The 576,716-nt window shown below is 43.5% G+C and overlaps 3 protein-coding genes across 4 annotated transcripts in view; 2 read left to right on the forward strand and 1 right to left on the reverse strand.

Annotated features, from left to right (window-relative positions):
* Positions 1-69,146, forward strand: part of LOC137369164 (sorting nexin-24-like) — a 301,746-nt gene extending 232,600 nt beyond the window's left edge. For both annotated transcript variants that reach the window (XM_068029919.1, XM_068029918.1), the window contains 4 exons: positions 50,939-51,033; positions 56,205-56,237; positions 61,480-61,544; positions 68,490-69,146. In XM_068029919.1, coding sequence (XP_067886020.1) covers positions 50,939-51,033; positions 56,205-56,237; positions 61,480-61,544; positions 68,490-68,560 — 264 coding nt within the window. In that variant the 3' untranslated portion in view covers positions 68,561-69,146. The remainder of the gene's footprint in view (positions 1-50,938; positions 51,034-56,204; positions 56,238-61,479; positions 61,545-68,489) is intronic.
* Positions 69,147-91,463: 22,317 nt separating this feature from the next.
* LOC137368695 (peptidyl-prolyl cis-trans isomerase C-like) lies at positions 91,464-107,817 on the reverse strand. The gene is made up of 5 exons (XM_068028857.1): positions 107,659-107,817; positions 96,833-96,946; positions 94,142-94,235; positions 93,524-93,708; positions 91,464-92,600 (listed from the first exon to the last, which is right to left on the reverse strand). The coding sequence occupies exons 1-5, from the start codon at positions 107,755-107,757 to the stop codon at positions 92,469-92,471; spliced, it is 624 nt and encodes a 207-aa protein (XP_067884958.1). The 5' UTR covers positions 107,758-107,817; the 3' UTR covers positions 91,464-92,468.
* Positions 107,818-123,529: 15,712 nt separating this feature from the next.
* On the forward strand, positions 123,530-449,890 carry prdm6 (PR domain containing 6). Its single transcript, XM_068028856.1, has 7 exons — positions 123,530-124,010; positions 129,803-130,107; positions 297,013-297,140; positions 331,842-331,966; positions 372,593-372,929; positions 391,612-391,788; positions 449,776-449,890. Exons 1-7 carry the CDS (start codon positions 123,530-123,532, stop codon positions 449,888-449,890), a joined length of 1,668 nt encoding a protein of 555 aa, XP_067884957.1.
* Positions 449,891-576,716: the final 126,826 nt, after the last annotated feature.

A 576,716-nucleotide genomic window follows, 5' to 3' on the forward strand; every position in this document is an offset into this window, starting at 1 on the left:
GTTTGTGTGTTAATTTTCTTTCCTTGTGAATAGAATAAATTAGCATGTGATTTGAATTAAGATACTCATCTAAGCCTGAAAATGTCCTTGTAACCTTTATATTTTTAAAGAAAATGTAACAATTTGCAACCAACATTGGTTTACACTTCCACCGAGTACTTAGGAAACAAAATGGAGAATCTAGTGCTGGATGGCAGTGATGAATGCAGTCTTGCAGCTTTGATGGTGTTCATTTGTCATTGGCATGAAAAAGGTTAATCAGTATTCGGCAAACAAGTTTGATTATTTACTATAATTGTAGTGTTACGTGTCTTTATCAATGTACATCTCTGGGCTGGTTACGTGTCTGTTAAAGGAAGACAAAATAAAGTACTCAAGATTACACAAAGATTGCATTTTTCACTTCTCCTAGCAAAAACATGTCAGATTACTGTCTAAATAAATGTCTGGGGTGCATAAAACATGTAACGGAACAACCCCAGTAAGAAAAAAATCAATACCAATTCATATTTCATAAGACTATAATTGCTTTTGAAAGTGTGGCAGCAGTTTGTTTAGAGGGCTGCTCTTGTTTCGACTTTAAGGCCAGCTGTTCTGAATGACAGCAAATGGGAAAGCATAGAAGCTTTACTTCAATTTTTTCCCAATGTCTGTTAGTTTAAAGGTGTGGGAGCAGTAACTCGTAGAAAAACAGACACTCCACGCATAAATCTGTAGCCTTCTGCCTTAAAGCTACTACATGTTTTGCTTGACAAGAGTTCATCATCTGTGAAGTTATCGATTTGCCAGCGTTTTAACCATCAAACTGGATTCATTTCAGTGACTGCAGATTCTTAAACAATCCTTCAGACATGCATGGGATCCAAACAAGTAGCTTTTTTTTGACAGCTTTTCAGAATCCCCTTACCAACCAGGAAGGCTCGCACTTCATACGCTTCTGTAGACTGAGATGTCACAAGACCGCAGAAATGCTGCTCACTTTATGGATTGCCATTTGGTCAACAAAACTTTGGCAGCATTGATTAACTTGACATTGAATTCAGCAGTACATTTATCACTTATGGCTGTGCTGTAGAAAATCTAATAAGAGGCAAGCAATTCCCTCCAGATTTGTAACTGGTTCAGTTCAGCAATCTGTGCATGCAGTGGAAATTTCTGACTTTACATAATACCCTTGGTGCTGGTAGCATAATTTTACTCCACAATCCTACACTATCAAAACCATGTATGAAATGATCGTAGGCAAGAAAAAATGGACTCAATTTAAGTAAATATTTAAACAAATAAGTGTTGCATCACTATTGGCAATTAAACTTTTCTTTTCAAGATCACTCAAATCTGTCTGTCTCTTCCCCTCGGCAGAATTAGTTTATGGATTGGTCAGAAGGACCATGTGGGGCAGAATTAAGGTATGATTAAGAAGCTAATTCTGCTAGGCAAGGAAAAAGTAGAGATTCTTTAATTTTCCTCCTTTAGAGGGAAGCATAACTCCTACTAAACCATTTAATTATTGTATTGTGGGATGGCCATCAAGGGAGGGTAGAGGTAATCCATCTGTAAAATTCTCAAATGTTCCAGATAGCACAGAAGTTACAGACTTAAGTAAAGATAAGCGGCTGTTGATGCAGCAGTTGCTTTGAGCAGAGATAATATGTTGTGTTCGTCATTTGAACCATGTAAATAATACAAGTTATTTTTTGAATGGATAATTGAACCTGTATTCACTATATTTGGATCTACTGCTGTACTTTGATGCGGAAGATTTCTCAAAATGGTTCAATTGATTTTAAAATAATTTATGTTCTTAATTTGAAATGCTGATTGAATTTACAAAATACATACCCTGATGGCAAATAGTCAAACCTTATACTATATATTAAGGTTTTAACTAAAGAGGAGAAACATTGGGATGAGGAACATTTAGTGTCAAATTGTGAACTATGATCCATCTAAAAAATACATAGAGAAATAGATGATACACCACGGAAACAGGCCATTTGGCCCAACCAGTCCCAAATCGTCTTAATCACATTTACCCAAAATGTTCCCATAGGCCTTCATCCCTTTCGCTTCATCCACCTATCCAATCTAATCTTCAATGTTGATGTAGTTTCTGCCTCAACTGCTAACCTTGGAACTGAATTCCATAGCCTCAACTCTGAAGAAGTTGCTCCTATTTTAAATCTCTTGCATTTAATAACATATCTATGGCCTTTCATCCTTGACCCAAAAAAGGACACAAAATAAAAGCAAAATACTGCGGATGCTGGAAATCTGAAATAAAAACAGAAAGTGCTGGGAATAGTCAGCAGGTCTGGCAACATCTGTGGAGAGAGAAACAGAGTTAACGTTTCAGGTCGATGACCTTTCATCAGAACTGGAAAAGGTTAGAAATGTAACAGTCTTTGAGCACACCTTAACTTCCCTCTGTGACTGACCATCCCAGTATGACAAAAGGTCATCGACCTGAAATGTTAACTTCTCTCCATGGATGCTGCCAGACCTGCTGAGTATTTCCAGCACTTTCTGTTTTTATTAACTACTGTACATAGGGCTAAACAATCCCACAACCAGTGGATCAGATCAAAGCTCTGCAGTCCTGCCACTTTCAATCGTGAATGGCGATGGACAATTAAACAACTAACAGGAGGAGGAGGCTCTAGCAATATCCCCTTCCTCAACGATAAGGGGAACCCAGCACATTAGTGCAAAAGATAAGGCTGAAGCATTTGCATCCATCTTCAGTCAGAAGTGCTGAGTGGTTGATCCATCTTGGCCTTCTCCTGAGGTCCCCAGTATCACAGATGCCAGTCTTCAGCCATTCCGATTCACTCCATGTAATATCAAGAAACGACTGAAGGCACTGGATACTGCAAAGGCTATGGGAGCAGACAACATTTCGGCAATAGTACTGAAGTCGTGATCCAGCGCTAGCTGTGCCTCTAGCCAAGCTGTTCCAGTACAGCTACAACACTGGCATCTACCCGACAATGTGGCAAATTGCCCAGGTATGTCCTGTGCACAAAAAGCAGAACAAAACCAACCCGACCAATTACAGCCCTATCAGTCTACTCTTGATCATCAACAAAGTGATGGAAGGGATCTTCGACATTGTTATCGTGCAGCACTTGCTCAGCAACAACCTGCTCACTGACGCTCAGTTTAGGTTCCGCCAGGGCCACTCAACTCCTAACCTCATTACAGCCTTGGTCCAAACGTGGACAAAAGAGCTGAACTCCAGAGGTGAGAGTGACTATCCTTGACATCAAGACAGCATTTGATGGAATATGGCTTCAAGGAGCCCGAACAAAACTGGGGTCAATGGGAATCATGGAGAAAACTCTCCATTGGTTGGAGTCACACCTAGTACGAAGGAAGATGGTTGTGGTAGTTGGAGATCAATCATCTCAGTCTCAGGACATCACTGCAGGAGTTCCTCAGGGTAGTGTCCCAGGCCCAACCATCTTCAACTGCTTCATCATAAGATCAGAAGTGGGGATGTTCGCTGATATTGCACAATGTTCAGCACCATTCGAGACTCCTCATACTGAAGCAGCTCCTGTCCATATGCAGCAAGACCTGGACAACATCCAGGCTTGGGCTAATAAGTGGCAAGTAACATTCGCACCACACAGGTATCAGGCAATGACCATCTCAAACAAGAGAGAGTCTTACCATCTCCCTTTGATGTTCAATGGCATTACCATCACTGAATCTCCTGCTATCAACATCCTGGGGGGTTACCATCGACCAGAAATTGAACTGGACCAGCCACATAAATGCTGTGACTACAAGAGCAGGTCAGAGGCTAGGAATTCTGCAGCAAGTAACTTGCCTCCTGTTTCCCCAAAGCCTGTCCACTGTCTACAAGGCATGTGTCAGGAGTGTGATGGAATACTGTCCACTTGCCAGGATGGGTGCAGCTCCAACAACTCTCAAGGAGCTCGACACCATCCAGGACAAAGCAGCCTGCTTGATTGGCACACCATCCACCACCTTCAACGTTCACTCCTTTCACCACCGATGCACAGTGGCAGCAGTGTGTACCATCTACAAGATGCACTGCAGCAACTAACCAAGTCTCCTTCGACAGCACCTTCCAAAGCAAGGACTGCAGCGGTTCAAGAAGGCAGCTCACCACCACCTTCTGATGGGCAATAAATGCTGTCCTAGCCAGCGATGCCCACATTCCACGAACTAATAAACAGTCTGCTTATATCTACTGTGTCCCATATTTCCATAGTTTTTAAGACTTCTATCATATTTCCCCATAATCTATGTTATTCTAACAAAAAAGACCCAATTTTTCAAGTCTTTGTTCATATTTTTTGTTCCCTATACCTGGCGGCATGCTTACAAGTTAAAAATTTAAATGAGCTTTGTGAACTCGTGCTTCCATTTTTTTTTGCCCAGGATCCAGCATGGGCAGACAAAACTAGTGGCTTTTAGCTGACTAAGTTATTTGGTGGTAGAGGTGGGATAAATTTACATTATAGATGAGAAAACATTTTTTGGTAGGGAGAGGGTAGGAGGTAGATTTTGACTTTGCACAGTAGTGTAAAATGGTTTGATTGTGATCCGCAGCCACTTCTACATCTCTCTAGATTTTTGTTTTATTTCCATGGATTTCACCTGTTTTACACTAATGCACAAAGTCAAAATCCACCCCAGTTACATGAAATATTGTTATGCACAGCTGGTGAAGATGCATTCTCTGTGCAGTACAGACTGAAATTCTCTTACTTAGATAGAAGCAGCTGTGAGGAGGCTGCATAAAGCATTCACCTTCTTGATGACTCCACGTTCTTTGTGACAATGCTGTTTCTCCTGGGCAAAATGGTACCAAGGGAAGGTGCTTTGTTATAGTGGGGCAAACAGCAGTTTCACACTTCATCATTCCAAACAGTTGCAAAACCTTATTTGATGGCAATCACAATGTTCACGTACATACTAACGTGAGTAAGCAGTATATCCCTGGACTGAGGATAAATTGACTTGATTATTATTAGTGTCATAGTCACATTTCCAAATGTGACTATGTTTTGGGATGGTGGTATCTGTTCGGAGTCTGTGACTTTCTGTTGTTATGACTGAGGCGAGAGGAGTGCACTGTTTTTTCTCGTTCACTTCTCCACAGGTCACAACATATATTTAAATGTTTACCCAATTACTTGATACTGTCAATCATAGACTCTATTTTTTATCCCAGAATAAAATACACCAACCAGGTTTCTTTAATAAACAACAAAATTATCATTTATTATAAAAACAAGATATAACCAGTGACGAAGCAAAGCATTATCACACAGAGTGAAATATGAAATTTCCCTTTTATCTTAGCCCCTCACACAGACATACACACACCGGTTAACTGAAAAATAGAGATTTTCTCTTTTGAGCTCTGTTAGAAAAACAAAGACAAAAAAGAATACTTTGGCCAAATACTTGCTAATTCTTGAAGAAAACAAGAGTGCATATGGAAAGATGTCAGTTATCGCTTTTTGGTTTAGTGTCCCAAATACTTGTGGGCAGCTGTCACTGGGTTCTTTGTGGAGCAGTTCTTTTCAGGTGACGTTGAAGATCAGTTTGGCAGGCTTTCCAGGAGAAATACAACAGGTGTTTCTGGAAGGCCTTTCAGGAGGAATGCAGCAACAATTTCTCTATTTCTTCCACTCGCTTCTCCGAGTTTCGCAAACAGATGGAAAAGGCTGAGCTGCGGCTTTGTCCTTGGCAGGTTTATTTTTAAACTCCTTTCAAAACACTGTACGCATCCCAACTGACTATCCAAAGTGAAACCAATACAATGGGCTGAAATATGGTGGCTGTAGCATGTGCTTCACAGAACCATTGCGATATTGAAAGCAGTGGCTCATTTAAATGGCCGGGGCGGACCACCACTCCTCCCCCCCCGGATGACATGGAGGGGACAGGCTGCCCATCCCCAGCCATTGCACAGGCACCGACGCCATTTTGTAAAGGGCTTCATGCCCTACATTGCAATTTAAATTTTTAAAGAGATATTGAAATCAAATTTACTTTTAAAAAATTGAATAAATGTTTCTAGCCCCTCTTCTCCCCCCCCCCAATAACCATACAATTCATTCCTTGACCTTCCCCTACCTTGCCTACCTGACCTTCCCTCCCCCAAGTTCATAAACTTTTAACTTCATCCCTTCCCACTATTATCTACACCAATCAGATTAGTTTGACTCCACTCCCCCCTCCTACACTGAAATACTTAACTGCTCCCCCCTCCCCGCCAGTGTCCCGCATCAGATCTCCGAACAGGTATCCGAAGGCGCGGGAGTGCCGGCCACCGGCAGCAACGTCGCTGTGGAATGGATGGTGGGAGCAGGCAAGTACTTAATTCATTTATTTTAATAAATTAACAAATTTAGATTTGGTTCCCATCACTGAGCAGTGGGCGGGGGGGGGGGGGGTGCCTGCACGAGGCCTTGCCGCCGTCGACTATATTAGTCCGGGCTTTCCTGGTGTGTCGAGGCCTGTGGAAGGTCTCTCCCGGAGTCATTTTCCGGCCTGCCCCGTCACAACCCCCAAAGTCGGGGGGGGGCTGTAAAATCCAGCCCAACATCTCAAGGGTCAAGCCTTCTAATCCCTATAAATCTTGACCTGTCACTTCTGTGTAAATATTCTCCCCAAGCCAAAAAAACCTTGCTGGGCATTTATCTGAAGACAGGTGACTTCCTGTAAGGGTTGTTTACAAATCAAGTCCAAAAGACCTTCCGATTATCTCTTTTTTTTAAAAAAAACACAAAGTCCAGCATCAATAGAATCCTTTTCAGTTTTCAAACCAAAGCCCTCAAAAAAATTTAACAAAAATGGAAGCACTTTTGTAACATTTTCCAGGTGGTTGAGTTTTGCTTTTATCCAGCAAGAATACAAGAAATAGGAGCGGGAGTAGTCCCTTCAGCCCCTTGAGCCTGTCCCGCCATTCGATAAGACGTGGTTTTCTGATTGTGGCCTCAACTCCACTTTCCAGTCTGCCCTCCATTACCCTCGACTCCCTTGTCAATCAAAATTCTATCCAACTGAACCTTGAATACATTCAATGACCCAGCCTCCCTGCTCTCTGGGGAAGAGAATTCCATAGACTAATGACCCTCAGAGAAAAAAAGTCTCCTCATGTCAGTCTTAAATGGTACAGTTTTGGTCTCCTGGCTTAAGAAAGGATATAATTGCAATAGAAGCAGTTCAGAGAAGGTTCACTTGACTGATTCCTGGGATGAAGGGGATATCTTATGAGGAAAGGTTGGGCCTGTATCCATTGGAGTTTAGAAGAATGAAAGGTGATCTTATTGAAACATATAAGATCCTGAGGGGACTTGACAGGGTGGATGCTGAGAGGATGTTTCACCTCATGAGAGAACATAGGAGCAGGAGTAGGCCATTCAGCCTTCGAGCCTGCTCCGCCATTCTAGAACATGGCTGATGGTCTACCTCACGCCATATTCCCGCACTATCCCCACATCCCTTGATGTCATTGGCAACTAGAAGTCTAATGATCTCTGTCTTGAACTTGCTCAGTGACTGAGCTTGCACAACCCTCTGGGGCTGAGAATTCCAAAGATTCACCATCCTCTGAGTAAAGAAGTTCCTCCTCATCTCAGTCCCAATTGGCTTATTCTTGATCTAGCAAGAGATATAACTGACATCTGCAAAATGTGTGGAGAAGCTATTTTGTAGAAGAAGGGATCCTTTTTTAAAAAAACAGGAGACTTTAAGAGTAAATTTGATGCCTGACAATATGCATCCAAGAGTCTTAAGAGAATTGAGGAGGAATTACAGGTGTCTTCAGAGAAATATTAATTCTTCCATTTTAGAATCAAACTGAAAGATGGATAGGATATGTTTCAAAAGTGCTTGGAGGATGTCCCGTGGCATATGAATAAACTTGAGATGCTGCACCATTAATTGGTAATACACTACTTGCATTCCCCTATTGAGCATGTAGCGAGCTTCTGATCTCCGCTATACTACTGGGGATAGGCAGGCAGACATTTGTCTGACTTTTTGCCTGTAGAATGGTGTATGGTCCAGGAGTGACGTAAAAGAAAGATAATTGTAGTTTGTAAATTTTGTAGTAAGATGATTTTGGAATTTATGGCGACAGTGATAGATCTGTAGAACATAATTTCTTAAAAGATAATGTCTGATTTGTTTACAGAGCAACTAGAACAGTTAAAGTACTTTATAACCAGGGATTTTGACTGCATCTCAGCGCTTTATGCATGCAAGCCTAAGGGAAATTGGAATAAAAACAAGAAATGCTGGAAATACTCAGCAGGTCTGGCAGCATCTGTGGAGAGAGAAGCGGAGTTAACGTTTCTGGTGTTCTGATGAAGGGTCACTGACCTGAAACATTAACTCTGCCTCTCTCTCCACTGATGCTGCCAGACCTGCTGAGTATTTCCAGCATTTCTTGTTTTTGTTGCAGATTTCCAGCATCTGCAGTATTTTGCATTTATAAGGGAAATTGGATCCCACCCACTATCCAAAATTAAATTTTTAACCCCTTCTTTCAGTTATTTCTGTGCCCACCTATAGCAAAAACAGTAGTGTTTTTACTTATGGGACTAGGCTTCAAAGGTATTGCTCCTAATGGGAACAAATTTGGATTTTTCTGAAGATTTCCAGTTTTCCTGATGCAGGACAGTTCATCTTAGCATTCCAGATTCAATTTTTGTTCCTAGTTGTATTTGGAAAGGTAATGAAATTGGAGAATAACCATGGAAGGGAGCTGCCTGCAGCACAAATATAATAACCGAAAGGGGTTTGTCTTAAATTACTTTGTGTTGTTAGTTCCTTTACTAATCTGTAATAAATTACTTGAGACTTCTTGGACAAATCTAAAATAAATTTGTTTGTGGCTAGTGTTTTTTTTGGCATGTGGGCCCCGATCTTGACTGGGGTGGGGTTTGTGAGTGGAGGTGAGGGGGTGCATGTTGTGGAGGAGTTTAGTTTGCCCCCACATGCTGTGGGGTTTTGACTGCAGCATACGACTTTAGAGGAGGAGGAAGAGACCACAGGTAGGCAGGTTGGTTAGTAGGGGGTAGGGTGGCCGTTGCTGATCCTGACGGGAATCCAGTATCAGGTGGAGGGGGCTGGCAGTGATCGCCAATCTGAGGGTGGGGGGGTGCGTCTGATCTTCTATCCGAGGGAAGTCCAATTGAGGTGGGGGTCCAGTGGTGGTCAGGTAATCCCAGTGGGCTGTGAGGAAGCACTCCTGTTTCCCTTGGCTCATAAGCAATGCCATAAACGCACTTTTCCACAAAACAGCCTTTGCATGTCTTTAACCGCCAGGTTTCCCAAGGAAAATAAATATGAGGCAAACAGACTCATTCTAAAATATAAATGGACAATCTGCCTTCTGGGAGCAGGTTGGTTGCCCACCTCCATTAAAACTAGAAGAGGGCAGGTTGGAGGCAGTTTGCTGTCGGATTTGAGATTTTGAATCCTTAATTCGCTGAAATTTATTAGCATGCCGCACATCGTGGTGGCGTGATATTATGCGCAGAGGCTCATTTAAATGGAGCGGGCGGAGTGGCCGCCTCCGATAACATAGAGGGGGTGGCAGCCGCATCCCTGTCATCGGCGTCCGGCGCCACTACGCAGGCGCTGGCACCATTTTTGAAGGGCTTCAAGCCCTTAACAGAAATTTGAATTTTTAAAGGGAAATTACCTTGTTAAATTTTTTAAATAAAAATCAAAAGCAGGAAGCCCTTTCCCACCCCCCCCCCCCCAAAGGTTGTATTATATGCTAATCTGACAGACATTAATGTTTTTCCCACCCTGAACATGCCCCCACAACCTCGTCACTTTTGCCCTTCAACGCCTTCCCATCATCCCCACAGAATAAAAAAAGTTTTCCCCGCTCCCCACCCCCCCGCCCTGATAATTTTATTCCTCCCCCCCCCCCCCTCCCCACCAGTGTCTCACCTCGGAACTCTGTAGAGAGTTCTGAAGGCGCATGAGTTGCGGCCAGCAACCGTAAAACCGATGTGGGATGGCCGCCGGGAGCAGGTAAGTTGATTTGCATTTTTATTAACCACATTTCAATATTTTAATGAAGGCCCCGCTGGTCGCACCGAGGCGTCGTGGGTCATGGCGGGCTGCTCCCGCAAGCATTTTACTGGCCTCCCCGCCGTGATGCCGAGGGGCTGGTAAAATCCAGCCCCAGTACTTCACCCGACCCAACCTACCCATTTTTTGTAGTTAAAATTACCCCCATGCTCTTGAACCATTACTTTTTCGTCTGTGCTATGCTGCTTTGCTAAGGCACCATCTTCTCACCTCTTCTCTATTCGCTTGTCCTGCTTTTCTCTTCCTGCTCTCTACTCTCTCACATTCTTTCTCCCCAGTCTAATTAACCTCCACCATTTTTACTTGCGTGGCCTGAACACTGCACTTGGTCTTGATTCATTGTCCCGGATATTTACTGGAGCGGATTTTCCAAGCGGCGGGAGGAGTTCTGGTAGAGAAACCCAAAAGTCTGGGTTTCCCCAAACACAGTGGAGTTTTAATTACCTGGTGTGTGTGTTATTTCCTAACCTGTTCCCTGACCTGAAGCCCGCCTAATTGACAAACTCGGCTACCTGTCGGGTAGGGAACGCTCCAGAAGAGGTCGCAGCCCAGTTTTGAAGGGACATGGGGTGACAGCAAAGTGTCGGGAGACTTATCGGGGATGTGGGGGGGGAGCGCGAGGAAAGATCGGGGGCGGGGAGGAAGATGGGTTCGGAGAGAGAGAGGGAAAGATGGGAGATAGGAGAAGGCGGTGACCATGGGGGCATTGGGTCAGTGATTGTAGGGAGAGTGAGTAATCGGGGCGGCAATCTCAGCGGGGAGTCAGGGACCAGGGGAATGAGTTGGTGACTACAGGGAGGTGGCTGATGATCGTGAGGGCTCGCTGGTCACAGGAATGAGCAGATAATTATGGGGCACAGTTGATGATCACGGTGGCGATTAGTGATCGCAGCAGGGTTTACCGGTTTGCTTGGGGGGAACACTCCTGCTTCTCCTGGCCCACAAGCAGTGCTGGAAAAACACTTTTACATCTTCACCTCGCCTGCCTTAAACTTCTGACTTTCTCCAGGCCTGGGTAGAGATCATGAGGAGATGGGATGTGGGTACACTGTGTTTTGGAGAGTCGGGGAAAGGGTCGTGTTTATGGGGTCGGGGGACAGTGTTAAGCCTGAAAAACAGACAAAATCTTCAACATGCAGCCTCATTGAAATATTTAAATGAGCAGCCCTGTTCCTGGGAGCAGGTTGGTTGTCCATCCCTCCTCCATTAAAACCATAAGTGGTTGGATTCGAGGTAGGTTGGGCTCAAGTTTGAGATTTTTTTATATTTTAACTTCACACCCAACCCAGACCGACCTCTTTTAGAGAGTTAAATTACCCCCATTGTGTGCAGTTCCATAGGAGATTGACTGGATCTTTAAATTATTTTGTCTTTTGTGTTCCATCTTTCCCACTTGCATTACCTTTGGATATTCTGGGACAATGTTTGGATTCTCTGGGTTTAATGCCAGATGCATTTTATCATATGATAGTACATTTGTTTCACAATATTTGGTTCTTACTATTGTAATGACATTCTATTTCGAAATGTGAAATCTTTTAAATGCCACATTAAGTTCCTTCTGGCTTGTCTGCTGTAGCGTCCTTTGGTCAAGATATCAGAAGCTGGCCATATGCCCCTACTCTCGAGATATAGAAAGCAGGAAGAGCATGGCTGAAAAATGTCTTAAAGCAATTGTCACTAATTTCATAGCTGCATAGTCCACCATACACATAAATAGATGTCATTATTCCAAGGCCAAGAACTGTTACATCTATAGATTATTGATAGGAAGGGAGAATTTATAGATGGAACAAATGGCTTCCCTTTTCCTCCACCCCAATTTAAAAAAACCCTCTTCTAGTTGTTTGCTGCTGCCCACTTTTCTCCAATACTTCAATGAGGATTTTAAAAAAAAATTTTAAATTTATTAAAATATTTTGAAATTTTAAAGCTGTGTTCACTTTGTTTAATAGCATTAGTTTCAGATTAGGATTACACGCTGTATTTAATAGCATCTCAGTTCTTCAAAATCAAAAATGTGTCTTGCTGAGAGACTGAGTGAGGACATTGATTAACAATCACTTTGGCATCAGGGCCACTGTCCAGATTCATTTTTTTTTTCTTGTTTTGTATATTTTATTGATTTTAAACTGGTAAATGAGCATCATGTGGATGAAGTGAAGTTGAACTGTTTACAAGCACAAAAATAACCTTTCAATAAGAAAAGATGCATGGGTCATACTATCGGTACTATTCTGCTGCCCCAAGCAGATGGCATTCAGCTGGTATTGATTTCTTCCTGTAGTTGTGGAGCAGTACACAGCTGGGCATGCTCATTTCATTTTTTTTTCCCTCTGGTTGTGAGGAAGAGTCATGAATCCTGTTTCTCACCTTATTGCAACCCTTTCCATGCAGTAGCAGCATTTCTTTAAAGAGGCATTGATAACATTTCTACAGTGGAACTGACCTTATCATAATACTTAGTATGTTAATATTTTTACAAAAGTGTTTCACTATATCACAAAAAGGTCTAAATCACATCTTTCATGAGAACCAGATTTACCTTCGATTGAAGAAATTCAAATTTCATGTTTTCTTTACAACTACATCAGCTTTTTTTAGATTATGAAATAATTTTGACTGCATACAGATGCCAGAGTTTTAATATATTAAACAGATTTTGTTTATATGTAAGTGAGCTTACATTTATATAGTACCTGTAAAATCCCAAAGCACTTAATAGGCAGTGAATTATATTTGAATTGTTGGCACTGTGCTATAAGCAAGCATGGCAGCAAATTTGCGCACAGCAAGGTCCCATTTGCAGCCACATGATAAATGGTCAATGAATCTGTTTTAGCAGTATTGGTTTAGGGATTAATGTTTGTGTTGGGCGGGTGGGTATTGATTTAATACCTTGGGTCCGATTTTCCTAGTTTTACCTTGTGATGTGTAGCGTAAAACTGAGTGCTGATCCTTTGCCCCTGTTTTGTAGCTGAATAGCACTGCTATTCTGCATTGCTTTTCAGATAGGGTGCACCAAATTGAGACCCGTGTGCTCTGATTTCTTGCTCTACCAGCATGACACTCTAACTCTGTTTCTGTTAATGTGTGCTGTGTTTGGTACAGTGATTCCCTCCTCTACTCACTCTCTGATGGCTTATTTGGAAGCAAAAGAGGAACAATTACAAGCCCTTTTGACAGCTGTTGTAAATCTGTGCCTGGCCTGCTCCAGTGCCACCCATCATGTGATTCTCCAGCAAGAGGCAGGAATCCAGTGAACAATACAAAGGGAATCTTTCCAGCCAAACTTCCAATTTCCTCCTATGCCTAAATCTTCATTGACTGCACCCACACTTGCCTGTTCATCCACACTAAAAAGGCAAAAACAGAACAGCAATCCAGTTCCAACAATATAGCATTAAAAATTAATGAGTATGTGACTGTCTAATCTCTGCTTTCACCTGATTTTCCCATGGTCTTCTAGGAACTTAGGAACAGGCGTATGCCATTTAACCCCTCAAGCCTGTTCTGCCATTCAGTGAGATCATACAACCTAACTTCACAAACACACTTTTGCCCCATATCCCTTAATACCTTTTGTTAACAAAAACTTATCAATTTTAGATTCAAAATTAGCAATCTATCTAGCATCAATTGACGTTTGCGGAAGAGAGTCCCAAACTTCCAGCACGCTTTATGTTTTAAAGTGTTTCCTAATTTCATTCTTGAAAGGTCTGTGACTCTAATTTTTCGACTATGCCCCCTAGTCCTAGACTCCTAACCAGGGGCAATAGTTTCTCTCTATCTACCCTATCAGTTTGCCTTAATATCTTTTTTTTTTATTCATTCGGGGGATGTGGGCATCGATGGCTATGCCAGCATTTATTGCCCATCCCCAATTGCCCTTGAAAACGTGGATCACATCGCCCCTTAATCTGCTAAATTCCAAAAATACAGCCCTAGTTTGCATAATCTCTCCTTGTAATTTATGTTTTAGATACACAGCTACCTTCCATGTATACTCCAAAGTGAACTCCCACTGACAGGAGAGGCTGCTAAACTGTGGCCCTGGAATATAGTGCTGAGAATGAGGTGATCATCAAGCACATACCCTGGATAATCCTGCTGTAGACTGAATTCTCCATGGTTGTTAGGGCAGTCTGGTCCAGCCTACCTTCTGACTGTTGGATATTCATGCGTCATGGGCAGAGGAGTAGTGTGGAAGTGTCACTACCCTGAGAGAGAGCCTCACGTTCCATGGCTACATCCGTGCCAATCCTATTTGGACCCTACATGTCACCATACCCTCTGATCTGCGATTGCACAGACCTGATGTCTTTCATTACATCATGGAAGCCTGTCCCTATCTCTCACCTTATTTAGGAAAGCTTACTGTAGCTTTGCCCAATGACATGGTGATATGCAGCCTGTGGAATGAGTGTTAGCTGTTTGAACTGTCATTCACGCCTCTCTGGCAAGGGCACTGCAGACGCCATCAAATTGCCTGTCTTTCCAAGGATATCTGCAGGTTATGTAAGCTGACCCTTAGACTCTACGCATTCGACTGCTGAGCTCCACCACACAAGGTGCCATTCTCAAGGAAACTTCTGAGCAAATCCACCATTGATCACAACAACCAATTCAAAGCTTTTCTTAAAAGCTGAGCCATGGAAATCTGGTGCCCTGATCTGCACAGCTGGGGCAGGAGCTGATTTCAGCCTCCTGCAGAGGGCTCTTTGCTCCTCTTCCTCCTCCTGTTCATGCACCTGTCCACCTGTGTTCTGTGACTCAACACGTGTGCTGGCCCTGGACGCCTAAGGCGATTCTGCAAAGACTACAAAGATCTTAAAATAGTCATACTAACATGGCATTGACAAGCATTTCACATGTTTCCAATACTCTTGGAAATATTGTGTAAGTTCTTCTGATAGAATGTTTTATTGCAGTGTCGTGGAAGTAGCCTTGAGGTACTAGCTCCTTGCTGGGGCTTGTAATCTTGTTTCTCTATCTCCTGTAATTTTCTGGACACAGTGTCATTGATTATAGATCACCTGCTCCTCAAAGTGAGTGCAGTCCCTTAAGGAGGCGTTCCCTCCTCCCATTGCTGGGCATTACCTTCCAATGCTCGCTGCTTTCTCTGGTAAGAAAGGGAATGAGAATGAGGGTTATTACATACTGAGAAATGGCATTGAACAAGCCCATGTCAGAAGGAGGAGTAGGGTTAGGGCAGGCTGTTGTTAAGAGGAAATAGTGTTTCATGCAGATGAGGAGACTCACATACGAATTAGGAGCAGGAGTCGGCCACTTGGCCCCTCGAACCTGCTCCACTATTCAATAAGATCATGGCTGGTCTGATAGTAACCTCAACTCCACATTTCTGCCTACCCCCAATAACCTTTCACTCCCTTGCTTATCAAGAATCTATCTACCTCTGCCTTAAAAACATTCAAAGACTCTGCTTCCACTGCCTTTTGAGGAAGAGCGTTCCAAAGAGTCACGATCCTCTAAGAGAAAAAATTTCAATTCATCTCTGTCTTAAGTGGGCGACCCCTTATTTGTAAACAGTGACGCCTAGTCCTAGATTCTCCAACAAGAGGAAACATCCTTTCCACATCCACCCTGTCAACTCCCCACAGAATCTTATGTGTTTCAATCAAGTTGCCTCTTACTGTTCTAAACTCCAGCGGATACAAGCCTAGCCTATTCAATCTTTCCTCATAAGACAACCTACCCATTCCAGGTATTAGTCCAGTAAATCTTCTCTGAATTGCTTCCAATGCATTTACATCCTTCCTTAAATAAGGAGACCAATACTGTACACAGTACTCCAGATGTGGTCTCACCAATGCCCTGTATAACTGAAGCATAACCTACCTACTTTTGTATTCAATTCCCCTCGCAATAAATGATAACATTCTATTAGCTTTCCTAATTACTTGCTGTACCTGCATACTAACCTTTTGCGATTTTTTTCACTATGACACCCAGATCCTTCTGCATCTCAGAGCTCCGCAATCTCTCACCATTTAGAAAATATGCTTCTTTTCTATTCTTCCTGTCAAAGTGAACAATTTCACACTTGCCCACATTATGCTCCATTTGCCAGGGCTTTGCCCACTCACTTAACCTATCTATATCCCTTTGTAGCCTCCTTATGTCCTCTTCACAACCTACTTTCCTACCTGTCATTATGTCATCAGCAAATTTAGCAGCCATGCCTTCTGTACCTTCATCCAAGTTATTTATATAAATTGTAGAAAGTTGAGGCCCCTGCACCGATCCCTGTGGCACACCGCTCGTTACATCTTGCCAACTAGAAAATGACCCATTTATGCCTACTCTCAGTTTCCTGTTAGCTAGCCAATCTTCTATCCATGCCAATATGTTACCCCCTACACCATGAGCAATAAACTTTGATGTGGCACCTTATCAAATGCCTTCTGGAAATCTAAGTACAGTGCATCCACCGATTCCCCTTTATCCACAGCACATGTTACTGCTTACTCCAATAAATTGGTTAAACATGATTTTCCTTTCACAAAACCATGTTGATTCTGCCTGATTTCCTTGAATTTTTCTGAGTGCCCTGCTATAACATCTTTAGTAATAGCTTCTAACATTTTCCCTATGACAGGTGTTAAGCTAACTGGCCTGTAGTTTCCTGCTTTCTGTCTCCCTTTTTGAATAAAGGAGTTACATTCGCTATTTTCCAATCTAATGGAACCTTCCCCGAATCTAGGGTATTTTGGAAAATCAAAACCAACGCATCGACTGTCTCACTAGCCACTTTTAAGACCCTAGGATGAAGTCCATCAGGATCTGGGGACTCGTCAGCCCGCAGCTCCAACAATTTGCTCAGTACCACTTCCCTGGTCATTGTAATTTTCTTGAGTTCCTCCCTCCCTTCCATTTCCTGATTTACAGCTATTTCTGGGATATTACTTGTATCCTCTATGGTGAAGACCGATGCAAAATACCTGTTCAATTCATCTGCCATCTCCTTAGTTTTCTTTATTAATTCCCCAGACTCACTTTCTATAGGACCAATGCTAACTTTGTAAACTTTTCTTTTTTAAATATCTATAGAAACTCTTACTATCTGTTTTTATATTTCTAGCCAGCTTTCTGTCATACTCTTAATTTTTCTCTCCTTATTAATCTTTTAGTTCTTTGCTGCTTTTTATATTCTATTCAATCTTATGACCTGCCATCCATCTTTGCAGAGTTACATGCTTTTTCTTTAATTTTGATACTATCTTTAACTTTTTTAGTTAACCATGGATGGTGGGTCCTCCCCTTGGAATTTTTCTTTCTTGTTGGAATGTATCTATTCTGTGTATTCTGAAATATCCCCTTAAGTGTCTGCCACTGCATCTCTAGTGGCCTATCCTTTAACCTACTTTTGCCAGTTCACTTTTGCTGGCTCTGCTTTCATGCCCTCATAATTGCCCTTATTTAAGTTTTAAATACTAGTCTTAGACCCACTCTTCTCTTCCTCGAACTGAATGTAAAATTCAATCATAATATGATCGCTGCTGCCTCAGGGTGCCTTCACTATGAGGTCATTAATTAATCCTATCTTGTTGCACAATACCAGGTCGAGTATAGCCTGCTCTATGGTTGGCTCCAGAACGTGCTGTTCTAAGAAACTATCCTGAAAACATTCTATGAACTCCTCATCTAGGTTACCTGTGCCCATCTGATTTTTCCAGTCTATATGTAGATTAAAATCCCCCATGGTTATCGCCGTACCTTTCTGACAAGCACCCATTATTTCTTCCTTTATACCCTGGTATACCATGTGGTTACTGTTAGGGGGCCTGTACACCACTCCCACAAGTGACTTATTTATTATTTCTCATCTCTACCCAAACCGCTTCTACATCCTGGTTTCCTGAACTTGGGTCATCCCTCTCCATATCATTAATTAACAGAGCCACCCCTCCATCTTTTCCTAGCTTCCTGTCCTTCCTAAATGTTATGTACCCTTCAATATTCAGGTCCCAATTTATGCCACCCTGCAGCCATATCTCTGCAATGGCTATCAGAATGTACTTATTTATTTCTATTTGCACTGTCAGTTCATCTGTTTTGTTTCGAATGCTACATGCATTCAGATACAGAGCCTTTAGTTTTGTCCTTTTATTATTTTTGTAACCTCTAGCCTTGTCTGCTGATTTACTTTTAGATTTGTATTCACTGTCCCTTTCTGTCACAGTCTGTTTATCTTTTTTCCCATATTAATATCTTTCTCTCTTGCCTTGTCTCTACTCTTTATTGACCACAACTTCCCAAATTTGATCCCTTGCCCCCTTCTTCTTTGGCCTCCTTGTCTCGAGAGATAATGGGTAAGTGCCTAGAGGTGGTCAGTGATTTGTGGAGTAGCCCCTGGAGTGGCTATAAAGGCCAATTCTAGAGTGACAGATTCTTCCACAGGTGCAACAGATAAAATTGGTTGTCGGGGCTGTTACGCAGTTGGCCCTCTCCTTGCACTTCTATCTTTTTTCCTGCCAACTGCTAAGTCTCTTCGACTTGCCACTCTTTAGCCCCGCCTGTATGGCTGTCCGCCAGCTCTGGCGATCACTGGCAACTGACTCCCACGACTTGTGGTCAATGTCACAGAACTTCATGTCGCTTTTGCAGACGTCTTTAAAGCGGAGACATTGACGGCCGGTGGGTCTGATACCAGTGACAAGCTCGCTGTACAATGCGTCCTTGGGATCCTGCCATCTTCCATGAGGCTCACATGGCCAAGCCATCTCAAGCGGCGCTGGCTCAGTAGGGTGTATATGCTGGCGATGTTGGCCACCTTGAGGACTTCTGCATTGGAGATACGGTCCTGCCACCTGATGCCAAGGATTCTCCGAAGGCAGCGAAGATGGAATGAGTTGTGACGTCGCTCTTTGCTGACATTGTCCAGGCCTCGCTGCCGTAGAGCAAGGTACTGAGGACACAGGCTTGAAACACTCGGACTTTTATGTTCCAAGTCAGTGCGCCATTTTCCCACACGCTCTCGGCCAGTCTGGACATAGCAGCATAGTCTTTCCCATGCGCTTGTTGATTTCTGCATCGAGAGACAGGTTACTGGTGATAGTTGAGCCTAGGTAGGTGAACTCTTGAGCCACTTCCAGAGCGTGGTCGCCGATATTGATGGATGAAGCATTTCTGACGTCCCTTCCCATGATGTTCGTTTTCTTGAGGCTGATGGTTAGGCCAAATTCGCTGCAGGCAGCCGCAAACCTGTCGATGCGTCTCTGCAGACACTCTTCTGTGTAGCATGTTAATGCAGCATCATCAGCAAAGAGGAGCTTCCTGGTGATGACGTTCTGTACTTTGGTCTTTGCTCTAAGATGGGCAAGGTTGAACAACCTGCCATCTGATCTTGTATGGAGGAAAATTCCTTCTTCTGAAGACTTGAACACATGTGAGAGCAGCAGTGAGAAGAAGATCCCAAACAGTGTAGGTGCAAGAACACAGCCCTGTTTCACGCCACTCAGGACAGGAAAGGGGTCTGATGAGGCACCGCTATGCTGAATTGTGCCTTTCATACTGTGATGGAATGAGGTGATGATACTTAATAGCTTTGGTAGACATCCGATCTTTGCTAGTAGTCTGAAGAGACCATGTCTGCTGACGAGGTCAAAGGCTTTGGTGAGATCTATGAAAGCAACGTAGAGGGGCATCTGTTCTTCGCGGCATTTCTCCTGTAGCTGGCGAAGGGAGAACAGCATGTCAATGGTGTATCTCTCTGCTCGAAAGCCACATTGTGCCTCAGGGTAGACACGCTCAGCCAGCTTCTGGCGTCTGTTTAAAATGACTCGAGCGAAGACGTTCCCCATTATGCTGAGCAGGGAGATTCCACGGTAGTTGTTGCAGTCACCACGGTCACCCTTGTTCTTATAGAGGGTGATGATATTAGCATCACGCATGTCCTGTGGTACTGCTCCCTCATCCCAGCACAGGCAAAGCAGTTCATGGAGTGCTGAGGTTTTGCAGGCTTGGCACTCTTGATTATTTCAGGGGTAATGCCGTCCTTTCCAGGGGCTTTTCCACTGGCTAGAGAACCAATGGCATCACTGAGTTCCGATTTTGTTGACTGTTCGTCCAGCTCATCCATGACTGGCAGAGACTGGACTGCATTGAGGGTGGTATCAGTGACAGCATTTTCCCTGGAGTACAGTTCTAGGTAGTGCTCCACCCCGCAGTCCATTTGCTTGCGTTGGTCAGTGATCGTTTCCCCTGATTTGGACTTGAGGGGGTCGATCTTCTTGTTGGTTGGCCCAAAAGCTGATGTTTCCAGTGTCGGAGGCCAGCTGAATACGACTGCATAGGTGTTGCCAGTAGTCATTTGCACAGCGCCTGGCTGTTCTTTGTGCAGCGCTTCTGGCTACTTTAAGTGCTACGGATGTTAACTCGCTGGGGGCTTTTTTGTACTTCAACAGAGCTGTGCACCGTTCGGCACTGGTATGGCTGCAGGAACTGCCGGAAACATGCCAAAGGTGACACATGACCGCCTGAGGGATTCCGCTCCGGATTTTCTGTTGGGGTTTACTCCCTTAGCCTGGGTCTCTCCCGAGATGCCCACAAGGCAGTGAGGTTGTTCGCTCCTATCCCTGAGCAGGGGCCCTAACAAGTAAACTGTGCGATTTCATGGAGGAAGGAGGGAGCAGGAGGTGCGGGGGGAGGGGGGTGCAAGGTGGGGGTGAGGGGGTCAGTGCTTTGGCCAGCCGCGATATGGGGCTTCTTCTCCCTGGATCCGATCAAGGATTTTCCGTACGAGACCAGCAGTGGGGCTGAGGCTTTGTTGGGCCTTTGGCATGCTCCCTTGCCCCCACCATTCAGTTTAAAACCCTCTATATTTCCCTAGTTTATTGACTTGCTAGAACACTGGTCCCAGCATGGTTCAGGTGTAGATTTTCCCAATGGGACAGCCCCCACTTTCCCCAGTGCTGGTGCCAGTGTCCCATAAACTGGAACCCACTTCTACCACACCAGTCTTTGAGTCACGCATTCATTTCTCGAACTTGATTTGCCCTACTCCAATTTGCACGTGGCTCAGGTAATTAGAATTAGAACATTACAGCGCAGTAATAATCCAGAGATTGTTACTTTGAGCTTCTTCTTCTTAATTTGATGCTTAGCTCCTCATACTGACTATGCAGAACCTCTTTCCTTGTCCTGCCTATGTCGTTGGTACCTGCATGGAGCACGACAACTGTATCTTCCCCCTCCCATTGTAAGTTCCTCTCCAGCCCTGAGCAGATGTTCCGAACCCCGGCACCAGGCAGGCAACACAGCCTTCTGGACTCTCGCTCTTTGCTGCAGAGAACAGTGTCAATCCCTTTCACTATACTGTCCCTTACTACCACTACTTTCCTTTTTACTCCCCCCACTTGAACGGCTTCCTGTACCATGGTCAGTCGGCTCATCCACCCTACAGCCCTCGCTCTTGCCATACAAGCTGCACGAACCTCAAACTTGTTGCTCAATTGCAAAGGCTGAGGCTGCTGCACTTCCACCTTCTCAATCTCCTTACCTGCGTGAATTGCAGTGACACCCTCCTATCCCTGATCACTGAACAAAACAGATGACCCTATCCTAAGGGGTGTGACTGCCTTCTGGAACTAAATGTCCAGGTAACTTCCCCCTCCCTGATGCATCACAGTGTCTGCAGCTTGGCCTCCAGCTCAATGGGCTGAATTTTACTAGCCGCCGAATCTCGGGGGTCGTGGTGGGGGGGGTCTGGAAAATCCTTCCACAAAGGCCCGCCACAGGCCTCGATGCCTGGAAGGCCCCACCCCATTTTACCAGTAGCGGCGAGGCCTCGGGGCAGCATCCTCCCCCCCCCCCCAATGACCTGGCAAAATATCCCAAATTAATGAATAATTACTTACTTTGTCCCGACAGCTGCCCCACGCCGATATTCCGGCTGGTTGCCAGAAGTCCCATGCCATCGGATCTCAGAAGGGAGGAGGTGAGATTTTCAGGTCGGGGTGGGGGAGCGACGAAAACTCCTACTATTGGCTGAGGGGATGGTGGGAAGGGGTTGAAGGGCAAAGGTAACAAAGTTTGGGGGGGAAGTTCATGATGGGAAGAAAATTTTTTTGTGTAGAAAAGAAAATAAATGAAATGAAATAAATGAAATTGGGGGTGGGGGCTGGTGGGAGAGGGGCTCCAATTTTTTAATGAATTTATAAATGTAAATGTTACCTCCATTTCTCTTTAAAAATTCAAAGTACCTGTAAGGGCTTGAAACCCTTTAAAAATGGCGCTGGTGCCTACGCAGTGGCATGGACGCTGTTGCCGGCGACGGAGCACCCACCCCTTCTACATCATCGAGGGCAGGCATTCCGCCCCCTCCATGTTAATGAGCCGCCGCACAAAGTATCACGGCAGCTCCGTGGCGCACATCTCGCATGTGTGCCGCGCTGTTTTTGAAGCTCGCCGCCAAGATCGGCGGCGAGGTGTAAAAATTAAGCCCAATGACTCTGAGCCAAAGCTCCTCAAGCCACAGACACTTACTGCAGACGTGTTTGCCATGGATTGCCATGGCATCCAGGAGCTCCCACGTACTGCAGCCGCGAATCATCACCTGTCCTGCCATTTTTATTGTGTTAATTTAATTAAATTTATTTCTTTTTAATTAATCTATAGGTTCCCTCCTTGCCGAACCCCCTCACTTACCAAACTCCCTTCTTCACACTCTGTGCCCTCCAGCAGCACTCAATGCAGAGACAGTCATGCTTTGGAAGCATCTAGCAGTTGGCATACTTGTGATGTAGAAGATTCTGAAAGAAGATTTAGAGGAGTGAAGACAGGCTTTCAAGACATGTGCAGAAAAAGAGATATTATTAGGGGCAGACACATAGCCAGCCAGTGCCCTACCTTGCCATTTATGATGAGGTCAGTAAAACATTTGCCCTGTATCCATATGCATTGGATGGTGCAGCCAGAGTTCAGTTCTGCTATCAGCTGCCACATGTTCCCTCCAACCCTTCTTGAGAGCTTTTTGCCCAATGTTGAGTGCAGCAGTATGCTTCACCTCTCCACAGTCTGGAGCAATTGTTCTGTGCAAACTGCCAGTGCCCTTTGCCTATCTCTTCCTCATGCTGTCATCTTATGCTGCCAGAGAAGCTTACAGTTTACAGAGAAGCTGATCGAGGGATTGAGGACAACAGGAGCATTTAATTCTAGGGCATATTTTAGTCACTAATACGTTAAAAAGATTTTACTATAGACTTTCCCCATGCTTTGGTGTTTTTAAACTTTATATACCATCAAGAGCAGTCAATATATTCACTTGCAAGTATCCCAAGGCCAGTTAATTATGATTGTCCTGATGTACTTCCTTGCACCTGCTTGCGTTGTGCTCCTTTAATCAGCCATGGGACTTCAAAGCCTGCGGAGCACCCAAACTTCCTGTCACCCTGGTGTCATGCCCTTTCTATTCTAATGATCACTTGCAAGAAATCTAGCCATTCCAGTTGTTCCTGGGTAGTGCAATGCACACACATTGGCCAAGAATTTATAAAGCTCCCGACGCCGGACTCCATGGCGGGGGCGGGTGACCGGATGCTCGTTCTGGCAGCGGCCCGCCACTGGGCGACGGGACCCAGATTAAAATATTCAAATTAGCAGAATGCGTCCATTTAAATAAAATTGACTTTAATTTTACCGTCGGGCTGCGATCTTTTGAGCGGCAGCCGGTGCTCACGCGCCTTCACTTTCCCATCTGGGGAAAGCAGGCGCTGCAGTGATGGGGAAGGGGGAGAAATTAAGATTTTTAGTGCGGTGGGGGAAAGAATGGGGTCAAATTGACATCATTAATGTCGATGACAGTGGGAAGGGATGACCTATGCACTTTGTTCAGTTTGGGGTGGGAGGGGACAGGTCAAGTGTGGAAGGTAAGTGCTTTGCAGGGGAGAAGGTAAATAATGAATTTTATTGCTATTTTGGGGGTGGGAAAGGGGCAGCAGATTTTTAATCAGTACAGTGGGGGATATAGCTTTAAAAATTTAAATTAACTGGCAGGACTTTAAAATGGCCCCAGCACCTGCACATAGGCAGCTGATGCCATTGTGGCCGTCGGAGAGCTTGCCCCCTCCGTGCGATGGGGTGGGGGAGCTGCCCAACTGGCATATTATGGTAGGCTGTAACAAAGAAGATCATGACGGCGCACGGCTCCCATTTTATCCGCCCACTGCTGCTCGCAGTGGCGGATGCATAAAATCCAGCCCATTGCCTCAAAACAGCACGAACCCAGGAAAATATCATATCTTCAAACTTGGTACTGCATTGGAGTGTCAGCCTAGCTTATGTGCTCAAGTGTGTGGTGAATTGATATATTTGTATAGTTTAGAATTTATTTTTAGTACTTTGAATGCAAAGAAAGACAACTTCCTTACTGGTATATTAAGCTGGGTCACAATGGATCTTATGCCACTAAGGTAAGTTTTTAAAGTTTTTCTTTTGGTTTGGAACCAATGACAGAGAGAATATTTTAAAAGAATTTTATTGAATTACAGTTCAAACAGATTTTCTGGTGGGAATCTACTGCATATTAAAGGTTGATGATCCCTTTTCAAAATGATGATGTTGATTGCTCTGCTTGCATAATTGTGCATTAAACTAAACTTTCTAAGCTTCCCTGAGCACAATGTGTATGCAAAAACTAATTTCACTTATCAGGATCTGATCTGCAAATTGGGATTACATGGTGCAGATCTATTAATACTAGAGTTAGTTTAGCACAAGACTTTACAAATTCAGAAATCTAGGTAGAACAGTTTACTGGCGCATTGTGTTAGTTCTGCAGCAGATATACCATTGTGTTTTGTTGAGTACTGCTTAGTCGATAACAATAATAAAGTAAGGAGAAATGTTTGGACTATCTTGTAAGCATTCTTGGCCTTAAATCATGAACCCTACTCTACATTACTCTAAAATTAGATCAGAAGTTGGGAGGGAATTAAAACTGTAACATGTCAGTTTGTTCCCTTGGATAGAATCTGAACCCCTAGACAATGTTGGTCTTGCTGCATCCTGTCCTTATCTATTTTAATTGCTGGTTGAGATACGCACAATATTCATCTGAAGTCTAATATGTTAAAAATTGAATTCAGTTTTAGTTTCACAGTAAAATGTTTTTTCTTCTTCACTAAGCTTTTGAGGTCGTTGGTTTTTCTGTGATTTTCATTGTGCAGCATTAATGTTAGTCTTCAAATCAATTTCAAGAACTAAAGAAGTCAGTGTTTAGATGCTATATTCCGGCAGCAAGATTGTACAGAATATTGTTTGCAAATGATGCAATTAATATATTTGTAGACTTCAAAGCTTGAAGAAAACAGGGCAGAAACGAGTGCATTAACCCCGAGTACATTGAATTCCCTGCACTAACCGCAGTATGCTGTTCTGACTTGGAGGAGGCACCTGATGTTTAGAGTAATTAGTTTCAATGGGAATGTCAGCAGTGCTCTCGGGAGCTTTCTCTGGTTCCTAGCCTTTGATATGAAGAAAATATCACCAAGACAAAAATCGTGAAAGCTTACTGCATCATTGAACATTGAACAATGTGGCAGTGATTTCAAAGTGGCAGAAATGATGATAGGAAACAATGCATTTACCTAACCAATGAATATGGCATCACTTTAGGTCTTGGGGTTTCTTTTACATCTGATAGATTTACCAGGCGATGCTTCAGGCCATCTTACAACCTGAATGCTGTGTTTTTGCAGTAAAAATAAAATAAAAGGATATAATGTATTTGTAACTAAATATCTTGTTGGATAGTTATATATTTCTATATTGACTGTTGTGTTTTCCCATAGAGTTCTTGAGTGGATGGATTCTAAATGTAAGAAATCTGGTTGGGGTTCTTGAATAACATTTTAATTAACACATTTTTTGGTTTATTTAAATGTAAAAATATTAACCTAATATTTTGGCCATATTAGTCAAGCATTTTTTTTAACTTCGAAAGAGCACCCGGGATGAAAATTTAAAACAAGTTAAGAGTTGTAAGGTTAACGAATTTAATGACCAGCTATTTTGGTTGGGTGAGACCGATGGAGACGGCAGCATTTGTGTATAAAGCAGAAATCTTAAGAGGTGCTCAATCATGAAAAAATATGCTGTTTTCTGGTTGCAGTTTTCAATTGTTATTTATTCATGTCGTCATAGAAGTACTTGTGATGAAATAATTCACATTTATATTCAGGGTAAACTACAGCAAATACTGAATTAGTGGTTTTACTGGAAATACTTTGCAACTTTGCAATTTAATGGTACTTGTCAAGTCACGGATGATTTTTTCACATTGAGTTCCTAATATATTTCTACAACGAGAAGGATTTTTGTGGTAATTGATGGATATAGTAACTCCAAATATTGAAAGCTATTTCACATCTAAAGTTTTAGTACTGAAATGCTGATGTGTGTTATATCCTCAGAAGGTTAGTGGAGTTGTCCAAGTTTTCAGTAAGTGTTATAATTGGCCGATGAGGAGGCCTGAGCCTAAATATAATGCCAACATTCGATTTCCCAGTGTCCTTTGTGAAGATCTGTCACCATTTATGTTGACTTTAGTGACAATTCTCCAGCAGTGAAACTCAAGGGAAATCATTGCACTGTTTATGTCTCTGCCTTGTCGGACGGAGTTATCCTGTGATATTTTAACGTATTTTCTCCTGCATGATGGCATCTAGCTGAGGTTAAGGCAGAACAAGTCCCTCTGTAATATGGTGACTGCATTTTACTCACTGAAACAGAAAAGAAATCTGACAATTAGGTGTATGGAATGTCAGTGAAGGGACATGTGCAAGTAATCAGCTACTTCCTCAGGGATAGCAGAGTTAAGAGGCAGATTCTTAAAAAATTGAGGCTTTTAGTGGTCACACTACAGGAAGAAAATCAATATGGTAGAACTAACGTTATGGTGGGGGAGAGGAGCAGAAATCAATATTCTAAGAGTGTACCCTTTTTTTCACTTTTCTTTTTCTGTGCAGAATTGGTAAGATGTTTTTCTAAGCTGCTTCCATTACAAATGTGATATATTGTACTGAATTAAATTATGAACATGATAGGTGTTATATTCTGCTATATTTACTTTTCCTGATGACTCCAAATATATATTTATATGTTTGTATGTATGTTATATCATAATAAATGACTGGCAGTTATTCAATTCAGCAGCTCTGATGACATCCAAAATAGTGAGCTTTTATTAGTAAAAGTTGTATTGTTTTTTGTCCACAAACTCATCTATTTGCATTCTGGTGAATAACACTTTCTTGAGTGTATTTTGAGGATGTTACATATGTAGGGGTTCAGATGACACTGATTAACCACTTGATCTTCAAGTTCTCTTTGTTTCATGTCCTCTGACCCCTTCTTTATTCCAAAACGTTGCAGCCTGTGCATAAATGATTACACAGAACACCTTTTCAACAATTTTGAATACTTGAAATGCTTAAAAATTAAATCGTTTACTAAATTTTCAATTCTGTTTTATTCTGAAATTCAGGATGCCATGAAACGACTCGCAATGATCATATGATGTCCAATAATTCCTGTACGAAGTAACGTTCTATAGGTGAATTTCCTTGGGGATTCTCCCGATCAGTCAGCAGAACTGCAAAAAACCAGTGGAAACCCCAGATGGATGCATAAACGGAGTTGCTGCCGATCTTCTGCCAAAGTTTCAGAGGCTGATTGGGAGAACCCTGGAGGGAAATCCCTGCTGCTTGATTGTGTTTTTTTAAATGATGTTACCTTGTAGATTTATAAAGGATCTTAATTTGATCCCGTGAATTCAAGAATAGGGGCATTAGGATCTTAGTAATACTGATTAGGAATAGGGAATCCATATGAAGTGCATCTGTTTTATAATACTAGCAATGGAAAAAACTATCATGGAAGCATTTTTGATTCCTCAGTTATTTACTGCATTTGAACAATAAGTCTGATTGGAATACTCGCCCATAAATGAAGCTGATGCAAAATGTCCTTTCGTTAAACATTTGTGCTGATACATTCGTGTAAAGTGTACATCCATCTGGGAGAAGGTGAATGCAATTAGTTATTGGATTATATGAAGTGGCGCTGTAACCAAGCAGTTACTTCTGTTGTTACACTGGTACAAATACACATGAAATAAATCTAGTTATATGCTTTTGGGAAGAGGGAAACAATTATTTGTAATTGGTTAAAACATTTTAACCCATTATATGCAGTAAACTATGGATCATCGGTATTCCCTGTACCAGTACTCAAAAGTTAAACAATCCCAAATGGTTGTCCGCAGCACTGCACTACAGGTATGCAAAAAAAAAAAAGTGGTGGTCCTAATGATGATTTTTTTTTTTCTTCTTTGTGTTAGGCATGGAACAGCAATTCTTATGCCAGCTCAATGTCATTAGTGTACAGATGGAGTATGTGATCAGTGCATTGTAAGCTGATCTGTCAAGCTTAACAAACAGCCCACCTTGTTAACATTCCTTAAATCCTGCATTAATAACCCAAAGTAAATCCCTGAACACCCACTCGCTAGACTTTCTCTTTGTTGCCATGATGGATGAGGTTGTACCCTGGAAAATAACTAATAGCCCCTCCCCAAATAAAATGAGAAGAAAAAAGTGTAGGTTTTATTGCTGTTGCTTTTCAGAAAATATAAAGAAGAAAACTCCTAGTTTCTATAATGCTTTTTTTTAATGAGATGAAGTGGATGCATGGCTTTTGAAGAGAGGTTTATAGAAAATATAAATGGGGGTATATTTGTACAGCCAGTTTTATTCTGTCTTACTGGCATGCAGACAATTAAACCATAGACATTAAGGTTGCTTTGAAAGCTTCCCGGATAGTTCAGCAAGTTTATCACTAAGTAGCTCAGCCATACAATGCAGTAAGGAACTCTGTTTGACGCCATGCTTGTACTAGAATGACTGCCCTCAGCTGGAGTGCCAGTACATATACTACATTTAGCCTCTGTGCTCATGGGCTAGCATTGAGAAGATCAAGACAGTTTCTCACACTTAATCACAATTAGAGATCTCTGCTGAAAGTGCATGAATATGAAAGTCAGATGCGGATTCTGCTGCATTCTCCCTGAGGCTGAATAGCCTGTTAAAGCTCACCAGCGAGCTTGTCACATGAGTAAGAGGCGCTTGATGCATTTGGATCCAAACCCCAGGCAAATATTGATGAGAAAGTAGAGACGTCTTTTCTGGTCAAATTTTTTGCAGCTGATCAGCCCATATGCAAATTTATTTCAGTTTTCCCATATAATTTGCTTCAGTAGCAAATCTGGGTGCAATTCTATCACACAGGGACTGACTGAAATAGGAATTCTGACAGCAACTGGTAAAGCAGATCCTGGGGGAAATGGGGGACAAACAGCAGAGACCCCAGAAATAATATTTTAGAGTTCAAATGTAAGTGGAATCAGAGCTAACCCAGGTAATTACAGGCCAGTTAGTTTATTTTCTCTGCTAGGGGACATTTTTTGAAATATTCTTTCATGGAATATGAGCATCGCTGGCAACCATTTAGGATTGTTTAACTTTTGAGTACTTGTACAGGAATACTGATAATCCAAAGTTTACTGCAGATGATGGGTTAAAATGTAATAAAACCCGTTACAAAAAATTGTTTCCCTCTCCTCTAAAGGTTCATTAATATTGTTGTCCTTGAGAATGTGGTGGTGAGCTGCCTTCTTGAACCGCTGCAATCCACCCACAATTCTATTAGAGAGGGAGTTCTAGATTTTTGACCCAGCAACAGTGAGAAAGCGCCGATATAGTTCCAAGTCAGGATGGTGTCTGACTTGGAGGAGTACTTGGAGTTGGTGGTGGTGGTGTTCCCATGGGTCTGCTGCCTTTGTCCTTCTAGGTGGTAGAGGTTGTGGGTTTGGAAGATGCTGTTGAAGGAGCCTTGGTGAGTTGTTGCAGTGCATCTTGTATATGGTGCACACTGCCGCCACTGTGCGCCAGTGGTGAAGGGAGTGAATGTTGAAGGTTGTGGATGAGGTGCCAATCAAACAGGCTGCTTTGTCCTGGATGGTGTCGAGCTTCTTAAGTGTTCTTGAAGCCACACTCATCCAGGCAAGTGGAGAGTATTCCATCACACTCCTGACTTCTGTCTTGTAAATGGTGGACAAACTTTGGGGAGTCAGGAGGTGAGTTAATCGCCACAGAATCCCCATCCTCTGAGCTGCTCTTGTAGCCATAGTATTTACTTAGCTGGTCCAGTTAAGTTTCTGGTCAATAGTAACCCCCCAGGATGTTGATGGTGGGGGATTCGGCAATGATAATGCCATTGAATGTCATGGCGAGATGGTTAAATTCTCTCTTGTTGGAGATAGTCATTGCCTGACACTTGTGTGGCGTGAATGTTATTTGCCACTGAGCAGCCCAAGCTTGAATGTTGTCCAGGTCTTGCTGAATCTGGACATGGACACCTTCAGTATCTGAAGAGTCACGAATGATACTGAACATAGTGCAATCATCAGTGAACATCCCCACTTCTGACCTTATGATGGAGGGAAAGTCAGTGATGAAGCAGCTGAAGATGGTTGACCCTAGAACATTACCCTGAGGAACTCCTGCAGTGTTGTCCTGGGGCTTAGCTGTTTGGCCCCCAACAACCACAACCATCTTCCTTTGTGCTTGGTATGACTCCAACCAGTGAAGATTTTTCCTCCGATTCCTATTGACTCCAATTTTGCTAGGCCACACACTGTCAAAAGCTGCCTTGATGTCAAGGGCAGTCACTCTTACCTCACCTCAGCAATTCCATTCTTGTGCCCATGTTTGGACCAAGGCTGAAATGAGGTCCGGAGCTGAGTGGCCCTGGCAGAACCCAAGCTGAGCATCAGTGAGCAGGTTATTGCTGTGTAGGTTCTACTTGATAGCACTGTCAATGACACTTTCTATCATTTTGCTGATGATTGAGAGTAGGCTGATGGAGCGGTAATTGGTCGGGTTGAATTTGTCCTGCTTTTTGTGGACGGTACATAACTGGGCAATTTTTTACATTGTTGGGTAGATTTCCAGTGTTGTAGCTGTCCTGGAACAGCTTAGCCAGGGGTGCGGTTAGTTCTGGAGTGCAAGTCTTCAGTACTACTGCTGGGATGTTGTCAGGGACCATAGCCTTTGTTGTATCCGTTGCCTTCAACAGTTGATATCACGTGAAGTGAATCAGATTGGCTGAAGACTGGCATCTGTGATGCTGGGGACCTCAGGAGGAGGCTGCGATGCATCATCCATACAGCACTTCTGACTGAAAGTGGTTGCAAATGTTTCAGCCTTGTTTTTTGTACTGATGTGCTGGGCTCCCCCATCATTGAGGATGGGGATGTTTGTGGTGCTTCCTCCTCCAGTTAGTTTTTTAATTGTCCACCACCATTCACAACTGAATGTGGCACCACTGCAGAGCTTTGATCTGATCCATTAGTTATGGTACGGCTTAGCCCTACCTATTGCATGCTGTTTCCGCTATTTAGCATGCATTTAGTCCTGTGTTGTAGCTTCACCCGGTTTGCACCTCATTTTTAGATATGCCTGGTGCTGGTCCTGGCTTGCTCTCCTGCACTCCTCATTGAACCAGGGTTGGTCCCCTAGCTTGATGGTAATGGTAGAGTGAGGGATATGTCAGGCCATGAGGTTACAGATTGTAGTTGAATGCAATTCTGCTGCTGGTAATGGCCCACAGCGCCTCGTGGATACTCAGTTTTGAGCTGCTAGATTCATTCTGACTCGATCCCATTTAGCATGGTTTTAATGCCACACAACATGATGGAGGGTATCCTCAGTGTGAAGTCAGGACTTCATCCCCACAACGACTTTGCGGTTGTTACTCCGACCAGTACTTCCATGGACAGATGCTTTCAGGACAGGTAGATTGGTGAGGGCGAGGTCAAGCAGGTTTTTCCCATTTTTTGGTTCCGTCACCACCTGCCGCAGGCCCAGCCTAGCAGCTGTGTCCTTCAGGACGCGGCCAGGGGAGCTAAATTTGCAGATGACACAAAGATAGGTAGGAAAGTATGTTGTGAAGAGGACATACCTTCCGGGAGAGCAACGGAGAGGAGCGGACCTATGGGGAGAACGCTGAGAGCGGAGCCAATAAATTGAGCCCGAGGATCGCAGCCCAGTCACTTACCTTCTGGGAGCAGAGCGGAGAGCAGTCCAGAAGCGCCGGAGTTTGAAAACAAAGTGAGCAGTGACGTCACAAGAAAGCTACAAGGTGATGTAACTTCTGTTAGGGAATAACTCTAAATAGCTGGGTAAGTAACTAAAAGTAAAGGGAAAGGTCTACAACTTTTTTTAATATAATAGGTAGTTTTTTTTAGGGAATCAAGGTCCCTAGTGTAAATAATCTAATTTTTGGGTAATTTAAGGGGATAAACTAAGGGTAAGTCATGGCAGGGCAGCTTGGCAATGTGGAATGCTCCTCCTGTGCAATGTGGGAAGTCAGGGACACTTCCAGTGTCCAGGGCGAACACATGTGCAGGAAGTGTCTCCAGCTGCAGCGACTCAAAATCCGCGTTTTGGATCTGGAGGGGCAGCCGGAGACACTGTGGAGCATCCGCGAAGCTCAGATCATCATGGATAGCAAGTACAGGGACGTGGTCACACCGCAGGTAAAGACTGCTCAGGCAGAAAGGGAATGGGTGATCGCCAGGCAGAGTAGAAGAACTAGGCAGGTCGTGCAGGAGTCCCCTGGGATCATCTCCCTCTCTAACAGATTTTCCACTTTGGATACTGTTGGGGGAGATAGCTTCTCAGGGGACTGCAGCTAGAGCCAAGTCTGTGGCACCATGGGTGGCTCAGCTGCACAGGAGGGGAGGAAAAGGAGTGGAAGAGCTATAGTAATAGGGGATTCTATCATAAGGGGTACAGATAGGTGTTTCTGTGGCCGCAAACCTGACCCCAAGATGGTATGTTGCCTCCCTGGTGCTAGGGTCAAGGATGTCACGGAGTGGCTGCAGGACATTCTGAAGGGGGGGGTGAACAGTCAGAAGTCGTGGTACACATTGGTACCAATGACATAGGTAGAAAGAGGGATGAGGTCCTGCAACAAGACTTTAGGGAGCTGGGTAGCAGATTAAAAAGCAGGACCTCAAAGGCTGTAATCTCTGGACTACTCCTGGTGCCACGTGCCAGTGAGTATAGGAATAGGAGGACCGAGCAGATGAATGCGTGGCTGAGGAGATGGTGCAGGAGGGAGGGCTTTAGTTTCCTGGATCATTGGGTCTGTTTCTGGCAAAGGTGGGACCTGTACAAGTTGGACGGGTTGCACCTGAACCAGAATGGGACCAACATCGTGTCTGGGAGGTTTACTAGTGCTATTGGGAGGGGTTTAAACTAATTTGGCAGGGGGATGGGATGCAGAGTGGACGTACAGTAGGGGGTGATGCACAGTCAAATATAAAAGAGAAACTTAGTCAGTCTGGAAGGCAGAGCAAATATAGACCTGCCAAGGCACAAGTGAACATGTACTCGTTAAGGTGAAGGGTAGGACCAACAAGTCCAAGGAACCTTGGATGTCAAGGGATATAGAGGATTGGATCAGGAAAAAAAGGAGGGTTATGGCAGATTCAGAGTGCTGAAAACAGCGGAGGCACTAGAGGAGTATAGAAGGTGTAGGGGGATACTTAAAAAAGCAATTAGGAGAGTGAAGAGGGGACATGAAAAAACACTGGTAGGCAAGATGAAGGAAAGTCCCAAGGTGTTTTATAAGTATATTAAGGGCAACCAGGGAAAGAGTAGGGCCTATTAGGGACCAAAGTGGCAATATGTGTGTGTAGCTGGAGGACATAGGTGAGGTTTTAAATAATTAATTTTCATCTGTGTTCACTATTTTTTTTGTACAAAATCATGAGAGGTATAGACAGGGTGGATAGCAAGAGGCTTTTTCCCAGAGTGGGGGATTCAATTACTAGAGGACACGAGTTCAAAGTGAAAGGGGAAAAGTTTAGGGGGGATATGCGTGGAAAGTTCTTTACGCAGAGGGTGGTGGGTGCCTGGAACGCGTTGCCAGCGGAGGTGGTAGATGCGGGCACGATGGCGTCTTTTAAGATGTATCTAGACAGATACATGAATGGGCAGGAAGAAAAGAGATACAGACCCTTAGAAAATAGGCGACATGTTTAGATAGAGGATCTGGATCGGCGCAGGCTTGGAGGGCCGAAGGGCCTGTTCCTGTGCTGTAATTTTCTTTGTTCTTTGTTATGGAGAAGGACGATGTAGGTGTAGAGATCAGGGAGGGGGTTTGTGATATACTTGAACATATTAGCATTGAAAGGGAGGAAGTATTAGCTGTTTTAGCAGGCTTAAAAGTGGATAAATCCCCAGGCCCAGATGAGATGTATCCTAGACTGTTATGTGAGGCAAGGGAGGAGATAGCAGGGGCTCTGACACAAATTTTCAAATCCTCTCTGGCCACAGGAGAGGTACCAGAGGATTGGAGGACAGCGAATGTGGTACCATTATTCAAAAAAGGTAGCAGGGATAAACCAGGTAATTACAGGCCGGTGAGTCTAACATCAGTGATTGGGAAACTATTGGAAAAAATTCTGAGGGACAAGATTAATCTCCACTGGGAGAAACCGGGATTAATCAGGGATAATCAGCATGGCTTTGTCAGGGGGAGATCGTGTCTAACTAACTTGATTGAATTTTTCAAGGTGTTGACTAGCTGTGGAGATGAGGATAAAGCAGTTGATGTAGTCTACATGGACTTCAGTAAGGCTTTTGATAAGGTCCCGCATGGGAGATTCGTTAAGAAGGTAAGAACCCATGGGATCCAGGGCAATTTGGCAAATTTGGATCCAAAATTGGCTTAGTGGCAGGAGGCAGAGGGTGATGGTCGAGGGTTGTTTTTGCGAGTGGAAGCCTGTGACAAGTGGTGTACCACAGGGACTGGGACCAGTGCTGGGACCCTTGCAGTTTGTAGTGTACATTAATGATTTAGACGTGAATATAGGAGGTATGATCAGTAAGTTTGCAGATGACACGAAAATTGGTCGTGGTGTAAATAGTAGTGAGGAGGAAGGAAAGCCTTAGATTACAGGACGATATTAATGGGCTGATAAGATGGGCGGAGAAGTGGCAAATGGAATTTAATCCTGAATAGTGTGAGGTGATGCATTTTGGGAGGACTAAAAAGGCAAGGGAATATACAATGGATGGTAGGACCCTAGGAAGTACAGAGGGTCAGAGGGACCTTGGTGTACTAGTCCATAGATCACTGAAGGCAGCAGCACAGGTAGATAAGGTGGTTAGGAAGGCATATGGGATACTTGCCTTTATTAACTGAAGCATAGAATATAAGAGCAAGGAGCTGTATAAGGAATGGAGGGGTAAATAACCAGGGGGCATAGATTTAAGGTAAGGGACAGGAAGTTTAGAGGGGATTTGAGGAAAAATGTTTTCACTCAGAGGGTGGCTGGAATCTGGAACACGCTGCCTGAAGAGGTGGTAGGGACAGGAACCTTCATAACATTTAAGAAGTATTTAGATGAGCACTTGAAACACCATAGCATACAAGGCTACAGGCCAAGTGCTGGAAAATGAGATTAGAATAGTTAGGTGCTTGATGGCCACCACAGACACGATGGGCCTGTTTCTGTGCTGTATAACTCTATGACATAAGGAGGTTACAGACCGATATAGATAGGTTGAACGAGTGGGCAAAAATTTGGCAGATGGAGTATAATGTGGGAAAATGTGAAGTTGTTCACTTTAGCAGGAAGAATAAATAAGCACAGTATCACTTAATCGGAGAACATAGAACAGTACAGCACAGTACAGGCCCTTCGGCCCATGATGTTGTGCCGAACCTTTAAGCTACTCTAAGATCAAACTACCTCCATACCCTTCATTCTACTATCATCCATGTACCTATTCAAGAGTCGCTTAAATGTCCCTAATGTATCGCTTCTACTACCACGCATTCCACGCACCCACCACTCTCTGTGTAAAGAACCTACCTCTGACATCTCCCCGAAACCTTCCTCCAGTCACCTTAAAATTATGCCCCCTGGTGATAGCCCTTTCCGCCCTGGGAAAAAGAACGACTGCAGAATTCCAAAGTGCAAAAGGATCTACGTGTTCTAGTGCAGGAGTCTCAAAAAGTTAGTAAGCATGTACAGCAGGTAATAAAGAAGTCTAATGGAATGCTATCCTTTATTACAAGGGGAATTGAAAATAAAAGTAAGGATGTCATGCTTCAGTTATACAGGGTATTGGTGAGACCACATCTCAAATACTGTGTGCCATTTTGGCCTACTTATTTAAGGAAGGATGTAAATGCATTGGAGGCAGTTCAAAGGAGCTTCACAAGATTGATACCTGGAATGAGCGGGTCGTCTTTTGAGGAAAGGTTGGACAGACAGGGCTTGTTTTCATGGAGTTTAGGAGAGACATGATTGAAGTTTGTAAGATCCTGAACAGTCTAGATAAGGTGGATGTGGAGAGGATGTTTCCTCTTGTGGGTGAGTCCAGAACTCGGGGGTACTGTTTTAAAATTAGGAGTCGCCCTTTTAGGACAGAGATGAGGGGAATTTTTTTCGCTCAGAGGGTTGTGCGACTTTGGAACTCTCTGCCTCAGAAGGTGGTGGAGGCGGGGTCATTGAATATTTTTAAGGCGGAGTTAGATAGATTCTTGTTAGGCAAGAGAATCAAGGGTTGTGGAGGGTAGATGAAAGTTTGAAATTCGAAGCACAACATCCATGATCTTATTGAATGGCAGAGCAGGCTCGAGGCGTCGAATTGGCCTACTTCTGCTCCTAATTCGTATGTTCGATATGGATTTAAGAAGGAAAATCATGCTTGAGAAAGCTGATAGAGTTGTTTGAGGAGGTGTCAGATGTAGTGGGAGGGGGAGATGCAGCAGATGTGCTATACATGGACTTTCAGAAAGCCTTTAACAATATACACACAGAACACTGTTCAACAAGATTAGAGGGTATGGTAGTAGGGAAAGGTAGCAAATTGGATTGAAACATAGAAAAATAGGAGCAGGAGTAGGTTATTCGGCCCTTCGAGCCTGCACTGCCATTCAATACGATCCTGGCTGATCATCCAAACTCAGTGTCCTGTTCCCGCTTTCTCCTCTTATCCCTTGATCCCTTTAGCCTTAAGAACTATATCTAACTCTTTCTTGAATATATTTAATGATTTGACCTCAACTGCTTTCTGTGGTAGAGAATTCCACAGGTTCACCACTTTCTGGATGAAGAAATCCCTCCTCTTTTCAGTCCTAAATGGCTTACCCCTTATCCTTAGACTGTGACCCCTGGTCCTGGACTCCCCCACCATCGGGAACATCCTTCCTGCATCTAGTCTGTCCAGTCCTGTTAGAATTTTGTATGTTTCTATGAGATCCCCCCTCATTCTTCTAGGGGGAAACAAAGTAGGAGTTCAGGGCAATCTATCAGAATGATTGGAAGTAGTGATGATTCACAGGGTTCAGTTCTGGGACCACTTCTGTTTTACTCATGCCCCTATGAAGCACATTATGATGCTTTTGCACATTAAAGGTACTATATAAATGCAAGTTATTCATATCAGACGTGTGGAAGAGAAAAGCCATGTAGGGATTGTAAATAAGGACAAATAACTTGTGGGCAAGAAACCAGTTGAGATCAGCTGGGACAGAAGTGAGGGCAAGTTGAACTTGGGACAGAATGTAGAGGCAAAGTTTGCATGGATTACTTATGGTGCTACTTAGGAAAAGGAAGAGAAAGAGAGTGGAGATGACAAAAGTGTGGATAAAAACTACTAAATATGGAAATTGTTTAAAAAAACTTGTATTTAAGATAGCAAGCTGTTCAGAGGCTGACAGTGCAGTTTTATCCCCTCCCCCAATCGTTGGGAAAAAGCGGAGGAGCCGTTAAAATGGAGCAGCTCCATTTCCCACTCTGTTCCCCCAATTTGCAATTTTAATGCCGCTAGTTTGGGCAGCGGATGAAGCTATCACTGGCCTATGGTGGGACCATCATTAAAAAATGCAAATCGGTGTCCCATATGTGCATGGCACCCTGTTGGAAACTTAACCTACTCCTGAGCAGGGCAGCTAAAAAACCTTCTTTATTGGATCCCACATGGGTATTTCTGCTCCTGCAGGCCCTACAAGGAAAGTCCAGGCCTCTGCTGCCTCAGGCTGCTCCACTTTCTATCTGTGAGACCTTCTGAACTCCAACCCCAAACCCTTACCCCTGTCCCACACCTTAACCTTGCTGCTGGCAATCTTCTGCTGATGCCGGCAGGCTGCTTGTTTGCCACCCAATTTTCATCCTGCCTCTGCCTGCCAGCAGCAACTATCTGCCAAAAATGGGCAAACAGCTGACTGGCAGAAGTCAAATAAGGCCCAGCAAAATCTGTTGGGCCTCTGACTCATACTCACACGTGGGATTGCCATCGGCCTCTGTTGGAGTTAAAATCAGACCTTAAAATGTTATTCTACCTCAGATCATTGTGATTGTGCGCTAGGCCAAGTAAGCATAGGTTAGCACCTCTGAGCTGCTTTGCACTTTTGTGTATTGAATTCCACTTCCATCTTTATTCAGTAGTGTAGTGGTTACGTTACTGGACTAGCAGTCCAAAGAATGTGTGGTCAAATAGCAGTTTGAGAATAGGAATTCTTTTTTTTTTAATTTGGGAAATTAAAAGCTGATATTAGTAAAGATGAGCATGAAGCTGACAGATTGTTCTTAAAAACTCAACTGGTTGACTCATGTTCTTTTAAGAAAAGGAACTTGCAGTCCTTTCCCAGTATGGTCTACACGTGACTCCAGTATCACACCAACATAATTGAAATGTCCTAGCACACATTCAGCCATATCAAACAGCTTCAAGAAGGCAGTCCACCACCACTTTTGCAGAGAAACCAGCAAAAAATTGGGCACTTGCCAGCAATGTCTGCATCTCCAATAAAAAAAATACATTTTTAAAAATATCATTTTGCTTGGCATTTATAGAATCTCGGAAATGTTACTCCATTTGAAATATTACAGTATTATGGCCCATATATTTGTTTGCATTTTTGTGGTTTGTAAGGTCTCAATGAATTTTTGATGATGTGGTTCTTTTTACATTAAATCATTGAAGTCTAGTCTTGTAATGTCACAATCATTAGAATAACAAGTATGCTTTGTTCACTATCATTGAGGCAGCTTGAATAGGATAATTCTAACTAACATCTGATTGGGCGCCTTAACTTGCTAATAGTAGTAAGTTAAGATGCATGTGGGAATTTGAGACATTTCCTGTTTGGTCGTAAGTTATCCAACGTAACTAAGTATATAACAGTCTTGATGCCGGCAAGTCAGGGTACCGTCCCTTCAAGCATCAAGATTATTTGAGTGATGCAGATGTCAACGAAGTGGCTGCTGCTATCGGAGGTTCCTTTTCCATATTATTGTCACAGTGCATTCTATTTATATGATGTGTTATCAATGATAGTTGAATAGCTAAAAATATATCCAATTTACTCATACTTTATTTATTTTACATTTATTGAGGTCTTACAAAGCTGCAGGATAATTAGATTGTGATGCAGGGCGGCGCAGTGGTTAGCACCACAGCCTCACAGCTCCAGCGACCCGGGTTCAATTCTGGGTACTGCCTGTGTGGAGTTTGCAAGTTCTCCCTGTGTCTTCGTGGGTTTCCTCCGGGTGCTCCGGTTTCCTCCCACATGCCAAAGACTTGCAGGTTGATAGGTAAATTGGCCATTAGCAATTGCCCCTAGTATAGGTAGGTGGTAGGGAAATATAGGGACAGGTGGGGATGTGGTAGGAATATGGGATTAGTGTAGGATTAGTATAAATGGGTGGTTGATGGTCGGCACAGACTCGGGCCTGTTTCAGTGCTGTATCTCTAAACTAAACTAAACTAGGGTGAAATGATTCTGCTGTTTGTTGACTATTTTGAATGTGATAGTGGCTGGTTGTTTTAGGACAGATAAACTAAAAAGGTTGAATTTTAGCCACTGTAGAAAATTGCAACTGTGCATTTTAAGGGTGGGTTGATTTTTGGGGATGATGTGCAGAGTTTATGCTCAATCATTCCAACTTGCTGGTCTCTGTTGAGTGGCAGGAAGCTAACAATAATAGGAGAAATACAATGTGAGTTACCATTAAATGAAGGCAGTGAGATTGACCTTAATTGCTGTCTGAGAATGAGAAATGAAAAGGAAATCAGAAACAGGTGGGGTGTATATGAGCAGATAATTAGCAACCTAATACAAAAATGACTAGATACCTTGACATTCACTCTTTTTTCTTTAGCCAGGAATAAACTGAAAGGGCACAAGGTTGTGTTATTAGCTCCAGTGCAATTTGAGAAAGATAAGAACTAGTGGCTGTAAAACTGTTTGACAATGGTAAAGGTAGGCATTCATCTATACTTAGTGCAAATACTGTTTATCTAAAAGTTGCAGCAGTGGTTGGTAGATTATTCTCTGCAATTACTGGCTAATAACATTGCCAGTAATAATTTAACCCTTTGAATAGGTTTCACATAATTATGATTAGCTGTGACAATCTTTAGCATGTTATATTATCTATTTTCTTCTTGCCATTCTTATCTATTTTCTACCTGCACACATGAATCTCACCCCTCTTGCCCCAAGAATAGAATTTTTCATGTAATATTCTTTAGCTAGAAGAAAAAAGGGTTTCCACACTGCACTGTTCTTCCATGACTGTGTGTGTATTTTGCAGATTTGTTTTGCAGTCTCCTCCTGTCAAATTACATGTGGTGCTATCATGAGGAATTCTATTCAGCATTGGACAGAAAACTTGCTAAACTTGCCATAGCTGTAGCAATTGGGTTTGAGAAAAAAAAGCCACAGCATGACTCAAGCCTGCAACTAACTGTTGGAATAATACAATTCTATGACTGGGTACTTGGCCATTTCCTGTCTAATTAAATGCATTTGAGAAAAGGACAAAAAACTTAAATGGAAACATTTAATTTGTGGTTTAAATGTATTTCCACTGTGCATGGTTTACCATTTAGGAACTATGCCATCTTGAATACGTTTCTAATGTAGAGACACTCACCATCAACCATCTCCAAAGAATGACTCTTTCCCTGGTACCAGGGAAAATGTGTTGAATCTGTTAAGTTTGCTATCATGTTGATGACAATGACTGAATCAAATTGTAGTTTTAATCTTCTAACAGAAAAAAAACTTAGAATCATGGAATGATTACAGCATAGAAGGAGGCCATTCAGCCCATTATGTCTGTACCAGCTCTCTGCAAGAGCAGTTCACCTAGTCCCACTCCCCCAACTTTTTCCGCATAGCCCTGCAAATTTTTTCTTTCAATAATTATCCAGTTCTCTTTTGAAGGCCCCGATTGAATCTGCCTCCACCACATTCTCTGGCACAGCATTCCAGATTCTACTACTCGCTGCATAAAAAAGATTTTCCCCATGTTGCAGTTGCTTCTTTTCCCAATCACCTTACATCGGTGTCCTCTGATTCTGGATCCCTGCCAATGGTAACGGTTTATCTCTATCTACTTTGTTCAGACCTCATGATTTTTGAACACCTCTATCAAAAGTTTTTTTTTCAAAAAGTATTCTGAGCAGGTTTTAGTACTTGGAAAATAGTAAGCATATAGTTTACAAATACTGACAGTAGCTAAAGAGTACAACAGTAACTTAAAATCCTTGGACTAAATCATCAGTGCTGTGGTTTAATGCCTCACAAGCTTGGTTACTTCTGTCAAGCAAAAGGCAGTGGTTTATTTAGCACCTGAAAACTGCTGTCATAATTTGTTTTATTATTCACATTTACTTATTTTATTGAAATGCAGTAGACAATGAGTACTGAGGAAGAGAAACCCCACAGATTTTGTACTTCCCAATTACTCAACAGCAATCATCGGTGGAGAAATACTTCAATTTTTTCCAAAGTGCAGTAATTTTCACAGTAACTGGGCTGAATTTAATCCCAGCAGCAGACTCGGAAATGGGCACTGATCCCACTAGTCACATGGGCAGATGTCCCACCACGATCATGCAGTGGGCGGCCATTTTTCATAATGGTGGTGCGGGCCCCATCCAATTACGTGGCGGGATGAGACCCCGTGTTGACTCTGGGCTCCCCACCTCCCCCCCCACCCCCCACCCCCACCCCGCACCGAGGCAGACCCCACAGGATGACAGAGGCAAGACGCAGGGTGACCCCACAGTTTAGTGATGCCTCCCTCAAGATTCTCCTCCAGGCTGTAAGGGAAAGGTGGGAGGTCCACTTCCCCAGCAATGGCGAGAAGAGGTCCTCCCGCCTGACCAAGCAAGCCTGGATGGAGATCACAGAAGAGGTCAGCAGCTGTAGGATCACCCTCCGGAACTGGGTACAATGCCACAAGAGGGTCAACGGTCTCCTGCATTCTGCCAGGGTGAGTGCTCCACATCTCTCCATTTTAGTGATTGCAAGTGGCTACGCTGGAGGAAGCGGGACACAGGGAGGGAGGCACTATGACAGCGATGGTAGAGCGCGTTAAGCATCACCTCGCCCTGTTTGTGTTCTGTCATGCAGATCGGTGTCTGCAGGAGACTCAACCAGAAGAGGGACAGTTGCCCACCTCTGGGGTGGAGGACCACTCAGAGGATGCACTGTCCCATGACTCTCCTGCACCTTCCAACAGCGCACCTCTAGGTTTCTACTCGACTGTAGAATTAGGGTCACGAGCTGGTGAGAGCACCATACACTCACCCAAGCAGCTAGTATGACAGTCGAGGCCACTGACAGTCAGAGGACTGTGGGTGACCAGGCCCGTGCTGAGCCACAGGCTGATGATGAGCCTCTGGTGTCAACAGCACAGGACATGCTGGAGTTGCAGAGAGAGGTAAGGCAACATATGGCGGAGATGCCTGAGGCAATGCGCAGCCATGAGCGGATGATAGAGGAATCCATTCATGCCATGAGTGCTGCCATGTCTCAGGCACATGAGCTCATGACTTCCTCCATCGATAGTTTGGCCACCCTCAGGGAGAGCCAGATCCCACAAATGCGCGCAGACCTGCACACCATCATCTTGGCCATGAGCTACATGCAGTAGTGGCAAGGCGAGAGAAGGACAAGACGCCTGAAACCTTCTCCAGCTCTTTGTCCTTCTCTGGTGAGCCTTGAAAGGGAGGAGGAGAGGCTGACTTCTGCAGCTGGGGGTTCCCCTCAGGGCACTCAGAGTGTGAACAGTAGCTCCTCAGCCCCTCTGCCAGTAAGCCCAATTCCAGCAGCTGCAATGCCAGTGCAGGAAACCCTCAGGCAGCCACCCAAGTCATTACAGGCCAAGGGACAGACTGATCAGCAGCCTGCTTCGAGCCCAGCTGCTGGCAATGGGTTCACACCTCGTAGAAGCACTTGGAAACGTATAAAGAAAAAGACTTGGACACACTTGTGGGTTCATGGGTGTTTGAAATTTGACATGTGCTGCATCATATTTATATTTTATATTTAGAGATACAGCACTGGAGCAGGCCCTCCGGCCCACCGAGTCTGTGCCAACCAACAACCACCCATTTATACTAACCCTACAGTAATCCCATATTCCCTACCACCTACTTACACTAGGGGCAATTTACAATGGCCAATTTACCTACCACCTGCAAGTCTTTGGCTGTGGGAGGAAACCGGAGCACCCGGTGAAAACCCACGCGGTCACAGGGAGAACTTACAAACTCTGCACAGGCAGTTCCCAGAATTGAACCCGGATCCCTGGAGCTGTGAGGCTGCGGTGCTAACCACTGTGCCGCCCCATCATATAAAGTTCTTTTGCTCAAACCACTAATCTTCATTGTGTAAAAGTGATTATTCGATCATGTATTAATTGTGAGCTGCTAACTTCACCCTTAGTGGATGCCCTCATTTGAATATGATCTCCCAAGGGCACTAGTGCGCGGTGAAGCTGGGGACTAGGCACGGGAGTCAACAGACAGCGTGCATTGAGGTCAGTCTTTATTGACTTTACTCCGATCACCATGGTGGCTTGAAGTGGGTAAGTATGAGATTCTCTTGCCTCCTTGGCTAGTCGTTCCAACTGCCTGGCCTCCAGTGCAAGGGCTACAAAGCCCAGTGCTGCTTTCTCATCTACCTCCTCCACATCCTCCTTGTCGGTGGAGTGTCACTTGGTCATGTCGTCATCATCATGCAATGCCTCCCCTCACCCCTCCCTCCCCCACCCCCTGCTTTGCAGTGCTAGATTGTGCAGAGCACAGCAGACCACAACTATACATAAGGCTGTCACTGGGGCATACTGGACAGCTCCACCGGATCGATCCAGGCACCAGAATCTCATCTTCAGCAGTTCAAAGGCCTGCTTGATGGTTGCTCAGGTGGAGTGTTGTACCCCTCCTCTGCTGCATTGCGAGGGTCCCTCAGAGGCGTCAGTAGCCATGTCTTCAATGGATAGCCCTTGTCCCTGAGGATCCATCCCTGAAAGCAAGCAGGGCGCCTGAAGAGCTGTAGCACCTGGGACTGTCAAAATATGTAGGCATTTTGCCCGCTTCCCAAGAAGCAGGCACACACCTGCAGGAAACACGTTCAGCGGTCGCAGAACAGTTGAACGTTGATGGAATAAAGCCCTTCCTGTTGATGAAGGCGGCTGCCTGGTCCGTTGGAGCTTTGATGGCCACATGCGTGCAACCTTGCACCTAGGCAAATCCAGCAATGGCCCACTCGACTTGACTGTCAGGGTCAGTCCGGTAGTGCACATAATTGCTGGCTGTCTTGAACAGGGCATTGGTCACTTCCTTGATGCAGCAGTGGGCTGCTGCCTGCGAGACCCCACATGTGTCCCCGGTGGATCCTTGGGATGATCCAAATGCATAAAAGTTAAGTGTCACTGTGATCTTCAGGGCCACAGGCATAGGATAATCCCCATATCCCATAGGTTGCAACTCGTCTTGCGGCAGGGCGCGAAAGTCGGTGACTGCCTCCATGGAGCGCCGCAGTCTTCGCGAAGCAATGCCGCTTGTACATTTGGAGGTAGCTGATTCGAGTCCGGTACACACTCTGGTGCAGGTGGGCCATTCTTGGCATGGCCGCTTGCTGCTGCTCTCTTTGTGGAGCTTGATGGGCAGGTACAGCTGTCTCTTGGCCCTCCCTCTGTCAGAGGCACCACATCATGCAATGGGGGTCCAAAATGACAGGGCATATGAGCCCATGCCAGGTGACCAGCGGGCCTACAATGTGCTGCCGATGCAGAAACCACCCTGCCTTGGCAACTGAGCTTTTGCTACCTCCGACAGACTCCCTGATGGCCTTAGTGCCCACCCTTGCTGATAGTCATCCCTCTCTTCCAGTAGAATGGGCAATCAACCATCTCACCCAACAGTTTGGCCACCCAATACATCCACCCAAGCACCCCCCTCCCCTCCACTTTACAGAGCACCCAAACACAAGCTCACCTCTTGCAGATCACCCGAGAACCTGACCCCCACCTTGCAGAGTGTATGGCACTGCAGGCCTACAATGTCCTCCATTCGCCCCTGTCCCCCTATGCAGTACTGGATAGGGCTGCCTACCCGTCCGCAGCACTGAAGCCTTGCCTCTGTCACCAGCTTTTAACGGTCATGAATCTGAAGACACGTGAGTGCTGTCTGACATCCACTTAATCCCAAACACTCCCCCGCCCATTAGATGCAAATGCATTGAAATTAACTGCTGAGCAATTTAAAATACATTCCCATCGCATCGGGGCAGTGATTCCACCTTGCCGCTTCCCCGCTGTTGCCAAAATCCAGAACCGACGTCACAATGCCGTATTTCCAGGCAGACATTTCTGACGCGATTCTCCATCCCCCCCCACACCACCATTCCCACTTCAAACACCCGCACTAAATTCAGCCCAATGCTGAAATACATTGGGCTACAGGCTTCCATCTCCCCCAGTTCTCATTTCCTCCAAAATGGCTATTCTTCATTTGTGAACCTCCAGTGTTGAATATTGGTAGTCAATCTTTATTTAATATTGTTCAGTCATGGGTATAATAATATGATAATATAACATGACGTACATTTATATTAGAAGCCAGTGAATCACTTTATTGGCAGATATCGTCCCAAATGTCTTCAAAGGCTGGAGCATATGCTTGGTGTAAAACCAGCAGGAGTGCAGCAGAAGTGGCAGAAAATTAGTTGAAACTTGGAAACACCAGGTTTCTGCCCAATGAAGCTGCTGCTGCTGGGGTTTGGAATGTATGGAAGCTTCCTTTTTTTCATTATTCATTCAGGGGATGTGGGCATCACTGGCTAGGCCAACATTTATTGCCCATCCCTAATTGCCCTTGAGATGGTGGTGGTGAGCTGCCTTCTCGAACCGCTGCAGTCCTTGGGGTGTAAGTACACCAACAGAGCTTTTCGGAAGGGAGTTCCAGAATCTTGGCCCAGCGACAGTGAAGGAACATCGATATAGTTCCAAGTCAGGATAGTGTGTGGCTTGGACGGGAACTTGCAGGTGTTCCCATGCATCTGCAGCCCTTGTCCTTCTAGTTGGTAGAGGTCACTGTTTTGAAAGGTGCTGTCGAAGGAGCCTTGGTAAGTTGCTACAGTGCATTTTGTAGATGGTGCACACTGCTGCTACTGTGCATCGGTGGTGGAGGGAGTGAATGTTTATGGATGGTGTGCCCATCAAGCGGCTGCTTTGTCCTGGATGGTGTCGAGCTTCTTGAGTGTTGTTGGAGCTGCACCCATCCAGGCAAGTGGTGAGTATTCCATCACACTCCTGACTCGTACCCTGTAGATTTGGACAGGCACTGGGGAGACAGGAGGTGAGTTACTCGCCACAGAATTTCCAGCCTCTAACCTGCTCTTGAAGCCACAGCACTTATGTGGCTTGTTCAATTCAGTTTCTGGTCAATGATGACCCCCCAAGATGTTGATAGTGAGGGATTCTGTGATGGTAATGCCATTGAATATCAAGGGGAGATGGTTAAATTCTCTCTTGTTTGAGATGCTCATTGCCTGGCACTTGTGTGGCGCAAATGTTACTTGACAGCCCAAGCCTGGATATTTTCCAGGTCTTGTTGCATATGGACATGGGTTGCTTCAGTATCTGAAGAATCGCGAATGTTGCTGAACATTGTGCAATTATCAGCGAATATCCCCACTTCTGACCTTATGATGGAGGGAAGCTCATTAGTGAAGATGGTTGAGCCGTGGACACTACCCTGAGGAACTCCTGCAGTGATGTCCTGGGACTGAAATGATTTGACCTCCAACAATCACAACGATCTTCCTTTGCGCTAGGTATGATTCCAACCAGCGGATAGTTTTTGTCCTGATTCTCATTGACTCCAGTTTTGCTAGGGCTCCTTGATGCCATACTCTGTCAAATGCTGCCTTGATGTCAACGGCAGTCACTCTCTCCTCACCTCTTGAGTTCAGCTCTTTTGTCCATGTTTGAACCAAGGCTGTAATGCAGTCAGGAGCTGAGTGGCCCTGGTGGAACCCAAACTGGGCACCAGTGAGCAGCTTATTGCTGAGCAAGTGCTGCTTGATAGTACTGTGGACAACCCCTTCCATCTCTTTGCTGATGATCAGAAGTAGACTGATAGGACGGTTATTGGCCGGGTTGGGCTTGCGCTGCTTTTAATGTACAGGACACACCTAAACAACTTTCCACATTGGTGGGTAGATGCCACTGTTGTAGCTGTACTGGAACAGCTTTGCTAGGGATGTGGCTAGTTCTGGAGTACAAGTCTTCAGGACTGTTGCCGGAATGTTGTCCTCTGTCTCTGCCCTGGGCTTTCCCCACTGGATTTCCCACTGTTCCCACTTCTTTTGCACTGATGCTAGAAAATTACTGCAGTCCAGATTCGTAGTTTGTTAATACTGAGGCCCAAAGGGTTCTCCAGGCCAGGTTCATGGCCTGAAAGACCTTCAAAGATTTCTGAAGCTGTACTTTTAATAAAATACCTTTAGAAAGGGATTTTCTGTGTCCTTTGAAGCTTGGCCTACCAACTAGCTTCAAAGTACTGCTTTTTCCTCTCTTATGGCACCTATATCCTGGGATGTCAGCAACTCGCCAGGGTCAACCTGGTGAGTGCACTTCAGGGAGTGCTTTCTCAGTGAAACTGACAGGCTGCAAAGGCATTGAAAAGTGAAACTGAAGAGCTGCAGCCATGCACGGGTGAGAGGCTAGTGCTCAGCACATCTTCTGAGCATGTGTTTTCACTGCTTTGATAGGTGATTGCCAACCTTGTGGAAGTCAGTTCACCTTGTGCTGCACTTCCCTGCTGTCAGCCTTCACCGTGGCATGGGTGCACCTTATTGCAGCTGATGAGGAACAAGTGGAGCAGCACCACCTGCCTTCTCAGCCACATGTTGCTCCACAGGTTAGAGGTGATGGACACAGAGATTCAATGCCAAGGAGGCGAGATGCCTCCACCCACCAAACACAGGGTCTACAGGCAGTGGGTCAGCTCTGGACATGTTTGAGCGCCAGTGCCTCAGGAGGCTCAGGCTTTCACGGCAGGTTGTTGCTGACATCTGTAGTCTGCTGGAACAAGACCTCTTTCCCAGTGGACTAGGTGGGCACGCATTGTCAGTGGCTGTCAAAGGTGGAGGGCTACCCCTTTTTTATCCCTTCCCCCCCTACCCCTGATCTCTGCCTCTCCCCAAGGTTGTGCTCTCTTTTCTGAAAGGAGAGAAAGTGGAGATATGAATATTAGATTGGCTTGTGTGGAGAGGAGGGAAGAACAACATTTGTGGAGGGTGATTGTGAGGCACGCGTGGGAGATAGCAATAAGAGGAGGTGCCTGAAGAGAGAGGAATGAGTGGAGCTACAAAGTGTGTTGTGTGGAGTACTGGGCAGGAGAATGCTGGGAAAGTCATTGTGAGGGTTGGCACTTGAAAGTGTTATGCCACTCATCTTTGCTGCCCTACTGAGGTCCTACATCCTCTTGGTGCACTGTCTCCAGGCTGGAGGGACCACACTCTGCTGCTGACATCTTCGGCCTCTTTCATCCACACCTGCTTGGTTTGAGAGGCTGGCCTCTTCATCCCTTCCTTGGGAAAGATCACCTCACTGCAGCCCCTCAGATCACACAGCAGGACCTTCAGGTAAGAGTGAGACGCCCAGGGAGCAACCTTCCCAGGTTTCCTCTCCATACCTGTGATTGCTGCAGCCTCAGGAATACATGTCAAGTTGAGCTTTTTGACCCATGCTGGGATCCCTTTAATTAGAAATCCTTCCTTTGACAGATTTGGTGCACCATCTCGTCTGGCCTCTCTGCTCTGGAAAACTGGAAGCAGATGCTCGTGCCATGGCTCAGTTAAAGAGCCACCGCAAAGTTTGCTCCAGCAGCATTCGGGAGTTTCGCCAAGGATTACAACTTGTAAATTCTGTACTTTGTTGTTCGTGTAATGTAATTGTGCTTAAAATTTATAATTATTTTTATATCTGATATACATTAATGTAACACACATGACATATACAACAGGGTTTAGCTTGTGAAAGCTACTAGTGAAAGAAGTCTACGAATTATTTGTCTCAAATTATTTTATTGTAGATCCTGCATGCTTGTGTGAAATGTGTTCGGTTTATTACTACAAGGAAATGCATTGTAGATAATTAGTAAGGAAAAGACTAATTCAGTTTCACTCTCCTCACCATTAAACCCTGAGTCACTTACAGCGTTAAAGTAGTATTTGAAATTATGGGGGCAATGTTATGCTCTCTTTCTCCCTCCCTTCCCCCGCCCGGTGACTTTGGAGGCGGGGAGAGCATATAATCAGGCGGCGGGGGAACCCTGCCACCTTCCACCCTTCATCCAAATTAAGCCCAGGGGGGAACGCCTGTGAATGGCCTTCCCTCCCCACCACCAATTGAGGCCCTTAATTGGGCAAGTAATGCCCAAGTAAGGTACTCTTCCCGCCGCCAGTGGTATTAGCCCAGCTGTGGACAGGCCTGCTGCCACAGGGAGCATGGCAAGCAAACCTGTGCAAGTTGCTTGCTGGGGTTGGGGTGGGGGTGTCCCTCATTCAAAGGCACTTAGTGCCTGAACAAGAGACCCGACATCAGGAAGGGAGGGGGGCCCTCTAAGAGCCACCCCACTTCCCCCATCCTGCGAAACCTCTCCTGCCCTGACTCACCTGTGGCCTGGTTCCAGTGCCTCTGGTGAGTCCAGTACTGGCAGCAGCCACGCCTCTGCGGTGGCACTGCTCAGTAAAAGAGCTGGCAGCCTCTGATTGGTTGGCAGCTCTCAGCAGGCTGGACCTCAGGGGTCTTTAAACCCGGGGAAGACCTGCCACTGTCCACTTAAGTGCCCACTTAATTCGGCAGGCCTGCCCCAGAGGAGGTGGTGCGGGTCTCAGCCTATTCTACTGGACCAGAGGCCTGGACTAGACATCCAAAGAATTTGAGTTCAAATATCACTCTGACAATTTGAGAATTTGAATTCAGTTTTTGAAAAAGCAGATATCGGTAAAAGTGTCCATGAAGCTGGATAATTAACCCATTTTTATAATATTTCTTGGGGAAGAAAATCTGTAGTCCTTACCTAGTGTGCCCATATGTAACTTCAATCTCACACTAATGTGCTTGATTCTTTACTACTCTCTGAAGTGCTCTTGTATGAAGTCCCACCATCGTCTGCTCCGCGCAAATAGAGATAGACAGTAATGCCTACATCCCAAGAATGAATTTTTTAAAAACTCTATGAATCAGTTATTCTGTTTCTAAAGCTTAGGTCAAATTCTTTTTCCTCCGTTTCAGCAATGTCGGTGTTGTAGAAATTCAGTTGTTTTCATGCGCACGCGTAACAATATGTAATAATACATTGTGAAATCTACATTTCAATATGTTTTGAATAAGTTTGTTTCTAATTTATATCTTTGACAGGCTATTCTGTTTGAGAATGAGGAACTACCCAAGATATTTCTAGATTTTCTTAACATTCGTCATCTCCCTTCTTTACCAAAAGTTGAAAGTTGTGGGTAAGTTGAATGCTTGTTTTAAAATATGCAACTATCAGCACTGATATGGAAGCTCCTAGGGGGATATGATTTTTTTTTTTACGACATAGCAAATAAGAGAGTTGAATCCACTCTATGGGCTTGATTTTTTTAGGCCCCTCTGGGGCCAGAATCACACATGGGCAGGCACTAAAAACAGCACCGCCAGCCTGCGTGTTGGTTTTCCAGCTCCATCCTGCCCCGGGTTATTTTTGCAGAGACTGGATAGACGTGGGGGCAGCAGGGCTACCAGCCCGCACATGGTGGGTAGACGATTACACTAGCTAACAACTTAAGGCCAATTAAAGGAAGAAGGCCTACTGGGACTTTCCAGTCAGGCTCCAGGTTCCTGCAGGCAGTGGGGACCCGCTTAACTGCCTAGAGGCAGCCTTCTGGCATCAGATGGGGGGCCAACACTCCAGTAGAGGGGCTTCCCTTGAGCCCGCAACCCCCAAACAATGGTATCTCGGCTGCAAAAGCCATTTTTTTTGGTTTAACTTTGGAAAAAGTTGGGGAGAGGATGCCTCCATTTTGAAGTCCTCTCTCCCTCACTTACATTCTATTGCAGCCAGCCGGCTGCTACTTGGAAGCAGGAAGGCCTCTGATTGGCCCTCCATCTTCGAGAGCCCACCCACCAACCATAATTAGATGGCCAGCCCACCTTCTGGCCATTAATTGGCCACCCCGGGGAACGTCACAGTGAGTGACTCTTTGTTTCCCACATAGTGTGAGCTTCTGACCCACATTTCAGCCTGACTGGGATTCAGAAGCCTGCAGCGAGAATCCAGTCCCATATATTTCAAGAGAACAAGGCTGAAATCAACTGGGTTTTGGCTACTGCAAATAAAACAAGCTATGCATTATTTTTTGCTAATTAACCTCTGCAGAGCAGGCAATAACCTCTACTACATTTGCTTAAAAAGTTCACATGCAGCACCAAGTTTACAGGTACAACAGCATACTTTGCATACTATGAAATAAGGTAAATCACCTGACTGGAATTGGGGAACTGTGGAATATTACAGTGCAGAAGTAGGTCATTTACCCCATTATTTCTGTGCCCTTTTCTAGGACAGTCTAAAACTAATCCTACTGCCCCACACTTTCCCCATAGGCTTGTACTGTCTTTTGCTTCAAATAATTATTCAATTTTCCCTTATAAGAGGCCATGTTCTCTGCCACAACCGCTCCAATCTATGTCTTTGTCATCTCCAGACTCGACTATTCAAATGCTGTCGTCCCATCCTAACTAAGCTCTATAAACTTCAGATCATCCCCTTATTCTACACTATACAACAACCCGTTCACCCATCACTCTTTGCTGATCTGCATTGACTCCCGATCGCCCAAGGATTCCAATTTAAAATTCCAGTGCTTAGGGCCTAGATGGCTGTAGGTACAGCTTGTTGTCTTGAAATATATGGGGCTGGATTTTTGCTGCAGGCTTCTGAATCCCAGTCAGGCTGAAATCATGGGGAGAAGGGAGTGGGAGATGCATATGAGTTCAGAGTTGGAGGACCTTAGAATTCTGGGAAGGTTGTAGAGATGGAGGATGTTAGATAGAGAAAGATGAGGCCACAAAAGAATTTAAGCATGGGGATGAATATTTCAAAATTGAGGCATTGGTGGACCAGGTTAGCGAGCTATGGAGCGAAGATTGAACTGGAATCAATGTAGGTTCAGCAGAGTTTTGGATGAGATCAAGTTTATGGAGGGTAGAAGTTTAGAGGCGGGACAGAAAAGAAATGGAATAATTACCTTTAGAGATAACATAAGCATGGTTAAGGGTTTCAGCAGCAGATAAGGCGAGCCAAGGATGGAGTCAGGCGATGTTATTGAGGTGGAAGGTTTTTATGGTGGAGGGAATATGGAATTGGAAGCTCAGCTGAAGGTCATTTGGATGCTGAGGTTGCTGAATATTCAGATCAACCTAAGACAGTGGCCACAGAGGTGGATGGAATCAGTGGTGAGCACAGTGGTGCAGTGGTTAGCACCGCAGCCTCACAGCTCCAGGGACCCGGGTTCGATTCCGGGTACTGCCTGTGTGGAGTTTGCAAGTTCTCCCTGTGTCTGCGTGGGTTTTCTCCGGGTGCTCCGGTTTCCTCCCACAAGCCAAAAGACTTGCAGGTTGATAGGTAAATTGGCCATTATAAATTGTCACTAGTATAGGTAGGTGGTAGGGAAATATAGGGACAGGTGGGGATGTTTGGTAGGAATATGGGATTAGTGTAGGATTAGTATAAATGGGTGGTTGATGTTCGGCACAGACTCGGTGGGCCGAAGGGCCTGTTTCAGTGCTGTATCTCTTTAAAAAAAAAAGATTGTGGCAAGGGCCGAAGACACTGATATCCGTACTTCCTGCTGTTTAATTGTGGGAAATTTTGGCTCATCCAGTACTGGATGGCAGACCAGAGGTAGTGGAGAGGTTGAAAGAGCTGTTTGTGAGGTAGGTCTGGGTGTCATCAGTGTACATGTGGAAGCTAATGCCATGTCTCAGTTATGTCACAAAGAGGCAGGATGTAGATGAGGATTAGGAGGGAGGCAAGAATAGAGCTTTGGGGGACTCCAGTTTTGCCTTGATGGAGGTGACATTTACTTCTTTCATAAGAAAAAGACACTTCCTTAATAATTGCCTTACATAATGGAGCTGTTTCATATGCTGAACAGCCTGCATAAGTTCGGTTTCTGTTGGTATTAAAGTGATTTTGCATCTCTCACCGATAAAGGTAATGGAGGGACAGACCAAAACCAACAAGAAAAAAAATGATTAAATGGGAAACAAAATAGGCAAAAGTAGAGAAAACAAAAAAAAAATTCAGTGAGAAAATGGAAATTAAGCAGGATGGGGTAATTTCTCTTTAACCTCTGAATGTAATGTAAATAGTAAGCAAGAAAATATATGATAAAGGAAAATGTAAAAGGTAAACCTCTATAGTTGTACCCACCATCATGCTTTACTGAATTCCTGGCAATAATACAAACTTGTAATAGGAGTTTGCCTTTTCACCTCAAGCTGTTTTGGATGAGCAGAGAATTATTCAGCAATTAGTTATGGCAGATCAACAAGGTAGAGTTTTGACTCTGAGGAAATGTTATTACCTTGGATCTTCTGCCCTCTTGTCAGAGGTTAGTGTTTGTGGGATAATTGAATGTCTATAGGGAAAACTGACATAATTTATTAAATGAAACACAAACAAGAAATGCTGGAAATACTCTGCAGGTCTGGCAGCATCTGTGGAAAGAGAAGCAGAGTTAACGCTTCAGGTCAGTGACTCTTCATCAGAACTGGCAGATATTAGAAATGTAAAAGGTTTTAAAATGTAAAAGGGCGGCACAGTGGCGCAGTGGTTAGCACCGCAGCCTCACAGTTCCAGGGACCCGGGTTCGATTCCGGGTACTGCCTGTGTGGAGTTTGCAAGTTCTCCCTGTGTCTGCGTGGGTTTTCTCCGGGTGCTCCGGTTTCCTCTCACAAGCCAAAAGACTTGCAGGTTGATAGGTAAATTGGCCATTATAAATTGTCACTAGTATAGGTAGGTGGTAGGGAAATATAGGGACAGGTGGGGATGTTTGGTAGGAATATGGGATTAGTGTAGGATTAGTATAAATGGGTGGTTGATGTTCGGCACAGACTCGGTGGGCCGAAGGGCCTGTTTCAGTGCTGTATCTCTAATCTAATCTTAAACAAGTAAAGCAGGGGTGGGGCAAGAGATAACAAAAGAGGTGTTCAAAGGACAAGGTCACAGAGAATAACTGACCAGAAGGTCATGGTGCAAAGGCAAACAGTATGTTAATGGTGTGCTGAAAGGCAAAGCATTAGTACAGAGAGGGTGTTAATGGACAGAAAACTGAGCAGCCTGGCCCCAAGCACAAATATGAAAAAACAGTGGGTAGGCACAGTTGAAACAAACTAAAATAAAATAAACACATAAATAAATAAAAATAACTAAAAATAAAAAGGGGGGCCCATCATGCTCTGAAATTATTGAACGAAATGTTCAGTCCAGCAGGCTGTAGCATGCCTAATCGGTAAATGAGATGCTGTTTCTCGAGCTTGCGTTGATGTTCACTGGAATACTGCAGCAATCCCAGGACAGAGGTGTGAGCATGAGAGCAGGGGGGGGGGGGGGGGGAAGTGTTGAAATGGCCAGCAAACTGAAGCTCAAGGTCATGCTCTCTGACTGAGCGGAGGTGTTCCGCAAAGTGATCACCCAGTTTGCGTTTGACATGGTCCCAAACACTCCTTTCAGGTGAAGCAGCAATTTACTTGTACTTCTTTCAATTTAGTATACTTGTATTCGTTGCTCACAATGTGGTCCCCTCTACATTGGGGAGTACAAACGCAGACTGGCTGACCGCTTTGCGGAACACCTCCACTCAGTCCGAAAGCATGACCTCGAGCTTTCATTTGCTGGCCATTTCAACACTCCCCCCACCCCCCCTGCTCTCATGCTCACATCTCTGTCCTGAGATTGCTGCAGTATTCCAGTGAATATCAACACAAGCTCGAGGAACAGCACCTCATTTACTAATTAGGCACGCTACAGCCTGCCAGACTGAACATTTCGTTTAATAATTTCAGAGCATGACGGGCCCCCCTTTTTATTTTTAGTTAGTTTTATTTTTTATTTTTTATGTGTTTATTTTATTTTAGTTTGTTTCTACTGTGCCTACCCACTTTTTTTTCATGTTTGTGCTTGGGGCCAGGCTGCTCAGTTTTCTGTCCATTAACACCCTCTCTGTACTAATACTTTGTCTTTCAGCACTCCATTAACATACCGTTTGCCTTTGCTCCATGACCTTCTGGTCAGTTATTCTCTGTGACCTTGTCCTTTGAACACCTCTTTTGTTATCTCTTGCCCCACCCCTGTTTTACTTGCTTAAAACCTTTTACATTTCTAATATCTGCCAGTTCTGATGAAGGGTCACTGACCTGAAATGTTAACTCTGCTTCTCTCTCCACAGATGCTGCCAGACCTGCTGAGTATTTCCAGCATTTCTTGTTTGTGTTTCAGATTTCCAGCATCTGCAGTATTTTGCTTTTATTTTAGTAATTTATTAAATCTCTGGTTAACTTATTCAGTAACTATATAGGTACATATAGTGGAGAAAATATTAAGTACAATGTTAATCTGTCAAAAAATATTTATTTTTAGCTCCATTGATGACTATGATTCTGAAGAATTCAGGTAAGATCTTTATCACTCCTCTCCAATCCACTGGTCACTTTAAGAACAAGGAAAACAATTGACAGCGAGCGGACATACAAAGTCACATATCTTATCAACATGCCCTCCACCAGTCGCACCATCTTATTGCTATGAAGCAAATTTTAAAGCCGTGAACATCAGTATAGTTGTGACATCTCAAATGTCCAGTGACTATCAGTGGTCAAAGGAAGTGAGATACTCTGGCTATAAAGATTAAATGTTTCCAGGCCAATACTTGAATCAAGAAAATGTAACTAATCCTAAAGGCGCATCTATCTAGAGACCATTACCAATGCTGCTAAATTAATCTACTGCAGAATGTTCTGTGCTCCTTGATATTCAAGGATGAGTAATTTTCATATACTTAATTTATATGAAACATCAAACATTTATGGTCTGCCATTCACCGTGACCAACCTTAGTAAAGTATTATAAATACAGACATAAAATGCTAGAAATACTCAGCAGGACCGGCAGCATCTGTGGGGAGAGAAACCAAGTTAACATTTCAGGTCGATGACCTTTCATCATTCATGAGTAAAGTATTCTTCCCTTTGCCTTGTTCTCAATCCTTGGGATTTCCACACAACTTTTAAGGAGCATAGCTATGGATCTCCTTAAAGGTGGGATATTTCTAGCCATTCCTGAACAACTAGCTGAAGAAAAGAGTAGTTCGTAAGCCAGATCGGCAGAGGAGTAACCATCAGAATTTTTATGGTCTTTGGGTTTCTGATTATTTCCGAATTATTACTGGATTCTTTGCAGATGGTCTGGCGTCTTTGTGGTTTGATCCTCTTGGATCAGCTCAAGGTAATGCTTTCTTTAGGCAGATAAATTACCTTGTTTCAAATCTTTTAAAACAGGAGTATTGATTTGAGTAAAGAGTAATTGGGTTTCATCTGCGTAACCTGGTAGAATAAAGACAGTCATCACTGGGGATCTGAGTGATGTAGCCTCATGCTGGTGATACCACTTTAGAGTGGATAGTAATTTTGCTCCTTTCCTCTCTCCACTATTTTGGAGTGAGAGTGTAGAGTCCTTTGGACCGCTTCAATTATCAGACTGGCTTTTGGGTTATTTGCAGCATCTTGTCCAAAAATACTAAAGCAAATGTGATCGGGACATCAACTGCTGCAAGACAGAAGAAATGGGAGCTTCAGTACAACTATTCTGAGTGTTAGCTTAGAAAGCTATTTCTGCAGTCTATCTTGCAGGGCCTTTGAATGCATAAATAGATTGGTTGAATTGCAAGCAAGAAGTTTTCTTTAGATTATATTTAGTTGCCCAGTGATGAATCTATTTGCTCTTGAGCACAAGTAAAGTCTTGGGAATTTTCGAATTAAGAGCACATTTCCTGAGATCTAGATTTTTCTTTTTAGATTTAGAGATACAGCACTGAAACAGGCCCTTCGGCCCACCGAGTCTGTGCCGACCATTAACCACCCATTTATACTAATCCTGCACTAATCCCATATTCCTACCACAGCCTCACCTGTCCCTATCATCCCCTACCACTTAGGTGAATTGGCCATTATAAATTGCCACTATCAACCTGCAAGTCTTTTGGCTGTGGGAGGAAACCGGAGCACCCGGAGGAAACCCACGCAGACACGGAGAACTTGCAAGCTCCACACAGGCAGTACCCAGATTTGAACCCGGGTCGCTGGAGCTGTGAGGCTGCGGTGCTAACCACTGCGCCACTGTGCCGCCCCTCTGTTTAAACTCAATCCCCTGGGGGAAATAGGAAGATTTGACATATTACTACTTTTGTAACACACCTTTATAGGTGATCCATTTGACAAATGGCACCTGGATCATAGGATGATAGGAACAGTTGTAGGTCATTTAACCCACACATGCCTGTTGTCATTCCATAAGATAATGCCTGATCTGTAACTCAACTCCATTCACCTGCCTTCTCTTTATATCACATGAAACACTTGCCTAACAAACATCTGTCGATCTCAGTCTTGAAGGTTTGGCCCAGCACCCTCAGCCTTTTAGGGCAGAGAATTCCAGGTTTCCACTACACTTTGTGTGGAAAAAAATGCTTCTTCGTGTCACTCCTGACCAGCCTAGCTCTAATTTTCAGAATATGCCTCCTTGTTGTGGATTCTCCCCACCAGAGGAAATGGTTTCTCTTTATCTATCCCACTGAATGTCTTTATCACTTTAAACACCTCTAATAGATCACCCCTTAACCCTCTAAACTCAAAGGACTGCAAACCAAGTTCACTTGTCTTCTCTAAGATTTGTCCTGACAGAGTGAGATAGGAACTTAATGAATCAGTCAAGACCAAGAAAAGGTACTTTTGGCCCAACAAAGCACATGCATCTTGCACTTCCACTCATCTAGCAGCATTCGAATTTTCCTAATGTCTTCCACCCTTTATTAAAAACATTTTTTTTTTAAAATTTAATATCTACCTTTCACTCATTTAAATTTGTTCTCTGATCCTAGTAACCCAATTCACCTTGAAGTCATATTCTGGATTTGCCTTATGTCTATTAATTAATATAAATCTGCAATACCTCTTTGAAAACTATTCAAAAGGACTAATTTTTGACGTTCAGTAAAGTTTTTTTTCCAAGATTTCTGGAAAATACATAAATTACTTTTGTCTTTTTCACTATAAACTTGGGAATTACTTTTTTTTTTTAAAAACTCCTGATTGAATTGCAATGGGTCAGTTATGTCTAAATGTTTGATAGGTCTCCAAGCTGAAATGCCAAAAAAAAATCCATTAGACATTGGATGCCTGGGGCTGAATTTTCAGGGCACCCTGAAATTAGAAACAAAAATTCTGGTGTCGGGCGACATGTCAACTTCAACGCGCTGATCCCAGCACCAGCAGTACTCACCAGGGCAGGAGGAGGGTAGGACAGGAATCCTGCTCTCCTCCCAATTGAGTCCCACTAAACTTGTTAAAGATCATTTTAGAACTTATCGGGGGCTGAAGCTCTAATTTTTTTAAAAGGGGTGGCCAGCTTACCCGTGTCTACAGAAATTGACCAGCTGAAGGCAGGCAGATAAAAAGTGGAGAGCCATAGCTTCCCCAGGGCAACTCCCTGTCTCCATAAGAGAGTCAGTGGGGCAAAGGGGGACTGGACACTGGGTAAGGGGGTGCCCTTGGTACTGCACAGGTAGCAGGAAGAGTGGGCTCAGCCTGGCATTGTGGGGGAAGAAAAGCAGTGGGCAAGGCTGCCAAGGACAATTGGGTGACCACCTGCCCGGAAGGAAGGCTCCAGCAGGCAATGGGAGCACAACTGTCAGATTTTGGGCCCAGTGGCCATGAGGGGCAACACCCTCCACTGGAAGGGAAGAACCCCAAGTATCAGAAGGGCACGGAAAAGGAAAGAAGGGCAGGAAGGCAACTGAGGCCAAACTTTCAACACAGGATCAACCGCCGAAAATGGAACTACCCGAAATGACTGAGAACTAGTACCGCAGGAGACTGCTATTCTCCAGGCAAATGGTCAGACATCTGGACCCTCGTCACCGAACATCTCGCATCTCACAGCATTAGTAGCCATGCTCTGCCAGTAGCTGTCAAAGTCACTCTGGCCTTGAACTTCTTTTGCATCTGGCTCCTTCCAGGAATCAGCTGCAGACCTTTAGTGGCATCTCGAACAGCTGCATACCACTGCATCTACCTGGTCACCAATGTTGTCTTTGCCAGAGATGAACACATTCATTTAACAACAGCCGTGGACTCACAGCGGCAGAGGGCATTGGCTTTCATCTCCATCGCTGGATTTCCCCCAGGAGCAGGGCATCATCGATTGTACCCATGTAGCTATCAAGGCACCCAGTGACCAGCCAGTGAGATACATCACCAAGAAGGGCTTCCATTTCCTTGACATCCAACTGGTCTGTGACTACAACAAGAGCTTCCTCCATGTGTGCGCTCGTTTTCCTGGCTGATGCGCCATGACTCCTTCATCCTCCGGCAGTCCAGGCTGCCTCAGATCTTCACAAAATGTGTGGATGGATCCTAGGGGATAAGGGTAATCCCTTGAACACATAGCTACTTGCTCCTCTAAGGGAACCCCAAACAGAAGCGATTACACCCAAAAACAACCTGCTCAGCAGGACAACCATCGAGCAGGCCATCCGGCTTCTGAAGATGCCTTTTCTGGTGCCCTCCAATGCCCTCCTGCAAGGGTCTTGGTCATTTTGGTGATCTGCTGCACTCCATAACTTGATTCCCCCCCAGAGAGGTGTGGACCGAGAAGACATTGAGGCCCTGGAAGGAGCCAGCTCCTCAGGGGAGGTGCAGAAGGTGAGAGGAGGAGGTGAAGGGGGATAACATTGAACAGAGAGGTGCCTATGCTGCACAATGAGGTGGTAGCCTCCTGCCACCCTCCAGGAAGAGGACCTCACAGTCTACAGCATTGATCCAGGGGGGCATTGATGAAACGAGGAGCTGCCCTGCCCCTAATACCAGCCCTCCAGCTCCCCTGTGACATCTCCCTTCCCTCTGCTGTGGAAGACTTTGGCACAAACCACAGATCTCTGCCTCAGGCAACCAGCAGCCTCAGTGATCGCTGCTATGGAGTGTCTACATGAGTCCCACACTTCATCTGACCCACCTCCATTCCCACCCCAACTGGCTCTAAGTGGACAGGGAACCCAGCTCAACCCTGTCAATATTTGAACTTTGCATCACTTTCCCACTAGAGGCAAGTTTTCACCTTGGTGAAAATTCAGCCACTGAGGTCTAACTGAATCCTCGTGCATAACTTCAGAACTTTTTTAGAAATTATTTATTAAAGACTTTGGAAATAATTTGTTAAAATGTCACTTGATTCAAAGTTGCTTTTTTAATTACTTGTTCATGTGATAGTGTGCATCGCTGGCAAGGCCAGCATTAACTGTCCTTGCGAAGGTGGTGATGGTGAGCCGCCACCTTGAACTGCTGCAGTCCATGTCGCATAGGTACTCCGATAGCGCTGTTAGGTAGAGAGTTCATATTATTTATAGTAGATGTAAACAATATCTACATTATAAACTAGAAAAATAGTATTTCTGCATCTGACTATATTGTGAACATATCAAAATTGCACCTTTTAAGGCCACCAGTGAAATTTAATGGTCTTGTTCCTATCTTTTTATTATATGGTTCACTATGTTGTGATTAAAAGTAATTTGGTATAAGTCATGCACTATTTTATGTTTGCAATTCCAGAATACTGACATTCTTGTCCTTGACCTTTCCAGCAAACTATCCCACCAGCCAGTGCTGCTTTTCCTGAGGGATCCATACATCTTGCCCACAGCCACTGGTAATCAAACCTGTCGTCCTGTTAACAGCTCTTTACTGTTTTAGCCCTTAACCCTGTAACAGTATGTGAAAATGAAACTGAAAACTAACACTAATCCGCTGGATTAAGACTTGGTTAGCAATGTTCTAAAAGAAGATATGATTTTATGTTTTTCTTCCTTTTCCTCCTTCCCTGACCTGAAGAATTTGTTCAGATTTCTATACTGGATTGTTATTGACATGCCAATTCCAGAATAACACAGTTGAGTACTGATTTGAGACCAATTTAGGCATGTTTTCTTTTATTTTGATCTTCTCGTTCTCCACCATACTATTGAAAAGGACTCCCAGCCGAGAATATCCTCAGAGTTGCACACAGTGGAGTGGAAGCAGCTCTGAGGAAATTTTCATTCCTAGTAATCTCTGAGCAGTGCAGCGGTGGAAGAATGGAAGCTTGATTTAGCACTTTCCAACACATCTTGTTTCTAAAAAAAAAGAAATCTCTCCCACCACCTCAGTAGAGAAATATAGATGTCAAATTAATACATTTTATTTATCAATTATATATCAACTGAAATTGTTCTCAATCCAAGGGCTGGGGAAAAATCAGGCAGTTGCTTTCCTTTAAGAAATTTATGCACTCGACAGTCAAGTGGTTTTCTTCATTTCTGGATATATATTAGGCCTTTTTCTGGGGTGCAACATCAGTTCTTTCCTGGGTTTTTTTTATTTGCAGCTGATTAATTTTCAGTAGCAGAAAAAAGTTGCAAACCAAATAGTTCAAATTCTCACCAGCAGTATTTGAACTTATAAGGAGGAAATACCTTTCAAGTTTATTGATCTGCAACTTTGTTTTTGTAGTTTATTCTGCAAAAGTACCATTTAAATCAACATAATTTTACGCTGTTGAATATAGGGCCACATGCCTCACTGGCAGTAATATACTGTGGTAAAATCCTAATTATGGCAATCTTTTTTTTAAGTAAATAAAGCTCATTACTGCAACTCCACTCCCTATTTTATTTCCCTTGGCAATTTTGCAAGTGGGTGGTAATGCTGAAATAAAGCCATTTAATATATTTGCACCAGGAAGCATCCTCCTTATCTCAAAAAAAATGGATGGGAACAGTCCCTATTGGTTAGTAGCAATTGTTGAATTTGCCCATCCATAACCTAATTTGAAAACTAACATTAAATAGATAAAATTATCAAGATTCTTATGATTCAAAACAGGTTAGATCTCTGGTCTGTCAGTCACTTCCCCATTAAATCTCAATTTCAGTAAATCTTCCCCATGTTAATTTGTGTTTACCAGATGATTATCACACAGGTCATTCTCAAGTTTACTCCTGATAATTGAATCATTATTTTGCCAAGTATTAACACAAGATGAATCGGCCTGTAGACAGCTGGTTTACCTTATCACCTTTCTTTGAAAATGGTGCCACACCAGCTTGTTTCCAACCTTATGGGACCTTCCCAATATTGGACTCCTTCATGATGGTTATAAGCACCTCCCAGATCATATCCCTTTTAGCACCTAAAGGTAAATATCATCCACCCCAGAGTATTTTTTGTTTTCAGCCCCTTTAGCCCATTTGGAATGTCCATCTCATAGATCTCAAAGTCATTCATCTTTCTTGGATTGTTTTCCTCTTATGAAGGACCTATTGCTAATCTGAATCTTGGTGTCTTTCTAAAGTATTTTTTCTGAATTTTTTTTTGGTTACTGTGTTTGAGGTTAATCAGATAGCTATTACAAAACAAAGTTTCATTGTAGTACTAAAACTAGTAATGATCGATGACTACCTAATAATAAGTAAGAAGGTTTTTAAAGCTTTAGCTTGTTATGTACTGTTACATCCTTTCCAACTACTGTCCTGTCATTCATGGTCACAGGTATGTTCTGTCCTGGACTAAAGATTAACTATCATTTCCTCTTTCCTGATTCCAGATCTCCACCATGTGTGCGGTGATCACATTCAGCTATAAAATACTTTTCTCATAGACGAGCATTTCCTTTGTACATCCCTTAAAATTTCCCAATTTTCCTCTAGTGCTGTTTTCCAATAATTTCGTGCTAAAGTACTTCTTGTAGCCTCAATCTTTGTTCCTCCAAAAGTTTTTTAAATTTATGCTGATTTTTGTCCTGAACCTTTTTATTACAGCTTAGTAATTAACATTACGGCAATCAGTAGAACACCCAAGTATTAACCCAGTTTCGCTTTATTATTTCTGTAAATTGCTAAATATTAAATCTGGTTACTGTTATGTCTATAATAGTACTTTGCTTCACATGCTGCCTCAAGAATGTTATAACCTACGTTCTAATGTAGAGAACTTTATATACCACTGGTTAGGCCTCAGCTGGAGTATTGTGGACAGTTCCGGGCAGCGCACTTCAGGAAAGATGTAAAGGCATTTGAAAAGTTCACCAGGATGTTACCAGGGATGAGGGACTTCAGTTATGAGGAGAGGCTTTGAAAAGCTAGGACTGTTCTGGAAACAGAGAAGGTTATGAGGTGACCAAATAGAAGTTTCCATGATATTGAGAGGTTTTAATGGAGTAAATAGGGAAAAATATTCCCTGTGGCCAGTGGGTCAATAACTAGAGGTCATGGATTCAAAATCATTGAAAAAAGATGTAGAGGGAAGATGAGGAGAATGTGTTTGAGAGTTGTCAGCATTTACCTGAAAAGGTGGTGGAAGCTGATTCCATAAATAACTTTAAAAGGGAGTTGGACAGTTACTTGAGGATGAGGAACTTAGAGCTACAGACAAAAAGCAGGGATGTGGGACCAAGTGTTACTGCTCTTTCAAAGAACCAGCACAGGCATGATGAGCTGAATGGCCTCCTTCTGCGCTGTAAGTTTCTATGATTCTACTTTAAACACACCATTTTGGTTCCTAGTCTGTCCACTGCATCTCTTGGATATTACAACCTTCGTCATAAAATCATAGAGGTTTACAACATAAAAAGTGACCACTTGGCCTATAGGGAATGATATTCAACTGCCCACCCCACCCCACCCCACCCCCAAACCCACTTGGTTCCCTGAAAAGCAGGGAGCCAACCGGCAGAAGACAGTCAAGGGGTAGGGAGAATTTCAGCCCAAGGTCCACCTGATGTGATTTTCAGATACACCTGAAAATGTGCAAACAGTGCATCTGCTTTGTTTAGGCCAAAGATTGTTTAAATTTTGACTTACCCATAGAGTGTGCATGGCACATGATCAGTCCATTTGTATTAAACCGTAATCAGCAGTCTTTAAGGGGAACCATTGGTGGCTACGTCACAAAAACTCCAAATCATTCTTTCTATTATTTCTATGGACCCAGGAAGAGCAGGAGGCTATGCTTGTCCCCACATGATCTCCACTGCCACCCCCTATCCCGCCCCCCAGACATCCAGGACTGGCCGACTCACCGGAGAAGCTGACTGATTTCCCACCTCCCACAACTGGTGACCTGCAGCAGAGAGCCCGTTTGGTGGCCATAGCTCACCTTCTGCATTCAAATAAGGCTGAACCTGACAATGTGCTTCCCAACACTGGCTTCATGTTTGTTGTGGAAGTTGAAAATCCCATGCCCCCTCACCCCAATGTATTTGTGCTGGCTATTTGATAAAGCAATCAAATTGATCATTATCACATGTGGTTTCTCTTGCTTGCTGCAATTATTCATTAATTTTACTCATCTTAAAGTGATTGTGTTGATCCATTATTACTTTATTGCTTATTTAATTGCTAATTTCTACATAAATTTGGTCTTTAAATAGTCATTATATTTGCCCTTGCCAATAATGGCACTTATTCACAAAACTTAATAGGCCTATCTTTGTAAACTATTTGACGCCCTCTTAACTCCACTCCTTGTCCATCTCATGCTTATAGCCGTACTTCACTGATGCTATAATTTAGCAAATATTTAATTCCATGAGTTTATTCCTAATAAGCTATGTATGCTTCAACCTCTTTATTCCTAAGAGTATATATTTTTATTATATTTGAATTTCTTGCTTTTACCTTTAAACACTATTCTCTTTTACATCTTGATTGGGAATTAAGATTTGTTTCACCTGTTTAATGAAGTATTTGCCCCATCTCTCGCCCATCTAGTTTAAATGAATCCCCATCTGGCTATCTGCATGTTAGTTGCTTATACAGTTTATCCTTTTTAGCCTGATGTAAGGAAATTAATGAAAAGATTTTTTTTGTTCTATTTTTCCAACAGTTGGTTTTCTGTTTGGTACTACTACACTGCTAATTCGAAAAGCTTCTAATTGTAACATAATTGATAGCATTGGTGGCCAATCTGAGTAGGAGTTTTGTGTCAACATTTTTTAATTGTGTAACCAGTAACATTTAATGTAATCAGTGCTCAAACAACAGTACCCTGGGAGAAGCTTAGCAGGTAATTTTATATATTGTTTAAACTAAACATGAATACATGGATATTACTGAAACCAATGAAGCTCCATCTTTCTTAAAAGAATGAATTCTAAATGGAAAATATTCCTCCCTCCCACCCAATTCTTTAAAATTAAGAATTCTCAAAGTGTAAATTTGATATCTCCTCCTTTTTCATATTGCCTTTTATGAAAATATTGTTTGTTATAATCAAGGTACTTGACAATTCAGGAATTTAAACAAAACAAATAAGATTCACTTAAATTTCTGTTCTCAGCATAATTTAAGGTGCATTTCTTCTGCAACTTCAATGCAAAGTGGTTTCTATTGTGCTGCAAAACTCAAGTGACACTGGAAACAGGTCCTAACCTCCAGAGTAAGACTGTTACGTTAAAATCACTTTAATGTGGAAACCACTTCAGAGCATTGCAAATTTTGCAGTACAAATCTCTTATAGGGTTTCAGATAGAGTGCAAAAATTATAAATATTTCAACGGTTGTTAAAGAAACAAATACTCATGTTTAAAATACAATCTGGATTCTTCTGTTAAATCTGGTTAATATTTGGAGTATTACAGATGGAAGAAGATGTAACAGGCAAGCAGGAAAGAAAGATGGGGGAGGAATGATGCTGTTTACTGAATGTGTAAAGGCAGTGGTTTGAGGAGTAGTAGTGCTTGAAAGTGTACCAGAGAATCAGGTCATTTTTTTAAATCATCCTGGATACCAATTTTTGTTCCTTTAATTTTCTCTATTTATTCCTATTCCTCTGAAGTGGTGGTGGGACAAGGGTTCATAATTGAGCTGCCTTTGCCCAATATTCATATCCTGGAGCTCCAGCAGATGTTGCTTATAGGTGATGATGCAGGAACTACCCTAGCTATTATTATTTAACTCCGATCAGCTTGGGTAATGAACCTGAGGTCTTCCTAGTTCCACACTGATGCTGCTCCAAGGAGGATGAAAGAATTGCAGAAATGGATGATAGTTCTCTTTTTATATATTTTCTCTGTCCACTGTGTATTGTTACGACTGAGGCAGGAGCAATGCACTGTCAATTCAGTCACATCACTCCACAGGTCGCAGCATATTACATTTTTCCCACCTAAACAGAAAACAGCCAAATTATACTCTTTGTTAACCCCCAGAATAAAAAAAATACACTAAACCAGGTATCTTTAGACAACAACAAATTAACTCACTATTTATTAAATTTATCTTAATAGTATTAAGATTTAGTTTATCTCTAAAGACCTTATATAACTACTTATTTAACCTAACCCCATGCTCACAGACACGCATTCAAAAACTAACTTTTTTTTAATGTTTTAAAAATTAGCTGTTTCTTAAGAATAAATAAATAACTGGGCTGTTAGTCTTTGTGGGTTACGTTCCTGATGGATGAGGTATCCTAGTGTAAAAAAAAACAGATGCCATGTGTCACACAATTCTTTCAACATGGAGTATAATGAAAGATCAATGTTTGGATTTTAAAATTGGTAGATTTCAGTCAAAACTTTACTGTGAGTTCCAGTAAACACAATCATGAAGCAAAGACTCCTTAGATTGGAAGTTAGGAAAAGGAATTTTGCTACCTCCAGCAATACAAATGTTCTCTTCAAAGGGTTTTTTTTCCCCTTAGGCAATTGACACAGCCTATGGCTCATTGTAGAATTTCTGCTGAGAATTCTCTTCCTTCAAGGCAAGCTCGCTTCACTGGTGTCTCAAAACTGGTTTAAGCTGGTTTTTACACACCGTCAAATTGAAATATTACGCCATGTGACCTCTCTCTCCTGCTGTGGCCTAGGAACAGGTGCAGCTGGCTCATGTGCCTCTTAGCTTTTAAAGGCACATTGTTTTTAATCAGAGGAGGAAAAAATAACAGTTCTGTGACAGTATCCTCTAGCATAAAAAAGACTAAATAATGGATTCTTTAAAATGCAACTAGGTACAGTGATGGAGAGTTCTCATGCTATAAAGATATCATAAATGACCTTTCCTCATTCCAAGTTTTTCTTACCTATTTAATAAATTGAGTCAGTTCCAGAATTTCAAAGAAACTTTTAATGTTTCACTTCTGCTACAATATGGATGAAGAAATTATTACAGCAGCAATAATTTGCAGACAAGGAATTAAGACTAATGGAGACATTATTTTCTTAAAATAATATTTCAGATACTCAAATGAATGTCTGTAGAATAAGTTTGCAAGCCTGCTAATAAACCTGGATCAGTCTTAAAAGCCAAACTGTGTTTTATTCAGACGTGAAGGATTATTTTCATTGTGCCTATGTCCATAACTGAATTTACAAATCAAGAAGCAACCCGATCAGAGCACTGTATATAGCTTCAGCATGATGACGTCAGACTTGTACTCTGCTGATTTGGCAGTGTTGCTCAACAGTCTGTTTGCTTTCTTGATTACTCAAGTTATCATCTTGAGCAATCATCCCACAATCTCACCAATACATTGAAGCAAACAAAACTCAAGCATAACATTAGTTTTGATTATGATGTTAACTATAGAACTGACCTTTCTTTCTCTTGTGATTTCTTAGATGACTTCCCCAATGTAGTAATTGAAGGTGTTCTACATGGGATATATTATCCATACCTTCAGCTAAGGTAGAACAGAATCTACAACAAAAAGACATTTCAAGAGTCCCAACCACAACAGTAACCAGTAACAAGTATTAAAGGTGCACCTTTTTTATAAGTAGCTATCAGTTTTGATTTTTTTTCCCTTGGCAGGTTGTACATCTGAAGCTTAATACACTATTTTTTAAGTTTTACATAACTCATTGCATTAATGTGTGTGTATATATATATATTTTTAAAAACTACCATGTAAATGTTTATCATTGCATGTGTGACAAATTTTAAGGTGAACCATGAGAGTATGGAACCCATTATAATGTGGGAACCATATTTTTTTGAATTTTACAATCAAGAACATTACGTCACTGTTAAATAGGCAACGTTCTATTCTTTGTTGGAAAAACTCTAATCAGTGCAACAACTGTTATTGTAAATAAACATTTCAGGTAGAAATGTTTTTGCATTTAATTATGTAGAAATGAAAAAATATTTGTCTGTAAATCACACCATAGTCCTTATACTTAAGTTTGTAATTTTGTTAACACGTCATTGAATAAGTAAAGCATACCTTTTTAAAATCAATTTTATGTAATAAATTTGAACAGCACTAAACAATATGACTGATTTCTGTCCTATTGAATCATTTTCATTGTGTAAATCTTTCTTTGGTCACTTTTCAAATTTTGTTTATGGGGCTAGTAAGCTTCACTACTGACTTCTCCACAGCTGCAGTTAATGTAAGAGCTAGAGGCTGCATTTTCTGCTTTAGCTGCTTTTTCCTGTAGACCAACAAACTGCGCCCTCAGCCAAGATAGAGCATCCTACTGTTATGATGAACATATTCAGCAGCCTGATTGAGAGTGGGCAAAACATCAGCTAAGATTATTTGAACATGAACTCTAAGCTTTTGTTTGGAATATCAAGTTTCTACTAGGTTGCACACTTCTCTACTTAAAATGAGTGTTTTCAGTGGCGCATCCAAGAAAATAATTTTGAGGCCTCTGAAATCTGCTGACCTTTTCAGGGAATGTCCAAGATGGTATAATGTTGTGGTGTAAATGGCCAGTAAGAATATTGAAAGTAAATACCAGGCAAAGAACCTAAAGTCTGTTCCTGATGGGGTCACTTGTCAAATTGAGACAAATACGGTAAAACAGCATTGGTCAGGAAAATGCTAAACTTCATTTTATGGAACAAGATTCAATCTGGTCATGCCTGAAACGTTTGTTAGAACTCTTTGAAAGTGTAACTAAATTGGCATGAGTCACACGTTTAAAAGAAAAAAGACTTGCATTTATATCGCATCTTTCATGACCACCAGACATCTCAAAGTGCTTTACAGCCAATGGAGTATCTTTTGAAGTGTAGTCGCTATCGTAATCCAGTCACACACTTGATGAAAATTTATTTGAATATTAAGATCTTCAATAAAGATCTACATGTAATGCTTTTGAAGAAGATGAAAATTCTTGAAATGAATGGAAGATTGGCTAACAATTTCTAACTGGATTGTCAATAAAAACAACAGAAGTTAGGGCAAAAATGCTTTCTGTGGTGGCTAGTGGTGTTCTTCGAGGCAAAGGGCTGGGTTTTCTCTGCAGGCTTTTGGAACTCTGCCATCAGGCTCAAATAGAGGTTAGAAGCCAGCACCGTTTGGGGAACAGTCACTCAGTGTAATTTCCCTGGAGCAGCCAATTAATGGCCAGAGGACGGACTCTTTCAGCTGGACGGCCAGTCAGTCATTCCAGCTTGAAAGCAGCAGCAGGAAGTGGTAAGTGAGGGAGAGGGCGCTTCAAAACAGAAGTGTGCGCTCTCCAACTTTTTTTAAAATTTGAAATAAAAAAGTGGCCTTTGCAGCCGGGCCACCACTGTGGGGGGTGAATTCCTCTACAGGGTGGCTTGAGGCTGCTGCTGCAACCAGGCAGGCTGGGAGGGCCTCTAAGCCTGCCTGGAGTGCTGGCCCCTTGGTCTGCTGCCAGGAGGCTGCCTCTGGGCAGTTAAACTGGCCCCTCTGGTCACCATACTGTTTTCCTGACGTGAAACTAGCACACTCAAAATTTAAAAGGCGGCAAGGAGAGTGGGAAGAGGCAACCTGCCAGAAATGGATAAATGGCCAGTTAAGGATCTTGTCAGCTTGTTGAGGGCCAGTTTGGAATTTATTTATAAGGCATAAGATCCACATAGGGTCTCAACTATGACAGGGATGAGGAGGCGGTGACACAGCAGGGAACAAGTCAGAATGGCAGGACAGCAGCAGGAAGAAACATTGAAGAGGGAAAGCTCAGAGAAGGCCCTCATTCAACCAGTGGTACAGCGTCAGGAAGATTCTCTGTAATATCTCTTCACTCTTGACAAGGGCATTTTAAGGGGCCAGCTTTGGGTTGGGTGGGGGGGTGGGGGGAGGGCGGGGTGATGGACAGGTCCTTCTGGATACAAGCCTCACAGGTTCATAAGAGGGCGTTCAAGAAGACTTCACATTCCAATTGAAAGGAAGGAAATAACAGGAAATGGGAATAAGCTACTCGAATATTGGATAAACTAGTGATGAGCAGCATCTGCAGGAGCAGAGGCAGACCCTTGGGCAAAAGAGGTGCAGGGGTGAAGAACGAGGGGCAAGGAGGCAACAAAGGTGATACCCTCAGCGCCTGTCCAAGCAGATGGTTGCTGACTTGTGTGCCCTCATTGAGGATCAACCAAGGGTTCGCAGAAACTGTCACCATGGCCTTCCCGTGGTTGTAAAAGTCACAGTGGCCTTGCATTTTTGTTGCAGCCAGCTCCTTCCAAGGAGAGGCAGTAGAGATTGGTGGCATCTCACAGGCAGCAGCACATCATTGCATAATGGAGGTGACAGATGCTCTGTTTGAGAAGGCAGGGAATTACATTGAATTCAAGGTGGATAGCAGCACTCAAAGAGTTCCGTCGCTGGATTTGCTGAGATGCAGGGGATCATTGATTGCACCCATGTGACCATCAATGCACCATCTGACCAGCCAGTGAGATTTCTCCATAGAAAGGAATTCCACCCCCTAAATGTTCAGCTGTTTTGCAACCATAATAAGCGCTTTATGCAGGTGTGTGCATGCTTTCCTTGAAGCTGCCATAATGTCTTCATCTTCTGGAAATCACAGGTGCTACAGCTCTTCATGGAGCCATTGGAAATTTGTAGATGGCTGTTAGCGGATAAGATTTATCCCTTGAAGGATAGCTGATGACTCTGGTGCATAACCCTGCCACGGAGGCTGAGAGACACGACAACCGACACCACTTGAGTACAAGGGTCATCATTGAGCAGTCCATCTGCCTCCTGAAGATGAGGTTCAGTTGTCTTGACCAATCAGGTGGCAGCCTCCAGTACACTTCCTCAGTGGTCGTGCGCGTAGTGGTGGTCTGCTGCACACTTCATAACGAGAGGTGTCAGCCTTGGAGAAATGCTGGAACAGCACAGCTCCCCGGAGGAGGAAGAAGACAAGGAGGAAGCTGAAGGAAAACTGGAGAACGTTCACCATGCTTTGCAGGGATGCCGCAGTGGTAGACTCAGGAGGCGAAGCGCTAATCAGGATGGCAGGGACGCTAGGGCTGCTCTAATCCAGACATGTTGCATCTGAGCTGGACATTTGGAGAGGAGATTTTCCTTCATCTGAGTGAAAGCAAGTATTTGTTGAGCAACCTTCCAATGGCACAAATGCTGCAAGGCTCCAGAGTCACCACCTGACACACACTTCCCCAACACACTCCATTGCTTTGCTAACCCTTGTTTTCCATTCTGCTGCTCTTTGCCATGATGAAATGGAAACACACAAGTTGTCTTTGTGCAACAATATGCCCAGTGCTTTATTGCATAACAGTTCGATATCATTTATAACAGAAACACCCAAGTGACCCACAAAGTGACATCACCGACGCGGTGGCCTCTGCTCATGGCCACTCCTACGAGTTGCTTCCCCTGTGGCTGACAATGAGGTGTAGGCAAACTACTCACTAGTGTCTGTCTGAGACGGAGATGTCTGTGTCAGTCAGCCTCATTGTGGAGGTGCTGGGTGGGTGGAGGGGTGGGGGGCTGGCATCACTACAGGGACAGCCTCTGTCACAGGACATAACTCTACAGATGCTTCGTCCGGCGCAGGGGACATGGAGGCAGATGATGATGACGGAGCTCTGAGGGATGGCCCCCTTTTCACCAACTGTCACCTCCTCATCCCTTTCATGGCACCCTTTGTCACTAGAGGGAACCACTGACTGGGGTGCAGCTGGCATCCAATCCATGCTTATTTGCACCAGTGACCAGTCAATGCTACTGACTGTGGCATGCATTCCGTACAAGTCAGTGCACTGTTCTTGCATCCAATCTGACTGATGCCACGAATGTCTCTCTCTGAGTTTGGCCACTCTCTTAATGGAGGAGCTCATGCATTCAAAGCACTGAAACGTTGTGGAGTACATGAGATGAAAGGACTCCTCCATTCTCATTCCATCACTCCGCAGAGCCCCAGGTAACTCCAACATGTGGGCACACATCTCACGCTGATTCTCCAGGTAGAGCCGCCAGTTTTATGACTCACGAGGCTCTGCCTCTCCGTCCTGCTGATCAGGGCTGCACCTGTCCTCCATCCTTCGAGGGGGACTGCTTCAGCTGACTCTGCCTCCCCATCTCCTCCTGCTCTGTAATGATGTGTACTTCACCCTGTGTCACTGTTTGTAATACCTCGTGAGGACCCACCAAGGTGCAAGTGTCTGTGCTGGTGGAGATGCACAAGAAAGATGTGATTGTTCAGGCTCCAATGTTTCTTCTTCCTCTTTCTCCCCCAGAGCATGTTGGCAGTGTGTCAACTCCTCCCCCTCTGTAGCTAGCCCTGTGGGAGCCAAAAGAGAAGGTGGTCATGAGAAATCGGCACAATCAACAGATGCTATTTCTGCTTAAAATAATGAGATGACTGCTTATACATTGACAGCTTATTGTATGGGGAGTATTGCCATGCATCCCTCTGAACCTAGGGATATTGAGATCTTTTCACACTATGTTGAACTCCTGTTCCTCTGGCTCTAAGTCCTGGTGGGTTGCCAGTCTGGCCAGATCAAGGGTTAACTCTTCAAAATGCATCAGTGACACGAGCTGGGGAACCCCACTGTCCAATCGTGCCCTCTCACTCTTCCTGGCGTTGTTCTCCTGTTTGGCCTGCAAGGTGAAGAAAGATGCCATTCAGACAATGCCTCTCTCCCTCACCGCTTGCAGCTTTTCATTCGCCAAAGATGTTCCAGACATCACTGCAGCCTACTGTCCAATAACACTTGGATTATGAACTATGGTTATGGGTCACCAATGCCGCTGAGCACACAGCTATCCTATGGTCATGAGAACTCTATGCACCCTCAGGATGCCTCTCTCTTTTGCATTCGGGTGACAGTTGACCATGAAGTTTGTCATCTGGGTCTATCTTTGGACTGACCGTTCCAGATCTAAGCAGGTCATTGAAACGTTTCCTGTAGTGGAACCAGTTCTTCCTCACCACTCTTCTGCTGCTGACATCATGAGCCACACCCAGCCATGCCTTCTTGGTCAGCCTTGCAGGCCTTCTCATGCCGCTGGGAGGGAAAGGATATGTCTCTGTGCTGTTCACTGCCTCCAGCAGCACCTCAAGTGTGTCAGAAAAACGTGGGGCCCTCCCTATCCACTGTCCTGTACTCAACTCCTCCTTCCATCATTGAGATGAATGGCAACCACAACAATGGCCCCTTAAATCAGACACCCCAGCTTCCTGTGTCCCCCTTCCTTTCCACGCCCGCCACTGCTAATTGGACGGTGAATTAAGTAGATTTTCAATTAAAATAGCAACACGTGCACATTGCTGACACGGTGCAAGGTCAGGACCCAGAATTGAAATCCCACCCAATGACACTAATGACCAAACATTATGCACTGCTGTCCTCTGGCGAGGGTGCCTGGCATGCTACTCAGAGCAACCTCCTCACATTCACATCATGCACCAAATATTATTTCACCAGCCAGCAGACAGGATTTGGGGCCACACCATTTGCCTATGGACTTAATCTTTTTGCTCAGCATTGAATGTTCCTTCCTTTTTGCCTACCACTTTTCCCACCTATGTAAGGCCTTTAGAAAGGCTAACAAATATTTTTAAAACAATCTCAGCCTCTATAAGCATGAAGGAACCCACTCCATAACCTCCACAAACCAGTCAGTTGCCACACATAGCATTAATTCTGAGCAGCAATTTTTTAAGAGCTGCAGGCTCCTGATTCTGTAAACCAATCTGCTCCCCCCGGAAGGCTCAAGCCATGCAGGAAACATATTGAGCTTAAATCAACTAATCATATTAAATTCAGGAAGTGAAGAGGCCACACCAATGGCGGAGTACTACAAGTAGGAATCAACCCTTCTGAATCGTGACATTTCAATTGGATATAGGTGGTTTCTTGAATAATCAAACCAAACCATGCTACCTACATTAACCCAATTAAACATAGTAGGTAAGATGCATCACATACACACAGAATATATGTTTGTGGAGATATAAAATCAAGTTGTTAAGTACAATTCATATAGATAGTGGACCAGAATTTGCTGTGACAGGACATTTGGTGTCTGCCATTAGTCAGACTTGCCCTTGCATATTTGGTTTTAAAATGTTTGGGTGGCAAGTTATTGAAAATGCAAGCTGACAACATCGCAGTGAGGGAAACTGGGCATCTGGGACTTGAATGTACAGGGCAAACAACTGTGATCTCTTTAACCAATCAGATTGAAGGATTGTGAAAATAACAGTGCAAGGACTGAGAAGGAAATATAAGTTGGAATGGGTGTATTCAGTGTCAAATCAGGTAGAGAAAGACAAAAAGAGGGAAAGAAACATTGGATTAAGAGAGAAAAAACAAAGGAAAAGTAAAACATAACATCTTTCATTTAAAATTTTACATTTTTAAAATCCCCAACAACAATTAAAACATGAAGGAATGAGACTCCATACTTGTCACAGTTAATTTTCAGTGCCAGGGAGCTTGACTGGTAGTAATTAAGATAACACGTCATTAAAGGGGTACTTTGACTGAGTTTGGTTTATATCTACCACACAAGTACAGCAACTTCATGCTGTTTCAATGGGCTGGATTTTCATTCCCGGTCCCACCGACAGGATGAAAAGCAGATCAGGAATCTAGAAATGCCAGCGCTCGGACCACAGGGGAAGTTTTGAAGGAGACGTCCAATTAAGAGGCCGCCTTTGGCAGCCGTGACCAATTAAGGACAGCGGGGAAGCTCCAGAGCCAGGAGAGCCAATCTAGGCACCTGAAGCTCCGAGCGGCCACCAGCCCCACCAGCAGAGATGGGTAAGTGGCCACAGCAGCCAGGCCGTCATTGTGGAGGTTGAATCCCTCCACAGGATGGCCTGGCAGCTGTGGCCTTCTGATAATCATGGCTGCAGGGGTGGCGGGGGGGGGAGGGGATTGGAAATTAAATAAGGCATTGCTGGCCCCCCAGTCTGCCGCGTTGAGGCCGCCTCCATCCATCGGCTGGGCTTCAGTCTCAGTAGAGAGGCCACCTGCTGTCTGGAAAATTCCAGGCGGCTTCTGTTGAATGCCCTTAATGGGCACTTTAATTGGCCACCCACCTCTGGTGGGCTGCTAGCCATTCCCCACGCCCCCACTGTCACCAACATCGTCAAAGCAGCCTCCGTGAAATTATGCTGGAAGCGGGAACATGCCAGGAGACTGGCACGCTGGCAGGTGGCACATAATTGCTGGCGCACCCACCTCCGTCCCACCTCCTCAGCCCAACAAAAATTCAGCCCAATCCAATGAACTTCAATGGTGAGGCAGATAGCAAGATGCTGTTTTTGCAAAGCTAGCAGTGGAATGTCCGATCAGGGACAGCAACTTTTGGATTTCCAAATCCAACCTTGCATCTTCCTTCACTTGAAGCTGCTGTATTTTGTTATTTTGACAGTAAATTATGGGTCAATCAAATCAAAATCTCCACATTGTATGGAGCAACATGTTTTCAGTCACAGAAAACCCTGCTATTCGTGTCATTCCGCCCATCTGCAACTTAAACAGAGCAAACCAATCAACTGTCGGATCAAAGAATATAGTCTGAACTTTGTCACAAAATATGAATTACCTGTCTGTTTTGCTTTATCAACCACTCACTGAAAGTGAATGTGAAGCAATTGTCAATGTATTAATCAAATACTGGGATGTATTTCTGAGGCATTTGATCTTAAGTCAAAATGAGTTATAGTCACTGTGCAGCATATTTACAAATAGTGTGACTTCAAAAGGGCATTGCTGTATTGAGACAAGAGCATTGAGGATGATTCAAGGACTTAAATCTCTCTATGAATAGACACCAGCAGAACTAAACTTATTTGCATTGGAATAAAGATTGAGATATATTTATTCTATCTCCTAAACAAGTTACTTAATGTATACTGTAAATGCACTATCTGGGGATCTGAGCACAAAAGTGATAATGCTGAAGCAAGATGAGAGATTGAGAAATTTATTTTCTTTCCAAATAACAACAGATAAGTGGAACAAAGGCCAATCTATAAAAGTTAATTGGTGGTTAAGAATGGAATTGAAGATTATGGATTTAAGTATAGACAAAGATATCAAAATCCTTTCTCAAAAATAATGGCTGTTTGCTGCTAAAGCCTTGGAAATGTCATTTTTGGAAGAGGACAAGGTTAACTGATGTAGATTGTAAAGAAAGGGCTTACATTCTTATTGCTCTTTTCACATCACAAAGCATTTCGTAGTTTTAGAATTAATGTTGAGCTGCAGTCACTGTTGTAAGCAAACAAAAGTAGCCAATTTGTATATAGTAAAGTCTCACAAACAGTAACTAAGATTTAGTTCTGTTTTGGTGGTGTTGGCTAAAGGATGAATATTGGTCAGGATTTAGTGAGATCTGCACTTTTCAGATAGTGCCAAGTGATCCTAAATGTCCACCTGAATCATTGAAGGATACAGCAAAGAATGAGACCATTCGGCCCATCATGCCCATGCCCGCTCTTTAGCAGAGCTATCCAATTAATCCTAGTCCCCTACACTTTCCCCCTAGCCCTGAAAAAATATATTTTTGTATTTATCCAATTCTCTTTGACTGTTACCATGGAATCTGCTTCACCACCGCTTCCAGGCAGTGCATGCCAGACCACAACAACTCACTGTGTAAAATAATATTTCCTCATGTTGCCTCTGGTTCTTTTGCCAATCACCTTAAATCTGAGTCCTCTGATTACCAGCCCATCTGCCACTAGAAACATTTTCTCTTTATTTACTCTATCAAAATGTCAGAATTTAATGCCCCTCCCCCCCTGCAGAAGTGGGCTAGTGGCTGGAGGCGGGGGTCGTAAAATTGAGTGGGAGGTGGGGGTGTCGCTCCTGATGCCTTCCCGTCCCCGCTGCAATTTTACGAAGGGAGGGGGTGGCGAGAAACGGCCGGCCTGCCCCAGGCCAATCAAGACCCTTAAGTGGCCAATTAACTGCCACTTAAGGGCCTCCTCCCCCCGCCGCTGGTATTTTACCATTGGTGGCCAGCGGCTGAGGTCCCCCAGGAGGCCTCAGATACTGAAGCAGCTCATGTCCATATGTAGCAAGACCTGGACAACATCCAGGCTTGGGCTGATAAGTGGTAAGTAACATTCATGCCACACAAGTGCTCTGCAATGACCGTCTCAAACAAGACAGAATCTAACAATCTCCCCTTGACGTTCAATGGAATTACCATCGCTGAATCCCCCACTATCAACAGCCTGAGGGTTACCATTGATCAGAAACTGAACTGGACCAGCCACATAAATGCTGTGGCTACAAGAGAAGGTCAGAGGCTGGGAATTCAGCGACGAGTAACTCACCGTCTGTCTCCCCAATGCCTGTCCACCATCTACAAGGCACAAGTCAGGAGGGTGATGGAATACTGTCCACTTGCCTCGATGGGTGCAGCTGCAACAACACTCTAGAAGCTCGACACTCATGAAGCTCGGCAGCCCACTTGATTGGCATCATATCCACCACCTTCAACATACACTCCCTCCACCACCGATGCACAGTAGCAGCAGTGTGTACAAGATGCACTGCAGCAACTCACCAAGGCTCCTTCGACAGCACCTTCCAAACCTGCGATCCCCACCACCTAGAAGAACAAGAGCAGCAGATACATCAGAACACCACCACCTGCAAGTTCCCATCCAAGTCACACACCATCCTGACTTGGAACTATATCGCCGTTCCTTCACTGTCGTTGCGTCAAAATCCTGGACCTCCTTTCCAAACAGTTCTCTGGGTGTGCCTATGCCCCAAGGACTGCAGCAGTTCAGGAAGGCAGCTCACCACCACCTTCTCAAGGGCAATTAGGGTTGGGCAATAAATGCTGTCCTAGCCAGCGATACCCACATCCCATGAACAAATAAAAAAAAAACTCCCCTACTGACCCCCCTTGCCTCACATGAGCCTGGCTGATTGTCCCCAGTGAGGCCCCAGACACTTACCATGTTTCCAGGGCTGGGGTTCCACTTGATGCTGAAGCTGGATGCTGTCCCAGCAGAGACAACTGCTCCTGGTGTTGCTGCTGGCACCGAGAGCTGCCAGCCTGCTTACTGGCCGGCAGCTCTTGGAGGCGGGACCTCCTGCCTCAGAGGGGCGCAAGTCCCACCCAATGCTAATTAAGGGCCTGAGGAGCATAAAATCCTGGCGTGGATCCCCAGGCCCGGCAGAGGGGGGGGCTTGTCCCCGTCTTTTTGGCTGGTGGGTGGGGCCCTCCTCCCAACGTAAAATTCCGATTCGAATCTCCTGTTAACCTGTTCTACTCTAAGGAGAACAGCCCCAGCTTCTCCCGTCTCTCCACATAACTGAAATCCCTCATCCCTGCTACCATTCTAATAAATCCTTTCTGCATCCTCTCCAGGACCTAACATCCTTCCTAAAGTGTGGTGCCCAGAATTGAACACAATACTCCAACTGCGGTCTAACCAGTGTTTTATAGAGGTTTAGCATAACTTCCTTGCTTTTGTACTCTATGCCTGTATTAATAAAGCCAAGGTTCCTGAATGCTTTTTTAACAGCCTTCTCAACTTGTCCTGCCACCTTCAAAGATTTATGCACATACACCCCAGGTCTCTCTGTTCTTGCAGCCCTTTAAAATTGTACCATTTGGTTCATATTGCCAGTCTGCATTCTTCCCACCAAATGTATCACTTCACACTTCTCTGCATTAAATTTTATCCGCCACGTGTACACCTATTTTACCAGTCTGTCTATTCCTCCTGAAGTCTGTTACTATCCTCGTTGTTTACCACATTTCCAAGTTCCGATTTTGAACAGGCAGATGGGGCTTCTGTGGGCTGTAATAGCACTGATATTCTAAAGATCGTTGAATTTTTAGAAAGTCAAAGACACATTTCAGAGCTTTATGTTCTTCAAATTAAATATGCGGTTAATCACCTCCATTAAGAGAACATAGGAACATTAGGAACGGGAGTGGCCTGTTCAGCCCTTTAAACCTGCTTCACCATTCAATTAGATCATGACAGATACACACCTCAGCTCCATTTTCCTGCCTTTGTTCCATAACCCCTGACTTAACAAACTCTATCAATCTCATTCTCGAAGACTCCAATTGCCATAACATCCACAGACTTTTGGGGAAGAAAGTTCCAGATTTCTACTGCCCATTGTGTGGAAAAAGTGCTTCCTGATTTCACTCCTGAATGATCTAGCTCTAGTTTTAAGATCATGTCCCACTGTTCAGCAGGACGATTCTGTGATGGAGCACGTGATCCGTGAAAAGAATGAGCTTGGTATACCAAAGAGTTTTCATATTTTTCTCTGCTTTAGAATACAGAAGCAAGGAACATTTTAAGTTGTAGATGTCGTAAGACTGCAAGTGTATCCCTAACATATAACACAGGCCATTCATTGAGTGTTTTGGGCAAGTTTTTTTTGCACTAGGCAGGGCAGTTGTATAATAAACACAATTCACTGCCAATCCACTTACTGATGTTGCTAATGAAGATAACTTGCTATAAAGATTCATACTGTCAAATCTACACTGGTAAAATACAAATTATGGTCCAGATTTTGCATTGGTAAGGACAGTGAAACTGTCTAAAATTGACAACAACTTCAGGAGTCTGCACATGTTTGAGGCCCCTAGCATCACAGATGCCAGTCTTCAGCCAATTCAATTCACTCAATGTGATATCAAGAAATGCCTGAGCTCACTGGATATAGCAAACACTATGAACCCTGACAATATCCTGGCTGTAGTGTTGAAGACTTGTACTCCACAATTGGCTGTGCCACTAGCCAATCTGCTCCAGTATGGTTACAACACTGGCACCTACTCGGCAAAGTGAAAAATTGCTGAAGTACGTCCTGTTCACAAAAAGGACAAATCCAATGTAGCTAATTAGTGCCCCATTGGTTTACTATCAATCATCAGCAAAGTGATGGAAGGTTTCATCAGCAGTGCTATCAAGCAGCACTTCCTCACCAATAACCTGCTCACCGGTGCTCAGTTTGGGTTCTGCCAGGACCATTCTGTTCCAGATCTCATTCCAGCCTTGATCCAAACATGGACAAAAGAGTTGAATTCCAGAGATGAGGTGAGAGTGACTGCCCTTGACCATCAAGGCAACAACTGAACGAGTGTGGCATCAAGGAGCCCTAGCAAAATCGAAGTCAATGGGAATCTGGGGAAAACTCTTCACTGGCTGAACTCACAGAATCACAGAATTTTTACGGCACAGAAGCAGGCATTCAGCCCACCTTGTCTGTGCCAGCTCTCCGAAGGAGTAATTTTCCTAGTACCACTCCCCTGCCTTCTTCCCATAGCCCTGCCCATTCTTTTTAGATAATGATCCAATTCCCTCTTGAATGCCTCAATTGAACCTGCCTCCACCACACTGTCAGGCAGTGCATTCCAGATCCTAACCACTCACTGCATGAAAAAGTTTTTCCTCATGTTGCCATTGCTTCTTTTGCCAATTACCTTAAATCTGTGCCCTCTCATTCTTGATCCTTCTACCAACGGGAACAGTTTTTCCCTATCGTGTTCAGACCGCTCATGATTTTGAATACCTCTATCAAATCTCCTCTCAACCTTCTCTTTTTCAAGGAAAACAGTCCCATCTTCTCCAATCTATCTACATAACTGAAGTTCCTCATCCCTGGAACCATTCTCATGAATCTTTTCTGCACTCTCTCTAATGCCTTCACATTTATCCTAAAGGGTGGTGCCCAGAACTGGATGCAATACTCCAGTTGAGGCTGAACCAGTATTCTATACAAGTTTATTATTATGTAATGAGAAAGGACTAATAATAATCTTGTTGTAAAAGTACCTTTACGGATGAGTGACCATAATATGATAGAATTTTACATTATGTTTGAAAGTGAGGTAATTCAATCTGAAGCCAGGGTGTTAAATTTGAACAAAGGAAATTATGAAGGTATGAGGGGCAAAATGGCTGAGGTGGATTGGGAAAATAAATTAAAAGGTATGACAGTAGTTAGGCAATGGATAGTCTTTAAAGAAATATTACATAGTTTACAGCAACTATACATTCCTTCAAGACACAAAAACCCCAAAAGTAAAGGCAGTCAACTGTGGATAACAAAGGAAGTTAAGGATTGTATAAGGTTAAAAGAAAAGGCCTATAAAGTTGCCAGCAATTGTAGTAAACCTGAGGATTAGGAGGATTTTAGAATACAGCAAAGGAGGACAAAGAAACTGATAAAGAAAAGGAGAACAGAATATGAATGTAAGCTAGTAAAATATATAAAAACGGAGACCGGAGACAGAGTGAGAGAGAGAGAGGAGCACGGCAGGAGCAGCGTAGGGAAAATCAAAAAGTGACATCAAAGTGACATCACAATCAACATTGAGAGCAGGGAAACAGACAGCTGCCGGGGTGAGTATTCAGGTAAGCTTTTAATTTTAATTTAATTTAAATCAAACATAGCATCAAACATTGCAGGCAAGCAGGTAGGTGATTGGTTTGGGAAGAAGCTACCTGCTTGGTGAGTATCTGGTAAGTGATTAAGGTCCATTCTAATCAGAACGTTTAAAAAAGTAAAGAAACTAGTGGTAAGCTTAATAAAATATATATAAAAAAAGGAAAGTAAAATAAATAATTGAATAAAATAATTAAGCAGTTAATTAAAACATATTAAGGATGGCAGGATAGGTGATGTGTCACGGCTGCAGCATGTGGGAGCTCCTGGATGCCAGTGTGATCCAGGGCAAACACATCTGCAGTAAGTGTTTGCGGCTCAAAGAGTTTTGCCTCAAAGTCATTGAACTGGAGTCCGAGCTGCAGACACTGCAACACATCAGGGAGGGAGAAAGTTACCTGGACATTTTGTACCAGGAGGTGGTCACACCCCTTAGGATAGCGTCTTCTGATTTGATCAGTGGTCAGGGACATGAGAGTGTGGCTGCAGCTGAGACAGATAAGGGGACCCAGAGGGCAGGAGTGCAGGATCCTCAGCCTTTGCGATTGTCCAACAGGTTTGAGGTTCTTTCAGCTTGTTTGGATGAGAGTGGGGGCTGCAGGGTGGATGAGCAACCTGACCATGGCACCACAGTACAGGAAACCATTCAAGTGGAGGGAGAAAGAAAGAATGTAGTGGTAGTAGGGGACAGTATAGTTAGGGGGATTGACACCGTTCTCTGCAGCAAAGAGCGAGTGTTCAGACGGCTGAGTTGCCTCCCCAGAGCCAGGGTTCGGGACATCTGCTCAGGGCTGGAGAGGAACTTACAGTGGGAGGAGGAGGATCCAGTCGTCGTGGTCCATGTAGGTACCAATAACTTAGGCAGGACAAGGATAGAGGTTCTGCATAGTCAGTATGAGGAACTAGGTGCCAAATTAAGAAGCAGAACCTCACAGTAATAATCTCTGGATTATTACCTGAGCCATGTGCAAATTGGCATAGGGCAAAAAAGATTAGAGAAATGAATGCGTGGCTCAAAGACTGGTGTGGTAGAATTGGGTTCCAGTTTGTGGGGCACTGACACCAGTACTGGGGAAATTGGGGCCTGTACCGTTGGGACGGTCTACATCTGAACTGTGCTGGTGTTCTACTGAGCTGCATAACTAAGGAAGTAGAGAGGGTTTTAAACTGAATAGTGGGGGCAAGGGATCAAATTTGGGAAGATATGGTAAATCAAGGAATAGAGGCAAGGCAAGAGAGAAAGGTATTAATATGGGAAATGATAAACAGACTGACAGGAAGGGACAGAGCATACAAATCTAAGAGTAAATCAACAGGTAAGGCTAGAGGTTACAAAAATAGTAGAAAGACACAGCTAAAGGCTCTGTAATTGAAGGCATGTAGCATTCGAAACAAAACAGATGAACTGAGAGCGCAAATAGAAATAAATAAGTACGATCTGATAGCCATTACAGAGACATGGCTGCAAGGCGACATAGATTGGGACCTGAATATTGAAAGGTACGTAGTATTTAGGAAGGACAGGAAGCTAGGAAAAGGTGGAGGGGTAGCTCTGTTAATTAATGATGGTATTAGCACAATAGAGAGGGATGACCTAAGTTCAGGAGACCAGGTTGTAGAAGCAGTTTGGGTAGAGATGAGAAATCATCAAGGCAAGAAGTCACTTGTGGGAGTGGTGTACAGGCCACCTAACATTAACCACACAGTAGGGCGGGGTATAAAGGAAGAAATAATGGCAGCTTGTCAGAAAGGTACAGAGATAATTATGGGGGATTTTAACCTACAGCCTGGAAAAGTCAGATGGGCAGAGGTAGCCTAGATGAGGAATACATAGAATATTTTCAGGATAATTTCTTGGAACAATACCTTCTGGAACCAACCAGAGAGCAGGCTATACTAGACATGGTATTGTGCAATGATAGGATTAAAGAATGATCTCATAGTTAAGGCACCCCTAGGTAGCAGCAATCATAATATGATTGAATTTTACATTCAGTTTGAGGGAGAGAAGAATGGGTCTAAGACTAGTATTTTAAACTAAAATAAGGACAATTATGAGGGCATGAATGCAGAGCTAGCTAAAGTGAACTGGCAAATCAGGTTAAGGGATAGGTCAATAGAGATGCAGTGGCAGACATTTAAGGGGATATTTCAGAATATACAGCAGAGATACATTTCAACAAGAAAGAAAAATTCTAAGAGTGGGACCCGCCATCCATGGTTAAACAGTTAAACAGTTAAAGATAGTATCAAACTTAAAGAAAAAACATATAATTGTGCAAAGATGGGAGGCAGGTCAGAAGACTGGACAGAATATAAAAAACAGCAAAGAATGACTAAAAGATTGATAAGAAAGGTAAAATTAGAGTACGAGAGAATGCTAGCTAGAAATATAAAGACAGATAGTAAGAGTTTCTATAAATATTTGAAAAAGAAAAGAGTTAACAAAGTGAGCGTTGGTCCTATAAAAAGTGAGTCTAGGGAATTAATAATGGATAATAAGGCGGTGGCAGATGAACTGAACAAATATTTTGCATCGGTCTTCACTATTGAGAATACAAGTAACATCCCAGTGTTAGCTGTAAGTCAGGAAATGAAAGGGAGGGAGGAACTCAAGAAAATTACAATCACCAGGGAAGTGGTGCTGAACAAATTGTTGGAGCTGCGGGCTGACAAGTCCCTGGGTCCTGATGGACTTCATCCTAGGGTGTTAAAAGAAGTGGCTAATGAGGTAGTTGATGCGTTAATTTTAATTTTCCAATATTCCCTAGATTTGGGGAAGGTTTTGTTAGATTGGAAAAAAGCGAATGTAACTCCTTTATTCAAAAAGGGAGGGAGACAGAAAGCAGGAAACTACAGGCCAGTTAGCTCAACATCTGTCTTCGGGAAAATGTTAGAAGCTATTATTAAAGATGTTATAACAAGGCATTTAGAAAAAAATCAAGATAATCAGGCAAAGTCAACATGGTTTTCTGAAAGGGAAATCATGTTTAACCAATGTATTGGAGTTCTTTGAGGGAGTTACATGTGCTGTGGATAAAGGGGAGCCAGTGGATGTATAGTACTTGGATTTCCAGAAGGCATTTGATAAGGTGCCACTTCGAAGGTTATTGCAGAAAATAAAAGCTCATGATGTAGGGGGTAGCATGGATAGAAGATTGGTTAGCTAACAGGAAATAGAGAGTAGGCATAAATGGGTCATTTTTTGGTTGGCAAGATGTAACGTGTGGTGTGCCACAGGGATCTGTGCTGCGGCCTCAACTTTTTACAATTTATATAAATGATTCAGATGAAGGGACCGAAGGTATGGTTGCTAAATTTGTTGATGATACAAAAATAGGTAGGAAAGTAACTTGTGAAGAGGACATAAGGAGGGCTACAAAGGGATATAGATAGGTTAAGTGAGTGGGCAAAGCCCTGGCAAATGGAGCATAATGTGGGCAAGTGTGAAATTGTCCACTTTGGCAGGAAGAATAAAAAATAAGCATATTATCTAAATGGTGAGAGATTGCAGAGCTCTGAGATGCAGAGGGATCTGGGTGTCCTAGTGCATAAATCACAAAAGGTTAGTATGCAGGTACAGCATGTAATTAGGAAAGCTAACAGAATGTTATCATTTATCATGAGGGGAATTGAATACAAAAGTAGGGAGGTTATGCTTCAGCTATACAGGGCATTGGTGAGACCATATCTGGAGTACTGTGTACAGTACTGGTCTGATGTAAATGCGTTGGAGGCAGTACAAAGAAGATTTACTAGACTAATACCTGGAATGGGCAGGCTGTCTTATGAGGAAAGGTTGGATATGCTAGGCTTGTATCCACCGGAAATTAGAAGAGTAAGAGGTAACTTGATTGAAACATATAAGATCCTGAGGGGTCTTGACAAGGTGGATGTGGAAAGGATGTTTCCCCTTGTGGGAGAATCTAGAACTAGGCGTCACTGTTTACAAATAAGGGGTCGCCCATTTAAGACAGATGAGGAGAAATTTTTTCTCTCAGAGGGTGGTGAGTATTTGGAATTCTCTTCCTCAAAAAGCGGTGGAAGCAGAGTCTTTGAATATTTTTAAGGCAGAGGTAGATAGATTCTTGATAAACAAGGGGTTGGAAAGTTATCGGGGTAGGTAGAAATGTGGAGTAATCAGTTCAGCCATGAACTTATTGAATGGTGGAGCAGGCTCGAAGGGCCGAGTGGCCTACTCCTGCCCCATATCATATGTTCGTATGTAAAAACCTCTACAGGTACGTAAAAAGGAAATGTTTGGCTAAGACAAATGTGTGTCCATTACAGGCAGAGTCAGGAGAATTTATAATGGGGAATAGAGAAATGGCAGAGAAGCTAAATGATTACTTTGTGTCTGTCTTCACTCCTGAGGAAGATACAGGAAATCTCCCAGAATTAGAAATCCAAGGGATTAGGGGGAATGAGGAATTGAAGGAAATTAGTATTAGTAAGAAGGTTGTATTGGAGACATTAATGGGGCTGAAGGTTGATAAGTCTCCAGGACCTGATATTCTACATCCCAGAGTGTTGAAAGAGGTAGCTATGGAGATAGTGGATGCATTGGTGATCATCTTCCAAAATTCTATAGATTCTGGAATGGTTCTTGAAGATTGGAAGGTCGCAAATGTCACCCCACTATTTAAGAAGGGAGGGAGAGAGAAAACAGGAAATTACAGACCTTCCATCAGTTGTTGGGAAAATGCTAGAATCTATTCTAAAGGATGTGATAAATGAACACTTGGATAATAATGATCCGATTGGGCATAGTCAACATGGATTTATGAATTGGAAATCATGTTTGACGAACCTGTTGGAGTTTTTTGAGGATGTTACGAACAGAATTGATAAAGGGGAGTTGGTGGACATGGTATACTTGGATTTTCAGAAGGCTTTTGATAAAGTCCCCCACAGGAAGTTGGTTAGCAAAATTAAAGCACGTGGCATAGGAGGTAATATACTGGCATGGATTAAGGAATAAGCGGGTCATTTTTCCATTGGCAGGTTGTGAATAGTGGGGTACCACAGGGATCAGTGCTTGGGCCCCAGCTGTTTGCAATGTATATCAATGATTTGGATGTGGGGACCCAAATATAGTATTTCCAAGTTCGCAGATGACACAAAACTAGGCGGGAATGTGTGTTGTGAGGAAGATGCAAAGTGGCTTCAAGGGGATTTGGACAGACTTAATGAGTGGGCAAGAACATGGCAGATGGAATATAATGTGGAAAAATGTGAGGTTATCCACTTTAGTAGGAGGAACAGATATGCAGAGCATTTCTTAAATGGTAAGAAATTAGAAAGTGTAGATGTACAAAGGGACCTGGGTATCCTTGTCAATAAGTCACTGAAAGCTAACATGCAGGTGCAGCAAGCAATTAAGAAGGCTATTGGCACATCAGCCTTTATTGCAAGAGGATTTGAGTACAGGTGTAGTGAAGTCTTGCTTCAATTGTATAGAACCTTGGTTAGACTGCACCTAGAGTACTGTATGCAGTTTTGGACCCCTTACCTTAGGAAGGATATTATTGCCAAAAAGGGAGTGCAACAAAGGTTCACCAGACCTATTACCGGGATGGCAGGGCTGTCCTATGAAGAGATTGGGGAAACTGGGCCTGTATTCTCTAGAGTTTCGAAGAATGAGAGGTGATCTCATTGAAACCTACAAAATGCTTAAAGGGATAGACAGGATAGATGCAGCTAAGATGTTTCCCCTGGTTGGGGAGTATAGAACCAGGGAAGACAATTTCAAAATAATTGGGAAGCCACTTAGGACAGAGATGAGGAGAAATTTCTTTACTCAGAGGGTTGTGAATCTTTGGAATTCTCTACCCCAGAAGGCCGTGGAAGCTCAATCATTAAGTATGCTTAAAGCAGAGATTGACAGATTTCTAAATACCAATGATATAAAGGGATATGAGGATAATGTGAAGAAAAGGCATTGAAGTGGATGATCAGCCATGATCGTATTATGGCGGGCAGGCTCGATGGGCTGAATGACCTACTCCTGCTCCTATGTTCCTATGTTAACATAACTTCCCTGCTTTTATACTCTATGCCCCTATTAATAAATGCCAGGATGCTGTAATCTTTATTAACCGCTCCCTAAATCTGTCCCGCTACCTTCACTGATATATGCACATGTACACCCAGGTCCCTCTGCTCCTGCACCCCCTTTAGAATTGTACCCTTTATTTTATATTGTCTCTCTATGTTCTTCCTACCAAAATGAATCACTTCACACTTCTCTGCAGTAAATTTCATCTGCCAATTGTCCACCCATTCCACCAGCCTATCCATTTCATTTTAAATTTCTACACTATCCTCCTCACAGTTCACAATGGTTCCAAGTTTCATATCATCCGCAAATTTTGAAATTGTGCCCTGTACACCAAGGTCTAAATCATTAATATATGTCAGGAAGACCAAGGGTCCTAATACCGACCCCTGGGGAACTCCACTATAAACCTTCCTCCAGTCCGAAAAACATCCATTAACCACTACTCTCTGTTTCCTGTCACTCAGCCAATTTCATATCCATGTTGCTACTGTCCCTTTTATTCCATGAGTTATAACTTTTCTCACAAGTCTGTTGTGCGGCACTTTATCAAATGCCTTTTGGAAGTCCATGTACATGACATCAACAACGTTACCCTCATCAACCCTCTCTGTAACCTCATCAAAAAACTCCAGCAAGTTAGTTAAATACAATTTGCCCTTAACAAATCCATACTGGCATTCCTTAATTATTCCACATTTACACAAGTCCCTATTAATTTTGTCCTGAATTCTCATTTCTAGAAGTTTCCCTACCACTGAAGTTAAACTGACTGGCCTGTAGTTGCTGGGTTTATCTTTGCACCCTTTTTTGAACAAGGGTGTAACATTTGCAATTCTCCAGTCCTCTGGCATCACCCCTGAGTCCAAGGAAGACTGGAAATTTATGGCCAGTGCTTCTGCAATTTTCACTCACACTTCCCTCAGTATCCTCGGATGCATCTTATCCAGTCCTGGTTCCTTATCCACTTTAAGTACAGACAGACTATCCAATACCTTCTCCTTATCAATTTTAAACCCTTCAAGTGTCTGAATTACTTCCTTTCAACATGACCTGCACAGTATCGTCTTCCATGGTAAAGACAGATGCAAAGTATTAATTTAATACCTCACCATGCCCCCTGTCTCCATGCGTAAATCCCTTTTATGCCCGAATTGGCCCAACTCCTCCTTTTACCACCCTTTTACTATTTATATGCTTATCGAAGACTTTGGGATGCCTTTTAGATCATAGCTAACACAAATGTAGATGGTTGTGGTTGTTAGAGGCCAATCATCTCAGCCCCATGGTATTGCTGCAAGAGTTCCTCAGGGTAGTGTCCTAAGCCCAACCATCTTCAGCTGCTTCATCAATGACCTTCCCTCCAACATAAGGTCAGAAGTGGAGATGTTCGGTGATGATTGCACAATGTTCAGGACCATTCGCAACTCCTCAGATATCAAAGCAGTTCATGCTCGCATGCAACAAGACCTGGACAACATTTCGGCTTGGGCTGATAAATGACAAGTAACATTCTTGAAACGCAAGTTTCGGGCAATAACCATCTCCAACAAGAGAGAATCTAACCATCTTCTTTTGACATTCAATGGCATTACCATCACTGAATCTCCACTACCAACATCGTGTTTCCCGAAAGCGTGTACACCATCTACAAGGTACAAATCAGGAGTGTGATGGAATATTCACCACTTGCCTGGATGAATGCAACTCTAAACACACTCAAGAAGCTCAAAACCATCCAGGTCAAAACAGGTCAATTGACTGGCCATACACCACCTTAAACAATCACTCCCTCCACCACCGACGCACCATGTCTGCAGTGTGTATAATCTACAAGATGCACTGCAGCAACTTGCCAAGGCTTCTTCAACTGCACCTTCCAAACCTCCGATCTCTACCACCTAGAAGGACAAGAGCAACAGGCGCATGGGAACACCACCACGTACAAGTTCCCCTCCAAGTTACACACCATCCTGAATTGGAAATACATCCTTCATTGTCACTGGGTCAAAATCCTGGAACTCCCTACCTAAAAGCACTATGAGTATACCAACACTACACAGTCTTGCAGCAGTTCAAGAAAGCAGCTCACTACCACTTCTCAAGGGCTATTAGGAATAGGCAACAAATGCTGGCCTTGACAGTGAGGCACACATCCCATGAACAAATAGAAAACAAACATGCACAGAATAATGTGGAAATTCAGAAGTTGCGATCAGTTAGTCTATCCTCCTCCTCAGGGTAAGCTGTTGAGGTCCCCCCACTCTGCAACCAGTTGGAAATCATTGAACTGGTGCGAACTTCCACTTTTACACTCTTAGTCTCGTATAAAAACTCTTGAAAAAGTTGCACCTGGGTTTATAACAGTTCATAGTTATTGCTAAACAGCCTTGCTGGTCCTGAAAGAGTAATTTTATGTTTCTGGAATGTCAAATTTCTCCATTATGATTTAAAAAATTTAAATATGTAGAATTTTTGTAAGTTTGCTTAAAAGTTAGCTTTTTCTTCATCCAATCATAAGCATTTATTTAATTACCTGAAATATTTAAATTAAAATTGAAGGATAAAGTGCTTTTAACTTCCTGGTTTGATCACTGTGAGAAGATTCAATGTTATTGGCTGCTTGCTGATAGCACTGTTGCTGACACCTAGTGATCCCCTTGACTTGGCTCCAGATTTGAACTGCCATTGGGAAAGGGGAAAACCACACCAGAGATCACTAGATCTTTGTGGGCAGCTATGTTTGAGGTCAGCACTGAGCGCCATTGCTTCACCACTGACAGCAAAATCCAGCCCATTGACTCAAAGCTTAATGGTTTCCTCTTGAATTGCTGTTCCTGAAATATTAAACAATTAGAATTACAAGTGCATACTTTAATGAGTCCTCCTTTATTCAAATAGGCTTCTGTTATCATTCAGAAGATGATACACCAGTTTTGTCAGGAATGATCACAGTAAAAAGCTAACTTCAGCAGGTAAGTTCATTGCAAAGTAAAGACAGAACACTTACTAACACTCGACTAACATTACATTTAAAAACTCATTCTTACATGCATGTTTTCAGTCCTTAACAAACTTAAAACATTTAACATTGATGACAAATGTTTAATTTCCTCAGTAGTTAGGTTTATTCCAGGTAAAATACACCACAGATGTTTCCACTCAAATAGCAGTTTTGAGTCCAACAGTTAAGTAAATATTGCAATTATTTTAATTAAAATGTTTGGCTGAGAACAAACCTTTTTTTTCATTGTAATTGATCTGTTAGATTGCAAATCTAACTCATAAACTTGATGTTTTACAATATATTTTCATAAAAGCTGAATTGCAACAAAGTAAAAAGCATTACATACAACTCCAAACAGTAGAGAATATTTTTTCACTTTTAAAGTTGTATGAAAAACATAGGCCCAGAAATTCAGGCACGTCCATTTGTGCATACTCTGCACCTGAATGGTGAGGCCCAAGATTGTCCCAATATTGGGCTTCGGGTCTCATTTCAATGGAGCCATGAGGTGGTGAGAGACCATAGGGAAAGAGGAGTCAATGCTAGTGTCGCATCAGCTCTCAGCTAGATGGGTCGGGACCAGGGTTCAGGTCAGACAGTGGTGGCAATTGGAGAGGGGAACTGCAGGCAGAGTGGAGCCGATTGTTTCCTTTAACATGTGGTCAAAGGAACGCTCCTGTTCCTCCTGACTCCACATTCAGGTAAGTTACTAACTGAGAAAGAGCACAATGCGGACCTATTTCTAGGGCACTATATAGTGCAATAACCTTCTAAATATACCAAGTCATTTATTTTGCTCAAGAAGTCAGAAAGAAAAAGTAGAATAATGCTTTGGTAAATCACCAACATAAAAATTTAACCATATCATCTGTTATTCCTGAGAGACACTGGTGTGCTATCCAGTTACTCATCTTCGTTTACTTCAACCACAAAAGGTTCTTTAACATCTATCTTGCCGCTATTTACTATCACACAGTTTTGGAAAGGTTGATATTCATTGTTTGTTTCCTGGAGTTCTATCATGTGTACCACAGGCTAGAAACACAAGAAGAAAAACTGAGTAATATTCTGGGAGATTTATTAAATTTACATTTTCAACATTTTCAACAGTCCCCAAAAGCTACCATATTATCATGACTAATGTTTCACTTGATTATACTCCCATGTGTCTCTATCCTTATCTTTAATCACAAATGTTGACAATAACTGATTGGAATTTCCTGTGGGAACAGAATCAGGAAGTTACACCCAAAATTATGCCCATTCATATGCCCAGCTGATCCTTCAGCTCCGTATTCCTGTGCTTGAGTCACACAATTCTCTGCCACTTCATGCTCATGCACTCCTCTGGATTTCATTGCAAGTATTATGGCCGTGTTCAGAGAAAAGCATAGCCTGTTCTCAGCTGCTGGAAGTTTTAATGCTGTCTGTTGTAGCACGGTATTAAATAATTGGTGCACTCTCACTTATGGAGAGCAGGCCATTCTTCCCTGCACATAAACATAATCCTTTATCGCACATGCAGGCCAATAAAAAGTGTGCTGTATGTAACCTTATTGTGTAAACATAAAACACCTAAGTGTGTATATGGTGTCCGTATTTTTCAACAGAAGATTGTTAAACTTCATTGAAGAATTGATTTCATTATTTGATTCCCTGCAATTATTAGGTCACTGTGTAAATAATGTACTTAATGCATTTAAAAATAAAATGAAATTAAAAGCTCTTGAACCTCCAACTGGATAGTAGTGATTGATAATGGATATATTCACTCCCAAACTGAAGATGGCTGGATTTGTGGACTTTACTCTTTGTCTTGCTGCTTAGATAGCTAGTCTATCCTCAGTTTAGTGGAATAGTATCTTACTTATACACATAGCCACTGTTACTAAAATAAAAGTTTTTAGAAAACAATTATATGCAGTATTTGTCACTCAGAGAAGAAAATACTTAGTTACCATTCCAGCTATGACCTTGCCAAACACCACATGCTTTCCATCTAGCCACTTTGGTTTTGTCAATGAAATAAAAAACTGGGAGCTGTTAGTATCTGGTCCTGCATTGGCCATGCTGACCCATCCAATTCCATAGTGTTTCAGCTTGAAGTTTTCATCTGGAAAATTCGCTCCATAGATGCTTATTCCTAGAACATCAAAGAGCAGTGTATAGTACTTTACAAGGCGTACATTAATCTGACACTTTAATGCCAGGTATTTACAAAACATTAACTATGTTGAAATATCTATCTAGAGGTCTCTAGTTTGTGCTCTAACCACAAGTTCTATATTCTTAGAATGTCATTATGTAAGTCAAACAAACTGATTAGCACATATAGCAAGTGGAAAAGACTAAAGTATCAGTAAATTAAACATGGTACTTGTTTTGATTCCAAAACCTTTAGAACACTGCAAACCAAAAACAAAGTCACAATCCAGCTTCTATTTTTCTGATTAAGTAAAACCAGTTTCTAATGTAAAACATAATTGTAAACGATGAAAAACGGTATAACAGAAACTGAAGGAAAGTATTTGCAGTATATTTTAGAAAAAAAATTAAAATTCATAGACAATCATTACCTTCTCTTCCATTTCCTGAAGTAATATCTCCACCCTGTATCAAGAAATCCTTGATCACACGATGAAACGTGCTGCCATTATAACCAAACCCTCTCTAGAAAAAATGTAAAAAAATATTACAGAACACTTTAATCTGTTAATTTGAGTTCTGGCATGGAAAACTTAATGAAAAGCTTGATCAATATATAAACTTTACACATCAATGAAAATAATGAGCATTAATTTTATAAAACACTACTTTACATATTTTCTCTTTAGCAGTAAAAATTCCATGGAAAGTTAAAGAACAGACTAAATGTAGTCAGTCAATCATCAACTGTGGGAAACAGAATACAGTTGTCCACATACGATATTACAAGCTGGATTTCTCTCCTGCAGAATGTCGGTTCAGAACCTTAGGCCAAAAAAAAACCTTTAGAAAAAAAAAACTATGAAAATATCTCCTTAAAAAACTGGATTATGTTTCCCTATATCAAGAAATCCTTGATCACATGATGAAACATGCTGCCATTGTAACCAAACCCCCTCTCAATTGGATGTAAAAGATCTCAGGGATGATTCAAAGATGATCTGAGATGTTCTCTCAGAGCCTGAGCCAACGTTTTTGCCTCAACCAACATCAGTGAGAACTGGTCATTTATCTCATTGCTGTTAACAGGACCTTGTCACATGCAAATTGTTCCCCTATAATGCAACAGTGCTATTTTTCAGAAATACTTCAGTGACTGTGAGGCACATTGGGATGGGGGAGGGGTAAGACTATGCAGTAACAATGACTTGTTCTAGATGTCTTTAGAATCCTTTGTAAGTATGATACAATTTTTAAACAGGTGACACCTAGTAGCACAATGTCAGTACTGCACTAAACATTACTTTTATCATAATGACAAATTGTCCAGTTTGGAATCATCCACTGGATACTTGCATGTATGGTTAGACCTAGTAGTAGTGATAAGTGACTGCAAAAAATAAATTAGATTGAAAGTTATAAATATGGACAAAATCTGGATACATAAAACAAGAAATACAAACTAGGAGCCCAAATCAAAATGGCCGGCGGTGGGGTGCGGGGACGGGGGGGGTGGGGGGCCAGGGGAGTGGTGGTGGATAATCAAAGGATGCTTGTTTATTTTTTTCCCAGTTTAGAAAGACGGATGGAATGTTTCATAATGTATATTTATGATATACTTCTTTAGATGTTGAGATTTTGATTGTTGCTAAGAAATCCTGCTGTAACCACATAAAATTAAAACATGCTGGAAGAAAAAACAAAAATAGGCCTATTTAGTGTGCTGCAATAGGTAGAATGTGCATATTTCCCTTTGATCAATCTCCTTTCATCATCCTTATATATTAAGTGTCTTTTTTCAATATTCATAAAAAAATTTCAAATACCAACATTGGCAACCTGTACTGAACTAAGAGTCTCATCAAGATTAGAGTTAGGGCTTTGATTTTTAGCATATACACTAAAGCCTGAATAAATGCATAACTGATCCAAGCATAACAATTTCTTGGCAATTTACATTAGTTTATCTGGATTCAATTCTACAAGTTAAACAGTTAAAGTAAGTTATTTTAATGTGTGTTCCTGAGAATGAGACCTGATACACTTCTCCACAGAGAGTTTCCAGTTTTGCCTGTAACTGGAGAGAGCTGAAGCAAGGAGTGAAAATAATAAATCAGGGAGAGACACCCAGCACGTTAGTGTACATCATTTAGCAATTAGTTCCTGAGCATCACTCGCCAAGACCAGAGAAAAAGACTCTTGCTCATCCTGGAAGCTACATGATGGTATATTATGGAAGTGGATTTAAAAACTGAAAGAATTAAAATGAGGAAAATTCATCTGGCATAAAGTTGGAGCAAGTTTTCTCAATTTCTTACATTGCTTCCTCACCAGGCATAGTTGTGTCATTATGGGAAAGCAAAGAGACAGCCAGACAAGTCATCACAGGGAGAGAGGGAGAAACAATAGGAGAGCCAAACATTCCAGTGACTGTGGTGTCTTCAAGTGCTTTGATAGAAGCATGGGAGCAGCCTGTTCTTTTGGGTAGAATTATATGTTCCATGAGAAATACATGAAAATGCAGTATAAATAGTTAAAAAGAACTACTAAAGTTTAAGGCAATAATTTAGTCCAATCTGTTTCCTTGTGTGTGTATCTAATGCAGTCCATGTTTCTGAGATACAGCCCATTACTGCGTGTGGGGAGATAAAGTTTTAGGCTGCAGTTTGACACCAAGCGTAATGCTGATACTTGAGGGTTTGCATGTGACCACCTGGATGTTGTTCCAATATTAATTATACTATAACTTGCATGAAGCAGAAGCGGTGTGAGAATATCTCCTGAAGCTAGTCTTGCGCCAGTGAATTAACTCTTGGAATACATTATTTGACCTACAGGAATACTACAGATTCAGCAACATTAAAACTGCTTTGAATTGATGCAAAGATTGCATGGATATAAAGTTAGATGCATTTAGATATTTAAAAATCATTACAATTCATGCACCCAATTCTGCAATATTACCTAGATTTGGACAAAATAGGAAGGCAGACTATATAAGTGGCTCAGAAAATTGTGTGCATAGAGTGAAAAAGGTGATGAGTACTTAATAAAATAAATTGTATTTCTAATTTGTATGATAACGTTAAATCATGAGTAACTAAAATTTAACAGTATCTTACCTCGCCTGTTGCTAGGATGATAAAGTTTTCTACTGTCAAAGGAACAACTTTACCAAATAAACCGATGACAATCCTTCCAACATCTTTACCACCAATTTGAATATCAAAGAATGCCTAAAGTTGTAGAAAATCTTTGTTAGTGTTGTACCTTATAAACTAATGTGGTAAGTTTGGTCTGAATTACAATATCTCCATCTGCCTGAAACATCCCTCAAAAATGCACATGTTAATTTAAACTTATTTTTTCTCAAATTGCCCATCGGTATGAATTAAATAATTTTCATAAAACAGCACAGATGGCTTTTTGCAAAATTAACAGATACTTCAAATAAAGCAACTTTGAATTAAGAGTAGAGTGTATTTCATTTTTACAACTTCAAGGTAAAAATCCATTAAAATTGAAAACAAAGAATTTTTTTATGGAGAAGTATATTAAAATCTACAATTTGTGGTTGTCTCTTTCTACCGCAGTGGTAAGGCAAGTTGGGAAGTACACCTCCTCAATGTCAATGGTCCTCACCTAGAAATACAACCTGTATCAGTGTGGTTCATTCTTAACTGGCCTCTGAAATGGCCCAGCAATCTATTCAGTTGTATCAAACCACTACGGAAAAGTCAAATAAAAATAAAACACAACTGATCACCTAGCATCAACCTAGCCATCAGATACAACAAAGGCACATCCAGCCCAGTTGACCCTGCAAAGTCCTCACTAACATCTGTGGACTTGTGCCAAAATTGGGACAGCTATCTCACAGACTAGTCAAGCCTGACACAGTTATACTCACTGAATCATACGTTACAGCCAATGTCCCAGAATCCTCCATCACCATCCCTGGATATATCCTGTCCCATCACCATGGCAGACCCATCAGAGTTATAGTATCGAATCACGAGGGAGTGGCCCTGGGAGTCCTCAACATTGACTTTGGACCCCCATGAAATCTCATGGTATCAGTTCAAATTACCACCTACTGCCCTGCCTCAACTGATGAATCAGTACTCCTCCACATTGAACACCATTTGGAAGAGGCACTGATGATAGCAATGGCACAGAATGTACTTTGGGTTGAGGACTTCAACGTTCATCACTAAGAGTGGCTCAGCAACACCACTACTTACTGAGCTGGCCGTGTTCTCAAGAACATATCTGCCAAAAAGAGGGAAAACCCTAAATGACCTTGTACTCACCAATCTACCCATTGCAGATGCATCTATCCATGACAGTATTGGTAGGATTGACCATCACACACTCCTTGTGGAGACCAAGTGCCATCTTCACACCGAGGACACCCTCCTTTCTGTTGTGTGGGATAGATTCAGATCTAGCATCAAGAGGTGCTGCAAACCATCAGCAGCGGCAGAACTGTACTCCACCACAAGCTGTAACCTCATGGCCTGGCAAATCCCTCACTCTACCATTACCATGAAACCAGGAGAACAACCCTGGTTCAATGAGGGGTGCAGGAGAGCATACCAGGAGCAGCACCAGGCATACCTAAAAATAAGGGACCAAAGTGGTGAACCTACAACACAGGACAACAAACATGCTAATCAGCAGAAGCAGCCTGCTATAGACAGAGCAAAGTGATCCCACAACCAACGGATAGGCCCAAAGCACTGTAGACCTGCCCCATCCAGTCATAGATGGTGGTGGACAATTAAAAACTAACAAGAGGAGAGGACCATGAACATTCATGACAGAGCCCAACATGCCAGACAAGGCTGAAGCATTTGCACCGTCTTCAGTCAGACGTGCCTAGCAGATGATCCATTTTGGCCTCCTCCTGAGGTCCCCAGAATCACAGATGCCAAAATTTAGCCAATTCAATTCACTCCACATGATATCAAGAAATGGCTGAAAGGCACTGGATACAACAAAGGCAAAGGACCCTGATAACATCCTGACTGTAGTGCTGAAGTCTTGTGCTCCCGAACCAACCATGCCCCTAGCCAAGCTGTGGCAGAGACAGGCAGTGCAGAAACTGGGGCACAGATTCACCAGGAAGAGATCAACTGGTCCATGGGCTAAATGGACCAGTTGGTCTTTTCCCATCCAACATTTCTATATATTCACCGAAACATCAAGTCAAAAACAAAAATCTACAAGATATATACCAAACCAATACAGACATATCTGAAAGAGACAGATCTACTTAAAAAACACATAATTCACAGGCAGAGTCCTATTTTCACGCAGACACAAAATTAACACATACATGCACATCAATTTAAAAAGACACTGGCAACACGAACAAAAACAGAACAATATGGGATAGAATTTCTGCAGGGCACTCTGATCTCCTTCCACAACCTTAGTTAAATACCAGAGAAATAGTGTAAACAACTGTTTATGCAATTTCTCCTGAGTTTCCACCATTCTTCTGCCAAGATTACAAGAAATTCTAAGTACCTATTTCTGAATCCCTCCAATAAACTGGGAGCATGCCGTGGAATGATCACTAGTAAATATAAAGTAACACATTGTACTGTGTACAGATATGAAGCTAAGGATTTGGATGGTTTAAGATGATCATCTGCTCCCAGAAGAAAATTTTGATTTCAACTTTCAAACTGTAGTAATGTGTTAGTCAAGCCAGGAAGATTTAGTTTGGGAGGTGGATCATTCAATGTGATGTAACTTCTTAAGACATTACTTTATGTTTACCTGGAATTTGCCATTAAGTCTGTTTGTTCAAAGGTCAATGGGACATTTAAATCTCTGGCAAAGATTGAGAAAACCACAAAAGCATAGAAGCCAGGGTATTCCTGCATAAATAAAATTGAAAGCAACAGCTGGAATGTGACTATTGCTTTCAGAAGCAAAATGTAGCTTTGAAAGATCAAGCCTTTTGCTGCTTTTACTGTAGCTAAGCTTGTGTAATTCTGTATATGTACTTGTTATATTGAGTTTGAAAGCGATTTAGTTAAGTCCAAAACTAGGGTCTTAAATCTAAACAAAGCAAACTATGTAGGTATGAGGGATGAGTTGGCTAAGGTAGGCCGGAATTTTACAGCCCCCACATGAATGGGCTTGTGGCGGGGGGGTCGTAAAATTGAGTGGGAGGCGGGGAGTGCCGTTCCCAATGCCTTCATGCCCCCACTGCAGTTTTACATGGGGCGACGGCGGAAAGAAACGGTCCGCCTACCCCGGACCAATCAAGGCTCTTAAGTGGGCAATTAACTGTCACTTAAGGGCCTCCTCCCGCCACCACTGGTATTTTACCAGCGGCTGAGGGGCGGCTCAGGCCCCCAGAATGCTGCTAGGTAAAACCTGGCGGCCTTCTTGTGGGCTGTGGGGGGGGCCCTCCTGATCGGGCACCCCACAGAGGGCACCCCCCATGACCCAACCTTCCCCACTGCACAACACTCCTCCCCGGCCCCCACAACCGAAACACCCTTGCCTCATGGGGCCCAGCCGATTTTTTGGGGCCTCGCCGGGGACACTTACCTTGGTTCCAGGGCCGTCGTCCCTCCTGCTTCTGTTGGCTGGGTGCAGTCCCAGGAGTGACCACCACTCCTGGTGGCGCTGCTGGGACTGAGAGTTGCCAGCCTGCTGATCGGCCGGCAGCTCCATTAGGCAGGACTTCCTGCTTCAGAGAGGTGGAAGCCCCACCCAAGGCCAATTAAGGGCCTAGGGAGCATAAAATCCTGGTGTGGGTCCCCAGGCCCGGCGGAGGCGGACTCACCCCCAACTTTTTGGTCGGTGAGCGGGGCCTCCCACCCAACGTAAAATTTGGGCTGTTGATTGGGAAACTACATTAAAATCTATGTGATGGTAGACAAGCAATGGCTAACATTTAAAGAATTAATAAATAATTTGCAACAAATAGACATTCCTGAAAAAAGAAACAGGCTGTCGAAGCTTTTTGTTTTGCACTCATCAGGACAGACACAAGGGAGCATCAATTTCCACTGCATGAGGAAAGGGTGCTGATCAGTTGAGGCATTGCAATGGAGAATGCATCAGAGAACTTATGTCCCGCATGCTTTTGTTTAATTTTAAAAAGCCGCAATGCCTGGACATGTTCCTTTTGCCTGCAGAGGACAGGTCCCTGCTTATGAATATATGTAGCTTCTAACAAGGGTAAGTAAGCCACATTGCAAGCCCGACTGTTAATCTTAAATTGGTTGTTTGTGTAATTGTTAGCACACTAGGGATTGTTCAGTAAGTGCTGTCCAATTGTGAAATCACATCTAACATTAGACATTGGGTTCTGACTTTTGTAAGTACAGGTTGGTTGAGTACGGTCAGTAATCTGCTTATTGCAAACAGCCGAAGGGATGTGCTGTTCAATATGATCCGCCAGTCGTTGGGACGTACAGCCTATCTACATGGCATTGCACCGGCAAACATCGTATCAAACAGCATGTCCCTCCGTCTGTTCGCAATAGGTAGAATACAGACCGTACTCAACCAGCCTGTCCTTGCAAAGCTCAGAACACAATGTCTAACGTTAGATGTGATTCTGCAATTAGACAGCCCTTAATGAACAATCCTGAGTGTGCTAAGAATTACACTAACAACAAATTTAAGATTATCAGTCAGACTCGCAATGTGGCTCACTTACGCTTGCTAGAAGCTACATATATTCATATGCAGGAACCTGTCCTCTGCAGGAAAAAGAAACATGTCCAGGAATTGTGCCTTTTTTCAATTAAACAAGACCATGGGGACAATAGTTCCCTGGTGCATTCTCCATGGTAACACCTCAACCATTTAGAGTGACTTGCCACCAATTAGCACCCTTTTCTCATGCTGTGTAAAATGTTGCTCCCTTTGAAATTTGGCATTCTTGATTCTCTCCTGATCAGTGCAAAATGCTTCGACAACATGTCTCTTTTATCAGCAATACTCAAGTTCTGTACTACCAAGCGACTATAAATATACATTTCTTTAGGGCACAAAAACCCCACAGAATAAATGGTCCACTCATGACTACTAAGAGGTATTAGATAGTATTAGATCAAAGGAAAAAGACTTATAATGTTGTCAAAAAATGTAGTAAGCCTGAGGGTGAATTTTAGAACTCAGCAAAGGAGGATCAAGAAATTGATAATGAAAGAGAAAAGAGAATATGCGACTAGACTAGCAAGAGACATAAAAACAGATTGCAAATGTTTCAATAGCAAAAGATTAGTGAAAGTAAAATAGGTCCTTTAGTAGCAGAGATAGGTGAAATTATAATGGGGAATAAGGAAATAGCAGAGACATTAAACAAATACTTTGTATCTATCTTCATGGTAGAAGACACAAAACCTTTCTGGAAATAATGAGGAACCAAGGGTCCAGCGAGAATGAGGAACTAAAGAAATCAGTATAATGTTACAAAAGTGCTTCCATCTTTTTAAATATTTTATTTTTTGAGGACTTGTGTTAAAACTGAAAAGATTGCATGGATGCGTTTTTTTTAAACCAAGTTCACTGAAAGGACACTTGAGATGTTGTTTGAAAACCAGTTGTGCTGGAAATCATGTGCTTTGGGCTCAGTAAACAACAGAACCCTTGGTGACCTTGGGAAAAATGGTTACAGAGAAGCCACGTGTCAAGGTTTATGGAGGTCAGGAGGTCGACTCTCTGTTTGGGGTTTGGACATTGTTTTCAGTTTAGTTGGGTGTGAACTGTTTGAAGACAGTTGGTGTTTTTCCTGCCAAGAAAAAAGAAACCACCCAGCTCACCTCTTTCTCTACCTCTTTGAAGAAATCCTGCAAAGATCCTGTGTGGGAGAGCTAAAAATATCTGGTGCTGCATCGCTCCTGAGAAGCTGGAAACAAAATCCTGTGATTCAAGTGTGTGCTGGCGGAAAACCCTGATGCCACATTTCTCCAAGAAAGCCTGCTAGAATAATTCTCAACATCCCCTGAATGGACTGCTTCTGAAACAATCCCAGTGACCCGTCTCCGTAGACCTGGACGCCAGACCAAAAACGGGACAACTGACTTCCTTCCATATCTTCTCTTTTTATCAGCAAGAATTAGCAAGTATTTGGCCAAAGTAGACTTTTTTGTCTTTACTTTTATAACAGACCTCTGCAGAGAGAATTTCTGTATTTTTTCCAGTGTGTGCGTGTGAGTGTAATTGGGGAATTTAAAAAGGGAACCTTCATATTTCAATCGGTGTGTTAATGCTTTGCTTTGTTACTGGTTAAGTCTTGTTTCATAATAAACTGATAATTTGTTGTTTATGAAAGAAACTGGTTGTTATATTTTATTTTGGGATAAATAAATCGAGTATATGATTGGCTATATCAGTAACCAGGTGAACATTTAAGTGTATGTTGTGACCTGTGGAGAAGTGGAACTAGAAAAGACGGTGCACTCATCCTGCCTCAGTCGTAACAATAAGTAAAGAAATAGTGCTAGAGAAGTGAATGGGACTAAGTGGTGACAGATCCCCTGGACCCAATTACCTGTATCCTCGGATTTTAAAAGAGGTAGCTGCAGAGATAGTAAATGCATTAGTTTAGCTCTTCCAGAACATCTTAGAGTCTAGAACAGTTCTCAAAGACTGGAAGGTAGCAAACATAACCCTGCTATTTAAGAAAGGAGGAAGAGAGAAAATGTGGAACTATAGGCAAGTTAGTCTAGCATCAGTAGTAGTAGGCAAAATGCTAGAATCTATTAATAAATATGTGGTAACAGAGCACCTAGAAAATCATAATATGATTAAGCTGAGTCAACATGGATTTATGAAAGGGAAATCATATTTGACAAATCTGTTAGGGTTTTTTGAGGACGTAGCTAGTAAGATGGATAATTGGGAAACCAGTGGATGTAATGTATTTGAATTTTCAAAAAACAGCTGGTAAGGTGCCATACCAGAGGTTATTACACAAAATTAGGACTCATGGGTTTGGGGGAAAATATACTAGCATGCATTGAAGATTGGTTAACAGACATAAAACAGAGAGTAGCAATAAACGGGACACATTCAGGTTGACAGGCTGTAACTAGCGGGGTACTGCAAATATCAGTACTTTGGCCTCAGCTATTTACAATCTACATTAATGACTTAGATGAGTGGACTGAGTGTAATGCATCTAGGTTTGCTGACGATACAAAGTTAGGTGGAGGAAGTAAGTGCTGAGGTGGACACAAACAGGCTATAGAGGGATATAGACTGTTTGGGTGAGTGGCAAGTACATGGCAGATGGAATACAATGTGGTGAAGTGTGAAGTTATCCACTTTGATAGGAAAAATTAAAAAAAAAATTATTTGAATGGTGAGAGGCTGGAAAATGTTTGCATTCAGCGGGACCTGGATGATCTTGTACGTGAATTACAGAAAGTTAACATGCAGCTACGCAAATAATTAGCTTTAGTTACAAAGGTATTGGAGTATAAGAGTAAATAACTCTTCCTACAATTATACAAGGCATTGGTGAGGCCACTCCTGGAGTACTTTGCACAATTTGGTCTCCTTACCAATGGAAGGCCATACTTGCGCAAAGGGAACGCAATGAAGGTTCACTAAATTGGTTGCTGGGATAAGGAGATTGTCCTATAAGGAGAGATTAAGTAGACTAAGCCTATATTCCATGGAGTTTAGAAGGAGGAGAGGTGATCTAATTGAAAGATATAAAATTCTTAAGGGACTTGACAGATTAGATGCTGAGAAAATGGGAAATCTGGAACATGGGGTCACAGATTCAGAATGAGGGTAGAACTGAGATAGGAGAAATTTCTCCACTCAAAGGTTTGTGCATCTTTGTAATTCTGTACCCCAGAGAGCTGTGGATTTTCAGTCATGGATTATATTCAAGGCATAGGTTGATAGATGTTTGAGTACTAAATGAATTAAGGAGTACGGGGATAGTGCAAGAAGATGGAGTTGAGGTAGAAGATCAGTCATGATCAGCCAAATGGCCTACTCCTGCTCCCTATTTCTTATGTTCTTATGTTTACTTATGTAAACAAATTCAGTTAGCTAAATCAGAATCTGAGCTCTGTTTGAGCATGGTGTGTTCATAATACCATATTATGGAGGGCTTACTGAGCAATAAAGTACAGAGGGCACCAGAGATCAAGGATTATGAGAGTTCTAGGACTAGAAAGTCAGAGGTTGCAGATTCAGCTTCACGGGAAACATAGGGTCCACTTACAGGAAGTTTATTGAGTCCATTACAAGAGGAAATAGCTCATTAAAATACCCTAAATTTACTTCATAGTGGTAGTAATAGGTAGTAAGATACATGGCCTGCCCCACATCACAACTTTTCCTCTGCTGCTAAAACCATAATCTACACCTTCATAACCTTGCAGCCCCAATTTTATTTATGTTGTCGTAAACACTCCATAAATTACAACTGAAAATGCCACAGCCTGCAACCTCACTATATAAAAGTCCCATACTCTCATCACCTCCATCCACTCTTAGCTTCAGTGTCTCTGCGCCCCAGCGAAGTTCTTATCCTTATTTTCAAATTCTTCCATAACCTTGTCCTGACCTAGCTCCATGATCTCCTCCAGACTCCACTGGTGACATGCTACATCCACCGTAATAACATTCCTTACAGAATGCTAACAGTAGCCGGGCCTATTGCATTTTTTTACAGAATAAGCAAGCTGCCATGGAATGATCACATGCTGGTTTGTAACTGTAATTCCCACATGATAATATCAGCCACATGTCCAAGAAGAAGTACTGCGTACAGGTCAAACACACAGCACAAGGAAAATGGAAAAATAGGAATTGCCCCATTATACTCTTACACCCAACATGTACATCCTCACGGCGGACTGCCTGCCCATACCAATTTTAAAGTGAGAGGGCTCTTCATTACCCGATTGGATGAATCTTGACTGTCAATCAAATAGTTTTCTTCCCAGTCTTCAATATTTTTGTAACTAATAAACAGAAGTGTTCAAAGAAAATGAAAAAAAAACTTTTTTAATGCCTCTGTGACTATTTTCCTGAATTGCTCACAGCAGTGTCCTGGAGATTAATCTTCAATCCTTGGAGACTCCAGACCATTCCTGGAATTGCTAAGGCAAGCATTTGCCTCATAACTTTTACTTATATAGAATCTTTAAAGCAATAAAAGATCCCAAGGTGCTTCACAGGGGCATTATAAAACAAAAATTGGCACAGTGCACATAAGAAGATATCATAGAATCATAGAATGGTTATGGCACAGAACAAGGCCATTCAGTCCATCGTATCCATGCGAGCTCTCTGCAACAACTACTAGCTATTCTCACTCCCCCGTAGCCCCGCATTTCTTTTCTTTTCAGGTGCTTATCCAATTCCCTTTTGAAAGCTCCGATTGAATCTGCCTCCACCACATGCTCAGGCAGTGCATTCCAGATCCTAACCACTTGCTACATAAAAATGTTTTTCCTCATGTCATCTTTGGCTCTATTACCTTAAATCAGTGTCCACTGGTTCTCAACCCTTCTGCAATGGGAACAATTTCTCTTTACCTACTCTGTCTGGACTCCTAATGATTTTGAACAATTCTATCAAATCTCAACCTTCTCTTCTCTAAGGCAGACAACCCCAGTGTCTCCATTAGGTCATTACTAAAAGTTTAATCAAAAAGGTAGATTTGAAGGAGTGTTGCAAAAGAGGAAAATGAGGTATAGAGGTTCAGGGAGGGAATTTTGGAATTCCAGAGCTTAGGGCCTAGGCAGCTGAAGACACTGGTTGAAGTGATTAAAATTAGGGTATGCTCAAGAAGCCAGAATTGGAGGGGCGCAGATATCTTGGAGGGTTGTGGTGCCGGAGGAGATTACAGAGGTAGGGAGGAAATGGAGGGATATGAAAACAAGAATGAGAATTTTAAAATCGAGACATTGCTTAATAAGGAGCCAGTGTAGATCAGTGAGCACAGGGGTGATGGATGAATGGGATTTAGTGCAAGTTTGCAGACAGGCAGCAGAGTTCTGGATGACCTCAAGTTTATGGAGGGTAAATTGTAGGAGACCAGCCACGAGTGCATTAGAATAGTCAAGTCTAGAGGTAGCAAAGGCATGAATGAGGGTTTCAGCAGCATATGAGCTGAGACACAGGCAGAGTCGGGCAATGTTATGGAAACAGGCAGTCAGTGGTGTCGCAAAAATGTGGTTGGAAGCTCACCTTGGACTCAAATATGTCACCAATGAATGATGAAGCAGTGCCAACTAAGTATTTTGCAAATGTTTGAAAAGTAAGACTCAACGTAAGTATTTATCACCCACGTGATGCAATGGTGTGTTTGAACATGATCTAATTACTTTTTTTTAAAAAGATGGTATGGCTTTGAAAACGGCTTACTGATTTCCTCTCAAACCATTCAATTAACGTTTGCAAATTACAAGAGCTGGGGCTTCTAAGCAACTGCCATCCCTGCATAACTGCCAAATTAATCCTATTTTTGCTTTAACCACGATATTTTAAACAGCTATTTTACAGATGAAGTGCCAAGGTATTTGATCTGGTCCTGCACTGTTACGTGGCAATCGTCTGTGCCATCCACAACTCCTGTTAAGACACTTTGAATTTCCAAGCTTCCCCATCTCCCCCCAAAGCCCAAAAGGTCGACTTTAGTGTTTGTTTTCAGCAGTTGGGAGGCACGGAAGCTACATCACTGTCACTATTTGTCCTTGCTGGCGAGAACTACATTGTAACTAAACGCGTGTCTCAGTGTAACAATGTAGTGTCAAATCAACCAAGTCGGAGACCTGAAGACCCGCCTTATGCCCACACTGATTGGGCCTTTGATCAGTGGTCCCTTCAGCGCGCCGCGCTATTGGACAGATTAGATGTCAATCCGGCCTGTGTTAGTTGAGAATGGAAGTGGCTGTTGTGTGTGTGCGCCCTGTCTCCACAGCAACTGTGAGCCTACCTTAGCTGTTACTTTCGGACCTCGCCTTTTCCCAGTCGCATAGGTGGTATGGTCCAGAAGCAACACGATGAAAAGAAATAAAAGCAACTGCAATTTCATCCTGTGAAAATAAACTTTTACGTGGCTCTCATATCGTCACCGACAAAGACCTGAAGGGAATCAGGCTCCGCCTCTTACTGGAAGCAAACAGCAGCAGCGTGGCGGCTGGAGAAGCAGGCACATCCGCCCTTTCCCGGATCCCCAGGCAGAATGGGTGGCAGGGCACCTTTACACCTGACTTGCAAATTTCGCATTTTCACTTCCAAATGAATCATGTTTTTGATGCACCACAGATAGAGCCACTCCAGGCGCTGCTTCACAAACCACAGATAGAGGGTAGTTAATCATATTTCCCTGCTTACTTGTTCTCTTTCTCCCTGAAAACCCAATGATTTTATGTGAAAATGTTCAGTAATCTCAGGAATAATTTGACCGTAATAATATTACACGCAGTTCTCTAAAGGCAGAGCAGAATCGTCAATCCCAACAGTATAAGAAATGCAGTTCAGACAACTTCACTGGGTCATCTTGGCTATGCGTTTACGTAGCATTATTTTTTATTATGGCAGTGGAAAGCGTGTGACATGATATCAAGACTTTACATATCTTGCTCATTGAATGAAAAACGGGAGTAATTTGACAGCAAAGTCTACTATTAACAAAACACGGTCATTTCTGTAGACTGCAGTATCTCGAGTTAGCGGTATCCTAAATGTGCGTGCATTCTGCTTAAACGTATTCTTCATTATATTTTTTTCAGAGATGATTGATAAAATGACAGAAATCAAAAACTACTGATAAGATTTCACCAGGAGCATCTAAAAGCTAAACACAAGAATAGAACCAAAGTGTAATTTGTAAGTCAATTGACAAATTTCCGCGTTGCCTGAAAGTAACAAAGTTCCAGGTGATGCGTCTACATCTAGATCACTGAACTGCGGCAATTACCATTTAATTTGCCGCGAGTTACGTGTATTGACTGTTGAGTAGAGATTAGAATTGCTTTGGCATTTTTTGCTGGTCCTGGTACCCCTGCCAATTGGTGTTGTAAATACTCACTTGGGGCAATGATAATTTAACAACAACTTGCATTTATGTCACACCTTTAACGTCATAAAACGTCCAATCAAAAACACTGATTAATTTGAACTACAACAACACTGAATAAACCCCGGTTCTTGTAAAACATCAAGTCATACAAATCTTCTTCTTTGGCTTCCTTGTCTCGAGAGACAATGGGTAAACACCTGGAGATGGTCAGTGGTTTGTGGAGCAGCGCCTGGAGTGGCTATTAATGCCAATACTAGAGTGACAGACTCTTCCACAGGTGCTGCAGAAAAAATTGGTTGTCGGGGCTGTTACACAGTTGGCTCTCCCCTTGCACTTCTGTCTTTTTTCCTGCCCACTGCCAAGTCTCTTCGACTTGCCACACTTTAGCCCCACCTTTATGGCCTCCCGCCAGCTCTGGCGATCGTTGGCAATTGACTCCCATGACTTGTGATCAATGTTACAGGACTTCATGTCGCGTTTGCAGACATCTTTAAAGCGGAGACATGGATGGCCGATGGGTCTGATACCAGTGGCGAGCTCGCTGTACAATGTGTCCTTTGGGATCCTGCCATCTTCCATGCGGCTCACATGGCCATGCCATCTCAAGCGCCGCTGACTCAGTAGTGTGTATAAGCTGGGGATGTTGGTCGCCTCGAGGATTACAAATGGAACCACAATAAGAACCAATACAGGATGTAAAATAATGATACCAACAGAAACTATTATGTATGATGCTGTAACTGAAGTATTAACACCTTGGCTAACATAAACTGAATACATCAAGTGCCCTAAGATTCGCTCTGTTCAATGTGAGACTGCATTTTCATGTAATCTTTTTGAACACATGGAGGTGGATGTTGGCTGGCTGTTGTTTGGAAGACAATGTTAATGTTAGGTTAAGCTTGTCAGATATCTGTAAACACACTACTCGAATTGATAGCTATGTCTGTATCACCTTAACGACCCGTTCGAGCTATTTTTAATACATTTTTATTAAGTTTTTAAATTAATTAAATGATCGGCACTTATTTTTTGCATGTGGAGAACTAGTGTAGTACATTTTTTATTCACTCATGGGATGTGGGCGTCACTGGCTATGCCAACATTTATTGCCCATCCCTAATTGCCCTTGAGAAGGTATTATTAAAGCGTAATTGGCATTAGGTCGAATTCCTGACTTAAAACCTTAAGTTTTGTTGACAACTTGCGGATGCTTCTCATTTCTCGTGGTCTGCTGGATGAGATAAAGACATTTGCCCGTTTCTGGATCCGTGACGCAATCGTTGCAATAGCCCATTGAAAATACTAGGATCAACATCAATTTGACAATTGCACTATAACCATGTATTAAGGATTCTAAACATTTGAACATGAGAATTTCCGCGGGAATCTCACGCCATAACTATCTTTAAACATATCCCCAGGATTTGCGCCGACCTTCCGCCGAAGTTGCTGAGGGAGTTTAGGAGAACTCTCCTGGATATTCTGTCCATGTTTTCTTTTGTAATAAACACCGAATAACGTATTGAAATTTAAAGGTGTTTATTAATACTACTAGAATTAGAATTAGAATTAGAATATTACAGCGCAGTACAGGCCCTTCGGCCCTCGATGTTGCGCCGATCATCTGACCTACACTATTCCATTTACATCCATATGTCTATCCAATGACCACTTAAATGCCCTTAAAGTTGGCGAGTCTACTACTGTTGCAGGCAGGGCGTTCCACGCCCCTACTACTCTCTGCGTAAAGAAACTACCTCTGACATCTGTCCTATATCTTTCACCCCTCAACTTAAAGCTATGTCCCCTCATGTTTGCCATCCTCATCCGAGGAAAAAGACTCTCACTATCCACCCTATCTAACCCTCTGATTATCTTGTATGTCTCTATTAAGTCACCTCTCCTCTTTCTCTCTAACGAAAACAACCCCAAGTCCCTCAGCCTTTCCTCGTAAGACCTTCCTTCCATACCAGGCAACATCCTAGTAAATCTCCTCTGCACCCTTTCCAAAGCTTCCACATCCTTCCTATAATGCGGTGACCAGAACTGCACGCAATACTCAAGGTGCGGCCTCACCAGAGTTTTGTACGGCTGCATCATGACCTCGTGGCTCCGAAACTCGATCCCCCTACTAATAAAAGCTAACACACCATATGCCTTCTTAACAGCCCTATTAACCTGGGTAGCAACTTTCAGGGATTTATGTACCTGGATACCAAGATCTCTCTGCTCATCTACACTACCAAGAATCTTCCCATTAGCCCAGTACTCTGCATTGCTGTTACTCCTTCCAAAGTGAATCACCTCACACTTCTCCGCATTAAACTCCATTTGCCATCTCTCAGCCCAGCTCTGCAGCCTATCTATGTCCCTCTGTACCCTACAACACCCTTCGACACTATCCACAACTCCACCGACCTTCGTGTCATCCGCAAATTTACTAACCCACCCTTCTACACCCTCATCCAGGTCGTTTATAAAAATGACAAACAGCAGTGGCCCCAAAACAGAACCTTGCGGTACACCACTAGTAACTAAACTCCAGGATGAACATTTGCCATCAACCACCACCCTCTGTCTTCTTTCAGCTAGCCAATTTCTGATCCAAAGCTCTAAATCACCTTCAACCCCATACTTCCGTATTTTCTGCAATAGCCTACCGTGGGGAACCTTATCAAACGCCTTACTGAAATCCATATACACCACATCCACGGCTTTACCCTCATCCACCTGTTTGGTCACCTTCTCGAAAAACTCAATAAGGTTTGTGAGGCACGACCTACCTTTCACAAAACCGTGCTGACTATCGCAAATGAACTTATTCTTTTCAAGATGATTATAAATCCTGTCTCTTATAACCTTTTCCAACATTTTACCCACAACCAAAGTAAGGCTCACAGGTCTATAATTACCAGGGCTGTCTCTACTCCCCTTCTTGAACAAGGGGACAACATTTGCTATCCTCCAGTCCTCCGGCACTACTCCTGCACTACTACTAGCTTGGAGATTCCGTCAAAAGCTCATATATTATAAGGTACATATTAGATAGTCTGTCTGAATTATTTCTGCAGAAAATAATCGACACTGGTTATATGCATTATATGCCCTGAATTGTTAAAAGGAGTATGTCTCCACTTTAACAATTATGCATTTAATTAATGTGTACTCTATTTGGTCAATGGTGCTGTTATAGATCCCTTTTCCTATAGCCCTTAGAACTGTTTTGGGAGATAACTGCTCATTCATAAACATACAAAACGAAAGGGTTAACTTTTGTTTACTAACAAAAATTATATTACATATTAATTTTAGATATCAGATTTCAGTTCTAACCAAGGATCTACACCCAAAGCATTAACCTACAAGAGGGTGTTGTGTCTTTTAGCATTTTCTGTTTTATTTGAAATCAGAGATGGTTAACATGGTAAAATATGTTTTACTTTCCTCGTATTGCCGCTGAAATTGAATGAGAAAAAGTACAAGTGAAGAACTTTTGTTAAACTGAAGGGCTAAGAGCAGATTTCTGTCTTGCATTAGTCAACCTGTAAGACACGCTTAGTTATGTTTACAAATGACTAAATTACTTGAAAGGTTGAAAGATTGTAGTGACCAGGTTCAAGATACTTGCAGATAAGCATGGACAATGGGCCCATCTTAGTTCATAGTCATCTAGACCAGTGGTTCTCAAACATTTTTGGTTGAAGGACCCCTTTTCAAATGGATTAATACTCATGTACCCCCACATCAGCTAAATTATAATACTATGTAATACTCATAATATTAAACTGTTGCACGCAAAGAGTGTTTCAATAATGCTTTTAAGGAACTGGGTATTTACTTACAGATATCAGTTACTCTTCTCACTGCAGAGTCCATCTATCCTTGGCAGGAACAACGAAAATCCAGGAACCCAGGGAGAGCAGACCACGGACAAAATACTAGGGGAGCAGGAACAATGGGGAAGCACATCACAGTGAAAGTGGAAGCATGGAGAGAGCAGAGCAAGGAGAAAGCAAAAGCTCAGAGAGAGCAGGGGCAGAGGGAGAGCAGATCACATCTCCGGCTGCCACTCACTTGTTTACTCTTGACTATGGTGCCCTGGGAGGTCGCCCATGTTACCCAACTGTGAGGGTGGCCCTGCATCATGGACCCCCTTGAAGGTCTCTGCAGACCCCAGGAGTTTGAGAACCACAGATCTAGTCAAATAGCACAGCCTTTACTGCCCACCCCCCACACAATTTGCAGAATCCATTGTTTCCATGTCTTGATCAATTTTTGTGTGAAGAACTGTGTGATATTAGGCCTAATTTTTCTTTTACCAATTTGAACTGCATCTTCTTGTCCTATTCTTATAATGTAATATAAAATAATATTCCTAATTTACCTTTTCATTCCCTTAACTATTTCATGTATCTGTATAGATCACCTTTCAGATACCTACATCCCAGATTGAAAATTCATAGGGGATTTCCCACTCATCGGCCATAACTTCAACAAAGAAATTGTGGAAAATCTCGACAAATGGTATAAACACCGTTTATGCTATTTTTCTAGGGTTTCCACATTTCTTCCACCATAGTGATGATGGGCAAGTGGGAAAACACTGACAGACATTCATCGCAAAGTTTTTCTGGTTTTTCTTCTTAACTCAGACCCTTGATCTAAAAAAATCAGCTTTGCAGCTCTTTTCCATCGTTCCAGCACCTGATTTTTGTTTTTGTTGTTGGCAAGAAAAACAGAACATGATATTTGAGGTGCAGTCTGACTAGAACACAATATGGTTTCATCACAACTTTCTCTTATTTCTTTTAGGTATTTTGTTGAGCATTCTATTGACTTTGTTGATTGCTGCTCTGTATAGGTTTGCTGTGTACTGTACCTATTTTTGTTTCCATATCTAAGGAAGGATATACTTGCCTTGGAAGCAGTACAGCGAAGGTTCACTCAATTGGATTTTGGAATGAGATGATTGATGATGAGAGGCTCAATAATTAATAATAATAACTCTCTGGAGTTTTGAAGAATGAGAGGTGATTTCATTGAAACATATAGGATTCTGAAGGGACTTGACAGAGTAGACACTAAGAGGTTGTTTTCCCTGGCTGGGGATCTAGAACATGGGGCAGAATCTCAGGATAAGTGGTTAATCATTTAGGACTTAGATGAGGAGAAATTACTCAAAGGGTTGTGAATCTTTGGTATTCCCTGCCCCAGAGGGTTGTGGATGCACCACATTGAATATATTTAAAGCTGTGATAGACAGATTTTTGGTCAATCAGGGAATGAAGGGATATGGAAAGTGGGTGGGAAAATGGAGTTGAGGCAGAAGATCAACCATGATTGTATTGAATTGCGCAGCAGGTTAACTCCCGCTCTTATTTCTCATTGGTTGGGCATGCTGACAGTCGTGTCTAGGAATTCTTCCAAGTCTCTTTCCCTTCATTCTCAGATACTTCAATGGCATTCAGGAGCATATCTGTCACCAATTTTTCCTTCCTCTGTGGGATTTCTTTACACTTAACAATCTTAAATTTCTTCTGCCGTTGTTCTGCCCACATATATTTTGTCTAAATCATTCTGTAATTTCTTAGCTTCTTCCACTGAATCCATTACCTTTCCTAGTTTGGTATCACTTGCAAATTTGTCCAATTAGCATTGAACTTCTGAATCCAAGTCACAGTACTGGTCCCAACACCAAGCCCCAAGAAATCCCAATCAGTGCTTCCACCACACTCCAACCCCCCCCCCCCCCCCCAAAAAAAAAAACCCCATCCTGACACATATCTGGAACAAGTACACTGTTTCTAAATGTCAGTCAATTTCTCATCAATTCCTAAGTTTACACTGCTTACAGCTTTTGGTATAATAGTTTGTTTCAGTGAAATGTTGTCAAAACTCTTTTGGAAGTCCAAGTGCATCAAGTGTTAGGGTGTCCCAAGGCCCTTTTGGGGTTTCATTTCCTCAAGTATTTCCAAGAAGTTGGTTAGTTGAGCTCTTCTCCTTCTGAATCCATGCTAACTCCTATTTGTTATGTTATTATTGAAAATATAAGCTTCAGGCTTACTCCAGATTCCATTATTTTAAATGGAATTGAAGCAAGGCTATTAGGATTGTGACTGATTTGTCAACCTATCTTAATATGGGCACATTACCTTGTTTCCAATCTATTGGCACCAACCCAGTTTCCAGTGCTTCCTCATAATAATTGTCAAAGCCTCGCAAATTTCCCCTCCCAGGTCTCTCTCAGCACTCTGAAATAAAAATCATCTGTCTCTGGGGAATTATTTGTTTTGAGACATTTTAACTAGTCTAAGACTTCCATCTCATTTATCTCAAAGTCATTGATTTTACTTAGATTATCCCTATGCGGACAGGGCATGTTCCTCACATCAATATGTGCACACTTGATTTATGCCTTTTCATGGCAAACTGGTGATATTCGTATTATAAACCCTTGTTTTAAAGCTGTGTTCGAAATTCGCTGTCACATTATAGAATACTATTTGTATGCATCACTCTATGAGGCTCTTTTCCAGTTTGCAACACATTATGTTTCTCACAAAACTCTTCTGAGACTTCAACTCTGTTCCCCTTTCTGGAAAGGACAATCACTGGGTAATCATTGGACTACTAACCAGTGTGGGTTTGAGTCCATAGTAGGAAGACAACAGCAGATGCTCCTTGGGAAGGAGGAGAATTGAGTCTCTTTAGGGTCATGTGGTTCCAAAATGACACACTTGGCAATGGGAGATTGGATTTATGCGGCAGACTCAGTTATCTGATAACTGAGCCAAGCAGGCCCATAGTATTCTGAACCTTTCACTTTTGTTCCATCTAAACCCCAAAACCTGACCCTAGGCGCTGTTCTTCCTCCCTGCATTCAATTAGTTGAAAGCCAGTTAGGCACAGATCTCCCTCCTACTCCAACTGGCTCTTTCCAAGGACACAAAAACTGCAGAATTCTTTGCATCGACCAGCTTTCATCCTTCTTTAAACTTTAAAATCAAAGAAGACGTCACTATTGTTTGATTTATCTAACCGCTTCTGTTCTTTTCAAATTTGACGGTGTTCTGGACTTTCACTTTGGTTTCTCAATAAAAATAGATGAAATCTATTTTCCTTATGAATTAAAACACGAAAAATATATAATTCCCAAATGTAGTTTTAAATTTAACCTAGTTGGCAATGTGGAACGAAAACGTCATTCGAAGAACGAACCCAGGACCGGGAGAATGCCAGAATCGAAATGATAGTATGCAATGATCACAATAAAGTGCCTTAAATTTGTGGGAGAGTTTAGTGTTTGAAAATTCAATTTACAGCCATTCAGCTGTTGTGATCAAGGACATTAATTCGATATTTTCACACCGAGTCTGTTCAAATTGTCATTTCAGGAACTTGAGCAGGACAGATTATCTGTCAGGGCATGACTATACTTACCACACATTCAAACATTTCTCAAAGAATCGTTTTAATGCGATAAACTCTTACTCGGGTTAAGTAAGTTCTCTTTGGAATATTTGATACAGCAATCGTTCGGTCTGACCTTGCCGTGTTTCTGTATTTGTAAATGCAGTTCTATCCACTACTGGTGTTACTGGCTACTTTCATCATCGCCAAATTGCACTGATCTCTATTTTAAAACGGGCAGCCATCACACTTTTTAATCGCAGAAGGTGCCGTATTTCATTTTGCACGTTGGATTTATGATTTGATTCTTTAAAAATAGAAAATTAAAACTTTCAAGTGCAAGAGTTGAATATATTAAGTTTCACACAGAGGAAGTGGCCGACTTGCAGTACGGAAAAAAAGCGTGTAGGTGATTGGGATGAACATGTTTCGACATAGTTACAGAGGATATTCGCATGTGGAATATATATTTCCCCCACCTCGGAAAGCGCCATTTCTACGCAAGAAACTGTTTATGAGTACATATTTGATATCTCTTTAGATGCCTGTTTCTCCATGTCTAGAAAAACACCTGTGAAGTAAGTCAGCTCGATTTGTATCAAATATCTGACTACATTGGATGTAATACCTAATCGAATTTTAAATTGTATTTAGGTGAACCAGAAACAATACAAAAAGCAACCTATGCTGATACGGTAGAAATTCAAGAAGTCCTAATAACTACACCTTCGCTGTAATCTGTGACAACTGAAATCTTAACCGTAAATATCCTACAAGTATTGCACTACGACTTTCCCTGCTACAATCCCAGACCCTTGCCTGTTTTGTAATGTTGACCATTTCCTCCAAATCTGTGGTGTAATACCATCACGTCAGAGTGACGTGTTTAATATCAAATGTCTTGACATGCTCTTAAAACACAGCATATCTCCGTTTTAAACTTCAGGTGTTAAACCTGACACCGCGGTGAACAGTTCAACCATTTTGAACTACCGCGCTCTGTCTCTATGACCAGGCTGACTCCAATAATATGGATATATTTCCTAAAACCCACTATTATTAACACATCTGTAACAAAAATTCCCTCCCTGCAGCATTAGTAGAAGATACAGGATTGTATTTGATTACAGTCACTACGTCTAATAATATTCCTCAATGTTTGACCATCAAATTTTCCATGATAATCAGATTAGTTGGAGAATTAAATTATAATTAATGATTTATGATGCAAGGAGCAAAAGCAACAGATTTGTGTTGAGCTTAACACGCCTATTCATTATGTGCACTGTAAGAGAATTTATTGGTGGACACTCGTCACAGCCTCTTTAACGGGTCTGCGGACTTTTATTCAGAACCAGCAGCAGATACAATCCATTCCATTCCCTACTTACACCGTGTTTACTGAAAGTGGTAGAACAGGTTTGGTCTGAAGAATTCCAAGCAATTATCTGGACTTAGAAATTTGATTGTGGCTGATTCTTGCACTCCATCTGTTTGCCACATTAATTCATTTAAATGCAAGTTTAACACATTGAGTGAAGTAAACAAGAAGCATCTAGACAGCTGTCGGATCCAACCTACTTGAACCAAGAATGAGCCCACTTGGTTGTCAGAGACTGTTCTATGAAAGGATAATGATGTATATGGACAAACAAGAAGCATTAAGGACAAAAACAACTTAAATCTCCATTTAATACCTTTTTACTGCTGATATTACTCCTGTCAATCTAAGCGAAAGGACTTAGTAGACAATTAAACCTGGCCAGGAGTGTAGGCCACACTATCCTTTCCAGCAGAGTGATGCCACTGACCCTAACGAGAAAGGCGCTATCGAAGTAGCAGCAGTGTGAATACCCACCTCAGTTAAAAGAACAAACTTCATATGCTCTACAAAACCCAGTTGTATCATCAAGCTAATCACCCATTAGAATCACCCACTTTGCTACTTGCAAGCCAAAACAAATCGGCATTCAAATGGATTTCTATATAAAACTGATTAAATCCCAGACACGTCGATTAGGATGTGGCGTGGTAACAATTTTTTTATAGTTTGAAGTATAAGGTGGAGAGAGAGAGTGAGAGAGTGAGAGACCTGCTGTTCCTTTAAGATGTCCAGTGGGTGAGGATATGAAAGTGTGAGGAGCTGCGCCCCCTTGGGTTTGTTCTGTGACTACTGACGAAAACCATGGAGTTTTGGAGCCGAACACTTCATTGTCTTCAAAAGAACGATTTCCAACAGCTTGCAAAGCAGGAAGTTCGTTAACAATTTTGCTAAATATCTGTAATTCAATTTTCTTGGTGCACTATGGAATCTACTAAATTTATTTACAACTCTTCGTGTTTTTTACGCATTTATTACATCACGTTTTCTAAGAGTTGTAAGAAATAGCGTGAAATGAAAGTCAAAGCAAACACCGAGTCACGCCCCATAATTATGATTCCATCTATAGTTGATATTGTTGTACGTGAAAGGTTGATAAATTCGATGGTGACGAATTACTCTAATGTCGTTATTGATCGTGTTACTACTGTAACACATCATTCAGTGACACTGGAGTTTTGCAGTTTTTTAACATTAATTTTGAATACAACTACATCTATATGATCCAGAAGTTGCAAATTTTATATTTTGATACCAAGCATGGAGGAGTCACAAGTCTACATTGTTTTGGAAGATCACTGATTTTAAACCCTTCGATCGTACAGTAAACATGTATAATCATTTAAGCATTCCTCTTTCGAATCATTTTTATAGGCTATACACCAGCGCCATCCCATACAGGGATTACATTGAAATGTAACCGATGGGAAGTGTCTTTGTAACAGTGGCGTTACGCTCTCATTGTTTTACTGTCAATACAATGTCCCGAAATTGCGCCTGGATACTAGTCTATAAATATGTTTCCTGTAAGATTTCTTTTCTGCTGCTACTGGCATTGCGTGGATAGGGATAATTTTTGGTATTTAATTTTGCCACCTTACATTTCTCTCACAAATATTGATCGCTTATCGCACAGTTAATTATTTCCAGTGTTTCCAACCAGTATTAAACTTCCATTGACGGGAAAAAAGTTTAAAATATTTCGCATGATAAATGCACAAATGTTTCAGAATGATTTGAAGCGCACTTTTACAAAGAAAAACTGAACCGGATAGAAGACTGGACCAGTATCCGCCCTGACATTATTTCAAATAAACTACTGTCGATAATTCTACTAAAACAACTTTGTGTTCATTAAAGTGGAAACGCATAAACTGTTAGAGAATTTATTTTTGAAGGCGTACTTGGCTGAATGCCGAACGTTATCGATACAAGATACAAGGATACCATGTAATACCAGCCACCCACCCTGATTTTTTATGGATGGGAAAGTTAGTGGAAAGTGTTGATTCAAACAGTGAATATAAAATTCAAAAGATCCATATGCTACTTTTAAAGCTCAGTGTTAATGATAATGAGGGCAGAATGCTTGTATAATTGTTTACAAATCTGGCGCCTTTTAGAGTGGATCGTTACAATATGCTCATTAGATTTATATACGGACAGTAATTATAATCCCGAAGCATTGACTGGCAAGTTTACAATCTGTTATACTTTCTCTTTCCTTTCTATACCCCAAAATAAGTCCAGATGATGCAAAAGAGTGTGATCTTCATTAATCCCGCCTGAATAAATGTCTGTATTAATGAATTATAAACCCATGAAGCCGTGACCTTAAAACTATAATCAGGAGACACCCCGGCGAAGAAAAGCTGTTGAATTCTTTATCGGACTCCTGTCAAAATGAACCGTCTATTTGTCTTGCCTGATCAAGAGAATTAATTAACAAGAAATGCAAACTTTTAATTGGGTGTCAAATGGAATCAGATTTCCTAATAACCAGCAATCCAGATCGAACCCTGCCTTGCTTCTACCTTGTGGGACACGTCAAAAAATTGTGACTTGCTTTGGATATTTTACGCGAGAAAATGATGAATTTCGGTCGTTAATTTATCGATCGCAGCTCCCATTCCCGCATGTTTTATTTTAGAAGTCATTAATCAATGAAGAAAAACATGAGTGTGCTCTCTGCATTTAATACACTGAGCCTTATTTCAGTCCAACAAATTTGCTTGGAATATCCACATCGATTGCTGGTCCAGATTTTAATATATACACACACGCATCCATATACATACATCTGATAACCTTATCACTTTATAGGAAATACTAGGTATGATTATTTTGAAAATACAGAATTTTTTTAGACTTATCAGTTAGCCGAAATCATAATATAGACAATTATTGGAAATGCTAGATTTTCTTTCCATTTTTATGATGGCTTGCAAAAAAGAACCAGGCACAATAAACGAAATATAACCTGAATATTAATTTCACGTTAAGTTATCAGATCGGTTAAATCATCAATCAAGTAAATGTCAGCGTCTTGCTAAATGCGAGGAATACGATGCACTACAGCAATTAGACTTTGCTTAAATAAATTTACATTTTTTTTCTATAATCGACAGAATGCATTAGCAAACTGACCTGGCTGTTGTTGGACACTTTGACAAACAGACGGACATGTAAGACTTTGCAATTTCTCCCAGAGGACTCCTCTTAATCAGACTGCTAGTGAGCTCCTTTATTGCTCTTTGCTTCCCAAGTTCAAAAAGTCCCTGGTGAAAACAGCTTTTATTTTCCCTCACGATATTGTTCTTTTATTTCCTTTAATTGAAATCGGATTTGGAAAAGTGACAAAACTAAACGTTATGGGCAGCAGACTGACAAGAATATCACAGAGTAACACAGACAAATCTGAAGTATTTGGTTGACGCCCTTTCCCTATCTATGAATTGCTAACATATTTATTGTGTGATTATTGCGTCTGAAGTCAATACATATCACAACACGCTGCTTCGATAGCTATATATACAGCAGTATGCTATTGCACATATTAGACTCTTGTATCTTTATCTGTATATCAGTGCCTAGTATTGCAGTCGATATCCAAATCAATCGCAAATAATGTAAATAGTGGCAGACACCAAATAAACATGGCAAAGCAGCTCGTGACCATACTATTTTCATTGGGTTCCGGCTATTCCGTTTATTCTACTAATTTAGACAATCAGACATATCTAATGAACTTGACAACGTAATAGTACAAAGGTCAGGTTAAGAGAGTGTTTACCAAGCCTCACTTTGTTTCAGTATCGGCAATGGTATTTTTTGTATTATGCCTCGCAAGCACAGTATTATTTTATCATATAAAAGGGATGTGAAATAAACCGCATGAACTCGAAAATATCTATTTACAATGAGTTGCCAATATATCACCAGCTATTTGACTGTTACATAAATAACAATCACTACTGCAGAACTCAATCCTCATGGTGTCTAGCACAGTGTAATAATACAGTACGCACCATTAGTCGTTGCTTTAATAATCTGAAGTTCAGAGTTCAGGCATTTTGGAATCGCGTTGGCATAATACATTCTTTTAAGTGAAGCAAATTTTTCATAGTCAACTTTATTTCGCACCAAAATTCCTTTCCGCCTGATTGTGTTTGTCTTTTCACTGTGTGTTATCAATCTATGGACTAGATGACGGACGACCTTGTCAAAATGACGCCAGTCAAAACATTTCCAGTGTTGCCCCACTGGAGTTAGTAGAATATGAACCGCATTAGATGGAGACACAATCCAAACACACCAGCTACTTTCTCAGAATCTGCTCCGATTCTTGTTGTGGGCAGGGGAAGGGGGTAGTTGGTGAATTACCAACCACTGGAACTCGAACCTGAATATTCCCATTACCTGCACAACAACTGCATCTCGAAAGAATTAGATGCTTTGGAAAACATTGGAAAACATTGTGTGCACGACGGTGAGTGGGGAAAGGCCGATGGTCAAAAAGTAACAATGAAACGTGAGCCAAGGAAAGAAATGTTAAAGATGAGGGAAACGCGCATAAAGACATTCGTGATAGGAAAGGATAGAGAGACAGAGACAGAAAACACAAACGATGGTGACAGTAGGGGCTAATGACTGGAAAAGGAAAGCATATATACTTTAAAATAAAACTCTACTAGGTATATTCTGGTCATAGCTATCTAAACCATTTTGTCATGTCGGACTTCTGTACTTTTGTCCCAGCCAAGTGACTTCTTCGCACTTTTGTTAATCATAATTAAAGGGCAAACACATGGGGCATGTTTAGTAGGTCCCCAATAATTCTAGGAATAGATATATATGCACATTGTTAACATTTGTTATGCGGACTGTAGATCAGAAAAATAAACAATTTGCCACGCTGAGATACCTTATGCAAATGAAGACACTCAGTAGTGATTGCTGTGCTATGAGATTTTAGTAATACCTTTAGGGAAATGTGATCACGTATGGTGGACATTGATGGGGTTTGTATGTAATGGGGTGTGGTTGCTTTATAATTTTGATCAACGTTACATTACCCCCCCCCCCCTCCCCCCGTCCACTCACTAATCTGTGCTGTCGTAAAAACCACGTGTCCTGCTCCAAGTCAGCTTGTAAACGTTGTAGGAACCTCATAGATGAACAGAATCCTGTGGCTGGAATCTATCGCACGCCGACTTCCCATACAAGAACCATGCTTTTCGGATAAATAAGTAAACAAACTTAAAGAAAGCAAGAAGCCGCTGTTCTTACAATCGGAAGTCTGGTTGGAATAATATCGTAGGTAAGTCGAGTCATAGCGTATCCCACGGTGTTATTCAGTACTGTAATTGTACAGAAGAACGTCAGTTCCAAGTTGGGCAGCTGATCCACGAGTCCTACAAGTTTTCTGCAAGTTATTACATTATGAGTTTGCTTCTAAGAAAGATCTGGTGAGAAAAGATAGTTAGTGCCATATCACGATATTCACGCGGTATCTAGAAGCTTATTAACCAAAGCAAAATTAAGTATGTTTTTCCGAAATGTTCTTTTGTCATTTGTAAAAGCCACTCATTCTTGAAATTTTATATTCTGGTTGCTTTGTGTGCGTTGTGTTACAGAATTGTAAAGTGCTTTGTAATTACTTGACCTGTCACTTCTTTTGTGCTCACTGAACATGGATTCAAACTCAGCGCAATTCTACCAGGTTCTGTACCTGTGTGCCGTACAACTTTCAATTCATTCTCGCTTAAGTTAAAATACGTTTTTGCATTGAGATGAGACTTCATTGTTAAACAACATGTTTATCATAAACGTTTCATTTTATATATTGCGTATAAAGTCCAAGGATTGCCTACATATGCCTAAAATCTTAACTTTGAATAACTTATAATGATTAGTTTTGTGCATTATATGCTTAGTAATTAGCTAACGGTATTTTTTTTTAATTATTAAAGTTGAAAGTCTTTTGAGATGATGAAACCCAGCGAGCCCAGTGGATCTGCTTTCCTCAAGGTCGATCCCGCCTATATCCAACATTGGAAGCAGCTTTTCCCTCAGAGCCAGCTGAAAGTCGGCTCCCTGACAGTGATTCCCAACCAGCTGCAGCCGCTCGATAGAGCTGGCCCGACAAGCGAGAGCCTCCGCCAGCACTCAGGACCTCTCACCTCCTCGTCGTCCTCATCCGCCTCCTCGTCCTCTTCTTCGGCGTGTTCCCTATCTTTCTCCGGCCTGACCCCGGTTTCTGTGCCGCAGATCTCGGTGTTGGGACAGCGCCCGGGATCTGATCCGCCCGTGGCCCTCAACGGCAACCAAAGCAAAGAGCTGTGTTCATCCGGGCCCGAGAGAACGCCGAGATTCTCCTTCACAACAGAGGATCTGGACTATTACCTGTACGGACAGCAGAGAATGGAGATCATCCCCATCAACAACCATACAACCGACCCCAATAACCGTGAGTAAATCATTTCCTCAATGTCTATCATAATTTCCTCCATTACAACTTGAATGAAGGAAATAGATTTCAAATTGCAGTGTAGGCCAAGTATATTGTCATGTAAGGTGTAACATTTGATTACCTCAACCAGAATGTTCACCCCAACATAGTTTCCCCACTTAGATAACAAGCAGGATCACAATTTGTTGCATCAATATAACACGTCTCGTGGACTATCATCCTCACAATCGCCAATGTACAAAGTTTCTGTTTGATTTTCAAAAAGCCTGTATAAAGTTTTCACCAGCTCCCCCGCCCCGATATCAAAGGCGACTGGTTTGAAGTAAAATGAGAAAAATATACAGCGCAAATCCATAATTTTAAAGCACGGAACACAATAATGCTGGTAATACTGGTAAAATGTGTGTTTTGTTTGGGTTTGCAACTCTACCGAATCAAACATTTCCTTTGTTGGAATCAATAACGAGGGATTAGGAAGCAACGTCAGAGGATTTAGCTCCTCGTGTAGCTATCGCATCCATTGCTTTTGTACAAACTGCACACACGTTTCCTTCTAATCAGCAAAGAGGACAATATAAGTATATATCACCAGTCATCGTTTCTATCAAAATATTTTCATACAAACTACACCAAGAATAATTTTTATCCATAGAGATCAACTCATGGAAACATCAAAATAATGGCACTTTATACATAACAAGATAGATGTTCTCCAGCAAACTAAAAAGGATGTTTAGTCTACTTAAAAGTACCTAATACTGTAATGCACAACTTTATTTGGAATATGACTGAGTCAGATGCAATAGACAGGACAAGCCGTCAAAAAGATAGTGAAGGAGATGAACACACTTTTTAGCTGTCACTAATTGTATCATAATTACAGTGATGGTTTAAATATTTATTTGAAAATCCTGCATAGTGCAAAACCAAAGTTGATTTTAGTTCAGTCCTGAGCGATATAATATAAAAGCCTGGATTTAAAAAGCTCTCGATGTAAAAGGCACCCATTGATTGTGCTGTAACTTTTTATTTATAAACAGTTAAACATTTAAACTAGTTGACAGGGACGTGGATGCAGGAGTATAATTCTATCATCGACAGACTCAGGCAAAACATTTGTTTTCTGGAATCTATAGATACTTTTTGTTTGATCGATATTTTTTCAACAGCTAAGCTGAGATAATTCATTTCATATATAGAGCAGCTTGGATGAATGAGCAAGGTCTTTACAGATGCTGAGGTAAACAGAAAGCAGTGAAAGATTTTACTGTAGGACTGAGGTGGATCCTGGCGTTACAGAATCAACTGATAAACACCACCCAACTTCCTGATCTCGTATTCTTTCAAAATCTCCAAATATATGTCAAATTAGCACACATCTCAATAATCTAAATCGTCATTTCAAGAGTGACTACCACCTCTAACTATAGCTTTATTATCCATATTTCCTTTGGTTGAAAGGTGGTGAATGTTTATTTAACGCGATAAAATGGTCCATCAGCACTAATCTCCATCGATAACTGCCACACAAAGATGAGCGATGAGCGGACAAGACACAATTAATTGCCACTAGTTTTCTGGAGAAAGCTGGCCGAATCGACTGTATCAGGGCACCGATCGATCGCCTCAGAGATGCTATTCATCATCTCGGTATTGTTTGGGTCTCTTAGGGACCAGACGCAGTTTTATCTAAAAATCCTATCTGTCTTCGCCCCAAACTCCGTCAGCCTGGTAAAATCCAATCAGCTGCCCAACGGCACCATACAGTCCCAGTCTTCATCTTTGTAACAAGGAGCTCACCGAGTATTGGTAGAAAAACATAGCAAGACACAGCCGAGTGAGGGAGATGTACCGAAATGACAATTGTTTTCTTTAGTTATATTGCAATTCCAGAGAACATATTTTATATATCATTGATGAATCCAGTGTGGGATTTACATAATTAATGCAACATATTGCGAATCTGATTTATACATATTATGATAGGAACTTATCAAGTGACGTACACTTTTGAATCTATGCTTTTGGGTATATACCAGTGCCCCATGTGCAGATACGTGCGTGGGCAGATTGCAAATACACTATTCTGCCGTTTTAATGCAATCTTGTATTGACAGCAAAATAAAATTATTATATAGTTGAATAACTTTCTATTATTGAATAATTGGAAATGTGTTTATCTTATAGACAAAGACTTATGCCATGTGTATTTGGTTCTGGGTAATTTTCCTGGCGCGTCAGATTAGCCATACCGTCAGTGTGATATATATAGTTAACAATTTAACATAGGTGAGCATATTCGATATTGCTGAGCAAATATTTCACTTCTAAGGTGGTCTGAAGATTAATCTGTGGCTGCGGAGCGTGGCGACCAATGATTAAACGCAAAGTATAAAAAAACTTCGCTTAGTGTTATTTTATTCACTTAAAATTAGTCGTGGGAGTATTTCAGAAAGCAATCTTGTTTGTAAGCAAACTAAAGGGAAGCGATAAAACATTTTTCAATGTAAGAGCCTTTCGGCGTTACAATAATTTTTATGCGCAGTTCAGATAATTCCTATTTCACTGTAATGTTACAAGGAAACGGCCAGGTAATGGTTGATAAAATGCAGCGCTCTTTTAAAAAGTTTTGCAAGAAGTTTATACAAGAACATGCAATCGTGGAATTAAATTCAATTAAAACATTTTTCTGAGCAGCAGATAAATATATGACCGAGGGGTTCTATCTCCAGGTGTCCAATATACTTTAACTTTTAAACCATTTTGACCGCAATAAACCAAGTTCTCAGAGTAATTGTCAGCACAATTTCAGGCCTGGGCAAAATTATAGCTCCGCCGTACTGAAATGCTTGGACTTTGTGCACGGTTGTCGTATGAAACGCTATTCAAGGATTGCATTAAAACAGGCAGATTGCTGTGCATGCCTGTTTAACTTTCGAGTTCAAAGTTGGAATTTGTTGGTATTTCTAGTGTGTTCTTACAGACGGAGTATAAGGAGAGTACAATGGGAACTGTTTCAGTATGCATACGCTTGTTGTTAACTAAGTGAAACACGAGCCCAGTTAAAAGATTGGTTTAACAGCTTTTCGTCACCTCGCTAGCTTTGTAACAAAAGTACCATAATATTTTAAAATATCTCACAACGATGGATGTAATTTGGGAACTATATCTAACAGTAAACATGTCTAGCCTTCTATTAATGAAAGTTAAAAGGGAAATTATATTTGCATTTATAATAACCCCGCAGCAAGTTAATCGAAAACCCCAAGTTTGATCCAATGACTTTAATGGAACTGAAAGTGGCTCGGCCGCTGTAAACTTTGAGTTGAGAAGGAACAGTCGAGCCGGCGCTTTGATGTTGAACGGAACGAGCTGTTTGGAAAAGAGGCTCTGTACAGTGAAAGAAGAACTGAAAAGCGATGAGTGCAGGGGTAGCTGCAAGTTTCGATTTGTTCCAATCCGTTCTTCCTCTCTCTGTCCCATTCATAAAACAGTCTTGGTAGCTCCACACGACCACACCAGTGAGTTTCCATCAATCAGACACGCTACAGACAGACTAACAAACCTTCAAAGACGAAATTGAATGGCAAGTTTTGTTGCAGAGCGCGTTACATTATCAGTACAGTGACTGCACTAACCGCAGTGGATACTGTTCTTGCAGCCCAGCATCCTGCACAATTTTCATTGTGTATTTTGAGTCACTCTGAACTTCTTAACTCCTAAAATATGTGTTTATATATTATATAAAAACACTATTTATATACTCAAGCTCTCCATAATTTGTGCCTGAAGAATATTTTTGCGAAGCAGCTTGTTACTAACATTCCCAGCGAGTCCTGAAAAATCGGCATTATAATACTTATAAATGTGTTGGATAGATTATATTTCTAAAGTAAAATGAACTGTCGGATTTGGAGGAACGTCATCAGTTCTTGATTATTTACTATTTTTGGAAATTAATTAAATTGAGCGACAATTGAGTGTCAAATTTATTGAAAATAAGGAAATCATTCATCTGCCATGGTACTTAATGCTGGGCATTGAACATTCCAGAATGATTTCCGAATTTGTTGCTGACTTCTTACTGTTGTACCATAACCAACACATTTATTGCAATGATGCAAATTTCTCGTTGCTTAAAGATTGGATTAAGATGTCTCCCTGACACAATGCGGTGGATCGTGATATTTACTCACAGTTTTGTGCACATTCCCAAGTTTCCAAAACGCACAAAAAAGCACAATAGTGACTTGGGCAACTAGTAAATGGCGCCTAAAATCGAGTTAGGATGCTTCAGCCCATTAATATCTGCCAACATCAATTACATTTAAAAAAGAGACTTATGTGTGAAACTTAAAGTGCTCTTAAATATCATAAATAGGAAAGTTTGAAACGGGTAGAACTCAGATGCCGGTAACTCGGAGAGGGAGTAGTAACATGACGTTGATGCATAGATTCACTGGAGAACAGATAGTGCGGACACTAAAGGTTACTTAGTACACTGACTTGCATCGATGGACACTGCAGTACTTGGGGCTTCACCGCGGAATGAAACAGAAAAATATGCAATTTGAGTTAACTCAATATGGAAAGGTGCACTTTTAAATTTACTGCATAAACTATTATATAGCAAAAGGCAGATAGCAGCTACTGACAGAAATCTGAATCCAAATTTAAACGCTTAAATAGTACATAAATAATCAATTAAAGACCCATTATCTAGGACATGTTTTGAGAATGATTTATTAAAAGCTGTAATGCTGTAAACTTTTTAATGTTTGTATTTAGATAGTGATACATTGAATGGGTGCGAGCGCTCCATCCGACTTTACCCCTTTTCTCTTTCCACTGGGGAACATGATTTTGTAAAACTATTTTGGAAAAAAATCGCTTTAAGAAAGCAAAACAAAAATACACAATGGCTCAATTTTTGCCTTTTTAAAAAATAAATCCTGATGTCCTTTCTCCTATGTCTGCACTGATGAAGTCTGTAAAATAAATAGTCTTTAACCCTTGTTGTAAGTTGTAATAAAGGATAGGTTGACATTTGCTGTTTCATGCCGTCTCCTTCCACTAATCGACTGTCTCCGTCTCTCCCCTCACAACACTTTGCATTAGCTCTTTCTGTTGGCACGCATTCTAGCCGCATATCTTCCTCGCCACTCAGTCAAACCCGTCTCCTCTCCCAGACCAGTCATTCTAATCAGTCCTTCTTCCTTGCTGTCTAGTTTAACCTGCCCCTCAGTATTAGCACTAAATACTGAATGAAGCATCTACACTCCCTTGGCGCCCAGTTTACGTATCGACTCCCTTACCTCCCACCTGCTCACGTGTGGTTCCCTTTCTCATGATCTACTTTGTTACCTGACATTTACTACATTTTAAAATGTAATTCATTGTGCGAAGCACTTTGAGATGTTTCGACATGAAAAGCATTGTATAAATTTGAGCACTATTATTAGTACTGTAGTAGCCTAATGGTCTATGCCTCTCTTTTGCCAGTTCTTTTCTCTTGCTGCCTCGACTAACCTTTCTCCCACCATTCCCCTTCCTTTGTCATTCAATGAAATATATCCACTTCCTTGCTGCTCTGTCTAAATTGCATTTTCACTTATGACAGTCTAACCTATTTCCCCCTCTTGTATCTCAGTTTAACCTTCTCCCTTTGCTGCCAGTTTAACTTGTGACCCCATCCTAGTTGCCCAGTCTAATTTATGCCTGCTCCACTGTTACATAGTCTAAGTTGTTCTTCCTTCACCACCTAATTTAAATTGTCCTTCTCTCTTCAGGCTGTGATATGTGTGCTGACAATCGTAATGGAGAGTGCCCAATGCATGGGCCACTCCACTCACTGCGTCGCCTCGTGGGTACAAGCAGTAGTGCAGCCACAGCTCCACCCGATATGCCATGTGGGCTGCGTGAGCTGCCACGCGAGGTGTGCCTGTGCACGAGCACTGTGCCGGGCCTGGGCTATGGCATCTGTGCAGCACAACGCATCCCACAGGGGACCTGGCTTGGACCTTACCAGGGAGTTGCTATCTCCAGGGAAAAGGTGCAGGTGGGAGCTCTCAGGAACAGTCGTCACCTCTGGGAGGTAAGAAGAAACTGGCCTTAAACCGCTTGAACATCAATATTTTCTGTACCATTCATGAATTGGTTTGTGACATAAATGTTACATAAAGGCTACAGCATGGCCAGCCATTCTATCAGATAAATATATATGTGATAAAGTTGTTTGCATGAAATACTTTCCTTTTTCATAAATTTGACATCACATTCTAATTACTGGAACAATTTTTTCATTTTCATTTTGAAGTGAATATTCAAAAAGCAAATGTTGTAAAAATCACATCACACAACAGTAAATAAATTGGAAATCCACTGCCTCCAGCTATATTGGAACTGAATTACCAAATAGTATAGTGTATAGTTAAACTCAGCTTTTGGAGCCTTTTTAACTCCTTCAGGATTTAACACAACAGTCTACTTGTGATATATTAATTATATCATAGGCCTTCATAATGTATGTTTTATATCTTTACATGAGACTGAGTGGGTAACTCACCGGCAGTGAGTTCTGGTCACTTAGGAGCAATTCATTATATACTGTGATTGGGGATGACATTTTCTACTTTATAGGCTTGCAGTATATTTTGTACTGAAAAAGAGTAATGTGTATTTTTATAGTTGTTTGACATTGTTTTAAATGTTATTTTATCATTAACAGTCATAACTGTTGAAATATAATTCATACTTGCATTATTATTGTCCGCACATAAATGGGGCACTGCATTTAAGAAATGTTGATATTTTCACATGTGGTTGGTGTATTTAGTACTGGTTCTGACATATGAACCTGGAATATTAACATTAGGTTTTAGAATCATGCAACAAGTTGAATCTGCATCAAAGAGTAGTCCAGAGTTTGCTTAAAAAGGCATCTGAATGACACACAATTTTATTAATGCTTAAATCAGCCAGCAACAGGTAGCGAAGAAGAAATATACCGTGAATCGTGAATCGCCACATGTAACTTGATTTTTTTGATTTAGAGATACAACTCTGAAACAGGCCCTTTGGCCCACTGAGTCTGTGCCGACCATTAACCACCCATTTGTGCTTCTCGTTAGCTCTGCAAAAACAGGATCTCATGCTTAACCTCCCTATCATTTTCATGAAGTGGCTGCATTTGCATGATATGATATAATTGTGAATGACTGCCAATCAACCTCTCTTGCCCAGAAAGTAAACAATCATAAATGTAGAATTTAATTCCTTCAGGTTGTGAAATTATTTAGGAGATTTAAAAAATGTCAAATTCTATTTTTTTTTACTTTTCCTTTCTTTTTTCTCTCTCAATCCAATCTTTCTTTTCCTCCTTTTTTTTCTTTCTGTACCTGATTTGACATTCAATTCGCCACTCTAATTCAACATTCTTCTTTGTCCTCCTTCTGTTTATTTCTCAATCCTTTAATTTCACTGCTTGTCCCATTGTTCCTCAAGATACGAGTTGCCCTGTTGCCCTTGCTGCATTGTTATCAGCTTGCACTTCCAGCAACTTTGTGGGCAAATTTTTTAAAATAAATGTGCAACTAATAGGATATGCCATGAGATGCCCAACACCAACAATATCAGGCTCATTGTGTTTCCTGAAAATTCAGCTGCCACTGGTGGTTATCATGACAGAGGTTCAGCTTACACCTTTCTAGTAACTGATACCACCCCAAAAGCTCTCCAATATGAAAGTATATCTGGAATAATATCCAGTAAAATATTACTTGTATTATGGGCAAAAGTCAACAAATCAAACTTTTGACTCTTGACAAAGACTAATAGGACAAAGGACTACTGAATAGATTAAATTAAAGGTTATTAGCTTAAGAACTGTTATTTTCTGAGTATAGTTTTACTCCACAAGCAGAAAACCTTGATTCTTCAATATAAATCTTTTATGATCCAGGTATTTAAAATATTTGGATGATATACATGTAAGCAACCTATTTATAATAGACTGTTATTGAAGAACATGTATGTAAACACACAAAGTGTGGTGAATATGGTGGTGAGCTACAAGCACAAACAGTTGTGTGGGAATATGATATAGTGGCAATAACAGATATGTGGCTTAAAACTGGTGAGGACTCAGTGCTTAATATGCAAAGAAACAAAGTGTTCAGAAAAGACAGGGAAGGAAAAAAGGAGGTGGGGTAGCAGTACTGATTAGGGAAGACTCTGTAGTGTTGGAAGGAGAGGATGTCTTTGGGGGGGAAAGAACAGATTCCATTTGATTAGAGTTGAGAAGCAAAAAAGGTACATAAAGTACTGGAAAGGCTGGATATGCTTAGAGTAGATAAATCACCTGGTCTGGATGGCTTGTATACCAGGTTGCTAAAGGAAGTGGGGGTGGAAGGGCTTGCCATAATTTTCCCTAGATATATGTGAGGTGCTAGAGGATTGGAGAGTGGCAAATGTGACACCCTTATTCAAGAAAGGGTGTAAGGACAATCCTAGTACCTACAGGCCAGTCAGTTTGACATCAGTGGTGGGTAAGGTTTCAGAAACAATAACCAGGGAAAAAGTCAACAGGCACTTGAAGAGGTCTGAGTTAATTAAGGAGAGCCAGCACAGTCTGTAAAAGGCAGATCATGCTTGACTAATCTTATTGAACTTTTGGATGCAGTAACAGAGAAGGTTGTTGAAGGGAATGCAATGGATATTGTCTATCTGGATTCTAACGAAGGGTTTGACAAAGTCCCATATAAAAGGCTAGTTAACAAAACTGAGGCTCATGGAATAGAAGGGTCAGGTCAGCTTGAATAAAAAATTAGCATAAGGATAGAAACCAGCGAGTGGGGGTAAATGTTTTTTTTTCAGGCTGGAGGATGGTAGACAGTGATGTTCCATAAGGCTCAGTGCTAGGACCACTGCTTTTTTGATATCTATAGATGACTTGGATATTGGAATACAGAGTAAAATTTTACAATTTTCTGATGATACTAAACTTGGAGGTGCGGCTGACAGTGAGGATGATACCAATTGATTGCAACAGAACAAAGATAGGCTGGCAGAATGGGTGGATGAGTGGCAGATGAAATTAAATACAGAGAACTGAGGTCATGCATTTTGTCTGAAGGGATAGGGAGAGGCAATATAGACTAAATGGCACAGTTCTAAAGAGTGTGCAGAGGTAGAGGGACCTGGGGGTTCAAGTGCATAAATCTTTGAAGGTGGCAGGACATATTGAGAGAATAGTACGCAAAGCATATGGGACCTTGGAAATATGTTGAGTATATAAGAAGGGAAGGTATGCTGAATCTTTATAAAACTCTGGTTAGGAAGGATGTAAGGGTTGTTGAGAGAGTGCAGAGGAGATTTACCAGAATGGTTCCAGGGATGAGGAATTTTAGCTAGAAGGTTAGGTTGGAAAAGCTGGAATTATTCTCCTTGGAGCAAAGGAGATTGAGGGGAGATTTGATAGAGGTGTACAAGATTATGGGTGGAATTTAATCTGGCCCATGGGAGCGGGTAGTGAGGTTGGGTGGGCCATAGAATCGGGAGTGACGCAGGAGGTGGAGTGCCTGTCGCCTTCCTGACTCCGTCCAATTCAATCAGAGGTGGGGAAGGTCGAGAACACCTTACCACCCAGAGGCCAATTGAGGACCACTTAAGGGCCTTTTCCCGCATTGCTGGTACGCTACCACTTGGGGAGACAGCCCAGTAAAAGTTGGTGGCCTTCCTGCAGGCTCAGTGGGGTTCCCTCTGATTGAGCATCCTGTGGCCCATGGAGGCCCGCCCCTTAATGGCAAGGGGCTCCCCCACTGAAACACCTCCCCCTGCCCTTGCCAATGACCCCCCTCATCCCATGCCTTGGTGGGGCTCGCCTAACTGGCCCAGTGAGCCCTGGGATCCAGGGCCTGCTCGTCCTGGGTGGGTGCAGCCCCAGCAGTGAACATCGATTGGCTGCCAGCTCTTGGAGGTGGGGTCTGCACCCTTAAAGGGATGGGAGCCCCGACAGCAGACAATTAATTGTCTGATGGACATAGAATCGTGTCGGGGCTCCCAGAAAAGGCCATGGCGGGTTTGCCCCAGGTTTTCTGGCCCATCATTGGGGTCAGCACTGCCCGCATTAAATGACAGGTTTAGATAAGGTAGACAAAGGATAGCTGTCCTCATTAGCTGATGGTAAAAGGACTAGGGGACACAGATTTAAGGTATTGGGCAAGAGATGCAGGGGGGATGTGAGGATAAACTTTTTAAGCAGTGATTGGTAATGACCTGGAACTCTGCCTATGAGACTGGTGGAAGCAGAGATGATGAATGATTCCAAAAGGATATTGGATGGGCATTTGAAGGAAATAAACTTGTAGGGCTATGGGGATAGAGTACGGGAATGGGACAGATTGGATTGCTCTATAGAAAGCAGGCATGGACTTGATGGGCTGAATGGCCTCCTTCTGTGCTGCAATGACTTTATGGCTGGGATTTTATCCTGGCAATGGGGATCTTGACATCTGGAAAAAGTTACGCCGAGAATTTGGCGTTGCTTCTTCTGTGGGAGACCCGCCAAATCTAGTGCCAATTAGGTATTTAAGTGGATAGTGGCGGGCCTTCCACGGGATCAAGGACCCCGGCAGCAGAAGTCCTGCTCTCAGCGAGCTGCCGGCCAATGAGAGACCAGCAGCTCTTTCACTGAGCAGTGCCACTGTGGAGGCAGTGGCTGCTGCCAGTGGAGCACCTACTTGAGGCCCAGGAGCAGCGCTGGACTGAAGCCACAGGTAGGTGATGGCGGAAGGGGTCTCACAGGGTGGTGGTGACAGGGGAGGGAGGTATAGGGGGGTCAGTACCAAGGTCAGGGGTTAGCTCTCAGTAGGTCCCCCCCCTTTCTGATGCCAGTCCCTCATTCAGGCACTAAGTGCCTTTTAACGAGGGACCCCCACCCCCTGGAACTGGAAAGCAGCCCACATGGTTTTCTGTGCCATGCTTCCTGTGCACGACAGGGCATAGCTAATTGCGGTGGTGGCGGGATGAGGCCCTTAATTGGGCAATAATTGCCCAGTTTTGGGCCTCAGTTGGTGGCGGGGTGGGAAGGCCGTGCACAGCCTTCCTTCCCTGGGTTTAATTTTTTCATATGCAGGAAGGTGGCAGGGTTCCCCACCCCACCACTATCTCACCTGATTTTATACTCTCCCCACCTCCAAACCTGCTGTGGGGTAGAGCATGAAATCCCCCTCATGACTCTATAACTGGAGGACATAGAACATTTAGTTTCATAGTTAGAATCTTTCAGCTAGACTAGAGAAGTTGGAAGTGTTTTTTTTCTCATAGAGGAAGTGGATATATGAAATGTTTTAAAATGTCTCTCCTAGTATCTGAATCGTTTGCCAGGATCAATTTAACAATCATCTTCACAATCCTGAAAACTTCAATTATGTCATTTTGAAAGCACTTTGCATAATGGACTTGAGCAGTTTCCTTAATGGTTCCTCATAATTTTCCCCAAAGTGAGGTAGAACCTACAATATTGAGTTCCGAAGAAGGGTCACTGACCCGAAACGTTAACTCTGCTTCTCTTTCCACAGATGCTGCCAGACCTGCTGAGTGAATCCGGCATTTCTTGTTTTTGTTTCAGATTTCCAGCATCCGCAGTATTTTGCTTTTATATTATACATATGGTATACTGTGGAAGTTATGATCATAATGGGTTGAAAGTTCTTTTCTTGCTCCATTCTCTGATATGTTCTTAATGCTCTATTGAAACTGTGACTATATATAGTGACAAAGCCAGCACTGTCTTTGCAGTGTTGTTTGTTTTCAGCATGGTTGTTTATTTGCTACTTTAAAGTTTGCACTTCTGTTATTTTTGCAGGAATTAAAGTGTAGAATAACAAAGTTGTGGAGTGGAATGCCTTTTTTACTTTCATCACCTAATGTCAACATCAGTCATTACCTGAGCATTCACAGCAAAGGCTAGATGCAGAGTAAAATCTTCTTTATTTTGCCTCAGTGATGGGAAAGATTGTTTAGGGATTCTATTTCAAACTAATTTGTAAAAGCATTGTAGAAGAATACATTCACATGTTTTCTAAAAATAAACGTCAGAAGAAATTCTTTAGCTAAGTTTACAGTATTGTGCACACAAAATAGCCAGAGGAAATATTTTTCCAATGTGCCTAACCCCTCAACGGAGTACATCACAATGCCTTATTCCATTTTCTACACCAATCATTCTTTAGAGGAGTCTCTCTCTGTAAAACTACAAAACTTGCAGCAAATTAAATGCAAATTTGCCTTGTCCACTTGTGTCCATTGCAAACTAGATTGAGATTGCTCAAAATCATTTCACTTCCAGCAGTATACTCACAGCTAACAGAGATGATCAGTCTGCTGCCTGAGCTGGATGCAAACTGAGCACTTATTGTGGTGCCTAGTCCTTATACTTCCTGCTTCTATTTCTCACAGCTAATAGTGTGGTCCTTAAGACAATTTCTTATTAAAAAGAGAATTGAATTGGCATTTATAACATTTTAGGACACGAATCCCATTTACAAACATCATCCTATAAATAAGCACACTCTTACATATATAAAATTTCTGTTGTAACATATTATAATATTTATATTTTCGGACATTTGCAAGGCTTAAACCAAAGGGTGTTATAGAAAAACGTCAATTAAAAAAAAACTTGCTGCTCTACAGCCCACAGACTTGTGAGAATCTCTTTGTGGCAACAATTTACTGCTTTAGCAAATGTCATAAGACTTCGAACATATTTTAAAATGCTTTTCAATACTTGAATAATATTCCTCTAGCCTCTTTCTTGGTCTACAGTAGTTTATCTCAGTTTGGTGATAAATGATAGCATGTACAACTTGCTGGACATTTTGTCTGTTGAAAGCAGTAAAGAAACGCTTCCATTTGTATAGTGCTTTATCATGTCTCTTAGAAATGCCACAATGAATTATTTTGAAATGCAGTGACTGTTGCTCTGTAAGCAAACGCGATAGTCAATATGCACTCTGCAAGATCCCACTAACAACAATGAGATAAATGACCAATTTATCTCTCTTTGGTCATGTTGGTTGAGGGAGGAGAGCTTTCCAGAAAACCAAGCGATCTCACTATTCTTCTTTAAATACTGCTATGGAATCTTTCACATCCACACAAACTCAAGCAATAGGTAGACAGGATAATGTTTCATTTGGTGGAAAGCATTTCTGACAATGCCACACTCACTTAAAACAGCACTGGAGTGTCATTCCAGAGTGGAACGGACTTAAAGGCAAAAGTACAGTTGGTAACAAAACTGAAGGAAGTCAGAGAGGAAATTACACATGTTTTGACTGTAATTTTTCAATTAGCAGAAATGTAAAATTATGCTGGGGTGGGGGGGTGGGGGGGGCTGGGTGGGTGGGGCGGGGGTGGGCGCAGCTTGCATATATAACACTTCTATTCAAGAAGTGGGAGAAGGATAAACTTAGTAATTATAGACTAGATAGTCCACAGTCAGTTGTGAGCAAATTTTTAAGATCTGTTTTTAACTCCTGGTGGGAAGCATGAACATAGAACATAGAACAGTACAGCACAGTACAGGCCCTTTGGCCCACGATGTTGTGCCGAACCTTTAACCTACTCTAAGATCAAACTACCTACATACCCTTCATTCTACTATCATCCATGTACCTATTCAAGAGTCGTTTAAATGTCCCTAATGTATCTGCTTCTACTACCACCGCTGGCAGTGCATTCCACGCACCCACCACTCTCTGTGTAAAGAACCTACCTCTGACATCTCCCCGAAACCTTCCTCCAATCACCTTAAAATTATGCCCCCTGGTGATAGCCCTTTCCGCCCTGGGAAAAAGTCTCTGGCTATCCACTCTATCTATGCCTCTCATCATCTTGTACCTCTCTATCAAGTCACCTCTCATCCTTCTTCGTTCCAATGAGAAAAGCCCGAGCACCCTCAACCTTTCTTCGTAAGACATGCCCTCCAGTCCAGGCAGCATCCTGGTAAATCTCCTTTGCGCCCTCTGTAAAGCTTCCACATCCTTCCTATAATGAGGCGACCAGAACTGAACACAATATTCCAAGTGTGGTCTAACCAGGGCTTTATAGAGCTGCAGCATAACCTCGCGGCTCTGAAACTCAATCCCCCTGTTAATGAAAGCCAACACCTCATACGCCTTCTTAACAACCCTATCAACTTGGGTGGCAACTTTGAGCGATCTATGGACATGGACTCCAAGATCCCTCTGTTCCTCCACACTACCAAGAATCCTGTCTTTAAGCCTGTATTCTGCATTCAAATTCGACCTTCCAAAATGAATCACTTCACACTTTTCCAGGTTGAACTCCATCTGCCACTTCTCAGCCCAGCTCTGCATCCTGTCAATGTCCTGTTGCAACCCACAACAGCCTTACACATTATCCACAACTCCAGCAACCTTCGTGTCATCGGCAAACTTGCTAACCCAGCCTTCCACTTCCTCATCTAGGTCATTTATAAAAATCACAAAGAGCAGAGGTCCCAGAACAGATCCCTGCGGAACACCACTGGTCACCGAGCGCCAGGCTGAATACTTTCCATCTACCACCACCCTCTGTCTTCTATGGGCCAGCCAATTCTGTATCCAGGCAGCCAACTTTCCCTGTATCCCATGCCTCCTTACTTTCTGAATGAGCCTACCATGGGGAACCTTATCAAATGCCTTGCTAAAATCCATATACACCACATCCACTGCTCTTCCTTCATCAATGTGTTTTGTCACATCTTCAAAGAATTCAATAAGGCTTGTGAGGCATGACCTGCCCCTCACAAAGCCATGCTGACTGTCTCTAATCAAACTATGCTTTTCCAAATAATCATAAATCCTGTCTCTCAGAATCCTCTCCAATAATTTGCCCACTACCGACGTAAGACTGACTGGTCTATAATTCCCAGGGTTATCCCTAATCCCTTTCTTGAACAAGGAAATAACATTTGCCACCCTCCAATCTTCTGGTACTACTCCAGTGGACAGTGAGGACGCAAAGATCATCATCAAAGACGCAGCAATCTCTTCCCTCACTTCCCTTAATATCCTTGGGTATATCCCGTCTGGCCCCGGGGACTTATCTGTCCTCATGTCTTTCAAAATTTCCAGCACATCCTCCCTCTTAACATCATAACAGCATATCAGCCTGTTTCACGCTGTCCTCACAAACGACCAGGTCCCTCTCACCAGTGAATACTGAAGCAAAGTATTTATTTAGGACCTCCCCTACCTCCTCCGACTCCAGGCACAGGTTCCCTCCACTACCCCTGATCGGCCCTACCCTCACTCTGGCCATCCTCTTGTTCCTCACATAAGTGTAGAATGCTTTGGGATTTTCCTTAATCCTACCCGCCAAGACTTTTTCATGTCCCCTTCTAGCTCTCCTAAGTCCATTCTTCAATTCCTTCCTGGCTACCTTGTAACCCTCTAGAGCCCTATATGATCCTTGCTACCTCAACCTTAAGTAAGCTTCTTTCTTCCTCTTGACTAGCTGTTCCACATCTCTTGTCATCCAAGGTTCCTTCACCCTACCATCCTTTCCTTGCCTCATCAGGACAAACCTATCCAGCACTCGCAGCAAGTGCTCCCTAAACAACCTCCACATTTCTGTCGTGCATTTCCCTGAGAGCATCTGTTCCCAATTAATGCCCACCAGTTCCTGCCTAATAGCATTGTAATTCCCCCTCCCCCAATTAAATATTTTCCCATCCCGTCTGCTCCTGTCCCTCTCCATGACTATAGTAAATGTCAGGGAGTTGTGATCACTATCACCGAAATGCTCTCCCACCGAGAGATCTGCCACCTGGCCTGGTTCGTTGCCAAGCACCAAATCCAACATAGCCTCCCCTCTAGTCGGCCTATCTACATATTGAGTCAGGAAACCTTCCTGGACACACCTGACAAAAACTGCTCCATCCAAACTATTTGCACTAAGGAGGTTTCAATCAATATTAGGGAAGTTGAAGTCACCCATTGAGAACAACCCTGTTACTTCAGCACCTTTCCAAAATCTGCCTCCCAATCTGTTCCTCCATGAGTTGGAGGCCTGGCAGATTTTAAACACTGGACTTCATTTGAACTCTGCCGGTCAGCCTGCTTTGAGCAGCAAGTGGTAGGTAGTCAGCAGAGGAAGCCAAAGATTGGGTGGACCAGAGAACATCCTCTGGTAGCAAGATTCCCTTGCCACCAGCAAGGTAAATCACAGGAAGGGGAGTGTTTGAGGTCTTGCAGATGGGATTCGTGGAGAATCAGGCACAGCAGAAGCCTGCACACCTGCTCTTCCTGGCCTCACTAATGAAAGTTTTTCACTTACTTTCAATGACCTTGCTGGCTTCTCAACAGCTTTACCTGGTGGGACATCCTTCCACTGAGGAGCATGTTAAAATGCCATTGGGATTCCATGTGTATCATGCGATCCTGATTTTTATTTATTAGTAAGCACTTGGAGAAACATGAGATAACCAAGGACAGCCAGCTTGGATTTGATAAAAACAAGTCGTGTTTGACATACTTAATAGATTTTCTTCAAATGAAGTGACTGATTGTGCAGATAAAGGGAATGCAGCAGATATACTACATACGCATTTTCAAAAGGTATTCGGTAAGGTGTCTCACAGGAGGGTTGCTACAAAAAAAATCAGGCTTATTCCATAATGAAAAGTTGATAATGGATAGGAAACAAAGCATTAGGGTAAATGCGTGATGCTCAGATTAAAGAAGAAGTAGAAATGTTATATCCTAGGGGTAAGTGCTGGGTCCATTTTTGTTTTTCATATTGGATTCAGGCGTAAGACACAATATTTAAATGTGCAAACCACACAAAAGTAGGATATTTGACAAACAATGAGGAGGAATATAAAAACCTTCAAGAGAACATTGACAGGTCAGCATTATGGGCAATGAAATGGCAAACACAATTTAATGCACAGAGATATGACAAGATACATTTTGGGAGGACGAACAAGGGAAGAGAGTGAATACTTAATGGAAAGATTTTAATCAGAATAATTGAACAGAGAGACCTAAGCAAGAGAATGCATAATTCCTTAAATTGTGAATGCAGGTAATATATTTTTAGATTTAAAGACAAGAGATAAGAGTACAAGATCAAAGAAGTAATGATACATTTGTACAAGACAATGGGTTAGTTCATGATTACAGGAGTGTATGCAATTTTGGGCATCCCTTTATAAATACGACATTAAGGTATCGCTGATGGTATTGAGAGTATTGGTTGACCAGGATGAGAAATTACAGTAATCAAAATGGACTTGAGATACTAGACCAGACATATTGTATATGTATGTACAGGAATGTTGTAACTTGCAAAAGGGAAAGGGATGTTTTGTAAATACAATGTACAGTATCTTTACATGAATATAACTGTCATCAAACACTAACCGATAGCATTATTTGTATTGTATTATATTCCTCAACATGAAAATGAAACTTAGGGAACCAAGCATTTGTGTGTCACATTCTGTTAATGTTTGTGCATGGTTTTTAAAATATTATATCCTGGACTTTCTCTCCCTCCATTTTGACCTGATCATTTACCTGCTGATGGCCTCTCTCTGCATCATAACATTTTTATCTCTCTCTCTCTGAAATATTTTGTACTATATGCTCTTGTACTTGCCTATAAATTTACTGTGTTGAAATGGAAACTCATTGCACATTTTCCTGCTATAACTCATTCTTTCTTCAGACCTCAAAACTCCTTACCACCCAAAGTTCTTCCTTCATTCTACAATCTTCAGTCTTTTAGAACCCAATCTTAGTGTCATTTAATCACTGCTTCATGACTTATCATGTCTTCTTTTATTCTTTTCAACTTTGTTGGAGCCTGGTCTAAAGGCCTTGACCCTTCAGTTTGGTTTCTCAATAAAAAATGTGAGATTAAAATTGGGCCAGCAAAAGTCATAGCCCTCTATTCTTGAGATGAAAATCATGTTTTAAAACTTATCTTATGTACAATTTGTTCAGATTGCATTTCATTCCTGTATGATCGAACCTTATAGTTATATGTTTTATTATTACAACCTCTTATAATAAACCTTTACTGTGATTTTGACTGAAACTCTATTATGATCAGTAGAGGAACTATTAAGGAGATTTTGATTCTCGTAGGCTTGCAGTAATAACGTTTGAATATATACATATGGTTGTGCTGATATGTTAAAAGAATAAGGTCAGTAGGATGGCACGTCATTTGCATAGGGCAGGTGGGTATAAGCAGCACCTCAGGCACATAATTGGTACCCACCTACGCCATATGACTGGAAATTCTGGTGACTGCCCACTTTAGAGTGGGAAATTTACCCAACCCCAGTCATGACCTCTTCTGTTCATTATAAGGGAGGGACAATCAGTAAAAATGTTAAAACTAACCACTTTTCTTGAGGGGATAGCCAGGCTGCTACCCTGGCCTGGACACCACAGTGGGGGTCACATCTGGAGGCTGGTACTCCTTAACTCAAGTCAACGTACAGATCTCCACAGATAAAGTGGGTCTTGACTGAAGCAGCATAAGAACTCCCAATAGAGAGAGTTCTATATGTATATAATACACATATATAAGAAGAAAAAAATCTCTGTCTCTCTCTATAACAGGCAGGTGGAAATTATACCCTTTACAGGACAACTTGGAAACTCATTGAAACAGTGCTAGCCTGGCCCAATTCTGTCTCTCAGGATTATAATGGGAAACTGTTAGCGATTCTAAGGAATTTTGGCCTTGAGTTACCCTGTTAAGTTCGTATATATAGCTCACAGTTAGTACTAATTATTTGTATGCTGTTACAGCAGCACAGTGGCGCAGTGGTTAGCACCGCAGCCTCACAGCTCCAGCGACCCGGGTTCAATTCTGGGTACTGCCTGTGTGGAGTTTGCAAGTTCTCCCTATGTCTGCGTGGGTTTCCTCCGGGTGCTCCGGTTTCCTCCCACAAGCCTAAAGACTTGCAGGTTGATAGGTGAATTGGCTATTATAAATTGCCACTAGTATAGGTAGGTGGTAGGGGAATACAGGGACAGGTGAGGATGTGGTAGGAATATGGGATTAGTGTAGGATTAGTATAAATGGGTGGTTAATGGTCGGCACAGACTCGGTGGGCCGAAGGGCCTGTTTCAGTGCTGTATCTCTAAAATGTAAAAAAATCTATGGGGTAAGCCTTTGGCCTAATGATATCATTCCTGCCGCTGAGTCAGGAGATGATGGGTTTGAGCCCCACCCCAGACAGCCTCAATTAGTGGAGACTAGAATATGTTCTCAAAATACTGGGTTGACATCTCGTGGGGTACTCATGTCCATATGGAGAGAAACCACTGGTTCAGTGGTAGTAATCTCACCTCTGAGACAGAAGGGTTGGATTTGGGCCTCACTTTAGTCAGTTCCTGCGAGCAGAGACCAGAACACTGGCTCTGAATACTGAATTGACATCCAGTGGTGATACTTGAGTCTGATGGCTGTGGTGAACCATCCATAGTAAAGAGTAGGTGAGGCTCTTCATCCTTGGTTGCAGCTCATCTAAGAGAAGGTAACTCAAAAATAAAAACTGTAATGAAGATAACAGGAAAGTACGTCAGCTGCTCTTCCCTAGTAACTGGCTCTAGAATCTTATGGGCTGGATTTTGTAGTGCAGAATATGGCGGCCGTCTCCCACGGGACCAACACTGCCGCTCTGATGCGAGTAAGTGGCAGTGGGCATTTTACATATTCACGGCAGTGGCACCCCCCCCGCAACTGCCCATCAGAGTACAGAGTTCATCCCGTTCCCCGCAACACATCAGAGTACAGAGTTTGCCCCTTCCCCCCACCCCACCCATCAGAGTGCAGAGTTCACCCCTTCCCCACCTTGGTGGCGCCAGCTTTCCCTGGATGGGAAAGTATGTGAGTGCCGCGCTGAAGATCGGGAACTGAAGGTAAGATCGCTGTGGTTTATATTTTAATTCATGCAAATATGTAATTTAAATATGCTAACTCGGGTACCATTGCAGAGCGGCAGAGGAGCCGCCATGGAGCTTCCCTGCCACCGGGAAGATTCGGCTCAACAATCCCATCATTGGGTTCTGTGGCGGCCACTTCTGCTCTGATTTTCTGCCCTGCCACGGAACCCGACGTCGGGCTGAGAACAAAATCCAGCCCTATGTGTGAGACTTGAGTTAGGACCTTCCTTAGGGCAGGCCACAATGGATGAACAATATTTCTTCTTAGTGCTTTCTCTGTTTTCTAAATATCTGAACATATGTTGCAACTTCCTAATTATGATAGCATATTCATTACTGTTGAAAGTGGTAGTTGTAAGTAGTATTGTCTTCAGTATATTTAAGTATATTCATTATTTACTTGAAGGAATACTACAGTATAGTGTCCAAAATTACCGTCCCTTAGAATATTTTGTCATTACATTCTTTTATTCCAATGTTTGTTATTATTACCTACAAAGTAAATATCTATTTTTAACAGGTAGACTGAGCGTTTAACAGCATCTGGAGTTGTCGAGAGAATCTAGGGAGACTCTGTCAAAAGTTTGTATCTAACAGTTTATTGTTAGCACACAAAACTGCTTTAGTTTTCATCCATTGACTTTGAATAGCTGAAAATCTCTAGAAGCTGCGCTTCTCTGAGGGTATCTCAAAGTATCACAAAGCCGCTTTATTGATTGAATTAAGATGTGGAGCAGATTGAAAGGAGGAGAGATCGAGGCTAGCCACTTATCCTTGGAAACAGTCAGTTATTGCCAGATAAAAGTTTTTCAAATTTTTTACTGAAAAATAAGGACAAGAATGCAAAAGAAAAGTAATATAGTATGTAATTCCTGGAGATTGCACGATATGGCAGGTTCATTGACTCATTCTGTCCTCTTAACTATAAAGTAATGAAGACATAAACCTTCAAATGATTCATAGGTGAGTTGTATGCTGTTATGAGCTGATGGTAGATGCTTTCGTTTGAGCTGGTTGAACTAAGTTTAGCCGAGTGACCCTCTTGTCTGTATTTATCTTTTGATGTTTAGATGTATCTCAGTTTATCAAAGATTTTAGAAAAATATCTATTTTGATAATGCCCAATTCACTTATTTATTGATTCTGTCTTTCCAGCTTTTGACTACTCGTTAGATCTTGTATTATTAAGATCTGTCAACAATATTCCACATTACAGTTCAGCCTCAAATTCCTGATTACCAATTTCTAAGCCTCTATTTAAAATATTTCCTTTTCTATATTTTCCTTCTACCATTTGATTATGTAATCATGAGTTACTATTGCTGTGTCTACTTGTACGTACTTACTGGCTGCCGCTGCAGGCCTGTCCTTCACTACTGGCTGAAATTGTTCTCCGTAGTCAGTTCCTCACTTCACTCCACCTCTATTGCTGTAGCTTCAGGCTCATGTTCCACAGCTATTCTGTGCTGTGTTCTATAGCGAGTAACTAAATGGCTAGCCTTGATCTCCCCTCCTTTCAATCTGCTCTACATCTTAATTCATCAATAAAGCACCTTTGTGATACTTTTTGTGATAAAATTCTGTTGCTCCCACCACAGCACCAATTGCTGGCTCTTTCAGAGTAGTAACCCCAACTGCCTCATCCTCTACTCATGGTGAATATCTCATCTAATTCAGAGTTAATTTCTCTGACCACCTTCTTTGCCCCCTTTCTTTTCCTTTCCTACTTCCACACCCCTTTGCTGATTCCTACAAAAGGTTTTCAGAAGTGGTCCCCCTCAGAAACACAGCCCTATCTATGTCAACCTCCAGAACATTCACCCGCTTGCAAACAAAGCCCTGCCTATCCATCACCTAATACTGGCTGCATCATAGGGTCATTACAACAGGAGTAGGAATTCAGCCCATCAAGCTTGTTCTGCCATTTAATTAGATCATGGCTGTATGTACTTCAACCCCACTTACCTGCCTTTGCTCCATGTCTCAATCCTGAAAGTCTGCTGATGGTCTAGGCCTGACTGAAATCTGGCTCTTAGACAGCAGTTCCTTCGCCCTCACCAGATTACTCTTTTCATCTTATGCTCAAACTGTTGTAGTGGCATTGTGGCTTTCATTGCTTCTTCCCATTTGACCTCCTCCCTATTATCTTTTTATTGTTCCACTTTTATTCCTTTTACGTCTCCTGTTTGCCTACCATCCTCTTAAATTGTAGAAGATATCATTTCTATTCTTCTCCCTTAGCTTTTGCAGCGAGCAGTTCCTCTTAGTACTCTGACCTTCTGTCATTACTTAACCTCATCCTGTACAGAATTTTCTAATACCTCCCCACCTACATCTACCCCTTTGACATCACCGATGTGCAAAGCCACTCCACCTCAGGGCGGCACAGTGGCGCAGTGGTTAGCACCGCAGCCTCACAGCTCCAGGGACCCGGGTTCGATTCCAGGTACTGCCTGTGTGGAGTTTGCAAGTTCTCCCTGTGTCTGCGTGGGTTTTCTCCGGGTGCTCCGGTTTCCTCCCACAAGCCAAAAGACTTGCAGGTTGATAGGTAAATTGGCCATTATAAATTGTCACTAGTGTAGATAGGTGGTAGGGAAATATAGGGACAGGTGGGGATGTTTGGTAGGAATATGGGATTAGTGTAGGATTAGTATAAATGGGTGGTTGATGTTCGGCACAGACTCGGTGGGCCGAAGGGCCTGTTTCAGTGCTGTATCTCTAATCTAATCTAATCTCAATCATTGATAATATCACCTCTGCTGAGATCCTCATTGCCATCATCTCCTACCCTCCTCCATCCTTACTATTATCATTCTCCAGCCTGAGAAAAAATATTCTCCTCAAGTCCCTCATTAACAGACTGTCTAAATGCCAGCTGCTTCTTCTCTGGCCCTTCAATCATAGGAACATAGAAACATAGGAACAGGAGTAGGCCATTTCGCCCCTCGAGCCTGTTCCACCATTCAATGAGTTCATGACTGATTCATCACACCTATCTCTGTGCTTCTGTTCAACAGCTTTCTTTGTTTGATTTAATGCCTCTTGCCCCATCAAGTCACTCAAAAAATCTCTTATCCTGGTTGTTCAACTGGTACAGTTCTGTACCAGTTCTCTGGGTCCTCTGTACCCTAAGGTTTAGGGGCTGTAGACTTAAGGGCACCTGACCTACAATTGGCAGACTTGGGTTGACCATCTTACGATTTACCATTTCACCCCCTCCACAGTTAATTCAGCCTACTACTCCAGTATCATCCTGATGGGTAAGGATGACTTTCTCCCTCATCCCTTTCATTCACACCTCTAATGCCAAGTCGAGAAAGATTATGGATCTTTTTGTCTCAAAGGTCAAGGTTATTTGCATAATTAGCTGAGCCATTATATCCCCCTCCGCATCTTCTCATAATTGTAGTTCATACTGATAATTCCAAGCTCCCTTTAAGATCATTTCCTGTAAAAGGACCAATTTCTCCTGCATCAATCCTTTCCCCAGGCTTTTTCAGATCATTCCTTGCCCAGCACTGACATTATAAATTGCACTGATGCTGTTTCCCTTCCTTCCAAAACTGTTGTATTCACCCCAAAATTAACCCCCCCCCCTCCAACTACTGCCCTATTTCTATTTTCACTTTTGTTTCCAAGATTCTTGAATGAGGCATCACCACCAGTTCTGTAGTCACTCTCTCACAATTCCCTAATCAAATGCTTTGCCTTCTGTTCCATGGACAGTACTGATGCCTTTCAGGTCAATGTCACCAATGACAACATTTGTTAGTAGAATCATGGGGCATTATTACCTTAAACCTTCCTCAAATTCCAATGCATTCAACATGGCTGATCACCCTATCATACATCACTCTCTCTCCTGTGATTCCACTGTACCATCTTCATCTGATTTCACTCCTACTTGTCCCTGTGCAGCTCGCACATCTCTTTAGAAATTGTCATCTGTTCCTGCTGCTGCACACTGTTCTCTGGAATGCTCTGAGGTTCCATCCTTGTCATCCTTCCTTTCCTGAAATTAACATGTTGCCCCTCAGTAGCATCTTCCGTCAGCACAGAGTCAGTTTTCACGTAGAGGCTGACGACACCCAATTGCAACTTCCCAGCACATCCTGATAAGTGCAGAGTAATTGCTGTTGTTGCACCTGGAAATATTAGATTTCCTGGCTGGAGGGCATGGAGGAAAATTGGTAGTAGAGCTTGCTCAATTTTCTTCCTATTTAAACCAGTGGGCAAAATAATTGTGTGGGCTCCTCTACTGTCTTGCATTCCTACCTGCTCAGTATCTGCTGTGCCAAGGTGCAGCAACAGGGAAATATGTCTCACCACAATTATTAATGATTCAGTATAGAAATCATCAAGTGCTAAGTGCATGGAATGCTCTTTTCCATTGATCTTATTATGATACCTGCCAGCAGCAAAAAGGAAAATCTGGACGTAAAACAGACTACCTTCTTGAACCATACGAGAAAAGCAAAATCCTATAATAGAAAGAGAAACACAGCAGATTCCTGGCAATTATTACCATACAGGAAACTCACAATGGGGTTAAGATACTTTGCTGTTATGGTTTATGATGTAATCTAAACTCTCAATGAGGGATTATTTGCTGCTTAACTGAGTGACTTTCAATGAGGATGGAATATACAGCAGTTAACAGGCTGGATTTTCCCATCTATGTTGTGATCCTGATGTCAGTCTCAATTCCAGGTCAGGAACCTGGAAGTGGCCGTGGCAGGACATCGGTTGCTATCTTCCTGGAGGTGGCCAATTAATAAGCCACTTCCGTGAGCCCCGTCCAATTAAGGATAGTGGGCAGACCAGGGAAGTGGGAGGCCCAATCAGTGTTGTCCGGCCAACAGCCCCGCCAGGAAAGATGGGTGCTGATGCAGCAGGCAGGTGAGCGTGAGGGCACCTCAACATGGAGGCACCCTCGGTTGCCTGCAGAGAAGTCAATGAATAATGAGGCCTGAAGCCAGTAGGCCATCGCGGTGCTGGAGTATGGAGTAGTGACGGCTGAGGTTGTGGTCTCTGATTTCTGCAGCCCCGTCATTGGGGCATGAAACCTTTGGCTTTGATGGTCACCCGGCCTGCTGCCAGGAGTTTGCCCCCAATGAGCGGGTGGCCTCCACAAACGGCGGAGGGAGGGGGGGGCACCCCAATATTGGGAAAAGACTGGCACCATTGCAAAATGAGCCATGCGGGGTCTCAATTGCCCTAATTGGCTGCATCGCCTCCACGGAGTGGGCAGCTGACCCTAGTTCCCGCTCGGCCCAGGAAAGCCCCCTGGAGGTGGGAAAATGTCAGGGAGCCATGATGTGTCTGCCCCATCCCAACATGGCTCCCCGCTATTTTCCCGGCACCCCTTTCAGCACCCCTTCCTCCAATCCCATCTCTAGGGAGGCCGGGAAAATTCAGTCCAACATGTTTGAAAAAGGTGCCAGCACTTTTCTACACACTCAGTATTCAGGGAATAGCTCATCACCAAGGTGTTCTGTGTGGCATAGAATTTGATCAATCGACTTGAACATGCAAACCACTACTGATAGCATTGATTGACATGCCACCTAAATTACTATAGGAAAATACAGACACATCAATCAGTACTCGTACTATACTTCCAGCACTACTCTGGAAGTGGAATATCTCAGTTCTGATAGACATTACCAGCTATTGATGTTGTTTTGGGCAAAAAAGGTAATCCTACTTAAATTTGGTGAGGTTCAGTTTCATATTTTGTATGAAATAGCAATTTTCTGAAACTATGAATAAATTGGAACCCTGGCTTTGTAAGAAAAGCTTTAAGCAAACAAACTTTTTAGTGGATTGACTTAAGCAATAAATTTAGTCTATTTGGGGTTGAATTCTGCCAGGGTGGGAGAACATCTATAGCCAATCTAAACTGGTTAATTGTTCAGAGACTGGTTGTCTTTTTCCCATAATTATCTTGTTCATCCTGCATATTTAGCATCTTTTCCTCTGATGTGGAACAGTTATATTAACTTATCAGGAATATCAGAGCTGAATTTAGAATTCTTGGCTCCCTTTACATCAGGACATCTGGGAGCCCTCCGCCCTCCCCACACAAAGCATCGCCCCCGACCCCCACCCCCACCCCCACCCCTGATGACAAGTCTCCCAACCGATCGATTAAAACCCACCCCAATAGGGAAGGCTTGGCTGCTGTTCCCTGATAAATAGGTGCTTCGTTTTCCAATGGTATTGGGGACAGACAGCTTGAGCTCCTCAAGTTGTAACAGGAGAGTTACTTATTAGAGATTGCAGCCCCATATTTAGTTGGGGCCCCTTGGTTTTGGTCCCATAGGCCCATGTGTTAATGCGGCCCTGAGTAATATGCTCTTAACAGCTGACAAGAGTACTCACACCATTTTTATTTAAATTTCATCGTGAATTGGCCAGAATTTTTTGCCTACGCACACTCCCTCCACCCCACCCCGGGGAGCTGGCTAGGAGGCAGGGGCATACAATTGGGTGGGATGGTGGGCAGTGCCATGCCTGTTGCCTATCTTCCATCGCTGGTATTTTACCAGTGGTGGGGGAGGTGGCAGGCAGCCCGCATGTCTTTGGGTCAATTGAGGTCCTTATGGCTAATTAATGGCCACTTAAGGGCATCTTCCCGCCACCACTGGCATTTTACAGCAGTGGATGGGTGCTTTTCTACCTGGCGGCCTTCCTGTGGCCTCAGTAGGGGGATTCGCTCCTGATTGGGCACCCTGTGATCCTTGGAGGGTCCCCCGGTGGCAAGTGCCGTCCCCACTGGAAGAATCCCCACTGCCCTCATGATCAATCCACCCTCCCCACCTTCCCGAGGGCCTGTCTGAAAGGCTTTGGTGATCCCTGACCCCATTAACTTGCACTCCAGGCCTCCTCGATGGCTGCTGCTCTGGGGATTGCTGCACTCCCAGCAGTGGCCACCGCTCCCGTGGACATAGGATTCGCCAGCCTCTGATTGGCCGGAAACTCTTGGAGGGGTGGGACATCCTGCCTTAGAGGGATAGAAGCCACGACTGCAGGCAGTTAATTGCCTGAGAACTGTAAAATACTGTCGAGGCCGGTGGAGGCGGGCTCATCCCTGACTTTCCAGCTGGTGGGTGGGACCACCGCCTCCAAGTTAAGTCATCGCCAATGACAGAAATCAGATAAATTCTTAAAAGGAAAAGAATATTTCTGGGAATTTCCTCTTTGAATTGACCACTATATCTTTGATGTGGTAACAACAGAAACCCTATTTATGCAATCTGACGTGGAGAAAAAGTGCAGGACGTGAAATCTTCTGGATGCAACATTCACACTGAAGAGTGTCTGCAGAGACTCATTGACAGGATTGCATCTGCCTGCAATGAATTTGGCATAACCATCAGCCTCAAGAAAAAGAATCATGGGACAGGACATCAGAAATACTCCATCCATAAATATCGGCGACCACGCACTGGAAGTGGTTCAAGAGTAACCTACCTAGGCTCAACTATCACCAGTAACCTATCTCTCGATGCAGAAATCAACAAGTGCATGGGGAAGGCTTCCACTGCTAGGTCCAGACTGGCCAAGAGATTGTGGGAAAATGGCGCACTGACGCGGAACACAGACGTCCGAGTGTATCAAGCCTGTGTCTTCAGTTCCTTGCTCTATGGCAGCGAGGCCTGGACAACGTATGTCAGCCAAGAGCGATGTCTCAATTCATTCCATCTTCGCTGCCTCCGGAGAATCCTTGGCATCAGGTGGCAGGACCGTATCTCCAACACAGAAGTTCTCGAGGCTGCCAACATCCCCAGCTTATACACACTACTGAGTCAGCGGTGCTTGGCCATGTGAGCCGCATGGAAGATGGCAGGATCACCAAAGACACATTGTACAGCGAGCTCGTCACTGGTATCAGACCCACCGGCCGTCCATGTCTCCGCTTTAAAGACGTCTGCAAACGCTACATGAAGTCCTGTGACATTGATCACAAGTCATGGGAGTCAGTTGCCAGTGATCGCCAGAGCTGGCGGGCAGCCTAAAGGCGAGGCTAAAGTGTGGTGAATCGAAGAGACTTAGCAGTTGGCAGGAAAAAAGACAGAAGCGCAAGGGGAAAGCCAACTGTGTAACAGCCCCGACAGCCAATTTTATCTGCAGCGCCTGTGGAAGAGTCTGTCATTCTAGAATTGGCCTTTATAGCCACTCCAGGCGCTGCTTCACAAACCACTGACCACCTCCAGGCGTGTATCCATTGTCTCCCGAGACAAGGAGGCCAAAGAAGAAAAAAGAAGAGGTAACAAGGGAAACCCTATTTATGCAATCTGACGTGGAGAAAAAATGCAGGGCGTGAAATCTTTTGGATGCAACATTTAATTGAGGCCCCTTCTGCCCTCTCAGGTGAACATTAAATATCCCATGGCACTATTCGTAGAAGAGCAGGGGAGTTCTCCTGTGTGTCCCTATATTTATCCCTCAACAAACATCACTAAAACAGTGTCATTATCACATTGCTGTTTGCGGGACCTTGCTTTGTACAAATTGACTTGAACATTAAAACAGGGGCCATATTTCAAAAGTAATTCGTTGGCTGTAAAACAATTTGGGGTGAGCTGAGGTTGTGAAAGGTACTATATAAATACAAGTCTTTCTTTTATCACTAATATAATTACATAGGAACATGTATAGGCCATTTAGTTCTCAGAGCCAGCTTTACCAGATTATCACCTGCCTTTGCTCCATATCCTTACCCAGCAAAAATCTATTGATCTCAATCTTGAAAATTCAAATGAAGCCTTTTAGCATAGCTAGTTCCAGATTTCCACTCCCCTTTGGGCTGAATTTTATGAGCCCTCCGGCATTGGGGGTCGTGGCAAGGGGCCCTGGAAAATTCTTCCGGGAGAGGCCCACCATGACCTCCAACGCCAAAAAGGCTCCGCTGCATTTTACCGGCAGTGGTGAGGCCTTGGTGTGGCTGCCCCCCACCACCGCTGCTCGGCACTGGGGCCTTCATTTAAATATTAAAATGAAGTAAAATAAATGCAAATTATCTTACCTTGTCCCGGCAGCTGTCCCACGCCGATATTCCAGCTGCTGGCTGGAACTGGCGCGCCTTCGGAACTCCATTCAGAGTTCTGAGGCGTGACACTGGTGAGGAGGGGGTGGAGTGTAATTATCAGGGTGGGGGGGGGGTGGCGGGAGCGGGGAAAACTCTTTTGATTGGTGGGGGAGATGGTGGGAAGGGGTTTAAAGTTTAAGGTTTAAAGTTGTTCAAGGTTAGGGTGGCGGGGAAAGGTTGGGATCTACATAAAAGTTTTTTAAGGGGGGGCAATGTCCAATTAATGAATCGATTCTTCCTTGGGGGTGTGGGAGAGAGGAATGAAAATGTAATTCCACGTGTAACTGCACTTTTCCAAATGCACCTAAAGGGCTTGCAGCCCTTTAAAAATGGTGCCGGCGCCATGCAGCCATAATTTGAGGTGTGCTCATAAAATCCAGCCCTTTGTGTCTAAAAGTGCTTCGTGGTTTCACTCCTAAATGAATGATCTTTGACCCTCCCTACCTTTTGTGTGCAGCAATATCAATCTCCTCTAGGAACATTTACAGCTCCCTTTTGAACGTTTGCACTGAATTTGCACCCACTGCATGATCAAGAAACCTATTCCAAAGGTCAGTGATCCTCTGAGAAAATAAAAACCTCCAGACATCTAACCTGGTTCTATGCTTTTGAAAAATGCTTATGGCCCCTTGATGTCACTAACCTAGGTATTGTTCTTAGACCCTATTGTGCACTTGATTTTATATTGAATCATCTTGGCAATACATCCTAATATTCTATTTAATTTTGCTTAGCCTCTCAACACTGATTGTGGATCTCTAAAGACTCATGCGCTATGGAAGCCAGATCTCTTTCTCAACAAACTTTAGTTCAGACCCCAGCATGTTATCCACATGCTTGGAAATAGCTGTACCCATATACATTACAGTACATGTATCTACGTTAAATGTCATCTGAAATGGTCAACAATGCCTCTATTACCTCCATGGGACTGCTCTGGTACAGATTTTTCTTCCCGGTAGCATTGGCAAATAAGTATAATTTATCTTCAACAAATGCTTGAAGCTTGACAAATTATCATTGTAGTTAACTCCTTTGCATAAATTGTTTAATTATAGTGGGAAATTGGATTAGTAAATGTCAAACTCATATTTATAATCAGTGCTAATGGATTAAAGACAAATATAAGCAAAAACAAAACAGCCACCTACTCTGTGTACATTGACAGTGCAGTCATACGAATATGGATTGCTTTCAGAATACGATTAGTTTGATGTGCACATTTAAATTCCAGTGGGAGTTATTGCTTGGAGTACTTGTGCAGTTGTAATCACAAGAGATTCTCTCCTTTATATCTTATACTGGAAGTCTAGAACTAACTGATGTATGCAAAATAAAATTGTAATGCTAGAATGCTGCTGGAATAATTTTTTTGATCCCAATAGTTACACACAAAAATAAAGACTATAATGTCATTTTATAATGATGCATTTAGAAAATGTAAGGCTGTAGCGTCAGCGACTATAGAAGCTATTTATTAAATCGGACCATCAGGCAATGTGCTTTTGCAAGGCTTTTTCTGGTTTTGGATCAGCTACTTGTTCACCACCCGGCTGTTTGTAATATCATTCTTATTATACCTTTTTTTATAAACAGTGCAACTGCTTAGTCCATTGTGTTTTGCACTTAAATTCAGACTGTATTCCCCAAAGGCTCATTGGCAAGTACAATGGTCTTTATGAAGCTGAACCTTTCAAGCCCAGAAGCTCCCAGATTTGATCTTCAGTCTGTGCTAATTTCATCCTGCGTAGTAATAGAAATGCTTCTATGGTCCTCACTGCCCCCCGCCTGGCGAGGGGATAATTCAACAGAGTTCCTTTTGCTATTTAATATCCAGTGATCCCTGCTTGAGATTATGCCTATAGGGATCTATGGTGAGAATGGGATTGCCCTACAGTTGAAGACCCCTCCAACCCACTGAGGTACATTTTAACATTAACCGTCAGGTGGCAAATTCAGAATTATAAATCAGCTGTTAATACACACCACCCAATTCCATTGACATCAATAGAAATGAAAATGGGACGGGGTAACTGATTCAAAATGACGAGTTCACCACCCGGCGGTGAAAATTAAAACCATCCCCACCCTGTTGCAGCGCACACGTGAAGAACGGACACTTGGGTGAGGTGCCGGGGACAACTGGTACCCATGAAATTGCACACCAGCAGGGGTCACTGCCTTCAGGAGAGGAGGCAGAAGAGGAGGGAGGAAAACCGAGAAAAAAAGTTTAATTGTGAAATTTGAACAGTTAACTAAACATATTGTTGCTCTCCTTGCAAAATATTTATGGAGCTAAAAATGATGTTGTTTTTCTTTGATTGATATATATGTTTGATTGTAATCATAATTTTTCTCTTTATGGGTACATCTTGTTATAAAACTGATATGAGCATCAGACATCCAGAACTAAAAATCTAATTGTAATAAAGAAGAAATATTGCAAATGCTGCTCTCAAGGATGTTTGGATTTTGTAATATATGAACAATGATAATATGTTTGTTGTCTTTGTTCAGATAGTTCAAAAGGTATTATAATTTTCAAAGCATTAGGAACTCATTGAGATATGTTCATTTTTGCTCTTGCTGGTTTTAAATTATTGTAAGAAATGCGATCCTATGCTTTACCATGAGTGGTATGTGCAATAAAGATGCAATTTATAGGAGAAAATCCCAGCTCCTGTTTTTGTTGGCTTAGGCCTCTACCATGTAAAACTGAGAGAAAGTCATGATTTATCACACAGATTTGCAGTCACCATTGTACAGAGTAATGGGTAATTTATAGACCTTAAGGGAATGATATTCCTGAAGCCAGTTATTTCACTATAAAATACTTCCCATATTCAAACAAATGCATTACAACTAAAATATTGTGTTATCCTGATAATTTGCAAGAAAGCCTCTTTGATCAGTTGTCAATTGTCAACAATTATATTGTCTATTACAACATTAAGATCACTCAAAGAGATCAAGAAGCAGGAACCAGTAAAGACATTAAAGACTTTACTATACCAGTCATTAGATAAACCATGTTGTATACAACAAAGGACTGTTTTCGGTATTTATGAGCCACATGTTAAAATAAATATGAGTGTTACGGTATTAATGAAAGAGCAAATGGGTCTCCAGAAAGAATTAAATAGGATGTGGCTAGGAGTTATTGTTTCTTTCATGTGTCAATTTTGTGTTCAGCAAGGTGATGAATGTTTGTACTGAGGAATGGAACATGATGGTAGATTTTACAAATTTGTGATCCTGGCCACAGAACTTTACATACCTGAAGTGTAAATCAGAAAGTCAGGTGTTGACGTCTGCAGGCCATGCAAGGTATTCATTCAATTGATTACTTCCCATTTAGTACCAGTTTTGTGCTATAGGCTTGTGGTCACTTCAGCTGAGCTGTTTCATTGTACTTCAAACCATTTAAACTGCTATAGAGATGATATTTGCATTTCAACAGCCATTCAACTTGGGATGGATTCAATCCCTGGCTTTAGATGTGAAAAGACTTGTGATAACCCATTGAACTTCACTTTTTGTATTTTGAACAAGAAACACATAAACATAGTAAAATATAACAAACACATAACATTTTTTTCTATAATTGAGTATAAAATATAATCTGGTCTTCTGGTCTATGTTATGGCCACAGAAAATAGAACTCATTCTCCTCATGCACTTGTTCAATGAGAATGAAAATACACACACATTACAAATATAAAGAAACATTTTATAAAGGAATTAAAAACAGAAAATATTGGAGAAACTCAGTAGGTCAGGCAGCATCTGTGGAGAGAGAAACAGCGTTAATGTTTCATGTTCGTGACTTTTCGGCAGAACACTAGCAAATGGTCACTGACCTGAAACGTTAACTCTACCTCTCCACAGATGCTACCAGACCTGCTGAGTATTTCTGGCATTTTCTAATTTTATTTTTGATTTCCGGCATCAGCTATATTTTGCATTTGTATTCAGCAGCAGCAGAATTGTATTTAACCACAACTTGTAAACTCATGGCCTGGCATATCCCTCACTCTGCCATTACCATCAAGCCAAGGGATCAACCCTGGTCCATAAAGAGTGCAGGTGAGCATGCCAGAAGCAGTACCAGACATACCAGGAAAAAAAGTGAGGTTTCAACCTGGTAAAGTTACAACACAGGACTACTTGCATGCCAAACAGTGGAAGCAGCATGCAATAGACAGAGCTAAGTAATCCCACAACCAACTGATCAGATCAAAGCTCTGCCATCCTGCCACATCCAGTCGTGAATGCTGATGGACAATTAAACAACTAACAGGAAGAGGTGGCTCCACTAATATCCCCATCCTCAATGATGGAGGCGCCCAGCACATCAGTGCAAAAGATAAGGTTGAAGCATTTGCGACCATCTTCAGCCCGAAGTATCGAATGGATGATCCATCTCGGCCTCCTCCTGAGGTCCCCAGCATCACTGATGCCAGTCTTCAGCCAATTTGATTCACTCCATGTGATATCAAGAAATGGCTGAAGGCGCTGGATGCTGCAAAGGCTATGGGTCCTGACAACATCCCGACTGCAGTACTGAAGGCTTGTGCTGCAGAACTAGCTGTGCCCCTAGCCAAGCTGTTCCTGTACAGCTACAACACTGGCATCTACCTGACAATGTGGAAAATTGCCCAGGTATGTCCTGTCCACGAAAAGCAGGACAAATCCAATCCGGCCAATTACCGCCCCATCAGTCTACTCTCAATCATCAGCAAAATGATGGAAGGTGCCATCGACAGTGCTATCAAGCACCACATAAACAATAAGAACCTGCTCAATGATGCTCAGTTTGGGTTTCACCACAGCAACTTGACTCTTGACCTCATAACAGCCTTGATCCAAACATGGGTAAAAGAGCTAAAGAGGTGAGGTGAGAGTGATTGCCCTTGATATCAAGACAGCATTTGACTGAGTGTGACATCAAGGAGCCCTAGCCAAACTGAAGTCAATGGGAATTGGGGAAAACTCTCCACTGATTGGAGTCATACCGAACACAACTAAAATGGTTGTTGGAGGTCAAACATCTCAGCCCCAGGACATTGCTGCAGGAGTTCCTCAGGGAAGTGTCCTAGGCCCAACCATCTTCAGCTGCTTCATCAATGATCTTCCCTCCATCATAAGATCAAAAGTGGGGATGGTCGCTGATGATTGTATGATGTTCAGTACCATTTGCAACTCCTCAGATACTGAAGCAGTCTCTGTCCATATGCAGCAAGACCTGGACAATATTCAGTCTTGGGCTGATATGTGGCAAGTAACATTTATGCCACACAAGTGCCAGGCAATGAGGATCTCCAACCAGAGAGAATCTAGCCATCAGCCCTTGACATTCAACAGCATTACCATCGCTGAATAACCCACTATCAATATCCTGGGGGTTATCATTGACCAGAAACTGAACTGGAGCAGCCCCATTAATACAATGGCTACAAGGCACAAGTTAGGAGTGTGATGGAATACTCTCCACTTGCCTGGATGGGTGCATCTTCAATAACACTCAAGAAGCTCGACACCATCCAGGACAAAGCAGCCCACTTGATTGGCACCCCATCTACAAACATTCACTTCCTCCACCACCGATGCACAGTGGCAGCAGTGTGTACCCTCCTCTACAAGATGCACTGCAACAATGCACCAAAGTTCCTGTGACAGCACCTTTCAAACCTATGACCTCTACCACCTAAAAGGACAAGGGCAGCTGATGCATGGGGAACACCACCACCTGCAAGTTCCCCTCCAAGCCACACACCATCCTGTCTTGGAAATATATCGCCGTTCCTTCATTGTCGCTGGGTCAAAATCCTGGAACTCCCTCCCAAACAGCACTGAGGATGTACCCACACCAGATGGACTTCAGCAGTTCAAGAAGGCAGCTCACTGCCACCTTCTCAAGGGCAATTAGGCATAGGCAACAAATGCTGGTCTTGCCAGCGACCCCCACATCCCATGAAATGAATACAAAAAAATGTATATAGGAACTGAGTGGCATGATGGTTGAAACCTTCAGATGTGGTTTTAGTGTAGTCCAGACTGTCAAGATGAAATCTCCTCTTTCTAGTCCTCTGCCAGTTCAAAGGTTCTGATGTAAACTGAGTTTAGACACTTTCAACCTAGCTCTCAGTTGCCATGGTCACAGTACAAAATTCACCAAGCTTGTTGCATCTTGGCACTAAATTGACACAATCACTCTGAGAGGTCATAAACAGAATTGGTATGGGAAGTAGGAAAAATCATACTTCTCCAAGGAAGGAGGAGGCTTTTACAAGGTTGGGGTTGAGGCACATTATTGGGGCAGAGTACAGGGAGCACAAATCAGTAATTAATTAAGTCAGTAATCCATTCTCAGGTTTCTAATGATGACATATGCAAACCTGTTGAGTATCACTCTTGTGGTTTATGTCAGAAGACCTCAATTGGATTACTGTCTTGTAATTGACTGAGAGGTATCCGGTATTCTCTGTCATTACCTCTTACCAATCAATAAGAGTATTGTAAACACCAAAGGGATGAAATTCTTGCTGTCAATAATATAGCAAATGCAAAATGCCGATTCCCATTTTGTACTTATGTCTACTTTTTCAGTAAGATCAATAACAGCAGGAACCTCATTCCCAAGAATTTAAAAGGGAAAATGCCACAAACCCGTCTGATAGAGATGGTCACAATACTGACAGTTATCCTAAAACATTTTGGTTAATCAGTCTTAATAAAGCATTATCAATTGTTATTTTTGTTCCATTTTCGCTAGAACATTGGCAGCAGCCTGCTCCCAGATCTTGCAATGCTACTTTGTAATCAGATAATAAGGATGGTGCATGAATGACTCAAATCAATTCTTCCCTCAAATTTTCTTTCCTCCACTCAGAAGAACACCTCATACTTAGTCCCTATTCAGGTAGCATTAGTTAAGGTTGAATCTTGGGTTTGCGTCTGTCTCCTACAACATTGTGCCAACAGATAAGCATTTGAACTCATAATACCACTGGGCTTATAAGTTTTATTTAGATTTCTAAAACATACTAATAGCTGCAACAACAACAATTTATAATTATGTAGCATCTTCAACATAATAAAATGTCCCAAGGTGCTTCACAGGAGTGTTTTAAGTAAAATTTGACACCAAGCCACATCAGGCAATATTAGGATAGATGGCTAAAAGCTTGGTCAAAGAGATAGGCATAACGAGTGTCTTAAAGGAGTAAAGAAAGGCAGAGAGGCAGAAAGGTTTGGGGAGGGAATTCCAGAGCTTAGGGCCTAGGCAGTTGAAGGTACAGCCACCAATAGTGGTGCAATTAAAATCAAGGATGCTCAAGAGGCCAGAATTAGATGAGCACAGATATCTCTGATGGGTTGTGCGGCTGGAGGAGATTGCAGAGATAGGGAGGAGTTTGAAAACAAGGATGAGAATTTTAAAATCGAGCCTTTGCTTAACTGGAAACCAGTGTAGGTCAGCAAGCACAGGGGTGATAGATGAATGGGACTTAGTGTGAGTAAGGACACAGCAGCAGAGTTTTGGATGATTCAAGTTTACAGAGGTAAGAATATGGAAGACCGGTCAGGAGTGCATTGGGATAGTCACGGCTAGAGGTAACAAAGGCATGGATGAGGGTTTCAGCAGCAGAGTTGCTGAGGCAGTGGCAGAGTCAGGTGATGTTACGGAGGTGGAAATAGGCAGACTTAGTGATGACCCAGATATGTGGTCGGAGCTAATTTCAGGAGCAAATATGACACCAAGGTTGTAAACAGTCTGGTTTAGTCTCAGATTGTTGCCAGGGAGAGGGATGGAGTCGGTAGCTAGGAAACAGAGTTTGGAGTGAGGATTGAAGACAATGGCTTCAGTCTTCCCAATATTTAATTGGAGGAAATTTCTACTCATCCAGCACTGATGTCAGATAAGCAGTCTGATAATTTAGCAAGAGTGGGGGAGTGGAGGGAGGTGCTGGTTAGTTGCAGCTGGATGTCATCAGCGAAAATGTGAAAATGTTTTTGGATGATGTCACCAAGGGACACCATGTAAATGAGAAATAGGACGGGGGGCCAAGGATAGATCCTTGGGAGACACCGGAGGTTATGGTCTGAGAGCAGGAAAAGAAATCTTTGCAGGTGATATTCTGGTTAAGATTTGATAGATACGTATGGAACTGGGTGAGTACTGTCCCACCCAGCTGGACCACGGTGGAGAGACATTGGAGGAGGATAGTCTGGTCAATCATGGCAAGGGCTGCAGACAGGTTGAGAAGGATGAGGAGGGATGGATCACCTTTTTCACAGTCAATATGGATTGCTATTATAACATTCTAAATGTGAGTGCAGTGGAATGAGATATTTTCACTATGAGGAGATGGAAAAAATTGTATAATTTTCACTGAGCAATTTGTAATCTAGAAATTCCAGCAGTGCCCTTATGCGCAGAAAGTGCGGTGGGCTGGAATTTCCACTCACCTCTTGGTCCTCACCATGACCTCAATCCAAATACCATTTACATATTAGAAATGGATATGTGTACCAGTACCACTGCTACTGAGATGCCCACTCCACAGAGTTGTGGGATTTTGGATCAGCGACTTGCTCATACACAGGTGTTGGAGTGTGGAGCAAATTAATTTGACCAAAGAGTTCAATACCTCCAGTTTAGTTTAGTTTAGAGATACAGCACTGAAACAGGCCCTTCGGCCCACCGAGTCTGTGCCGACCATCAACCACCCATTTATACTAATCCTACACTAATCCCATATCCCTATCACATCCCCACCTGTCCCTATATATTTCCCAGCACCTACCTATACTAGGGGCAATTTATAATGGCCAATTAACCTATCAACCTGCAAGTCTTTGGCATGTGGGAGGAAACCGGAGCACCCGGAGGAAACCCACGCAGACACAGGGAGAACTTGCAAACTCCGCACAGGCAGTACCCAGAATCGAACCCGGGTCCCTGGAGCTGTGAGGCTGCGGTGCTAACCACTGCGCCACTGTGCCGCCCCGTTCTTCATGGCTTCTACTTTCTCCCTGCTGGGCTCCATATTCAAATGGCAATTGATTTCCCTTGGATCGATTGGCCTTTGTATATGGCACTGTAGGCCCACATAGGGCCTTGAGCAGTAGGTAAGCCTGCTTCATACAATATACTTACCACAAGCCGTATACATGGCATAACTGGCAGGATTCATGGAGCAGCCCAGGATTCTGCCAAACACCCCCCCAAAAGTGTCATTGGGACAGAGCAGAAAAAGTATCTCCCTGACCAATGAAAGTTCTCTGAAGCCTGACAATCGGGGGATGGTAGGAGACCCTGGAAATATGATGCACATACTCCATCGGCACTCCTTGTAAGGTAGCAAGGAAGGAACAGAAATGCCAATCTTTAGCCTTTCTACTCGCAGAAATACTACTTTTCACCCCAAAAGGATCAGAAGTTCTTCTTTTATATTTCAGTACTAGTTTCTTCAGTGAGGACATTGGTTTTTACCTCATTATACAAGGCTATATATTTTTGTTCAATTTGTTGGATCAGATCTCCATGAAGGAAATGTAATGTTAATGGTTTTCAGAACATCAAAGTGGCTCACTACTTTAATGTGTCTTTTCTTATATTCCAAAGTAACCCTATAAAATGCAGTAAATTAAGTGCAGTGCATCCTGTTAAATGGATATAATGGGCTGCATTTTACCAGCCCCTCGACGCCGTGGGTCGTGGCGCGGGGGCCTGTAAGAATTCTGTGGGGAGGGGCCCGCCTCGACCCTCGACATCGAGAAGGGCCTGCCACATATTAAGGGCGGCGGGGGGATCTCGGTGCGTCCCCCATGCTGCCAAGCGGCGGGGCCTTCATCTAAATATTTAAATGCACATTAATAAGATGCAAATGAACTTACCTGCTGGTGGCAGCCATCCCACACTGATTTTACGGTCGCCGATCGCAGCTCGGATTTCCGAGGTGAGAACCTTGTGAGAGAGGGGGGAGGAATAACATTTTCAGGGCGGGAGGGGTGGGGGAACGGGGAAAAAAATTTTCATTAGCTGTGGGGATGGTGGGAAGGTTGGGGAGGGAAAGTTCAAGTCGAGAATAAAATCAGTTTTGTTAATATAGGACACCGAAAAGACCATTGCGGGGGTTGGGGGCAGGGGGTGGGAGCGGTTGGGAGTGTCCTCCATCTCCTAAGTATTTATTTAAAAACAATTATTTCTAATACACCTTCAAAAATGTAAAATTTTTGCTAAGGGCTTGAAGCCCTTTAAAAATGGCACCTGTGCCTGCCCGGTGGTGCCGGACGCCGTTGCCAGGGAAATGGCGGCTGCCCCCTCTACGTCATCGGGAGCAGCTGCTCTGTCCCTCTATTTAAATCAGCCCTGCGCATAATATCACAGGGGCTCGGCAGCTGCACTTCCGTTAGGAAGGCAGCCGGGTTCAAAGTCGCTAATAAAATTCAGCCCAATAATTTATGTATATGTTTAAAAACATTTATTGGAAGGTTACATTGCTTTGAATTGGGAGGAATTTTATTATCTCCTCCACAGCAACTTTGGAGGTAGGGAGAGCATATAATCGGGTGGGATGGTGGCGGGGGAGGACCAGGCCACCATCCCGCCCCCACCCAAATTAGGTCCGGTGCGGGAAGGCCTGTGAATGGGTTGGTGGTGCTTCGTTAAAAGGCACAGTGCCTGATCGAGGGACCCAGCACCAGGAAGGGGGAGCCCACTGAGAGCCAACCTAGTTGCTAACCCCACTACAACCCCTTCCCTGCGATCCCTAATCTGTGAAATCCCTCCCATCCTGACTCACCTCTGGCCTGGTTCTAGCGCCTCTGGTGAATCCAATACCGGCAGCAGCCACCACCTCCGCCGTGGCGCTGCTCAGTAAAAGATTTGCCAGTCTCTGATTGGCCTGCAGCTCTCAGCAGGTGGGACTTCCATCGCCGGGGTCTTTAATCCCAGGGAAGGCCCGCTGCTGACCACTTAAGTGCCTAATTCGCACATAATGCGGTGAGCCTTCCCCAGAGGAGGCAATGCAGGGCTCTCACCGGCGTTTTAGCTGGTGGCTGAGACCCCGTTGCCCAGATAAAATCCCGGCCAAAGTGTGCGAGTGGTACTGAGATGTACAGATCAGGAATATTCCAAGTTCAGTCCCTGGTTTATGTTGAGTTAGCTGATCTCAGTCAGGGTTTCCTGTCCCTGATTTCTTGGCACATTCTGATAGTCTGCACAGTTGAATAACCTGCTAGCACTCACTGTCTGGGCTCAAACATGAAGAGTGACAACTAGGATGAAATACTTCAGAAGCAGTTACCACCCTCAGATTAAGAGGGGTAATGAAAAAATAAAAAGATGTTTCTTAGCTGTCATTTCATTTATGCTATGTCTGCACCAGCAAATATACTTGTATGGTCAGCTGAATAGAGTGAAAGCTTCAAAGCTAATGAAATTGTTTGATTATTCATTGCAGCTAATATTGGCCCCAAATGTCTATGGACCTTTGATCCCAGTGTCAGTGCTGGGTTTGGACTGCTGGGAACCTCCACTTCTCAACCTGCTGGAATTTCTAGAGTCGGGACCTGAAGGGGTCTAGTACCCCTACAACACGTCTCTGCCACTTGCCATTCAGGGGATGCTGGTAATTCCAATGGAGGCTGCCCACTCGGGGACACCTGGAAAAATGATGCATGTACCCCATCGGTGCTCTTTATAAGAGAGCTGAAAAAGTCTTGACTAATTTTTTAATTCTTTGAAGGTCTCCAGGCCTGGAGCCCTAGGTTGGTTCCACATATGTTGGCCGGTAGGCAGCAGCACCCTTTCCCACTTGGCATATCGACCTGTCAGTGGAATCTCAGGCTGGGGCCAAAAAAGCTATTGCACTGAAAGTCCCTCCCCTAGTGTTGCTTGGGGCTCAGAGATTCTTCCCCAAACACGGTTTCATTGGAACTGGTGGGAAATGCTAGGACCTGGTATATCCATATCCCTGCCTAACATATGGTCCTTCTGCCAATGGATTTCCAGCAGAAGTGCTTTGGAAAGGCTTCAAATTTTTGGCTCCATGGCATTTGGCTTATTTTGAATGCCTTACATTTTGTTTGATAAATATTTAAAATCTTCATATTAAAGCTGGTTGGTGTCATAGTTGCATTCACAATATCACAAGATTGTTGCAGACAAGAAAGGCCATTTAGTCCATTGTGTTTTAGCCCTTCAGGTAAATCTGAAAGTTCCTCCCATTGCAGCATCTCATCGTTTCTTAAATTAAAGATTTTTGCCTCCCCTACTCTATGCAGAAGTCCATTCAATGTATTGATCACTTTTTGTGTGAAGTATTTCCTGATATCAGTCTTAAATTGACTTTTTATTAGTGGCAACCCATTCTGCCCTGTCCTACTCACAATTTAGTTCACAATCATTTTCCAGATTTACCTTTCCCATACCGTTAACTACCCTATGTATCTTTATAAGATTATTTCTCAGACACCTACTTTCAAAGCTGAAAAATCCAAGGCCTGAAATTGTTTGGTATGGCAGAGGGTGCAAATTGGGAAGATTATTTGCAGGGAGTTTGGAATTTGGAGCCGATCTGTGATGTTTCTGCCCGATTTGGGCTCAATTGTGCTCAGACCTTTAAAGACAGTGACCAGCCTTGTTGCTGTTCTCTGTACTGCCTCCAGCACTTGAACCCAACATTTCTAAACCTGATCCTTTGCTCAAATTACATGTCACACAATGTGAAGAATCTCATCCCTCTACTAGACATTGATGTGCAGTATTGTGTAACATGGGCATTGTACAAGCAACATAACTACTGAGCAGAGCTGAGCTGGGTAAGATCGAGATTACAATAATGGACAGAAACAAACAGGGGCAGCTTAGTTACATTGAATGGGAGGAATTGTATCGGTTAAGGGTGGGGGGCAGGCTTGGGTGCAGGGAGTTAATGCCCTGGAAAAATCTCAGCGAGTGGAGAATGGCCATGTTTCCACTCTCTTCCACATTCAACAGGGATGCGGTTGGAAGCGAGCAGGAGCCCTATTTGTAGATGTCAGGTCAGATATTCAAATATGCTAAATAGCAATTAAGTGGTAATTTAATCTTCTGTTTTAGCTTTAACTGCCAGCACATGAATTTCCCGACTGTCTGGATCTTGCTGGTGCACAAGGAGAGACTACATGGGAAGTCATTGATCAAGGAGCCTAGCAAAACTGGAGTCAATGGGAATCAGGGGGAAAACTCCCTGCTGGTTGGAGTTGTACCTAGCGCAAAGGAAGGTGGTTGTGGTTGTTGGAGGTCAATCATCTCAGCTCCAGGACATCACTGCAGGAGCTCCTCAGGGTAATGTGCTCGGCCCAACCATCTTCAGCTGCTTCATCAATGACCTTCCTTCAATCATAAGGTCAGAAGTGGGGATGTTTGCTGATGATTGCACAATGTTCAGCACCATTCGCGACTCCTCAGATACTGAAGCAATCCGTGTAGAAATGCAGCAAGACTTGGACAATATCCAGGCTTGGGCTGATAAGTGGCAAGTAACATTCGTGCCACACAAGTGACAGGCAATGACCATCTCCAACAAGAGAGAATCTAACCATCTCCCCTTGACATTCATTGGCATTACAATTGCTAAATCCCCCACAATCAACATTCTGGGGTTCACCATTGACCAGAAACTGAACTGGTATAGTTATATAAATACCGTGGCTACAAGAGCAGGTCAGAGGCTAGGAATCCTGCAGAGAGTAACTCACCTCCTGTCTCCCACAATGCCTGTCCACCATCTACAAGGCACAAGTTAGGAGTGTGATGGAATATTCTCCACTTGCCTGAATGGGTGCATCTCCAACAACACTCAAGAAGCTCGACACCATCCAGGACAAAGCAGCCCACTTGATTGGCACCCCAACTACAAACATTCACTTCCTCCACCATGACGCACAGTGGCAGCAGTGTGTACCCTCCTCTACAAGATGCACTGCAACAATGCACCAAGGCTCCTACGACAGCACCTTTCAAACCTGTGACCTCTACCACCTAAAAGGACAAGGGCAGCCGATGCATGGGGAACACCACCACCTGCAAGTTCCCCTCCAAGCCACACACCATCCTGTCTTGGAATTATATCGCTATTCCTTCACTGTCGCTGGGTCAAAATCTGGAACTCCCTTCCTCACAGCACAGTTGGTGTACCTATGCCACATGAACTGCAGCGGTTCAAGAAGGCAGCTCACCACCACCTTCTCAAGGGCAATTAGGAATGGGCAATAAATGCTGGCCTAGCCAGCGACACCCACATCCCATGAATCAATACAAAAAAATTCAACTGACATGCCAGAAAGCATTCAGATAGAGAATCAGAACAGCTGCAGCCATGCCTATAGCAAAGGCTTGTACGCCCAGCACTTGTCTTGAGGGCATGATTTCCCTGATTTACAGGACAGGAACAACTTTTTGGAAGTCATTTGACTTACCTTGGATATTGTTTACCTTTCTGTAAACTTATCTGCTCTCAGCCTTTGCTGCTGAATGAGAGCAGCTTGTGCAGCCATTAGATCAACCTCTGAGGAGGAACAGGAGGACCAGCGACACTCAACACCAGCAGCATCAGTAGCTGCAACAATAGCTGTCTTCTTCAGAGAGACATGCTGCTCCACAGGGCAGAGGGGAAGGACACAGAGCTGCAGCTCGAAGGAGGTGATGCCCCCCAAACAGGGTGTACAGACAGAGGATCAGCTTTGTGGACATGACTGAGCAGCAGTGTCTCAGGTGACTCAGGCTCCTGTGGCAATTTGTTGCTGTCATTTGCAACCTCTTGGAAAAACACCTCCTTCCAAGAAGGCCAGGTGGACATGCTGTGCTAGTGGCGGTCAAGGTCAACACAGCCCTGAATTTCTTTGCCTCTGGCTGCTTTCAGACATCAGCTGGGGACTCCTGCAGCCCATCAGTCTGTCTCCGAATTCACAGATTCCATGTATGCCAAGGCAGCCAAATATGTGCACTTTGACAGCGTTGAGGCCTGTCAGTTGCAGATAGCTATTACCTTTTCTGCAGTGGCTGGATTTCCACAGGTGCAGGGGATCGTCAATTGCACACACGTGGTAATCAAGCTGATATCAGATAACCTTGCAGTGATCATCAACAGGAAGGGATTTCACTCCCTCAATGTGCAGATTGTTTGTGACCACCAAGGTTTATTATGCATGTGTGTGCCCAATTTTCTGGAATCTGCCATGACTCCTACATCATCTGCCCGTCAAGTCCTACATCCTCTGCTACGGGTCTGTGCACCTCCAAGCAGATTGAGTAGGTGGCCTCTTGGAGACAAAGGCTACCCTGCTGATGACACCTATCAGGAGCCCTGCCAATGATCCTGCGAAGAGGTACAACAGGAGCCAAATCATCACAAGGACAATCAAGGGCGGCACAGTGGCGCAGTGGTTAGCACCACAGCCTCACAGCTCCAGCGACTCGGGTTCGATTCTGGGCATTGCCTGTGCGGAGTTTGCAAGCTCTCCCTGTGACTGTGTGGGGTTTTTGCTCCAGTTTCCTCCCACAGCCAAAGACTTGCAGGTTGTTAGGTAAATTGCCCCTAGTGTAGGTAGGTGGTAGGGGAATTGAGGGGATGTGGTAGGAATATGGGATTAATGTAGGATTAGTATAAATGGGTGGTTGATGGTCGGCACAGACTCAGTGGGCCGAAGGGCCTGTTTCAGTGCTGTATCTCTAAATAAAAAAAAATAAAAATTGAGAAAATCATTAGCTTACAGTAAATGAGATCAGATGCCTTGACAGATCTGGGGGCCCCCAGAATAGTGGGGGTCTGCCGTGCGTTGCACAACTTGGCACTGCAAAGAGGAATGGCGCTGCAAGAAGAGGAAGCTGCAGACCGCTCATCATCTTCTACAATGAGGTGGAGGAAGAGGCGCATAATGTGGCCAGGATGTCTGTAGCCACACATCTGGCTACCAGAGAAGTCTGTGCCAGCCTCATAGATGCATGGTTCAGATAACAAACAAGCCTAAAGCTGTATGGAACTGTAACCCTGTACACTCTGAAGCCCCACCCCCCCCTACACAAAGCATTCCCCCAGTCATAAATTGCTCCTCACAGGCATGCAGTCTGCTCTTGATGTGCCATTGGGATGAAGTCTTTTGTCCACTGGAGAATTGAAATGCTGCACTGAAGAGGGCAAGACATATTAACAAAACTTTCCTCATTTACTATTTCACAAATTAACATTTACATAGTTACAAACACCCAAGTGAATTCCCTTGTTCAATTATGAAGTCTTCCTCTTCCTATCACTTCTATGTAATGCTACAATGCTGGAAGCAGGCTGCTCTTTCCCCTGCTTTGACAAGTGAGGTGCCCGTAGTGGATGTTCTCTGGGTTTTGGAGCCCATGAGGGCCCTGCCAAAGATTGCCCCATCTGCACCTGTGCAGGGGCAGACTCAGCCATCAGGGCAGCAGGCAGTATATGGATCTCTGTCTGAGGGGAGATGGGCAGCTGGTGAGGGATGAGAAGTGGGAGCACCTTGAAAGTCCCCACTTTCATGTGCCCTTACTCCATCCTCCCTCTCATGGCCCACCTGAACCTCCCAGCTATCAAAGAGCTGGAGACCACTTTGCTGCATGTCAATGTGGCATTCAGTCACCAAGGTGATACTTTGTTTGATCCTCTGTAAACTGGCAGCCAGTGTCCAGGCCATTCGTGATCATGCACTTGGTGCATCACGCATCTGACTCTCCATGAGATTGGCCACTCTTTCAGTGGAGTGGCCATCAATGCAAATGCCTGAGACATCATACATTCATGCTAGAGATGGAGTCCTCCATATTCTGTGCAAGGGTGTGCACTGCTTCTGACAGAAGCACACATTTCCTGTTGTTGCTCCACAAGTACCCTTTCTGTTGATGACCCTTGAGGCTCAGCATATGTATCCAGCTGAGCAGAGTTTGGAGTGTCCTGTGTCCTCCAATGGGGACTCACCACTGCTGTCCCTCTTTCCAGCATCTGTTCTTGCTCACATGTTATGTGCTTATCAGCATGTGCACCCCAATCTATTTGAGAAGCTGGACCCACTGAGGTGCATGTCTCTGCGCTGGTGGAGGGTGAACAGGAGTCATGTGAAGGTGCATCCTCAGAATGCTGCTATGAGGACTCCTCGGGCTCCTCCCTTATCTCCTCAGTCAGGGCCTGCCATGTACCTGTGGGAGATCAAAGACATGAGTTGGTGCTGAAAGTAAAAGAGATTGGGTTCTAAGTTAGCATAGTGCAGATGCGTTGGTTGATACCAATACATTTAATGTATTAGTGACATCGATTCAACATGAGGGACAGTTAAGTGACAAATAGCCTTCCCATGTCTTGCCTCCAGTCTGCACCAGTTTCTTGCTTCCCACTTGTATCTTGAATGCTTCACTCAGTGCTGCCATTATGAACCTTGCCAGGGTTCCTTTTAATAGAGATCATTCATTGCTTGTTTAGGCATGTCATCCCGCCCTCCTTGATTGGTCTGGGAAGCTGGAGGAGGCTTGATAACAGCGTGGCTCAGTGAAAGAGCCTTGGCAAAGCCCAATAATTAGTCAAACAGGCTCCCGACACAGAAATGGTCCCACCTTTTTGGCAGGGATTATTTAATTTATTTATTCATTATTTATTTATTTAGAGATACAGCACTGAAATAGGCCCTTCGGCCCACAGAGTCTGTGCCGACCAACAATCACCCATTTATGCTAACCCTACAGTAATCCCATATTCCCTACCATCTACCTACACTAGGGGCAATTTACAACAGCCAATTTACCTATCACCTGCAAGTCTTTGGCTGTGGGAGGAAACAGGAGCACCCGGCGAAATCCCACACGGTCACAGGGAGAACTTGCAAACTCTGCACAGGCAGTACCCAGAATCGAACCCGGGTCCCTGGAGCTGTGAGGCTGAGGTGCTCACCACTGCGCCACTGTGCCGCAAAATTCTGCCCAATATGTTGGTGATAAAAGCAGACAAAAACTTGACCTATCCACATAATATTATGCTTTTATTTTATTCATTCATGGGATGTCAGTGGTACTGGCAAGACCAGCATTTGCTGCCCATCCTTAATTGCCCTGGAGAAGGTGGTGGTGAGCTACCTTCTTGAACCGCTGTAGTCCATGGGGTGTATGTACATCCACAGTGCTATTAGGAAGGGAATTCCAGGATTTTGACGCAGTGACAGTGAAGGCAAGACAATAAAGTTCCAAGTCAGGATGGTGTGTGACTTGGAGGGAAACTTTCAGGTGATGGTGTTCTCATGCATTGGCTGTCCTTGTCCTGCTAGGTGTAGAGGTCATGGGTTTGGAAGGTGCTTTCGAAGGAGCCTGGCTGAGTTACTGCAGTGTATCTTGTAGATAGTACACACTGCTGCCACTGTGCGTCAGTGGTGAAGAGAGTGAATGTTGAAGGTGGTGGATAGGGTACCAATCAAGTGGGCTGCTTTGTCTTGGATGGTGTTGAGCTTCTTGAGTGTTGTTGGAGCTGCACCCATCCAGGCAAGTGGAGAGTATTCCATCACACTCCTGACTTGTGCCTTGTAGATGGACAGGCTTTGGGGAGTCAGGAGGTGAGTTACCGCAGAATTCCCAGCCTCTGACCTGCTCTTGTAGCCACAGTATTTATGTGGCTGATCCAGTTCAGTTTCTGGTCACCCAGGATGTTAATAGGACATCTTCCAATAATGGCCAACTTTCTAGCAGTGAAAGCATTCTGCTTTGTATGCAGGACACTGTTCATGCCTGTGGGTCTTTTTGGAACAACAGCGCTGGCAGGGTTTCATGGCGTCTTGCACGTTCCCTCCCAAGTGTACCTTCTTTTCTGGTACTGCTTTTACAGTCCTGTCGGTAAGGAACTGTATGGTTGCTGGAAGTTTCCTGAGCCAAGGTTTTTCTTCACCTATTTTTAGCCTGTTGGATAGGCTGGGGTTGTTCTCCTCGGAACAGAGAAGGCTGAGGGGAGGTTTGATTGAGATGTACAAAATTGTGAGAAGCCTGGATAGAGTGGAGCTGAAGGGTCTATTCACCTTAGCAGAGAGGTCAGTGACGAGGGGGTATAGATTTAAAGTGACTGGTAAAAAATTAGAGGGGAGATGAGGAAAAGCATTTTCACCCAGAAGGTGGTGGGGGTCTGGAACACACTGCCTGAAAGGGTAGTTGAGGCAGCGACCCTCAACTCATTCAAAAGGAGTCTGGATATGCAACTCAGGTACTGTAATCTGCAGGGCTATGGACCAAATGCTGGAAGGTGGGATTAGAATAGGTGGATCTTTTTTCGGCTGGTACAGACACGATGAGCCAAGTGGCCTCTTTCTGTGGCTTAAACTTTCTATGATTTCCATGATTCACCTCTCAGGATTGCTCTGTTCTGCTAACAGACCTCTGCTTGTCTCACCAGCTGTACTGCTTTGTCTAGGGTGAGCTGTTCTTTAGACTTCCATAAATCTGATAGGGATTCATCAGCAATATTAATCATATCATATCATATCATATCAGCATATTAATTCTGCTTTTAGGTCTCCATATTCATATCCTTCAACTAGCCTGTAAAGGGCATTAATAAAAGCATCTGTCAGTTCACCCTGTTTTTGGAGCCTTCTGTTAAATTTGGCCTGTTCTGGAATCCTCAGGTTGAAATAATTATCAAAGGCTTTTGTGACAGAAACCACACCTGCTAAATGGAAACATATTAATTTTGTCATATGGAACACTATTTGAACTGTTACTGGACCTTGAACATAACTTGTTTAAAAAAGAGCACAAAGCAGTGGCTGAAAACATGGCTGCACATTTGCATTCTGCGAGACAGTTGCCAGGAGAATGAATGGGAGTGCTCCCTGATTCAGTTAACCAGATGGGTTCTGTCAATCATGATGATCAAAAGACATTGAGAGTCATTGTCTGTGTAACAGCCAGCATTCTACTACCCCCTCCTCCATTGAGTGTGTCTAGTAAGCTTTGAAGAATCACCAAACCTCACAGGCGATGCGGTTTCAAACAAAGAGCTAATCACATGACTAATCTGCTGGTCAACCTGGGAATTGATTGAATCGTGTTCACAGAAAAGTTTTAAGACAGACTACAATTTGAAGACCAAAGATAAGCAAGGTCTCTCTCTCTCTCTCTCTCTCTCTCTCTCTGTCTCTCTCTCACGCAAAGTTCCAGGTACCCACGGATGTAAGTTAAGCCTCAGGACAGAAGACACCTGCAGCCTTCTGGTACCAGTGAAACAAATTTGAAAGTGTGCACTGGGCCCCAATGAGAACTGCAAGACTTAACTTCAATCAAAGACTTCACAACAAACCTAAAAAACCAGTAACTGAATTCCATCTACCACTTCAAACCTTCCCCCTTTAATTATTTTCCCTCCTCTGTATCTATTTGTGTGTGTGTTTATTGCATATGCATGCTAGTGTGGTTGCATCGTGTATTGCTAGTAGTTTTAACTGAGTTAGTGCTTTAAGGTTAATAAACTTACACCTTTCTTGTTTAAACTTGAGAAAGCCTGTCTGGTTGATTCCTTTACAATTGCAATTAGAGAGCAGCGAGCAAGGACTCACTGAGGGGAAGCTAAAAAACACTGTGTGTTAAAAGTTAAACCCTGTTACGGCCAAACCAGAAAAAGGCCGAGAAGGCAGCCCTAGACCCCTTCTTCACCTGGTCGTAACACTTTTAAGACATCTTCAAATTTATCTGATACCTCATTAATGTCCTGTCTTGCAATAACATTGCCTGCTATTGCTCCTATGAAATAAAGTAATATGTTGACTTGTTCCACTTCAGACTTGCCATCTAATTTTGAAGCAATTCTGTACCTCAAAAATCTTTTTCTCCACAGTGACCAGTTTTGAGTTTGATTTGGTCCTTCCATGTGCCCAAACCTCTCTGGTAGGGTAAATTTAAAATCCATGGCTTTTCCAAACTTTTTATGTCGTTTTCTTTCTATTTTAAATTTTCCTTCTCGTACTGGAAGTTTTCCTATGCTTTTCGGAAATTTTCCCAGGCTTTTTAGCCTTGTGGTCATCTCGTGTAATGATGCCGAACTTGGATCCACCCTTGTTAAGGATTTTTGGCTTTTCCCGGTGCTGCCTGCCTAGTGCGCTGATAGAAATAATTTTGTACACTTTTTTAAGTGTTGCTCACCAGATCCCTGACTGTTGCATGGTTCTCTGACTCAAAGCCTGCAATTGCTGGATCAGAATTTTTTTTTTCACAGACCACCACACCTCTGTGGTATAGCCTGAATGCCTCTGCAAGCCGACTCCCTGACTCTCTGTTTTATCCCTGGAGCAGCTCTGGAGCTCTTCACAGCCTCTTCTTGAGTTCTACAGCTTTGGTGCTACCTCTTCAGGTCTGACGAATTTTTCTGGGTGTTGTATAGCAAGAACCACTGCTGTTCACTATGTTGTCTGCTTGGCTAGTCTAGCTAGGAGAGTATTCTGAGTCTTTGGTAAGTTTCAACAATAACTAGTTTGTTACATTTCAGGAATTATATACACTTTACTTAAACATGTCTAACTTCTCAGATGGTCATGATACTTCTTCTCAAGTCTCTTTCACATGTGATCACTTACATCATCATCGTGGGAGGTACTACTCATACTGTCCCAAACATTAACCTTTTCAAACTCTTATATTACAGTTACTACTAGTTACAGGTAGGATATCATTACTACCAATTATGTACAGGCCAACAGTGAGTTATTGTATTACTGTTGATTATGAGGGGAACCTGAATGTTACCAGTATTACTAATAGTTATCAGTGCAATTTAGTGAGTTATCAATAATTACAGGTAGAATCAAAGTTCTTCCTAGGTCTTTACGGTTCATTCCCCCATCTTTGGTTTCACCTTTTCCCCTCCTTCGGTTTTCCCTACATAGGGGTGGCCTGTTGGCTTGAAATGAGCATAGATACTCAGCGACACGGCACCCAAACTTTATAAGATAAATGCAATAACATTTATCGAAGCCATTTGATCAGCTGCCACGTGAACAGATGCCACATGGTATTTGGTCAGAATATCACATGATCAAACCTCTAGGACACCTCCAACTACAGTTGGTAACCTTAAACCGGAGTGTTGCACAAAAATATTGACCCGCACCCAGTTCGTGCTCACCTGATTTGTAGGTGGCTTAGTGTAGCAGCACAAATTACTGTCCCTCACTGCTGGCCTGTGTTCAATCCCTCTCTGAGATCAATTCCCCACCCTGCTCCCAGGCCTGACTTACAAGACAGCTCACCACAGGAGCTGGATAATTTTCCAAGTTTCCACAGCCAGAAAGCTGTGGTGGAGTACCTGCTTTGTGCCAGCAGACGGCTGACTACATTCATAATGAGACTGAGCCTGAAAATGGTGCGGGCTTCCCTTAGGCAGAAGTCAAAAATCCCTCTCCCTCCCCTACATAAAATCATAGAATTTACAGACCAGAGGAGGCCATTGGCCCACTGTACCTGGATTGGCTCTCTGAAAGAGCTGTCCACTTAATGCCATTGTGCTGTCACGAGCTTCAGAGATTGGATGAGTGGAGGACTGAGGAATGGTGGAAAACATAAGAAAAAGGATGGGAAGGTGGAAGAAAGGTAGCTGCATGGATAGTCTCAATTATAGTACCATAGAATCACAGAAGGAGACTATTCAGCCTATCACACCTCTGCTGGCTCTCTGCAAGAGATATGTATCCACTTAATTCTACTTCCCAGCCTGTTTCCCAAACTTATTCAAATGATTCTTTTTCAAATATATATCTACATCCCTTGTAAAAGCTATTATAAATTCTGCTTCCATCAATGTTTCTGTTAGGGCACTCATGTCCTAATAATCCTATGTGTAAAAGATAGCAATCTTGTCACACATCCGATGGGGCTGTCTGGTCAACAAACCTGTGATGGAAAAAAGCCACAGTTCTTGCATTCTGTATCTTAAATGGGGAATCACAGTGACAGCTTGGGAAAGCTGACTGTCACAAAACCATGATTGAAATCTCCTGTTGGCTCAGTGATTTGTTACTAGCTGTAAAGACCACAAGGTGCCTGGTTCAGTCTTAGCTTGTGCTGAGTTAACTGATCTAAGCTACAATAGCAGTTGGGTTTTAAAGAGAGACATAGAGTGCACGAGCAAAGAGATAATGATAATTGGTCTGAGTTTCCTGAAGATTTGTGCCTTTTAATGGCACATCCAAGTCACAGGACCTGTAAAAATCTCAGGAAAATTGGTGCAAGTAACTTCAATCATTACTTAAACGGCTCCATAATTTCCTGAGACTTTTGTTCTACTCTGCCATTTCCATTGCCAAAAACAATTGACCAGTGACGTATCAGAGCTCCACCCCATTAAAATCAATGGAGTGATTATTGCAAAATGGCAGTGTTGGGCTGAGTATACATGAACTGTAACAATTAGAACAGATTTAAAAGAGGGATCATTACTTTGAGCATGAACAATTGCTCTCTGAATTCTAAATTTTCTTGATCAGAATGATCAGAGTTCAATTTTGTAAATGTTTAATGTAATACATATACGAATGTTATTTATATTTATTTAATGTAATGCCAGATACCAGACTCAAAAAAAAAGCTAAAGGAATCCTTTAATCATTGTGGAATTGCCTCTTGGGTGATTGTTTTCTGTGTTGCTTTTAAAATTGATTTCGGATGTTAATCAGGGGTATAGTACAGCACATTTAACTCCACATTTCCATGTGTAGCCTTGTGACATTGTGTGAGTTACAGGATGACTGTTATTTTCCTAATAATCTTCATTCCTATGCCAATATTTATTCAAATTTCAGGAATATGCTGTTGGATATAAGTAAATAAACAACGAAATTAGATTGCAATTCCCACCAGAAATATGCAAACGTAATGAATTTTTAACCAACCATCTGCTGCACCATTCCTGATTCACTGCTATGCTTACTGCAGCAAATTCTAATTATTTTTCCTGCAACTTGTGGTGGAAATTCACCACTGGAGGTTCAGGGAGCTCAGCAGTCTAACGTATGGTGTTCATCACCAATATCGCTATTACAGCAAATTCCAGCCAAATTATAAATTTGTACATGGCAATTGTTGAGCCAGAGTTAGAGAACTGTATGCGGTTTTGGGCACTCCATTATAGAAACGACATGAAAGCTACAGAGTGAGCGCAGTGTGGGCTTTTTTATATTCATTCGTGGGATATGGGTGTCGCTGACAAGTCCAGCATTAATTGCCTATCCCCCCGTGGTGGCTGTGGTGGGGAAGAGACGGTTGCCCACCTCCTTCTGGAATGTGTCTTTGCAAAGCAGGTATGGAAAGAGATGCAGTGGTTTTTGTCGAGGTTCATCCCAAGCAGCTCTGTAACACAGGAGTCTGTGCTCTACGGGCTGTTCCCAGGGACGCACACCGAGACAAACATCAACTGCTGCTGGCGGACTATCAATTCGGTGAAAGACACCCTTTGGTCAGCCCGAAACTTGCTGGTCTTCCAGCGCAAAGAGTTGTCCACGACCGAATGTTGCAGACTGGCACATTCCAAGGTCCAGGACTACGTGCTGAGGGATGCACTAAAGCTTGGGGCAGCCGCAGCAAAAGCTCAATGGGGAAAGACCACTGTGTAAGGTCCCCCCACCAAGCTGAACGGAGGGGTTGGATCCATGGGAAACCCCTCGAACTGTATCGGGAAAATTTTGTCTCCTGTTAAATGTAAAAATGTATCTGGCACGACAAATGTGAAATGGTAGGGTTGTGAGGCAACTCATGATTGTATTGAAGGAAACTGATCACCTTTGCACTGTTTGTAATTTTTGACTTGGCGCTGTTTGAAACTGTTTGCTAATGTATTTTTTACAGATTTTTATGAATAAAGTATATTTTGGAAATCAAAAAAAATTAATTGCCTATCCCTAATTGCCATTGAGAAGGTGGTGGTGAGTTGCCTTCTTGAACCGCTGCAGTCTATGTGGGGTAGGTACACCCACAGTACTGTTAGAAAGAGAGTCCAGGATTTTAACCCAGCGACAGTGAAGAAACGGCGATATAGTTCCATGTCAGGATGGTGTGTGGCTTGGAGGGGAACTTGCAGGTGGTGGTGTTCCCATGCAACTGCTGCCCTTGTCCTTCTAGGTGGTAGAGGTCACAGGTCTGGAAGGAGCCTTGGTGCATTGCTGCAGTGCATCTTGTAGATAGTACACACTGCTACCACTGTGTGTCGTTGGTGAAGGGAGTGAATGTTTGTTGATGGGGTGCCAGTTTAGCAGGTTGCTTTGTCCTGGATGGTGTTGAGCTTCTTGAGTGTTGTTGGAGCTGCACCCATCCAGGCAAGTGGAGAGTATTCCATTGCATTCCTGACTTGTGCCTTGTAGATGGTGAACAGGATTTGGGGAGTCAGGAGGTGAGTTGCTCACCGCAGGATTCCTAGCCTCTGACCTGCTCTTGTAGACGTGGTATTTATATGGCTATTCCAATTCAGTTTCTGGTCAATAGTAATCCCCAAGATGTTGATAGTGAGGGATTCAGTGATTGTAATGCCGTTGAATGTCAAGGGGAGATGGTTAGATTCTCGTGTTAGAGATGGTCATTGCCTGGCACTTGTGTGGACCGAATGTTACCAGGATGATGCTAGGGATGAGACGCTATTATTTGGAAGCAGAATTTGAGATACTGAGACTATTTTCACTGGTACAGATATGGCTGAGAGGAGATTTAATGGGCTGCATTTTAAGACTCTGCTGCCGAAATAGGCGGCCGGCGTAAAGAAATGCGGCTCCGCACGCTCGGGGAGCACATCGTGGAGTCACCGCGATTTCAAAAGCGGCGGCTCATTTGCATGGCCGCAGCGCCCGCCCCCCGCGATGAGATGGAGGGGGTGGGCGAGCTGTGGTCGGCAATGGCATCCAGCGCCAATGCGCAGGTGCCGGCACCATTTTTAAAGGGTTTACAGCCCTCAGTGTACATTTAAAATTTAAAGGTCCGGTTAATGTAAGATGTTCCAAAAATGAATGAAATGACCTTACCATGCACTCTCCCACCCCCACAAGGGCATATCGCAACATTCCTGCCCTTTCCCCCCCGGAATACCAGTATTGAAAATTTGACTTTCCCCACCCTCCAAAGTTTGGCACCTTTATCCTTTAACTCTTCCTATCACCCCTCCGACCAATCAGAGGCATTCTAACCCTGTTCCCCTGCTTCCTGAACAGAGAAAAACACCTGGTCCCCCCTCCCAACAGATGGTGCGCCACATTTTCCTGAATGGGGATTCGAAGGCACGGCATTGTCGGCTGCCATAATAAAGAGTGGAACGTGGTGGTTGAATCGGTGCAGCCTACATGGTAAGTAGGCATTAATATATCTTAATGTGGGTCCCACTACCGCCTCCAAGACTGGTACGGTGCCTGCTGCCGTTGGGGTTGGTGATGGGCCTATGCCGTACCGATCTTCATTTTAAAAAATTCATTCATGGGATGTGGGTGACGCTGGCCAGACCAGCATTTATTGCCCATCCCTAACTGCCCTTGAGAAGGTGGTGCTGAGCTGCCTTCTTGAATCGCTGCAGTCCATGTGAGTTAGGTACACCCACAGTGCTGTTAGGAAGGGAGTTCCAGGATTTTGACCCAGCGACAGTGAAGGAACGGCGATATAGTTCCAAGCCAGGATGATGTGTGACTTGGAGGGGAACTTGCAGGTGGTGGTGTTCCCATGCATTTGCTGCTCTTGTCCTTCTAGTTGGTAGAGGTCGTGGATTTGGAAGGTGCTGTCTAAGGAGCCGGTGCATTGCTGCAGTGCATCTTGTAGATGGTACACACTGCTGCCACTGTGCGTCGGTGGTAGAAGGAGTGAATGTTTGTGGATGGGGTGCCAATCAAACGAGCTGCTTTGTCCTGGGTGGTGTCAAGCTTCTTGATTGTTGTTGGAGCTGCACCCATCTAGGTAAGTGGAGCGTATTCTATTACACTCCTGACTTGTGCCTTGTAGATGGTGGACAGGCTTTGGGGAGTCAGGAGGTGAGTTACTCGCCACAGGATTCCTAGCCTCTGACCTGCTCTTGTAGCCACGGTATTTTTATGGCTACTGCAGTTCAGTTTCTGGTCAATGGTAGCCCCTAGGATGTTGATAGTGGGGTTTCAGTGATGGTAATGCCATTGAATGTCAAGGGGAGATTGTCAGATTCTCTCTTGTTGGAGTTGGTCATTGCCTGGCACTTGTGTGGCGCGAATGTTGCTTGCCACTTATCAGCCCAAGCCTGGATATTGTCCAGGTCTTGCTGCATTTCTACACGGACTGCTTTAGTATCTGAGGAGTTGCGAATGGTGCTGAACATTGTGCAATCATCAGCGAACAGCCCCACTTCTGACCTTATGATTGAAGGAAGGTCATTGATGAAGCAGCTGAAGATGGTTGGGCCCAGGAAACTACCCTGAGGAACTCCTGCAGTGATGTCCTGAGCTCAAATGATTGACCTCCAGCAACCACAACCATCTTCCTTTGCGCTAGGTATGACTACAACCAGCTGAGCGGTTTCCCCCCGATTCCCATTGACTTCAGTTTTGCTAGGGCTCCTTGATGCCATACTCGGTCAAATGCTACCTTGATGTCAAGGGCACTCTCACCTCACCTCTTAAGTTCAGCTCTTCTGTCAATGTTTGAACTAAGGCTGTAATGTCAGTCAGGAGCTGAGTGGCCCTGGTGGAACCCAAACTGAGCATCATTGAGCAGGTTATTGCTAAGCAAGTGCCGTTTGATGGCACTGTTGATGACACCTGCCATCACTTTACTGATGATTGAGAGTAAGCTGATGGGGCGGTAATTGACCTGGTTGAACTTGTCCTGCTTTTTGTGTACAGGACAAACCTGGGCAATTTTCCACATTGCAGGGTAGATGCCAGTGTTGTAGCTGTACTGGAACAGCTTGGCTAGGGGCGCGGCAAGTTCTGGAGCACAGGTCTTCAGTACTATTGCCAGAATATTGTCAGGGCCCATAGCCTTTGCAGTATCCAGTGCCTTCAGTCGTTTCTTGATATCACACGGAATGAATCAAATTGGCTGAAGTCTGGCATCTGTGATGCTGGGGACTTCAGGATGAGGCCGAGATGGATCATCAACTCGGCACTTCTGGCTGAAGATAGTCGCAAATGCTTCAGCCTTATCTTTCGCACTGATGTGCTGGGCTACCCCATCATTGAGGATGGGGATATTTGTGGAGCCACCTCCTCCAGTTGTTTACTTGTCCACCACCATTCACAGCTGGATGTGGCAGGACTGCAGAGCTTAGATCTGATCCGTTGGTTATGGGATCGTTTAGCTCTGTCTATCGCATGCTGCTTTCGCAGTTTGGCACGCAGATAGTCCTGTGTTGTAGCTTCACCAGATTGACACCTCATTTTGAGGTATGCCTGGTGCTACCGTTCCTGGCAGTTGAGGGGCTTTAAAATCCAGCCCAATGAGATTTTTAAATTATGAGGGCTTTGATAGGGCGAATAGAAAAAACTCTCTTTCCTCTGTTTGCGGAGTCAGGGAAAATTGTCATTAAGAAGGTGATGAAGGAGGTTAGAGAAATTTCTTTACACAGATTCCTATCAAGTGACTGTCTACTACAATATAAATGTGTGTGGATTTCAGGTGTGTTCAGGATTGGCCTTGGATATGATATCCTCAGTGCTGATGTTCATTGTCTAAAGTTGCAGTGAAGAATGGTCATTTAGATGATGTGCTATAAAGCTCTTGGCAGCCGTGAAATCACCTCTAAGTCAGCATGATCAGGAGGGGAGAAAATAAGAAAGTAATCTGAAATAAAAAAACAAGATTAATACTCTGTTTATTGTAGCATTGGGGAGCTGAACAAACATGACAGGGTTTTATTTAGTTTGATTAGCTTATCCTGCAACTGGCCATCTGGCCCAGACTATAAATGGGGCGAACGTCTAACATATTCTGAGCTCCCTTTGATAGCAACTGTCTTATAAAGCAGAATGGAAGTTTAATCTTCATGTGGCAGTTTTAACAGCTTCGTGAGAAATAATTTAAAGCAAAAATACAGCCAACAAAAAATATTATCAATGCCTTCAGAAGTTGATAGAGTTCGATCTTCTGCATAATCAAAAATTACTGATTTGTTTCTGTTTTGTTCCTTTTAAAATTATTTTCCTCCCTCATTCCTACCCATGCATTGCCTGAAATGAAGAGGTTGGGTAAGAGTCCTGATCCTAGGCCAATGGTCTTGAGCTGTGGATATTGGGGGATTTGCAACACTGGTTCACAATGATGTGCCTGCCAGATGCCCCCCTCTCTTTCCAGCTTAATGGCATGGTTAAAATCAGTAACATGCTGTGTGGATAACCACAGGTGCAACTTTGTATTCTGTCTTTTCATGTATCAGTAATGCAGTCTTTTAACATGCTGAGAGTCATTTTACAGTGTAACCTTCCAATGCAGACTGACAACAAACCATATGGTACACTTGGTCTTTAAAATAGTTGTTTGAGGGGAAATAACCATGCTTGCTATATGTTTTTTTCTTCGATTTTCATAGTTTAATTAACTGATTATGATATGCAAAGGAGAAAAATGTAAACAGATTTCACATTAATACAATGTTAGGGCAGTGTATGTGGCATTGAACTATGGCATTAATTTATGACTAAAGGGCATCCATTTTGAAAAGTTCAAAGAAGTACTATGAAGTAAATGAGTTTAGTCAGTATAACTTCCTCTATAATTGTGTGTCACTTACTTCATTGGATAAATGATACAAGGTAATCTGGATAGAGTTGTGGATTACACTATTCAGTTGGGCAATATTGTGCATCAAGAGTTGTCTGCTGTACAGTCTATCATTGCTTAGCACGCAATATCAGTCGCATTTACAGGGAAGACCTCAGCCACATAGACCAAGAGCAAAGATGGAGCAACTCTCTTGAATGTTGCTATTGATGACATTGAGATGTTGAGGTCATGTTGCAATAAAAGCTGGTTTTGAAATGCCTGAAACACCCTAGGAAAGTAGGTGGGAATCAGAGACTTCTGTTCACAGAGATCAGTGGCTGTGGTCAGGACTTGATGTCCAGTAGGGGATTTGTGTGCAGGAGCACAGGGACAAGTAAATAATTCTTAAATAGCTGCCGATATCTTACAGCACCTACTCCCTAGGCAAGTGACTACAGAACCAACCTAAAATAAGCAGGCCCCACAGGCAAGACTACCTAAGTCTGCAATACGTAAGACAGAGGCAGCCAACAAAATCACAGGCTGGCCCTCAGGAAACCTGACAAGATTACCTACACTTGCTCTTTTCAATAAAGCATCACTTAGAGGTAATATAAGAATAAGAAAACAGTGCATTGGTACAAAACATACACAGGGTAATACATATTACACAAAGCCCAGACTGGCAAAAATGGTAAATCACACTATAATTCTGAACTGTGCCTCACTGATCTTGCCAATGGGGACTTATGCCAAAATTTCCTAAGAGACTAATTTGAATACATCGCAATTTATTATTAACATGAAACAAGGCACTTATTTGAGGCATAACCATTGATGGGCCCCTGGAATTTTGTGCACACTATATAAAAACTCAGAACAGAGTGAGACTTGGGAGTTGTAGAAAGTGACAACATATTTTTATCCCTGCAATCTTTTTTGATAAAATAACTTTCAAGTTGTTTCCAAACTGTCAACAACATCTGCATTTTCACAGAGACGTGCTCAGAGGTGAGGACAACCAAGAAGGGATCCAGCCTTTCTTTGGGAGGGAGAACAGCAGTTCCTCCTGGAGGAACTTGAAGTCAGAAGGGGACAACCAGTGAGCCTGTAAATGTTACTGGCCTCATCTCTTTCCTCCACAGGGGGTACTTCATATTGGATAAAGCCAGATGCCCTCTGGCTGAGGGCACCTGACACCTGTTGAATGGAGGCATATAATTCTCCCTAGCTGACATTGCAAAGATCTCCAATGGATGATTAGAAAGATCAGGAGACATACAAATTGAGGGCTGTGGTGACCTTCATCTCCACTAATAGGCCTTGTGGAAAGTAAACTGTATCTTTAGCTCTTACGAACATAAGAACATAATCAAAAAGTGCAAAATCTGTTCGTGTGGTTTTGGTCTTTATAAGAGGGTGACTGCCGTAGAAAATTGAAGTCTTAAATTCCTGTCAGAATTATACATTACACTTTCACTGTTTCATAACAGGATATTTTAATCATTCAGTAATGATTGCAGATATTATCTAGTTATGGGTCTGATTTCTAAATAATACATAGTTATCCCTTGAAGACATGCCAATTCCTTAAAATTTAATTTACCATATAATTTATTTCATATTTTAAATATTAATTTGGTAAGCCCAAAAATATTAAAATAAAGACTGACTCAATGAGATTTTGAACAAAAATCAGTATAATAAACAAATTAAAAGCTGCTTTAATTCTCTGGTTACTTTATCTTCTATTATTAATTTATATTTATCTCCAGTTACTTTCCCCATCTGATTATTATTCCATACGTACTGTATCCAAATATAACATTCCGAGCACAACCAGATCTTTTATTTGTAAATGATTTTTATCATTTGTGTTAAATCATTATTTTCTCTGGACAATGACAGAGACTGTTTAACTTTTAGTGCCACATTACTACACAAATAATCACAGGTCTGTCCTCGACTGCCTTTGCGTACTGTTTGTCTTGTACTTGATCCATGTGCTTCGCTGTACTACAGTTCAGACTGGATCAGATATCATTCCATTACCTCACACCATGTCTTGTTACCTGTGAGTGTTCATGGGAAATGATAAACTGTCTGAACCACAGACCACGTTAATTCTTCCTGTGACATGAATTAGAGGAAAGGTGACAAGTTTAACACTGGTTCACTGAGTTAGAAAGCCACATAATTAGTCATTCTAGTTATTTCATGGCCCATTTCATTTTGGATCCCATGATCTTTTGTGTGTACAGCAGTTGCCCAATTTGTTTTTGAAAAAGATTCTGGTATTCTTTAACAAAACATTCCATTTTGGCAAAAGTTTTTTTTTCCAATAATAGTGCAAAGCGCGATTATAAATAAATCTGGTAATTTAGACAGACTGAAGTTCTGAAAACAATCTTTTTCAACTGTTTTTATAAGGAAAACAGAACACTTTCTGAATAATTAATCCATATTATGTCAGCAAGCTAATTTTCTTTCTTAATGTAGTTACGATTAGAACATAAATGAGAAATTACCTAGCACATTAATGTATCTATTCTCCAGGGACAGATTATGTAGCCACAAAATGGTTCTCATTCCTGTTTCATGTCAAGATGTAATAAGCCTAGACTGGAGGAATCCAAATCAGAAATGTAATGAAAATACAGTAGAAGTCTGGGAAAATTTAAAGCAGGGGGTTAAAATAATTAGTGTCCTTTGTCAAACATTAGAACGATTTTTTTTCTCTGTAGTGCATTTATAAATAAAAAGTACATAGACCCTGAATTTCCTCAGGATGCAATCCCTGTACTTACACCAGGAATGGGCCTGATTCTGCCCTCAATTGTCTAAGCTACTCAACTTTGCAGGGTCAGTGATAGGGTACCACATTTCCAAAGGGCAGGTGGGTGTAAATACCTCTTCGCTGCCTGCCTGTCCCTTAAATCTGAAAAATATATGGCACCTGTCCATCACTTGGTAAGGGGGTGGGGGAGGGGTGTTTTTGCCCCAGCCATGACCTCCTCAGGAAGCTGATCAAAAATATTTGTTTAAAAATGACCCCCTTTTGACCCCTCACTTGGCATACTAACTAACCTCGTCAGAAACACGGGTCCTGACTGAACCAATAGAGTGGGAACTCCAATTACAGGGTGGCCCTGCTCCTGTTGAAACTAGGGGCAGGATTTTAACCAGCCCTTGGAAATGGGAACGGAAGCAGAGGGGCAAACAAAATGGCAAGGAGTTCTGATTCCAACATTGTAGGGGTTCGTTGCCATCTTGTCCGGGTGGGGAAGGCAGAGGATGGTCTTCCCACCCCAGGCCAATCGAGAACCTTAAGTGGCCAACTAATGGCCATTTGAGGGCCTTTTCCCACCTCCACTCCAATTTTGTGGAGGATGGAGGGGCCTGCTGCTGCTTGGAGACGCTATCAGGAGAGCTCTGGCAGCCTCCTAGTGGGATCGGGAGGTATCCCTCCTTTGGTGGCAATCCATAGCCCCTGGAAGTCCCCTCGGGAAACCGACCCCCCCATTCACCAACCATCCTCAAATCTATAACAAATACAATAACCCCATCTCTGTGAATTTCTCTAATGATTATGTTTTGATCTTGATGGCTTATTAAAAACTATATTCCCATCCTTTCACACTCACTCTACCCCAATATGCCTTTTCCCTTGCAAATTTTCCATGGCCTAGCGTCTGGTGGCATTGATGTCTCTGTGGTCACTGAATAAGTGCCCTGTTCTTCTATGAAATGGGGCTGGTCCTGCCAGTATTACATCTCACCCTCTTTCCAAGAGACTGTGGCTTGATGTACTGAGAAATAACAAAACTCACTCCTAGGCAACATGCAAATTCAAATGACAATCGAAGCAGTGAATCAAACTCATAGCAGATATGTTCTGTTTTGCAATGGTGTTGAGTTACAATTCCTTGCCTCACAAAAAAAAGATATTTTGAACCTGTGCTGCTAATATAGCACTGCTTTCCCCTCATTATTCTATTCATGACCAGTAAAATTATTTCACCCATGAACTGCAAAATGCAGATCTGTAATGTTCTAATAGTGGGTTAGTGTTATATTTCAGCTCTGATGTCTTCAACACAGATGATGAATGAATGCTGCCACATGTTATCCTGAATGAAACAACCCAAACATATTTTCCAATTTTTAAAAAACATTTGAAAGCATTCATTCTGCCAACCATAATCTTTATAATCATATCAAATATTTTAACCTGTAACTTCAGTTCAAATTAGAACTAATACAGCAAAGCACAGGGGGAAACAAATATCCACTTGGTACCGTTCCAATAAACGTAAAGTTATGTTTCTCAAATAATTAATCATCTACTTTTAAAGACATTTTGTCAGTTTTGATTTGTAAAAATATGTATGTAATATTTAAGCAATTGAATTTGCCCCTAAAGTGACTCTACTTTCTAGTTGCATTATCACAATTGAAATTTTTCTTGACAACTTTTATTAGTGGTTAACTGATTGTTTTATGTATTGTTTAGTTTCTATACTTAACAACAAAAACAACAACAAGTTGTATTTATATAGTTCCTGTAACATAATAAAATGTCCGAAGGCACTTTAGAACAAAGAACAAAGAACAAAGAACAGTACAGCACAGGAACAGGCCATTCGGCCCTCCAAGCCTGCGCCGATCTTGATGCCTGCCTAAACTAAAACCTTCTTCACTTCCGGGGACCGTATCCCTCTATTCCCTTCCTATTCATGAATTTGTCAAGATGTCTCTTAAACGTCGCTATCGTATCTGCTTCCACCACCTCCCCCTGCAGCAAGTTCCAGGCACTCACCACCCTCTGTGTAAAGAACTTGCCTCGCACATCCCCTCTAAACCTTGCCCCTCTCACCTTAAACCTATGTTCCCGAGTAACTGACTCTTCCATCCTGGGAAAAAGCTTCTGACTATCCACTCTGTCCATGCCGCTCATAACTTTGTAAACCTCTATCATGTCGCCCCTCCACCTCCGTCGTTCCAGTGAAAACAATCCGAGTTTATCCAACCTCTCCTCATAGCTAATGCCCTCCAGACCAGGCAACATCCTGGTAAACCTCTTCTGTACCCTCTCCAAAGCCTCCACGTCCTTCTGGTAGTGTGACGACCAGAATTGCACGCAATATTCTAAGTGTGGCCAAACTAAGGTTCTGTACAGCTGCAACATGACTTGCCAATTTTTATACTCTATGCCCCGACCAATAAAGGCAAGCATGCCGTATGCCTTCTTGACTACCTTATCCACCTGCGTTGCCACTTTCAGTGACCTGTGGACCTGTATGCCCAGATCTCTCTGCCTAATACTCCTAAGGGTTCTGCTATTTACTGTCTACATCCCACCTGCATTAGACCTTCCAAAATGCATTACCTCACATTTGTCCGGATTAAACTCCATCTGCCATTTCTTCGCCCAAGTCTCCGACCGATCTATATCCTGCTGTATCCTCTGACAATCCTCATCATTATCCGCAACTCCACCAACCTTTGTGTCGTCCGCAAACTTACTAATCAGACCAGCTACATTTTCCTCCAAATCATTTATATATACTACAAACAGCAAAGGTCCCAGCATTGATCCCTGCGGAACACCACTAGTCACATCCCTCCATTCAGAAAAGCACCTTTCCACTGATACCCTCTGTCTTCTATGACCGAGCCAGTTCTGTATCCATCTTGCCAGCTCACCTCTGATCCCGTGTGACTTCACCTTTTGTACCAGTCTTCTATGAGGGACCTTGTCAAAGGCTTTACTGAAGTCCATATAGACAACATCCACTGCCCTTCCTTCATCAATTGTCTTTGTCATTATAAAGCAAAATATGACACTGAGCTACATAAGGAGATATTAGGGCAGACTACCTAAAGCTTGATCAAAGAGGTATGTTTTAAGGAGTGTCTTAAAGGATGAAAGAAAGGTAGAGAAGTAGAGAGGTTTAGGGAGGGAGGGGCTTAGGGTTTAGGCAGCAGAAGGCACAGCCACCAATGGTGGAGCAATTAAAATCAGGGATATTCAAAAAGCTGGAGTTAGGTCATCAAGCACAGGGGCGATGGGTGATAGCATTTGGTGTGAGTTAGGACATGGGCAACAGAGCTTTGGATGACCTCAAGTTTACAGAGAGTAGAATATGGGAGGCTGGTCAGAAGTGCATTAGAAAAGTCATGTGTGGAGGTAAATAAAGCATGGATGATGTTTTCAGTAACAGAACAGCTGAAGCAGAGGTGGAGACTTGCAATGTTATGGAGGTGAAAGTAGGTGGTCTTAGTGATGGTCTGGATATATTGTTGGAAGCTCACCTCAGGGGCAAGCATGATTTCAAGGTTGCGAACAGTCTGATTCAGCCACAGACAGTTGCCAGGGAGAGAGATGGAATCGGTGGCAAGGGAATGGAGTTTGTGGCAGGGACTGAAGACAATGGCTTCAGTCTTCCCAATATTTAATTGGAGGACATTTCTGCTCATTCAGCGCTGGGTGTCAGAGCAGTCTGATAATTTAGAAACAGTACAGGGGTCGAGTGAGGTGGTGGTGATATAGGTAAAAGCAAAATACTGCGGATGCTGGAAATCTGAAACAAAAACAAGAAATGCTGGAATCACTCAGCAGGTCTGGCAGCATCTGTGGAAAGAGAAGCAGAGTTAACGTTTCGGGTCAGTGACCCTTCTTCGGAGGTGGTGGTGATATAGAACTGGGTGTTGTCAGCATACATGTGGAAACTGATGTGTTTTCGGATGATATTGCTGTGGGGCAGCATGTAGATGAGAAACAGAAGGAGTCCAAGGATACACCCTTGAGGGACACCAGAGGTAACAGTGCGAGAGCAGGAAGAGAAGCCATTGATGGCGATTAGATGGATAAGAATGGAACCAGGTGAGTATAGTCGGAGGGAGGATGTTGTGATCAACTGTGTCAAAGGTTGAAGAAGGTCAAGAAGATTTAACTCATGAAAAAGTTCAATAAAAAGGTTGTATTTACTTAAGGGTTTTCATGTGAGCTAGAAATGTGTGTTCTAAAGGAATGAATTCAAATTTGTTGGCCATAAAATTTGGCTCCATAGTACTGCTGGTGTGAGCATTACGGCTGCACAAAACTCATAAAATGTCGGCCAGGATCCTTCCAGCCACTTCTGGCACAGCCCACGCAGTGCGTCCTGACTGACAGGGCGCTAGAGCGGGTGTGCCATGCATGCACTGGAAGTATGCCGAGTGGGTGGATTGTGACGTCAAATTGTCCCTAACGTTAATCTGATGCACTATCTGCCATTTTGGAACATGCAGGTTCTGTTAGCGCTCTCTCTTAATCACTCCTAACTGATCATGCGTTCAGCTGCATGAGGTACACCCCCCCTCCCCCACCACCCCCACTAACACTATGTAATGGGCTAACCATGCAACCTTTAGGTGAGGTGCTTTTGACTTTCTATTTGCTGGTGCAGCATTAGTGGAAGCACTGTGTTCATTGCCTTTGGAAGAATTTTGCAAACATTTTGGATTTACAATGGAATGGTGCTGGATTTGACAGAGGTCAGAGGAGTTGGAAGCCTGTCAGTAATGGGGACTGTAGTTGAATCCCTCTCGAACTGGAGTATGTCTTCGAAATGGAGCACATGCAGCTGAGAGGGGAAGCAGTGTGCAGAGAGAGGAGGGGTAGTGCTTTCACAGAAGGTCCTACCCACCTCGGGTCTTTAGGGAGAACTTCTATCTCTACTTTAGTCAAAGGCAGTGCATTCGGCACCTACTTTACACAAAAGAATTGATGACTGAACTGTGTCAGCTCCTCCAAACCAACCTGTAGCTGCACAGCAGGGCAAGGTCGGCACTGCCAGTGACCCGAAATGTCTGTGCCAGTGGATCCTTCCAGGCATGAGCAGATGACATTAGCAACATATCACGGTTTTCCGTGTCATCGCTGCATCAGCGTGGCGACAGATGTTCTGTACAGAAGGAGATGGGACTTCCTCTTCTCAATGACCAGAGATAAGCAGGAGGAATGAGCATGTGGCTTCGCCAGACTAGTGGGATTCCCAATGGTGCAGGATGCAATTGACTGCAGGCATGTGGCACTGCAAGTCCCACACATTAACAGGGAGATGTTGTGTAACTGCAAGGACTATCACCCCTTTAATGTCCAGTTGGTGTGTGTTCATGCCCAGAATATTCTGTTGATGAATGCCTGCTATCCTTACATACAAACATAGAAAATAGAAGCAGGAGCAGGCATTCGGCCCTTCGAGCCTGCTCCGCCATTCATTATGATCATGGCTGATCATTCAACTCAGTAACCTGTTCCCGCTTTCCCCCCATACCCTTAGATCCCTTTCGCTCCCTTTTGCTATATCTAACTCCTTCTTGAAAACATACGATGTTTTGGCTTCAACTGCTTTCTGTGGTAGCGAATTCCACAAGTTCACCACTCTCTGGATGAAGAAATTTCTCCTCATCTCAGTCCTGAAAGGTTTATCCCGTATCCTTAGACTATGACCCCTGGTTCTGGACTCCCCCACCATCGGGAACATCCTTCCTGTTAGAATTTTATAGGTTTCTATGAGATCCCCCCTCAGTCTTCTGAACTCCAGCAAATATAATCCTAACCGACTCAATCTCTCCTCATACGTCAGTCCCGCCATCCCAGGAATCAGTCTGGTAAACCTTTGCTGCAATCCCTCTATAGCAAGAACTTCCTTCCTCAGATAAGGAGAACAAAACTGCACACAATATTCCAGGTGTGGCCTCACAAAGGCCCTGTATAATTGCAGCAAGACATCCCTGCTCCTGTACTCGAATCATCTCGTTATGAAGGCCAACATACCATTTGCCTTTTTTACCGCCTCTTGCACCTGCATGCTTACCTTCGGCGACTTGTGTACGAGAACACCTAGGTCTCGTTGTATATTCCCCTCTCTCAGTTTATAGCTGTTCAGATAATAATCTGCCTTCCTATTTGTGCTACCAAAGTGGATAACCTCACATTTATCCACATTATACTTCATCTGCCATGCATTATCCCACTCACTCAACTTGTCCAAATCACCCTGAAGCCTCTCTGCATCCACTTGACAACTCACCCTCCCACCCAGTTTTGTGTCTGCAAATATCTGCAAATCTGGAGATATTACATTTAGTTCCCTCGTCTAAATCATTAATATACATTGTGAATAGCTGCGGTCCTAGCACCGATCCTGCAGTACCCCACTAGTCACTGCCTGCCATTAGGAAAAAGACCCGTTTATTCCCTCTCTTTGTTTCCTGTCTGCCAACCAATTTTCTATCCATCACAATACACTACCCCCAATCCCATGTGCTTTAATTTTACATGCTAATCTCTTATGTGGGAAAGCTTTGTCGAAAGCCTTCTGAAAGTCCAAATAAACCCCATCCACTGGCTCCCCCTCATCAACTCTACTAGTAAGTCCTCGAAGAATTCTAGTAGATTCGTCAAGCATGATTTCCCTTTCATAAATCCATGCTGACTCTGTCCGATTCTACCACTGTTCTCCAAGTGCTCTGCTATAAAATCTTTGATAATGGACTCTAGAATTTTCCCTACTACCGACATCAGGCTGACTGGTCTATAATTCCCTGTTTTCTCTCTACCTCCCTTTTTAAATAGTGGGGTTACATTAGCTACCCTCCAATCTGTAGGAACTGTTCCAGAGTCTATAGAATCTTGAAAGATGACCACCAATGCATCCACTATCTCAAGGGCCACTTCCTTAAGTACTCTGGGATGTAGATTATCAGGCCCTGGGGATTTATCAGCCTTCAATCCCATCAATTTCCCCAAAACCATTTCTCTACTAATACTGATTTCATTCAGTTCCTCCCTCTCACTAAACCCTGTGTTCCCCAACATTTCAGGTATGATATTTGTGCCCCCCTTTGTGAAGACAGAAACAAAATATGCATTTAGTTGGTCAGCCATTTCTTTATTCTCCATAATAAATTCCCCTGTTTCTACTGTAAGGGACCTACATTTGTCTTCACCAATCTTTTTCTCTTCACATACCTATAGAAACTTTTACAGTCAGTTTTTATGTTCCCCGCAAGCTCACTCTCGTACTCTATTTTCCCCTTCTTAATCAATCCCTTGGTCCTCCTTTGCTGAATTCTAAACTGCTCCCAATCTTCAGGTCTGTTGTTTTTTCCGGAAAATTTGTATGCCTCTTCCTTGGATCTAATGCTATCTCTAATTTCCCTTGTAAGCCATGGATTGGCTACCTTTCCCGTTTTACTTTTGCGCCAGAAAGGAATAAGCAATTGCTGCAGTTCATCCATGCGCTCTTTGAATGTTTGCCATTGCCTATCCACCGTCATCCCTTTAAGTAATGTTTCCCAATCCCTCATAGTCAACTCGTGCCTCATACCTTTGTAGTTTCCTTTATTAAGATTCAGGACCCTAGTCTCAGAATCAACTACGTCACTCTCCATCTTGATGAAGAATTCTATCATATTATGGTTGCTCATCCCCAAGGGGTCTCGCACAACTAGATTGTTAATTGTTCCTTTCTCATTACACAATACCCAGTCTAGGATGGCCTGTTCTCTAGTTGGTTCCTCAATGTATTGGTCCAGAAAACCATCCCTTACACACTTCATGAATTCATCCTCTACGGTATTTTGACTAATTTGATTTGCCCAATCTGTATGCAGGTTAAAGTCACCCATAATTATAGATGTTCCTTTATCGCATGCTATTTATCCATAATTACTGATGTTCCTTTATCGCATGCTATTTATCCTGGCACCAGCCACTACCCATCTTGTGCCAGTCAGCCGTACCCACCGTCTTTGGCCCACTACGAAGAGCCAGAGGCTGCCTGCTGGGTGACAAGGGATACCTGCATTATATCTGGCTTATAACTCCCTTCCCCCACTCCACCAAAGCACATGAGGACAGCATGCCTACAATGAGAGCCATTCTGCAACTACGAACATCGTGGAACAAACGATTGGCATCCTGAAACAACAGTTCTGCTGCCTGAACTGTTTGGGGAGAGAGAGTCCTCCTGTACTCACCAGAGCATGTGTCCAGGTTTGTGGTGGTCTGCTGCATCTTTCACAATGTTACTATCATGAGGAGACAGTCTTTACTGCAAGGCCTTTGAAGACCACCTGGGAGGAGGAGGAGGAGGCAACAGCAAGGGTACTGGTGGATTGGCCATGATAGGAGCATGAATGCTGTCATTCTGAGAGGGAACAGCAAGTTCCTTCACCATGGAACCACTGCCACTACCTCAGGACAGTACCTCAGCAATCCTAGTAATCTGCTTGATGAGAGATTGCTGAACTGCTGTGGGAGCCTGCAAGCCCCTTTGTGAACAGGTATCAACAGCCAAGATGGCAGTAGTCTTAGCCTGTGTGGCACCAAGTTGGGTTTACATGGCAATAACCAAGGATTTCATGACCTCAGTCTGAGCTTCCACTGCAGCACTGAGATGTTGGGAGGCTTCTGTTTGTGCTGCAATGGAATCTGAAACATCGCAACCAAGCATTGCATCATGAGTGGGTCCACAAGTCCTGTCATGGAAGTGGCCACCATTTCCATTCTGGATCCAAGTTGGAGCCGGACTCCTCCATGTTCCTTGACAGTCACAAGAGACCCTGTGATAGGCCTACCAAAGCACCAAGCAACTCTTTATGCACGCCATCACTGTTCTCCTGTAGGCTACCCCATAGAAATCTTCATCTGAGTCTTCAGCTGCAGAATTTATCTCTGACCCCACCTTCCGGTGAGCTGGCACATGAGCTATCCTTTCCCCCTGGCTTGGCTGCAGCCCACTCGTGACTCATCATGTGCTGAAGCTGACTCTATATTGCCCTCTAAGCTATGTGCTGTGCCAGTATCTGTGCCTGTTGATCAAGTGACAGTGCTTCTTCATCAGAGGTCTAGTGTAGCTCTTGCCCTTCATGATGAGGCTACACTGGCAAATCTTGGGTATCTGTAAACAGAAAATCAGAAAGGGAGGGTTGTGGTGAGGTAAGGTGGGTAGGGTGGAAAGTAAATGATTTACAGTCATTCAATCTGCAGCTTGCACCTCATACCAGATATCAGGATGAGGGTGAGGTGGGATTTGAGAAGAGGCATAAGGCAGAAACATACCCTCATCCTGATGATGCAACGGCCTCAGTCACAACTGGCCCCATGATGCGAAGCCCCGCATTTTACAGAAGTCTCAGTCGATGCAGGCATGTCTGTCCCTGTCAGTTCACTGCTGCTTCCTGCGGTTATGGGCCACCATGGAGAGAGGGAAGAATGTCAGTGATTGTGTTGCAATGTGTTTGGGTGATGTGTCTGCTATAGCTGAATAGCTGGAGGTATGTAGAAGCAGCAAGAGGTGGGTATGAAGTTGGCAACATTGGTCATTGTGGAGGGTGAAGTGGAGTCGCTGAATGTTCGGCGTGGGTCCTGATTGCTGATGGGTAACTGATGGGGCTGTGGTGCATTGAGCAGCATGAGAGGTTGGTGGTGTGATTGGTAACAGATGTGTTTTGAAGATGCATTCACTGACCTTGAACATGCATGTGAGGACATTGAAACTTTGCCGACACTGCAGCCAGGTCCTTGGGCCAGACTCCAGAATTGACGTCCTTGGCCAGCAGCCACCTGCTCTCATTCCCTTATCAGGGCGTGCCCTGAGGGCCTGCTGACCCCCTGTGGAAATATGGCATCTTTCCTACTTTTGACCTCCATCACTAAGAACTCCAGCAATGCATCCAAAAACCTGGGAGCCTTCTCTCTGGCTTGTTGCATCATTTGCTATCCTTTACCTTCTAGACAAGCCTTCCTAAGATTGTTGCAGCAGCTGCTGCATCCTGAGTACATGTCCCCTTTAAGAGGGGCAGGATGCCTTTAAAAGGTCCAGGCTAGCTGTGCATTGTGCTAACCATGCACCCTGCTGGGCCCTCAGTTGAACATGCAGTCAGTCAGCAGTGCGATGCATGCTGGGCTGCACGCTACAATCATGCTGATGAGCAGGCAGTGCAAAGTTTATGTGCTGTCTGTCTCAGTGGGACCGGGCATGCGGTAATTGCACATTGTGCTGGATTTTGTGCAGGAGGCGGGGCTCCCCCTGACTTTTCAGCCTGGCGCCAGGAGCCCCGCCTCATTTTTCAGTCCCCAGAGCGATCCATTGGCCTTTTGGGGTCAAAGTTTCAGGAACGGGATCCCCGTCACTTTAAAGACTTTATCGGGACAGGGATCCCCCTCCAAGAGCGGCTGGCCAATCAGAGGGCTGGCAGCTCAGCAGCATCGGCAATGCCACTAGGAGCAGTGGCCACTGCTGGTACTGCAGAGGCTTTGGACCCAGACCCAGCGCTGGAAACCTGGAGAAGAAATAGGTGAGGCGAGGTCGCCAAGGACAGTGCCAGAAGGCCTTGGCGAGGGGGCGTGGGGTCATGGTCTTGCGGTCCAGGGAGGGGGGTGGATCCTGGGGGAGGTACAATGGTTCCCAATGGGGGTCCTCCATGAGCCACAAATTGCCCATGAAGGAGGGACCCCTCCCCCAAGCCCGTAAGGAGGGCACCTCATTTTCCAAGGCATCCTCCCCGTGTGATAGAGGCCCCCCATCTACCACTGGTAAGATTCCAGCAGCGGCGGGAAGAAGCTCTTATTTGGCCTCTGGGCAGGAAGGTCATCGTCGGCCTATCCCGCCCTCAGAAGAATCAGAACTGGGATTCCTGGCGTTGGGTTCCGTAGCGGGCGATTCTGCCCTGATCTCTGGCTCCCCCACTATGAAAGCCGCCATCGGGCTGTGAACAAAATGCGGCCCATTGTGATCCCCGTGCCCAAAAATGGGCCTTATCAAATGTATCCCCCCTTGTATCATACGGACCCACTTTCTGATTTATCTTGTCATTTCAACGACTCTTTTTAATCTTAGTGCTGTCAACTAATATGAGTTTTGGTGCTCCATCTTGTTTTCTTAATAAATAAAGGATCAGCGGGTATCATCTTACTGTAATTCTCACATGGATTATAACTGCATGATGAATAATACATGCAACGTTTTTAAGTGTATGCTGTGACTCAGTGATAGCATTCTTGCCTCTGAGTCACAGAGTTGTGAGTTTAAGTCTCGGTCCAGAGACTTGACCACAAAATTCTAGGCTGACAATCCAGCGCAGCACTGAGGTTGTGCTACACTGTCGGAGCTGCCGTCTTTTGCATGAGACATTAAACTGAGGGCCTGCTTCTCTCTAGGGTAGACATTAAAGGTCTCATGGCACTGTTTCAAAGGAGAGCAGTGGAGTTCTCCCTGGTGCCCTGTTCAATATTTATCTATCAATCAATATTACTAAAACAAATGCAGATCATCTTGTCATTATCATGTCGTTGTTTGTGGGAGCTTGCTGTGTGAAAATTCCTACATTACAACAGTGACTACACTTCAAAAATTACTTCATTAGCTTTCAGATGTCCTGAAGGTGTGAAAGGCACTATATAAATGCAAGTTTTTCTATCTTTCTCGAAAAACAATTGCTTGTATTTGGACTGATATGATTCCATTCTTGAGGCAGACAGACTGTGGCCAGGATGTGGCTCATACATAGTGAAACTATGTGAAGTATGCAGTGTTGCTGTTATTAGTGGTTTAAAGTAAACTAGTTATGACATTTATAGATATGTCTTTCTAAAAAGTACAACTAAAACTAAAGATGGCAGTACATTGATGAATAAATTGAAGAGGATTTCTCACTGTGTTAATCTTTTACTTGATGTGTGTATTCAGGTGCTGAATGGTGCAGTAGTCAATAATAATAATTTTAGTACCTGTCCATTACTATTGTAGAATTGGGCTTGTTTCCAAACTTAAGAATGTTGCTGTAATGGTTGATCATTTATGATCTTTACATTAATGATTTCAAAATGAAAATAGTTTATAGGCTTTCTTGGATGTGAGTCCTCAAATACTTGGCAAACCCACGAAAGGTCTAAACGAAAGCGTTCACAAGGCATATATTACTTGAAGCATTGCAGGGCATGGACTGATATTGATGCCCAATGATGGCTGCTTATATTCATGGTTACTGTCAGGCCTATTTTGCCGTTAACACTGACATGCATATACCTGACCTAGGATTACCAAAAAGCTTGTATTTGCTAAATGTTAACTTGAATTATGCCACAGGTGTGGCAACAAAGTAATGTGCAATAAAGATCTACTGCTACTGAAATAAACAAAACTGAGTTCACATTAAATATTTTATAATTTACAGAGAAAGCAATAATAACTTTTTATGTTGTTGAGGTATTATTTATTGATAATGTCATAAAATAAGCTGCCTTCAGTGTTAAAACATATTAAGATGCCTAAAATATTAAAAAATAGAGCTAAAACTAACTTGAGTATTAAAGTTTTTACTATTCATATAAATAGAATAGGTACCAATTTCAATAAGTACCAACAGGTATCAAGTTTTTGTTGCTGGGAAGAAATGTTTTTAGGTCTCACTTGTGAATAATAATCTTCTTCACCCTTAGATTAAATTTGTTATTTCATTGATCTTCATTCTAAATGTTCCATGAATTCATATTATTACTTATATAATAAAATAAAATCAAAGAGACTCAAAATTTCTGAACTGTTGTTTCTTTCCACATTTGGTACAATATTATCACTATTGGGACTTCAATACCGTGGAACACCTTGGGCTGGATTTTCTGGGCTCCCCGAGGCAGGGTCGGAGGTGAGGGGGGCACAGAGTATTGTGATGGGTGGCGGGGGCGCAGGGGGGTGTGCCGGACGGAGTGCCTGTCGCCTCCCCATTGCCCAGCGATCTTCCCGGGGCAAGATAGGCTGATGACGGCCTTCCCGCCCATAGGCCAATTGAGACCCTTAAGTGGCCTATAAATGGCTAATTAAGGGCCTCTTCCCGCCGCTGCTGAGATCTTACCAGCGTCGGGGGGAGGGGGGGCCTCTGCTGTGTGTGGAGAATTCCTTGTAAAACAAGGTGCCCTCCCTGCGGGCTTGGGGGGGTGTGGGGTGGGCTTTCCTCCCGTGGGCAATTTGTGGCCCATGGAGGACCCCACCGGGAACCAATTCATCCCCTGGGCCCTCCCCCTGGACCACCAGACCACTCCTCAGCCACCCCCCCACCGGTGTCCGATGACACCGCCTCACCTACCACTTGTCCGGGGTTCCACCGCTGGGCCTGAGTCCAAGGCCTCTGCAGTGCCAGCAGTAGCCATTGCTTCTGGTGGCACTGCCATACTGCTGAGCTGCTGGCCTTCTGATTGGCCAGCAGCTCTCGGAGGTGGGGTCCCCGTTCCCTTAAAGTCTTCAAAGGGACAGGGATCCTGCCTCCTAAAACTTTGATTCAAAAAGATTGGAAGATCTCTTTGGGGGGGTCGAGAAAATGCAGAGGTGGGATCCCCCCCACCTTTTTGGCCCGGCGCTAGAAGCCCCACCTTCAGCACAAAATCCAACCCCTTATCTCCCTCAATCTTCCTTCTTCTTGCAATCCACAGACTTTTAAAATGCAAGCCTGATGTCACCTCATTGAGACTTCTTGTTTCATCTTTTTTTACTTTTCAACCTTGTTGGAATCCTGCACTTCTGTTCTTCATCTACATGTATGATTAAAAAAATGAATTGGATATTCTTAAAAAGCTATTTGTCTTGTTAACCATTGGATGGTTATGTCGTGTGTGGAATGACAGCCTGAATTCCTTTATGCCTCCAGTGATGCTTTCTAATTCGCATTGTCTTGCAAGATAAGAATTCAACTTGATACATCCCTTTTCAAACACTTTCACTGTTACTATTAACATTGTAGAAATCACTTGGCTGAAAGTGTTTAAGGTTTTTACTACATTTGTCAGATAAGTTACAGAATTCCATTATCCAGATTGTTGGACATGTGTGACAGAGGTTGACCTTTTGTCATGTCAGTGCATCTTGCTTAGGCCTCAGGCTGAAGCCTAATGGCCTCAAGTCTGATTTACTCACTGTAATAAGGGCAGAAGGTCAAGCAATTGTCAGCTTGCCTGTACATTCTCTCCTCAGAGCTGGTTGGAGGCTGTTAACATGAAGCTTTTCAAAGTGAATTTACAACCAGCAGTACTGACAGAGACCAATCAGTACACCATAAATGTCAGGTTAGTGAGATTGAGCAGTAAGTAAAGTACTGGCAGCACACTATTGGCTAGAATCAGTCGCTGAAGGTTTGACTAAAAGTGATAAATAGGTTCACTGGAAAATCATCAATACAAAGTAAAGTAATTCCTATGACTATCTGGCTGATTTTAACTCGGGGCATGAATGGGGCACAGGAGCGGGTGGTGACCCATTCACGCCCACAACCCTGCCCCAGAGCATGAGGACTGGGAGATTTTAACTCCCAGGCCTCATTTACTGAACATGGTTGAGAGGCAAAATTGTTGGGTGGTCAGGTTTCTGCTGGGCACCCATGAGAAAGTATGGATTGGGGGAGCAGAATCCCAGAAATGGGAGACTCAGCGTGTCATTGTGGTACAAGGAGGAGGTCTCCTGCTGCTCCTGTTCCACGTGCAGCCTTTTACAGTTTTTTATAAAAAGAATATGCTGAGATCCTTTCTTTCACTGGCAGGTCAGAGGCCTATTGTCAAGCCAGTGGTTAGAATGGAGTTTGCATCCCGATGAGGCTCTAGACTGTTTAAAAGTTCTCCTGCAATGCTTCCCATAACCACACAAAACAACCAAAATATGCTAAGCTATCCTGAACAGCTATCGGTATATTCAATTTTATTTATATCCTTTTGGGTAAGCTTCTAACTGGGAAAGTTGATTTGCTCTACCTTAATGGCCAGCTTGGCACACTATTTACTTTACTGCAGCCTGTGTTACCTCTGATTATCTCCAAACAATCAGTTTTTAAAATTTCTTTTAGCTAATTCCAACCCCAGGAAATGAAATCTCAATATATGATTCCTCAGAACTACTCCTGCTGAGCTCAAATGAAATGCCATCTCAATCAGAATAGCTGTGACCAGACAATGAAATGTCCAAACCAATTTTCATTGTCTGAAGCACACTGGTTTAGATTAGTCTGAATCTTATTCTTTATCTCCCGGTTCTGCTATAGTAAGAACGTAAGAAATATGAGCAGGAGTAAACTGCAAGCCTGCTCCATTGTTCAGTAAGATCATAGCTGATCATCTGCCTCAACTCCACTTTCCTGCCCCATCCCCATCCCCATATCCCTTGATTCCCTTAGTGTCCATAAATCCTGTGAAGTTAACCCTTTGAGATCTATGTTTGGTTTAATAATAACATTCTTTATCAAGGTTCCTCCATGTTAATGTTGAACTAACTGATAGCTGAGCCAGTTGGACAGCCCATTGTTGAACACATTGACTGACCCGAAGCAATGCTTTTGCCCTTTGCAAATACCAAGTACCTTGACAATAACTTTTAGCAATAATAGGATGGTTCATTCATCCTATCTAGGAACGCAGGATTTGAAATGAGTTGGCTGTAGGTCTCGAGGTATTCACTGGCTGTTTGCTGATCACTTTCTCTGATCAGATTCTTGTAGTTCATGGCAGATCCTTGATCATTCAGTTCTGTTTAATCACTTATACTTACATGCTTAATATTTAGCTTTGGATAAACACACAAATAATTCATTTAATACAGGTGTCCTGGCTGGAGACTGATATATCTTAGTTTTTTAGCATTTAGCATAAGGGAACAAAACAATGGCCATTGGCTGCACCGCTCTCCACTCTTCTCACTGTGATATATTATAACGAGTCCTCCACCCAAGTTTTCCCTATATTCACCACTGCAGAATCGGGGGACTGAATGGTCTAACTTCTGGTATTGGTGGCCAAATGTGCTATTCCTTGAAATTCCAGGCCAATTTAGTAAGAGGGTAAAAATCATTTATATTTAAAATCACACTTTTAGACCTAGGCTTTCCACCTTTTCTCCCACCCATTTTTTGATGGATCTGGGACAAGCAACTCAGGGAAGTGCTCTGCTGCACCCTTGTCCTCCCACTGCATTCCATTAGCCAGTCTGACTGGAGAAATGTTTTGCTGCTGCAGCAAAACTCTGCCTCCATATTACTGTGACTTCCCAGCCGAGCCCGCATCTTGTAAGTTAATAAATTGTGGGCTGGAAATGCACAAATGCAAGAAGACTGGTAGAAGTGGCCCATAGCTCACGTGTCATTTCATTACATTTCTACACCCGGCTAACTACCATTCATTTATCACTTGCACAGCAGAAGTGAGCAACTGCCCAAATGTGCATACTGGATGTTTTCAGGGGTTAAACATACAGTTCTTAATGAAACTTGTATCTTGGAACAGATGAGTGCCCTACCCTGCTGGAGATGTGCCCCAATTGCGAAGGGTGATGTCTAGCCCTTAATGTTTATACTTTAGAAATATCTATACAGCCCATTCATAAATTGGATTGCCAATCCAATATGAGTGGGTGGCAACCCTATTTTCTAAATGCCTATGGCAGCTGAGTTCAGGGAAGTGCAATGTGATTCAAGTTTCATGTATCTGTAATGGGTAATCAAGAACTGTACGTTTAGCCCCTGAAAACATATAGTATGCACGTTTGGGCAGTTGCTCACTCCTGCTGTGCAAGTGATAAATGAATGGTAGTTAGCTGGGTGTAGAAATGAAATGAAATGACACGTGAGCTATGAGCCACTTCAACCACAATTTTGCACATTTAACACAGATCCACAGTATTTTCTCAGCTGACGTAAGTGAACACTTTTTCTCAAGCTCACTTCATCCAGTAATTGCTGGAGCCAGATTGTAGTACCACCCAGTGTCAGTTGGGTAATGTTTTAATGAGAAGCACATTAAAATTCAGACTATTCCTGATTCCCATGTAAATGTTACTTTAATTTTAAAAGCAAAAAAACCCCAAGGGTATTCTGTATCAGAATCACAGCTAGGAAAATATTTCAACAGCCTGGATTTTGTGGTCAGCAGTGAAGTGACGCCACTCACTGCTGACCTTAAAGAAAGCTGCCTATAAAGATCTAGTGATCTCTGTGGCGTGGATTTCCTTTCTCCCAATTCCAGTTTGAATCTGGTGCCAAGTTATGGGAATCTCCAGGTGTCCAGCAGTGGTGATGCCATTAAGCAGGGTAAATAGTCAACCACATTGAAGTATTATCACAGACAGCAAACCAGGAATTAAACGCACAGGATTTTTCACTTTTAATTAAAATTTTACAGATATCAAAATAAATGATTGGGACATACACATGAGATTAAGGTAGAAGATGAAATAGCATAATGAACTTTTTAAAAATTAAAAAAAAATGTGAATGTTTGTACCATAATGGTGAAATTTGAAATTCCACAAACAAAATAAGTTTTTCAGTGCCAGTGATGCTGGTCGTCCGTAATTATGAACTTAGTACACCATTAAAAACTCAGTTTCAGCTCACTCAACAAGGTGTAACTTTTTCAAGTGCTTTTAAAGTGAGACTGGTAGCATAAAAGGGAAAGTTTTTGTCAGTTCAGTGATGTCTAATTGATTGCCGTGCACCCTATGGAGTAGTGTAGAATCACTAACTTTTGGATTTAATTGCGCACGTGTGGACTCCAGAAGTTGTTGTCAGTTTCAGAGGAGTAATGATGATGAAAGTTGACAGTTTTGCCATCATTACTACTGCAAAATCCGGCCATTAAGATGCACAAACATCAGCATTAATTGTGGATGTCAATTAAAATGCTGTATGCAAGGATTTATAAATTAGGCAGCTTCTCTGATTATTGCAATCATTTACAAAATTGATTGCATGAAGCAGCTCAATGGATCCCAGTAGTAGCTGATGACAATGTATCCATCTTGTGATGTGGACAGACAACTTTCAGTGAAACAGAGCATGTTGATTAAACGAAAAAAAAGTGCTTATGGAAACAATCGGATCAGATTTCTGCATGGAATCCTATGAAATATATCAATTAATATATTGAATTGTAAGAAGCAGGGAAGAAGAAACATACAGGTTATTGTGACATTATTGAGAACTGAGATAGATCCTTTTTTGCTTGTTCTATTTGTGATGGGTGCACTGATAAATAATCCGAATAATTCTTTCAGTTATGGATGATGTGGATACCAGTCTATGTGTTAAATTCTCAAATTTTCCCCTCGAATCTCGTCATCTTAGAGACCCTCCCCACGCCCACTTCATGTCAGAAAGATGGGGCAGTCTAGGACTGTAGTACTCACAAACTGGCTTTGGAATCACATGCACCCCATCTACTGCCTCCAACTCACTTCTGCTACACTCAAGGAACCAGCTGCTCCACGTGTCTCTGGGCCTCCATCCAAAATCAACCATAAGTGAAACAGAGGGCAGAAACAGATAGAGAGGGAAAACTAACCCTCAACAAACAAACTAGTGAGTAAGCCTGGTCTAAGTTACAGGCCTCTCACTGAACACCAGGAAATTACAATACCCAACTGTCTGACAGGAGGTGTGATTGTTGGCAGTGGGGTGCGCTGTCTACTAATATATGGCTTGTTGCTATAGCCAGCCTGTTCTTTTTACTCCAATAAGCCTATATGTTATACTTTAGTAAGACATACATAAGAATCACTTTGGTTGACTGATTACATCTCTTAATGCCACTTGTAAATATTTAGTGTCATATATGTTAACAGTTACCATGCAGAATACTTTCCAGAGATCCTGCTGTCACATTACTTAACCAGTGATAAATTGTATCAGATATTTAAAGAATCTGTGAAAATATAACTTGCCATTTGTTTGTTTATATATTGACAAGATGATAAAGTCCTTGAGTGTCAAAGGTGATGTGAACTGCTATGGTTTTCCTGTCAAAATAACTAGAATTATTTAAATGGCCTAATGGGATAAGGATTTAGCACGGATTGAGGCAGGCAGACTGGCCTCACAGCTGTTACATCGTCTGACACAGGAAGTTGCTACAGTAATCAATTTAAGAGTTTTTCAGGAATGCATTACAATATTTTTAACATTAGTTGACCAATGCAAATTTAGCCCAGATCAATTCAACACTTTGGGCTCAATTTTATCCTCTGTTTTTACACTGATCAGAAACATAATTTGCTATAGATACTGAAGTGATAAAGTTTGCAGGGGGACAGTGTCAATCCTCTGATGGTCATTATAGCTGCACGCAATTCTGTTTTTAATTGGTGTCTATACACATTTACATTCTCCAGGGCATTATTACTTCTAGTCAAAACCAGGAACCCTGGCTAATTTTTCCCCACAATTTTAATAAAATTTTCAGTTAAATAGCGTTCTTTTATATATATATATACACCGGTCTTTGTCTTATGTGGTCAAAATGCATGAGGTCTTCTTTTTGCCCTCTGGCAAACTTCTCCCTCCTTCATCTCCTGAAGATATTGGGGGGTAACTTTGAACTTTGGCGGGGGTGTACAACTGTCAGTATTGGATCAACTGCCTCTTATACACCTCACCCTCCATTGACGGAAAGACAAAATGGAGGGTGTGTAACGGGTAGCTGACTGATTCCGCCAGTTTTATGTGCCCCACCCACGAAGTTGAAAGTAACCGTTATAGATTCCTTGTTGGGCATGCTCTCTGCTGCTTTGCAATTCTTTGCATATATGTGTTAATAGTGAATGTCAGCAAGCTCATACAACATGAGGGGCACCGCAGTTAAGCCCACATTGGACTTCACTCAACATTCATACTTTAGCAAGAATTCCTGGTTAGCAAGTAGGAGCAGGAACTTGCAGCTTTTTTGTTTGCTCCTACCTTTGCACTGAGGGTAATTGTCATACACCTATTGCTGCTCCAGAGATACTCCTGCTCTGATATGTGGGACATTTAAGGAGCTGTAAACTAGCACCTATGTTTTTCAGAATTACTGAATAATTTACATCACGGTCGTAGATTGACACCTGCTTAAAATGATGCAGACCTGGCAGGTCAAAGTTATACATAGAGTTACATAGGCCCCGATATTTACTGGCCATGGTACTGCTCATGGTGCTTCTAACTCCTTCCAAGCCTGCTGCCCATGTGACTATTACCACATCATCACTACAGTGGGAGGGGTTACTCTCACTGTGTCAAACATGAACCCTTTTGACCCTGAGACTACAACCCCCCACTCCCCCAATTCTTTGTCCTTATATATTTTTATGTACACATTCATTTTGACTTTACATACTACCCCACCTCCCCCCATGTCTCTGACTTCACAGATTCAATCTGTCAGGAGGCTTCACAATTCTCCCTGATCATGTTCTTGTTGGACTTGGAAGATCAGTAGTCTTTCTTGAAAGTCTTGCTTGATGACTTGGATGGCCTTTAGCAATGTTTGCAGTATCTTTTTGACTAGGGTTTTTTGATCATCATCTGGTATGGCTGGTTGTTGTTTTTGAGGTATAGGGATAAGGTTTCTCCTATTTCGGCATATAGTACCCTCAGAAGTGTGTAATACATAAGATCTCAGATGAACTTCATTTCTCTGGATGACCCTATCTTCACATCCCAGATCTCATATCCATACCTTCTCGCCATCTTTTAACCTTGGTACGTTTCTGGTACAAAATTGCTTATTATAATTGTGAGCTTCTCTTTGTCTTTAACTTTTTTTGTAGTCTTGTACATCTATCCCCAGAAGTAGTTTTCTGGGTAAAATAGGAAGTTGAGTTTTTAGCTTCCTGTCCATCAACAGCTCTGAAGGTGAAAGTCCACATAACAATGAAGTAGATCGATAATTCAATAGTGCAGTTGGAAGATTATTGTTCTTTTTCAACAACGATTTAATAGTGTGAAATATTCATTTGCAAACTGTGATCCGTTGTCTGATGCAACCTTGTCAGGAATACCATGTGCTGCAAAGATCTCCGGCTAAGCTCTAATAGCAGATTCTATTGTTGTTGAGTACAATCTTTACACTTCGATACATCTTGAAAAACAATCAATCACTATAATGTAAGATTTCCCATTGTACATAAGTAAATCCATTCCTAGACGTTCCCATGGTCTGGTTGGAAATTGTGTAGTTATTGGAGGTTCCCTTTGGTCTGGTCTGTGTATCGCACATCTCTGGCAATTCATGATCATATTCTCGATGTCTAGATATTCTTGTCCACCAAACAGATGATTGAGTCTGTGCTCTGCATTTTATAACTCCCATGTGGCCTTGATGAATCTTGCCAAGATATTTGATTGAAGAGAAATCAAAATGACCAGTCTGTCATTCTACACCAATAAATCGTCTACTATTGTACAGTATCTCCTGAATTCAAAGAAAATTTTCATTACTTGCCCACTAGGACGTTCTTGTGGACAACCTTTTGTACGATACTGGTGGATCGAAATACATTCCTCATCCTGCTTTTGAGTGTGACAAATTTCTTGAAATTTTTGTGTACTTGCTGGCCATTGTGACGCTGTGTACTGTGAAGACAACTCTATCTCTTCGACAAAGTTAACATCCTGTTATTTCGGTTGGTCAACAGTTGCTCTCAGTAATGCATCAGCAGAAGTTTGCAACTTCCCCTGAACATATACCATCTCATAGGCATATCTCATCAACCTCAATTGGAATCTCTGAATTCTCAGAAGCATCCTTCTCATCCAGTAAGGAAACCAAGGGTTTGTGGTCTGTCTCATTAACCACTTTCAGGCTAATAATGTAATCTGAAAACTTCTCGCAAGCTCATGTGACTGCAAGTGCCTCTTTTTCAATGGCAGCATACCTTGTCTCTGTCTCAGACAAACCTCTGGATGCATAATTGATTGGTCTTCGACATCCATTTGGCTGTTCTTGAAAGAGGACTGCCCCTAACCCTGTAGATGAGTCGTCTGCTGCAATTATAGTTGGTAATGAAGGGTTATAATGCGCTAATATCTCTGGTGAGACTAGCATCTCCTTAATTCTTCAAAATGCCTGCTCTTGATGTATGTTCCAACACCAGGCTTGATCTTTCTTCAAGAGTTGTCTTAATAATTCTGTTACTTGCGCCAAATTGGGTAAAGATTTTGCCAACTGATTCACTATTCCAAGGAATCTTTGGAGATGTAGACTGAAGTTGGGATTGGGAATTTACTAATGGCGCTTGTCTTTTGCAGGCCTGCCATTATGCCTGTGCTACTCAAATATGGCCCAAGAAATGAATAGACATTTTCGAGAATTCACACTTATCAATAAGTGTCAGTCCTTCTCTTGAAGACGATCTCTGGTCATGTTCTGCGATGGATTCCCCACAGACCAGGATGTCACCCATACGATAAATCACCCTTTTTAGGCCTCACAGAATATTGGGCATCGTCCTTTGGAAGATTTTAGGTGCAGATTTTATACTGAATTGTAAACGATTGAAGCAAAATCTTCCGAATGGTGTGATAAATACTGTAAGTAATCTTGACTTCTCATCCAACGAAAGTTGCCAAAAGCCACTGTTTGTGTCAAGTTTCTTGAACATTATGCTTTTGGATAGCTTTGCCACATCATTGTCAAACTGCGTTAAATCCACACAGATACGAAGAGTACCATTTGGTTTTGGAACTGGAACCATAGCCAAATACCACTCTGTTGGCTTCGTGACTGGAGAAATGACTCCCATCTCGTTCATCTCTTCCAGCTGTTGCTGAACTTGGTTCATCAATGGGTGTGGTATCTTCCTTGGTGTAAAGATACATACTGGTCTAGCATCTTCTTTTAATGTTATACTATATTTGGTCTTCAGTCTTCCCGAACCCGAAAATAGTTTTGGAAAGTCTGCTTGAAAGTGACTGTGGACTCTGGCTATTCAATTTCATCCACTTTTTGAAGTAGATGTAGGTCTATGCATGCTTTTCTGCTTACCAGACAAAATTCTTGATTTTTCAAAACATACAGGGTTTCCTTTATCTTCCTTCCTTTATATTGGAATGTTGCTTGTAGCTTTCCTTTGACCGTCGGTTGAATCCCTCCAGGACCTTGTAACTGAGTATCTGCTGGTTGTAAGCAAAGTGTTGTTGTGGTGTATTTCACGAATCATCACCCGGAGACTCAGAAGTCAGGTCAAACAGTAGCTTTATTCCACAACATGCATGAGGGAGGCCATGACTACAGAGCAAGCTCCGAAGCCGAGATGTCCCGAAAAACTGATACATCCACTTTTATATATCTAAGTTGTGTCACACTACATGATTTCATTTGAAACAAACATCTGATTGTGACTGATTACATAGGTTCCAACCACAACACGTTCCAGGCTTCGTTCTAACACATCCCCCAATCTCCTGATCAGTTTCTGCTAACTCAATTAGTAGCTATTTCCCCATTCTAATGTAATCAAGCTCCCTTCCCTGACAATTAAAGTTCATCCTTGCGTTACATATTTTGCAATGTCAAGCTGATTGAAGTTAACCTATTCGTTCCCACATCAGTTTCAATACACTCTTGGTCTGACAAATCTCTGACACTTGCTCCTGTGTCCAATTTAAAATTAGTGATATGTCCATTGGCATAAACGTCTGCCATCCAGAATGCCTGATTGCTGTCTTTAATTTCCCCTAGGAAAGTCTCCTGGTTTGTCTCCCAATGGAAATTGGTGCAGTTCATTCACAACTCTATGGGCTGGATTTGACAGGGCCCCCAATGTCTTACTCCATGCTGGGAGGGCTGGAAGATCGTTCCAGCCCCCCCACCACCCGACATGAAGCCCGACGAAGGGAGGGCTGGGCCCAATCGTCCGGGTGGGGGCAAGGCTCCGTGGTGGCCCTTCCACCGCTGGGCAACGAGACCTGGATTAACATGGTAATTAACTAAATGCATATATTTAAATACACTTACCTGTGATCTAATGGTTGGGCCACGAACTTTAGAGTGGCGGCTGGCACTCCCGTACCTTCACTTTCCCGTCTGGGGAAAGCAGGCACCGCAGTGGTGGGGAAGTGGGGGGGGGAGGGGGAAGTAATGGATCAAACTTTCGTCATTAGTGGTAGGGGATGGTGGAAAAAGGGGTGAACTGTGAACTTTAGTTTGGGGGCGGGGGAAGGTCATATTTGAAAGGTAAGTATTTTGGGGGGGGAGGGCAGATATTGTTGTTGGGGATGGGAATGGGGCAGTAGAATTTTGATTTGAACAGTGGGGGGGGGGTGGATGGGGGAGGGCTTGGTTCCCTTTAAAAATTTAAATTAACCCGCAAGGCTAGCTGCCCTTTAAAAATGGCGGCAGAGCCTGTGCACAGGCAGCTGACACCATTGCTGGTGTCGGAGAGCCTGCCTCCTCCAAGTGATTGAGTGGGATGCGGGCTGACTGGGGTATTTAAATGAGCTTCCGTGTGGCAGATCACGGCGACTTGGTGGCGCATGGCTCATGCGTGCGGACCACCATTTTTTTCGGCGGGGTCTTAAAATCCAGCCCTATGTGTGAAGGTTTTTTGTTTGGCATTTTTGTGAGAAGAGGTCTTGCTCTGGCACAGCTCTCCATAATGGCCTGTCTTCTTGCACTTAAAGCATTCCGCTTTATTAGCAGGACACCGTTCATGTCTGTGTGTCTCTCTGGCTCCGCTGTGCTGACAGGGTTTCGTGGCGTCTTCCACCTTCCTCCGAGTGTACCTTCTTCTCTACAGAGTGCTTTCCCATCTTGGGATTCAGGAGATGTAAAGCTGTCGGATTCTTTTCATTCCAAGGCTTCTCTTCAGCCTGCAGGATGGCTCTATTTTGTCTTCTCGCCTCTGCCTATCGCACAATCTGAATCGCTTTCTCAAGAGTGAGGCCCTAAGAGATCTAATAAAGACTCGTCAGCTATTCCCACTACTATGCGGTCCCTGATCAATTCAGACTTCAGTGCTCCATACTCACATCCTCAACCAATCTGTACAAATCATTAATGAAAGCATCCACTGATTCACCCAGCTTCTGGATCTTTTTTATTAAACTTCGTCCTTTCTAGGACCTTATTGCTTCTTAACTGAAAATATTTATTAATAGCTTGTAGCATCTTATCAAATTTATCTGAGGCTTCATTGATGCCCTGTCTCATGATCACATCATTAGCTATTTCACCCATGGAGTATAGTGGAGTATTTACTTTCTCTGCTTCAGATATGGTATGTAACTGAGAAGCTATTCTAAATCTTAAAAATCTTTTTCTCCAGATTGGCCAATTTGGTTTCTGATAGGGCCCTTCCGAATTCTGGAAGCTTTCAAGCAGTTTATACTTTGAATCTATCCTGTGCTAAACTCTTTAGGGTATTCCCTTCTTATTTAAAACATTTTAGTTGCCTTATTAGAGGATTTCCCTCTGTTCTCGAAGGTTTCCTGCTCTTTACAGGAGCGTGCCTGCTTTCCTGAGGTTTCCTGCTCTTTTCAAGTGTTCCCGCGCTTTCCCTCAGCGGTCTGCTTGAGTAATGGCCGCCGACTCTGGACTCGCCCTCACCCATCTTGCCCGCTCAGTGCACCATTAAATAATAATGCACCTTTCGAAAAGGTTTCTCCCTGATCCCCAACCATCAGTCGGTACTGTGAATCGCAGCCTGATTGCTGGACCCGGTTTGTTCTCACAGACCACCCCGCTTCTCTGGTGTAGCCTGAATGCCTGCGCGGCTTCCTCACCAACTCTCCATGTCTTTTCGTCATCTGTGGAGCAGCTCTGGAGCGCTTCGCTGCCTCTCCATGAGATCTGCAGTCTTTTTGAGCTACTGTACCAGGTTAGGCTTCTCAAATCTTTTGGGTGTGTTCACCATTGCGATGTATGGCAGCCACTGTTTAGCATGTTGTACAACATGTTGTGCAGCGCCTACTGCTGTTCACCAGATTGTATACCGCTGTCACTATGTTGTATAATGTTATTGGTAACGCAGTTATAGTGTTCTTCACAAAGGTCTTTGGATGGCTGAGTATCAACTCTTTATTTACATTTACATTCTATTTACACTCTCCATTAGGCACTGCTCATGGTGCTTCTAGCTCCTTCCAAGCCTACTGCCCCTGTGACTGTTAGCACTTCATCACTAAGTGCTCTCACTGTATCAAACATGAACCCTTTCGGACCCTTATACTACATCCTTAAAAGGTTTCAATGACCAACTTGCCTCCTAAGAAGGGAATGGTCAGTGGCCCCTTGTCTCGCCCCCGTTAAAACTGTAAGTGGTTGAGTTCTAGGTGTGTTGGGGTCATGTTTGAAATTTTTAACATTTTTGCTTCCTATCTGTTTTGGGGGGATTAAAATTCTCCCAGTAGAGTCTACAACACAGAAACATTTGCCCAACTGGACTATGCCTCCTCCCATCATTTTTCACCTAACCTTATTAGCATATCCTTCCATTGCTTTCTCCCTCATGTGGTTATCTAGCTTCCCCTTACATACATCTGTGTTATTTGGCTCAACTATTCCTTGTGGTAGTGAGTTCCACATTCTCACCACTTTTTGGGTAAAGTAGTTTCTGAATTCCCTATTGAATTTATCAGTGGCTATCTTATATTTATATTCCCAAAATCTGACCAGAGAAAACGTATGGTGCTTATGTCAAATGATTATAACACTCTTAATTTTAGTGAAGCACAGATTAGAAATAATGTAGGTGATCTAGCTGACCTGAGATGTTTTTAAAGTTGGATATTTGCTGGTTGCAGTAATACTGCAGTTGAATGGGTATTTATGCTGCTTTCTGTCTGAAGCTATAGTTCTGTGACACTATCTCTTCGCTTGTTCTGGTTGACTTCACTCCTGACTTATAGTACACTGTCTGAGGTGTAAATTCATTAGCCCTGCTTTCAGGTGCGAGGGCAGTGATGCGACTGCAACAGTTCCCTGCACCGGAAGGTTTGAAATTGGAGCTTGGGCCTCATTAATATTCATGGAGTGAGCTGCCGGTACCTGCTGCACCTTAACAGGCAGCTCACCACTTGGAGAAACGGATATTGGGTGTGGGCCGGCGATGGTCCAAAGCTAAGTCCTGGGGGAAAGGGTGGAGAGATAATGGGGAGCATTGCACTCAGGATACTGTGGAGTCATGGGAGCAACTCTACTGCTCCTGGCTCCACAAGATTTTTTTTTAGAATTTCCTTTTTGGTGGCGGTTGCCTAGCGACTGCCTAAGAATCCCAAGTACAGCAGGCCTCCTGCTCCATGCTGCGATATTGAATTTAGCAGCAGAGGCTTAAAAGAGGCAGTTGGCCTCTCATTTTCAATATCAGGCCAGACATCTTTCAGGCATCATAGAGTCCTTTGGGCATGGGATGTTGCTCCCCAAAATTAACCCTTTCACTCCTGTAAGATAGGCACAATGAGGTACAAATTCTAACCTTCCGTGCTGAATTTTCAGGCCCTCTGAAGGCAGGAACGGAGGTGGGAGTGTGAGGGATGGGCCCGAAAATACTGGCGCTGGCCGGCAAGTCAGTTTCATGTCATGTTCCCTATGCTGGCAATGTTCACCAGGGTGGGGGAAGGGCAGGACAAGAATCCCACTCTGCTTCCAATTGAGGGCAATTAAAGCGGTTTATAAGTTTGTTAAGAGCTTGTTAGCTAAGTTGAAGGGTGGAATTTTGAAGGGGGCGCATGGGGTACATGTGCCGTCAATTACAGATTAGCTGCAAGGAGGTGGGTACAGAGTGGGGCACCAGTCATGGCTGCCCCAAGGTAGTACCCTGGCCCCAAGAGAGGTTCAGTGGGACAGAGGGGGACTTGCCCTTTGCTAAGGAGGTGCCCTGGGCACTGCGCAGGTGGCAGGGAAAGTGGGTGGGCACACAGTTGCATGGTCCAGGTGGGATCCAGCTGAAAGTGAAGGGTGTGCTTCAAGCAACTCTCCAGTACAGAGGGAGACAAATTATGGAAACCCTATACATCTTGCAAAACCAAGCATTTTCCCTCCTGAGTCGAAAAGTGTGCTTAGACCTGCGTCTGATCAAGAAGATTAATGAAGTCAAACAGCCACAGGTAAATGGCCATTTTCAAGCAGACTATCCAAAACTTTTCACATGTCTTGGAAGACTTAAAACAGAGTATAGAAACACACTTTAAACAAGATGCCAGACCAGTGTATATCTTCACACCGAGAAAGATACTTCATCCGTTGATGAACCAAGTTCAAGACCAGTTGGATGAGATGACCAGGATGGGAGTCATTTCTCCTGTTACAAAACCAATGGAGTGGTGTTCGGCTATGGTTCCAGTCCCAAAACAAATTGATACTCTTTGTATCTGCGTGGATTTGACACAGCTTAACAAAGCAGTGGCATGGGAAATTCACCCAATGTCCACAGTGGATGACAGCTTGGCAAAATTGTCTCAGAGCATCATGTTTACCAAACTCGATGCCAATACTCAGTTTTGGCAGCTTCCATTAGATGAGACCTGCAAGTTCCCCTCCAAGTCACACACCATCCTGACTTGGAACTATATTGACATTCCTTCACTGTCGCTGGGTCAAAATCCTGGAACTTCCTTCCTAACAGCACTGTGGGTGTACCTACCCCACATGGACTGCAGCAGTTCAAGAAGGCAGCACACCACCACCTTCTCAAGGGCAATTAGGGATACGCAATAAATGCTGGCCTGGCCAGCGATGCCCATAATCCCATGAATGAATAAAAAAAAAAGACCTCAAGATTACTAATCACATTTATAACATCATTTGGGAGGTTTTGTTTCAATCGGTTACTGTTTGGAATAACCTCCGCACCAAAGATCTTCCAAAGGTCTTAGAAGGCCCAACATCTTAGAAGGGCTCAAAGGAGTTTTTTGTCACGTGGATGACATCCTGGTACATGGACAGTCAGTAGAGGAACATGACCAAAGAGTTTGAGCTGTTCTACAACTTCAAGAAGCAGCACTAACACTGAACGAGAAGTGAAAATTATTCAAGACATAAATCCGTTTCTTGGGAAACATAGTAAGCAGTAAAGGTATAATGGCAGACCCACAGAAGACACAAGTCATTACAGAATTCCCTACTCCTACTTCCATTCAGCAGCTCCAAAGATTCCTAGGAATGGTGAATCAGTTAACCAAATTTCTACCTCATTTAGCGCAGGTCACAGATCCACTAAGACAAGTTCTCAAAAAAGATCAAGTGTGGTGTTGGAGTTCACACTAAGAACAAGTATTCCGGAAGAATAAGGATATGCTTATATCACCGGACATCTTGATACACTATAAACCTACACTACCAACAACAATAGCTGCAGACGCCTCCTCTACAGGGTTAGGGGCAGTCCTTTTCTTGGTTCTTGCAGACCAATATACTACGCATCTAGAGCTTTGTCCGATGCAGAGCCAAGGTACAGAGATGCAGTAATTGAAAAAGAAGCACTTGCTGTCACATGGGCATGTGAGACATTTCTGATTATATTGTTGGATTGAGAGTTGTCATCGAGACAGACCATAAACCTTTGGTAGCTTTGTTGGATGAGAAGGAAATTGCAAAAATGCCCCCAGGAATCCGAAGATTTTGTTTAAGATTGATGAAATATATGTATGAGACAGTATATCCAGGGAAAGATGCAAACGTCAGCCGATACGCTATCAAGAGTGACGGTAGACCATCCGAAACAACAAGATGTGAGTTTTGTGGATGAGATAGAGTCATATTCGTGGTATACTGCACAACACTGGCTGGCAAGTATACAGAATCTGCAAGAAATTCGTCACGCCCAAAAACATGTTGAAGAATATATTTGTATAAGTCAGTATTGCACACAAGGCTAGCCACAAGAATATCCTAGTGAGAAGATGTTGAAAACTTTCTACGCATATAGAAAATACTTTACAATCATTGATGCTTTGCTAGTTTATAATGATAGATTAGTCATTCCTAGTTCACTTAGATCAGATATCCTGGAACGTCTACATCAAAGCCATATGGGAATAACGAAGTGCAGAGCAAGGGCACAATCATCAGTGTGGTGGCCAGGAATATTCAAAGACATCGAAAATCTGATCCCGAACTGCCAGATCTGTGTAATATAATGACCAGAACAGCATGAACCTCTGTTAACTACTCAATTTCTGACCAGACCTTGGCAATGTCTAGGTATGGATCTATTCATGTTGAACTGGAAGTCTTACATGATCATCGTTGATTACTTCTCAAGGTGCATAGAAGTAAGAAGATTACATTCAACAACAGAAACAGTTAGTAGAGTTCTACGAGACATCTTCGCGACACATGGTATCCCTGACGATGTCAGACAACGGACCACAATTTGCGAATGAATATTTCACACAGTTTGTGACAAGAATGGGATTTCAACATCTCACAAGTTCACCACGTTATCCACAATTGAATGGCGAAACGGAAAGAGATGTAAGAACCATTAAGTCCTTATTGAAGAAGAATGAAGACCTTCCAACCTCACTTCTCATTTATTGATCTACACTGTTGATTGTGGACTATCACCTACAGAGTTACTGATTGGCAGGAAGATAAGAACGCGACTTCCTGTTTTGCCTAAAAAATTGCTTCCAGGATTGCATGTCTCGGGCTACAAGAGTAAGAGACCGGGAAAACTGTTATAGAAGGCAACAAACTCGAAATTACAGCAAAAGATTTCATGCCAGAGACTTACCAAACTGAATGAAGGCCAACGAGTATGGATATGTGACCTAGAAAGGGTAGGTACTGTAAGCCACAGAAATGGAAACTACCAGAGATTGTCTGTCATACACACAACAGAAGGGAACATATGTAGGAATAGGGGAAACATTATCCCTATTCCCCAGAAGTAACAGTCAATCGTTCATTTGGAAGACCATGATGATGATGAAGAAACCCAATGCAAACAGAATCCTCCAATGTTCGTAGAAATCAACCAAGTCAGGGATCGTGACTTACAAGGAAGACTACTGATCATCCCACTCAGACGAGAACAAGATCAGGGAGAGTTGTGAAACCTCCTAACAGACTAAATCTGTGAAGTCAGAGACTTCATGGGGATGACCATTGATCAGAAACTGATTTGGCCTAGCCCTAAGTTGCCGTCTGGCCATGCAGCAATCCAAAAGTCCCCGCACAAGTTGGCCCCTTTAAGTTACCACCTATGCATCGTCGTGCAAAGCAATTTAAAGGGGTCGCGCACTTAAATAAATCACCTGCACACTTCAAAAAAATTAGAGGGAATGTTTCTCCTGACGCCCCAAAGCGTCTTTACCACCTACATGGCACAAAAATGTGCCTGAATACTCTCCACCTGCCTGGATAGCTGTAGTTCCAATGTTACAACCGAGGTGGGAGGATTGCACTATTAATTCAGTCCCGCTTCTCCACAGGTCACAACATATCAATACATTTTCCCACTTACTGAAACAGTCAATTAGATACTCTATTTGTCCCCAGAATAAAGCACACCAACCAGGTTTCTTTAATAAACAACAAAATTATCCGTTTATTATAAACCAAGTCTGAACCAAGAATGAAGTAAATAAATATACGCGAATTGAAATATTAAAGCCCTGTATTATTATCCTAGCCCTCACGCATGCGCACATACATCTAAAAATTGGTTAACCAGGAATAAAAAGGGATTTTTGTTTACAGCTGTTATGACGAGATAGAAAGAGTAAAAAAAAGCTTAGACTGAATATGGAAGTCCTCTGTTTTGGTGAGGTGTTCCAAAGTCAAATAGGGCTGCCACTAGGAATCTTTCCAAGCGTTGTTGATGAACAGTCTGTTTTAGTAGGCGTTCATAGGAATTCAACTACAGAAAGCTTCACATAGGTCATCTATCAGATGTGCAGCAACAAAGGTGAGGGTTCTCACACAATCGATGCAAAGTACTTTTTAAAGATGCAAGGTTTCTGCAAACATTCAGAAGTTCTTCAAAATATAGGAGGCAAGATTACAACTTCATACAGGTTTTTGCTTTTCAAGAGCAGGGATGCTTCAAAGAGAGGTAACAGTTTTGTCTGTTTTTTCTTCTGATCTCCTGGCAGGTCCATGTGCAGATTCCAACTGCCTCTTTTAGTCTAAAAACCAGCATCTTTTAACAGTTCAATGTGAAACCAAACTTTTTCCCAACCAAGTCCCATGGTAATCATAAAACCTGTCTTGTCACAACTCAAAATAACTCTTTAAGTCAAGCTCCCTGTGGTGTTTACTTGAAATCACATGCTTTCCAGCAAAAAAACTTGTTTACAGTTCACCTTTTGATGAACTTCCTTTTAAAAAAACACCCAAAGGTCAGCTTCTTCAGTTTTAAAATATAGATTCCAAGTTTTAACAAAAATATATGGAAACTCTCATAACACCAACACATCCAGGACAAAGCAGTCTGCTTGATTAGCAGCTTATCCGCCACCTTAAACATCCAGGGAGCAAAATTCATTCACCCTCGAAAACAGACGCGGGGACTGTGATGCGGGAGTACCCCATGCCTGTTCCTTCCGATGCAGTCAGCATGCAAATTTCGTGCTGCCTCCTCACTTAAATGATTTCTGCATGCAACCCAGTGCTAAACATGTTGTTGAGTGGCTACACACCTTAGCAGAGGCCCAAGTTCGTGTGAGGCCAGCACCACTTAAAGCTGGCCTGTACTACTTAAAACCAGCATGCACCTTTTAAAAGGGAGGTGCATTCTGGCAGCAGCAGGTACTGGAAGTGGCCGGGGAAGAGTGTCTGACCTGCAATAAGAGTGAATATGGCACAACAGGGTAGACAGCTTGCTCCAATGTTCTCCAACCCAGCCTTGTGGAGGCTTTGGAGCAGGAGGTGTACAGGAGGAGAGAGGTCATCTGTGCACAGGGAGGGGGCAGCATGCCCTCCAGACACACTTAACGACGAGAGTGGAGCAGATAACAATCGCTGTCAATGCAAGCAGTCTAACCCTGAGGATGCAGTGCCAAATGAAGTTTAATGACCTTACATGAGTGGTCAAAGTCAGTGAATTCATCCTCAAATGTCACATGCTTACAACTGAACCACAACTCCCATATACTGCTCCATTCACCACATCCTCTTCATTCACCTGCCAACATTCTCTATCAACCATGACTCACATCTAACATCCATAGCTTCACCTCACCCTAACACACTTAACAAGTTGCTGCAAGTCTCACATCCACATCTCACAGCATGCACACACCGCCAGCTATTCAACTATGATGGCCACATCACCCAAACACATTGCACCATATTCACTGATACACTTCCCTCTATCTTGCAGGACAAGATGGCACTCAACTGAGGTTAGCAGGAGTTAAATAGTGGGGGTCAGGCACAGCTGCATGTCCTCATCCCCATGGAGGAAATGGTTCTCACCATGACTGAGGCCGGGACCAGTGGCAGGGCTGAAGCCATTGAAAATGACAGTATGCTCATATCTAATTCTCCTTCTCACATCCTACTTCCCGCTCATCCCACAATCTCTTCTGATTTACAAGAGCCAGACAGTTTCAGCATGCACCTCTTGCTTTCTTCCCCTCCCCTCACCACAACCCAACCCTTGTGCATTTCTTCTCTCAGATACCCAAGAACTGCAACCTGGCCGGGCACTGGTGCAGGAGCAAGAAGTGGTAGTGTAAAAAAAGAAACTGATGATGAAGAAACAATGTCACTCACTCTGACATTTGTAGCCAGCAGCTCAGATACTGACACTGCACATACTTTAGAGGGTAGCTTAGAGGTGGAATCCTGGGCATGAGTGGCCTGCAACCAAGGTAAGGAAAGGGTAATGTAGCTCGCCGCAAGGCAAGGTTGCACACGAGTTCTGCTGCAGAGGCTGTCATGATTGTATGTGTGGGTTTGAGTATTAGAGACTATATGGTACTAGGAAGTGAAACTGAAATTAACTCGGTGTTTTGGCTAAAACACCTGTCCTGGGTTTGTTATAAGGTCAGATAGGCTTTGTAGCCACAGTGAGCAGCAGTAAGCAAGAACTCTACAGAAGTTTTTTTATAAAAGCTTGTTAAATCTTTCTTAATGTTAAATCTGTGACTTCAAGTGTGATTCTTCAGCCTGAGATGTGACATTGGCGATGAGGTTATACAGAGAAATAATAGAGGTAAATTCAGAGATATTTAGGATTGTGTCATGGCATTTGCTGGAGCTGATATGTCTGCAGTCCGGGGAATTGAGCTGTTTGATCTGACGGGTGATGCCAGTACTGTCAGTGTGAAATGGAAAGCATGACTGGAGGAGTTTGAAGCGTATGCTGACAGTCACTGTTTGCTTTTGGATGGGGCGATGGAGGTGTATTGCTGTTCAATGCCGGTGCTTCAGTGAGGGAGACCTTCAAGACGTTGCCTGACATGAGAGAAAAGGTGGATTATGAGCATTCAATGCAAGCTTTGAAGGACCATTATGTGGTGATGCCAAATGCTACATTCCAAAGGCATATTTTCCATCAAATAAGACAGAAAGAGGGGGAAACAGTAGCCCAATTTGTGACTGGTTTGAGGCAGGTGCCAGATGGATGCAATTACGTTGTGACAGATTGGAATAACCAGGTAATGGATCAGGTGGTCCAACATTGCAAGTTGGATAAGTTGAGGCCCAGGCTGCTGGAAAAAGGAGGTGACTTAACATTGGATGACACTTTGAAAATAGTGGCTGCATTGGAAGCAGTGGATGGACAAGTTCACAGCATGAAATTTGGTCCCATGTCCACCATCAGCATGACAAAATCTGAGGTTAACCGAGTGACACAATGGAATCCAGGTATGCCTAAATGTAAACAACAAACGTCTGAGAGAGAGTGTTTCAGATGTGGCAACTTGGGGCACTATGGAAGAAATGATTGCTGCACTGCCAAGGGAAAGATATGCAGAAAATGGGGGGCAGAGACCATTTTGCCAAGAAGTGCAGAAGCAAAGCGGAACAGAGTGGGAAGCCTGGCAAAGGAAAGAGAGATGGAAGTAGTACAACTGTGAGACAAGTTGAAGAAGATGCAGTGAGTGAGGACACGACTAACAATCATGGATACATGTTTTCTGTCAATGGAAGCAACCAAGAGAAAGTTCCAGTGATTGTTGGGGGTATTGAAGTGAGCACTATGATAGATTCAGGCAGTGACAGTAATGTCATCAGCAGAGCATTGTGGGAGAAACTGAAGACAAAGAGAATCAAGTGCACATCTCAAATATATGTCAAAAAGCTTTATCCTTACACATCTAAAACCCCATTTCAAACTGTTGGATGTTTCACTGCTGGAGATCAGAGTGTGGAGGCAGAATTCGTAATGATTGAGGAGGATGATGAGCCTCATCTGAGTAGAGAAACTAACCATGCCTTGGGGGTACTACACATTGGATTGAAAGTGAATTCTGTGAAATCCTATGCGGAGCTTTGAGAGGAGTTTGGACCAGTGTTTCAAAGAATTGGGAAGTTGCACAATAGCCAAGTGAGACTAACAATTGACGAGAATATGAAACCTGTAGCTCAGCCTGTACGCAGCACACTGTTACCGGTTGGACCATGGAGGATGTAGCAGTTGACTTCTTAGGCCCAGTTCCATCAGGAGAGTCCATACTAGGGGTGATTGACTATTACAGCCGTTATTATGAGTATGTGGTAATGACAATGGCAGAGAAAACAATGTTTGCATTGACTGAAATATTTGCAAGGCATGGTCTACCAGTCACTTTGTATTCAGACAATGGGCCACAATTCATAGACCTTTGCAGATTCCATGCAAGTCACAGGTATTCACCATCACAGAGTAACACCTAAATGGCCACAGGCAAATGGGAAAGTGGAAAGACAAACCAATCCTTAGAGAAATGGATGAGGATTGCTCAGGCTGAGGGCAAAGACTGGGAGGAGGTGTTGTTGTCATCTGTGGTCATATATACAGCAACTACACACACAACGACAGGAAAGAGCCCAGCTGAGTTGTTACTTGGACACAAAATACACACCAGTATATCAGAGCTGAGGGACATTAGAGTTGATCAGGAGGTTTGAGATCATGGTGCTGAGAAAAAGGGTGCTTCAAAGTTTAATGCAGACCACAAAAGGAGAGTTAGACAGTCTGATGTGATGCCAGGTGATGAAGTATTGCTAAGACGGAAGAGTCCGAGTAGGATAGATACACCATGTTATCCCAAGCCGTACACTGTTATTGCCAAGAAGGGAAACAGTGTGACTGTGCAGTCGCTAGAAGGTGTACTGTATGACTGAAATTCTTCATGCATTAAAAAGTATCATGGTGACAAAGACACAAGAGCAGATGAATCAGATGTAGGAGCTGAGCCGAAGCTGACATTCAGCAATCCAGATGTCCAAGCCAGTGATGCTGTTGGCAGGCTGACAGCTTGCTATCCAGAGGGAGAAACATCGGTTCCAGAGGGGCCAATGACACTTCCTAATCCTGACGTGGTGACCAGAGTTCCTGAGACAACAGGAAGACCATGGCGTGAAAGGAGACCACCAAAGTGATATGAAGATTTTGCGTTGTGAACGCTGCCCTTGAAAGCTAATGCAATTGAAGAAATTAATTTACTTAGTGAGTTCGGAAAATCATGGACATATTTTAGTCTGATAAGGGAGGAATGTCATGATTGTATGTGTGGGCTTGAGTATTAGAGATTATATGGTACTTGGAAGTGAAACTGAAAGTAATTCAGTGTTTTGGGGAAAACACCTGATCTGGGGATTGTTGTAAGGTCAGATAGGCTTTGTAGCTACAGTGAGCAGCAGTAAGCAAGAACTCTACAGAAGTCTTTTTATTAAAGCTTGGTTAAATCTTTGTTAGTGTTAAATCTGTGACATCAAGAGTGATTCCTCAGCCTGAGATGTGACAGAGGCCTCAGACGAGGACTTCAATGAGGTGACATACAGAAAAAGGCTGATGGGTATGCACGCAGAAATATCAGCACTAAAATCTGGCACTAACCTTGCACATGGCTTTGTGTAGAGCTTGGAGCCTATCATTTCCAGCATGGAAGTGGTAACCAATGCCATTAGCACACTTGTGGACCCAACCATGATGCAGTGTCTGAAGACCAATGTCTCAGCTTCCATTGAGGCACAAGCAGAAGCCACGAAGCATCTGAGTGCTGCAATGGAAGCTCAGACAGAAGCCATGCAGGCTCATAGCTGAGGATACCAGTGCTCAAAGAAGTTTGCAGGGCATCACAGCAGTCCAACACTCTGTGCTGCAGCAGATTACTAGGATTGTTGAGGCGCCACCCTGGAGGAATGGCAGTGGCTCCATAAAATTAGGACCAGAGCTATGCGAGGTTGTTGTGCTGTCTTCTTCATTGAAAGTTCGCAGCCATGCTGCAGCCACTGGGGTAGCACTCTGCAAGAGCACTAGGACAGGTGAAGGCACATGGAAGATGGGCACTAAGGGAATGCAGAAGGGTGATTAGTTGACTTTTGAATGGAATATTCGATGGTTTGTTTCATAAAGTTGGTTTGGAATGTTTGTTTTTTGTTGGCTTTTATTTCACCATTGTGGACAAGAGGACACTGTGATGGTGAGTAACAGGGGTTTGATAAGGCACAGGACTGTAGTTGAATGGGGAATTGGGGTTGTGTTCATTGGTCCCGTAGCTGAACTGGCACAGAATAAAAGCATCATGACTGCTACCAGGATACTGGGCATTGACAAGCATGATGTGCTGAGTGTGGTTACACACCAGCTGCACTTTAAGAGAGTGGAACCTTTTGTGGTTATGGTACATCTCTGAATTTAGATGCAGTGCCCACAAAGTAATGTGTGTGCAGTCAATGGCACCCGGCAAGTCACGTGCTTGCGCTGCCTGCTTCCCTCTAGAAAGACAGAATGAAATGTAGTCCCCTCTCTTCACATACAGTACATCAGTCACCTCCCTTATACAACAGTGGATGGTGAACTACAAAATGTTAGAAACAGAGAAAAATAGGAGCAGGAGTAGGCCATTCGTCCCTTCGAGCCTGCACCATTCAATACGATCATGGCTGATCATCCAAACTCAGTACCCTGTTTCTGCTTTCTCCCCGTATCCCTTGGTCCCTTTAGATCTAAGAATTATATCTGACTCTTTCTTGAATATATTTAATGATTTGGCCTCAACTGCTTTCTGTGGTAGAGAATTCCACAGGTTCACCACTCTCTGGGTGAAGAAATCTCTCCTCATCTCAGTCCTAACTGGCTTACCCCTTATCCTTAGACTGTGACCCCTGGCCCTGGACTCCCCCGCCATCGGGAACATCCTTCCTGCATCTAGGCTGTTCAGTCCTGTTAGAATTTTGTAGGTTTCTATGAGATCCCCTCTCATTCTTCTAAACTCTAGCGAATGCAAGCCTAATCGACCCAATCACTCTTCATACGTCAATCTTGCCATCCCAGGAGTCAGTCTGGTGAACCTTCGCTGCACTCTCTCCATAGCAAGAACATCCTTCCTCAGATAAGGAGACCAAAACTGCACACAATACTCCAGATGTGGTCTCACCAAGGCCTGGTATAATTGTAGCAAGGCATCCTTGCTCCTGTACTCGAATCCTCTTGCTATGAAGGGCAACATACCATTTGCCTTCTTAACTGCCTGCTGCACCTGCATGCTTACCTTCAGCGACTGGTGCACAAGGGCACCCAGGTCTCACTGCACCTCCCCCTTTCCCAATCTATCGCCATTCAGATAATAATCTGCCTTTCTGTTTTTGCCACCAAAATGGATAACCTCACATTTATCCACATTATACTGCATCTGCCATGTATTTGCCCACTCACTCAACCTGTCCAAATCACACTGGAGCTTCTCTGCATCCTCCTCACAGCTCACAATCCCACCCAGCTTTGTGTCATCTGCAAACTTGGATATATTACATTTAATTCCCTCATCTATATCATTAATATATATTGTGAATAGCTGGGGTCCTAGCACTGATCCCTACGGTACCCCACTGGTCACTGCCTGCCAATCAGAAAAAGACCCGTTTATTCCTACTCTTTGTTTCCTGAGTGCCAACCAGTTCTCTATCCATGTCAGTACCTTACCCCCCAATCCCATGTGTTTTAATTTTGCATGCTAATCTCTTATGTGGGACCTTATTGAAAGCCTTCTGAAAGTCCAAATTCACCACATCCACTGGCTCCCCCTTATCTATTCTACTAGTTACTTACTCAAAAAATTCCAGTAGATTTGTGAAGCATGATTTCCCTTGTGTAAATCCATGTTGGCTTTGTCCGATCCTGTCATTGTTTTCCAAGTGCTCTGCTATTACATCTTTTATAATGGACTCTCGCATTTTCCCCACTACTGATGTCAGGCTAACCAGTCTATAATACCTTGTTTTCTCTCGACCTCCTTTTTTAAATCGTGGGGTTACATTAGTTACCCTCCAATCCATTGGAACTGCTGCAGAGTCGATAGAATTTTGAAAAATGATAGCAATACATCTACTATTTCTAGGGCCACTTCCTTAAGTACTCTGGGATGTAGATTATCAGGCCCTGGGGATTTATTGGCCTTCAATCCCATCAATTTCCCTAACACCATTTTCCTACTAATACTGATCTCATACAGTTCCTCCTTCTCACTAAACCCTGTGTTCCCCAACATTTCTGGGAGGTAATTTGTGTCCTCCTTTGTGAAGACAGAACCAAAGTATGTCTTTAATTGGTATGCCATTTCTTTGTTCCCCATTATAAATTCCCCGTTTCTGATTGTAAGGGACCCACATTTGTCTTCACGCACCTTTTTCTCTTCACATATTTATAGAAGATTTTACAGTCAGTTTTTATGTTCTGCAAGTTTACTCCCATACTCTAATCAATCCCTTTGTCCTCCTTTGCTGAATTCTAAACTGTTCCCAATCCTCAGGTTTGCTGCTTGTTCTGACCATTTTATATTTCTTCTCCTTGGATCTAATACTATCCCTAATTTCTTTAGTAAGCCACGATTGAGCCACCCTTCCTGTTTTATTTTTGCGCCAGACAGGAATGAACAATTGTTGTAATTCATCCACTTGCTCTTTAAATGCTAGCCATTGCCTATCCATTGTCAACCCTTTAAGTAACGTTCCCCAAACTATCATAGCCAACCCGCGCCTCATACTTTCATAGTTTCATTTATTTAGACTCAGGACCCTAGTCTCAGAATCAACTCTCTCACTCTCCATCTTAATGAAGAATTCTATCATGTTAATGAAGAATTTTGGCAATGTCCGCCTGACACAACCTGGAAGGAGCCTCATGTGAAGAAGTTCATGGCCAGAATCATCTTCACAGCTTTTGGCAATGCTACCCTTACCCTGCTCTAAGGCTGCAGATCTGCCTGCAAGAAATGGCAGAATTCAGTGAGTACCTCCTTAGTGAAGTGGAGACGCTGCATACACTGTTACTCTCTTTGGTTGAGGTAGGAGGGTAGGAGAATTGCTCCCTGAAAACCTCGGGTGTATATGACCTCTTGCTGAGAGACCTTTTCCACTTCCTCCCTATTTGAAAAGCTGCAAGTCAAAGGGTTGGAAACTACAGCACCCGTGACTGGGAGCAAGTAGTCTGAGCAGAACCCTTGAAGTGAAAACCAAGGCCTTCAACATGTGCCACACCACTCCATGTCGATTTCACCAACTTTAAATAACAATATAAACCACCAAACACGCCAACTAACTTAGCAAGAACCAATAAAAATAAATTAGTGACTAACGCAAAAGTAATTGATGATTCCTTTAAATAGTGTTGATGAGGGAGATCTTCCTCATGATCTGCTACTCCCAGCATCCACACTAATGATCTCAGGAAAATGACATCACACAACCCACACCAGAAGTGTGCATGCATGGCACAGATGCCATTTTGGAGCGAAATGGCACATGAAGCATCAGAAATACGGTCTCTTCACTAAATCCTTTACTGTAACAAAAACTTCAGCCTGTTCCCTTCATAAGACTTAAGTTTATCTTTCCCTTGCTATCTTCCAGGCCCAAACAGTAAGCAAGAAATGAACTCTGAACCCAACAATCAATATTCAACAAAAGGTGGCATCAATAGAATTCACTAGCTATAACTACTTCTTACCACCATATCTACCCTGTATTAATTTCCTTGCTGTTGCTCCTAAACCTCTAAGCCTACAAGGTGCTCCCCAAGTGAGATGAGGTTGAGAAAGGAGTGGCTGGCATGGCTCCTCACAGTCAGAGACCCAGTAAGGCTGCAGACTCATTAAAGCTCCATTAACATCAGGCAAAGTCTGTCAAAATCAGCTCCAATGTCTTACTGGTTTATATCTATATAACCTCTGATTGCTAGGCACTACGGTTTGCTTCTTTGCCCATTTGCTGTAGTTTGGCATCTCAGCAACATCACCATGTTGGGCTGACCTGTAACATAATGGACATGAGTAGATATTTTTTGATACAGTTTCCCCCTTTCATTGTTCTATCTAGGCTTTGGTTCAGTGCCACCAAATTTTATGTTAAATATTCAATTATTGAAGTAAAATTTCTCATGGAAAAGCCTAACACAATTTCAATTAGAAGAAAAAATACATGGGTGAGAATTTTATGTTCTCCTCTGCGGCAGGTTTGAGACAGGGAGAGCATATAATTGAGTGGAATGGTGGTGGTGGGGGTGTTGGTGGTGGGTGGGGGGATCCCCCCCACCTTCCCGCCTCTGCCGAAATTAAGTCTGGGGCGGGAAGGTCCCCCACCCCACCAACTGAGGCCTTTAAGTGGCAATTAGCCCAGCGGCAGGTGGCCTGTCGCCGCACGCGAAGCATGGCAGGAAAAACCGTGCGGGCTGCTTGTCGGCTCCGGGGTGGGGGGTGCAGGGGTGGTGGGCGTCCCTCGTTAAAAGGCAATTAGTGTCTGAATGAGGTACCTGACATCGGGAAGGGGGGGCCCGCTGAGGGCCACCCCCCTGTCCTTACTGCTGATCCACCTACACCCCCCCTCCCCCACGACCCCCATCCCGCAAGACCCCTCCTGCCCTCACCTATCTATGTCCTGGGCCAGCACTGCTGCTGGGCCTCAGGTGGGTGCTCCACTGGCAGCTCTCAGAAGGCAGGACCTCCGTCGCTGTGGTCCTTGATCCTGTGGAAGGCCTGCTGCTGCTCTAATAAGTGTCTAATTGGCACTTGATTCGGTGGGCCTCCCAAAGAAGGGGTGGCACAATGGCGCAGTGGTTAGCACCGCAGCCTCACAGCTCCAGCGACCCGGGTTCAATCCTGGGTACTGCCTATGTGGAGTTTGCAAGTTCTCCCTGTGTCTGCGTGGGTTTTCTCCGGGTGCTCCGGTTTCCTCCCACATGCCAAAGACTTACAGGTTGATAGGTAAATTGGCCATTATAAATTGCTCCTAGTATAGGTAGGTGGTAGGGAAATATATAGGGACAGGTGGGGATGTGGTAGGAATATGGAATTAGTGTAGGATTAGTATAAATGGGTGCTTGATGGTCGGCACAGACTTGGTGGGCCGAAGAACCTGTTTCAGTGCTGTATCTCTAAACTAAACTAAGGAATGACGCAGGATTCTCGGTGACATTTTTGCCAGATGTCAAGACCCTCATCACCCGGATAAAATCCTGGCAATAGTGTTCTTATTAACTCACAAAGTATCAGTTGGCATGCAGAATAATATATGGTCAGTTTTGAATATGTTGGAGAAGCCTTGAAAGTTCAAATAAAGTAAATTCAGGTAAAAGGAAATCTGGTTCAGCTTAAATATGTGAGAATTAAAAAATATAGGGCCCGATTTTAACTCTGTATAGTGAATGAGTTTTGAGTGAGTTAAAATCGGGCCCCTAGCGCCCATATGTAGATAATAGCTGGATTGAAGCCTGTTCTATACATGTATAAGCAAGTAGTAAAACTATCCTACTACCAATATGACAGAAATTACTGTTACAATATTAGAAAATGCTTAATGAAGATGAATGATTTAGCATTTGCATTCAAGTAGAAGTCAGAGGAATGCCATATGAATACATTAACAGTTCTAATATTGGTAACACAACTTTTAAACCATAATTTTGACATTAACCAGTGTTCACGCAGTATTTAATGAACCTTGGCCAGTTATTAGGAATGCATAATGCATTTATAACTCAAAATGGTTTCAATTCCATGTGACAGAACTTTATTATAATTATACACTGTACTTCAACCATTGTTCGTAATTTGCCGATTTAAGTTCCAAGCTGAACTGTTCATGTTCAGATACCACACTGCACAGTGGGTCATAATTACAAATGTACTAAAATATGACCTGAAGGTAACAAATACCAGATAAGGTGAGAGTGATTGCCCTTGACATCAAGGCAGCATTTGACTGAGTATGGCATCAAGGAACCCTAGCAAAACTGGAGTCAATGGGAATTAGGAGGAAAACTCTCTGCTGGTTGGAGTCATACCTAGCACAAAGGAAGATGGTGGTGGTTGTTGGAGGTCAATCATCTTAGTCCCAGGACGTCATTGCAGGAGTTCCTCAGGGTAGTGTCCTCGACCCAACCATTTTCAGCTGCTTCATCAATGACCTTCCCTCCATCCTAAGGTCAGAAGTGGGGATGTTCACTGATGACTGCACAATGTTCAGCAACATTCATGACTCCTCAGATACTGAAGCAGCCCGTGTCCAGATGCAGCAAGATCTGGACAGCATCCAGGCTTGGATTGATAAGTGGCAAGTAACATTCGCACCACACAAGTGCCAGGCAATGACCATTTCAAACAAGAGAGAATCTAACCATCTCCCCTTGATGTTCAATGGCATTACCATCGCTGAAACCCTACTATCAACACCCTGAGGGTTACCATTGACCAGAAACTGAACTGGACCAGCCACATAATTACTGTGGCTACAAGAGCAGGACAGAGGCTGGGAATCCTACAGCTCACCTCCTAACTCCCCAAAGCCTGTCCACCATCTACAAGGCACAATTCAGGAGAGTGATGGAATACTGTCCACTTGCCTGGATTGGTGCAGCTCCAACAACACTCAAAGAAGCTCGACACCATCCAGGACAAAGCAGCCCACTTGATTGTTGAGATATTGGACGGGCTAAAAGTTGATAAGGAGGAGGCGTTAGGAAGGCTGGCTGCACTTAAAGTTGGTAAGTCATCAGGATTGGATGGGATGCAACCAAGGATGTTGAGGAAAGTAAGAGTGGAAATTGTGGAGTTACTGCCCATAATCTTCGAGTCCTCCCTAGATATAGTGGTGGTGCCAGATGACTGGAGAATTGAGAATTTTAACAACCTTGTTGAAAAAGGGTGTAAGAATAAACCTAGCAACTACAGGCATGCCAGTTGAACCTCAGTGGTGGGAAAGCTTCAGAAACGATAATCTGGGAGAAAGTTAACAATATCCTGGAAAGCGTGAATTAATACAGAAAAGCCAGCATTGATTTATTATACGCAAATCATGTTTAACCAACTTGATTGAACTTTTGATGAGGTAGCAGAGAGGGTTGATGAGGATAATGCAGTTGACGTGGTGTATATGGACCTCCATAAAGTTTTTGATAAAGTGCCACATAATAAGCTTGCCAGCAAAGTTGAAGCCCATGGAATAAAAGGCACAGTAGAAGCATGGATATGAAGTTGGTTGAGTGACAGGAAGCAGAGAATAGTGGTGAATGGTTGTTTTTCGGACTGGAGGAAGGTATATAGTGGAGCATCCTGGGGTTGTTACTAGGACCGCTGCTTTTGAACATAGGACATAGGAACATAGGACTTAGGAGCAGGAGTAGGTCATTTGGCCCTTCGAGACTGATCTGCCATTCAATAAGATCATGGCTGATATGGTTGTGGTCTCAACTCCACCTTCCCGTTTGCCACCCATAACCCTTGACTCCCTTGTCTATCAAAAATCTGTCTTACTCAGTCTTGAATAAATTCAATGACCCAGTCTCCACTGCTTTCTGGGGAAGAGAATTCTACAGACTAACGACCCTTATTCTTAAAATGTGTCCCCTAGTTCTAGTGTCCCCACAAGAAGAAACATTCCACTCTATTAAGTCCCCTCAGGACCTTATATGTTTCAATAAGATCACCTCTCATTCTTCTAAATTCCAATGGGAATAGGCCAAACCTGTTCTACCTTTCTTCATAAGATAAGCCCTCATCCCTGGAATTAGTCGAGTGAACCTTCTCTGAACTGCTTCTATCACAATTATATCCTTTTTCAAATAAGGAGACCAAAACTATACACAATACGCCAGATGTGGTCTCACCAAGGTCCTGTACAGTGCAGTAAAACTTCCCTACCTTTATACTCGATTCCCCTTGCAATAAAAGCCAAAATTCCATTTGCTTTCCTAATCACTTGCTGTACCTGCATACTAATCTTTTGTGATTCATGGAGTAGGACACCCAGATCCCTCTGTACCACTGAGTTTTGCAATCTTTCTCCATTTAAATAATATACAGCTTTTCTGTTCTTCCTGCCAAAGTGGACAAGCTCACATTTCCCCACATTATACTTCATCTTCCAATTTTTTTCCCACTCACTTAACCTATCTATATCCTGAGCTGCACCCATCCAGGCCAGTGGAGAGTATTCCATCGCACTCCTCTCTTGTGCCTTGTAGATGGTGGACAGGCATTGAAGAAATAGGAGGTGAGTTACTCGCTGCAGGATTCCTAGCAATTCCTATAATGGTTTCAAGAATGAGGGACTTCAGTTTGTCATGCAGGCCCCCACCTGCCAAGAATGAGGCACACATCATTTCGCCACATGAACATTAAAACTTAAAATTGCTGCTGGAAAGAAAAGAGGGCCTATCACAAGGAATTGCCAGGCCCCTTGCTAGAAAGACCTTTTTTTGCATACTAGCAGGCAATGTTGGAACAAAGGACGCAGTCTCTGCTTCTCCAATACACAGAAGACCTGGTCAGACCAATTTAGTCACATGACTAACTGGTGGTTGGAATTTTTTGAATTTAAACATGCCACAGAGTTTTCAAACTCAGAAAGCCGTTTGCTCTTGGACTGGAAAAGACGTCTCTCCTGTCTGCTCATCTCTTTCTCACCAGCTTTGGAATTCATTGAAGACACAGGAACCCCACGAGAGAAAAGTCTCCTACAGTGAACAAGGTTTAAGAAGAATACCGGACCCCAACGAAAAGCAAAAACTACCTACAAAAGAACTATACTTGAAGCTTGAAGCACTGTAACAAGATATTGCCTCAAACTGTTTTACTTTGTCTTTTCTTCTGCTCTTTTCTGTCTCTATTTGCATGTGCGTCTCGCATATGCATGCTCGCGTGGGGCATGATGTGTATCCGTAGGGATTAACCGAATTAAAGTTTTTAGTTAAAATTTTAATAAATTTCACTTTTCTTCTTTAAAGCTAAGTAAGCCTATTTGTGCTCATTTCTTTGCCTTATAATTGGAAAGCGGTGAACAAGGATTCACCAAGGGGGAGCTGAAAACACATAGAGTCATACAGCATAGAAACAGGCCCTTCGGCCCACCGCATCCATAATGCCTGGCTATACTAATCCCACTTGCCTGCATTAATTCCATATCCATCTATGCCTTTCTCATTCATAGAGAGATACAGCACTGAAACAGGCCCTTCGGCCCACTGAGTCTGTGCCAACCAACAACCACTGATTTATACTAATCCTACATTAATCCCATATTCCCGACCACATCCCCACCATTCTCCTACCACCTACACGAGGGTCAATTTACAATGGCCAATTAAGTTGCAAGTCTTTGGCTGTGGAAGGGAACTGGAGCACCTGGCAGAATCCCACGTGGTCACAGGGAGAACTTGCAAACTCCACACAGGCAGTACCCAGAACCAAACCTGGGTAGCTGGAGCTGTGAGGCTGCAGTGCTAACCACTGCGCCACCTAAGTACCTGTTCAGATGCCTCTTAAATGTTGCTACTGTTCCTGCCTCCACCACCTCCTCTGGCAGCTCATTCCAGATACCCAGTATTCTTTGTGTGAAAAATGTACCCCTTTGATCCGATTTAAATCTCTTCCCTCTCACCTTAAATCTATGCCCTCTAGTTTTAGTCACCCCTACCATGGGAAACAGACTCAGGCTATCTACCCTATCTATGCCTCTCATAATTTTATATACCTCTATCACGTCCCCTCTCAGCCTCCTTCGCTCCAAGGAAAACAGACCCAGCCTATCCAATCTGTCTTTATAACTCAAGCCCTCCAAGCCAGGCAACATCCTTGTGAATCGTTTCTGCACCCTCTCTAGCTTAATCACATCTTTCCTGTCGTGCAGCAACCAGAATTGCACACAGTACTCCAAGTGCGGCCTAACCAACGTTATGTACAATTGTAACATGACGTCCCAACTCCTGTACTCAATGCCTCGGCCGATGAAGGCAAGCATGCCATACGCCTTCTTCATCACCCTGTCTACCTGTGTTGCCGCTTTCAGGGAATTATGTACTTGCACCCCAAGGTCTGTCTGCTCAACAACACTCCCCAGGGCCCTGCCATTCATTGTATATGTCCTGCCCTGGTTTAACTTCCCAAAATTTTTTTTTATTCATTTGTGGGATGTGGGCATCACTGGCCAGGCCAGCATTTATTGCCCATCCCTAATTGCCCTTGAGATGGTGGTGGTGTGCTGCCTTCTTGAACCGCTGCAGTCCATGTGGGGTAGGTACACCCACAGTGCTAGTGGTTAGATAAAACTGAATGGCTTGCTAGGCCATTTCAGAGGGCATTTAAGAGTCAACCACATTGCTGTGGGTCTGGAGTCACATGTACGCCAGACCAGGTAAGGGCAGCAGATGTCCTTCCCGAAAGGATATTAGTGAATCAGATGGGTTTTTACAACAATCGACAATGGTTTCATGGCCATCATTGGACTAGCTTTTTTTAAAAAAACTCCAAATTTATTAATTGAACTCAAATTCTACCTTCTGCTGTGGTGGGATTTGAACCCATGTCCCCAGAGCAATACCCTGGGTCTCTAGGCCAGTGACAATACCACTACGTCACCACCTCCCCTAAAGTAAATACAGTTTAGCCTACCAGACCTACCATGCTCCCTGCCCTGCCCCTGCCCAGCCTGCCTACTGGACTTGCTTGCTTTAACCTCTACATTTGTCTCAACTATCTCATCGGTGAGACTATTACTTTGGGTCCCATCCCCCGCCAGACTAGATTAAACCCTCCCAAGTAGTACTAGCAAACCTCCCCACAAGGATATTGGTCCCCTTCCAGTTCAGATGCAACCTCTTGTACAGGTCACCTCTGCACCAGAAGAGATCCCAATGATCCAAGTAGCTGAAGCCCTCCCGCCTACACCAGCTCTTCAGCCACGCATTCATTTGTCTTATCCTCCTATTCCTACCCTCACTAGCACGTGGCACAGGGAATAATCCTGAGATTACAACCCTAGAGGTCCTGCTTTTTAACCTTCTGCCTAACTCCCTATATTCACTTTGCAGGACCTCATCTCTCTTCCTGCCTATGTCGATAGTACCAATATGGACCACAACCTCTGGCTGCTCACCCTCCCCTTTCAGAATGTCCTGCAGCCGCTCCGAGACATCCTTGACCCTAGCACCAGGGAGGCAACATACCATCCTGGAGCCTCGTTTGCGGCCACAGAAACGCCTATCTGCACCCCTTACGATAGAATCCCCTATCACTACAGCTCTTCCGCCCCTTTTCCTCCTCTGCTGTGCAGCAGAGCCCTCTGTGGTGCCACGGACCTGGCTGTTGCTGCTTTCCCCTGGGAGGTCATCCTCCCCCAACAGTATCCAAAGCGGTATATCTGTTTGAGAGGGGGATGACCACAGGAGACTCCTGCACTACCTGCCTGTACCTACTACTCCGTCTGGTGGTCACCCATCCCTTTTTTACCTGTGCAGCCATTACCTGCGGTGTGACCACCTCACTAAACGTGCTATCCACAACGTCCTTCGCATCGCGGATGCTCCACAGTGAATCCACCCGCAGCTCCAGCTCTGTAATGCGAGTAGCCAGTAGCTGCAGATGGATACACTTCCTACACACATGGTCATCAGGGAGACTGGAAGTGTCCCTGATTTCACACATAACGCAGGAGGAGCACAGTGTGTTTAAAATTAAACCCTGTTATAATAAGACCAGGTGAAGGCTAAAAGGGACCCCGAGACACCTTTCTCACCTGTTCGTAACAAGTTACATGGATAGATTGGAGAAGCTGGGGTTGTTTTTCTTACAGAAGAGGATGTCAAGAGAAGATTTGATAGAGGTGTTCAAAATTATAGAAATTTACATCACAGAAGGAGGCCATTCAGCCTATTGTGTCTGCACCAGCCGACAAGTAGCCATCCAGCCTAATCCCACTTTCCAGATCTTGGTCCATAGCCTGTAGGTTATGCCATTTCAAGTGCATATCTAAGTACTCTTAAAATGTTATGAGGGTTTCTGCCTCTACCACCCTTTCAGGCAGTGAGTTCCAGATCCCCACCACCCCCTCTGGATGAAAACATTCCCCCTTGAATCCCCTCTGAACCTCCTACCTCTTACACTAAATTTATGCCCCTGGTTATGGACCCCACAACCAAGGGGAATAGAGCCTTCTATTGAGACCCCTCACAATTTTATACACTTCAGTTAGGTCTCCCCTTAGCCTCCTCTGTTCCAAGGAAAACAAGCCTAGCCTATCCAGTCTTTCCACATAATTAAAGTTCTCCAGTCCAAGCAACATCCTTGTAAATTTCCTGTCTAGTGCAATCACGTCTTTTCTGTAGTGTGGTGACCAGAACTGCATGCAGTACTCCAGCTGTGTCCTAAATAGAGTTCCAGCATAACCTCCCTGATTTTATATTCTATGCCTTGGCTAATAAAGGCAAGTATCCCGTATGCCTTAAATAAAAACAAAATATTGCAGATGCTGGAAATCTGAAATAAAAACAGAAAGTGCTGGAAATACTCAGCAGGTCAGACAACATCTGTGGAGAAAGAAAGAGAGTTAACTTTTCAAGTCTGTGAGTTCTGATGAAAGGTCATTGACCCGAAATGTTAACTCTGCTTCTCTCTCCACAGATACTGACTAACCTGCTGAGTATTTCCAGCACTTTCTGTTTTTATCCCGTCTGCCTTCTTCACTACCTTACCTACCTGTCCAGCCACCTTCAGGGATGCACTCCAAGGTCCCTCTATTCCTCTACACTCCTCAGTATCCTACCATTAACTGTGTATTCCCTTTCCTTGTTAGCCTTCCCTGAATGCATTGCCTCACTGCTCTGGATTGCACTCGATTTGCCACTGTTCCGCCCACCTGACTAGTCCACTGATATCTTCCTGCAGTCTACAGCTTTCTTCTTCATTAGCAACGCATGGCCAAATTTTGAATCATCTGCAAACTTCTTAATCATACCCCCTACATTCAAGTTCAGGTCATTGATACATTTTCAAACAGCAAGGGATCTAGTACTGAGCACTGCGGAACCTCACTGGAAGCTGCCTTTCAGTCACAAAAACAGCCATCGACCATTATCCTTTGCTTCCTGCCTCTGAGCCAATTTTGGATCCAACTTGCCACTTTGCCTTGGATCCTATGGGCTTTTACTTTTGTGAACAGTCTGCCATGTAAGACCTTATCAAAAGCCTTGTTAAAATCCATGTAGACTACATCAAATACACTATCCTCATCGATCCTCCTTGTAACTTCCTAAAAAAATTCAAACATGTTAGCCAGACATGACCTTCCGTTAAATCCGTGCTGACTGTCTTTGATTAATCTGTGCCTTTCTAAATGAAGATTTATCCTGTCCTTCAGAATTTTTTCCAATAATTTTCCCAGCACCGAGATTAGGCTGACTGGCCTGTAATTATTCAGTCCATCCCTATCTACCTTTTTAAACAATGGTACAACTTTAGCTGTCCTGCAGTCCTCTGGCACCACACCTGTCGCCAGAGAGGATTGGAAAATGATGGTCAGAGCCTCCGCTAGTTCTTTTCTTGCTTCTCTTAACAGCTGGGATACATTTCATTCAGACCTGGGGATTCACACTTCCAAGCTGTTAAACCCCTTAATACTGTCTCTCTCACTATGCTAATTTAATTTAATATTTCACACTCCTTGTCACTGATTGCAATGTCTGGATCGTCCCTCTCTTTTGTGAAAACAGACATAAAGACACGAAGGTTGCCTTTATGGTTCCTAATAGGCCCTACTCTTTCTTTAGTTATCTTCTTGCTCTTTACATACTTATAAAAAATCTTTCAGTTTTCCGATGAAGGGTCACTGACCCGAAACGTTAACTCTGCTTCTCTTTCCACAGATGCTGCCAGACCTGCTGAGTGGTTCCAGCATTTCTTGTTTTTATTTCAGTTTCCCTTGATTTTTTTCATGGCCTCTCATGCCTTTCCTAATTTTCTTTTTTAATTTCACCTCTACATTGTTTATACTCCTCGAGGTTTTCCGCAGAGGTCTAGACAGAATAGATAGAGAGAAACTATTGCCATTGGTGGAAGGGCTGAGAACCAGAGGACACCTGTTTAAGGTGATTGGCAGAAGACAATATGAGGGAAAATGTTTTAATGCAGCGAGTGGTTCAGATCTGGAATGCACTGACTGAGAATGTGATGGAGGCTGATTCAATCACGGCTTTCAAAAGGGAATTGGATAAGCACCTTAAGAGAAAAAAATTGCAGGGCTACAGGGAAAATGTCTCATTTCAGTCGACATACCAGCCTCCAATCTTGTACCAGGTCCTCTTCCGACCAAGGAAATGAGAACTTCCAGTGTATGGAGTCCCCACCCTGGCTGCACCCCCGTCTGCATCAGTGGCCTTGTTTGGAGCACGAGGAGGCTGCAGGAATCTACTGGCAGAAGTCCAGGACCTGGCTTAAACAGACTTGTAACTGTTCCTGCCAGGTTTGCAGCAGGAGTCCACGCAATGACCATGTTATTTTAGGGCCAACATTATTTGCTTAAACATAACCGCTATTTGCCGATTCTGTTGGAAGCGGGGAAGTACCATGGCGGTACTGACGCCCCAACGCGACAGCATCATAATTCAAATACTTGAAATGCTGCTTTAAATAAATTTGAATCTAATTCACTACGATCCAACAGAGGTTCTTCAATTTTGTGGTTGACATGCGACACTCATGTGCCTTCAGTTTCGTGACTTTGAAAAGCTGGCGCCACCAAGACAAGAGTCCTCAATGCTGTGAAAGGGAAGGTAACCTAACCAAAGAATCATTTGGTAAGTGGAGTTTAGAGTGGCCATTGCTGCTATGCTGAGTATCCAACGGGCTTGTATGTGATTGGGAGGAACTCTGCAAGGGGCTTGTGTGTGATTGGGAGGAACTCTGCAAGGGGCTTGTGTGTGATTGGGAGGAACTCTGCAAGGGGCTTGTGTGTGATTGGGAGGAACTCTGCAAGGGGCTTGTGTGTGATTGGGAGGAACTCTGCAAGGGGCTTGTGTGTGATTGGGAGGAACTCTGCAAGGGGCTTGTGTGTGATTGGGAGGAACTCTGCAAGGGGCTTGTGTGTGATTGGGGTGAACTCTGCAATGGGCTTGTGCATGAATGGGGTGAAGTCTGCAAGGGGCTTGTGTGTGAATAGGGGGGGGAGCATCAGGTGACGCCGTGAACGGCATCTCAATTGCTGCCCCCACCACATGACTCGGGGGGGGGGGGTGTTGGGGGCAGACGGCTGCTGCCATTATGCAAGATGGCCACCTGCCGCGTAATCGCAGCGGCATGGCCACTCACATCATAAGCGGGACCCCCGCCTTTTTGTGGACGTGCCGGTGATCCCGGAAGTGGGATCATAAAATTCAACCCAACGTTTCAGGTCTGTGACCTTACCTCAGAACTGCTCTGATGAAAGATTACAGACCTGAAATGTTAAAATTGTTTCTGTCTCCACAGATGCTGCCAAACCTACTGAATATTTCCAGCATGTTCTGTTTTTATTTCTTATTGTCGTCACCTCGGCTAAGAGTGTCCCAAAATCAGCACAGGCTGTGAACTGATCTTTTCACCTTTGTGGTCTATATTGCTCAGTACCACACCAAACAGCACATATGCCCACTGAGCCATGGCTGAAGCCAGCAATATCCATTGTAATGCTAAAATGCTTAGGTCCTGAACTTCCAGGGTCCCTGCTTTACCATTGGAAGTATGGCAGACTGGGATTCCCAGCTGCCGAGAGTGGTGGGGGTAAACTCTGTCCCAAAATGCCGGTTTGGCATCATTTAATTAGTTGAGGAAGATGGCCTGCAGCTACTCAGATGAACAGAGATGGCCACTCTCACTGCTGGCCAGAAAATTGATGCAGCCCCACACCACTCTGTTAGCAGAGTGAGGGAAACCTATAATGTAAATAGAAAGGCCCATTTCCTTATTTTCCTTCAAGTGAAATGTGGGACTTAATTTTAAGTTAATCTATCCCCTCTGGGATTGATTATTTGTCTCTGGAGATATAGGATACCCGGGAGAGTGGAGGACTGAATAGTGACTAAAATTTGGGCCACAATATGCACCAGGCAGAAAGCTGGCACTTCCGCTCCATATTCTGCCATGGATGGATGGATGATCTGCCGCTCTTCTGCCCTTCCACTGCACTGGAGTTGCAGGGCCATTGTCGGGTTGCCAACTCTGGTTGGAAGTTTCCCTGGAGGTTTTGTCACATTACCTCCCACCTCCAGCTGTTCTGCTCCCCAGTCTCCCAGTTGCCTGACACATCCATCCTTATGATGCACTACCTTACCGAGCCAATTGGAAAGAATTGGTTACCTGATTGGCTGATCCTTGACTGTTGTTACGACCAGGTGAGAAAGGTGTCTAGGGGTCCCTTTCAGCCTTCACCTGGTTTTACTGTAACAGGATTTAATTTTAAACACACCGTGTTTTGAGCTCCTCCTTGGTGAATCCTTGTTCACCACTTTCCAATTATAAGGCAAAGAAATGAGCACAAAGAGGCTTTCTTAGGTTTAAAGAAGAAAAGTGAAACTTATTAAAACTTAAACTTAAACTCTAATTCGGTTAATGCCTACGGATACACGTCACGCCCCATACAAGTATACATAAGCGATACGCACATGCAAATAGAGAGAAAAAAGAGCAGAAGAAAAAGTAAAGTGGAGCGGTTTGAGGCAATATCTGAAGAGTTACTTGTTACTGTGCTTTGAGCTCACTGTAGAGTCCTTTGGCAGGTAGTTCTTGCTTGTCGGTAATTCATGCTTTCGTTGTATTCTTCTTAAACCTTGTTCACTGTTGGAAACTTTTCTCTCTTGGGGTTCCTGTGTCTTCAATGGATTCCAAAGCTGGTGAGAAAGAGACGGGAGCAGACAGAAGAGAGATGTTCTCAATCCAGGAGCCAGGAGATTTCTGTCTTCAAACACTGTTTTCTCCAATTTTGAAACTCTCAGTTCCAAACTCTGCAACGGCCAGTTAGTCATGTGACTAAACTGGTCTGACCACATCCGTTCTGTGTATTGGCTTCCAACGCTGTCTGCTGGTATGCAAAAATGTTTTTTGAGCCAGGGGCTTGGCAACTCCTTGTAATAGGCCTTTTCTTCCCAGCCACAATTTGAAGAGTGGCAAAATTAATGTGCCTCGTTCTTGGCAGGTGGGGGCCTGCATGACATCTGCATGACACTGTCAATTAAACAGCCTTCTTTCCCCATCTCTGATATTTTTAGAACTAATAAGCAAATTTGTTCAAAGAAAATGGAAAAACCACACCATATTTTTTATTGCCCCGATGATTTTTCTCCCTGGATTTTGCTTGTAGCAATGTCCAGAAGATCAATCTTAATGCGTTGCCAACACACAAAAAGTAATGCAACTGCAAAAAAAAAGCAATTTCTCTGCACTGCACTGTCACTGCAGGAAGATGGTTCTCTTTACAGTCAAGGACTTGCAGACATTCCTAGCTCAAGTCCTTACAAATATCCTTTCTCTATATGGACCCTTCTGCCTCCGCACCACCCGACTCCCACTCCATCCTTCCATGTGCAGGAATTGCTCTATGCATACATACTCAGCACATCTTGGCAGCAGCTCTGACTCAACCCAAACTACTAGCTTCCGGAACTCTGGAAGTGTGGCGCTGTAGCAAAGAATGGCCGATTGGCTGCTGCAACATTTAAAACATTAGCCCTGTTTTCCCCCTAAATAAATGAAAAGGTAGGTTATCTCCAACAAAACTTCTCTCCCGAGTTGCCAATAGCAATGCTTGGGATACAAACAGTCAATATGGGATACTCCCATTAAAATTGGGAGTGTTGGGAACCCTAGGTCATAGACCATGGGGAGAAACATACAGTATCTTAAAGTCTTGCTCTCTTCAAAGCTCTGGTTAGGCCCCAACGGGGGTATTGCATCCAGTTCTGGTCACCACACTTCAGGAAGGATGTGAGAGTCCTTAAGAGGATACAGAGGAGATTTACCAGAATGTTTAATGTTTCCAGGAATGGAGGATTTTAGTTACAAGGTTAGGTTTTTTTTAAAAGAAAATTACAGCACAGGAACAGGTCCTTCGGCCCTCCAGATCCTCTATCTAAACATGTCGCCTATTTTCTGAGGGTCTGTACCTCTTTGCTTCCTGCCCATTCATGTATCTGTCTAGATACATCTTAAAAGACGCTATCGTGCCCGCGTCTACCACCGCCGCTGGCAACGCGTTCCAGGCACCCACCACCCTCTGTGTAAAGAACTTTCCACGCATATCCCCCCTAAACTTTTCCCCTCTCACTTTGAACTCGTGACCCCTAGTAATTGAATCCCCCACTCTGGGAAAAAACTTCTTGCTATCCACCCTGTCTATACCTCTCATGATTTTGTACACTTGGAGAAGCTGGGTTTGTTCTCCTTAGAACAAAGGAGATTGAGGGGAGATTTAATAGATGTGAACAAGATTATGACAGGCTTAGATAAGTTAGACAAGGAAAACTGTTCACATTAATTAATAGTGCAAGGGCCAGGGGACACAGGTTGGAAAGTTTTGGGCAAGAGATGCAGGGGCAACGTGAGGAAGAACTTTATTTACGCAGTGGGTGGTAATGACCTGGAACTCGCCACCCACAAGGATGATGGAAACAAGGACGATTAATAACTTCAAGAAGAATTTAGCAGGGGAGTGGGACTGACAGTATAGCTCCATGGAGAGGCCGACATGGACTCGATGGGCCAAATGGCTTCCTTCTGTGCTGAAGATTACTCTATGGGCTGAATTTTATTAGCTTGCCACTGGCGACGTGCTGTGAAATTGGTGGCCTTCCGACATGGAAGCGCTGCCGCAGAACCCCCGTGATATTACGCGCACGGGCTCATTTAAATGGAGGGGATGGAGCGGCCTTCCCTGATGACATAGAGGGGGCGGCCGCTTGTCCACGGCAACGGTGTCCAGCGCTACCGCGCAGGCGCTGGCACCATTTTTAAAGGGCTTCCAGCCCTTCAGGAGAAATTTAAATTTTTAAAAGGTGCCGGTTCTATTAAACATTTAAATAAAGGTATGTCCACACCTGCAATCCCCTCTCCCACCCCGCCAGTGTATAAATAGTTTTTTGGCCTATTCCCCCAATAACAATTAGTTATCAGTAACAGCCTTTCCCCCCAAACTTTATTCCCTTTGACCCTAAACCCCTTCCCACCATCCCCACAGCTAATGAAAAAAGTTTTTCGTACTTCCACCCCCCCCCACTGCTGCCCTGATAATTTGACTTCTCCCCCTCCCCACCAGTGTCTCGGCAGCCGTAAAATCGGCGTAAGACAGCTGCAGGGAGCAGGTAAGTTAATTAGCATTTTTATTACCCTCATTTAAATGTTTTAATGAAGGTCCCGCCGCCAAGCGGCGGGGGGGTGGGGGGGTGGTGGGGGTTGGGAGGGGGAGGGGGTGGCGCCACACCAAGGCCACGCTGCCATAGCTAATATCTGGCGGGGCCTTCTCGGTGTCGTGGGTTGTGACGGGCCGCTCCTGCAAGCATTTTACAGGCCTCCCCGCCACGATGCACGATGCCGAGGGGCTGGTAAAATCCAGCCCTATGACTCTATGGCCGGGATTTTATGGCCCCCCCCCCAAGGCGGGATTGGAGGCGGGTAAGCACAGAATATCACGACGGCTGAAGGTGGAGCAGAGGGCCCAGCGATCTTCCTGGGGTAGGATAGGCCGATGGTGGTCTTCCCAGCAGGCCAAATTGAGGCCTGTAAGTGGCTTATTTAGGGCCAATTAAGGGCCTCTTCCTGCCGCCGCTGCAATCTTACCAGTGGCGGTGGGGGGGTGGGAGGTTCAACCACACAGGGAGGGTGCTTGTAAAATGAGGCACCCTCCCTGCGAATATGGGGGGGTGGGGGGAGACTCTCTTTCGTGGGCAATTTGTGGCCCTTGGAGGATCCCCACTGGGAACAACTTTATCCCCCCAGGTGAAGGGGGAATATGAGGAAGGACGTTTTTACGCAACAGGTGGTAATGACTAGGAACTCGCTGCCCACAAGGGTGGTGGAAGCAGAGATGATCAATGACTTTAAGAGGAAGTTGGATGGCCACTTGAGAGAAATAGACTTGCAGGACTATGGGGATTGAGCGGGGGAGTGGGACTGACAGGAGAGCTCCGTGGAGAGCAGGCATGGACTGGATGGGCCAAATGGCCTCCTTCTGTGCTGTAAAATACTCTATGACTCCATCACTCATGTACTTAGTTTTGGTTATTTAAGAATAAACTATCTGGAGCCCAACAAGTAAAGCATAATGATCCTTTTGCTTGTTGTAATTGTCAGAACACCAAGAACTTTTCATAGAAGGTGCTAATCTGTGGCATACTGGTATCACCAACATTTCTCATTTGGAAAAAAAATCCTCAGTCTGGAAAGATTAAATTAGGATCTGGATGAGATTTTAATTTAAACAAACACCTACTTTAGTACTTACTGGCTAGATATTCCTGTGGGCAACTGTCCAATACATCTTATCCAGTTTGTCATTCAGAGCTTTAAGAAAATTGTTTATAATCCTCATGCTCAAGAGAGATTTAAGTCTTTCCAGAAGAAAATAAGAGTTTTATGGAAATAACTGAATCTTGCCAAGCACTTTAATTTTAAAATGTTGTTTACCAGGTAGAGGTAGAGCAAAATTATAGTACTCTTAACTCTAAGATCAATTTAAAGAGAAATCAATGAAAAGAAAAAAACAATCAGTCATATATCTTCTGGTGTATTTCACCATTTTAAAAATAAAGATAAGCATTGTTCTACGGTGATTCAGAGAAGTATAATAAACAAAAGGAATGAACTTGTATTTATATAGCACCTTTCATGCCAAAGGGCTTTACTGCCAATGAAATATTTTTGAATTGTTGTCACTGTTGTAATGTAGGAAATGTGGCAGCCAATTTGCACACACAGCAAGGTCTGACAATCAGACCTGTGATATTGACCAGATAATCTGTTGTATTGGTGTTGAGGGATAAATATTTCCAGAACACCGGGAAGAACTCACCTGCTGTTCTTCTAACTAATTTCATGGAATCCTTTACGTCCACCTAAGAGGGCAAAGGGACCTCGGTCTAACGTCTCATTCAAAGACAATGGGTTGCATTTTCCCAGTCTTTTGGTGAAGGGCTTGGTGGCGGGTGGAGGGGGGACCAGGAAAATAGCGTGACCCATGTCCGAAAGGCTCCCCTCTCCTAAAGTTTCCCAGGGGCGTGCTGGGAATAGGATCTTCTTCCCACTTCATGGAGCTGGGCAGCCAATTAAGATGGTTAAGGCTCTAATTAGGGACGATTTTGCTATCTTGCTGGCATTTTGCCAGTGGTGGAGCAGCCCTCCTGCTGCGTGCAGACACCACCAGCTCAGTGGAGGTGGCCTCCCTGTGGTAGGCCAAGGAGGGCCATCAGAGTTGGAGGTTCCATGCCCCAATGATGGAGCTGCGGGGTGGAAAGGCTGCACTAGCAGCCCAAATATTTCATCAGGAGGGGTTTCCCTTCTGCTCCAAGGTGCCTAATGGCTTCAGCCCTCATAATTATTGAATTAAATCCACGCCTCCATGTTGAGACACCTGCACTGTCCCCAACCTGCCTCAGCAGTGCCTGCCTCACCTGGTGGGGCTGCCGAGGCTCCAGAGATGCTGGACCCCTGATTGGCCCTGTAGCAACGGGAACATGTCACCACAATCCTTAATAGGACGAGGAGCACGGAGGCGGCCAAATAGACTACCTCCCAGAAGATTGCGCTGCCGATCTCGCTGTTGGCAAGTGGCGGCAGAGAGGACTCATCGCCGCCTCATTGCCAAGTGATTTCCCAGGGGCGGATAGGCCAACGACTGTCTTCCCGCCCAGAGGCCAATTGAGGCCCTTAAGTGACCTATTAACAGCCACTTGAGGGCCTCTTTCTGCTGCCGCTGGGATCTCACCAACAGTTGTGGGGTACCTCCACCATGCGGGAAGGATGCCTTGTAAAATAAAGCACCCTTCCTGAGCGCTTGGTGGGGTGGGTCACTCCTTCATGGGCAATCTCTGGCCCACAGAGAATCCCTTCCAGCAAACCCTCCATCTCCATGAACTCTCCTCTCCCTGGACTTCACGGCAAATCCCCACTCCCCTCGTTGGGGCCTTCGTACTGGCCCCAGTGAGCCTGCCTCACTTCTCTGAGGTACAGGGTTCCAGCGCTGTGCCTGGGTCCAAAACCTCTGCAGTACTGGCAGGGGCCACCACTCATACTGCTGAGCTGCCAGCCCTGTGATTGGCTGGCAGCACTTGACGGCGGGATCCCTATCTTTAAAGGGACAGAGATCCCGGTGCCCCAATCAGTCCCTCCAGAACAACGGCGGATCGCACTGGGCGGGGCACGAAAAGGCCAAGGTGGGGTTCCCCGCCTCCTCCACAAAATCTAGTCTCATATGCACCCAAGTCAGAAGGACTCATCAGCTTGGACAGCATGAGCTGCTGACATTTGTCACACCTCCACAGGCAGTTCACCCGAGCAAGGACTTCAATTTCAGCCTGCCTTGCTGGCAGTGGCCCTCACATAGGTCCAGAAGTGTGGGGTTGGAGTGAGGCGATCGCAACCTATGTAGAGTGGGATGTATTTCTGCTCCTCCACCTCCACAGGAAAGTTTTTTAAAGAAACAAAATATCACTACCTAAGTTTGGTTGGCGGTCTGCGGGGTTGCTGAAAATTCCTGAGTTGGTCAGGTCATATGCTCATCTCTGACTAATTTCTGGATGGGATTCTGCAGGCCTTTAATTTACATGTTTAAAGATTGTAATGCCTGTTATAAGCATCTGCCTGGAACTCCTGAGAAAAGGGTACCACAAATTGAAGAGTGGAACCGATGCCAATGCAGATTGGGCGAAGGCCATTCCACTGCTGAATTCCAATTTTCACCCTGGCTTCTGTGTGCAAAAGCACACATGAATTAAAAAGATTTCAACTAGCAAAGTTGTCTGTTAAGGGTGTTTGTGATAGACTTAGTTGCTGTATGGCCAACGTGTTCTTTCCTCCTATTTAATTTGGTATTAGGAACTAATGTAATAAGGAATCCTGATTAAACCATGGATTTATGACAAGAGTGGGAAGCATAGAGTACTCAATGGTTTTTGACAGCTGCAAGGAGTTCTGGGTATGTGTTAGATTTTGATAGAACACTGTATTACATTTAGAATTCACTTGGCATTGGACTCATTGAGGAAGATGAAAAGGAAAAGGTTACCAGAGATGTCAGAGGACACCAAAATCAATCAGCGCAGACATGGTGCTGTGCCACCTATAGCAAAGATATCTGCGATTGAATAAAGAACCATTTTTTTTTGACTGCAGATTATCAGGGGGGCTGTGACTGAGTTGTCACCTCCCATAGGAAAATCTTTAGCCAACCTCTACGATCAGGTCAGCATTACAAATGGTAGTCAAGGTTACCGTGGTTTTCATTTTTTCTCCTGCTAGTGCTGGGGACATCTGCACTGTGATCCAGTTTACAAGCCATACTGCATCAAGGAGGTGACCGATGCTTTATTCAGGAGGCCTTAACCACTTTGCCACTGACCGACAGCAGTGATATGACAGAAAGCAACACAATTCCATTGCACTGCCGATTCTTCATTGATAGACAGTAGTCTTTGGAATTCTGCCCATTATGCTGCAGCCTTCCTAAACAGAAATGGTTTCTATTCTTCGGATGCCCAGCTGGGCAATGTCCTATTCTGTGCCATCACTTGAGACAATCATCTGTGCAACTCTTACTTGAAAGAGGAGTTCGTGGATTACTCCTGGGATACCAAGGTTAACCTCTGTGGCACTGGGTCTTGACACCTATGTGACAGAGGCAAAATGCAGACATAATGCAGCTCATAAAACCACTAGGATCATTACTGAACACACCGTAGCAACTTGAAGCAATGGTTCAAATCTCTGAATAGGTCAGGGGGTTTCTTATAGTACAACGTCCATTTTGCCGTCCCTGAATCTATAGAAGCATTACTATGTGGTACATGTTCCTTAATTTTATTCTGTCTAAAGACCTAACCTTGGAGGAACAAAATTCAAATGGTGTGCAGTGAAAATGGGAAGGAGCTCCGAGAATAATGCTGCAGCCTTAAAAACTATTGCACCAGGCACTACTGCAAGATATATTTAAAAAGTACTGAACTGTCTCTCTAAGAATAAGCTGATGGGGACTAATGCCCCGCCAGATTCTTCTTCACCTTCACTTCCCTCTGACCCCACCCCTTCTGATCTGACCGCTTGCCGTGTATTCACTATACCCTCTGACTTTCCCCTCTCTGATGCTGAACGTTCTGTGCTCAGCAAAGGACCAGTTTTATCCCCTTACGCCCTCAGCTCAATGAATTCTGCACTCGGTGTGACGTTTAGCTCTTCTTCCATTGCCTTCCCCTCCAGGCTCACTTCTTTGACCAGGAGTCCCCCCCCTGACCAGCAGACCCATTCACCCGCCTCCAGCATTCTCCCTCCACCTGGACCCCTCCCTCTGGCCACTTACCCACTCTTGATCTTTTCATTGAAAAAGTCGGCGAGACATCGGCCGTCTCAATTTCTCTGCCCCCTTCACTCACTCTAACCTGTCCCCCTCTGAACTTTCTGCACTCCATCCTCTCAGGTCTAACTCCAACATTGTGATCAAACCTGCAGACAAGGGTGGTGCTGTTGTTATCTGGTGTACCTTGCTGAGGCTGTTTTTTTATTCATTCATGGGATGTGGGCGACGCTGGCCAGGCCAGCATTTATTGCCCATCCCTAATTGCCCTTGAGAAGGTGGTGGTGAGCTGCCTTCTTGAACCGCTGCAGTCCATTTGGGGTAGGTATACCCACAGTGCTGTTAGGAAGGGAGTTCCAGGATTTTGACCTAGCGACAGTGGAGGAACGGCGATATAGTTCCAAGTCAGGATGGTGTGTGACTTGGAGGGGAACTTGCAGGTGGTGGTGTTCCCATGTATTTGCTGCCCTTGTCCTTCGAGTTGGTAGAGGCCGCGGGTTTGGAAGGTGCTGTCTAAGGAGCCTTGGTGCATTGCTGCAGAGCATCTTGTAGATGGTACACACTGCTGCCACTGTGCATCGGTGGTGCAGGGAGTGAATGTTTGTAGATGGGGTGCCAATCAAGCGGGCTGCTTTGTCCTGGATGGTGTCGAGCTTCTTGAGTGTTGTTGGAGCTGCACCCATCCAGGCAAGTCGAGAGCATTCCATCACACTCCTGACTTGTGCCTAGTAGATGGTGGACAGGCTTTGGGGAGTCAGGAGGTGAGTTACTTGCCTCAGGATTCCTAGCCTCTGACCTGCTCTTGTAGCCACAGTATTTATATGGCTACTCCAGTTCAGTTTCTGGTCAATGGTAGCCCCTAGGATGTTGATAGTGGGGGTTTCAGCGATGGTAATGCTGTTGGATGAAATAGCTGCTGGCCCTCTGATTGGCTGGCAGCTCTTGGAGGCAGGACTTCATGCCTCAGAGGGGTGGAAGCCCTGACTGAAGCCAATTAAGGGCCTAGGTCTTGCAAAATTGCAGTGTGGCTTCCGGGCCCGGCGGAGGCGGGCACACCCCCCGCCGACTTTTCAGTTGGTGGGCGGGTCCACTGCCTCACCATTAAATTCTGGCCATCTCTCTCCCTGGCAACTGTTTGAGGTTGAACCAGACTGTATGCAATATTGGTGTCATATTTAACCCTGAGATGAGCTTCTGGCCACATATCTGTGCCATCAGTAAGCCAGCCTATTTCCATCTCTGTAACATAGCTTGGCTCTTCCACTGCCTCAGCTCATTTGCAGCTGAAAGCCTTTGTTACCTCTAGACTTCACTATTCTAATGCACTGCTAGCCAGCCTCAATCTTCTACCCTCCATAAATTTGAAGTCATCAAAACTCAGCTGCCTGTGTCCTAACTAACACCAAGTTCTGTTCGTTCATCATCACTGTGCTGACTGACCTCCATTGGCTGCTGGTCAAGAAACACCTGGATTTTAAAATTCTCATCCTTGTTTTCCAATCCCTCCCTGGCTTTACTCTCCCTATCTCTGTAATCTCCTCTAGCCACACAACCCTCTGAGATATCTGCATGCCTCTAATTCTGGCCTCATGAGCCAGAATCACTCTACTATTGGTCACCGTGCCTTCAGCTGCCTAGGCTGTAAGCTTCAGCATTCCTTCCCTAAACCTCTCCACGTCTCTAGCTCTCTTTCTTCCTTAAGATGCTCCTTAAAACCTATCTCTTTGACCAAGCTTTTGGCTATCTGCCCTAATATCTCCTGATGTGGTTCAATGCCAAATTTTGTTTTACAATGCTCCTGCGAAGTGCCTTGGGACATTTTATTATGTTAATGCACCATATAAATACTAGCTGTTTTATATAATTAACCACATATTTGGGAAAAATATTCTCATTGCTTTAATTTATATTTTTATCACCTGTTGCCATGTGTTCAGTTATCAGAAACCAGAGTTTTTCTTTATACATATATATGTTAAACCAATAACTTTGTTCAGTTGTTATTGAGTAATTTATATTTTTTCCCCATTTAAATGTGATGATAGTACTAAAGACAGTGAAATGACTCACTACTATCTTTGTAATAGAAGCAGTTGTATCAAAGCTGTGGTATCTCTCTTATTGTTGGCTAACATAATCCAGTTTCAAAGCTATCCAAACGTGTGATATGTAATCTCCCTTAAAGCAGCTCATCTATCTTTGGGGATCCAAGCAGCTTTTGTTGGCATTTGCAATACTGGAGATGACAGCAGTATCAAAGTCAACTATAATATTTGGCAGGGGTCTTTCACCTACAGTTGTTTGAAACAAATTGCTCTATATTGATTTGTTTCTTCGCAATGAATCTGAGCACATTTTCTGACAAGAATGTAATAATTAGTAAAGCAAGGTTATTAAAAAAAGATAATAGCTAGCCGGTCCACATAACAAACTCTGCAGTATTTAGCTAATGGGGACAGTCACCATTTCTGATTAGAAACATGTTTTGGTAGCCCTATTGTTTTAGGAGCTATATCCATCATTATGGATTGCATTAAATAGTCTTCTGCTCTGAAAGTTGAAGAAAAAATTTGCAAATAGTGAACAGTTTTCCACTAACATTTCTAGATGGGGCTTATTTGTTCCTAATTGTTTCTTTCTTTTAGTTAGAGATACAGCACTGAAACAGGCCCTTCGGCCCACCGAGTCTGTGCCGACCATCAACCACCCATTTTACACTAATCCTACACTAATTCCATATGCCTACCACATCCCCACCTGTCCCTATATTTCCCTACCACCTACCTATACTGGGGGCAATTTATAATGGCCAATTTACCTATCAACCTGCAAGTCTTTTGGCATGTGGGAGGAAACTGGAGCACCCGGAGGAAACCCACGCAGACACAGGGAGAACTTGCAAACTCCACGCAGGCAGTACCCAGAATTGAACCCGGGTCGCTGGAGCTGTGAGGCTGCGGTGCTAATCACTGTGCCACTGTGCCGCCCAAGCTCTTCAGCCCACCGAGTCTGTGCCGACCAACAACCAGTCATTTATACTAACCATACATTAATCCCATATTCCTTACCACCTACCTACACTAGGGGCAATTTACAACGGCCAATTTACCTATTTACCAAGTCTTTGGCTGTGGGAGGAAACCGGAGCACCCGGCAAAAACCCACACAGTCACAGGGAGAACTTGCAAACTCCGCACAGGCAGTACCCAGAATCGAATCCGGGTCCCTGGTGCTGTGAGGCTGCGGTGCTAACCACTGCGCCACTGTGCTTTTTTTTACAGCAGTCTTTACAACTGCTTGTGTTTCAGATTATTTTAAATATATTGTTAAATATTAGTAATAGACTTTAATTAAGACAAAACAACTGTGATATATCAAGAAACCTTTGTGGGCCACCAAAGAAAGTTTTAAGAAGGATGCATGTATAACAAAGCATTTTACTGGCCTCTTTCCAATGAACTGAAAAATAACAAATGTTATATTTAGCAGCTGGATACAGAAATACTCCATAGAGCAATAACATATTATTCACATTAGGGGACTCCAGAAACTCAACAGCATCAATGGGGTGGGTCTCAGCCAGTCAAATGCCATCTGGCTCCAAAACCTTGCACGATGAATGAACTGTCAGTACTTTTTTTCAAGTGGATAAGTTCAGCCAAATAAATACTAAAAGGTTCAGTGGCTTGTTCTGATCACAGATCATGTCGTGATAATGTAAAGCTGATCCCACATATGTCTCTCTGATCAGCAAGCATGACATGTCTGAAGAAGTCCACAGATTGATTGATAGTCCTGCTTCTATTGATAACCCCTACCATCCTTGGAGATAAGTGAGACATTGAAGGTGGGGATGATTCTGTTCAGTCTATATAGACATATCATGGTAAAACTGGTTTCACTTGACAAAATCTCAGCACATACTGTCTTTGAACAGATCTATTGATTATGGGACAGTTTGATATATTAATAGGGCAGTTTGTGGGCTCAATGTACTTGTTCATGTTAGCCTATTTATTTAAAGAAACAATACTCAGCTTGGGGAAAAAGTAAACATTGTTTTATTTGATTATCAAACATAGAGATAACACACAAGAGGCTGCTAAAAAGATGTACTTTATACCTCGGGCACAGTGAGAGTTGTTTCATACTTTTTAAAAAGTATGGTATGGTATGCAAAATGCGTGAGTAGATGCCTTACAGACTTCAATATTACCTTTTTATTTTTCTTAAACCTTAAGAAGCCTTCCAATCTGGTAATGTGTCAAAAAGATATTTTTTCCAGAATTGAAAATGAAGGGTGATTATTGGTGGTGGAATGACACGTTGGCTAGGTAAGACTTTTATATTTAACTAGAAATCAACAAATACAATAAAGAACACTACAAAAAGGTTCACTGTGCAGCAAATCCAGCATCTGCTACAACTTGGTGGCCAACAAGGCCTACTCCTGCTCCTAAGTCCTGTGTTCCTATGTTTCAGAGCCGGTGATGCTTGGTGGCTTCAGGAATGTGATCATCTGAAACTCCTGAGAATAAAACATTGCTTGACTGAACAGACATTTAGGTATTGAGAAGAAATTGTTAAAGGACTACCAGTTTTCAGTGGCCTGAACTTATGTCGTTGGATACTAACATTCAGGCACTTAATGCATCCACTACTGAAAAAGAGGTAAAAATTATCTCTGAAGTTGGAGTGCCAATGGACTTTGAAAGCCACCTGAGTAACCTTACAGAGAAACACGCTACTTAGTTTGCCTGGGTGAGGCAGTTTGATGAAGGCACCATACTCATGTTCTGTGTTCCCTGGACTGCAACATGTGTAACACATTTCAAGTTCCTTTCCTTCCAGTATGAGACTTTTCTCAGGTGATGTCAAATAAATTAATAGGGAAACAGCGACTAAAATATATTGATGTTGCATCAGTGTGGTATGACAGCCAGTTCAAATTAAATAACAGGCAGACTGTTCCTACATGGTGAACGAAACTTCCTGCATTTAAACATGTTTAAGTTTTTGGCATGAGGAAATGCTTCAGATATGCAGATGCCTCATAATTGGAAATTTCACAGCTAGGGCTTGCCTAATATTGATAGCGCTGCCTGTGATCCATTAGTTTGCTCTTTAGTTCCCAGAACTGTATAGGAATATGTTAGTATTGGAGTCACCATGTTGTACTCATATGGAAAATGTTGTTTTCGTCTTCTATTTTTGAGCATAACTGTTTATTTTAAGAGGCTTATGTGGTTTTACATTTATAAGTCATGGTTATCTCCTCTTTTAACCCTGTAATAGTTACATGAATTTTGTTGTGTAACTAAAATAATCTTTGTAATTTTAAAGCATGGTTGATAAGCAAATGGCAATGGTACAAGCGCTAATTTTAACTTTAGGTAATAATATAAAAATGCAGCCACATGTTACACATTTCTCCCAATTTTTATTTCCAAAGTCACAGAGTGCTAAATACTACGTGTTTTGGTCTGCAAGACTGGGGTGATTTTTGATGCTTATAACAATTTAGTTCACTGGTTTAATATTTAATGATAAGGTCATTGCTTGCAATCCACATGGACTCAGTGTTCCTGAGTTTCCTGGGGGCCCATTCCACTGACATTAGTGTGGCAAAGTGGAACTACCTCTCACCACAGGCTGCAGATCCTTTCCTAAATCTTAGAGACTGGACCATTTGTATAGCTGAGACATTCATGACAATTTGATATTCAACGGCATTACCATCGCTGAAACCCCCACTATCAACATCCTAGGGTTACCAGTGACCAGAAACTGAACTGGAGCAGCCACATAAATACTGTGGCCACAAGAGCAGGTCAGAAGCTGGAAATTTTGGGCAGAGTTACCCACCTCCTGACTCCCCAAAGCCTGTCTACCATCTACAAGACACAAGTCAGGAGTGTGATGGAATACGCTCCACTTACCTGGATGAGTGCAGCTCCAACAACACTCAGGAAGCTCGACATCATCCAGGCGAAAGCAGTCTGCTTGATTGGCACCCAATCCACCACCTTCAACATTCACTTCATCCACCACCAACGCATGGTGGTAGCATGTGTACCATCTACAAGATGCACTGCAGCAACTCACCAAGGCTCCTTCGACAGCACCTTCCAAACCTGCGACCTCTTCCACCTAGAAGAACAAGGACAGCAGACGCATGGGAACACCAACACCTACAAGTTCCCCTCCAAGTCACAGAGCATCCTGACTTGGAAATATGTCACTGTTCCTTCACGGTTGCTGTATCAAAATCCTGGAACTCCCTTGCTAAAAGCACTGTGGGTGTACCCGCAGCAGATGGACCACAGCAGTTCAAGAAGGCAGCTCATCACCATCTTCTCAAGGGCAATTAGGGATGAGCAACAAATGCTGGCCTTGCCAGCAATGCCCATATCCCATGAAATGGATAAAAAAAATACCTCTGACACCTACAGAGGTACACCAGCAGTGCCCAACTCACCCCAACTCAATCTGCCTTGTTCTGCCTGAGGCCTATCTCGGCTAAAGAAAAATGTAAGTTTTCATTGGGAGTTTTCTTCCACTAGTAATCAATTAGCTTATTCCAGTGAAAGTTTGGAGCCTTCTGAAAGCCTCAAAGTGACTCATGCCAAGTTTTAATTGGCGTGATTTCTGCTGAAGCCTTTCTAGTGAATAAAGAGAGGAATGACCCAGGAAATCCCAGAAAGTCACCTTGACTTGCCCTCTTGACATAGTGGGTTGGGTGGAAGATCTGCTTTTCCCAACCTCCACTGAAATTTAAAGATCTGGTCTAAATAGGCACAATCCCAGAAGAACCATGTTCTACCCCATAGTTCAGAATCCCTCAGGCATAAATCAAGCTACTGCAATCTTTGGCCTCGGGAATTTTAAGGCTAATATTTTCAGTGAAAGTACTGAGCTTTTAAAGTATTTTATCCCTTTTCAAAGGTTCAAGTCATTAAAACTAAAGTTCTCTCAGTGGGAAATGAGCTAAATCTTCTAGTAAACCCAAGATTATAGCAAGAAGAGAGGTGATGAAAGAAAAAGAAAAAGCTCAGGACCATCTGATGCCTATTTCTAAAATAAAGGACATAAGTCTATTCTGGACCCATTTTGAATGTCTTTCATTTCAAAATGTATTTTGTGCCATAAAGCTTGAGTTGACTATTACCACAAATCTAATAATTCTCCTAGTATAATATCACACATAGATTAACCAGTGCTATTCATTTAAGAGGGGTGTCATTGTCTCCAGATATAAATAATGACTTGTTTTATTTGAACATGTGTCAGCCAGTAACTCAACATTTCATAAGTACAATACTAGCTCAGAAGCACATATGGCAGAGACCTTTTCCCCGATTATTCTTGAGTTAGATAAGATTGTATGTGCACTTGTGCTTGAGAATAGTCACCAGAAATGTCTTCGAGAGTTCTCCCAATCAACAACCATAACCTTGGAAGTTTGGCAGAAACCTTGTATAGATGCCAAACGAGGACTCCGTCGATCATCTGCTGAAACTACAGTGGCCGATCAGGACAAGTCCCAAGGAAACTTCCAACGAATGTGTCATAATTAGAACAGTACAACATTGCAAATATGTTGACATAGGAATAGTATCAAGGCTCATCACTGGCATATGGATCAATCTGTGCCTAAAAGTGGCCCAATCAATGTCATAACAGATCCAAGTTCATTATATGCAAGGTGATTTTAGTACAATAGATGATTTTTTTTTTTACCTACCAGTTGATGTATTTCTTGAAACAGCTGATGTTCTTCAGATTCAGAATTCCAAACTTTTGTTTCAGAATGCAGGAACCAGGTTGTCTGTCAATTACTATGACAGCAACTAAGCACATAATTACTGATGCAGCATAGTGTCCACCTCATTCTGTGGTAGTCCTCTTGTTTCTCAGTCAGATAGTTGTTAGTTCAAACCCCACTCCAGGATTTAGGAACATAACATAGGCTGAGGAGGTGTTGCATTGTTTTTAAGTGAATTATTTCAGATGAGTTGTTAAACTGAGACCCTGTTGGTCTATTCCTATGTTTCAGATGGACATAAAAGATCCCTTGACTCTAAAAAGAGCAGTGAGTAGATATCCCAGTGAACATTAACTGGTCATTTATATCATTTGCTCTTTGTGGGCCCTTGCTGTGCATAAAAAATCTGCTGCATTTGCCCATATAACAAGTGACTGTATTTTAAAAGTGATTAATTGTTTGTGATGCATATTGGGACATCCCGAGTACGATATAAGTGCAAGTTGTCCCTTTCTTTCTATAAGATCACTCTTAAGTAACAGGCCACAGGGAGGTGGTGGTGTAGTGGTAATGTTACAAGACTAGTAATCCAGAGGCTAATGCTCTGGGGGCATGGGTTCAGGTCTCACCACAGCAGATGGTGAAATTTGAATTCAATTAATAAATCTGGAATTAAAAAAGCTAGTCTAATAATGACCGTGAAACGATTGTCAATTGCTGTAAAAACCCATTTGGTTCACTAATGCCCCTTAGAGGAGGAAATCTTCTGGACTACATATGACTCCAGACCCACAATAATGTGATTGACTCTGAAATGGCCCAACAAGCCACTCAGTTCAAGAGCAATTAGAGATATGCAATAAATGCTGTGATGCTTACATCCCACAAGTGAGTAAAAGAAAAACCATTTGTACCATACAAGTACCAGGCAATGATGAACTCAAACAAGGGAGAATCTAACCATCCCTGCTTGATGTTCAATGGCATTACCATCACTGATTCCCCTGATATCAATATCCTGGGGGTCACCATTGACCAGAAACTGAACTGGACCAGCCACATAAATACTGTGGCTACAAGAGCAAGTCAGATGCTGGGAATTCTACAGTGAGTAACTCACCTCCTGACTACCCAAAGCCTGTCCACCATCTACAAGGCACAAGTCAGAAGTGATGGAATGCTCTCCACTTGTCTGGATACAGCACTCAAGAAGCTTGACACCATCCAGGACAAAGCAGCCTGCTTGATTGGCACCCTATTCACCACCTTCAACATTCACTCCCACCAACGCACAGTGGCAACAGAATCACAGAATTCTTACAGCGCAGAAGGAAGCCATTTGACCCATCATGTCCGCACCAACTCTCTGAAAGCGCAACTCCCTCAGTTCCATTCTACTGTCTTCTCCCTGTAACCCTGCACATTCTTCCTTTTCATCGAACTGTCTAATTCCCTTTTGAATGCTTCAATTGAACCTGCCTCCACCACGTTCTCAGGCAGTGCATTCCAGACCTTAACCACTCGCTGCATGAAAAAGTTTCTCTTCATATCACATTTGCTTCTGTTACTAAATATTTTAAATCTGTGTCCTCTCATTCTTGATCCTTTCACGAGTGGGAACAGTTTCTCTCTATCTACACTGTCCACAATCCTTATGATTTTGAACACCTCTAGCAAATCTCCTCTCAATCCTCTCTTTTCTAAGGAGAACAGTCTTCACTTCTCCAATCTATCTTCATAACTGAAATTCCTCATCCCTGGAACCATTCTCATGAATCTGTACTCTTTCCAATGCCCTCACGTCTTTCCTCAAGTGCAGCGCCCAGAATTGGATGCAATACTCCAGCTGAGGCCGAACTAGTGTCTTACACAAATAGCTTCCTTGCTCTTGTACTCTATGCCCCTATTAATAAAGCCTAGGATACTGTATGCTTTATTAACCGCTCTCTCAACCTGTCCTGCCACCTTCAATGACTTATGTCCATATACAAGTAGGTCCCTCTGCTCCTGCACCCCCTTCAGAATTGTACCATTTATTTTATATTGTCTCTCCATGTTCTTCCTATCAAAATGAATCACTTCACATTTCTCTGCATTGAAATTCATCAGCCATCTGGTTGCTCATTCCACCAACTTGTCTATGTCCTTTTGAAGTTCTACACTATCCTCCTCACAGTTCACAATGCTTCTAAGTTCTGTATCATCTGCAAACTTTGAAATTGTGCCCTGTACACTAAGGTCTAGGTCATTAATATATATCAGGTAAAGCAAGGGTCCCAACACTGATCCCTGGGGAACTCCACTACAAACCTTCCTCCAGCCCGAAAAACATCCATTAACCACCACACTTTGTTTCCTGTCACTCAGCCATTTTCGTATCCATGTTGCTACCGTCCCTTTTATTCTATGAGTGACAAGTTTGCTCACAAGTCTCTTGTGTGGCACTTTATCATAAGCCTTTTGGAAGTCCATGTACACCACATCAACTGCATTGTGCTTATCAACCCTCTCTGTTACCTCCTCAGAAAATTCCAGCAAGTTATTGTCCCTTAAGAAATCCATGCTGGTTTTCCTTAATTAACTTGCATTTGTCCATGTGACTATTGATTTTGTCCCGAATTATTTTTTCTAGAAGTATTCCCAGCACCAAAGTTAAGCTGACTGGCTTGTAGTTGTTGGGCTTATTTTATTTTATTTTTTTATTTTATTTTTATTTAGAGATACAGCACTGAAACAGGCCCTTCGGCCCACCGAGTCTGTGCCGACCATCAACCACCCATTTATACTAATCCTACATTAGTCCCATTACCCTCTCACATCCCCACCTTCCTTCAATTCCCCTACCACCTACCTATACTAGGGGCAATTTATAATGGCCAATTTACCTATCAACCTGCAAGTCTTTGGCTGTGGGAGGAAACCGGAGCACCCGGCGAAAACCCACGTGGTCACAGGGAGAACTTGCAAACTCCGCACAGGCAGTACCCAGAATCAAACCCGGGTCGCTGGAGCTGTGAGGCTGCGGTGCTAACCATTGCGCCACTGTGCCGCCCATATTTTTACACCCTTTTTTGAACAAGGGTGTAACAGTTGCAATTCTCCAGTCCTCTGGCACCATCCCTGAATCTAATGAAGACTGAAAAATTATGACCAGTGCCTCTGCGATTTCCACCCTCACTTCTCTCAGTATCCTTGGATGTGTTTCATCAGGCCCTGGTGCTTTATCCACTTTAAGTACAGACTCGCCTATCTAATACTTCCTCTTTATCAATTTTAAACCCTTCTAGTGCCTGACCTATCTCCTCTTTCAACATTGCCTGGGTTGCATCTTCTGCCTTGGTAAAGACAGATGCAAAGTATTCATTTAATACCTCAGCTATGCCCTCTGCCTCCATGCGTAAATCCCCTTTCTGGTCCCTAATTGGCCCCTCCTTTTACCACCCTTTTACTATTTATATGCCTATAGAAAACTTTGGGATACAGCGGTGTGTACCATCTACTAGATGCACTGCAGCAACTCACCAAGGCTCCTTTGACAGTACCTTCCAAACCTACGACCTCTACCACCTGGAAGGGCAAGGGCAGCAGATGCATGGGAACACCACCACCTGCAAGTTCCCCTCCAAGTCACACATCATCCTGACTTGAAACTATATTGCTGTTCCTTCACTGTCACTGGGTCAAAATCCTGGAACTCCCTTCCTAACACCACAAGGACTGCCCCGGTTCATCAAAGCAGCTCACCACCGCCTTCTCAATGGTAGTTAGGGATGGGCAATAAATGCTGGCATAGCCAGTGATGCCCACATCCCCCGGACAAATAAAAAAAATCTCTTGCAGCCAAGCCCTGACCTCCAACTAATCAGTCTACCAACCCCATCATGAAAAACCAATTGTTACCCTGCACGAAGCCAGGCATGATACTAAACTGCCACAAATTAGATGCACCCCACTAGACTGCCATGTATAGAAAACAATGTCCAAGATTTGATACTATCCCAGAAAGATGTTCCTGAGCTAAGAATCTATTGTGATATGCAGATGTTGTGAAGATTGTTATTTCAATGATTGTGAACATGTGCTGGATAGTTATTCTGCCTGTACATCTCATAACTTAATTTATATACCTGTTATTGCTTCATTAAACAATACAAAGATAGTCTATCAAAGGGATGTAATCTAATTCATTTTGCTGCGTTTTCGCTATTTTGTATTAAACAGGTTGGCTGCTGCTGTTAGCACTGCTCTAACATCCTTTAATGTTTACTAATGATGACCTCAAGGACCTTTTTACTTGTTATTGAGAGCAATTATAATGAGTGCTTAAGAGGTTAGTAGAGGGTCAGACTTAAATACATCTCCAGTATAATAAAACCATTTCAAAGAGTTTTTGACAAAGATGTAGCACCCACAGTGTAAATCTCTAAAGTAATGTGTTTTATTTTTATTGTTTTATATTGATTTATTTTAATGGTAATTTACTAAAAAGATTCTGCACAAATCCATGTACTTTCACAATGGTAGACTGTTTAAGTTGGAAGTTCAGCCTTTTGCTAGTTCATTTTTCTCCTGGGGAAAGGCTCAACTTGGGGGTGTGGCCCATATGCATATCAATATGGCACCAGATCTGGCACTGTGCACATTTTATAGTTTGGTTAAGATTAAGAGCAGAGATGACAGTGCAGGTGAAATGGAACTGTTGTTTTGGATCAAGTGACAGAAATATTCAGCTTGGTATCAAGTAAACCTAGGTCAGTAGCATCATCGAATCTGTCCTGTTTTATTCTCCTTCTCCCTGTCATACATCCGCGCACCATTTTCTTTTGAGTAGACTTACCTCACATGGAACTAACCACAAAAAAGAGTTTTGTGAGTGATGTAGCATTAGCTGATGTCAGCAGACTGCCACTGTTGAAATGTGGGTTTCTGCTATCTTTGGAGTAGTTAGAATGTAAACACATTGTAATGTTTACATAACATGGTAAAGTGTACTTGTTAGAGACACCAGGAACAGTGGGAGATTGGGAACATGTCTTCAAAGATGATAGGGTACATATTTAAAAAGGTGAAAGGGCATATGTCTGCAAATATGATAGAGCCCAGCTTGAGTTCCTGCTGTTAAAGTAATTGATTTTATTTCTTGACACATCAGCTGATTTTTACCTAAAATCAAATGAAAACTGGTAGTTGGTCCAAACGTGTGTGATACAACTCAAGCTGTAAAATTCTGCCACATATTCTATTGCTATGGCTAGTAGAAAATAACAAGATAAAAAAAAAGTATACACAAGATATTTCTGGTACATTCTGACTTTGCTAAGTCATAAACCCTCCAATAGAATTGGGATTTCAGCTTCTGCATTGTTTCAGTGCTGCTAATTGTTATTTGTTATTGATCAGGGGCCAAGTTTCCACTTTAATTTAGGGCAAATGACTACTGTCATTGACACTAAATCCAATGCAGAACAACAAAAACGGAGTTAGCAACAACTGTCATTGCACATGGAATACAGGGCATGAAATTCGGCTCTCTAATGTTACGAACGAGGCGGGAGGAGTGCACTGTTTATTCTCATCCCACTTCTCCACAGGTCACAAAATATATTTAAATTTTCCCACTTACCGAAACGGTCAATCATACACTCTATTTTTCCCAGAATAAAACACACCAACCAGGTTTCTTTAATAAACAACAAAATTATCAGTTTATTATAAAACAAGTCTTAACCAGTAATGAAGCGAAGCATAAACACAAAGATTGAAATATAAAAGTTCCCTTTTTACCTTATCCCCCTCATGCTCACACACACACACACACCCACATATTCGCCGGTTAACTGGAAAAATAAAGGGATTTGGGATTTAGAGTTCTATTAAAGAAAAACAGACAAAAAACACTTGGGTTAAATACTTGCTAATTCTTGAAGAAGAAAGACAAGATATGGAAAGATGTCATTTGTTCTGGTTTGGTGTCCCAAATGCATTTAGATGGCTGTCACTGGGATCTTCCTGGCGCAGTTCTTTTCAGGCGGCATTGAAGATCAGGTTGGATAGGCTTTCCAGGAGAAATGCAGCAACAGAGGTTTCAGAGACAGGCCTTACAGGAGGAATGCAGCAACCATTTCAGTCTGCTTCTTACACTTGTTTTCCAACTCCTCGAGAGATAGAAAACTGGCAGGCTTTTTCCAAACTGCTAGAACAGGCTGAGTTGGGGTAGTTTGTTCTTCTCGGCAAGTTTTCTCCAACTGTCTTTTCAAACCATTGTCCATATCCCAACTTACTGGCCAAAGCAAAACCATAAACAATGTCACAAGAGACAAACCTCCTGACCTCTATAAATCTTGACCTGTCACTTCTCTGTAAACATCTTCTCCAAGTCAAGAGCAACCCCTGTTGGGTAATTATTTGAAAACAGGTGCTTTTAAGTAACTGTTTGTTTTTCAAGCCAGACCTCTCAGTGACCCTGGTAAAAACCCATCCAGTGAGTCTTTTCAGTTTTCTTAAAATAAACTAATGTCCAGCTCTAAAATACATGACTTCTCAAAAAAATACTTAAAAATATAGAGGCATTCGTAACAGTAGTTTTGGTATTATGGGTGCCGATTTAGTAGAAAAATAGCATCTGCGCCACTCCGGTGCACTTGCAGCGTGGCCTGCACTGAATATTAGAACATTACAGCGCAGTACAGGCCCTTCGGCCCTCGATGTTGCGCCGACCATCTGACCTACACTATTCCATTTTCATCCATATGTCTATCCAATGACCACTTAAATGCCCTTAAAGTTGGCGAGTCTACTATAAAAGTGCTTCAACTTCTTTAGTAAACCACGGCTCCCTCGCTCGACAACTTCCTCCCTGCCTCACAGGTACATACTTATCAAGGACACACAGTAGCTGCTCCTTGAATAAGCTCCACATTTCGATTGTTCCCATCCCCTGCAGTTTCCTTCCCCATCCTACGCATCCTAAATCTTGCCTAATCGCATCATAATTTCCTTTCCCCCAGCTATAATTCTTGCCCTGCGATATATACCTGTCCCTGTCCATCGCTAAGGTAAACCTAACCGAATTGTGATCACTATCACCAAAGTGCTCACCTACATCTAAATCTAACACCTGGTCGGGTTCATTACCCAGTACCAAATCCAATGTGGCATCGCCCCTGGTTGGCCTGTCTACATACTGTGTCAGAAAACCCTCCTGCACACACTGGACAAAAACTGAACCATCTACACTTTTACACTTCGCAATATCCTACCATTTATATTGCATTCCCTTACCTTGTTTGCCCTTCCTAATGCATTACCTGACAGTTAGCCAGACTGAAATCTACTTGACACGTTACTGCCCAGCTGACCAGTCCATTGACATCTTCTTGCAATCAACAGCTTTCTTCCTCAGTATCAACCACGTGGCCAATTCTTGTATCATGTGCAAACTTCTTAATCGTACCCCCTACGTATACGTCAAAATCATTGATATATACCATGAAAGGCAAGAGACCTAATACTGAGCCCTGCACAACCACACTGGGAACAGCCTAACGGCCACAAAAACACCCAACCATTTCTTTTTGCTTCATGACACAGAGCCAATTTTGGATCCATTATGCCACTTTCCCCTAGATCCCAAGAGCTTTTACTTTTCTGAATAGTCTGCCATGTGGGACCTGTCAAATGTTTTGCAAAAGTCTACAAAGATTACATCAACCTTGCTATCCTCATCGAACATCCTGGTTACCTCAAAAAAGTTCAATCAAGTTAGTCAGACACAACCTTCCCTTAACAAATCCATGCTGACTGTCCTTGATTAATCATCTTCTCTAAATGACAATTAGTACACTGCCTTCGAATTTTTCCCAATAATTCTCCCACCACCAAGGTTGGGCTGACTGATCTGGAATTACTCGGTCTACACCTTTCTCCCTTTATAAACAACAGTACAACATTAGCAGTCCTCCAGCACCATGCCTGTAGCCAGAGAGGATTGGAAGATGACGGTGAGAGCTTCTGCTGTTGCCTCTCTTGCTTTTCTTAACAGCCTGGGATGCATTTCATCTGGGCCTGGCGATTTATCGACTAGCATGCTGTTGAGGGCATTAGCATGGACATTATGCACTGGGAGTCTCCAGAGTAGGCAGATTGTGACGTCAGTCAGCGTCTAATGCTGATTTTATGCCTAATCTGCCATTTTCGACCTTGCCTTGCTAGGTAACGCACTCTCTTAAACACGCACAGTTGAATATTCTTTCAGGAGCACAACCATTGTTCCCACAACCAGTAACGGTATTTGGAGGCATCATCATTCAACTTTAAAGTTCTTTACTTATTACTTTCTAATGGCTGTTGCTGAGTTTGTGGAAGTAGTGGATGTTTGGAGGAGTTCATAAAAGTTGGTAAAGTCTGCAGGGAGTGATGCTGGATGTTGGGAAGGCGTTGGTTGCTACTGCAAGGGCTGTGAGCACCCCACTTACTTCCAGTCATGGGGACTATAGTTTCAGTCCCCTTGGGCAACAGTTTCAGAGAGAGATGGAGCAGAGGCAGCAAAGAAGATAAGCTCCTCACAGAGAGAGGAGTAGGAGGGGGGTGAAGGGCACTCAACGGGATGCCTTACTCACCTGGGATCTTCAGGGAACATTCCTCCTACCTGCCCCTAAGCCCACAGCACTGTACTCGGTGGCTGCGTTTCACCAAGGAGTTAATCACAGAACTGTGCCACCTCCTGAACCAGACCTGAAGCCTCACAACAGGGCAAGGATGATACTGCCAGTGGAAGCAGATCCTTCCAGGCTGGAACAGGCAGCACAGCCAACATCTCACAGATCATTGCTCACTCTATGTCGGGGGCGGTGACAGAGGCTCTGTATGCTGGGAAAGGGGACTTCATTGTCTTCTCTCTAAACAGAGCAAAGCAGGAGGATTGCACATGTAGCTTTGCCAGAATAGCAGGCATCCCCATGGTGCAAAGAAAGAAAGACTTGCAATTACATCATGCCTTTTACATCCTCAGGAGGTCCCAAAGCACTTTACAGCCAATTAAGTACTTCTGAAGTGTAATTGCTGTTGTAATGTAGGAAACACAGCAGCCAATTTGCACACAGCAAACTCCCACAAACAGCAATGTGATAATGACCAGATAATCTGTTTTTGTGATGTTGATTGAGGGCTAAATATTGGCCAGGACTCTGGGGAATAACACTCCTCCTCTTCTTCATGGAATGTTTTACAACCACTTGAGAGCAGACAGGGCTTCAGCTTAATGTCTCATCTGAAATATGGCACCTCTGACACTCCCTCAGTACTGAACTAGAGTGTCAGCCTAGATTTTTGTGCTCAAGTTCCTGGAGTGGAGCCTAAACCCACAATCTACTGACTCAGAGGCAAAAGTTTGCATAACCGACTGCCACTGTAACTTTGCCTCTGAGTCAGTAGATTGTGGGTTCAGGCTCCGCTCCAGGAACATGAGCACGAAAATCTAACAGTCACATGAGGATAGGCTGGGGAGAAGAGAGTGCAGCATGAAGGATGCTAGCTTAGCAGGTTCGATAGAGTGTATATAATATTATGTAAATAATAGACTTCTTAGTTGACCTTATCCTGAGTCTGAGACTTTCTCCAGAACGCCCCAGCTACATGACAAAATACAACAACAACACACAACAGGAGCCACTGCCACTGCCACTCCCCCAGGGTGGCGCCTCAACAGTCCTGGTAATCTTTTGGAGCACAGATTGCTGTATTGCTGTGAGAGCCCGCACACCCCTTTGAGCACTGGTATCTGCAGCCGTGATGGCAGCAGTCCGAGCTTGCATGGCACCAAACTGGACTTGCATTGCAACAAGCTGAGATTTTATAACCTAAGTCTGAGCTTCCACTGTAGCACCTAGACATTGCGTGTCTTCTGCCTGTCCTGCAATGGAAACTGAGATATTGGCCATCAGACCCACTGCATGATGGTTGGGTCCACAAGTGTGCTAATGGAGTTGGCCACCATTTCCATGCTGGAAAGGATGGGCTCCTAGCTCTGTGCAAAGCTGTGTGCCAAGTTGGAGCTGGACTCCTCCATACTGCTTAAAAGTAACAACAGACTCTCTGGCAGTCCTGTCAATGCACCAAGAAAGTCATTGTGCATGCCCACCACCCTCTCTCTATACGCCACCCCATTAAAGTTTTCATCTGAGTCTTCTGTCGCAGAATTCATGTAAAATCTTGTTCCCTGCTTTCCTTTACCTCTGGCCTGGCTGCAGGCCACTCACTTCCAAGTTACTCACCATGTGCAGATCCCACCTCTATACCACCCTGTAAAGTTCTACCAGTATCTGAGTTGTTGGCTGCAAGTGTCAATTCGAGCTACAGTGTTTCTTTCTCTTCAGTCTGTTCTACCTCTAGGCCTTCAGCCTCAGGTACCACTGGCTGGTCAGGCAGCAGTTCTTGGTTATCTAAGACCAAAAACACTGAAGGGTAGGGTTGGGGTGAGCTAAGATGGTTGTGGGGGTGTCGGGCGGTGGGGGTTTGCTGGCGGGGGGGAAGCAAGAAGAGCATGGTTACATCATCTGCAGCTTATACATCATAACAAATTTTGGGTGAGGCTGAAGTGGGATGTGAGAAGGCACATTAGACAGGAACATAGCATCATCCTCAATGACTTCAGCAGCGCCACTAGCCATGGCCTCAGTGACACCTGCTCCAATTATTCCCCACCCCACATCCGTTAACTGTTGCTGCCATCTATTATGGGCTACCTTGTCCTTCAAATGACAGGGAAGTGTGTCAGCGAGTGTGGTGCAATGTGTTTGGACAATGTGCCTACCAGCTCTGGAGACCTGGTGAGAAGGTAAGTGAGGTGAGGGGAGGGGGGAAATGAGTGCGCTTGGGGGGGGTGGGGGAGAGAGTGTTATGGGAGGTGGGGTGTTTGCCGGCAGGGGCATCCGTGGGCCACAGTTTTCCCACAGAGGAGGACCCCCTCCAAGTCTGCAGGGAAGTCGCTTTGTTTCACTGGGTGACCTCCTTACGTTATGGAGGCACCCCCTCCCCCCACCACTAGCTTAATTCTAGCAGCAGTGGAAGGAGGCCCTTAAGTGGCTAATAATTGGCCACTTAAAGGCCTCAATTGGCCTCTGGGCGGGAAGGCCGTCTTTGGCCTTTCCCGCCTCCGACTTAATTGTGTGTGATGGGAAGGTGACAGGTCCTCTGCACCCACATCCCCCTCACCTCCCATTGCAATTCTATCGGTGCCCGCACCTCCTAGCCTGTCTCCGAGGGGGGCCCATTAAATTCAGCCCTGTGAGATATGAGTGTGTGGCTTCCAGCAATGTTAAGTGTGTGAGGTTGAGATGAAGCATATGAACTTGAGGTTTGAGTCTTTGTTGATATAAATTGTTGGTAGGCCAATGAAGGGGTGTGGTGAATGGAGCAGTGTATGAGGCTAGTGGTGCAGTTGGTAGGATATGGTATGTAAGGTGTCAGGCAAGCCTCCCACCTGCCAAGGATGAGGAAAATTAATTTCATCACATGGACATTGATTTTAAACTGTTGATGGTGAATAAAGAACTTGCTTTAAAAAACAATTGGAGACTTTGACAGTATTTCAAAGGACAAAGCAGCTATTCCCTGCTCCAATTTAATCCACAATGGACTTTTGATTACCAGACATTGAAGGTGGATAGGCCAGCATTCCAGATTAACTACTAAGATGGCCGAATGCACAAATAGACGTGGTCAGACCAGTTTGGTCACATGACTGGCTGACTGTTGGAGTTTTTTGAATTTGAACTTCCAACAGGGATTTTGAACTCAGAAAGCTGTTTTCTCCTGAACTGAGAGCACCTCTCTCCCGACTGCTGTCATCTTACTCTCACCGTTTTCAGAAACCATTGAAGATATATGAACCCCAAGAGAGAAAAGTCTCCTGCAGTGAACAAGGTTTAAGAAAAATACTGGGCCCCAATGAAAAGCAAGACTACTTACAAAAGGACTACAGTGAGCTTGGGGCACAGTAAATAAGAAACTCTTCTGATATTGCCTCAAACCTATCCATTTTATTTTTCACCAGCTCTTTTCTGTCTCTATTTGCATGTGCGTATCACGTGTGCATGCTAGCTGAATTAGAGTTTAAGTTCTAATAAATTTCATTTTTCTTCTATAAACCTAAGAAAGCCTGTTAATGCTAATTTCTTTGCCTTATAATTGGAAAGCTGTGAACAAGGATTCATCAAAGGTCAAAACACAGTGTGTTTAAAATTAAACCCTGTTACAATAAGACCAGGTGAAGACAGTAACAGACCCCTAGACACCTTTCTCACCTGGTCATAACAGAAATTTGGTGCTAGCATCTGGAATTTTACCCACAGACAAACAAGTGAAATTGGAAGTGGGAAGCCAAATTGTTCCCAATCAAAAAGAGCAAATTTCAATACAGGTTTTCTTGTAGTTGTGTATGGTTGAATACTAACATGTCTGCAACTGAAGCTCGCAGCTCTGCAAGCCAGAGTGATGTAACTTGGGATAAAGTAAAAGCACTGTCAATGGAGGAGCTGAGAAAAATGGCTGAGCAGTTATAGATCACTGTACGTGGCAAGGTTAGGAAATCGGAATAAAAGCAAAATACTGCGGATGCTGGAAATCTGAAATAAAAACAAGAAATGCTGGAACCACTCAGCAGGTCTAGCAGCATCTGTGGAAAGAGAAGCAGAGTTAACCTTTCGGGTCACTGACCCGAAAGGTTAACTCTGCTTCTCTTTCCACAGATGCTGCCAGACGTGCTGAGTGGTTCCAGCATTTCTTGTTTTTATTTTAGGAAATCGGAACTCTTAAGGCTAGTGGCCAACCATTTTTCCCTTGAATCTGAAGTGGCAGAAACAGACGTAGAAGTAGAATCTGACAGGGTAATGTTAGCAAAGATACAAGTTGAACAAAGGAAACTTGAATTAGAAGACAGGGGAAGAGAGAGAGAGACAGGAGAGGGAGAACGAGAGAGCCTTCCAAAGGGAATGTGAAGAGAAAGAAAGACAGGAGAAGGAAAGAGAGAGAGAGAGAGAGAAAGAATATTCCAGAAAGAATCTGAAGAGAGAGAGAGAGCTGAGGCGCTTGAGTTAACTAGGGGGCGGCAGAGTAACCCCAGTGAAAGCATGGCCAATATGGAGGAGCAGAATTCAGGGCTGCGTACAAGATTGCTAAAACCCACTCAATTAATTCCAAAATTCAATGAGGAAGATGTGGAAGAATTTTTCATGTCTTTTGAGAAACTGGCCAGGTAGCTAAAATGGCCAGCTGAGACCTATTTTCTCTTATTGCAGAGCAAACTAACTGGAAAAGCCCATGAGGTGTATTCCTTGTTGCAAGATGAGAGTTCATTAAATTATGAACTGAACAAAAATGCTATCCTCGGGGGATATGAATTGGTACCTGAAGTCTATCGCCAAAAGTTTAGAACCCTCAAACAGCAAGCCAATCAAACTTATCTGGAGTTTGAAAGAACTAAGCAGTTGGCTTTTGACCAGTGGCTAAGGGTTTTAAAACTACAGCTCAGCTATGAGACTCTCAGAGAAGTAATTCTGTTAGAAGAATTTAAAAGCTCTCTCCCACACTCAATAAAGGCCCATATAGAGGAGCAATGGGTTCAGGGAGCCTGGCAAGCGGCCATTCTGGCCAATGAGTTTGCTTTAATTTACAGGTCGGTGTCCCGGGAAGAACCTTTCCTAACCACCCCCACAAATCTGAAAAGGACAAAGGGTAGGAAGGTGATAGGAGTCCAGGCAGTTCTGGGAGAGATAGGAAAGCAGTAGACACAGGGGGCTCTCCTTCAGCCAAAAATGAAGATGCTGTGAGCAAGAATGTAACCCGGAGACATCTGTGCTTCCATTGTAATAAGGCAGGGTATTTAGATGCTGACTGCTGGAAACTAAAGGGAAAACTGGTAGGGTTAATCAGGGCACACCCGCTCAGTGCAGACGGGTCCCTGATGGAAAGCACAGAGCAAGTGGTGGCTTTAACTGCAGTAAGAGTGCAACCCAGGGAGCTTACTACGGCCAGTGCGGAAAAGTTAATAGGATTCTTGAAGGTTATCAGGGCTTTATGTTTGAAGGGAAATTAACCCCATATCCCTCGAGTGGGGCAAGCAAGCCCATAGTAATTCACAAGGACACAGGGGCCACCAGATCCCTTTTATTGGGAAAAGGCCAGACCTCTCCCCCAGAGAATGCAGTGAACACCAGAATGGTGGTGAACGGCATTGGAGGACAGTGTATGCCTGTACCTGTACACCCAGGTGCACCTGGAGTGCGACCTAGTTTTGGGACCGTTGACCTTAGAGATTCTCCCTAGTTTGCCTTTGGACGGGGTTGGCCTGCTCCTAGGTAATGACCTGGCAGGGGTGAAGGTGGTAGCACCCCCAGCAGTGAAAGAAAGATCACAGGTGGTCAGAGAGACAGGGTGGTGGCAGGAGACGGTCTCCTGCAGAGTCCCTGTATGTGTAGTGGGTCAGACCATGATCAAACCAGCTCCCCCAGAGGAGATGACCACTGTGGGCAGATGACCATGAGGTCTGCCTGTCCAAGACTTTCTTTGGGAAGTTAGGAGACCCAGGGAATGAATGAAATGGATTTTCCCTAGGTATGAGTCAGCGAGCCGACCCAGGATTGTGAAGATTAGCACAGGCGGCCCAATCTGAAAGTGAAGCAGAGGGAGTCATTGACTGCTATTATTTAAAGAATGAGGTACTGATGAGGAAATGGGGTTCTTCTCACAGACCTGAGGTCTAGGAGTGGACAGCCGTTCACCAATTAGTGGTGCCACAGAGGTACTGAGGAGAAATATTAAGAAGGGCCCACGAGACTACAATGGCTGTACATGCCAGTATATGAAAGACCAAAGCCCGCATAAGACAGCAGTTTGACTGGCCAAAACTCCACAAAGATGTGGTGGAGTATTGTAGGAGTTGCCACATGTGCCAGGTTAAGGGAAACCCCAACCTACAGTGAAACCTGCACCCCTAAGTCCTGTATTGGTGTTAGGAGGACACTGCAGCCGAGGGCTGGTGAACTGTAAGGGAACCCCACCGAGAACTAAAGGGGACAGGCAAGCACACAGTTGGCAAAAGTTTAGAAAGAGAAGGAGAAAATGTGACCAAGAGGGCAGGTTAAAGGAAGTCCAGAAGGAATACTGGATGAAAATCCCTACTGTCTGGTCAACCAACCCCGAAAAATTTGAAAAGTTAGACCCCACATCCTCTTATGTAAATGCAGACTCTAGAAGCACCCCACCAGAGTTGCTAATAGCGTTTACAGGGACCTGCAGAGACAAAGAGAGACCTCTAGGGTGCACAGAAATAATGAGGGTGATGCCTCAGCGAGGCGAAGTGCCACAGGAGAGTGCAGCCAATTCTGCACAAATACCCATGGGCAGGAATGTCCCAGAGAACAAAGGGGAGAGTAACAAAGAATCCTCCCCCACTGTCAGAGGAAAAGAGAACCACCCATCCCCTGAAGTCAAAAGTCTTTGCAAGACATAGAGAATTCAGGATCGACCCGCCCGCTACTAACTGTCCTGAGAAAAAAAATGGAAAATTAAAGCAGCACTGGTACCCAGAAAAGACCATTCTAATAGGCTTTAAGATTGATGAATGAATGGAAATGAATGAGAGAAATGCATGGTTTTTCTTTCTATATCTTATATTTCTCTCAAACCCTGTAATGAAATGAGCCTTTTTTCAAATCGTATTTCATTCCCCTGGGTGTGGAGGTGTCAGGCAAGCCCCCCCCACCACCTACCAAGAATGAAGAAAATTAATTTCGCCACATGAACATTGATTTTAAACTGTTGATGGTGAATAAAGAACTTGCTTTAAAAAACAATTGGAGACTTTGGCTGGAGAGAGAGACATTAGCATATCAACAGACAGTACTTCAAAGGACAAAGCAGCTATTCCCTGCTCCAATTTAATCCACAATGGACTTTTGATTACCAGACATTGAAGGTGGATAGGCCAGCATTCCAGATTAACTACTAAAATGGCCGAATGCTCAAATAGACGTGGTCAGACCAGTTTGGTCACATGACTGGCTGACTGTTGGAGTTTTTTGAATTTGAACTTCCAACAGGGATTTTGAACTCAGAAAGCTGTTTTCTCTTGAACTGAGAGCACCTCTCTCCCGACTGCTGTCATCTTGCTCTCACCGTTTTCGGAAACCATTGAAGACATATGAACCCCAAGAGAGAAAAGTGAACAAGGTTTAAGAAGCAATAAAAACAAGAAATGCTGGAAATACTCAGCAGGTCTGGCAGCATCTGTGGAGAGAGAAGCAGAGTTAACGTTTCAGGTCAGTGATCCTTCATCAGAACTGGTGTTCTGATGAAGGGTCACTGATCTAAAACATTAACTCTGTTTCTCTCTCCACAGATGCTGCCAGACCTGCTGTGTATTTCCAGCATTTCTTGTTTTTATTTCAGATTTCCAGCATCTGCAGTATTTTGCTTTTATTTTAAGGTTTAAGAAGAATACTGGGCCCCAACGAAAAGCAAGACTACTTACAAAAGGACTACAGCGATCTCAGGGCACAGTAAACAAGCAATTCTTCTGATATTGCCTCAAACCTCTCCACTTTATTTTTCTCCTGCTGTTTCTGTCTCTATTTGCACGTGCATATCAAGGTTGCATGCTAGCGTGGGGCGTGGCATGTATCCATAGGCGTTAACCGAATTAGTGTTTAAGTTTACGTTTTAATATATTTCACTTTTATTCTTTAAACCTAAGAAAGCCTGTTTATGCTAATTTCTTTGCCTTATAATTGGAAAGCTGTGAACAAGGATTCACCAAAGGAAGAGCTCAAAACACAGTGTGTTTAAAATTAAACCCTGTTGCAATAAGACCATTTGAAGACAGTTAAAGACCCCTAGACACCTTCCTCAACTGGTTGTAACAAAGGATACATGCACTAACCTGACCACTCGTGTGAGGTCATTAAACTTAAAGCACTGCCTCCAGTGGGGCTAGAATTCTGGCATTGACTGCAAAGGCTACCTGATTCCACTGCCTTCTCAGCACTTGTCCAGAGAGCCTCTTAGGGGAACAGAACCTCTTTCCTCCTATCCATGTCCAGCACATTAGCGGCATCAAAGAACCTTGGTTCACTAGCCCTTTGCACTATTTCTGTTGCTTCCTCCAGGCCTCCCACTATTTTTCCAGCAGTTTCAGCCCCTGCTGTGGCCGGAATGTAACTCACATTTAAGATGTGCTGTCTGGCTTTAAATAGCGCAGGCAATCTTTTAGTGGTGCTAGTTTAGCATGAACTTGGTCCCCCTGCTGAGGTCTGCAGCCACTCAACAGCACACGGAGCACTGGATTGCACGATGCAATCATTTTAATTAGCAGGCAGCAATCCCTGGCCAGGATTTTGAGTGGACCCCTGATGGAGGGTTGGAGGCAGGGAGGGAACGGAGTATTGCGACGGGTGGTGGTGGGGGATGGGAGGGCAGAAGGCCCGTCGCCAAGCAATCTTCCCGGGGGCGGGATATGCCAATGACGGACTTCCCGCCCAGAGGCCAATTGAGGCCAGTAAGTGGCCTATTTACGGCCAATTATGGGCCTCTTCCTGTTGTGTGTTGTTATTGTATTTTGTAGCATAGCTGGGGTATTCTGGAGAAAATCTCAGACTCGGGATAAGGTCAACTAAGTACACTAAGAACTCTGTGCTACTACACTCTATACTCTCATCAAGCCTCCTAAACTAGCATCCTTCGTGCTGCTCTCTCTTCTCCCCAGCCTATCCTCGTGTGACAGCTGCATCACCACTCTTACAGTGGGTGGGATTGCTCCCATGGTCTTCAGCATTAACCCTTTACATCCTTATACTATATCTCCCCCCAAGTCTTTATCCAACATTTTCTCATATTATCCACTACCCTCTCTCCCCCTAAGTCTCTTACTTCACAGATTTAGTCTGTTAGGAGGTTTGACATCTCTCCCCGATCTGGTCATAGTTTGACTCGGACAATCAGTCGTCCTCCTTGTAAGTCTGGATCGCTGACTTGGGCGATCTTTATTACAGGTTGTAGCATTCTGTTCAGTTTGGGTTTGTTCATCTTCATCTTGGTCTTCCAAATGAATGACTGGCTGTTGCTTTTCGGGAATAGGGATAATATTTCTCCTATTTCTTCATATGTTTCCTTCAGTTATGCATATCACATATGATCGCTGGTAATTCTCATGTCTGTAGATTACTATACCTTTCCTTTCTAGGTCACATATTCATATTCTTTGACAGTTAATCAATTTGGGTAGGTTTCTGTTTCAAAATCTTCTGTTATAATTTTGGGTTTGTTGCCTTCTATATGAGTTTTCCCTGTCTCTTACTTTCTCGTAGTCTTGGACATTCAATCCCGGAAGCAATTTTTTAGGCAACACAGGAAGCTGTGCTCTTACCTTCCTGTCCATCAGTAATTCTGCAGGTGATAATCCACACATCCATGGCATAGGTCGATAAATTAGGAGTGAGGTTGGAAGACCTTCATTCTTCTTCAGTGATGACTTTATGGTTCTTACACCTCGTTCTGCCTCACCGTTCGACTGTGGATACCTCGGTGAACTAGAAATCCAAGCTTCATCGCAAACTGAGCAAAATATTCATTTTCAAACTTTGGTCCGTTATCTGACAATATTTCGTCAGGGATACCATGTGTCACAAAAATATCTTGAAGAATTCTGATAACTGTTTCTGTTGTCGTAGAATGCAATCTCCGGACTTCTATCCACCTTGAGAAGTAATCGATGATTATTATGTATAAATTCCTGCTGAAGATGAATAAATCCATACCTAGCCTTTGCCAAGGTCTGGTTGGAAATTGGGTAGTTAACAGAGGTTCACGCTGTTCTGATCTCTGTAATCCTCCGGAATGCTTGTTCTTGGTGGGAATTCCAAAAACATGCTTGCTGTTTTTTTAAGAAGTTGTCTCAGCAGTTTAGTTACCTGTGGTAAGTGAGGTAGAAACTTTGCTAATTGGTTTACCATTCCCAGGAATCTCTGAAGCTGCTGAACGGTAGTAGGAGTAGGAAATTCTGTAATGGTCCATGTCTTCTGTGGATCTGCCATTATACTTTTACTGCTCACTATGTGTCCCAAGAAATGAATCGAGTTTTTGGAAAATTTGCACATCTCGTTCGTCCTGCTTCTTGAAGTTTCTGTAGAACTGCTTGAACTCTTTGTTCATGGTCCTTTACTGTCTGCCCATGTATCAGGATGTCATCCACGTGACAAATAACTCCTTAGAGCCCTTCTAAGATGTTAGACATAGACCTTTGAAAGATCTCTGGTGCAGAAGTTATTCCAAATGGTAACCTATTGAAACAAAACCTCCCGAAAGGTGTTATAAATGTGGTCAGTAATTTTGAGGTCTCATCTAGAGGTACCTGCCAAAACCCACTAATGGCATTGAGTTTTGTAAACATGGTGCTTTGAGAGGGTTTCGCTAAGCTGTCATCAACTGTGGACATTGGGTGAATCTCACGCGTTACTGCTTTGTTGAGCTGTGTTAAATCCACGCAAATATGCAGAGTTCCAGTTTGTTTTGGGACAGGAACCATGGCCGAACACTACTCCATAGTTGTGTTACAGGAGAGATAACCCCCATTCTTGTCATCTCTTCCAATTGGTCTTGAACTTGGTTTAATAGTGGATGAAGTATCTTTCCGGGTGTAAAGATACACCCTGGCCTGGCTCCTTCCTTGAGTGTGATTCTATACTCCGTCTTGAGTCTTCCTAGCCTTGTGAACAGCTTCAAATATTCTGCTTGAAAGCGATTATTTACCTCTGTTTGCTTGACTTTGTCAATCTTCTTGATCAAATGCAGATCTAAGCATGTTTTCCTAGTCAGTAAGGAAAATTCTTGATTATGCAAGATGTGTAGAATTTCCATAATTTGTCTCCCTCTATACTGGAGTTACTTGGAGTTCGCCTTTTACTCTCAGCAACCGTGTTCCCACCGGTTGTAGGCAATGTCTCATCAACCATGGCTTTTGTTCTGACAGAACTGTGACACTAGCACCTGTGTTCAGTTTAAAATTTGTGAGGTGTCCATTTACATAGATGTCCACTGTCCAGAATCCTTGATTTGGGTCATTAATTTTTCCTCGGAAATCTGCTGGTTCTTTACCTTCTGGATGTTGATGCACTTGGTTCACTGCTCTTTGTGTGAAGGTCTTCTGCTTTGCGCTCTTAACTGAAGAAATTTTACTCTAGCACATTTTCTCATAGTGTCCAGTCTTTTTGCAATTGTAACACTCGGCTTTACTTGATAGACACTGCTCTCGTCCGTGGGTGTTGCTGGCTCCACAGCTTTAGCATGGATTCCCGGTGTCATGCACCTTCTCACCTATATGTTTCTTCTTTTCCACAAAGTGTTTCTGTGACTTTGGCTTCACAAATTGTACAGCCATGGGACTTCTTGCCTTCAACCCGCAGAATGGCCCCATTTTGTTGGCAAACTTCAGCCTATCTTACAATCTGAATGGCCTTTTCGAGTGTAAGGTCCTGTTTCGACTGCAAAAGGTCTGACAAAGATTCATCAGCTATGCCAAAAACTGTTCGGTCCCTGTTCTGCCTTTAATTCGCTGTATTCTGCGCATCTACACAGATCATTTATGTAAGCGTCTACGGATTCACCTATCTTCTGCGCCTGCTTGTTAAATTTGGCTCTTTCAAGGATCTTGTCATAGTGAAGATTGAAATATTTATCAAAAGCTTGAAGTAGAACTTCAAATTTAACAGAATTATTTCTCCCTTGCCACGCTATCATGTCGTCCGTAATCGCTCCTATTGAATATAAAAGAGTGTTCACTTGTTCTAATTCTGATTTGGTATTGAGTTGGGAAGCAATTCTAAATTGTAGGAATCTTTTCCTCCATAATGACCAATTTTGTACCTGATTGGGTCCTTTTGGATCATGGAAACTTTCAAACATTCCGAATTTTGACTCCATATTGCTTTCTTTGCTTTTGCAAGGTTTTCTAGGATGTTCCCCTTTGTTTTTAAATCTTTCAGACTTGGATGGAGGTTCTCAGTCTTTTTGGGGATTTCCCATGCTTTCGGACCTCCCGTGCTTTCTCTCCGCAGTCTGGTTGGGCAATGGCTGCTGACTGCGTCTGACTCCCAAGTCGCCTCGTCACCCGAGACTGACTTCTCTACCGTGTTTTTGACCCAGTATGGCATTAACCGTTAATGGTCCCTTTCAAAATTGCTCACCCGATCCTGGACCTTCACCTGGTGATGAAATTCAGACGCAATCGCTGGATCTGGATGTGCTGATGCAGACTCCCACGCTTCTGTGGTGAGGTCTGAGAGGCGGCAGAGCTGTCTCACCAACTGTCTGTGTCGTCTGTGGCTATGGAGCAGCTCTTGAGTTCATTGCAGTCCCCTGACTAGATCTGCTATTCTCCTGGCGCTACTGTATGAGGTAAGGAGATCTTCAAATTATCCTGGTCGTTTTAACCGGTGCCACCATGTTGTGAATTGTTGTATTTTTTAGCGTAGCTGGGGCACTCTGGAGAAAATCTCAGACTCAGGATAAGGCCAACTAAGAACTTTATTATTTACATAAGACTATATACACTCTCATCAAACCTCCTAAGCTAGCATCCTTCATGCTGCTATCTCTTCTTCTCACCAGCCAAACCTCAAGTGATTGTTACATCATCACTCTTACAGTGGGAGGAGGTCACTCTCACTCTCTTCAGTATTAACTCTTTACATCCTTACACTACACTTCCCGCCGCCGCTGGGATCTTAACAGCGTCGGGGGTGCCTCTGTCACGCGGGGAGGACGCTTTGTAACATGTGGCACACTCCCTGCAGACTTGGGGGGGGGTCCCTCCTTCATGGGCAATTTGTGGCCCACAGAGGACCCACACTGGGAACCACTTTACCTCCCCGGAACCCCTCTCCCCCGGACTGCAAGACCAAACACCCACCCCCCTCACCGGGGCCTTCCAGACTGGCCTCGATGATCCTGCCTCGCTTTCTTGAGATCGGGTATCCAATGCTGGGCCTGGATCTGAGGCCTCTGCAGTATCGGTAGTGGCCACTGCTCCTGGTGGTGCTGATGATACTGCTGCGCTGCCGGGCCTGGATTGGCTGGCAGCTCTTGGAGGCGGGATCCCTGTCTTTAAAGGGATGGGGATCCTGGCTCGTGAAACCTAGAGGTTAAAAGACTGAAGAAACACCCCAGGGGTGGGTGCGAAAAAGGCCACCTTTTCATCCTTGCGCTGGGAGCCCGGCCTCCAGCACAAAATCTAGCCCCCTGTGCCCGAATTTGGAGCTACCCAATTTCGCTGCCCAGAGTTCTCCATCATTTCCAAATGGAGCTTTATCAGAATTTTTTTTCATTGCTGTTTCAAATTTATTCAGTTGTGCGTTTTTGTTGTCCAATCACTTCCACTTGTATTGGCTTCCACTGATCTATATGAAAGCGTTCCAGTCACTGTCTATCCCGACTTTGATATGCAATTTACAGGATGATCAGCATTGCCAATTAGTATGTAGCGGCATAGATTGAAAGGGAACACAGACTGCACTGATCTCTGACTTCCCCTGGCATTAAGTACCTATGCTTACTGAATTATGGCATCATGAGACCCAAATTAAGGGGCAGTCCAACATGAGCACTCTACTGCCTGTGACTCAAAGTAACGGTAGCCTTGTGCATAGTTTGACAACAAGTTGAAGCAGCACATATCGAGGCATCAAGGCTTCTTTGATATTGCTAGTCTCTCAAGTGTGTGGTGCATAATAGAACCACAGAAGTTTGCAGCTCAGAGGCTATAGATTGTTCCTATGCACTCAGTCAAGTTCCTTCAGGCCCTGCCTTGCTGTTCACATATTGAAAGCATGTTACTCAGTCATTGTGCCAATAGTATGCAGTGGAATACCGGATGCATAATTTGATTGGCTGGACCAATTGGAATAGTCTTCCAATTGGTCTGCTTGCTTGCTGTGAAATTCTGTTATTCTTTGACTTAGTAACCGAAATGTTCAGCTTGAGATACTGGAAATTCTATATTCATGCTGCAGAGCATTATATCCATTGAAACAGGTGTTTCCATCAACTCACAGCCATATTTTAATAAAATATATACTGCAGTATTTACCAAGTAGATAGTTAAGTCAATAAGACAATACAAAAGGACAAGTAAGCCTCTCTCACATCAAGTCCCAATAAGATGTCCCTGCCATCATCAAGGGTATGAATCCAAGCTCAGCTCCAAACTCTATGGTACTCAGAGTGGCTCCAATGCCTGGTGGTCAAATCTATTTCAGAAATTAGGTCAATCTAGAATTCTACTGACCTTGAGAAGAACAGAGTCATGGATTCATACACAATACCTAAATACACCGCACAGTATTGTTTAGCACCATATTTGCTGGAAAATAATCTTAAATCTAAGATCGGGTGCTGAAATTCCATTGATACTAGCTACCCAATCATCTGAATCAAAATCTGACACAAGAAAGTTTAACAACTCTTTCAAATTCTTGACTTTGGGAAAGCTACTGACCTCGATGACACAGATCTCTTGGGTTTGGGAAGTTCTGACTGAAGAAGTAGCTGCTCTCCTGGTACAACTATTTCAACTGTCCCTGTCAGCCAATGTCATCCAGTCTAAGTGGGAAGCAGCAAACTAATGGGGTGAAATTTTTCTCTGTCTGTTGACTGTAAAGGTTCTACATGAAATGATCTGGGGCAGTCTGAGTCCAGTTGCTTGTGAGCTGGGCTGACAGTGCAAAACTCCCCCATTCTCTACTAACTAGCAGAGCATTTCACATAGAACCTATACAGCCAGCATACAGAAGAAACTTTTATCTCTTGAGTTTGAATTAGATTTGAATCCAGGCTCTGGAGTGAAAGGCCAGTGTCTAACCCACTGCTGTCACTCCCTCCACCCCCAAGTGATATTTTCAGTATCAAGCATAAAGTTAGAGCAGTACCCTTTGAAATTTCTGGTGCTTTGATAGTACGTACTAGATCAATTTTTTCCATAAGTTTTTCTCTATATTGAAATAAATATGCAGGTTTCTCAGAGACCAGAAGCATTGGGTGCTGATATTTGGCTTCAAGTGCAATGTGTATATGATTACCCCATAGAAAAGGATACTTGACCTCACTATTTTTCATTTTCATTTGCGATGTGCAGTTTTTAAAAATCAAAACCAACATTAATCTCTTTGCTGACTACGCCACCCATCTGAAAGACACACAGTGATTGTGTTACACCTGGCAGATTTAGACATGATTAGACAGTGGGCAGACAAATCATGGATTCACTTCAGTGTTGAAAAGTCCAAATCAATAACTCTGTCCAGAAAGATGGACTATGATGTTACCTGCCTACATTATTCTATAAGGGTTGTAAACATTTTCAATTAGAATTTGTCAGGGGTGCTGGCGGGGGTGGGGTTGGGGGGAGGTGTTGTAGTGGGTAGAGTGAACCCAGACTATATTTAATGGCTTTTCTTGTGGTGTGAAATATTGTGCTTATTAAAATAAAGGTTGTCATTGTTGGAGAATGAAACCTTTTCCATTTTAGGCAGACAGTGTCAGCATTAAGTCTGGTATAGCTTCCTCCACTTTGCCTCTGCCTCACCCTTAGCCGTGCAATGACTGCTACTCCCATTTGACATTTTTTCTATTTCCAACTCACCCATTCTGTGAACTTTGAGTGAAAATGTCTATCTAAAGTAAAATTTGAGGTAGTTTTGGGCCCATGCCCACTGGCAACTGGATTGAGACTACTTAAAATCATTTCGTACATGACCCTTATGCACAGAAGATAGAAGAGAATATCATTACATTTGCCTCAGCTGGAATTGAGCCCGAAGGTGTAAACAATACGAATCCGACTGAACCACGCAGTCCTTAATTTGTTTTCAAATAAATCATGACCTTAAAAAACTGTATGCATCCAATTTGTATATACGTGAGTTTGACTGGATCATTAGACATCCAAAATGTCTGACATTTAGTCATTTGAGACTTTCTCTGGTATCATTTTTTGTACTTACCTGGCGGGGGTGGGTGCAGTGTGGGGGCAGAAATTGTTATTTTGTAATCGGAACACCGATTCCCCCAAGGCATCGCATTTTATCTTTTAAAAAATATATTTATACATTTTTTTGATGAAATGAGTGTTAAAATATACAAATTTTTGAAATTACAAATTTGAATTCATATGAGAGAGAGCATTCAGTCCATCTCGATCATCCTTCCATACATACCTATGATGTTTTCCATCGCAGTATCTGTCTTTTCCCACTATTCCACTTGGAAGATGATTGCAGATATTGATCACTCTTGGCATAAAGAAATACTTCCTCGCATCAATTCTGAAATGGCCTTTTGCCAGTTTGTCCACCTATCCTACTGTTGTGATTACACTTGAAGTAGTGCTGAGGATTAATCTTTCCTCTCCTACTTAGTATCTTAGACCTCTGTAAGGGCACCTTTCATTCATCTGCTTTCAAGGATGGGAGTGGAAATTTTCTATAGCACAGCCCTGTCACAGATATTTCTTTATTAGGTGTAAAATGGTATGCTAAAACTAGAAGTAGTGCCTACATTGTTGATTTTTGTTCAAACATATTCTATAAGGGAGAAACTGTGCAAATGCACATGACAGGAATTCGGGTAGTCAAATTAACAACCAAATATAAGATCAGGGCAACATTAGTTAGCCTCCATTTCCTGTTTTTTTAAAATAAATATTGATCTTTTTAAGTGTTATATGGTGGACTAATTTACAAAACTTCTAAATTATTTCTGATGTCAATTTAGCTCATATAAATTAACCTCTGTGAATATGACAATAGGAGTATATATAAATCCTATTGAAATATTCTTGAAGATTATTATCACAAGAAGATGAACTTTAATAGCCCAGATGGCTTCTGAGAAATACACTCCAGGAAATACACTTGATATTTTTAATACTTTTGAATGCTAAATACATTTTTGTTAAGTTACCAGGTTGATGGCATATCATATTGGAGCTCCATATTATTCTTTTAATAAAACAGTCAATTCCTTGTTATTCCTATAATAAAATCAAAATACTGTGGATGCTGGAAATCTGAAATAAAAACAAGAAATGCTGGAAATACTCAGCAGGTCTGGCAGTATCTGTGGAGAGAGAAGCAGAGTTAACGTTTCAGGTCAGTGACCCTTCTTCAGAACTGGCAAATATTAGAAATGTAAAAGGTTATAAGCAAGTAAAGCGGGGGTGGGGCAAAAGATAACAAAGGAGAAGGTGTAGATAGGACAAGGTCACAGAATAGCTGACCACAAGGTCGTGGAGCAAAGGCAAACAATATGTTAATTGTTATTCCTGTTGCTTGCTATTCCTGCGCCATGTGGGAACTTCAGGACACTTCATGTGACCTGGGCGACCATATGTGTAGGAAGTGTCTCTAGCTGCTTTAGCTCGAGCTCAGGATTTCCAAGCTTGAGGGGCAGTTGGAATCACTGCGGAGCATCAGGGAGCAGGAGAGGTTCCTGGATCGTACATTCTAGGAGGTGGTCACTCTACAGGCAGTGAGAGTTCAGGATAGTAGATGGGTGGCCATCTAGAAGAGTAGGAAGAAGCAGAAAGTGCAAGAGTCTTTGGGGTGTGTGCTACTCTCAAACCAGTACTCAGCTTTGGAGACTGCTGTGAGTGACGACACCTTGAAGGAATGCAGTCCAGCCCATGGCACCAATGGGCAAGGGTCTGCACTGGAGGGAACAGCAAAGTGCAGAAATATAGTTGTTGTAGGTGATTCCATAGTCAGGGGAACAGATAGGCATTTTAGTAACTGTTACCATGAGTCCCACATGGTGTGTTGCCTCCCTGGTGCCAGGGAAAAGATATCATGGAGAAGGTGCAGGATATTCTGCAGGGGGAAGGGAGTGAGCCAGACGTTGTAGTACACATTGGTACCAATGACATAGTAAGGCAGGTATTGAGCTCCTGTGGTCAGATTTTCAGGAGCTAGGGAAGAAGTTAAAGAGTAGAACCACAAAGGTAGTAATCTTTGGATTACTCCCAGTGCCACATGCTAGCGAGAGTAGAAACTGAAAGATAGGGAGGATCAATGCATGGTTTGAAGCATGGTGCAAGAAGAAGGGCTTCAGATTCTTGGGGCATTGGGACCAGTTCTGGGGCAAGAGGCACCTATTCAAAAGAGATGGGTTGCACCTCAACAGGACTGGGCCCAATGTCCTTGTGGGGAGATCCACTAGTGTGGTTGGGGAGGGCTTAAACTAAATTGGCAGGGAGATGGGAACTAGCATATAGAAGTAAAAAAGAGGAATAAGGTGCATCATGTGAGAGTGTTAGACAGTACTAGAGAAGGGAGTAGTTCCATATAAGATGGGAGTGGAGTGAGAAGGACTACGAGGAAGGCAAAGTCAGGATTACAATGCATGTATGTAAATGTACGAAGTGTGGTGAATCAGGTTGGTGAGCTACAAGCACAAATAGCATTATGGGAAAATGATGTAGTGGCAATAATGGAAACGTAGCTTAACAATGTTGAGTTGCCGCTTAATTTACAAGGATATAAAGCGTTCAGAAAATATAATGAAGGAAAAAAGGGAGTTGGGGTGGCAGTACTGATCAGGGAAGACAGTTGGAAAGGGAGAATGTCCTTGAAGGAGCAAGGACAGAATCCATTTGGTTAGAGTTGAGGAACACAAGGGTATGATCACGCTGCTAGAAATATTCTATAGGCCTCCAAATAGTGAGAGAGAAAGAGATGGAGGAGCAAATCTGCAGGAAAATCACAGAGACGTGCAAGAACTACAGAACTATTGGGGGCCTTTAATTACCCGAATATTGATTAGGATAATTATAGAATAAAGGGTAAGGAGGGGAGGAATTTCTGAAATGTGTTCAGGAGAACTTCCTTAATCAGTATATTCTCGGTCCAATTAGAAAGGAGGCATTGCTGGATCTGCTGCCGGGAAAAGAGGTGAGCCAAGTGGACCAAGTGTCTGTGGGGGAGCACTTGGGTAAGAATGATCATCGTATCATAAGGTTTAGACTAGTAATACAGAAAAGCAAGGAACCAAATAAGGTAGAATGTCTAGATTTGAAGAGAGCTAATTTCAACAAGATGAGAAGGGATCTAGCCAGGGTATAATGGAACCAAAGACTGACAGGAAGAGCTGTACCAGAACAATGGGTTATCTTTAAGGAAGAGATGCTTCAGGTATAGGCTCGGAGCATTCCAGTGAGGGTGAAAGGTAAGGGAACCAAGAACAGCGCTCCTTGATGACGAGGGAGATAAAGATTATGATGAAACAAAAAAAAGAGGGTGTATGATGCATGTCGGGTGAATTAGGCCATATACAATAACTTGAGAGGGGAGGTGAAGAGGAAAATAAGACTGGCAAAGAGAGAATATGAAAATAGAGTAGCAGTCAATATAAAAGGGAACCCAAAGATCTTCTACTGACATGGAAATAGTAGTAAGAAGTGGAATGAGACCTATTAGGGACAAAGAGGGTAATATATGCTTAGAGGTGTAGGGCAAGGCTAACATACTTAATGAAGTGAGGATGGAGAAGTGAGGGCTTGCCATAATCTTCCAATCTTCTCTGGATATGGGGGAGGTGCCAGAGTGGCAAATGTGACACTCTTATTCAAGAAAGGATATAAGGACAGTTGTAGCAACTGCAGGTCAGTTAGTTTAACATCAGTAGTGGGTAAGGCTTTAGAAACAATAATCAGGGAAAATATCAAATGGACATTTCGAGAGATTTGAGTTAATTAAGGATAGCCAGCATGGAGATCATGCTTGACAATTTGAGTTTTTTGATGAAGTAACAGGGAAGGTTGATGATGGGAATGTGGTGGATGTTGTTTATATGGATTTTATAAGATACCACATAAAAGGCTGGTTAACAAAATTGAGGCTAATGGAAGAGAAGGGTTAGTGTCCACTTGGATAAAAAAAATTGGCTTAAAGACAGAAAACAGTGAGTCATAGTAAATGCTTGTTTTTCAAACTGGAAGACGGCAGACAGTGGTGCTCCCCAAGGGTCAGTGCTGGGACCAGTGCTTTTTTTGCTCTCCATGAATGATGTGGATCTTGGAATGCTGAGTAGAATCTCAAAATTTGCCGATGACACCAAACATGGAGGTGCAGCAAACAGTGAGGATGATATGAACTGCCTGCAACAGGACATAGATAGGCGAGTGGAGAGGGCAGACAGGTGGCAGATGGAATTTAATATTGACAAGTGTGAGGTGATGCATTTTGGCAGAATGAATAGGGAGAGGCAATATATACTTAATGGCACAGTTCTATAGAGTGTGCAGGAACAGAGGGACCTGGGTGCATGTGCAACGATCTTTGAAAGTGGCAGGGCATATGGAGAGAGTGGTTAGTAAAGCATATGGGATCTTGGGCTTCATAAATAGAGGCATTGAGTACAAAAGCAGGGAGGTTATGCTGAATCTTTATAGAGCTCTGGTTAGGCCCTAACTGGAGCATTGCACCACACTTCAGGAAGGATGTGAGGGCCCTTGAGAGGGTGCAGAGGAGATTTACCAGAATGGTTCCAGGGATGGAGGATTTTAGTGACAGGGTTAGGTTGGAGAAGCTGGGTTTGTTCTTCTTACAACAAAGGAGATTGAGGGGAGATTTAATAGACGTGAACAAGATTATGACAGGCTTAGATAAGTTAGACAAGGAAAACTGTTCACATTAATTAATAGTGCAAGGGCCAGGGGACACAGGTTGGAAAGTTTTGGGCAAGAGATGCAAGGGCAACGTGGGGAAGAACTTTATTTACGCAGTGGGTGGTAATGACCTGGAACTCGCCACCCACAAGGATGATGGAAACGAGGACGATTAATGACTTCAAGAAGAATTTAGATGGCCACTTGAGAGAAATAGACTTGCAGGGCTATGGGGATCGAGCAGGGGAGTGGGACTGACAGTATAGCTCCATGGAGAGGCTGACATGGACTCGATGGGCCAAATGGCTTCCTTCTGTGCTGAAGATTACTCTATGGGCTGAATTTTATTAGCTTGCCACTGGCGACGTGCTGTGAAATTGGCGGCCTTCCGACATGGAAGCGCTGCCGCAGAACCCCCGTGATATTACGCGCACGGGCTCATTTAAATGGAGGGGATGGAGCGGCCTCCCCTGATGACATAGAGGGGGCGGCTGCGTGTCCCCGGCAACGGTGTCCAGCGCTACCGCGCAGGCACTGGCACCATTTTTAAAGGGCTTCCAGCCCTTCAGGAGAAATTTAAATTTTTAAAAGGTGCCGGTTCTATTAAACATTTAAATAAAGGTATGTCCACACCTGCAATCCCCTCTCCCACCCCGCCAGTGTATAAATAGTTTTTTGGCCTATTCCCCCAATAACAATTAGTTATCAGTAACAGCCTTTCCCCCCAACCTTTATTCCCTTTGACCCTACACCCCTTCCCACCATCCCCACAGCTAATGAAAAAAGTTTTTCGTACTTCCATCCCCCCCACACCGCCGCCCTGATAATTTGACTTCTCCCCCTCCCCACCAGTGTCTCGGCAGCCGTAAAATCGGCGTAAGACAGCTGCAGGGAGCAGGTAAGTTAATTAGCATTTTTATTACCCTCATTTAAATGTTTTAATGAAGGTCCCGCCGCCAAGTGGCGGGGGCGGGGGGGGGGTGGTGGGGGTGGTGGTGGGGGTGGGGAGGGGGAGGGGGTGGCGCCACACCAAGGCCACGCTGCCATAGCTAATATCTGGCGGGGCCTTCTCGGTGTCGTGGGTTGTGACGGGCCACTCCTGCAGGCATTTTACAGGCCTCCCCGCCACGATGCACGATGCCGAGGGGCTGGTAAAATCCAGCCCTATGACTCTATGGCCGGGAGTTTATGGCTGCCCCCCCCCCCCACCCCCCAAGGCGGGATTGGAGGCGGGTAAGCACAGAATATCACGACGGCTGAAGGGGGAGCAGAGGGCCCAGCGATCTTCCTGGGGTAGGATAGGCCGATGGTGGTCTTCCCAGCAGGCCAAATTGAGGCCTGTAAGTGGCTTATTTAGGGTCAATTAAGGGCCTCTTCCTGCCGCCGCTGCAATCTTACCAGTGGCGGTGGGGGGTGGAAGGTTCAACCACACAGGGAGGGTGCTTGTAAAATGAGGCCCCCTCCCTCCGTATATGGGGGGGTGGGGGGAGACTCTCTTTCGTGGGCAATTTGTGGCCCATGGAGGATCCCCACTGGGAACAACTTTATCCCCCCAGGACCCGCCTCCCCCGGACTGAACGACCACCACCACCACTCCCACCCCCACCTCCACCTCCACCCCCACTCACTGGGACCTTCCAGAATGGCCCCAGCGACCCTGCCTTATTCACCTTGGGTTCAGGGTTCCACTGCTGGATCTGAGTCTGAGGCCTCTGCAGTACCGGCAGTGGCCACTGCTCCCTGTGGCACTGCCAGTACTGCTGAGCTGCCGGCCCCCTGATTGGCCGGCAGCTCTTGGAGATGGGATCCCTGTCCCTTTAAAGTCAAAATCCAGTAGAAAAATTTGAATGGAACAACTCATAGCAATAAGATGGGAGGACTATAAAAGGGGGCTAGAATTGTGTTGTACTATGTCGGTTATAATGGTTATGTCATCCAAACCCCTTGACTGTGTTATTGTTCGTTAAGCCTCAGCTTTGTTCATAATCTTGAAGCTGAACACAAACTGAACTCCGTGCTTTACTGAAACATGGGTCTTATTCGTTTTGGTGCCAACCCATCATGAAAGCCCAATGCGATGTCAACAAGCCACGTTTCATGATGTGATCTTTGTTGCCAGAGTCTTTTACTGGAGCCGTGTGATCTTGATCATTCAGCTGTGAAATTCATTTTCATTTCAGGTGTAGTTCAATTTGGATATTTTTGAATTCAGGCCCGAAAATCCTAACAAAATAAAGAGGTTTATGGAAGAAAGTGTCCCTGTGATATTCTGTGGATGAGACTGGTATGTGGAGTATATCATGTTGCCTGAGGAGCAGCATTCATATTAACTGAATGTCAACCCTTTCACATTGCAGATTCAATAGGCTGGATTTTACCCCGACAGGGGGGAGGGGGTCCCGGCGATAGGCAGGAAGATGGTTGGGGGGGTGGGGGGCAAACCCTCTTTGGCCCTTGTAGTATAAGAATGTAAAGGGTTAATGCTGAAAACAGTGAGAGTGACCCCTCCCACTGTAAGAGTGATGATGTAATAGTCACATGATGTTTGGTTGGAGAGAACAGAGAGCAACATGAAAGATGCTGGCTTAGGAGGTTTAATGAGAGCGTATATAGTCTTATGTAAATAATAGTGTTCTTAGTTGACCTTATCCTGAGTCTGAGTCTTTCTCCAGAGTGCCCCAGCTATGCTACAAAATACAATAAAACACAACAGTTAAAACGACCAGGAAAATTTGAAGATCTCCTTACCTCGTGCAGTAACGCCCAGAAAATAGCAATAAACTCAAGACATAAACGACACAGATAGTTGGTGAGACAGCCTTACAGCCTCTCAGACCACACCACAGAAGCATGGTCCAGCGATCAGGTCCGTGTTTCAGCGCAGGTGACGGTCCAGGATCGGGTGCGAGATTTTGAAAGGGGCCATTAATGGTTAATGGTGCACTGGTCAAAAACACCAGTAGAGAAGTCAATCTCAGGCGAAAATGCGTCTTGAGAGTTGGATGGAGTTGGCAACCATTGCCCAACCAGACCGTGGAGAGAAAGCGCTGGGAAGGTCGGAAAGCGCAGGTAAAGCCCCAAAAAGACTGTGAAAACATCCATTCAAGCCTGAACGTTTTAGAAACAAAAGGGAACACTCTAGAAAGCCTTGCAAAAACAAAGAAAGACATATGGAGTCAAAATTCGGAATGCCTGAAAGTTTCCATGATCTAGAATGAACCAATGAAGTACAAAATTGGTCAATAAGACACTGAAAGCTAACATGCAGGTGCAGCAAGCAATTAGGAAGGCTATTGGTATGTTAGCATTTATCACAAGAGGATTTGAATACAGGAGTGGTAAAGTCTTACTTCAATTGTATAGAACCTTGGTTAGACCACATCAGGAGTACTGTGTGCAGTTTTGGTCCCCTTACCTTAGGAAGGATATTATTGCCATAGAAGGAGTGCAGTGAAGGTTCACCAGACTTGTTCCCCTGATGGCGGGACTGTCCTATGAAGAGAGATTGGGGAAACTGGGCCTGTATTCTCTAGAGTTTCGAAGAATGAGAGGTGATCTCATTGAAACCTACAAAATACTTAAAAGGATAGACAGGGTAGATGCAGGTAAGATGTTTCCCCTGGTTGGGGAGTCTAGAACCAGGGGACACAATTTCAAAATAAGGGGGAAGCCACTTAGGACTGAGATGAGGAGAAACTTCTTTACTCAGAGGGTTGTGAATCGTTGGAATTCTCTACCCCAGAGGAAGCTCAGTCATTGACTATGTTTAAAGCAGAGACTGACAGATTTCTAAATACCAATGACATAAAGGGATATGAGGATAGTGTGGTAAAAAGGCATTGAAGTGGTTGATCAGCAATGATCGTACTGAATGGTGGAGCAGACTCGACGGGTTGAATGGCCTACTCCTGCTCCTGTGTTCCTATGCTTCTATTATGGAGGAAAAGATTCCTACGATTTAGAATTGCTTCCCGACTCCATACCAAATCAGAAGAAGTAGAACAAGTGAAAATTCTTTTATATTCAATAGGAACGATTGTCAAGGGACAAACAAGGCTTCTGATAAACTTGAAGATGTACTTTTGATAAATATTTCAAACTTTGCAGCAATAAGATCCTTGAAAGAGCCAAAATTAACAAGCAGGCGCAGAAGACAGGCGAATCTATACACTCTGACATAAATGATCTGTATAGATTGGCAGAGGGATGCAAATAGGGCACATTAAAGACAGAACTAATCAGGGACCGAATAGTTGTTGGCATAGCTGATGAATCCTTGTCAGACCTTTTGCAGTCAAAAGAGGACCTTACACTCGAAAAGACCATTCAGATTGTAAGACAGGCTGAAGTTTGCAAACAAAATAGGGCCATTGAATGGGCTTAAGACAAGCTGTGGATGAGAAGTCCCATGGCTGTACAATTTGTGAAGCCAAAGACAGACAAGCACTTTGTGGAAAAGAAAAAACACATAGGTGAGAAGGTGCATGACACTGGGAATCCATGCCAACACTGTGGAGCCAGGAAGACCCATAGGCGGGAGCAGTGTCCAGCAAGTAAAGCCGAGTGTTACAATTGCAAAAAGACTGGACACTATGGGAAAATGTGCCAGAGTAAAATTTCTTCACTGCAAAGCAGTGCAAAGTGCAAAGCAGAAGACCTTCACGCAAAGAGCAGATTTCCTAGGAGAAATTAATGACCCAAACCAAGGATTCTGGACAGTGGATATCTATGTAAATGGAAACCTCACGCATTTTAACCTGAACACAGGTGCTCATGTCACAGTTCTGTCAGAACAAGAGCCATGGTTGATGAGACATTGCATACAACCAGTGGATACACTGTTGCATGGTCCACGCGGGACACAACTGAAAGTAAATGGTAAACTTCAAGCAACTCTCCAGTATAGAGGAAGACAAATTATGGGAACTCTATATGTCTTGTAGAATCAAGAATTTTCCTTACTGACGAGGAAAGCATCCTGAGACCTGCATTTGATCAAGAAGATTGACAAGGTCAAGCAAACAGAGGTAAATAATCGCTTTCAAGCAGAATACTTGAAGCTGTTCACAAGGCTAGGAGGACTCAAGACGGAGTATAGAATCACACTCAAGGAAGGAGCCAGGCCAGGGTGTATCTTTACACCCTGCCTCTCTATTATCAGTAAAGTGATGGAAGGTGTCATCAACAGTGCCATCAAGTGGCACTTGCTTAGCAATAACCTGCTCAGTGATGCTCAGTTTGGGTTCCGCCAGGGCCACTCAGCTCCTGACCCCATGGTTCAAACATGGATAAAAAAGAGCTGAACTCAAGAGGTGAGATGAGAGTGACTGCCCTTGACATCAATGCTGCATTTGACCGAATATGGCATCAAGGAGCTCTAGGAAAACTGAGGTCAATGGGAATCAGGGGGAAAACTCTTCGCTGGTTGGAGTCATACCTAGCGCAAAGGAAGATGGTTGTGGTTGTTGGAGGTCAAACATCGGAGCTCCAGCACATCACCCAGGAGTTCCTCAGGGTAGTGTCCGAGGCCCAACCATCTTCAGCTGCTTCCTTCATTCATAAGGCCAGATGTGGGGATGTTCGCTGATGATTGCGCAATGTTCAACACCATTCGCAACCCCTCAGATACTGAAGCAGTCCATGTAGAAATGCAGCAAGACCTGGACAATATCCAGGCTTGGGCTGATAAGTGGCAAGTAACATTTGTGCTACACAAGTGCCAGGCAATGACCATCTCCAACAAGAGAGAATCTAACCATCTCCCCTTGACATTCAATGGCATTACCATTGCTGGTACCCACTATCAACATCCTAGGGGCTACCATTGACTAGAAACTGAACTGGAGTAGCCATATAAATACTGTGACGGCAAGAGCAGGTCAGAGGCTAGGAATCCTGTGGTGAGTAACTCACCTCCTGACTCCCCAAAGCCTGTCCACCATCTGCAAGGCACAAGTCAGGAGTGTGATGGAATACTCTCCACTTGCCTGGATGGGTGCAGCTCCAACAACACTCAAGAAGCTCGACACCATCCAGGACAAAGCAGCCCGTTTGAATGGCACCCCATCCACAAACATTCATTCCCTCCACCACCGACGCACAGTGGCAGTAGTGTGTACCATCTACAAGATACACTGCAGCAACGCTTCTTAGACCACACCTTCCAAATCTGCAACCTGTACCACCTAGAAGGACAAGGGCAGCAAATGCATAGGAACACCACCACCTGCAAGTTCCCCTCCAAGCCACACATCATCCTGACTTGGAACTATATCGCCGTTCCTTCACTGTCGCTGGGTCAAAATCCTGGAACTCCCTTCCTAACAGCACTGTGGGTGTACCTACCCCACATGGACTGCAGCAGTTCAAGAAGGCAGCTCACCACCACCTTCTCAAGGGCAATTAGGGATGGGCAATAAATGCTGGCCTGATCAGCGATGCCCACATCCCATGAATGAATAAAAAAAAGTCATCCATTATTAACCCAAGTTCAAGACCAATTGGAAGAGATGACAAGAATGGGGGTTATCTCTCCTGTAACACAACTATGGAGTAGTGTTCGGCCATGGTTCCTGTCCCAAAACAAACTGGAACTCTGCATATTTGCGTGGATTTAACACAGCTCAACAAAGCAGTAACGCGTGAGATTCACCCAATGTCCACAGTTGATGACAGCTTAGCGAAACCCTCTCAAAGCACCATGTTTACAAAACTCAATGCCATTAGTGGGTTTTGGCAGGTACCTCTAGATGAGACCTCAAAATTACTGACCACATTTATAACACCTTTCAGGATGTTTTGTTTCAATAGGTTACCGTTTGGAATAACTTCTGCACCAGAGATCTTTCAAAGGTCTATGTCTAACATCTTAGAAGGGCTAGAAGGAGTTATTGTCACGTGGATGACATCCTGATACATGGGCAGACAGTAAATGACCATGACCAAACAGTTCAAGCTGTTCTACAGAAACTTCAAGAAGCAGGACTAACTCTGAACGAGATGTGCAAATTTTCCAAAAACTCAATTCATTTCTTGGGACACATAGTGAGCAGTAAAAGTATAATGACAGATCCACAGAAGACACGGACCATTTCCTATTCCTACTACCGTTCAGCAGCTTCAGAGATTCCTGGGAATTGGATTCCTGGTAACCCAGTTAGCAAAGTTTCTACCTCACTTAGCACAGATAATTGAACTGCTGAGACAACGGCCAGAAGTTTACGCTGGGCGGACGGGAGCTGGACTCCGACGTAAATGTCGGTGCCGATCCCGCTCCCGCCCAGCCTGGGGATCCATCCCGTATTTTACAGATCCCCAGGCTTTAACTGGCCCGAGTCGGGACTTCCACCCACTTGAGGGAATATAAAGATTTAGTATAAAGTTGATGAGGTATACATTTGAGACAGTACATGTCCAAGAAATTTGCAAACTTCAGCCGATACGTTATCAAGGGTGACGGTAGAACATCCAACATAGCAAGATGTAAATTTTATATGCGAGATAGAATCATGTTCGCAACAGACAGCACAACATTGGCCAGAAAAGCTCACAGAAGTTGCAAGAAATGCGGGAAGTCCAAAAAAGTGATGAAGAAGGCATTCGCATAAGGCAGTTAAGAATACAAGGGTGGCCATAAGAACGTCCAGGTGGCCAAACTATGAAAATGTTTTATGAGTATTGGAAATACTTTACTATTATAGATGACATATTAGTTTACAATGACAGACTAGTCATTCATAGTTCACTGAGATCAGAGAACTTGGATCATCTACACCAAGACCATATGGGAACAGGCAAGTGCAGAACGAGGGCACATTATAGAGTCATAGGGTCATACAGCACAGAAACAGGCCCTTCAGCCCATCATGTCTGTGCCAGCCATCAAGCACGTACCTATTCTAATCCCATTTTCCAGCACTTGGCCCGTAGCCTTGTATGCTATGGCGTTTCAAGTGCTCAACTAAATACTTCTTAAATGTTGTGATGGTTCCTGCCTCTACCACCTCTTCAGGCAGTGCGTTCCAGATTCTAACCACCCTCTGGGTGAAAAATCTTTTCCTCAAATCCACCTCAGCCAATTTGCCCCTCATACCTTCATAATTTCCTTTGTTCAAATTTAACACTCTGGCTTCAGATTGAACTACCTGACTTTCAAACATAATGTAAAATTCTATCATACTATGGTCACTCATCCCTTAAGGTTCTTTTACAGCAAGATTATTAATTAACTCTTTCTCATTACATAATATTAGATCTAAAATAGCCTGTTCTCTAGTTGGTTCCTCAATATACTGCTCTAGAAAACCATTCCTAACACACTCCAGAAATTCATCCTCCACAGCATTAGTGCTCATTAGGTTTACCCAGTCTATATGCAGATTGAAGTAACCCATGATTACTGTATTAGCCATGTTACATGCTTCTCTAATCTCCTGATTAATACTACCACTCTTCTTCCTCTCCTTCTGTGCAGCTGAACCACCCATGGTGCCACGGACTTTGCTCTGGCTGCACTCCCCTGAGGAACCATCGCCCTCACCAGTATCCAAAATGGAAAATGGATTAGCAAGCAAGATAGACTCAGGGGACTCCTGCACTGCTTGCATAGTTTTCTTAGACTTCCTGGCGGTCACCCATTCCCTCTCTGCCTGCATGATCCTGACCTATGGCATGACCACCTCCCTAAAAGTGCTATCCACGTAGTTCTCTGCCTCATGATGCACAACAGTGACTCCAGTCACCGCTCGAGTTCCAAAACCCGGAGCTCAAGCTCTGCACCGGTGACACTTCCTGCAGACATGTTCGTCTAGGACACGTGGGGTGTCCATGACTTTCCCACATACCGTAGGGTGTACATTCCATTTGGCCAAGCTGACCTGCCATACTGTAACTTTAAAAACTATTTATTACAATTAGAATAAGTAGAGTAACTTACCCAGTTACTCAACGATCAGCTTCTTCCCCTGTACCGAAGTAAGAACCAGCTACTAGAGGCTGATAAAAGGTAGAAAAAGAAAGAAAGGGGCCCCTGAAATCCCTCACTCACTAAACTCCCACCTGTTTTTATACTCTCTGAGAAACAATTGCTTCAAGCTTCTGAAAACCAGTTTAAGCCAGCTCCTAAGTAACTAGCTGCAGCTGCTCCCAGAGAGTTTGTATACCCCTGTTTTAAGGCTGGAATAAAACTTGTCTCAACTTAAGGAGCAATTTTAGTTACTGCAACCAGATCGGGGAGTCAAACCATCTAACAGACTAGATCTGTGAAGTCAGAGACTTGGGGGGAAAGAGGGTAGTAGATAAGTCAAGTATGTAAATATGTTTGAGAAAATGTTGGATAAACACTTGGGGGGAGAGGTAGTATAAGGGTGTAAAGGGTTAATGCTGAAGATAGTGAGAGTGATGATGTAACAGTCAGATGGGTTTCGGCTGGGGAGAAGAGATAGCAGCACGAAGGATGCTAGCTTAGCAGGCTTGATGAGAGTGTATATAGTATTATGCAAATAATAAAGAGTTCTTAGTTGACTTTATCCTGAATCTGAGACTTTCTCCAGACCACCCCAGCTATACTACAAAATACAACAACAGCACACAACAGCCCTGTTTCAGATCCCCAGCCGAATTCCACTGCAGCATCGAATTGACTACTCGCTGTCAGGATCCCTGTCCCCCCCAAGAGCTGCCAGCCAATCAGGGGGCCGTAGACTCAGCAGTACCAACAGTGCCACTGGGAACAGTGGCCACTACTGGTACTGCAGGAGGCTCAGGACCAGGAGCAGCGCTGGAGGCTCAACTATTAGGTAAATGGGGCAGGCTCACTGGGGCCCATGTGGCAGGCCCTGGTGAGGGCAGAGGGATGGTAGTCATTGAGGGCGGGGGGCTGCAGTTGTTGGTGGAAGAGCGGCCTTTGCCGCTGGGAGCCCTCGGTGGATAATCTGTGGCTCATGGAGGAAGTCACCTACCACTCCCCTCCAACCCAACCCAACCCAGCCCACAGTGAGGCTGCCTGGTTTTACTGAATGACCTCCCCGTGTGGTGGAGGACCCCTCCGCTGGTAAATTGCCAGTGGTGATGGGAAGAGGCCCTTAAGTGGCCATTAATTGGCCACATAAGGGCCTCAATTGGCCTCTGGATGGGAAGGCCATCTTCAGCCTTCCCCACCAGAAACAAAATTGAATGGGCACTCCACCTCCTGCCTTCCCTCACTATTCTATGCCCCCACCCGCCTCCCAGCCTGTCCCTACAGGGCTGATCAAATTAGGCCCAATGTTAATTTTGTTTGTTTTTAAAAGGAATACTCAGTGAAAGATTTCACTATGATTGTGGGTGATTGCGGTTAATGTTGGTAATGGATCACAATTTCTGCTACTATGATTATTCGAGCCATTAGCTGAATGATTGAGATTCTGTCCTTCTCCGAGAGAGTTTTCTTGTGCCATATACAGATCATTGAAGCAATCGCCTCCCCCACCTCTTTCATTCTGCAGCCTACTGAAAAAAAGAGAGTCTCATTAAGAGCGTGGAAATTGGTGCTCTAGGAAAATGGTGGACAATAAAGGAAGATCATGTTATGCTGTTAAATGAAATGGAAAAAACTTAATCCAGACTATTACTTTAAGTTAAACTATGCAAGTAGGACAAGGGACATAGTTCTGAACCAGTAAAGGGTAACTTTAGCACTGATATCAGGAAGCTCTTCTTCATGCAGTGATTGATGAGCTCTTGTACAGGACTTTCCAATAGAGTGGTGGAGGCAAAAAACTCTGAATGCATTTAAAAAATAATCAGATTCTGCAATGACAGGACTAAAGGTTGCTTCAGGATGGATGATCCAATATGGGATAAATGATCCTCCTCATGCATTTTATCTTGTGATCTTACTGTTATCCCATAGAGCAGCAGACAGGTAGCTCCTATGTTATTTTAAAATCAAAACAGAGATTCTCTCTTTGAATTCAAACAACTCAGGACATGGCAAAGAGCCAAATTTAAAAAAAAATTAAGAAGGGATATAAAAATGTGTTCAAGGCTGTTGCAGGCATGACTCCCTCAAAAACCTGACCGGCCTTGTAATTAATTACGAATGAGCCAGTTACTTTATTCTTTTAAATGGATTAATGACAGTATTAAAATAGTACACATTGGAATTTTATGACAACATTCCATCCACTACCCTACTAAAGGAAATGTAATCTCCAAATGTTTGTTTCATTCCATAAAGATAACAAAAGAATGCAAATTTCTGAATGTCCAAATGGCTGGTATATGATACTTTCTGACATTTTTCTGACTATTTAAAATACCTTATTTATTTATAAGAAAGAATGGCTTTCACATTTTTAAGTTTCCATTAAAATTGGTGCAATCAATCTATTGCTAAATCATTTAACTGTATTTTGTAGTTAATGTGACATATTGCTGCAAACGATTCTTTTAAAGGTTTTCTTCAGCCAACGATATTTGACAGTGTGGCAAATACATTCAAAACTTGCCCTTTAGACAATTCACAGAGTTAGAGTTTAAAAAAAGCACAAATCGTTGCTGGGGTTTCTGATGTTTGGCTTGAAATGAAACAATGTTTTGCTAAGTTATATTAAACCATTTTAACATTGAAGCAAGTAACAGCAGTTCAAATGAACCAAAATCCATGTCTTTTCAATTAGTCTTGCATTTACCCTGTGAAACCTTTAAGATGCAAAGAAAACATGGTCCAAAACGGTGCCTTTTTTTTTGTTTGGAATTCAATGCCATTATTTCAGCATGTTGACAATAGTAGAATAATGAAATCTGATATAAAGGGCAGGTCAAAATCAACAATTACATTGGTCCACATTCTAGTGTCATTAGTCTTTCTTAATTGTTTATGAGATTCCTGAAAATGTCACAAGTCAGTGACAAATCACATGGCCATAAATTTCTCGGTATGACATTCAGCAGAGATACAACTAAAGCAGCCTAAGAGTGATCACTGTTGATCCAATCAACTCTTTGACCTTTTGACCTCTTTCTCAGATATATGATCAGGAAGGATCGCTACAACACTTCGTTGATGGCAGTGACCCCAGCAAGTCAAATTGGATGAGGTATATCCGATGTGCAAGACATTGTGGGGAACAGAACATGACAGTTGTCCAGTACAGGTAGGAGATATTTAAATTTATGGCCTATAATGTGATGCTTAGCCCAACATTTAGTCTGACTGCAGAAGTAAAGTAAAATCAGTTAACAATGTATATTAACCACAGTTGACTTTATTAACATCCATTGCTTCATCAATGACCTTCCCTCCAGCAAAGATGCAGCTAACATTCATGTAAGTGCCCAATAATGACCATCAAAGACAAGAGAAATCCCAGCCTTCTCCTCCTAACCTTTCAATGTCACTGCCATCCCCAAGGACACCCACCATAAACATCTTGGTTGTCACTATTGACCAGAGGGTTAACAGGATCAGCCATATCAACATCACAGCTACAAGAACAGGGCAGACACTGTGTATTATGTGATGAGTGGATCACCTCTTAACCCCTTAAAGCCTTTGTCTACAGGGCTGAAGACAAGTATGATGAAATACTCACCACTCACCTGCAAGGGTACAGCTGTAACAGCAATCAAAAAATCACTATTATCCAGAACAGAGCAATTCGCTTCAGTTGTACCTGTGTCACTGTACTCAATTTCCACTCCCTCCATCACCAATACACTTTGCTACAGTATTGAGGAGCTATAGGATATACTGCAGCAACACACCAAGGGTTATTCAATAGTGCCTCCTTTCCTAGTAGCCTCTACCACTGAGAAGGACAAGAGCAGTGATCTCTTAGAAGCACCATCACCTCCAAGTTCTCCTCAGAGTCACACACCATCCTGAATTGGAAAATGTCACTGTTTCTTCATTGTTTCCGGGTCAGTATCCTTGAATCTGTTAATAGCATTGTGGGAGCATTATACCACAAGATTTGCAGCAATTCAAGAAGACTCATCAGCACCTTCTCAGGGCAGTTTTGGATGAACAAAGAATGTGACCTTGCCAGCATTGCCCACATCTCAAGAAAAATTAAAAAATAAATTCAGTTGATATCTCAGTGACGTTAATCTGCTTGATGAGAGCCCCTGTTTCTGGACTCAGTGGGCGGGATTTTACTGGCCCTGCAGCAACGGGCTGGGAGGCGGGTGGCCTAGTAAAATGCTGGGGAGCTACTTCAGGACAGCTTCCTGATGCAGTCATGCCGCTGGGGAATTTCCCAGTGGTGGGCTGAGTGCCAGAACGGCTACCTGCTGAATGGAGACTGGCAGCCAAATTGAATAATTAATGGCCCAATTAAGGGCCATTTTCCTGTTCCCCCAGTATTTTGCTTGCAGCAGAGTGATTCCACGCCGCATAGGGAGGCTTCCAGCTGCATGGAGGCATCCTCCTTGTGACTTCCTGGGGGAGGGCAGTCTCTTGGAACAAAGAGGGGGCTGTGGAAAGGGTCAGCATCCCCTGCGGCCCCAGTGATTTTCCTGGAGGTGTTTGCCCTCTGACACTGGGCCCCATGACCTTTTTTTAAATTTACCTGCTGTAGGCCTGAGGTACATCTCTTGCCTTCCTCAGCAGTGACTACCTCTCTTGTTGGCACTGCTGGAGCTCCAGAGCACCCAGCCCTCTGATTGAGCTGGCAGCATGGAGAGCCAGCCTGCCATCCTTAATTGGATGGTGGGCTTGATGACGGCGGCCAATTAGGAGGCTGTCTCTGGGAAAATTGCTGATGCGGTCTGGCTGCCTGCCTGTGTGGGCTCGGGACCTGCATATGGTCCTGATGTCGGGACCAACACCACCACCCCCCACCACCACCGGCAATAAAATTCTGCCCAATATCCATCCCCTACATCATTGGTATACTATAGCTGCAGTGTACATTCGAGAGCAGGGTTGTCCAACATACAGCCACTGGCCAGAATCTGGCCTGCTGAAGGTTTCCGTCCGGCCTGCCAATCTGCATGTGGATCAGCTCTGATTGATGGCTTCCATGTACGTCAGGTGGAGGGTATAGGCGGACCTGCGGCTGATGGGCAGAGGGACCCCTGGCTGTGATTGGTCACTCCTTGTGACTGACGGGCTGCCCAGGCAGTGTTAGTGCTGATTGGTGGAATGCGGCGCAGGTGCCCTTGGATCAGCCACCACTGCTGCTTTTGAGCGATTCAGTAAATGTCTTGTATCTTGCACACTGGGCAGGTTCCCACCTCCACTCACGCCAACTTAAATAATACAGGTGTGGTAAGTACCGTTGTGAGAATGGCTACTGCGGAGAGCGGGAACGCCGAGCAGGGAACACTGAGTGGGGAGCGGGGAACACTGAGGGGGGAATGAGGAAGACTGAGCAGGGAACACTGAGCGGGGAGTGAGGAACACTGAGCGGGGAACCGGGGAGACTGAGTGGGGAACACATGGTGGGGTGGGAGACAGAGAGGGAGAGAGATACAGAGGTAGGGGGAGAGAGGGACAGAGAGAGGGGAGAGGGAGGGACAGAGAGAAGGGGGAGAGAGGGACAGAGAGAGGGGAGAGGGAGGGACAGAGAGAAGGGGGAGAGAGGGACAGAGAGAGGGGGTAGAGAGGGACAGAGAGAGAGGGGAGAGGGAGACAGAGAGAAGGGGAGAGAGGAACAGAGACAGGGAGGGGAGAGGGACAGAGAGAGGGGGGAAGAGAGAGTCATTTACTTATGGCACAGAAGGAGGCCATTAGGTCCAACGGGTCCAAGCCGCCTCTCCACAGAACTATGCAGTCAGTCCCACTCCCTGGCTTGATCCCCATTGCCCTGCAAGTCTATTTTTCTCAGGTGGCCATCCAACTTCCTCTTGGTCATTAATCATCTCCACTTACACCGCCCTTGTGGACAGCGAGTTTTAGGTCGTTACCACCTGCTGCATAAAAAAGAGCTGCCTCATATTCCCCCTGCATCTTTTGCACAAAACGTTCAATCTGTGACCCCTAGTCCGAGAAGGGAGGAGAGGGGGCAGGGAGATCAAGGTCTCTCCTGATAGATGGACATCTGTCCAGAATACTCTGTACCGCTGCATCAAGTGTGCGGGCAGAGATTGACTACGTCTGCAAGCAAAAACAATGCCAGTTTTCAATATAGTGTCAAGAAAATAAGTCAATAAATAAGTCTTCTCATTTAAAGCTTCTTCACAAAAAAGCACATTTGTTGTTGTTTTGGTTAGTAAGATACATTTTGAATGCCTTTATTTTTCGAAATTTGCTCTCCGGCCCCCGCCCCGGGCCGAGCAAAAGTCGTAATGTGGCCCTCTGCCTGTAAAGGTTGGACGTCCCTGATCGACAGGATATACTGCATCATTTCACCAAATTCTGAGAACAACTCTCAGCCTCAGTAACATCATAGGAATACTTGTACTGCCAGTCATACATCGTCCTGACTTGGACATATATTGCCATTCCTTCATTGTCGCTGAGTCATAATCCTGTATTTCCTGACCTAACATAATAAGGGGAGCACCATCGCCACAAGGACTGCAGCGATCCGAGGAGAAGGTGACCATCATCTTCTCAGGGCAACCAGGAATGGGCAATAAATGTGGCCTTGCCAGTGTCACCCATATACCAAGAACAAATAAAACACAGATTCATGTGACTTCCATATGCATGTGAATTGCATAACAAAGAATTTTAAGACCTTTTTGTTGTGGAAGGACAACTGTAATCATAATACAGAGGCAATAAGTGTCCTTTTTTTTTTCTCTTTTGGCCAGATGGATATCTGACACATGCTGATTGAGGTACCACTCCACTGCAGGAGATTTTTTGGTTGAAACTGTAAAAGATCCAATAGCATTATTCACATAAGAGTAAGAAGTTCTCCTGGCGTCCTGGTCAAAAATTATTCCTCAACAAATACAAGCAGAAACAGATTTATTGGCCATTTATCTCATTTGTTGTTAATGGGACCATGCTGTTCCCAAATTGGCTGCCGCTTTTGCCAACATATCTATAGTTACTGTACGTCAAAAGTAATTAATTGGCCGTGAAGCACTTTGGGACATCCTGAGGATGTGATGATGTGATATATAAATGCAAGTTATTTCTTTTTTTTACTGAGTGTACATTCCCTCCCCATTGAAACACATTCCACTTACCCACATCCAGAAAGTTTAGGAAAAGGTTGGAAGTGTCAAGGCTTAGGAACCTTAACTGTTTGCAGGTGCACAGCTGGATGTTAACTAGTTAAAATAGTGCAACTTATATGCATAAAGCACTGTCAAACTTTCTTTTGCTTGTTACTTAGGACCACCCTGCCAATTAGGGCAGTGGGTTGCAGGCTTATCTGAAACTGAGTGTGAAGCATGCCAAGGGTTCAGTCCTTGGGCCCCAACTATTTACAATCTATATTAATGACTTGGATGCAGGGATAGAAGGTACTTTAGACAAATTTGCAGATGACACCAAAATAGGTGGGATAATAAGTTGCAATAAAGAAATAAGAAATTTACAAATGGATATGGATAAGTTTGGTGAATGGGCCAAAATTTGGCAGATGGAGTTTAACGTGGATAAGTGTGAGGTTATCCATTTTGGTCGGAAGAATAGAAAAGCAGATTATTATCTAAATGGAGAGAAACTTCAGAGTGCTTCGGTGCAGAGGGATCTGGGTGTCCTCGTGCATGAATCGCAGAAAACTAGTATGCAGGTACAGCAGGTAATAAGGAAGGCAAATTGAATTTTGGTATTTATAGTTAAAGGAATAGAGTATAAAAGTAGGGAAGTGTTGCTGCAACTGTGCAAGGCATTAGTGAGACCGCACCTCGAGTACTGCATACAGTTTTGGTCCCTTTACTTGAGGAGGGATGTAGTTGCATTGGAGGCAGTTCAGAGGAGGTTCACTATATTGATTTCAGAGATGAGGGGTTTGTCTTATGAAGAGAGATTGAGCAGTTTAGGCCTTTACTCTCCAGAGTTTAGAAGAATGAGAGGAGAGCTAATTGAGGTGTATAAGATGATTACCGGGATTAACAAGGTAGACGTAGAGAGGATGTTTCCTCTTGTGGGGCAATCTAGAATGAGAGGTCATAGTTTTAGGATAAGGTTTAGCAGATTTAAAACAGACGAGGAGAAATTACTTCTCTCAAAGGGTTCTGAGTCTGTGGAATTCACTACCCCAGAGTGTGGTGGATGCCGGGACATTGAGTAAATTTAAGGAGGAGATACACAGATTTTAAATTAGTAATGGGTTGAAGGGTTATGGAGAATGGGCAGGAAAGTGGAGTTGAGGCCGAGATGAGATCAGCCATGATCGTATTGAATGGCAGAGCAGGCTCGAGGGGCTGAATTGCCTACTCCTGCTCCTAGTTCTTATGTTCTTATGTCATGTTCTAAAGGGGTGATGACAAAATTGAATCTAAAGAAAAAGACATATGCAAATACATAAACAGTAAAGGAGAGGATGGCAAAAAGTGATGGGTTCAGGAAAGAGGTAATGATACCGTTGGTAAGACAAAGAGCAAATATGAAAGGAAAATGTCAAAGAATATAAAAATGAATAAAGTATTGTATAGTAACAAAAATATAATTAATATAGGGATAGGACAACTAAGGCATGCACTAAGTGAACTCATAGGAATTGATACCGATAAGGCAGGGCTACTGAATAGAAACTTTGCCTCTGTTTTCACTGAGGAGGTGAACAAAGAGGAAATGACACCAGAAGAAGATGTCAAGTGGGATATTACAACAATGAAGATGGAAAGAAAGGAGATACTAGATAAACTAGCCAAAAGTATGGAGGTCAACGCTTTGGATCTAGATAGAGTGAACCTGTGGTTACTCCTTGAAACTGGGGAGGAAATAACAGAGGCACTAATGTCCATATATAAAAAGTCAATCGAAAAAGAAATAATGCCAGAGTACCAGTGTATAACAAGTATAATTCTGAGCTTCAAAAAGGGAGATTGAACTAATCCTTGGAACTATGGACCAGTTAGCTTAATGTCAGTAGGAGGAATGATACCAAATCTTTGTTAAATGGACAGATAACAAAGCATCTAAAGGTGGCTAATATAATAAAAAAGTCAGTATGGATTTCTAAAAGGAAGGTTATCTTTAACCAATCTTATTTAATATTTGAAGAACAGAAAGAGTAGATAAGGGCAATGCAGTGGATGTGGTATATATGGACTTTCAGAAATTCTTTCAACTAGAGACCCATGGCAAAGGTCAGTGCATGTGGAGTCAGGGTCCAAGTAACAAAACTAAACAAAAGATGGCTTCAAAATTGATTACAGTGGGTAGGTTTTAAGGGAAGTTTCTCAGACTAGCAGAAAGTGAGAAATGGTGTCCCACAGGGATCCGTGCTGTGAACTGTTGGTTAACATGTACATGTTGGACTCAGGAATTTGAGATATTGTGTTGAAACAGGCTTGCAGAGTGGGTAGATAGTAATGAATTAAATGCAATATAGTGACATAAAATGGTTAATCTTGGCAGAAGAAATACCGAAGCCACTTATTCCTTGGAGGCGAAGGAAATAAATGGAGTGAAGGAGAAAAGGGATCTGGAAATTGTAATGAGTTCTTTTATGTTAGCTGATGTGACATAAATGAGATGCATGAAGTCCAGGTTGTTGAAGATCTCAAAACAGGTTTATTACAGCTAAACTATTATACTGTACAGAGCTAACTATTTACAGAACCTTACTCTGGGTGTTACAGTTACAGAGTGACGCTGGCTCTGAGTCACATGACTACCTCCTGGTACTTAGCTCATTAGTATACTAAAATCTTAAAGGGACATCACTCTTAAAGGCAATTATGTAACATCCCCCTTCTTTCTAAAGGTAAGTCTTGTAAGTTAATTGTAAAAACACATAACATAACATAACATCAAAATTATTTGCACAGGTATAGAAATTATAAAATTTACAAGTATAGAGGCTCAAAAATCCATACATCATCTCGGTGCTTTGACAACCCTTGCTTGGAGAAATTCTGTCTCATCTGCTGCTGTTCTTTCTGAAGTTTCTCCCTCTCTGTATTCAGTTTCTGTTGCTCTGCCTTCAGCCTGTTAACATACTCTGTTTCTTTTCTCAAAATGATCACTTTTGGGGCATTGTCATTCTTGGAAAGATCTGGCACATCATCTCGAAGAGGCAACAGACAATGCTTCAACTTATTCCTCCTCTACTTCTTCAGGACATTGTGTGTCCTTCGCCTCTCCTCATCCTCTGCGTCTGAAGGCTTGGGGCTCAAGAATGAGGACTTGTTGGGGGAGGAGTACATGGTCCCATGGAAATATCTGTCCTTTCTGGCTCGTTGTGGTGATGGTGGTTCTCTCGAGAGCAGAAGTGAAGGTGTGGCATATTTGTGCTGTTGCTGGGTTTCCAGACTGCACCATTTCATGCAGGTCAGAGTCTGCGAGCAGGTTCTGGTCTTTGGAGATTTCCCCTTGGCAATGCTCTCGTGGATAGTTATGATGTTGAGGTCCCTACACGCTGGTAGTCTGCCACTGCTGTTCCACTCGTGTCTACCAAGTAGAACATTGGTGGTTTCCATGCCAACTTGCCATAACTGCATTGCATGGTTAGCGTGCCACTGCAAGGGATGGGTGACCCATTGTATGCAGATAACTTTGCATTTGTCGGTTGTATCATTGATTTTGAACGACTCTGGTACATATTCTTTAGGATTCGGACTGGTAGGATATTTTCAGTAGCACCAGTGTCAATCTTTTTTTTAAGAGATACAGCACTGAAACAGGCCCTTCGGCCCACTGAGTCTGTGCCGACCATCAACCACCCATTTATACTAATCCTACACTAATCCCATATTCCTATCACATCCCCACCTGTCCCTATATTCCCCTACCACTTACCTATACTAGGGGAAATTTATAATGGCCAATTTACCTATCAACCTGCAAGTCTTTTGGCGGTGGGAGGAAACCGGAGCACCCGGTGAAAACCCACGCAGACACAGGGAGAACTTGCAAACTCCACACAGGCAGTGCCCAGAATTGAACCCGGGTCGCTGGAGCTGTGAGGCTGCGGTGCTAACCATTGCGCCACTGTGCCGCCTGTGCTGAATCTTGACCCTGAGTGTATGTTTGCCAGCTTTCTTTAGGCATGTAATGTTAATAGTGGCAAAAGCTTCCAGTTGTTTGACTTCATCAACGTAATATGTAAGGTTCACAATGTGGAACGCATGTTCGTCTTCTGGCTGAGAATTACTTCTCTCTGAGTCTTGTCTCAGGTCTGTTTCACTGTGGACGTCATGTATCAGCTTGTGTTTATGCAGATCTATGGCACTTTCCTTGCTGCTGTTGCCCTGTTCCTGCACCTGTCTTCTGTTTGTTTGTGTCCTGCTGTGGCTTCTGGCCGCATCTTTGGAGACAGGTTTCTTGCATAGGCAGGCCCCTAAGTCCTTTTGCACCACACGCTTTGCACAAGTCATGAAATTCAGGGCAATTTCGTCATGAGTGGGACAGACCACACTTAGCACACAGCTTATTTGCTCTTTTCGATCTGGTTATGGTACCGATGCTGTTGGCTGCATCTAGTGCTTATGGGTGCTGTTGTCCAGCTACAATGGCTTCGTATTTCCTGCCATCTTCCAACAGCGCATCAATGCTGTGATCTTTCTTTTTCCCCAAGAGGTCTTTCTGAAATGCGTCAATGAGTGTCGATGCACTAGCTCCATTATTCGGTCTGAAAGTTCAGTTTCTGCGAAGTTGCATTCATTGCCCTTACTACTGTATCTACTGACAAACTGGTCTATTGATCTCTGTGGCTGTTGCTTGTAGGACATCAGTTCCAGGCCGGGAATTCTAAGATTCACTCGTAATTGGAGTTGCTCTTCAAGAACTTTCCATGTCTTTGCAGGATCTTTCTTGTCCTCGTCAGATAAACCTGAGGTATTGATTCTGTGCAATCCCTCATTTCCCACTGCTATTCGTATTTTTACAGCCTGTTTTTCTGGTTCTGCAATCACTTGATCTGTAAAGCATAATTGCATTCTTTGCTTGAATAGTTGGAACTCAGATAGGATATCCAAGGCTTTCCAGTTCATGCTGGAAATATCCATCTTCCTGCTGTTCTTTTGCTTTAACACTTGCTTCAAGACTGGTTCTGTGACTCTGCACTGTTTTCCCTTTAAGAGACTCTCTGTTATTTATACTAGCTGCTTTGATTGACAGGAGCAGGCGTTTGCTGGTGCTATGTGTTTATCTTGCTTCCAGCACTAAGTCTGTTCTGTTTACACCGCTAGAGTGTGTTTATGTTCTTTACACTGTAGTGGTTTTAATGGTCTTATTTTACAGTGGCTTCATGAATGGAAGCTCTTAGTCATGCTCGAGTAGTTTAATGGCTTTTTAAACATTGGCTGCGTGGAAGAAAGCTCTGCAGTGATCTCTGTTTTCCTGTGATTTTTCTAGTGCAGCCTCCTGTAATGGCGCTGACCTCGATCAGCCTAGGAAAGGAGTTTAGTCTTCCCTGTTTTTTTTTACACAGTGGTTTTGGACAAAATCAATCTTTTGAAGGACTTCAAAGCTTTTTTTTAAAGCAGTATTCCTCGAATGTCGGCACAATGACTAACCCGATTTCCTTGCAGCCTGTCATTCTGAGCTCTGTCTGCTACAGCTGTAGGTAGGTCCCTTTTCTCTTTACTGTTTGGGCCAGTATTTTTTTTTTTACTTTTCTCTCCAGTGGCTGTAGGAAAGTCATTCTCAGAGCTATTTTAACCGTGGTCTTCAACCTCAGACTTTGTCTTCTCACCACAGCTGCCACCATGTAATGAGTTCTTTGTTGTCCGATGCAACATCGGTGAGATGTGTGGAGTCCAGTTTGTTGAAGATCTCAAAATAGGTCTATTACAGTTAAACTATTATACAGTACAGAGCTAACTATTTGTAGAACCTTACTCTGTGTGTTACAGTTACAGAGTGACTCTGGCTCCGAGTCACATAACTACATCCTGGTACTTAGCTCATTAGCATACTAAGATCTTACAGGGACATCACTCTTAAAGGCAATCATACATCAGAAACATAGGCACATAAATTGCCAAAAGTAGTGATCCAAGTTGATAAGGCCATAAAGAGTGCAAACAAGATAGTGGAGTTCATTCCTGGAGGAATAGAATATAAAAGCTTGCTGCATATAAATTTATATTGAATCTTGGTGAGACCACAGTATGTGCAGTTCTGCTCTCCATTCTAAAAAGTGGATATTGAAGGACCTGAGAAAGTGCAGAAAAGATTTACAAGCATGTTATCAGAATTGAGAGGATGCAAATATCAGGAGAATAGAACAAGCCGGGCTCTTTTCTTTGTAAAAAAAAAAGAGCCGATGTAGGTCTTTAAAGTCATGAAGGGATTTGACAGGGTGGATGTGGAGAAATAATTTCTATTCGTGGATGAGTTCAGGACAAAGGGGCAGAAATATAAGATGATGACCAGCAGATCTAATAATGAAGTTTGGAAGAATTTCTTTATAGAGAGTAGTGAGAATGTGGAACTCGTTGAGTGGTTGAAGCACATATTGATGCATGTAAAAGGAGGTAATGTTGCATACATTAGAGAGAAATAAATAGAGGAATACAGGGACAGGACAGGAAGAGACAATTTGAGAGGGAGGAGGCTCTTGTGTGATATAAACTCATGCATTAACCAGTAAGGTCACATGGCTTGTTTCTGTACTGTAGATTCTATACCATTTCTGTCTGATAACAGTTTCAGTTCTAAACTGTTGTATTCATGCCATACATGGTCAGCTTTCCCCTGCACAAATGCAGTGATTTAAATGGCTGCTTAAGTTATTTAAATATTTCTTCACCACTTAATCAGTGCTGTTATGACCAGGTGAGAAAGATGTCTAGGAGTCTTTTGCTATCTTCACCTGGTCTTATTGTAACAAGGTTTAATTTTAAACACACTGTGTTTTGAGTTCCCACTTTGTGAATCCTTGTTCACAGCTTTCCAATTATAAGGCAAAGAAATGAGCATAAACAGGCTTTCTTCGGTTTAAAGGAGAAAAGTGAAACTTATGAAATCTTAAACTTAAACTCTAATATGGTTAACGCCTACAGATATATGACACGCCCATGCTAGCATGCACACATGATACACACATGCAAGTAGGGACAGAAAAGATCAGAATAAAAATAGAATGGAAAGGTTTGAGGAAGTCTGTAAAAGGGGATTTCTGGTTACTGTTTCTGTGGTTCCAGCTTGCTGTAGAGTCTTTGATTGTAGGCAGCTCTTACTTTTCGTTGGGACCCAGCATTCTTCTTAAACCTTGTTCACGTAGGAGACTTTTCTCTCTTTGATTTTATGTGTCTTCAATGGTTTCCGAAGTTGATGAAAGCGAGATGACAGCAGACAGGAGAGAGATGTTCTCAAACCTGGAACCAGTAGCTTTCTGATTGCAAATTCCCTGTTGGAAGTTCAAATTCAAAAACTCCAACAGTCAGTCATGTGACCAAAACTGGTCTGACCACTTCTTCTGTATATTCGGCCATCTTAGTAGTTAACTTCGAATGCTTCAATGTCTGGTAATCAAAAGTCCATTGCTGGTTGAATGTGTCAGGGCATGGTCCATTGCCCCTTGTTCCAACACTGTCTGTTACTATGCAAATGTATTTCCAGTCAGGGGCTTGCAATTTTAAGTTTCAATGTTCATATGGCGAAATAATTTGTGCCTCAGTCTTGGCAGATTTGCCTGACAGTGTTAATGTTTCATTGGCCAGCCTGCAAGAGTTAGCACTTTTTATACATGGCTGAAAAAACAATAGTATAGCGGATTGTATCTAGAATTTAATTAATTCTCATTACATAGAAAATATATGGACCAGATTACTAAGCACTATATCAAATTCCTGATCTATGCATAACATTTCCTATGCAAAGCATAACCTATTTCCAATTAAAGTTATATTTGTGTTTCTCGGGTGTAGACCCCAAGACTATAAAAAGCACAGGGCTGGCTCTTTGTTCCCTGATGGTTGATCCAAAAAAAATTAGGCAAATTTCTTTGACCCTGTTTGGAGTGACAGGCTGCTGATAGGGAGGCAGGTGCCTGCGCTTCATTATTGGAGGCACATGCGCCTGCTCCAAGATTTTCTAATTCATTCATGTGGGTATCGCTGGCTAGGCCAGCATTTATTGGCCATCCCTAATTGCCCTTGAGAAGGTGGTGATGAACGGGAGTCAAATTACCCCGTCTGCAGGGTTTAGGACAGGGTCAACAGTTCAGCAAAGTGACAGGCAGAAATCCCACCTCAATGCACTTCTGACTCCTTGACAGGGTCTGCTGTGGAATTTTCAGCATATAATATTTACCATATTTAACATTATGCAATGAAACTTATTTTGAAATAAATTCAGTAAATTTGCTGGTCACAGATTGCTGTTCGTAATGTGTTGGATTGCCTTTCTGTTTGACCAGTGCTCTTGAATTGCTTCCTTTACAACCAACTTCAATAATTTTATCACTGTATAAGTCGAATTATTAAGCTTATTAATCCAAGGATCATACCTCTGACTTTTTTTCAAAAATCAGAGTCACATTAACTATCTTCCATTCTTCTCTTATATCTATTGATCTCCTCAGCTTTCTGTCAGCATACCAATCTTGACCTAATCTCCTCTACTATTCTTGGCTGAATTCCATCTGGGCCTGGTGCTTCAGTTTCTAAGCAACCATTTCATTGTTGCCCTTGATCTTCTCTACTGCTTCAGGTATATCGTTTAATGACCCGGATTTTGCAGTAAGTGGTGAAGAGATGGCATTCACCATTGACTCCAAAGAAAGCTTCCCACAGAGATCTAGCGATCTAGATCTCTGTGACGTAGATTTCACCTTTCCCGCCACGAATTTCATTCCAGCATCAGCAATAGGGGATCTCTGGCAGCCAGCAACAGTGATGTCACCAAGCAGGCTAAGCAGCCAATGACATTGAAGAATTCTAACAGATAACAAACCAGGAAGTAAAAAGCACTGATCATCCTTTACTTCTTAATTATTTTAGGCACAACAAAACAAAGATTGGGGCATAACCATGGAATTAAGGGAGAAGGTGAAATACCATAAACAAACTTTAAAAAATAAAGAATTTTATTATTTTAAAAATCTGTAATATTTTTATCATAATCGAAAAATTTGACAATCCGCATATATAAAATTAGTTTTTCAGGGCTAGAGAGATTGCTTAGCAGTAATTATGGCTTACTACACTAATAAAATAAAATAAAGTATTAAAATATACGGATACAATATATATTAATGATTTAGATGAGGGAACTAAATGTAATATCTCCAAATTTGCAGATGACACAAAATTGGGTGGGAGGATGAGTTGTGAGGAGGATGCAGAGAGGCTTTAGGGTGATTTGGACAAGTTGAGTGAGTGGGCAAATGCATGGCAGATGCAGTATAATGTGGATAAATGTGAGGTTATCCACTTTGGTAGCAAAAACAGGAAGGCAGATTATTATCTGAACAGCTATAAACTGAGAGAGAGGAATATGCAACGAGACCTGGGTGTTCTCGTACACCAGTCGCTGAAGGTAAGCATGCAGGTGCAACAGACGGTGAAAATGGCAAATAGTATGTTGGCCTTCATAGCGAGAGGATTCGAGTACAGGAGCAGGGATGTCTTGCTGCAGTTATGCAGGGCCTTGGTGAGGCCACACCTGGAATATTGCGTGCAGTTTTGGTCTCCTTATCTGAGGAAGGATGTTCTTGCTATAGAGGGAGTGCAGCGAAGGTTTACCAGACTGATTCCAGGAATGGCAGGACTGACGTATGAGGAGAGATTGAGTCAGTTGGGATTATATTCGCTGGAGTTCAGAAGAGAGAGGGGGGATCTCATAGAAACCTATAAAATTCTAACAGGACTTGACAGGGTAGATGCAGGAAGGATGTTCCCGCTGATGGGGGAATCCAGAACCAGGGGTCATAGTCTAAGGATACGGACTGAGGTGAGGAGAAATTTCTTCACCCAGAGAGTGGTGAGCCTGTGGAATTCGCTACCACAGAAAGCAGCTGAGGCCAAACCATTGTATGTTTTCAAGAAGGAGTTAGATATAGCCCTTGAGGCGATAGGAATCAAAGGATATGGGGGGAAAGTGGGAACAGGTTACTGAGTTGGATGATCAGCCATGATCATAATGAATGGCAGAGCAGGATCGAAGGGCCGAATGGCCTACTCCTGCTTCTATTTTCTATGTTTCTATGTAAAAACCCAGTTACGCCTCATTCAACAACGCTTAACTTCTTCAAATGATTTTGCAACGAGACTAATAGCCTAAATAGTAGAAGTTCACATCAAATCAAGTGATTTCTTAGATTTCTATCCTCACATTTGTTCACAGAATGTGGCTGATGCTGGCAAGGCCAGCATTTATTGCCCCGCTTTAGCTGACCTTGTGAATGTAGTGGTGAGCTGTCTCCTTGAACCGCAACAGGTCATGTGGTATAGGTTCCCTCACAGTGTTTTTAGATAGGGAGTTCCAGGATTTTGACCCAGCGACAATGAAGGAACATCAATATATCTACAAATCGGGATGATGTGTGACTTGGAGGGGAACTTGCAGGTGGTGGTGTTCCTATGCCTACTACCCTTGCCCTTCTAGGCAGGAGAGGTAGTGGTTTTGGAGGTGCTGTTGAAGGAGCTTTTGAGAGTTGCTGCAGATGGTACACACTGCAAACATATTGTGCCAGTGATGAATGTTTGAGGTGGTGGATAGGGTGTCAGTCAAACGGATTGTATTGTCTTGGATGGTGTCGAGCTTCTTTTGTGTTATTGGAGCAGCACACATCCAGGAAAGTGGAGAGTATTCCATCATGCTCCTGACTTCTGCCTTGTGGATGGTGAACAGGCTTTGGCAGTCAGATGGTGGGTCATTTGCTGCAGAATTCCCCAACTCTGACCTGCTCTTGTAGCTACAGTATTTATGTGGCTGGGCTGATTAAGTTTCCGGTCAATGGCGACTCACAGGATGTTGACAGTGGGGTGGTGGGTAATTCTATTAAATGTCAAGGGGAGGTGATTAGACACTCTCTTGTTGGAGATGGTCATTGCCTGGCACTTACTGACCATTTCACCATCATCACAACTGCAAAATCTGGATCATTACTTTATTCAGCTGATTGGGAATAATTCTGACATTTTCTGCACTGCCAAGTATTGTGAAAATATGAACTGGAAATTCTGCTATATTGTGAGCTTTCTCTGCTGTCACTCCTCTCATCCTTAAGTGATCCCATTGTGCACTGGAGACCATTAACATGTGTAAAGTTTCCAGATATTAAAATTGTTCTTTTTCAGCTAGTCAAGGCGCTGAGCAGCTGAACCATTCAGATCTGTGCTGATCTCACTCAGAACAGCAGTAAAGGTGCTACAATTAGCTTCAGTGTCCCTGGGTTATAGAAGGGAAAATTAGCCAGAATCTTTACTCTTGATCACTCCCTATTGAGTCCTGATCAATGTGTGAGGAGTAGGCTTGACTGTGATGTTTTTATCCTCAGTTAGAATGCCTGCCTTTCTTTGTAAGCCGGATGAGACAGTGTTCGTTCTCCTGACAGGCACTGTAGCATGCACCCCAGCAATGAGAAAAGAGGAGGAGAGTCAGTTGCTGGGAATAGGAAGGGTAAAATGTCATATTCTGGAGTATGTTGTATCAAGAGTTTAGCCTTTCCAAAAACTCCAAAAATGATCATTAACCTTTAGATAATTTAACATCAAAGTTGTGAACATAACTAACCTCGGTGATTGCTTTTTTGGTGTTCATCATAAATGATTTTTTGATTTTCCTTTTATTGGAATTTCTTTTTTGTGAGGGTACAATTTTTATTAATTAACAAGCAGGTGTGACTGCTCTGACTAAAAAAGTAGCCATTTTTATTGTCTGGAATCACCCTGCAACATGCTGATGACATCATCAATATTGCTGTGGAACCAGAGGGAGTGAAATCTGTTTGTTCAATCTTCCTTCCTCTGCTTGAGGTACAGATTTGTGATGATTCCATGGGAGCAAGCTGGCCTCAGTACTGTAGTTCATGTGTGATTTTGGATAGAAAGTGTCAACACACTGTCACTGGCTAAGGAGGAGGGGTGTGGGAGCATCATAGCCTGGTTCAATCCTCATTACTCCTGCCATCCACATGTGCAGTACCCATTAGGAGTCAGTAGATACTGATCAGAACCAGGAACTCTGCCTGATATTTTCCATTCTGTTGCTCAGTTGCCCCATCAACATCCTGGCTGAGATTGGCTACATAAGCGCAGACCAAGAATTAAATTTGGGATAATTCTGGTCTGCAAGTCCCAGTACTACACTGAATTGTCTATTTACCCATTGAGCCATCGGAAAGCTAAATGTGGAACATAAGCAAGGCTCCTGTCATATGCTATTAATTTTACTTAACATGCCAAACACAGTGCAGCCAAAGCAACATCTGACACTAGCTCCAAATATTATTTTACAAGACCTGACTTTTTCAGGGTAATCTGTGGGTAGCAAATACCTTGTCCATCGCAGTGAGCCAGGACAGAATGACATCACCAGAACGCGAGCAACGGGACTTACTTTTCTTATATGTGTTGCAATGTTTTATTTTCCTATGGAAGTTATATTACAGCTGTGATATAGATGTTTAAGATAATAGAGTAGGTTTTTGGATCTATGTTATCACAGCAATATTGTAAAGCCAGGTACAGTGCAATTAAAAAAAACACTTTATTGCAGTAACTCGGCATATTACACATCTATAGTTGTTCTGATTCACAAACAATGTTGCTGTATGTTTCTTTATTGAAATGTCAGATGGGCTTAAAATATATTAGCATTGCTTCAGTTTAATGACACAGCATGTCAGTTAAGGGGCACTCTGCTAATGGGAATGTTAGGTTGATGAGAGTATTTGCTAAGGCACAGTTTAAATATAGGGCAATGCATGTTATGAGACAGTAACAGATCAAGGGCAATATCATAAACTGGGAGACCAAAGCTCGAGTAGTTTATTAATGTCATTACACTACTGCCCTGAAGTACTCTCCAGTCTATGTTATTCTTTATAATGCACACAGGTGGGTTTTGTGGGTCAGTTGATTTGGTTTTGGCAATGTTTCATTGACTGTGCAGGCATCATAGCGGATAGCAATGAACTGAAAGCTCCCATAAACGGATCTCCAGTACCCATATTGTACTGCATAGTTTGACGTTGGATGATATTTGTACATGATTTGACATGCAGCAACATTAGTTGTTACAAAGGACTAACACACCCAAAATGTAACAGTTACCCATGTTCCTTAAACTTTTAATGTGAATGCCATTATGTATCAAAATCATAAACACACCCTCTGCACTGCCCTTAAATTTAGCTATGTATAATCCAAACAAACCATACCGTAAGAAAGCTTAGAATGAGAAAAGATCATTTAGATCATTGCTTCCACAAATTACATACAATTTGCTTTATCGGAGACTCAACTCATCTCATTTACTCTCTTGGAACAGTTTCCTCTTTGCCCCAAAACGTAAATCAAGCAAAACACTAGAACATTTAGCTCAGTTTAATCCTACATCATGGATAAGCTGTTTCATGGTCTCAGCATTTAATTCAAACCAGTATTCTAATCTCAAGGTACTGGTGAGTGAAACTCTTCTGTTCTATCATGTTGTCTGAACTCCCCAATTAGTCTACTTTACCTTCAATTTTGTTTTCTGCAGCAAGTATGCATAGGGTTTGCTGTTAACAGGGTCAGAGGACCAGGAAAATAGAGTGAGCAGCATCAAGTGGTGGTTTATTAATTTGTGTTTGCAACTGTGTGTAAATAGAATCGAAGTGAAGAGTGACATTGGATCCTAGCTTCAGGCCATTCAATGACATGTATGTACAGGACTCCTGCAGTCTGATTATGCACACTATGCTTACGCTGGGCCTTCCAAAATCACCTCACTGATGTTCAAAGTGGCCCAACTCACTTCCGTTCCTGTGCATAAAACATGTGTAAGGGACAGTGTGAACCAGGTGTAAGGAGAAGGGGGGACAGCGTAATCCAGGTGTAAGATGGAGAGTGTGATCCAGGTGTAAGGGGCGGGGGGAGAGTGTGATCCAGGCGCAGGGGGGGTGGGGAAGAAGAGCATGATCCAGGTGTAAGGGGGGGCAGAATATGATCCAGGTGTAAGAGGGGCTGTAGAGTGCAATCCAGATGTGGGGGGGGGGGGGAGAGAGTGTGATCCATGTGTAAGGGGGGGGCGGGTGGAGAGTGTGATCCAGGTGTAAGGGAGGAGAATGTGATCCAGGTGTAAGGGGGAAGGAGAGTGCGGTTGAGGTATGCTTAATACACATTGATGTATAAATACCCTACTTTGGGAGATTACTGAAGAGACTTACTAAGATGTTACCAGAAATTAAAGGCTTTAGTTGTAAGGAGACATTAGATTAACTAGAACTGCCACCCCCCCACCCCCACTGCCCGCCCCTCCCACCACCCCCTTACACTGGATTTATGAATGGGAAATCATGTTTGACAAAACCTTTGGAGTTTTTTGAGGATGTTACTAACAGAATTGATAAAGGGGAGTCAGTGGATGTAGTAGACTTGGACAGAAGGCTTTTGATAAGCCACGTTGGTTAGCAAAATTAGGAGGGATAGGAGAGAATATACTGGCATGGATTAAGCATTGGTTAACAGGCAGAAAACAGAGTAGAATAAACGGGTTATTCTCGCATTGGCAGGCTGTGATTAGTGAGGTAACACAAGGATCAGTACTTGGGCCCCAGCTGTTTATAATATATCAATGATTTGGATGGGGGGACCAAATGTAATATTTCCAAGTCCGCAGATGACACAAAACTAGGTGGCAGTGTGTGTTGTGAGGAAGATGCAAAGTGGCTGCATTCGTGAGTGGGCAAGAACAGGGCAGATGAAATATAATGTAGAAAAATGTGAGGTTATTCACTTTGGTAGGAGGAACACATGTGCAGAGTATTTCTTAAATGGTAAGAGATTAGGAAGTGTTGATTTACAAAGAGACCTGGATGTCCTTGTCAATAAGCTAACATGCAGGCACAGCAAGCAATTAAGAAGGCTAATTGTATGTTAGCCTTTATCGCAAGAGGATTTGAGTACATGAGTAGGGAAGTCTCGATTCAATTGTACAGATACTTGGTTAGACCACACCTTGAGTACTGTGTGCAGGTTTGGTCCCCTTACCTTAGGAAGAATATTATTGCCATACAGGGAGTGCAACAATGGTTCACCAGACAGGTTCCCAGGATGGCGGGACTGTCCTAGGAAGAGAGATTGGGGAAACTGGGCCTGCATTCTGTAGAGTTTTGAAGAATGAAAGTTGATCTCATTCACAAAATACTTAAAGGGATAGACAGATAGATGCAGGTAAGATGTTTCCCCTGGTTGGGGAGTCTAGAACCAGGGGACATAATTTCAAAATAAGGGGGAAGCCACTTTGGACCAAGGTGAGGAGAAATTTCTTTACTCAGAGAGTTGTGAATCTTTGGAATTCTCTACCCCAGAGGGCTGTGGAAGCTCAGTCATTGAGTATGTTTAAAGCAGAGGTTGACAGATTTCTAAATACCAATGACATAAAGGGATATGGGAACAGTGTGGGAAAAAGGCATTGAAGTGGATGATCAGCCATGATCATATTGAATGGCAGAGCAGGCTCGATAGGCTGAATGGCCTACTCCTGCTCCTATGGTCCCATGTTCTAATGTGCCTAGGACTCTTACTGGAACAGAAAAGGCGATGAGGAGATCTGAGAAAGGAGTTAAAAATTATGAAGGGTTTTTAGATAAATAGGGAAAAACTGATTCCACTGATTGATAAGTCAGGAGCATAAAGTTAGGATCAATACCAAAAGAACAAAGGGAAAGGTTGGAAAAATGTTTTTACACAGGGAGTTGTTAGGACACAGTCGTGGAAGCAGAATTCATAATAGATTTCAAAACGGAGGTGGATAAATACTCAAGCTGATGGGCTGAAAGGCTTCCTTCTCTGACTAAAATTGTATGATTCTATTATCAGAGACCGATTGGGATTGGCAAAGCTTCTGGCATTAACAATAACATCAAAGCGGTGAAACACTTCTAGCAGTGGAAAATGCATGGGAGATCAAAAAGAAGAACATTCACATGAATAATCTCCAAAATAGGGATATTGATGCTCTGACCAGCATCTTGGAAAACATAGCTGCCTGTAATCATTCACAAGTCTCCATTGTTTTATTCCATGATAGAAGGATTGTTAGGACTTTTACTTTGCACAAGTGATCCTTGGACAGTAATCCAACTGCTCCATTGTGGGGGTAGAACTGTAGTACAGAGAACAAAGAAATATAGTGAGTGATTACTTAAGTAGGTTTTATATATCGCCCCTCTCCAACCATTGTCACATGATAAACACAGTTATAAGGTGCACAAAGAGATTTATTTTTATCCATGAACACAGACCCATTTTTAGAGATGAGGTAATGATATTGGGGAAATCTACTATTTACGATCAATAATACATGAAGTGTAATTCTGCAAAGTTCTGTCACTTACACAGAATCTTGCTGGTGGTGAGCACAGGTTATATAATTGAGGTTATACTGTTAGAACTCTATTTCTGACCCATGCTTCAGTCTAACAGAGCTTCACAAAATTGATCCCATGGTGTTAAACATAATGGCTTTTCTTCAGTGGAAATGGTTGTGCAAAGATTTGCTTGTTAGTAGTCTTCACATTAATAGCTTTTTGAGGGATAATTTTACAAGACTCTCTGGATACGATGTGGAGGTATGGTGGCAACAAGCCCTGGTTGGATAATCAGGGCAATAGTTTTTATAGTTCACTGTTGACCCACATTCATGTCAACAACAAAGCCTCATGACATTATCCCTTGATATATTTGAAATTTCTTTTGTGTGACATGTTTGAGTGACTTAACACAGATTTAGGCTGTGTGACTGAGAGGTAGAGTACTAGAAATGCAGAACCAAGGCCACTTTGACTTGTAAATAGCCATGATTGAGAAGTATTGATCTCCTGAACTAAAAACTCCCCTGAAATATCATTAAATGTAGGTTACTGGCATGTCCAGCAGAATGACTATTGCCCTGGCCTGGCCAATGAAAAAAATTGTTGACCTCAGGCAGAGTGATGCTGAGGCAATCATTAATATTACAGTAATAAAGGTACTCAAATGATAGCAGTTGTTTTATTGCTGCAATATTATCGTTAAACTACAGAAATAAATACCTGAGGAACTAGGTTAAATAAAAATTAAAATATTAAATATTCTTCCCCATCCCCTTTTGTTTTATTATTTTAACTTTTTTTTCTGAGAACAAACTATAAAGCACATGTTAACCTATTTTCTTCTGTTTTCCCACCATCAACTTTGGAGCTGGGATAAATCTCTGAAAAATTTGGGATTTCATTGCCTGAAAATGAAATCAAAACATTCACTCAAACAAAAGAAAGAGACAACCTATATTTACATCGCTATTTATGCAGCATCTTTCATGTCTTCAGGTCATCCCAAATTGCTTCACACTCAATTAAATAGTATTGAAGTGTAGTCATTGTGGTAATGTAGGCAAATAAAGTAACTGACCTATGAATGGTCAGATCCCAAAAAACAGCAGTGACATAAATGACGTTAATCTGTTTTAGTAATATTGGTTGAGGGATAAATATTCTTCAAATAGTGCTATGGGGTGTTTAACATTCACCTGAAAGGGCAGATAGAACCTTGATTCAATGCCTTATCTGAAAAACCAGGCCAATCCTTGTACAATCCATGTAAGAATCCGTCAACCAGGGAGGGATGCTGATTAAATACCTTGACACCTCTCAGAAATAAACTTGTTGTGTTTGATCGATCAGGGTTTGATTGTATCAGTTTGTCCATCATCTGTGTTCACTGTGTTTGATTGCTTAAGCCTCCAGATGGGGCTGCAGAGCAAAAGTGAAACTAAGATGGACGTAGCTAGAAGCTTCTACAGAGCATACTGCTCTGATTGTACTGAAATTCTATAAGAATCTTTAGAGTTAAAGCCTTGTAAATAAACCAGTTGGCTATTTAACACAGGTGTAATATCTGCATTGCTCTGATTTAAATCAGATATTACAAACTAAACCCAGTCACCCAGCATAAACATAACAAAAACGTGGCTATGAAGATAATTCAACAAAATCGAATGCTACCAGCTCCAGAAACTTTCCTTCCGATGCCAGGAAATCCTCCTTTGTGTTGGGACCGATGGATTTAGGGGTTCAACACCTACTTGCTCGCTACGGGGATGAACAGCCCAGATATACAGCGAACTGTGAGAAAGTTGTACATTGCTTAGGAGGAGAAAGACAGTGATTCTTCAAGCAGCTCACAGAAGATACATCTACGTTCGATGTGGCAGTGAGTGCGCTCGAAAACACTTCGGGCCAAAGAACTGTGTGATGATAGAGCAATACACATTCCATCGGAGATCCCAGGGATATGGTGAGTCCATTAAACAATAGGTGACAGCATTGCAGCAATTGGCATCTACATGTGAGGTGAGAGTGACTGCCCTTGACATCAAGACAACATTTGACCGAGTATGGCATCAAGGAGCCCTAGCAAAACTGGAGTCAATGGGAATCAGGGCGAAAACTCTCTGCTGGCTGGAGTCATACCTAGCGCAAAGGAAGATGGCTGTGGTTGTTGGAGGGCAATCATCTGAGCTCCAGGACATCACTGCAGGAGTTCCTCAGGGTAGTGTCCTAGGCCCAACCATTTTCAGCTGCTTCATCAATGACCTTCCTTCAATCATAAGGTCAGAAGTGGGGATGTTCGCTGATGATTGCACAATGTTCAGCACCATTCGCGACTCCTCAAATACTGAAGTAGTCCGTGTAGAAATGCAGCAAGACCTGGACAATATCCAGGCTTGGGCTGATAAGTGGCAAGTAACATTTGTGCCACACAAGTGCCAGACAATGACCATCTCAAACAAGAGAGACTCTAACCATCTTCCCTTGACATTCAATGGCATTACCATCGCTGAATCCCCCACTATCAACATCCTAGGGGCTACCATTGACCAGAAACTGAACTGGAGTAGCCATATAAATACCATGGCTACAAGAGCAGGTCAGAGGCTAGGAATCCTGCGGTGAGTAACTCACCTGACTTCCCAAAGCCTGTCCACCATCTACAAGGCACAAGTCAGAATACTCTCCACTTGCCTGGATGGGTGCAGCTCCAACAATACTCAAGAAGCTCGACACCATCCAAAACAAAGCAGCCCACTTGATTGGCACCCCATCTACAAACATTCGCTCCCTCCACCACCGACGCATAGGGCAGCAGTGTGTACCATCTCCAAGATGCATTGCAGCAATGCACCAAGGCTCCTTAGACAGCACCTTCCAAACCCGCGACCCCTACCACCTCAAAGGACAACAGCAGCAGATGCATGGAAACACCACCACCTGCAAGTTCCCGTCCAAGTCACACACCATCCTGACTTGGAACTATATCGCCATTCCTTCACTGTCGCTGGGTCAAAATCCTGTAACTCTCTTCCTAACAGCACTGTGGGTGTACCTACCTCACATGTAGCAGTTCAAGAAGGCAGCTCACCACCACCTTCTCAAGGGCAATTAGGGATGGGCAATAAATGCTGGCCTGGCCAGTGATGCCCACATCCCATGAATGAATAAAAAAAAAATTTAAATTTGGCACACTAACCAACGAACTAATTTGTGACCAATTAATTGAAAAGACTTCAATTCCACGAATTAGGGAATATCTTCTCATGGAGCATGATGATTTAACCTTGGGTAAAGCCAGAACCTTAGCTGTCCAGATCGAATCTGCCATGTTAGATTCAAAGAGGTTACACACACATGCACTCTTAGACTCAGGGTTGCAGAAACAACTCGCCCAAACAGTTTCAGTGCAAGGACAAGAAGACCTCATCAAATCATGGCCCATCATGGTCAGTTACCTTCAAAACTGCCCAAAATGTGGAAATGCTCATCAAGTCACAATTCCATGTCCAGTTCGAGGGAAAAAATGTAACTCATGTTCAAAGTGGAACCATTTTGCAAAGGTATGCAGATCGTCAAAGAAAAAGACTTCATTGATTTGACATGTAGAGGAGTCTCTTCCTGAGAGTGAGATACAACATGTATATTCTATCGCAAAACGTAAAGCACCAGGTCACTTTAAGGAGTGCTCAGTCGAGATCGCAGGCATCTCATTGTCACTTCTTATCGATTTTGGAGCATAAGTATCTATTTTGAGCGACAAATTCTACCATCAGTATTTTTCACAATTTCTCTCACTCCTGCAACAGACACTCTTCAAGTTTATGATGACACTATCATTTCAGTTTCGGGAATGATCACAGTTCCAGTACGCTACAAAAATTACACCCTAGACAGGTTCACATTCTATGTAGCTAAAGGCTGAAGCCTTATGGGGATAAACCTTTTCAGTAGGCTTCGATTCAAACTTGCTGACCCCAGCAGAGCACACATTAATGGGATTGATAATGCAGATTATACATGTCAGTATACTTCCTCATTTACTGGATTTGGGGAGATTAAAGGGTACTGTCATGCTCCTCACGTCAACACATCAATTCGACCAATTTCACAAAGTATGAGACGGCTGCCATTTGCAATCCGTGCTGAAGTGTCACAGGAGCTGAAACGACTAGAAGCTGACAGTATCATTGAATGAATCAACTCATCTCCGTGGATATCAAATTTAGTCATTGCACAACGAAAAAATGGTGAACTTTGACTATGCATTGACCTAAAGGCAGTCAACAAAGCTATCACTACAGACAATGGACCGAAGTTGTTTCAAGTCAATTCACGGAATTCCTAGCCAGTTACAGAATCCATCACCAGCTGATGTCACACTACAACCCACAATCGAATGGTGGCATTGATCGTTTCAACAGGGTGATAAAGGAAAGTCTGAAAGCTAGTATGTCGGAGGGGAGAACATTTGAACAGTCCGTTGACATCCTACTCCGCACATACTTATCCACCCCACACTCTCTGACCGGCAAGGCACCAGCCGAATTTATGATAGGTTGTAACTTTCGCATGCCACTGACCGTTCATAAGCCACTACTACCAGAGTGAAAGCAGATGAAATCGCAAAGCAACAAGATAAAACAAAAGCATACTTCAACAAATGTACAGGTGCAAGGTAACCACAGTTTAAAGTTGGAGAGTGGGCTCGAATCAAATGGCCAAATCACGACCACAAACTTGCTTCATAAGTATCAGGTCCAAAACACATTAAGCGTTTGCTCGGTACAAATGCTTATCTGTTGGCTGACCACAGCTAGTGGAATGTGAGACATTTGATAGGGAGTAAAGCCTGGCTCGGATATAAAATTAAAACCCGACCAGGGCCCGACCCGACCACAGCCAACCCGAACCTGACCTGAGCCTGAGCCCTTTGATTTTTTTTCGCGCCCGACCCGACCCGACCCGACCCGACCCGACCCGACCCGACCCGAATCTCCTTCATCTGTTCCGGCAGCGGGCTATTCCTGCAGGTGGACTTGTGGGAAATCATGGGTAAGCCTGATCCCGTGACTTCCCGGAAGCAGTATCTAGCCTGACCCGACCCAAGCCCGAATGCTGTACTCGGAATTTCAAGCCGAACTGACCAGAACCCGACATGTAGTCGGTCTAGTCAGATAGCCAGGCTTTAATAGGGAGCAGACCAGGATATTTTGAGGATAGTGGTTATGAGGATACATTTCCATTTCCTGTGAATGATATTGATAATACACCTGATTAAGCTGATCAAACAGATCCAGAACCTCAAATTCGTAGATCTAATCAAAGACCAAAGAGACCTTCTTATCTCAAAGACTATTTCTGTACTTCGAGAAAACAGACAAGTTGAATGATATGAAACAACTTGATGTATATATGTTTGTTTTTTAGAATACTTTAATTAAAAAATAATGTCTTTCATCAAAAGGGGGAAAATGTAGTGTTTGATCGATCAGGGTTTGATTGTATCAGTCTGTCCACTATCTGTGTTCACTATGTTTGATTGCTTAAGCCTCCGGGGGGAGCTGCAGAGCAAAAGTGGAACTACAACAGACACAGCTAGAAGCTTCTACTGAACACACTGCTCTGATTGTACTGAAATCCTGTAAGAGCCTTGATAGTTAAAGTCTTGTAAATAAAACAGTTGGTTATTTAACACAGGTGTGATATCTGCATTGCTCTGAGTTAAATCAGATATTACAAACTAAACTCAGTAACTCAGCATAAACATAAGACACCTGGTTGAATGAATTCATCCTTGCTGAGGATTGGAAATAAACCAGATGCAAGCATGCTACTAATTTCTCCCTAAAAGTTCCCTTGTTTTATTCCCTCTCTTTCCTCCATGCCTTCTGCAGCAGAGAAGGCATATGGACTGCCAAACCTCCACCAATCTTGATCTGCAAACAGCATTAGGATACAAGAACACAAGAGCACAAGAATTAGGAGCAGGAGTAGGCCATTCGGCCCCTCGAGCCTTCTCCACCATTTGATAAGATCATGGCTGATCTGAATGTGGCCACAACTCCACTTTCCTGTTGGTCCCCATAACCCTTGACACCCGGGGAGATCGAAAATCTGTCTAGCACAGCCTTGAATATATTCAATAACCCAGCTTCCACTGCTGTCTGGGGGAATGAATTCCATAGATTAACAACTATCTGAGAGAAAAAAAATCTCCTCATCTCTGTCTTAAATGGGAGGCCTCTAATTTATAACCTGTGTCGTCTAGTTCTAGACTCCCTCACAAGGGGAAACATCCTATCAGCATTGACTCTGTCAAATCTCCTCTGGATCTTGATGTTTCAATAAGATTCTTCTAAACTCTAATGGGTATAGGCCCAACCTTTCCTCATAAGAAAACCCCTTCATCTCAGAATAAGTCGAGTGAACCTTCTCTGAACTGCTTCTCATGCAATTATATTCTTTCTTAAGTAAGGAGACCAAAACTATATACAGTATTCCAGATGCGGTCTAACTAAGGCCCTACTTTTATACTCAATTCCCCTTGCAATAAACACTAACATTTAATTTGCCTTCCTAATCACTTGCTCTACCTGCATACTAATTTTTTGTGATTCTGTACCAGGACACCCAGATTCTTCTGTACCGTAGAGTTCTGCAGTCTCTCTTCATTTAGATAATATACAGCTGTTCTATTCTTCCTGCCAAAGTGGACAAGTTCACATTTTCCCACATTACACTCCATCTCCCAAATTTTTGGCCACTCACTTAACCTATCTAAATCCCTTTGTAGACTTTTTCTGTTCTCTTGACAGCTTACTTTCCTACCTATAGGCTAGAGAGTGGAGAAATACAATTTGCATCGCTCCAATGTGTTTTTTTTAAATTGTTTTATTTATTCATTCATGGCCTGTGGGCTTTGCTGACAAGGCAATAATTTAATATCCATCTCTAATTTCTCTTGAGAAGGTAGTGGTGAGCTGCCTCTTGAACCACTGCAATCTGTGGGTGAAGTTACTCCCATAGTGCTGTTGGGTAGGTAATTACAGGATTTTAACCTAACAACGATGAAGGAATGGTGATATATTTCCAAGTCAGGTAGGTGTCAGACTTGGAAGTGGTGTTGTTTTCATGCACCCTTGTCCTTTTAGGTGGTAGAGGTCGTGAATTTTGCAAGTTCTGTTGAGGAAACCATGGTGAGTTTCTGCAGTGCATCTTGTAGACGGTACCGCCATGGTGTGCCAGTGGTGAAAGGAGTGAATGTTCAAGGTTGTGGATGGGGTGACCATCATGCTTTGTACTGGCTGGTGTTGAGCTCTTGAGTGTTGTTGAAGCTTCAACAACACTGCACTCATCCAGTCAAATGTACAGTATTCCGCCATACTCCTGACTTGTGCCTTGTAGATGGTGGAAAGGCTTTGGGGAATCAGGAGATAAGACACTTGCCACAGAATATCCAGCCTCTGACCTGTTGCTGTAGCTGCAGTATTTACAAGGCTGTTCCAGTTAATTTTTTGGTCAATGGTAAGCCCCCTGGATATTGATGGTGGAAATTTGACAATGGTAATGCCACTGAAAGTCAAGGTACAGTGGTTAGACTCCCTCATGTTGAATGTGGTCATTGCCTGGCACTTGTGTGGTATGAATGTTACTTGCTGCTTATCAGCCCAAACCTAGATGTTGTCCAGATCCTGCTGCGGCCATACTGTGGGCATCATCTGCCTCATTATCTGAGGAGTTGTGATTGGAACTGAGCACCGTGCAACCATCAGCGAACAACCCCACTTCTAATCTTATATTCACAGAATCACAGAATTGTTACAACGCAGAATGAGGTCATTCGGCCCATCGTGTCTGCATCGTCTCTCCTACAAGCATTTCACCTAGTGCCAGTCTCCCGCCTTCTCCCCGTAAGCCTGCACATTCTTACTTTTCATATAAGTCTAATCCCCTCTCAAATGCCTCGATAGAACCTGCCTTCACCACACTCTCAGGCAGTGCATTCCAGACCTTAACCACACATTGTGTGAAAAAGTTTTTCATGTCGCTTTTGCTTCTTTTACCAATTACTTTAAATCTGTGCCCTCTCATTCTCGATCCTTTCATGAGTGGGAACAGTTTCTCTCTATCTACTCCATCCAGACCCCTCATGATTTTGAATATCTCTATCAAATCACCTCTCAGCCTTCTCTTCTCCAAGGAAAACAGTCCTAACTTCTCCAATCTATCTTCATAACTGAAATTCCTCATCCCTGGAACCATTCTCGTGAATCTTTTCTGCTCCCTCGCTAATGCCTTCACATCCTTCCTAAAGTGCTGTGCCCAGAACTAGACGCAATACTCTTGCTGAGGCCGAACGAATGTCTTATACTAGTTCAACATAACCTCCCTGTACTCTATGTCCCTATTAGTAAAGCCCAGGATACTGTATGCTTTATTAACCACGCTCTCAACCTGTCCTGCCAGCTTCAATGACTTATGCACATATACACCTAGGTCCTTCTGCTTCTGCACCCCATTTAGAATTGTACCCTTTATTTTATATTATCTCTCCATGTTTTTCCTACCAAAATGCATCACTTCACATTTCTGCACATTGAGCTTCATCTGTTGGAGGAAAGGTCATTGATAAAACAGCTGAAGATGGTTGGGCCTAGGACACTACCCTGAGGAACTCCAACAGTGATGTCCTGGGGCTGAGACGTTTGGCCTCCAACAACCACAACCAGCTTCCTTTGTCCTCAGCAGTGGAGAGCATTCCCCTTGATTCCCATTGCATTCATATGACAGGTAGGCTTTAATAGAACTTTTATAAGAAAGATTAAACATATATATTAAGAGCAATTCATGACATTTGCTAGATCTGGTTTACATTATTTCTGATATTATCTATGTACGTTCATAAAAGAGTAAACATTTTTTGATAAAAGAAGTATAGTCATTAAATGATAACCAAGGGACTGAAAATTCTCAGCCCTACTCCCTTGTCAATCAAGAATCTATCTAACTCCGCCTTTACAATATTCAATGACTCTGCCTCTACTGCTCTCTGGGGAAGAGAATTCCACAGGCTAACAACCCACTGAGAGAGAAAAATTCTCCTCATCTCTGGAAGATAGGCCAGGTCTTGACATTGTCCAGCAGTTTACTGGGCCTTTCTTGGGAGTAGAGAGTCCACCTGCTGCAAACAAGGCCATTGACACACAGGGAATTCCCTTGTATGAACATAAGAAACAGGAGCAGGAGTAGGCCATTTGGCCCCTCGAGCCTGCTCCACCGTTTGATAAGATCATGGCTGTTTTTAAAAAGACCAGGATACTGTATGTGGCCTCAATTCTACTTTCCTGTCTACCCGCTATAACCTTCAACTCCCTTGTCAATCAAGAATCTATCTAACTCCGCCTTTAAAATATTCAATGACTCTGCCTCCACTGCTCTCTGGGGAAGAGAATTCCACAGACTAACAAACCTCTTGAGAGAAAAAAATTCTCTTCATCTCTGTCTTAAATGGGAAACTCCTAATTTTTAAATGTGTCCCCTAGTTTTAGTCTCTCCACAAGGGAAAACATCCTTTTAGCATCCACCCTGTCAAGTCCCCAAGTTATATGATTCAATAAGATCGACTCTCATTCTTATAAACTCCAATGGATACAGGCCCAACCTGTCCAACCTTTCCTCATAAGAAAACCCCTTTATACAAGGAATCAGTCAAGCAAACTTTCTCTGAACTGCTTCAAATGCAATGATATACTTTCTTATGTAAGGAGACCAAAACTGTATGCAGTACTTCAGATGTAGTCTCACTAATGTCCTGTACAACTGTAGCAAAACTTCCCAACTTTCATATTCTATCCCCCTTGCAATAAACAACAACATTCCATTTGCTGGCTCACACATTTTCAGAGCTTGTAGATTTATAGTTGGAGTGCTTAATGCATAACACAAACCAATGAAAACTGAATGTTGATAGCTAGATATTATTAGAAAGGGAACAGTTTCTCTCATGGATTTTTTGCTCTCTGCTACTTTCTCCTCTATAACTCTCCTCGCCTCCTGAAGCTATTGAACTCCCTGCTGGCTATGGTTCAGTGGGCACTGATTGCCTCTAGCATGTCACATGAGGACATTTCTAATGTATGAGTCCTGACAGTGAGGGTCAGCAGACTGTTCAAACTGAAGAAAGGGAGGGGCATCACAGCTGAATCCTTCAAGCAGGTATTATTGGGTAGCAATTAGAAGCAGAAATGCTGGCTGATTGCCTTCCTGGTAGTTTGCAATACTAAGGCCTGCTGTTGCCCCTTTACTGCCTCTCTGGCTGAGCAGATGACTGAGTGCAGAGTGGGGCTCTAACTTGGGACCTTCATGTCTCTGGCTCAGGTACTCACGGGATGGTTAAAATTTAACATCTTTTGAATGTATTTTAAATTATTCAAGGTATCCTTGTGGAACTATTCAGAAGACATTTTTTTTACCTGCTGCAGTTGAGTTTTTCCTGAGATAAATGAAAGAGAATAGTTTGCTTTATGTAGCTCTTAAATTTGATTTATATGGACCATGGAAAAGGGCAACTGCTTCCCATACAGAGTATAGGAATACAGTAATGGTAAAACACTTGTATTATGCATAAACATCTACTCCCAGCACTAATCAGCTGGTTTGAATTCCATATGTTTTGATTTATGATGTCTTAATGGAATACTCTTCAAAGAATTTTTAAGATTGATTGACGATCATGACCACCCCATCCCCAACACTTTGTTTTTATTTTGTGCTAACAATAATGTTAATTGGCACGAGTTCTGCTACAACAGAGACAGGAGATCATGCAGTTATCTTTATGAGTCATCCAAACACAATACTAAATACATGTCAGCAAAGGAAATATTAGCTGAGGGGAAAAAATGCCTTTGATGTACTTCAGCATGCAGTGATTTGTGCAGGGCCTGAAACTGCTGCCCTCTTGTAAGAAACAGTGTATGCTTATAGTTTTGTAATCTTTCTAAGAGCCTCTGAGACCACCCATTGCTTTAAAACAGTCCTGTCCTTTCAGCAGAAATATACATTTATGTCTAGCATAGCTCTTCTTACATACAGAACTTTGAACAGTTTTGTAATGTTTCTGTTGCAAGAAGTCAAACCGAGAAGTGAAATTGGTCAAAAATATTCCCCCCAATCCCCCTGGCAAGTTATAAGTCATTTGAAATGTATAGTACAGACCTTGTTTGAACCTGTGAAACTGTAGAAAGAATTATTAAAATTTTATAGGTCTCTGCAAAGAGAGGGATTAGCCAGCGCATAGTTTTTGTCAGATATTCATAGATGCACCAAAGACATTCTGCTTAGTTTGCAACACTCCAGTCAAACAGGATGGCAGAATGCTCAGTTAAAACAACACAGATGGAATTTTTGCAGCTGCAAGTGAAACATAGAGATTCTCTTATTTATTTGTATTGATCTTCATGATGCTGTTGCCAAGAGCCACTTGGCAATGACAGAAAATGTTGACAAGTGCATATCTCACTATTAGGGAATTGTGCCGATGATTCTCGGTTGTCTGTGATGTTAAGCAAAGAACAAATTGCCTTGACACCAACGAATCGTCATGATGTGACTTGGTCAAAGACAATGTTGCATATTTCATTCAGCCAAAAATGGCTGCGCCTCACATTTCATAAGTTTTTTTCACTTCTCTCTCATTTTCAAGCCAAAAGAGTTTTCCAGTAGGTTTTCCAGTGAAAATCTGTATCATATGGACCTGGAAGGTCCTGTGTTTGATCAGTGGTCTGTGCTGAGCTTACTGATCTCAGAGGGCTGGCGGTAAGGATGTTATGATTGGCCTCAGCAATCCTGGAAGTTAGGAAAGGAAAGATCTACCAGGGCTCCCACTCTTCATCCTAAAAATTCCACAGACCCTATAGAGTGTGCAGAAATGTAATGGGATGGGACTTCCACCAACTACTTTTCTGTTTCTCTAACCCAGTACCAAATTCTGGGAATGGAATCATTAGACTATTCATGCCTGCAATGGTACAATAAAGGCACCCTCCCCTGGGAAGAATGATACTTTGAATGGCACACTGCCATTCCTTGCAGTGCCACTCAAGGCCTGACTCAAGCTGAAGATAAATGCCAGAATTTCTTTGGAAATCCCTCGATTATCTTTCTTTCCTGTATTCACAGGACCTTCTTAAGATCCTACAGGGTCTGTTAGGAACTAGCTAGGCCGCATTCTTGGGGTAACCTCAGAAAACCTCGACTCACGCCCCCAAAGTCAGACAGCAACTTAACAGAGGCAGGCTTAAAAAGCACAATTTACTTGGGAACCTCTGAGCAGCAGAAACCCAATGCATCCAGGTTTGGCCCCAAATTGCAGCCCCTCTGCAGCCATGACCGGGACCTCCAAAACTTGTGTTGCCTTCCCGGTGCCAGGGTTAAGGACATCTTGCAGCTGGAGAGAAACTTGGAGTGGGAGGAGGAGGAGGATCCAGTTGTCGTGGTCTCCATGGTGGGGGGGGGGGGGGTCTCCCATTTAAGACAGAGATGAGGAGAATTTTTTTTCTCTCAGAGGGTCGTGGAATGCTCTTCCCCAGAGAACGGTGGAGGCAGGGTCATTGAATGTTTTTAAGACAGAGGTAGACAGATTCTTGACAAACAAGGGAGTCAAATGGTATTGGGGGTAGGCAGGAAAGTGGAGTCATGTCCACAAACAGATCAACCATGATCTTATAGACTGGCAGAGCAGGCTCGAGGGGCTGAATAGTCTACTTCTGCTCCTAGTTCGTATGTTTGTATGAACCAATGACATTGATAGAACTAGGACTGATGTTTTGCTGAGAGAGTTTGATGAGTCAGGGTCCAAGTTAAAGCGCAGAACATTAAAGGTAATCATCTCTGGATTGTTACCTGAGCCACACGCCAATTGGCATAGCGTCAAGCAGATTAGAGAATTAAGCGCATGGCTCAAAGAGTGGTGTAGAAAGAAGGGGCTTTGATTCATGGAGCACTGGCACCAGAACTCAGGAAAGAGAGATCTGTTTCGTTGGGATGGGCTACACTTAAACTGGGCTGGGACCAGTGTCCTGGTGATTCATATAACTAGGGCTGTGGATAGGGCTTTAAACTAACAGAGGGGTGGGGAGAGGGATCCGGTGAAGGGAGATTTAGAAATCCAAAGAGAAACGTCAAGGCAATAGAACAGTCTAGTGATATGGGTAAAGACAAGCAAAGTGAGACGGGTGAGTTTAACAGTAATTCTGTATCAGCGAGTAAGGTGCATGGAGGTAATAGCAGTAAAAAAATGAAATTAAAGATTCTTCATTTGAATGAGCAAAGCATCTGCAATAAGGTTAGATGAACTAATGGCACAAATAGAGATAAATGGTTTAGATCAAATCGTCATTGCAGAGACATGGTTATAAGGTGACCAAGGTTGGGAAATAAATATTCCAGGGTACACAATATTTTGAAAAGACAGACAGAATGGCAAAGGAGGAGGGGTAACCCTGATAGTAAAGGATGACATAAGGGCATTTAGTGAGAAAGGACCTTGGCTCAGAAGATCATGAAGTAGAATCAGTATGGGTGGAGAATAGGAATAGCAAGAATCAGAAAACACTGGGGGGAGTAGTTTACATGTCCCCTAACAGTAGATATACCATTGGATAGAGCATTAAACAAGAAATTATTGGAGCTTGTAACAAAGGCAATGTAATAATTGTGGAGAACTTTCATCTTCATATAGACTGGACCAAGCAAATTGGCAAGAATGGTCTAGAAGTTGAGTTTGTGGAGTGTTTTTGTGACAGTTTCCTGGAGCAATATATTGTAGAATCAACTAAGGGTAAAATTATTTTAGATCTGATATTGTGTAATGAGGCAGGATTAATTAGTAATCTCATAGTATGAAGATAGAGCTGGCTGAAATTGATTAGGTAAGTAGACTAAAAAGTGTGGCAGTAAATAGACAGTGGGAAACAATTAAAGAAACAATTCAAAATGTTCAACAGAAATACATTCCATTGAAAAGAACTCAGCAAGAAAGATCCATCCATGGCTTACTCAAGAAGTTAAGGAAAGTATTAGATTAAAAGAAAAGGCTTATAATATTGCAAAGAATAATAGCAAGTCTGAGGATTGGGTGTTTTAGAAACCAGCAAAGGGCTTACCACTGTGGAATTCAGTACTGGGGCACCAATTTGCTGCTCCATGAAACCTAGTATCATTTAAAAAAAAGGTATATGCTTTTCATAAATTATCAAAATTGAAAGTATTTATGCGTTTTACCAATGCCTCTTATTTGCTGTTTATCAGGTCATGCATATTCTACAGAGCCTGTGATGACATCCCAAGAGGAATGGAGCTTTTGGTCTGGTACAACGATAGCTACACCTCATTCTTTGGGATCCCCTTTCAGTGTATTGCACAAGATGACAATTGTAAGCATTCCCTTTGGTAGCTTTAAAATAATCTGAATATAGAATGTACCTCTTTCACTGCCACACCTATCTGTGAACCATCTCTCCATATGGCACTGCATGTATTTAATGAGCCTTTTCCCGTTAAGACTTTGCTTGCTGTAGAACTGGTGGACCAGCAGAAAATCTCACACGTGAATGCTGTTTTTCTTAGCTGTGCTGTAAATCTCAGGATATCCTGATTAAGTGAGACAGTTGAGAGGTGTGGTCTTGAATTGTAACTGTCATCACAGAATCACAGAATTGTTACAGTGCAGAAGGAGGCCATTCGGCCCATTGTGCCTGCACTGGCTCTCTGAAAGAACAATTCACTCAGTTCCATTCCCCTCCCTTCTCCCCATAATCCTGCACATTGTTCCTTATATATAAGTCTAATTCCCTCTTAAATGCTTCATTTGAACCTGCCACCACCACATTCCCAGGGTGTGCATTCCAGACCTTAACCACTCTCTGCCTGAAAAAGTTTTTTCTCATGCCACTTTTGCTTCTCTTACCGAATACTTTAAATCTGTGCCCTCTTGTTCTCGATCCTTTCATGAGTGGGAACAGTTTCTCTCAAACTACTCTGTCCAGACCCCTCATGATTTTGAATACCTCTATTAATACCTCTCAGCCTTCTCTTCAAGGAAAACAGTCCTAACTCCTCCAATCTATCTTCATAACTGAAGTTCTTCATCCCTGGAACCATTCTCGTGAATCTTTTCTGTACTCTCTCCAATGCTCTCACGTCTTTCCTGAAGTGTGGCGCCCAGAACTGGACGCAATATTCCAGCTGAAGCCAAACTAGAGTCTTATACAAGTTCAACATAACCTCCTTGCTCTTGTACTCTATGCTCCTATTAATAAAGCCCAGGATACTGTATGCTTTATTAACTGCTTTCTCAACCTGCCTTTCAATGATTTATGCACATATACACCCAGGTCCCTCTGCTCCTGAACCCCATTTGGAATTGTACCCTTTATTTTATATTGTCTCTCCATGTTCTTCCTACCAAAACGAAACACTTCACATTTCTCTGCATTGAACTTCATCTGCCACCTGTCTGCCCATTCCACCAACTTGTCTATGTCCTTTTGGAGTTCTACACTATCCTCACAGTTCACAATGCTTCCAAGTTTCATATCATCTGCAAATTTTAAAATTGTGCCCTGTACACCAAGGTCTAGGTCATTAATATATATCAGGAAAAGCAAGGGTCCCAACACTGATCCCTGGGGAATTCCACTACAAACCTTCCTGAAGCCCGAGAAAACATCCATGAACCACTACGCTCTGTTTCCTGTCAGTCATCCAATTCCATATCCATGTTGCTACTGCCCCTTTTATTCCATAAGCTATAGGTTTGCTCACAAGTCTGTTGTGTGGCACTGTATCAAACGCCTTTTTAAAGTCCATGTACACCATATCAACTGCATTGCCCTCATCAACCTTCTCTATTACCCCTCAAAAAACTCCAGCAAGTTAAACATCATTTTACCTGAAGAAATCCATGCTGGCTTTCCTTAATTAACCTGCATTTGCCCAAGTGACTATTAATTTTGACCCAAATTATCATTTATAGCAGTTTCCGCACCACTGAAGTTAAACTGACTGGCTTGTAGTTGCTGGGCTTATCTTTACACCCTTTTTTGAACAAGTCCTCTGGCACCACCCCCGAGTCTAAGGAAGACTGAAAAATTATGGTCAATGCCTCCGCGATTTCCACCCTCACTTCCCTCAGTATCCTTGGATGCATCTCATCCGGTCCTGGTGCTTTATTCATTTTAAGTACAGACAGCCTATCTAATACATCCTCTTTATCAATTTTAAACCCTTCTAGTGTCTGACTGACCTCCTCTTTCACCATTGCCTGGATTGCATCTTCTTCCTTGATAAAGCCAGATGCAAAGTATTCATTTAATACCTCAGCTGTGCCCTCTACCTCCATGTGTAAATCCCCTTTTTGGTCCCAAATTGGCCCCACTCCTCTTACCACACTTCTACTATTTATATGTCTACAGAAAACATTGGGATTTCCTTTAATGCTAGCTGCCAGTCTCTTTTCATGCTCTCTCTTTTTTGGTTTTTTACTTCCCCTCTGGACCTTATATATTCAGCCTGGTTCTCAATAGTATTTTCTACCTGGCATCTGTCATAAGCACACTTTTTTTCCCTTTACCTTAAAACCAAACCTCTTTTGTCATCCAGGGAGCTCTAGATTTGTTTGCCCTACCTTTCTCCTTCGAGGGAACATACCTTGACTGTGCCCGAACTGTCTCTTCTTTGAAGGTAGCCCATTGTTCAGCTACCAACCTTTGACTCCAATTTATTCGCCCCAGCTCCATTTTTACCCCATTGAAGTTGGCTTTCCCCCAGTTAATTATTCTTACTCTGGATTAGAGTCAAAGAGTGATACAGCACCGAAACAGGCCCTTCGGCCCACCGAGTCCGCGCCGACCATCAACCACTCATTTATACAAATCCTACTTTAATTCCATTTTTTCCCCTCTTACATCCCCACCTTCCCTTGTGTGGAGGGTTTTGTAAGGTAAGGTTTTCCTTTTTTAAAATTTTTTTTTATTTTTATTTTTAAAATCTCTTTTGTCAATTTAGAGCAGAGGGGATGGAAGCTAGGGCAGTTGCATGCTCCTCGTGCAGGACGTGGGAGGTAAGGGTCACCACCTGTGTCCCTGCTGACTTCACCTGCGAGAAGTGCACCCAACTCCAGCTCCTCACAGATCACGTTAGGGAACTGGAGCTGGAGCTGGATGAACTTCGGATCATTCGGGGGGCTGAGGGGGTGATAGAGAGCAGTTATAGGGAAGTAGTGACGCCTAAGTTACAGTAGCTGGGTGACCATCAGGGGAGGGAAAGGGAATAGGCGCACAGTGCAGGGATCTCCTGTGGCTGTTCCCCTCAATAATAAGTATACCGTTTTGGATACTGTTGGGGGGGACGACCTACCAGAGGAAAGCCACAGCGGCCAGGTCTCTGGCACTGAGCCTGGCTCTGTGGCTCAGAAGGGAAGGGAGGAGAGTAGGAGAGCGATAGTGATAGGAGATTCAATGGTTAGAGGAACAGACAGGAGATTCTGTGGTCGCGAACGAGACTCCCGGATGGTATGTTGCCTCCCGGGTGCCAGGGTCAGGGATGTCTCGGATCGAGTCTACAGGATTCTTAAGGGGGAGGGGGAGCAGCCAGAAGTCGTGGTACACATCGGTACCAATGACATAGCGAGGAAAAGGGATGAGGACCTGAAAAGCGAATATATGGAGTTAGGTTGGAAGCTAAAAGGTAGGACGAGCAGAGTAGTAATCTCAGGATTGATACCGGTGCCACGTGCGAGTGAGGCTAGAAACAGAGAGCGAGTGCAGCTGAACACGTGGCTACAGAGCTGGTGTAGGAGGGAGGGCTTCAGATATGTGGATCATGGGGATACCTTCTGGGGAAGGTGGGACCTGTACAAGAAGGATGGGTTGCATCTGAACTGGAGGGGCACCAATATCCTGGACAGGAGGTTTGCTAGAGCTCTTCGGGAGGGTTTAAACTAGTTTGGCAGGGGGATGGGAACCGGAGCTACTGATCAGTGGATGGTGTAGCTGTTGAACAGGCAGATACAGAGTGCAGAGAGTCTGTGAGGAAGGTTAGACAGTTGACAGGGCAAAGTTGCAGCCAGTATGATGGGTTGAAGTGTGTCTATTTTAACGCAAGAAGTGTCAGGAATAAGGGTGATGAACTTAGAGCATGGATCAGTACTTGGAGCTACGATGTTGTGGCCATTACGGAGACTTGGATATCACAGGGGCAGGAATGGATGTTGGATGTTCCGGGGTTTAGATGTTTCAAAAGGAATAGGGAGGGAGGTAAAAGAGGTGGGGGAGTGGCATTGCTAATCAGGGATAGTATCACAGCTGCAGAAAGGGAGGTCGTCGAGGAGGGTTTGTCTACTGAGTCAGTATGGGTGGAAGTCAGAAACAGGAAGGGAGCAGTCACTTTATTGGGAGTTTTCTATAGACCCCCCAATAGCAACAGAGACACAGAGGAACAGATTGGGAGGTAGATTTTGGAAAGGTGCAGAAGTAACAGGGTTGTTGTCATGGGTGACATCAACTTCCCTAATATTGATTGGAACCTCCTTAGTGCAAATAGTTTGGATGGAACAGATTTTGTCAGGTGTGTCCAGGAAGGTTTCCTGACTCAATATGTAGATAGGCCGACTAGAGGGGAGTCTATGTTGGACTTGGTGCTTGGCAGCGAACCAGGCCAGGTGGCAGATCTCTCGGTGGGAGACCATTTCGATGATAGTGATCACAACTCCCTGACCTTTACTATCGTCACGGAGAGGGATAGGAGCAGACGGGATGGGAAAATATTTAATTGGGGGAGGGGGAATTACAATGCGATTAGGCAGGAACTGGGGAGCTTAAATTGGGAACAGATGTTCTCAGGGAAATGCACGACAGAAATGTGGAGGTTGTTTAGGGAGCACTTGCTGCGACTGCTGGATAGGGTTGTCCCGATGAGGCAAGGAAGGGATGGTAGGGTGAAGGAACCTTGGATGACAAGAGATGTGGAACAGCTAGTCAAGAGGAAGAAGGAAGCTTACTTAAGGTTGAGGAAGCAAGGATCAGACAGGGCTCTAGAAGGTTACAAGGTAGCCAGGAAGGAACTGAAGAATGGACTTAGGAGAGCTAGAAGGGGACATGAAAAAGTCTTGGCGGGTAGGATTAAGGAAAATCCCAAGGCGTTCTACACTTATGTGAGGAACAAGAGGATGGCCAGAGTGAGGGTAGGGCCGATCAGGGATAGTGGAGGGAACTTGTGCCTGGAGTCGGAGGAGGTAGGGGAGGTCCTTAATGAATACTTTGCTTCAGTATTCACTGGTGAGAGGGACCTTGTCGTTTGTGAGGACAGCGTGAAACAGGCTGATATGCTCGAACAGGTTGATGTTAAGAAGGAGGATGTGCTGGAAATTTTGAAAGACATGAGGATAGATAAGTCCCCGGGGCCAGACGGGATATACCCAAGGTTATTACGGGAAGCGAGGGAAGAGATTGCCGCGCCTTTGGCGATGATCTTTGCGTCCTCACTGTCCACTGGAGTAGTACCAGATGATTGGAGGGTGGCAAATGTTATTCCCTTGTTCAAGAAAGGGAATAGGGATAACCCTGGGAATTACAGACAAGTCAGTCTTACGTCGGTGTTGGGCAAATTATTGGAGAGGATTCTGAGAGACAGGATTTATGATTATTTGGAAAAGCATAGTTTGATTAGAGATAGTCAGCATGGCTTTGTGAGGGGCAGGTCATGCCTCACAAGCCTTATTGAATTCTTTGAGGATGTGACAAAACACATTGATGAAGGAAGAGCAGTGGATGTGGTGTATATGGATTTTAGCAAGGCATTTGATAAGGTTCCCCATGGTAGGCTCATTCAGAAAGTAAGGAGGCATGGGTTACAGGGAAATTTGGCTGTCTGGATACGGAATTGGCTGGCCCATAGAAGACAGAAAGTGGTAGTAGATGGAAAGTATTCAGCCTGGAGCTCGGTGACCAGTGGTGTTCCGCAGGGATCTGTTCTGGGACCTCTGCTGTTTGTGATTTTTATAAATGACTTGGATGAGGAAGTGGAAGGCTGGGTTAGTAAGTTTGCCGATGACACAAAGGTTGCTGGAGTTGTGGATAGTGTGGAGGGCTGTTGTAGGTTGCAACAGGACATTGACAGGATGCAGAGCTGGGCTGAGAAGTGGCAGATGGAGTTCAACCTGGAAAAGTGTGAAGTGATTCATTTTGGAAGGTCGAATTTGAATGCAGAATACAGGCTTAAAGACAGGATTCTTGGCAGTGTGGAGGAACAGAGGGATCTTGGGATCCACGTCCATAGATCCCTCAAAGTTGCCACCCAAGTTGATAGGGTTGTTAAGAAGGCATATGGGGTGTTGGCTTTCATTAACAGGGGGATTGAGTTTCAGAGCCGCGAGGTTATGCTGCAGCTCGATAAAGCCCTTGTTAGACTACACTTGGAATATTGTGTTCAGTTCTGGTCGCCTCATTATAGGAAGGATGTGGAAGCTTTAGAGAGGGTGCAGAGGAGATTTACCAGGATGCTGCCTGGACTGGAGGGCATGTCTTATGAAGAAAGGTTGAGGGAGCTAGGGCTTTTCTCATTGGTGCGAAGAAGGATGAGAGGTGACTTGATAGAGGTGTACAAGATGATGAGAGACATAGATAGAGTGGATAGGCGGAGACTTTTTCCCAGGGTGGAAAGGGCTATCACCAGGGGGCATAATTTTAAGGTGATTGGAGGAAGGTTTCGGGGAGAAGTCAGAGGTAGGTTCTTTACACAGAGAGTGGTGGGTGCGTGGAATGCACTGCCAGCGGTGGTAGTAGAAGCAGATACATTAGGGACATTTAAGCGACTCTTGGATAGGTACATGGATGATAGTAGAATGAAGGGTATGTAGGTAGTTCGATCTTGGAGTAGGTTAAAGGGTCGGCAGAACATCGTGGGCCGAAGGGCCTGTACTGTGCTGTACTGTTCAATGTTCTCTGTTCTATTTTCTATGTTCTATGTTCTATGTTCCCTCAATTCTCCTACCACCTACCTACCCTAGGGGCAATTTTTTTTTGCAATGGCCAATTTACCTATCAACCCACAAGTCTTTGGCATGTGGGAGGAAACCCAAGCAGTCACAGGGAGAACTTGCACAGGCAGTACCCAGAACCAAGCCCACGTCTCTGTTATAGCCACAGCATCATATTTCCACATGGCAATCCGCACCTGTAACTCACCAATCTTATTAACCACACTCCATGCATTCACATACATGCACATTAACCCTGATTCAGACTTTATTACTTTTTCCCTTACTCTGACCCCACCTAACAACTTACTATTCCCTACTATAGTGCCATTGATCTCCCCCAGTATTCTGTGCACCTTTGTATTCCTCTCTTATATTTGCTTCTGGTTCCCACACCCCTGACAAGTTACCAGTTTTACTTCCCTCCGATCTGAGCTCTCTCTTAGGTTCCCATCCCCCTGCCAATCTAGTTTAAACCCTTCCCAATAGCACTAGCAAATCTCCCTGCAAGGATGTTAGTCCCAGTCCAGCTAAGATGCAACCCGTTCATCTTGTACAGGCCCCACCTGCCCCAGAACTGATCCCAATGCCTCAGAAATCTGATGTCCTCCCTCCCACACCAGTTCTCCAGCTACGTGTTCAATCGCTCAGTTCTCCTATTCCTATGCTCACTTACACGTGGGACTGGGAGTTATTCTAAGACTACTGCTTTTGAGGTCCTGCTTTTTAATCTCCTTCCTAGCTCCCTGAAATCTACTTTCAGGACCTCATCCCCCTTCCTACCTATGTCATTGGTGCCAATGTGGACCACGACCTCTGGCTGTTCATCCTCCCCCAGAAGAAAGTCCTGTAGCCATTCTGTGACATCCTTGACCCTGGCACCAGGAAGGCAACACACCATCTTGGAGTCCCATTTATGGCCGCAGAACCGCCTGACTGTTCCTCTAACAAATCCCCCATCACTACTGCTCTTCCACTCTTCTTCCTCCCCTTCTGTGTAGCTGAGCCACTTGTGTTGCCACAAACTTGGCTCTGACTACACTCCACTGAGGAACCACCACCCTCACCGGTATCCAAAATGGAAAACCAATTAACAACTGAGATCGTCTCAAGGGACTCCTGCACTACCTGCCTGGTTCTCTTAGACTGCCTGGCGGTCATCCATTCCCTATTTGCCTGCATGCTCCTAACCTGCGGTATGACCCCTTCCCTAAACATGCTATCCATGTCATGAAGTTATTCTAGAAGTTTGGTAGATTTGCAAATATTTCTGATGAAGTATTTACTGATCTGCATTGACACCAGGTTTCCCTTTTTCAAAGAATTGCTCCAGATTTTATTCGCAGCATTAAATAGTTTAGTGATGAACAAATGCGCTGTTACGCATTCTAAATCCTATATTGCAATGTCACAGGAAGACCCAGCCTATAACATTGCATTTTGTCAGCAGTTCCAGTACAGGTACAACACTGGCATCTACCCGGCAATGTGGAAAATTGCCCAGGTATGTCCTGTAAACAAAAATCAGGACAAGTCCAACCCGGCAAAATCATCAGCAAAGTGGTAGAAGGTGTTAACAACAGTGCTATCAAGCGGCACTTGCTTAGCAATAACCTGATCAGTGACGCTCAGTTTGGGTTCCGCCAGGGCCACACAGCTCCTGACCTCATTACAGCCTTGGTTCAAACATGGCCAAAAGAGCTGAACTCAAGAGGTGAGGAGAAAGTGACTGCCCTTGACATCAAGGCAGCATTTGACTGAGTATGGCATCAAGGAGCCATAGCAAAACTATAGTCAATGGGAATCAGGGGAAAACTCTCTGCTGGTTGGCGTCATACCTAGCACAAAGGAAGATGGTTGTGGTTGTTGGCGGTCAATCATCTGAGCTCCAGGACATCACTACAGGAGTTCCTCAGGGTAGTGTCCTAGGTCCAACCATCTTCAGCTGTTTCATCAATGACCTTTCTTCAATCATAAGGTCAGAAGTGGGGATGTTCGCTGATGCTTGCACAATGTTCAGCACCATTCGTTACTCCTCAGATACTGAAGCAGTCCATGTAGAAGTGCAACAAGACCTAGACAATATCCAGGCTTGAGCTGATAGGTGGCAAGTAACATTCGCACCTCACAAGTGCCAGCCAATGACCATCTCCAACAAGAGAGAATCTAACCATCTCCCCTTGACATTCAATGGCATTACCATCGCTGAATCCCCCACTATCAACATCCTGGGGGTTACCATTGACCAGAAACTGAACTGGAGCAGCCATATAAATACCATGGCTACAAGAGCAGGTCAGAGGCTAGGAACCCTGCTGCGAATAACTCACCTCCGGACTCCCCAAAGCCTGTCCACCATCTACAAGGCACAAGTCAGGAGTGTGATGGAATACTCTCCACTTGCCTGGATGGATGCAGCTCCAACAACACTCAAGAAGCTCGACACCATTGAGGACAAAGCAGCCTGCTTGAACGGCACCCCCTCCATACACATTCACTTCCTTCACCACCGATGCACAGTGGCAGCAGTGTGTACCATCTACAAGATGCACTGCAGCAACGCATCAAGGCTCCTTTGACAGCACCTTCCAAACCCGCGACCTCTGCCAACTAGAAGGACAAGGGCAGCAAATGCATGGGAACACCACCACCTGCAAGTTCCCCTCCAAGTCACACACCATCCTGACTTGGAACTATATCGCCGTTCCTTCATTGTCGTTGGGTCAAAATCCTGGAACTCCCTTCCTAACAGCACTGTGGGTGTACCTACCTCACATGGACTGCAGCAGTATTCAAGAAGGCAGCTCACCACGATCTTCTCAAGGGCAATTATTAGAATTAGAATTAGAATTAGAATATTACAGCGCAGTACAGGCCCTTCGGCCCTCGATGTTGCGCCGACCATCTGACCTACACTATTCCATTTTCATCCATATGTCTATCCAATGACCACTTAAATGCCCTTAAAGTTGGCGAGTCTACTACTGTTGCAGGCAGGGCGTTCCACGCCCCTACTACTCTCTGCGTAAAGAAACTACCTCTGACATCTGTCCTATATCTTTCACCCCTCAACTTAAAGCTATGTCCCCTCGTGTTTGCCATCATCATCCGAGGAAAAAGACTCTCACTATCCACCCTATCTAACCCTCTGATTATCTTGTATGTCTCTATTAAGTCACCTCTCCTCCTCCTTCTCTCTAACGAAAACAACCCCAAGTCCCTCAGCCTTTCCTCGTAAGACCTTCCTTCCATACCAGGCAACATCCTAGTAAATCTTCTCTGCACCCTTTCCAAAGCTTCCACATCCTTCCTATAATGCAGTGACCAGAACTGCACGCAATACTCAAGGTGCGGCCTCACCAGAGTTTTGTACAGCTGCATCATGACCTCGTGGCTCCGAAACTCGATCCCCCTACTAATAAAGGCTAACACACCATATGCCTTCTCAACAGCCCTATTAACCTGGGTAGCAACTTTCAGGGATTTATGTACCTGGACACCAAGATCTCTCTGCTCATCTACACTACCAAGAATCTTCCCATTAGCCCAGTACTCTGCATTCCTGTTACTCCTTCCAAAGTGAATCACCTCACACTTCTCCGCATTAAACTCCATTTGCCATCTCTCAGCCCAGCTCTGCAGCCTATCTATGTCCCTCTGTACCCTACAACACCCTTCGACACTATCCACAACTCCACCGACCTTCGTGGCATCCGCAAATTTACTAACCCACCCTTCTACACCCTCATCCAGGTCATTTATAAAAATGACAAACAGCAGTGGCCCCAAAACAGAACCTTGCGGTACACCACTAGTAACTAAACTCCAGGATGAACATTTGCCATCAACCACCACCCTCTGTCTTCTTTCAGCTAGCCAATTTCTGATCCAAAGCTCTAAATCACCTTCAACCCCATACTTCCGTATTTTCTGCAATAGCCTACCGTGGGGAACCTTATCAAACGCCTTACTGAAATCCATATACACCACATCCACGGCTTTACCCTCATCCACCTGTTTGGTCACCTTCTCGAAAAACTCAATAAGGTTTGTGAGGCACGACCTACCTTTCACAAAACCGTGCTGACTATCACAAATGAACTTATTCTTTTCAAGATGCTTATAAATCCCATCTCTTATAACCTTTTCCAACATTTTACCCACAACCGAAGTAAGGCTCACAGGTCTATAATTACCAGGGCTGTCTCTACTCCCCTTCTTGAACAAGGGGACAACATTTGCTATCCTCCAGTCTTCTGGCACTACTCCTGTCGACAATGACGACATAAAGATCAACAACAACGGCTCTGCAATCTCCTCCCTGGCTTCCCAGAGAATCCTAGGATAAATCCCATCTGGCCCAGGGGACTTACCTATTTTCACTCTTTCCAAAATTGCTAACACCTCCTCCTTGTGAATCTCAATCCCATCTAGCCTAGTAGGCTGTATCTCAGTAATCTCCTCGGCAACATTTTCTTTCTCTACTGTAAATACTGACGAAAAATATTCATTTAACGCTTCCCCTATCTCCTCTGATTCCGCACACAACTTCCCACTACTATCCTTGATTGGCCCTGTTCTAACTCTTATCATTCTTTTATTCCTGATATACCTATAGAAAGCCTTAGGGTTTTCTTTGATCCTATCCGCCAATGACTTCTCGTGTCCTCTCCTTGCTCTTCTTAGCCCTCCCTTTAGATCCTTCCTGGCTAGCTTGTAACTCTCAAGCGCCCTAACTGAGCCTTCACGTCTCATCCTAACATAAGCCGCCCTCTTCCTCTTAACAAGAGCTTCAACTTCTTGAGTAAACCACGGCTCCCTCGCTCGACAACTTCCTCCCTGCCTGACAGGTACATACTTATCAAGGACACGCATTAGCTGCTCCTTGAATAAGCTCCACATTTCGTTTGTGCCCATCCCCTGCAGTTTCCTTCCCCATCCTACACATCCTAAATCTTGCCTAATCACGTCATAATTTCCTTTCCCCCAGCTATAATTCTTGCCCTGCAGTATATACCTGTCCCTGCCCATCTCTAAGGTAAACCTAACCGAATTGTGATCACTATCGCCAAAGTGCTCACCTACATCTAAATCGAACACCTGGCCGGGTTCATTACCCAGTACCAAATCCAATGTGGCATCGCCCCTGGTTGGCCTGTCCACATACTGTGTCAGAAAACCCTCCTGCACACACTGGACAAAAACAGACCCATCTAAAGTACTCGAACTATAGTATTTCCAGTCAATATTTGGAAAGTTAAAGTCCCCCATAACCACTACCCTGTTACTCTCGCTCCTGTCGAGAATCATCTTCGCTATCCTTTCCTCTACATCTCTGGAACTATTCGGAGATCTATAGAAAACTCCCAACAGGGTGACCTCTCCTCTCCTGTTTCTAACCTCGGCCCATACTACCTCAGTAGACGAGTCCTCAAACGTCCTTTCTGCCGCTGTCATACTTTCCTTGATTAACAATGCCACACCCCCTCCCTCTTTTACCCTCTTCTCTGTTCTTACTGAAACATCTAAATCCCGGAACCTGCAACATCCATTCCTGCCCCTGCTCTACCCATGTCTCTGAAATGGCCACAACATCAGGATCCCAGGTACCAACCCATGCTGCAAGATCACCCACCTTATTCCGGATGCTCCTGGCGTTGAAGTAGACACACTTTAAACCAAGTTCTTGCTTGCCAGTGCCCTCTTGCGTCCCTGTAACCTTATCCCCTACCTCACTACTTTCAACAGCCTGTACACTGGAACTACAATTTAGGTTCCCATTCCCCTGCTGAATTAGTTTAAACCCCCCCGAAGAGCACTAGCAAATCTCCCCCCCAGGATATTGGTACCCCTCTGGTTCAGGTGAAGACCATCCTGTTTGTAGAGGTCCCACCTACCCCAGAAAGAGCCCCAATTATCCAGGAAACCAAAACCCTCCCTCCTACACCATCCCTGCAGCCACGTGTTCAACTCCTCTCTCTCCCTATTCCTCGCTTCGCTATCACGTGGCACGGGCAACAACCCAGAGATAACAACTCTGTTCTCGCTCTAAGCTTCCACCCTAGCTCCCTGAATTTCTGCCTTAAATCCCCATCTCTCTTCCTACCTATGTCGTTGGTGCCTATGTGGACCACGACTTGGGGGTGCTCCCCCTCTCCCTTAAGGATCCCAAAAACACGATCAGAGACATCACGTACCCTGGCACCTGGGAGGCAACACACCAACCGTGAGTCTCTCTCGTTCCCACAGAACCTCCTATCTGTTCCCCTAACTATGGAGTCCCCAATGACAAATGCTCTGCTCCTCTTCCCCTTTCCCTTCTGAGCAACAGGGACAGACTCTGTGCCAGAGACCTGCACCCCATTGCTTACCCCTGGTAAGTCATCCCCCTCAACAGTATCCAAAACGGTATACCTGTTGTTGAGGGAAACGGCCACAGGGGATCCCTGCACTGCCTGCTGGTTCCCTTTCCTTCCCCTGACGGTAACCCATCTACCTACTTCTTTTACCTGAGGTGTGACTGCCTCCCTATAACTCCTGTCAATAATCCCCTCCGCCTCCCGAATGATCCGAAGTTCATCCAGCTCCAGCTCCAGTTCCCTAACGCGGTCTGCGAGGAGCTGGAGTTGGGTGCACTTCCCGCAGATGCAGTCAGCAGGGACACTCTTGGCGACCCCTACCTCCCACATTCTGCAGGAGGAACATACAACTGCCTTTACCTCCATTCCCACTATTCTAGATTCCCAACAAATCTACTGAAAAACCAAACGAAAAAAAAAAAGTCAAAACTTGTTCGCTTAGCAATCCGATGGACTGAACTTTATAAATAAAAAGCTTACCTTATCAACACACCAGAGTCCTTTTTTTTTGGTTAGAGGAGGAGGGTGGGTGGGAGACACTACACATGTAGTGTCTCAGGTACTGCCACTGCCCAAATAAATAGTTTTCCCTTACCCAGCAGTCCCCTGGTCCTCCGAAACAAAAGGGGATTAACTTGTAACTTACACTGAAATTGACCGCTCAGCTGTAAGTTCGCTCCGCACCTCGTTCTGTCAAAGCTGCTCCTCGCAAAAAGAAAAAGATTTTAAAACTGCCCAAATAAATAGTTTTCCCTTACCCAGCAGTCCCCTGGTCCTCCGAAACAAAAGGGGATTAACTTGTAACTTACACTGAAATTGACCGCTCAGCTGTAAGTTCGCTCCGCACCTCGTTCTGTCAAAGCTGCTCCTCGCAAAAAGAAAATTATGGATGGGCAATAAATGCTGGCTTAGCCAGCGACACCCACATCCCATGAATGAATTAAAAAAAATTGGCCCCAACTGGCTTCTCTTTCCTGTAGTGGATTTCAGGTAGGACGAGCCAGCTTGAGCCTCTTTGGTGTGGCAGCATACTTGAAAATAAGTGGCGCTCAGCTGAAGTGAATATGCTGGTTGCAGGGTTATATTTCTCTGTAATTAGATAGCTAGTATTACAGAACACTTGAGAGCAGCATTACTTCTGGGTAATTGTTGAATTAATTACTTCTTTATAAAAGAAGGTGGACTTCTCCTTTAGATGTAGGTTAATGCCACCTTTCATACATGTTCAAATCACTATAAGTGGTTGGCTTATGCCAATGAGGTTGCTAAAAATATACACAACATAATTATTCTGTAAATGTATTCAAACATTCAAGCCAGTAATTTTTGTTTGCTGCATCTCTCATGGATATTAAAGCATTAAAATAGAAATTGCTGTATTTTCACAGAAAGTGTTGTTACATGCATGGGTCATTACTGATGGATGCTGGCACTGGAAATATATTTATTTATATTTACAGAAGAAACACTGGCACAACTTCACACACATTCTTTCCTATGGAAAGTTATTAATGATTTGGAATATGCATGTTTAGTTATTACCACTAGTTACTTAATGAAAATGAACTGTAAACAAATTATTTATAGGATATCATTTGCGTTGTGCCATTGAGGATTAATTTAAATATGAACATTGAAATATTGCAAACATTTGCTGCAAATTACCTAAGGATGTGGTTCTGGATGTGTGAAATGTTTTTCTCTGTAACTTAGGAATATACAATAAGTTCAATGTTAAATGTGGGTAACTTTGTTGTGAGCAGTCTGGTTGCTTCAGGAATGTGATCACCGCCAAATTAAAAACAAAACTGAAACAAACAAAAGTTCCAATCAAATCAATTATCTTTCTAAAGATACATAAGGCTGAATTTTAATCATCTCAACTCGGCAGCCTTCCGACATGGAAGTGCTGCCGAGGAGCCCCCACGCTATTGTGTGCGGGGGCTCATTTAAATAGAGGGGGTGGAGCGGCTGCACCCGATGACATGGAGGGGGCGACCGCCTCATCCCCGGTAATGGCATCCAGCACCACTGCGCAGGGGCCAGCGCCATTTTTAAAATCCTTAAGCTCTTAGATGAAATTACAATTTTTAAAGGCGTAGAAATAATAATTTTTATTAAATAAAAACTGTTGTGATGGAAGCCCATCCGTAACCCCCATAATGGTATTTCATTGCCCGGGATAACCAAAAAATGTCTTTTTCCCTAACCGAACTTTATCCCCTAACCTTCAAACTTTTGCCCTTCAGCCCCTTCCCACCATTCACACAATCAATCAAAATTGTTTTCCCCGCTACCCACCCCTCCCGCCCTGAAAATGTTATTCCTCCCCCCTCTCCACCAGGTTCCCGCCTCGGAACTCCGTATGGAGTTCCGAAGGCGTGCGAAGCATGAATGGCGGCCGTGAAGTGGGCGTGGGACGGCTGCCGCCTGCTGGTGAGTACATTTACATATTATTAATGTTAATTTAAATATGCAGATAAAGGGCCTGCCGCCAGGTGGCATGGGGGCAACACCGGGGTCCCCCCGTCGCCGGTAATATGCAGCAGGCCATTCGTGACATCGCGGGTCAAGGCGGGTTGCTGCCCGCAGAATTTTATTGGCCCCGACCCGCAGTGTCCAGCAGGGGCTAGTAAAATTCAGCTCACAGTGTGGGTGCACTGTCTGCATAGCAACTGCCTGAATAATTCCAGTATTTCTTTTAGGTTATTATTCCAGGGTGTGTGCAATTTCTGGTGTGAGGGTGGGTGCAGCCTTGGAAGCTGGGCTCTCTGCAAGGGTGGACACTGAGGGGCATTAATGCGGCTTCAGAAGGGAGTAGCAACGGGAAGGTCCGAAGGCAAGTTTGTCTCTCCAAGCACAGCGCACGTGAGGGGAAAAAAAATCAGCTGACATGGGTCTCATACACCCAGACTTTGTGGACCCCTGTATCATGCAGCTGCGGCTCAGAGGGAGGGAGGACCAGGAACTGGCTGGGCCCGCCATGAAGCTCCAATAGGAGATTGGCAGCAGCTAAGAAGGGCCTATCCACGCCAGAGAGTGTACTGGACTCACCTCAACTAACTCCAAATGTCTGAGCAGCAGTGTCAGCAAAGACTACAGCTCTCCGGGGAGGCTGCCACTGACTTGTATGCCTTGCTGCAGGATGAGTTACGATCCATGGGCTTCGGTGGACCCCCAATGCCCATGGCCCTGAAGGTCATGGTGGCACTCAATTTCTACGTGGCTGGCTCTTTCTGGGAATCCACTGGGGGTATTTGTGAGGTCTCCTAGACAGCAGCCCATTGCTGCAACAAGGAGGTGACCAATGCCTTGTTCAATAGGGCTGGCAACTATATGCAGTAATGGACTGACCCTGACAGTCAGGGGGAGAGGACTATCAGCTTCAGGGCCATCGCTGGATTCCCCCAGGTGGAAGGTGTCATTGACTGCACACATGTGGCCATCAAGGCTCCCACGAAACAGCCAGTTCCCTTCATCAACAAGAGTGGCTTCCATTCCATCAATGTACAACTTGTCTGTTACCACTGGAAGTGCACCCTGCAGGTGTGTGCCCCCTTCCCGGAAAGCAACCTCAATGCCTACATACTTCAACAGAACATAGGAACATAAGAAATAGGAGCGGGACTAGGCCTCGAGCCTGCTTCGGCATTTAATAAGATCATGGCTGATCTGATTGTGGCCTTAACTTCACTTTCCTGCCCGCCGTCCATAACCCTTGACTCCCTTGCAGGTCAAAAATCTGTCCAACTTAGCCTTGAATATATTCAATGACCAGCCTCCACTGCTATCTGAGGAAGAGAATTCCAAAATTAACGACCCTTTGAGAGAAGAAATTCCTCCTCATCTCTGTCTTAAATTGGAGATCCCTTATATTGAAATTGTGCCCCCAGTTCTAGATTCCCCCACGAGGAGAAACATCCTGCCAGCATCTACTCTGTCAAGTCCCCTCAGAATCTTATATGTTTCAATAAGATCACCTCTCATTCTTCTAAACTCCAATGAGTATAGGCTCAACCTGCTCAACCTTTCCTCATAAGACATTCCTTCATCCCAGGAATGAGCCTAGTCAACCTTCTCTGAACTGCCTTCAATGCAAGTATATCCCTCTTTAAGTAAGGAGAACAAAGCTGTACGCAGTACTCTAGGTGTGGTATCACCAATGCCTTATACAGTTGTAGCAAGGCTTCTTATTTTTATACTCCATCCCCCTTGCAATAAATGCCAACATCCATTTGCATTCCTAATTACTTGCTGTACCTGCATGCTAACTTTTTGTGATTCATGTACAAGGACACCCAGATCCCTCTGTACAGCAGCATTCTGCAGTCTCTTTCCATGTAATTAATATTCTGCTTTTCTATTCTTTCTGCCAAAGTGGATAACCTCACACTTTCCCACATTATACTCCACCTGCCAAATTTTTTCCCACTCACTTAACCTATCTATATTTCTTTGTCGACACTTTGTGTCCTCCTCACAACTTGTTTTCCTACCTGTCTTTGTATCGTCTGCAAATTTGGCTAAAATACACTCGGTCCCTTAATCCAAGTCTGAGGGGTCCCTGCACAGGTGCAGAAGCCTCCACAGTCATTGCAGCTGCTGGAGCTGGGCTCACTGGCGGAGGGGCTGAGGAGCCACTGTCCACACTCAGAGCGCCCTGAGTGGAGCCCCCAGGTGTTGAGGTGAGCCTCTCCTCCTCCCTTTTAAGGTCACTGTTGACCAAAGAGGGACGGGGTCCTGGGAAAGACTCCAGACGCCTCGTCCTTTTCTCACCTTGCCACTGCTAAGTTGAGTTCATGGCTAAGACGATGATATGAAGGTCTGCGTGTATCTGTGGGATCTGGCTCTCCATGAGGGTTGCCAACGTCTCAATGGAGGAAGCTCACACCCCTGAGACATGGCAGCACTCATGGCATGGATGGACTCCACTCATGACTGTGCATGGCCTCTGGCCGCTCCGCCAGATGTTGCCTTACCTCTCTCTGCAACTCCAGCATGTTCTGCGGTGCCGATACCAGAGGCTCGTCATCAGCCTGGGACTCAGCATGGGCCTGGTCACCCACAGTCCTCCGATTGTCAGTGGCCCGAGCTGTCACAGCTTCCGCCAGCTGCTTAGGTGCATATGCGGTGCTCTCACCAGCTTGTGACCCTGAATCTAAGCCTGAGCGCATACCCACCTAGGTAAAAGTATCTGTGCTGGTGGAGGGTGCAGGGGAATGATGTGATGATGCATCATCTGACTGCTCCTCCTCCTCCTCAGAGGTCGATGGGAGGCACTCTGTAGCAGCAGCTGTGCTTGCCTCTGGTGTTTGATGACCAGCATGAGAGAAAGGTCACAGACCTGAAACGTTAACTTTGCTTCTCTCTCCACAGATGCTGCCAGGCCTGCTGAGTATTTCCAGCACTTTTTGTTTTTGTTACAAACATTTGTGGGTTAGGTTGTTCAGATCTCCTCATGCCAGCCATGCGTGATGTGGATCTCCAGATGTGTGGTGGAGGACACAGGAACACAATCCTCACTCTCTTGTGCAGACTGTCCAGTCTCACTGTCTGCGATTGCACGGCTGCCCACGGTCCCCGCTGTCTCCAGAGCCTGTCCTGGATGTCTGGCTAGTGTTGTGAGCCTGTTTCTCCTGCAAGCGGAAAGAGGAACACAGTTAGACCTCGCACGAAGAACAACAAGACACTCATGCTAGTGGCACCCCCTTGTCCCTTGATGGGGTTTCTAACATGGCTCCTCCCCACACCCACTCTCAGGGGACGTAAGGAGGGTGATCTCTGAAAAAAGGTGGTCTGTTGCAGAGATGCAGCCATGCATCTGCCAGGTTGTGATGGTGCCTCACCTCCTTGCCACTGCCTTTGTGGTGACTCCCTCTCCATGTAGCCACATGCAAGCTCCAAAGAGGAGATGGGTGTGGAAGATTCACCTTGGCAGAATGAAGGAGGTCATTGACTCTCTTGCGGTTCCCAGTTCCGGGAGGTGACCTCACAGCTGCTGACTTCCTCTGTGATCTCCATCCACGCTTGCTTGGTCATGCAGGAATGTTTCTTCTTGCCATCTCTTGGAAAGATGACCTCCCGCTTTTCCCTGCAGGAGAATCTCCAGGGACACATCGCCAAACAGTCCGGCCACCCGGTGTGTTGCCTCAGACATAGGCGCAGTTGGCTTCGGCTCCATCTGTTCGGTCCGCAGTCCTGGTGCAGGGGCATAGGGAGGTGCAGGAGTTACAGCAGCAGTAGAGGAGGGTCCAGCAGTAACAGCAGCAGTAGAGGGGGATCCAGCAGTAACAGCAGTAGTAGAGAGGGGTCCAGGAGTTACAGCAGCAGTAGAGGGAGGTCCAGGAGTAACAGCAGCAGTAGAGAGAGGTCCAGGAGTAACAGCAGCAGTAGAGGGGGGTCCAGGAGTTACAGCAGCAGTAGAGAGAGGTCCAGGAGTAACAGCAGCAGTAGAGGGGGGTCCAGGAGTTACAGCAGCAGTAGAGGGGCGTCCAGGAGTTACAGCAGCAGTAGAGGGGGGTCCAGGAGTAATAGCAGCAGTAGAGAGAGGTCCAGGAGTTACAGCAGCAGTAGATAGAGGTCCAGGAGTAACAGCAGCAGTAGAGGAGGGTCCAGGAGTTACAGCAGCAGTAGAGGGGGGTCCAGGAGTTACAGCAGCAGTAGAGGGGGGTCCAGGAGTAACAGCAGCAGTAGAGAGAGGTCCAGGAGTTACAGCAGCAGTAGAGAGAGGTCCAGGAGTTACAGCAACAGTAGAGGGGGTCTAGCAGTAGAGGGGACCTGCAGCAGCAGCAGTAGATGGGGGTCCAGGAGTAACAACACAGTGGCAGCAGTGTGTACCATCTACAAGATGCACTGCAGCAACTCACCAAGGCTCCTTAGACAGCACCTTCCAAACCCACAACCTCTACCACCTAGAAGGACAAGGGCAGCAGATGCATGGTAACACCACCACCTGCAAGTTCTCCTCCAAACCACACACTATCCTGACATGGAACTGTATCGCTGTTCCTTCACTGTCGCTGGGTCAAAATCCTGGAACTCCTTTCCTAATAGCACTGCGGATGTACCTATGCCACATGGACTGCAGCGGTTAAAGAAGGCAGCTCACCACCACTTTCTCAAGGGCAATTAGGGATGGGCAATAAATTCTGGCTGAGCCTGTGATGCCCACATCCCATGAAAGAATAAAAAAAGCAGCAAGTTGTGGGGGGGGGGGGGGCGGGGAGGGGTGGGGCAAGGGAGGGGTGGGGGGGGGTGAGTGGTGGGAGTGGAAGCAGCAGCTGTCCAGATTCACTGCATCAGTGAAAGGGAGTGGAACAAGTGGAATAAGCAAGGCTGGCAGCACTTTAAAGATGGCCCCAGCACCAGCATATTTAGCAGCTGACGCTGCCATCAATACCTCGTAGCCCGCCCCTGTCCTGCAATAGGATGGGATCACGCCTTGGTTATGTTAATTGGCTGCCACTGCAGTAGATTTCATTAGAATATAATTATGTATAATTTTGCAGCTATCAACAAATCAATCCAGAATAAATAATGTGAGATGAACCACAAATCTAACAGAATCATTCTATTTAAGCAATGTTACATGCTTACAAATAGGTTTTAAGTCTGAAGCAATAATCTGTGTTTGCCGACATTGGAACCATACCCAACAGTCCCAATACAAATGGAAGATGTATTAGCACGGCAACAGCAATGTTATCAGACATTGTTTCAAAATTACTACCATCTTTATTCTTTTGAATTGTATTAGGCAAAAAACCTTTGATCTCCGAGGCTGTATAAGCATATAGAAATCAACTGTAGCTAACATTATTTGCAAATGCTAATTACTTTATATACCTTTACCGTTATCGCTGGGAAAAGTTCATGTTAAGAGTAAGTCAAAGTTTTAAAAACAAATCTGTACATTTTGTGTGAACATAGAAACATAGAAAAATAGGGGCAGGAGTAGGCCATTCGGCCCTTCGAGCCTGCTCCACCATTCAATACGATCATGGCTGATCATCCAAACTCAGTAACCTGTTCCTGCTTTCTCCCTATATCCCTTGATCCCATTAGCCCTAAGAACTATATCTAACTCTTTCTTGAATATATTTAATGATTTGGCCTCAACTGTTTTCCGTGGTAGAGAATTCCACAGGTTCACCACTCTCTAGGTGAAGAAATCTCTCCTCATCTCAGTCCTAAATGGCTTACCCCTTTATCCTTATACTGTGATCCCTAGTCCTGGACTCCCCCGCCATCGGGAACATCCTTCCTGCATCTAGGCTGTCCAGTCCTGTTAGAATTTTGTAGGTTTCTATGAGATCCCCTCTCATTCTTCTAAACTCTAGCGAGTACAAGCCTAATCGACCCAATCTCTCTTCATACGTCAGTCCTGCCATCCCAGGAATCAGTCTGGTGAACCTTCACTTCACTCCCTCCATAGCAAGAACATCCTTCCTCAGATAAGGAGACCAAAACTGCACACAGTATTCCAGCTGTGGTCTCACCAAGGCCTTGTATAATTGCAGCAAGACATCCTTGCTCCTGTACTCAAATCCTCTCGCTATGAAGGCCAACATAACATTTGCCTTCTTAACTGCCTGCTGCACCTGCATGCTTACTTTCAGCGACTGGTGCACAAGGACACCCAGGTCTCACTGCACCTCTCCCTTTCCCAATCCATTGCCGTTCAGATAATAATCTGCCTTTCTGTTTTTGCCACCAAAGTGGATAACCTCACATTTATCCACATTATACTGCATCTGCCATGTATTTGACCACTCACTCAACCTGCCCAAATCACACTGGAGCTTCTCTGCATCCTCCTTACAGCTGGCACTCCCACCCAGCTTTGTGTCATCTGCAAACTTGGATATATTACATTTAATTCCCTCATCTATATCATCAATATATATTGTGAATAGCTGGGGTCCTAGCACTGATCCCTGCGGTACCCGACTAGTCACTGCCTGCCACTCAGAAAAAGACCCATTTATTCCTACTCTTTGTTTCCTGTCTGCCAACCAGTTCTCTATCCATATCAGTACCTTACCCCCAATCCCATGTGCTTTAATTTTGCACGCTAATCTCTTATGTGGGACCTTATCGAAAGCTTTCTGAAAGTCCAAATACTCCACATCCACTGGTTCTCCCTTATCTATTCTACTAGTTACATTCTCAAAAAACTCCAGTAAATTTGTCAAGCATGATTTCCCTTGCGTAAATCCATGTTGACATTGTCCAATCCTGTCATTGTTTTCCAAGTGCTCTGCTATTACATCTTTTATAATGGACTCTAGCATTTCCCCGCTACTGATGTCAGGCTAACCGGTCTATAATTCCCTGTTTTCTCTCTACTTCCTTTTTTAAATCGTGGGGTTACATTAGCTACCTCCAATCTGTTGGAACTATTCTAGAGTCGATAGAATTATGAAAAATGACCAACAATGCATCTACTATTTCTAGGGCCACTTCCTTAAGTACTCTGGGATGTAGATTATCAGGCCCCGGGGATTTATCGGTCCTCAATCCCATCAATTTCCCTAATACCATTTCCCTACTAATACTGATTTCATACAGTTCCTCCTTCTCACTAGACCTTATGTTCCCCAACATTTCTGGGAGATAATTTGTGTCCTCCTTGGTGAAGACAGAATCAAAGTATGTATTTAATTGGTCTGCCATTTCTTTGTTCCCCATTATAAATTCCCCTGCTTCTGACTGTAAGGGACCCACATTTGTCTTCACTAATCTTTTTATCTTCACATATCTATAGAAGCTTTTACAGTCAGTTTTTATGTTCTCTGCAAGATTACTCTCATACTCTATATTCCCCTTCTTAATCAATCCCTTTGTCCTCCTTTGCTGAATTCTAAACTGCTCCCAATCCTCAGGCCTGCTGCTTGTTCTGACCATTTTATATTTCTCCTCCTTGGATCTAATACTATCCCTAATTTCTTTTGTATGCCACAGTTGAGCCACCCTTCCTATTTTATCTTTGCACCAGACCAGACTGAACAATTGTTGTCATTCATCCATGCGCTCTTTAAATGCTAGCCATTGCCTATCCACTGTCAACCCTTTAAGTAATGTTCCCCGATGTATCATAGCCAACTCGTGCCTCATATCTTCATAGTTTCCTTTATTTAGATTCAGGACCCTTGTCTCGGAATCCACTCTCTCACTCTCCATCTTAATGAAGAATTCTATCATATTATGGTTGCTCTTCCCCAAGGGACCCTGCACAACAAGATCGTTAACTAAAATAAAAGCAAAATACTGCGGATGCTGGAAATCTGAAATAAAAACAAGAAATGCTAACTAATCCTTTCTCATTTCCCAGTCTAGGATGGCCTGTTCTCTAGTTGGTTCCTCAACGTATTGCTCCAAAAAACCATCACATATGCACTGCAGGAATTCCTCCTCTACAGTATTATTGCTAATTTGGTTTGCCCAATCTGTATGCAGATTAAATTCACCCATAATTACAGTTGCGCCCTTATTGCATACATCTCTAATTTCCTGTTTAATGCCATCCTCTGCATCACCACTGCTGTTTGGGGGTCTATATACAACCCCCACCAACGTATTCTGCCCCTTGGTGTTTCTTAGCTCCACCCATACAGATTCCACATCAGGATTCTCTGAGCTAATATCCTTCCTCACTATTGTATTGATTTCCTCTTTTACTAACAGTGCTATTCCACCTCCTTTCCCTTTTTGCCTGTCCTTCCTAAATATTAAATACCCTTGGAGGTTCAGTTCCCATCCTTGGTCACCCTGCAGCCATGCCTCTGTAATCGCAACTGTATCATATCCATTTCTATTTGTGCGGTTAATTCGCCTACCTTATTGCGAGTACTCCACTTATGGAGCCACAATGCCTTTAGGCTTGTCTTTTTAACATTCTTAGTCATCTTAGCATTATTTCGCACTATGGCCCTATTTGTTTCTTGCCCTTGATTTCTATGCCTCCCCCTTTTGACTTTTTGTTTCCTGTCTTTCGTTTCTATCCTTGTTTCCTCCTCCTCAGTCTCCCCGCTCAGATTCCCATCCCCCTGCCATTCTAGTTTAAATCCTCCCCAACAGCACTAGCAAATGCCCCTGCGAGAACATCAGTTCCAGTCCTGCCTGGGTGTAACCCGTCCCACTTGTACAGGTCCCACCTTCCCCAGAACTGGTCCCGATGTCCCAGGAATCTAAATCCCTCCCTCCTGCACCATTTCTCCAGCCACACATTCATCTGGTCTATTCTCCTGTTCCTATACTCACTAACATGTGGCACAGGAAGTAATCCTGAGATTACTACCTTTGAGGTCCTGCTTTTTAATTTAGCATCTAACTCCTTAAATTCATCTTGCAGGACCTCATCCCTTTTCGTACCTGTGACATTGGTACCCACATGTACCACGACCACTGGCTGTTTACTCTGCCCCACAGAATGTCCTGCAGCTGCTCCAAGACATCCTTGACCCTAGCACCAGAGAGGCAACATAACATCCTGGAGTCTCGTTTGCGGCCACAGAAATGTCTGTCTGTTTCCCTTACAATTGGATCTCCTATCACTATGGCTCTCCCAGTCTTCCCCACACCCGCCCCCCCCCCCCCCCCCACCAACCAGCTGTGCAGCAGAGCCATCCATGGTGTCACGAACTTGGCTGTTGCTGCTTTCCCCCAGGAGACCACCCCCCGCAACAGTATCCAAAGCGGTATATCTGTTAGAGAGGGGGATGGCCACAGTGGACTCCTGCACGACCTGTCTGCACCTACTACTCCGCCTGTGCAGCCATTGCCTGCGTTGTGACCACCTGCGCTAAACGTTCTATCCACGACGTCCTCAGCATTAGATTCCTGTTACTTTTTTAAAATTCTCAGACCTCCAGTGAAATTCTGCAACAGTCTGCATGTCTAGGTATCACAATGAGATTATTTCAGCAAACTCGATCTTGCCATTGATTTTAAGGTGGGGCGGAGCTATGGTAATGAGCTGTTAAACTGTTTTGGCAAGAGAAAATGGCAGAGTGGTGCAAAAGTCCCGGGAAATTATGGACTAGCATTAATGATGGTTGATATTACTTACACGGTGGCCACGATATTCACTGGGGCAGGATTTCAGAGCAGAAGGGAAGGAGTAATGGACAGGACACTCAGAATGGTGGGTTTCCCTGATTGCATTGGAGTTTTAACTCCATGGCTTGCGTGTGTTCTTTGAAACAGATTCACCGCCCAGAAGCCAGCCTGGTTGACAGGTTTGGCTGCCTGTCGGGCAGAGAAGGCTTCAGAAAAAATTACAGTTGAGGATCAGGTAAGTTTCATGGTTGTCGTGGGTAGAAATCACGAGATTGGGGGGGTTGGTTGGGGCGGGGGGTGGCGGTGATGATGTAGATCTGGTTGGGGGGGTTTGGGGTGATCACAGGGGTGTGGGAGAAGATCATAAGGTGTCTGAGGTCAGAGGGATGCTGATGGGGGGTTAGGAGATCATGAGGGTTCAGTGGGGGGTGGTGGTGGTTGGGAGGTCAGAGATGGGGGCTTGGGGGAGATTGTGTAGGTGGAGAGGGTTTACAGGGTTAGCTCGTTGGGCCTGGCGAAACACTCCTGGTCCTTCTGCCTCAAAAGCAGTGCTATAAAGGCACCTGATGGATCCGGCCCTACTTGCCTCCTTTTATTAACTGGGTTTCCCCCAGCCAACATGGGTTAAAAATAGAAAAACTGTAAAAATAGAAGAATGAAGCCTTCTTAAAAGATTTCAACGACCGTCCCATGTCCTGAGAGTGGGTTGTTCATCTGCTCATCGTGCTGCCTCTGTTAAAACTGGATGTGGGTGGGTTCAAGGCAGGTTGTGTTTCTGGTTCAGATTTTTAACAGTTTAACCTCTCATCTGACTGAAAGCCACATTTTGGGTGGGGTGGTGGTGTTTAGCATTAAGCCTCATAATTCCCTGGGACTTTAGTGACATAGATGCATCATTACAATGGGAGCAAATCTCCAGGAAATTCTGTGCCATAGCATTTATGTTGTATTGTATTAAATTTGATAAAACAAGCAGCTTTTTATGCAACTCTATACATAAAAAATAAAGCTGTACAGATCCATCTGGTTCACTGATGTCCTTCAGGGAAGGAAATCTGTTGTCCTTACCTGGTCTGGCCTACATGTGACTCCAGACCCACAGCAATGTGGTTAACTCTTACATGCCCTCTGAAATGGCCGAGCAAGCCACTCGGTTGTACCTAACCACTACGAAGTCAATAAAAAAGAATGAAACCGGACGGACCACCCAGCATCGGCCTAGGCACTGGGAACGACAACGGAAAAGCCAGCCCTGTCGACCCTGCAAAGTCCTCCTAACTAACATCTGGGGGCTTGTGCCAAAGTTGGGAGAGCTGTCCCACAGACTAGTCAAGCAACAGCTTGACATAGTCATACTCAGGGAATCATACCTTACAGACATTGTCCCAGACACTGCAATCACTATCCCTGGGTATGTCCTATCCCACCAGCAGGACAGACCCACCAGAGGTGGTGGCACAGTGGTATACAGTAGGGAGGGAGTTGCCCTGGGAGTCCTCAACATCGACTCCGGACCCCATGAAGTCTCATGCCATCAGGTCAAACATGGGCAAGGAAACCTCCTACTGATTACCACCTACCACCCTCCCTCAGCTGATGACTCAGTACTTCACCAGGGTGAACACCACTTGGAGGAAGCACTGAGGGTGGCAAGGGCACAAAATGTACTCTGGGTGGGGGACTTCAATGTCCATCACCAAGAGTGGCTCGGTAGCACCACTACTGACCGAGCTGGCCGAGTCCTAAAGGACATGGCTGCTAGACTGGGTCTGCGGCAGGTGGTGGGGGAACCAACATGAGGGAAAAACATACTTGACCTCATCCTCACCAATCTGCCTGCTGCAGATGCTTCTGTCCATGACAGTATTGGTAGGAGTGACCACCGCACAGTCCTTGTGGAGACGAGGTCCCGCCTTCCCAGTGAGGATACTATCCGTCGTGTTGTGTGGCACTATCACCGTGCTAAATGAGATTTTGAACAGATTTCTAGCAATGCAAAACTGGGCATCCATGAGGCGCTGTGGGCCATCAGCAGCAGCAGAGTTGTACTCAACCACAATCTGTCACCTCATGGCCCGGCATATCCCCCACTCTACCATTAACATCAAGCCAGGAGACCAACCCTGGTTCAATGAAGAGTGCAGGAGGTCATGCCAGGAGCAGCACCAGACATACCTCAAAATGAGGTGTCAACCTGGTGAAGCTACAACCCAGGACTATCTGCATGCCAAACTGTGTAAGCAGCATGCGATAGACAGAGCTAAGCGATCCCATAATCAACGGATCAGAACTAAGCTCTGCAGTCCTGCCACATCCAGCCGTGAATGGTGATGGACAATTAAACAACTAACTGGAGGAGGTGGCTCCACAAATATCCCCATCCTCAATGATCGGGGAGCCCAGCACATCAGTGCGAAAGATAAGGCTGAAGCATTTGCAACAATCTTCAGCCAGAAGTGCTGAGTTGATGATCCATCTTGGCCTCATCCTGAAGTCCCCAGCATCACACCTGCCAGACTTCAGCCAATTCAATTCACTCCACGTGATATCAAGAAACGACTGAAGGCACTGGATACTGCAAAAGCTATGGGCCCTGACAATATTCCGGTAATAGTACTGAAGACCTGTGCTCCAGAACTTGCCGCGCCCCTAGCCAAGCTGTTCCAGTACAGCTACAACACTGGCATCTACCCTGCAATGTGGAAAATTGCCCAGGTATGTCCTGTGCACAAAAGGCAGGACAAATCCAATCCGGCCAATTACTGCCCCATCAGCCTACTCTCTATCATCAGTAAAGTGATGGAAGGTGTCATCAACAGTGCCATCAAGCAGCACTTGCTTAGCAATAACCTGCTCAGTGACGCTCAGTTTGGGTTCCGCCAGGGCCACTCAGCTCCTGACCTCATTACAGCCTTGGTTCAAACATGGACAAAAGAGCTGAACTCAAGAGGTGAGGTGAGAGTGACTGTCCTTGACATCAAGGCAGCATTTGACCGAGTATGGCATCAAGGAGCCCTAGCAAAACTGAAGTCAATGGGAATCAGGGGGAAAACCCTCCGCTGGCTGGAGTCAAGGAAGATGGTTGTGGTTGTTGGAGGTCAATCATCTGAGCTCCAGGACATCACTGCAGGAGTTCCTCAGGGTAGTGTCCTGGGCCCAACCATCTTCAGCTGCTTCATCAATGACCTTCCTTCAATCATAAGGTTAGAAGTGGGGATGTTCGTGGATGATTGCACAATGTTCAGCACCATTCATGACTCCTCAGATACTGAAGCAGTCCATGTAGAAATGCAGCAAGACCTGGACAATATCCAGGCTTGGGATGATAAGTGGCAAGTAACATTCGCGCCACAGAAGTGCCAGGCAATGACCATCTCCAACAAGAGAGAATCTAACCATCTCCCCTTGACATTCAACAGCATTACCATCGCTGAATCCCCCATTATCAACATCCTAGGGGTTATCATTGACCAGAAACTGAACTGGAGTAGTCATATAAATACCGTGGCTACAAGAGCAGGTCAGAGGCTAGGAATCCTGAGGTGCGTAACTCACCTCCTGATTCCCCAAAGCCTGTCCACCATCTACAAGGCACAAGACAGGAGTGTGATGGAATACTTTCCACTTGCCTGGATGGGTGCAGCTCCAACAACACTCAAGAAGCTTGACACCATCCAGGACAAAGCAGCCCGCTTGATTGGCACCCCATCTACAAACATTTACTCCCTCCACCACCGACACACAGTGGCAGCAGTGTGTATCATCTACAGGATGCACTGCAGCAACGCACCAAGGCTCCTTAGACAGCACCTTCCAAACCCGCGGCCTCTACCAACTGGAAGGACAAGGGCAGCAAATACATGGGAACACTACCACATGCAAGTTCCCCTCCAAGTCACACACCATCCTGACTTGGAACTATATTGCCGTTCCTTCACTGTGGCTGGGTCAAAATCCTGGAACTCCGTTCCTCACAGCACCGTGGGTATACCTACCCCAAATGGACTGCAGTGGTTCAAGAAGGCAGCTCACCACCACCTTCTCAAGGGCAATTAGGGATGGGCAATAAATGCTGGCCTGGCCAGCGTCGCCCACATCCATGAACAGTAGAAACCAGGATGTGACCAAACTGAACACAAAAGCCATGTTAACATTTACACGGTAAGCAAAACCAATGCACTCCACACAAGGTACTGAGAGAAAAATCATTTGTTAACTGAGGGTATTCAGTGCAAGACTTGGAAGCACTAGATAATGATGATCTGGTGCTGCTAGGATGATCTTGCTTGCAGCCATTGTCAATATCCAAACTGTGCATTGAGTCTTGAAGAGAGTTTACACTATAGTTCTTCTGGCATTGTAACGAGAGATAACGGTCTTTCATTCTTTCAGAATGTGCAATTCAAAAGCATTTACACAAATATTTTCACTCTGGAGTTAAAAACTTACCTGATTCACTGTCATGAAATTTGTACTAAGATCTAAGTTCTATAGGTAACTCAAAAGCTGATTTTTTGTTCGTAGCCCATATTTAAGAACTGAAAGGAATTCCCCTCTTTGAAAGCAATAGTTTGATTGATGTTGTTTTACAGCAGTATCACAATTTAGGGGGGTGCAGTGGTGGGGGTGGAAACAGTTTTTGGGGGAGTTTGTATAGGGACTATAAATACCCCTCTGCCTCCAAAAACACTTAGTCACTGGTAACAGTCTGATATTCCATACGTGATAGCTTCTCTCAATGGCTTTAATAATATTATGATTGGCTTCAATTCATTAGACCTGACCACTGTTCGGTTCAGGGCTGTTGGTGTTTCTGATGTCGTAACTATTTTTAGTAGAGATAAAGATTCAAACAATCCAGAGGATATAAGCTTTAGCTTAGGTATTGTTTTATAGTATTTCTGTTTTCATTGTTCACTGTGTGCAATTCTATCATTGATTTCATACTCTTAATAGTTTCTGTGCAGCGGAACAAGAAAAGATTTTATTTTGTCAATTTTTTTTATAATTTTGAAAGAGAATGCAGTTTAATATATTTTTGTATGAGATTGAATTTAAACCTTGAGATATGGCATTTTGCACCAATTAATAGTATTCAAGTCGGACAACTCAGGGATTCTAAGTGTTCCAGGAGGTGAACAGATTCTGACTGCATGTCTGATGATTCAGATGTTAAATGTGTAATTGTATAATTTAGTTTTTTTCTTTCCTGACAAGGTATCTCCGGCAAGATCCAGCTTGTATTGATTTCATGTAGTGAGTGTCACTGCTGTTTAAAACTTCTATGCTGGAATATTCAATTCCATTTATGTTTAGTCACTTCTAATAGTTGACAGGATTCAAAATGTTGTTGAAGCACCTCTGTGTATTTTGCATTGTTTACAGTGCCTGCCAACTGATGCAGTCACAGCCTCCATTATTGATCACATTAGGCAATGTTGCTGAAGCTTCTCAACAGTGTGTGCCACTGTTATAATAAACATTTCCAGCTTTAATTTACAGTGCAACAATATGTTTAATATTATTTTGTTCAAAATTGAATATTGACCACACTATCTGATAGCCGACCTTCTCCAAAAGAATCCAGCCATTACCTCTGTACTTCATCAGGGTATGGCTCTTAGCATTATACAAAAATGTTGACTGGACATTTACTTCATACCATCACATCCATTGATATGACTCTCCTTTTCGGAGTTGGGGAGGGAGGGTGGGAGTCATTGGTTGTCAAGAAAACTTATGGCTAGAGCAATGCACCTCTTCATCACCCGCCCCTCGCATTCACTTTTAGTAGGAATAAAACTTCTCAGGTATATAAACTTATTTATTACTTCCACCTCCTCCATCTAATTATAATGATGCCATTTAAACCAAAGAAAATAAAACACTTCATTCATGCATTACCTAAAAATATTGTCTAATCTACGCATTAAAATAATTTTTAAGAATTCCACATGAGCCACCATTAATGTCCAGGTGAGGCCCTATAAACTGTTCAATTTTAGTTTGTCGTCTGTGGTTAGGCAAATATACCAGAATCAAACGCGCATTGTCATGGACTTGTAGTATTTTGCTCCTTGGATTAAAACAGTGCGCCTGTAAGACTCTGTTAAAAACAGGGCGCATTTAAGACAGGGATAGAAGTTTTGGATTTCTGGGGCATCGTGTGCCACAGCTGCATTTCTTTACCCTAGGCAACAGCAGGAGATAGAGATCACATGGTATAATGTCTCGATTTGACTGTGTGTAGAACTGGCAAAAAAACAGTCTGAACCAGTTTGTTTTTGAGAAACTCTCCAGTGAGGCGTGCTACTGAAGAACTGTCTACTTTCTCTCAGCAAAAATTTTACAAGAAGCTACAGGCCGAGTTAAAAAGCTTTTTTTTTTTCAAGAGACCGTTTGTATTGCCGAAGGTGGTAGAACTCCTTTTCTTTACTTCCAAGCCAGCAAGTATTTGCTTCAAGATTGAATCTCTCTTGACTGATTGTATTTTCTGGAATTTGCCGGTGTTTGATGCCTGCTGCAGCCGAAGTGTTTTGAATGCCTGTTAAGAACAGACAATTTCATCAAATCCACATGGAGACTTTGAGTAGCCTTTGATTATTTTCACATTAGAATACCTCATCCATCAGGAACGTAACCCAGAAAGACTTATTTATTTATTCTTAAGAAGCAGCTAACACTTTAAAAATACCACTTTTGAAATTGGTTAACCATGATTTTTGAATGTATGTGTATGAATTGGGGAGCTAAATTAAAATAAAAAGTTATAAGGCCTTTAGACATAGGTTTATCTTAATAGTATTTAAGATTTTGTTTTTTATAAATAGTTAGTTTGTTGCTGTCTAAAGATACCTGGTTTGGTCTGTTTTATTCCGGTAGTTACTAGAGTGTTTAATTTGGCTGTTTTTCTGGTTGGGTGGGAAAACTTTAATAATATGCTGCGACCTGTTGAGTGATGGGACTGAAATGACAGTGCATTGCTCCCACGCGGTCGTAACAGCATCTATGAATGAACTATATATTTGGAGGGCAAAATCCTGGTTGGTCCATTCCACTGGGGAGTGTGTGATATAATGTACCATAATTGTGTATAATAGTATAGGAATACAGTCAGTATCATATCTGGAGTCAGGTGGATTGATGACACGTTCCCTGAGTTACTGGTAAGAAAATCCATGATTAATTACATTTGGCGGGAAGAGATTTGGGACCATTTCTGGGGCCTCAGGAGAACTCACATCAGCTCTCAGGTGTGAATTCTGCTAAGGCTTGCTGAGGGTATTAAAGACAAAATTCTTGGGATAGCCCAGGAAATCTAAACATATCCTATTGACGTAGAGGAGGCAGGCAGAATTTTCACCCATGCTCTTTTTTTCATTTGCTCATGGGATGTCGGTGTCGCTGACTAGGTATTGCCCATCCCTAATTGCCCTTGAGAAGGTGGTGCTGAGTTGCCTTCTTGAATCACTGCAGTCCTTGGGGTGTAGGTACACCAACAGTGCTGTTAGGAAGGTTGTTCCAGGATTTTGACCCAGCGACAGTGAAGGAATGGCAATATAGCTCCAAGTCAGGATGGTGTGTGGCTTGGAGGAGAACTTGCAGGTGGTGGTGTTCCCATGCATCTGCTGCCCTTGTCCATCTGGGTGGTAGAGGTCGTGGGTTTGGAAGGTACTTTCGAAGGAGCCTTGGTGTGTTGCTGCAGTGCATCTTGTAGATGATACACACGGCTGCCACTGTGCGTCATTGGTGAAGGAAGTGAATGTTGAATGTGGTGGATGGGGTGTCAATCAAGTGGGCTGCTTTGTCCTGGATGGTGTTGAGCTTTTTGAGTGTTGTTGGAGCTGCACCCATCCAGGCAGTGGAGAATATTCCATCACACTCCTGACTTGTGCCTTGTAGATGGTGGACAAGCTTTGGGGAGACAGGAGGTGAATTATTCGCCGCAGAATTCTCAGCCTCTGACCTGCTCTTGTTGCCATAGTATTTCTGTGGCTGGTCCAGTTCAGTTTCTGGTCAATGGTAACCCCCAGGATGTTGATAGTGGGGGAATTCAGCGATGGTAATGCCATTGAACATCGAGGGGAGATGGTTAGTTTCTCTCTTGTTTGAGATGTCATTGCCTGGCAATTGTGTGGCACGAATATTACTTGCCACTTATCAGCCCAAGCTTGGATATTGTCCAGGTCTTGCTGCATCTGGACACAGGCTGCTTCAAACTGGAACTCCTGGTGAGGGTCAAACAATGCAGAATCCCGGGCCAACCAATTTCCGCTTCTTTTTCCACTTTCCTTACTGAAGATCACCATTTTGCATCCATATCCCTATCATAATTTGAGGTTTTGATTTTGTAATGTGTTGGCATAGCCGTGAACTTTATTCAAGTTGTACACTGGATTTTGCAACTAGAATCTTTAGCCAAAGTATTTAGCTCTGTATATACTAGTGCAGTCTATTGGTGTGGATTGATTTGCATTTCAGTGTACCTGGTATCCATTGTAACCAGCTTAATGAGGTAAATTGCAACTCAACTCAATGATCTCCCCAGCCTCCCCAACTGCACCCATGTAGCCATCAGGGCTCCTGCCACGATCCAGCAGCTTTCACAAACCATAAGATTTTCACACCCTTAATGTTCAGATTTTGTGTGATCACCACCAGTGTATCACTAAGGTTTGGGTCTTCTTTCCTAGCAGCTGTCATCATGCCTTCACTGCGCTGGTTCTACGTCCACCACCTCTCCACCCACTTCCCCCCTGCCCCACCCCTTTGACCCAGCAAAGCAAGTCAGAGGCTTGTTGCTTGATTAGAAAGGTTATCTCTTTCACACCTGGCTCACGAATCTTCACCAAAACCTATGCTTTCCAGCTGGAATGTGATATAATCAGAACCACCGACCTACAAGAGGCATCATCAAGCAGACGATTGAAGTGATGAAACAACAAGCAGAATTTTAACTGGCAAGGGGCTGTTGGTGGGGGTTAAATCACCAAAAAATGCCAGCAAGTCAGAAACCCAACATGATTCCTCTCACCTCTGGGTTTGACTAGGGTATATTTGGAGTTGTATGGTAAATGCTCCTTGGAGATGTCGGGTCCCGAATTTAAATATGCTAAGAGGAAATTCATTCAGACTTTAACCCAGCATTCTGGGTTTAACAGTCTGGGCTTGGATTTCCTGAGCTGTCTAAAACTCGCAAGGGTTAACAAGGTGAGAGCACTGTGGGGATTCATTGCTGTGTGAAATTGACAGGCTGGAAAGTCTTTAAAGACTGAAATTGTATCGCTGCTTCTCTATGTGAAAGGCATTTGTTCACAGAACTTGTTCTGAGAGAGTTCTTTCACTGCTTTACAGGTGATTTCCAACATTTTGGAAGTCATTTCTGCTATCCTCACCTTGATCTGCAATTCCCTGCTGTCAGCCTTCATTGCAGCATGGAAGCAGCTTATGCATCTCTAGCTTGGACCTCTGATGAGGAACAAAAGGAGCAGCAACACCAACAATAACAGCAGCAGGAGCAAAGCCAGCAGCAGTACCAGTTGTCTTCTCCTCAGCCATATGTCATTCCACAGGACAGAGGGGATGGACACAGAGATCTAGCTTGAAGGAGGCAAAACTCCCAGTACAGGGTCACGGGCAGAGGATCAGCTCTCTCAACATGTGTGAGCAACTGGCTCAGGAGGCTTGGGCTTTTGTGGCAGATCATTGCTGATGTATGTAGCCTCCTGGAACAAGACCTCCTTCCCAATGAACCAGGTGGGCATGCATTGCCAGTGGCCATCAAGGTCACCACAGTCTTGAATTTCTTCACCTCCGGCTCCTGCCAGGGATCTGCAGGTGACATCCATAGGATTTCGCAATCCAGGTGACTGATGCCAGTGTTTGCCAAGACTGCCACTTATGTCCACTTTGTTACTAATGAGGCCAGTTGGATGCAGAGAGCTCTCACATTTGCTGCAGTGGCTAGATTCCCACAAGTACAGGGAGTTATTGACTGCACATATGTGGTAATCAAAGCTCTTCCAGATCACCTAGGACTATTTGTCAATCGAAAGGGATTCCACTGCATCAATGTTCAGTGACCACTGAAACGTTTTCATGCATGTCTGTGCAAGATCTCCTGAAAGCTGCTATGATGCCTTCAATTTACACCAGTCGACTCTCCTACAGGGTCTTCGTACCTCCGAGCAGAATCAATGGGTGGCTTTTTGGAGGCAAGAGCCAGCCCCTTAGGACATGGCTGATAACACCTGTGAGAAGCCTACCACTGCAACAGAGGAAGGATACAACCTGAGCCACATGAATACAAGGGAGATAGCTACATTGTCACATGGTGAGATACACATCACAAGTGAGCATGAGCAGGTGTCGGAGACAGAGCCAACAGTCTCAGCTCATTTCTCATCCTTGCAATCCATTGAGAAAGCCATTAGGTTGCTGACGATGCGATTCTGGATAGATCTGAGAGCGCCCTTCAATATGCACCAGTAGGGATGTTGAGAATGACAGTTGTTTGCTGAGCCTTGCACAACATCGCAGTACAGAGAGGACTGGAGCTGCAGGAGGAGGAAGGTGCAGACCAATCTGCATCCTCCAATGAGGAGGAGGAGGAAGAAGAGCAGGAGCCTGATGTGGCCATTGTACCTGCAGCCACTCACCTAGCTGACAGAGAAGCCTGTGATGGGCTCATGCAGGCATGCTTCAGATAATCTGAGTGTGTAAAGCCGTATGGCACAGCAATGCTGAACCCACTGCCCCCACCACACCCCACCAAAACACAAATCATTCTCACAGTCAGAAATCCCTCCATCTCATTGATAGCCTTTTGTCATCTTCCACCCTGTTCATACCATTCCCTCAAGACTAATGTCCATTTGAAAGGCAGGAGCCCATTGATGGAGAAGGTTAGACAATGGAGACTTGAAATAAAATGCATGATCCATTTACATTTTCCAATACATTAAGACAGTGACATTTTTTAGAATCACCGAAGTGAACCACCTTGTGCAACTAAAAAGTCTTTATTTTCCTCTTCCTATAACTCCTACGTAGTTCTTCCCCTTGGCTTCAGCATAGATAGATGCAGACTGCTTGTTCCCCTGCTGTAAAGGTTGAGATTCCAGTGGTGGATGTTTTCTGGGTTTTGGAACCCATAAGGGTCCCGCCAAAGACTATTCCACCTGCACCTGTGCAGGGACAGACTTGGTCATCGTGATAGGAGACAGCATGTGGTGCTCTGACTGGGGTGGGGGATTGCAAGGATGAGAAATGAGCTGAGGCTGTTGTCTCTGTCTCCGACACCTGCTCATGCTCACTTGTGATGTGTTTCTCACCATGTGACAACGTAGCTATCTCCCTTGGAGTCCCCATGGAGGTGTGTATATCTGTGCTGGTGGAGGGGCCATATGAATCATGTGATGGTGCTCCCTCAGAGTGCGCAACCGTCTCTGCGCATGCCTCACACTCCAGCTCCTGTGAAAAACCTGAAGGACCTGTGGGAGATGAAAGTCATGAATTAGAAATGACATGGAGAAAGGGTAAAATGTCATTATTTTGATATTCATATTTCAGTAAGTCGTGAGAGCAAATAGACATTAATCATTGTTATGAGCTATTTGGCAGTACGATTTCTAATTCTCTCACCAGGTATGTGGGAGAGCTGCATCTCTCCATTGCCTATGCCCATTGACTCATCCATCCTGCTGATCCCCAAAGCCTCCTCCTCTACAGTAATCAAGGTGGCTGTCACTGGAGGGCCACCCCCTGTTCTCTGCCTCGCCCTGGTGTTGTACACTCTCTTCTGCTAGAATTGAAATCAGTGAGTTATGAATGTGAGAAATGGAGTATGTTGAGAGAATGGAATAACAGCATTTGTGGAGGGTGACTCTGAGGCATGGATGTGAGATGGAAATAAGCTGAGGGTGAGTCTCAATGTTGACTGTTCAGATTGAGAGTCGTAGACACAGAGTTATAGAGAGTCATTTGGCCCATCAAGTCCATGCTGTCTCTCCATAGAGCTATTCAGTCAGTCAGCTGGGGATGTGAGGAGGTGCCTTGAGAGAGGGGAATGAGTGGAGCTGCAAAGTGTGTTGCTCTGAGGAGTGCTGTGCAGGAGAATGCTGGGGAGGTCAGAGTGTGGGGGTTGGCACCAGAATAGGGATGCCACTCACCTTTTCTGCCCTCTTGAGGCCATTGAACTTCTTGCTGCACTGAATCCAGGTGCGAGGGACCACATTTCTGCTGCTGACTTCGCCCACCACTTTCATCCATGCATGCTTGTTCTTAGAGGCTGGCCTCTTCTTCCTATCTGTGAGAAGCAATACTTCTATGCGGGCCCTCAGCCTGCAGCAGGACCACCAGATAACAGTCAGAGAATTGGGATGGGGGTGGAAGGCACCTTTTTATGTAGCACTTCTATTCTTGTGGTTGCTGAAGTCTCAGGAATCAATCTGGAATGCAGCCATTCTGACTCCTGCCGGGGTCCCTTTAAATAGAAATCCTTCCATTGACAGGTGTAAGTTGTCATCACACTGGTACTCTGTAATTGGTTGGGAAACCTGGAAGTGGGATGCTAATGCTGTAGCTGAGTTAAAGAGCCACGGCAAAGCTCACTTCTCTCACTATCAGGTTCCCGACCTGCTGCCAGCATCCCCACTGCGAGCAGGTCAGTGAAGTACAAATTCTGCCCAACATTTCTGCTGACTGGACAGGTCTGGGGACTTTCTGCAATATGGCCTGAAGAGAGTACCCTGGATCGGAGTGATCTACTGCATTGTTCATAACTTTACTGTGTAACAGGAATAACAAATGCAGCCTGTACTGGATGAAGACTTTATACCACTTGATGAGGAAGATCCTGATTGCAGTGAGGATGGTAAAGAGGTGAGAGGGCAGCCAGCAGTTAGCGCTCTTTGGCAATGGTTGATTTACCAGCACATCACTTGAACTAGTCCTGCCCCCTATCACAACCCCTCCCCCCACCTCCCCACCTCCTCCCTACATTCTCCCAGGTCCCCCCACACCCATTAACAGTCCTGACTGTCATCTGCCTCAGTCCTTCCCCATTAATAAAAGATCTTTAATCGAAGACCAACATCTACGTAACACCTGGTATTGTGGGATCAGCAGCTACTAAAGAAACAATCTGCAGACAAATTAACAATTGCAAACGGTATTATGTTTTAATGCACTAATCTCATAAAACACAATTATCAACATGGTGTAATCGCACAGTGTTAAATGATTTTTTGGTTTTCTACCAGTTCTATGAGGTGCTCCTTTGGTAGTGTAAGCATGGGAAGTGAAAGGCTGTTGATGCTCAGATGAAGGCTGTTGAGATGCTTGTGGTCAGCGACCTCTAGGAGCTGAGGCCTGAGAGAGCCTGCCTGTAGACCACAGCATTTCAGTGTAAATGAGCTTTCCACCGAACTGATGGCAGCGGAGCAGGGGAAGCCCCAAGAAAATTCCTAGCGTTAGGCTTTTCAGTCCAGGAAGGAGGCATTTGACAAGTTTATAAGATAGTAAATGGTATGGAAAAGGTATATCCGTAATATTCCTTTAAATTAAATTGCAAGAGAAAGATGAGGATGCAGAGGGTAAAACTAATAGAAGATAAATTTAGGACAGATGTCATGACATTTTTTACCTTTGGCTCTTTCTTCCTCAAAAGGCACTGGAAGCAGTGGGTTGGATTTTATTCTCTGAACTCAGCAGCCTTCCGATATGGAAGTACTGCCACACAGGCCCCGCAATATTACACGTGGGGGCTGATTTAAATAGAGGGGGGCGGAGTGGCCGCCCCCAATGACGTAGAGGGGGCGGCCGCCGCGTCCCCGACGTCCCCAACAACAGCATCCGCGACACTGCACAGGCCCCGGTGCCATTTCTAAAGGGCTTCAAGCCGTTCACTTTAAAATTTAAAGGTTCCGATCTCCAGGAAATAAAAGTAAAATGTTATTTCAACTGTAAGTCACATCTCCCACTCCCCAGTGGGTAATTTATACATTAATTGCCCTCTACCCCATAATAAACTTTTATTAGTATCCTGAACCTCCCCTCCCCCCGCCGAAATTTGTTCCCTTTGACCCTCAACCCCTTCCCACCATCCCCACAGCCAATAAAAATAGTTTTCTCTGCTCCCCCACCCCTCTCGCCCTGAAAATTTTATTCCTCCCCTCTCCTCACCAGGTTCTCGCCTTGGAACTCCAGACAGAGTTCCGAAGGCGCGTGAGCTGCATTTGGCGGCTGTAAAATCAGCGTGGGACGGTCGCCGCCTGCAGGTTAGTTAGTTTACATTTCGTTATTATTCATTTGTATATTAGGAAGAAGGGCCCGCCGCCAGGTGGTGGGGGGGGGCCGCACTGAGGTTCCCCCGCCGCTGGTAATATGCAGCGGGCCCTTCTTGATGTCGGGGGTCGAGGTGGACCTCTCCTGGCTGAATTTTATGCCCCCCACCCCGCCACGCCCCACGGCGAAGAGGGGCTGGTAAAATTCAGCCCAGAATCTTTGAATATTTTTAAGGCAGAGGTAGATAGATTCTTGATAAGCAAGGGGGTGAAATGTTATCAGGGGTAGGTGGGAATGTGGATTTGAGGTTGCAGTCAGACCAGCCATGATCTGTTGAATGGCAGAGCAGGCTTTAGGGGCTGAGTGGCCTACTCCTGCTCCTAATTCGTATGTTTGTATGTATGTTCATATGTTCATCATGCAAAGTGTCATTAATGTAAGGCATAGAGTTCCAGAACGAGTAGTCGAGACAAAAACTCCAAATATTTTAAGAGACAATTGTATGCTGACTTGGGGGGTAGTGCAGATCTATCTGCAGGATTCATAAAGATGGGCTGAATAGCTTTCCTCATCAATAATCAACATGTGATTTTGCAATTATAGTCAAGAAAACACATTTTATTCATAAGTTAAGTAAATTAATCTTTTTAGAGCTATCACTGTTTTGTAGCTATATTTCAAACACCCAATCCCATGCTTTATATTCTAGATTGATTGAAAAAAATGACTCTGCTAATAATCTAAAGCTGCTTTTTTGAAAACTAAAATCCCTAACACAAGCTACTTTAATACAAAGGTTCAATTGTTCATAATAAAATCAATATACATCTTCTGTCACTAATAAAGTGCAAGCGTAGGTGTTACTAAACTAATTCTCATTCATTCTATACCCCATCAAATCAAAATAAAAATGACCTGAGCTTTGCTGGTCTATTATCTCATTCAATTATCTTGGAACTGAACAAGGATGAAAAAGTACAACTGGGTCTTTCCCTCTTGCTGCTTGACTTCAGTTTTCCTAGTGATGTGTACATTGGGACAGACATAGCAAAATAACTCCCCTAGCCCACACTTATCCCTCGACCTGATCCTGACAAACTATGGAGACAAGTAATGTAGCCATTTGAGGACATAATTCTCGAATAAAAAGGAACAGCAAAACCTACCTACAGGTATTGAGAAAGATAAACAGAGTGCCTTTGGGCAAAGTTTGGATAATATGACATTCACAAGTGTTTGAGATTGTGTTGCCTCAATGCTTGAGTTACTAATTTCATCTTTTTAAAGCAAAGGATGTTTCTTTTTTTTTATTCCCATAGTGAATGTCCCATCATCTCTTGCTGACGTAATGACCAGGCATGAGACGTTACAATCGTTCAACAAAACTGGCAAAATGCCACCTACGGGTGTATACCGTTCCCTGAGGTTTCCACAGACATCATGCAGCAAATCACTGTGTGACAAACCTGGGCCACATGACTCCATAGCTAACCACATGAATACGAAGAACCAGCGAGTACTGGCAAGTCCAACCTCAACCAGCCATTTAAGTGGAGAATTCAGTGACTGGCACCTATGGAAATGTGGACAGTGCTTTAAGACCTTTACCCAGCGGATTCTTCTACAGATGCATGTGTGTCCACAGAACCCAGACAGGTAACCAGAATTGAACACAGACACAGAATGATACTGAGAACTTGCTACCACAGGGAATAGTTAAGGTGAATAACGTAGAAGCATTTAAGGGCATGAGGGAGAAAGGATTAGAAGGCTATGCTGATCGAATAAGATAAAGAGGGGTGGGAGGAGGCTTGTGTGGAGCATTAACATCAGCAGAGGCCGGTTGGGCTGAATGGCCTGTTTCTGTGTTGTAATTTTTTAAATTTTTTTTTATTTAGAGATACAGCACTGAAACAGGCCCTTTTGGCCCACCAAGTCTGTGCCGACCAACAACCACCCATTTATACTAACCCGATCAAATCCATGCTGACTATCCCTGATTAATCCATGCTTTTGTAAGTGACAGTTTATCCTGTCCCTCAGAATAGATTCTCACAATTTACCCGCCACTGAGGTCAGATTGACTGGCCAATAATTACCTGGCTTATCCCTCGCGCCCTTTTTAAACAATGGTACAATGTTCGCAGACCTCCAATCATCTGGTACCTCACCTGTATCTAGTGATGATTTGAAGATGATCCTCAGCGCATCCGCTATTTCTTCCCTGGCTTCCTTTAACAACCTGCGATGTAATCCATATGGCCCTTGTGATTTAATCGCTTTCAGGGATGTCAGACCCTCAAGCACTTCCTCTGTCATTATGCTTATCGTATCTTATATTTCACACTCCTCTTTAACTACAATGTCGACATCAACCCTCTCCTTTGTGAAGACAGAGACAAAAAACTCATTAAGAACCCTGCCACATCTTCTGCATCCACGCATAAGTTCTCCTGTACATCTCTGATAGGCCCTACCTTTTCCTTAGTTATCCTCTTGCTTTTAATGTACTGATAAAACATCTTCGGGTTTTCCTTGATTTTACCTGCCAATAATTTTTCATGTCATCTCTTTGCTCTTCTAATTTCCTTTTTTACTTCACCCCTGTACTTTCTATACTCCTCTAGGCTTTCTAAAGTATTAAGATATTTATGATCATCATAAGTTTTGTTTTTTTGCTTTAACTTACCCTGTAAGCATTTAGATAACCGGGGGCTCTAGATTTGGCAGTATCACCCTTAAACTTTGTGGGAACATGCCTACACTGTGCCCATAGTATCTTGCTCTTGAATGCCTCCCACTGGTTTGCCACTGATATTCCTTCAAGTAGCTGTATCCAGTTCACTTCCGCCAGGTCACCTCTCAGTTTCGTAAAATTTGCCTTCCCCCAATTTAGAACCTTTGCTCCTGTTTTATCTTCGTCCTTTTCCATGATTATACTAAAACTAACTGTATTATGGACACTATCTCCAAAATGGTCACCCACTGTTACTTTATCCACTTGCCCAGCTTCATTACGAAAGACTAAATCTAGAATTGTGCCCCCTCTCGTTTAACTGTGGTTAACAGTTAGTTAACAGTTACTTTCGCCTTCAGAGCACTCACTGGTTGTCTGGAGGCTGTTACTGCATCAAGTATCTTACTCTGTGAGGGGAGTCGCAGTCCATATACAAAAAGTGTCAGTGATCACCATATATAATTTCTACATGAGAGTTTTAAAATCTGAGATGAGGGTGCAGTTTATGGAAAAAGAACAGAAACATGTGTAGTTCATATATTATGGGATAGAAATTAGTCTGTGAACAAAAGGCATTGGGTGAGCAGCATGTGCCCAAACAGAGAGGCCACGCACAGAAGTTAATTGCAGGCTGCTGGCAGGTAAGGTGCAGGGGTGGGGACAAATCAGGAAATCGGGCGGACAACTAGCAGGACTGTGGAGTTGGGGGAAGCACTCATGCTGTCATGATTCGACGGAAGGGTTTTTTAAACAAAAATGTTTTATAAACTTGACAGCCACAAGAATCCTGAGCTAGATGCATGCATTGGGAACAAATTTTGAAGAGGGGTCCTTCAATGGGTGTTATGCCCCTAATGTAAATGCAAAATGCACAAGAAAGTGTACATTTAGTGGCTGCAAAACTTGCAAAAATGGACGCCATTTGGGTGAGGGTATTTGCAGGTGTGTTAAGAGCATGCACTGGAACCAGACAGAGTAGGCAGATTGTGACATCAGTCAGTGTGTAATGCTGGTTCACGCCAGTGGTGCCATTTCAATCTTAATGCTCCAGCTACTGCCCTCTCTTAAACACACATAGCTGAGCATGCGTCCAGGAGCACGGAGGAACTCCTACCAGCACTATCTAAAGGGATCATCAACAACTTCAGGTTAGCTGCTGATTGATTTCAACGGGCTCTGTCTGAGTTTGTAGAAGTTCTGTGAGGTTTCTACTGCTGCTTAAAGTTGGTGAAGTCAACAGGGCGGGGAAGGCCTCAGTTCTCACTTCGAGAGTTCTGCTCAGACCACTTGCTCCCAGTCATGGGGGATGCTGTAGTTACTACCCCCTTGGCCTGCAGCAAGACAGGGAGATTGAGAAGAGCTGACACAGAGGAGGAGGATGGGGGGTAGGGAGAAAGACTCTCATCTGGTAGCCTTAACCATCCAGGCTCTTCAGGAACAATTCTCTTACCTCAACCTCAGTGAGGAACAGTCTGTATGAAGTCTCCTTTTTAGGAAGGAGGTGCTCACTGAAATCTGCAACTTTCTGCTGGCAGATCTGCAGCCTCAGAACAGGGTGAGGACGGCGCTACCAGTGGCTGTGAGAGTGACCACAGCCATGAATTTCTTTGACTTGGGATTCTTCCAGGCTGGAGCAAGCAACATCTCTAACATCTTACAGTTTGCTGCTCAGTGCTGTATTAGGGAGGTCACTGATGCTCTTTCTGCCAGGAGAAGGGAGTACATTGTGTTCTCTCTGACCAGAGAAAGGCAGGAGGAGTGTGCATATGGCTTCACCAGGAGAGTGGGCTTCCCCATGATGAAGGGTACCATTCACTGCACGGACATGGTTATGCGGGAACTGCATCTAAATGCAGATGTACCGCAACCACAAAGGGTTCTTCTCCCTCTGTTATTGGTCATCACAGTGTCCTCTTGACTACAATGATGAAAAGCCACGTCAAATAAACATTCCAAACTAACTTTATCAAACAAACCATCCAATATTCCATATCAATGTCAACTAATCATTCTGATGAAAGTTCACTGACCTGAAACATAAACTCTGCCGATCTCTCCACAGATGCTGCCAGACCTGCTGAGTATTTCCAGCACTTATTGTTTTTATTTCAACTAATCTTGTTCATTCCCTTAGTACCCATCTTCCATGCACTTTTGCCTGGCCTAATGTGCCTATGCAGTGCTACCCTAGTGGCTGCAGCATGGCTGGTGACTTTCACTGGGTGAGATGCAGGTGGCCTTGCAGGATGACCTTGAGCAACTTTGGCCCTACAAAGCCTGGCTTCAGATTGCACCACGTCAGCATTGGTGGCAGCACTCTGCCTGGCAGCTAGACAACAGCAAGGGCACTGGCAGAGTGGTGGTGATGGGAGAATGAATGCTGCCATCCTGAGAGAGGACAGCAGGTTTGTGCTTCACAGAGCCACTGCCACTCTCTAGGACAGTGTCTCAGCAATCCTAGTCATCTGTTGGAGGATAGATTGCTGGCCTGCTGTGAGAGCCTGCAAGTACCTTGAGCACTCATATCCACAGCCATAATGGCAGCAGCTGGGCTTGCATGACTTCATTCTGAGCTTCCACTGCAACACTCAGATGTTGTGTGGCTTCTGCTTGTGCTGCAATGGAAGTTGAGACATCAACCATCAGATGCTGCATCGTGTTTGGGTCCTCAAGTGTGCTAATAGAGTTGGCCACCACTTCCATGCTGGAAAGCATGGGCTCCAAGCTCTGCACAAAGCCATGTGCAAGGTTGGTGCTGGCCTCCTCCATGCTCTTTCACAGTGACTTAGGCTTTTTGGCGGCCTGCCAATGCACCAAGCATTTCTGTGTGCATATCCATCAACACTTTTCTGTACGCCGCACCACTGAACTCTTCATCTGAGTTCTTTGCAGCAGAATTTGTGTGCAACTTTGCCCTCTGGGGAACTGGCACCTGTGCTACGGTTACCCCTCCCCTGGCTGCAGGCCACTCATGCCTGGTATCGCACCACGTTCAATTCCTGTCTTTAAGTTCTCTTCTTAAGTATGTGCAGTGTCAGTATCTGAGCTGTTGGCAGCGAATGTCAGAACGTTTGGTCCTGCAAGAGAGAGGGATGTGTGTCAGTGAGTGTACTGCAATGTGTTAGGGTGATGTGGCTCTCATGATTGAATAGCTGGCAGGGTGTGCAAGCTGTGAGACATGTTTGTAACATTTTCATTAGTGCTAAGTGTGTGAGGGTATGATGAAGTTATAAATGTGAGGTATGAGACGTGATTGATAGAGATTGGTGGTAGGTGAGTGACGGTGGGGGCGGGGGTGTGGTGAATTGAGCAGTGTGTGTGACTGGTGCCTAGTCATTCAGGTGTAAGGATATGACATTTGAAGACGAATTCACTGACCTCAAACACTTGTGTGAGGCTACAATCCTGATATGGGCTGCGATGGCTATCTGTTCCCAATGCCTCCTGAGAATTTGTCTGGAGGGTCTTCTGTCTCCCATGTATAGAGGACATCCTCCCTCTATCCACCTCCTGCACCAAGGCCTCTATTCCTGTGTCTGAGAATCTTGGAACATGCTGTCCCCCTTGTAGTGCCATTAGTCAGTCTTCTGGCAGGTCAGACTCTCTTCCCCACTTCCAACACCTGCTGCAGGCAGAATGCACCTCCCCTTTAAGTGCATGCTAGTTTTAAGCAGTGTAGGCTAGCTTTAAGTGATGCTAGCCTTGCACAAACTTGGGTCCACTGCTGAGGTGTGTAACCTCTCAACATTGCATTTAGTGGTGGGCTGCATGCAACACTCATTATAATTAGCAAGCAGCACAGAGTTCCATTTGCATTTGATGCATTCTGTCTGCATCTGAATGAACAGGTGTGGGTTAATCATGTATTGCGATCCCCGTGCCCATTTTTGGGTCCTCTCAGATCTCTCCCCCACCGCCCCCCCCCCAACCACCTATACCTCCAAATATTTGAATTAACAGATAATTCAAAATAAGTGATTTTGAATTAAGAGTATTAGACTGTGTGGGCTAAAAAGTGGATTTGCCCATCTTTTGGGTGTGGGGGGGGGGGGGGGGGTCGCAATTTACGAGTCACTGGCACAAGTGGGCTGCAGCTAGACCAGGGGCAAAGGATGGTTCAGGTGCCAGCTCACTGGAGGGTGAGGTAGCAATGAGTTAGACTACATAGGACTCAGATGAGAATCTTGATGGGGTAGCATACAGGAGAACGCTGATGGGCATGCACCCTGAGATGCTGGGTCCATTGGCCTGTCAAACAGGCTCCTGTCACTGTCAAGAAGCATGGAGGAGACCGGCTCCAACTTAGCAGAGGGCATCGCACAGAGCTGTCCCTCTCCACAGTCTCGTCTCAATCTCAGCTGCAGCCTCCATACCTGTTGAAACCTTTGTGTGGACAGGTCACCTACTGCTCTGCCCTCCCTGCAAGGATGCAACAACACACTCTGGAAAATCCAGGAACTCACCATAACACCTCCAAAAGCATTCCAGAGTACTTTCAAACACTTTGCATTATCAGACGTTCTTCAAAATTACCTTGCTTGCAAGTTGGGTGCCTGGTCCTTTAAGCAACGCTAGGTTTGTGTGACGACATGATAGCATGCATTCAGTTGGATCCAGCGCTCGCAGGGGATGCCCGCGTGTGGTCCCTTCTCAACATTGTTTGCTACGCGGACCTCGCCAGAAGCATGCGGTGGTAAAGTGTGCACCCCAGGACAAGTGTATGAATACTTTCTTTGTTATTGTTGTTTTAACATTCAAATAAAATAGCAGTTGAACATATTAACCTTCCTATTTGACCCCGAGTTGAGTTTCCAAGCCCACATCCTCTCCCTCACTAAGAACACCTACTTCCACCTCCATTTTAGTGCCCATCTCCACCCCTACCTTTGCCCCCCTATACTTCTGAAACCTTCATACTTACCTTTACTACCTCTAGACTCAACTATTCTAGTGAACTCCTGGCTGGCTTCCCTTCTTCCACCTTCTGTAAACTTGAGCTCATTCAAAATTCTTCTGCCTGTATCCTAACTCACACCAAATTCCTTTCTCCCATCACCCTGTGCTTGCTGGCCTACATTGGCCCCTGGTCCAGCAATGCCTCAAATTTAAAATTCTCATCAGGTGTTCAAAATGCTCTGTGGCCTCACCCCTCCTAAGGTCTTTCATGTCCTCCAGCCGTAGTACCCTCCGAGAACTCTGTTTCTCCAAATCTCATCTCTTGTGCATCTCTGAATTCCTTTGCCCCACCATTGGTGGCCGTGCCTTCAGCTGCCTAGTACCAACATTGGAATTCCCTCCCTAAGCTTTTTCTCCATTCTACCTCTCTTTCTTCCTTTAAGACGTTCCTTAAAACCTACCTCTTAGATCAAGCTTTTGGCCACCTGTCCTAATATATCCTTACATGCTTTGGTGTAAAATTTTAGCTGATAACACTCCTGTGAAGTGCCTTGGGATGTTTTGCTATGTTAAAGGTGCTCTATAAATACAAGTTATTGTTGTTGTAGTAGTGTCTTAGTGCCATTTTAAGGCATTATGCAATGTTCATGCTGGAGATAAATGTTCTAACTCTAAAACTATTTTCTAAAAATATTTAGATGGAAAATTAGTTTGTGTGTATTACATAATAATCATTATCAAATTTTTCCAAAAATGTCATATTTATATTGGTGTTCATAGTTTTAATTTCTTGTACACATGAATGTCCAAAATAAGAAACAGCAAATCTGCACAACTCGAGCAATCCAAGGTTGGGATTGCTGGATAGGATACCAATCATGTGGTACTTGAGCAATTGGCATCCATTTTGAAAGAATGCTCAGTTTCAAGCAAAATATGGTAGTAATACTTAAGTGAGATATATGAACATGGGATATATTGTTATGACAGTGCTTCTATATTTTCTGTTAATTTTTTTGAGGACTCATATATTAGAATTATGGACATTCTTTTATTTGGGAAAACTGAAAAGGATTTCATGGATATTTTTTTCACTGGGGTCTTGAAAGGACACTGAGAGGTCTTGTTTGAAAATAAAATTTACTGGAAGTCGCCTGTCTTCAATTTAAATACCCAGTAGGGGCTTTTTCACTTGGGGGAGATATTTACAGAGAAGTGACAAGTTAAAATTTATAGGGGTCAGGAGGCTTGACTCATGAGATATTGTTTTAGGTTTCGCTTTGGACAGTGTGTTGGGTTGTGAACTGTTTTGAAGGCAGTTGGAGAAAATCAGCCAAGAGAGCAGTCACCATCAGCTCACCCTCTTCCATCTCTTTGAGAACTTACTGAGAATCAAGTGTAAGAAATAGAGAAACTGATGCTGCATTCCACCTGAAAGGCCTGCCAGAAACCCCTGTTGTCACATTTCTCCTGGAAAGCCTGCCAAACTGATCTTCAATGTCACCTGAAAAGAACTATTTTAGGAAGATTCCAGTGACAGCTGTTTACGCATATTTTGGACGCCAAACCAAAAAAGGACAACTGACATCTTTCCATATTTTCTCTTTTTTCTTCAGGAATTAGCAAGTATTTGTTCAAAGTATTCTTTTTTGTCTTTTGTTTGTAACAGAGCATTAAAGAGAAAATCTCTATTTTTTTGGTTAACGTGTGTGTGTGTGTTTGTGTTTGTGTATGACTGGGTCAACATTTAAATATATGTTGTGACCTGTGGAGAAGTGGAACGAGAAAAAATAGTGCACTCCTCCTGTCTGGGTCGGAACAACATTTTGCTGCCTGTGCAAAGCTAAAGAAAACTATTTTACTGCATTAGGAAGGTTTACAATGGCAGTTTATTAAAATAATTTCCCTTTAATAGAGCAGAATACAACCTGAGAACTTTCAGGAACAGGAAGAGGCAATTCGGCTCAGCAACCTATCCCTTTGGAATGTTCTTAATCCTGCCTATCTGACTTGTGACCATATGCCTCAATCCTATCCCTCTTTAGAAACACTTCCAATTGTTTTTCTGTACCCATTACATATTACACAATTCTATTATCCTTTATGTGAAAACATTCTATCTTGATATTCTTTTTCATAGCCAAATATCTCATTTTTAAATTGTGTTCCCTGGTATTTGAATTCTTTACCACGGTGAACGGTGTGTGGATTAACTTTGTCAATCACTTCTTTTTGTGGACTTTTTATTAGTTGCACCTTCCTGCAACCTTCCAAATTAGTTGATATGCTAGACATGAGAGTGAACTTGTGACATCTATCAGTGTCCTTATGGGCAGTCTATGAAATGTGTGTTGTGTGGTGTGGATGCTTAGGTGGAGAGGAACAAGCAACCCGGGCTCTGGCAGGTTTGTACGGATGCTACACTTTGAAATTTAAAAAAATAGTGTGTGTTTAATAGAAGGCTGCTAGTGATCACATTGCTAGAAATTAAGCACTCCAGTGCCAACTAAGTAATTTTGCTCCTTCAAGCCTCTGACATAGTTTAGATGATTTACAAAATTTCTTGTCAAAGTTTTTTTGATCGTACTACAAGGAAGTTATGCTTTTATCTTTACAAAAGATTCTCTCAGCTTTCAATTTAGCCAGAGTGACTGAGCACTTGGACAAGTATGAATTGATCAAAGAGATCATGGATTTGTGAAGGGAAGGTTATGTCTAGTTGAATTTTTTTGAGGATAGCACCCAGATGGTGGATAAAGGAGTATCTGTAGATGTTATTTATATGGACTTCCGGAAGACATTTCATAAGATTCTGCATTTGAGATAATTAGCAAAAATGAAAGCACACGGTATTGGAGGTAACCTTGTTACATGATTTGGTAATTGATTGAGGAGGTAGGAGACAGAAAGTAGGATAAATGGAACATTCTCTGATTGGCAGGATATGACAAGTGATGTTCCCCAGAGAACTATACTGGGGCCTCAGATTTTTGTAATGTTTATTAATAACTTGGATGAAGGAATAGAGAGTGTATATCTAAGTTAGGAGGCACAGTAATTTATGTAGATGGGAGTAGGAAGTTACAAAGGCACATTAAACAGTTGAAGTGAGTATGCCAGATGGAGTTCAATGTGGGAAAGTGTGAAGTCATCTGCTTTAGATACAAGGAGGATTAGGATCAAAAAGGTTTAGGTATCCATGTACAAAAATCACTAATAATTTGTGTAAATGTACAAAAATAATCAAAAAGGCTAATGAAATGTTGACCTTTATCTCAAAAGGGTTGGAATACAAAAGGAAGTGATGCTTCAGTTGTACAGAGTTCTGGTCAGACCTGATCTGGAATATTGTATGCAGTTTTGGTCATGAACCTAATGAAAGATATAATGGCCTTGAAGGGGGTATAGCTCAGGTTCACCAGAATGATAGCAGGGATTATGACGACAGGTTGCACAATCATGGTTTTTGCACAATCATGGTTTACATTCCTTTGAGTTTAAGAGGTTAATGGTGAGCTCTTCAAGATTTTCAAAATGATAAATGAATTTGATAGGTTGATACAGATAAGCTATTTCCTCTGGTGGGGAATCCAGAACAAGGGGAATAATCTTAAAATGAAAATTAAGAACATTTAGGAATTGCATCAGGAAGCACTTTGTCGCATAAAGGGTAATGAGAAGCTGGAACGCTATGTCAACTGAAGTTTTCAAGGCTGAAATCGGTAGACTTTTGTTATGTAAGAAGATCAAGGGATAAGGAACAAAGGCAGGTAAATGAAGTTGAGGTACAGATGAGCCATGATCTAATGAAACAGGAACAAGCTCAGGGGGCTAAATGGCTTGCTCCTGTTCATATATTCCTAATGTGCAATGCACTATCTGGATCTAATTAACTTCTAGTAGGTAATGAATTGTGAATTTTGCTTAGTGCTATCTTTTTTAATGCATACGCAATCATCAATCCAGTGGGACTGTCAGGAGGAAATAACTGCTCAATAACATTGAGGAATATTGCTGCCAATCATTCAATGCCGTAAAGGGATTGTTTCAATGAATCTAAAATAATTACACCTTTAAGTTTTATGCCTTACTGTAAAAGTAAATTATTTTGGTGCAGTTAGTTTGACCTACACTGAGAAAATTGTTTCTTTAATTTGCTTTGAAGAATGAATTTAACCATAACATTGGTGAATGCCATGAACAATTTCCTGCCATAGTTTCTCCTTTATACAGAGTGAATTTAAATAAAATCTTATAGAAACAATCTTGATTTTTCAGTTTCAAATTCTAAATTCTAATTTCCTGATAAAACATTCTGAATAGTATATTGTTACTGAATATATTGCCATTCTGAATGTTATACTCTTAACCAATGTCAGGTTCACAGCTCATTTCAGAACTATGGAAGAGCCATAAAATTGAGGACAACCATAGTAACTTTACATAAATATAACTATTTTCTCAACACAGTTGAAACATAAACATTATGTTTAAGTGTTTGGGTGTAAGCTGACTGATATAACTTAATTCAGATTCAGTGAAATAATCCCTTTAAGATATATACGGAAGATGAATGTTTACTCGATACCTTAGGGGATAAAGATGGCCTGAAAGTTTGTCAATATCAAATTTTATGGCTTTGAAATGTGGACGAGATTTAGCTGAACTAGATTTTTACTCACTGGATTGAATGTTGTTTAAATAAAAAAAACAATTCTGTGTTTGTCCTTTATCTTCTCAATTTCCATCCGATTTTTCTATTTTTTATAATTGTCAATTGTAATACCATAACAAGCATAGATCAAATAAAAATTTTTGCCCCGAATTTCTGTGTGTTTCCCCTGCGTCCCTGCCAAAACTTTGATGTGACGTTGGTGATACCCTTAGAGAAATGGCATAAACGGGCCTGTTTAGCTATTTACTCCTTTTTTCTGGAAAGCCCCTGCTGATGTTTAAGAGCACGAAAGGCATCCAGTACAAAATGGGGATCAACCAAACCTTCTCCCGAACTAAAGCTTACAGAAAAGGGCATATTGACTAATTGAAGTACCATATAGAGAAAAAAAGTGCTGCTTATTTTATGTCCATTATAGACCAAACTGTCTGATGTATTTACAGATGAAAGCAAAAGGATAGAGAATGCATGAACAAAAGGATGAACATACAGATGTCAATGATAAATTCACAGCCATTCATCCAGTGTTGAACACAATACAAAGTATATTGCAAATATATTGACAAATATGGTAAAACAATATTCTCAAAATATTTCTAATACATTTGCACCTTCGCCATGTTACCTCATGTTTGGAACAGTTAGTTCAGCAGATGACAGTTCCTCCAAGTGGAGGTTCTGGCTCATCATCTCCACCATGCTTAATTAATGTTAAATGTATTAGTCTCTTAGTGTCTCTATATATATGAAGAGTATCCTCCACTTCCATGATACAGCAGAAAGCCTCAGGTTCATTTAAAGAGTAAAAGAATCAACGTTAGATGGCTATGCTTTGGACTTTTTTTTTGCTTGTGTGGTTTCTTCAGACCAATCTCTTATCTACCCACATACTTGAAGTATTTTTATAACACATAACGATAATGATGTGAGATTGGCACCATTATAATAATAATGGATTTTACTCCAATCTCCCTCTGGCAATGTACTGCAGGAAAATATGATTAAGTGTTGTAATGGTTGGAGATTTACAGTTTGCAATATAGATAACAATTTTGGATAATATTACCATCATTGAAATAGACTGGCAATCAACAATGCAGACATATTTCTGACATCCTTTGGAACTAAATCAATAAATGTAGGTGTATGTGAAGCTGCCTGAGTTCACAATAATGCTGAGTCACATCTGCTGGCCTTATCCAAGTCTACCACAATGCAACAGGCAATATTGTATTAAGAAGAAGTAAGTACATTGCAATGCAGCTCCAATTTTGTCAAGACATTCAAACTTTATATTTTAAAATGACAAGTTTGTGCTTAATTATCAACTGAGTGTTGCACTGCATTTTATTACATTGCTTGTCAAAGCTTGTCAGAAGGTCTGGACCTCCGAGAAAGACACTGCTAGTTTTGATCATTATCAAATTATTACTGATTTTATGCAAATATTGAGTGTAGTTCAGGCCCACAAGGTTTACAGAAGAGTGACAAAAGCTTGTTCTCTAAAGTATACACTGCCTATTTATATCGACATTCTGTCAACTTGAGGTGGTTTATTGCCTTAAGCATGTTTATACGCACACTGTAATATACAATGCCAATCCAACAGAATACAATAAATAAAAAATAATTCTAATGCATCCACAATTAATCATAATACCCCATTTGCATCATGTAATTTGGGGGTGGTATTAATACTCCATTGCTGAATTGTACTGAAACAGTATGTGAAGTTTATATAATTTAAAAAAAAATGGGCTGAAAGTTTTATAAAAAATGTTGAGATGTTCTAAGTGTAAGGTCATCCTCCAGTGATAGTGTGAAGAAATAAAAATTCTTTAGATCAACAACAACTTGTATTTATATAGTGACTTTTAACATAGTAAAATGTCCCAAGGTGCTACATAGAAGCATTACAACCAGAATTTGACACCAGATCACGTAAGGAGCTATTAGGGCAGATGACCAAAAGCTTGGCCAGAGTTGCATTTTAAGGAGTCTGAAAGGAGAAAGGAGAGGTGGAGAGGTTTAGGGAGGGAATTCCAGAGCTTATGGCCTAGGCAGCTAAAACTACGGCCACAAATTGTGGAGCAGTTAAAATTGGGGATGCTCAAGAGGCTGGATTTGGAGGAGTGCAGATATCTTAGAAGGTTGAAGGAGATTACAGAGATAGGGCAGAATGAGGAGATGGAGGGATTTGAAAACAAGAATGAGAATTGTTAAATTGAGGCATTGCTTAACTGGGAGCCAATGTAGGTCAGCACAGGGGTGATGGGTGAATGGGATGTTGTGAGTTAGGACACATGCAGCAGATGTTTGAATGACCTCAAGTTTACAGAGGGCAGCAAGTGGGAGACCAGCCAGGCATGCAAGTCTAGAGGCATAAAGGTATAGATGAGGGTTTCAGCAGCAGATAAACTGAGGTAGGCGTGGAGTTGGGTGATGTGGAGGTGGAAATAGGTGGTCTTAGTTGATCACACACCAAAGGACAAGTAATATGGCAGCAGCAGTGGGATCTATATTTATTTAAAGACCACCGAATATCACATGTTGGCAACTTTAGATTTTTCCTCAAGATTACATCAAAGAGAGAATACAGTACAGCAAGCTGCTTACCTGCATGTTTGCAGATCCAGATGGAGAACAGCTAGCAAGAGACCCCATAACACTGCTGTGAGCGAGGACACATCCAGGACCTGGGGGGGTTGGAGCTCTATAGGTACAGCAGGCAATTTGCTGGGGGATCAGAGTCTTCATCTATCTGGCAATGTGTTGAATAGTTGCTGAATATCTCTTAAAAGGGAGAACCATTGTAGGCCGTCAGCCTAGCTGTGGTGGGTTGCACTATGGATTCCCAGTTCTTGGAGTACATGTCCATAATAGACAGAATATTCACACTTGCTCCCATGTTGATTTTTATTTTGAGCTTGTGCATGCCACTGTTCTATGGATATACAATCCTGATCATGGTGAATGCCTCAGATTTCATAATAGCATTGACATGCTGATCCAAATTGACTATGGGAATGCTTGTTCGTTGTTCACATGAGTGCACTCTTCATGAGTGTCGTCCTGGCAATCTGTCTCTCTGCTGATCTGATGTACCTGCTTGGGCTTCTGTGTGTGTTGGCATACCTCTTGTTGCATTTGCCATCCTTTATTGGAGATGTTGTCTCTCCCTGTGATCTGCCACTATTCCAATGTAGGAGTCTTTTCTCTCTTGAGCTTTACCTGTCTTCCATGGGTTCTCTGGCTTGGGAGAAAGCTAGAGAGAGGAAGAGAGGCTTCCTGTTCCAGCTTCAATTTCAAACAGCCTTCTGATTCTTTCTCTGTGGCACAATTCAAAAAACTCCAGGTTGCCCAGCAGGTTAGTCATGTGACTAGCTCCTTATTTGGAACAGCCGCTCCTGCAAGGTTTGTGGATTGTAGCTTAGCAGTCCCTGGAATGCGCTTCCTTACCCCTTCAGTGTCTGGTGACCAAAATCCATTTGGGTTAATTGGAGCAGAGAATAGTCCTTTGTCTCCACAAGCAGTATCTCTCAGTATGCAAATGTCCTTCCAGCCCAGTGTCTGGTGATCTTCAAACAAGTCATTTCTTCACTCCAGCAACAGTTTAAAATCAATGTTCATATGACAAAATTAATATGCCTTATTCCTGGCAGGTGGGGGTCTGCATGACATCTCCACACCCAGCGGAATGAAATGCGATTTTTAAAAAAGAGCATTTCATTAAAAGGGACGAGAGAGAAGATAAGGACAGGAACACACACATGCATCTCTCTCATTCATTCAGAACACTAACAATTGTTACAGACTGCCTTTTCTTGGTAGCAGTGCTGCTTTAAACAGCCCTTTTGGCATCCCAATAAACATGTGGTTTTTGGGGAAGTTTTTTCAGTTTGCACATTTCCATGACTGCCTCAGGTGTCTTTGTTCATGTTGCGGTCTGCAGGGGGAGGGTTAGGTTTAATTAGCCCTAGGTTGGAGTTCTGCTCAGGGGCGGTGGCAGTGGGCTGTTCCACTCTGATCTCCCTTTCAGTGCTTTAATGAGCCATGTTTTTCACCTCAGGGGACGGCTGGTTCCCTTTTATCCTGACTGTGGGGGAGGGTTCTTTGCGAATCTTCCCTCTGTCCTCTGGGACACTTCTGCTTGCAGGTATTTGTCCAGGTTCTACTGCAGTCCCCTGTGGCACTTCGACTAGGTGAGGCATCACCCCCATGGTTTCTCTGCCCTCTTGAGGACTTTCATTGCCTCTGCAGGTGCCTGTAAATGCTGTTAGCAACTCTGGTGGGGTGCTTCTAATGTGTGCATTTACATAGGAGGATGTGGGGTCTAATTTCTCAAATATTTTGTGAAATATGCCTTATTCATATTTCTCAATATGAGAAATATGCAACTGACCGGATAGTAGGGGTTTTCATCTTCCCAGATTTCCTTTAACCTGCCCTCTTGGTCCCTATTACTCCATTCCTTTCTAATGTGTTGCCAGCCTTGTGCCTGCCTTGTGTTTGCCTGTCCCCTTTTGTTCTCAGCAGAGGTCCTTTACAGTTCACCAGCCCTCTGCTGGGGGGCAATCCAAACACTGATACAGGACTTAGGTGTGCAGATTTCACTGTAGGTTGGGGTTTCCCCTCAACCTAGCATATGTGGCAACTCCTGCAGTACTCCACCACACCTTTGTGGAGTTGTGGCCAGTCAAACTGCTGTCTTATGTGGGGTCTGATTTTGTGTATACCGGCATGTACAGCCACTGTAATCTCATGGGCCCTTCTTACTATTTCTCTCCGGTACCTCTGCAGCACCACTAACTGGTGAACCACCGTCCACTCCTTGCTCTCAGGTCTGTGAGGAGAACTCCATTTCCTCATCAGTACCTCATTCTTTAAATAGTAGCAATCAGGGACTCCCTCTGCTTCAATTTCAGACTGGGCAGTCTGTGGTAACTCTCTCAATAGGGGTTAGCTCACTGAGCCTCAGCTAGGGAAGACTAATTTAACTAATTCCCTGGATCTTCTAACATTCCAAAGAAAGTCTCAGACAGACAGACCTCATGGTCATCTGTCTGCAGTGCCAATTCATTGTCCTCTGGGGGAGCTGGTTTGATCATGGCCTGATTCATTACACATTCAGGGAAACTGCAGGGGAGCGTCTCCTGCCACTGCCCTGTTTCTCTGACCTCCTGCAGTCTTTCTTTCACTACTGGGAAAGCTACCACCCTTTTCCCCGCCAAATCATTACCTAGGAGCAGGTCAACCCCGTCCACAGGCAAACTAGGGACAATCCCTACGATCACCAGTCCCGAAACTAGGTCGCACTCCAAGGACAGGTACAGGCATACATTGCCCTCCAATACCATTCACCACCACTTTGGTGTTCACTGCACTCTCTGAGAGAAAGGTCAGGCCTTTTCCCAGTAAAAGGGATCTAGTGGCCCCTGTGTCTATGGGCTTGCTTGCCCCACTCGAGGGGTATGGGGTTACTTTCCCTTCAGACACAAAACCCTGATAACCCTCAGGAATCCTATTAAATTTTCCTGCTTTTGCAGCCGTAAGCTTCCTGGATCTCACTCACTGCAGTTAAAGCCACAGCTTGTTCTGTTGTGGTTTCTGTCAGGGTCCTGTCTTCACTGAGCAGTATTAACCCTATAGGTTTTCCCTTTAGTTTCCAGCAGTCACCTCTTAGATGCCCTGTTTTATTACAATGGAAGCTCATGGGTCTCCGGGTCTCACTCTGACTTATCACACCTTGTGGCTAAAGGAGGGCCTCCAGTGTTTCCTGCTTTCCTTTCTCCCCCAGGACTGCTTGGACTCTTATTACCTTCCCATCCTTTGTCCTTTTTGGATTTATGTGGTAATTAGGAAAGATTTTCCCCTGGGAAACCACTTATAAATGAGAGCAAACTCATCAGCCAGGTTGGCTGCCTGCTGGGCTCTATGAGCTTTCTGTTCTTCTACGTGTGACTTTTTGGAGAGTGGGAGAGAGTTTTTAAATTCCTCTCACAAAATTACTTCTCTGAGATTTTCATAGCTGAGCTGTACTTTAAGAGCCCTCAGCCACTGGTCAAAAGCCAGCTGCTTACTTCTTTTAAACTTCAGGTAAGTTTGATTAGCTTGCTTCCTGAGGGTTCTAAACTTTTGACGATAGGCTTCCGGTACTAACTCATATACCCCGAGGATAGCATTTTTTGTCAGTTCATAATCTGATGAACTCTCATCTGGCAACATGGAATAAACCTCGTGGGCTTTTCCTACTAATTTACTCTGTAACAACAGAGTCCAAGCCTCAGCTGGCCACTTTAACTGCCTTGACAGTTTTTCAAAAGACACACAAAATGCTTCCACGTCTCCCTCATTGAATTTTGGGATCAGTTGGGAAAGTTTTAACAATTCTGTATCCAATCCTGAATTAGACTCCTCCATATTGGCCATGCTTTCACTGGAGTTACTCAGTCGCACCCAAGTTAACTCAAGCCGCTTCAGCTCTCTTTCTTCACATTCTTTCTAGAAGGTTCTTTCTCTTTCTCTCTCCTCTCTTGTTTTCTCTCTCTCCTCTCTCTTTTTCTTCATGTTCCTTCTGGAAGGCTCTTTCTTTAGCTCTCCTGTCTCTCTTTCTCCTTCTCCTGTCTCTTTCTTTCTTTCTCCTGTCTCTCTCTCTCTCTCTTTCTCTTTCCCTGTCTTCTAATTCAAGTTTCCTTTGTTCCAATTGTAGCTTTGCTAGCAATACCCTGTTGGGTACTTCTAACCCTGTTTCTGCTTCTTCAGATTCAAGGAAAAAATGGTTGGCCACTAGCCTTAGAAGTTCAGACTTCCTAGCCTTACCATGTACAGTGATCCTACACTGCTCAGCCATTTTCCTCAACTCCTCCATTGACAGTGTTTTTAACTTATCCCAAGTTACTTCATCCTGGCTTGGGGAGCTACTCGCTTCAGTTGCACACACAACCACAAGAAAGTTTGTATTGAAATCTTTTCTCTTTTTGTTTGGGATCAATTTGACTTCCCACTTCCAATTTCTTGTTTGTCTGTGGGTCAAATCCAGGATGCCAGTCCCCAAATTTCTGTTACGGCCAGGTGAGAAAGGTATCTAAGTTTCCCTCTCAGCCTTTGCCTGGTTTCACTGTTACAGGGTTTAATTTTAAAAGACCGTTTTTTTAGCTTCCCCTCAGTGAATCCTTTTTCACTGCTCCAATTGTAAGGCAGAGAAATCAGACAGGTTTCCTTAGATTTAAACAAGAAAGGTAGAAGTTTATGAATATTAAACTCTAATCCAGTTAACAACTATGAATATGTGATGCGACCATGCTAGCATGCACGCAGGTAGAGACAGAAAAAGTAGAAGGAATAAAGGGGAAAAGTTTGAGGCAATATCTGGTAGATACAGTCCATTAAGTTCAATATGGAGTCTTGGTTGCCAGTATGTCTTGCAATTCGTTGGGGCCCAGTTCACGCTTCAACTTGTTCCGATGTAGGAGTCTTTTCTCTCTTGAGCTTTATCTATCTTCTGTGGGTCTGGTGGCTTCGGATAAAGTAAGAGAGAGGAAGAGAGGCTTCCTTGTTCCAGCTTCAGTTTCAAACAGCCTTCTGATTCTTTCTCTGTGGCACAATTCAAAAAACTCCAGGTTGCCCAGCAGGTTAGTCATGTGACTAGCTCCTTATTTGGAACAGCCGCTCCTGCAAGGTTTGTGGATTGTAGCTTAGCAGTCTCTGGAATGCGCTTCCTTACCCCTTCAATGTCTGGTGACCAAAATCCATTTGGGTTAATTGGAGGAGGGAATAGACCTTTGTCACCACAAGCAGCATCTCTTAATATGCAAATGTCCTTCCAGCCCAGTGTCTGGTGATCTTCAAACAAGTCATTTCTTCACTCCAGCAACAGTTTAAAATCAATGTTCATATGACATAATTAATATGCCTCAGTCTTGGCCGGTTGGGGTCTGCATGACAAAATAAAAACATTTCTAATTTATAACAATAAAAACTGTTTTGTTTAATTTGATAAATGATAAACAGTATATTTGGTTATTTTTCAGGCCTTACCAATGTGGACACTGCTCTCAGTCCTTCTCCCAGCCTTCCGAATTGAGGAATCACGTTGTCACCCACTCCAGTGACAGACCTTTTAAATGTGGGTACTGTGGGCGTGCCTTTGCTGGAGCTACAACATTGAATAATCACATTCGGACACATACAGGGGAAAAACCATTTAAGTAAGTAATCTTAACTAGGTACAGCAAACACCTGCTTTAGGCCAAACTATCAGTCGCATCTCCTGAAGAATTTTCAGCATGGCAGATGTTATCACAGTCAATTACAGGACTAACTAATCACTGCAGAAAGTGTAGAAACATGACATCAAATATTTGAGAAAATCTTTTGCCCTAGTTTATTAATTTTCATTTAAATTGAGTTATTCTTTTAATACTGGTGCCATGTTAGGCAGAAGGATAATTTACTAGTTCATCCTTGTCATGGCTGAGCAATGCTGTCTCTGTCATCATAGCAAATTTCTCTGTATTGTAATTAATGTTATTTTACTTTGAATTCCATATAGGTATTGTGTGTGTTTATCTTTGTTGATGTATTGCCTCGGTCCAAGTTGCCTGTTGATAGTGAGTGCAGCTCCAATTTCCCTGATGATAAAGGCACTTTTACTTCCCCTACAGTTTGATCGTGGGTGCAGGTGCTAGTTCCCCAGGTGAACCAGTCATTTAATGTAACCCATATTCACATGTTTTGGAAATAGCGGCATCATAGTTTCTCTTCAATCTTATTTCTTCTTACAAAACAAGTAAGGTTTCTCATTATTTTTTCAGGAAGCAATTAGCCAACACAGCTAATCCATCCAATTAGTATGCGTTTCACTTTTTCTACCATAGGTCAAGATGAAGGTCTGAGTGGAGCATGGGGTATGGCATTCACTGAGTGACACGCTAGTGACTGAGAACTCCATGCTAGAATGTGGGAAAAAGCTGGCTTACTTCTAGTTTTGTTCAGATTGGAAATCTGTAGGCAAATGCTGGGGAACTGAAAATAGAGCTTTAGCATTGCAGTGACTCAGAATAACACACATCGATATGCATCTGTAGATAAAAATGGGCATCACAGGCAATGAGCCACGTACTTTAAAAGTCCTATATCTGGGCAATCTAAGAATTTGACTCATTTCATTGAAAAGATTTGAGTGTACAGATCCATATGCAACGCTGCAATGCCATAGCAGCAGCTATTATTAATGTTGCAGAGGTTCTCTGCTAAAAACTACTGTGTTGGTGAGTTTCAAGCAGGGCAAGGACACATCATGGATATGCTTCACTCAAACAGTTACAATCTACCCAGAGGCTCTCGGAAGACAAATTTTGTCATGAAACATAGATTTCCCTATAGTATTTTAAACAGATTTTTAATAGGCTGAATTTTCTGTTCTGTATGGTTGGTAACATCAGTGGAGAATTAGCAATCAAGGGCAGGAAATCCAGACAGAAATCATTGTTGACAGATCTTCACTCATTAGGCTGAATTTTAAAGCCCTTCCGCCACCGTTCCCGATGGCAGGGGGCAATGAAGATTGGCATGGCGGAGGCCTGTCTCCAACCCCGATGGTGGCAGGCCCCATTGCGCTTTTGGCAGTGGCGGTGAGGCCATGTGGCAACCGCCCAGCTGCTTGGTGACAAGACCACGATTTAAATATGGAAATTGATTTGCGTACCAGATTTAATGATGGTCCCGTCGCCGCCTTAATCGCCACACCGATCTTCATTCGGGCGGCCGACAATGCCACGCCTTCGAATCCCCATTCAGGGAAACGTGGCGCGACACCTGTAGGGCGGGGGGTGGAAGTTTTATCTCTGTGCGGGAGTGGGGGAGCAGGGTTACAACGTTGTGGATTGGTCGGGTGGTGTGATGGGAAGGGGTAAAGGACAAAGGTGTCGACCTTCTTGGGGGGTGGGGTGGATGGTCAAATTTTAAATATCTGTATTCTGGCAGGGAAAAGGGCAGGAATGTTGAGATTTGCCATTGTTGGGAGAGTGCATGGTAAGTTTATTTTAGTTAGTTTTAGGAAATTTAAACTTACCTGGCCCTTTAAATTTTAAATGAGCATTGAGGGCTGTAAGCCCTTTAAAAATGGCGCTGGCACCTGCGCATTGGTGCCGGATGCCATTGCCTGTGATGGCTCGCCTGCCCCCTCCATGTCATCGCAGGGGTCTGGCACCACGGCCAAGCAAATGAACCGTCGCATTTGAAATTGCGGTGGCTTCGTGACGTGGTGCCCGTGCGCGCGGGCTGCTTTTTTTTAAGTCCGCCACCTACTTCGGCAGCGGACTGTTAAAGTGCAACCCATTGTGTTTCACAAATCATCTTCTGGTCAATGTTTTAGACCAGGCAATAATGTTCTCACTAAAAATGGGTGAAAGCTTCATTTTAATAAGATAATCAACACAAGCACAACTTCCTAATATTCTTGCAGAGAATGTGGTGCGCCATCAGATCATTGGCATAAAACAAGCAATCAAGGTTTCACTTATTTTGGCCTGAGGAATTTGTTGTTTAAAGGGGAAGGATTTGTGATAGGGTTTGTGGAAGTTGGAATGTTCTGCATTGTTGGTATTTTGTGTCTTTTTCTAGGCTTTTGCCCAAATTCTTGCCAGCAGGATTTATCATTGCTATAAGCAGAAATTTGGATATGGGAATTGCAATGGGGACAACTCTCTTTTTAAGTTATTTGTAGAAGGAAAAAGAGGACAAAAAGGCAGCTTCAACTGTTTGAGAGGCAGATTTCCCCACTTGTCCTTATCCATACAGCTGTCTCTACAGATACAGGCATACTTACCTGGGAATGTCCAAGGAAAACTTCCTCAAAGGCTGCACTTCACCAAGGTGGCTCCAAGCTGATGTCCAGACCATCTTGTTTCAGGAAAGTATTGCTGGGAACAGTGTGACAAGTGCTTCTATTTTTTTTGTTAAATTATGAGGATTTGTGTTTTAAAACTGAAAAAAGATTCCATAGATACTGGAACTTTTTTTTTTAAAGAGGTAATCAGAAGGACTTATGCGAAGGCTCCTGTTTTCAGATAAATACCCAGCAGGGGGATTTTTTTGACTTGGGGAAAGATATTTACAAAGAAGTGACAGGTCAAGTTTTATAGGGGTCAGGATCTTGATTCCTGAGATGTTTTGCTTTGGACAGTGAGTTGGTGATATGGACAGCTTAAAAAAAGACAGTAGGAGAAAACTTGCCAAGGGAGCAAACCCCACCTCAACCTGATGCAGCTCATTGAAAATCTCTGAGAAGCAAGTGTAAGAAACTGCCTGAAACCTCTGTTGCTGCATATTTCCTGGAAAGCCTGCCCAAACTGATCTTCAACGTCGCCGGACAAGAACTGTTTTAGGAAGATCCCAGTGACAATCGTCTACACGTACTTGGAATGCCAAGCCAAAGCAAATGACATCTGACATATTTCTATACCTTCTCTTTTTCCTTCAAGAATTAGTGAGTTACTGGCCAAAATATTCTTCTTGTCTGCTTTTTTGTAATAGAGCTCTAAAGAGTAAATTTCTTTTTTTTTGGTTAACAGGTGTATGTGTAACCGGAATTTTCCATTGGGTTGGAGGCCCCCTCTACCAGTCAAAAAGTTGGTCGTGAGCTTGCCTCTGCCGGGCCTGGGGAGCCAGGCTGGGATTTTTCGCTCCCAGGCCTTTAATTGGTCTTGGGCGGGACTTACACTTCCTTAAGGCAGGAAATCCCGCCTAATGGAGCAGCCAGCCAATCAGCGGGCCGGCAGCTCTTACTCCCAGCAGCGCCGCTGGGAGTGGTGGCCACTGCTGGGACTACACCCAGCTTCAAGAGGAAGAGGAAGGAATACCTGGGAAAGGTGGTATGTTTTTGGGGCCTCACCGGGGACAATCAGTCGGGCTCCGGCGAGGCAAGGGAGGTTGGTTAGTGGGGGCAGGGGGAATGTTGTGTGTTGGGCGCAGTTGAGGCTTCGGGGACGGCCCTCCGTGGGGCACAGGGAGGCCCAATCAGGAGGGCCCCCCCGCCAAGCCCACAAGAAAGCTGCCTGGTTTCACCAGGCAGGCTTTTCGAGGCTTCTGCTGTCCGGCTGCCAAGGGGGAAATACCCGCCACGGTAGGCGGAGGCCCTCAAGTGCTAGTTAATTGGCCACTTAAGGGCCTTGATTGGCCTGGGGCGGGCGGGCGGGCTGTTTCTTGCCGCCGCCGCCCCATGTAAAATTGTAGTGGGGGCGGGAGGGGGATGGGTGGCATAAAATTCTGGCGTGTGTGTGTGTGTGTATGTGTGTGTGAGACTAAGCTAAAAAGGCAACTTTTATTTTTCAATCTGTGTCAAACTGCTTTGCTTCATTGCTGGTTATGTCTTGTTTTATAATAAACTGATAATTTTGTTGTTTACTAAAGAAACCTGGTTGGTGTATTTTATTCTGGGATAAGAATAGAGTCTATGATTGACCGTATTGGTGACTGGGAAAAAATTTAAATATATGTTGTGACCTGTAGAAAACCAATGCACTCCTCCTGCCTCGGTCTTAACAGCAGTCAACATCACCACAAACTTGAACCTTTCCTCAGGTTCATACCAAACTATTACATGGGACCTGGCACGAACTGCAAGCATTTCCACTCCATGGATGTACAGGTGGTCAGTGACAAGAAAACTAGAAGCATGCAGGTGAATTCCAGCTATTCAATGGAGAAGGCAGGCAGCAAGGATAATTTCTAGGAGACTAAATCTAGCCTTTTCAGCCTTGGCTTATGGCACCATTGAGACAACCATAAAGACCAATCAAACAAAGGTACAATAAGGTCCTTGCAGCTATCGGGCACTGCTTGATCCTTCCAGCCACCAGAAGTGCAGCTTCAGGTTGGTCTCTGCATTAACTCAACGACATTGGATGCCAGTCCTTCCATTTGCTAATAGCTTATCTCTTTGGACATGGTAAAAAAAAGACTTGCATTTATACAGCGTCTTTCATGATCCCAAGATGTCCCAGTGCACTTTACAGCCAATGAAGGACTTTTGAATCGTAGTCACTGTTGTAATATAGGAAATTCAGCAGCCAATTTGCGTACAGCAAGGTCCCTCAAATAGCAATGTGGATGTGACCAAATCATCTGTTTTTTTGCGATGTTGATTGAGGGATAACTCCTCTGCTCTACTTCAAAATAGTGCCATGGGCTCTTTTATGTCCATGTGAAAGGGCAGAGAGGGTCTCAGTTTAACATCTCATCTGAATGAAAAAAAGTGCAATCAGATTTCATTCACCACAAGTGAGGAGCGTATGCCGATATTATGCTCTATGCCCTGGTGCTTCTCCTTGTTGTGTTTGACAAAAGAAGAACATATGTTGAAATTCTATCTGCAAAGACACCCACCCTTTGAAACAAAGGTTAACTAATAATGTGCTAGTGTGGGCTAGTGTGCTGGAATAATGCATGCAACTGAATGGTTGACTGCGAGGGGATAAACCAGTAAGAAGAATAACATGAAAAGGAGGGTACTAGTCCTGAGTTTTGAGGAGGTCTCCAGTGTCATTATGGCATACGCCCTGCATGTTCTCACACTCCAAGTTGTCAAGCATGGTCAATTCAGGCTTTAAGTTAAATGCCTAAAATTAGGGGTCCTCCCTCAGTTTGGGTTTGCTGCTTTCTGTTACGTGATTCTTTGTTCTGTAAGCAGTGAAATAGTGTTGAGATGTTGGAAGTTTGAAGAGGACAAACAGTGAGATTCAAATGCCCACCCTGCACCTCAGCTTCTATGCCAGTAAATGAACATGCATCTTACCACCTACCGCCCTCCCTCAGCTGATGACTCAGTACTCCTCCATGTTGAACACCACTTGGAGGAAGCACTGAGGGTGGCAAGAGCACAAAGTGTACTCTGGGTGGAGGACTTCAATGTCCATCACCAAGAGTGGCTCGGTAGCACCACTACTGACCGAGCTGGCCGAGTCTTAAAGGACATAGCTGCCAGAACCCGAGACACTACACCTGTAGTGTCTCCCACCCGCCCTCCTCCTCTCACCAAAAAAAAAGGACTCGGTGGTGTGCAGATAAGGTAAGGCTTTTTCTGGTTTTTTTTCGTGTGATTGGTAAAAACTTTTTGTTCCTTTTTCATTTATCTAAGTTAAGACTAAGTTAAGCTTAAGATTAAAAATGGCAGGAGATCTCAGACCCGTGTTATGCTCCTCTTGCTCAATGTGGGAGCTCAGGGACACGGCTGATGTCCCTGACTCCTTCACGTGCTGGAAGTGTGTCCAGCTGCAGCTCTTGTTAGTCCGCATGACGGCTCTGGAGCTGCGGATGGACTCACTTTGGAGCATCCGCGATGCTGAGGAAGTCGTGGATAGCACGTTTAGCGAATTGGTCACACCACAGATTAGGATTGCTGAGGGAGAAAGGGAATGGGTGACCAAAAGGCAGAGAAAGAGCAGGAAGGCAGCGCAGGTGTCCCCTGCGGTCATCTCCCTCCACAACAGGTATACTGTTTTGGATACTGTTGAGGGAGATGGCTCACCAGGGGAAGGCAGCAGTAGCCAGGTTCATGGCACCGTGGCTGGCTCTGCTGTTCAGAAGGGCGGGAAAAAGAGTGGAAGGGCTATAGTCATCGGGGATTCAATTGTAAGGGGAGTAGATAGGCGGTTCTGTGGTCAAAAACGAGACTCCCGAATGGTATATTGCCTCCCAGGTGCACAGGTCAGGGATGTCTCAGATCGGCTGCAGAACATTCTGAAAGGGGAGGGTGAACAGCCAGTTGTCGTTGTGCATATAGGTAAAAAACGGGATGAGGTCCTACAAGCAGAATTTAGGGAGTTAGGAGCCAAGTTAAAAAGTAGGACCTCAGAGGTAGTAATCTCAGGATTGCTACCAGTGCCACGTGATAGTCAGAGTAGAAATGAAAGAATAGTCAGGATGAATGCGTGGCTTGAGAGATGGTGCAGGAGGGAGGGGTTCAGATTTTTGGGACATTGGGACCGGTTCTGGGGGAGGTGGGACTATTACAAATTGGACGGTCTACACCTGGGCCGGACTGGAACCAATGTCCTTGGGGGTGCTTTTGCTAACGCTGTTGGGGAGGGTTTAAACTAATGTGGCAGGGGGATGGGAACCAAATGAGGAGGTCAGTGGACAGTAAGGAGGTAGTAACTAAAGACTGTAAGGAACTAGATAATGAAGTCAGCGTGACTAAGGGAAAGAGTAGACAGGGAGCAGATGATGAACGCAAAGGGACTGGTGGTCTGAGGTGCATTTGTTTTAATGCAAGAAGTGTAGTAGGTAAGGCAGATGAACTTAGGGCTTGGATTAGTACCTGGGAGTATGATGTTATTGCTATTACTGAGACTTGGTTGAGGGAAGGGCATGATTGGCAACTAAATATCCTAGGATATCGATGCTTCAGGCGGGATAGAGAGGGAGGTAAAAGGGGTGGAGGAGTTGCATTACTGGTCAAAGAGGATATCACAGCTGTGCTGAAGGAGGGCACTATGGAGGACTCGAGCAGTGAGGCAATATGGGCAGAACTCAGAAATAGGAAGGGTGCGGTAACAATGTTGGGGCTGTACTACAGGCCTCCCAACAGCGAGCGTGAGATAGAGGTACAAATATGTAAACAGATTATGGAAAGATGTAGGAGCAACAGGGTGGTAGGGATAGGAGATTTTAATTTTCCCAACATTGACTGGGATTCACTTAGTGTTAGAGGTCTAGATGGAGCAGAATTTGTAAGGAGCATCCAGGAGGGTTTTCTAGAGCAGTATGTAAATAGTCCAACTCGGGAAGGGGCCATACTGGACCTGGTGTTGGGGAATGAGCCCGGCCAGGTGGTTGAAGTTTCAGTAGGGGTCTACTTTGGGAATAGTGATCACAATTCCGTAAGTTTTAGAATACTCATGGACAAAGACGAGAGTGGTCCTAAAGGAAGAGTGCTAATTTGGGGGAAGGCCAACTATACCAAAATTCGGCAGGAGCTGGGGAATGTAGATTGGGAGCAGCTGTTTGAAGGTAAATCCACACTTGATATGTGGGAGGTTTTTAAAGAGAGGTTGATTAGCGTGCAGGAGAGACATGTTCCTGTGAAAATGAGGGATAGAAATGGCAAGATTAGGGAACCATGGATGACAGGTGAAATTGTGAGACTAACTAAGAGGAAAAAGGAAGCATACATAAGGTCTAGGAGGCTGAAGAAAGACAAAGCTTTGAAAGAATATCGGGAATGTAGGACCGATCTGAAATGAGGAATTAAGAGGGCTAAAAGGGGTCATGAAATATCTTTAGCAAACAGGGTTAAGGAAAATCCCAAAGCCTTTTATTCATATATAAGGAGCAAGAGGGTAACTAGAGAAAGGATTGGCCCACTCGAGGACAAAGGAGGAAAGTTATGCGTGGAGTCAGAGAAAATGGGTGAGATTCTAAACAAGTACTTTGCATCGGTATTCACCGAGGAGAGGGACATGACGGATGTTGAGGTTGTTTGATTACTCTAGGTCAAGTCGGCATAAGGAGGGAGGAAGTGTTGGGTATTCTAAAAGGCATTAAGGTGGACAAGTCCCCAGGTCCGGATAGGATCTATCCCAGGTTACCGAGTGAAGCGAGAGGGGAAATAGCTGGGGCCTTAACAGATATCTTTGCAGCATCCTTAAACACGGGTGAGGTCCCGGAGGACTAGAGAATTGCTAATGTTGTCCCCTTGTTTAAGAAGGGTAGCAGGGATAATCCAGGTAATTATAGACCGGTGAGCCTGACGTCAGTGGTAGGGAAGCTGCTGGAGAAGATACTGAGGGATAGGATCTATTCCCATTTGGAAGAAAATGGGCTTATCAGTGATAGGCAACATGGTTTTGTGCAGGGAAGGTCATGTCTTACCAACTTAATAGAATTCTTTGAGGAAGTGACAAAGTTGATTGATGAGGGAAGGGCTGTAGATGTCATATACATGGACTTCAGTAAGGCGTTTGATAAGGTTCCCCATGGTAGGCTGATGGAGAAAGTGAAGTCGCATGGGGTCCAAGGTGTACTAGCTAGATGGATAAGGAACTGGCTGGGCAACAGGAGACAGAGACTAGCAGTGGAAGGGAGTTTCTCAAAATGGAGACGTGTGACCAGTGGTGTTCCACAGGGATCCGTGCTGGGACCACTGTTGTTTGTGATATACATAAATGATTTGGAGGAAAGTATAGGTGGTCTGATAGCAAGTTTGCAGACGACACTAAGATTGGTGGAGCAGCAGATAGTGAAGAGGACTGTCAGAGAATACAGCAGAATATAGATAGATTGGAGAGTTGGGCAGAGAAATGTCAGATGGAGTTCAATCAGGGCAAATGCGAGGTGATGCATTTTGGAAGATCTAATTCAAGAGTGAACTATACAGTAAATGGAAAAGTCCTGGGGAAAATTGATGTGCAGAGAGATTTGGGTGTTCAGGTCCATTGTTCCCTGAAGGTGGCAATGCAGGTCAATAGAGTGGTCAAGAAGGCATACGGCATGCTTTCCTTCATCGGACGGGGTATTGAGTACAAGGGTTGGCAGGTCATGTTACAGTTGTATAAGACTTTGGTTCGGCCACATTTGGAATACTGCGTGCAGTTCTGGTCGCCATATTACCAAAAGGATGTGGATGCTTTGGAGAGGGTGCAGAGGAGGTTCACCAGGATGTTGCCTGGTATGGAGGGCGCTAGCTATGAGGACAGGTTGAGTAGATTAGGATTATTTTCATTAGAAAGACGGAGGTTGAGGGGGGACCTGATTGAGGTGTACAAAATCATGAGAGGTATAGACAGGGTGGATAGCAAGAAGCTTTTTCCCAGAGTGGGGGATTCAATTACCAGGGGTCACGAGTTCAAAGTGAGAGGAGAAAGGTTTAGGGGGGATATGCGTGGAAAGTTCTTCACGCTGAGGGTGGTGGGTGCCTGGAACGCGTTGCCAGCGGAGGTGGTAGACGCGGGCACAATAGCGTCTTTTAAGATGTATCTAGACAGATACATAAATGGGCAGGAAGCAAAGAGATACAGACCCTTAGAAAATAGGCGACATGTTTAGATAGAGGATCTGGATCGGCGCAGGCTTGGAGGGCCGAAGGGCCTGTTCCTGTGCTGTAATTCTCTTTGTTCTTTGTTCTTTGTTTTTTTTAAATAGAGGATCTGGATCGGCGCAGGCTTGGCGGGCCGAAGGGCCTGTTCCTGTGCTGTAATTTTCTTTGTTCTTTGCGGCAGGTGGTGGGGTAACCTACACGAGGGAAAAACATATTTGACCTCGTTCTCAGCAATCTGCCTGCCGCAGATGCTTCTGTCCATGACTGTATTGGTAGGAGTGACCACCGCACAGTCCTTGTGGAGATGATGTCCCGCCTTCACATTGAGGATACTCTCCATCGTGTAGTGTGGCATTCTGACCGTGCGAAATGGGATAGATTTCGAACAGATCTAGCAATGCAAAACTGGGTATCCATGAGGCGCTGTGGGCCATCAGCAGCAGCAGAATTGTACTCAACCACAATCTGTAACCTCATGGCCCAGCATATCCCCCACTCTACCATTACCATCAAGCCAGGAGACCAACCCTGGTTCAATGAAGAGTGCAGGAGGGCATGCCAGGAGCAGCACCGGGCATACCTCAAAATGAGGTGTCAACCTGGTGAAGCTACAACACAGGACTATCTGCGTGCCAAACTGCGTAAGCATCATGCGATAGACAGAGCTAAGCGATCCCATAACCAACGGATCAGATCTAAGCTCTGCAGTCCTGCCACATCCAGCCGTGAATGGTGGTGGACTATTAAACAACGAACTGGAGGAGGTGGCTCCACAAATATCCCCATCCTCAATGATGGGGGAGCCCAGCACATCAGTGCGAAAGATAAGGCTGAAGCATTTGCAACAATCTTCAGCCAGAAGTGCCGTCTTGGTCCTCTTGGCCTCCTCCTGAAGTCCCTACCATCACAGATGCCAGTCTTCAGCCAATTCGATTCACTCCATGTGATATCAAGAAACGACTGAAGGCACTGGATACTGCAAAAGCTATGGGCCCTGACAATATTCCGGCAACAGTACTGAAGACCTGTGCTCCAGAACTTGCCGCGCCCCTAGCCAAGCTGTTCCAGTACAGCTACAACACTGGCATCTACCCTGCAATGTGGAAAATTGCCCAGGTATGTCCTGTACACAAAAAAAAGGACAAGTCCAACCCAGCCAATTACCGCCCCATCAGCCTACTCTCAATCATCAGTAAAGTGATGGAAGGTGTCATCAACAGTGCCAACAAGCGGCACTTGCTTAGCAATAACCTGCTCAGTGACGCTCAGTTTGGGTTCCGCCAGGGTCACTCAGCTCCTGACCTCATTACAGCCTTGGTTCAAACATGGACAAAAGAGCTGAACTCAAGAGGTGAGGTGAAAGTGACTGCCCTTGACATCAAGGCAGCATTTGACCGACTATGGCATCAAGGAGCCCTAACAAAACTGAGGTCAATGGCAATCAGGGGGAAAACCCTCCGCTGGCTGGAGTCATACCTAGCGCAAAGGAAGATGGTTGTGGTTGTTGGAGGTCAATCATCTGAGCTCCAGGACATCGCTGCAGGAGTTCCTCAGGATAGTGTCCTAGGCCCAACCATCATCAGCTGCTTCATCAATGACCTTCCTTCAATCATAAGGTCAGAAGTGGGGATGTTCGCTGATGATTGCACAATGTTCAGCACCATTCGTGACTCCTCAGATACTGAAGCAGTCCATGTAGAAATGCAGCAAGACCTGGACAATATCCAGGCTTGGGCTGATAAGTGGCAAGTAACATTTGCGTCACAGAAGTGCCAGGCAATGATCATCTCCAACAAGAGAGAATCTAACCATCTCCCCTTGACATTCAACGGCATTACCATCGCTGAACCCCCACTATCAACATCCTAGGGGCTACCATTGACCAGAAACTGAACTGGAGTAGCCATATAAATACCGTGGCTACAAGAGCAGGTCAGAGGCTAGGAATCCTGAGGCGAGTAACTCACCTCCTGACTCCCCAAAGCCTGTCCACCATCTACAAGGCACAAGTCAAGAGTGTGATGGAATACTCTCCACTTGCCTGGATGGGTGCAGCTCCAACAACACTCAAGAAGCTCGACACCATCCAGGACAAAGCAGCCCGTTTGATTGGCACCCCATCTACAAATATTCACTCCCTTCATCACCGACGCACAGTGGCAGCAGTGTGTACCATCTACAAGATGCACTGCAACAATGCACCAAGGCTCCTTAGACAGCACCTTCCAAACCCGCGACCTCCAGCAACAAGAAGGACAAGGGCTGCAAATACATGGGAACACCACCACATGCAAGTTCCCCTCCAAGTCTCACACCATCCTGATTTGGAACTCTATCACCGTTACTGTTGCTGGGTCAAAATCCTGGAACTCCCTTCCTAACAGCACTGTGGGTATACTTACCCCAAATGGACTGCAGCGGTTCAAGAAGGCAGCTCACCACCACCTTCTCAAGGGCAATTAGGGATGGGCAATAAATGCTGGCCTGGCCAGCGACACCCACATCCCATGAATGAATTTTCAAAAAATCTCATTGGTAGGTTGTGTTGTGACTCAACTTTCCAAATGGCATTGTGACAGCAGTTCCAGTTAGAAGAGGCTGTAAAAAGGTATGTGTGTTGCAGCATGGGTATACACGTGAAGCCAGGAACAAGGTATTTTCTGAATCTTTAACTTGCAGCTTTGATCAGGGTTTAGCAGGGTGAAGGTAAACACTTTGCAGTGTATACAATCTGCCCATTCACCTGGTATAATGCCTTTCTGTGGCAGATTTTCTCAGGCTGTTGAGGTTTTTCCTCATCGGCCCCTTTGTCATTTAGCTGTTGGAGAGGAATTGCCGATCACCTCATAGCCTTCAGACCATAGGAGATGCTTTGTGCAAAGTAGCCTGAAGCACTTTCAAAACAGCATCATAAAAAGCAATGCTCTGTGTCCTTGACTGGCCTTTTCAGTTTTGTCCGTCAAGAATTTAGTCCCTTTAAATGGCATCTGCAGCCTTTCAGAGAAGTAATTCTTCTGGGAGTTGGCCATGCATAATTAATTAGGTTGACTTGGTAAAATTTGGCAAGATTAGTCCAATATAAAACTAGCTGCATTTGAGAGTCCTGCCACTTCAACACCAAGCTGGGAATATTTATCCTTACATTTTTCGGCGCACTGAAGCTTTAAATGATACATTGCACCAAAGTATTTGGTAGAGTTCATATAGGTAAAATCATTCTAAAGTTGTTGCCTACATGTTCCAATATTAAATGTGCTCCATAGAACAAAATCTGAAAAATAAATTTTTATGGAGCTCAGCTAATACGTTCTTACCTGTTCTATGTACCGATATACTGCAGACATCTGCTACTCGTATAATGTAAACCTTAAAAAGATTCATGGAAACCCTTCAACAGTCTGATTGATTTTAACTAGGTTACTGTGTAAATAGATTTTTGTAATTAATTGAAGAGGTTTCAGGGTCAGAATGGAAAATAGATTTCTTTTAATCTAAAGGCGTTACTTACGAGTGACCTTGTTGGCTCTACTTAATTTTTTTAACACCTTATTCCTGTCATCTTTAGGAAAGGGTTACAATGCGGTAGGGAGTTACTGTGACAAAGCCAGTGACAATTTTATCTGATGGCTTTTAAAGTGGTAAAAGCTTTCATTGCTATTCTATGACACACATCAAAATATAATAATTTTTCTGAAAATAAACCAATTCAGGACACACATTGCAACTACAGAAATACTTCTTAAATTGTGATTTTAAAAGAAAATATATCGTGCATGTTGGCATAAAAAGAAATTCAGTGATGTACTTATTAAAATAAGCTCCTTCAGAGAGAGTATAAGTCTTCCTGTTACTAAGAATGAAAAGAATGAAACCACAACATTTATTGAAGTGGACCTTCAGTATTATTACTCATGGTAAGCTGGAGGACAGTGGCTCTCCCTAAACAGCTCTGTTGTCTTCATGTCTGTTATAATTCTGCTTGTTGCTTGTCTCTCTAAGGTCTTTTTTCCTTTCTGTTTTTGTTCTTTCCTCTTGGTGGGAGGTGTTAGGTGGCATGGATGAGATCAGAGCTGTCAAGAGCAACAGGTTGCATGTTCTGTTGGTTAGTATGGAGAAAACGTGGCATGTAGGTTTTGGCAGCTTTCTTGAGGTGCAATAGAAACTCCTCCATGTATTTTGGCTGTACAGTAATTTCTTACTGCCATTGTCTGATATCACCCACGTCCATTCTCTCCATTGCATTTAACCCTTGCTAGTGCCTATGACTTTCCATTGCCTCCTGCACTGTAATTTTCTATCCTGTCCCCTAAAGTCCTGCAAGAGTTGAGCACTGTGTCTTCAGCAACCATTTTTCCATATTGTGTTTCCTGTAGCCTTACCTTTGCTGTTCCCTGTTATCCAGCATGAGTTAAGTGGTGTCCTTTCACCTTGCTTGTTGTGTTATCAATGTATGGTTCCTGAGTCTTCATTGCATGGTAGCATTCTCTAGAAACTCTTAGCAGAATTAATTTCCTTCTGCATCTGCTGTTGAGAGCGTTTTGTCAGTATTGGCATCAAAGTCTCGGTTGCAAGGGAGAGTGGGAGTTAGGTAGTGAGGGAGAGAAGAATGGTGTAAAGAAGCTAGTGCTCAAACTGAATCAAGCAGGGCAGTAGCAGGAGCAGTACTGGGGAGAGGGCTAGCAGCAGAAGTGCCAAGCCCGTAGAGTCAAAATGGAATAGAAGGGCTTCAAGAAAGGCCTCCAGCATCTTTCCCATGCCAATATCATCCACATTCTGAGAACCAATAAAAAAGTGCATGACTAAATAAGATTTTAATAATATATAGTTATAGGGTAAATTTTGTAAGGTAGAATCAGGAGCAGAGCTCAGCATACACAGTTCACAGCATTCCCCAGTTTCTCCAGTATTTCTTTGCAAGCTAGTCTTTTACAACAGTTTTTAATTTATTTGTATCAGTTACGTACCTGATGCATTTTGGAAGGAAGAATGAGGAGAGGTAATGTAAACAATATGGCACAACTTTAAAGGGGTAGAACAGAGAGACCTTGGGATTTGAATACAGAAACCTTTGAAGGTGACAGGACGTTGACCAGATTGTTTAAAAAAAAGTATATGGGATTCTTGGCTTTAGAATAGAGGTGAAGGGCTAGGTTTTGTTCTTCCCCCAGGTGTCGGGTTCCATGGTGGGGGTGTGCCTGAAGATGCCTCCAGGAAAGGGCTGCCATGCACGTGAAGGCCCGGCCTGATATTACTGGCGGTGGTGAGGCCTCGTGGTGGCCCCCTTGCTGCTTGGCGATGGGACCCCAATTTGAATATTTAAATAAATTAAAATGAATTAATTAATGAAGCTCACATCACTGCCTGATGTCCCGCTGCGATCTTTGGCCTGGTGGCTGGTACACCTGTGCCTTCAGATCCCCATCCGGGGAAACGAGGCGCCACACTGGTGGGGAGGGAGGGAAGGTAAGTTTCTCAGTGCAGTAGCGGGGACAGGGTCAAACTAACATCATGGTGTAGGAGATGGTGGGAAGGGTTGTAGTTGAAAGTTTGTGCAGTTTGTGGGGGGAAGGTCAGTTGGTAAAGGTAAGTGTCTTGGGGGGAAAGGCAAATAATTAATTTAATTGTTATGGGGATGGAGAGGGCAGAAGAAATGTATTTATTTATTTTAATTCACTTTAACTACGCCATTGCCAGGGACAGACAGCCCACCCCCGGCACTTTGGCCTGCGGCCTGAGATTGCAGCGAGCTTATAAAATCCAGCCCAGAGATTTTTAATTCTTTCTTAGGATATGGGCATCACTGGCAAGGCCAGGATTTATTGCCCATCCCTAATTGCCCTTGACAACTGAGTGGCTTGCTAGGCTATTTCAGAGGGCAGTTAAGAGTCAACCACTTCAGTGTTTCTGCCAGTTATGCCAGAACCATGCATTGGAAGCTAGTAGAATTACATCACTATTATATCAGCTCCAAATTATACCCTGAATTAATACAGGCTTTCTCCAGTGCTTTCCTCCAAATAGCTGAAAATACTCAATCCTTGAAATTGCTGCTAATTTTTACATTTATGTTGGCAGGACAAGTGTAATATTGGCCAATTGGGTGGTGAGTGAAGGACAGAGCATGTTTAATGCCTAATTTGCAATAGTTTTGAGGTTGTTGTAGAGACATGGAGAGTAGAATGTGCTACTATATTTAAGGCATCTGTAGTCTTGTTGTAATAGCCATTGCCAGAATAACTATTCATTAAGGAGATGGTGAAATATGCATTGCATATGTAATGCAATCTTATTGCAATAGATGATTAATGCTTTATTCAGGTGAGCCAACCCCTCATCTTCTTAATGAATAGCAATAACAGTATCAGAGCTGTCTAATTCTACTGAACTGCTGGCTTTCCGAAAGTACAGGGGTGTTTAATGGTGCCTCGATGGTCATGTGGGTCTTTATCCATCAATCATTCATTTACATAGAATTTTAGAACCTGTGGCAATACTTTGAAGGAACAAATCATCTCCTCATCCTTTCCCAAGATATCTTCTTTCTCAAGTATTCATCCACTTAAACATTAAAAGCGACAATCTACTCTTCATAATTTGAAGGGATTTTAGTAACTAAAAATATTTGAACTATCCAAAAATGTACTTAAATAACATAAATAACATAGGGAAGAGGGGATTTTTTGTTTTCCTCCATTTGCTAATGTTAGTGAAAAAGCTAGTTGTAGTGTTCCTGAAAAATTGACTAAATTACATGGTTGATGGGCGAGGACCAGGAAATCGGTCGGGAATGCCTTTTATCAGATCCTCACTTGATCCACTGAAGCATTTGATATGATAGGCCTAACTTTAAACATCCAGGAGTTGGGAAATAAAGTGGGGAGCATTCCCACTGGCTGCCCAGGCTCCCCAACACCTCTGGGATTTTATGCCTGGAGTCACATCACTTGCACAATGTATCTGCTCAAAAGAAACTGGATGAATTATAAGGAGATGCAAAGGACAAAAATAAGTCACATAATCCATTTCCTGTCATTTGCACTCAGTAGCCTTGGGAAATCATTTGGGAACAGGGTGCAAGCTTGGGGTGGACTAAAGTTCCACCATTATTACAGTAAATAGAAAAACTGCCCCAATCGCTTGTTTAAAGTTAAGGATACCTTCAAATAACTTATATAGATTAGCTTCTTGGGGTGGTTTTTATTGGCAACATTTCCTGAGACCCTGTAAAATTGGCAGGGTTTGGGGGGGTGGAGGGCAGATTTTGGAAAATCATGGGTAAGCTGCCTGCAATTTTCTATTATGCCAACTGCAAGGCCCTGCCAGTGGCATGGGATCTCGGGAAATGTATCCCTAAATCTCAAGTATATACTACACATCGTTTAGCTTATTTCAATCTTGTCGTCGAATTAAAGTGAAAAAACAATAAATGTTAGTGATGCTGTAAAATCCTCGCTTTTACAGAACTATATCAATCTCTGTGAAAAAAATGTTTTCTTAAATAGACTGAAGCACTTGAAAAGGCTTGAGTATGTTAAAAGATATGTTCAGCAGATTGAATGTTGGGGAGTTTTAAATTATGGTCTTTGTAGGCCAATAAAAACAGATAATCACTTAGCACAGCATGAGCAGGGTCCCTGGGATTCCATAGTAAACAAAGGTGGAATTCTGTGGCAAGGCCTTTCTAATATTGCAGTAGACAATCCAAATCCAGCAACGTTTCAGAGAGTTAGTTTTATGGATAAAATATATACAAATTAAAGTGTGTGACCTCTGAGCCTTTTCAAAGCAACTCTCTGTTGTCCAGAATCATCAATCAAAAATAAAAAGGCAACTACAACTACACTTTGTTTCAATCTAAATGTGCTCTTTACTCATTGACCAGATCTGTCTGCAGCGACATCTATTTATCATAATTTTCTTGGCACCTAATAGTGCGATGCATTTCTTGCATGCATGTGTTGCCATTACTTTCATCAGGCATTTTGGACATATAGGGTAGATTTTATGAATGTGCACTGCTGGCATGGCGTCTTGTTGGCTGGGAGTGAATGTGGGAAAATCATAGGAACACTTCGCCACAATTCTGCATCCCTTAATTGAATGGAAAATTGTGGGTAGCATGCCTGTAATTTCCAGATATGTGATCCCAGCAGCTAAGGATTTGTGTCAAGAGTACAATTTATCTTTCAAGCTAGTGGCTTGTAACAGAAAAGGTGTAAACAGCATCACAACTTTTTAAAGCCATATAAATCAACTCTTCGCCCCTCCACCTGAGAAAAGGCTGCCTGTATTACTCAGTTCCCTCTAAACTGAACTATGGTTTAATGATTTGCCATTCGTTAAAAAATGAAAGGCACAATTAGGAAGTGGCAAAGTCGATTGACTAAAAGAATCCTACAGAAAATAACCCAAAGGAGCTTTGCTGCCATTGTTGCTGTTAAAAATGCAAAGAATATCAATTTTCCATTGTTTTCCTGACAATAGATGTAAATGGTTACGATATAGTTGCAATTACGGAGACATGGCTGCAGGGTGACCAAGGATGGGAATGAACATCCAGAGGTATTCAATATTTAGAAAGGATAGGCAAAAAGGGAAAGGAGGTGGAATAGTGTTGTTAGTAAAAGAGGAAATCAATACAATAGTGAGGAAGGATATTAACTCAGTGAATCCTGACGTGGAATCTGTATGGGTGGAGCTATGAAACACCAAGGGGCAGAATACATTGGTGGGGGTTTTATATAGACTGCCAAACAACAGTGGGGATGTAGAAGATGGCATTAAACAGGAAATTAGAGATGCATGCAATAAGGGTGCAACTGTAATTATGGGTGAATTTAATCTACATATAGATTGGGCAAACCAAATTAGCAATAATACTGTAGAGGAGGAATTCCTGGAGTGCATACATGATGGGTTTTTGGAGCAATACGTTGAGGAACCAACTAGAGAACAGGCCATCCTAGACTGGGAAATGAGAAAGGATTAGTTGACAATCTTGTTGTGCGGGGTCCCTTGGGGAAGAGCGACCATAACATGATAGAATTCTTCATTAAGATGGAGAGTGAGAGAGTGGATTCCGAGACTAGGGTCCTGACTCTAAATAAAGGAAACTATGAAGGTATGAGGCGTGAGTTGGCTATGATAGATTGGGGAACGTTACTTAAAGGGTTGACAGTGGATAGGCAATGGCTAGCATTTAAAGAGCGCATGGATGAATTACAACAATTGTTCATCCCTGTCTGGCACAAAAATAAAACAGGAAGGGTGGCTCAACCGTGGCTTACAAAAGAAATTAGGGATAGTATTAGATCCAAAGAGGAGAAATATAAAATGGTCAGAATAAGCAGCAAACCTGAGGATTGGAAGCAGTTTAGAATTCAGCAAAAGAGGACAAACAGATTGATTAAGAAGGGGAAAATAGAGTATGGGAGTAAGCTTGCAGAGAACATAAAAACTGACTGTAAAAGCTTCTATAGATATGTGAAGATAAACAGATTAGTGAAGACAAATGTGGGTCCCTTGCAGTCAGAAACGGATGAATTTATAATGGGGAAGAAAGAAGTGGCAGACCAACTAAATACATACTTTGATTCTGTCTTCACAAAGGAGGACACAAATTACCTCCCAGAAATGTTGGGGAACATAGGGTCTAATGAGAAGGAGGAACTGTATGAAATCAGTATTAGTAGGGAAATGGTGTTAGGGAAATTGATGGAATTGATGGCTGATAAATCCCCGGGGCCTGATAATCTCCATCCCAGAGTACTTAAGGAAGTGGCCCTAGAAATAGTAGATGCATTGCTGGTCATTTTTCAAAGTTCTATAGACTTTGGAACAGTTCCAATAGATTGGAGGGTAGCTAATGTAACCCCACTATTTAAAAAAGGAGGTAGAGAGAAAACAGGGAATTATAGACAAGTTAGTCTGACATCAGTAGTGGGGAAATGCTAGAGTCCATTATAAAAGATGTAATAGCAGAGCACTTGGAAAACAATGACAGGAACGGACAAAGTCAACATGGATTTACGCAAGGGAAATCATGCTTCACAAATTTACTGGAGTTTTTTGAGAATGTAACTAGTAGAATAGATAAGGGAGAACCAGTGGATGTGGAGTATTTGGACTTTCAGAAAGCTTTCGATAAGGTCCCACATAAGAGATTAGCATGCAAAATTAAAGCACATGGGATTGGGGGTAAGGTACTGATATGGATAGAGAACTGGTTGGCAGACAGGAAACAAAGAGTAGGAATAAACGGGTCTTTTTCTGAGTGGCAGGCAGTGACTAGTCGGGTACCGCAGGGATCAGTGCTAGGACCCAACTATTCACAATATATATTGATGATATAGATGAGGGAATTAAATGTAATATATCCAAGTTTGCTGATGACACAAAGCTGGGTGGGAGTGTCAGCTGTGAGGAGGATGCATAGAAGCTCCAATGTGATTTGGACAGGTTGAGTGAGTGGGCAAATACATGGCAGATGCAGTATAATGTGGATAAATGTGAAGTTATCCACTTTGGAGGCAAAAACAGGAAGGCAGATTATTATCTGAATGGCGATAGATTGGGAAAGGGGAAGGTGCAGTGAGACCTGGGTGTCCTTGTGCACCAGTCGCTGAAAGTAAGCATGCATGTGCAACAGGCAATTATGAAAGCAAATGGTATGTTGGCCTTCTGGGCGATAGGATTCGAGTACAGGAGCAAGGATGTCTTGCTGAAATTATACAAGGCCTTGGTGAGACCACACCTTGAGTATTGTGTGCAGTTTTGGTCTCCTTCTCTGAGGAATGATGTTCTTGCTATGGAGGGAGTGAAGCGAAGGTTCACCAGACTGATTCCTGGGATGGCAGGACTGATGTATGAAGAGAGATTGGGTCGATTAGGCTTGTATTCATTAGAGTTTGGAAGAATGAGAGGGGATCTCATAGAAACCTACAAAATTCTAACAGGACTGGACAGACTAGATGCAGGAAGGATGTTCCCGATGGCAGGGAGTCCAGGACTAGGGGTTACATTCTAAGGATAAGGGGTAAGCCATTTAGGACTGAAATGAGGAGCGATTTCTTCACCCAGAGAGTGTTGAACCTGTGGAATTCTCTACCACAGAAAGTAGTTGAGGCTAAATCATTAAATATATTCAAGAAAGAGATATAGTTCTTAGGGCTAATGGGATCAGGGGATACGGGGAGAAAGCGGGAACAGGGTACTGAGTTTGGATGATCAGCCATGATCGTATTGAATAGCGGTGCAGGCTCGAAGGGCCGAATGGCCTTATCCTGCTCCATGTTTCTATGTTTCTAATCTGTGTAATGGAACAAATTCTATGGCTGCAGAATCGGAGAATTCCTAGATCCTTGCCTTTGAAGAAAGAAATGGAAAACTGGGAGGAGGGCACCACAACAAATGATGGTTACATTTTTCATCCTGGTACTAATGTAGCTGCGTCAACCTTAAAGGAATTCTTGTCCTCATTATATGTTTGTTGTGAGCTCCTGGTCTGAATGCTCCTCCCCAGGCACTGGCTCAGTCTGACCTGGACTGCTCACAACCTCAGTGTTATGTTTGACCTGGATCTGAGCTCCAACCTCTTATTCATAAAGACCATCTACTTCCACCTCTAACATCCTCTGCTTTCACTCCTATCTCAGCCTATCTGTCTCATCCATGCCTCTGCCACCTCCAGACTTGATTTAGTCCAATGCTCTCCTGGCTGACCTCTCTCTACCCTCCATAAATTTCAGCTCATCCAAAGCTTTTGCCTATATCCTATTCTGCACCACGTCCCACCTGTCCATTATACCTGTCCTCGCTGAGCTACTTTAACTGCCTTGGGATATAGGTTGCTGAAGCCACAGCTGCAAATGATGGGTCAAAGACAAAGGGGATGCACAAGACACCAGAGTCAGAGAAGCGGAGTTTGGTAGCGGAAATTTGTAGAATAGAAGGAGGTAATAGGGACAGGGAGGGGTGTGACAATAAAGAGATTTAAGTGTAATGGTGAGAATTTTAAATTTGAGATTCTGGGTAACAGAGCCAATGTAGGTCAGTGAAGACAGATGTCACAGGTGAGTCGTACATTGGGAATACTTCTGGCTGCCGTCTTTGTCTTTCTCTGTTTTTGGTAGACTATCACTAAATAAACATACATCGAGATTAAAATTCAACTTCGGTGGGGTGCAAAATGAGCGGTAGTGCATCGGCTGCCCGTCATACATACTGCCCAATTTTCATTTTCATTTCCACTGACAGATGTCCAATGTTATTTATCTCAAACTCTTTATGTTCTTTATCAGTATTTTCTTGCATAAAATCAGTGGCAGCAATCATACCACTGTTAGGCATTGAAAAATTGTACTTTGACGTACTGCACATTGCCAGAGAAATGCAATATCTCACTCCCATTTAAGAGGGCCAAAGGAAATTAACTTCATTCAACTACATGTGATAGCTTTCACCTGCTGTCTCCTGTCACGGAAGCAATGAAGTGTCACCAGAATTACAGTCTCCCTTTCTGGTGTTCCACAGGTCTGAGGCATGCTAGCCTATGAGTCTCTGGTTGCTCTCTATGGATAATGTAACCCTGATATTATTATTTGCTTCTCCAATTTACGTCCAACATCTGCTGTTTGAACAATAAACCAGCATATAAAGTTTTATTAACAAATCCATCGGAACCTTCTGTTCCATTGTTGGACAAGTGTAACATTGGGGGGCACCTAGGGTTAAAATGGCAGTCTTTACAGTCAGTCAGAGTTGACTGCCCACAATCTGACTGACTTCTAGATAGAGCATCTAGTGCCAGCAGAACATCCCTCCTGGTGAGGAGGAGGGGGAGTGGAGAGAGATAAGTAAAACTACAAGAGTGATTTAGCTGATCCACAGGGCATGGCTCCTGTTGGGTAATAAAATTGGTACTAGCAGAAGCAGTAGAGAAATTCACTGCTAGAATGTTCTGTCTGCTAAACTGAAGGAGGATAGTGAGGATGAAGGTTCCCATTTTTAAAATGAACACATATCACATTTCAACAGTTAACTTGGAAGTGTCTGACATTCTGTTGGTGTGTGACTTTATAAGGCTTCCTTTGATGTAATGTTAGAAACTGAAAAACTGAACAAAAATTCATGATAAAAATGTTATTTATAGTTTTTTCTGACATTCATATTTGAACACATATTCATACATATTAATTACACTTCTTAATTTTGTTCTTGGGATTTGGATATGCCTGGCAAGTCTGGCACTTATTGTTTATCCTTACAACTGAGTGGTTTGCTAGGCTGCATTAAAGGGTAGTTAAGAGTCAACCACATGAGTGTGGGATTGGAGTCAATATAAACCAGACTAGGTAAGGACAGCAGTTTTCCTACCCGACATCACCACCCCCACCCCCCCCCCCCCCCCACCCGCCCCCCCAAAACAAAAGTGAAGCAGCTGGGTTTTTATGACAATACAGCAGCTCCATAGTCACTTTTACTGATTCTAGCTTTTTATTTCCAGTTTTTAAAAAAAACTGAATTAAAATTCTCAAATTGCCATGGTGGGATTTGAACTCGCATTCTCTGGATTATTAGTTAAGGTCTCCAGATTAGTACTCAAGTAACATGACCACTACAATAATTAGGAGCAGGAATCCAGGTTGCTTTATTAATCAAAATTATTTCAGAAACTGTGATGTGGATTCCAGCAATCCATTTGAATTCTTAATTGCTGTTTTTTCTTCAATTTTTAATTCTCTCTTTTTACTTGTTATTGTTGTTCACTTACAGGAGTTGACTGGCAGGTAAAAGGAGCTGTCAGGATTATTCTAGGCTACAGGGAGGCATGTGAAGCTGACAGAAGTGATGTGATGCTGGGGGAAATAGCAGTATTTAGTGTTCAGACCCGGGGTAATGGCAAGCTAAAGAATAAGAATTATTGGATAGCATCTGTGGGGAGAGATGCATAGTTAATGTTTCAGGTCAGTGAGCTTACATCAAGTTCTGCTGAAAGATCACAGACCTGAAACATTAACTCTGCTTCTCTCTCCACAGATGCTACCTGACCTGTTGAGTATTTCCAGCACTTTCTGTTTTTATTTCAGATTTCCAGCATCTGCAGTATTTTGCTTTTATTATAAGAATTACTGGATGCTGGGAGAAGCAGGAATTGTGGTGGGTGGCAGGAGTCAAGCTAAGCAAGAGGGAGTGATTCAGTCCAGCAAAGCAAGAGCAGCTACGCAGGCAGTAGTGATCTGACATTAGGCGGGAAGGAGACTAAGAAATCTTTGTGGGAGATCCAGGTAAAGGCCGGCTCGGGTCTGCAAATGAAACCTGACCCAAGCCCGACTCAACCACATCCAAGCCGAGCCCGATCCGGCCCGACTCCTTTCATTTTTTCCCGCGCCCGACCCAAGCCGACAATCAGTTAACCTGGCTTCCGTTTTTCACTTTGTTGCTTATCTGCACAAGCTTTAAAAAACTGTTAACTACACAACCTTTCTAGTCCAAAAAGTGCATTAACATTGGAGCCACTAACTGGAGGTGGTGATAGAATGTGTCCGACCTGGCCCGACCCGAGTTGAGCCTGAATGCCGCACCCGGAAGAGCGACCCGATCCGACCTGAAACCGACACACGTCATCGGGTCCCGTCAGGTTCGGGTAGGGTAGCCATGCTCTAGATCCAGGATGGCTGATGATGAGGATCGGCATCAGGAACAGAAAATTCAATCACTGTTGAAATTGACTTCTAATGTTAGATTCCTGGAAAATTTCAACTCATTTGCAGTTTGATTCTAATTCTACCACAGTTAAATCTCTTCAAGGTACGATGGCTATAAAAATCTCATTAAATGTATTTACAAATATTACTGTGCTTCATGCATCAGCTTAAAATATAATGGCATGATTTGTAGTATTTCATGGTCTGGAGCACAATGTCATGGGCACAAAGGATACTTTGCTAACCATACAGCAAGTATAATAACATTAACATTCTAATTTTGTTCAGTTCAAAATGAAACAACAGCAGTCAGGTACATAGGGGACTGGATTTCAAAATGCAGTAAAACTGGGAGTAAGTTGAATGGTGTCACTCTCTATTCTGTTATACATAGTATGACTCTGTTACTATAGAAATGAATGCAAGACTTCAAATATATTAATCTGCTAGAGTCATTTGGGCACCGAGGAGATTGTAAATAAATCCATATGAAATGATTATATCAGTGGAAGGAATTTTTTGTCTTCCAACTTTTTTTGCTCCACTCCTGAAGGCATTGGGGAGTAGTGATGTTCTCCCTCATCCATGTGCCCATTATTCATGTGTGAGACTGGGCAGTGAATATTGGCAAGTTATTAAATTAAGGATTAGGGCTATCACAGCCAAGCTTGATGACAAGACCACAAGATCAGTTTGGCTAAGATAAAGCCAGCCCTTCAGTCCATTTGCTCACATTGGGCTGGTTATCCAGGCCCCATGGAGATGAGGTTGGAGGCAGGGAAAGTAGGGGCAACCACGTCAGGAAGGCTCCATGATGCATTCCTACCTCAGAGGAACTTTCCCAGGGTGAACTGGGAATTGGATCGGCTGCCTGCTCCACAGAGGCAGCCAGCCAATTAGTCCAATTATGACCCCATTAAGCAGCCATTTTACACCTGTGGCAGTATTTTACCAATGTCGGAGTGGCCCCTCATAATGTTCAGTGGTCACCAGCTCAATTGAGGTGTCCTCCTGGTGGCCTCAATGATAGGGCCGCAGGAATAAAAGGCTGCAGCCCCAACCAGGAATAGAGCTGCGGAGGGGTTTCCCCTCCACTCCGATGGCTGTGCTGGCTTCAGGCCTCTTTAATTTATCCCATCTATTCAGGCAGCTGAAGATGCTTCCATGTTGCAGAGTCCTTGAGCTCGCCTGCCTGCCTTAGCAGTGCTCGCTTCTTCCAGTGGGGCTGTCAGCCTGACATCGCTATAGGCCCTCTAATTGGGCCTGCAGCATTGGGAGCCTGCTGCCAGCCAATGGTGAGCTCGGACACAGCCAATAAAGAGGCCGCCTGCTGGAAGGTTGAGCTGGAGTGCAGACTGATGACATGGGCTGGCTCAGGACCCCCATATGGGCCGATGTTGGAGTCCCAATGCCTGCCTGAAAATACAGCCCATCCTTTCTGAATGCCAATTTTGTCAGTTTCTAGTTGCAGCATCTAATTGTTTCTTAAATGAGTCTAGTGTTCTCGTCACCACCACCCTGCCGAAGTCTATTTCAGCTGTAGGATTTGCTCTGTGTAAAGAAATACTGAATTCTGTTTGCTGTTTACAACCCTAAATCAGTGCTGTTATGTCTTGAATCTCTTGTGTCATTGTGAATTACTAAAACAGACTGAAATTTCTACTTATGGAAATATTATTACATAGTGCAATGTGGCTAGTGAAGTTCACTGTCAGAAATTTCAAAGGCAGTGGATGACAGTGTCAGGCAAACCCCACCCCTACCCACTTGCCAAGACCGAGGCACATATGATCTTGCCACAGGAACATTAAAACTTAAAATTGCAAGCGCCTGACTGGAAAGACATTTGCATGGTAACCGACAGTGTTGGAACAATGGGGACGCAGCTGTTGCTTCCCCTATACACAGAAGAAGTGGTCAGACCAGTTTTGGTCACATGACTGACTGACTGTTGGAGGTTTTGAATTTGAACTTCCAACAGAGGATTTTGAACTCAGAAAGCTGTGTGCTCCCAGTTGGATCAGAACCTCCTCTCCAGTCCTGCCTGCCTCCATCTCTTTCCCACCGAACTGAATCTTGCAAAAACACATGAACCTCAAAGATAGAAAAGTCTCCTACATGAACAAGCTTTAAGAAGAACACTGGGCCCTGACGAACAGCAAGATTACCTGCAATCAAATGAGCTTGAAGCACAGTAAACAAGAAACTCTTCTGATATTGCCTCAAACCCCTCTACTATAGTTTCCTCTCCTCTTTTCTGTCCCTATTTGCATGTGTGTATCGAGTGTGTATGCTAGCATGGTGCATTGTATATCTGTAGGGGTGAACCATATTAGAGTGTAAGTTTAATAAATTTCACTTTTCTCTTTTAAACTGAAGAAAGCCTGTTTATGCTCATCCCTTTGCCTTATAATTGGAAAGCTGTGAACAAGGATTCACAAAGGGGGTGTTCAAAACACAGTGTGTTTAAAATTTAATCCTGTTACAATAAGACCAGGTGAAGATAGTAACAGACCCCTAGACACCTTTCACACCTGGTTGTAGCAACAGATTAAGTTTATGCCCAATTTCTGATTTGAACTTTGTTTTAGGAATATGTGAACATAGGAAATAGAAGCAGGAGTAGGTCATCTGGCCCCTCGAGCCTGCTCTGCCTTTCAGCTAGATCATGGCTGATCTTCTACCTCAATGTCATTTTCCCACACTATCCCCATATCCCTTGATATCTTTAATATCTATCGATCTCTGTCTTGAATATACTCAATGACTGAGCCTTCACAGCCCTCTGGGGTAGAGAATTACAAAGATTCACCACCCTCTGAGTAAAGAAACTTCTCCTCATCTCAATCCTAAATGACTTATCTCTTATTCTGAGACTGTGTCCTCTGGTTCTAGACCCCCCAGCCAGGGGAAACATCCTTCCTGCATCAACCCTGGTGAGTCCTGTCAGAATTTTGCATGTTTCTTCTAAACTCTAGAGAATATCGGCCCAGTCTCCTCAATCTCTCCTCATAGGACAATCCTGCCATCCCAGGGATTAGTTTGGTGAACCTTTGTTGCACTCCCTCTATGTCAAGTATTTCCTTCCTTAGGTAAGGAGATCAAAACTATACACAATACAGGTGCGGTCTCACCAAGGCTCTATACAATTGCAGAAAGACTTTTTTATTCCTGTACTCAAACCTCTTTCATGGTTTTAAAAGTGGTATCTTGTTACAAAATGTGTTTTTATAATGATCTTGCTTAGTTAGACCATCCATATTATTGAAATATCACAATGGACTCAGTTTTTCTGTTTCCAGCATTGATGTCAAGGCCCTGGGGCTAAAAATTTGATAAAGCCTGTTAATGGGCTCAGGGATCATGTGCTATTAACCTGTGTCTATTCATAGTAATGCAGGCAGCATGCAAGCTTCATGCTGCCTGCTTATTTCCATGATAGTGGCATGCAGTCCAGTGCTAAATGTGCTGCTGAATGGCTGCACGCTCAGTAGGGGCCCAGGTTCATGTGAGGCTAGCATCGAGCTAGCCTGCACTTCTTAAAGGGGATGCACATTCTGACTGTAGCAGCTCATTCAACAGGCTGGGAAAAACTTTAAGAGCAAGAAGAAACCTGAGTAATGGTGCAGCAGGCCAGAGACAGGGCTCCTAGTTTCTCCAATACAGAGCTGGTGCTCTTAGTGCAGGTGGTTGTAAGGAGGAGAGAGGTGATCTATTCACAGTGGGCCAGCAGGCCCTTTGTAAAGGCACTGCTAAGGCAGTGGGAGCAGATAGCCACAGTGGTCAAAGCCAGGAATCTGGCCCCGAGATCCTGGAGTGCCAGAAGAAATTTAATGACCTCACACCACTGGTCAAGGTCGGTGAATGCATCTTAAAATGCCATATCCTACCAACTGCACCACCAACCTCTCACACTGCTTAATGCACCAAAACACCATCTCTCACCATCAGCAATCTCAAGCAATCAGCACTCATGTCATATGCTCAAACCTCACCCTCACACACTTACCACTGTTGTAAGCCTCACACCAATATCTCAAAGCTTGCACACACTGCTAATTATTCAGCTATGATCGGGTCATCTATCAGACATGTTACAACACACTCAATGACATTCTTCCCTCTCTCTTGCAGGACAAGATGGCCCATAACAAGAAGCAGCAGGCACAAAGCAGCAGGAGACAAGCACGGCTGCATGTTCTCACCCCCTTGGAGGATACAGTGCTTGGATTTATTGACGCGGCTGTCACTAAGGCCGTGGCAACCGGCTTCGCTGAAGTCCAGGTTGATAGTATGTTTCTGCTTTATGAGGCTTCTGACATCCTACTTCACCTTTATCCTGCAATCTGGTCTGATGTACAAGCTGCAGATGGTGTAACCAGGAACCTCTTGCTTTACACTCACTCCACTTCCCTCACCCAAACCCTCCCTTGTACATTTATGCTTTCAGATGCCCTAGGCCTGCTGCCTGGCCAGCCAGTGGTGCATGAGAATGAAGGCCCAGAGGAAGAGTAGGTCTCTGAGGAAGAAGCACCATTACTTAATCGATATTTGCAGCCACCAAGTTCAGATAGTGGCACTGCGCATAACTTCAACGGTAATATAGAGGCAGAATCAGCACATGGTGAGTCACCGGGCATGAGTGGGCTGCAGAAAGGCCTGAGGGAATGGATAGCATGTGTGCCAGCTCCTCGGAGGGTGAGATCTCAGACGAGTTCTACTGTAGAGGATTCAGATGAGGACTTTGAAGGGGTGGTATACAGAAATGCTTGGTGTATTGGCTGGCTTACCAGAAAGCCTCTTGACACTGTCAATGAGCAAGGAGGAGTCTGGCTCCAACTTGGCACAGGGCTTTACACAGAGCTTGTGTGGAAGTAATGGCCAAATCCAAGAGAACCCTTGTGTACCCAATGGTGATTCAGTATCTGATGGCTGATGTCTCAGCTGTTGTAGTAGAAGCTCAGACTGAGGTTGTGAGATCTCTGCTTGTTGCTATGCAAGTCCAGTTTGGTGCCATGCAGGCTCAGACTGTTGCCATCATGGCTGCAGATACCAGTGCTCAAAGGAACTTGCAGATTACTAGGATTGTTGAGGCGCTGCCCTGGGGGAATGGCAGTGGCTCCGTGGGACACAAACCTGCTGTCCTGTCTCAGGATGACAGCATTCAGCTCCCTACACTGGCACTCTGCCAGTACCCCTGTTGTTGTCTCTCAGCTAACCAGTCAAGTTTGCTGCCACCTGTGCCTGGATGGTACAGCCTAAAGCCAGACACTCAAGGCTCAGAGGTGCTCGTGGGCATCCTGCAAGGCCATTTGCAGTCTCAAGCAGTGAAAATGAGCATCCTTCCACCAGCCATGCTGCAGCCACTGGGGTAACATTAGGCCAGGCAAAGGCACTGGCAAGACAGTCTTACTTCCAAAAGGCATTTGATGTAGTGCCACACAACAGACTTGTGAGTAAAGTTATAGCTCATGGAATAAATGGGATGGTAGCAACATGGATATGGAATTGGCTGAGTGAGGAAACAAAGAGTAGTGGTTAATGGATGTTTTCTGGGCTGGAGGAAGGTTTGTAGTGGAGTTCCCAAGGGTTAGTGTTGGGACCCTTCCTTTTCCTGATATATATTAATGACCTAGACCTTGGTGTACAGGGCATAATTTCAAAGTTTGCAGATGATACAAAACTTGGAAGCATTGTGAACTGTGAGGAGAGTGTAGAACTTCAAAAGGACATAGACAAGTTGGTGGAATGGGCGGACAGGTGACAGATAAAGGTCAATGCTTAGAAATTGAAGTGATTTATTTTGGGCGGAAGAACACGGAGAGACAATATAAAATAAAAGATACAATTCTAAAGGGGTTGTAAGAACAGAAGGATCTGGGCGTATATGTGCATAAGACATTGAAAGTGGCAGGACAGGTTGAGAGAGCGGTTAATAAATTAGTTAATATTAATAGAGGCATAGAGTACAAGAGCAAGGAGATTATGTTGAACTTGCATAAAACACTAATTTGGCCTCAGCTGGAGTATTGCATCCAGTCTGGGTGCCACACTTTAGGAAGGATGTGAAGGCATTGGAGAGAATGCAGAAAAGATTCTTGAGAATGGTTCCAGGGATGAGGAACGTAAGTTATAAAGATAATGGCCAGATTGTGGAGGGCACAGCAGACCATGATGACTTGGGAGACATGCTCCAGTTCTCTCCCGAGCAGTCCAGGCAGCAGAACCATTGCTTCTGCACTCAAATGGTTTGCTCCACGATGTTCCTGGTTGCAACATTGCTGTCATCATAGGAGTGCTGACCACCTGTGTTCAGGTGGAGGAAGGGTGTCATTGGACCCAAGCATAGTGGGTAGCCCTTGTTGCTGAGCAGCCACCCTCTGGTTTGACATGGTGGCTTGAAGAATGGCTGGAACGTGGACTGCCATAGAATGAAAGCATTGTGACTACTGCCAGGATAACAGGAATTCATCAGCATGATGGTCTGTGCATGGTCGCACACCAACTGCATGTTTGGTGAGTGGTACCCCTTACAGTTGCAATACATCTCCCCATTGATATGCAGTGCCCACCACGTGCGTGCAGCCAATGGTTCCCTGAAGTGTGGGGAAGCTCGCTACCTGGCAAAGCCCAAGTGGCCACTCCTCCTGCTGCTCTGTTTAGAGAGCAGACTATAAAGTTCCCTCTCCAGGCGTACAGGATCTCTGTGACCTGTCTGATGCATCGATAAATGGCGAACTGCGATATGTTGGCAAGGTCGCTGGTTCCAGGGAAAGATCCAGTGGCGTAGAAATTGAGGGCCACGGTGACCTTGAAGTTCACTGGCAATGCTGCCTTTGCCCAGTTCTGAGTCTGCAGGTCTACTTTCAGAAGGTGGCACAGTTCTGTGACCACCTCCTTAGTGAAGCACAGTTGCCACAGACACTGCTCCTGGCTGAGGTGGAGGTTTGGAGAAGTGCTCTTGAAGACCTAAGATAAGTACAGCCTTATATTGAGAGCCCTCCTCCTCCTCCTCCCTCTGTGAACAGCTTCTGCTGTCTGCTGCCTGTGATCCATATCCCTGTGATACTGCAACCGAAGGGGAACTGCAATGATAGCTCCATGACTGGGAACAAGTGGTGTACACACAGGCCTTTCAAAACCATGCAACTCCTTCCAAAGGGCCAGCATCACTCCCTTCTGACCGATAAAAGACTTCTGTCAACTCCTCCAGCAACATAGTACTTCCACTAATTTACAGCAACTTGTAAATAGTCAAAAGCACCTCACCTGAAAGTTGAATGCTGATGCTTTTATATAGTGCTGGTGGGTGTGAAGCTGAAAACATGTTCAGCTGTGTATGTTTAAGGGAGCGGCGAGGTCCAAAATGGGAGGACGGGTGTCAAATTAGCGTTATACACTGACTGATGTCACAATCTGCCCATTCTGCATGCTTTGCACGGGATACCAGTGTTATTACCCTTGACAACATGGTGATCAGTGCAGGCTGTACCACAAGTGATTGGGAGTTGATCACCTGCCATTCTTGTCCTGATCCAGCTCCCATAGCACTGGAACTACCAATGCTATGGAGCCCAATTTTGCGGGCCCTGATCTTTTATTACCACAATCATTGGATTATCCACAGAAGTAAAGCAACTCCCTTAAACTGATGACAATCACAGTCCTATATTTTTGTGGATCTATGTTATCATCAGGATATGAAAGCCATGGTTATTTATACCATGATGGAGGGAGATGTGAGCAGTCGATGGCGGGAGATGTGAGCAGTCAATGAAGGGAGATGTGAGCAGTCAATGGAGGGAGATGTGAGCAGCTGATGGACGGAGACCTGTCCATCTTCAGTTGGCTACTCCTAAATCTGATACAGGATCAGAGGAATGAGATAAAAAGAATCAAAATTATTTGTGTGCTACTTTATAGCAGAATCTGGGTGTATGTGCCTAAAGAGGCCAGTGGCGGGGCCCCAGTAAACTGGCCTGTTGGCCTCATTGGTTTATTACCAGTGTGCTGAAGGGTCAGTCATGGCTCTAGATACAGCTTGCTGTCATAGGAGGGCAACAAGTTTGGCTGCCTGTGTTGCTGGTGAGGACTGAGGTGATCCCGATGACATCTAAGGTGAGGGGAAGAAATTGGAAGGAACACAGGAACATAGGAGCAGGAGTAAGTCATTCAGCCCATCAAGCCTGCCCCGCCATTCAATATGATCATGGACGATCATCCACTTCAATGCCTTTTTCCCACACTATCCTCATATCCTCTTGTGTCATTTGTATTTAGAAATCTGTCAATCTCTGCTTTAAACATACTCAATGACTGAGCTTCCACAGCCCTTTAGGGTAGATAATTCCAAAGATTCACAACCCTTTGAGTAAAGGAATTTCTCCTCATCTCCTTCCTAAATGACGTCCCCCTTATTTTGAAATTGTGTCCCCTGGGTCTAGACTCCCCAACCAGGGGAAACATCTTAGCTGTATCTACCCTGTCTTTCCCTTTAAGTATTGTGTAGGTTTCAATGAGATCACCTCTCATTCTTCGAAACTCTAGAGAATACAGGCCCAGGTTCCTCAATCTCTCTTAATAGGACAGTCCCGCCATCCCAGGAACAAGTCTGGTGAACCTTCGTTGCACTCCCTCGATGGCAATAATATCCTTCCTAAGGTAAGGGGACCAAAACTGTACACAGTACTCAAGTGCGGTCTAACCAAGGTTCTCTACAATTGAAGCAAGACTTCACTACTCCTGTACTCAAATCCTCTTGGATAAAGACTAACATACCAATAGCCTTCCTAATTGCTTGCTACACCTGCATGTTAACTTTCAGTGACTTATTGGCAAGGACACCCAGGTCTCTTTGTTAATCTACACTTTCTAATCTCTTAACATTTAAGAGATACTCTGCATATCTGTTCCTCCTACCAAAGTGGATAACCCCACATTTTTCCACATTATATTCCATCTGCCACATTCTTGCCACTCACTAAGTCTGTCCAAATCCCCTTGAAGCCGCTTTGCATCTTTCTCACAACACAGATTCCCACCTAGTTTTGTGTCATCCGCGAACTTGGAAATACTACATTTGGTCCCCACACCCAAATCATTGATATATGTTGTGAACAGCTGGGGCCCAAACACTGATCCCTGCGGTACCCCACTAGTCACAGCCTGCCAACATGAGAATGACCCAAAGGGAGGCAAGGTCTTTCCAGCTTCATATTTGGATAAGTGTATTTATTTAAACTTCCTGTTTCAGTGGCAGCCTGCAACGGTCCCATTAAGGAACACTGGTTAGGCTGCATGTAGACCTAATAATCCAGAATGCAGAAGCCCTGAAAGTGTAAACCAGTTTTGAGTTTGCATTCACATATTTAATGGCTATTTCAGGCTACCCCCAGGGACTCCTCTATAATTCATGATGGATAATGGCATCGGTTGTATTTCCAACACTATTTGGCAGGGGATGTTGACCTCCTAAATTGGATCCCTGCATCTGTTTTCCACCCAGAAAACTGGTGCAGGGTGATCCAATTTCTAGGCCATTTTTTGACTATACTACTCCTTATACTTGTTTTCTGATTGGAACTAATTCATTTGTTTCAGATACCTTGTTGCATTAAAACAAAATGTGGTTTGAGAATTTGAAGATCCCCTGACAGAAGACAACGGTTTTAACAACAGCTTCAATATTTAAACAGTTTTCAGATAAATGTTCAGGATAGCACTAATGTGTCATCAGCACTTTGGGAACTGCTGAGAGGGACAGCATTACACACATGCACTAATGAATAAAACAGAAATCTTTATGTGAACAATACTCTTGGGGTCCTTTCACTGAACAGATTGGTTTTGATGGTTTGAAGGCTGAGATTTTACTCTATTATGCCACAGTACTGAAGATGATTAATCCATTCAGACCAGGACTTCACAAATAAACCATGGTAGCAATATTCAATGTCTAGTAAACAACTTTAAACTTCTCCCTTCCCCTTTCCCCTCACTAACAACCATTGTTTCAGTTTGATTTCCAGCCTGCCCCATTGGCCTCTTTTACTTTGATGGCTAAAAATGTGTTCTTACCTGCTTTGGGGGGGGTGGGGTTGGGGGGGGCGTGGTTTCGCAATTTGTGACCTGCCCGCAGGCAGCATCGAGACTTGGTGCTACCTCATTTGAACGATTTTAGCATGCAACCCAGTGTAGCCTGGCACTGCTGCCTGGCTGCACTTTCAACAGAGGCCTACAGCGTGCGCAACTAGCATGTGTTCCAGTTAGCCTCCAGTTCTTAAAGGCAGTCTACCCCTCTTAAAGGGTAGCTGCACTGAATGAAAGGAGACTGTTGCTGAGTGCTAGAGCTGCAATTGAAGAGAAGGGAAATGAAGCACCAGGGGAAAGAGAGTGCTCTGCAGTTCACAGATGTTGCGCTGAATGCCTTAGTCATGAAAATTGGCAGGAAGAGAGACACCATGATTTTCTGCAAGGGCCAGGAGGGCCCTTAAGGACCAGCCTCTGAAGGGAATGGGAACAGGTGACCAGGGAAGTCAACTCCTGGAGTCTGGCCTGACAACCTACCAACAGTGCCACAAGAAGTCTAAGAACTCACATGAGTGGTCAAGGTCAGGAATGAATCTTCAAAGGTCATCTATATGCACTGCACCACCAACCCCTCACACTGCTTAATGCACCACTTCCCCATCACTCATCCATCAGCAGTACCTAGCACTCAGGACTCACGTCTAACATTCACATGGCCCACCTCATCCTCACACACCTTCCAATGTTGCCAGCCTCACCCACCCTCTCACTGCGTCCACATACCTCCAGCTATTCAGTTATGGTAGGCACATCAACCAAACACAGTGCAACACAATCACTGGCATTTTGTCCTCTCTCTTACTGACAAGGTTGCCCACAATAGAAGGAAGCAGTTGAACCAGTGGGGGATGCCTTTATACCCTGAGCTTGAGGGAGAAGATGGTGCTACGCATCATGGGCTGGATTTTGTGAGGCCCCCTGAGGCAGGATGAGAGGTGGGGGAACGGAATATCGCGACAGGCGGCTGGGGGGGTTGGGTATGCATGGAGGCAGAGGGGTGGTGGGCCCGTCGCCTTCCCATCGCCAAGCGATCTTCCCGGAAGTAGGATAAGCCAACGACGGCCTTCCCACCCAGATGACAATTGAGACCCTTAAGCGGCACCATCATTTGATCTGACACCAACACCTACCAGCTCAGATGCTGACACTGTTATGTATTCACCGGTTTGCTGTATATTTTATATATTTGATTTATCTCAGAACAATGCAGAGATGATACTAGCTCTAAGTCAACAACAGGTTTATTTACAGTATTTTAAAGTATCTCAGCACTTACAAGATTTCAGTACATTGTCTTTTATAATACTCTTGTGTTTACTGGACCCTTCTGGAATCTAGTTTCAGTTTCATGAACTCTAGGCTTAAGCAATTAAGGGCAGTGAACACTGATCAATGAACAGACTAATACAATCAAAAACAGATTGTCATATAGGCATATAATAAGGCATATTAGTTTTGTCATATGAACATTGATTTTAAACTAGCTGGGAAGAAGAGAAGGCCTGTTACAAGGGCTGCCAGACACTTAGCTGAAAAACATTTGCATACTAACAGACAGTGCTTGTGGAGACAAAAGGACCATTCCCTGACACATTCAACCCACAATGGATTTTGATCACCAGACATTGAAGGTGTAAGGAAGAGAATTCCACAGGCTGCTAAGGTGATACAATCCACAAAAGCCAGGACTGGTTAAACCAGCTGGCCACATGACTAATTGGTTGGTCCAGGGGTTTTTTGAACTAGGCACAGAGTTTTGAACTCAGAAAGACTGTTTGCTCCTGGAGTTAGAAGACTTCTCCTGTCTGCTCCCATCTCTTTCTCACAAGTCTCTGGACCCACTGAGGACACATGAACTTCAAGAGTGAAAATGTCTCCTACATTGAACAGGGTTTAAGAAGAATGCTGGGCCCCAACAAAAAGCAAGACCTACCTACAATCAAGGACTTTACAGCAAGCTCGAAGAACAGTAATCAAAACCATCTTCAGATATTGCCTCAAACTTTTCCACTTTATTTCTTCTGCTCTTTTCTGTCTCTATCTGCATGTGTGTATCGCATATGGATGCTAGCGTGGGCGCATTGCGTATCCATAGGCGTTAACCGAATTAGAGTTTAAGTTTAATAAAGTTCAACCTTTTTTCTTTAAACCTAAGAAAACCTGTTTGGCCAGTTTCTTTACCTTACGATTGGAAGTTAGTGAACAATGATTCACTTAGGGGGAGCTAAAAAAAAAAAACGGTGTGTTTAAAATGAAACCCTGTTACGGTAAGACCAGAGGAAGGCTGAGAGGGAATCCTATACCCCTTTCTCACCTAGCCATAGAAAGATCAATGAACCCATTGAACAGTACAGGCCGGATTCTAAGCGCCCACTGCCAGAAGCGGCAGCAGGTGAAAAAAATGGTGGCCCACATGTGTGGGCCACACACCTCTGCGATCTACCATGCAGCGGCTCCTTTAAATACCCCGGTCAGCCTGCCCCCCCCCAATCACATGGAGGGAGTGGGCTGGCAATGGTCAGTTGCCTGTGCGCAGGCGCTTGCACCATTTTTACAGGGCAGCCAGACCTGCCAGCTAATTTCAAGTTTTAAAGGGAACCACCACCACCCCCTCCCCAAACACTGTTGAAATCAAATTTTTAATGCCCCTTTCCCACGTCCCAATAACATTAAAATTAAGTGTCCAGCCCTACATTTTTTCCCCCGATTGACTAAAGACATTATTTGAAATTCAAGTATTCTGAACAACAAACATTTCAACAACAAGTCATTTCTTAGTGTTCAACATATCTGTTTTCTCTAAGCACAGAAATAGTCTTTGAGATAGGCAGGTCTCTTAAGTCTGTGATTAGATTTACGAATTTGCAGTTGTGGATCTGTTTGATCAGCTTGATGAGGTGGATGATCAATATCACTCATAGGAAAAGGAAATGTATCCTCATAACCACTATCCTCAAAATATCCTGGTCTGCTCGCTATCAAACATCTCACATTTCACTTGGAGTTGTCATCCAACAGATAAGCATTGGCATTGAGCAACCATTTAATCTGCTTTGGACCTGATACTGATGAAGCAGGTTTGTGATCGCAATTTGATCGTTTATTCAAACCCAATCTCCAACTTGAAATTGTGGTTCCTTTTCGCTTGTACGTTTGTCAAAGTATGCTTTTGTATCACCAACACTGTCTGCGATAGTATTACAGCCAAGCATATCAGCTACTCAGTTGTGTTAGCCTGCACGAGACTTGACCTCAAAGTTATACTGATGAACATAAGAACATAGGAAATAGGAGCAGGAGTAGGCCATTCAGCCCTCGAGCCCACTCCGTCATTCAACTAGATCATGGTTGATCACCTACTTTGACATCATTTTCCTGCACTATCCCCATAACCCTTGTTATTTTTAATATGCAGATATCTATTGATCTCAGTCTTGAACATATTCAATGACTGAGCCTCCACAGCCCTCTGAGGCAGAGAATTCCAAAGATTCACCACCCTCTGAGTGAAGAAATTCCTCCTCGTCTCAGTCCTAAATGGCCTGCCCTTCTTCTGAGACTGGGTTCCCTGGTTCTGGACTCCCCAGCCAAGGGAAACATCCTTCCGACATCAAGCCCTGTAAGAATTTTGTATGTTTGAATGAGATCACTTCTCACACTTCTAAACTCCAGAGAATAAAGGCCCAGTATATTTAATCTTTCCTCATAGGACAATCTCTCCATCCCAGGAATTAGTTTGGTGAACCTGCGTTGCCCTCCCTCTATGACAAGAATATCTTTCCTTAGGTACGGAGAGCAAAACTGCACAGAATACTCCAGATGCAGTCTCACCAAAGCTCTATATAATTGTAGTAAGACATCTTTACTCCTATACTCAAATCCTCTCGTAATGAAGGCCTGTGAGAGTACAGCTCCAATTGCAATTCCCGACACATCTATTGTGTCATATGTTTCCGCATGTGGGCTGAAATGCGCAAGGACTGGTGGAGATGCTTTCTTCGCCTTAAAAGTTTCAAACACTGATTGCTGTGCGATTGTCCATTCCCATTGAGCATCTTTGCATAGTAGCTTCCGAAGAGGTGCCGCGATTTCTGCATACTTAGGAACGAATTTATGCTAAAAGTTGGTAGTACCAGGGAACGATGCCAATTCTTTCATGTTAGACAGTGTTGGAAGCGTATGAAGGACTTTGACGTTGTCACATGCAGGCTTTACTCCAGCTGCTGTCACTCTGTAACCTAGAATTTCAGATGCTGCAATTGTGCATTTGTCCTTGTTGAGCGTCAAATTATGTTTTGCAAGTCGAGTGAGCACTGCTGATAATTGTTGATTATGTTCTACTTTGTTCCATCCGTGAACAACAACATCATCAAGTAGGTTCAGCAACCCCTCAACATCTGACAAGGCTGAAAAAACGATCTTCTGGAATGCGCTAGGTGCTGAACTTAGTCCATAGGGCATTCTGTGGTACTGAAACACACCTTCATGACTAGCAAAAGCTGTAAGATATGGGCTTTGTTCTTCTAGAGGTATTTGAAGATAACTCCGTCGCATATCCAACTTTCTGAAGACTGTGGAGTCATGAAATGATGCTGACAGTTCTTGGGTCATAGGAAGTGGATACTTGTCTGGTATGATAGCTTTGTTAACTGCCTTTAGGTCAATGCATAGTCTAAGTTTGCCATTTTTACATCATGCACTGACTAGTTTTGATGCCCATGGTGATGAGCTGATTCACTCAATGATATCATCTACTTCTAGTTGTTTCAATTCCCGTGACATCGGCACGGATTGCAAATGGCGAACCTGGTTGAATTGATGTGTCAATGCAAGGAGCATGACCGTACCCTTTGATCTCCTCAAATCCAGTAAATAAGGAAGGATACTGGTGTGTATAATCTGCATTATCAATCATGTTAAGGTGTGCTCCAGTGGGGTCTGCAAGTTTGAATCCAAGCCTATCGAAAAGGTTTACCCCATAAGACTTCAGCATTCCCTAATTTGTGGAATTGAAGTCTTTTCAATTAATTGGTCATGAATTAGTTCATTGGTTAGTATGTCAAATTTACATGTGGAAGCCAATTGCCGCTATGCTGCTATGTATTGTTTAATGGGTTCACCATGTCTCTGGGATCTCTGGTGGAATGTGTATCGCTCAATTATCACATTTTTCTTTGGCCCAAAATATTTTTCAAGAGCACTTACCGTCATATGAAACGTAAACATATCTTCTATCAGCTGCTCGAATATTTGCTGGCCTTCTGCTCCGAGACAATGTACGTGTATTGCTTTCTTGTGGATCGCTGCTACATCCAGATTGCCAATCCCCATCGCGAGCAAGTCGGTCTTGAACCCCCAAATCTATCGCTCTCGGAACCTGGGAGGATTTCCCAGCGATGAAAGAAATGGTTCTGGAGCTGATAAAATTAAACTTTGCTCAACCATCCTTGTAGCCACTTTTTGTTATGTATTCGCTGGTCTGCTGGATATTTTATGTATCTGCACGCTGCAGAGATGACACTAGTTCTTTTCCAAGGAATGGTCAATTAATGGCCAGAGGGCATGCTCGCAGTCCCATTAAAGATAGCAGGTGGGCTGCCGATGCTGGAGGGCCAATGGGAGACCCTGAGAGAGTGGCAGCCTGCCGTTGCAGGTGAGGGAGAGAGAAGGCGCCTCAAGATGGAGTGTCCTCTTGGAGCTTTTAAAAGTTTTGAAAATAGAAATGGCCACAGCTGCCAGACTGCCATTGTGGAGGGGGAGCGGAGGATGGCTTTAAATTATTCTGGAGAGTGGGTCTGCTGTCTGTCACCGAGAGGCTGCCTCCTTTCACTGGCTGTGTTTCAGTCACCATGGAGGTTGTCACCTGCCAACTGGAAAACTCCAGTTGGTGCGGGAGAGGGCCTTAATAGACCCATTTATTGCTTCATTTAGCTACCCACCACTTGCAGACAGGTAGCTGTTGTACATCTGACCCAATCTCCTTGAACATGGCCTGGAGGGGTGAAGATGCGACCAAACTGGCACGCCACATTCCAGCCTCCGTGGCCATTTGAAAATCTGGCCCAATATTTCAGTGACCAAGTGATTAATCCATGTAATGCAGCTCCCATGATTATTACCCTACTTTCCTCTTATTTTTAATGATTTGCTACACTTTTATTTGAATGTCCTATTTTTTTCCCTATTCATTTATTTTCATGCGCATGTTGAGTATTAGTACTGGAGAATGGAAATCTTCCAATTTCACGCATCCAATGTCAACATCAAGTACTTGCAGGTAAGGTAAAGCATAGTAAGATACACTGAGATCTATCTATAATTTGCCCCAAAAATCTGCCTCAGCCCCAACCTCAGAACAGTACGCCTTTCCACATCAGTCATCTCTGAGTGAGATTATTAGTCAGTGTCCAATTAGGCCCACTGGGAACTTGAGTGACGCTGCCCAAACTCACTTCACATAGGACCTTAACAGCGATCAGACAGAGGTTACTTTCATCCTCCCAGTCTGGGTTTTAATTTGAACCCAGGTCCTAGAGGTAATGGGGCAGTGTCTAACTCACTGCACCACCGAATTCTCCATTTTATACCAACGTTATATCAGGTTTTGGACACTCTACTTAAGGAAGTGTGTCAAAGTTATGGGGAAGGTACAGAAGAGATTTATTAAGGTATTAGCAGGGATGAGTGGCTTTAGTACTGAGGAGTGACTAGAGAAAAGGGAGCTCTTTTCACTAGAAAAGGGAAGGTTAAGACAGACTTTTGATAGAGTAAATAGGGAAAATTCATTGTGCCATGCAGGCTCCCACCTGCCAAGAATGAGGCATGTTAATTTCACCACATGGAGATTAAATTTCAAATTGTTGCTGGGAAGAAGAGAAGGCCTGTAACAAGGGGTTGCCTGGCACCTGGCTAGAAAGACATTTTTACATATTAACAGACAGTCTTTGGGAACAAAGGAGCTATCCTCTGCTCCAATACAATCCACAAACAGATGTGGTCAAACTGGTTGGTCACATGACTAACCTGCTTGGCAGTTTGATTTTTGTTTTGAGTTGTAGAGTTTGAACTGAAAGGCTGGAGAAAGTTCTTGGCTCCTGGACTGAAAAGACCTCTCCTGGCTGGCTCATCACAGCCTCTCCTGTCTACTCCCATTTCTTTCTCACGGAACTCCAAAAACCAACTGAAGACACATGAACCCAAGAGAGAAAAGTCTCCAACAGTGAACAAGGTTTAAAAAGAATACTAGGCCCCAACGAAAGGCAAGATCCACCTACAATCAAGGACTCTACAGTGAGCTCGAAGAACCGTAACAAAAACTCTTCAGATATTGCCTCAAACCTTTACACTTTCATTTTTCTTCTGCTCTTTTCTATCTCTATTTGCATGTGTGTATTGTGTATGCATGCTAGTGTGGGCGCGTTGTGTATCTGTATGCGTCAACCTAATTAGAGTTTAAGTTTAATCAAATTTCACTTTTCTTCTTTAAACCTAAAAAAGCCTGTTTGTGCTTGTTTCTTTATAATTGGAAAGTGGTGAACAAGGATTCACCAAGGGGGAGCTAAAAACAAAGTGTGTTTAAGAATAAAACCCTGCTACAGTAAGACCAGGTGAAGGCTGAAAGGGAACCCTAATCCTCTTTCTCACCTGGTTGTAACAGAAATTTGAGTGTTACCATGCGGAATTGACGCACAGACAAACGAGAGAAATTGGAAGTGGGAAGCCAAATTGTTCCCAATCAAAAAAGAGCAAGATTATTACAGGTTTTCTTGTGATTGTGTGTGATTGAATACTAACATGTCTGCAACTAAAGCTAGTAGCTCTCCAAGCCAGGCTGAAGTAACTTGGGATAAGTTAAAAGCATTGTCTATGGTGGAGTTGAGGAAAATGGCTGAGCAGTGTGAGATCACTCTATTTGGCAAGGCTAGGAAGTCTGAACTCTTAAGGCTAGTGGCCAACTATTTTTCCTTTGAATCTGAAGAAACAGAAATAGGGTTAGAAGCAGATCCAGAAAGGGTACTGCTAACAAGGATACAATTGGAACAAAGGAATTAGAGGAATAAGAGAGAGAGAGGCAGGAGAGGGGGAAAGAGAGAGCCTTCCAGAAGGAACGTGAAGAGAAAGAAAGAGCCTTCCAGAAGAAAATGAAAGGCAGGAGAGAGAGAGGGAGAAAAAAAGAAGATTCCAGAAAGAATGCAAAGAAAGAGAGTAGAACTGGAGATTGAGGGGGTGGGGTGAGGGTGGGGGTGTGACAGAGTAACCCAAGTGAAAGCATGGCCAATATAGAGCAGCGTAATTCAGGGCTGGGTACGGAATTGTTAAAACTAGCTCATCTAATCCCAAAATTCAATGAGGAAGATGTGGAGACATTTTTTTTGTCTTCTGAAAAACTGGCAAGGCAGCTAAAATGACCAGCTGAGACCTGGTCTCTTTTACTGTGAAGCAAGCTAACTGGAAAAGTTCATGAGGTTTATTCCCTGTTGCCAGATCAGAGTTCATCAAATTATGAATTAGCACCGGAAGCCTACCGCCAGAAGTTTAGAACCCTCAAGAAGCAAGCTAATCAAACTTATCTGGAGCTTGAAAGAAGTAAGCAGCTGGCTTTTGACCACTGGTGGAGTGCTCTTAAAGTACAGCTCAGCTATGAGAATCTCAGGGAAGTAGTTCTATTAAAGGAATTTAAAAACTCTCTCCCACTGTTGATAAAGGCCCATGTAGAGGAGCAGCGGGTTCAGAGAGCCCGGCAAGTGGCCGTTCTGGCTGATGAGTTTGCTTTAATTTATAAGTAGGTTTCCCAGGGGAGAACCTTTCCTAATCACCACCACAAATCTGAAAAGGACAAAAGGTGGGAAGGTGACAGAAGCCCAGGCAGTCCTGGGGGAGAAAGGAAAGCAGGAGACACAGCAGGCCCTCCTCCAGCCTAAAAGGAAGTGCTGTGAGCAAGAGTGAGACCCAGAGACCTGTGTGCTTCCATTATAATAAAGCAGGGCATTTAAAAGCTGACAACTGGAAACTAAAGGGAAAACCGGTAGGGTTAATCAGGGCACAGCTGCTCAGTGAAGAAGTGAACCTGATGGAAAGCCCAGCAGAACAAGCTGTGGCTTTAACTGCAGTAAGAGTGAGAGCAAGGAAGCTTACGACTGCAAGTGCAGAAAAATTTAAGAGGATTTCTGAAGGTTATCAGGGTTTTGTGTCTGAAAGGAAAGTCACCACATACCCCTCGAGTGGGGCAAACAAGCCCATCGTGATTCTCAGGGACTCAGGGGCCACTAGATTCCTTTTACTGGGAAAAGGCCTGACCTTTCTCCTAGGGAGTGCAGTGAACACCAAAATGGTGGTGAATGGCATTGGAGGGCAGTGTATACCTGTACCTGTACACCGGTTGCACCTGGAGTGTGATCTAGTTTCGGGACCGATGACCGTAGGGATTGTCCCTAGTTTGCCTGTGGACGGGGTTGACCTGCTCCTAGGTAATGATCTGACGGGCGTGAAGGTGGTAGCTCCCCCCAGTAGTGAAAGAAAGACCGCAGGAGGTCAGAGAGACAGGGCAGTGGCGGGAGACAGTCCCCTGCAGTTTCCCTGAATGTGTAGTGGATCAGGCCATGATCAAACCAGCTCCCCCAGAGGAGACTGAATCAGCACTGCAGGCAGATGACCAGGTCTGTCTGTCTGAGACTTTCTTTGGAAAGTTAGGAGACCCAGGGAATGAATTAAATGGATTTTCCCTAGCTGAGGCTCAGCATGCTGGCCCAGTATTGCAAGAGTTATTACAGGCTGCCAGTCTGAAAGTGAAGCAGAGGGAGTCCCTGATTCCTACTATTTAAAGAATGAGGTACTGATGAGGAAATGGAGTTCTCTTCACAGACCTGAGAGCAAGGAGTGGACAGTAGTTCTCAGATGTACCCGAGAGAAATATTAAAAAGGCCCCACGAGACTACAGTGGCTGTACATGCCAATATATGAAAGACCAAGGCCTGCATAAGACAGCAGTTTGACTGGCCTAAACTCCACAGAGATGGGGTGGAGTACTGCAAGAGTTGCCACATATGCCAGCTTGAGGGGAAATACAAACATCCAGTGAAACCTGCACTGCTAAGTCCTGTACCGGTATTAGAAGGACCCTCCAGCAGAGGGCTGGTGAAGTGTAAGGGACCCCTGCTGAGAACAAAAGGGGACAAGCAGGCACAAGGCTGGCAAAAGTTTAGAAAGGGAAAGGGAAAAAGTGACCAAGAGAGCCGGTTAAAGGAAGTCTGGGAGGAATTCCAGATGAAAACCCCTACAGTCCAGTCAACCAACCCCGAAAAATTTGAAAGATTAGACCCCATATCCTCCTACATAAATGTAGACTCTCGAAGCACCCCACCAGAGACAAAGAAAGACCTATGGGAGCAAAGAAAGAAAACATGAGGCTGATGCCTCACCTAGTTGAAGTGTCGCAGGGGAGTGCAGTAGAGTTTGCACAAATACCTGCAGGCAGGAGTGTCTCAGAGAACAAAGGGGAGATTAACAAAGAATCCTCTCCCACAGTCAGAACCAAAGAAAAACCACCCATCTCCCTTTACAGACTTCAACAGGAACAAAGACCTTTGGCAGTAATGGCAATGGGCAAACTGAAGAAAAACCTCCCCAAAGAACCATATGGTTACTGGGATGCCAAAAACAGGAAAAGACAGGCAATTTTAATCAGCTTTAGGATTTATGAATGAATGGAAATGAATGAGAGAAATGCATGGTTTTTTCCTGTATCTTATATATTTTCTCTCAACTCTTCGAATGAAATGCGCCTTTTCTCAAATTGCATTTAATTCCCCTGGGTGTGGAGGTGTCATGCAGGTCCCCACCTGCCAAGATTGAGACTTAGTAATTTCATCACATGGACATTAAATTTTAAATTATTGCTGGGAAGAAGAGAAGGCCTGTGACAAGGGGTTGCCAGGCTCCTGGCTAGAAAGACATTTTTGCACAATAACAGACAGTTTTTGGGAACAAAGGAGCTATCCCCTGCTCCAATACAATCCACAAACAGACGTGGCCAGACCGGTTGGTCACATGACTAACCTGCTTGGCAGTCTGGGTTTTTTTTTAAAGTTGTAGAGTTTGAACTGAAAGCATGGAGAAAGCGCTTGGTCCTGGATTGAAAAGCCCTCTCCTGGCTGGCTCAACACAGCCTCTCCTGTCTGTTCCCATCTCTTTCTTACGGAACTCCAAAAACCAACTGAAGACACATGAACCCAAGAGAGAAAAGTCTCCTACTGTGAACAAGGTTTAAGAAGAATACTGGGCCCCAACGAAAAGCAATATCCACCTACAATCAAGGACTCTACAGTGAGCTCGAATAACCGTAACAACAACTCTTCAGATATTGCCTCAAACCTTTACACTTTCATTTTTCTTCTCTATTTGCATGTGTGTATCATGCATACATGCTAGCGTGAGCGTGTCATGTATCTGTAGGCGTCAACCAAATTAGAGTTTAAGTTTAAGTTTGATGAAATTTCACCTTTCTTCTTTAAACATAAGAAAGCCTGTTTGTGCTCTTTTCTTTACTTTATAATTGGAAAGCGGTGAACAAGGATTCACCAAGGGGAAGCTATAAACAAAGTGTGTTTAAAATAAAACCCTGTTACAGTAAGACCAGGTGAAGGCTGAAAGGGAACCCTAGACCTCTTTTTCAATTGGTCGTAACAATAAGGAGAATTGAGGTAAGTCTCAGTGCTTCGCAAACAAAGTTCTCCGCCAAAGTTGCTAGAACATGGAATTCTTACCAGAAATATTATTGGCAGCAGATAGTCTTTAAAAGGACAATGCAAATATATTGGAAAGAAAAACAAATGTTTTTTAGTATTCATTCATGGGATGTGGGTGTCACTGGCTAGGCCAGCATTTATTGCCCATCCCTAATTGCCCTCGAGAAGGTGGTGGTGAGCTGCCTTCTTGAACCGCTGCAGTCCATGTGGGGTAGGCACACCCACAGTGCTGTTAGGAAGGGAGTTCCAGGATTTTGACCCAGCGACAGTGAAGGAACGGCGATATAGTTCCAAGTCAGGATGGTGTGTGACTTGGAGGGGAACTTGCAGGTGGTGGTGTTCCCATGCATTTGTTGCCCTTGTCCTTCTAGTTGATAGAGGTCACGGGTTTGGAAGGTGCTGTCTAAGGAGCCTTGATGTGTTGCTGCAGTGCATCTTGCAGATGGTACACACTGCTACCACTGTGCGTCGGTGGTGAAGGGAGTGAATGTTTGTAGGTGGGGTGCCAATCAAGCTGGCTGCTTTGTCCTGGGTGGTGTTGAGCTTCTTGAGTGTTGTTGGAGCTGCACCCATCCAGGCAAGTGGAGAGTATTCCATCACACTCCTGACTTGTGCCTTGTAGATGGTGGACAGGCTTTGGGGAGTCAGGAGGTGAGTTACGCACCTCAGGATTCCTAGCCTTTGACCTTCTCGTAGCCACGGTATTTATATGGCTACTCCAGTTCAGTTTCTGGTCAATGGTAACCCCTAGGATGTTGATAGTGGAGGATTCAGCAATGGTAATGCCATTGAATGTTAAGGGGAGATGGTAAGATTCTCTCTTGTTGGAGATGGTCATTGCCTGGCACTTGTGTGGCACAAATGTTACTTGCCACTTATCAGCTCAAGCCTGGATATTGTCCAGGTGTTGCTGCATTTCTACACGGACTGCTTCAGTATCTGAGGAGTCATGAATGGTGCTGAACATTGTGCAATCATCAGCGAACATCCCCACTTCTGACCTTATGATTGAAGGAAGGTCATTGATGAAGCAGCTGAAGATGGTTGGGCCTAGGACACTACCCTGAGGAACTCCTGCAATGATGTCCTGGAGCTCAGAGGATTGACCTCCACAACCACAACCATCTTCCTTTGCGTTAGGTATGACTCCAGCCAGCGGAGGCTTTTCCCCCTGATTCCCATTGACCTCAGTTTTGCTAGGGCTCCTTGATGCCATACTCTGTCAAATGCTGCCTTGATGTCAAGGGCAGTCACTCTCACCTCACCTCTTGAGTTCAGCTCTTTTGTCCATGTTTGAACCAAGGCTGTAATGAGGTCAGGAGCTGAGTGACCCTGGCAGAACCCAAACTGAGCATCACTGAGCAGGTTATTGCTAAGCAAGTGCCGCTTGATGGCACTGTTGATGACACCTTCCATCACTTTACTGATGATTGAGAGTAGGCTGATGGAGCGGTAATTGGCCGGGTTGGACTTGTCCTGCTTTTTGTGTACAGGACATACCTGAGCAATTTTCCACATTGCAGGGTAGATGCCAGTGTTGTAGCTGTACTGGAACAGCTTGGCTAGGGGCGCGGCAAGTTCTAGAGCACGGGTCTTCAGTACTATTGCCGGAATATTGTCAGGACCCATAGCCTTTGCAGTATCCAGTGCCTTCAGTCGTTTCTTGATATCACGCGGAGTGATCTGTGATGCTGGGGACTTCAGGAGGAGGCTGAGATGGATCATCAACTCAGCACTTCTGGCTGAAGGTTGTTTCAAATGCTTCAGCCTTATCTTTTGCACTGATGTGCTGGGCTCCTCCATCATTGAGGATGGGGACATTTGTGGAGCCACCTCCTCCAGTTAGTTGTTTAATTGTCCACCACCATTCACGGCTGGATGTGGCAGGACTGCAGAGCTTAGATCTGATCTGTTGGTTATGGGATCGCTTAGCTCTGTCTATCGCATGCTGCTTAGGCACTTTGGCACGCAGATAGTCCTCTGTTGTAGCTTCACCAGGTTGACACCTCATTTTGAGGTATGCCTGGTGCTGCTCCTGGCATGCCCTCCGGCACTCTTCATTGAACCAGGGTTGGTCTCCTGGCTTGATGGTAATGGTAGAGTGGGGGATATGCCGGACCATGAGGTTACAGATTGTGGTTGAGTACAATTCTGATGCTGCTGATGGCCCACAGTGCCTCATGGATGCCCAGTTTTGCATTGCTGGATCTGTTCAAAATCTATCCCATTTGGCACGGTGGTAGTGCCACACAACACGAAGGAGGGTATCCTCAATGTGAAGGTGGGACTTAGTCTCCACAGCGACTGTGCGGTGGTCACCCCTACCAATGCTGTCATGGACAGATGCATCCGCAGCAGGCAGATTTGTGAGGACGAGGTCAAGTATGTTTTCCCCTCTTGTCGGTTCCCTCACCACCTGCCACATTCTCAGTCTAGCAGCTATGTCCTTTAGGGCTCGGCCAGCTCGGTCAGTAGTGGTGCTACCGAGTCACTCTTGGTGATGGACATTGAAGTCCCCCACGCAGAGTACATTCTGTGCCCTTGCCACCCTCAGTGCTTCCTGAAAGTGATGTTCAACATGGAGGAGTACTGACTCATCAGCTGAGGGAGTGTGGTAGGTGGTAATCAACAGGAGGTTTCCTTGTCCATGTTTGATCTGATGCCATGAGACTTCATGGGGTCCAGAGTCAATGTTGAAGACTCCCAGGGCAACTCCCTCCATACTGTATACCACTGTGCCACCACCTCTGCTGGGTCTGTCCTGCCGGTGGGACAGGACATACCCGGGGATGGTGATGGCAGTGTATATAAGGTAAGGGAAGAGCAATGGGACTAAATGGCTAACTCAGAGGGCTGGCATAGGTGCAATGGGCCAAATAGTTTTGTGTAATTCTATGATTCTACTTGTCCCAAAGAAGTATGTGATGTTTACTATTGTTTCTCTGAACAGGAAGTTCTTTTTAAAGACCAATCGACATCAGAAAGTGGGTCAAATGTTTTTGCAAAATTTATAATCCTATTACTGCATCCTATAAAGATTCAACAAAATTTCCTCCTGTTCTCATTGTTCTATTGAATTTTACATCTTTCCAATCAATCTGATGTTGCCTCTTAAAACCTATTTGTTTCAGGCAGAGGAATTTTTAGCTCTTTCATGTTCCTTCAGACAAGTAACAAGGCTCTGCCCCATTGGTCTGAGGCATATAGAGTTCCATGAACTGCATAGACAGAGAGGAGGCCTTTCCAGTTCTGATTGATCTTTTGGTCTATTTAAAGTAAATTCTATAAAGAGTTTCCTGGATTCATTGCCATTAGAATGAATCTCTTCTTAATAATGCTACAGAGAGGCTCTGTCACATTTCTATGTGATGTTATTCTGTGACCTTTCTATTACATCACCTTGATGGCTTGTTTGTGGAAGCAGCTGCTTTTTTGTATGAGCAGCTGTTCAGTATTTTCACTGTATTTTATAACCTTTGGAGAGAAGCTCAAAGTCGTTTTGGTTTAAAAATGCATTATACACGTGGCTTGCTGGGGAAATATATATGTTTAAATAGGTTTGCAATCTATATTAAAAACACAAAATGCCAGAAATATATAGCAGGTTTCCTCAGAATTTGAAAAGATAGGTTAATATTTTGGCTGTCAACCATCATCAGAGCACAAATTTGCAATCAACCATACTCTTTTTTGATCATAGATTTCACTCCAAAAATGTCACTGCTTTTGCAAGTGCTGGAAAAAAAAATTATACATACATTTAAATCTGTACAAATAGATCTAGCTTCAAAAGCAAGGAGAATATGGGGTATTCATGTTTTCCCGATACCCACCCACCCCAGCACTGAACTGGGGCAGTGCATCCAAAGTGCACTGCCCCTGTCAAGGTGCACCAGGATTTCTTGTTCCGCACCATTTCGTTGGCCCTGAATGATCCCTGGCAAGGCCTAATGCCAATTGAAGCAGCAGGAATGTCAGGAACCAATGCAGGCCTCTCCATCAGAAATCAAATGGTCCTGATTTCAGCTGAAGAACTGACTTGACCATCTTCAACCTATCCCCAGGACCCCAGCAAATGCTCATTTGCCAGGTTTTGGGCCAGGCTGCTGCACCATATTTTCTTGGTGCCCTACATTTGGATATCTAGTGACATTCAACGAAGAAAATGATACTGTGAACATCCCCTCCTGCCTCATTTAACTGACTCTGTTAGGCCTGCACTAACGCTGGCCGAGCTCTGTATCCCCAATAATGCTCCAGAAATCCTGGGGCAGTGTAAAAAGGAGAGGGGGAAGGGCCAGTGAACCAGGTCTCCATCCACTTTTCTTCCCTTTGCACCCATGGAAATGGGTGTTTCCCAGCAGCAAGGATTAGGAAAATCAGGCCTTTAAAAGTTCCCATTTTACATTTTTTGTACTCAATTGAGGTTTTGAAGATTCTAAAGACAAAGATATTCTGGGAAAATTGAACATTATGATGAAGGGTTTTTAAACCAGGAAACTCAGCTTTGAATTTGCCATCGTGAATAATATGTGTGCACATCATTTTGTTTATTTCAGAGGGGAGGGGAAACAGGACAGTCAGTTTGTAAGCTGTTTTCCTATCATAAAACTAACAGTAAAAACACAATCACCTGTGGTTATTAAACCATAAGCATTGCAATTCACATGCAACTGTGACTTGACCATCTTCAGCCTACCCCCAAGACTCATTGGCCAGGTTTTGAGGGCAGGCCACTGCACCGTATTTTCTTGGTACTCTACATTTGGATGTCCATTGACATTCAATCAAGAAAATGGTCCTGTGAACATCTCCTCCTGTCTCATTTAACTTACAAGTTAAAAAAATTAACAAATTGCATTTTGCAAGTATTACGTTGGCCGGAATTTTACGCCACCCCAATGAACCAGATGGTGGCGGTTGGGTGGCGTAAACTGGAGTGGGAGGCTCCGGGAGGCCTCCGATTCCGCCTCCGCCCCCCTTTATGTAGGGCGGGGGGAATGACCCGCCCACCCCAGGCCAGTCAAGGCCCTTAAGCGGCCACTTAACAGCCACTTAAGGGCCTTCGCCCGCCTCCACGTGGATTTTATGCTTGGCAAGCGGGCGTCCTGGAGCCGGAAAAGCCGCCTGGGAAAAGCAGGTGGCTTCTGATCATCTCGGGGTGGGGGGTGGGGGGAACCCTGCAACCCAAACCATCCCAAGACCCAACACGCTCTCCCCCCCCCCCGCTTCCTCCCAAATGACTACCCTTGCCTTATCGGGGCCCGACCGATTACCCCCGGTGAGGCAATCAAAATTTACCTTTCCTCCCAGCTCCCCGACATCTTTTGGGAGCTGCTGGGACTGAGAACTGCCAGCCCGCTGATTGGCTGGCAGCTCAATGAGGTGGGACTTCCTCCCTCAAGCAGGTGGAAGTCCCGCCTCGAAACAGTTAAAACCTGGGGACCCATAAAATAGGGAATGGCTCCCCAGGTGAGGCGGAAGCGGGTTCGCCACTGACTTTTACATCGGAGGCCAGCTCCCGTCTGCCCACCATAAAATTTCGGCCATAGTGTTTATAGCACAAGAAATGGGCATTCAACCTAACAGGTGTGAGCCTCCTCCCACCCTTCTTCATCTGACCCCATAGACATATCTTTCTATTTCTTTCTCCCTCATGTGTTTATCTAGCTTCCCCTTAAATACATCTATGTGAGCTGCCTCAACTATTCCTTGTGGTAAGAAATTTCACATTCTCACCATTCTCTCCTAAAGATGTTTCACCTGAATGCCCGATTGAATTTATTAATGACTATCTCATATTTGTGACTCCTAGTTCTAGTTTCTATAATATTAGGAGTAAGAATGGAATTCAGTTGGAACTGTTTTTTGCATTAAACTTAATAAAACAATGTAATAAGTTACCAAAAAAGCTACTGAAGCTGATAGTGTGTGTGGGCTTAAAAAGCAATAAAATGTATTTCTGAATATAGAAGGGATTGATGCATGTATTCACAAGGTAGAATGATGTGGTTGAGAAATACTTAAAAGACTTATTGGGATTTGTAGTCATTTGATTTAAAAAACAAGAGTGATGAGGTATAGGCGCAGATTGCCATGTGGAAATATGATGTTGTGACGAAAACAGAGACCTGGCTCAAAGAAGGGCAGGACTGGGTGTTAAATATTCCTGGATACAAGGTGTTCAGGAAAAATAGAAAAGGGGAAAAAGGAGGAGGGGTGGTGGTATTGGTTAAGGAAAGCATTGCAGTGTTGGAGAAAAAGGATGTTCCAGAGGGGTCGAGGACAGAATCAGTTTGGCTGGAACCAAGGAACGAAAAAGGTGCGGTTACATTGATCGGTGTTGTCTATAGGCCATTAGTTAGTGGGAGAGACGTGGGGGAACAAATTTGCAAGGAAATTACAGAGAGGTGCAAAAATGATAGAGTAGTTATAATGGGGGACTTTAATTATCCAAACGTAGACTGGGATAGTAGTAGTGTAAAGGGCAGTGAGGGGCAAGAGTTCCAAGAGTGTGTTCAGGAAAATTTTCTACAGCAGTATGTTGCTAGTCCAATGAGAAAGGAGGCACTGCTAGATCTGGTTCTTGGGAATGAGGTGGGCCAAGTGGATCAAATATCAATAGGAGAGCATTTCAGGGACATTGATCATGATGATCAGTGATCATAAGGTTTAGGCTAACTATGGAAAAGGACAAACAATCCAGAGTAAGAATAATTAACTGGGGGAAAGCCAACTTCAATGGAGTAAGAATGGAGCTGGGGTGAATAAATTGGCGTCAAAAATTGGCAGGAAAAACCAGTAGCTGAACAATGGGCTACCTTCAAAGAAGAGACGGTTTGGGCACAGTCAAGGTATGTTCCCTCGAAGGGGAAAGGTAGAGCAAACAAATCCAGAGCTCCCTGGATGACAAAAGAGGTAGAGATTAAGATAAAGAAGAAAAGTATGCTTATGACAGATGCCAGGTAGAAAATACTATTGAGAACCAGTCTAAATATAGAAGGTCCAGAGGGGAAGTGAAAAAGCAAATAGGAGAAGCATGAAAAGAGACTGGCAGCTAGGGATTAAAGGAAATCCCAAAGTTTTTTAGAAATACATAAATAGTAAAAGGGTGGTAAAAGGAGGAATGGGGCCAATTAGGGACCAAAATAAAGGGGATTTACACATGGAGGCAGAGGGCATAGCTGAGGTATTAAATGAATACTTTGCATCAATCTTTACCAAGGAAGAAGGTGCAACCCAAGCAATGGTGAAAGAGGAGGTAATTCAGACACTAGAAGGGTTTAAAATTGATAAAGAGGATGTATTAGATAGGCTGTCAGTACTTAAAGTGGATAAAACACCAGGACCGGATCAGATTTATCCAAGGATTCTGAGGGAAGTGAGGGCGGAAATCGCGGAGGCACTGGCAATAATTTTTAAGTCGTCCTTAGACTCAGGGGTGATGTCAAAGGACTGGAGAATTGCAAACATTACACCCTTGTTCAAAAAAGGGTGCAAAGATAAGCCCAGAAACTACAGGTCAGTCAGTTTAACTTCGGTGATAGAGAAACTTCTAGAAAAAATAATTTGGGACAAAATTAATAGTCACATAGACAAGCGTGGGTTAATTAAGGAAAACCAGCATGGATTTCTTAAGGGAAAATCGTGGTTAACTAACTTTCTGGAGTTTTTTGAGGAGGTAACAGAGTTCATGAGGGCAATGGAGTTGATGTGGTGTACATAGACTTTCAAAAGGTGTTTGATAAAGTGCCACACAACAGACTTGTGAACAAACTTATAGCTCATGGAATAAAAGGGACAGTAGCAACATGGATATGGAATTGGCTGAGTGACAGGAAACAAAGAATAGTGGTTAATGGATGTTTTTTGGGCTGGAGGAAGGATTGCAGTGGAGTTCCCCAGGGTCAGTGTTGGGACCCTTGCTTTTCCTAATCTATATTAATGACCCTAGACCTTGGTGTACAGGGCACAATTTCAAAATTTATATCGAAAAGAACAAGGGTGAATGCGGTGACTGCAACAACTACTGTGGAATCTCCCTGCTCAGCGTACTGGGGAAGGTCTTCACTCGAGTCATTTTAAGCGGGCTCCAGAAGCTGGCTGAGCGTGTCTACCCTGAGGCACAATGTGGCTTTCGAGCACAGAGATCCACCATTGACATGCTGTTCTCCCTTCACCAGCTGCAGGAGAAATGCCACGAGCAACAGATGCCCCTCTACGTTGCTTTCATTGATCTCACCAAAGCCTTTGACCTCGTCAGCAGATGTGATCTCTTCAAACTACTAGCAAAGATCGGATGTCCACCAAAGTTACTCAATATCATCACCTCATTCCATGACAATATGAAAGGCACAATGCAGCATAGCGGCACCTCATCAGACCCCTTTCCTATCCTGAGTGGCATGAAACAGGGCTGTGTTCTCGCACATACACTTTTTGTGATCTTCTTCTCCCTGCTGTTCTCACATGCGTTCAAATCTTCAGAAGAAGGAATTTTCCTCCACACAAGATCAGATGGCAGGTTGTTCAACCTTGCCCATCTAAGAGCGAAGACCAAAGTATGGAAAGTCCTCATCAGGGAACTCCTCTTTGCTGACGATGCTGCAGTAACATCCCACACTGAAGAGTGTCTGCAGAGACTTATCGACAGGATTGCGTCTGCCTGCAATGAATTTGGCCTAACCATCAGCCTCAAGAAAATGAACATCATGGGACAGGACGTCAGAAATGCTCCATCCATCAATATCAGCGACCACGCTCTGGAAGTGGTTCAAGAGTTCACCTACCTAGGCTCAACTATCACCAGTAATCAGACTCTCGATGCAGAAATCAACAAGCGCATGGGAAAGGCGTCCACTGCTATGTCCAGACTGGCCAAGAGAATTTGGGAAAATGGCGCATGGGCACGGAACACAAAAGTCCAAGTGTATCAAGCCTGTGTCCTCAGTACTTGCTCTACGGCAGAGAGGCCTGGGCAACGTATGTCAGCCAAGAGCGACGTCTCAATTCATTCCATCTTCGCTGCCTCCGGAGAATCCTTGGCATCAGGTGGCAGGACCGTATCTCCAATGCAGATCTCCTCAAGGTGGCCAACATCCCCAGCGTATACACCCTACTGAGCCAATGGCGCTTGAGATGGCTTGGCCATGTGAGCTACATGGAAGATGGCAGGATCCCCAAGGACACATTGTACAGTGAGCTCGCACCGGCCATCCATGTCACCGCTTTAAAGACGTCTGCAAACGCGACATGAAGTCCTGTGACATTGATCACAAGTTGTGGGAGTCATTTACCAGTGATTGCCAGAGCTGGCGGACAGCCATAAAGGCGGGGCTAAAGAGTGGCAAGCCGAAGAGACTTAGCTGTTGGCAGGAAAAAAGTTAGAGGCACAAGAGGAGAGCCAACTGTGTAACAGCCCCGAAAACCAATCTTATCTGCAGCACCTGTGGAAGAGTCTATCACTCTAGAATTGGCCTTTATAGCCACTCCAGGCTCTGCTTCACAAACCACTGACCACTGACCACCTCTAGGCACTTACCCATTGTCTCTCGAGACAAGGTGGACAAAGAAGAAGACCACCTTGGTGTCCAGGGCACAATTACAAAATTTACGGATGATACGAAACTTGGAAGCATTGTGAACTGTGAGGAGGATAGTGTAGAACTTCAAAAGGACATAGACAAGTTGGTGGAATGGGCAGGTGGCAGATGAAGTTCAGTGCAGAGAAATGTGAAATGATTAATTTTGGTAGGAAGAACATGGAGAGACAATACAAAATAAAGGGTATAATTCTAAAGTGGGTGCAAGGGAGAAGGATCTGTGTGCATCATGTGTATAAGTCATTGAAGGTGGCAGGACAGGTTGAGAGAGCGGTTAATAAATCATACGGTATCCTGGGCTTTATTAATAGGGGCATAAAGTACAAGAGCAAGGAAGTTATTTTGAACTTGTATAAGACACTAGTTTGGTCTCAGCTGGAGTATTGCATGCAGTTCTGGGCGCCACATGTTAGGAAAGACATAAAGGCATTGGAGAGAGTACAGAAAAGAATCACGAGAATGGTTCCAGGGATGAGGAACTTCAGTTATGAAGATAGATTGGAGAAGTTGGGACTGTTTTCTTTGGAGAAGAGGAGGCTGAGATGTGATTTGATAGAGGTATTCAAAATCATGAGGGGTCTGGGCAGAGTAGATAGAGAGAAACTGTTCCCACTCATGAAAGGATTGAGAATGAGGGGGCACAGATTTAAAGTATTTGTTAAGAGAAGCAAAATGACATGAGGAAAAACTTTTTCACACAGCGAGTGGTTAAGGTCTGGAATGCTCTGCCTGAGAGTGTGGTGGAGGCAGGTTCAATTGAAGCATTCAAAAGGGAATTAGACTGTGATATGAAAAGGAAGAATGTGCAGGGTTACGGGGAGAAGATGGGGGAATGGAACTGAGTGAATTGCTCTTGCAGAGAGCCAGTGTGGACACAATGGGCTGAATGGCCTCCTTCTGCACTGTAACAATTCTGTGATTCTGTTTGCAAGCTTGTGGAGAACTGGTGTTTTAAATACCCTCTCCCTAGTATTGCATGATGTTGTTTTATTAGCCCAGCTCCTCTGTGAGATTCTTCTCCTGTATAATCCAAATTCTATTTTGACCCTATCAGGCAATATTTTTATTTTTTATAAAATTTTGTTTAGAATTCCTTTGTAGGAGAATAAATTGCCACAGATGCAAAGTGTCTCTTTGACTTTTGACACAAAATGCACCTAGAAACGCGTATGCATAGACAACACAAGATTAAATAATATTCTGTTTTCTTATTTTGAGCACAAACCTTTTAACCTATACTGTAAGGTGTCAGGTGTACCTTTTTAAAATATCAATTTCAACATTTACTTACCCTTTTATTTGCTTTTACAATGATAGATATTAAGAGTTAGTCATTTATTAAATATTTGTATACAAACAACAGCTGCCATTCAAACTGTGCCACACATGAGTGCTTTAGAATGTACAATCTTTAAAAAAAATTTTATTGGCAGCTTTCAGCCAATGATAGGATGGTCTGAAAATCTGAAATTAAATTGCATTTTTCAGCGATGAAGAGTTCTCGAATGCTGTTGAAAGGTAGCTGTGCTTCTAATTTCAAGACTACCAACATATCTGAAGCATCATTCTGTATTTAAGCATTGAGTATTTTCTTGAGCCTGATGTGCCATTTACAGCCCCTTCCATGTGATTTTGAATTAGTGAAAGGTGAAATTTAATCTGTCATCAATTTCTCCTCGGGCTCTTGAACATCCGACAGGCCTGCTCCTTTGATGGCATGCTCCTGAAAATCTCTTTTTGTTCTTTATCTATTTGAACTGACAGTGATCAGGGCCACAACAGGACAGGCATCTCTTGAGAAATCACCTTCCTCCCTGCCTATTGACAGATTCCTCTGTTCTGAATCAAGCAGACCTTGTCCCATCACTTGCATCAAGGCTGGGGAGTAACCACCAATTAGACCTCAGGAGCGTTGTAAAATTTTCAGCCACTTTTAAGTGTCTGTTCAGATTAGTTGAGATGAGAAAGTGCCCATCACATGTAGCTCCCTGTCTCAATTTTATCATTGCCTCCACAGGTGCGAGAAGTGCGATCGTAGCTTCACACAAGCCACGCAGCTGAGTCGACACCAGCGGATGCCCAACGAGTGCAAACCAATAACTGAGAGCACAGAATCAATTGAAGTGGATTAACTGATTGACTGGCTGGAATTAAACTGCAAGGAAAGTCATGATTAAATGTCATGGACACTTAAGCAAAACCAAAGATTTCCTCTGAGCAACTTTCAATCAGTCCCAGAAAACCAAAAGCAGTAATAAAATAAGTAAGATGTTTAAAGAATTGATCTTGGCATAGGAGAGAGAGAAAGCGACCAGAAAAAAAAAATATTTATTTATGATTAGAGATACGACTCATTTCAGTGGGCAAAGTCAAAAAATGGGAGACTTGCATAGATTCTTATGCCCAGAATATATTACATTTCTAAGAACCTTTTAATTGTTATTTAATACCAAAGCAAGAAAAATATTAATTAGTGGGTTCAGCAATCCACAGTTGTGACTGAGAATGCACATTGTTTTATTGCACCTTTTTAAGCATGACTTGAGGGACATGGATCCTTTCTCCTTTTTTCCACTGGTAATGTCTACATGAAAACATGAAAAACAAAACTTTGCATTTTGAATTAAAGAGTCCCAGTTTATTGTAAAATACAAACTAAGGTATGTTCAGTATCTTTTCCTTGTCCAATTAGGGCTTTCTACACTGTGTAGTATTACAGAACTTTCAAAAACAAAACTGGCAATTTTCCTATTTTACTAAACAGACATTCAAAATGTAAAATGGAATCAAAACAACATTATTTGAAAATGTATTGCTGCAGGACAGCTATCAACCTGTCTGCCAGCAGAGCCAGTATATCAAAGGCACATAAGTAAGTTGGAACAAACATTTGACCATAAATTCTCTGGCAGAATAATAATTCAGCCTGTGTTTGGCTTAAGGATGAAATGCTTCTTTTGATTACATTATCCTGCATGATTATTTCTTCTAAACGCATCTATTACTTTGAGCACTAACATTAATATAAAACTAATGAAAAAGTGTTTAACACTGTTGTTAAACTAGCAATTTGATACCAGTACACCCTAGATGCAGAGTAAAGTCAACACTGAGTTTGTAGTATAACAGGTTCCTCTCACACCCTCCAAACAAGAGGGTCTGTCTTAACTTTTGTAAGCTCCATTACAACAACTACAGTCAATTTAAAGTGAATGAAGTTTGGTCAAGGATGTGACTGGTATGAGTTTGCTCCCAGTACTGAGGTTGATACTTGTGGGCTGTAAAAAATGAGCCACACACACTGATCATTCTGATATTAATTGTAACTCAAAAAATGCATAATACACTTGATGTGAGAGAAGCGTCATGATTCTGTCACTCCATTAAATGACATTGGTGTGCTTGTCCTTCTCTTGCGGCACAACAGCACCTTCAGAAAGAATTGTATAGCCTCTTGAGTAATATTATAAATGTTTAAGAGTCACTGAAATGTATACCCTCTGCACAGAACAAATATTGTTTATCCATTAACATTGTTCACCATTTCCTTCATACACAATTTCATTGATCATATTACTGCAATGAGCCATATAGAAAAATACATCAAATTTCTACAGGTACAAAACATCCAAAACTACTAACTACTACATATTTACATTTACCTCTGGCCACACTAACTCACAGGCTAGAAAACAAAATATAATAAGGAATTACCCAAAAGCAGAAAACGTGGCTATTTATATTCTGAATGCTTTAAGTTAAGGTGCATAAAGGTGCCTTAAAGGTGCGCCCAGTACACTAGTGTCCCTAAGTCCACCACTGCATTGGGCATAGGATTGAAATTTAGAAAACCTCTTTGTTCTGCATGACTGTTGAGCAATATGGTATTACTGAGTACACTTCACACTGGAATAAAGGCCAGCAGGCTTTTAAAATCACAAGGCAATGGCATTGTGTTTTAGCCCCTTGGTGGCTGCCATGATATTTCTGCACTGCTATTTTTTTTCAGTTTACTTCAAATGAACCAAGAAATGTTTGTGAAAGTACAAGTGTTACATTACTCAATTTAAACATTCAACTTAAAAAATACAATCATAATTTTTTTTATAGATAGCATATAATAGGAAATAAGCATTGTATTTTGAAAGACATAAAACTTTTCAGTTCATTTTCAACAATTAGCTGTTTTATCATGGCTCAACCTTACTAAATTATAGCCACTAAAAAAAGAGGCTAAACCTTTATACTTTAGTTTTTTGCAAACATTTCTCTTCTGCATTTTTCTGTTGACAGAAATTATGAACTATCTTGTATAATTCTTTTTTTTTACAGTGCTTTTCATGTTCAGAATTCTTTTTTAATGAGTTGATTTGTGCCAGGAAATAATAACTATTGGCTAGCCAATCAGAATTTTAAATGCTACTTGACTACCCATTAACAATTGATCATAGTCCCACACCCATGCTGGATAAAAGTACAAAACACATTGCATAGTCACAATGTACCACTTACAGTACCACATCCTGAACAACTCAGAAGTTAGTAATGGAGCTATCTTGGCATGATGGTTGTCATATGTAAGGGTGTTACAAATAAAAAAGGCAAAAATAAGATTAGTACTGTTTGAAAAATACAATGTTTAGCTCACCACTAAAGAAATACTTTACTCAATGAACAGAGTTATTTTGCTCAGCTGTAACTTTTGACCAAAATCCATGTCCTCCTACTTTAGCAATAGGCTTTGGATATTAATCCTGCCCAATGACCAACCTAGAAATAATTAAAAATGGTGATATAATCTTCATGTATTATTCAGAAAAATAGCACAAAGTATACATCTTGTCACTGATAGCTACACTAGAGGGAACAGGTATTATTATGGACCAATTTTTCTTTAATGGTTTATAATTAATTTTCAATTAACTATTGTTTTTTCCTGAGTAAATTTTAGTACCACAAATTATTTTCTGAACATTTTTTATTGAAACATAAGGAGGGTTCTTTTTTGTACTGTTGAGCAACTATAGCCAGGATGAATTATAGCTCATTGCCTTTAATGTAATTCCCTAAGGAAATACACCAGAGGAAAAAAAATCAACACTAAACTAATCTGTGCCAAAAATGATGAGGTCTAGTGTTTTTTAATATGACTTGTATTATGTACATGTGTTTTACTAAGGTTAGATGAATAAAGAGAAAGCTAAATTTAATATATATTAAACATTACCATTTCAAAGATGAATACCTTTTAATTTTTCATACAACCTCTGTCCAAAGAAAACAAAAGCATTGGATGACTTCTAGATGGCCACCCCAAATTTGGATGCATTGTGTGGACTCAGTGATACAGACAGCTTTAATATCAAACCAAGAGAAGGCTTTTCTATTACTGTTATAACTAATGGCTTTAATTCTTGACTACTGGCAGCCCCGTGGCTTTGATTGAGATGGTAAACCAGAAGGAGGAGCTGCAGAGTGGAAGAAACCTTTAAATGGCCCTGAGAATTATAACTCTCTGGGGTGTCATGGAGAGTGACTGTGATTTATTGATCAATAAACACTTGCTTTTCAAACAGTCTCCCTTTTTCCTTGTCTTTCTGGTTCATTTTGCACCGTAATACCTACAGAAAAAATGTGTGTATTCATCCCAAAAATTTCAATCAATTCTCTATATAACACAGAACCTCATATACTTTAATACTGTAAACCAACACCAAATTATCTTTTTACATAGTAGCTTTACTTTAATGGGATTTTAATTATTATATGGAAGTTTCTCCATGTAAGTGGGCAGAAGATTTAAAGACACAAATGATATTCATTTAGTTTATGTATTTGAACATAACTGTAGTTTATTAATCAGCATTTTTAAAATAATATGTCACATATGGCTATAGATAATACTTTGCTTAGCTCTAATGGGAAATATTATCAAGACATAATCCTCCTTTATATTTTTCTTCATTGATGAATGTAAACATGGTATTCAATCAAAGCAATTTATTTTGAAGTAATTTATGAAATCAAATACTATAGGTGGAAAGGGTTTTATGACTGATATCAGTTTGTTGAAATGCTATATGCTTAATCCATATCATTGCTATTATAACCTGTACATTCATTTTATTTTATAAGATTAACTCTAACTTTCTGTACATATCTATGTGAAGTTATCTGACTGCAAGAGAGCCACTAACTGGAAATCTCCAGGTATATTGACTAATTATGACATTTTTTTGAATTAAATGATACAATGCTCCTGGCTAAAGTGACTGTCAAAAATACAATTATTTATTGTACACCACACAGACACACTATTTTGTCTGCTTTGTTTCAGATGGAATACCTTTAGAGTTTTCCATTCACAATAACACACTGACAGTGACAATTTTGTGCTGGAGAGACTAGAAGTCATTTTTTCCCTTCACCGACGAGGCAGTAATCTGGCAGAACTGATCGCCTGCTCATTGTGGAACTTGTTCAATTTTCATTGCATTGATTTCAATGGGAAGAAAAATCAGCCAAATTCCACAATGAGTGGGCGATTTGCTGCGCCAGATTACTGCCCAGGCAGTAAAGGTCAAAAATTATCCCCACTGAGTCTATTTAGGCAAATGCATTCGGAAAGATATTTCAATAATTACACAGAATTTACTGCACAGAAGCAGGTCATTCAGCCCAGCTGGCCTATACTGGTGTTTATGTTCCACACGAGCCTTTTCCTGCTCTACTTCATCTAAGCCTATCAGCATATTCTTCGATTTCTTTGTCCCTCACATGTTTATCTAGCTTCCCCTTAAATGCATTTATGCTATTTGCTTCAACAACTCAATGTGATAGCATATACCACATTCTAACCACTCTTTGGGTAATGAAGTTTCACCTGAATTCCCTATCGGATTTATTTGTGACTATTTTATATTCATGGCCCCTAGTTTTAGACTCCTCCACAAGTGGAAACATCGGGCTGAATTTTACGAGCCCGCTGATGCGGGGGTCATGGCGGGGGCCCGGAAAATACTTCCGGGAGAGGGCCACCACATTCCCTGACGCCGGGAAGGCCGCCCCCCCGCCCCCCCGCTGGCAGCGGGACCTCGGAATGGCCTGCCCCCGCCGCTCGGCGGTGTCACCCCAATTTAAATATTCAAAGCGCTACTTACCTTGCCTCATTATGCATTCCTCTGCCTCTCAGTCCACTGTTCTGCATTTTCCTGTGAACGGGCATCTCTCACATGCTGTCCTGTTCATGACTAAGAAAAGCTGGCAGGACAGCAGAAGTAGCAGTCATCGGAGCCCGTGCAGGTAAGTCTGGTAAGACGGGTCGCAATTCTCCATGCGTGTATACGGAGGTGGGAGGGGGGATGGCATTACTGGGGGAACAACTCTGCAGGCATGAAGGGAGGTGGTAGGGGGGTTGGTATGACTGGAGGCATAACTTTGCAGGCATGAAGGGATTTGGGAGGGGCGATGGTATTACCGGGGGCACAACTCTGCAGGCATGAAAGGAGGTAGGAGGGGGGATGGTATTACCGGGGGCACAACTCTGCAGGCATGAAAGGAGGTAGGAGGGGGGATGGTATTACCGGGGGCACAACTCTGCAGGCATGAAAGGAGGTAGGAGGGGGGATGGTATTACTCAGGGCACAACTCTGCAGGCATGAAGGCAGGTGGGAGGGGGGATGATATTACTGGGGGTACAACTCTGCAAGCGTGTAGGGAAGTACTGCATACCCTCCCTCTGTAAAGGGTGGCCGCTCAGCGCCATTTTGTGTGAGTGAAGGAGCAATGGCACTCCAGTTACCCAGTGTGTGGGGAGGGTGCCAGAAATGGTAGGTGTGTAAAGGCAATCTGGCTGGTGGGGCAATCGATGCAGCTATTACAATCAGAATGTCGTCATGCTGTGCCACTCTTGGTGGGAGCTAAGACGAGCGATGCCACGCCACGCCACGCCACATAGTTGATGCATGAAAGCACCTGATGTACCAGTCAACGTCAATCACTGCCCTGTTAGGTAACTTTGAAGAAGTGAAGGAACCTAGTTTAATTGCAACTTGGAGATGGAGATGGTTCATCCTATAGTAATTGATCCACTAGTCATGAGGATCTATATGAGGCACAGGCAAAACCAGCAGGCAGGTGCAGCCCACGCAGAGGCCCCCAGTCATGAGCAGTAGCAGCTCCCAAAGAGAGCTCGCCACTATAGAACGCCATGCATCTCCAGGTCCTGTGGATGTCAGAGCGCAGTGTCAGAGGTGACTGCGGATGTTGAGAGAGTTGGTGAACACATCTCAGTGCACTGCTCAACGATGACCTGCAGCCGATGGGTTTCGGTGGACATCCTTTGCCTGTAGCCCTCAAAGTGACTGCAGCTCCTAACTTTTATGCCTCTACATCATTTCAGGAGCCCACCGGAGACCTTTGTGAGGTCACACAGTCAGCAGTGCACCACTGCATCAGGGAGGTCACTGATACCCTGAAACGGAGGGCCGGTGACTATGTCCACCTTACGACAGACCCTGGGAGCCAGGCCCGGAGGCCCATCGGTTTTGGCTGCAATGTAGGGTTCCCACAGGTGCAAGGGGTCATGGAATGCACCCATGTGGCCATCAAGGCACCCACCGGGCGACCAGCTGCATAAGTAAACCATAAAGGCTTCCACTCACTCAACGTGCAACTAGTATGTGATCACCGTAAGAACTTTATGCAAATCTGTGCCCGCTTTCCAAGCAGCTGTCATGATGCCTTCATCCTGCACCAGTCCGAGCTGCCATTGCTGTTCGCTGACAGGCTCAGATGGAGGGGTAGCTTCTTGGAGACAAGGGCTACCCTTTGCAGACATCGCTCCTGACACCAGTGAGACATCCCACCACTACTGCAGAGGAGAGATACAATGCCAGCCACGGAGCTAAAAGAGCCACCATTGAGCAGGCGATCGGCATTCTGAAAATGCGCTTCCACTGCCTGGATAGATCGGGTGGTGCCCTGCAGTATGAGCCGGAAAGGGTAGCTCATATCATTGCTGTTTGCGGTGCTCTGCACAACTACCCAATGTGGGGAGGCCTTGCAGGATGAGGAGAGATGTCAGCAGGACTCTTCCTCGGACGATGAGGACGCAGAGGACTTGCAGCAGAAAAGGCTCATGGGAGGACAGAGAGCATCCAGGTGCCGCATGCAGGGCGATCACTGAGCAAGAGATGCACAGCAACATCTTATTGACCAAATGTTCTCCACGCCATAGGAACCACCATGGGCTCTGCAAGTCACATAACACCCTCGCTAACCTGTTGTGCAGCAGTCCACATCAGCAACATCTTTGTCTCCACCATTACTGGCAGCAGCATACTGAGCAATGCCCATGTTACTGCATCTATGGACACACACATGAGTAATACTGGCATGGCAATGATGTTAGTCCATACATTAGCAGTTCTGAAAGGCCAATGATGTAATGGGAGGAGACATGATTGTTACATGCTGGCACACTTCATTCACACAGTAAAAGTACACAGATGTTAGTGAAGAATATTTTGATTTTGACCTTTCTACATTGTTGTGTCACCTGTGCAGACCCATTTGTGTCACATTATTTTTTGGAAACGCTTGTGGATGCTCCTTCACGGTTGAACCACTGCTCTATCAGCCTGACTGGAGGAAGGCTACAGGTCTGATTGTCCTTTGGCTGTGGATGACTTTGGCAGTCGTCCTCTGTGAGTACGAGACTTGGAGGGCCCCGGCTGGCTGGGGGAATCCTGCGTCACTGCACAACTCCCCTCCGACATCGTGGTTGCTGGAGCTTGACTCACTGGCGGAGGGGCAGAAGGGCCAGTGGCCACAATGAATGCACCTTGAGGGGGCCCTCAGATATGGTGCCGACTCACCTCCTCCAGCTCAAGGTTCGTTTGAATCTCTCTGCTCTCCCGGGAAGGACTAGGGACAGGGACAGAATCCATGTCCCTGGGCCCTCTCGCAACTTGCTACTGATGTGTGGATCTGATGGCCTCGGCGAGGGATTGCAGGTCAGCGCGTATTAATGGAATGAGACTCACCAGGTGGGTCATCACCATCTCCATGTATGATGCCATGTGCTCAAATGTCTGGGACACGGTAGCTGTCATGGCCTGGATGGACTCCCCCATTGTCCACTCAAAAGTGCGCATGGCCTGAGGTATCTTCACCAGATGTTCCCAGGACTGCTGCTGCAGCTCCAGCATGCCCTGTACTATCGACAACAGAGAGTCATCATTAGCCTGGGGTTCATCATGGGCCTGGCCACTCAGCCTTCTGACTGTCAGGGGCCTTGGCTTTCTCAGCCTCAGTCAGCTGCTCGGGCGTGTGTACAGCGCTCTCACCAGCTTATGACCCAGACTCTAAGCCTGACCAATTTCCCACCAAGGAGACTATCTGCGCTGGTGGAAGGTGCGGGAGTGTATGTGGATGCTGCTTTCTCGGAGGATTTCTCTTCCTCTGAGGTGCGGAGATGTCCTGGGCCGCCATTGCCGACTCAGAGCATTGACCTGCAACTACAATGAGAAGAGTACACTGTCAGTTTTTATGGTGAGCATGTAATGAATGTGACAGCATTGTGTCAAACAGCACGATTTTCACAGTGAACATTGTATATATCAAATGGATGCATGTTCACCCAGGACCCGGAGCTCAACATCACTGAATGCATGGTCCACATGTGTTGCAGCCAGTTCGAGAGCCTCCTCCTCAGCCTGTGTCAGAGTCTGCATATCTGGCACTCTTCCACCAGTCCAACTCGCCTCACAAGCATTGTGAGCCCTCTTTGTCTGGAGGCGCAAGGAGGCAGAGATTAAGAATGGCAAGGCAACAATCCGAAACATGTCACAAGAGGGGTGCTGGGCCCAAAGGTGGGAAAGGCAAAGGTGGAGATCGGCAGCGCACTAGTAAAATTCAGCCCGATCTTCTCTACATTTAATTAGTCTAGATACTAAAGACTAGTATGGGGACATCACAAATGCAAGAATCACATTCAAAACCTGCAAGTTTGGCATTATTAATACAGAATAGAGGTGCGGTACTTATCTTAGTGACTATTCCATTCCTCAGAAAATCAAGAATAAGGCAGATTTTTTTGAAATGAGTACCAAAATGGTGAGATCTCTGAGCAGCAAGTTTAAAGTTCATTAATATTGTAACAGGCTGGATCCACAGGATTTCCCAAGGTGCGTCCAAATTATTTATTTATAGTGAATTTCCAGCCCATATTGTGCCTGGTGCTCAGAGCTTGCCAAAAAAGATAATTTCACATGTGAGCAGCCCTTAAAGTATTTCAGTCAAAATTTAAGGGGATATAGCATATAAAGGTCAGTGGTGGCTGTGGGAAAGACATTGGCCCTGATATTAACTTGGAGGCGCATTGGGAGCGGGCAAGAGGGGGTCCAATTTTGGGCTGAATTTAATGCTCCTCTGGAAGGCAAGTTTTTAGGTAGGGGGGAGGGGCAGAGAATCAACATGGAGTCGTCCACCACGGAACCCGATGCCATAATGCTGTGATCCAATTCTGTTGGAGGCGATCAAGTGCCGTGGCAGCACTTCCTCATTGGCATTTATATATGTTAAACATTCATTAGCATACATCTGAATGTAATTTATAGTGATCTTACCAGGCCCATGCAATCCTGTGTTGAGTGTACGGCACTCGTGTGCATAAGATTCGCGTCTTTAAAAAGCTGTCGGCACTGAGGCGAGAGTCCTCAGTGACTCAAAAGGGTCATTTACTTGACCGCTGTTATCTAGGGGAAGTGGTTGGTTGGAAGAACTCTGCAACTGCAATGTCTGAGGGGAGGAGTAGGGAGAACTCTGCAACTGCATTGACTTTGAGGGAAGAGTTGGGAGAACTATGCAACTGCATTGACTTTGAGGGAAGAGTTGGAAGAACTATGCAACTGCATTGACTGAGGGGGAGGAGTTGGGAGAACTCTGCAACTGCATTGTCTGAGGGGGAGGAGTAGGGAGAACTCTGCAACTGCATTGACTGAGGGGGAGGAGTTGGGAGAACTCTGCAACTGCATTATCTGAGGGGGAGGAGTTGGGAGAACTCTGCAACTGCATTGTCTGTGGGGAGGGGTTTGGGAGAACTCTGCATGTGGTTTGTCTGTGAAGAGGGGAGTTGGGAGAACTTGGCAAGTGGTTTGTCTGTGGGGGCGAGGGTTTGGGAGAACTCTGCAAGTGATTTGTCTGTGAAGGGGGGCGAGTTGGGAGAACTCGGCAAGTGTGGAGGTCATTGTCTTTCGGAAGGCCAGTGCAGGGCACTAAAATGTTGTTGGTTTGCTCATGATGGCTCACACTTTTGGAAATGTTGCAGGCCAACATCAATTCATACCATGGAGCTAATGTAATCTTTCCAGAACCAAAATTCAAACATCTCTTTGCCCAGATAGGTAAACTTAATCTTTGAAGGAAGCCGAAGGTCCAAGGAGGATAGAGATGGGCATGGTTCATCCTGTTTTCTTGGATCTCCGTGTTGTGCTGAGGCAAATCCGCAGGAGGCAGGCCCAAGAGGCAACTGCGGCACAAGAGGAACTTCCCAAACATGAGCAGCAGCTGCCAACAATGCAACGAGTGAGTGTATAGAACCTGCCTGACATACCTGCAGATATCTGAGCAGAACTGCCACGAAGACTGCGGCTGTCCATAGAGGACATGGGGGACATGATCGAGGTATACAAAATTCTGAGGGGTATTGATAGGTTAGATAGGAAGAAACTTTTCCCTTAGCAGAGGGGTCAATAACCAGGGGACATAGATTTAAGGTAAGGGGCAGGAGGTTTAGAGGGGATTTGAGGAAACATTTTTTCACCCAGAGGGTGGTTGGAAACTGGAACGCACTGCCTGAAGAGGTGGTAGAGGCAGGAATCCTCACAACATTTAAGAAGCATTATGATGAGCACTTGAAATGCCATAACATACAAGGCTACAGGCCAAGTGCTGGAAAATGGGATTAGAATAGTTAGGTACTTGGTGGCCGGCACGGACACGATGGGCCGAAGGGCCTGATTCTGTGCTGTATAACTCTATGACTCTAATGGGTTTTGGTGGTCACCCTATGCCTGTGGCCCTGAAGACTACTGTGGCTCTAAATTTTTTTGTGTCCAGATCATTCCAGGATCCACCGGGGGGGACATGTGTGGAGTCTCTCAATCTGCAGTGCACTGCTGCATTAAGGTGGTAACCAATGCTCTGTTCAGGAGGGCCGGCGGCTATGTCTGCTATGGGACTGACCCTGAGAGTCAGACCAAGAGGGCCATTGGATTTGGGGACATTGCGGAATTCCCACAGGTGCAAGGTGTGATCAGCTGCACGCATGTGACCACCAAGGCTCCCATGGACCAGCCAGCTGCCTTTATCAACAGGAAGGGTTTTCCTTCCATTAATGTACAACTTGTATTCGACCACAGAAAACGCTTCCTACAAGTATGTGCCCACTTCCTGGGAAGCGCCAGAACTCATTCATACTTTGGCAGAGCCAGGTGCCACATCTTTTCACTCCCCCTGCTCGCGTTCAAGTGTCGATTCTCGGGAATAAGGGCTACCCATTGAGGACATGGCTTCTGACACCTGTAAGGAACCCCAGCAGTGAAGTGGAAGAGCATTACAACACCTGCCACGGCTGCACCTGAGTGACCATCAAGCAGGCCATTGGTATGCTGAGGATGTGGTTCTGCTGCCTCGACAGATCTGGTGGAGCCCTTCAATATTCCCCACAGATGGTGGGAGCATCGTTGTGGTCTGCTGTGTTCTATATAACATAGCACTACAGAGGGGGGAGGCATTGCAAGAGGAAGACACATGGGAGTATGAAACTTCCTCTGATGAAGAGGGCACAAAGGGCACACAGGCCAAGCAGCCATGAAAGAACCTAGCAGAGTGATGGAGGGCAGACATTTTGAGCAACGCGCAAGGGAGGCAAGGCAAAGCCTTATAATGGAGCGTTTCCAAAATCCATGACTTGCAATAAATATACTTCAGACAAAAACTCACCCTCATGCAAGTTGTGTCAAGTTTTCTGCCTCTTTACTCTCTTGCCCTCCAACGTGAATGGCAACATCCAATTGAGCCAGTGCCCATGTGATATCATTTGAGTAATGAAACAATCATGCTCATTGGCATGATAATGATGTTAGTGGTTACTTTGCCAATGTAGTAAGGCATTTGAGGGGATTGCAAGAGCCACAATCACGCCATGGTGGAATGCAGTTTTCCATCAATGAAGATTAAGGATTTGCACCAATGTACGTTTAATTACATTAAACATGAGATATCTATTTCATCTGTGAATGCCCATGTGTGTCAAAGTGTTTTTTTTTATACATTTGTGTGTGCTCCTGCATGGCACATACCCTGCGACATCAGCTGGACTGGAGGCAGGCTGTTGATCATGATGCCCCTTGGCTTGGGATGGCTTCGGCGGGCATCCTCTGGGTATCTTAGGCCCCAGAGGGCCCCGGTTGCCTGAAGGCTTCCTGCAGGAGTGCACTCAGTCATCGTGGCTGCTGGAGCTTGGTTCACTGGCGGAGGGATGAGGAGCCAGTGTGCACACTCAGGTCACCCTGACGGAAGATCCGAGATGTGGAGTGCAGCCTTGCCTCCTCCCTCTCAAGGATCCTTGGAACTTTCCTCCTCAACTAAGAAGGATGAGGAGCTGAAACATTCTCTGGCCTCCTGGTCCTTCTTTTGCCCTGTCACTGCTGAGTGGACCTCATGGCCAAGGCGAGGATTTGCAGGTCATGGCACATCTGTGGAATGTGGCCGTCCAAGAGGGTCGCCAACCTCTCAATGGATGAAGCCATGCACTCATATGCCTGTGAGATGGCAGCAGTCATGGCATGGACGGACTACCCCACCATCCACTCAAGAGACAAGAGAAATCATCATGGGGAATGAGGAAATGGCAGAAGCATTGAACAAGTATTTTGTGTCTGTCTTCACAGTAGAAGACATAAGTTCCATACCAGAAATAAGGGGCTAAAAAGAGTGAGGAAATTAAGGATATTAATATCAGTCGAGAAAAATATTGGAGAAACTTGACAGACTAAAATCTGACAAGTCCCTGGGACCAGATGGCCTACATCCTAGGGTTCTAAAAGAGATAGCTGCAGAGGTAGTGGATGCACTGGCTATGATTTTCCAGAATTCCTTAGATTCAGGAATGGTCCCCTCAGATTGGAAGTTGGCAAATGTTATGCTGCTTTTCAAGAAAGGAGGTAGAGAGAAAACAAGGAACTACAGGCCAGCTAGCCTAACATCAGTCATTGGGAAGATGCTGGAAATTATTATTAAGGAAGTCTTAACATTGCACTTCGAAAAGCATAAGGGAGATCCTGTTTGACAAAATTATTAGAGTTTTTTTGAGGATGTAACTAGTAGGGTAGATACAGGGGAACCAGGAGATGTAGTATACCTGGATTTTCAAAAGGCATTTGATAAGGTGCCACATAAATGATTAATGGACAAGATAAGGGCTCATGGAGTTGGGGGTAATATATTAGCATGGTTAGAGGATTGGTTAACAGACAGGAAGCGGAGAGTGAGCATAAATGGGGCATTTTCAAGTTGGCAGGCAGTGAATAGTGGGGTGCTGCAAGGATCAGTGCTGGAACCTCAGCTATTTACACTTTTTATTAATGGCTTGGTTGAAGAGACAGAGAGTAATGCATCTACGTTTGCTGATGATACAAAGCTCAGTGAAAAGGTAAGCTGCAGGGAGGATGTAGAGAGGCTGCAAAGAGATATAGACAGGTAAAGTGAGTGGGCAACAAAATGGCAAATGGAGTATAAAGTGTGAAGTTGTTCACTTTGGTCGTAAAAATAGAAAAGCAGAATATTTTTTAAAAGGTGTGCAACTGGTAAGTTTTGATGTTCAGAGAGACTTGGGGTACTCTTACAAGGAACGTAGGAAGTTAACATGCAGGTGCAGCAGGCTATCAGGAAGGCAAATAGCCTTTATTGCAAGGGGATTGGAGTACAAGAAAAAGAAGTCTTACTAATATTGTACAGGGCTTTGGTGAGACCGCACCTGGAATACTGTGTGCAGTTTTGGTCTCCACATTTAAGAAAAGATATACTTGCACTGGAGGCAGTGAAATGAAGATTTACAAGATTGGTCCCTGGGATGAGGGGGTTGTCCTATGATGAGAGGCTGAGTAAATTGGGCCTATATTCTCTGGAGTTTAAAAGGATGAGAAGCGATCTAATTGAGACATACAAGATTCTGAAAGGATAAAAGCAAAATACTGCGGATGCTGGAAATCTGAAATAAAAACAAGAGATGCTGGAACCACTCAGCAGGTCTGGCAGCATCTGTGAAAAGAGAAGCAGAGTTAACGTTTCGGGTCAGTGACCCTTCTTCGGAACTGACAAATATTAGAAAAGTCACAGGTTATAAGCAAGTGAGGTGGGGGTGGGGCAAGAGATAACAAAGGAGGTGTAGATTGGACCAGGCCACATAGCTGACCAAAAGGTCATGGAGCAAAGGCAAACAATATGTTAATGGTGTGTTGAAAGACAAAGCATTAGTACAGATTAGGTGTTAATGCACTGACTATTGAACAGCAGCAAGTGCAAACCTGAAAATAAAAAAACAGTGGGTAAGCAAACTGAACAAACTAAGATGAAATGAAATAAATGCAAAAAAAAGATTGTAAAAAATGTAAAAAAGAATGTAAAAAAAAAGAAGAAAGAAGAAAAAATAACTAAAAATGAAAGTAAAATGGGGGGCAGTCATGCTCTGAAATTATTGAACTCAATGTTCAGTCCGGCAGGCTGTAGTGTGCCTAATCGGTAGATGAGATGCTGTTCCTCGAGCTTGCGTTGATGTTCACTGGAACACTGCAGCAATCCCAGGACAGAGATGTGAGCATGAGAGCAGGGGGGAGTGTTGAAATGGCAAGCAACCGGAAGCTCAGGGTCCTGCTTGCGGACTGAGCGGAGATGTTCCGCAAAGCGGTCACCCAGTCTGCGCTTGGTCTCCCCAGTGTAGAGGAGACCACACTGTGAGCAGCGAATACAGTATACTTCATGAATACATTGAAAGAAATACAAGTAAATCGCTGCTTCACCTGAAAGGAGTGTTTGGGGCCTGGGATAGTGAGGAGAGAGGAGGTAAATGGCCAGGTGTTACACCTCCTGCGATTGCAGAGGAACGTGCCATGGGACGGGGACGAGGTGGTGGGGGTAATGGAGGAGTGGACCAGGGTGTCGCGGAGGGAACGATCCCTTCGGAATGCTGACAGGGGAAGGGAGGGGAAGATACGACTGGTAGTGGCATCACGCTGGAGGTGGCGGAAATGGCGGAGGATGATCCTTTGGATATGGAGGCTGATGGGGTGGAAAGTGAGGACAAGGGGAACCCTGTCGCGGTTCTGGGAGGGAGGGGAAGAGGTGAGGGTAGAGGTGCGGGGAATGGGCCGGACACGGTTGAGGGCCCTGTCAACCACAGTGGGGGAAATCCTCGGTTGAGGATTTCATATCAGAAGCACCGTCATGGAAGGTAGCATCATCAGAGCAGATGCGTCGTAGACGGAGAAACCGGGAGAATGGAATGGAGTCCTTACAGGAGGTAGGGTGTGAAGAAGTGTAGTCGAGGTAGCTGTGGGAGTCGGTGGGCTTATAATGGATATTAGTAGACAACCTATCCCCAGAGATGGAGACAGAGAAGTCGAGGAAGGGAAGGGATGGACCATGTAAAGGTGAGAGAAGGGTGGAAATTGGAAGCAAAGTTGATAAAGTTTTCCAGTTCAGGGCAGGAGCAGGAAATGGCACCGATACAGTCATAAATGTACCGGAAAAAGAGTTGGGGGAGGGGGCCTGAGTAGGACTGGAACAAAGAATGTTCGACATATCCCACAAAAAGACAGGCATAACTAGGACCCATGCGGGTACCCATAGCGACACCTTTTACTTGAAGGAAGTGCATGGAGTTGAAGGAGAAGTTGTTCAATGTGAGAACAAGTTCAGCCAGGCGGAGGAGGGTGGTGGTGGATGGGGACTGGTTGGGCCTCTGTTCCAGGAAGAAGCAGAGAGCCCTCAAACCATCCTGGTGGGGGATGGAGATGTAGAGCGATTGGACGTCCATAGTGAAGAGGTTGGGACCAGGAAACTGGAAATTGTCAAAATGACGTAGGGCGTCAGAAGAGTCACGGATGTAGGTGGGAAGAGACTGGACCAGCGGAGAAAAGATAGAGTCTAGATAGGAAGAAATAAGTTCAGTGGGGCAGGAGCAGGCTGACACAATGGGTCTGCCGGGACAGTCCCGTTTGTGGATTTTGCGAAGGAGGTAGAAGCGGGCTGTCCGGGGTTGCGGGACTATGAGGTTGGAAGCTGTAGATGGAAGATCTCCAGAGGAGATGAGGTCAGTGACAGTCCTTTGGACGGTGGCTTGACGTTCGGTGGTGGGGTCATGGTTCAGAGGGAGGTAGATTCTGAAAGGGCTTGATAAGGTAGAAGCTGAGAGATTGTTCCCACGAGTCAGGGAATCTCGAACACAGGGACACAGTCTCAGGATAAGGGGTCAATCATTCAGGACTGAGATGAGGAGAAGTTACTTCACTCAAATGGTTGTGAATCTTTGGAATTCTCTACCCCAGAGGTTTGTGGATGCTCCATCATTGAATACATTTAAGGCTGGGATACAGTCTCACAGGAAATCAAGGAATATGGGGAGCGGGCAGAAAAGTGGAATTGAAGCCCAAGATCAGCCATGATCGTATTGAATGGCGGAGCAGGCTCAATGGGCCATATGTTCTACTTCTGCTCCTAGTTCTTGTGCTACGCATGGCCTCTGGCATCTCCACCAGATGTTGCCTTACCTCTCCATGCAATACCAGCATGCCCTGTGCTGCCAAAAGCAGAGGCTCGTCATCAGCCTGGGGCTCAGCATGGGTCTGACAGTCCTCTGACCGTCAGAGGCCTCTGCTGTCTCAGCCTCAGCAAGTGGCTCGGGCACATGTGTGGTTCTGTCACCAGCTTGTACCCTGATTGCAAAGCCAAGCGGTTTCCCACCAAGATGAAAGTATCTGCATTGGTGGAAGGTGCAGGAGAGTTATAGGATGGTGCATCCTCTGACTACTTATCATCCTTAGAAGTTGTATCAGTCTCTTGGGGTCTGTGGTCTCCTGCAAATGGCAACCTGCAAGATACAATGAAAACAATATATGTGTGGGTTAGGCTACACATATCCCATTAAGCACAGAATGCCAGAGCTAATTCACCATGACTATTGCATTTTTGTCTGATTGACAATAATCACTATCTTGTGCTGGGTCCCTGAGCTCCATCTGAGATGGTGCGTCTTCTTTGGCTCCCGGTTAATTCCAATGCCTCCTCTTTGATTTGACTTAAAGGATGCAGGTTGGGCACTCCGCCATCAGTCCTGGCCATTTTGCTCTTGTAATGGGCTCTCTTCCCCTTGCAAATATTAAACATAACGTAAACATCACGGCTCTACTAACACGAGCAATTCTTCAACGCCTGGAGGATGCTTTGTCTGGCATACTTTTTTTTATTCATTCAGGGGATGTGAGCACCGCTGGATATGCCAGCATTTATTGCCCATCCCTAATTACCCTAGAGAAAGTGGTGGTGAGCTGCCTTCTTGAGTCTTTCGGGTATAGGTGCACCAACAGTGCTGTTAGGAAGGGAGTTCCAGGATCTTGACCCAACGGCAGTGAAGGAACGGCAATATAGTTCCAAATCAGACTGGTGTGTGGCTTGGAGGGGAACTTGCATTTGGTGATGTTCCCATGCATCTGCTGCCCTTGTCGTTCTAGAAGGTAAAGGTCGTGGGTTTGAAAGGTGCTGTCGAAGGAGCTTTGGTAGTTGCTGCAGTGCATCTTGTAGATGGTGCACACTGCTGCCCTTGTGCGTCGGTGGTGGAGCGAATGAATCTTGAAGGTGGTGGATGGGGTGCCAATCAAGGAGGTTACATTGTCCTGGATGGTGTTGAGCTTCTTGAATGTTGTTGAAGCTGCACCCAAGAGTATTTCATCACACTCCTGACTTGTGCCTTGTAGATGGTGGCACTGGGGAGACAGGAAGTGAGTTACTAGCCGCAGAATTCCCATCCTCTGACCTGCTCTTGTAGCCACAGTATTTATTTGGCTGGTCCACTTCAGTTTCTGGTCAATGGTGACCCCCAGGATGTTAATAGTGGGGGATTCAGTGATGGTAATGCCTTTGAACATCAAGGGGAGATTCTCTCTTGTCTGAGATGGTCATTGACTGGCACTTGTGTGGTGCGAATGTTACTTGCCAGTTATCAGCCCAAGCCTGGATGTTGTCCAGGTCTTGCTGCATATGGACAGGGGCTGCTTCATTATCTGATGAGTCACGAATGGTGATGAACATTGTGCAATCATCAGCGGACATCACCACTTCTGACCTTATGATGGAGGGAAGGTCATTGATGAAGCAGCTGAAGATGGTTGGGCCTACTGACTCAGTCTGTCGTGGGTCTAACTTGGTCTGAGATATTAACGAGAGCGACTCAATTCACATATACAGCCATCCATCTGCCATCAAGCTGCTATGACCTCCCTGTCTTTGAAATGGCAGTGGCACCCATGTGGCATACTGTTTAATGACAGCGAGATCACATCGAGCAATTTTGGAATGTGCCACTTAACTTTGCTGAATGCAGGAGGTCATTGACCCTCTTCCTACACTGGATCCAGTTTCATCAGGTGACCCCACGGCTACTAACCTCCTCTACAATCTCTGTCCAGTCTTGCTTGATCAGGCGGGAGGACCTCTTCTTGCCATCACTGGGGAAGAGAATCTCCCACCTTTCCCTTGCAGCCTGGAGGAGAATAAGCACGGAGGCATCACTGAACCTTGGGGCCAACCTTGCTCGGACCTCTGACATGATCAGAAGGATGCCCAGTGGGGCTACTTGCTGAATTTTAGCTTTTTAGAAGAGCACAGAAGTGTTGCGACAGTGAGCTTCTATAGAATGCAGGAAGAGAGTGAATGCAGGGCTGGCCAGCTTTTAAAGATGGCGCCAGCACCTGATCCTACATCAGGTGGCGCCATGAATGCCGTCTCCATTTCTGCTGCCATCACAAGAGTGGTGGGGGAGACAGCTACCTCCATTATGCAAAATGGCCACCCGCTGTGTAATTATGGCGGTGTGGCCAATCACGGGACAAGTTGGAGTGCCACCATTTTACGATCATTATATCCAGCCCATTGTGTGGTAAACCCAGAAGTAAGTTCAACGTGTCTATCAGTGGTATTTTAAAAAGACAGTTCATTGTCATTTTGCTTCTGGGTTTGGCTTCTATTGCATGGCAGTGAGCTTTAATGCAATCTCAACTTCAGTATTTAAAGGGTCAATCCAAAAATTAAATTTAGAGGAGTTGAGAGTTGGAAGCAAGAGAAGATAACATGTGATAATGAATTCAGGATGCTCAAAGTCTGCGCTCTCTTGATTTATTGCTGGGGAAAGTGAGCCAGCGGGAAATACTCTTCCCCAGCAATGGGAGGAAGAAACCTGCTGTTGCCACAAAGAAGGCATGGCTGGAAGTGGCAGAGGTCAGCAGCAGGAGCATTGTGCCACAGCCAGATTCAGTGCAGAAACTTAATGACATAACTCGGTCAGGAAAGGTGAGAACAGTCATATATTTACCAATATCATGTTTGTGCTACAAAGCACCTCCTCACTCCACATTGTCAAATGTACGCCATCACATCACTCCTCACACCCAATGAACTTCCAAGTGCACTCATCCTCTTTCTGTACACCTCCTCATATCTCCATATATGTCACTCAATCTGATAGTCGCTCTCACCAAATCCATTGCAGTCGCTTTTGCATGTCAGCTGTGGCTCAGTTGGTAGTACTCTCACCTCTGAATCATGAGGTTTTGGGTTCAAGTACTGCTCCAGGCCTTGTACACATAGTAATCAAGGCTGACACTCCAGTGCAGTACTGTGCTGTTAGAAATGGCAGCTTTCAGATGAGATATTAAACAAAGGCCCCATCTGCCTGCTTGGGTGGATATGAAAGATCCTATAGTACTATTTCAGAGAAGAGGAGATAAGACCAGTGTCTTGGCCAATGTTAGTCCCTCAATCAACATCACAAAACAGATTATCTGGTCTGAACCAGAGAAATAGCAAAACTGTTGATGAGTACATTGGGGCACTGCCAAATTTAGAGTTGCATTGCAACTTTGGCACATTCTTACACAGTGCATTACAAGACTGATTCATTGGTGGATGAAAGAATCCAGTCAAAGTTATTAAACAGATTAAGTCTCACATTTGAGCTCATGTGTATGAGGGCTTTTACCATGGAGATGGCATCAAAGAATGCTCGGGAATTTTGTCCAATGAACATGACTAGTACAGCTTCTGTCCACTATCAGAAGGCTTCTGCCAAGTCTAAAGTGGGGAGACTTGATCAGAAGAGAACTGTTGACAAAAGTTTAATGACTTGTTGCCATTGCAATGGCAGTGGCACCCATGTGGCATACTGTGTAATGACAGCGAGATCACATCGATCAATTTTGGAATGTGCCACTTAACTTTGCTGAATGCAGGAGGTCAGTGTAATGGCAACCGCACGGCACAGGCATGTCAGTACAGAAATAACAAGTGCTTTAATTGCCAAAAAAAGACCATATTGCAACTGCTTGCCAAACGAAGGCCAAAACAGGAAAGGGAAATTATTCCAGTAATACTGGAAAACAACGATGTCACAATTTTGAAGTAAATCCATAGTGGCTAAGTGAAGAGGAGCTAGGATTGTACAGCATTTATGCCACTAGCAATCACTCAAATGTCAGAGACTTTAGCATAATGGTGTTGGTAAATCAACAGTCATCAACATGTGCATCGATCTGGCTGCAGATACATAAGAGAGCAAATTCAGAGACATCCTTCTAACTGAGAGCACAGCTCAGTTGAAAACCTACTCTGATGAGGTATTAGAAATGCTTGGACATATGGAGTGCAATGCCCAATATAAGGGCAAGTCCCTCAAATTACCCATTGTTGTAGCAAGATATGCCAACAAACCAATATTAATGGGCAAAGACTGGCTTCGTAAACTGAAGTTAGATTGGAAGCATGTTATCCAAGTTGAGATAATCAAGAAGCTTGATCAGCTATTGAATAGTCACAGGAACATTTTGAAGGATAGCTATGAAAGTAAAATAGGTGTGAAAGTGCACATCTGAATCAGGCCTGATGTAACACCAATATATTGCAAGGCCAGGCCGGTTCCTTATGCTCTCAAAACTGAGGTTGAAGAAAAACTAATGAAGCTAAAGAGAAACGGTGTGCTAGTGAAAACCAACCTCAGTGATTGGGCTGAGAGAGTGGAGGGAAGGAGTGGGAGCATAAAGAGCCCAGGAGAGAGACTGAAAAGGCTAGGGTTATTTTGCTTAGAGCAGAGAAGGCTGAGGGGGGGACCTGATTGAGGTATACAAAATTATGAGGGGTATTGATAGGTTAGATAGGAAGAAACTTTTTCCCTTGGCGGAGGGTTCAATAACCAGGGGGCATAGATTTAAGGTAAGGGGCAGGAGGTTTAGAGGGGATTTGAGGAAAGACTTTTTCACCCAGAGGGTGCTTGGAATCTGGAACGCACTGCCTGAAGATGTGGTAGAGGCAGGAATCCTCACAACATTTAAGAAGTATTTAGATGAGCACTTGAAACGCCATAGCAGACAAGGCTACAGGCCAAGTGCTGGAAAATGGGATTAGAATAGTTAGGTGCTTGATGGCCGGCATGGACATGATGGGCCGAAGGGCCTGTTTCTGTGCTGTATAACTCTATGACTCTATGAGAGTTCACTGAGTGAGCAGCAGGAAACAGCAAGAGCGGAACGGGGCATAAAGAGCCCAGGAGAGAGCAAGACTTCACTTGGAGAGCAGGGCAAAGGAGTGGAGCAGGGCTAGCTGCTGCTGCTGCCGCCAGTCTGTGAGTTCAGGGCCTGCGTTTGGAAAGAAAGGTCAAGGTGTGACATCACAGCGAAGAAGGTAGGTGAATGGCTGGTGAGTATTTCTTATTTATCTTATCTAAACCAGGGAATATACTGCTGACTCCTATATTTCTTTTTTTAAAAGAAAGGTATATTATTACTAGTAGGTGCATTAAGTATTCAAGTAAACTTGAAATTATCATTTTTTTTAGCATTTGTAAGGTTTATTAGCAGTAATAAAGTTTATTAGCAGTAGCAAGGTTATTAACTAACAGATAGAGAATGGCAGGACTGCTCCAACCTCAAGAGTTCACATCCTGGGCTATGTGGGAACTCCTGAACACTGCTTGTGTCCTGGATAACCATCTGTGCAGGAAGTGTTGTTAGTTGCAGCAGCTTGAGCTCTGGGTTTCGGAACTTAAACAACAGCTGGCATCACTGCAGTGCATCCATGAGGTTGAGAGCTTTGTGGATAGCACGTTTATAGATGTGGTCACCCTGCAGCTTAAGAGTATGCAGGGAGAGAGGGACTGGGTGACCGCTAGACAGTTAAAAAGAAACATGCAGGTAGTGCAGGAGACCCCTGAGTACGTCTCACTCTCCAACCAGTACTCAGTACTGAGGAAAGTGATGGTTCGTCTGGGGAGTGCAGCCAGAGCCAAGGCCATGGCATCATAGCTGGCTCATCTGCAGAGGTTGTGGGTCGGGGGGCACAAAAAATACTGGAAGATTGATAGTGATAGGAGATTTGATTGTCAGGGGGACAGACAGGCATTTCAGTGGCCACAGACATTAATCCGGTATGACGTGTTGCCTCCCTGGTGCCGGGTTCAAGGATGTCACTGAATGGCTGCAGAGCACCCCCCCCCTCAGGGTGAACAGCTTGCAGTCGTGGTCCACATTGGTACCAACGACATAGGTGGGAACAGAGATGTGGTCCTGAAGAAAGAGTTTCTTGAGCTAGGTAGGAAATTAGCAAGCGGGAACCTCAAAAGTAGTAATCTCCCAATTACTCCCAGTACCATGCGTAAGTGAGTATAGAAATAAGAAGATAGATGAATGCATGGCTGGAAAGATGCTGCAGGAGGGATGGGTTTAGATTCCTGGGACACTGGGACCAGTTCTGGAGAAGATGGGGCCTGCACAGGCCAGACAGGTTACACCTGATCAGAGCTGGAACAAATTTCCTTGAGGAGGGTTTAAACCAATTTGGCAGGGGTGTGGGAACCAGGGGGAAATATCAGAGAGGATTACCAAGGTTCGCAGAATACTGGTAGAGATAGATAGCACTAGAGTAGGGAATAGCGAGTTTTTAGCTGGAGTCAGAATAAGGAGGAAAGTAATAAAGTGTAAATCAGGGTTAATGTGCATGTATGTGCACACACAGAGTTTTGTTAATAAGATTGGTAAGTTACAGGCACAGGCTGACATGTGGAAATATGATGTTGTGGTTATAACAGTGACATGGCTCAAAGAAGGGCAGGACTGGGTGTTAAATAGTCCTGGATACAAGGTGTTCAGGAAAGATAGAAAAGGAAGAAAAGTGGGAGGAGTGGCTGTATTAATTAAGGAGAGCATTACAATACTGGAGAGAGAGGATATCCCCGAGGGGTCAAGGACAGAATCTGTTTGGCTAGAGTGAAGCAACAAAAAAGGTGCAATTATATTGCTCAGTGTAGTCTTTAGGTCACCAACTAGTGGGAAGGAAGAAGAGGAACACATTTGCAAGGAAATTACAGAGAGATAAAAGAATTATAGAGTAGTTATGATGGGGGACTGTAATTATACAAATATAGACTGGGATAATGGTAGTGTAACGGGCAGAGGGGGCAAGAGTTCTTAGAGTGTGTTCAGGAAAATTTTCTACAGCAGTAAGTTTCAAGTCCAACGAGAGGCGAGACATTGTTGGGCCTGGTTCTTGGAAATGAGGTGGGCCAAGTGGATCAAATATCAGTAGGAGAACATATAGAGGACAGTGATTATTTTATCATAAGGTTTAGGTTGGTTATGGAAAAGGAGAAGAACAATCTGGAGTAAGAATAATTAACTGTGGGAAAGCCAACTTCAATGGGTTAAAATAAAAGCAAAATACTGCGGATGCTGGAAAACTGAAACAAAAACAAGAAATGCTGGAATCACTCAGCAGGTCTGGCAGCATCTGTGGAAAGAGAAGCAGAGTTAACGTTTCGGGTCAGTGACCCTTCTTTGGAACTGACAAATATTAGAAAAGTCACAGATTATAAGCAAGTGAGGCGGGGGTGGGGCAAGAGATAACAAAGGAGAAGGTGCAGATTGGACCAGGCCACATAGCTGACCAAAAGGTCACGGAGCAAAGGCAAACAATATGTTAATGGTGTGTTGAAAGACAAAGCATTAGTACAGATTAGGTGTAAATACACTGATTATTGAACAGCAGCAAGTGCAAACCTGAAAAAAACCTGAAAAAAACAGTGGGTAAGCAAACTGAACAAACTAAGATGAAGTGAAATAAATGCAAAAAAAAAAGGATTGTAAAAAATGTAAAAAAGGATGTAAAAAAAAAAGAGACAGAAAAGAAAAAAGGAAGAAAAACTAACTAAAAATGAAAGTAAAATGGGGGGCTGTCATGCTCTGAAATTATTGAACTCAATGTTCAGTCCGGCAGGCTGAAGTGTGCCTAATCGGTAGATGAGATGCTGTTCCTCGAGCTTGCGTTGATGTTCACTGGAACACTGCAGCAATCCCAGGACAGAGATGTGAGCATGAGAGCGGGGGGAGTGTTGAAATGGCAAGCAACCGGAAGCTCAGGGTCCTGCTTGCGGACTGAGCGGAGATGATCCGCAAAGCGGTCACCCAGTCTGCGCTTGGTCTCCCCAATGTAGAGGAGACCACACTGTGAGCAGCGAATACAGTATACTACATTGAAAGAAGTACAAGTAAATCGCTGCTTCACCTGAAAGGAGTGTTTGGGGCCTGGGATAGTGAGGAGAGAGGAGGTAAATGGGCAGGTATTACACCTCCTGCGATTGCAGGGGAAGGTGCCCTGGGACGCGGACGAGGTGGTGGGGGTAATGGAGGAGTGGACCAGGGTGTCGCGGAGGGAACGATCCCTTCGGAATGCTGACAGGGGAAGGGAGGGGAAGATGCGACTGGTAGTGGCATCATACTGGAGGTGGCGAAAATGGCGGAGGATGATCCTTTGGATATGGAGGCTGGTGGGATGAAAAGTGAGGACAAGGGGAACTCTGTCACGGTTCTGGGAGGGAGGGGAAGGGGTGAGGGTAGAGGTGCGGGGAATGGGTCGGACACGGTTGAGGGCCCTGTCAACCACAGTGGGGGGAAATCCTCGGTTGAGTAAAAAGGAGGTCATATCAGAAGCACCGTCATGGAAGGTAGCATCATCAGAGCAGATGCGTCGGAGATGGAGAAACTGGGAGAATGGAATGAAGTCCTTACAGGAGGTAGGGTGTGAAGAAGTGAATGGATCTGGGCCGAATAAATTGGAATCAAAGGTTGCAAGGAAAAACAATAGCTGAACAATCGGCTACCTTCAAAGAAAAGAAAGTTCGGGCACAGTCAAGGTAGATTCCCCTGAAGGCGAAAGATAGGGCAAATAATTCCAGAGCTCCCTGGATGACAAGAGAGGTAGAGATGAAGATGCAGAAGAAAAAGTGTGCGTATGACAGATGTCAGGTAGATAATACAATTGAGAACCAGGCTCAATATAGAAGGTTCAAAGGGGAAGTGAAAAGGCAAATAAGAGAAGCAAGCAGAGAGTATGAAAAGAGACTGGCAGCTAACATAAAAGGGAATCCCAAAGTCTTCTACAGGTATATAAATAGTAAAAAGGTGTTAAAGAGGTGGAGTAGGGCCGATTAGGGACCAAAAGAGGGATTTACACATGGAAGCAGGGGAATAGCTGAGGTATTAAATGAACACTTTGCATCTGTCTTTATTAAGGAAGAAGATGCAACCCAGGCAAAGGTGAACGAGGGGGTAATTCAGACACTAGAAAGGTTTAAAATTGATAAGGAGGAGATATTAGATAGGCTGTCTGTACCTAAAGTGGATAAAGCACCTGAGCTGGATGAGATGCATCCAAGGATACTGAGGGAAGTGACAGTAGAAATTGCAGAGGCACTGGTCATAATTTTCCAATCTTCCTTAGACTCAGGAGTAGTGCCAGAGGACTGCAGAATTGCAAATGTTACACCTTTCTTCACAAAAGGGTGTAAATATAAGCCCAGCAACTACAGGCCAGTCAGTTTAACTTCAGTGTTGGGGAAACTTCTAGAAACAATAATTCTGGACCAAATTAATCGTCACATGGACAAATGCGGGTTAATTAAGGAAAGCCAGCACAGATTCATTTAGGGAAAATCATGTTCAACTAATTTTCTGGAGTTTTTTGAAGAGGCTATAGAGAAGGTTGATGAGGGAAATGCTGTTGATGTGGTATACATGGACTTCCAAAAGGCATTTGATACAGTTCCGCACAGCAGACTAGTGAGCAAAATTATAGCTCATGGAATAAAAGGGACAGTAGCAACATGGATACGAAATTGGCTGAGTGACAAGAAACAGAGAGTAGTGGTTAATGGATGTTCTTCCAACCTGATGACTTAGACCTTGGTGTACAGGGCATAATTTCAAAATTTGCAGATGATTCAAAACTTGGAACAATTGTGAATTGTGAGGAGTTGGTGGAATGAGTAGACAAGTGGCAGATGAAGTTCAAATGTGGAGAAATGTGAAGTCATTCATTTTGGTAGGAAGAACATGGACAGGCAAAAGAGTAACATAAAGAGTACATCTCTAAAGGGGGTTCAGGAGCAGAGGGACCTGGGGGTATATGTGCCTGTCATTGAAGGGGGCAGGACAGGTTGAGTGAGCAGTTAATAAAGCATTAAGTATCCTGGCCTTTATTAATACGGGCATAGAGTACAAAAGCAAGGGGGTTATGTTAAACTTGTATAAGACACTAGTTTGGTCTCAGCTGGAGTATTGTATCCAGTTGTGGACGCCACACTTTAGGAAGGATGTGAAGGCATTGGAGAGAGTACAGAAAAGATTCACAAGAATGGTTCCAGGGATGAGGAACTTCAGGTATGAAGGCAGATAGGGGAAGTTGGAACTATTTTCCTTGGAGAAGAGAAGGCTAAGAGGTGATTTGATAGAGGTATTCAAAATCATGAGGGGTCAGGACAGAGTGGATAGAGAGAAACTGTTCCCACTCATGAAAGAATTGAGAACGAGAAGGCACAGATTTAGTGATTGGCAAATGAACCAAAAGCGACATGAGGAAAAACGTCATCACGCAGCGAGTGATTAGGATCTGGAATGCACTGCCTGAGAGTGTGGTGGAGGCAGATTCAATTGAGGCATTCAAAAGGAAAGTAGACTGTTAACTGAAAAGGAAGAATGTGCAGGGTTACGGGGAGAAGGCAGGGGAATGACATTAGGTGAATTGCTCGTTTGCTGGTGCAGACACGATGGGCAGAATGGCCTCCTTTTGCGCTGTAACAATTTTGTGATTCTGTGAACTTCAATTGTAGTAGTGCCCAAATCAGATAAAACTGTAGACTATGTGGGGACTACAAAGTCACAATCAACCAGGCAGTGGATTTAAGCAGTATCCACTTCCAACCTCTCAAGATCTGAATGTGGAGTTAGCGGGATCCAAGCTATTCATGAGGTTGGATTTGTCCCATGCTTATGCGCAGCTCAATGTGGATCGAGAGAGCCAGCGGTATCTAATGATAAACATACAAATGAGGTGATACTCCTACACAAAGCTGTCCTTTGGTGTGAAATCTTCTCCAAAAGTCTGTCAAGCTACAATGGATAACATTTTGCAAGGACTGCTGCATTGCTTGTGTAATCAGGATGATGTGTTGATTATGACCGCAACAAAGGAAGAGAATCTTTAAGTGTTGGATGAAGTGTTTAAAAGGCTCAGTGATTACAATGTGATGTTGAAAAAGCGCAAGTGTGCTTTTGTGCAATCTGAGGTAGTGTACCTAGGCTTGAAAATCAGTGAGAAAGGACTACAGCCAGTGACAGAGAAGATAGAGGCTACAGTCAATGCCCCAAAGCCAAAAGATATATCTGAGCTTAAATCTTTTCGAGGCATGGTTCAGTGCAACTCATGATTTCTGCCTGAGCTTGCAAGGGTGTTAGCTCCACAACATGGGTTGTTGAAGAAAGATGTGAAATGGAAATGGCCTAAAGCACAACAAAGCACTTCAAACTATGGAGTTGGAGCAGTGATCAGTCATGTCATGGATGATGGTGGAGAAGCCCATAGCCCTGACCAAAAGTGAACATAACTACGTGCAGATAGAAAAGAAAGGACTTGGAATCATATTCGGAATCAAAATGTTTCACCAGTTTTTGTTGGATAGAAACTTTACGCCAGTTACAGATCATAAAACACCTAACAGCTCTTCTGGGTCCAAAGTCTGCAATACTGACAATGGCAGCATCAAGGATTCAGCGATGGGCTGTACTTCTCTCATAGTACGACCACAGCATCGAATATTGTAGTTCAAAGGATAATGCTATAGTTGTCACAAGTCACATTTGCCGAGTGAAGACTGAAAAGTATGCTTTGAAGGTGCAATCTTCAGAATAGGAGTTGTGGATGTGGACTTTCCAATCACTGCAACAGAAATTGCAGCTGAAACCCAGAGAGACCTAGTTTTTAAAAAGAGTCTTTAAACAGACTTTGAATGGTTGGACAGAATTTGACAATTGTACAGATGAGGAGCTGAAACTGTTCCACAACAAATGTTACAAGTTATTATGTGAACAGAGATGCATGAAGTGTGGTCACAGAGTGATAGTACCTAGTTCTTTAAGAGAGAAGATTCTGGCAGAACTTCATACTGAACACATGGGCATGAAATCCATAGTCAGAAGATTTGTTTATTGGTCTGGTCTAGACAGTGATCTAGAGATCAGTGATTGGTTAGCAAATGTACAATTTGTCAAAATTGCAGGAATAAGCCGCCAAAAAGCTCCTTTACAACCTTGGTCACGGGCGGCTGCTCCATTTCAGAAAGTGCATGTAGACTTTTGCAAAAAGAAAGGGAAATTTCTTGGTGCTTATTGACAGTCACTCTAAGTAGATTGAAGTAAAGCATATGGGTCAAAACACCAATGCTGAAAGGAGAATAGATGAGTTACAGTCCATATATGCTTGTCATGGTTTACCAGAGGATCTTGTTTCAAATGACAGCTTTCAATTTTGTTCTGCTCTGTTTAAGAATTTTATGAAGCAAAATGGTATCAAACATACCCTCATTCCTCCATATCATCCGGCATCAAATGGAGCAGCAGAAAGATCTGTGAGAATAGTCAAGGAAGAACTCAAGAAGCAGGTACTGCATGGATGTTCAAGTTGCAGCATGAAACAGAGATTAGCTAATTTTCTGCTGAAGTGTAGAACAACTCCACACCACACTACATGGTATACATCTGCTGAGCTCTTAATGAAGCAAAGATTAAGAACATGTTTGAGTTTAGTTCTACCAAATTTGACTGCTAAAGTTGAATGAAAACAGTTCAGTCAGAAATGCCAGTATGACACACAGAAGAGAAAGTAGTTTCAGGAGAAATGAACATGTTTGTGTTCTGAGTTCCCCCTCACAAGTCACAGAAGTGAGACATAGGAAGCATCGTAGAAGTTTGTGGTACTCAGAAATACTACGTTGAAATTGGTGGAAAGGTGAGAAGTGTTCATGTAGATCACATGATCCCAGCGAGGGATGATCCAAAACTTGAGCATGACCTACTTGATAGCAAGCTTCAGTGTCTGAAGTACCAGTTTCAGAAGAAGAAACAAGATATTCTGTAAGAAACAGAAAGTGCTGGAAATACTCAGCAGGTCAGGCAGCATCTATAGAGAGAGAAGCAGAAGCCGGAATTTTATGGCTGCTGACGACTCCAGGGCGGGTGGGTCGGAAGCAGCCGAGAAAACCAAATCCGCTCCACGCCGCCCACCCACTGGCATCACGTGCGGGGCTGCCAATTGGGCCCCTCGGCATATTCAGCACCCAACAGGGCATACACAGCCGGCTACAGCAGTGGATTTGGAGGTGTGGCCAATATCAGCCCTTTAAAAAGGCAGACAGCAGTACGATGGAGCAGACGCTCAGGGGAATACAGCAGAGGAGGAGTTGTGAATGTAACTGCCGAGGTGACCAGCTAACTGGAAAGTGAAGAAGTGAAGGATGAGTGACAGTGCCCAGGGGCAGGAAAGGGGCAAACATTTGCAGATGAAATCCAGAGTGATGGAGGGGAGAAGGTTCACCACGGACCCAGATTCTCAGAGGAATCTCTGCAGATCCTCCTCCAGGCGGCGGAGGCGAGGCGGGACATACTATTCAACGCTGACGGTTGAAGAAGGCCCACAGAAGTGACCAAGAGGACCTGGACGGAGGTCGCCGAGGAGGTCAGCAGCCTCTGTGTGGTACGGAGGACATGGCTCCAGTGCCGCAAGCTGCTCAATGACCTGCTTTTCTGTGCCTGGGTAAGGGGCAATCCTCATTAATCTCATTGTGAATGTGTCAGGAAAGGGTCAGTCTCTCCTAATGATGCAAGGGGGAAATCAGCAATGAGAAGTCTTTGCCTGCTGCATTGTATTTGGATGCAGGACAGGCAGGTCTGGGATGCATGGTGATCCAATAGTGTTCAAATTGGACACTGCATACAGTTGCACTGTAATGGAACAACAAACCCAACGGGTGAGGGTATGAGAGACCTAATCATATGTCTAAACTAGGTGTGCTTGTTTCAACAGGAGAAGAGGGCACACAATGCCCGAGAGAGGTCCCAGACCTGGCCAGGGCAATCAGGCATATCTGACAAGTATGGAGGAGGATGCCTTGATGCTGGCAGGGGAGGACGGAGGACACGCTGTGGCAGATGGCGAGGTTGGCAGCCCTGGTCATCAGTGAGTGACCCATAATGTGGTGGGAGGGTGTAAGGGGTCGGGGGGAGTGGGTGGTTAGGGGGGGCAGTTGAAGTGGTGATTGTCTCTTGCCCTTACGTGTGCTAATGAAGGTTGATTCACACAAATGTGGCCAAACTGCAGTAAGGGACATGTGCTGCAATCTGCGGTGCTGATCAAACTGATCAATCTGATTTTCCCTGCAGGTAAAACACATCAGCGGCCAGGACGGGTCGCGGGGGCTCAACAGTCCACCTCTGAGGATGAAGAGATCGCCTCAGAGGGTGCATCGTCACATCATCACACCTCACCAAGCACCAGCGCAGAGACTTCCACCACAGTTATGATTACTGTTTCCGCAGAAACTATGTCACTTATGGATGTTAGCACAGCACAGTTGCCGGTACAGCCACCAGAGGCAGAACCAGCTGATGCCTCACAAACTCAAAGGATTGTGGGAGGCCAGGCTAGTGCAGAGCCGCAAGCTGATGACGCATCTCTGAGAACATCCATTCGGCGGGAGATGTTGCAGGTTCAACATGCGGCGCATGAACATCTGGTGAAGTTGCCAGAGACGCTGCGAGCCATAGCACATACTCTGGAAACTTCCATCCAGGGCATGTCTGCTTCAAACTCTCAGGCATTTGTCCATCTGGCATCCTCTATTGACATATTGGAGGCTGCAGTGGAGGGGCAAGTACTGGAAGCCATTTGTGATCTCAGGGGGAGTGTAGCCTCCCTGGACCAGTCCATCAGGGCACAAAACCGCTCATCCCTCTGAGGTCAGCTTTGAGGACCAGTCGAGCCTCAGGAAGGCACACGGGCAGCAGCCGATAGCACATTGGAGTTCCTCTCAGGGAGCTCCTGATGCATCATGCAGCCCCTTGCTCCCTCCAGTAGTAACATGTCAACCGCAAACTCCCAGGGTGTACCTGATATTTCTCATGAGCACCCTGATATGCCGCGGCCTGCACAGCCACAATCAGGCAGAGGACGTCCACCAAAGTCATCAAGAGCAGGGCGGCAGCCAAATCAGACATCTGCCTCTGGTGAGTCTGGTGGCGAGGGATCGTCCACACGTAAGAGAACCCGCAAATGTTTTCAGAAATCACAATAACATCACTCCTGGTTCACTGAGTTACCTTCTGATTATTTATTTGAATTGCACATTACATCACTGTAAATAAATTTGTGCTTTGAACATTTAACTTTGCATATGTCATCCATGAGGTAGCATCAGACATCGTTGTGCTGCTGAAGCGGTTATATATGAGATGTCACACACTTGGGTTGGGATCATTGTGAAATGATGTTGTTTTTAATCTGATCATCTCTTCCCTTGGATGTGCGTGTCTTTCCCTTCTCACAATCCCACAATGGCTCAGTGCATGCCACAATGTGAAAGCTTTGCATGGAGCGATCCTCTCAAGAGAAACGCCTGTCTGTTACGGCATTCTGGATCTCTCTTCCTCTTAATTCCACAGGACATTCTGCTTCCTCTCCCCTGCCATCATTAGGTGTTGCCCATCATCCTCATCAGAAACTCCATCTTCTTCTGATGACGCCTCACAGTTACCTTGAACCTCCTTAATGGTGTCTCCCCTTTCCATCGGCAGGTTATGCAAGGCACAGCAAACGACAATAATCCTGGATGCCCATGCTGGTACATACTGCAGTACTCCACCTGATTGGTCCAGACATCTGAGTCTCGCCTTGAGCAAGCCAATCGTTTGTTCGATTGTCACTCTTGTGGCCCCATGGTTCTCATTGAAGCGTTACTCAGCATGACCCCTTGGGATTCTCACGGGTGTCATCAGCCATGTCTTCAAAGGATAACCCCTGTCGCCAAGTATCCAACCTTCTAGTCTGTCCGGGGGATTGAAAAGAGCAGGAACCTGAGAGTTTCTGAGAATGTATGCATCGTGGCAACTCCCTGGGTACCGTGCACAAACCTGCATGATTCTCTTGCGATGATCGCATCCAAGCTGAACGTTCAATGAATGGAAGCCTTTTCGGTTGATGACTGCCCTGAATGACCTGCTGGTGATCTAATTGCCACATTTGTACAGTCTATAACACCCTGAACCATTGGGAACCCAGCTATTGCGCTGAATCCTCTTGCTCTTTCAGCCAGACTGGTGTTGTCCGTTTTGAAGATAATGAAATTGTTAGCACGTCTGAACAGTGCATCAGTCACAACCTTTATGCAGTGGTGTGCAGCTGCTTGGGAGGCTCCGCACAGGTCTGCTGTTGATGCTTGGAAAGAGTCACACACATAGAAGTTAAGGGCGACGGTCACCTTTAGAGCGACCAGCATTGGATGGCCACCGAGGCAGTTTGAGGCTACATCCACTGCCACCATCTCACAGAGCAATGTCACGGTCTCACATGACAGATGCAGCCTTCTTCTGCACTGGTGTTTTGACAGGTGCAGGTAACTCAGACGCGGTCGGTATACCCTGCCTGTTGGGTAGGCATGTCTCCTGACGTGTTCGCTCTCGCCTGACTCTGCCACCTGCTCTCCCTCCCACATAACGGGGAGCCACTTGACCAGCTGCTTGCATTTGCCCATGCCCAGCTGTCCTTCTGTTCCTGATTGGAGCATGGTCCTCCTCCTCTGAAGTGCTGCCTTCAGAATGTACAATTCCCATTGTTGGACTGGTTACCAGATTCAATGTTTAGATCTCTTAAGCTCCAGCTGTCAGGACAGGCACACACAACCCCCTTCCTTCCACTCACTGACTCAGAATAGGTAGGTCCTGAGCTGCAGTGAGTCAGATTCAGTTGGAGCCTCTTGTGATAAACGATAGCATTCCATTGGCTTTATTTAATACCTGCTGAACCTGCAAACTAACTTTTTGTGACTCCTGCACTAGAACATCTAGGTCCCTCTGCAACTTGGAATTCTGCAGTCATTCTCCATTTAAGTAATACTCTGCTTTTTTATTCTTCCCACCAAAGTGAACAACTTCACATTTTCCCACATTATACTTCATCTGCCAGATTTCTGCCCACTCACTCAACCTATCTATTTCGGACTGCAACCTCCTTATTGCCTCCTCAAAACATACTTTCCTACCTATCATTGTGTCATCTGAAAATTTAACTACCATGACATCCCTCCCCTCATCTAAGGCATTGATATAACTTGTAAAAAGTTGAGGCTCCAGCACAGACCGCCGCGGACTCCACTCGTCACATCCTGATGAATCAGAAAAGGACCCATTTATGCATACGCTCTGTTTTCTGCCAGCCAGCCAATCTTCTATCCATGCTAACACGTTACCCCCTACACCATGAGCTTCTACTTTGTGCAATAACCTTTTATGTGACACCTTGTCAAATGCCTTCTTGAAATCCATATACAGTATGTCAACAGGCTCCCCTTTATCCACAGCACATGTCACTCTTTCAAAGAACTACAACAAATTGGTTAAACATGATTTCCCTTTCACAACACCATGCTGACTATTTCCGATTACCTTGAGTTTTTCTAAGTTCTAAGCCCAGCTACAACCTCCTTAATGATCAATTCTGACACCTTCCCCACAACAGACATCAAGCTAACTGGCCTATAGTTACCTGTTTCCTACCTCCTTCGTGAATAGAGGGGTTATATTTGCTACTTTCCAGTCTGACGGAACCTTTCCAGAATCTAGCGAATTTTGATATTAACACCAACGCATCTACTACCTCATTTGCCACCTCTTTTAAGACCCTAGGATGAAGCCTGTCAGGACTCGTAGACTTGTCAGCCCACAGCTCTATCAGTTTGGTCAGTATCACTTCCCTGGTGATTGTAATTTCAGCAAGTTCCTCTCTTCCTTCCACTTCCTGATTTACAGCTATTGCCAGAATGTATTTTTTATACTCTATAGTGAAGACAGAAGCAAAATACTTGTTCATTTCATCTGCCATTTCCTTATTATCTACTATTAACTCACCATTCTCACTGTCGAGAAGACCATCACTCACTTTACTTACTCTTTTCATTTTTAAATGCCTGTAGAAACTCTTGCTATCCGTTTTTACATTTTTCGCTAGCTTCCTCTCATACTCTAATTTCTTTCTCCTGATTAACCTTTTAGTCATTCTCTGCCATTCTTTATATTCTGACCAATCGTCTGAACTGCCATTCATTTTTGCGCAATTATATGCCTTTTCCTTAAGTTTAATGCTTTCCTTAACTTCTTTAGTTAACCACGGATGGTGGGTCCTCCCCTTAGAATTTTTCTTTATAGTAGGAATATACTTATTCTGAGTATTCTGAAATATCCCCTTAAATGTCTGCCACTGCTTCTCTATTGATCTATCTCCAAGCCTAGCAACCCAGTTCACTTCAGCTAGCTTAGCTTTCTTGCCCATATAGTTGCCCTTATTCAAGTTTAAAATACTAGTCTTAGACCCACTCTTCTCTTTTTCAAACTGGATGTAAAATTCAATCATATTGTGGTCGCTGATACCTAGAGGTGCCTTTACTTTGAGGCCATTAATTAATCCTGTCACATTACACAATACCAAGCCTAATATAACCTGCTGTCTGGTTGGTTCCAGAACATGCTGCTGTAAGAAACTATCTTGAAAGCATTCTATGAACTCCTCATCCAGGCTACTATTGCCAATCTAATTTTTCCAGTTTATATGTAGATTAAAATCACCCATAATTATTGCCATCCCTTTATCACAAGCACCCAATATTTCTTATTGTATACTTCGTCCTACATTGTGATTACTGTTCGGGGGCCTGTAGTCCACTCCCACGAGTGACTTCTTTCCCCTACTATTCCTCCTCTCCACCCAAACTGATTCTACATCCTGATCTCCTGAACCAAGGTCATCTCTAACTATTGCACCAATGCCATCCTTGATTAACAGTTCTACACCTCCATCTTTACCTAGTTTCCTATTCTTCTTGAATGTCACATACCCCTCAATATTCAGGACCCAATCCTCATCATTCTGCAGCCACGTCTCCTTAATGGCTATCAGATCATCTTTACTTATTTCAATGTGCGCTATCAGTTGGTCTACTTTTTTATGAATGTTATGTGCATTCAGATGCAGAGCCTGTAGTTTTGTCTTTTTGCTATCTTTGTAATATCTAGTCTTGACTGTTGGTGTGTTCTTAGGTTTTTTCTCTGTCCCTTCCTGCCATTCTCTGTCCTTCATTTCCCATATTACTATTCTGCTCTCCTGCCTTGATTCTACCCCTTGATTTGCTACATCTACTCAAGCTTGATCCCTCACCCCATTTTAGTTTAAAGAATGTTATCAGCATGGTCAGTACGTGATGACATCATTAAACATGTGATCTGGCCATCTTGGTGTTTGACTTTCTTTACAAGTTCCTCCCAATATATTAGAATTACCACATGGCTGTTTGTGGGAGTTTGCTGTGCGCACATTGGCTGCTGCATTTCCTACATTACAACAGTGATTACACTTCAAAAGTACTTCATTGGCTGTAAAGTGCTTTGAGATATTTGGTGTTTGTGAAAAGTGCCATATAAATGCAAGTCTTTTTTGTTATTACGTGCATTACAATCAATTATAGGCCTGTTCTTTACAGGTTGTAGGAGAAGAGATCACAGAACACTAGGGAGAGGGAGTGAACCAAAGGGGTTTTCCACTGATTTTCCAGTTAACGACTGCAGAGGAAGATGCACGGGAGATCAGTGACATTATGCATCCCAGGCCATTGACGATGGTGGCAGTATTTTCTGTTTTGGGTTGGGACTCCGACACTGGGGTCAAATATGGGTTCCTACTTCACACCGTGTGAGGAGCAGTCACCCGAACGATTTTGCCTGAATTGGCTAATTAGTGGCCAGAGGGTGCGCTTGCCATCCAATATGCACTTTTGAAGCTGGAAGGCCAATCGGAGGTCCTCCAGCACTGAAGGAGCTGCAGCTCGCTGCTGCAAGTAAGGGAGAGAGAGAGGGAGCCTCCATCTTGAGGCACCCTCTCAGCACTTTTAAAATATTTGAAATAAAAATGGCCACAGTCACCAGACCACCGTTATGGAGGGGAAACATCTCCACAGGGCATCCTGCCACGGCAGCTGTGGGCAGGTAGGCGAGGAGGGAGGGGGGACTTCAAAGTTATCTTGGGAGTGTTGGACCCCAGTCCAGTCAGCTTCTACTCAATGGCCTTAATTGACCTTTTAAGTACCTTAACAAGCTACCTGCCGCTTGTGGGTGGATAGCAATTTTGCGCCCGATCCAGCCTTCCTGAATATGGCTCAGAGGTGGGATGGTGCTAGCAAGCTGGCACACCAGCCAGTGGCATGAAATTACACTCCCGCCCGCCTCGGTTTCCACCCCCATCAGCCTCCAAAAATCCTGCCCAGGGGAGTCAAGGACTTCCCAGCTGCCTGGTAACACAATTAAATATAAGTGACCCACACCTCATACAACATGCAGTCATGTTGACTTGATTTTAAAGTGACTGAAGTATGATCATCTTCATAATAATAAGTTGCAATATTCTTACCTTGCCAGTATTAATTCTTTTCTCCCCACCAGGGCCTTCACAGCAGACTCCATGGGCCTCATGGACAATGAAACCTCAGAGGAGTTGATTTGGTCTGAGGGTGCATGGTTACAGAACTCAAGCTCCCCCTGCACCTGTTCAGATACTCACACTTCAGTGGGACCAGTTAGACAGATAGTTGGGTTTTCACCTGCTGATTCACACTTCACAAGTGAGCAAGAGCAGATGGTCCACTTCAGAGGACATAGCCCTCTCTAAGCCCAGCTCAGCTGGAGACTGATGTTATACATCAGGGGATATTGGTAAAAAGGGGAATTATTAAGGACCAGCAGAGAATATGCAATGCACTGACAGGCTTTCCAAGCACAATGGCCATGATTGCAGACAGATGGAGTCAACCTCAAGCATGAGTGGGATGATGTAGAGTATTGAGAGGATGTCTTCTTGCATGGGGAGTAGAGTGGCCAACTCCGTGGAACATCAAATGCAATAATCAAATCAGTCCATACACGCCTTGACCATGACCATGCAGACTCTGGATGCAAACTTATCTGCTCCCTTAAATAGGATGTCAGATATTTTAGCCTTAGTGTGCAACTAAGTGGTTTCCAGCAGGGTGGTAGCAGTGAAGTGAAATAGGCGAAATGGGACAGAGAAATGGAGATTCCACACAAAGTGCTTCTATTTCTCATTCTTTGCACCCCCAGTCAGTATCCAACATGCTGCAACTCGAAACGTCAACCCTGTTTCTTTCTCCATCAATGAGGGTAGCTGGTGCTGCATTGCCATTATCACCTTCCTCCTCCTCCTCAGAATCATCCACAGATGATCTGTGTTCTGATGACTATGGAGTAAATGATTTCTATCCAGTGCTGCTTGACCACAGTGAGAGCTACTGATAACAATGTGTGTGGCCTTGGTGCCTTGCACTGCTGTTAATATTTTATTTGTTTGAGATTTAAAAGGCCTGTTCAGACCTGACACATTCCTGTGACAACATTTCGTGTTTTAAGATTTCATGTTCCTTCTTCAAATATTACTCCAGATTGTTTCAATAAAAAGGTTAGAATCTTTGTTTTAACATTCTCTGTTCCACACAATCCCTGGCTTACAGCACAAACAAGCAAGCTGTGCAAAAGTCGCTGGCCAATGCTACTTTCAAAAAAGGATGTCTGCAACTTTCTGACCCACTGATTTAGCCTTTCTCCCAGTGGAAAAGTATCCAACATTGTCCCTGTACTTCCTTCTAATGGCATGAATGGGAACGGAACACAACACATCACATCACTCTTTTTTTGATTTTATATTACACAAGAAAAGGCATGATAAACAACACTTCCTTTTTACTTTTACACATGGCAGAAAGTGGCATTTTAGACAACGAAACAAAAAGGTGAGTCCAGAACGATCCCTCGAGGGACAGCATGATAAATGATCAGGGCTTTAACCAAAGTAACAAATGAAATTCTCTGTGACTGTGAACATGGTACGTTATTTTTCCATCCTCTTTAACTTCTCTGCAGCCTTTGACATGGTTAATCATACTGTCCTCCATCAATGCCTCTTCTCAGTTTTCCAGTAAAATGGCACCAATGGTTATTCTCTTACCTATATGATCAAAGTCAAAGCATCTCCAGCAAAATGATGAACATTGGAATTGTGCCAAGGGATTGGAGTGAGATACTAATTAAGTCCAAGTAACACTGGTCCTGTGAGTTTGACGCTGACAATGGGTGAAACAATAAGTCACCTGAAAGAGAGAATAATGAAGCATGAGGAGAAACATAAGTTATAAGCATGGCTTTATAAGTGCTAGATCTTCCTTGACAAATCTACTAAAATTCTTTTAGGATATCATTAAGGCAGTTAAAAGGGAATTTAGTAGATTTACTATACTTAGGCAGTGAATTTTTGCAGAGATTCTTCCGATTGTCCACGGTAACTTTGGCAGAAAAGATGCGAAAACCCTGGAAGAATTATGCAAACTCTGCTTATGCCATTTTTCTGGAGCTTCCGTGGCTCTTGCACCAAAGGTATGATAGATAAAAGGAAAATGCACCCTATAGACTTAAGAAACCTTTTGACATATTACCGCAACGGAACTTGCTTTAAAAGGAAGAGAGGCATAGAAGAGGAAAGCTTTTGAACCAAGTGGTTGAGTCAGAGGATGCAAATGACAGTTATAAAAGGAGCAGCATCAGCACAGTTCATAGTAGGAAATAGTAACAAAGTTTCCAAGTTCGTATTGAAGCAAATTTAGAGGGGTCAAAAATAGTGGAAAATAAGTGCATCAGTTGCGCTCGGACTTGTGCAGGCAAGAAAGTTACCGCTAAGCCAAAGGCTCCGTCGAGAGCGTGCAGGAGAGACATGTTCCTGTGAAAATGAGGGATAGAAATGGCAAGATTAGGGAACCATGGATGACAGGTGAAATTGTGAGACTAGCAAAGAGGAAAAAGGAAGCATACATAAGGTCTAGGAGGCTGAAGAAAGACGAAGCTTTGAAAGAATATCGGGAATGTAGGACCAATCTGAAACGAGGAATTAAGAGGGCTAAAAGGGGTCATGAAATATCTTTAGCAAACAGGATTAAGGAAAATCCCAAAGCCTTTTATTCATATATAAGGAGCAAGAGGGTAACTAGAAAAAGGATTGGCCCACTCAAGGACAAAGGAGGAAAGTTATGCGTGGAGTCAGAGAAAATGGGTGAGATTCTAAACGAGTACTTTGCATCGGTATTCACCGAGGAGAGGGACATGACGGATGTTGAGGTTAGGGACAGATATTTGATTACTCTAGGTCAAGTCGGCATGAGGAGGGAGGAAGTGTTGGGTATTCTAAAAGGCATTAAGGTGGACAAGTCCCCAGGTCCGGATGGGATCTATCCCAGGTTACTGAGGGAAGTAAGAGAGGAAATAGCTGGGGCCTTAACAGATATCGTTGCAGCATCCTTAAACACAGATGAGGTCCCGGAGGACTGGAGAATTGCTAATGTTGTCCCCTTGTTTAAGAAGGGTAGCAGGGAAAATCCTGGTAATTATAGACCGGTGAGCCTAACGTCAGTGGTAGGGAAGCTGCTGGAGAAGATACTGAGGGATAGGATCTATTCCCATTTGGAAGAAAATGAGCTTATCAGTGATAGGCAACATGGTTTTGTGCAGGGAAGGTCATGTCTTACCAACTTAATAGAATTCTTTGAGGAAGTGACAAAGTTGATTGATGAGGGAAGGGCTGTAGATGTCATATACATGGACTTCAGTAAGGCGTTTGATAAGGTTCCCCATGGTAGGCTGATGGAGAAAGTGAAGTCGCATGGGGTCCAGGGTGTACTAACTAGATGGATAAAGAACTGGCTGGGCAACAGGAGACAGAGAGTAGCAGTGGAAGGGAGTTTCAGCACAAAGAATAGCTTTTGAATAATAACTTGTATCAAATAATTGCCCCACTTAACCAATTCCATCATCTCATCTGCCATACCATTCCCTCCCTCCCAGGCCATCCCCATCCCATGCCATTCCATCCTTTCCATGCCATCTTTCTCATGCTATGCCCATCCCATTCTTTCCAACCCGCCTGTGCCATCCCCATCCTGCTCTTGCCATCCCTCCTTCCCATCAATCCCATACCATCCCTAATAGAAACAATATCTGCAGCCAGGGTAACTGTGTTGTGAGGCACCCCTTATCTTCAACTGTCTTTTTTCTCTACCAACCACCCATCCGCCCCCTCATTCCGCCGCAAACCGTTGGCAGCCGCATGTGCACCACATGCTGCAGTCCTTCGAGTGCCCCACCTACCGCCTCATGCGCTAGGCACCACCCACCAAATAAACCCAATAGATGTGCCCATCAAAGTGGCCATTCAAAACAGTCTGGACAGACAAAAATTGACTATTATTATAGGATTCGAACAGTATTTAAAATGAGTCATCAACCACTACATTTAACCAGATACATTAAGTACATGTACCAAGCCTGTGTCATTCAGGCCTCTACCTGCCAAGAATGAGGCATATTAATTTCACCACATGGACATTAAATTTCAAATTGTTGCTGGGAAGAAGATAAGATCTGTGACAAGGAGTTGCCAGCCCCTGGCTGGAAAGACATTTTTACATATTAACAGACAGTGTTTGGAACAAAGGAGCTATCCCCTGCTCCAATACATTCCACAAACAGAAGTGGTCAAACCAGTTAATCACATGACTAACCTGTTTAGCAGTCTGGGTTTTTTCTGAATTGTACAGTTTTGAACTGAGAGTCTGCAGAAAGCAGAATGCTCCTGGACTGAAGCAGACCTCCTCTCCTGTCCATCTTCTCCCATCTCTTTCTCACGGAACTCCAAAACCCACTGAAGACACATGAACCCCAAGAGAGAAAAATCTCCTACAGTGAACAAGGTTTAAGAAGAATACTGGGCCCCAATAAAAAGCAAGATCTACTTACAAGCAAGCGCTACAGCGAGCTCGAAGCACTGTAACAAAAACCCCTCTTCAGAGATTGCCTCAAACCTCTCAATTTTATTTTTCTTCTGCTCTTTTCTGTCTCTATTTGCATGTGCGTATCACATATGCATACTAGCATGTGGCGCGGCGTGCATCCATAGGCGTGAACCGAATTAGAGTTTAAATTTTAATAAATTTCACTTTTCTTCTTTAAACCTAAGAAAGCCTGTTTGTGCTCATTTCTTTGCCTTATAATTGGAAAGCAGTGAAAAAGGATTCACCAAGGGGAGCTCAAAACCCAGTGTATTTAAAAATTAAATCCTGTTACAATAAGACCAGGTGAAGGCTGAAAGAGACCCCTAGACACCTTTCTCACCTGGTCATAATAGTATCTTGCTCAGCACTGTATTGGCATTAACTAGAATAGATTCCAGCTTTTACTCTTCAGCTAACATAAGTGGCAGCATTTTCTTTCTGATTGCAACATCAGTATTCAAGTGCCTCTGATCAACTGTGTGCACAGTACTTCATTGTATCAATACAGGCTGAATCGACAATATACATTGAATTGAATATATTTCATTTGTACTCAATTACAGCTTCTTATGGATTGATATGCTCCAGCCTTATTCTGACTAAATAAGTTTTTACTGTGTCACAGAGTACAGAAAAATTTTAGTACTGTGTCCTCAAAAGGCTGTTTTTCTTTATTGTTTGAAAATATACTTTAGTGGGAAACTTCAGGCTATGATATAGCTCTTAGATGTTATGTAGTATACTCGGTATCTACTACAACCAATTTCTTATAATATCAACAAAACAATAAAGAATTCTCAAGTGCACAATCTGCTACTGGATAGCAGGCAATATCTGGTTTGTAGCCTGTCATTAAATGACAATGTCATTTACATGGCAAATGAAAACTAGATAGAAACTGTAGAAATGTTCTGAGTATTACATGCAAGATGTTGTATGAACTAGAGGTCATCTTTAGGTTTGAATCTTTCAGCATTTATTTTCCTCTCGCTATTATGGCTACTTAACTTGAAGGATTGTCAAATAAGTCTGGGATTCTTCCTTTAGCAAAACATGTCTTTCTTCAGCTAACATGTTGAGTGGTTACTTACATTGAACTTTAGCAATATTCTCATTCTATCACTTTTTGCATGAGAGGTTGGTGAGAAGGAAGCATAGATGTGTCCACTTAGGTTAAGGTTGTTGGTTCTGCTTTCTACTTTTGCGCACAATGTACAGTGTTCAATGTATAACCGTGGTAGAGTGTGTCAGCATAAGATGCTCCCAGATCAATCATAAAATAGATTCAACTTCCACTACAAGGAAACATTCAATTTTCCAACTTGTGGTGCCTGAGTAAGATTGACAATTTTATATCAAGTTATTTCAGACACGTAGTTGATCTCCTAAGGCATTGAATATTGTAAATTGGAGAATATGTTATTCCTTCTGCTGTCTTTAGATTGCTCGTTCTGTCTGTCATTCCTCTTTACTTTCTCTCTTTCTCTGGTCTTCTGCCTCTCTCTGTCCTTTTCTTCTTTCCTTTCAGGTGGGCGGTATGGAAGGGAAAGATGCCACTGATGACATTCACCCACTCCCTTCCCATCCCCTCCCCTTCCCCAATTACACCCTCTTATCCCATTGTACCCTTATGTCAAGAAAACCTGCTACGCCGAAGGAGGATTTTTCAATTCATCAATTGGAAACCTGCATTAAACTTTTAATGAAACAGAAAGAGCTGGAATTATACAGTTAACTTTTTAAAAAAGCTGTCAACCAAAATGGCCATTGCACTTTGCATTTGAACACCTTGCACTTTCTGACCTCAAAAAGGAGGTACATGTGTGATGAGCCAGTACCCAAAACAATGACTTGCTCTATTGAGTGAACCAAAGGAGATTGCTTTCATTAACAGGACATTCAAAGTCATCCTGGGACATTAACCTTGAAAGGGCCAACTCTTGCAGGTGTAAACGTTAACATTCTGAGGCCTGAGGGACGGAAATTCCTAAACATGAATCTCATTAGGAAGTTCCAGACAATACACTGAGGCAGTCATGTGACTGCCTGTCCATCTCTGTGAAAGCTGGGAGTTTTCCCTTGGAGAAAGCAGACAAGCCAGTGACTCATTCTGTGCAGAAGCCAGAAGGGGTGTCTGTCTTTTTCTCCCTCCAGAAGACCTTGTGTAGGGCATGCAAAGCCTAGTTGTTGGTTGCTGGATCCAAGACAAAGACACCAGAGGAAGAAAGCCACCTACAATTCTGTCCACAAGAAAACCCTGAACCAGGTGGGCCAGCCACAAACTGCACATTTAGCAGCCAAAGACTTGAAGAACACAACTTCACCCAGAAGACAACAGAATCATCAAGCCCCGCAGACTGTATTAATTTTTATGTGTTCTAGACTCTAATCCAACCACAGATCTACTTCTCATCATGCTGTAATCTATTTGTATGTATGTGATTCTCATGTGAATGTGTGTGCGAATGTGTAGCACAAGTTTATTATTTTATTTAGATCAGATTTAGATTGTTAAGTATTATAAACTCACCTCTTTCTTGCTTAACCTCTCCAATTGGTTCTGTTATGATCATAACAAAGGTAAAAGTTAAAACACTCACTGAAGTGGTAAGCACATTCACTGTTTAAAAAGGAATAACCCCTGTTGTGGTCAAATAAGAGGAAGGACAAAAGGGGAGCCTTATGACCACTCCTCACCTGATCATAACAGAAATTTGGGGGCTCGAGGTTGTGGTTGTAACCCAACGATAAATGAGAAAGTGGAAGTAGGAAACCAAATTGATCCCTATCAAAATTTTAAGAACTTCAATACAAGTTTTCTTGTGTTTTTTGCTGCTAGAATGTCCACATTCAAGGCCAGTACCTTCCTAAGCCAGAGGGAAGTAACTTGGGGCAGGTTAAATGCCCTATCTACTGAAGAGTTGAGGAATGTAGCTGGGCAGTTAGGGATTACTATCTGTCCAAAGGCTAGGAAACCCAAAATCCTAAAACGTGTGGCCAACTATTTTCCACTTGAAACTGAAGAACAGGAGACAGGCTGAGAGTCAGAAACAGACAGGGTAATGTTAGTTAAGATACAGTAAAACAGAGGAGACTAGAATTAGAATTCCAGAGAGAGAAAGAGCAGAGACAGCGTCAAGAAAGGGAAAAAGAAAGAGAGGATAGGGAAAAATAAAGAGCTTTCTTGAAGAAAAAGGAGGAAAGGGAGTTAAGGTGACTTAAACCACCTAGGGTAAGACCCAATACACCCAGTGAAGGCACAGCTAGTGAGGGAGCTATTCCTATCTCAGAACCTAGTGCTGAGCTCTTAATGTCCTCCCAGTTGATTCCAATATCAATGAAGGGGATGTGGAAGCATTTTTCGTCACTTTTGAGAAGCTTGCAAAACAGCTGAAATGGTCTGCAGACAGCTGGACTCTGTTATTGCAAAGCAAACTAACAGGAAAAGTGCATGAGGTTTATTCACTGTTGCCAGATGAGAGTTCATCAGACTATGAGATGACTAAAAATGCTATCCTGGGTGCATGAGTTAGTACCGGAGGCATACCACCATAAATTCAAACCCTCCGAAAGCAGCCTGAACAAACTTACCTCAAGTTTGAAAGATTTAAGAAGCTTGCTTTTGATCAGTGGATACGGGCACTCAAGCTACAGCCCATATATGAAAACCTCAGAGAGATGATCCTTCTCGAGGCGTGCGAAAACTGGCTCCCCTCTCCCATTAAAACCCACATAAAGGAACAAAAGGTTCCAACAGCCAGGCCTGACTGATGAGTTTATGCTGTACACAAGCCCTTACTCCAAGGGAAACCCTTCCCTAGTCACACCCACAACCCCAAAATGAATAAAAGGTTGGAGGGTGATAGGAGCCTGAGCAGCCAGGGGCGAGAAGAGAAAGCTGGGCACACAGGGGGCCAACAAAGATGGTGCTGAGAGCAGGAATGACACCCGAAGACCTGTTTGTTTGCATTGTAACAAGACAGGTCACCTTCAAGCTGCCTGCTGGAAGTTATGGGGAAAACCCATAGGATTAATCAGGGCATACCAGACCAGTACAGGAGAAAGGGCCCTAATGGAAAGCATAACAGAGTAGGCTGTGGCTTTAACTGCGGCGGTAAGATCCAGTAAACCTACCACTGTGGAAAAATTTAGCAAAATCCCTAAGGGTTACTAGAATTTTGTGTCCCAAGGAGAAGTGACCCCATACCCCTCGAGTGAGGTAAGCAAACCCATAGTAATACTTAGGAATACAGGGGCCACCTAATCCCTCCTGCTGGGTAAAGGCATGACCATTCCCCAGAGAGTGCTTTGAATGCTAGAGTGTCAGTGAATGTTATTGGAGGGCAGTATATACCCATACCTTTATACCGGGTGCATGTGGAATGTGGCCTTGTTTCTGGACTATGGGGACTGTCCTTAGTCTACCGGTGGACGGGGTTGACCTGCTCCTGGGTAATGATCTGGCAGGGGCAAAGGTGATAGCATCCCCAGAGAGACCAAAAGAGATCAGGGAGACAGAGCAGATGCAGGAGAACGTCCCCAGCATTTTCCCTAACTGCATGGTGACCCGGTCCATGGCCAAACAAGCTCCATCAGAGGAGGCTGAACTGGCACTGCAGACAGATGGCCCTACTGTCTGGTTATCTGGTTATATATTAAACAGATCTTCCTCAGTTGAGGCTCAGCAAGCCGACTTGGTATTACAAAAATTAGCACAGACTGCCCAAACCAAAGCTGAAGCAGAAGGAGTCCCAGAGAGCTACTATTTAAAGAATGAGGTTCTGATGAGGAAATGGAGACCTGCTCACAGACCTGTGGACAAAGAGTGGACAGTGGTTCAGCAGATAATGGTGCCGCCGAGGTACCATAAGAAATACTAAGAATAGCCCATGAACTTCCCATGGCTGGAGATGTTGGTGCACAAAAAATCCAAGCCCGCATAAGACAGCATTTGACTGGCCAAAACTCCACAAAGATGTGGTGGAGTTCTGTAAAGCTTGCCACATGTGCCAGGTTGTGGGGAAGCCTCAACTTGTAATAAAACCTGCACCCCTAATTCCCATACCGGCTTTTGGGGAACCTTTCAGCAGAGTGCTGGTGGATTGTGTGGGATCCTTCTGAAAACAAAAGAGGGCTACCAGTATCTTCTCACTGTTATGGATGTGGTGACCTGATTCCCAGAGGCCATTTCCCTAAGAACTATCTCTGCCAATATAGTGGTGGAAAGGCTAACCCAATTCTTTACCAGATATGGGCTGCCTGTTGAGATCCAGTCGGATCAGGGCACAAATTTTATGCATAACCCAGCTAAAGTCCTCAGCCTACCACCCACAGTCACAAGGGGCTTTGGAATGGTACCAACAGATCCTAAAGACAATGGTCAGGGCATACTGCTATGAGTACCCGCATGACTGGAATAAAGGACTGGGATTTCTTCTGTTTGCCACTAGGGGCTCACCCAATGAGTCCACTGGCTTTAGTCGCTTTGAATTAGTTTATGGACATGAAGTGAGAGGTCTACTTAAACTAATCAAAGAGATATTTTTTGGATACAAGGTTGAGTGTTCCATGTTAGACTACATTTCCATGTTCCGGGTGTGGCTCGCATAAGCTTGTGCAGTGGCTCATGAGCACCTAAAAACCTTCCAGACAGCTATGAAAAGGCAAGCAGATAAACATGTCAAGGCCAGAACATTTCAGTCCAGAGACCATGTATTAGTACTACTCCCAATTCAGGGTGAACCCCTGAAAGCCCGGTTCAGTGGCCCATACCAAGTGGCAAAATGGATTAGCCAGGTAAATTATTTGATTGACACCCCAGATTGAGGGAAAAAACAAAGATCGTGCCACATTAACATGTTGAAACAGTATCACCGCTGGGAAAGGGACAAGCAGGCACAGGTCTGTCAGACAGTTAGGAAGGAAGGGGACAAAAACGACAGTAAGGCCATGTTAGAAGAGGGCCGCGAGCATTCCTGAACTGAATCCCCTGCTGTCCAGGTAGCCAACCCTGAAATGTTAGGAAAATTCGACCCAACACTACCCTATTTAAAGGCCGAGCAAAGAGAAGCCCTAGCAAGGCTGCTAACAACCTTTACAGAAATCTGCAGTGACAAGGAAAGTTCCAAAAAAGGTAAACCAACAGTGAGGGAGATGTCTCACTTAGTTGAAGTGCCACAGGGGAGTCACCTGTGAGCAGTAATGTCCCAGAGGACATAAGGCAGATTGGAAAAAAGACCCTCCCCACAGTAAAGGGAAAGGGAAGGGAGAATGCCCTAAAGGAAATGGCAACTCCCCAGAAAACTAAAAGTGAGGTCATTGTGGAGATACCCACTGAAGAAGCCAATGATCAGGTCCCAAATACAAAGCTAATCAAACACAATTTCAATTCAGAACTTAGCAAGAATAAGGACTCAGAGGAAATCTCAGACACCTCACAGGAGCTATAAAAAAATTTAATTACTGATGCATTGTCCAGGGTCTAACCCAACACAGAACCATCCCAGACAAAATTCCAGAAGTTCAACCAGAATAGCTGTGTAAACAATGCCAGCTGCTGAAATTCTAAGATTAATGTGTGAGCTTGAGAAGTGAATGAGAATGAATGTGTGTGATTTTTTTTCTGCAACCTTGCAATGAAATGTTCCTGTGGTCACATTTCATTCCGCACGGAACAGAGGTGTCAAGAAAACCTGCTATGCCACAGGAGGATTTTTTAATTAATCGATTGGAAATATGCATTAAACTTTTAATGAAACAGAATGAGCTGGAATTCTACAGTTAACATTTTTAAAAAGCTGGTAACCAAGATGACCAAGATGCTATTTGCATTTGAACATCTTGCACATTCCAAGGCCTCAAAGAGGAGACACGTGTCTGATGAGTCTGCACCCAAAACAATGACTTGCTCTATTGAGATTGCTTTCATTAGTAGGACATTCAAAGTCATCCTGGGACATTAACCTTTAAAGGGCCAACCCTTGCACATGTAAATGTTAACATCCTGAGGCCTGAGGGACTGAAATTCCTAAACTTGAATCTCATTAGGAAGTTCCAGAAATACACTGAGGCAGTCTTGTGATTGCCCATCTCTGTGAAAGCTGGGAGTTTTCCCTTGGAGAAAGCAGACAAGCCAGTGACTCATTCTGTGCAGAAGCCAGAAGTGTTCTCTCTCTCTCTCTCTCTTTCTCTCCAGAAGACCATGTGAAGAAGCCTAGCTGCCAGCTGCTGGATCCAAGACAAAGACACCAGGGGAAGAAAGCCACCTACAATTTTGCCTACAAGAAAACCCTGAACCAGGTGGGTCAGCCACAAACTGCATATTTACCAGCCAAAGACTTCAAGAACACAACTTCAGCCGGAAGACAATGGAATCATCCAACCCCGCAGACTGTGTATTAATTTTTATTTATTTGAGACTCTAATCCAATCACAAATCTACTTCTCATTACACTGTAATCTATTTGTATGTGTGTGATTCTCATGTGAATGTGTAGTGTAATGGTATTTTTTTTTTAGATCGGATTTAAATTACTAAGTAAACTCACCTCTTCTTGCTTAAACTCAAGAAAAACTCAAGAAAACACCCACTGAAGTGGTAAGCACATTCATTGTTTAGAAAGGAATAAACCCTGTTGTGGTCAAAGAAGAGGAAGGACAAGAAGGGACGCTTGTGACCGCTCCTCACCTGATCGTAACACCTTACCTCTTCAATTTCTCACTATCCTTTCTCCTTCCTATCTTTTTGTCATGCCCCCATCTCTTACCCTTACTACCCAATCAATTCCTGTATCCAATCTTCCCTCTTTCACACTTAATCCTCCATCCATTCCCCCACCAGGGTTGTTAGCAAGACACGAGAGGCATCCTTAACCTCAACTAGTTTTCCTTCTTCCTCCCTTCTGCAAAGAGGCTTTATTGCTTTCAACAGTTAAACTTTAAAAAAGCATGAGGAACGAGCCTACTTTTCTCTCGAGTTGTGTCATTTGGTCTCATAAGTATTAGAAATTAGAATCTCATAATTAATATGTCCATTAAGCTGAACTTCTCCATGCACTGGGTCATCGTGTGAAAGCTCACTGGCAGACTGTCCAGTGCAACTTGCATTTCCTAATGGAAGTCAGCCTTCTGCAGTAGCCTGGACCCTCAAAGTCAACATAGGAATCCTCTGCAGCAGAGTTAGTATGTGATCTCGCCTTCGATGGGTTAATACCCATCTCCTTGCCCTAGCTCCTGCACACTCATAGCCAATGATTCACCACATGAAGACTTCTCCTCCAGCCTAACTTCTAGATTATACATGGTGTTAGTCTTTGAGCTGGTGCTTGCTCGGGTCAGATCAAGTGACACTGCATCTTCAGGAAGGCTGGTCTCCTCTTTCTGAAATGGTACAGGGCTCCCACTTTATCAGCACCTGAAATGAAAGAGAGGCACTTGGGTTAGCTTTTAGTATGAAGGGAGAGCACAGAGAAGTGGATTTTGAAATTAGCTGCAGTTTTTCATGCAGAGTGTATAGGCTGAGATAAAAGTAAGAAGGCTAAATGAGAATAAAGTGCAAAGAAACTGTGTGCAATGTCTCCTCCAGTTTTGTAGCTTGATATGGACACGACTCTTCCCTTACCTGTGACAGACAGAATGGGCCAAATTTTCAGGACCCTTGGGAACAGAGGTGGGATGAGCCCAAAAATACCAGTGCCAGCTGCCATGTCTCAGGATGCCATTTCCGGCACCGGACATTTTGGGAGAGATGAGTTTGGGGCTCGCACCCATGAGGTAGACAGGCAATTCAGCTCAATAATAGCCTTGTTAAAGGTAGGTTTAAAGGTGCATCAGTAGCACAACTACTGACCTTACAGACGTATGAGCGTATGAATTAGAGGCAGAAGTAGGCCATTTGACCCCTTTAGCCTGCTCCGCCATTCAATAAGATCATGGCTGATCTGTTTGTATCTCGAATTCCACACTCCCATCTACCCGATAACCTTTGATTCCCTTGCCTAACAAGAATCTATCTACCTCCGCCTTAAAATTATTCAATGACCCTGCCTCCACCAACTACTGAGGCAGAGAGTTCCAAAGTCACACAACCTTCTGAGAGAAAAAAATTCTCCTCATCTCTGTCCTAAAAGGGTGACACCTAATTTTAAAACAGTGCCACCTACTTCTGGACTCCCCCACAAGAGGAAACATTCTTTTCACATCCACCTTGTCAAGACTGTTCAGGATCTTATATACTTCAATCAAGTCTCCCCTCTCTCTTCTAAACTCAAGTGAAAACAAGCCCAGTCTGTCCAACCTTTCCTCATAAGACAACCCGTTCATTCCAGATATATCCACCTAGTAAATCTGCTCTGAACCACCTTCAATGCATTCACATCCTTCCTTAAATAAGGAAACTAAAACTGCACACAGTATTCAAGATTTGGTCTCACCAATGCCCTGTATAACTGAAGCATAACATCCTTGCTTTTATTTTCAATTCCTATCATAATAAAGGATAGCATTCCATTAGCCTTCTTTATGACTTGCTGTACCTGTATACTAACTTCTTGTGACTCATGTACTAGAACACCTAAATCCCTCTGCTCCTCGGAATTCTGCAGTCGTTCTCCATTTAAGTAATACTCTGCTTTTTTATTCTTCCTGCCAGAATGAACAACTTCACATTTTCCTACATTATACTCCATCTGCCAGATTTTTTCCCACTCACTCAACCTATCTATATCAGGCTGCAACCTTCTTATGTCCTCTTCAAAACTTACTTTCCCACCTATCTTTGTGTCATCTGCAAATTTAGCTACCATGCCATCGCTCCCTTCATCTAAGTCATTGATATAAATTGTAAAACGTTGACGCCCTAACACAGACCCTGCGGGACTCCACACGTCACGTCCTGCCAATCAGAAAAGGGCCCATTTATGCATACTCTCTGTTTTCTGCCAGCCTGCCAATCTTCTATCCATGCTAATATGTCACCCCTACAATATGAGCTCCTACTTTTCTCAATAACCTTTTATGTGGAACCTTGTCAAATGCCTTCAGTACGTCAACGAGCTCCCCTTTATCCACGGCACATGTTACTCCTTCAAAGAACTCCAATAAATCAGTTAAACATGGTCTCCCTTTCACAACATCATGCTGACTATTCCTGATTACCTTGAGTTTTTCTAAGTGCCCAGTTATAGCCTCCTTAATGATCGATGCAAACACCATCCCCACAACAGACATCAAGCTAACTGGCCTATAGTTACCTGTTTTTTGCCTCCCCACCTTCTTGAATAGAGGGGTTATATTTGCTATTTTCCAGCCTGATGGAACCTTTCCAGAATCTATCGAATTTTGAAAATGTCCCAGGCACCACCATGGGTATGTCCTGTCACACCAGCAGGACAGACCCACCAGAGGTGGTGGCACAGTGGTATACAGGTGGGAGGGAGTTGTCCTGGGAGTCCTCAACATTGACTCCAGACCGACGAATTCTCATGTAATCAGGTCAAACATGGGCATGGAAACCTCCTGCTGATTACCACCTACCACCCCCATTCAGCTGATGAATCAGTGCTTCTCCATGTTTAACACCAATTGGAAGAAGCACTGCGGATAGCAAAGACACAAAATGTACTCTGCATGGGGGACTTCAATGTCTATCATCAAGAGTGGCTCGGTAGCACCATTACTGACCGAGTTGGCCGAGTCCTGAAAAACATAAAAGCAAAATACTGCGGATGCTGGAAATCTGAAACAAAAACAAGAAATGCTGGATTCACTCAGCAAGAGATAACAAAGGAGAAGGTGCAGATTGGACCAGGCCACATAGCTGACCAAAAGGTCACGGAGCAAAGGCAAACAATATGTTAATGGTGTGTTGAAAGACAAAGCATTAGTACAGATTAGGTGTGAATATACTGAATATTGAACATCAGCAAGTGCAAACCTGAAGAAAAACAACCTGAAAAAAACAGTGGGTAAGCAAACTGAACAAACTAAGATGAAATGAAATAAATGCAAAAAAAAGATTGTAAAAAATGTAAAAAGGAATGCAAAAAAAAAGGAAGAAAAAATAACTAAAAATGACTAAAAATGAAAGTAAAGTGGGGGGCTGTCATGCTCTGAAATTATTGAACTCAATGTTCAGTCCGGCAGGCTGTAGTGTGCCTAATCGGTAGATGAGATGCTGTTCCTCGAGCTTGCGTTGATGTTCACTGGAACACTGCAGCAATCCCAGGACAGAGATGTGAGCATGAGAGCAGGGGGGAGTGTTGAAATGGCAAGCAACCGGAAGCTCAGGGTCCTGCTTGCGGACTGAGCGGAGATGTTCCGCAAAGCGGTCAACCAGTCCTTCTACCCAGTCCTTCTACCTCCTTCCCAAAATCCACAAACGGGACTGTCCCGGCAGACCCATTGTGTCAGCCTGCTCCTGCCCAACTGAACTTATTTCTTCCTATCTAGACTCTATCTTTTCTCCGCTGGTCCAGTCTCTTCCCACCTACATCCGTGACTCTTCTGACGCCCTTCGTCATTTTGACAATTTCCAGTTTCCTGGTCCCAACCGCCTCCTCTTCACTATGGACGTCCAATCGCTCTACACCTCCATCCCCCACCAGGATGGTTTGAGGGCTCTCCGCTTCTTCCTGGAACAGAGGCCCAACCAGTCCCCATCCACCACCACCCTCCTCCGCCTGGCTGAACTTGTTCTCACATTGAACAACTTCTCCTTCAACTCCACGCACTTCCTTCAAGTAAAAGGTGTCGCTATGGGTACCCGCATGGGTCCTAGTTATGCCTGTCTTTTTGTGGGATACGTCGAGCATTCTTTGTTCCAGTCCTACTCAGGCCCCCTCCCCCAACTCTTTTTCCGGTACATTGATGACTGTATCGGTGCCGTTTCCTGCTCCCGCCCCGAACTAGAAAACTTTATCAACTTTGCTTCCAATTTCCACCCTTCTCTCACCTTTACATGGTCCATCTCTGACACTTCCCTTCCCTTCCTCGACTTCTCTGTCTCCATCTCTGGGGATAGGTTGTCTACCAATATCCATTATAAGCCCACTGACTCCCACAGCTACCTCGACTACACTTCTTCACACCCTACCTCCTGTAAGGACTCCATTCCATTCTCCCAGTTTCTCCGTCTCCGACGCATCTGCTCTGATGATGCTACCTTCCATGACGGTGCTTCTGATATGACCTCCTTTTTCCTCAACCGAGGATTTCCCCCCACTGTGGTTGACAGGGCCCTCAACCGTGTCCGACCCATTCCCCGCACCTCTACCCTCACCCCTTCCCCTCCCTCCCAGAACCGTGACAGGGTTCCCCTTGTCCTCACTTTTCATCCCACCAGCCTCCATATCCAAAGGATCATCCTCCGCCATTTTCGCCACCTCCAGCGTGATGCCACTACCAGTCGCATCTTCCCCTCCCTTCCCCTGTCAGCATTCCGAAGGGATCGTTCCCTCCGCGACACCCTGGTCCACTCCTCCATTACCCCCACCACCTCGTCCCCGTCCCAGGGCACCTTCCCTTGCAATCGCAGGAGGTGTAATACCTGCCCATTTACCTCCTCTCTCCTCACTATCCCAGGCCCCAAACACTCCTTTCAGGTGAAGCAGCGATTTACTTGTACTTCTTTCAATGTAGTATACTGTATTCGCTGCTCACAGTGTGGTCTCCTCTACATTGGGGAGACCAAGCGCAGACTGGGTGACCGCTTTGCGGAACATCTCCGCTCAGTCCGCAAGCAGGACCCTGAGCTTCCGGTTGCTTGCCATTTCAACACTCCCCCCTGCTCTCATGCTCACATCTCTGTCCTGGAATTGCTGCAGTGTTCCAGTGAACATCAACGCAAGCTCGAGGAACAGCATCTCATCTACCGATTAGGCACACTACAGCCTGCCGGACTGAACATTGAGTTCAATAATTTCAGAGCATGACAGCCCCCCACTTTACTTTCATTTTTAGTCATTTTTAGTTATTTTTTCTTCCTTTTTTTTTGCATTCCTTTTTACATTTTTTACAATCTTTTTTTTGCATTTATTTCATTTCATCTTAGTTTGTTCAGTTTGCTTACCCACTGTTTTTTTCAGGTTGTTTTTCTTCAGGTTTGCACTTGCTGATGTTCAATATTCAGTATATTCACACCTAATCTGTACTAATGCTTTGTCTTTCAACACACCATTAACATATTGTTTGCCTTTGCTCCGTGACCTTTTGGTCAGCTATGTGGCCTGGTCCAATCTGCACCTTCTCCTTTGTTATCTCTTGCCCAACCCCCACCTCACTTGTTTATAATCTGTGACTTTTCTAATATTTGTCAGTTCCGAAGAAGGGTCACTGACCCGAAACGTTAACTCTGCTTCTCTTTCCACAGATGCTGCCAGACCTGCTGAGTGAATCCAGCATTTCTTGTTTTTGTTCCTGAAAAACATAGTTGCGACACTGAGCCTGCGGCAGGTGGTGAGGGAGCCAACAAGAGGGAAAAACCTACTTGACTTCGTCCTTACCAGTCTACCTGTTTTAGATGCATCTGTCAATGACAGTATTGCTAGGAGTGACCACCGCACAGTCCTTGTGGAGACAAAGTTCCATCTTCACATTGAGGATACCCTCCATCATGTTGTGTAGAATTACCACCATACGAAATGGGATAGATTTTGAACAGATCTAGAAACTCAAAACTGGGCATTCATGAGGCGCTGTAGGCCATCAGGAGCAGCAGAATTGTATTCAACCACAATCTGTAACTTCATGGCCCGGCATCTCCCGCTCTCGAAAATTACCATCAAGCAAAGGGATCAACCCTGGTTCAATGAAGAGTGCATGTGGGCATGCCAGGAGCAGCATCAGGAATACCACAAAATGTGGTGTCAGCCTGGTAAAGCTACAACACAGGACTACCTGCACGCCAAACAGCGGAAGCAGGATAGGATAGACAGAGCTAAGTGATCCCACAACCAATCAATCAGATCTAAGCTCTGCAGTCCTGCCACATCCAGTCATGAATGGTGGTAGAGAATTAAACAACTGACAGGAGGAGGAGGCTCCACAAATATCCCCATCCTCAATGATGGGGGAGCCCAGCACATTGGTACAAAAGACAAGGCTGAAGCATTTGCATTCAACTTCAGCCAGAAGTGCTGAGTTGATGATTCATCTCGGCCTCCTACTGAGGTCCCCAGCATCACAGATGCCAGTCTTCAGTCAATCCAATTCACTCCACGTGATATCAAGAAACGGCTGAATGCATTGCCTACTACAAAGGCTATGGGCCCTGACAACATTCCGGCAATAGTACTGACGACTTGTGCTCCAGAACTAGCCATGCCCCTAGCTGTTCCAGTACAGCTACAACACTGGCACCTACCCAGCAATATGAAAATTTGCCCAGGTATGTCCTGTGCACAGAAAATAGGACAAATCCATGCCGGCCAATTATCGCCCCTTCAGTCTACTCTCGATCATCAGCAGAATGATGGAAGGGGTCGTCGACAGTGCTATCAAGCGACACTTGCTCAGCAATAACCTGCTCACTCAGTTTGGGTTCTGCCAGGGCCACTCAGCTCCAGACCTCATTAAAGCCTCGCTTCAAACATGGACAAAACAGCTGAACTCCAGAGGTGGGATGAGAGCGACTGCCCTTGACATCAGGGCAACATTTGACCGAGTATCGCATCAAGGAGCCCTGGAGTCAATGGGAATCGGGGGGAAAACTCTCCACTGGTTAGAGTCATCCCTAGCACAAAGGAAGATGGTTGTGGTTGTTGGAAGTGAAGCATCTCAGTCCCAGGACATCATTGCAGGATTTCCTCAGGGTAGTGTCCTAGGCCAACCATCTTCAGCTGCTTCATCAATGACCTTCCCTCAATCATAAGGTCAGAAGTGTGGATGTTCGCTGATATTTGTACAATATACAGCACCATTCGTGACTCCTCAAATACTGAAACAGCCCATGTCTATATGCAGCAAGACCTGGACAACATCCAGGCTTGGGCTGATAAATGACAAGAAACATTTGCGCCACAGAAGTGCTAGGCAATGGCCATCTCAAACAAAAGAGAATCTAACCATCTCCCGTGAGGTTCAATGGTATTATCATCACTGAATCCCCCACTATCAACATCCTGGGGGTTACCAATGACCAGAAAATGAACTGGACCAGCCATATAAGTACTGTGGCTACAAAAGCAGGTCAGAGGCTGGAAATTCAGTGGTGAGTAACTCACATCCTGTCTTCCCAATGCCTGTCCACCATCTACAAGGCACAAGTCAGGAGTGTGATGGAATACTCTCCACTTGCCTGGATGGGTGCAGCTCCAACAACACTCAAGAAGCTCAACACCATCCAGGTCAAAGCTTGATCGGCACCCCACTTACCACCTTCAACATTTACTCCCTTCACCACCGACACACAGTGGCAGCAGTGTGTACCACCTACAAGATACACTGCAGCAACTCACCAAGGACTGCAGCAGTTCAAGAACGTAGCTCACCACCACCTTCTCAAAGGCGATTAGGGATGAGCAATAAATGCTGGCTTAGCCAGCGATGCCCACATCCCATGAATGAATTTAAAAAAGAGGAGACTGGGATTTTCCAGTCGGCTTCCAGTTTTCCAATTCAATGGGGGGCTTATCAACTGCATGCAGGCAGGCACCCAGTAGCAGGCTGGGGTGTCAACACTCCTGGCAGACCTACAGGCCCTCCTTGCCTGTATGGGTGGGGATACACCCAAAGATCACAGTGTCGAGGGATTTCCCCACTCCCACCCCCACCCCTTCAAGAGTGGTGGCCTAGCTGCCTTTCAGTTTTTTTTAAGTTTTTAAAAAGTGGCTGAGAGGCCACCTTCTTATTGAAGCGCCCTCTCAGTTACTTACCTTGTACTGCAGCCAGGTGTAACTCTGAAGCTGATTAGCCCTCCAGCTTCCAGAGCCTCCTCACCACTCTTAATTGGGCACAAAACCTGTCCCCATGCCAATTAAGTGCTCTCCATGTGAAAATCTTAACTTTAATCAGCTCCCCCCCCATCCCTGAAAACAAACCTGGCCCCTGTTTCCCACCCCTATGGCTAAACCTCCGCCCAATTTGTTTTCCACTTCCAATGTGCAGTTGGTATCAGCCTCCTCCCCTTGTGGCCTCCTCGTCCAACTTGTGCAGAATTTCTTCTGCAAGAAAGAAGGGAACGTGTTGTGTGTTTGTGACATCCTTTTGAGGTGTTTACAGAATGTGCCTGTCATAGTAGGACAGTTAGTTTCTGGTGTGCAATATGTCAGATGTGGGGAAATAAGCACTGTCACAGTGGTGAGATTAAGAATGCAGTAGGAGGAGCTAGAATGAAGTGTGGTGCGGTGATTGTAGGAGTGAGAAGGGAATTGGGGGAGGGGAATGTTGTGAGCATTAGATTCCTCAGCAACCTCTTCCTCTTAACTGGAAATCTTTCTGCCACCCAAGGGAAACATGGTCTTCCATCTCTCATTCAACACCTTGACTAGGACCTCACTAGACTTCTTGCAGTAATTTCTCCACTAGCAAAGTTTCCCTGGTTTCTGCAGCCAGAGTACACCTCCCCTTTAAGAGGTGCGGGCTGCCTTTGTGACATCAGTGAAGCGCAACTTTGTCTCCTCCCCCGAACAGGTGTGTGCCAATGAATAGTGCAGATAATGCTGGGTGCAGGCCTTGCTCATGGTAGCGATCTGTCAGCGCCAACTTATATATAACATTTATATGCCTTCTGCACATTTGTTTTCGGGTCCAACTGAATTGCTAGGTCTGTGGAGTGCTGGCAGAATGGCAGTGGTGGGAGCATGAATGCTGTCATCCTAAGAGGGGACTGCCGGTTTATCCTCCAGGTCACCATTGCCACCCACTTGGGGCGGCACCTCAGCAATTCTTGTAATCTGTTGGAGGATAGATTGCTGGACTGCTGTGAGACCCTAAATCTCCTCTGAGCACTGAGGTGTGCAGCCATGAAGGCAGCAGTATAAGCCTGTATGGCATTCATCTCATCTCAGACTGAGCTTCCAGTGCAGCACTCAGATGTTGGGTGGTTTCCACCTGTACTGCAGTGGAAGCTGAGAGAGCAGCCACCAGATGCTGCATCACAGATGGGTCTTGCAAGTGCTTTCATGGAGATGGTCAACAACTCCACGATGGAAAGGATGGACTCCAAGATTTGCATAATACCCCCTTCCACATTGAAGTGGAACTACTCCATGCTGCTTGACAGTGACAGGAGGTTCATATGCCAATGCATCAAACATCTTGGTGTGCATGCTTATCAGCGTTCTTCTCTTTGCCACACTATCAAAGCCCTCATCTGAGTCGTCTGTAGCAGAACTCTTGTGGAACCTCGCCCTCTGTTGTGCTGGCACCGGAACTATTCTTTCCCCCGGCCTAGCTGCTGCCCACTAGTGCCCAGTGACTCACCACATACAGGTTCTGACTCTATACTACCCTCTAGACCTTGCGCAGTGCCAGTACCCATCCTTCTCTCTGGCAAATGTCTGAGGCTGAACCAGATGATTCACAACCTCAATGTCATATTTGATCCCGAAATGAGCTCTCAACCACATATTCACACCATCACTAAGACTGACTATTTCCACCTCCATAACATCACCTGATTCCTCCCCTGCCTCAGTTCTTCTGTTGCTGAAAATCTCATCTGTGTTTTTGTTACCTCCAGACTTGACTTCTGGTCAGACTCCCACATGCTACCCTCCATGTACTTTTTTTTTTCTTTTTTTTTATTCATTCATGGGATGTGGGCATCGCTGGCTAGGCCAGCATTTATGAGCTGCCTTCTTGAACCGCTGCAGTCCATGTGGGGTAGCTACACCCACAGTGCTGTTAGGAAGGGAGTTCCAGGATTTTGATCCAGCAACAGTGAAGGAACGACGATATAGTTCCAAGTCTGGATGGTGTGTGACTTGGAGGGGAACTTGCAGGTGGTGATGTTCCCATGCATTTGCTGCCCTTGTCCTTCTAGTTGGTAGAGATCACGGGTTTGGAAGATGCTGTCTAAGGAGCCTTGGTGCATTGCTGCAGTGCATCTTGTAGATGGTGCACACTGCTGCCGGTGGTGTAGGGAGTGAATATTTGTGGATGGGGTGCCAATCAAGCGGGCTGCTTTGTCCTGGATGGTGTCGAGCTTCTTGAGTGTTGTTGGAGCTGCACCCATCCAGGCAAGTGGAGAGCATTCCATCACACTCCTGGCTTGTGCCTTGTAGATGGTGGACAGGCTTTGGGGAGTCAGGCGGTGAGTTACTCGCCACAGGATTCCTAGCCTCTGACCTGCTCTTGTAGCCACAGTATTTATATGGCTACTCCAGTTCAGTTTGTGGTCAATGGTAGCCCCCAGGATGTTGATAGTGGGGGATTCAGCAATGATAATGCTACTGAATGTCAAGGGTAGATGGTTAGATTCTCTCTTGTTAGAGATGGTCATTGCCCAGCACTTGTGTGGCGCGAATGTTACTTGCAACTTATCAGCCCAAGCCTGGATATTATCTAAGTCTTGCTGCATTTCTACATGGACTGCTTCTGTATCTGAGGAGTCACAAATGGTGCTGAACATTGTGCAATCATCAGCGAACATCCCCACTTCTGACCTTATGATTGAAGGAAGGTCATTGATGAAGCAGCTGAAGATGGTTGGGCCTAGGACACTACCCTGAGGAACTCCTGCAATGATGTGCTGGAACTGAGATGATTGACCTCCAACAACCACAACCATCTTCCTTTGCGCTAGGTATGACTCCAGCCAGCGGAGGGTTTTCCCCCTGATTCCCATTGACCTCAGTTTTGCTAGGGATCCTTGATGCCATACTCGGTCAAATGCTGCCTTGATATCAAGGGCAGTCACTCTCACCTCACCTCACTTGAGGCCATCCAAAACCCTGCTGCCCATGTCCTAATGCACCAAATGTCGTTCATCAACCATTCCTGTGCTCGCCGACCTTCACTGGCTCCTGGCTATGCAATGTCTCAATTTTAAAATTCTAATCCTTGTTTTCAAATCCTTCCCTATCTCTGTAATCTCCTCTAACTCTACAACACTCGGAGATATCTGCGTTCCTCTAACTCCGACCTCTTAAGAATCCCCAATTTTAATCGCTCCACCATCGATGGCCATGCCTTCAGCTGCCAAAGCCCTAAGCTCTGGAATTCCTTCCCTAAATCTCTCCACCTCTCTTTCCACCTTTAAGACACTTCTTAAAAGGTACCTCTTTGACCAAGCTTTTGGCCATCTACCCAAACATCTTCTACCCCAATATCTCCTTATGTGGCTCAATGTCATATTTTGTTTTATAATGTCTCTGTGAAGCTCCTTGGTTTTTTTTATTACAGGCACTATATTATTGCAAGTGCTGTTGTTGTGGTATGTGGAGTTAGGTCGCAGGTTAGCCATATCTCATTGAATGACAGAACAGACTCAAAGGCTGAATGGCCGACTCCTTTTCCAATGTTCCTGAGGGATACAAGCATTCATGCCCATTTACACTCTTACGCAACTTGCCAAAAGCTTTGCTTCAGTTTACTTTCCTGTAATTCTGCTGAATCACAGGGAATACATTTGGCTTGTAAGTTCAATACTGTATTGACATTTACGTGTTTAAATCCTCATAGTTGTCTCTTGAAGGCAGCAAATGCAAATAATATTCGGCGATCTGAAGAACAACAACTCTATAAGTAGAAAAATAAGAAGGCATAACTCAAATAAAAATGCTGAATCCCTTACTTTTGTCCCGACATACATTGGCTTTGGGAGTTAGTAGAATCCTTTTCCAAAATACAGAAAAATGCATGTTTTCATATGCAGCAGGGATTTACTAAAGGGCACTATTTTCCTGCTGAAGGCCCCATCATTAAAAATGGTTTCCTCACCAGAGTATGTCGTGTACACTCTCCATTTCATTAACTTGTTTTAGAATAAATGTGCGTAGATTAGTTTCTGTCCGCTGGTGTAGCATATTTTCTCTCATTGTTTGTTTCTGGATTCTTGGTTCTCTAAATATTTCTTCAGAGATGGCATTCAATAGTAATTCTAACTAAGCTGAAGCTCAGTGCACCAGTTTGATTCTTCCATTTACCAGTAGGGGGATTTATTATTCCTTTAAATCAACTGTGACAAAATATTGCTTTATTTAGTATAGCTTTCCTTATACTTAAAAAAATCCAAACAAGCCAACTCTCCGCCATGTTCTGACAAATTGCAACAGATTGTGCATCCAATTTGGGCAAAAAACATAAATATAAATTAATGTAGATCATTTCTTTTTTTAAATCATATTTATTTAATTGTTAACTTTCAAAATGTACAGATTCCCAAAATGAAAGATAAATGGTTCAAACCCTGCAGCTTTGGAACACTAGCTCTGTATTGGGAAGATTGCCTGCGAGGATGCAGAAGCTCAGATCATTATACAGGGCCTCTGCTGTGTGACTCTCTGCTTTCCTATGGGAAGAGAAACAATGAGCTGGATTTTTGTTACGGAGGCGGGAAACAGGAACCGGGTCTAGTTTTGGGTCAGAACCAGCCTCCGGTGGGAAACTGATTCAGGTTCAGATTTTCAAATGGGTCAGTCCTTAACTGGTAATTTGGTATGGAGACGGGTTTCCTGTCCACTTAGAGCCGGTGGGGTGAGGAATGGAGGTGAGTCAGGTCAAGTGTGGGATTCATGTAGATTTCCGCAGCAGCTATCACTGAGGCTGCTGGTTGTTCTGAGGGACAGATCTGCCTTCCACAGCACCAGAGGAAAGCAAGATGTCACAAGGGAGCTGGAGGGCTGGCATTAGGGGCAGGGCAGACCCTCGCTTCATCAATGCTGACCTGGACCTAATGCTGGAGGCCATGAGGGAGAGGTTGCAGGAGGAGGCCACTTTGTTGTACAGCAGGGTCACCTCTCTATTCAGTACTAACCCCATCTGCCTCCTCTTCCTCCTCCTCTCTTACCTCCTGCTCCTCCCCCATTGAGCTGCCTCCTTTCATTGTCTCACAGTCCGCAAGGTCCACATCTCTGGAGGGCCATGTAATGAAGAGCACAGCAGATCACCACAATGACAAAGACCATTGCAAAAGGGTATTGGAGGGTGCCACCCAACTGGTCCAGTCATCGGAAGCACATCTTCAGAAGCCTGATGACCTGCTCGATGGTTGTCCTACTGAGCAGGTGTCATTGGTTATATTGCTTCTGTGCCTCTGACTGGGGCTATTGTAGAGGGGTCAGTAGCTATCTCCTCAAGGGACTTCCTTTATCCCGTTGGATCCATCTACACACTTTGGGGGATGGAGTGAAGATCCGAGCAGCCGGGACTGGCCGAGGATGAAAGGGTCATAGCAGCTGCCAGGAAAGCGAGCACACACATGGTGGAAGCTCTTGTCGTGGTTACAGACCAGTGGACTTTGAAGGAGTGGAAGCCTCACTGTCTGGTCACTGGGTGCCTTAGAGGGCACATAGACTCAATAGATGATGCCCTACACCTGGGGGAATCCAGCAATGGAGTCTGAACCCAATGCCTTCCGTGCCTGCGCAAGCCCATTTGTGTCAAAGCGGATTTATTTCCCCACCCTCCTGAATATGGCATCCTCGACCTGCCTGATGGTGTGATGAGCTGCCGACTGTGAGATGCCACCTAGGTCCGCAGCTGATCCCTGGAATGACCCAGTTGCATAGAAATGCAGGACAACAGTGATCTTGGTGGCTGCTGGTAAGGGACTGCCATGAGGGCACGAGGCCTCAGGTCATTGTGGATCAGAGCACACAGTACCGAGACAATCTGCTTTGATAGGCACAGCCTCCTACAGCACCGACGCTTCGTCATTTGGAGGTAGCTGACTCTTGGATGGTAGGCCCGATGTCTTGGTGTAGTGCCTTCTTCCCTTTACAACCCCCCGCTGTGCTTCTCTGGCTTCCTGCTGTCCAGGAGGTTGCATCTGCTGAAGTTCATCCTGTCATATGTTCTTTGTGTTATCTTATTGTGTAACACAATGAGATAGAACAAAGAACAAAGAACAGTACAGCACAGGAACAGGCCATTTGGCCCTCCAAGCCTGCGCCGATCTTGATGCCTGTCTAAACTAAAACCTTCTGCACTTCCGGGGACCGTATCCCTCTATTCCCATCCTATTCATGTATTTGTCAAGATGCCTCTTAAACGTCATTATCGTACCTGCTTCCACCACCTCTCCCGGCAGCAAGTTCCAGGCACTCACCACCCTCTGTGTAAAGAAGATACATGGATTCCAATGCCTTGAAGATCTCTAACAGGTTTAGTAACAGCTAAACTATTATATACAATACAGAGCAAACTATGTACAGAACTCTTGTCTAGGGTGTTACAGCTACAGGGTGACTATGGCTTCTAGTCACATGACTACATCCTGGTACTTAGCTCATTGGCATACTGAGTTCTTAAAGGGACATCACTCTTGAAGCCATCATGCATCATATCCTGGCTGCTCTGTCCAATGTCAGAGTACCCTGTTCCCATCTGAACTCCCTCAGCTGGGCTTTGTGCTTTCACAAGGCCTTCCCTGCCAATTCCAGGTGCCTCAGTAATGCCAGCGGGCTTACATCCCTCTCCAGATTCCTACTCACCACTAGGAAAAGCAAGTCTTCCAGCTCCAGTAATGGCTACTCAGTGGCACTTGGAGCAGCTGAGCTTTATTTTGTGCCTCTGCATCATATTAATCAGCCTTTTCCATAGCCCCCATGGCCTCCGCATTGTTCACATCTCCTAAACCCTGCCATGTTCCAGAGATGGAGTTCCCCTTGTTCACTTACTTTAAAAATTGAAAACTGCTGACGAGCCTGTTAATGAGCTCCTCAATAAGCTCAACAGGCACTTAATTGGAGGTGCGCAGTGTTGCTATTCCTTCCCTCCTTTAAAAATGGTGTTCGATTCCAGAGGCAGCAGGACCTAGTGCCAACATTTTTTTTTATTTGTTCCCTTGGATGTGGGCATCGCTGGCTAGGCCAGCATTTATTGCCCATCACTAATTGCCCTAGAGAAGGTGGTAGTGAGCTGCCTTATTGAACTGCTACAGTCCATGTGGCGCTCATACCCGCCTTGCACCCAACAGGCTTTAAAAATCCGGCCACCTGTTTCCTAGGCAGCTGGCTGTAGAGTGCAATAAGGAGAGGCTGTTGAGCAGCTCACTGGCTGCATTCTCACTTGGAGTGGGAGGGGCAGGGTAGGGTGTAGCACTGGTAGTCAATAAATGGATTGAAATATTAATTTGCTGATTTCAGCCATTCTCCTGCTATGTTCTTCTCTGTGGTTTTTCTCCTGGTCTCTTTTTCTTGTAACCCCAGAATGTTTGGTTGTCGATTAATTCAGTGATGATTGAATTGGTGCAACTAAGATGCTACATATTTTAAATACATTTTCATTGAACATTGTTTTTCTTCTTATGTTACTGATACCAGAGACTGTTTTGAGTATATTCACACAGGGATTATTTCATTATTATGGAACTAGGTTTTGCCAGTAGTAAAGTTAATTTTGAAAAAATAAAATGAATTCTGGAAATGTTCTGGTCAGGCCAATAGTTATATGGCAAGTCAAATAGGGTGAAATCAGGGGGTCAATGATGTGCAGGTCAGGACTTCAGTACTTCTTGTTAACAAATTCTACTTTAATCACTTGTATCTACAGGGAGAACCAGTCTTCTGGTTCTTTGCCTTTAATGACTACTTCTTGAAACATTTTCGGACACCTGAGAGATATGGCAAAATGCTACGTAAATGCAAGTTCATCCTTTTTTTCAGACTTCGCCAACATCTTAAAGGAAAAACTGAAGAAAATCCATTCTCAGAACAAATCTTCAGCTGCTGCAAGATGCAAAGTAATTTGAAAAATGCTGCTCAGCAAGAGGCTTGCTTCACAATCAGAGCGAGCAAGGGCAGCATACAATGCAGAAAGATATACAATGCTTATTATACATCAACAGCAGCAAAGCACAAAAAGTATTGCTAAGAGACAGTGAAATCTGCCAATACCCAGCTTTCAAAATTTCAACCTTAACTATTTTCCTCTTCAGTACAAAGCCCAGTCTAATACTTGAGTGGACATCAAGATCTTTATGGAATGGTTCATTTTCAGTCATACCCCGTGAAATGTATCATTTCCGATAGCATAAACATCCTCCCAAGGCCATCATCATCGTGTGAAATGCTCCAATGCACATTTGCAAGTGTACCACTTTGCAACAGGGAAATCAAGGTAGGGAGGAATTAATAATAATAACAAGAAATGCTGGAAATACTCAGCAGGTCTGGCAGCATCTGTGGTTATAACCTTTGATATTTCTAATATTTGCCAGTTCCGAAGAAGGGTCACTGACCCGAAACGTTAACTCTGCTTCTCTCTCCACAGATGCTGCCAGACCTGCTGACTATTTCCAGCATTTCTTGTTTATATTTCAGATTTCCAGCATCTGCAGTATTTTGCTTTTATTTTATTATATGGAGGAATTAAAGTGGGCATCAGCACTCCATTAGTGAATGCTTTGAGTTTTCCAAGTCATTAAATTACTGCTACTTGAGAATAATTGTCTAACCTCAAAATGTTTTTGAAAACACTCCCTAAATTTTAAGAAAGTCTGTGAAGCTTTGCAGAAAGCAAAATGGATAAAGAAAAGAATGCTGGTGCTATAGAATTTCTGGTCTACCAAACAATATTATTTCATAATAGGAGTTTAAAAATGTTATAGAAAGACCAAAAACCTAATAATTTAATACTGCTATTCTGCATTCCAGATCTGTTAAAGCAAACTAGTACATCTCCTCTGGCATTGCTCATAGAGAATTGTTTTTATATTAATTGAATTGAGGACATCTGTAATTACTTCATGGGACTGTTAGAAATCTAGACACAAACATTTTAGGCTGGGAGATACTGTCTTACAATCACACTGATCTCAATAACAGGAACTTCATTCTGTAACTCCTTCCTGAAATTTGTAAGTTGCTACCACTGTGGACTTTTCCTTTGGGAGGGACTGTAATACGGGGTGATTATTTTGGTACTAGGCCTACTCACCCATGACATTATTTGCCCGTAACCTTGTCAGTTAGTCTACAAGCTAATCAAAAAACTCTGAGATTGGTTGAGCCTCGGTCATGTCTTTCACTTGACTTGCCAATAGTGCTGTCACTGAAACACATGGATCTTATCAGAATGCTCAGATACCATGACCTAAATCAAGTAGCATGGCCTGAACATGCAACATTCAGTGATCCTAGTGGGCATATATACTCAATAGTGTGGGTCTCAGATGTGCAGTTATAATGTTGCAGCCCTGTATCCAACCCACCCCCTGTCAAGCGCAGCTTTGTGGAATTTACTCTGGTGAATACAGGAGTGGAACCTGACACTGAAAGCACTGTAGGAGAGATAGGATTACATATGTGAACAAATAACAAAGATTGAAGGACAGGAACACATTTTAAAAAAAAATTATTTTCATGCAATAGTCAGATAGTCACAAAAGAAAAAAGAAGTTGGATCGACATAATATCTGGCAGTGTAAGGTTACAATATATATGAACAATTAAGGACAATACCACAGTGAAAAAGGTGGGTTTTAACAACATGTAATACCAACTACAACCCATGATGATTTGGGACAGTTGGGAGTAGTTATTTTATCTCAAATGTCACAGCAAACCTTAGTGAGTTGGAATATCCCTTCTTATTGAGCTTGACATAGAGCCAGTTTCAAAAGGTGGGGTGGGGGTGGGGTGCTGCAGTAACAGGTTTGATTGGCAGCTCTTCTGGCCAACCACTGGACAAAGGGAAGGATCAAGAATCACTTACCCTAATTTTCTATGGGAAAGGTAAAAAGAGAAGAGGGAACTGAAGTTAGTTGGAGTCATAACAGTTTTCAAACTTGCCGCTGCACAGAAACAGACAAATTGGCCCAGTCAGTTTGTTTACCTTGCACACGAGCAAATAGTTCTAATCACACATACCCATTCCTTTTCCTATCTTTTCAACCCCTTTTCCTTCATCTAGTTATACAATCTAACCTTAATTATTGACATTGTTTCTGCCTCAATCACTAACCCTAGAAGTGAATTCCATAATCCCACTCGCTGTCTGTAAAATAAAATAGCTTAATGATTTATACTTTGTCTTACAAACTGTTAATCAGTTTGCTTGCTGCGAGACTGGAGAGTCACATGTGAGGGAATAGGCAAAGGGCACACTATCCAGTTCCCATGACAAGGGAATTTGCTATTTGCTATTTCCCTGGGTTATACTATCATATAGTTAGATATCAGATGAATCAGTGTACTCCAAGAGTTGCAGAGTCTATTGGAAGAAATGAGTTTGGAGATGTAACGGGTAGGTGAGGAGGGGGTCACAGGCTCCCCTCTTGCTCTTCCTCTTATTTGACCGCAACAGGGTTTATTCCTTTTTAAACAGTGGTTGTGCTTACCACCTTACTGAGTGTTTTACCCTTCACCTTTAATGTGATCGTGAAAGAACCAATTGGACAGGTTTTCTTGAGTTTAACCAAGAAAGAGGTGAACTTATTATACTTAACAATCTAAACCTGATCTAAAAAAAAATGCTACACATTCATGCACACATTCTCATAAGAATCACACACACACAATTAAATTACAGGATGAAAAGTAAATTTTGTGGTTGGATTAGAGTCCAGAATAAATGAAACTTAAATACACAGTCTGTGAGGTTGGATGATTTGGTGGTCTTCCAGCTGAAGTTGTATTCTTGAAGTCTTTGGCTGGTCAAAGTGCACTTTATGGCTCAGGGTTTTCTTGGAGGCAGACTTGTAGGTGGTTCTCTTCCCCTGGTCTCTGCCTATAGCATAGAAAAACCATAGAACCATAGAAAAGTTATGGCACAGAAAGAGGCCATTCACCCCATCATGTCTGCACCAGCTAAAAAAACTAGCCATCCAGTCTAATCCCACCTTCCAGCACCTGGTCCATAGCCTTGCAGGTTACAGCACTTCAGGTGCAGGTATCTGTAGCAATCTGTAAGCTTGGAGGGTACACAGTCGCAGACAGTTTTCAAACTTATGGTGTTATCTGGAGAGAGAGAGGGAGGCACACAGCCTTTCTGCTGCTGAATAATCTGAGTTACTAGCTTGACTCCCATTGTTCAAGGTAACGCCCAACTTTTACAGCGATGGACAGATGGTCACATGACTGCCTCAGGGTATTCTCTGGAACCTTCTAATGAGATTCAAGATTCAGAATTGGCTCCGCAGGCCCTAGGCCAATATTTACAAATGGAGGGATTTACTCTTTCAAAGTCAAGGTTAGGATTGCCTTGAATGCCATGCTAATGAAGCAATCTTAGGTAATTCAATCACTTAGAGCAAGCCATTGTTCTGGTGCATGCACCTCAGACCTCTGTCTCTTGTTGGGTCTTGGAATGTGAAAAGGTGTTTTAGATACAAATTGCGGTGGCCATCTTGGCTGCCAGTTTTTAAAATGTTAACCTCAGAATTTTTTCCATTAAAAGTTTAATGTAAGTTTCTAGCTGATGAATTAATATTCCTTATTTAGCATATCATTTTTCATGACAGGAGAGGATGGGGGAGTTAGGCTAGAAGCTGCAGAATGATAGGAGTGATTGAAAGGCGAGAGGACAGACAGAGAAATGGGGGGAGGGGGATGAGGGAGAGATGGTGACAAAGACAGCTGTGTTGATGGTTGCAACTTTTAAGATGAAAAAGTCCATGAGGACCTTGCACTTGGCATACCCCTTAAAATATAAGTATATCCTACACATGTTTTCTTTTCTAATCTATTCCAACACCTATATAGAAAACATAACACTCCCATTCAACTTTGAAAAAGTTTTTTTAAATTAAAGCACTATTTAGCTATTTAGATGCAACCCCATGTAGAAATGGAGCTGGCTTACGTCTAGGCATGAAAATGGAATTGATCCATAGGATTCGGCAAATGCATAAGAACTGAGGCAGGCACAATGACACAGATGTTGAATGAAAAGTCGAGGGTCACAGAGGGGAAATGAAAAGTCGGGGGACAGAGGGGGCAATGAAATGTTGGGGGACACAGAGGGATAATGAAATGTGGGGGACAGAGACGGGGAATGAAAAGGCGGGGGGGGGCACAGAGGGGAATAGCAGAGTCATGGGACACAGAGGGGGAATGAAAGAAAAAAAAGGAGTTAGATATAGCTCTTGGGTCTAAAGGGATCAAAGGGTATGGGGGGAAGTGGGAACAGTTTACTGAGTTGGATGATCAGCCATGATCATAATGAATGGTGGAGCAGGCTCGAAGGGCCGAATGGCCTACTCCTGCTCCTATTTTCTAAGTTTCTATGTTTCTATGTGTAGCAATAATGGTACATTAATAATGTTGCAAATGGGAAGAATAACCAAATAAAACTATTCAGACAGCATTCCTCTAATTGCAATTTTTTCTAGAAGTTGGTGTTGGACCAATGTTCAGGGCCAGCTGTTATCCTGAATTCCTGTTCCAATTAGGACTGGAGTCAGAAAGTAGAGGTTGTTTTCCTTCCAGTAAAACTCACACATCCAGATAAGATCCAAGGAAATTCAGGTCCTTATATTTATTATTTGTTCATACCATGAATTAAATAGCTATTATGTGAATATACACATTCCCTCACAATGCCTTCTGTTATTATTAACCAATGCTTAGAGGTAAACCAGGAAGGGAAAAATTGGCACAAAAGGGTACAGTATGTTTATAGTCAAGTGTGCCAACATTGCATTTGTTTTGTCCCAGTTTGGAATTTTATCCTTAAGCCAATGTACAAAGAACAGTTAAGATACAACTTGTAAATAATTTATGAAGAATCAACCACCAATGATTTGTTGAAACAATTCCCTTGTGGTACAAAATAAATTTGTAATGCAAATAGGATTTTGACTTTTGCCATCAATCTGGTACAACCCTATCATGGGAACAGAGGATCTGTGAACTGTAATTTTACCCTTAGGCTTAAAATGATTATAATAAAATAAAATTCAATTCACATGTGAATGTGGTCTACAAGAGGACAGATGGCGATGTTTGAAATGTTGTGGAATTTCCTTTTGGGAAAAAACTGTACAGAAATGTTAAGGGTGGAAAAGCAAAGCATCAAAAACGATTAGTGACCTGCATACTCCTCAGTTACATATAAGTGAATAATTGGAAACATACAGCTGCAAAGCTCTTAGAGAAATAAAAATATTTATTTAACCTCTTCAAAGTCAGCTCCCCAAGGGATTTCAGTGATATATTCAGTACTTTTTGGACACCATTTTTGTCTTTTTTTATACCTCTTGTTCATAGCTGCTCAGTTCCAGGCTATTCTCTTTTCCAGCCAAATAAGTAAGTGCTCATGCTGTGCCCTTTTCTATAGTTTAAGCGATACACTTAATGGAATATCCAGATGGCAATGTCCAGACATGCCATCAGGCAAATACAATGCTATTTTATACTTTTGGGATAATCCTAATTAGTTTTCCAAAGTGGTGGCTTGCTACTTTAACTGTAAGTGCTTAACTCCCATCCAAAAGGTCACAGAAGTTCAGTTTTCGACTACGTCTCACTTGAACTTGTATTCTCAGCTCTGCAAGTTTCAATAGTCCTTGAGAGGGAGGGTTTCAAAAGACAATACCATACAGAAAGGAGGCAATTATTTTGAGAGCAGAAAAAGAGGGAAAGTTTGACACTGTTAGGCTGTGCTTTCTGTCAACTCTCTCAGAGCTCAATTCATAGCTATTATGAAGGCACGCCATTCCCATCTTCTCAGTTCAAGAAGATTACTCTGTGACCATATAACCTTCGAGATTGAAGTTCATCACGTATTTTGATAAATGAGATAAAATCTCAGCTTCCACTAACAGAGGAAGAAATAGCCATGGTAAGAATTGCATTTCAATTATTACATCATATCTTTGAAGTTCTTTTCAATGTCTGTAGTAATGAAATAAAAGCAGAAGGTGCTGGAAATACTCAGCAGGTCTGACAGCAACTGTGGAGAGAGAAACAGAATTAACGTTTCAGGTCTGTGACCTTTCATCAGAACTCTGAAACATTAACTTCTGTTTTAATTTCAGATTTCCACCATCTGCAGTATTTTGCTTTTATTCTGTAATAATGTATATGTTTGAAATAATTTGTCAATTACCATGAAATTCAATTGGGTGTAAATCAACCTCTCTCCATAGCTTCACAAGGCATAAAACCTGTGTGAAGGTGTGACATATAATGAAGATTTGACAATATGCTTGACAATTACAGGGTTAAATAAACAAATCATATGCCTTGATGCATTTATACTTTTGATACTCTTTGATAAATAGCTCTTCAAATATGGCAACACAAAACATTCCAAAATTATTTTCCGAAATGACCTTCCTTAATACATTCATAAAGAAAAAGCACAGTATATCGCGTTATTTAGTTTTAGTTTTTTTAGTTTTAGAGATACAGCACTGAAACAGGCCCTTCGGCCCACCGAGTCTGTGCCGACCATCAACCACCCATTTATACTAATCCTACACTAATCCCATATTCCTACCACATCCCCACCTGTCCCTATATTTTCCCTACCACCTACCTATACTAGGGGCAATTATAATGGCCAATTTACCTACCAACCTGCAAGTCTTTTGGCTTGTGGGAGGAAACCGGAACACCCGGAGAAAACCCACGCAGACACAGGGAGAACTTGCAAACTCCACACAGGCAGTACCCAGAATTGAACCCGGGTCGCTGGAGCTGTGAGGCTGCGGTGCTAACCACTGCGCCACTGTGCAAAATGTCCTTTTGAATGGCATCATGTATGTAACTAATGCAGAAAAAAAAGCGCCTCAGCCACAAAAGATAGTATTCATCAAAAATAATTACTACATGTTGTTACGACCAGGTGAGAAAGGGGTCTAGGTTTCCTTCTCAGCCTTCACCTGGTCTTACTGTAATAGGGTTTATTTTTAACCACACTGTTTTTAGCTCCCCCTGGGCGAATCCTTGTTCACCACTTTCCAATTGTAAGGCAAGGAAACCAGCCAAACAGGTTTTCTTAGCTTTAAAGAAGAAAAGTTGAAATTTATTAAACTTAAATTGGGTTAATGCCTACGGATACATGACGCGCCCACACTAGCATGCATATACGATAAACACACGTGCAGATAGAGACAGAAAAGAACAGAAGAAATAAAGTGGAAAAGTTTGAAGCAATATCTGAAGATGGTTTTGGTTACCGTTCTTCGAGTTCGCCGTAGAGTCCTTGATTGTAGGTAGATCTTGCTTTTCATTGGGGCCCAGTATTCTTCTTAAACCTTGTTCAATGTAGAAGACTTTTCTTTCTTGAAATTCACATCTTCAGTGGATTTGGAATTCCATGTAAAAGAGATGGGAGCAGACAGGAGAGATCTTCTCAGTCCAGGAGCAAACAGTCTTTCTGAGTTCAATCTCTCTGTGGCTGGTTCAAAAAAAAATGCTGGACCAGCCAGTTAGTCATGTGACCAGCTGGTTTAACCAGTCCTGGCTTTTATGGATTGTATCACCTTAGTAGTCTCCGGAATGCTCTTCCTTACACCTTCAATGTCTGGAGATCAAAATCCATTGTGGGTTAAGTGGACCAGGGAATAGCCCTTTATCTCCACAAGCACTGTCTGTTAGTATGCAAATATCCTTCTAGCCAAGTGTCTAGTGATTTTTTTAACAAGTCCTTTCTTCACTCCAGCAACAGTTTAAAATCAATGTTCATGTGACAAAATTAACATGCCCCATTCTTGGCAGGTGGGGATCTGCATGACAATGTAAGCAACACTCTAAAAAAGCATCCTGTTCTTACCACCTCCCAGGCTGATAGAATAGGTAGGTGACCCATTTCTGACAGTACTTTTGAACTAAGAGATGAACAAGTGCATGTGGAGGGACTCACCCTCAGTTTATCTATTATTGGTTCATGTAAGGAAAATAATTTTGTCGTTGTCAGTGCATTCCCCTGATGTCACATTCAACTTGACCCATCTTGTAGGGAATCAAAAGGTGGAAACTTGCGCCTACATTTTTCGACTCACATTAGCACACTGGCCTCTTTTAGGCTTCTCTGGGCCATGAACTCCCTATGGCAAGAGGAGAGGTGGGTGACATATTATGGAACTCCACAAATCTTGAATGAACAGGCCACTAGAAAGCACTCAAGGATCCTGCTGTGATGTTCCACATGATATTCCTTCTCTGCGGAGAGACATTGGAGCAACAGTACAACTGACCTGGCCAAGGTGGCAATTCACAGGTCCAGGCTGCGGGCTGTCGGGGGGTCCGTCCTACCTGATTGCCTGCCCCTCTTCCATGGTTACGTTCGCACCCAGGTGTCCCTGGAGAAGGAGCATGTGGTGTCCGCCGGTATGCTTGAGGCCTTCCGCGACCGGGGAGTGCATCATCGATGCTGAGACTGGAATTTTAATTTGAGTTTTGTTTTATTTAACTGCTTTTAATAAAGTTATTTATTTAAAATGTATATAAGAGGGGCCTGAGGAATAAAAGCCCCCTCGACATACAAAACATAAAAGGGGCCTGGGGTATAAAGGCCACCTTATAAAAAAAAGGGGGAAAAAAAGAAAAAGGCGTTAGATACAGAGTAAAGCTCCCTCTACACTGTCCCAAGAAAAAAACAGTACAACTGAGACATTGCCATTTTCCATCTTCCTTTCAGTAGGTCTGTCAAAATTCAGTTGAACTATTCCACGAATGGATGACTTTGTCAAGGTATAAAATTAGCTCAAATTGTGAAATTTTAGCTAAATGGAAAACAAATCTAGATTAATTCCAGACATGAAATCTGGTTTAAAACTGAAAATGCACAAGTCTTTCCTTGGATATATCTTTGAAATCATTGCTCAAGCTGGTACTGTAGTATGATGTGCCATTACTTAAAGAAATAGCATGCAAAGTGAAATATTGGGAAGCTGCCCACACGTGAACACTGCCCTAACTAATTATTAGAATCATTGTATCTTTTTATATAATTTGTTTTCTATGTCCTATGAAGCCAGTAATGTTTACAGAAAAATGGCTTCAGCTTTTTGATGCCAAAGTTCAGTCATTTGTCCTCACTGTAGCAGAATTAAAATATAGTTTCCATCTCCATCCCCATCCTTGGTCTCAAAAAATGGGTTCCAATTCTTTTCCAGGAAGGATGATAATATCTTATTTCCCTCCCCCCACTTGTCTAATCTGAACATGTATTCCAAAGCAAAAAAAGACTCTAGCTAATACTGAATTTGTCTAACATTTCTGAGAGCTTAGAAGGAAATGCCACAACAACATACCTTATTTTAAATTATTTTATCTTTAGATTTTTCCACCAATCTCCAGCAGGGTGTAGACACATGACCTAGTTCCAGGTCAACAATCTGTCATCATTACTGACTTTTGGAAGGTGACCACATATGACTGAGTGAGTTGCCAAGTGGTCTCCCCTCTTTTTGTCCAGTTGGAATTCTTGTAACAAACCTTCAGTACTGGGAACAGTAAAGGTAAAACTTTCCAATACCATTTCATGGCATAGAATATTTGTACGCACTTCTTGTATTGGTATTGGCCAAGTTGCATTGGTTGAGCAAGATACAAGTGCAATACCACAAATTGTAGGTTTAATAAAGAAGATAGTCCTCTCCAAGTACCCATAGTATTGCCATCCCTTGTATTTTTACTCAACCTCAACTGACCATCTCATCGCTAACTGTGATTTCTAGCAGTAAGGATGCAGTTAGTGCCGGAAAAACCTCAGTCATATACTGGAAATCAATCTATTCTAGGTGAAATGCCCATTCACATCTAAGACATGACAGAGATTGTACTAATTGTACTGAATTCTGAGAAATAGGAACACTTATTTAATCTTATAACTTTGCATATCTCAAGGGTTTGGGTTATGAATTAAAGCTGTATCCTGAATCATTGAAGACATTACTAAAATTATAGAATGAGCATGTAATTGGCAAAGGAATTTCAGTATAGATAAGTGTGAGGTGGTACATTTTGTTAGGCAGGAAAAGGAGGCCACATACTCCCTGGAAAATAAGAATCTAAATGGGGTGGAGGAGCAAAGGGTAACACAAATCACGAATAGTAGTAATACAGATTAATAAAGCCATAAAAAACAAACAGGGGTTCATTTCAAAACATACTTAAATGTTATGTTAAACTTGATTAAAACCTTGGTTAGATGACACTTGAAGTACTGTGCATAATTCTAGTCTCCATATTATGGAGAAGATATAGAGACACTGGAGAAGGTGCAAAAAGGTTTACAAGGATGATTCCAGAACTGACAGCTTCTACTCATCAGGAAAGATTAAACAGGCTGAAGCTTTTTCTGCAGAACAAAGGATGACAGGATAGAGGTCTTTCAGATTAGGAAAGGGTTTGATCAGGTAGATGTAGCAAAGATGCTTCCACTTATTGGGGAGACCAAGACTAAGGAACATAGTCACTAATAAATCCAATGTAGAATTCAGGAGAAATTTCTTCACCTGGAAAATGGTTTGAAAGTGGAATTCGGTAGGAGTAGCTGAGGTGAATCGCATAGATGTATTTAAGGGAGAGCTAGATAAACACATGAGGGAGTAAGGAATAAGAGGATATTAAGACATGGTTACATGAAGTAGGATGGAAGGAGACTGGTGTTGTGGGATGACATTAAGAAGGAACTACCTTAGGAGAGGACCACCTTAAGGAACTATAAGTAAAGTCACCAGAAGAAGTGATGTCATGTCACACATGACCAGTCAGCAATGGGTGGAGCTCGACAGAGCAAGACGTGTTTAGATGTAGCTCATGCAGTAACTGTTTGTAAAAATATGTTCCAGTTCAGTTATTATAAAACCCACATTTTCTTTGGATATTACTTGTAGTCCTGTGAGTCTTACAAGAGATCACAGACTAAACAGACAAGTAATAGTACAGTTTGTGCGGACCATGAACACCAGTATGGATCAGTTGGGTCGAATGGCCTGTTCCTGCACTGTACATTTTATGTACTCCATGCAATTATCATTCTCTGACTTTGTCTTCCCTCAGACACCTTTGAACGTCAGGTTCCAGACAAAGGCCTTAATATCTGCAAAACAAGATTATTCATTCAGTGAGGGAAGGTACACAGTACAAAGCAGCACTATATCCAGTGCACTGCCAGCATTATCCCTGGGTATGTCCTGTCCCACCAGCAGGACAGACCCATCAGAGGTGGCGGGACAGTGGTATACAGTCGGGAAGGAGTTGCCCTGGGAGTTCTCAACTTCGATTCGGGACCCCATGAAGTCTCATGGCATCAGGTCAAACATGGGCAAGGAAACCTCCTGCTGATTACCACCTACCGCCCTCCCTCAGCTGATCAATCAGCACTCCTCCATGTTGAGCACAACTTGGAGGAAGCACTGAGGGTGGCAAGAGTGCAGAATGCCCTCTGGGTGGGGGACTTCAATGTCCATCACCAAGAGTGGCTCGGTAGCACCACTACTGACCGAGCTGGCCAAGTCCTAAAGGACATAGTTGCTAGACTGGGTCTGCGACAGATTGTGAGGGAACCAACAAGAGGGAAAAACATACTTGATCTCGTCCTCACCAATCTGCGTGCCGCAGATGCATCTGTGCATGACTGTATTGGTAGGAGTGACCACCGCACAGTCCTTGTGGAGACGACGTCCCGCCTTCACATTGAGGATACCGTCCATCGTGTTGTGTAGCACTACCACTGTGCTAAATGGGATAGATTTCGAACAGATCTAGCAATGCAAAACTGGGCATCCATGGGGCGCTGTGGGCCATCAGCAGCAGCAGAATTGTACTCAACCACAATCTGTAACCTCATGGACCGGCATGTCCCCACTCTACCATTAACATCAAGCCAGGAGGCCAACCCTGGTTCAATGAAGGGTGCCGGAGGGCATGCCAGGAGCAGCACCAGGCATACCTCAAAATGAGCTGTCAACCTGGTGAAGCTACAACAGAGGACTACTTACATGCCAAACTGTGCAAACAGCATACGATAGATAGAGCTAAGCGACCCCATAACCAACGGATCAGATCTAAGCTCTGTAGTCCTGCCACATCCAGCCGTGAATGGCGGTGGACAATTAAACAACTAACTGGAGGAGGTGGCTCCACAAATATCCCCATCCTTAATGATGGGGGAGCCCAGCACATCAGTGCAAAAGATAAGGCAGAAGCATTTGCAACAATCTTCAGCCAGAAGTGCCGAGTTAATGTTCCATCTTGGCCTCCTCCTGAAGTCCCCAGCATCACAGATGCCAGACTTCAGCCAATTCAATTCATTCCACATGATATCAAGAAACGACTGAAGGCACTGGATACTGCAAAGGCTATGGGCCCTGACAATATTCCGACAATAATACTGAAGACCTGTGCTCCAGAACTTACCACGCCCCTAGCCAAGCTGTTCCAGTACAGCTACAACACTAGCATCTACCCGGCAATGTGGAAAATTGCCCAGGTATGTCCTGTACACAAAAAGCAGGACAAGTCCAACCCGGCCAATTACCACCCCATCAGTCTACTCTCAATCATCAGTAAAGTGATGGAAGCTTTCATCAACAGTGCTGTCAAGCAGCACTTGCTTAGCAATGACTCTCCGTTTGGGGTTTCACCAGGGCCACTCAGCTCCTGACCTCATTACAGCCTTGGTTCAAACATGGACAAAAGAGCTGAACTCAAGAGGTGAGGTGACTGCCCTTGACATCAAGGCAGCATTTGACCGAATATGGCATCAAGGAGCCCCAGCAAAACTGAAGTCAATGGGAATCAGAGGGAAAACTCTCCGCTGATTGGAGTCATACCTAGCACAAAGGAAGATGGTTGTGGTTGTTGGAGGTCAATCATCTGAGCTCCAGGACATCACTGCAGGAGTTCCTCAGGGTAGTGTCCTAGGTCCAACCATCTTCAGCTGCTTCATCAATGACCTCCCTTCAATCATTAGGTCAGAAGTGGGGATGTTCACTGATGATTGCACAATGTTCAGCACCATTCGTGACTCCTCAGATACTGAAGCAGTCCGGGTAGAAATGCAGCAAGACCTGGACAATATCCAGGTTTGGGCTGATAAGTGGTAAGTAACATTTGCACCACACAAGTGCCAGGAAATAACCATCTCAAACAAGAGAGAATCTAACCATCTCCCCTTGACATTCAATGGCATTACCATCACTGAATCCCCCACTATCAACATCCTGGGGGCTACCATTGACCAGAAACTGAACTGGAGTAGCCTGATAAATACTGTGGCTACAGGAGAATGTCAGAGGCTAGGAATCCTGCGGCGAGTAACTCACCTCCTGACTCCCCAAAGCCTGTCCACCATTTTCAAGACACAAGTCAGGAGTGTGATGGAATACTCTCAACTTGCCTGGATGGGTGCAGCTCCAACAACACTCAAGAAGCTCGACATCATCCAGGATAAAGCAGCCCGCTTGATTGGCACTCCATCCACAAACATTCACTCCCTCAACCACCAACGCTCAGTGGCAGCAACAAGATGCACTGCAGCAACGCACCAAGGCTCCTTCGACAGCACCTTCCAAACCCACAACCTCTACCAACTAGAAGGACAAGGGCAGCAAATGCATGGGAACACCACCACCTGCAAGTTCCCCTCCAAGTCTCACACCATCCTGACTTGGAACTATATCACTGTTCCTTCACTGTCGCTGGGTCAAAATCCTGGAACTCCCTTCCTAACAGCACTGTGGGTGTACCTACCCCACATGGACTGCAGCGGTTCAAGAAGGCAGCTCATCACCACCTTCTCAAGGGCAATTAGGGATGGGCAATAAATGCTGGCCTAGCCACCAATGCCCACATCATATGAATGAATTAAAAAAAAAACTCTACCTGCTGTATTTTAAGAGCCCTCGATGCTCCCGGCAGTGGGCATAAAAAATGGCAGCCCGCACACACGGACCACGCGCCGCAGAGCTGCCGCAATCTTATCGCGCAGTGGCTCATTTAAATACATGGGTCAGCCCACTCCCCCAGCCAATCATTTGGAGGGGACGAGCTGTCTGCCGCCAGCAATGCTGTCAGCTGCCTATGCGCAGCTGCTGGCACCATTTTTAAAGGGCAGCCAGCCCTGCAAGTAAATTTAAATTTCTAAAGAAATACCCACCCAAAATATATGCAATAAAATTATAATGCCCCTTTCCCACCTCCCCCCCCACCTCCCCAATAACAATTAAATTAAATATCTCCCCTTGCACCCTCCCCCAAAACAGTTACCTTTGGAATATGACTGTCCCCCCCACCACAAACTATACGAAGTTCACAGTTCACCCCTTCCCACCATCCCCTACAATGGTGATGTTTTTTTGACCCCATCCACCCCCAGCACTAAAAATCTTAACTTCTCTCACATCCCCACCAGTATCACGCCTGCTTTCCCCAGACGGGGAATTGAAAGCACGGGACTTCTGGTCGATGCTCTGAAGATCACGGTGGGCCTTTTAGATCCCAGGTAGGTTTATTTAAATTCATTAATTTTATTCATTTGCATATGTAGATGCAGGTCCCGTCACCCAGAGGCAGGAGCCACCATGGAGCCTTACCGTCACTGTGAGGATCGGTCTGGCCCTCCCGGCATCAGGCTCCGTGGGGGGCCTCTGCTGGAACTATCTTCCGGCAGCCCCATCCTCCTGCCACGTAGCCCGACATAGGGGGCCCAGTAAAATACAGCCCCACGTGTGGAAGACCTGATAATAGATCACAATTGCATCCTTTATAAGTGGAGTAAGCAGATATATCACAGCATGGAATAATCTGCTCGGTTTATATGACACGTAAGTCAGAATTTTGTTTTAAATAAATTAAATCTTTTATATTTAATTGTAATTCAAATTAATATTGAGATTGCTTAGAAGATTTAAGTAGTAAAAGGCAATTTTTCCTAACAAGCGCACCCCTTCTTGGATAAGTTCAACTTCTGCTCATGCAGTAAAGGATGCTCTTTCTAGGTTGAAACTGAGATATACTGTTGTGCAGAGAATGAGAACTATACAATGCATCTATCTGTTATAATTGACTGGGAATGTTTGATGCTGACACTGTTTACCTGAAATAAAGTATTCAAATTCCCAACACTAACATCCTTTATGAATGAAAAACTTAGAATAAAATTATCACATTCGAGCATGGTTATATTGTACTGTACGGAATACGTCCAAACATCCAATGTATAAATATATAACATGGATAAATATATCTCACTAGTCAATCTCCCACGGTGTTGCACAGGGTACGTCAGAGAATGTGTTTTTTCTCTCACTTGTCTCTGCTACCTTTGTGATACTATTTCATCTTCTGCTTCTTTCCATGTTTTTCTTTCTTTTTGAGTGGAAGGTAGTGGGTGGTGTGGTGTGGTGCAGAAAGAAGTCACCAATGGCTGTATTTGGGTGACATTGCAAGGAAAATGGGGCCCTCTGCAGCTCCTTTGATATCCGTTCTCCCAATCGCTAGTACCCCTCCCCAACTTCTCATTTCTACATCTTTCCCATTTTAACTATTCACTTAACTCCTCTATATCGCTCCTTACCTTTGCTCTGCTGTCATTAACCTCCTTCTTAACCTTCCATCCACTTCTCCACCATTCCCACTTATGAAGGACACACCCCACCTTCAACCCATTTCCCTCCTCTCTTACTCTCCCATCCTATCCGTTTCCCAAAGAAGGATTTTTTTAAAATTCCAAAACAATTAAATTAAAAAGAGGAAATGTATTCTCTTTGCCTCTCTATATAATAGCTGCATTTACCTTTACTAATTTTCAATAAAATACAAGTGAGATAATTAGTTGGCTTCAAAAGTCAATGGGTGTTATTTTTATTATAATTGAATATTCGCAACCTCTCTACCACTTTCAGAAATTAATGAAACACAAAACAAAAAGCTACTGCAAGTGTGTAATGAAAACATTTAGAGGGTTATTTTAGTGAAAGGGTGAAAATAGGTGCTAATAAGAAAAGTTTTTCAAATTATTTCAAAAACTTTACTCACAAAAGTTTATTATGTTTGGTTTTTTTAAGACCAGAGGTACTATCTGAGAAAGAGAGAAATGGATTAAGTGGGGAGGGGACAGGGCAACCTATTTTAGTTTGCAACTGACAAAGATTGAAAACACCACCATCTGTACTGTTTTGAATATAGATTCTCTATCACAGTGCTTAAACACCTCAAGCAATACCAAGCAAGCAGTATGTTGATCACAATGTTCACAAATCTTCCAGGGCAACTGAGCTTTAGAAAAATCTCCCCCCAGTGCATCATGATTCACAGGATCAAATCTTTGTCAAGTCAACAAATACCATTTAGAGATAAAAGATACAGCACCATCCAGTGGTCAGTTTGTACAATTACAGGGTGGCAAGTTTATATTTTAGTTTAGTTTAGAGATACAGCACTGCAACAGGCCCTTCAGCCCACCAAGTCTGTGCCGACCATCAACCACCCATTTATACTAATCCTACACTAATCCCATATTTCTACCACATCCCCACCTGTCCCTATATTTCCCTACCACCTACCTATACTAGTGGCAATTTCTAATGGCCAATTAACCTATCAACCTGCAAGTCTTTGGCTGTGGGAGGAAACCGGAGCACCCGGAAGAAACCCACGCAGACACAGGGAGAACTTGCAAACTCCACACAGGCAGTACCCAGAATTGAACCCGGGTCGCTGGAGCTGTGAGGCTGCGGTGCTAACCACTGCGCCACTGTGCCGCCCCATATATCATATATGCAGACCTAGACCCAGAATTTGTTGGTACGGAGCATCTCATGTCACGTGCTATTATATTTAGACTTCACCCTGCTTCCAGCAGCTCAAAAAAATTTTGACCACAAAGTTGCTGGAAGAGTGGGCTGATAACAGCACAGTGAGGGCAACAGGCCATCTGGTACTTTGGTGAACAATGGAAGAAACCGTATATCTACTTAACCAATGAGATTAAAGGACTGATAAATAAACAGAGGAAAGAAGGAGAAGGAGGGTGAATTATAGTGGTGAATTCAATATCAACTCAGGTCCAGCAAGAGAAATAAAAAGAAGGAAAGAAAAAAAGATTGCATTAAAAGAGAGAAAAAAGGAATATAAAGGAAAGTAACAAAAGAAACATTTACATTTAAAATTTGGCATTTTTAAAATCTCCAACAATGTACTACCTGAACGAATGAGACTCTACACTTATATTTGTTCACTTTCTGTACAAGAGAGGTTGATTGGCAGTCATTAACAATTATCATCATTAAAAGGGAACTTATGCTATTAACTACTCAACTTAACTTTCTGTAGCAAATTTAACAGGTAATTAATGTGCAGATCAGCAATGTCATGAAAATCATGTGGAGGTTAAGTGTGAGGAGCTGTTTGAGAAGATAACAGCAGAGAAGCACAGAGTGCCCAGCAACTTGTGGCTATTTACAATTCACGGGTATCTTGTCCTCACCATAAGTTGCTGGCCAATTTGCACATTTATAACAGAGTCATAGAGTCATAATGGCACAGAAGGAAGCCCACTTGGCCCATCGTGTCCAAGCCAGGACTCAACATTGTGCGTCATTCACAAGTTGTTATTATTTCAGCAAATCCTGGGTGAATTTACAACAGATAAAGGTTTACATAAATGTGTGACAAAAAGTAAAGATTGTCGACAGGAATCATGCACATACTTAAGATTCTTAGGATATATAATTCTATGATCTATGCATCTAATACGATTTGTTCCACTGGAATCCTTAAATCCAATGTGTAAGTGATTTGATCAAACAAAATTAAAATATTGAATATCAGTTGTCACAAGTAATCAAGGCCAGGCTGTTATTTAGATAGGGCCATCAATCTTTGACACAATATATTATTTAGGTACCAGTATTATGCGATATCACTCCTCGGTCCTGATGAGACTGCCACTTATACTTTCTTGAGTGCTCCATCTTCCCCTACTGCCCATCTCTGAGACACTGTTTTCCTTTAGTTCTACTATTACCTGAAACACCTCATACACTACATTGCTGCCAAAATCTTCTCTGCCTCTACTCAGTCATTTCTGGTGTTTCCTGGGGAACCATCCTTGCACCCCACCCCTGCTCCTCTTTCATTTGAACTTTCTTCCATAGAGGCACGCTACCCCATGGCAGCATTATCTAGGTCAGCTTCCATGGCCCCCAGCTCTAACTTAATGCCTCCTAATTTGCTGATAAGGCTATTGAAATAGTCTCAAATTGGATTCCTGATGTTCAAGACCCAGATAAACCAAATCAGCATAACAGTGATGGCCCTTCTGTGGCCCCATCAGGACCTTCATACCTTTGACCTTGACCTCCAACAGCCCAATTGTTAGCTTGAGCCAAATCAGGACAAACAGAACCTTAGCATCCTACTCAATCCCAAACTCAGCTTTCTCCTGACATCAGTTCAGTTAAAAAAAAATGCTTTTTTCCATCTCCACAATGTTGCTCATCGCTGCCCTCCCCCTTTCCTTCCCCAGATGAAATCTCAATCCATGCCTTTATGATCGAGGCTTAACTTATCTAGTGGCCTCCTAGCTGGCCTTGTTACTTCAGCCCTCCAAAAGCTTCAATGATCCAACACCACATGCCCATCATTCTCAACCTTTCACAAGTTCCTTTGGTTCCCTGTTTACCAGTGTAAATTCTAAAATTCTCTCCCTTGTTTTCAAGTTTCTCCACAAGAAGCCTGCAGTGCTTTCTGCTGGTAGGCTGCAATGTTTTACTGGTTGAACTCCAGTAGCACCCTTATGCGCACTGCACTTCGGTCCCAATCGCTTGGATCTGCAAATTGTAACAAAACTTTCTAGACTTAGGTCAGTGGTGTGTGGCCCTGTGAGAAGAGAATATGCACTTAACATCAAGCAACCAGAATCTCCATGAGCAAGCTTTCAATAGCTTGGATGGAACCTCAAACATTGTTAGGTTTCCCTATACATCAGATTTCTAGCCAATCAAAACAACGCCTTATACTCTAACACATGTTCCAGGATCTCAAAACTGTAAAATTCCTTACCTCCCTCAATCATATTTAATTTTCTGTCCCATCTTTTCAATCTTGCTTGTATCCAACAATCAGCCTTCAGCCTTCACTTAGGTTTCTTAAATTTAAAAAAAAATGGTATAAAAATACAAATTAATTGTGATATTTATGTATTCTTACTGTTCATCTAACATATACTTTTGATTGGTTCTGCTGGAACCCCACTGTGTTATCAGTTTTCATGCATTCTTTAGTGGACTATCTTGGTTCTAGTTCTCCCACCATTAAGGAGATAAACAGTTGGGCTGTTTATGACCTGAAATAACAAGACAATGTTCTATGCCCTTGTGACAAATTTCAATACATAAGCAAAGTTGGATGAGTCTGAGTGTTCACCTTTATTTCTCCATTGTGATCATTGGTTACAGACACGATGAGCCGAAGGGCCTGGTTCTGTGCTGTATAGCTCTAAAACCATGTTGTTACCTGTATTAACTGGAGGTGCCTTCAGTCAAAGTGTAAACTTAACTTGTTCTTCAAGCCAGCAGTAGCTGAAATCAAAGCAAAAAATAAAAGTCATTGTGAAGGGAATAAAATGTTTCAAAACTTGTTCCTGGCTGTAAATGTCATATTCTCTAAGCAGACAACTACAAACATGCCTCTGCTGTTTAAACGTTAATCACAATGAGGGAAAGTGAGCACACTGTGCAGTGCTGCAGGCTTTGATGAAGATGAAGAATCAAAACAGCAGAATCCAATGAGATAAAATCACAATATAGGTTATCTTTTGCCATCCTAAAGTTTACAATCATTATAAAGTGGTTTTGTAGAGTCTGAGGTATGTTGTACTTAACAAAATAACTGAAATAAATAAATTAAACCATTTAGTCTGAAGTCTATCCAGGTCTGTGGATATTGAGACACGGTTGTATATATTAGCTATGAGGCTTTCTTTGACAAATTGTTTAAAAACTAAACATTTAATTGCACATGCTTGGTCAGTGCAAGGAAAGGAAAATATCTGTACCTTAAACATCTTATCTTACTGGGCTATAAGATCCTGTTTTGTTGTAGACAAAAAGAGATTGTAGAAAGCCTTCAATGTCTGCTGTAATGGAATTCAGCCATACAACAGAGTTTGAGAATCAAATGATTTATACCAATATTCCTCCCAGTCCTGGGGCCTATGCTAGTTTGTAAAACTAAAGCTTTGTTCTGTTTATCAGAAGTAATTCCTCTGTTTGTCCTGTGAAAGATTTCTTATACTAAGATGTAGGGAGGGCTTTAGTCTGCAGTTTATCTTGTAAACCAAATGGGACTGGAGGGATTAGATACATTAACTGTCAATGATCACCTCTATTACTGTAAACAGCCATTAAGTACCAGATATATTTGCAAGATAAAAAGTAATAATTTAAAAAGCCTGGTTGGGGATATAATGCATAACATGACAATATGTTTTAATTAGGCAAATCTCACTTACCTGAAATTTTGATGTAAACAGTTATATAGAATAATATTGACATGTACTTAGTGAGATATGTACAATGGCCAGATGATACAACAAAATGGCTGCATCTAAAACATTTGGGGAAAAAATACACACATTAAGAACATTGTTAAATTCATAAGAAGGAGATTACCATTTACAACTAATATGTTTGGCTGGGCTGTATTCAAGTCCTTTGTCTTATGAAATATTGTTGGGATGAAAGAAACTGCATTGAGAGAGGTCATTAACAATCATGGCCATAATAGGAATAAAAAACAAAAGAGATTAAGTAATGTTAGTCTGGCTAAGTCATTCTCCCTCCACATGTTGAACAAACCTGTCTTGCACACTACACATGCATTAAAAAATAAAGCTATGCAAGTTTTTTTAAAGCACATGCAGCACTTAAAAGCATTGCACAACAAAAGAAAGATAGCTTACTTTAAAACTATAAGGTTTTTTATTAGTTTTTGTTGGCTGTCCTACATGGATTACAAAATCTCAAAAGCAATAACTGTCTCCGTTGTATCTAACTCTTGCACTTTCTTGTCCTTTTCCTACATTTACTAGCACTGACTAATGTAGGGCTACACATAAAGCTCCTAATTTAGTTATTAGCTGCATCTCAGGTCGCAAAAGCAGAACATAGTCCAAGAGACAGAATTTGTTTACTACTGGGAAGGTTTTCTACTGAGTTGGTGTTTGAAATTCAAAATGTACCTATATGACTATTAAAAATGATACTTCTTTTAAAAAGTAGTATTAAAAAGATAAAATGAATCAGTGACAAGCTCTTGCAAAGATGCATGCATTCCAACACTGAAGTTCCAGCCAACCGTGGCTTTGTGCAGTCGTTTGACAGTGCTGTGATTTGTCAGCTGATAGAGAACATGCCATGGAATAGAACGGCTGCCAGGAGTGAACACTCTGAGTCTGTGGTCCAGCAGTCTCTCAGACTGTTTACATTGAGCTCCAGGTCAGTTAATGAAATTTATAGCCCTAGAGCTTGGTTTAAATGTGCTGATGCTTTCTGTATGTGTGTGGCTTTGAGGGAGTTGTGTTCTTTTTCTCTTGAGCAGTTTTTTTTTTGAACAATGAACAAAGTTGCCTGCAGGATCTGCCAACTGTTTTTATGACTATTACTTCAATCATTATAGCAGTTAAAGCTGTGACAAACCATTTTAACAAGATACTGTCAATTCCAGGTTAACTGATGTACTAACTCTGCACTAATTCTGTTTTAGAAGTTCATCACTAAATACGTTATTATAATATTTAACACATTCAGGATATTGAATCTGCTACTTTCCTCAATCTCCAACCTCTACTAAACCTTATAGTGGGTATATTCCATCACTAGGATGAAATGCATCTTTATTTGTGTCTATTTCTATACCTCAGAGTTCATGGATTCATTATGATTTTGATGAACAACCATTTTATAATCAACCTGTGTTCACACATCACAGTGTTTCATAATAATTGTATCCCCTTCTTTCCTGATGGGGGAGATTTGTGTTGTCCTGGGTGCCAGCAGCCTTTCAGTACCTCACTTAAATTGCTGCTCTCTACAGATAACCCACACAGTGAGCATCCTTCAAGCATTTATTTATGGGCAGCATTTGAAGTAAGTTTGGTCCTATTCTCACCTGATGACTGCACAAACATTTTCAATCAAGGACAATGATCAGACTCAGAAACCTTGACAACTTTTCCCCTCTCCATATCACAAGACAACAATATTTTCCTTACCTCCAAACTGGCTGAGTGCAGCTAACCCAACACCAAGAAAAAATAAGGAAAACAAAGGCTTGCATTTATATAGCACCTTTCACAATCTCAGCATACCCAAAGCACCTTGCAGCAATTAAGCACTTTGGAATTGTCATCACTGTTGTACCGTAGGAAATGCAGCAACCAATTTGTGCACAGCAAGGCCGCACAAACAACAATGAGATAAATGACCAAAAAATCTGTTTTAGTGATGTTGGTTGAGGAATAAATATTGGTCAGGGCATAGGGAGAACTCCCTGCTCTTCTCCAATTTTTTTTATACCTTCATGGGATGTGGGTGTCACTGACAAGGATAGCATTTGTTGCCCATCCTTAATTGCCCCGACACCTGAGTGGTGGGCAGAAGGCAGTTAAGAGTCAACCACATTGCTGTGGGTTTGGAGTCACATGTAGGCCAGACCAGGTAAGGATGGCGGATTTCCTTCCCTAAAGGACATTAGTGAACCAGATGGGATTTTATGACAATTGATGATAGTTTCAAGGCACCATTACTGAGATGAGTTTTTAATTCCAGATTTTTTAAAATATGTAATTAATTAAATTTAAATTCCACCAGCTTCCATGGTGAGATTTGAACCTGTGGCACCACAGCACAGGCTTCTGGAGTGCTAGCCCAGTGACATTACCACTATGTCACCATCTCCCCCTAAACAGCCCTCGATGTCTGGAATGGTGGCGGGGGGCATGAAGATTGCTCCGGATGAGGCCCGCCACTGATCTCGATGCGGCAGGGCCCAACCCGATCTCAGTGGCGGCGGCAAGGCCTCGTGTCGGGCCCCCCGCTGCGTAGCAACAGGACCCACATTACAATAAGCAGATGGGCACTGATGGTTCATTAGCATGCAGGCCGCTGAGATTCAGACAGCAGGTTGAGATCTTTATCCTGGTGGCCGGCGTCGATGCGTCATCGGATTCCCTTCCGGGGAAACAAGGTGCGACTCCCATGGGGAGGGGGGAGGAGGTACTTTTCTCAGTGCTGGAGGGGGGAGTGGGGTCAAATTCTGATTGGTTGATGGGATGGTGGGAAGGGGTTGAGGGTTAGAATTTAAGAACTTTGGGGAGGGAAGGTCACATAGCTAAGGTAAGTATTTTGGGGGGTGAGTGGGCAAGGAATTAAATGTAAGGCTATTGGTGGGGGTGGGGGATGGAAGAGGGGTTGGAAAGATTTTTAAAATTATTTTTATTACTCTTAAATGCAATTTGCCTTTAAGATTTGTAACAGTCATTTGGGGCTTTAAACCCTTTAAAAATGGCGCCGGATGCCATTGCCGGGGACGACTCCCCCTCCCCCTCCACGTCATTGGAGGGCGGGGGATGGGCGACCTGGGCATGGTAATGAGCTGCCACGTTTAGGATCGTGGTGGCTCTGCAATGGGCAGCCCAGGTGTGCGGGATGCCATTTTTCTCGCCCGCTGCCTATTTTGGCGGCGGGCCTATAGAATCCAGCCCTGAGAAACTGGATTGACTATGTGGAAGATTAAAATAAAATAATACGATTGAGTTGAATAAAAGTGATCTTTAACTTGTTATATTAAAACATTTTATGTAGTTTTAAGGTTTGGAAGTTTGCATGCTTACTTTCGATTGTGGATGATGAGTATTACCACAAGAGTACTAGCATTTAAACCAAGGGCTGGATTTTACCTTAGGCGGACAGGAATTCGCCACCGATGTAAAAGTCGGTGGTGAACCTGCTTCTGCCTAGACTGGGGATCTGTCCCGTACTTTACGGGTCCCTGGGCTTTAATTGTCCCGTGGCGGGACTTTCATCCACTTGAGGGAGGAGGTCCCGCCTCAGTGAGCTGCCGGCCGATCAGCGGGCCGGCAGCTCTTAGTCCCAGCAGCACCACCGGGAGTGGTGGCCACTGTTGGGACTGCAGCCCAGCCGACACCATTGAGCCTGGAGACGTGGTAAATTGGGCTTGCCTCACCAGGGGGATCGGTCCTTCCCTGGTGAGGCTGGAATGATCGTTTGGGGGGAGGGGGCGTCTTGGGTCCCGGGGTTGGGTTGGGAGGCAGGGGCAGCTTTCAATCGGGCACCCTGTGCCTGACTGCCATGCACGTTAAGTGCCACTTAAGGGCCTTGATTGGCCTCGGGTGGGTGGGCCATTTCCCCCACCACCTGACCACCGTAAAGTTGACCGGAGGCGAGAGCAGTGCAGGTAGGCCTCCCGGATCCTCCTGCTCAATTTTACGCCACCCCCATGCCACCATCCAACCCACTGGGGTGGCGTAAAATTCAGCCCCAAATCTCCATATTTATGCCAAGGAAACAAGAACTGTGGTAGCTGCACCTTAACATTCTGCATCGATCCAAGACATCTGTAGATAACTCCAGTAGCAGAGCTTCTTATGCTGAATTCTCTTCCAACAAATCTGGCTCGACAAAATTTGTCAAAATATAAATGCAGATTAACCATCACATGCTGAAATAAGGTTAATGGAAGAGGAATTAAACACTATGGAAAACCTATGACCTGCCCTTTCTTATCAAAAATGGTTTTGTGCTTCCAGCAAGTTTCAGAATCAAACTTGAGAAATCTGTCTTCATTACAACTGTCTTCTATTGCACCCTGTTCTGCAACAACAAAACAATGCAAACTAGTACTGAAGACAAAAAGCTTAACTCATTAAATAGGAAGGATTAGAAATGAAGAACCAAATATACGTAAAATAAAAGCAAAATACTGCGGATGCTGGAAATCTGAAATGAAAACAAGAAATGCTGGAAATACTCAGCAGGTCTGGCAGCATCTGTGGAGAGAGAAGCAGAATTAACGTTTCAGGTCAGTGACCCTTCTTCAGAACTCATATGCATATTCTCATGGACTGTGCTCCCCAATGGAGCATGTAGGCAGTTCCCTTGATTACCACTGCAGAACAATAAATCTCTTCACCTTTAACAATGTTAGCAAAATCATTCTGTGTAAATACAGTGGAGTTGAATGTCCATTCATAATTCTAATAACCATCTGCTAGGATCCTTGGCAATGGTATTCAATCCCCCTTATATATGTAGTATCCATTGTTGCTGCCCAAAAGGAAGATATTTTCGGACAATGCCATAGTGTTAAAGAAGTCAGTTCATATATTCACTGTTTCTGACTATGTTATTCAGGCTTTTTTTAAAACAGAGCTAATAGACATGGTATCAAATGCCATGAGCTCACTTAAGTGATTATTCATCAAGCTGATAAGTGGCAAGTTACATTTGCACCACAAAAGTGCCAGGCAATGACAATCTCCAACAAGAGAGAATCCAACCATCGCCCCTTAACATTCAATGGCATTATGATTGCTGAATCCCCCACTATCAACATCATGGGAGTTACCATTGACCCTAAGAGACCATAGGGACAGGTGGGGATGTGGTAGGGATATGGGATTAGTGTAGGATTAGTATAAATGGGTGGTTGATGGTCGGCACAGACTCGGTGAGCCGAAGGGCCTGTTTCAGTGCTGTATCTCTAAACTAAACTAAACTAAACTGAACTGGGCCAGTCATATAAGTACTTTGGCTACAAAAGCAGGGCATAGGCTGGGAATTCTGCAGCGAGTAACTCACCTCCTGACTCCCCAAAGCCTGTCCACCATCTACAAGGCATATAAGAACTGTGATGGAATATTCTCCACTTGCCTGGATGAATGCAGCTCCAACAACACTCAAGAAGCTCAACACCATCCAGGACAAAGCAGCAGATGCATGGGAACACCACCATCTGCAAGTTCCCCTCCAAGCCACACACCATCCTGGCTTGGAACTATATCGCCGTTCCTTCACTGTCGCTGGGTCAAAATCCTGGAACTTCCTTCCTAACAGCACTGTTGGTGTACCTACCCCAGATGGACTACAGTGGTTCAAGAAGGCGGCTCACCACCACCTTCTCAAAGGCAATTAGAAATGGGCAATAAATGCTGGCCTTGCCAGTGACGCTCACATCCCATGAAAGACTTAAAAAAAAGAAAAGTTATTATTGTTTTACATGCCTAAAATCTTGGCAATTGAAAGGAACAGGACTGATTATTGATCTGCCTAAGGGCAGGTAATCTACTCATTTCTCCACACCTCGCGGTCTTGTGCTTTTCTCTTCATTTGCTTGTAGGAACTTTCCATTTTCAATTCAAGTTGTCTAACATCATCATTCTCTTTCTCCCTCTTGGCCTATATCCCTCTAAACTTCAATCACCTCCTTCAGCAAGTTCTCATGCCTTAGAATATGGCCAATCCAACCTTGTTGCTTTCTCTTGATGATATTCACGAATGGTCTATCCTCCTCCACCATCCTGAGAACATTTTCATTGCTCTTTGTGTTCTCTCCAAGTGATCCACTCCATCCTTCTCCAGAACCACATTTCAAAATTTTCTAGTCTTTGGATGTCCGTTTTTCTCAAGGTCCACATTTCAGCCCCGTACAACAAGACACTCCAAATTTCAATCTTGATCATTTTTTTCTTAAGATCTCTATTCATTCCTATACTAAGCAATTCTTTATGTTAGGAGAATGTATTCTTTGCCATTGCTATTCTAGCTCTGATTTTTTATGGCAGTAACCATCTTCTGACAAGATGCTTCCCAGGTACTTAAATTGTGATAGCTGTTCCAGCTGTCAACCATTTATCTTGACCACTGCTTTCCCACGATTATTTCTTCCAATCATCATAACCTTCATCTTTTTTATATTAATTTTCATTTTGTAAGCTTTCGCCATTTCATTCTATCCATTAGGATCTGTAGATCATCTAGTGTGCTAGTCACTAGGGTCTGCAAATCTCACTACCTTCACCAATTGACCTCCTACTTTGCCACCTTTCTGTACTTCACCTAGTGCTTCCTTTATCATGGCTTCTGCATTGATGGACATACATACGAATTAGGAGCAGGAGTAGGCCATTCGGCCTCTCAAGACTGATCCGCCATTTGATAAGATCTCATGGCTGATCTGATTATGGCCTCAACTCTACTTTCCTGTCTATTCCCTATAATCCTTGACTCTCTTGTCTATCAAGAATCTATCTAACTCAGCCTTAAAAATATTCAATGACTCTGCCTCCACTGCTCTCTGGGGAAGATAATTCCACAGACTAACAACCCTCTGAGAGAATAATTTCTACTCATTTCCATCTTAAATAGGAGATCCCTAATTGTTAAACTGTGTTCCCTAGTTCTAGTCTCTTCCATAAGGGGAAACATCCTCTCAGCATCCACCCTGTCAAGTTCCCTCAAGATCTTATATGTTTCAATAAGATCACCTCTCATTCTTCTGAACTCCAACGGATACAAACCAAGCTGTCGAACCTTTCCTCATAAGATAATCCCTTCATCCCAGGAATCAGTCGAGTGAGCCTTCTCTGAACTCCTTCTAATGCAATTATGTCCTTTCTTAAGTAAGGAGACCAAAATGGTACACAATACTCTAGATGTGGTCTCAACAATGCCCTGCACAACTGTAGCAAAACTTCCCTAATTTTATATTCCATTCCCTTTGCAATAAATGACAACATTGCACTTGCCTTCCTAATCACTTGCTGTGCCTGCATACTAACTTTTTGTGAATCATGTACCCAGACACCCAGATGCCTCTGTACCGCAGAGTTCTGCAGACTCTCTCCATCTAAACAATATACTGCTTTTCTATTCTTCCTGCCAGAGTGGACAAGTTCACATTTTTCCACACGATACTCCATCTGCCAAATTTTTGCCTACTCACTTAACCTATCTATATCCTTTTGCAGATTCTTTATGTCCTCTTCACAACTTACTCTCCTACCTATCTTTGTGTCATTAGCAAATTTAGCAACCATAAATTCAGTCCCTTCATCCAAATCATTGATATAGACTGTAAGTAGTTGAGGCCCCAGCACAGATCCCTGTGGCACAACTCCACAAGTTACAGCTTGCCAACCTGAAAATTACCCATTTATTCCTACTCTCTGCTTCCTGCTAGATAGCCAATCCTCTATCCATGCCTAATATGTTACCCCCTACACCATGAGCTCTTATTTTGTGTAGTAAAGAGCAATGATGATAGTAGACAGCCTTGTCTCACCCCATTCCCAATTACACCAGGTTCAATTTCACCAAATACTGTCTTGTGTTACGGATAGGTAAGGAGGGAGTCTCAGGCTTCCCTCTTGCTCTTCCTCTTGTTTGACCACAACAGGGTTTATTCCTTTTAAACAGTGGTTATGCTTACCACCTCTGTGATTGTTTTACCTTTTAACTTTACTGTGATTGTGAAAGAACCAATTGGACAGGTTTTCTTGAGTTTAAACAAGTAAGAGGTAAGTTTATTATACTTAACACTCTAACCCTGATTTAAAAATATTAAAAAATATGCTACACATTCACACACATACTCTCATGAGAATCACACACACACAAATAGATTACAGATGGAAACATAGATTTGGTGGTTGGATTGAAGTCGAGAATAAATGGAACTTAAATACATAGTCTGTGAAGTGGGTGATCTGGTAGTCCTCCGGTTGAGCTGTATTCTTGAAGTCCTCGCTGCTCAAGGTGTACTCTGTGGTTGGCCTGCTTTGTTCAGGGTTTTCTTGAAGGCAGAATTGGCTCTCTTCCTCTGGTCACTGGCTGTAGCAGTCTGTAGGCTTGGAGGGTCCACAGTCAAAGATGGTTTTCGACTTGATGTTTTCTGGGGAGAGAGAAAGAGAGAAAGAGAAAGGGAATCACACAGCTTTCCCTGTTGCTGCAGTCTCAGTTTCTGCTTGTCTCTTTGTCCAAAGGAAACAAAACCAGCTCCCCCGCCCCCCACCCGAGATGGACAGACAGTCACATGGCTGCTTCAGGTTTTCTGGAACTTTCTAATGAAATTCAACGTTAGGAATTGGCTCCACATGCCCCAGGATGTCAATTTACACTTGGAGGGGGTTTGCTTTTTCAAAGTCAATATGTTAGGATTGCCTTGACTGCTGTGCTAATGAGGCCATTTTAGGTAATGCAATCACTTAGATCAAGTCATTTGTCTGGGTCCATGCTGCTCAATATGGGTGGATCTTTTGAATATGAAAATGTGTTTCCGATGCAAATTACAATGGCCAACTTGGCTGCTAATTTTTTGTAAAGTTACTGTAGGCTTTTTCCCATTAAAAGTCTAATGTGTTTCCAACTGATGAAATTAATATTCCTTATTTGGCATATTGGGTTTTCTTGACACCTGATTGCAACAGTCTGTCCCATGTACAATCATTCTTTTATCTCTCCAGTCAGCTCTGATCTCCTTCAGCACTTTCAACAGCTCTTGCCAGTTCACCTAGTTGAAAGCTTTTTCATAATCCACAAAGCAGGTGTACACATATTACTGGTATTCTATGCTTCTTTCACTTAACACTCTCATCACTGCTATAGCCTCACTAGTTCCTCAACCCTTCCTAAAACTGAATTGATCACAGCGATGTAATGGCTTGCTTTGGCCTGAAATCTATTTGCTAGGATCTTGAGCGTTATCTTTGATGCATGTGAAATCAAAGTTATGGTGCAGTGCTCTTCACATTTCATGGTATTTGCCTTCTTCACCAATGGGACTATTTGTTCCTCAAATAGTCTTTCAGTCATTCTCCCTTAGTGTACATCTCCTCACACAAGTTAATCAATTCTCTTGGTGCCTTCTCTCCAAGTCCTTTTGTTATTTCTGCAGGGATTCCATCACATTCTTCTGCTTTTCCTGGCTTCAGTTCTTTTATAGCTCTAATTATTTCACGCTCCAGAAGATCAGGTTCTAAATCATCCTGGGAAATGTCTTCTTCTTTCTATGGTTCTGGTTCTAATAGAAAAAGAAAAAGGACACAGCTTCGTGGTGATCATGGGAGGCTGGAATGTTGTAGTCGGTGAAGGCAGATATGGAAACAAAGTTGGAAGCCATGGACTGGGTGTTAGAAACATCAGTGGAGTGTTGCTGGTTAAGTTCTTTAGAAGATGGAAGCTGGTTTAAGCAAAATCAGAGGAAACAGTACACTTGGAAGTCACCTGGGGATCTGAAGAGGTGTCAGATTGATTACATCGAGCAGAGATATCATACAGCAAAAAGAACACATGTGCCTGCCCAGGTGCAGACGCAGATCATAATCCAGTTGCAATGAAAGTAAAAATTCAACTGAAGAGGATCAAGAAGGGAAGTAAAAATCCTAGGTGGGATAAAGAGAGATGCAGTGCTCTGAGGGAGTTAGGTTTCATGAAGCAGTAGAGAAAAAGTTAGAGGTTAACAACAGTTCAGGAAGCAATTGCCAAGGTCAGTGGGATAGACTGAAAAGCGGCATCTTGGAAAGTGCTAAAGAAAACATTGGTTTGGTTAAAGAGAAAAGTTTTTGTTTATTCATACATGGGTTTTAGGCATCACTGGCCAGGCCAGCATTTATTGCCCATCCCTAATTGCCCTTGAGAAGGTGGTGGTGAACTGCCTTCTTAACCGCTGCAGTCCTTGGGGTTTAGGTACACCCACAGTGCTGTTAGGAAGGGAGTTCCAGGATTTTGACCCAGCAACAAGTGAAGGAACGGCAATATAGTTCCAAGTCAGGATGGTGTGTAGCTTGGAGGGGAACTTGCAGGTGGTGGTGTTCCCATGCATCTGCTGCCTTGTCCTTGTAGGTGGTGGAGGTCATGGAAGGTGCTGTCGAAGAAGCTTTGGTTAGTTGCTGCAGTGAATCTTGTACATGGTACACACTGCTGCCACTGTGCGTCGGTGGTTAAGGGAGTGAATATTGAAGGTGGTGGATGGGGTGCCAATCGAGCGGGTTGCTTTGACCTGGATGGTGTTGAGCCTCTTGAGTGATACTTGAGCTGCACCCAACGAGGCAAGTGGACAGTATTCCATCACAATCCCGACATATGCCTTGTAGATGGTGGACAGACACTGTGGAGTCAGGAGGTGAGTTACTTGCTGCAGAATTCCCAGCCTCTGACCTGCTTTTGTAGCCACAGTATTTATATGGTTGGTCCAGTTCAGTTTCTGGTAAATGGTAACCCCAGGATGTTGATAGTGGGTATTTGGCAATGGTAATGCAATTAAACATCAAGGGGAGTAGGTTAGATTCTCTCTTGTTTGAGATGGTCATTGCCTGGCTCTTGTGTGGCGCGAATGTTACTTGCCACTTATCAGCCCAAGCCTGGATGTTGTCCAGGTCTTGCTACATCTGTATACAGGGTTCTTCAGTATCTGAGGAGTCGCAAATAGTGCTGAACATTGTGCAATCATCAGCGAACATCCCCACTTCTGACCTTATGATTGAAGGAAGGACATTGATGAAGCAGCTGAAGATCGTTGGGCCTAGGAGACTATACTGAGGAATTCCTGCAGTGATGTCCTGGAGCTCAGGAGATTGTCCTCCTCTCTGTCAAATGCTGCCTTGATGTCAAGGGCAGTCACTGTCACCTCACCTCTTGAGTTCAGCTCTGTTGTCCATGTTTGAATCAAGACTGTAATGAGCTCTGGAGCCGAGTGGCCCTGGCGGAACCCAAACGGAGCGTCCGTGAGCAGTTTATTGCTAAGCAAGTGTCACTTGATAACGCTGTCAATGCCAGTTAGAAAGCTACGGGTCTTAGAAGAAATTTGAAAGAAAATGGATGACAGAAGAAAGTGGAAGATCAAAAACACAAATGAAAGCAAACAAATGCATAAAATACTAAACAATGAGCTAAGAACAGAGACTGACCAGGCACGAGGGAGTTGAGGAGGAGAGCAATGCAGAGAATTGGAATTACTACAAAAAAAGGAAGAACAGATACTCTCTATGAGAAAATAAAGGAATTGACTAGAGGAAGGAGAAGTAAGCAAGCACAAAGAGTAATTGGTAGTAGAGATGGCACACTGCTTATAAACCTGAGAAAGTAAAGAATCGATGGAAAGAGTACATCGAAGACCTGTATGACAATGATGGCAAGAAAGAACAGGACTGGAAGGCTGCAATTACCTGTGGTTTCTTCTTTTTAATACATCAACACTGTTTGGCTACTGTAAAATTTCCGATTTAAAAAACTGGGGGGAGATGGTGGCGTAGTGGTAATGAAACTGGGCTTGTCATCCAGAGGCCCAAGCAGCTGGTGGAATTTAAATTCAATTAATTAAGAAAAAAATCTGGAATTGAAAGCTAGTCCCAGTAATATGCTATGAAGCTCTAATTGATTTCCATAAAACCCATCTGTTTACGAATGTCCTTCAGGGAAATCCGCCATCCTTGCCTGGTCTGGCCTACATGTGACTCCAGACCCACAGCCATGTGGTTGACTCTTAACTGCCCTCTGAAATGGCCTAGCAAGACACTCAGTTGCCAAGAGCAATTGGGGATGGGCAACAAATGCTGGCCTTGCCAGTGATGCCCATGAAAGGGTAAATAAAAAGTCAGAAGAGTACTTGAATAAGAAACAGTTTCATGTTGTGCACTTCTGGACAGCTGGCTAAAGAGCACCCTTGAATGAGAACTGGGAGTAGGTATCTTCCTTATACCCTCAGAAGGGTAATGTTGCACTAAACAGAAGCATTTAAAAATGAAGAATAGAGGAAAATAAAGAACAATGTGATGGATTAAACATATGTTATTAAAAAGTAAAAGTATTTATAAGTAAATGTGAAATTGAATTGAATTGATTTCTGTTGCCTGGATGATAACAGCAGTCCTAGTTTTGTAGAAGCATCAGGAAACCAGAATTTGCCACAGTAAGGTATTTACTGGCATCTGCCATTAGTTAAACTTGCCCCTGCAACCCTGCACTCTTCAGCTCAAAAAGTTTTGGCAACAATGTTGCTGAATGTGTGAGCTGATAATACACAGTGAGGGAGACAGGGCATCTGGGTTTGGGTGAACAGGGCAACCAACAAGGTATCTCTCTGACCAATGAGATTTAAGCATTGGGAAATAAACATAGGAAGGACTGAGAAGAAGCTTGAATTACAGGGGTGAATTTAATGTCAGAAAGAGAAATAAAAAGAGGGATTTGATTAAGAGAGAACAAAAAGAATGGAAAAATAAGAAAAACATTTAAGTTTAAAATAACCTTATTAAAATCGCTCTGAAAAATTCAAGTCCTGAAGGAATGAGACACCACACTTATAATAGTTAATTTTCAGTGCCAGAGGCATTTATTGGTAGTTATTAACACATCATGTTGTTAAAAGGATACTTAGACTTGTAGTGACAAGACTTAACTTTCTGCGGTGAGTTTAATAGGAAACTAATGGGCAAATACAAGAAGTTCCTAAAAAACGGAAAGGCTAAGGGAAAGATGTCGTTTTCATGAAGCTAATGGCAGAGCTATGCAACTCAGACACTAACTTGGATATTAACTGCGCATCTGCCCCTCGTCTAAAGTCGCTGTACCATTTATCCATAAATAAAGGCGAACAGCATTGGTTGTTACTTTGACAGCAAACTCTGATGCATAACAGCTTACAGGGCCTCAAAACCCTTTTATTCCAATGATAAACTTAATCTTTTAAGCACTGTGGGGACAGATCAAAAGTAAGCTAATCAACTAACAAATTAAGTGTGGAGTTGTGGAGCCAATTTATAAAAAATAACAAGCAGAAGCCAGCAGGACAGCTGCAGATAGCTTAATAGTAGCCTATTGTTTAATAATCAGCCTAACAGTTCAAGGAGGGGGGATGTGAAACTACTGAAATAAAATGCAAAAATAAAATGCTGGAACGAATGAACCAATCATGCACTGATAACAGAAGTCTGCAAACCACTCAGAAATAGGGGGGGCGTTACTAGTTTTGTTTGAATAACTATAAGAAAGGCTTGCTGTAGTGAGCACATGCTCTTTTGTTTTGTTCTTTTGCATGTTCTTTTGTTTTGCTTTTTGTTCTTTTTGTATCCTTGCAATGTAACAATCACTGCAATAAAGTTTCTAAAAGTTGCGGTCGGACTTTGTCTCTCTTTATAACTGATGGGATCCAACAAGCACTCTATTCACCTTAGCTGGTAATTTATTTGAGATCTATACAATGAAACACAGCAAAACAAATAGCACTAGCCAGATAAAATTGGCATGAATGCTAATAAACAACAGTATGATCTAGCTATCTTCAATAACCATTCTAATCAATAGGTATGTCTTCCTGTATCTTTACTCTAGGAGAGTTACCATACTTAGAACATGTCACTGGGTGACTACAGAAAATGGAAGAAATTTTGTTCAGTTTTATTTCAAAGGCACTGGGTGAGATTTTAACACACACAGAATCTATTCGCTAATACAGAGTTAAGATCGGGCCCATTAATTCAGGCTATACCCCCAAAATTCCTCTAAATCCACTGAGAAACAAAATTGCCTTTCAATGTGAAAATTAAAAAAGGTTAAACTAGTACAAAAGCAGATTTGCCACATACAATATATTTGCCAATAAAATATCACCAACCCAATAAATTTCATCCTGTAAAACAGTCTTCAGAATAATAAACAGTCCCTTCATTTTATTTTTACCCTGAATGCCAAGGTTCAGAGCCACTCCTGCTCACAGAGCCTTCATATCTGGTAAGCAAACATCTGTGAAAATATTTCTAAAGAAAACAGTTCAGATATGGCCACTCAGGGAAATTAAAGCTATTTAATATAAATCCAAAAGCAATTCTTCATTCCATATACAGTTATTGTACCATGAAAGTATTTAATCAAATAAAAATTATAAATAAACATATGAAATTTGCTATCTACAAGCCTAAATCCTGGGTGAAAGAAAGGAACAGGACTGGAAGACTGCAATTCCCTGTGGTAGTTTTTTGTTTTTAATATCTCAAGTCTGTTTAGTCTTAATATCCAAATGCAGTATTTATTTAAAATTGTATGACAAATATAAAGGATACCCAATCCGGTTGGGGGTACAAAAATATAAACCTAAGTAATACAAATTATACCTAAAAATTATGGGCATTGTATGGACTAACAAATTCAGTGTTTTATTTTTATATTTAACAACAAAAATGTTTGTGCATTTTATTTGAATTTAGATAGGTGGCACAAAAGAGGTTATTTAAAAAGACAGAAAATAAAGTTCTTAGGTACAATCATTGAGTCCATTGCACTGAGGCAAACTACAAGCTGGCAATACTGGGATACTTTTAGCTGCAGTGCGGTAGCGTTCAAGCTTCTCGGTCCAAGAACATGGCTTATTGTGTAAATCATGGAGTAGCAAGAATGAGCTGTGCCAACAGATTCTACAGAGAAATCAACACACATTAAACAGATGAGATAAAGGAAGGAAATGGTTTGAGAATTAGAAATGCCTCATTTTATTTTTAAAGTGGTAAAACTGCAAGAACATTTTTTGAAAAGACAAAGTTCAGCTAGAAGGAAATATAAAATAAAAAGAGTGAAAATCCTTTTGTAGCAGAAGAGCAACAAATGAAGTAAGACTGAGAGGCAGCAGATTGATAGGAGAAGTGGAAGAAATTGGGAAACAGTCATTGAGAAGAAAAAGCCAGAAATTCCATTGTTTTGCAGAATCATGTGATTCTTAAGAGTTAATAACCCATGAAAATCTTAAATAATGTAAATAATAAACTTTGAAACCTTTCACAAATTGTATTAATTTCAGTTTTGCAAAAACAAACCCTGGATCTCACCGTTCTTGGAGAATATCACAAAGTATTTCCAGCAGTGATTTGCACCACAAATTAATCATATAACTGTATTGCTAAAAATATTTTTGAAGCCGTCATCATCTAGTGATCTGATTGGTCTGTGAGAATCTGGCAACACTTGATTTTGATTCTGGATAGGGGATGAGAGGAAAGGGATGAGTAAGATATATAAAAATCACAGGCCTGGGTTTTGTGTTGAGATTAATGCTAAGGCTAACAATACTTACTGTTATTAAAGAATAAATCAAATAACAATGTCCAGAGAATACACGGGCTGGATTTTATAGGCTCCCCTGAGGCTGGGTCAGGGGCAAAGGGGCCCATAGAATTGTGAAGGGTAGCGAAGAGCGGAGGGCCCATCACCAAGCGATTTTGGCAGAGGGGGGATAGGCCGACAACTTCCTTGTAAAACGAGGCTCACTCCCTGTGGTCTTGGGAGGTGAGGGGGAGTCCCTCCTCCATGGGCAATCTGTGGCCCACAGAGGAATGCTGCTGGCAAAACTTTCACCTTCATGGAACCCCCTCCCCCTGGACATCATGCCCACCCTTCCACCGGACTGGCACCAGTGACCCCCGCCTCACTTACCTGAGGGCCAAGGTTCCAGTGCTGGGCCCAGGTCCAAGGCCTCTGCAGTACCGGCTGTGGCGCTGCTGCTACTGCTGAGCTGCCTGTCCCGTGATTGGCCGGCAGCTCTTGGCGATGCGTTTCCCTTCTTTAAAGGGACAGAGATCCCGGCACCGGAAACTTTGCTTTGGAACAATGGAGGAACAATGGAAGGCCGAGGCAGGGATTCCCCCGCCTTTTTGGCCTGGCACCAGGAGCCCTGCCACCTCCACAAGATCCCAGCCCATATGTGCAGTTAAACCCAGAAACCTGGAAGTCACTGTCTGAGTTCCCTGCTCCTTCACAGGCTGTGCTATAACAGAGTCTCACCAATAGACTCATCAGTGAAATCAATCTATGTGTGTAAAGTTGTTGTACTTACCCAGTGGTTAACCCACTAAACATACCAGCAAAAGTTAAGGGTTGTTGCATTCAGGTGTAAGTGAATTTTTAACAGCATGGTCAGTCATAATTATTGCCAAACAACCTCTCTGTCCCTAAAAAATTAATTTACAAGTGTGCAGTCTCAATTCTTCAGAATTTAGTTAGTAGATTTAAAAAAATAAAAGTTCACTTTTTAAAATTGTTTTGTCTCTTTTCTCTTTCTCTTTTAATGCCATTTTCTTTCCCAATCATAATTTCACTTTACGTACATAATTTAAATCTACTTTGTAATTCCTGGTTTTTACTTCCTGATTTAGACTCTGTATGTGTCAGTGAGGATTATTCAACCTGGCTGGTTAAAGAGCCACCCTGCTTCTTGCCCTGCTCACACATGCCACTGATGTCACATAGAGGGAGCTATGCTGAATCAGATGTCTGATGACATTAAGTTTCCACTCAAAAGCCCGTCAAAACTATGTGGGCAAATGTCAGCATAGTGAAGGGCTAACACTGATCCTTCACTGCTGATTGTAAGATCTGGGTCAGCATATATTACATAAGAGAGAAAGAGAAAAGAAGATGGAAAGAATTGATGCATGGAAAATATACAGAGATACAGTTCCAGGAACAAAGGCACAAATATTTTACTTTTCCAATTGTATATAAGCAATGCCACAGGAGATTAACTAATGTGGTATAAGTTTGGAACAGCAAAACATAAATACTTGCCGAGAATAGCATTTTAATTTGAGTTTTTGTTTTATTTATTCGATTTTAATAAAGTTATTTTATGAAATGTATATAAAGGTTAGCACTGCAGCCTCACAGCTCCAGCAACCCGGGTTCAATTCTGGGTACTGCCTGTGTGGAGTTTGCAAGTTCTCCCTGTGTCTGCGTGGGTTTCCTCCGGGTGGTCCGGTTTCCTCCCACAAGCCAAAAGACTTGCAGGTTGATAGGTAAATTGGTCATTATAAATTGCCCCTAGTATAGGTAGGTGGTAGGGAAATATAGGGAGAGGTGGGGATGTGGTAGGAATATGGGATTAGTGTAGGATTAGTATAAATGGGTGGTTGCTTCACAAACCACTGACCACCTCCAGGTGCGTATCCATTGTCTCTCGAGATAAGGAGGCCCAAAAGAAGAAAAAAGAAAAAAGAAGTATAAATGGGTGGTTGATGGTCGGCACAGTCTCGGTGGGCCGAAGAACCTGTTTCAGTGCTGTATCTCTAAACTAAGCTAAACTAAACTAAACTAAAGGGAACCTGGGGAATAAAGACCCCCTCAACAAAGAAATATAAAAGGGGTTTGGAGTATAAAGGCCACCTTATATTAAAAAAAACATAAATACTGCCATTGTACAGTTAATTCCCTGAAGGAAAAAGAGAGAGAAAGACAGCGTTGGTGTGCTGCTGGCATAAAGAAGAATGATCATTTTCATTCCAGTTTTATCATTAGCTGCTTTGATACTTAATGATAGACTATACCTGACACATGGATTTTTAGAGAATAATGACACCTTCCTGGATTAAAATCTAAATATCCCCTTTTGTCATTATTTTAAACTGCAAATTATATGGCTATTTACTTGTGCACAGATTATTTAAGCCTTTAGAAAGGAGGAAAGAAATTTATATAACACCTTCCACAATCTCTGGACGTCCCAAAGCACTTCACAGCTAATTAAGTATTTTTGAAATGTAGTCACTGTTGCAATGCAGCCATATTGCTCACAAGTTCCCACAAAGAGAAATAAAATATATGGCAAGATAATCATGTTTTGATGGTGTTGATTGAGGGATGAATGTTGATCAGAACACAGGGCAACCTTTGCTCTGCTTTAAAATGTGCCATCGGATATTTTACATTCAGCTGAGAGGTCATACAGGGCCTCCTTTTAATATCCTAACTGAAAGGTGACACCTCCAACTGTGCAGCACTGAATTATGTCTCCTTAACTATGTGTTTAAGTACTAGACGGGGTCTTGGATTCATAGAATCATAGAAATTTACAGCACGGAAGGAGGTCATTGGGCTCATTGTGTCCACGTCAGCTGACAAGTAGCCATCCAGCCTAATCTCACATTCCAGCTCTTGGTCTGTAACCTTATAGGTTACGGCACTTCAAGTGCATATCCAAGTGCTTTTTAAATGTTATAAGGGTTTCTGCCTCAACCACCCTTTCAGGCAATGAGTTCTAGATACCCACCATCCTCTGGGTGAAAACATTTCACCTCAAATCCCCTCTAAACCTCCTACCTCTTATCATAAGTCAATGCCCCCTGATTATGGACCCCTCAACCAAGGTGAATCAGGCCTTCCTATCCACTCTATCTAGATCCTTATAATTTTATACAGTTCAATTAGGTCTCCACTCAGCCTCCTCTGTTCCAAAGAAAACAACCCTAGCCTATCCAAACTTTCCTCATAACTAAAATTCTGCGATCCAGGCAACATCCTCATAAATCTCATCTGTATCCTCTGTAAGGCAATCATATCTTTCCTATGGTGCAGTGACCAGAACTGTATGCCGTACTCCATCTGTGGCCTAATTAGAGTTTTATATAGTTCCAGCATAACCTCCTTGCTCTTGTATTTTATGCCTTGGCTAATAAAGGCAAGTATCCCATGGCCTTCTTGACCACCTTAGCTATCTTTCCAGCTACCTTCAGGGACCCGTGGACATGCACTCCAAGGTCCCTCTGTTCCTCTATGCTTCTCAGTATCCGACCATTAATTGTGCATTCCCCAAAAGAATGCTTCACACTTCTCTGGGTTGAACTCCATTTGTCACTGCTCCACCCACCTGACTACATAGGAACGTAGGAAATAAGTCATTCTGCCTTCAAGCCTGCTCCGCCATTCAACTAGATCATGGTTACTCTTCTACCTCAAAGCCATTTTCCTGCACTATCCCCATGTTCCTTGATATCTTTAATATCTAGAAATCTATTGATCTCTGTCGTGAATATACTCAATGGCTGAGCCTCCACAGCCCTCTGGGGTAGAGAATTCCAAAGATTCACGACCCTCTGTATGAAGAAATTCCTCCCATCTCAGCCCTAAATGGCCTACCTTTTATACTGAGACTATGTCCCCTGGTTTTAGAACCCTCCCCCACCCCCAGACAGGGGAAACCTCCTTCCTGTATCTATCCTGTCGAGGTCTGCAAGAATTTAGTATGCCTCAATGAGACCAACTCTCATCGTTCTAAACTCTAGAGAATATAGGCCCAGTCTCCTCAATTTCTCCTCACAGGACAATCCTGACATCCCAGGGATCAGTCTGGTGAACCTTTGTTGCACTCCATCTATGGCAAGTATATCCTTCCTTAGGTAAGGAGACCAAAAGTGGACACAATATTCCAGGTGCGGTCTCACCAAGACTCTATACAATTGCAGCAAGACTTCTTTACTCTTGTACTCAAATCCTCTTGCAATAAAGGCCAACATACAATTTGCTTTCCTAATTGCTTTGCCACATCGGCATGTTAGCTTGTAGTGACTTATGAACAAGCACACCCAGGTTCCTTTGGGCAACAACACTTCCCAAACTCTCACCATTTAAAAAATACTCTGCATTACTGTTTTTCCTACCAAAGTGGATAACTTCACATTTTTCCAGATTATATTCCATCTGCCATGTTCTTGCCCACTCAGTTAGTCTGTCCAAATCCAAATCCCTTTGAAGCCTCTTTGCATTCTCCTCACAACTCACATTCCCACCTAGTTCTGCATCATTGTCAAATTTGGAAATATTACATTTGGTCCCCACATCCAATCATTGATAAAGATTGTGAATTGCTGGGGCCCAAGCACTGATTCTTGCAATACCCCACTAGTCACAGCTGGCCAACCTGAAAATGATCCATTTATTCCTAATCTATTCTGTCCATTAACTAATTTTCAATCCATGCCAGTATATTACCCCCAATCCCATGTGCTCTAAGTTTGCTTACTAACCTCCTGTGTGGGACCTTATTGAAAGCCTTCTGAAAATCCAAATACATAACATCCACTTGTTCCCCCTTATCTATTCTACTAGTTACATCCTCAAAAAATTCCAACACGTTTGTCAAACATTATTTCCCTTTCACAAATCCATGTTTCCTCTGCCCAATCCTACCATTATTTTTTAAGTGTCCAGTTATCACATCCTTTATAATATATTCCAGCATTTTCCTTACAAGTGATGTCGGGCTAACAGGTCTGTAGCTCCCCATTTTCTCTCTCCCTCCATTCTTAAATAGTGGGGTTACATTTGCCTGACAAGCCCATTGATACCTTCCTGCAGTTTACTGCTTTCTTCATTATCAACCACACAACCAATTTTTGTACTGTCTGCAAACTTCTTAATTATACTCCCTACGTTCAAGTTCAAATCATTGATACATACCACAAAAAGCAAGGGATTTAGTACTGTGCCCTGTGGAACCCCACTGGAAACAGCTTTCCTGTCACAAACACCCATTGACCACTACCCTTTGCTTCCTGTCTACGAGGCAAACTTTGGATCCAACTTGCTAATTTGCCTTGGATAACATGGTCTTTTACTTTTGTGACCAGTCTGTCATATAGGATCTCATCAAATGCCTTTCTAAAATCCAAATAGACTACATCAAATGCATTACATCATTGGCCCTCCTTGTTACCTCATGAAAAAAATTAAATGTTAGTCAGCCACGACCTTCGCTTAACAAATCTGTGCTGACTGTCTTTGATTGATCCATGTCTTTCTAAATGAAGATTTATCCTATTCCTCAGAATTTTTTGCAATAATTTTCCCATCACCAAAGTTAGGCTGACTGGTCTGTAACTACTCGGTCTATTCCTTTCTCACTTTTGAAACAATGGTACAATGTTAACTGTCCTCCAGTCCTCTGGCTCCACACCTGTAGCCACAGAGGATTATAAAATGATGGTCAGAGCATCTGCTATGTCTTCTACTGCTTCCCTTAACAGGCCAGGATACATTTTGTTAAGGCCTGCGGATTTATCCCATTCAAACATGTTAAACCTCTTAATACTTCCACTCTCACTATGTTAATTTCATCTAATATTTTGCACTCCTCCTCCATGATTGCAATGTCTGTATCATCCCTCTCTTCTGTGTTAACAGATAAAAAGTATTAATTAAGAACCATAACAACGACCTCCATCTCTATACACAGGTTCCCCTTATGGTCCCTAATAGGCCCTATTCTTTCTTTAGTTATCCTCTTGCTCTTTATATATTTATTTAAAAAATCATTGGTTTTTTTCTTGATTTTACTTGGCAATAGCTTTTCATGGCCTTTCTTTGCTTTCTTAATTTTCTTTTTAATTTCACCCCCACACTTTTTATACTGCTTTAGGTTTTCTGCAGTATTGAGCCTTCTGTCATAAGCTTTTCTTTTCTTCTTTATCTTCTCCTTTAAGCCTGTTGACATCCAGGGGGTTCTGGATTTGTTAGCCTTACCCTTTTTCTTTAATGGAACATACTTGCTCTGAACCTTCACTATCTCTTCCTTGAATGCGTCCCACTGATGTGGCACTGATTAACCTTCAAGTACCTATTTCCAGTCCACTTTAGCTAAATCACATCTCAGCTTAGTAAAATTAGCATTTCCCCAATTGAGAGTTTTTATTCCTGGTCTATCTTTATTCCTTCCCATAACTACCCTAAATCTAATTGAATTATGATCACTTCCACCAAAGTGCTCCCCAACTGATACCCTTTCCACCTGCCCAGCTTCATTCCCTAAAATTAAATCCAGAACCACCCCCTCTCTCGTTTTTTATTTATTTTTAGAGATACAGCACTGAAACAGGCCCTTCGGCCCACCAAGTCTGTGCCGACCAACAACCACCCATTTATACTAACCCTACAGTAATCCCATATTCCCTACCACCTACCTACACTAGGGGCAATTTATAATGGCTAATTTACCTATCACTTGCAAGTCGTTGGCTGTGGGAGGAAACCAGAGCACCTGGCGAAAACCCACGCGGTCACAGGGAGAACTTGCAAACTCCACACAGACAGTACCTAGAATTGAACCTGGGTCCCTGGACCTGCCAAGCAAGGCCTTACACTGGAAAAAGCCATTCAAATTGTAAGACAGGCTGAATTTCACAAAGAGAATAGGGACATCCAATGAGCAGAAGACAAGCCGTGGATGAGAATGAGTCCAATGCCCGTACAGCTAGTTAAGCCAAAGGCAGGGAAACACTTTGAGGAACAGAAAAAACATACAGGTGAGAAGGCACATGACATAGGAAAACCTTGCCAATGTTGTGGAGCCAAGAAGACCCACAGACAGAAGCAGTACCCAGCAAGTAAAGCTGAGTGTTTTAATTGTGGAAAAACTGGACACTATGGGAAGATGTGCCACAGCAAAATTTCTTTGCTTAAAGATACAACCAGAAGTCCTTCACACAAACAGCAGTGAATCAAGTACAGCAATATCCACAAGAGAAAGAACCAGGAGATTTCTTGGAAGAAATCAATAACCCAGATCAAGATTTCTGGATAGCAGACATCTACGTGAATAGACACCTCATGAATTTTAAGCTTGACATGGGCTAGCATCATGGTATTGTCTGACCAAGAGCCTTGGGTGAAGAGACATTACTTGCAATCGATAGATATGCAGTTGCATGGTCCAGGCAGGACACAACTGCGAGTAAAAAGCAAACTCCAAGCAACATTTCAACATAAAGGAAGACAACTGATAGAGACCATATACGTCTTACACAATCAAGAATTTTCTTTACTGAGCAGGAATGCATGCTACAATTGCAGCTGGTTATAAAGGTAGCCAAAGTCAAGCAAACAAAGGTAAACAATTCCTTTCAAAGAGAATTCCTGAAGCTGTTCACGGGGCTTGGAAAACTAAAGACAGAGTATAGAATCACTCTGAAGGAAGGGGCCAGACCAGTGTATATCTTCTCACCAAGAAGAATACCTCATTCCCTATTAACCAAGGTCCAAGAACAACTGGAGGAGAATACAAGAATAGGCATTATCTCTCTGGTAACACAACCAATGGACTGGTGTCCGCCATGGTTCCTGTCCCAAAGCCAAATGCAACTCTACGAATCTGCATGGACTTAACGTAGCTCACCAAAGCAGTAGCGCATGAGATTCACCTAATGTCTACGGTGGATGACGATTTATTGAAACTCTCTCAGAACACCATGTTTACAAAACTCAATGCCAATAGTGGGTTTGGCAGTTACCCCTGGAAGAGACCTCAAGGTTATTGACTACATCCATAACTCCATAACCAGTTTTGTTTTAATAGGTTACCATTCAGAATAACCTCCACACCAGAGATATTTCAAGGATCAATGTCCAGTATCCTACAAGGGGTCACAGGAGTAAACTGCCACATGGATGATATTCTGATACCTGGAAATTCAGTGGAGGAACACGCCAGTGAGTCAGAGAGGTTCTACAGAGACTTCAGAAAGCAGGACTGACTTTAAACGAGAAAGGTGAGTTTTCCAAGACTTAGACTTGTTTCTTTGGCCACATTGTGAGTGGAGAAGGAATAATGGCAGACCCTTAGAAAACAAGGGCCATTAAGGAATTTCCTATCGTTAACAACAGCTCAGCAACTCCAGAGATTTCTCGGAATGGTAAATCAACTAGTAAAGATTTTACCTCACTTAGTACAAATAACTGATCTGCAAGACAACATCTAAGAAAACAGCAAGCGTGGTGTTGGGATGACCACCATGTGCAAGCGTTCCAGAAGATGAAATATATGTTAATTTCTCCGGATGTATTGGAAAACTACAATCCTACACTGCCTATGGCGATAGCAACAGGCGCTTCTTCAGACAGCTTGGGCGCAGTTCTTTTTCAGGAACAACCTGATGGTTTCCGTAGACCCATAATCCATGCATCAAGAGCACTGTCAAATACAGAGACACGCAACGCAGTTGTCAAGAAAGAAGCTCGAGCTGTCACATGGGCTTGTGAAAAATTTTCAGACTTATCTTTTTTATTTATTTTTTATTTAGAGATACAGCACTGAAACAGGCCCTTTGGCCCACTGAGTCTGTGCCACCCAACAATCACCCATTTATACTAACCCTACAGTAATCCCATATTCCCTACCATCTACCTACAGTAGGGACAATTTACCTATCACCTGCAAGTCTTTGGCTGTGGGAGGAAACCAGAGCACCCAGTGAAAACCCATGCAGACACAGGGAGAACTTGCAAACTCCGCACAGGCAGTACCCAGAATCGAACCTGGGTCCCTGGAGCTGTGAGGCTGCAGTGCTAACCACTGCGCCACTGTGCCGCCCTAAATATCATTGGATTACGACTGGTAATCGAGACAGACCACAAGCCATTGCTTTCATTATTAGACAAAAAAAAATTGCAAAAATGCCTCCACTTATACAAAGATCTTGTCTCAGATTAATGAAATTGTATACCTCCAGGGGAAGTTCCAATTGTCAGCCGATGCGCTATCAAGGGAAACCATAGATCATCCATCACACAAAGACTTGAATTTCGTAGGTGACATAGAGTCATACTCGCAACACACAGCAAAGTTGGCCAGCAAGCACACAGAAGTTGCAAGTAATATGACAAGCACAAAAGAATGACAAAGAGTGCATTCGCATTGGACATTGTTGTACACATGGGTGGCCACAAGAAAGTCCTGGAAGGAGAACAATGAGTATAGGAAATACTTTACCATAATTGATGACTTATTAGTTTACAATGACAGAATTGTTATATCTACTTCAATGAGATCCAATATCTTATATTGAATATAACCAAGTGCAGAGCAAGGGCAGAATCTTCAGTGTGGTGTCCTGGGATATTTAAGGATATCGAAAGCATGATCAACAACTGTCAGACAGAGGATACAGAGGCCAGAACAGCGCAAACCACTGTTGACTACCCAACGTCCAACCAGACCTTGGCAAAGGCTAGGCATGGATTTATTCATGTTTGGTGGGAAGTCTTATATCATCATTATCGACTGCTTTTCCAGGTGGATAGAAGTCTGATGATTATATTCTACGACCACCAAGGTAATTATCAGAATCCTTTACGACATCTTCACAACATATGGGGTTCCGGATGGAAAATTATCAATGGACCAGAGTTTGCGAATGAATGTTTTACCCAGTTTGCCATGAAGATGGACTTTCAGCACCTTACGAGCTCACTGAGATATCCGCAGTCCAATGACAAGGCAGAATGAGCTGTGAGAACCATAAAATCTTTAATCAGGAAAAATGAAGATCTTCCTTTCTCACTCCTAGTTTATTGTTCAACGCCACTGCTGTGTGGATTATCACCAGAAGAATTACTAATGGGAAGGAAGTAAAGAACGCAGCTTCCAGTATTGCCTCAACAATCAATTCCTGGATTGAAGACTCAAGACTATGCGAATGTTCGAGAAAGAGAAAACTCCTACAGAAGGAAACAAACCCGGAATTACAATAGGAGATTTCGAGCGAGAAGCTTACCCAAATTAAACAATGGTCAAAAAGTTTGGATGTGTGACCTGGAATGAGAAAGTATCGTAATCCATGATCATGATCAGCAATTGTATGTTATACGAATGAATGAAGGAAATTGGAGGAATATCATTCCTATTCCACAAAAGCAACAGTCAGTAATCCATCTGCAAGATCCAAATGGAGAGGAGCAAACCCAAACCGAATGGAATTCTACAACCCCTAGAAACGAAAAACCAAGTCAGCAACCCAGACTCCCTATGAAGACTACTGATCGTCCCTGACAAATTACAACCAGATCGGGGAGAGTTATCAAACCTTCAATGAGACTGAATCTGTAAAGTCAGAGACTTGGCGGTGGGGGGGGGGGGGGGGGGGGGGAGGGGGGTGAGAGAGTAGTAGAGAAGTCATAAATGTATATGTGTTGAAAAAATATTGGATAAAGACTTGGAGGAAGATGTAGTATAAGGATGTATAGACAGTGAGAGAGACCTATCCCATGTGATGTAACAGTCACATGAGATAGGCTGGAGAAGAAGAAGGTATAGCTGCATGAAAGATGCCAGCTTAGGTGGCTTGCGGAAAGTGTATTTAGTAACTGTAAATAATAAAGACTTGTTAGTTAACCTTTACTGGAGTCTAAGATTTTCTCTAGAAGGCCCTGAAATGCTACTAATGCACAAACAACTAAACCCAACACCCACATCCTTTTTTTTATCTCCCTCTCTATTTCGTCTGAAAACCATTTAACCAGGAATGTTCAGCTGCTATTCCTGTCTTTCTTTCAACCATGTCTCAGTAAATAACTATAATATTATATTCCCACTTGTCAACCTGCACTCTCATCTCACCTGCCTTATTTCCTAGACTTCTTGCATTGAAGTATATATCATTTAGCACTGCCAAACTCCCTTCTTGACTATTTTCTAGACTTTGTTTCCTCTGCCTTCCGGACATGCTTATTAATTTCTGCCTTCCATTTCCAACTTTTCTTTTCCCCCTTCTGAATCTACTGTCATGTTCTCATCTCCCTGCCAATCGAGTTTAACCCCCGCCACCACCCCCCCCCCCCCACCCCCGAGCAAAAACCCCGTGAGGATATTCGCCCCAGTCCTGTTGAGGTGCAATGCATCCTGCTTGCAGAGTTCCCTCCTCCCCCAGAAGTGGTTCCAATGCCTCAGGAATCTAAAGCCCTCCTTCCTGCACCATTTCTCCAGCCACAGATTACTGTCCCTGTCATGGTATTGGCTTATGTGGCTATCTGGAGCAAAGTGGAAGAAACCCTGCTTCCTATACCCAGTCTATTTCTCAAGGTTTCATCACTGAGTCAGGATGCTCATCAGTCATCGACAACACCTTAGAAAACTGTCTAACTCAGGTATTGGATGATTTAGTCTAGCTTGGTTCCAGTTTCCTATCATCAGGCATAACCAATACTACTCTAGCTTACTCCACACTGGATGATAGCTCTGGTTGGTCATAAAGTAATTAACGAATATAGGTGTCCAGGAAGTGTCAGGAACTTGAGTAGCAAAGTGGGTAGCAGAATTCACCATTAATTTTGCTGAAGTATTGCCAGTATACTTCCAACCACAGCATAGATTCAACCCGTACCCTATGGAATTCTGGTTCTATTAGTTGACATTCAGCAAAATGAAAATGAACTAATAGCTTGCCATATCATAATTATGGAATTATTAGCAGCTTAACATGTTATTTTTTCTTCCACTGTATTGCTCTATATTCATATCTTTTTAAAAGTAATTATACTGTAACATTTAGTTTTAATTTTATTTCAAGACTCATTATTTTGCTCATTTTCATTTTACCCATCCCCGTGTTAGTTTCTTGTTTATATGTTTTTTTTTTCATTTTCTCCTTATTTCATTTCTTGTTTGGAACTTTCTGTTCCCTACATTTATTGTATTTTTGCTCATTTGATACTTTAAATTTGTTTTTGAAGGTTTATTGAATTATTGACATGCTTTGTTTACTTAATATAATGATTCAATTGTACAGATACAGTCAGTATCCCAACATACTTGTTGAAGAACATAAGCAAGTAAGCAACAAGAAAAGCCATTCAGCTCATCTAGCCATCCTTCCAAAAAATAAATTCTGTCCAAATTTACTTAAATCACTTGAGAATGGTGAGTAACCGAACAAAAACATCTATAAGATATTTGTGCATATTTTCCTTTGGTTACTTACCAAAGAAAACATCCATTTTTTTCCAAGCCATGTCACAAGGTTACCTCCAATTCAGTGCAGTTTCATGGAAAGAGAAAGTGATTTAATTGAATAGCAGAACAGACTCAAGGGACTGAGTTATCTACTCTTGCTCCTAAAAATAAATTGTAACTACTGCAACTATGCTTTTCAATTTCTTAAACATTGGCATTAATCTTAATGGAAAAACAAGCTCTATTTGGTCAACAAATCCTTATAACTTGCAATTTTAATTCCAAAACCATTCTCATGGCTCTTCTGACTTCTCTCTAATGTTTCAATTCAACTTTGAAGGCATAGCTCCCAAAATTGCATGTGATATTCCAAACGCTGCCTTAACAAAGTTATACCAGTTAACGTAATCTGTTCCAATTTATAATTGAAAACCTTTATAATACATATCAACACTTGTGCTTTGTTGACTAACTTGGTTTGAGTTGTTTGATGAAATAACATAGAGGATGGTTGAGTGTAGTATAGTTGATGTTGTGTCGATGGAATTTCAAAAGGCATTTGATGAAGTACCACATAATAGACATGTTAGCAAATTGAAGTCCATGGGATTAAAGCAGTAGTGCTTGCAAAGATATGAAACTGGTATGGGACAGAGAGTAAAGAGTTGTGGTGAATGGCTGTTTTTCAGACTGAAGGGAAGTGTGCAGTTGTGTCCCCCAGGGGTCAGTATTGGGTTCTTCTTGGCATGTATTGATGATCTAGACTGGGGTATACAGGGCAACATTTCACAGTTTGCAGATGGCATGAAATTCAGAAATGCAGTAATCTGAGGAGGATAGTAACACACCTCAGGGTGACATAGTCAGATTGGTAAAACGGGGAGACACATGACAAAGGAAATTTAATGTGGATAGGTATAAAGTGATTCATTTTGGTAAGTGGAATGAGGAGAGGCAATATAAGCTAAATGGTACGATTTTAAAGGAGGTGCAGGACCAGAGAGATCTTCAAGTGTACATCTACAAGTCTTCGAAGGCTGTTAAAAAATATAGGATCTTTGGCTTTATAAATAAAGGCAGAGAGTACAAAAGCAAGGAGATTATGCTAAACCTTCATAAATCACTAGTTAGGCCCCAGCTGGTGTACTGTATCCAATTCTGGACAGAACACGTTCGGAAGGATGTCAAGGTCTTAGAGATGGTACAGAAGAGGTTTACTAGAATGGCACCAGGAACGAGGGACTTCAGTTATGTGGAGGGACTAGAGAAGGTGGGATTGTTTTCCTTAGAACAGAGAAGGTTAAGGAAAGATTTGATCGAGGTACTCAATAGAGTCCAGGAGAAATATATCCCACTAAAAAGCAAGAAATGTATTCCACTAGCTTGTAATGACATACCAGGGATAAATAAAGAAATAAGGGCAAAACTGAAAACTAGTGAAAAAGGCATACACTAAGTACATTGACAAAGAAAGAAAAACAAATTGGATTAGGTAGGAAGAATGCGGAAAGGCAATACAAAATAAAGGGTACAATTCTAAAGGGGGTACAGGAGCAGAGAGACCTGGGGGTATATGTGCATAAGTCATTGAAGGTGGCACAGCAGGTTGAGAAAGCAGTTCATAAATCATATAGTATCCTGGGCTTTATAAATCGGGGCATAAAGTACAAAAGCAAGGAAGTTATGATAAACCTGTATAAAACATGGGGTCGGCCTCAACTGGAGTACTGTGTCCCATTCTGAGCATGACATTTTATGAAGAATGTGAAGGTATTAGAGAGGGTGCAGAAAAGATTTATGAGAATGGTTCCAGGGAAGAGGGACTTCAGTTATATGGATAGATTAGAGAAGCTGAGTCTGTTCTCCTTGGAGAAGAGACGATTAAGAGGAGATTTGAAGAGGCGTTCAAAAATCATAGGGGGCCTGGACAGAGTAAAGAGGGAGAAATTGTTCCCATTGCCAGAAGGATCCAGAACCAGAGAGTACCAATTTAAGGTGAATGGCAAAAGAAGCAACGGTGACATGAGCAAAAACCTTTTTTACGCAGCGATTGGTTTGCATCTGGAATGCACTATCTGAGAGTGTGATGGAGGCTGATTCAATCATGGCTTTCAAAAGGGAATTAGATAATTATCTGAAGAGATAAAATTTGCAGGGCTAAGGGGTAAAGGCAGGCAAGTGGAACTAGGTGAGTTGCTCTTATACAGAGACAAGATATACCAAATGGCCTCCTTCTGTGCTGTATCCATTGTATGATTCTATTCTGTATTTGAGAGGATATACCCATCAGGAGAGAGTCTATTACAGCTCAACGTGCTATTGGATTGACCTTATCGGCACTCTCGTAAATAGGTCCTGAGCCATTTGCTCACTATGCAAACTTGACACCGAAACAGGATACATCAAAGCTATCCAGCAGGATAATGGCTACCGGATCAGATCATTGCTCGTTATGTATTGTGCATACTCACAAATGGGCCTAAGGATGTCACTTTTGGACCTGAAAAGTGTCTGTCCACTTCAAATTACCCTGGAAGGGTAAGGTATCTCAACCAGTCTGTACTTCCAAAACTCAGAACACAATGTCTAATATTAGATGTGATTCTGTGATTGGACAGCACTTACTGAACAATCCCGAGTTTGCTAAGAATTACACTAACAACAATCATTCAGGCTCGCAATGTGGCTCACTTACACTTGCTAGAAGCTACATATATTCATACACAGGGACCTGTCCTCTGCAGGCAAAAGGAACAGGTCCAGGCATTACACCTTTTTGCATTAAATAAAAGTGTGGGGGCAATAGTTCCCTGGTGCATTTTCCATGGCAATGCCTCAATCAATCAGAGTTGATTTGCCAACCAATCAGCACTCTTTTCTCATGCAGTGTAAATTGTTGCTCCCTTTGAAATTTGTCATTCTTGTGTCTGTCTTGATGAGTTCAAGATGAAAAGATTCGACAGCATGTCCCTTTTTTCAGCAACACAGTTAATTAATAAATCTGGAATAAAAAGCTAGTATTTCCAATCATGACCATGGAACCACTGAACTTTTGTAAAAATCTATCTAGTTCACTAATATCCTTCAGTGAAATAAATCTGCTGCCCTTACCTGGTCTGGCCAATATGTGACTCCAGACACAGAGCAATATAGTTGTCTCTTAACTGTCCTCTGAAATGGCCTAACAAGGCACTCAGTTGTATTCAATGAGGGATGAGCATTAAATACTGCCTTTATCAGTGAAGTCCATAAGCCGTGGATGAATGAAAAAAAATCGGTAAATAACATTCTTCTAATTCAGTCAACTTCCATATAAATATATGGCAGCTTGGGCTCTCCAATCCATAATAACCAAATCAACAATCCAGTCTTCGTTCAGAAGTTTCCAAAGGAGAGATTTCCATTGCAACACCTGAAGACATTCAGGATTGGTATAGTTAAAAGTTGATTGACTCTTATACATGTAGAAAAGGAGGAAGCAGATTTGTAACACTTAGATTAGCTGACATATTAACCGAGACTGGACCTGGAGCAGGAAACAGCTAACAATCTGCGATTATAAGCAGCAATGAAAACTCCTTTATTGGAGGACTGACCAAATATGGTCTCCAAGGAGTTTAATGCTAGGGATGGAAAGAGGGTTTTGGCAAGATGGTTGAGCTGTTCTAATACTACCCGCTAGCATAATTAATGTAGAATGTGATTCATTGTTTCTGGAGCTGATGGCATAAAGCAACTACATTATCCTGAATTATTTTTACCAAATTTTTACACATGTTGCAAAGTTTAGAACAATCTATACATTTTAAAAAACTTTGTAATCTGAAAGCATGATTGGTAGACATCTTCTATTAGAAAAGCCTGAGGATAAGATATGCACTTACTGGCATCAATGGATGGAAGAAACTGGAATATAACTTCAGCATGCCAACAAATGGACATATAGCTCAACTGAGGAGCTTACAACAGAAAATAACTAGCACTTTTACATAGATGCGAGGAATTGTGAAATTCTAAAATTTTTTTAATTCTTTTCATGGGATGTGGGCATCACTGGCAAAGCCAGCATTTGTTACCCATTCCTAACTGAGTGGCTTGCTAGGTCATTTCAGCAGGCAGTTAAGAGTCAACCACATTGCTGTAGGCCTAGAGTCACATGTAGACCAGACCAGGTAAGAACGACAGATTTCCTTTCCTGAAGGACATTAGTGAACCAGATGGGTTTTTACAAGAACACAAAAACACAAGAAATAGAAGTAGAAGTAGACCATATGGCCCATCATGTCTGCTCCGCCATTCAATACGATCACGGCTGATCTGTGGCTTCAATTCCACTTTCCTGCCCGCTCCCCATATCCCTTGATTCCCTGCGAGACCAAAACTCTGTCTATCCCAGCCTTAAAGGTATTCAACAATGGAGTATTCACAACCTTCCAGGGTAGAGAATTCAAAAGATTCAAAACCCGTTGAGTGTAGTAATTTCTCCTCATCTCAATCCAGAATGATCGGCCCCTTATCCTGAGACTGTGTCCCCATGTTCTAGATTTTCTGACCAGTGGGAACAATCTCTCAGCTTCTACCCTATCAAGCCCTTTCAGAATCTTGTATGTCTCAATGAGATTGCCTCTCCTTCTTCTAAACTCCAGAGAATATAGGCCCAATTTACTCAGCCCCTCATCCCAGGGACCAGTTTAGTAAATCTTCACTGCACTGCCTCCAGTGCAAGTATATCCTTTCTTAAATGTGCAGTCTCCCGAAAACCCTGTACATCTTTAGTAATAATTATTTATTCCTGTACTCAAATACCCTTGCAATAAAGGCCAACATGCCATTTGCTTTTCTAATAGCCTGCTGCACCTGCATGTTAATTTTATGCGTTCCTTGTATGAGTGCCCCCAAGTTTCTCTAAACATCAACACTTACCAGTTTCACACCTTTTAAAAAATATTCTGTTTTTCTATTTTTACAACCAAAGTGAACAACTTCACACTTCCCTACATTATACTCCATTTGCCATCTTGTTGCCCACTCACTTGACTTGTCTATGTCTCTTTGCAGCCTCTCTACATCCTCCCCGCAGCTTACCTTTCCACTGAGCTTTGTATCATCGGCAAACTTAGATACATTACTCTCTGTTTCTTCATCCAAGTCATTAATACAGAGCGTAAATAGCTGAGGGCCCCGTACTGATCCTTGTGGCACCCTACTATTCACTGCCTGCCAACTTGAAAATGCCCCATTTATGCCCACTCTCTGCTTCCTGTCTATTAACCAATCATCTATCTATGCTAATATATTACCCCCAACTCCATGAGCCCTTATCTTGCCTATTAATCTTTTATGTGGCACCTTATCGAATGCCTTTTGGAAATCTAGGCATACTACATCTACTGGTTCTCCTTTATCTACCCTACTAGTTACATCCTTCAAAAACTCTAATAAATTTGTCAAACAGGATCTCCCTTTAGTAAAACCATGCTGACTTGCTCGAATCATACTGTATTTTTCGAAGTGCAATGTTAAGACTTCCTTAATAATAGTTTCTAGCATCTTCCCAATGACTGATGTTCGGCTAACGGGCCTGTAGTTCCCTTTTTTCTCTCTACCTCCTTTCTTGAAAAGCGGTGTAACATTTGCCAACTTCCAATCTGACTGGAATCTAAGGAATTTTGGAAAATCATAGCCAGTGCATCCACTATCTCTGCAGTTGTCTCTTTTAGAACCCTAGGGTATAGGCCATCTGGTCCCGGGGACTTGTCAGATTTTAGTCTGAAAAGTTTCTCCAATACGTTTTCTCGGCTGATATAAATTTCCTTAATTTCATCACTTTTTGTAGCCCCTAGGTTACTGCCTATTTATGGTACAGAACTTGCCACATAGTAAGTGAAGCCATACAGAGGATTAAGAGGTATCCTGTAGGCCATTACCACACAGGAGACCATGCTGAGAGAGACTGAAAAGCAGACCTTCACATGTATACAAAGTTATGAGGGGCATTGATAGGTTAGATAGGAAGAAACTTTTTCCCTTAGCGGAGGATGTCAATAACCAGGGAGCATAGATTTAAGGTAAGGGGCAGTAGGTTTAGAGGGGATTTGAGGGAAAAAAATTTCACACAGAGGGTGGTTGCAATCTGGAACGCACTGCCTGAAGGGGTGGTAGAGGCAGGAATCCTCACAACATTTAAGAAGTATTCAGATGAGCACTTGAAATGCCATAGCATACAAGGCTATGGGCCAAGTGCTGGAAAATGGGATTAGAATAGTTAGGTGCTTGATGACCCGCACGGACACGATGGGCCAAAGGGCCTGTTTTTGTGCTTTATAACTCTATGATTCTATGAGGTCAAGCTGCGCAGGGGATTTAAAGGGTATCCCTTAGGTCCATATACTGCATAGGGAATTTAAAGGGCATCCCGTAGGTCAATACCATTCGGGCAGACAACACTGACAGAATGACCAGCAGTGCAGAAGGTCTAGATTGGGGACCGGGTGGGTTAGGTAGGGGGGGTCCCTTACCAGGTTTATAGCAGATGAAGATGAAAATTCATTCAGTAAAATGAAAAAAATGTGGGCAGAAATCTAATAACCCCCACCACCCCCCCAGAAACACAAAGGATAAGGCAATTAGGATCAGAATCAATTCTTATATGGGACTCTGCCGGTGAATCCACAAACATTCCCAAAAGCAGAAATAAATTAACAGTGAGTCCAGAAACAAGTCCAGAGATAGAAACAAGTTTCAGAAAATGATTGGTAGGAATTACATTGGAAGTACCACAGTAGTCTAGAATGCTGTTGAAAGGGCAAAAGAAGGAAAATTTGTGTGTGTGTGTAAGTCTATGTTGGTGTTTGGTCTCTGTGTGTTCAGAAGTTGTTGAATGGTATATGTGAATGTGTGTGAAGCATCTCTGAACGAAGTTGTATTAAATTTGTGTAAGTTAAAAGAAAAATAAATTCAGGGGACTCTCAGTGTTGATTATCTGCATTGAGTGCTGCTGGAGGTCACAGAGTGTTAAGGGAGTTTGGTGCATGAGGGAGTTTGGTAAAGAGGGGAACATAACAAGAAGAAAATAAATTTGAGTGGACAGAGTGTAAAGTGGGAGTTTGGTGCATGAGGGAGGGGCCCCTTCCTTTCTTTCTTCTACCTTTTTTCAGCCTCCAGTAGCTGCCTCTCTCTTTGGTATAAGGGAAGAAGTTGATTGGTGAGTAACTGGTAAGTTATTTTACTTCTCATTGTAATAAAAAGTTTTTAAAGTTACGTTATGGCAGGTCAGCCTGGCCAAGTGGTATGTAGGTCCTGCAGTATGTGGGAAGTCATGGACACATCACACATCTGCAGGAAGTGTCACCGGCTGCAGAAGCTTGAGCTCTGTGTTTCAGAACTCGAGCGGCGGCTGGAGTCACTGTTGTGCATCTGTGAGGCAGAGGACTACATGGATAGCATATTTATGGAGGTGGTCACACCACAGGTTAGGAGCATGCAGGCAGTCTAAGAGAACTAGGCAGGCAGTGCAGGAGTCCCCTGAGTCGATCTTGCTTGATAATCGGTCTTCCATTTTGGATGCTGGTGAGAGCAATGGTTCCTCGGGGAGTGCAGCCAGAGCAAAGTCCGTGGCACCACTGGTGGCTCAGATGCACGGGAGGGGGTAAGAAGAGTGGAAGAGCAATTGTGATAGGGGATTCGATAGTCAGGGGATCAGACAGGCATTTCTGCAGCAGTAAACAGCAGTAGGTTGAAGGGTTATGGAGAACGGGCAGGAAAGTGGAGTTGAGGCCGAGATGAGATCAGCCATGATCATATTGAATGGTGGAGCAGGCTCGAGGGGTTGAATTGCCTATTCCTGCTCCTAGTTCTTATGTTCTTATGTTCTAAACATGACTCCAGGATGGTATGTTGCCACCCTGGTGCCAGGGTCAATGATGTCACGGAACGGCTGCAGGACATCCTTCTGGGGGAGGGTGAACACCCAAAGGTTGTGGTCCACATTGGTACCAATAACATAGGTAGGAAGAGGGATGAAGTCCTGAAAACAGATTTTAGGGAGTTAGGAAGGAAATTAAAAAAGCAGGACCTCCAAAGCAGTAATCTCAGAATTACTCCCAGTGCCACATGCTAGTGAGCATAGGAATAGGAGGATTAATCAATTAAACACGTGGCTGGAGAATTAGTGTAGGAGGGAGGACATCAGATTTCTGAGGCATTGGGACCAGTTCTGGGGCAGGTGGGACCTGTACAAGATAGACGGACTACACCTTAACAGGACCGGAACTAATATCCTCACAGGGAGATTGGCTAGTGCTGTTAGGGAGGATTTAAACTAGCTTGTCAAGGGGATGAGAACCTGAGGGGTAGCTCAAATTGTAAGGAAGTAAAGCTGGTAACAGGAGGTAGAAAAGTAGCAAGTGACATTAGAAGGCAGGCGAAACAAATGCAGAATGTCAAGAAGGCAAGGTTAAGGGCACTCTACCTGAATGCATGCAGCATTTAGATTAGATTAGAGATACAGCACTGAAACAGGCCCTTCGGCCCACCGAGTCTGTGCCGAACATCAACCAGCCATTTATACTAATCCTACACTAATCCCATATTCCTACCAAACATCCCCACCTGTCCCTATATTTCCCTACCACCTACCTATACTAGTGACAATTTATAATGGCCAATTTACCTATCAACCTGCAAGTCTTTTGGCTTGTGGGAGGAAACCGGAGCACCCGGAGAAAACCCACGCAGACACAGGGAGAACTTGCAAACTCCACACAGGCAGTACCCGGAATCGAACCCGGGTCCCTGGAGCTGTGAGGCTGCGGTGCTAACCACTGCGCCACTGTGCCGCCACATGGTAGATGATTTAGAGGCACAAAAGAGGTAAATGGGTATGATCTAATTGCCATAACGGAAACATGGCTACAGGGCGACCAAAACTGGGAACTGAATATTCAAGGATATTCAACATTTAGGAAGGACAGACAAAAAGGAAAAGGAGGTGGTGTTGCACTGATAATAAGAGATGGGATCAGTACATCAGTAAGAGAGGATCTCAGATTGGAAGAACAAAATGTGGAATCTGGTTGGGTGGAGCTAAGAAACAGCAAGGGACAGCAAACATTGGTAGCAGTTGTTTACAGGCCAGCAAATAGTAGCAGTAGGGGAGACCACGGTATTAATCAGGAGATTAGAGAAGCATGTAGCATGGTTAATACAGTAATCATGGGTGACTTCAATCTGCATATAGACTGGGTAAACCTAATGAGCACTAATGCTCTGGAGGACAAGTGTCTGGAGTGTGTGAGGGAAGGTTTTTGAGAGCAGTATGTTGAGTAGCCGACTAGAGAACAGGTTATTTTAGATCTAGTTTTAAGTAATGAGAAAGGGCTAATTAATAATCTTGTTTAGTTTTGTTTAGTTTAGTTTAGTTTAGAGATACAGCACTGAAACAGGCCCTTCGGCCCACCGAGTCTGTGCCAACCATCAACCACCCATTTATACTAATCCTACACTAATCCCATATTCCTACCACAGCCCCACCTGTTCCTATATTTCCCTACCACCTACCTCTACTAGGGGCAATTTATAACGGCCAATTTACCTACCAACCTGCAAGTCTTTTGGCTGTGGGAGGAAACCGGAGCACCCGGAGGAAACCCACGCAGACACAGGGAGAACTTGCAAACTCCACACAGGCAGTACCCAGAATTGAACCCGGGTCGCTGGAGCTGTGAGGCTGCGGTGCTAACCACTGCGCCACTGTGCCGCCCAAAGAGATATTAATAAACAAAGGCCATTGTAAGGGTAAATGCACCATTGAGGAGTTAATCTCTTATAATCACTCAGGCAGATGGTGAATTCATATGAAACCATTTTGAATTAGATATAATTGTTCAACATGGATATACTGGTGTGGCAGGAAAGAATACTCCTCCTCCTGTCTATGACAAACCTCACTTGCATCATGAGCCTCTGAAAATTAATATTCTCTTTATTTTGACTATTTTTTTTAAAATATGGATTTGAGAAGGATAAACTCATTGGAAGCAGTAAAATATCTAGATGCCAAAGGACCATTTTATATGTTGATGGTACATTAAATAATTTTGGATTCAAATGCTCCATTTGAAGCCAGTCAAACTGGTAGGAAATGAGCAGTAAGATGCAGTGTTCTGCTCCCACAGCAGTACAGCTGTCTCTCAGTTAGTAGCACTCTCACCTCTGAGTCAGAAGGTTGTGGGTTCAGATTCTACTACAGAGACTTGAGCACATAATCCAGGCTGACACACAAGTGCTAATATTGAAGAACTGCACAGTTGGTAAAAGAACCTTAAGGGATGCGTGACCATAATATAATAGAATTTTACATTATGTTTAAAAGTGAGGTAGTTCAATCTGAAGCCAGAATATTAAATTTGAACAAAGAAAATTATGAAGGGATGAGGGGCAAATTGGTTGAGGTGGATTGGGAAAATACATTAAAAGGCCTGACAGTACACAGGCAATGTATATTCTTTAAAGAAATATTACATAGTTTACAGCAACTATACACTCCTTCAAGGCACAAAAACCCCAAAAGTAAAGGCAGTCAACCATCGATAACAAAGGAAGTTAAAGATTGTATAAGATTAAAAGAAAAGGCCTATAAAGTTGTCCGAAATAGTAGTAAACCTGAGGATTGGGAGGATTTTAGAATACAGCAAAGGAGAACCAAGAAACTGATAAAGAAATGTAAGCGAGCAAAAAATATAAAAATGGACTGCAAAAGCTTCTACAGGTACGTAAAAAGGAAACATTTGGTTAAGGCAAATGTGGGTCCATTACAGGCAGAGTCAGGTGAAATTATAATGTGGAATAGAGAAATGGCAGAGAAGCTAAATGATTACTTTGTGTCTCTCTTCACTGAGGAAGATACAAGAAACCTCCCAGAATTAGAGATCCAAGGAATTAAGGGGAATGAGGAATTGAAGGAAATTAGTATTAGCAAGAAGGTCGGATTACAGAAAGTAATGGGGCTAAAGGTTAATAAGTCCCCAGGACCTGATATTTTACATCCCAAACTGATGAAAGAGATAGCTATGGAGATAATGGTTGCATTGGTGATCATCTTCCAAAATTCTATAGATTCTGGAGCAGTTCCTGCAGATTGGAAGTTTGCAAATGTCACCCCACTATTTAAGAAAGTAGGGAGAGAGAAAGCGGGGAACGACAGACCTGTCAGCCTTACATCAGTCGTTGGGAAAATGCTAGAATCTATTCTAAAGGATGTGATAAATAGACACTTAGATAATAATGATCTCATTGGGCACAGTCAACATGAATTTATGAATGGGTAATCATGTTTGACAAACTGTTGGAGCTTTTTGAGGATGTTACTAACAGAATTGATAAAGGGGAGTCGGTGGATATGGTATACTTGGATTTTCAGAAGGCTTTTAATAAAGTCCCCACAGGAGATTGGTTAGCAAAATTAAAGCACATGGGATAGGAGGTAATGTATTGGCACTGATTAAGGATTGGTTAACAGGAAGAAAGCAGAGAGTAGGAATAAACGGGTCATTCTCTCGTTGGCAGGCTGTGACTAGTGGGGTATTGCAGGGATCAGTGCTTGGGCCCCAGCTATTCACAATATATATCAATGATTTGGATGTGGGTCCAAATGTAGCATTTCCAAATGTGCGGATGACACAAAACTAGGTGAGAATGTGTGTTGTGAGGAAGGTGCAAAGCAGCTTCAAGGGGATTTGGACAGATTTAGTGAGTGGGCAAGAACATGGCAGATGGAATATGATGTGGAAAAATGTGAGGTTATTCACTTTGGTAGGAGGAAGAGAAGTGAAGAGTATTTCTTAAATGGTAACAAATTAGAAAGTTTAGATGAACAAAGGGACCTGGGTGTCCTTGTCAATAAGTCACTGAAAGCTAACATATAGGTGCAGCAAGCAATTATGAAGGCTAATGGTATGTTAACCTTTATCGCAAGAGGATTTGAGTACAAGAGTAGTGAAGTCTTACTTCAATTGTATAAAACCTTGGTCAGAGCGCACCTGGAATACTGTGTACGGTTTTGGTCCTCTTACCTTAGGAAGGATATTATTGCCATAGAAGGAGTGCAACGAAGGTTCACCAAACTTGTTCCCGAGATGGTGGGACTGTCCTATGAAGAGAGATTGGGAAAACTGGGCCTGTATTCTCTAGAGTTTTGAAGAATGAGAAGTGATCTCATTGAAACCTACAAAATACTTAAAGGGATAGACAGAGTAGATGTAGCTAAGATGTTTCCTCTGGATGGGGATCCAATTTCTCGAACAAGGGGACACAATTTCAAAATAAGAGGGAAGCCACTTAGGACAGAGATGAGGAGAAATTTCTTTACTCAGAGGGTTGTGAATCTTTGGCATTCTCTATCCCAGAGGGCTGTGGAAGCTCAGTCATTGAGTATGTTTAAAGCAGAGATTGACAGATTTCTAAATACAAATGACTTAAGGGGATATGAAGATAGTGTGGGAAAAAGGCATTGAAATGGATGATCAGCCATGATCATATTGAATGGCAGGGCAG

This window comes from Heterodontus francisci, chromosome 4, assembly GCF_036365525.1.
Source record: "Heterodontus francisci isolate sHetFra1 chromosome 4, sHetFra1.hap1, whole genome shotgun sequence".
Taxonomy (NCBI): Eukaryota; Metazoa; Chordata; class Chondrichthyes; order Heterodontiformes; family Heterodontidae; genus Heterodontus; species Heterodontus francisci.

Excerpts from the sequence above, each read along its gene's own strand:
- LOC137368695 (XM_068028857.1), bottom strand. The coding sequence starts at position 107,757 with ATGAAATTGCAGTTGCTTTTATTTCTTTTCATCGTGTTGCTTCTGGAC. Across the intron at positions 96,947-107,658 it reads GTCCGAAAGTAACAGCTAAG|GCATTCTTTGATATTCAAAT; the intron begins GTAGGCTCACAG and ends CTACAACTTTAG. Across the intron at positions 93,709-94,141 it reads TTCAGGAAATGGAAGAGAAG|GAATAAGCATCTATGGAGCG; the intron begins GTAATGATTGTC and ends TTGATGTTCTAG.
- prdm6 (XM_068028856.1), top strand. The coding sequence starts at position 123,530 with ATGATGAAACCCAGCGAGCCCAGTGGATCTGCTTTCCTCAAGGTCGAT. Across the intron at positions 124,011-129,802 it reads TACAACCGACCCCAATAACC|GCTGTGATATGTGTGCTGAC; the intron begins GTGAGTAAATCA and ends TTCTCTCTTCAG. Across the intron at positions 331,967-372,592 it reads TATTGCACAAGATGACAATT|TGAATGTCCCATCATCTCTT; the intron begins GTAAGCATTCCC and ends TTATTCCCATAG.